Source organism: Hippocampus zosterae, chromosome 5 (assembly GCF_025434085.1).
Source record: "Hippocampus zosterae strain Florida chromosome 5, ASM2543408v3, whole genome shotgun sequence".
Taxonomy (NCBI): Eukaryota; Metazoa; Chordata; class Actinopteri; order Syngnathiformes; family Syngnathidae; genus Hippocampus; species Hippocampus zosterae.
This window is the reverse complement of record NC_067455.1, coordinates 12,889,049-13,461,775: the sequence shown is the minus strand read 5'-3', so window position 1 is coordinate 13,461,775 and position 572,727 is coordinate 12,889,049. Positions and strand designations below refer to the sequence as shown.

Here is a 572,727-nt window from a genome sequence, read left to right as displayed (position 1 = left end):
GAAGAAATATGAGGACATGACGACTGAAATCATGGAGAGTCTATGTTTCTGATTTAGAACTTCTCCTGTGTTTGTCAAAGAAAGCTGAAAACTCAAACCTAGTATATCATGATAAGAAGTAGTAACCTGTTGAAAGGATGAAGTGGATCTCTCACTCCATTCATGGTCTCCAGAGGGTTCAGTCAGGTCACTTGGTGTCTGCAACATAACATTACGGTGTCAAAATATTCAGCATTCTTCATTCTGACCAGTTAAGAAATGAATAAATATTAATTATCATTGAACATTGCTCACAGGAGAGTTTGGGAATAATGTACCACACTATAGAAAGTTAACACTGTTCTTCTCTGTGGAATAGCAATATGGGGACATTTAGACACAGCCTCTCCAGAGTTAGGTTAAGACAAAAGTCATGTCACCTGAAACACACTCAGGTTTTTCAGGTCTAAAGAAATATGAGGACATGACGACTGAAATCATGGAGAGTCCATGTTTCTGATTTATAACTTCTCCTGTGTTTGTCAAAGAAAGCTGAAAACTCAAACCTAGTATATCATGATAAGAAGTAGTAACCTGTTGTAAGGATGAAGTGGATCTCTCACTCCATTCTTGGTTTCCAGAGGGTTCAGTCAGGTACCTGTCACTTGATGTCTGCAACATAACATTACGGTGTCAAAAGTTTCAGCATTCTTCATTCTGACCAGTTAAGAAATGAATAAACATTATTTCTCATTGAACATTGCCCACAGGAGAGTTTGAGAATAATGTACCACACTATAGTAAGTTAACACTGTTCAGCTCTGAGTAACAGCAATATGGGGACATTCGAACACAGGCTCTCCAGAGTTAGGTTAAGACAAAAGTCATGACACCTGAAACACACTCAGGTTTTTCAGGTCTAAAGAAATATGAGGACATGACGACTGAAATCATGGAGAGTCCATGTTTCTGATTTATAACTTCTCCTGTGTTTGTCAAAGAAAGCTGAAAACTCAAACCTAGTATATCATGATAAGAAGTAGTAACCTGTTGTAAGAATGAAGTGGATATCTCACTCCATTCTTGGTTTCCAGAGGGTTCAGTCAGGTACCTGTCACTTGATGTCTGCAACATAACATTACGGTGTCAAAAGTTTCAGCATTCTTCATTCTGACCAGTTAAGAAATGAATAAACATTATTTCTCATTGAACATTGCCCACAGGAGACTTTGAGAATAATGTACCACACTATAGTAAGTTAACACTGTTCAGCTCTGAGTAACAGCAATATGGGGACATTCGAACACAGGCTCTCCAGAGTTAGGTTAAGACAAAAGTCATGACACCTGAAACACACTCAGGTTTTTCAGCTCTAAAGAAATATGAGGACATGACGACTGAAATCATGGAGAGTCCATGTTTCTGATTTATAACTTCTCCTGTGTTTGTCAAAGAAAGCTGAAAACTCAAACCTAGTATATCATGACAAGAAGTAGTAACCTGTTTTTAAGGATGAAGTGTATCTATCATTCCATTCATGGTCTCCAGAGGGTTCAGTCAGGTCACTTGGTGTCTGCAACATAACATTACGGTGTCAAAATATTCAGCATTCTTCATTCTGACCAGTTAAGAAATGAATAAATATTAATTATCATTGAACATTGCTCACGGGAGAGTTTGGGATGAATATACCACACTATAGAAAGTTAACACTGTTCAGTTCTGTGGAACAGCAATATGGGGACATTCGAACACAGGCTCTCCAGAGTTAGGTTAAGACAAAAGTCATGTCACCTGAAACACACTCAGGTTTTTCAGGTCTCAAGAAATATGAGGACATGACGACTGAAATCATGGAGAGTCTATGTTTCTGACTTATAACTTCTCCTGTGTTTGTCAAAGAAAGCTGAAAACTCAAACCTAGTATATCATGATAAGAAGTAGTAACCTGTTGTAAGAATGAAGTGGATATCTCACTCCATTCATGGTCTCCAGAGGGTTCAGTCAGGTCACTTGGTGTCTGCAACATAACATTACGGTGTCAAAATATTCAGCATTCTTCATTCTGACCATTTAAGAAATGAATAAACATTAATTATCATTGAACATTGCTCACGGGAGAGTTTGGGATGAATATACCACACTATAGAAAGTTAACACTGTTCAGTTCTGTGGTACAGCAATATGGGGACATTCGAACGCAGGCTCACCAGATGTTAGGTTAAGGCAAAAGTCATGTCACCTGAAACACACTCGGGTTTTTCAGGTCTAAAGAAATATGAGGACATGACGACTGAAATCATGGAGAGTCCATGTTTCTGATTTATAACTTCTCCTGTGTTTGTCAAAGAAAGCTGAAAACTCAAACCTAGTATATCATGATAAGAAGTAGTAACCTGTTGTAAGAATGAAGTGGATATCTCACTCCATTCATGGTCTCCAGAGGGTTCAGTCAGGTCACTTGGTGTCTGCAACATAACATTACGGTGTCAAAATATTCAGCATTCTTCATTCTGACCAGTTAAGAAATGAATAAACATTATTTCTCATTGAACATTGCCCACAGGAGAGTTTGAGAATAATGTACCACACTATAGTAAGTTAACACTGTTCAGCTCTGAGTAACAGCAATATGGGGACATTCGAACACAGGCTCTCCAGAGTTAGGTTAAGACAAAAGTCATGACACCTGAAACACACTCAGGTTTTTCAGCTCTAAAGAAATATGAGGACATGACGACTGAAATCATGGAGAGTCCATGTTTCTGATTTATAACTTCTCCTGTGTTTGTCAAAGAAAGCTGAAAACTCAAACCTAGTATATCATGACAAGAAGTAGTAACCTGTTGTAAGGATGAAGTGTATCTATCATTCCATTCATGGTCTCCAGAGGGTTCAGTCAGGTCACTTGGTGTCTGCAACATAACATTACGGTGTCAAAATATTCAGCATTCTTCATTCTGACCAGTTAAGAAATGAATAAATATTAATTATCATTGAACATTGCTCACGGGAGAGTTTGGGATGAATATACCACACTATAGAAAGTTAACACTGTTCAGTTCTGTGGAACAGCAATATGGGGACATTCGAACACAGGCTCTCCAGAGTTAGGTTAAGACAAAAGTCATGTCACCTGAAACACACTCAGGTTTTTCAGGTCTCAAGAAATATGAGGACATGACGACTGAAATCATGGAGAGTCTATGTTTCTGACTTATAACTTCTCCTGTGTTTGTCAAAGAAAGCTGAAAACTCAAACCTAGTATATCATGATAAGAAGTAGTAACCTGTTGTAAGAATGAAGTGGATATCTCACTCCATTCATGGTCTCCAGAGGGTTCAGTCAGGTCACTTGGTGTCTGCAACATAACATTACGGTGTCAAAATATTCAGCATTCTTCATTCTGACCATTTAAGAAATGAATAAACATTAATTATCATTGAACATTGCTCACGGGAGAGTTTGGGATGAATATACCACACTATAGAAAGTTAACACTGTTCAGTTCTGTGGTACAGCAATATGGGGACATTCGAACGCAGGCTCACCAGATGTTAGGTTAAGGCAAAAGTCATGTCACCTGAAACACACTCGGGTTTTTCAGGTCTAAAGAAATATGAGGACATGACGACTGAAATCATGGAGAGTCCATGTTTCTGATTTATAACTTCTCCTGTGTTTGTCAAAGAAAGCTGAAAACTCAAACCTAGTATATCATGATAAGAACTAGTAACCTGTTGTAAGGATGAAGTGGATCTCTCACTCCCTTCTTGGTCTCCAGAAGGTTCAGTCAAGATCCCGTCACTTGGTGTCTGCAACATAACACCATTACGGTGCCATTACGGGACATTCGAACACGGGCTCTCCAATGTTAGGTCCAGACAAAAGTCATTTCACCTGATCACACTCAGATTTTTCAGCAACATTACAGTATCAGAAATATTCTAAAAAGTATTCTACAGTAACTGGGAAGTATGAGGGCATGACTGAAATCATGAAAATCAACATTATAGCAACCATAGTGTCAGAAATATGTCGTAGTTACATGACTTTTGAATAAATTAAACTTCATACACAGCACAAGCCGGCTCTTTATGGTAGTTACCACTGTACAGCTCTTATAGCTAACAATTTCAGGACAACAGACATGACTGAGTTCAAATAATAAAGACAACACCCGAAACATACTCTTTCAGACTAAAACAATGTAATGACTGAAAAATAATTCCGGTGACCATTCGTTGTTTTCAACTAAGTAGAGACTTTTGATGGGCAGTACAAATTGCTGATAAAAATGTGGATTTGTCAAACAGCTACCACAGCCTTCTTCAATCAGGTGAAATAAGCATTATGAAGGAAGTTTAAAGGCATCTAATTTTCCTCGACTATTACGGATGGTATGTGTTTTTATGAATTTGGTGAAGCACAATATTTTAACAGAAGCCGAATAATTTCTATTTCTATTTTTTCATTCCAAGATATTCCTAGTTCTACATGGCAATACAATATTCTCAATAATTGAATGATAATGGCTGTTAAACATTTTCTTCAAAAGTACTTCAATTATTTTTGCTCCAATATGATCAATGGCATAAAAAATATGCTGTTTATTGTGACATTTTTGGGGTAAATACAATGTATGAATAAAATCTGTCACTGTGACAGGCTTTGGTTGCAGCTCTTGTCATGTGCTTGCGGTAGCCATAAGAATTAGATAGCAGGTAGATTGATAGCATACCTTTATAATCATTGATCCACTGGGCTTTCAAACAAGGCTTGTTGACTCCAGATAAAAGGAGCAGCCTCAGATTCAGGGCTCAGTCTGGTTCTTCTTTGTGACATTATCACCACCAGTAAACATCTACAATGGAAAGTGAGAAGAAGTCAGCCAGACAAGCAAGCACAATATTATGGCAGCACTTATTTTGGCTCAAAAAGTACTGAGCCAAAGGAATATTATTTTCTTCCTCAAAAATACAAAAATTCATTTCATCAAACATTTGCTGGTCAGACTAATAGATTCGGGCAAACCATTTGTCAGGCAGATAACAATGTAAAATTAAAATAGAGTAACACAATATTGTCTTGACCAAATGTACCAACAAAGCTGAATTCTGCTATAATTTCATTGCAAACGTTTGTTTGTTTTTTTCATTGAAACGGTGTACAATTGAATCAGCACAAGAATAAACAGTGTAAATACACCGGGCTTAGCGTAAATGCTAGAAGTGCCTGGCCCACTTTCATTAGGCTACCTGTACTAACTAATTTAAATTAACTGCAATCGAATAAAACAAATACTGCACTGAAATAGACATATGGTACCAAAACCAACTTCCACAGACTGTGTTGTTAAAGATTTAGAAAAGTTTTCCAGAACCTTGCCTGCAGGACATGTCCACATTACTTTTACTGGAAGCTTATTAGCATGCTAACGATCGAGCTAGCTAGCTAGCTAGCTGTCTTATTGAATGATATTACCTTTGGTGGGCACTGTTAAACACGGTTATATTGAACAACTTCTATGTTACGGTAAGATAAATGAAAAGGAATTGCTTACCCGATGGTCATCCACGCGTGGTCGTGTTTGAGAGTAGGATTGTCTGGCTGCTTCACATGTTGGATTTTGTGTGACTGCTAATTGATGTGACTTATCAGGACGAGGGCGGGGAAAATGTGTGAGTCAGTCCGAAAAAGATGACATTTGAGGTCCTGCACAATGACGTCACTGAAAGTGTGTTAAAAGTGTGTTAAGTACCGAAGTTGGCCACTAGTTTTCCAAATGAAAAGTGAGTCGAAAGTTAAACACACTTAAACACACAATTTCTGAAAATTGTGCTCTTTCAGGACATCACTTATTTTTGGTGTGGGAGTATCCTCGTGAGCTCTAGAGTAGTGTAGACTGCGTGGAAATATGAGGACGCGAAAAATGTCCTCATTTTTCCACAGGTCCTCATTGTGAAGGTGTGTTATCATAAAATTGTCCTGAGATGTCATGAATACAAACACACACACACACACACACACACACACACACACAAAGTACAAGACAAAACGGCCTCTGTGAAACAGATAAAAACAGGATTTTTTTTTGCCTGCTTAATTCACATTCTACAAAAGCAATATTAATCATAATACGAAAAAATGTTTGAGTTGACTTCCCCTTTATTCAGAGAATAAACAAAGTTACACTCACTCCTCGATGCAGGGCCGTCCTGCCCCACTTGTCTTTGGCTTCCACGCCGGCTCCCTTATTAAGCAAAGAATACACACAGTCTGTGTGTCCACTTAGAACCGACAGCATCAAAGGGGTTCTGAGAATTGAAACACACACACACAATACAAAAAGAAAAATATTGTACATTGACTCACATGATCGACCACAACAGCGAATAAAAAAAGAATTACTTACTGTCCGTTACCGTCTTGAATGTCCACTGCACTTCGAAGATCAGCATTTCCGATCAGCAAACGTAAACATTCTAAATGACCATTAGTAGCTGGGAGGGATTGATCAATGTGCATAATTGTGTTAGAGTTTATACATTTCAAAGAACAAAGGTAGAACCACTAAATGATTGACTCCTATACCTGCAGCATGAATTGGGGTTCGCTTTAAGGTGAAGTCTTTGACCAAGATGGAGGCACCCTGGTTTATTAAAACATCCACACACTCCACATGCCCCTTAAATGCAGCCAAGTCGAGAGGTGTTCGCCCTTGGACGTTTCTCACATCCAGATCCAACAGAGACTGCACCAGGACCTCCATGGCTTGGTGGTGACCATGGTATGCCTTCACACCGCAAAATATTTGTCCAAATATTAGATTAAAAAAAAAAGGGGGCAAAGAGAAAAATGTTTGCAGTGCTAAACTTTTGACTCACAGCAAGGTGCAAAGGGCTAACTGGAGCTCGTACTTCAGCGTCATTGAGGATGTCTGTCCCTGAGGTTTCCATTAACTGATATTACAAATAAGAATAACAAAAAAACTGAATAACAGTGGTTGATTGGCTTTGGAGCACAAGATCACATTAATGCACAATACATTCAAATACAGCATTTCCTCAAAGAGTGGCCAAAGGCACTTATACTTCCCGCATTTATTCAAAGGGTTTATTTGAAGGAAGTTTCTATTTTTTTTGGCTTCCCTGATTTTAAACTTCATTCTAAGCACAGTTGGACACTAAAGCCCGTATCCTGGCCAACTGAGAACTGTCCCTTTTATTTTTATAATGGGAATTGAATGTGTGACCACCTCACATTTGTGATTTATATTTGTGTGTTCTTTTACACTGGTTCCAATCAAAAACGCAATTGCAGTTGAAGCCGCAAGTTGTGTAGTTGAGTTTTTCAAATGACAAGCCAAACTTTTTTTTCAAAGTGTGGCTGGTCCTATGAGGTTAGGTGCGACTTGTATACAGTACAGATTAGATAATTAGAACTCAGGCTGACATCCAAAATCCCCATTATTTTAGGGGTTGATCCCAAATTATTTGGTGAACCGACAAAAGAAAATACAAAAAAAATTGAAGGCGCGAGTCCCATCATTCAAAACAATATATCCCCAATTGCCCATATTTGTATTTATTGTCGACCATGGCCTTTTCCTACAGCAAATCGTGCAAATCATTGTGCATTTTGCGGAGGCTCTAAAGAGGATAGTGTTGATACAATAAATTGAAAGACGGGGCTCGCTCTGTTTCATTGAACGATCCCGGCGTGGTGTGCATCGCTCGCGAAAATTCTTTGCACAAGCTCCACCATTTCATCCATTGGTACATATGAAATTGTAAAAATGGTGAAGTATTGTCTCGAAACAGGCATGTGCAGTTGAATTCCTTGCTACATTGCTAAAAGGAATTCCTTCATATGTCAGCCATATCCTATGTCAAAGCTCTCCCTAGCCCGTGTTCTAGAACCAGGTTCGAAAAGGTTCTGAGGATGGGTTCTCTAGTGACCAGATGGTCTTGAAAAAGTGTAATGGAAAAGGACAACACAGGGTGGAAACTAGGCTCCTTCGGGGTGGAACCGGTGCAAAGGGGCAAAATACTCAACCAGCCTGAACAGTACAGCCAACACAGACGAACACAAGCACTCTTGCAAAATTACACCAATTTAAGTTTGCACTTTATTGGCTGTAAGGTGCTGTAGAGTTAGTTTTTAACGCGTGTTATTAATTTGGTGACTTGTTTATTTTGGGACAAGTTCATGTCAGGCTAAGTCTGTGTTAAAAACGATGAAAAAAATGGATCTCTAGGGATTAGTTGGACAATGATCCGACAACGTATCAAGGAATGCATTCATTAGCATGGATGCCATTTTTTGAGGATATACCATACATACAGTACAGACAATTCACAAATTTTACTCACCGCATCTAGAGGAGTTTCACTCGCAATCTAGAATTATTGGAGAAATTAAGCAATACCATTCTCAGTATTCATAGTATTGGTGCAATGGATTTTACACAGCATGCAGTCAATAGCGATGCCCTCACCAGCTCCAGACAAAGGCGATGTCCATATGCAGAGGCATAATGCACAGCATTGTAGCCTTGATTGTCCCGGATCCCTGGATTTGCATCATTTCGCAGTAAATATTCCAGGCACCTGGAGCCACAACAGAGATGCTTTAGATCTGAAATTCAAGCATTTACTGTATTTTTCTGTCACACTTTTTTCATAATTTGCCTGGTCTCATGAGTTACACTCAGGTGCTCATGTGTGAGTCTTGTAAACATTAAAATTACAGCTCAGGCTTGAGGCTAAAACCCCTGTTCCCTAACCCAAGTTGTTTGTTCGCTGCAGTCAAAATGGTTCGGCACCAGGGATTTTGGGTGCAAGTCTGATCTTTTTTGTTCTTGGTTTTTGAAAAATACATTTCCACAATAAATGTGACTTCCACGTTTTTTTCTTCTTCGTGACACATTTTTTGACAGGTGCAATTTATATATTGGAGCTATTTATAGTCTGAAAAATACTGTATTTATGATACAACAAGAATAATATAACAAACTTTAAGGTTTTTCATCACAAAAAAATATTGCGTTTATAACGCTCCTTTTTTATGCACAGAAATGAAAAATGGGTATGAATTTTAATGACATGACATTTGTTGGTTCACCATTACTCCATGCTAAGCAATGGTCAGAGGATTACTGACTTTCCATCTGTGTCAGAAGCGGCAGCATAGTGGAGCGGCGTGCACCCCCTCTCATCAACGTCATTCACGCTGGCCCCTGAACCCACCAGCGCAAACAGACACTGGTAGTTACAGTTGGCAGCGGCGTAGTGCAAAGAAGTCCTAGAAAGGTAAACGTTGCTTAGCTGGCTGTTTAAAACCAACTAAATGACGACTGACGTAAGAGAACACCACTATTAAATATCATCACAAACCTGCCAAAGCTGTCCTTTTTATTGAAGTCGGCCCCTGTGTTGAGAAGTAGATTGAGACATTCCAGGTTCCTGCAGAGATTAAAATCAATGATAACATGATAAATGATTGGCTTTTATAATTAGGAGTGATTAATTGACTGGAGTATATGTTTAAATAAAACAAAAGAAACTAATGAAGCTGTAATGAACACTCACCCTCCAGCAGCTGCAGCATGCAAACAAGTCCTTCCAAATTCATCAGGAGTGTCTATATCAAAACCTGATCAGGAAAGGATGATGAGCAACAATACGCCACTATAGTGAATGATTACGTTTCATACCGGAGTTACCTGAAGATAGAAGCTTTCGGCAGCAGTCAGAGAATCCACTCAGAGCAGCCAAATGCAGTGGGTACATACCGTGGACCCCTCGCCTGCAGAGATTTATACAATAATTTGTTGCCCTCGCTTACGCAGTTTATCTTTCTGAGCCTCGCCTTTTCGTCCATTATTATTGTCAGTGTATCATGCTTTCTTTTTTTACAGTAAAATACAGGACTGTGAATGGAAAAGATACAGTGTAATAATGAATAAAATGTGATAAATGAAACAAAAAACATATTGTAAACAAAAAAAAACTAATAAAAGACAAATGAAAATAAACACTTCCAATTAAAATCAACCTCTACTTTGGAGATACTTTGATTGTGGTTATTTTTGGAACGTTCCGGAACCCTTGAGATAAAAGACGGAACACTGTAATGTGACTAGGATATTAGAATTTGTTGAGTGAACGTGTAGTTTTATAAAATGTTTTAAAAAGTACTACAAATGCAGCGAAACAGCAAGGACTGAGATGGACGCGGTGGAACATAGCAACCTGGAACACGGACAAACGCAATTAAAAAGTGTCCACTGGAATGCTATTAGCCAGAAAAGATGGCATATCCACAGAATGAAAAATCCTCGATGGTGTGAAGATAACTAATTTACAACTTGTGCTGAGACCATATATGTTCTTTGGTACTGCTGTCTTGGTTAGCCACAGACTGAGATAATCGAGGGAGATAAGATCAGCTCCTTAATGTTCTTGTGAACATTCACATCGAATGACTAAGATAATCAGCTTCTGTAGAACTTTTAATGGTGAGGTGGAAGACGGACGTGTTTTGGGTTGTAGTTTGCAGTAATGTAGACGTGTGAGGTGTTTACATTATTATTTTGTTTACGTTATTTCAGCTTCACAAGGGGGAAAATTACTGTCAAAAACTTAATTGGATGCAGTGCAGCTCGACTGACTCCCAACAACAAAAATATAGAAACTGTTAAACAACATCCCTGATTTATTTTTTAATTGATTGTGAGACCAAAATATTTAATTCCACACTGGTGAACTGGCAAATGCCAGATGCAAGGTGTCTAGAATCCTTGCACCATTTATGGATTAACAGGATTTAATCTTACATATCTTCAGAATCATTTGGACCGTTTGATTTGGAACTTTTTTGCAATGTATTTGGTGCATTTGTGGTCAGGGTATACTCACTTGGCCGTGTCAGCTCTGTGGGCAATGAGCGTGTTGATAAGTAGCTCGTGACCATATCGTGCAGCAATATGCAGTGGCGTATTTCCATTCTTATCCTCACAATCAACCTCAGCACCTTAAGTGGGGTTAGAGGTTGGAGGCGGGGGAGGTAAAACAAATCAACCTTTTGAGGCAAAGTTATGCACTTGCTGCTCGGTTCCAGTCCAGTGAGAAACAACATTCAAACAGTTTTGGACGAGCTCACCGTTTTCAATGATAGCTAGAGACCTTGAGAATCTCCCATGGATTGCGGTCATGTGAAGAGGTGTCTTTCCATCCTTACTCTAAATTAAAACAAAGCCGTGGTGGTGAAAATGTGAAGCTTTTCAAAACAGCTTTTTGGATTAGCCTGCAAATGTTGAATAGGTAAGTAATTGGACTTGTTTGTTGAGAGATTTTTACTCTAATCTATGACGCTTTTTCAATTAACTTATAGCTAGTTCTTTGGTGATGCGCTGATAAAAACGTTCACACACCTTAATGTTGACATCAGCCCCATTGCAGACAAGCAGCTCAAGACATAGCTTGCCTTGCCGGGAAGCAGCGGCAAAGTGGAGGGGAGCAAAGCCTTTCTCGTTCACCTGGTTGACATTCGCCCCACACTCTATGAGCTCATTAACCACCACATCCTGACCATTGTAGCAGGCCACATGAAGTGGCGTGTTGCCATATGTATTAGGCTCATTGATCTGAAAACCAACCAACACGCAGAAGTTTAACTTATAATCACAAACACGTTGAGATATGGAACAGTTGTGATGCTTTTGCATATCTGCTCTTTGAAAGAGAGAATTAATCATACAGCGTAGTCGTGGGTGGAACTTACATCCACCCCCAGGTCCAGGAGGTATTTGACAACAGTGATCATCCCACTGGAGGCAGCTGCGTGCAGAGGTGTGTATGATTTCTTATCTTTGCAGGCCACTTCGGCACCATGAGACGCCAGCAGCTTTATAACCTCAATGTGACCTGTAGGTATATCGCCAATATAACATTTTTGTATTCTTTATGAAAGAAGCACTTCTATGATCAAAGCATCAACTGAACTATTACTAACACAAGGCTGTTGTCTGATGAAAATCATGATGATAAAAAAGTTTTACTAATTTACATCACTAAGCATGTAACAATACAGTCTCCAAACCGAAAATGGCTAAACTTCAAGACAGGAACCTTGAAATGATACAAATTGGAATACTTCAAATAGAGCATTGTGTAAATACTACATTTTCAATAACTAGTCAATGTGTTACAGTATATACCCCATAGCATACACTCCACGTCTTGAGTCACCAAAATATGTGTTATCATCATAACCGGATGGCCATGAAGCAGGGCCATCGTGAATTTGGGGAAAATGTGTTGATTTTCAGCCTTTCTGGGCCCGTTGCCGATTAGTGCGATGTCTGCCATACGAATCCCCCTCTACCCAGTCGTATATTACACAAAGACGTGTGACGGGTGCTATTCTTCCCCGCCGTCGACAATTACATGTTGTCATGTTACCACTCCCTGCCCGGATTAAATGCGTCTGCTGGACTGAGGGTGCAAATGTACATTTGGATGCACCCTTCAACAAGCGCATTTACGGTCCACAATGGAATCTAGATGTGCAGGTTACACTGCAGCATCCAAATTACGGTTACTCTGCTGCTATATGATCGTTGTTTCATCATAAACCGAAAAATACCGTATTTTCACGACTATAAGGCGCCATTAAAAGTCTTGAATTTTCTCAAAAATGGACAGGATGCCTTATGGTGCGGAGCATCCTTTGTATGCGCTGAGTTCCAAAATCTGACTGACAGCCGACACGCTGTTTATATAGAGAAAAGGCGGAAGTGACTGTGGCCAGGCATGTGGGAAAGAAGTCGGCCAATCGGGGAAGGGTGGGCGTGTATATATACATATATGGAGAGGGGAGAGAGAGAGAGAGAGGACAGGCAAGCTGGGGAGCAGTCCGCCAATGGTGAAGGGTGGGCGTGTAAGTGGACGCTAAAGGGACGCCGCAAACACGTACCAACACCTGTATAGAGTGTGGCAATGTGCATTGTTGCAAAACAACTCCGGTTTTGGTTTCTAAGAACCCCTGAAAATAAATTCGACAAAGAGACACGCCCACGAAGCTCAGTTCAAACTTAAAGCCACCGGTTATGCTTTTGGCATGCGTGCCCATCTCACAGCAGCGGTGAAAATCCAAGTCAAGCACATGAACTCTGAGCTTGCCGTTATTCCCGGAGGCTTGACTAAAGAACTCCAACCGCTGGACATTGGCATCAACCGGGCGTTCAAAGTAAAGTTGCGAACGGCATGGGAACAATGGATGATTGATGGCAAACACAACTTTACAAAGAGTGAGAGGCAGCGCTGGGCGAGTTACGCCACAATACGCAACAACGCGCTGCCACCATGTTTCGCTCTGTTCTTTACTTTCAAATGTGGGAAAGCTTCACACGAGAGAAATGTTGACTTTGCTGTTGCTGCTCCTTCTTTCCACTCAGCAATGCGTAGCAACTCACACTAGCATGTGATGCGTTCAATGACAACTGGGATGTTCAGTCCTCTGCGTCTGATACAGAGGATGAGGACTTTGATGGATTTCTGGGTGATGATTGATCGAAAAACGTGAGAACATTGTACGATGGCTAAATAAAATACACCCAAACTCAGTTCTGCTTTCGTTGCCTTTTTAAAAACGTGTTTTTAGCTTGTATCTGTATGTCTTGGCATGCTACCGTATGCTTCAAGCTAACATGTTAGCGTGCGCGCATGCATGCCGTATGTTTAAGCTGGCGTATGTTTTACCACTGTAAAACTGCGCCCATTGGTACACTGCGGTCTGTCTATGTGTAAAATACAGAAATCACCCATTAATGAGACTGCGCCCAACCGTACGGTGCGTCGAATAGTCGTGAAAATACGGTAAGTAGATTTCTTCCCCCTTCATTTTTTTCCCACCAGACAACGTTAACAAGGAAATTATAGGAGTCCACGGAAATTTTACAGAAATAGTACTGTACAACATTATAGTGATTTAAAGGAAATATGGTTCTGGTACTACATGTAAAACATACACATCTTCATGTCATTTTCATCAATAGCAATGATACGTGTTCTTTAAATACATTTGATGCTCAAAGTTATGGTTCTATGTTACACAAATCTACAATTACATAACAGAACAAGTGGATTTATTTTTACCCATGTAGGCTGCCCAATGGATTGCACGTCGGTCTTTCTTGTCAAAAGCATTGATGTTGGCCCCTCGAGAGAGCAAGAGCCGCACCATCTGACAGCATCAGCAGGGACAGGGGGAGAAGAAAAAAAGAAAAAAAAAAAGAAAAAGCAATGAGTCATGGGGTGATCAACACAAATAGAACGCTGCTGTATTTTAACAGTGGACATACTGCGAGTAAAAATCACTACATGGTGTCATAAGTTACTCTACATAGAAAAAAATAATTTGATTTGAAAAACATTTTAAGTTACAATCATTTGTGCTAGATAACTACCATTGTTTTGACAGTACATTTTAAAGTGCGTTCAATGCTAATGGAGGAGTTAATCAATAAAACGTTAATGATGGGAATCATGTTAAATTAAAGCTGCAAATAACTTCAATGATTGCATTTCCATTTCAAAAAATGGTTGGCTCAAATTCTCTGTCTCCAAGCTTTGCATGGATCGTATTTCTACAAGAACTTATGATGCTGTAGTCCCACCTACCACCTGTGTAGAAACAAGGTGGCGTATGTGTGTGTGTGTGTTACAAATTGTATCCTCAGGAGACAATAACCTGTGGCACAGCTATGTCAAAGCAACAAAAGCTGCATGTCAGCTCAAGCACTAAAGCTCGGATGGCTGATTAAAATATAGTAAAACTGCTATCATGGGTCTAAATACATATTCTTATTCAACGTTTTGTTCATGTTTAAATGCCTATTTAAAACGCACTTCTTGAAATGAGCTCCATTTTTTTTTTGTGGTTAATGTCATAAGAATTATGCATAACAAAAGTTACAGGTAATCTTATTATTTATTTATTTCTTTTTTCTAATCATATTACTGTACTTATTAAACAACATTTAATTTTATATTCGAGTTGAAATTAGTTGTGTTATGTCTACTTTGGGAGAATTACCAACATGTTCGTGTGAGGTGGTTTTCATAGTGTGACAAAAAGATTTGGGGTAGATAAAAAATAAAACAAAGGTTGGGAAGCACTCGATTAAAGCCAGACACACTCAAAGTCACCGATACCAGAGGAACATGGGGATGGTGACCCAAAGTGGACTAATAATAACCTGCCCGTGGTTAAAAAAAATTAAATAAAAAATAAATAAATCAATTTTCACAGGATTACTTAATCAATAGAAGAATCAAAGTACTGAATTCTAAAAATATTGGTTGGTTGCAGCCTTAATGTATAATGCTCATTGCATTAGCCTAAAATAGATGCAATGTGTCAGTAAATTGATGGTGTGGGACGGAATATGGGATGACAGAATCTTACAATGATATTCACATTCGTCAAAGGTTAGATTAGCATGGCGCAGTCTTGAGGAATGGCTTCAGAGATCCCAGATTTTACCATTTAATTTCTATCTTTCGGGACATTTGATGGGCACAGCATATCAGGAAACAAAAATTCGATTATTTCAAGCAACGTATCGCCAACGCTATTACAGGCTTAATTCCTGCTGTGAAAATACATATTAAATCAGCAGTTAAGGACAGACCAAAAGGTGCTATCAAAACAATAGCAATCATGTAGAACAGGGGTGCCCATTAGGTCGATCCTGATCTACCGGTAGATCTAAGACAGGTCCGAAGTAGATCCGAGGAGTGTCGAGAAGAAAAAAAACAACCATTTTTGCGTCTTTGTACATCTCAGTAATATATTTTTTGTGTTAATATACACTGCACACTAATAATCTTATCAGTCTCATTTTCACAAAAAAATATTAAAAAAATTAAATAAAGCAGGTAAACCTTAAATTTACAGTGGCGCGTGATTACATCACCGGAAGTTGTTAGCGCTCAGCAGTTTGCAATTGCAGCTTGTGATCAGAGCTGCTGCGCTCTATCTTTTATCGTCATGATTCTCATTCAGAGTTTGCTTCGTGTTCAATTCACCGAGGGCCCAGGGAAGCACTTTAAAACGATACGTGTGGGCTACGATAGTTAACAGGCTGCAAAAGTGCGCCGCATGCCTCCATTTCAGGCTGTTTCTCATCATGGCGTGCGCGTGTGTGTGTGGGTGTGGGTGTGCGCGTGCGCATGCGCGCGGCGGTACGGGTAGATCCCGGGAGGTTAGTTGATCGAAAAGTAGATCTTCGATCCAAAAAGTTTGGCCACCCCTGATGTAGAGTATATTATACATAATAGTTTTCAGTAAAAAAACAAAATGTATTTTTCCTATGTATGTAAACAGATGAGACACCCTGCATATGAACTACACCGTTTGCAGGTTTAGTCACTGGCTCTAATCCATTGGATTTGAAAATAGACTGTGCTTTCAATGACCAACCATGAAGTGGATAGTTCTGGAATGGGCTGAACCCACATAGGTATTTCAATTTAAGACAGGGCCAGGACAATTTCTGTTGCTACATTGTAGTTTAAGAATAGAGTGCTGCAAAAAGAACAATTGAGTACCTCCGATTGAATAATTAATGTTTTACTTCAGTTAAGTAGCTTGACAAAGCCTAAGGAATTAATGCTTGATTCGACCAGGCATTTCCTCCCCTAAAATAACTACCGGTAATCCACATGAAAGTACATTCAACCGCCAAGTTACTTGGGTGCAGCATGCACTGAATGTTAGGGCAGCCACTCCTAATGCTGAGTGCATAATATAGAAAGAAGGTACTGAACCCAGTTTATAAACTATGGATTTCATCATTTCAACATTCTTTGTTCATGTGATTCTTGGAAATGAGATCTGTTGAAAGCTCCGACATTGGCACGTGATTTTCCAACTACAAAGTGATGGTGCATGAGATGCATCAGTACTGACTGACACTGAGCATTCATTTAAACATCCGTTAACAGTTATAGTGCAGTGTTGCATTGCAGCTAAATAACATCACAAAACTATTCAACTTTTAGTACGATTCTATACCACAGTAATACACAGACTGAGTTGTTGTACTGGTTCATATTAGATTGTGTATTTATGTTGTGGTTAGTGAATACAAGAGTGCCAAGCCAGGTACGAGTACAAAAAAGTAAAGTGAATTATTTTGTTAGGAATCAACAAACTGGTCCAGCACGATAAGGGTCGCTGTAGACACATTGATAAAATGGATGGACACCCCCGTTACCAATTCTTAAGCAATAATAAGAGCCCCATTGTTACTTACCGGTAGTTCAAGCTTTTTAATAGTCCCTACTCAGCAGAGCAAAAACATAAACAACCAGCAAAGAGGATAGTGCGGAGACTTTGTGTAAATTCCACTTATCGAGGCATTTCTAACCCAGGCTAAACTTAGCTCTTTCCCGAGAGAAAACAATCTAAAGCAGGGGTGTCAAACTGATTTTTGTGATTTTTGTCGTGGACCACATTCTAGTCACGGTTTCCCTTGGAGGGTGTTATGACTGTGAATTTTGTGAAACCATATCAATGTTTAACCAGCTCAACATATTACACAAACAACAAATAGATGGATAACTAGTTTTGACATCAGAAGTCAAGAATAATGGATTGTTCAAACATTGTAACTATAACATTATATCGATAACAATTCGAAATTTTGGTTCAGACTTTAGCATGCATCATGGAAGTTGACATGCTTTCACGGGCCACATGAAATGATGTGACGGGCCAGATGTGGCCCCCGTGCCTTGACTTTGACACCTGTGATCTAAAACAGTCTTCCTCAACTGGCGGACCGTGGATCCATGACCGGACCGCCGACCTCCTCTTGGCAAATTGTAAAAAATAATAAATTATAAAGTGATTTTTACGTTATACATTTGATTTTTTGGACTATAATCTGCGCATTACCGCGATCGCTTGTTAAAATTATCCGTTGTATTCTTTGCGTGCACTATCGGATGTAATGCAGAGGACCGCAGCAGCGCGAATTTGTGTGTATAATGTTTGACGAACTTGAGACCCTGGCTGAGCAAGGCATGTCGGCGATAACGATGCGCTGATTGGCTCCTCTTAACTTAAGGTGTGCCCATACATAAGCGCTAGCACGCGTCTATCCCAATACACACGCATTCAAAATGGATGATTGTGTCAGGAAACAGACGCATGCGCGACGCCACAGTGTGCTCACAGCTTCAACCCAGGAGAGCCGCACACAGACAATTAGACAAGACGAATCGCGGGAGGTTTCGATTGTGTGCAGTTTGCTCCCGTCTACCCGGGGATCTTTGCAGCTGTTTAACAGCAGAACACCGCAACATGGTAAATGGCGTCCTCAAATAATATTTGCATGCCTCAGACATTGCATTCACCTTAAGCGGAAGAACAGCACTGCACGTTGCTGTACTCCCTTGAGTCAGTATTTAAGATGGTTCTTAACTTCTCCTGATATATTTTTCAGTGATTTCAGAGGGGATGTGAAAAGGGGAATTGTACAAATGAAAAGGATATTTTTGTATTCATGTTTAGTATTTATTTTGGTAAAATTTGTATTTTGTTTTTGTTAAATTAAGGGGAAAAAGACTACTGTTTAACAAAGTTAAAGTAAAAATGTCTTATTTCCCTAAAAGGGCCATTTCTATTATTAAGCAGGCACAACTTAAAAAATAAAAGAGTTTCTGTGCCTCAACACAGTACCTCTCATTATTTGCTGTGTACTGGCAAATTGAATAATTGTTATTTTCATGCACCCCATTATTGGTTGGTTGTGAGGAGTGTTGATTTGTATAAGCTTGGCTTGACCATACTAAATGGGCATATAGCCCTGCTCCCCATGACCGCCGTGCATGGGACCGGACCTTGGTCTTATTAAAAAAAAAAACAAAGTGGACCTACAGCATTTCTAGTTGAGGACCACTGATCTAAAGGCTTTCAGTCGAGATGCATCACTTCATTAAGACTTATTGCACACCAATTACGATGTTCCTATTACCCGGGACACCAACTGGTGTTTTCTTACAGCGTTCCAGTAAGAGCACAATAACAGGTGTTTACGTGAGTTTTTCAGCAAATCGCTTGGCATAGGTTCCACAGAAAAAAAAAAAGCAAATGCGTGAAGTTGTGTAAGCCCTGAATCGCAAATAGGTGAAGCTTCATTGTATTACCTCCAGGTGACCACTGAAGGCCGCATGGTGCAGTGCAGTCCGGCCAGCTCTGTCCGATACATTCACATTGCTGAGCAGAGGGACGAGTGCTTCGGCACAGCGGACTGCTTTGTTGGCTGCGGCGATGTGTAGAGGCGTCTGCCAGTTCTTGTCTCGGGCATTCACGTCTGCAGAGTGTTTCAACAATACTTGCACGGCCTCCTACCGTAAAAATATAATCAACAAAATGTCATAAGTTGACAAGTTAATTATTCTCTGGGGCGTACAGTCGTTTGTGTGTGCGCATGAAAGAGTTGAGGGACATTCTCATACCTCGCTACAGGAGGCAACAGCTCGGTGCAGAGGAGTGAGCCACTTGCTATCTTTGGCATTTACTCTGGCACCTACAGTAAGTCAGGGGACACTGGCAGTCAGTCTATTTAAGGACACAAGAGTGTACCTTGCAGTTTGTCACAAAATTGAACCTTGGTAGAACTAGTCAAAATTCATACAGTGTAAAACCTATAATTATACAGGGTCATACAAATTGGAAAATAAACAATTTTCATTAAAACATACCTTAATTCACACAAAAACTACAAAGTTGGAAATACCATTTGTGACATACCACCCAGTTTAATGAGATTTACTAAAGTCTCGTGAGTTTTGGGGTTTTTTTCCCCCCTGTGGAGCTACCACAGAAGAGTGCCAGTGATGGTCAAACATAGAACCCAAAATGAACCTTCTTGAAAAATCGCAGTAATATGTGGGGTTTCACGATCTACCAGTACAATTCACAATTCATTCATCAAAACTGTACCATACAACATCTTTTGAGTAAAGGGTAATGGGTAAACAAAAAATAGTGTGAAATTCCACTGAGAGGCTAACAGAATGAGCACAAACTGAGCAAACTGAAAAAAACAGGAGTCTGCAATCTACATTACGTGTCACACTTCAGCATACCGCATACAGCTTCAGAAAACAGGTGAGCTCTGACTGGCTGTTACCTGAGCTCTGAGCAACTGTGATGTCATTTTCAGTTGACAGAAAGTGGCAAAATGGCTGCCCCCTGAGATGGACACAAATGGGTGGATTTTGCTGCTTATCTCCTATTCCACGTGCACATTAGTCAACAGAACGCTGTGTTTACAATAATGGAGGCGCACAGACCATATTATTGTCAAAAAAATTTGGTGGTTGACTTCTCCTTTAAATGAGTACAGTTTTGACTCAGTACAAATCACGAGGCATATTAGTATTTGAAAAAAGGGTGTGACTACAGAAGTCACGTCATACAAAACTCACACCACCTACTTTGCAATCTACCGCATAACTGTGCATATTTGCAGTTCAAAATGAAAGAGACCTGAAAGGATCAGAAGTTCTATAATTTCTGCATCTCCTAGGTAGGCAGCAGCATGGAGTGGCGTTCGCTTCTCATTGTCCTATAAAGAAAGAGAGACGGGCTACAGTAATTCAAGGCTTCTAATTTGTGGTGAAAAGAGATCAATTTTTCAGCTCCACAAAGAACACCCAAACAATTAGTGGAACAAATGCAGTGTGACACCGGAACACGAGGTAGAAAAAAAGACAAACATCCCAACTGAAGTCATGAGGAATGCAACAAAATAAATACCATGTAATGCTGTTATTTTTTACTATGAAAATCAATTAAAAGGACATGATAGAGTATGATTTTCAATCATAAAAGAAAAAAAAGAGTGGTGATTACCTGGCCATTCACGTCCTCTTTTTTGAATATAAACGAGCGCACTTCATCGGGGTCCGCGTTGAAAATTGCTTTCAGCAAAGCAGGCTGTGGAAGGAAAGAGCATCAATTTATTCTTACAATGTGTTGACATGTAATTGCAGTAGTTCCCATGAAGCGAAAGCATCCAAATGGAACAAATGACAAACTAACCCTGCAGACCTCAGCAGAAACAAAGTTTGTGGGATCCTCACTCTCAAGAATCACTATGCACACCCAGCTCATCTGTTCAATGTCAGCAATCCAACATGTCATGTTGAGACATTTTTGTTGCGACAAATTCAGAGCTGCTCCAGAATTTCACATCCGAACCTCACTTCCATTCCAATTTGTCCCAATTTCCATATTTTTTTACATTTTTATTGGGATGTTAATGTAATAGGGTAAGAAGAATCATGCATACTGTTCAATTACACAACCCAATTATTCTGTAGTCATTATTGTTTGTAAATCATGCTTTCAATATTTTTTGTTGTTAAGTATTTATCGCAACAACCTTGTAACTGTGCATGCAGTTGCAGCCTGAATAAAAATATTTGAAATTTCAGTGTGCCATTGTCAAATATGTGTGCGTGTATGAATGAATTTGCCTTTTCCGATTTAGTTTTCAATGTTGGTAAAGAAAACAAGTGTATTCAATTTCATGAATTAGATCTCAATAGTCCAAATTATCTACATCACTGCAGCGGCAGCAGAACATCTTTCATGTCAAGGCAAAGCAAACTCAAGGGAAAAATAATACAAATTACAGTAGTCACAGAATCCAGATAATGTGGGAGCAAACGTTTTCCCAAACATTTGCAACCTTGAACGAACCATGATGATTTCTAACATGAATTTTATTTTTTTCTACCTTCGCCAACAGCAATTATTCGCCCCTAAGTGAAAATTGGGGCTTTAATAATACTAGACAATCATGTTGCTCAGAAACGTTCATGAAAATGTGCAGGGCACAAAGGGTCAAATGAAGCTAACAAGTAGGCAGTTGTGCTTCTCACAGTGTCTCATGTTGACACGGTGTGTGGGATAAATCTGCGTTTTGTTTTCAGCTGTGCAGTTCAGCTCAAGAGCTGCAGGAGATTTTCTGTACTCGTCCAGCAGCACAACTGCGCAGCTCCTTGCCCCATTCAGGGCCTTTGAAACAGTCACCATAGAGACAGCTCTTAAAGCAACCACACTGAGTAACAGAAGATCACTTCAGCACCTGATGACATGAGGCATACTTAATGCGCAATACAAGAATAAGTGCTTTCAATAATTTGTACAGATGACACACTCTTTTGAACAAGTGTTGACCAAATACGCAAGTAATAAAAAAAAATTCTGAACAACTATGGACACTTGCATTTTTGAAAATAGATATTTGGGCCAGCCTTTAAATCAGGAGAGTGGTATAAACATGTTATACTGTAAACAAAAATGTCCCAGTAAAATGGTATCAATGGGAGGTTTTTACCGGTTTATTAAAAGAGAGTAACAAAGTAATTGAGTTGGCGCCATCGTGATGTCACAATATCGATCAATTTCTACCCCACATAGGCTCATTGATTGTACCTTATTTGTTTACAAATGACGCGATGACGCAGTAATGCAAAAAAGCCAACAACAGCTAAAGAGCTCACCATGAAATGTCACAAACATTTACACGTCACAATCAGTAACTCAAATTATGTTGCCATGGTAGGCGTCCCCAACAACGTTTCGAGAGTGATTTACAAATATTCAAAATTGAAAGCAAATATTCAGGCCAATTTACAACAGTTTTGGATATAGCACGTTCACAAGTCAAACCCGAGATTATGAGCTGTGAGGAGGGGACTGGCTAATTATTGGAGATAACCTGTCCTGTTAGCAGGTTGGGACTCATTCTGGTTGAGCATGGGTGATGGACATTGCCATTACGACAGAAGCTGGGCTAACTACTTGCGATATGGCCAATGGACGTACAGCATTTGATGTTAAATTCAAATTCAACTGAACGTTATACGAAAAGATTCGGAAGAGCTACTCCATTATAGTCCGCTGGGAAACTGAAATCGAAGCTAGCAGTCAAACTTAAATTTCGCTTTTGGCATAGCGCTCTTACCTGGTCTCGAATTTTGAGAACCACCATATTTCTGTGGTTGTAAGTGTTCTCATGCAGACGCGTGAAGGGCTATTCGTCTCCCTTCCCAAACAACAAAGTGATCTTGTTGCTATCACTGCCGCTAGTCTGCTGGAGGCCTAGCGTGACGTTAGCTTAGCTACCTTGCTAGCCCCCTGGCCTGATTGCATGCAAGTCAAGGAGTAGCGGAAACTCCATAACATTACCGCCGCCATATTCTACCTTCCAAAAACAAGCATTTTCATTGGTCAATTTGTTTCCCATGTTGAAAAAAGGAGGTTATTGGATGTTGATCCCTGACGCATTTTGCCTGGGTCCTTATGATTTGACCATAAAAAAAAAGATAGCACCTTCAAAACTTTGAAACTTGTGTTCGCATTTTAATGTTCACAATATTTCTTCGTTTTATTTTCGACCACTGGATTTTTTTAATTTATTTTTTTATTAATCTATTTATAATTGTAATGACTTTGTTCATTTCGATGTCTGATGGTTTTCTGTGTGATATGTGACAATTTGTAAAAAAAAAAAAAGACCCAAAGTCTTTCTTGCTGTGCAACTTCCTTTCTGCTATTCTTTGGGTAATGGGTAATTTCCTGAAGATGTTCCAATTGAATTTTGGTCAGAATCCACACGACGATTCATCCATTGTTACAATGGCTATTAAACTCTATTGTGCATTTATTTAAATTGCAGGTTCAGAAGCAATGTATTTTACATTTGACAGGAAATAAAATCGAATTCATTTGCCCAAATGCTTATATCTGTCATGCGTATATCTGTCAAATCCCATCAGATTTCCGCTTGTTTTATCTATTACTCAACAAGTGTTTTATGGATTAGTCTCACGTTAAAATTTTAGACAAAATTTGGTCGATTGTCTCCGCCTAGAGGCTGTTAACTGAACTACTGATTTTTGAATACTTTGTATAAATTTCTGGCGGCGGCCCGGTGACCCAGTAGTTTGCGTGTCGATCTCACAGTGCAGAGGTGCAGGGTTTGATTCCGGCTCCGGGCTTCCTCAGTGGAGTTTGCATGTTCTCCCCGTGCCTGCGTAGGTTTTCGCAGAGCACTCCGATTTCCTCCCTCATTCCCAAATATGCATTGCAGGTTCATGGAACACTTTAAATTCTCCTAAAGTATGAATGTGAGTGAATGGTTGTTCGTCTATGTGTGCTCTGCGATTGGCTGGCAGCCGGTTCATGGTGTCCCCCGCCTACTGCCTGAAGACAGCTGGGATAGGCTCCAGCTACCCTTGTGAGGAGAAAGCGGATCGGAAAATGGATGAAATGTCTAGTCAGCATGGTGGTTTAATCATCATGGCAGCATCACGTGAGGTTTGGGATTAGAATCTCCTCTCTGTGTTTTTGCATGTTCTCTATTTTGCACACGTGGATTTCCGATATTTACACTTTTTCCTCCCACTGTCCCTCATTCTAAAAGCATACATGTTAAGTTAAAATTTGTTTCGTTTATTGAACGTAAAACATATACAGTAATAATTTGAGATAAAGTAAGGTATGTAAAATAGTAAAAAGGAAAGAGAAATCAGTCATCATTCAACACAGTTATTATGTTCATGGGGTAAACTAAATGTTCAAAAGTGTGAAAATGATTCTCCATGTGTCTATGACTGACTGGCAACTAGTCGGCAGGTAAACAAGGTCCTTTAACTTGTTTACATCTGTGGTTAAAGCCAAACTTAAGAAGTAAACTATGAGACAGTAAACAAAAGCAAAGCAACAGCAAAGAAAAGACCATCATCTAGTAAATAAATTTCATCCAAATGTTACTTTTATTTAGACTTGTTCCTGCTTAATTATGAGTGTGATGTGCATTGTTCTGAATATGTGTGGATTTTATTTCATGATCGCCTGACTGTGGATAGTATGATAAAGAATGACACACACACAGCCACCCATGGCCACCTCTCAGTGAGGTGCAATGTCTCGTGGCCACTACTCTGAAAGATTTCTGGCTACATTCAACAAGTCAAGTCAAGTCAAGTCAACAGTATTTATAGAGCACTTTCAAACAGCCATCGCTGCATACAAAGTGCTGTACATGGAGCGATTTAACATATACAATAAACAGTAAGACGAATCAGTAATAAGTAATAAGTAATAAGGCGGTAGAAAGCACCAAGCAGTAAAACCAATAGCAAATCTAAGTCATGCTGAGTCAAACGCCAAAGAATACAAGTGAGTTTTGAGGAGGGATTTAAAGATGGGCAGCGAGGAGGCTTGCCGAATGTTCAGTGGGAGGTCATTCCAGAGAGATGGACCAGCAACAGAAAAGGCTCGATCCCCTCTGAGCCTCAGTTTAGTTCTTGGTACGTCTAGCAAAGACTGGTCCACAGACCTGAGGCGCCGGGCAGGGGTGTAGGGGCGTATGAGCTCAGAGAGGTAAGGTGGCGCGAGATTATTCAGAGATTTGAAAACAAAGAGGAGGATCTTAAAAATAATTCTAAAATGAATGGGGAGCCAGTGAAGGGATGCCAAAGTAGGAGTTATATGCTCCCTCTTACGAGTACCAGTCAAGAGGCGAGCAGCGGCATTCTGTACCAGCTGAAGGCGCTTGATGGAGGACTGGCTGACTCCAAAGTACAGGGCGTTGCAGTAATCGAGCCGGGATGTGACAAAGGCATGAATTACTGTCTCAAAGTGTTCATGTGAGAGGAAAGGTTTTATTTTGGCCAGCTGTCTAAGGTGAAAGAAGCTGGATTTAACAACGGCACCAATTTGCCGATCGAGTTTGAAATCACTGTCCAGTTTAAGTCCCAAGTTTGAGACCGTTGATTTCAGATAAGGAGATAGGGGGCCCAAGTCTACAGGATGGAATGTACAAGGTCCACTGGGGCCAAACAATATCACCTCTGTCTTCTTTTCGTTGAACTTCAAGAAATTTTGTGCCATCCAGGTTTTGATTTCTTCCAGACAGGATAGGAGTGGCCTTAATGAGAAGGTGTCTTTCTTGCTCAGTGGGACATAGATCTGGCAGTCATCTGCATAGCAGTGGAAAGGAATACCATGTTTCCTTAAGATGGAACCCAATGGGAGCAGATACAGCGAGAACAGCAGAGGCCCCAGAATTGAGCCCTGTGGAACACCACATGACAGGGGAGCAGTGCGTGATTCAGAGCAGCCAAGGCTGACACAAAAGGTCCTGTCAGCTAGATAGGACCTAAACCAATCAAGAACACTCCCGCCAATGCCCACCAAGTGCTGCAAACGAGTCAGCAGAATACTGTGATCCACTGTATCAAATGCTGCAGTTAAGTCCAATAAAACCAGACACACGTGGTCTCCAGAGTCATTTGCCAGGAGGATGTCATTAGAAACGCGTAACAGGGCTGACTCCGTGCTATGCATCGTCTTGAAACCTGACTGGAAGACCTCCAAGATGTTATGTTCATCCAAGAAAAGTTTCAACTGCATGTGCACCACTTTTTCCAGAATTTTGGAAATGAAAGGCAGTTTGGAAATGGGTCTGTAACTTGACAGCTCATCTGGATCAAGACCAGGTTTCTTGATCAAGGGTTGGACCACAGCATGTTTAAACTGTTGGGGAACTACACCAGAAGAAAGGCTGCTGTTGATGATATCCAAGACCGATGCACCAACACTCGGGAGAACCTCCTGAAAGAAGCGTGGGGGAAGAGAGTCGCAAGGGGAGCCAGATGGCTTCGTCTGGCGAACTACATCCTCCAAAAGCGCCAAGGACACAGTATCAAAAGAATTTAGGACAGCTGAACATGGAACATGGACAGAGGGGTCAGATGCGGTATTTGGGACCGGAATCCTAGCTGTAGAGACCTTATCAATAAAGAACTGAAGGAATCTGTTGCACATCTCGGCTGAAGAATCCGCGCAAGTAGGCAGAGGGGGTTTGAGTACAGAATCTATCGTTTTAAATAGTGCACGAGGGTTGTGACGGTTGGCTAGAATAAGGTCCGACAGATATTTTCTTTTGGCCTCTTTTACTGTGAGCTGGTAGATACGCCAGCTGTCTTTCCAAATTTGAGAAGAGACATGCAATTTGTCTCTTTTCCACTTGCGTTCAGCTTTCCTCGTAATTTCCTCGTAATTCGGTGGCTGGACTACAGTAATCGCTCGAAAGTTGCCCCGGATTTCGGCCAGCCGAACCGAACATTTCGATGGCGGAGAAACTCGCTATCGGGTGTGGTTAAAATGATCCCTATTGAGTCGTAACGGTGAGGCGGATGTGCAGACTGGCTTGCGTCGAGACATTTTCAGAAAGAGGCAGTGAAAAAACATTTACTTAGTTGTTTAATTTCTCACTTCTGTGTGTGCAAGGACTCCAGATACCCAACTATTTCCAAACACAAGCTTACCGGTACTTGGCCTGTGACCCAGGAGCAGCTCAAATGCATGTAAGGCCATTTGACAATTAAAAACAAGCATACTTGTTCCAGTGAATACTATGGTATTTGTAATATCCAAGAGTAAATATACTGCACTATATCAATACTGTTGTCTGTTGAAATGTGTACTTATTTGCAGTGATTACCTATTAAGTAAGGGGATTTAGTGAGCAAGTGGGGCTACTGTGAAAGAATGTGGGTTATCCTCACCATGGGGCTGGACTTTCTTTCCCAGTCTCACATTTCAAGGGTAGGGAGGTCTGAGGTGGAGCTTGTGGCTGCTATGCTTGTGATTTTAAGGGTAGACAGTAGGTCTTTGCAATGGGGTAAGGTCTCCTGATCTGCTGTTAGAAAAATTGTGAAGGCCACAGTAAAGCTCAGCAGGAATGCTGAACATGGAACACCGAGAGATATGGGGAAGAAGAAGGTTCCTACAAATTCAGTTGAACCCTTTCATGTACCAATAATGATAACCTGTAACCTGATAACATGATATGCTGTCCACTCTAGTAACCGCCGTCCCTGAAAAGGTTAAGAAGAGAAGCAGTGGCTCGATCACATATCAGTAAATGAAGAAAACACATGCCCATTCCTTAAGGCTGCATCCCTTGTGATCTGAGGAAAATCAATATTGGTGATTGAAAAAGTTAAGAAGTATTATTAAAATGTATATAAACGATAGTTAGGAAGCTAAATGAATAGATGAGTAAAAAATTCATCAGTAGATCTTAACATGCATTGCTGAAAAAGAGTGAATCGCTTGATTATGCATCAAATGTTGATGACCAGTTCCTATCCCGATCTTTGAAATTATTGCTCGAAGAAATATAAACCAAAGTCTTATGGATGTATGCATCTAAAGTATTGCAACAAATATTATTTCAAATACAAAAACTAGAAAATCAGTCACCTGTGCACTTTTTACACGTTAGAAATGATCAACAGCACCAACCAAATTTAATTTCCATGCATGCCAGTCCCAAAGAAAATGCGTCACTTTTATTGCATATGCATTTATCTCTGGTTCCAGTAGTTGATTCTTCAAATAATCATTAGTGAGCAGCTTTAAAATGTGCGTTAAAAATGTGCAGCACGGGCATCATGTTGGAGACATCTGCCCTTGACGTTTTATAATTCTGGAGAACCAGTCAGTGAGAGATGATGGACCCTGACCGATTTCGTCCCAGTGATGGAATCCTGCATGGGGTGGAGCTCACCACAGTGACACGCAAGCAGGATCATGCAACCGATGCCCTGAAATCCTGCACCGTTGTCCACGAACATCACACTCGAGGGATAACCAATAGCTGGATGGCGTAGGTCCCACGTGGAAAGAGCTGTCACTGTCATGTACCATCATGAAGCGGAGGAAAAGCAGGAATTAAAAAATAGATTTCAAGCAGGATGCATATCTCCAGAGGGCAGAATGAATGAACTTTTGTCAAAAAAATGTTGACATTTGATGAGCGAGGCTGTGGGAAATAATAAAAGAGAGAACTTTGTTGTGCTCTGAGAGGAAGATCTGTCCACTGAGCCCCACAGTAAAAGAAGAGGCCGGCAAGAATGCTTTGAAGTGACAAATATAAATGTGAGACTGTGAACAGCTGTAGATTTATGACAATGACAAATATGTGTATAATGTGAAGCAATCACTTAGGGCCCCACTCCTTTACCCAAAACTCCCACCAATGGGAAAGTGCTCCAATGGCACCTGCGTACTATCTACTCTCACTTCAATCAGTATATCTACTCAAAACATAAGACACAAAACAACAACCACACAAACATTGCCTTCAAAAGACACTAATGCACAGTTTTTCCTGACACTGTCAAATGATATTATGCCAATATTGGTGTCATTGTGTTTTGGTGAATACTTAATGCACCTCCAGTATTGGTTAGCATGTAATGAAATGTAAGGTTCCACCAGTGGCACAATCCTATAACCCTCCTGTTTTTCTGTTACATGGGTCACTGTTGCCCACTGTGGGGTGCATCATTAAAAATATCACACAATGTAAATGTAACTTTTCATTTTTTCCCTTCTTTTTTAAAATGGGTCCCTACAACATAGCTATGTGGTTAAGTGACCAAAAGGTGGCATTCTTTCCATCATTAAATTAGCTGCCACAGTGCAAAATATTAAATTATACAAGAAATCCTGGCATTTTAGGGGGTACTCCAAACGTATTTGATATTTTAAAAACTGTTTTAAAGCAATATTTTCTATTAGGTTTTTTTTGTTTTGTTTGTTTTTAGAGTTGGTCTCAGGACTTTTACATTTACTCAAATTGCAGGCTTTCGTATTTTGTCTGTGGATTATTGAAATATTATGGGGCGGCCGTAAATTGTCCTCCAATTCTGGAATAACCCGTATGTGATGTATACACAGGCTATATATACAATATGACATCCATAATTGATACGTGTGTGTGTGCGTGTATGTGTGTGTGTGTGTGTGTGTATATATTGTTTTTTACAATTAATTACAATTAATTACCAACAACAGCTAACACTTTAATTCTCCCCCCTGGGCACTATCATAACTACATTGACGGCATTCATGAACACATGCTGGACATCCTGAATTGTGAATTTTCGCTTCAGAAAATGTCACCTGATTAAAGTGCGCAAGGTTGAGACGGCAGCGAGGTAGTCCCGCAAGTGACCAGTAGAGAGCACAGTTTGTCCGTCTGTATGAGCGTACCCCACAGGTGTTCGGTTCTAAGTTTGCTCGAAAGATTCGAAATGTCAAGCAAACTGCTTCTCCTGAAGCGTCGGACAAGGACCGTAGCATTTTAAAGTAGTAATTGTCAGCCATGACTGCATACAATAATTCATATTCATATTACTGATATATTATTTCACAATGTTATTTTACACAATGTTTTTATGAAACCCTGTCTTGGGTCTTTCGGTGAATATAAGACGTTATCTGCCTGGCGTAATTAGCTTTTTTTTAAAATATTTTTTTTTACATTGAATATTCAACTATTTATAGTTCCGCCGTCACGCTGGCCCAGACACTGCTTGACTCCTACGCCTCTTCTATCTAAATTAACACGAGCCGGTCAGACCCTGCACCCAACGTAGCCAAGAAGAACATTTCCTCACTGTTGCACTTGGAAACACGAAGGAGCGTGAAGTTGATGTAGCCCCACTTTCTAAGTACTCCATCATTGAAAGACAACATAAAATGTCTGAATAGTTGCATACATAAATGCGACAAACTGTGCTCATTTTATTAACACTAGTCGTAAGTGTAAAACAATTAAGGTAAGCACTTTTTTTTTGTGCCAAAAGTTGTTATTATTAGGGAACAGTAGTGTATAGTTACACAGAGTTTATTCGGTTCGCCCAGTCAGTCGTCTCACAAATGCACAAGGCAGAACGATTTGCCTAAAGCAATATCTTCCTTCACGCCAAGTACCACGTACCTAGCCTGGAAAGTAGAGGTTATTGCTATTTGTCCTCACCATAGAGTCCCGACAAAATCTAAAAATAGACACTTGCTTACGAAGTATGACCTCATTCAACTGACTGGAATCAAAAAGCTGATTCGGTTTCATCACCTCAGGTCACAAATACACAACATGCCTTTCCTCCTTGAAATGTTTCATTAGTCAGTTAACTGCTAAATGTATTGTACATTTTTGAAATGCTAGTTTTCTGGGGTACATCTTAGTGTGACGTTAGTCAGTATAAAGACTAGGAACATTTCCATAGCAAATTCACAGTACCTTAGGACTTACCGATATGACGCAAAATAACAGATTTAGTTTTTCGCAAAAAATAGATTTTTGCTTTTAAACCAATTCTAATTGTTTAATTTGTCTCTTGAACATGAGGGTTAAAACATGGGTGTCCAAAGTCGGTCCTCAGGGGCCGCCGTCTTGCCTGTTTTCTAGCTCTCCCGGCTGCAACACACCTGATTCAGTTGATGGCTCATAAATCAGCTCTGAAGCAGCATTAGAACAACCCTGATTATTTGAATCAGGTGTGTTGCTCCCGAGAGCGCTGAAAAACAGGCAGGACGGCGGCCCCTGAGTACCGACTTTGGACACTCCTGGATTAAAACCTTTTGCTACTCCCTTGAACCGAGGTGGCGTTTCTGTGACGAAAATATAAGTAGAATTCCAAATTGTACAAGTTGAAGAAGATTCCATTTTAGAGGTTCTACATTCTACATCCGCCAATTTATTCGCCTTGTACTGAGTAGCAAGTACAGTACAGTAAGTTTTCTCATGTTTTACTGTTCTGTCTTCAATCGGTACCAATGCAACAAATGGATGAATATAGGGGACTCCAGTAACATGCTCAAGTAAGTTGGTGTTTTTCTCAACTTAATTCGCAGTGCAGCTGTAGCAAAGAGTTCTTCTTACCTCCAAGAAATTATAAATTACACTCTCGTTTATAATGTGTGCATCGCATCAAGGAATACATAAATGTAACATGCAATTTTAGTGAAATAGTTCGAGCACCCAATATACCTTTCAACTAACAATTTTCTTCCTCTTATCTTGGTTGCAGGGGTACACATCCAATTTTCCCTCTCCTCGGCCACACCCCTTTGTTTCCCCGTTGGGACAACGAGGTGTTCCCAGGACATCTTTTAGACAGTCCAGATCTTACGTGATCCCTGAAGCCTCGTGCTGTTTGATTGTGTCTGGAACACAACACTGAGGGGTGTCTGGGAGGCATCGGAATCAGATACCTGAGCCAACTGCCTTTGTTTGATGTGGTGGGGCAGTGGCTTGACTGTGACTCTTTCCCAAATTACTAATCTTCATCCAATCTCTAAAGCTCTTATCCCAGTGGGTGGCCAATATTTGCGACTTTTGGCAAAAGGAGCAAAATGTTCACATCAGAATTCGTTCAGGGTCGCAACATTTTCGACATTTGTCACATGTTTGCCTTTTCTTTTTCTTTTGTCACAAGGAACAAAATTTACTCGCAACAAACAAAACCACTAAAACTCTTGCTGAACTTCTGAGTTAGGGTTAGTGTATGTTTGGTACAACAGGGAGGAAATGTTAACGGACTCTGATGTTACCTTCACCAAAACTCACAAAATTTCGCCGCTCAGTTGGATGGAGACTTCACGGTCAGTTCAAGCATGTCGCAGAGGCAGCCACAACCTTATCACTCCCTAGAGTTGTCGACCACAGGTGAGGGTGGGAAAATTTGACTGTCTTTTGGCTCAGCTCTCACTTCACCGTGTTCGATTCAGTGAACGTATTACTGCACACCCTCCATTGACATGTGCCTCATTTCTTCTTCCCAATAATGGTAACGCTCTTGAATTCCTCCATTTGAGGCAGGACTGTATCCCCAAGCTAATCCCATTTCAACTCCCTGCAGGGGTGGATGGCGGCCTCTGACGTGCCTTTACAGGGCAGTGAGGGCACGTTTGTTGTTACATGAGGCTAATATACTGTATAAGTCTGTTGAAGTGCAGGCTTTCAAAACCCATTTATTTGGGAGACGCAGGGGATGTCACTCTATGGCAAGAAATTCTCTCTTTCGTGGCTAGCCGCAAGTGCCTGTCGTCCGTTGCCAGTGATGGTCGGAGTTGCAAGTAGAAAAAAAAAAACAACAGAAAGATGGGGGTCGCACTACAGAACTGGCTGTATTTATGGCACCCATTCCCACTACTTATTAGAGGCAACTCACTATGCTTATTTTCGCTCTACTATGTACTATATCCTTGATATTCACTCCTACACAGCTGCGTATCGCTACGCACAGAGACTTCCGCATTTCACAGACAGCCCGTTTGCACGCTCCATCCGCAAATGGCTGATGAATATTCAGTAAGGGCGGACTGCAAAAAGTTTCATTGGTTCACTGTGACATGTTCCGTAATTACATTGGTCTAATGCAGGGATGGGCAAACTACGGCCTGCGGGCCGGATCCGGCTCGTTGGACTTTTTAATCTGGCCCGCCGAAAATTTCGTTTGGACTTGTAATGACAGGTATTTCAACAGCAGGTGGTGCTGTTACTTCAAGTTGCAGAGCACAGGGAGGGAGGGGAAGACGAAGAAAGAGGGAGAGAGTAATGACCATGGAAGGGAAAGTGATATGATTAAACGAAGCGAGTAACAAAGTACGAAACATTCACGAGACACCTGGAGTCGGAAAGACTCAAATCTACGAGACTTTGAAAAACAAGGAAGCGATTCTTACTCGGTCCGATTCTGGCAATTTCCATGCTCAGAGTGAATTGCTTGTAAATGATCATTTCCTAGAATGGTTTGATTGTTATGTTAAAATCTTTCCGCAAACTGGACCGCTAATAAGAGTCGGAGAGCAGTCAAATGTGTAGAGCGTGAACAACAAGGGGCTCAGTACACATCCTTGAACCGGTGCTGAGTGTGATGGTGGAGGAGAATGTTACATTATTACTGGCATACAAGGACATTGCGCTATCTTCTTTATTTTCTATTTCTAACTTTTGGCCCGGCCCACCACAATATTTTCTGCTTTATTAATAACTGCAGAGTTCAAAGCATGTGGAAAATAAAGAGTGTCTTCTAAGTCCAGAAAATACAGTAGCTGATTCTGGCCATTCTTCGGCTTTGCAGAGTCTGCAATTTCTGTTTCAACATATACGGTTCGCTTTGTTTGTTGTTTTGCGATGTCAGTTCTTATTTGCTCACTTGAGTGACCAGCAGTCTTTCTGAGGGTGTCACAACACTCTGGAGTCTCTCTGTGCAAGGTAATTGGAAAGCAACAGAACCACAGCCCCTCCAGTGTACACATTTTCACCTGACACCTGAAAAACACCACTGATACTTTCATGAAAGCTTTCTGCAGTTGCTCCGAATGACCTCTCAGCCGTCTTTCCATTTCACAATATTTAATATTTGTACATTAGACTTGTTCTTGGCAGGTTAATGCTCACAGATGTCTGCAGTGCTCAGATGGCTTGAGGGGGCAGGTACCATCTGAGCTGTGTCGACGAGAGAGAGTCATTTTAACAGTACTTTCCACTTTGCCTGACACATAATTTCCTCGTATCACTGAATGTGCTAATGAGACAAAATGTTTTTTCGATACAACAAATCTTGGAAGGCATCTGTGAATTATTCACTGGACTTGATAAGTTAGGCATCGAATCACCAAACACAATTCACAAACACCGCATAATGCATAACATCCTCGCCGTGTGCTGCATGTTCACCATGATCATGGCCTAAAAATTGGCATCAGGCATGTTCATGTTTATTAAAATGCACTTTAGAACAGCACGACACTTTAAATATACCATAGGAAGTGTGAGTGAGCCTGTTTACACAAATTCAGGTTACACAATGTATTTAGCTTTTTTTTTTTCCCGCAGTGAAGATGATGCATGACACACTCTTGCTGCGGATTTGTTTCCCGCATATATGGGCCATCTTTGATTGATCATGACGGTGTGAAGGCAGTCTTCGCAAAGTGCAATCACAATTGAGGAAAAAAAAGAATGAATACCTCAGTGTTTTGTGGCCAAGAGTGTGACAAAGTGATTGATTCCTATCGTTTTTCACAACTTAACCGCATGAAAATTATACGTGTGTGTGTGTGTGTGTGTGTGTATGCTATTGTAAAGGATGATGTTAAATATGTGACAGTTGACAGTTGGTGTTTTCATTGAATTTCTCAATGAGCAAAATAATACGTAAATACTCATTAGTTTGTCAATTTGACAGTTCATACGAGATTGGACTATCTTTACATGATAAGTTTGTATGTCCAGTATTATTTCACATTTTTAAGTAAAGAATGCCATTGGTTACGCTGTTCGTTATTCTACTCTGAAAATAAGGTTCACCTATGCAAAGGAGCTCAAATTCGTATTTGCACAGTTCCAGACATGTTCTATTTCAGTCGAATCCAGAATGTTGCTCGACTCTTGACTCATTCAAGGATTGACCAGTGACCAGTCCAGGGTGTACCCATCCTATTGCCTTAACACCGCTGAGATGGGATAGGCCCCAGGACGCTGGCGTCTCTCGTAAGGATAAGCGGATCAGATAATGGATGGATGGATGGATGGAGGTTCTTTGTTTCAAGAAGGTTTAAATAAAACATGTTTATTGAGCTGATGTCTTGTGAAATTGACAATTGACTGCTGGTGCTTTCTACCGCCTTTATTACCATTTCGTCTTACTGTTTATTGTGTATGTTAAATCGCTCCATGTACAGCACTTTGTATGCAGCGATGGCTGTTTGAAAGTGCTCTATAAATACTGTTGACTTGACTTGACTTGTTTTGACATCATGATGAGAGAAGCATTTGACTTTGGATGTTCTCTACTATATCTTAGAATGATTCATGGATTCATGTTCAGTATTTTCTAGTTTTGGCTCAAACTGTCATTTTCTGTTTTCAACTAAGGATCATCCACATTGTTGCATTAGGTTACCAGCCACCAACCACTATCCAGTGCTTACACCAATGCTCAGTGAAGATTTATTTTGTTTAGTTTTGATTCTTTAATCATTCGTGACCACATGGCAGATAACCAAAATTCAGCAGAGCCCCGTAGAGTCTCGTGGATGTCAAGAGGCAGGCTATATTTGGCTGCTATGTTCCCTTCTCAGAGATAAGTTCTAGGTCTGAACTTGACATTTCTTTCAGACTGGAAAAAATGGGCTCGGGTCAGTGAGTTTTGAAAGGAGGCAGAAAATGTTGATGCCCAGAGGATGTTGGTCTCTGTTCTATGCAAGCTCCTTGTTCCCTGTCTGGCTTCGAGGATAGCACAAAGTAACAATTACAGTAAAGACACAGCATGGTGTTTATATGTATGGTGTTTGGGCGAATAAAAAAAGCACAGCAATAATCCAAGTCCTCAACTAGTAAAAAGCGGTGCTGTTTTTTTTCTCTCATATACTGTACATCAACATGGCATATGGTCTGCAGTTTTGACAAATCATTAGATGCCTGGATGGTTCTTTTCAAGAGTATGTATCAGTCCGTGGCTAGAAATCATGCTCTTGTCACAATTTGAGGGTGTTAGCGGAAATACAACATATTAATATGAGATGTCAAAATTTAGTTCACAGCTAGGAGGACAGAAAGTGTCAAACTCACTGAATGTTTGCATTGTTACCGATATTATTTAGTCACTATGAAAGGAAATGCAACGTTCTACTTTTCTCTCTATGGTTTCAACATGCACCACAAGCATGGAAGTCTGAAGCTATTTGTTGCCATGTTGTGATGGAATCCCCCCCCCCCCCCCAAAAAAAAAATTCCTTTCACACTTTTATTGGCTTTGTCTGCTTCTTGCCTACTGTGGCTTCATTCTTCAGTCCTTAAATCAACACCATGGTGATGCTCATAAATATTCAAATCATTTTTCATCTCACATGCTCATCCAACATCGCTTGCTGGGTGAAAAAGTCGGTGCGGTTTTCATAGCGTACAGTTTGGGCTGCGGCTGTTGATTCAGAAAGAAACAAGAAGTGATACATGTGGGAGGAACAGCTCTTCCTCTGCCAAGTCTGTAGGTAGAGGAGGAAGGAAAAGGTAATGCCCAGAGTGAGAGGTTCTAGCCCTATTATTTTCGGAGTCGGCAGTGAGCTATCTGACCTACCACACATCCATTTGTTTCCACATTTTGTTTACACAATGCGTTTTTAATCACTCCCTCCTTTGAGAGGCCTCCTGTGTGGTTTCAGTATTTCCAACAACCTTTATTGTAATGATTCGGACAAAACTATTCAGTCATTGTATCCTGCTTACGTTTGATGTCTTTTGTCAGTAGTATGAACTATTTAGTATGCACTACAATTGAATTACAATTGCAATACAGTTCATGTGATCATTAATAAATGTAGAAGTGATTAGTTCACCGTTTTTATTTCTTTCAGTTTATCTTCCTTCCCCATCAGGTCTCGCTGTCACTCAACATGCATTGTGAGTTAAGTCCTTCATGTTGTGGTCCGTCTGTGTGGTGCAATCATTGAAGATGATGAATGAGCTACTCTTTGGTATGACCAACTTGATGGGCAGATTGTCACCTGTTGTAGCGCGGGATCTTCTTTCCTGATGGCCTAAACAGACGAACGTCAGACTTCACGGGCCCATTTGTCTTCCCATCATTCTCCAGGACTCGCACCTCTCGTCACAGTGTGTTATGCCAAAAATGTCTTTGTTGTTACCTTTCATCTGCGGGAAACCACCACCTCTGCGGACATTGCGTGAGTTATGTGGCTATGGGTGATTATGGCCGCTGCACCCCCTGACTTTGCGTAAAATTTGCAGAACTGATCCAAGAATTACATGGGGATTGGACACACGGGCTGCATATCTAAGACCAGAGAGGGCTCTGTGGCCAGAAATGTGCAACGGGGTTAGTGACCCACCTGCTTCCGAAACAAACTTTCACTCCCTTTGAGGGTTAAAAAAAAAAAAAAATCATGGTCAATCACCTACATGCAGAGCCTGTAAAGTGGGATGAGGGGGAAAAAAAGTATAGAAATATGGTTCTCATTAGCACGTGAAACTTTCTTGTCCAAGATACAACAAAAATATAGGATGTTAAAAATCTTTTGAAAGAAAGTGTCAAACTCAGTCGTCATTCGAAAGAGAAATGTTCTCGTCAGAACAAGATCATTTTCTCCGGTTTCTTCTCGCATTCCAAAAACATGCATCGCAGGCTGGCAATGCATAACTAGCAGTCTTAAGCTTCCGTTACTAAAGCTTAATATGTTTTTTTTAATGATTAATAATTTTTGTTTGGTGGTAGGAATGTAAAAATAAAATCTGCAGATTTATTTGTATGTAATTGTCCCTCTGTTTCCAGTGTGTTTGCTGCAGTGACTGTTGAGTGTTAGTTGTGGGTCATATTTGCGTGCACTGTAATGTCTCAAGCAGTTAATTGCCCTCATCCTCACTGGGTCGACCTCCAGGGTGCAACATTGCAGAAAAATGTACGAGGCGTTCTTTCCACTTATCCCATTGTCATTTCCACTTTTCAAAAGTACTCCTGGAGGCAACTTTTTTCCGCACTCCCCTTTACATGTATTTATGATTATTTTGTTGCACTGGGAGATGTTTGCTGCTAAGGCTTTTGCGTTGCCTTAACGATAAGAGGAAAATATATTTTTGGGGAGGTATTGTTGCTTGTAAGGCCTTTGAGACATGCATTGCAGGAGGAGCAACTGCACCGTCAAGCAGTGGTGGCGTCGGTGGAAGTTGCCTGGACAATAAGTGTTAACCCTCCCTTCCCATAGTAAACTTGATTTCCTGCTCACAGCATTTGAAGCAGACCATGTCAACTACTGTATGAATGGAACTTTGTCTTTAAAGGTCATTGACAGGATTGCAGTTGGTGTTTCGTAGAACTTTCACATTGTTACGTTATTTGCATCAGAGCTGGTTTAAACAGTGACCAGTAGTTACAACAGCATTTCATGCGTTTTGTCAAATACTGCAGCATTACAGAAATATGTACTGTATTTTGTCATTAAGATAATACTTCCAGGCCCCTCCAAGGTATAATGCAGAAGCTGGGTCAGGATGTGCTCTGGAAGAATGCTTCAGAGAAAGAACCTTTATTTTTATGAATCCTTCAGGGAATATTTTAAGGTTAGCCAGCCAAGCTTTGCAAGAATCCAGTTCTACTTGTGTGTCTGTATGCGCATGATGCATCTCTTTTCTTCCTGTGTTTGTTTCGCTGCTGCAAGAATTCTACTTTCTCCCACTATACTGTCACGCTATCATACAGATAAAAGCTGCCGAAAGCAAAAGCAGTCATTAAAATGAATAATTATCAGATGCTTAATAGTAACAGTGTTGCTTCTTAAAAGAGTAGTAGGCTGAAAGTATGTAGGTGGAAGTTGTACAACACAGAGTCAATTTGATCCAGCGATCAATGCTTTCCAGAAGAGATGAGCGCATTGATCAGTAAAAATACCAAGCGCTGCCCTCTGTTTCCAGTGTGCCTTTGTGCTGCGTCTATTTATAGAAAGCCAATGGCAACAGATGAATGCACAGCGTCAGAGACCTTTTCAAAGTTAGAAAGTCAACTGACCTCAAGTTCAGTGCACAATACATGGATGCCCTGAAATTGCTTTGAAAATGTGTGTGTGTGTGTGTTTCATTTTGGAAGACAGTGGTTCAGTGGGTTCAGGCTGTTTCAAAACGCAGATTGAGGGAGTGAAGAGATGATTGATGGTGCAATGGTGCACATAACTTATATAATATTTGTATTTTTATGAATCCCTTCCTTGAATTGTGACATACTTTGGAATAAGCTTCATGCTCAAGAAAAATGACAACAACCAATGAAATGTGATTTACTACAGTGCGTGAGTACAGGCGTAAAGGGAGTAAAAATAAATAATAGATGTAACATGAGTAAATTAGCTTAAAGGCTTCAACAAAATCACTCACTTCTGCAAAAAGCTGCTCAGCATACACTGGCACATAAGTAAAGGCAAAACACTGTAGAGTGACCACTGTACAAACATAAACATTTTGATGTTGACTGAACTGAGCTCTTGTGAGGTACACTGGGGTCTCTCAAATGTTGCTCAAGCCTTGTTTGATGTTTCGCATGATGATGAGATGGAAATTTCCGCTGACTTTTCCCAAATTCAAATTGTGCTTGTGTTTCGCAAAGCAGTCTAATAAGATATTTGGCAATGTCACTTAGGCACGTGAGCCTCTCTGGAATTGTTGATGAGGGGAAGAAAGTTTTTGCTTTTCATGTTCACTCTTGTAAGAGTGTAACCTGTCCTCCAATTAACGGTGTTATTATTAGCTATGTTGCCAAACTTTCTGGCAGCATTTCACAATGAAGCCGCGAACATGACTGCCTTCAATTTTTTTTCCCCTTGTTATTTGATCCAGTCTGTTAAGTGCATTCTGTATCGCACTAAAAAAATCCAGCAGGAAATACCACAGGATGCCAGACAGAGTAACCTAATTAAAAGTGAGGGCACCCAAATCATTAGTGGGAAAACACTCACATTACACATCCAGATGTACACACTAATTGGATTTCACCATCACATTAACAGTTGGAGGGCCTTTGTGCTTTTATGAAGCTGACCGCGAGGTAAATGTAAAATGTTTTGACGCTACCAAACTTCAACAGGTATAAGGCGCTGCTGACAAGCGAATGCAGAGACAGAAGCAACCCTCTGTCCAAATTAATGGAAAATGTCTTCCACCGTTGGAAGATGGTGACTCATGAGGAACTGATGTAAGTAAGATCGGGGCCAATAAGGTCATTTGGGAGGAGAATTAATTTCCCTCTAGTGTCATGAGAGCCTCAGGGAAAAGGCGGGCGGCGCTCTTACATCAGGGGTTGCTGCTCCAGCATGCTGGCCCTCTCCTGGGAGATGCATCCCCTCTGACCGAAGGAATGGGCACCTGATATTGACCATATTCACTGTACCCCCCCCCCACCCCCCCAAGGGGTGATGTAAGGAAACTCTGCTGAATTTAAAGGAGCCCTTAAGTTCAGAGAACTATAAAATGCTCACTACCTCGCACAAATGGATTGTGCGCACTGAAAAGAGAACAACACATTTTTCGTCAAAATCACATTTATATAGAGCAGTGTTTGTCCTCCTAATTTATTTCTTGCAACACTTATCCCTCTCCCGCCTGCCTCCCTGCTGGGTTTCATCATGCACACGTTGTCACAAGGCAGCACTGCCATGGTGATTAAGCCACAGAAGTCGGCTGTTGACTTGGGCCTGGTACAGTAACTGAGGGATAATTTAGAAATCACACACGCACACATATACAGTATGTACAGTATATATATATATATATATATATATATATATATATATATATATATATATATATATATATATATATATATATAAATTTTCTTCCGTTGAATTGGTCTGGGAGTGAATTTCTATCAGTTGGCAGCTGCTTTGAACTGTGAGGGTTTGTGCAACTTTTGCATTGTATTTTACACGAAAAAGTGGTTACGTTCCAAAGTGTGCGATTTCAATAGGATGTTAAGCGTTAGTTTTTGCTTTCGCTTTGTCAACTCACTGCATTTTGCCAGTACGCAATTAACTTATTTGTATTAGGCATATTTTTATGAAAAGATTGTTTTCAAGATTCATATAATAAAGTTTCCACTTATAGGCCAAATGACATATTTCTATGACTTACAATGCATTTTTAGACCTACATTCTTGAATATAGCTGGTCAAATACACACACACACACACATGCACACACACACACACATGCACACTCACACACACACTCAGTGACAGTAAACACAGTGACTATCGTGTCGAGATGCTGACATTCACACTTAAATGCTTTAATAGGACTAAAGTAGACAAAGGCCACGGATGACGCAGTTGGAGCTATAACGGTCTCGCCACATTGCCGGTTTACTGGGGCCCTAGCAATTGGACGCAGCTATTTCCAGTCCACAATCCCTCATCAGCCCCAGGAAGCTATAGTCAGAAATAAACTTTTTAGGTTAATCACTACAGTACTAACATATGTTTCAAGTTAATACCAGGAACTGATGATTGACCTATTGCCTTCAATTTATAGATGGAACATACAAATTAGAACAGAAATAATTATTTAGGACAAATCATGAATAGTGTGTTAGAGGACCATTGTTGAAGCAGGTAATTCTGCAACATGTACTGCAACAGATTAATTTTAGTACAAGCCAGGACTGCTCTCTCTCTCATATAAATAGCAACTCCATTCTCATATTATTCATGTGATGGACTCACTTCCTCGTTTGAAAAACTATTCCTGGCTTTTGTGGAGGTCAGCCTCTGGGGCTGGAGTCAACAACTTTTGCTCCGACAGATGCTGCGACAGATGGAGTTCTGAGTCTTTAGCCATCATTACCTATGACTTGAAGATTCGCTATCTCTCACACAATCTTATCCATTGGGAAATGAGGAGCATGTGGAACCTAAGTGAGAAAAGCCGTCTCCTGATTTAAAACTCGATGAAAGTAGAAGAAGCCTTTTTTAAATTTTAATTTATTATAATTATTGAAAAAACAACCACACTGAGTGCTTATCTTGCTAATTGGGTCACAAGCGACATAATTAATGTCAGACATCAGTCGGGCATTCCGTTATTGACATCCTCTACTGTGTTGTGATAAAAGGATGAGGAGGTTTTATGTTTGTCCAGCTGAAATAACATAGTAAAAGTCCATCTGCGTCTGTGCGCACGACTGTGCGCGCATGTACACGTGTGCGTGCGTCTGCAGCCAGTCGTCAGAGCTCAGCACCTAAAAATAGCTGTTCTGGCTCCACGCCCCTGGCTGGGGGACAGGTCAAATTATGAAGGAAGATGAAAAATTTAAAGGCACAGGCTGCTTGGCCACAAAGCTGCCTTAGTGGTCAGATTTGATTTGACTTTTATGGGAGGGAGTCACATTATATCAACAATGGATGCTGGCTCGTTTTGGAAGACATATTAATAGAACACTCATGAAATTGTATATTTTCTCAGGGTTTAGCTTTTAAAAATGAGTCATGTGTTTGCAGTTTCTCATAGCCCCACATTATAGATCACATTACACAGGCTGTTGCATGGGGGCGACGGTGGAGTCGGGGGGTGGGGGTGGGGGGGGGGGCCATGAGAGATGCTCTTGACACAGTTGGTTTATGTAATTGCCGTCGTGCTGTTACGGCATCTTCCAGTTGGCTTCCCTGGCAAGTTGAAAGCATGCTTCCTGAGTAACATCGCTGGCCTGATTACACACTTAAACCCCACACATGCAAACGCTGAGCCGACACAGCGAGGAGGCACACACTCTTCAATGTGTCTTCAAAAAACACAGTGTTTATGCGGCCTACCACTTGAACCCATCATGTCGGGTGTTCGTCATACTTGTAGAAAGCTGGTTCGAAGGCTGGATTTACACTGTGCTCAATTCCAATTGAGTGGGGATAACATTTTTAAAAGTGGTCGGTTAAATGTACAACTCATACAAAACAATAATACTGTAAATGAGAACATTAAAGAAGGTTGTTTTTCCCTTGTATAACTCTCCTCGTTGATTTAAATGCGGGTAGCCTCTAAATTACTTCATTGGCTGCTATCAAGCAGTGTTTTCCTTATTTAATGGTATATGCATGTCTTAGGTCCTCACGTTGAGTCGTCCACGCGTTTGCTGTGATTTTTTTTTTCCGACCACACGTGCTTCGTTGTAATTATTATTGACGCATTTGTAATTCATCTGCAGACTTGGGGAGATCTCAGCCTTAATTGTTGACAGGGTTTATTGGAATCTGAGTGTTTACGCTGCATTTGCAGATAACTTTATTGTCTCTGATTTTAGGAAATCATTTGTCCATGCATAATTCCGATCAGAAGATAGTCCGTTCTTTTTCCACTGCCTTGGCCTTATTTCTGAACTGGGCCACATGGAGAAAAGAACTGAACTGTCACTTAAATCGTGTAGCTTGAATCCATTTTAAAGAGAAAGTCAACACCCAAATTTTGTTTATGAGAACATGTTCTATGCGGCCCCACTAGTGTAAACCTGACATTCAGATTCATATTGCTTAATTGATTATTAATTGAGCAGTAAAATCCACTGTTTTTTTTGGTCCACCTCAAGGCGTGGTCTTTTTTTAAATGTGTGTATGTACAAGTGTTTACAGTTCGTTGTCTCTCAATGGGAAAGTCAACCCCTAAATGTTCTCTAGCAAATGGTCTATACGCCTTCACTAGTTAAACGCGGAATTCTGATTATTATTGCATTCATGGGATATGAGTGAAGCAGCAAAATCCACCTGTTTTTTGTCATATCAGGGGGCGGCCATTTTACCACTTGCCGCTGTTGCTCAGCGCTCAGGTAACGACCAATCATGGCTCAGCTTTAGAAAACAGGTGAGCCGTATCACAACATGCTATTGTCAAGATTGGGTTCTTTTGTGTTGACTTCCCCTTTTGGAGACTATACACACGAGCACCCTTCGCAGCCATATACCACTTTCATCACATCACATCTTTACAGTACACGAAGAGGGTACATTAGCATTGATTGCACCTTGAGAAATGAAAATGGACCACGACTGCGTCCTTTCTCCAAAAAGTACAATCACAGGACCTGAATTCGCTTTATGAAGAATCAAGCTTTTTTGCAAGAAAGCAGTCCAATGTCCATCAGATTTGACTTGACACAACATGGTAAGTGGGTCACCGGCTATTTCTTGTAAAACAAACAAACAAACAAGCAACCATTCTTCCTGTTTATGCCACCAGTAGCAGAAAGAAAGACATCTCACATGGGTTATCTTGACACATTTTGGCTTGCCTGTGTTTTCTACTCTGGGAAACACGACTGGTTTGTCCCAGAGAAAGTGAAGAAGGGGTGGAGAAAGCACCTTTCAGCACGCCTTTGTGGCTATATTTAAATATAGAATCTACATGTTTTTTGTGAATCACATGAAAGAAGCACTTTTATGAATCGTTTGACAAATACATCAATGCAAGAAGAGATCTTTCTGCTCGTCCACCTGTGAGAACAAAATGAAGACGCAAATAGAGAATGAGAGATTGCTCCACAACTCGGAGAAGGGGAATGGGGGGGGGGGGGGGCTGGCAGATCAAGACTCCATCTGCAGAGAGGGGAGTCAGGAGACATGCCTTCTGGCAGGAGCTGTAGAAGACAGCTGTGTTTGGTGTGGTATTTTTAAACGCATCAATGCTGCTCCAATCCCCGCGCCTCTCCTGACCTATTTTTAGCCAGGGCTGGCTATTGTTCTATTTCTGTCACCTGTGGGCCACGCAGTTGTTGATTCACATGCAAATGAGGCTCCCTCCCTCCCCAGCTTGCATCGCTTGCCTGTGTGAGGTGCTCAGTCCGCAGTACGCACGACTTTTGGCAAGTAACTCCGCTTAACATTTGCAGGCTCTCCTCCGACACAGTTACTGAGAAGAGAAGGCAGGCATAGGCAGGGAGCTTGACACGGCGTTAGTGTTTGGGTGCCGGCTGAAGGCAAAGCGCCCAGCAGAGAGTGTGCACGCTTTGCAGTGAGAGCGCTTGCCTCAGAGGAGGAGGCGGAGGCAGGCTGTTGTGGCGCTCGCTCCCCCCGGGTGGCCGAAGGGGTGGCTCTCTTGGTGACGGCGTGCGATGAGACCTGAGTGCTAAGTGGAGTATGCTGCAGACGATTTACGAGGGCGAGTCAAGTTTCTCCACAACAGACGGCCACGTTGGAGCCCGGCCGCTCCCCAACCACAGCAGGATGCACAACGTGAATAGCTCAGGTGATCGCAAGCGCACAGCCTTTCTGGTTCATCCACCTCGGCAATGTCAGCTTTTCTTTCCGTTTTTTTCCCCCACCTCCTTTATTTTTACTGCTCGCGCATTCCAGCTTCGCATCTCACACTCTCGTCCATCATCGGTGTACTTACTTCTTTCCCACTCTCTCGCCCCCTCTTACTCGCAACTGCGCGCCCAGCTAGTTTCTCTTTTTTTCCTCGTGCGAAGAACTCAGCTGGGCTTCGTGGTAGGATCAGGCACTTCTTCCCGAATCGAGGTATTTGCTCTCATAAATGCCGTTTACTGTACCGCGCTGCGTTTCGTAATCGGTCGCACTGCAACCGAAAAGTCGCCGTGAATGTTCTCATAGGAACAATACCAATAGGAAGTGTGCTGCCCCCTTTCCCGAGGTCTTGCCGGCCGAAGCGAATCACTGAGATGACGAAGGGGATGTTGTTTTCGTGTACTTTTTAGGGAAGTGGTAAACGTGTGATGGGAATGCTGAAGGGACAATTTCAAGGTTTCTCTCCGCAGATTTTTTTTTCTGTTCTATTTTTGGCTTCACATAAAATGGAAATGTACATGGATGACTCAGATGAGAATGACTATGCGATGAATGGAATGAGGTTGATTCAGGACTCACTTTGTCATGCGCATTTCGCTATTGTGAAAGGCTTGCTTGTCGATCGTCAAAAGTGACACAGGTGCTTCCCGACAAAGTTGAGATCGTGATTTTAGAGACTGTAACCTAGAATAGATTATGCGAATTTAGGTGGGACGCAAATAAGTTTCAGCATCATTTTGATTGAATGGTCACTGTGAATTTGGGTCTTAAAAAACAAGCATGACTTTGACTGCAGGCAAAACCCCGAGAGGCAGCGGGCCACACGAATTTAGAAAGAAGACGGGAGGATGACACATTCCATCTGTCAATAAATCATGTCGCGCGTCTTGTCCTCTCTGTGCGAGGCCTGTGTGGCAAACAACGGCTGCACAGAACGCCCGAATTCAACCTCCTTGCTTATTCTGTGGGTCAGCTATTCTTAGGTGAGTTATTTTCGGCTTATGGCATTAGCCTGCCAAGATTAGGCGTCTGTGCATTATCATTCCATCTTGGCATGCTCCTGATATAACAGGGCCTTGGAACATATATTAATAGTGAAAGTCCTTTGCCTGCTGTATTTGTTCTCTCTTTTATGGTAAATCGCTTGACACATTGACAAATATGCAGTCATTCATGAGATGTTTCTGAACAAGTCTCGATCGTCTCACTACTGAATTCAGGGATCATGTGCCGTGAATTGAAGTTAACGGAAATCTGTTCTCGAAAGCAAACAGCCATGCGTATGTATATAAAAAGCTATTTCATTCAAAGTAGATCACGTAAATAAAAGGACGTGTGTCAGTGACATCAGACAAAAGCTATGGGCTCTCAAACCAGGAAACTAATTAGCTGAGTGCAAATCCAAACCCACTTCAATAGGAACCTTGCAGACAATGACAGCCTATTTTACAAGTACCCTTGTGTGGCTCGTCTACCTTCATGTCCTCTCAAGATGTGTTTGAAGCGCCCGTGACACACATACACAACAACAATCAGAGTACTCATAAGAGATGAAACGTGAACTAATAGGTTATATAATTCTATTCTGTTGTTCTCGATTTTTGTTTGTGTGAATATGAGGAGGGAGCCTTGTGGATGCTCTTCTAGCTGTTGCTCATGGCATCAGTGTAATTAAGTTCCAGCGATTTATTAGGATCCAAATAATATTTTCTGCAAAGAAAGTGACATCTTTGCAGAAAACTTTGCTGTCACTTTTAGAGAACGATAACTTCAGAATGTCCATCATTATTCTTGCTATTAATACTTAATGCATGGGGGTTTTGTGTGTTGTTATTTGTTGGCGGCCAAACAAGAGACGGCAAGATTGCTGGCTCCAGCATGGTGATTTGGGTCACTTCTCTTTGTTAACAGATAGCCTTCGAGTCTGAAATCTGGCTCAGCGGCAAGGACGAGCAGGCGTCTTAAAAATAAAACGCCGTTTCCTGCTTTAGACTTGCCAGCTGCTCAAAATAACAAGGCACTTAATGAGAGATCCATTGCCACATTGCAGTCCCAAAGATCAGCTTATTCCCCCCCCCCCCCCCCCCCACCCCGAAGATCTTCTGTGTCTCTGTTTCTATTTTGATTGCCAGACGGGGAATTTAGCTCCGCAAACATCCATTCCAAATGCAGGCAACTTGCAAGACAAATCAAGCTATTAAGTGTAACTGCTGAAGCTACTTTGTAAGTCGTAAAAAAAGAAAAAAAAGATTCAAGCCAGCCAATATCAGGGCTCCTCAATAGCAATGCAACTGGTGAAACGGGAGTTCTATGAGTGTAAAGTTTTAGAAAGTTTTACATTTAAAAAAAAACAAAAACATATACTTATAGTGTTCATTGCTATGCTTCTTGAAAATGAGATGCAGTGGTGCAATTCACCGCACAATTGGTTTATGAGCAATTTTCAAATCTGAACAGTGCTTGCTAGGTGTTTTTCCCATGAGCTTACTACACGATTACACGTGATGGTGTTTGCACAGCAAGCGTCTTTGTTCAGTTGGAATAGTGTCAACTTCATTGAATGACATGAGGGCAAACTGAGGGTGTAAGAATAACTTTGTACTTTTTGTTCAGTGAATAATATTGCTGTGATGAATGGCTTCTTTGTCCTGTAAGCCATTTTATTCCGAGCAACCGTCTCAAATTAAGGCTGTAATTGTCACTCCAACCAAGAGCAAGGCTCAAGCAAGGCAAACCGGCAGGAGAGTAAACACTTTTAGGAACACCCAATCGCCGCTCGACTGGCCCTCTACAGGAGGAATTTGGCCATTGGGCAACGGGGTTCTTGTCTCTCCCTGGTGCTAAAAACACATTTGGGAGCTACCATTCATAAATATCTTGTTTACCAGTAGGTGGAGCATCAGTGCCGCCCTCCTAACATTAGGCGCACCATTCCAATCTAGAAAAAAGGTATTTGCATCAAGAATCACCATACCTAATATGACCCAAAGGTTACGTGAATGCTACATGGCGCTTTTATTTTTGCAAGTGTTGAATTAAGCTGGCGGCTTCACAAGTGTGACAGTCTTTCGCACATTGTCTATCTTAGGAGCATTTATATTTGGCCACAGTTACTGGTGGTTCGGTATTCATGTCTGCCTGCAGATTATTTTCGTTTGACAGAAGCTAAAGATTTCCGTTTCAGGCAGCAGTGCTGTACAGTGTGTGCTTTTAGCCCAAATGTCATTTGTTGTTGAATGAAGCACATCATCTGAAGAACGTTTGGAACTGTTCTCATGGCGAGATCAGGCAGTTGTGACCGATGTACATTGTCAATGCTCCATTTGGTACACTTGAATAATCACCATACCTTAAGGATCTCATTATTTTCCCTCAACTTTGCCGCTCCGCATTGCGCTATTCTTGTGGACAGTGGGCGGACCGGAATAGCACGGGCGCATGAGGTTGTTGTGGTTTCCTCAAGGGCCATTTCGTGCGGCCTCGGTTATCAAATATGGCCTTAAGCCTTCACACTCCCGCCTACACCTTCTTTCCTCAGTCAGAGAAATAGTCATAGAGGCTCAGCTTGATGCGCCGATCAAAGTGGTGATCCTTAATGTCATTCGCAGTCAGGGTAGAGAATGAAATATGAGATTAATTAAATATCACAGTGGCGAGTTCTCCCTGCCAGCAGGTGTTTTTGTGGCTATTTTTAGGTCCATTAGGCAGAAGTAGCTCTGACGGTGTCTGACTCACGGAGTCCTTGAATGGTTCACAGGTTCACGGCTGTCCCTGGAACAGCGCCCGTTACAGGACAATCCTTTGTCAAATACTGACATGCCAAGATGCATTTTCCTTGTCAACAAAGAGGAGTCTGATCCACAGGTACCCATTCATGTGCCTGCCGAGCTGGTGCCCTCCTCTGTCATTTCACTGAAGCTGTTTTTAGAACACCTGAGCCCAGGACTCCCCGCTGACTGCCTTCACTCTTTGAACCTCTTCTAAGACTAGTTATCACTCACTATTCGCTCTGCGCAATTTGTTTTTGTTTTACCGCGTTTCTCTCTGCTGGGGACTCCATCCTTTTATAAGAGCTGATATAAGAGACCACATGTCACATTGCCACAGTAGGCAGGAGATGACATGTGGCGAGGCTCTGTATCTGCAGGATGGGGTGTTTGTTGGGGAGCGGGGGGGGGGGGCATAATTACATACGTAGCTGGTGTTGCTATGACAGCAGCAAGTTAGGGTGTGGGGGTTGTGACAGACCAGGATTGCGCCACTTGCTTTTATGTTGCTATTTATATAATAAGCACCGCCACGTTTAAACGGAACAGTGGCAGTAAAATAATAATAATCATACACCTGCTGTGATGACAACTAAGGAGAAGGTGTTTCATTGACTAGTTTAAAATCGACTGTATGAATAATGAAAAATAAATGATGGCATAAAATTGTTACAATGCACTCCAAAAATGTCAAATGTGAGGTGTCAGTTTTCTGTGTGTGTGTGTGTATGTGTGTGCACGCGTGTGCGCGCCATCTCTTGCCTGGAGAACATTAAGGCAATAAATGCACTCAATAAATCGCCTTGTGGCTACAGGAATTTCAAGTAGGTTTGGATGTATCACTGGTGTCAAAAACCCTTTGCAGAATCCTGATCACCTTCATATATCAGTTTATTTTGGACATTTTATTCAAAGCAGATCAATCGTGATGTCTCACTGGTGATGTACAGTCTAGCTTGTCTTCATTGCAATCATCATCTTACAACGGCAGGATTCTATCAATTTCTTAGTTTTACGATTAAATTAATTTCATCAATTAAACAGCTGAAACAAGCAGGGAGTATATATATATATATATATTTTTACCAGTAAATGTTCGGTTAAATGAAATTATATGGAATATGGAATAGATAGTTATTTCTCGGTTAATTTTTTATTTTTTATTTTTTCTTCATGACATTGACTTATTTATGTAGGTTACGATAGCTTGTCTTTTTATTTTTTGTAATCTATTTCCCAAAATGTAAAAGAGGTCAAAATATTCAGTGGCAATATTGTGCTTGATATTTATTTTCACTTTCACACACAAATAAAAACGTACTTCAATGATAGTTCTTGTGAGGAATACGAAGACGAAGTAGTTTTGTTGTCTACTTTTTTAACTAGATATCATTTTCCACTACATACAGAGTTCGGAGCATGAAAGAAAACCCCGGTGTCTTTGTATCTGTCAATTACACAAAATGACCAAAATACTTCCCATTAACGTCAGCACTCATTAACAAAAGATCGCAGAAATGCCCCCATAAATGCCAATTCCATCCTTCAAAAAATATTTGCCTGAAAGGATTTATAAGCTACGTGATGTCTTGGGAGGGATGAGAAGAATGCCGTTTGTTTATTGAACAGGCAGAAGACGAAAAGATTCAAATAAATACTTGAAATATCCACTGTGAGCTCCGTGCCAAATGTCCACTGGGTCCTGAGTACAGCTGCTCCCAGTAGACTCTGCCGGATGTGATCCACTGTTTGTTTTTAGAAACGATTATAATTACAGGTTTGCATGAGAGAAAGCTGTGCCTTCGTGAGTCTCACTGTTTTCCTTCTCTTCCTCGCTCTCCATTATACTTGCTTATCCTTAATATACCGGTAGTTGTCTCGCTTTATTGTGACCCCCCGCAACCCCCCGCCACACCCCACCCCCTCTATAGCAGCACTGATGTACCCCCGACTGTGTCCCATGACGGGCACGTGTTCACTGTTTGACATTTAATATTTTTCTTTTCTTTATTCTCATCCTCTTGTTTTGGAATACAGTGGAGATTAAATCAGACGTACCACTGGTTGTGGAACCCGTATCTCCGTTAGACCTGCGCACAGATCTGAGGATGCTGGGGCCAGGCTCGGACCCGGGACTATGGGAGAGGCAGCTGCAGCAGGAGCTACTGCTCATCCAAAAGCAGCAGCAGATCCAAAAGCAGCTGCTCATCAGTGAGTTCCAGAAGCAGCATGAGAAGTTGACCCGTCAGCATCAGGCTCAGCTCCAGGAGCACCTCAAGGTGGGCACGGCACTTGCACACAGCACAGCAAGCACAACGCAGTGTGGTATAGTCCAGAAAGCTTTAAAATAGTAGAACTTTGAACATGAGGGAGAAAAAGATACAGCAGCTCAGCTATTCAGGGTATCCAGCATCAAGTATTACAGCACAGTGTGAGAAATGTTTTCACATGCAAGCATCAACTCATCCATCACTGCAAAATAGAAAAGCACAGTGAGCCCACCAAAACAGCTGCTATTTCCCAAAACATCAAGCACTATTCATTAGAGTTGCTTTCCTCATGCTTACCGCTGGGTCTGCTGCGCTCTCAGCTCCAACAGGAGCTCCACGTGATGAAACAGCAGCAGGAACTTGCAGAGAAGGAACTCCGTCTGGAGCAGCTACAGCAGCAAAACCAGCAGCACCAACACAACCAGCAGGAGAAAGAGCAGGAGAGGCACCGGCGAGAGCTGCACATTTCCAGCTTGAGTCTAAGGGCAAAAGAGCGCTCCAGAGAGAGTAAGAGCTTGACGAGGGAGAAAATTCAGATGAATCGAATACTTACTAAAAATAAACACAGTTGTTACTGTAATAAGATTAATAATAAAATCAATATTATTTAATAATAACAAAAATATTATTAATGGTAAATTATTCTTTTATAATTGATGTCAACTTTTAAACGGGTTTAAATGAGTAAAGTACAACAAAGCATATGGTGTAATATCATGATAATATTCTTGTGCTCATTGTAAAGTACATCACAAGAAATGAAATAAAAATTAGCCTCACCTACAGTACATAGACATAGACTACAAAACAATTTAATTTTAAAGTGTTTAACATATTGTCGTCATTGCATATGTGTTTTTTCTGACACTGTTTCAGATTTGAGAAGATCCCTGTAATTGTAAGGTGACGATTATAATGAAGACTATAATTAAAGCGATACAAATAGCTGAGGTTTCTCGGTGCAATTTAATCTTGGAATTCTGTTGAACATGTCTTTTAATAGAACAATGAGAATAGCATAGGAGCTAAGGTTTCATTTCTGTTTTTAAACTCTGTCTAATAATAGAAGATATGACTTATGACTTTGTCAGGTCAGGTAATTTGAAACGATGCCCTGGAACTGTCGGCCTCCAAGAGGGGTGTTCTTTTTTTTTTTTTTTTTGCAATCTAATGTTATGTTGGCCACTAGGGGGAGATCTTTCTACATGGCTCGAGACAGTCCTAGAGAAAGAAATCATTTTGTTAAAATGTTCATACGCTGCTCTGTTTACTTCACAAGTCATGTATCCTTAGGGTAACCCCAATCCTTGTTATTGCACCTTTTGGTCTCACAGGTGCAGTGGCCAGTACAGAGGTGAAACAGAAACTCCAAGAGTTTCTGTTGAGCAAATCAGCAAAGGACCCTGCCAGTAATGGAGGCACTCATTCATTCATCCACCACCCCAAGCTCTGGTACAGGTGACTACTTTTAGTCCTGGCTGTCTTATATAAAGGAGAAACCCTTTTGGGTTGTGCATTTACATCCCTACGACACATTGCACTCACTTGTGTTCTTTGTTGTTTTGTGTGGTCAGGTCCTCCCATCATACCTCTCTGGACCAAAGCTCTCCACCTCTGGGCGGCATGTCCCCGACATGTCATTACACGCTGCCGTCACCCGCTGATGGCAAGGATGACTTCCCCTTGAGGAAAACAGGTCTGCTCTTTTGCATTTGTGTGACACGCAGACAACACGTTGAAAAGCACTCATAGAACTCTACAGGAAGGCTCGTGCAAACTTTGTTGCAACTAACTATTCAGTGGCTTTTGTCAATTCCTATTCACTACACTGCACTTGGAGTCAAAAGTATATCATTGGACCTTTAATAGTAGATTGGCTCGTCACAAGGATGATACCTAATAAGGTATGATACCTACTGGCTTTCCAGCTTGTAAGCTACCGTATATTAATCAGTCCGTGGTTCAAAAAGAGAGAGAAAGTTATGATGTAGTCTAGTACAGTGATTCCCAACCAGTGTGCGGTGGCACATTAGTGTGCCGCGAGAGCTCTAACGGTGTGCCGCGGGAACGAATCAAAATTCACGTAATTGGTAAGAAAACTATTTATGAACAACAAATAATGTATCTTTGTCTGGTTATCTATGCCAGCAACTTACAGTGACAGCAAGAACAAATAAATGATCTTCTGTTAGATGGTAAAAAGTAGGAATATGGACAAATATGTCCTCTTTTTGTGACAATTTTGTTTGTTGGTGTGCCGTGCCATTTTTCAAACTTAAAAAAAAATGTGCCTTGGCTCAATAAAGGTTGGGAATCACTGGTCTAGTAAGTCTACATGAGTACAATTTTGAGGAACAAAAAGGATTGTCCCACTCTTTCCGACAGTGGGGGTTACTATTATGAAGATTCTTTTGACCCCTGTCAATCAAGAGTTCTGCCGAGCCATCAAGTGTTTCCTGGTTGCTGATGACCTACTAATAACATCAGTTCGTCACATTATGACCCCTCCCTCTCTCATCTCTCCAGGGCGCGCCACAAAACCTCTATGAGGACACTTGGATTCCTTCTTTAGTTGTTTCCATTTCATTATTCACTTTGAAATAATTTCACAGAAATATTGTTGTTGTTGTCAAATTAGTACCATGACTAATCATATGCTGTATGAGTAACTGTTAAAAGTAGTAATAAATGCAGTAATGGTTGCGGTCAAATCTTTTTCTGGGCTTTGGAAGCAATTTTGAATGGACACAGGTTCCCACCGAAAGGTAAAAAACTTGGGTTTAGTGGTCTAAAGCTTGAGGACTCCTTTGGGGGAAGGCTGTATAAATAAAAGGAATTCCCGTTCCTTAGTTTTCACAAGCAGAAGATTTAGCAAGCGCCCCCCAAAAAACCACCAACAAAAGAAAAACTCTGCTATGAGGTCACCAAATTACATTATGTTCTTTCCCCCTCAGTGTCGCTTTAATTACACTCCAAGACAATGGTACTTGTTGAGTAGAGTTAACTACAAGCCTGTCATGGTCTGCATATACCCAAATTAGACATTGCTCAGAGGAATTCTATCTTTTGAGATAAATGTAAAATGCAACAAAGGTCGTAATGAAAAACCATAGATACATAAAAGCGCGAGGAACTTGTAAAACTCAAAATAAAGAAATGCCTATCTATTTGCAGCCACAGAATGTGTTTAAGACCTGCTGTTTTTGGGGAAAAAAAAAGAAGAAAGAAAACCGTTCCAAAATCTTCAGTCTGCTCGAAAGTGAGCAAGGTGCGCGCCTCTCACACTGATATAACGACGGTACTTGTTGTTTCATGGATTCCTGAATCTATATGTGGTCATTTCCTGCTCAGTCTTTCCTCCCCCACTTCCTGTCTGTCTTCATTAGAGCCTTTTAAAAAGCGTGGCACGTGAGGTTGACACACAAAGGTGGTGTTGTTCCCAGCCACCGACTGCCACTGATGGCTGATTGGCAGGTGTTGCTGCGGTCCGCCTGGCAAAAGCAGGACGGACCTTGATTGTTTGTTGAAGAAAAGATAGCTCTCCCAAACAAGCTGGAGGTGACTCAAGTACTCCGTGTGAGACACCCGACTGCTTGCTTCAGCCAAAGGGCAAAGTTCATTGTTTGTTCTGGTAGAGCTACATCATCACATTTGTCTGAAATATGTATTTTGTCACACATACTTCTTTTCATAAGTCCTTGGGTCTTTTCCAAACCCAGTAAATGTCAACCCATTCCAAGTTTAACAGGAAATAAGTCAGTCGCCTGCCAAATAATAACATGTGACTGTTTTTTAAACGGCCACAGTGATGTGCTCTGACTTAAAAAAAGAAAAAGCACAGATTGTCATAACTAATAGGATTCCTGTATTATTTACTGAAAAGTTGAGTGCAATTTCCCTATATCGCTATAGATACAAAAGTGCAATAACTACAACCCGCTCAAAAAAAAAAAATCACAGATCTTGACCAGAATTGTGTTGTTTCTTCCTTGGCCGTTGCCATAAATAAGGATGTTAATGATGAACAGCGAAAGCAAAACTTAATACCACTTTCATATGCTGTAAATGGCAGCAAGCAGGAGATGAATGATTCTCTTCTCCAATTTTCACCCGAAGACTAATGAACCTATCTGCCTAAGTTTATCTTGTTTTACTGCCCTGGACAAGTCACGCAGTAAGTCTGCTGCAAGAATAAATGCAGCGCAGCAGGAAGAACTGTGCTCTTGACCCAATTGCCAACTCTGTACACGTCCCTTACATGCGTAAACTTCTCACTTGAACTGATGTGAAATATCCTTTATGGTACATAAGGATATTTGTTACAGTACCTTTAAGTCAAACGCATTATACTTCAACCTCCAGTTAGCTTACATTTTTCCAGCAAGACAGGAAATAGCAGTAATCTGTTCCAGAGGAGGAACCGCCTCCATTATAAAAACAAAACAAAACAAAAAAAGAAACTTGATGAACTGCGCAGACAATGTTTCATGGGCATCTTTGCGAGATGAATTACCCACTGCTAAAGCAATACTGTGTACTCATTATTAATTTTGAGAACATGAGGGCCTCTGGAGAGAGGGGGATTATTGCTTGGGTGTCGAGTCTATTTTTAAGACAGGACTAAATATAGTTCAAGTTCCGGTGTACATACCGTACTTATTATTGATGTCACCTTACTTATTTTAGTTGTGGCTTTATTTTATTGAGCAAGCAGAAAAGAGACACATGTACAAAACCATCTAATTTTATTTTCAGTTGTTAATCTTGTGAGGTGGCATTCGGAATAAGTAGGTATCACAAAAAAACACCAAAGAAAGTGGACTTATTTGTCGAGATAGTCACTGAATTGGATGCCTGTGTAGTTCTCAGGATTGTAGACAAAATTCCAAGTTATTCGGCCATCCGAGCCATCTGCACTTCCAGGCTGTCATAATTGCCTCCCGTATCTCAGAGCGTCGATGTGTTTTTGTGTTTGTCCATGGGGGCCAGTGAGAAAGTGTACTTTCTCATACTGCTGTCTGGCGTTCCCGTGGCGACCAATTGGCATGTGTTTGTTGGTGGCAGCAGTGTGTAAAAATAGAAAGCAATCAAGTCGGTGGGGCGTGAAGCAGATTCACAGAACTCCCGGCAGCCTTTTCTCCCTCCAATTCCTCTTTCAAGCCTCCTTTCTCCCCTTCTTTCATTCATCCTCAAACCCACAGGATTTGAGGTCCGCGCCACGTATTAGGGATGAGGCTTTGGCTGCTTTGACAAATGCCAGAAATAGCAACATCTGGCCCACTGTACCCCATCTACCCTCCAGTACTATCCCCATATCCATCCTCCCCCTGCGGCACTCCTCCGTCATGGCCCCCGCTTCCCCATGTTCAGCTGTATAGTCTGCACAATATACACACCAAAATAACTCTTTAAATATTGATTCACAAGCTGAATAATTAAAAAAAAGGCTGAGTGTTGTATAACAGGTTTACATAACTTCAATGCAGCAAGATGCCCATTTTATCTTGGGAGAATTTTGTTTCTACCTCTAGCTGTGTGGGTTAACAAGTCCAATGTCGGCTATAAAAGTCTACTTCTTCATTGCTTTGAAATTGCCAGTTTGAAAGCATTGGTACTGACAACAAATATTCTATCTATCTCGAGTATTACTAATTTTGATATACTTTATGCTCTGAAAAGCGTTGATAATAGCGGGTGAAAAGTCAAAAATTACTGCGTCTCACAGGAGAAATATTGGCTGTTCTATCACAGCTGATTGATTGGGTCTGGATCAGGTTAAGCTTAGCCGTTTAACACTGAGGAGTATATGGGTATTTCTGTTTTGCATTAGGACGTGGGAGGTGTTGGGGAGAGCCTGAACATCTGCCATGTTTTTGTGTTAGTTTAACTGTTGCTACTGTATCAGACTGTGGTCACTAGGGCGGCAGGTAGCGGCAGAATTTCACTTGGAGCTCAGCGTTTCACCAACTAATTTAGTCCAGATGACTTGGAAATAGCCCGGATCCTGAGTCATTTAATGGGTCCAAAAATGTTGGGAATTATTCTGGAAACCGACAATTGTTCAAGTGTAATCATATAATAAGTTGATTGATAGTCTCTATTTTATGATGCTTTCACACGTTCCATTCTATTGGCTGGATAAAAAAACACTGCTTGAGTTACTCACTTGGCTTGCGTTATTTTTCACCTTGAGGGAATGAACTGAGACTACTGTAAGATAAAGGTCCCCTCCCTATTTATGTATCTTTTTTCGTTTTTCTTTTTTTTTTTTTTAGCTTCCGAGCCCAATCTGAAGGTGCGTTCCAGACTGAAACAGAAAGTAGCTGAGAGGCGGAGCAGCCCCATGCTCAAGAGAAAAGATGGCAACCTCATGACACCTTACAAGAAGAGGGCACTGGAGCTAATGGGTATGACCAAGCTAAGGGTGGTTCGTCATTTTTTTTTTACAGCATACACAAACTGGCCACAAATTCAGACACCCCCCCAAAAATAAATAAAAATAACAGATAATATATTTTTTTTGGGGGGGGGGGGTATTTAACAATGTTTATTACTGTAGTTGTAGTTTGCTGAGTAGAAAGACATTACATCACACTGAGGGATGCGCGTCTTATTAATGAAACTGTAATAGAACATATTCAATGACAAACAATTGGAGGATGCCCTATAATACATTTTAAGTGGCAGGCCTTACATTTCCATTTTTCTCTGTAACGGAAGATTATTTTTGTTTAATATACAGTAACTCTTGTATTGGGCCTCATCAGATGTATGTAACAAAATTAGTCAGTTGTATTTGTGGTCAGAGGAGGTCATTACAGTAATCCCTCGCTATTTTGTTTTTTTGATAAATTTTCGTTTATTGCGGATTTTTTCAAACATATTCATAAAAAAATATATATATACAATATATTATTAGTATTTTTTTACATATACATGCAATAAACGAGGGATAACTGTACTTGGACATATTCCAAGTGTTTGTGTGATAGTGTACATGTGCATGAATACTTGCTAAACTCTTAAATGTTCTGTAGACTCTACGCCCACAAAAAGTGCCCCTGGCTCGGGCCCCAGCTCTCCCATCGGGGCGTCCAGTGCCTTGGGAGCAGAAAATGGACCTTCCTCTTTGCCTACCACCACAAAAACGGAGGTACATTGGCCCTGATGTCAGCATTGTCATTTATTTGCCAAATGAAGGAAACTTTGCAAATGCGGGTTTAAAAAAAAAAGTTTTAGTGAAGGGAAGTGAAAGTGTAGAATGCTTGGCTGCACTTCTGCTCACAGCTATAAAAACAGCCATTTGCCCTGTGTCTGTTCCACTCCAGTGAAAATGACTACCTGCACCGACATTAAAGAGGCACAGTTTGACCCGTGTGTCCGACTGCGCAAGGTTTACTTGTGTTAAAACAACATATTTTGCAGGAAATGTGAGTGTTTAACAGCAAACAACAACAACAGTTTGAATCCTGCTTGTTTTTTTATCGCTCACATTATTCCTCCAGATGTTCTGCACAATTACAACTGGAGTTTGGCTCAGAGTTTCACCGTTGGCTTGTCATTGTATTTCTGTCATTGGCTTGCCTTTGCGGCTCCTCAGAGGCATTTTTGTGATAGATTCAAGGATGAGCTCTGGCGCATGGATCCCCTTGGACTAAGCTCACAAAGAGGACCATTATAGCGGGTGGCAGATATGACACATCGACTTGCAATCTCAACAGAACAGCTGTGTTTTCCTGAACCATAGCTGTTGACTCTCGCGAGGACCTCCGGTGACAGAGAATGCAGAGACGCCCTGACATCGGGGCTTAGGGAGACAAACGAACTGTGTCGTTTAATTGAAATCCCAGGCGCTGGTAGCCAAAAAGACACCCACATGCGAGCAACATAAACACACAAGCTTGCTATTGTTTCAGTCCAAGCTACAGATCTCATGAAAGTCATTGGCCAAGAGTGGGGCTGCCTGTAGACCTCATGCCTGTTGCAAAAGCAATGCATGTTGATGCACCGTTACATTAGGTATCCTTTTTCAGAGGGAACGGGTCCCTCGGGTCGAATACGGCCCGGATATCCACATACAGGTCACTGAGTACTGGCAGGGGTCGCAAGGATAAACAAGGCTGTTCCGAGACCACATGCTGGTCCCCTTTTCTGCTGGGCGCAGGAAGTGTGCCCTAGTGGTGGTGTCCTTCTAGAGAGTGGGGACCAATGTTCCTTCTAATTTTCCATCCGTCTGAGCACAAACTCCCTGAGCATTTCTTGTGAGCAGCATCAGACATGGAAACGACGACCAAGCTAGTATCTATCACACCCGTCCAAAAACGCAGTCGTAACAAGGCACGTAATGTAGTATGCTATAAAAAAAATTGAATTACTTACACATCAAAATAGAAAATATAATCAAATGGAAATTTATGACACAAATAAAATTGGCCCATGTTTCTTTACGCACAGTGTCACATTTTGCATGATGGTAGTTGGAGGACCCCAAAAAGCAGGGAGGAATGGACTGACCAAGATGTACTGTATTTGACAAAAATACAAAAAGGAGTTCACTGGAAAAAAATTACTGAAGTACTCATAAAAAGTCCAGAAAATCACAAGAACCCCCCCCCAAAAAAACCTAAAAAACAAAAAAACTATGACAGAAAACAAAACATGACAGTGGCGCACAGACACTCACAATGATCCAACAAAGACTGACAGAACCCAGACAACTAAGTACAAGTAAAGTGGCAAGTGGACAAGTCCAGGTGTTTGTCGTTGTCACACAAAAGGTTGCGGGAGCTGATTGGTTAAACACAAGGTACACGGATGACGAGAACAGGTGGAGACAAAAAGGGCACATGAGGGAACACATCCAAATGTAACCGAAACAAAAACATAACGAGCCTCTCGTCTGTGGTGAGTATGAGTGAATGTGTCTCAATATATGCATCAAACTATCGTAGAACAACCGAGCGCGCACCCTCTGTGTCATCATGTGCACGGAGAGGGTGTGAGAAGTGCACAATTGCTCACGCGCGTAGCTAAGAGGGCACTTTGGCGGGGACCAACTTACATTTGATCCGCTGTGGATGAAGGAAGTGGGGCTGGAACACTACTTTGACAACTTTCAGTGAACTGCTGCAATCTGTGTGTTTCTAGCAAGTGAACGAGGATCTCTCTTTGATTGTGTCCTGTCTCATATAGCGATGGCCTTCACAGCCAAGGTTATTCCGACCAGAGAGCTCCGTGTCCGTGTTGAGTTTGTACACATCTCCATCCCTCCCCAATATCTCCTTTGGCCTTCCGACTGCGTCTTCACCTATGAGCGTAAGTATTTTGAGGTATCGGTAGTCAAATTGAATGCTTTTGCATCTTGAAAATCTGCCATCACTAGCTGTCCGCAGTAGCTGGATGTGTGACCACAGAAAGGCCATTGACCCCTGTGGCCCCCAAAGATTTTATCACCCGTTAGATAAATACTGTCTGGTGTGAAGCGTGCTCTTATCTCAAACCTCAGTTATCACTGCATTTTTAAAAAGCCTAAGTCTACTCAAGTACAACTCTTGATAACCCGCCACGTGATTTATCATTGTTCAGCTCTGGCACATTCCAAGCAGTCCTGCTCAACAACAGCAGTGACTTTTAAACATCAGCTGTTTCTTTTTTAATGCAATGTCATTGAGTGGTCATACTACAGCAGCAAATTATTCTATTCAACAAAACTATTCTGAGTCTTGCATTTGATATATGAAGTGAGTCACCACCAATATGTTCTCTTTTCAGGCGGCTGTAGGCCTGAAGGACAGATCATTGGAGAGCAAGCATGGACTGCCAGGGCATCTCCTGGGTCCTGTTCCTCTTCAGAATTGTCTGGACTCCAAAGTGAGCCCCAGTCACCAGGCTCTGCTCCAACACCTCCTCCAGAAGGAACAGATGAGACAGCAGAAGATGCTTTCCACCGGTAAGAACGTCGTACCTGAGAACAAACGTTGGATCGCAGTGTGTTGATGTACTAAACAAATACATTGGAAATTTAAGCCCAAACCTAAGATGTTTTGTTTGTTTGTTCACTTTGCCAAGGTGCAGGCTCCTTGCCATCCCACCCTCCATCCCCTCTGGCCATGAAGGATCGCACGTCCACCAGTCGGCCAAAACTACCCAAACATCGGCCCTTGAACAGAACCCAGTCAGCACCACTGCCCCAGAACACGCTGGCACAACTTGTCATCCAGCAGCAACACCAGCACTTCCTGGAGAAACAGAAACAATACCAACAGCAGGTCCATATAAATAAGGTTTGTCAATATGTATGACATGTGGCCCGGTGACCTAGTGGTTAGCGCGTCGACCTCACAGTGCAGAGGTACTGGGATCAATTCCAGCTCCGGCCTCCCTGTGTGGAGTCTGCATGTTCTCCCCGTGCCTGCGTGGGTTTTCTCCGGGTACTCGGTTCCCTCCCACATTCCAAAAACATGCATGGCAGACTGATTGAACACTCGAAAATAAATTGTCAGTAGTTGTGAGTATGAGCGTGAATGGCTGGCAACCGGTTCCGGGTGTCGCCCGCCTACTGCCCGAACACGGCTGGGATAGGCTCCAGCACGACCCCGCGACCCTTGTGAGGATCGGAGAATGAATGAATGAATAGATTTGATTCTGCATATTACTTTCTGTCAGTCATTTTCTTGGCCGGGTGAAGTCAAACTTATTTAAAGGAAACAAATTTTTGTTTGTTTGTTTTGAAAGATTCTGTGGCTGATGAAGTTTCCAGTCCTGACCTATCGTCAGTCTGTTCTTCACTGCTATTCCTCTGCTGTTAATTCGGCCACGCAATGAACTTCAAACGGGGGAAGAAATGCTTCCCCTGCACTAATTCTGTTATCATAGCTCAAGGCACCAGTGTTGTTCACATGCTAACACTGTGAAATTCAATTCAGCTAAGTTCAAATGGAGGAGGGAAAAAAAAACAGCATACATTTTGTTCCTCTGTGGCAATATTTGTCTTTCTGAAAGCTGGCCAAGGTCACCGCGCCAAGACACAAGAGAGTAATTATTCTGGTGAGGGACGCGTGTGAGGTGACCGACTCTGTGAAAGGCAGCATTGTGTGAGTTGCACTGATGTGTCCTAACACTGGGCCCTGAAGGAGGAATGGGAAACCACTGAGGAGGAAATAAAAAGCAAAAACTAGCTGCAGTGGTAACTGGTGTGAAGCTAACACGTGCATCTTATCACCATCTCTCTTTGAAACTTTATGAGTAAGGCATATATTACAGATTTCTTTTCGTAGAATGTGTCATGATCCTTGTTTCTTCCAAAAGTGGCTTCCGGTCAAGTAGATGCTAGGCTTCAATCATCACAGGGGTAGACCACTCCCCTTAAATAGACTCTTACTTTTCCCCTTCACCTTAGAGAGACTATTTGAACTCGGTTGCTATCCAAGACACATGTACAGAGGCTTGGGAACAGTCTCTCGAATAAATTAAAGTGATTTGAAGATGATCTTATGTTGTGTGGAGACTGTGCTTGCTTTTGAGTTGGAGCAGTCCAATTTGCTCCACATTGTTGAAATGCAACCAGAACTATTTTTGATTTTGTTTTAAACTCAGTTTGACCTGACAAATACTATAAGATTTCACTGAAACATTATTATTTACTCATGGAATGAGATCTCAAAATATAGACATTTAAGACCATAATTATTCAGTAGCTTGGGCAAATTTGGAATTAAACACCATTTTTTTCCAGCTGCAATTGCCCCAAGAAAGTTACAGAAGAGGCTCTGTCAGAAATATGCTAAGTGTTTTTTTTTGTGCTTTTGGCTATCGCTTTACCACTTTCTAGGCACTCGAAGCACATTAACACTCTCTCTTCGTTCACCTATTCACAAGGCAGCTTCAGGAGCAACTGGGGTTACGGTATCTTGCTCAAGGATACTTGGCATGGTCACTGGGGATCAGGACCAAACCCCCACACACTGGGAGACGACCACTTTAGCACCTGAACCATGTTGCCCTATGAACAAAATTGTTGCTGTTCCCTGATCTAATGAAGAAAAAAAAATCTTGCAGTATTCTGAATTTCTAGAACATTCTAAAGTATGCCAACTCTACATTTAACCCATTTGATAATCCTGTACAGTACTAACAAAACAGGCACAATAACACTTCACCTTTATGAGGCCCCCAGCCCTCACTGCAGTTGAGTAAATAACCATCATCCACGTTACGAAGCAAAAACGCATATATATTTCCCAACCTTTATTGAGCCAAAGCACTTGTTTTACATTGAAGAAAACCACTAAATAAAAATGTCACAAAAAGTATGAATGATGAGGATGACGATGACATGATCTTATCTCGAACCTGCACATTTGCTTCGTGTGAGATCTGTGTCTGTGCAACATATAAATAATTTTGGACAAATTCAGTCAACTTTCAAAATTGGAATCACTGATGTATATGAAGCCCTATGAAGGTGATTTTCCATCAAAAGAACGTCCCGTGAGCGAGCTGGGCCGTGATCATCCGGCCCAATGAGATCGCCGGGCAAAGCCACTTAAAGCGCAGGTTATAAATGGCCACTAATCAGGGATGAGCCCTGAGTGTTTACAGCGAAGGATCAGTGAAACATTGCCCTAATTAATTTCCCAGTAGGCTTGTCAGGGGTGGTTGTTTTTTCACATCCTCCGGTGCCTGCTACAGTAGCGGACAGCAATGGAAATTTACAAGAGATTAGGCTTTTGGGAAAAGTCTGCATGTGTTTACAAAGGCTGAGCTAAACAGGCTAATTCTGGTAAATCGAGGTATTTATAAAAGGCCTCCCAACTGCAGATAATTTGGTTAGCAGGCACTTCTCGCTGTTGACTGTAGAGCCCCCTTCCGGTGGAACTATTGAACAAATTAATTTCCAAACATCCACTCATAATACATATAAGTAAAATGAACTCACCCTAAAGCCTTTATTAACTCTAGGAACATCTTAACATTCTTAACTGTCATACAAGATTAAAGAGAAGTTAACCACTGTAAAGTAAGACAAAAATTGTAGATAATTGATCACAAATTGTAGTGCTCAAATTATACTGAGTAGCCAGACACTTTCTCATGTTATAATCAGTTCGATTTTTGGCTCTATGGCTATTGTAGCAATTTTCCTCTCGTCACCACAAAACTGTAAAGAAGCCAAAGAAAAGCAAAACCCACTTGAGAAGTTTTCGATGTTTACTGAGCTCAAGTCTCGCCAGCTTGTCTGACACCGATTGATCAGTTGAATTAAGAGAAATATTTGTTTGACTTCTGAGAAATATTTTTCCAGAAAATTGGCATTGAAATTCAAATTTGACAAAATGTTGGTCATTTGACTGGGGTTTCCACTGTATGGGAGTTAGCGCAATCATATGTGCAGAATACAATTTGCACATTCTTGTCCAAATGTACATTTATTCTCATTTTATTTCTTAAACCTCTGCTGTTTGGGATGTAACCCCCCAACCCCACACACACAGACACAAAATTTAACTTGTCAGAATTTGTTTTTCTATCCCTATAAAAAGGGACATGATAAGTCGTAAATGGGACAGTTTGAGGTTAGCCAAGCAGGCTAGTGTGGTGGTTGGTGGCTATGCATTGCCAAACACCCCTGTAAATTTGAATGCAAGTGCGAGTGGGTTATGTGCAATTAGTGAGTGACCCCATACCAAGTGACTAAATCCCATAAGTCCATCTATGGAGAGATGGTTGTGAATCGATATTGTGTATATTTTCATTACTTGATATCATTACTTGAAGAATCGTGACGGTTTATTTATTTATTTAACTTCTCCTAATTGCATGCCTACAATGGCTGCTGCATGGAAAATGAAGTCCTTCTTAATGTCACTGTGTTCTGCAGCTGCTGTCCAAGTCCATTGAGCAGTTACGTCAGCCTAGCACGCACCTGCAGGAGTCCGAGGAGGAGCAGGACGAGCTTCCGCACCAAGAGCTGCCGGAGCGCATGCAGGAGGACAGGCTGCCCCCCGGAGGAGTCATCCGGAAGCACACGCTGGGCAGCTGCAGCAGCGGCAGCAGCAGCGGCGGCTCCAGCGTGGAGCTCCCTGACACACACTACGGGGTCATCAAGGTGAAGGAGGAACCCCCGGATAGCGAGGACGAGGGCTTGGAGGTGGCGAGGAGCACCTATCTTCACCAGGTCAAAGGGAGGCTGGTGATACGAGCCATGATCTGAGGATTACGGGGAGCACGTCGTACACTCCAACATTCGCAGAAAAACAAACAGCACATCCATGTCGTGTACACTCACATGTACACACATACATTCACATACACACATATACACGAACACACACGGCGGCACTGTAGGCCCTTCCTGGTCGCAGCAGCAAAAGAGCCCTTTTCTACTCATTTTCTGCCTGTGCATCACTCCCTTTGAGACGCTATCCGTGTTCCTCATGTCGTAAATATGTAGGCTACATTGTTGTGTACATAATACGAAGACATACGAGCTGCTTATGGTCGTTTGGAGTCTGCTTGGCTGACACAAGATGATGTACATGCCCAATGTACATGTACTGTGGATTTAGCATCATAGTCTTCAGCATCTCTAAGGGACTGGTTAAGCAGGTGCACGGTGCGGATGAGCCAACTCGCGCTCCCACCATGCACATTGTCACCACTAAATGCTCCCCTAGCACTGAATATTATCATGAATCTTTGCAGTGTGTTTAAGGGATGAGGGGGGCGGGGGGAACCTGTACCTACTCTATTATTCTGGAAAATCTACATTGATATTCCCTCTTAAAAGTTGAACATCTGTCTGAGCCAGAATGTACTTTTTTACATGCTGACACGAAACGAATCCCCCATGTTGACTGATGTCGACGGAATACGGTCCACTGCTCGGATTGCAGTTTTTAGGATAAAGCACTAAAACCCCCACCACCCCCAACTCGGGTGTACATGCATCACCCAACACTCTCTCTAGCATTCTGTCTCCGTCTAGTCCCAGTGTTAGCTGAGCTCTACTCCCTGCGGGTCCAAATCAAAAAGCTCCTGCCCAGCTTTCAGCAAAGGAGTAAGAGCGAGCGAGAGGGCCGGGCAGGAAATGCCTTTTAGAAGCCAGGAGTTGGAGTGATTCATGTGTGCAGGAATGTTTGCGAGAGAGGAGGGCCTTGGCTTGGACTAAGCAAGGAGTCGAAGGGGCCAGGCTTCACAATTGATTTACTGTCAAGGCGAATTACAAAGTGAGTGGGGATACGGTCAAGGGAGTCTTATATATGTGAGATGGCTTCCTCTCTTTTCCCCAGTGACATGCTTACCTCAACATGCAGGTTTGATGTAACGCATAAAGAAAACAAAAAAACCCAAGATGGGACCTTGATTTATTTATTTATTTTCTCTCTCTCATTTGATCCCATTTCCCATGAAAGTGCCCATTGCCACATGTATAGTCTGACTTAAAAGTGATGAGTCTGATGTATTGGATAGCTGTCAACCGTCCCGTTCCATTTGTACCGTCGACGACATGTAAAACTGCTGGTGAGAGTCTGTCTTTGGATCCACGTGAGCTGTCTGTCTTATGAACTGTACATGTCACCTTGTCCAGTTTTTATCGTGCTAGGTTAAGTAAATACCATCAGAACAACGTGAGTCCTGTTCTCTTGCCTCTTTGATTTAACTGTGATGAGGAGAGAATTGGGTGTGCAATGTCAAAAGGGGGTAGGGGTATGCTTTTTCCTTTTTGTTGTTGTTCTTTTGCATTTGGTCTTTTTCTCTTTCGCCTTGTGTGACACCTTTTTTTTAAATAAACAACTAAAAGTAACTTACCTTCGAAGTTCTTGCATCTTTGCAGATTACTTTTGGAACTTAGTCTGGAAAGACTTGGAAGCTCACATGTTTAACACTGACTAAAAAATAAATACATTCCCAAACACACTTAAGTTAGCACACGTACCTTTCTGAAGAAGTATTTTCTGTTGAATTACGACTTAAATTGAGACCTTCAGAAAAGAAATAATTCCCATTACATTTAGGGCTTCACATGGTAATTCTTAGAGTTACGAGGAGTTCCTCGGACACCCCAAATTTCAGAACCTCTGCTTCTGATATTCACAAATTATGATCATTTCATTTGTATTTGACTTTTGAGGCACATTTTTACAAACTCTACAGCTTTTGGGACCCTCAACTTTGGAAGTTCTCCTGTCCATGTCTGTTAAATTTGACACAAACCTTCTCAACTGGGGTTTTTCCCACACTTACGAAGCTATTTATTTGCCGGCATCTATGTCAAGTCTTTACAGGGGCTTAGGAAGCTCTCCGAATGCTCCGTTTGAAGTGAGTGAGCAGGGCAGACTATGGCAGCATTAGTCCAGTCAAGATAAGGTGAGGTGATGTATTACTTACACGCATGCTCTCAAACACAGCTCGGGCAATTTCACAGCACGTTTGGCGAGTGGCGCTGGCCCTAGATGCCATCTGCAACATTTAAAGACTCTGAGGCCAACATGTACAGGACACACAAGAGTTTGTTCTGGAAATGAGCCACTGTAAACTGGCACCCACTTGAACTGATTTTAATGTTTGCAATTGCCATGAAAGGTCACTGGCTACTCTCCCAGTTATACTGCATATTAGGACACATCTATAGGTGACTTTGAGAGAGAATGGTCAATTTAAAGAAGAAATAAACATCTTTTTAAACTTATATTTAATAGGGCGAGGCAGATCGCAATGTACAAATTAAATATTAGTATTGATATTGATAATTATTGATGACTTGCAATTGGCTGGCAACGGGTTCAGGCTGTCCCCCGCCTACTGCCTGAAGATGACTGGGATGGGCTCCAACACCCCCTGCGACCCTAGTGAGGATTAAGCGGTTCGGAAAATGGTTGGATGGATGGATAATTATTGGTTTAAAAAAAAAACAATTTAAAATAAGAAAAACAACTCAGCTGGTGATAATAAAACTCTAAACAATAGAATACATTCAAGATAAATATTAAATGAAACACCGCTATCAAGAGGAAAAATACCATTCAAAATATCTGGTAGTAAAACATTCTTTTGTGCTCCAAATTTCTTGACAGGGGCTTGTAATTGCACCATAAATCTAACATCTGCCTATAGAATGCAGAATGTTGGGGTCCGTCGGGTTTGCTTCCAGATTTTAATTAACAAAAGTTTAAATCTACATAATATGGAGTCAATTCTGTATTGATATTGATCATGTGTCTTTCACGATATTGAAATTGAATTATTGCTCCGCCCTATTTGTAGGTGATTCGTTGTGCACCTCCTAATAATCAACCCCACCCAGACCAAGTTCCTCCGCCCGTGACATGCTATGCTTGACTGGCTGAGCAACACATTCAAGCTGCGGTGGCGAGACGACATTCTCTGAACCACAATCTTCTAGGGTCTCTATCATGTACAAACATCCACATCCACGACTGCTGTGATGCCCGTGTTATCATGTTGAAGGCAAAAGGTAGGCAGAGCTGCAGTGAATTTTGCAAAATGTTTCTATTAGCGTTTGCTAACGGCATTAGCTTCTGATTTGCAGCATTGCTTTGTCTAGTTGTCCACACTGCGATGAGGGGGGTTTATGCATTTCCATGAGCCACAAACATAGTGTAGTATATGAAGCGCTGCGTGAACAATTAAAAAAAAATTCTATTGTCTTTATGCGTGCTTGCTTTTCTCCTACACTGTGCTCAGCCCCTGGAAGGGTCAGACTTCACAGCCAGCCATCATAGTAACAAAAGTTGTACTCTGCTGCTCACTTGCATGGTACAGGGTTGCCCCTACAAAAGGACTATTTTCTGAAGGACAAGAAATAGGGGATAAGGTATAAAAAAAAAACCCTGAGGTATTTTGCAAAATAACAACAAAACCAAAAAGCCCCCAAAACCAAATACTATACACAAAAAACTGACATTTCATTAAAACACATGGGAATTGTTTTAAAGTCCCCGTACAGTGAAAATGTCTTCAAAAATCGGGGGTCAAATTTTATGATTTAAACAAATCACCTAGTAGAATGAGGCTTAACATTTGTGAAAAATCATGCCGCTATGTCCGCTCTCAAAGTCTATGGGTGTGTCCGCTGACTGCGCTAAAACCACGGCCTTGTCAATGAAAAAAATCACAACTTACTACAAGCTGGTAAAATAGATGCTACTTCATCCATGATGTTTCTTCTGCCTGCACAAAGTGTTTTCAAGCTTTATCCGCTTAAAGCAGTGGTGCCCATTAGGTAGATCCTGATCTACCGGTAGATCTAAGACAGGTCCCAAGTACATCCGAGGAGTGTCGAGGAGAAAAAAATCAAATAACCATTTGTGTGTCTTTGTACACGTTAATAATATATTTTTTGTGTTAATGTACACTGCACCCTAATCATCTTATCAGTGTCATTTTCACCCAAAAAATATTTAAAAATAAAATAAAGCAGGTAAATCTTGAATTTACGGTGGCGCGTGATTACGTCACTGGAAGTTGTTAGCTCTCAGCAGTCTGCAATTGCAGCTTGTGATCAGAACTCTTGCGCTCTATCTTTTATCGTCATTATTCTCATTCAGAGTTTGCTTCTAGTACAATTCACCGAGGGCACGAGCAAAGATAGATAGGAATCTAGGAGGGCCCAGGGAAGCAAAACGGTAGGTGTGAGCTAACACAAGATAGTTAACAGGCTGCAAAAGTGAGTCGCATGCCTCAGTTTCAGGCTTTTCTCATCAGGGCGTGCGTGTGTGCGTGTGCCTGTGCATGCGTGTGTGTGCGTGTGTGTGTGTGTGCGTGTGTGTGTGTGCGTGCGTGCGTGCGTGCGTGCGCGCGTGCCGGTAAGGGTAGATCCCGGGAGGTTAGTTGATCGAAAAGTAGATCTTCGATCCAAAAAGTTTGAGCACCCCTGGCTTAAAGCCTCTGGTGGCTGGGATGGGGCAAGTCCATGTCCACCAAGGCACTCTAAAATCACTACACCAGCATGAAGTCCCTATCTAGACCCACCCCACCATCACTTTTCTGAATTCTGTCTGTAATATGTGCACATATACAGTTGACAACGAGGCACTCTAAAGCTGCCACGATAGTCCAAAGCTCTGGCCTACACGATAGCTCCAGTCATCTGTATTTATCTATTTATTTCTTTATTTTTCTGCTGTGGTCACTGTTCCACCTGACTCTGGGAGGCCAACTACATTTACCGTATTTGCTTGTCGCTTCGGTGAAAGTGACACTCGGAGAGAATATAAACCCCATTCCTTGTAGGGACTCCAAGTTTTGATTTTATGATACTGACAGGAATCAAAGGTAATCACATCGACCGCACACGTCAGTCTTGCTCCCTAACGTTCTATCCATGACGTACGCTCGCCTTTGAAGCCCTCCATAGGGGACGGTGTTGGTAGTGTTGAATTTGAGAAGGTTTCAGCGTTTTGGCCGCTTCACACTTCCATCACGACTAATTGGACTGATGACCCGCAGCCACAACGTGGTCGTTTTGTGGTCGTCATCGGAGACTACTGATTGATTGACTCCCAAAATGAATCCAGTGCACTCAAAAGAGAGACGTGGAATGTTTTTCTGGGCCCTGAGGACCACAAGGTTGGAGATCAGCTTCACTGCAGCCTACATTTCAAGCTCTGCGCCGCAGGATGACAGTTCTCTCGTTTTCAAATGACATATTAACTTGAATTTTACGTTTCAGTTTTGCAGCATTGACTTCATCACCGAGACGTACTTTTTTCTCTCTCTCTGATGCAAGCTCCAAGCACACCTAAACATTGCACATTTGGATGTAATGAGGCAGGACACATGCCAAAGTAAAGACCACTGAAGCACACGTCGGCTTCAAGTCCAAGCTAGAAACACAAACTGAAGAAACACCCCGATCCCCGTCACACTTATTTTGCATCTTATTTGAACAATGGGGAGGCACAACGGGGCCATGGGTTGCACACCTGCCGCACAATAAAGAGTCTTCGGGGTTCAAATCAAGGCTCAGATTCAGTTTGCTTTCTCCCCCATTCAAACAAACATGCATGTTGTGTTCATTGAAGACTAAATAATGTAATGAGCTTCGCCGTGGCACCAAATGTTTCATTTTGTATCAGGTAAAGGTTTTACTTGCTCTTTTAATGACTCTTTTACTCTTGATTTAAAAAAAATGAAATGGATGAAAATGTGATAAAATAAAGAGTTACACACAAATTCAATTTGGACCAAGCAACACAAATAACTTAAAAGGCTCACAGGTTTCGGATGATTGACATTGTTTAACCAATCAGAAGTCGCTATCCTAAATTTGGTTTGAAGACCCAGTAACCAATGCTTTCATCAATGAGGGCTCAATTCTCCCATGTACATTGGAGGGGACCATTGGGCAATTTTCTGGCTGTGCATTCTCACATTACGTCATTTATGCACCTTCGTGCCAGATTGGCACTCTGGGTGCAGCAAATCTTAAATATGGGCGTTTCCTGTCAAATCTGGCTTAATGTGCTTTTCCTTTAGACTGAATCACATTTGCTTTTATGCACATTAGAAATTGTTTTGAATTAAGCGGCCCAGAAAAGTTAAACGAGTTGGGAGAAGGTTACGCTACACAATAAAAGGCATGACTGTATGTAAAAATCTGACAGCATGATTAACAATTGGTTTTCTTTTTTTTTAAATCAAAATCAACAATTTTGATTTCTTATTTTGATAGTGTGTATAGCAGCAAAGCTTATCTTCTTGGCTTCAGGCAAAGCGATAATGATTTTAAAAAAGATCAACTGTCATGTAATTTTGAGACCATTTATTGAACTCCACAAGCCCACATTGTTGGCAACTGTGGCTAAGAACAGCGTGGAGCGCCACATCTCCACAGTAGGCCCCCCAACCCAGTCTATGCTCATGCATCGCTCGCTGCTCAAACAGCCTATGGGCCTCTCCCCTGCACATGGTGATCAAGACTGATGATGGTCGGTGCCCCTGTGGCGATTTCTGTCGCCTGAACAATGCCACGACTCAGACCGGTGTGCTGTCCTGCACATTCAAGACTTCTCTAGCCACCAGGAGGGGCCCCTGTATGAGGCCCTGCAAGGAAGATGACTGGTTCCCAGGGTTGGACTAAGCGTTCATATCTGTCAAGGATGCATTGAGACTAATGCAGCTCTGCAGGCACACCTGTATCCCACTGGCCCAATCGCCCTCAGAACAGACGCGTTAAACCTTGCGGTGGGAGCAGTGTGTGAGCAGTGGGTGGGTGAGGCATGGCAACCCCTGTCCTGCTTTAGCAGGCAGCTCCATGACAACAAGAGGAAGTACAGCTCCTTTGACAGAGAACTCCTTTGCTTTTTCCTCACCACCTGTTCTTCCGATTCCTCTTAGAGGGCCGACAGTACACTGCCTGCGTGGTGACATTTGCCATGGCCAAGACCTCGGAGCTGTGGTCTGGTCGGCAGCCAGATCTGGCTGGTAAGACCAATTACGCTTCTGACTGCCTTCCCCGCAGAGTTGTGAGGGTCATTTACCTGGGCCTTGATTAAACTGCCATGGTTGCTGCTGCCAACTCTGACATTCAAGCCTACCGTACAGCCGCCACCAGATTGTGTCTGGAGGACATCACATTTGATGATGCCAATGCCACACTGTGCTGTCTACACTGGCAAACCGCGCTCCATGGTGCCTGTTGGCTAGCGGTGCCGCAATTTTTATCCGTACACACCCAGGTGTGAAGGCTTCCACTAAGCCGGATGTGAGGAGACCGGCTGGCTCTTGCATGGCATGCCAACGCGCCAAGGTACAACGACATACCAGAGACCGATTGACAATGTTTCTAGTGCCAGAGGGACATTTTGACCACGTCAACGTGGACCAGGTGGAAACCCTACCTCCCTCCTCGGACAGGACCCCAAATAACCAGAAGCGGTTCCCCTGCCATTTGCTACCTCAGTTGGGGTGGCCTGGGAATTCATCACATCCTGACCTCACGTATGACTGGTGCCCACAGATCACGTCAGAACTCCGGACAGCAGTCACTGAGGGTCTGAGGGTGCAGATTCACCACACTGTGGTATACCACCTGCAAGGGAATGAGCTCTGTGAGCGATTTCATAATCCCATGAAAGATGCTCTGTGGGACAACCTCGTGGAAAGCAACTGCGTTGACCCTCTCCAATGGGTCATACCGCGTCTCGGATCTGCTGCCAAGGAGGACCTCCGGACCTCACTTACTGAGCTGGTCGGCAGCCATCCATTACATATTCCAAGGGAAATCCTCCCAGATACAGAAGGCCCCTGGTCTTCTGCCACTCATCATGCTGTGTCCTAGGGGGTTGCTGACAATTTTGTTCTCATTCCAAACTCTCACCATGGCCTTTCCCAGTCCAGTAGACCGCCCATCAGCCAAGTAGTTATTCGCCCGCTATGACAGCTACGAGGGGCCAGTCCATGTGGTGGAGGAATGGCCTAAGAGCTTTATAAAATACATACATATTTTATAAAGCACGATGCCACCGCGGTGGGGGCATCCGCCCTCTGAGCTCTCTGGCCAAAACCCAGCACCGTTGAAGGTTTTTCTTGACATTGTTCATGATTACCTGTTCAGTTATGGACTTTTTTTTGGGCAGAAGTACGTGTGGGGGCTGTGTGGACAGACATTCACCAGGGACCTGTATCTTTAAGGGAGTGGTGGGAGGATGACACTTGTTGGATCAAAGGGATGATAGTGATCAAAGGATCGAAGGGTGGTCGCTTGTTGCTGCGTGAAGAGCCTAGTTTTGTGTGAAGAGTAAAACAGACATTACTTGCCCTCTTCGTCTCCTCTTCTCATCAATTAATATATTATAATTAAATTAATTGTAAATAACAGTTATAACATGAAAATGAATTATTGCATCATCAAAAGAAACCATTTTATTTATTTTATACACTCATTTTATTATGTTGTATTTTTGTTATGAGGTGTTAAATGCTCTGTAAAGGGCGGTGCGGTGGACGACTGGTTAGCACCTCTGCCTCGCAGTGCAAAGGTGCAGGATTCTGCCCGAAGAAGCTGGGATAGGCTACACCAGGTCCACGGCCCTTGTGAGGATAAGCGGGAAAGTCATTGGTCAACAATTTGTAAAACCATAACACACACACAAAAGAACAGAGCAATTGTTTCAGTTTATGAAAAAAATTGAAATTTACCAAACTGTGCCATTGGACATTTCGTCCCGCTACCAGCGATAATTTACTGACCTAATTTCTGACTGAACTCGCCCATCCATCAATTTTAAAAATGAAATGTAGTCATTGAGAAGCCAAAGTTTGCCCACGCCTTATGGAGTACTTCGTTCATTCACGGTATGATGGCTGTCAATCATACGCAGAATGTAGGAGATTGATGTTATGTTATGACTGCAGCATCTACAGAAGGTAAAACAGCAGTCACCACATATCCCGGTCTTCCGTGGTAACACTCAGCTATCCACAAATCTCAATGTATGCTGAGAGTTTAACATCACATAAGAGTGTGCCCTCATAATTCCGAGATAAATGAGTAAAGACATTTATTCAGTGAAACTCTACTCTGCCAACTCCTGCCCACCAATGTTGACGATGACAGACAGCTTAGAGCAGCAGAGGAAATTTTCCAGCTTTCTAGCGTGCGCCTTGAGATTTGCAAGAATCTGGCATCGAGTGGTCCAACGTGGTGTTTTTCTTTCCATGTGCTGTTAAACTGCGCTTGAGATGTGGGACAGTGCAGCACTGGCAGCCAGCGGAGGAGAGTGTTTTGTGTCCTGGCGTGAAAAAAAAGAGAGAAAGAAGGGAAGGAGGGAGGTGGGCTGATGTCAGATGGGTGTGCTGCCGAAAGCTGACTGAATGTTTGTGGCCCGCAATGCATTGGCCTGTCAAAAGGCGAGAGTTTTGTTCTTTATTGGCTGCCATTTGCCATTAAGTCATAAACCTCACAGGATAAAATTGTTGGAAGTTGCATACAGCAGAATGGGGAAATGGACTTCAGCAAACGCTTTGAAGCGTTTTACTTTCATAAAAGGAATGTGAATAAAAAAAAACAAGTATGCAGAGGACACAGAATGCAGAACAAGAAGCAGAGCGCAAATGACAACTTGATCTTTGACGATAGAAGAATGTTTTCAGCTTCTGCTACAGCAATTGTAAAACAGAGAAGTCCGACTGCTGCTCATGTGCCATCGTTGAAGCCTGCATTGTATCTCAAATTCACTACAGTCACGTTTGTCTTCAGGTCACCAACTCACTGTAACTTCATCAAGAGTGCCTCTGCTAGTTCCTATCAAGTACGTTCCTCTATTTTTCACAAGTTGCATCAACAAACAATCAGCTTTACAAAATCAGCAGAATTATTGGCATTTATCAATAAATTGGTGAAGGGATACTATGGAAGTTACAGATGGCAGAATGGCTGTAGTCCGCCTTTTGATCAAAATCAGTTTGAATATGCTCCAGCTCTGCATAACCCAGAACTGGAATGGAAATAGAATACAATATTATCCTGTTCCAAAATTATGCATGGCAGGCTGATTGAACACTCTAAAATAATTTGTCCCTAGGTGTGAGTATGAGTGCAGATGGTTGTTCGTCTATGTGTGCCCTGCGATTGGCTGCCAACCGGTTCAGGGTGTCCTTCGCCTACTGCCCGAAGACAGCTGGGTTAGACTCCAGCACCCGCTGCGACCCTTGTGAGGATAAAGCGGATCGGAAAATAGATGGATTATCCTGTTCTCATTTCTGAATGGGAGGTGACCACTAATACTCTAACACCACACAAATGAATGTGAATAAATCTTATTTTTAGCTTATTGGGCTCGTCTGTATTTATTATTTAACAGATTAACACATAACTTTTGAATAATCAAATAAGAACTTTACAGAACAAAAGCAAGCTTCTGGGGAACCCCCCCCCCCCCCCCCGCCCCCCGAAACATTTCAGTGTTCTTCTCCCGTGTTCATTTGCAGTCCAAAAAAAGTGAGAGTCCCCCATGTAGTATGAGCACTGCGTGGCCTGTGGCATATCATGTCATCTCTATCTCGGATGATGACTTCCACTGAAAGGATTTCAGTGAATGGGAACTGAACCCCCTATCAACCGTTAGTCGGAAAACGTCAAGGAGAAATTGCCATGTTAAATTTAAATACAGGATTGTAGATGTCGAATCTGAATGAAACTTGGTTCGGAACTAAAACGACTCTCATTTTAATTGGACATTTGATAAAAACAACAACCAAAAAAAGGATTTTATGAGTGATACATCTTTTTTGTTTTTAAATGCAGTGTTTTTCATGATGCCACCTGTATGTGAATTGTCACCAGGATCTTAAAAAAAAAATCTTGGTGTAAATACCACAGTAGGAAAGAAAAGCTGCCTTGGTGGATTTAGAAAAAAAACCCCATCCTTTTAAGAGCAGAGAAAGAATCCATAACTTTTCCTCCTGTCTTCTTTGATAAAACACCAATGACCCCTAGGAGATAATGTTTACAATACCGTCAGTCTCCTTGACTGGTGTCAACCTTGCTGTTATCTTAGCCTTTCAAGGATTAATATACCTTTTCAAGTTTAATGAGATAAGAGACCCGGGTTCTTCCTGCTGTGTTCAAAGACTGTCCAGCTTTAGGAACTGCTTTAACTCAGCCACTGATTGACCCGACCGATGCTGAGGAATCTTGCGATGTAACCACACCATTGAGGATACACGCTGGAGAAACTTGGCCTCTCGTGTTTGTGAGAATCACCATCACTGCAGCTCTGGCGTTGCAGGCTTGCTGTCTCTTTGCTTTGATTGCAGTGACCAGGCACTTTTATATGTCTTTACCTCGCTCACACCATCCAGTACAAAGACCATAAAACTAGTCTGCCGCTCTCCAAATGGTTGGACAAGCTGTGCTTGTAAGTGTTGCCTGACTGCACTGCTGGCTGAGATGACATCCTTAGGGCTTGCAAGAAACAAGATTTCTTCTGCCACTGCACGCCAGCAAACCATTAGGAGGTCCAGCTCTGAACTACAGTACTCATTTCGCCACTTGCGGGTTGTGACCGTGGGCCATATGTTCTGTGTGATGTACATTGTGCGGCAAATGATATGCAAAAAAAATAACCAAAACCTGAGCTAGCTATTCTTTTTTTTTCCAAAATACATTTTGAATTATCTTGATATTTTCCTCAGGCAGTACAACCACAGTAACCTACTATGCCGAGTTCTCTTTTCATTGCTTCCAATGCAACAAACCACAAAAAAGTCGATAATAGTTTGTGATTCATGAGCAAACCTCAGGACTGAAATAAAAGTTAAAACTAGCTAGCAGGTACATCAAATTTAAAAAAGCTGAATTGTTTCGTTTTTTGTTCAGGACATTGTTGCTCGGTAGAATCCATAGGAAACAATCATTTGTCTAATTCTCCATATCAGGGTGGCCAACTCATTTTTGTCATGGGCCACTTCGGAGTTACACCTTCCCTCAAAAGTGTCAGATCCCCGGAATGCTGCGGAGACAATTGGATTCCATGAACGTAGGCATAGACAAAAGATTTGACAAAAATATATATCAAAAGAATGCAAGTCAGACAAAGTACAACAAAGGACACTGGTAACAAAGAACCAGGAACAAGTGAAAACAAACCAAAAATAGTTGCAAAAGGCAAGGAACGAGAACAATGTAAATTGCTTGTCAAACTCTAAGGGGAAGAAATTCCAATATGCGGGAATGTAACCAAAACTACTTACATGAAAATAAAAAAATGTGTTTTTAAGTTTGACCTATAAAAGCGTGCACAATACAGATTATACCATGTGCAATAATTGAATGTGCATGAAGTGTCACAACCCCCAAACCCCCCCCCAAAAAAAACTAGAACAGTTTACATGCATCCGTGATTAAAAAAATGGGAAAATGTGTTGGCCAATGTTATTATTTAGATGGTCATGATAGACACTCAATTCGACATGTGATGGTCAGTTAACTCGAAATGGCGAGACCGTTTTTTTTTCTTTTAGCACTTGGAGCTGGATGTCATGCTTATCTAAACTTAACCACACTGAAATATGAAGGAAATATCCAATTAGGCATTACTGTTGTTTGAAAGGCTCAATAATGAACGTGCATCCTTTTGAGATACGGTTACACTCGAGTCACTGTACGCACACAGTTCAGGCTTCGCTTTTTACTTTTCTATGTGCAGTCACAGTGAAAGCATAGGGACTTTAATAAGTTAAATTTATGGCAATGCAGGAGGCAATATATGCTTACATTTGCTTTTGAGAGTTACTATATAATCCACATAGCCCGTAATTAGGAGTAAACTATACAATTTCCTGGTTGGGGAAAACAACAGGGTGACAGCTAGATCCGTAATGCTACGTAACTGTGCGAATGGGGCAACACCACAGTGAAGGCATGCTGTTGGCCTTCCACCGCATGACAACTGTAATGCACAGTACGGCTGTGTGTTACCCCACCAGACCGACACACTTGCCCACATTGGTCTGACTAAGTGTTTCATTGCTTGACCTGATAAATCATCTGCTGTAGATGTAGATATATAAACGCGACACATTGTGGTGAACTGAGATCAACGGCAGATCAATTGTTGTTGAAGTTCGTCTGGAACTGTATGTCACCTCATTTAGCTTGGTGTTGATGTGCCAGGAGTGGAAGCGGCAACTTGTCACACAATTATAGCCAGCCTGCTTTAATTTGTGTGATTTTTTTTTTCTCAATGCTCTTTGTTGTAAGCCTCCAGCGTTTGACTGCATTTTCATTATTTACGTGTGCAATATATTTATGTATGTATGTACATTTTATATAATTATATACACACACACATATTTTTTTCCCTTTGGGCCAGTAAGCAATATTGCTCCAGGACTTCCCCCCAGTTGTCAAGTGGGATAGATTTTCAAACCACACTTTTAATTTAAATAAGTTATGTTCTTTTGGTTTTCTTTGAAAACACAACATGTTTTCCGGACTGAGTGTGCACAATCAAAATAGATCTCGACCATTGGAGTCAACAACATAGCAATCATCACTGCATGCCAAGGAAGCATCATCATGAATTGGACTTATTTTTTCTTCCATATTATGGTTTTAGTTGCAGGCCTATTTTGGACCATGAGCTTGTTTGCCTCTCGACTGCCTGAATACAATGAGTGTCAAATACAGTTTAGCTGCCAAGGCCACATTATAGTGCATTTCAGGTTCATCCTGAAATTTCACCCAAAAGGCAGACTGCACCCTGAACTTGTCGCCCGTCAGTTGCAGGGCACATAAAATGACAAACAACTAGTCCCACCCACATCCATACATCACTGAATGGTAACCAATACCACGCTGCCCGCCCACAAGTCAGGCGAATGAATCACTACACCATCAGCGACTTGAAATCGTAGTCATATTATGCAAATTTAAGTGGTGCTGTTTCTCAAAAGAAATGATCATTTTCATTCCTTACTGGGTACTCCGGCCTCCTCCCACATTCCAAAATCATGCATGTTAGGTTACAAGACTCGAAATGGACCATACGTTAGAATGCAAGAGTGAATGGTTATTTTTATGTCCTGCGATTGGTTAGCGACAAGTTTCGAGTATATGCCACCTCTCATCCAAAGTCAGCCTGGATAAGCTTCGGCTTACTGTGTCTTCGAACAGGACAAGTGGTATAGAAAATGGATGGATAAACAACACCAGTCTCTTTAGAAAGATTGTCAATAGCCGCGTGCCTTCACAAGATCTCCTTGTGAGTCAGTGGAGCTGAAGAAATTGCTAGCAGGACAGCGACTGGTTAGAAAATTCGAAAACATATTTTCTTTTGTCATTGCAAAAGAGTCTTTTGCTATATGAGATTTCGGGAGGGTTTTAATAGCAAAGTCATTGAAATCAGGTCATGACTTGGTATAACTTGTTTCTGCCATACAAATCAAGCAGACTTAAGTGATTATTGCTGTCCTCTTCCCTCTTTAGAGTTCAGAATACTGTGTGCGCAGGTAACACTCTGCTGTACCTTCTGTTCTTTAACATGCTCTAGTGTCAGTCAACAAAATCCAGAAAGGCCGATGAGTGACGGCTGCTCCGGTTCTCTGGTGCCAAATTTGGACCGACTTGAAAGAGAACAGAGCAGGTCTGCTTTTCATAAAGATGTGGTATCCTGAAAGGCGGCTCCACTTCATAATCATAAATTGTCCGCTTGGAAGTCAGAAAGGCGCATCCTTGCCAGTATATCAAAGACAGTTTTGATATCGAGGCAGTTTTGTGTCAGAATAAATAAATGAAAAAGTGAGGTCATCGCTCATTCAAAAAAATAAATGTTTCTTCCGATTATCGACAGTTCAAGTCTTACTCATAGCAAGTCTGATTATGAGGATGACTGCTGGAGCGCCTTCATCTTTCTGCTGCAGGCTTTAGACAACTATAGGGTCCACAGTCTCTCCCTGGCGGGTGCTCTGAGCGGCTCCAATCCGTGCGTGTAATGCCGTTTGTGATGAGAATTCTAAACAGGGAACAGCAGTGAGGCATAACAGGAATGTGTTGCTATTGGAGGCAATACCATGCAAGAAAAAGACCGGGAGAAAAAAAAACAAGAGCGTTGTGTTCTGAAGGAGGAAGACTAATGTTATTATACATAGACTGTCACTCGGTTGGACCTATACCTCACCGGTTCCTTTCCTGCTGGTCTGCCCCCAGAAAACCTCCTTGTAGTGTTTGCTCAGGTGGACACCGTAGTGACACAACTCATGTAGGCTGTAGCTTGTGGTTCAACTCACCTCCTATTGCCGCGGGAAGCTGCGGAAACCAATGAGAGACACTTACAAATTACTATAGTGGAGGAAAACAAAGTTCCTTTGTATTTCTTTCTCATCGTGTTTCTGTTTGAAATGAGACATTTTATTTCACAGGAGACCGAGAGCAGAAAAATAACAGCCTTAGAAATTGAGAAAAAGTTGAGTGTGTAGTATTGCAGCTTCAGAGTTTTTGTTAGTGGATTAGCATTTGGCTGTTTAATTAAGGAATCAATTTGCTGCTGACTGCAAAGTGTATTACGGTAAATAATCCAGTGGTGACTGATGTTAAATGCATTGGTGTCTTCATTAATATCCGATGAGAAGCATGCGTCACATAAGCGGATGTGATTGCCCGTTGAGAGAGTCATGATGGCGAGGAAAGAGATCCTGTACATGCACACTTATCTGAATGAGGAAATCCAGACACAACTCAGAAATGGTTTCAACTAAAGAACTACTACAATTTTTGTATGCTTTTTGTCATTTTGTCCACGTGCATGCATAATGTTCATATATCTAACAAGAGAACAATAATACTGTTAGATGTCATTTGTTCTTATTGAATGGATCAAGCAATAAGAGTAGCAAATTTAATTCAATTAATGATTGGGCAGTCGTTGCCAAATTTGGACTTTTATTGTATTCCTCACAAAATGTGTGTCAAGCAGTGATGATATATCTGTAAAACCAAGAAGTCACCAGCAGCTGCACTCGCTTTGGCCAATGGAAAAGTCCCGAGAGCGAATAGAGCCATTTTCAAGTCAGGTACGGTAGGCACCATGCAATGGAGAAATGGTATTAGTGGGGCAGAGTGTAGGGGGCCCGCAGTGAACTGGAAATCAAAACTCAGATCCATGTTCAAAGCTTGAGGGTCAAACGGGAGGAGGGCGAAAAATTGAGGGAAAATGTAAACTTGTATAGCTGAGTTGAATGCGAAGTATAAGCAGGAGAACAAACAAGTAGAAGGAAGAGGTTTGGGTGGAAGAGCTTGACGAGAAAAAGTCAGACCACCCATTTGGAAAACGAGAGGCGGTACTTTGTAGAAGGCGTCTTAGTTTATGAGCATTGAAGGATCCTTCAGACAGGGGCTGTTTATAGTTTATTCTATCATGCCACACAGTCTCAAGCTCTCTGTCAGCAGGCTCATTCTGAAAAGACTAATTACAGCGTAAACACAACATTAAAGTCCGAAGGCCATTCCGTTCGACTTCACTATTTACCTTTTCCTCCAAACAATCCTGACATCCATTTCCAGATTAATTCTATCCACGGAAACCCATTCCCCTTAGTGCAGAATTTGATGGATACCCCTTTCAGCACAGAGAACGAAAAACTAAATTCAGTTTGAAAGACCGTTGCAGTGGTCCCACCTGCAGATATGTAGGTCAATGTCACTCATTCTAAATCTAAGCGTGACGAGGTTTGTCATTGGACAAAATGACTGTGAAAAGCTCCAAAGCTTCCATGACGTACAATAGGTACAGTTCATTAGATAACTGTGTCAATGGAGCAGTTTAAAAAACAAAACAAAACTTCCACTTTTTTGTCAAATAATGTAAAATTAACCAGGAAACTGTGCTTCATTATCGCACGTATGGCTCGTGAGGAGTGGTCACTCAGTGTCAGTCACCTGCATGGAGGGCTTAATGACTTCCACATGGAGCCCAAGGGCCCCGGAAGAGAATGCTTTTAAGGCAGCCTCAGAGTTATGGCCTTCCACATCTTTTAGCATGTAAAATAAACAACGCAACTGCTACTGGGTGCAAGTGTATGTGTGCGTGATGTTAGAAACTCTTTAGGTTACATTTGATCACAGTTATGTAGTAATTACATTAACCCTCACCTTGACTGGGGACCACATTGCTTTATGTAAGAATGCTGTTTGCAAGTAAACTACAGCAAATTGTGTTTCCATATGTAACTGATTCATTTTAATATGAGCATATAAGCAAAAAAATGAAGCTGATAAAAGGAGTGTAACGATCCAGGAAAATCCATTCCAGGTTCTTGGGTGTCTTGTCAATGAACTCCTCTTTACCCATTGAAATGAATGGATATGCCGTTGCAGTGCCCCAAAAAACACCAACAAAAATATTTGTAATGTGCTTTTAATAAGAAAAATAGCACTGTTCAATATTTTGCTAGCTAAAACAACAACAAAATGTGCAGAATTACATATAAGAGAAAAATGGAAAGAATTCAACATTTTGTGCTTTTTTTTCCCCCCTAATGACCGCTTTTATGAATACCACAACATTGTTGCTAGTTCTGTTAGCCCATCAATGGCGCTTTGCATTTTCGTTACACCAGTGATAGTTTGGAAACTAAAATTAATGTGGTTTTGTTAAATATACAGCATTTAATTCTCTTTGTGTTAAGTGCAGTAAACTGAAACTGAGGGTGGCAATACAAACCTTCAAGTAAGCACTTGTGGGACAAATAAAGGATATCTTAATCTTAATCTTATGTGCAGGCCCATTAGATGTGCGCCAAATTTGCACAACCTTGCGTTCAAAACTTTGGGCATCACCCAGACACAAACAAATGCAGAGTTAAAAATAATGCCATGGAAGATAGGACATGACTCCTTCTTGTGACTGCCGCAAAGTCACCCCTTAGCTTCAGCTCTAAAATCACAATGCTGAATGGAAGATATGTGGAGATAACTTTTGCTCATGGCGAGCTGGTATTCATCTGCACTTTTCAGACGTCTCAACATGCGCTGCCTTCATCTATTCACATACTCTCACAATTTCCAAAAAGAACTAAGCGGGAATGTAGTCAGTTAGTCAGATGCAATCCTGCGATCATCAGCTTCCACATCTGTTTCAGTCAATTTTGCGCCTGTGGTAACATGCGCAAACCTTTAGTAAGTCAGTACCGAAGAATTTTTACTCTCCTGCAAGTGTAAAAGCTACTACAGTTTAGCAGTGTATGAATAATTATATATTAAGTTAAAATTATAAAACACTCTCAAACTTCAAAGATGGGTGAGGCGCTTCTATCTATTACCTTGTTTACATGCCACACTAATACTGTATAAAGAGAATGTAAGCAATTTTGTAAACTGTCAAAGGATAACAGTTTAGCTTTGATAACATGTGTTAGCCACTAATGTTAGCTGTCTGGACTTTAGTATCTCCACCGTCATTGAAGTCACTCATCCGACTGTTGGTGGCAGGCATTGTGGTGAAAGGCCACGGTAAACTCCGTATTCACAATGAAGTGATTTGTATGTTTGCAATGTTGCATAAAATGCTGTACAGTATAGGTTAATAATTGTTGGGTGAATAGCTGCAGAATAGAGATTGAAGTTGTGTGTGTTGAGTGCTTCCGACGCTGACACCTGAGGAGTGTTGATGTCCAGGCTGGGCCCATGTTGCCGGCAGCTGCCTGGGAGGTGTAATAGGTTGTCTTACAAAGCACAGACAGGAAATGAACCTTGCTATCTTGCATGAACCACCTACATCTGGACTCAATTATTCATCATGGTTGTTTTTGGCTGGTGATAAATGGTTTAGTGGCACCGCCAACACCATTCCACCAACCCTAATAAAACATCTAGGCTAAGAGAAGAGCAGAACAACCAAAGACAGTCTGGGATGAGACGAGTGTTGCTTATTAACCTGAAAGCAGGTTCTTCCAATATTAAGTTGCATTGTTGTATTGTCATACTGTTGAACGCTGTGTTCAATGTGATAATCATGTGTGATTTCAAACTCAAATGAGCACATTATCCTTATCTTTTCATAAGGTTCTAATGTCAAAGCTGATTACAGCTTTTGTTTTGTATGTTGCACTTGTGGGCAGGGTGGAGCGCGAAAACACTCAAATAACTTACCAGTCCAAATCAAACACGAACTTCCCTGGTGCGACCACAGGAGAACGTTAAATAGCTCCTCTGAGGTTATGAACTGTTGACAGTTAATAAGTCAGAAAATTTCCCCTTCAAGAGGATCTGAGATTCCATCTGCAGGGTACCCAGTACAAAGAACCGGAAAATAAATATCTCACTGTGGAAGTGGACTGGAATCTCTCAAATGCTGCTCGTGGAGACTCTCCCAAGCATGTCCCTCAAGGCTTCCTGCTTTCTGGAAGTGTGGACGAAATCCGCCACCACACTGACTCATTTTTCCTGAAGGCACTTTTTTTGGGAGCGGCGCGGGTGGAGTTTGGAGCCTTGAGAGTCAAAACTGCAAACCGTGCAGTCAAGTGATCTTTGTGATTTCACCTCATATTATTGCACTTGTCATCTATTTTCTTTGGCCTCTGGGTTGGTTGCCATGGTAACAGGCGCACAGCAGGCGATGTGCTGACCTCCGCTGTCCTCTGCATTTCCCAGCTTGGTGTTGATGAAGGGAAGTCTAGGCCAGTGATCCCTAACCCTTGATGAGGAGGCTTCTCAATTTCAGGCTCCGGGTCCTGGGCCTCATGCCCCTCTCTGCTTATTTACCTCCACTCCCCACCCCCGACTCCAATCTGACCAGGCAGGGCATCGTCCCCTGAGCAAGCCACTCTAGTCTAAGCTGTAACTGTGGCAGTGTAGCTTACCTGATTACCAAAATTGTATCTTCTGTGCTAATGTCTCCATAAGACAGCAAATCTATTCGACAATTTAAACACTTCCAGATGAGAGAGTGATTCATCTACCTCGGCTGAGCAACAGCAAGCAGTCAGATATCATTTGAAACAAAACAATTAAACCTTTCTTGGAACAACAATTTCATTGCCAGGTAATATGAACCACTGCTATATCAAAATTCATTGTTCACGTCAACACTATACTGTATTGCAGAGCTTTAAGTTATTGCATTTATGGGTTTTTTTGTGAAAGAAGAAGAGGCAGAGAAGGTCCCAAACAAGTACTATGGTCTCCAACAGCAATGGTTGCTTTTCCCAAAGAGCACAGTGTATATACTGTATTAGGGTTATATGATTATGGAAAAAAATATAGTACAAATTATTTTGAATGAGATTGAATTCATGATTAATTAAACAATTATTTATTGACTTCTAAACTTAATATTTATTCAACTGCTAATACTCAAAATTGTCATTGTAGCCTCATGCCTATTCATCCCTTCACATTGAATAATTTATCCGTGAACTCTCCAAGCTTTTTGTCAAGTACAAAATTACCTTGTAAAAATAACGTTAAAATCAAGCGTCTTGCATTTTCATTCTATTACATTTCCACCTTTGAGGCCTTGCATCTTTGCACACATTCAAATTGTGAATACACATCTCCCCTATCTCGTTACTATATTCATTTGCCTTATGTTATTGTTTTTTCTTGATTTTCACAAGTCTTGGGATATCTTATGCTAACCTGGGACCTCAGGTCTCGTAGTTATTGCAATGTCTGCAATGTCATCCTTATACTTTGAGGAAATAAAATTCCTTATCTTAAGAATCCAACATTGAATAAACGGATAAATAAAAGGACAAAGCGAAAATAAATATGTCAAAAATCTCAAGTAAAAGAAGAATATCTAAAATAATATTCATTCATTCATTCATCTTCCTAACCGCTTGATCCTCACTTGGGTCACGGGGGGTGCTGGAGCCTATCCCAGCTGTCTCCGGGCAGTATGCGGGGGACACCCTGAATCGGTTGCCAGCCAATCGCAGGGCACACAGAGACGAACAACCATTCGCACTCACACTCACACCTAGGGACAATTTAGAGTGTTCAATCAGCCTGCCAGGAATGTGGGAGAAAACCGGAGCAACCGGAGAAAACCCACGCAGGCCCGGGGAGAACATGCAAACTCCACACAGGGAGGCCGGAACTGGAATCGAACCCGGAACCTCTGCACTGTGAAGCCGACGTGCTAACCACTGGACTACCGGGCCGCCCTCTAAAATAATAGCATTTACAAAAATAAATAAATCAAAACAAATACATGTGCGTTGGTCTCTTAGGTGCAGTGTGGCGCCATTCTTGGATGAAGTTCACACAATAAGATAAGAAGTTGCAATTGAGCGTGACTAAAATAACTCACTTTTCAAAGACTATGAAGAATTTGTGCCTTGGAATACATTGTTACGTGTGTGGATTTGTTTCTACAGCATTTGTACATGATTTTTGTAAGGAATGTCTGTCATAAAGTCGATGCTAATTTCCCTGTTAGCCTATCAATGGGATTTTGCACTGACTTTAGCATGAGGGTTAGCAATGTTTTTTTTTTTAAACGTCTTGTATTTAAATATACAATATGTGTAGTACGTCTTGCTGAATATTTAATTTTATTTAAAATCATTAATTAGCTGAAAACACACTCAGGGATGGCAGAATCACATACTCTACACACTTGCTACAAAAGCCACATGGTGCATTTTAGGCTACTTTCACAACATCAAGAACTTTGTAAATCACGTTTTAATGCTGCGACAAGCACTTTAAAAGTCAACAAAAGAGAATACGTACCCATGCAAAGACAATTTTGCTTGGGACCCCTATTTGGTCAGGGTGGCATTTGTAATGTCTGTGATTATTTCTGCTGGCCGGTCTATGGCATTTCACTATATTAAATGTTACCATGATGCTGTCAGACTTTATTGAAATCGAATTACATGTTTTGGTTGAAGATTTGCGTGTTTATATTTTTTGTTTTTTTTATCAGTTTTACATGAAGCGTCGATTGTGTGTGACAACTTAACAGCTTAAAGCAAGCATGGTTTGGATATTATTTGGAAAACTTTTTGACGCTCTTGACTCTTCTTTTTTTTTGCAAAGTGAGGTTATTCTATAGTCTGCCATTTTTTGACATTAGAAGAGTGAGAAAAGGCACTATGTAATAATTTGAATAAGTCTGTGACTATGAGTTTCAAAGCATTGAAAAGAAAAGAAAAAACAGTTTACACAGGTAAAACAATCTGAATAAATTTTAAAAATAAATGTTCGATATTATAAATTTACAGATACAAAAATACCGGACTCAACTACGGTATTGACAGGTACCAGTGGCGTGCGTACACAGCGTCCAGAAACCCGACACAAGTGCGGACGTGCGCAAGCAGCTTCGACTGTGAGCAAAACTAACAACGATGGCCTGAATTCTCTTCAAATGCTCAACATCCCAGAATATCCACAGCAGCCATGTTGTGTTTTTAGTGTCCTGTGGGGTTGAAAGAAGGAAATCTATTCACAAAAGCACGAAAATATTTGATCACTAGCAGCAGGGACACGAGTGTTTAAAAGACCCCGTCCACAGGCCTCCGGCTGGCTGTGGGCCCTCTCAAACTGCAAAAAGCCCGCTGGTCCGCCTGCCAACCTTTGGGGCAGCAGTGAGATGAAACAGATAAGATAATTGTCTCTAATGAAATCCAGAACCCTGGGTCTGTCTGGACCAGAACTCCAGCACGGGCCCTTTTCTCCCTCGTCAGTCTTCTTTTTGGAAGGGGGTCCTCCATATTGATCTTGAATTTAAAGAGCGGCCGTGGAAGTCTGCCGCTAATTCAAACCAGAACTGTTGTACTGGCCCGGCAGGAGCTTTGATAGCGTTTGAAGTTCTCTGAGCGATCATGGCACCATCAGTTTGCTGGACCCTGTCGCCATGACAACCCTAATTATCGTCCTTTACGGCCTAGTTTTTACACAGGAAGGGAGCCATTATGTTCTTTGGGGATTTGCATCTCTCTGGGCCAAGTGTCAAAGGTCAGAGAACTGCACTGAAACAACATATAGTATGAATACCGCTCTGCAGATGAATGATGAATACTTTGGTACAAATTAGTTTTGTTTCTGGATCTGCTTGCTTAAGTTAACAGTCAACAACTTTTGCTGGTGTTTTACTCTTTGTGTCAAGGTTAAAGCAAACAGTCTCGGTGATGTATGATCCCGTTTCATGCTAAGTTACAGGCCAAAATGAGACTAATTCCAGATACCCCCCACGGAAACACTCCACTAACGTCACAGTGATACTTAAATTTTGTCCACATAAAAGCAATCCAATTACAATACATTCATCATTCTCTTAATGTGATAATATGCTTGTAACACAAAATAAACACATTTTCTATTTTCCCTGAAGGGCTTCCAATAGAGTTGAGACGTAGACGCTGGAAAATGAATGCACCACGTGCACTTCTTTTCTTAGATTTTGGATGATGTAGGCTATTTCAAAAACAGCAGAACAGTATGCAGACTCAACTGCTTTTGCGCTGACATTTGGTCTGATTTTTTTTTATTTTTTTGTGGGGGGTGGTGAAAAAAAGTAGACTCCTTCCTCTCCTATTACTTGACTCGTTCATAAAAAATAAACACGGGTTTGATTAGTTAAATAATCAACAAGCTTTTTAAATTCGGGATTTTAACTTTGTTTTAAATCAAAACAAGTCTGCACCAATCATTCATGTATATTTCATGCTTGAGTTTTTGGTAAATTCCCAACTTGACAAATTGATTGGATGTTTGGACAAAATGAAACCAAACCTCCTGTTTCTTTACCTGTGATCTCTTGTGTATCAATCATCTCATCAAATCTCTGAAGAGAGACCTATCTCGTTACGCATTTTAAAAGGACTTAATGCGTGCTACAAACCACTACATTTTGTACTGCATTGTTGAAGCTTGCTTAAAACTTTGGATTGGGTCAGTCACAAGTGAAAATTATCTTTGTGACCAGATTTTATTGGTACCTTTGTTGTTTTTGTGCTCATTAGATTGTGCAGCTGTAGCAACAATTCTCTCTGTGCAAAGATATTCATGCATGATAGAGGGACTACAAGGCCCCATTGCATCCATCCATCCATCCATCCATCCATTTGCTGAACCTCTTTACCCTCACAAAGGTCACGGAGGGCACTGGAGCCTATCCCAGCCGTTTTCGGGCAGGAGGCGGGGGACACCCTGAACTGGTTCAGCCAACCAATCATTGGGCACACAGAGATGAACAACCATCCGCGCTCACACTCACACTTAGGGACAATTTAGAGTGTTCAATGAGCTTGCCATGCATGTTTTTGGAATGTGGGAGGAAACCGGAGTAACCGGAGAAAACCCACGCAGGCACAGGAAGAACATGGCCGGAGCCGGGATCGAACCCACGTCCTCTGCACTGTGAGATCGGCGCGCTAACCACTCGATCATTGGGCCAACAGGCCCCATGGCAACAAGCGAAAATATGGTTATGTGACCAAACTCAGACAACACATGAGTTGTAACGTTCTCAGTGACAGTCCGAGGGCAGTTCGATGTCAATATCAGTTGATGGCAGAGGTCGGTATTGGCCAAAAATAGCTAGCCCCTGAGATGGATGAAAATGATGAATGAATGTTGCATGAGAAATCAGTGTGTTTAGTTCTCATTTAAGTCACAAATTTCAGGATTCGAGACTTGCTTTTGAGAGACTCGAGTTTGATATGTGTTGACTTGCCAGTCATGATACTTGACTCTGACTACACAAACGGACTAACGACATGACAAGTCTTGCCTGCTTGGATTTGACATTGTGAACAAGAAATTGTCCCATTTCTTGGTTTGTGAGAATAGTTCTATTTTGTGTAGTGTGTGACAAGCTTCCATTTCTATGAATGATGAAGCAAGTATGATGGAGGGAGAACCAAGGATGATCAAGTCAGGACAATTTAGCTCACCAATTGCTGGTAAAATAATCTGTCTGTTCATTTGGGAAGACAATGAGGGAATTGGCAACATGGAGACTGTCTGGGACCATTAAAAATGTTATGAATTTGAATGTGTTAGTACAGCTAGCAGATGCTGACTACAAAGTGGCCAATGTATGAACATACAGTATGCTTGAGCAAGATTGGACGACCTTTGAATTGCTTAACCCAAGTAACGTCTGCTTGGTTTTTGTCACAGTAATTTCCTTGAAACTTGAAGGTTAAGACTTGCGACGTGCTTATGACTTCCACATATGTGACCTCCCCCCACCTCCGCTGTGGTTTGAAGGTTGCCTAAATGAATGTTCAAACCAGAAGAGTAGAGGCAACAGCTAGCATTATCAGCAGGCTATTTTCAAGGTGACCCATGAATGGTGAGCAAGGGCCGAAGAAAGCAAGTGTGGTGCCATGTGACAAATTAGGAGGCAGACAGCACTGAAGCTCAGAAATGATTAGTTTAACTTCTGCGCTTTTACAACCTCACTGGTAGTAGGGTCAGTGTTTGAAGCTAAATCTTCCCTGTTCGATGGTCAATTTGGGTGGTAGATGAGGTCAATAAACGAGGGTGTTTGAGTGCAGTTGACTTACGTTATGTTCCATTTTTCAAAACTGGGTTTTAACAACTTTAACACTAGCCAAGTGTTTTTGTGGGCAAACTTAACCAGAATGACGCATTGAGCGTTCATTTTCAATTAATCTCACCATCAGTTTTCTCGAGGCACTCGTGCCTGTGAATTGAATCAAAGGAACAATGAAAATAATAACACCACATTCATCATCTCATGGTGACTGCTGGTGGGCATCGTGGCCTCACCATTATTACACAATATATCCAAGGCATTTTGTTCTAATTATAGTTTACAGGTTGCAGTATCAGTTCCATGATATGAGCTTTACCGTAAATTGTGAATGAAGGTGAACCCTACACCGCACTAACAGGTGCCCCTGCACCTTTCTCTTTGCATTCTGCACCAAATTTTCAAAGCTCACAGTATGCTTTTTCACGCAAGTAGGCGCATTATAGATGTGCCATACACTGTAATGAATGCGTCCCGCCCTTTTTGGAGTCCCTGTGCATACATATGTCAATTTGAAATCGATTAATACGTAAGATAAAGAAGGAAAAAAAGATCTGAAGGACAAGCAGTTGCTGCAAATGCATGCATGTTTTCGATGTGACATGACGTTTCTAACTTGTATGACTATTCAAAACGGTGCTACTTTTAAGGGTTGTTGTGATGAAGTTACACTGCAAATAACTTCCTTTTACTTTGGTGTTGCTGCCCTCAATGAATGAAGATTTTAAAGTCATTTAGTGGCAAGTGTGTCTGAGTTGGTTGCTGTTGCTTATTCAGGGGTCAGACAATGCTTCGAATCAAAGAGGGAGGAGGCAGAGGTTGACCAAACAGGCTTCTCTCCCACTGCCCTCATGTAAAACTATCTGCCAAACACCAGTCGTACTCTTTGAACTTGATTTAGCGCTAAGGTCGTCTTCAATGTTGAGGCTGAGAGGAGTCTCCAGATGACAAGGAGATAAGCAAGGCTTTATCTCATCCTACCGCCATTATCAGTTGGCTGTCGCGGTACGTTGGGCAAAAAGTGCAGTCAGACTCGAAGAAGAACATTTTCTTGTATTTATCGGGAATTTACAGAATATTGAATTTACACAGCAGTTTGATGGATTTTTTTGTGCGGTTTTCAAATTTTTTCAGCTCGAGCCTCCAAATGATTTGAATGCATCTTGATATGTCATACCACAAACATACACAGTACATGTAAATTAGTCCCAGAGAAGACAGCAGACATCACTGTACTGCAAAAAAACAATTTTCCCAAAATGTCGACCAACTCGGTAGCATAGCTTGTTGCCTTTGTCTCAGCGCCTATTATTGTGACCTGATTCTTTTTATTATTATTACTAGTGTTACTTCTTTGTCGGAAATCCAACTCAATTCTCATGCATATGGGCCCTGGTTCTTGAGATCCAAGTGGTTCCTTTTCCGTGGGATGGTGTGTCGCCATAACGCCCCAGCTGGAATGTCAGAAAGGACAGTTTTCTGTAAGTCACAGTTTCAGTGATGCATTACAACCAAGTAACACCACACAACAAACACGAGCCTTGTGATTACATTTCGCCACGTTAAACAATGAAAACATGATTGATGAAGTTGGTTTTCATAGTGGAATGCTGTATTCCGTTCTGAATCTGTGTGGGCTTGCCCTGGCATATGTCGAATTTGACACCATATAAATCTCATTGATTTTGATAAACACAACAACATACATAATTCATTGCATGTTTACACTTTACATACATCAGGTTTACTTTGTCTTCTCAAAGTATAAAGTTGCAATCAAACTATCGGAGGACTGCTGTTGCAGATTTTTGCCCAGTTTGAGTGATTAGAGCACATTACGCCAATATGTGAGCACAGAGTGCTGAGTTTAGACTTTTCATATTTATCTGTTCCCGTGAAGAATGGGCCTCAAAATGAGGATCAGCCCATCCAATTGACAATATATCTGCAGTTTGTGCAATGCAACTTTGAATTTGAATGCCTCCGAAAGGACAAAATACATACAAAGATGAACATGCACACACCAACATTTTAAAAAGTACAGTCATAAAATATAGGAATCTATTTATATTTCAGACACAGGATGTATTCCTAAATGTAATATAAATAAATAAAGACATCCATTTTTTTCTGAACATATTTTGTTGCACACGTTTGATCCACAAAAACAGCCTTATAATGTGGTGTGCTACACTACCAATAGAGAATAACACACACACACACACACCTGAATCTAGTCCGATGCACCTATCTGATGCCATCAGGGTGTACTGGAATTTCTTGTTTTATTTTTTACTATTACTGTATTTTCTACACGATAAGGCCCACCTTCAACAAATGGCCCATTTAAAAACGGTTATCATACATAAGCGCACCGCATTATAAGGTGCATACATCCAGGAAATCAGAATATTGATCCCGATACAAGACTCATCGGATTATATAGTGCACTGTCGGCTTTTGAGAAAATTGAATGATTTTAGGTGTGAAAAATGGTACATGGAGGCTAACCTGATTTACACTCCTATTAAAAAGTGCAATGAAATTTTCAGCCACCTTCCCTTGCTCCACTGCCCTAAGCGAAACATTTCTGCAAAGTGTGTATAATTTTAGATGGGGTTTATATCAATTTTAATGTGTCGCACTTAAGTTATTTTACATGAACAATACTTTGACTGTGCAGTTAATAGAAGTTCCACTTGAGCAAAAACTACTGCAACAGAATGAATGATTCCATCTCCATTATTTCCTATGGGGGAAAATATAGTTCCTCAATCCAAACAGGAGGTCGACCAGCGTCCCGTAACTGATTGCATTCAACCTCGGAAGTTCCACTGACGATTAAAAAAAAACTTTTTTTTTCTTTCTTTCAAAACTCAAGGAAATTCACATGTAGTGAATTTTCCTCTCTAATTTATTGACCTAAGCACCAAAGGTCTGCGCTAGAACAGGGTATTGATGGTCAATTTGACTTGTCTCGCTTCCACAAAAGGATCCTGCCTTCCTGGAATCCACTTACTGGGATAAGAGTGTTTGAAACAGTGTAGGGGCAACAGGGGGATCTTTGTAAGTGGAGGTAATGACACATTAATTATCAGTGTGAGCCCCACTATTGGTGGGCCACCAGGTTAATGAAGGCAACGGGATTAAAACCCAGGGAGTTAAGCGCCTTCAGGGACAGGATCAGGAACTGGCTGTATCTGTAATCCCCCCTGGCAATGCGGCTTTCCCTCTCAGCTGCAATAAAAGGACAAATTGTCTTCTGCCCGCATTCACTCTCAAGGGGATGTGCATGGCTTTTCCATGATGGATCATGCCCCTCTTCTGTGCTCACCGCACACTTTATTCGGTACACAGTCCAGAGCCAGACCCAAAACTCTTATCAGTGCAAGTTAAATCAAGGTCTCTGCAATCAGTCAGAACCACATACTTATTTGTTGTCGTGGGCAGATTTCACCGCCTGCTGAAAGAGCCTTTTGCTGCCGATTTTGATGCAGATGACAAATGAAAATCTTGAGCAAAACAATTTGCGGAATGTTGAACGGTAGTACACCATTGCAAACTACAACAATGAATATTGTTAAATATCGATGATTAAATTTAAGACTCACAGGTGTGACATGTGAGAACAACTGAAGCTTAAGAGTTTAGATTGGATGGTGAGTTACCTCAAAAACTTCTACTTTATATTACCGTACTCTTAAAGCATTGTGTGTGTGTGTGTGTTTGTGTGTGTTTGTGTGTGTTTGTGTGTGTGTGTGTGTGTGTGTGTGTCTCTGTGTGTGTGTTTTGTGTTGTATTAAAATTTTGAGCCGGTTTCACTCTGAGAATGTTTTGCTTTATTTTTGGTCTCATATTTCTTTTTGCAACACTAATTGTGTCAGGTCAGTTCGGTGAGCGTCAAAGGATCAATGCATTTTGCTTGTTTGTTTGCTCTTATTTGCTATTTTATAGTACCAATGTCAAAATGACGAAGGGTGGTGGGTAGGGTGGGATTATCACACATCAGAGCATTACATGTCAGACTGATTGGCAAAAAAGCAACCACAAGTCTTAACATGCAGCCAAGACACATCCAAGTGTATATTTTCGTTTAATCCAGACACCTGTAAAAATATATTTCATTCCATTATTTAGAAAACATACACCTCAGTCAGTGTTAATGTTTTCTTTCTCCAAGACCTTGATTTGATGTTCAAACTTGAGTCGCAATCAGCTAATTAAGTCAACAGGTTACTAGAATCTTTCAATATAATTATTTATATAATCATATATAAATGTGATTTTTTTTAAACCAGTATATGCGTAAACACTCTGAAGGTCTCCCTGACAAATAGCATTCTGTTACGTGGAGGCCGCATCACCTGCATGTATATTATTATCATATCATTATTATTATAACATGTGGGATCTCAGCATTTGAGGCATTAACTCTGAGTGCCTGTTTTTTTTAATGGGGTGGTACTTGTATAACAGCAAAAAAAACAAACAAATCAATGTTGTGTTTAAAAATATAATGATAATCATTCTCAGTTGATAATGTATAAGTGTTATGATTGCAGGGGAATTACCCCAGAATAGGTCATTTCATATGGGAAAATGTGTCCTGAAATCAGCGTCAGTCAACTTGTCTGCAACAACGGATTATTTCACCGTTGCAATTCCACTCTCTACAAATAAATTCCGTTAGTTTGAATTTGATACTATATGTGTATATAGATATATAAACATATATTTTATATCAATAACAACTTGATTAAACATAAACAGGACCCTTTGAAATGGTTTGATCTCATGTTTATAGTTCCGAGCAAGGCCCTCTATTTATGGGCAAACGAAGACCACAAATAATCATCGCCTTTGAGCCCCCAAAATCTGATTTTATCATCTGCAAAGTTTTGCACGGCCTTTGTGTACGCTCGCGCCGCCTTCTGATTGCCTGTTTATTATTCCAGCTTTTCCACTGAGCCAATGGGGATGTAGCCAATTCCAGGAGGTGCCAAGCCTTTTCCCAGCCATTTCCTGTCTGTGATATCATTGTGTACTCCTCCTAAACACCCTGATTTGTGTCTTGTCCGCAGCCTGGGTGGCACATATCCGACACGTCCGAGGTAGAGCAGGTTTCCCCCCAACCCTTCAGAGAGGCATCAAAGGATGCAATCAGGTGGCGTGCCTGAGTCATGGCGTCATTCATCCCCACTAGACAGCATGAGGATATGATGAATAGCTGACCTGCCGCACCGCCAAATTATGAGCTAAAATATGACATTTTCCAAATGAAACACGCTTTTTGTCCACAAACCTTAAAATTGATTTTAAAAAAGCAAACATTCTTTTTAACATGTGGCCAAAAGCGTATCATAAAGTATATTCTCATTCTGCTCCTGCACTTTAACATACTGTAGATTGTTACAAACAATATATTTTTTACCTCCTTGATTTTTTTTTTAAAGCACCGCCGATAAAATTAATGTTTTGGTCTCTTTTCGCTCCAATATGTAATCAATCTGCCATCTTGAGCAACAATCGGCAAACTGAAGTCAATATTTTTACGAGAAGAGAGATTCTCAAAGTCTGTTAGTAGTACCACTAGCTGTAGGCAAGTTTCTTCTTGATGTAGGCAACCAAAAAATGACTACATGAGTACCGTTTAGTTTTGAACATTTCCGTGAAATAGATTTGCATTTAATCATTAAGAACTGTTTGTTTGTAAATTGTATTTAGATGTCATTTTTATGTCAATCAATTTTAATTGAGTCTTGATTTAAAGAGGAAGTCAACATGCAAACGACACATGACCAAACCCAGAAAACAGGTGAGCCGTGATTGGTTGTTACCTGACCCCTCAGGCACTATGATGTAATTTTCAGTCGACAGCAAGTGACAAAATGGTCGCCACCTGGAATGGATACAAATTTGTGGATTTTGCTGCTTCATTAATGTTCCACAACCGTAATATTAATCAGAATGCTGTGCTTGGAGGTGGGTGGGTAGTGGAAAGAAAACTTAGCACTTGACGTCCCTTTAAGTTTTGCTTTTTTGGGGATGGGCCAGGGAGGATTTTCCTGTATTGAAGTGCAGGTATAATGATTTTTACCCTAATATTAAATATTCTTCTTGGGCGGCAAATTTCTTCCATTTTTGAGGAACACTTGGTCTTACTATGCGATTGTATTTTAATGTCAGTCATGATTACAGTTCTTAGAGACCTAAGTAGTTTTTGAGGTGGTACTTGGTGTTAAACATTTGGGAACCTTTAGAGTTGAATCCTAAACCTGTCATCCGTGGCTGTTTTTTTGTTTGTTTGTTTGTTTTAATGTATTACTGTATGTCTATGTGTTAATACACCAGCTGTCTAAATGGCAAATTTCCACATTCCACATTACACCGACTTGAGAATGCCAATTGTGTTGATCCTCCTTTAATACCAACAGACTAAACTTTTTTTTAACTGGCTCCTGTCTAGTTAGTGACATTATAAGAAACATAAAATTGCATCTTATGTAGTTTCAAAAAATATTTATTCTCAAAGCTAATTCATGTCACGAACAGGATTTTTAGATTAACTTTATAAACATGCTTTATCAAGGGTGGTAAACCTCCAAACTTGGAAGATATATGGTCCGTGAAAGTGTTTCAACTGGCCCTCTGTGCAATTCTAAAAAACTAATTAATGAAACTTCTATGGAATTGTTATTTTTAAAAAATTGTAAATAGGGCCAGTCCCATTTAACCCACATATGCTCTCAATATATAATAATACAAATGAAACTGAAAATGTTGGTCCAGTATTAAACACAATATGATATATAATCATGTAATGTAATATAAAAATATGAAAACCACTACTTCACACATTCTGACTGCGTATTTTCCTTCTTTCCCCCATAAAGTGAAAATTTCCCTCTGTTTTGTACTTATACAAGAACCCGTACATGCCTTATATGATTGTCACCCTTAGTTAGTTATGAATTTGATTCTGATAAGAGTGTGTGTGTGAGTGTGTATGGTGGTTTTGTTTTATATTTAGGTTCTCTGGAAAATTTTACTCTCAAGCCATAGACATGTTTGAAGCTGCACCTGCCCTTTTCTGAAAGACCCAGCAATGAACTTTGTATTTATGCACATGTGTTTCCAATTTTCCCTTTTTTAAGGCACAAATTAACATTGACACTATGATTTTTTTTTATCCAGCGTGACTTACTAAGTAAATGTGTTATTATATTTTAATTACAGAAGGACAGGAAAGAGGACAATAATTAGCTAATTCAAATTGATTGGCCACGAATTAGAAGTGACCAAAAAAAAACACAATTGAAGTAATTTAAAACGACATAATGCATTGCAAGGTACCTGGAGAGACTCTTAAATTAAATTTTAATACATACAATTGAGGGACTATAATTAAAAATAAAATATTTTTAACGAAAAGAAAATGATTATACATATAATCATTTAAAATAGAATTAATTTTGTATATGATGTTGATGCATACCTATAATAACAATCACAATTAGTTTTTACCAGTACTGCTCTTGTTTTTTTTACTATGAGCACAGGTGTCAACATTACATCATAATGTGTGTACTTTATACTAATATTTCCACAAAATGTACAAAGTTAATTACTTGGTCTTTTCATTTTGGAATCTTACATGGTAATAGAATAAAGTGAAATACAGTGCATAGCTGTTAATTAGATACTGTCACTACTAAGCTTGGTTTTAGTTTCCCTCCCCAAACAGCTGCATGAAAATGTTCGTGCTCCGTCTTTGAGCTGACATACATACACACACACACACACACACACACACGCACGCACACACAGGCAACTCCCCCATACTCTCACTCTCTCTCATACACAAACACACACACACACACACACACACACACACACGCACGCACACACAGGCGACCTCCACCCCCCCCCCCACACACACACGCATTTACACGCGCCGTTTCACAGGCATACGCACACACACACACACACACGCACAGACGCACACACGCGCGCGCGCCCATAAACATGCACAATAGCACGCGGTTTCGCTAGCGTTGACATTTTAACAGAAACCCTACGATGTAGCATATTTCATATTTCCATCAGCGCTTTTATAATATATAACGCAGGCATGGAGTCCCCTTGCAACGCATTTACGTAAGAAACACTTAATACTAGTTCTTTTTTTGTACTTATTTCAGGCCCCTTTCATTTTTCTTTTAAAAAATAAAATAAATGAATAAGTGAAATATAATGAAATGAACGAACACATTTAGAATACCCGACCTTTTCTTTTCACGTCCATTTTCCAAAGCGCACAGGATCATTCGGATAAAATCCATTGAATGGAAAAGTTTTAACTGATGAACGCGATTTCTGACTCGGTCCGGCTGCAGTTCGGCGTGTCGTGCGGGTTCTCTCTGTCCGTGGACTGCGATGCTATGCACTGTGAGCCTCTGCACCACACTCTGAACATCTGCTCATTTCACGTGACTTTTTTTTCCTTCCCGAAAAAAAAATGCTAACATCTGTTCTAAATAGGTTTCATTCAGTGTGCCTCAATTGGCAAGTGCACTATGAAAAGGGGAAACATATTGAAGGTTGTTTCATCCGGAGATGAACGTGTTTTTAATTTTGCGTTTTTTCAACTCCAAGAATAGTGTGATGCGTTCTTTGTAATGGGATTATGAGATGATTAATGTGACAGGTAAACGTAATATTCACCAAGTCATTCAAGGGCCTGGTGATGTTTGTGGGGTTGTGGAAGCACCTCCACCCCCTCCCGCCCACGCAAACAGTGAGAGTGGCCCCTTCGTCCACGCTACCTTCAGGGCCTCCTTAAATTTCATAGACATCTGGGAATTCCATACATGCCTCAAAGGCCAATTACACACCTTCAAACGGTCATGGCTTTCTTTTTGGAAAGCGAGAAAAACTTTCCCACGTCACCTAAACGTTTCACAAAGCAATGACAGCACGGATCACGACGCCGGAAGTTGCATTTGATCATATTGGTTTATTCAAGTCAATTATTACTGTGTTGTAGTTTAAAAAAAATATGAGTTTATGTGCAGCCACGTACTGTTCAGGCAGTAGAGATTATTTAGAAGAATGGAACGTCAATAAAATGTATTCGGTATGCAGGACATAGTTTCCCCAGACACACTTACGTAACACCGGTTGTTTCCAACATGATGAAAATAATAATAATACTAATACATACATACCTAAAATATAAATACACTTGCAGGTTGACACGACCCCTCCAGCATTATTTATAGAGAGTGTGTGGAGGACATTAGTTGAATTTACACGTAAACGTATAGAAGCAATAAACACAGGTGTCGTATGAATTACGACTTGGCCTATGTATTTTAAAACAGGGTATTGTGCCATTACTTCACACGTTTTCTGTTTAACTTGCACTTACATGTATTTATTTAAAAAAAAAATTTAAAGGCATGTTAACCAATTTGCATTTGTCATAGTGCTGAGTGGTTTCTCGCGTGTGTCATCTTAATACCCTGAAAAACAATCTTTAATTAAAATGAAAGAAGGCAAAACTGTTCTCGTTTTCTTTATTGCAAAAAAATATATACATTTACAAAAGTGATAATAAAAATAGGAATGTATTTATATTTCAGACACAGGATGAATTCCTAAATGTAATACCAATAAATAAATAAATGCTTTCTGGAAAATATTTTTTGCACAGGTTTGATCCACAAAAACAGCCTTATAATGTGGGCTACACCACCAGTAGAGAACTACACACGCACACACGCACACACGCACATAAACACAAACACGCACACGCAATCGCCACCTACACACACAAGTTACATTGCCTTGCTGCACCGTGGCAGAAATCAGTCCCAATACGTTTAGTAAAATCAACTCTTCTTAACAGGCATCAGCCGTGATATATTCAACATTCGTCGTCAACAACATGTAAATACACCGTCATCAGAGTAGAGGGTGTGAGGGGGCTGCAAAAACAAACAAACAAAAAAAAAATCTCCTGCAGCACCTCCGTGGTCTATGCTTTAAATAGTGATCCCATGTATCCAGCATTGGACTCCAGATATGTCCCATCAGAATGTGAGAAGTTTAGAATCAGCAGTCACCTGTGCAGGGTCAAACGCACATACAATGATTAGCTTTTAAGGTGTTTGTATTGTCTGTCACTGCAATCAGTTTATAGCGCTGTTTAGTTTGCATGTGACACATTGAGTCATGGATTTTAAGGACAAAAAAATCCAGTTAACAATTTGCATCATGCATTTTAACTAGAAAACAAATTGGAGCATTGGCATGTGCATTGTAATCCGAAAATAAGAATTTACATTTTACTTCATGCAACTCCATGTTGGAGGACTTTGTAATACATTGCATTAAAAAACATATTTGACATTTTAGTTTAAGAAATACTTGACAAGATGCACCATGTAGTTTAGCACTTAAAGTATTTGGGTGTGTGTGTGGGGGGGGCGCACGAACACAATTTGCGTCATGCATTTCGTCAGATTTCCTATATCATATTGGGAATAAGTTGTCAATTTGCATCATGCATATTAGACGTGAAAAAAACTATTTGACAATCTGAACGATGCATCACAGCAAATAAAAAACAAACATACTTTTAGCGATTTCAATGTGAAGATTGTAATTTAAAAGAATAACAAGACCGTATGCATTATAGTCAAGAAAAATCATGCATGTATTTTAGCTGGACATAACTGTGTATAAGAAGACGAATAACGTAATTTAGCACAGAAAAATAGTCTTTTCTCCGGAACGAAAACTAACATTTGACAATCTCCATCATGCACTTTCCCCAAGAAAATAACATGCGTGCATTTTAGCTGGGAAACAACATCGCTGACCATTTAGTTCGAAACCTACCATGTTGGGCTCGAGCCGTCCGGGTGCTAGTGAGATGTGGACATGGACCAGGCGCCTTCCATCCTCCATACGGAGAAGGCGTAGCTGAGCCTTTCGTGGGCCACGTAGCTGCAGCTGGACATCTTGGCGTCCAGCTCGTCACTCTGCAGCACCTGGCACAGGAAGTCGATGTACCTGGCGGCCAGTTTGAGCGTCTGTATTTTGCTCAGCTTGTCCGAGGGCAGCGTGGGGATGATCTTGCGCAGGGCCGCGAACGCCTCGTTGAGCGACTGAGTCCTCTGTCGCTCCCGCACGTTGGCCATGACTCGCTGGCTTTGGAGCTCCTCGAGCGACTGCGGACTGCCGCTGCTGCTCGACTTCTTGCCCCGTTTGCCCCCCGTCGGAATCGGGCTGTCCGAGTCGTCGGCTGCGTGTTTCCTGCTCGGCCTCCGCTTCCTCGCGCTTCTTTTGGGCTGCGTGTCCGCCTCCCCCTCGCTGTTGGTCAGGCTGTCCACAGGGGAGACCGGGGAGCTGCTCGACTCTTCCCCCAAATTTTCCTCGGACATCTCCACTCGCCGCACGGAAATAGCGCGCCCCCTCTAAAAGAGTCCAAATATTACCTCCCTGTCATCAAGTCCTCGGTTTAGTCCACCTGGGGGTCTGTGCAGTTTTTAGACGCCGAAGTTGCCATCGATGGGCCTGCGGGAGAACAAGTCTTTTCTGACAATTGAGAAAGTTGGCTTCATCTTATAGGCTGAAAACTTTTTGGGGAGGCACGCGATTGGACGAAAGGGAGAGTGACGTCACGAGAGAGGTGGCCCCTCTCGTGACAAAAGAAACACAGATAACGGTGCTGTCATTACATCATCGCAGAAAAAACGATCGCCACTACCACCGCTATGAAGTAATATTACAAACAAACATTACGACTCAGTGCAGAATCAAATGAGCTCTACAAAAGTTACCATTAAAAAGATAAAAGTAGCCCACAGAAATTGTTGTATTTTGCAATGTGTAAATCAATCACTTATGACAATTTGACGATAACAGTACTCAGTTTGACCTGCCATGATCCAAAGTGGTCATTATTTATGACGATCGATCTCTATCTATCTATCTATCTATCTATCTATCTATCTATCTATCTATCTATCTATCTATCTATCTATCTATCTATCTATCTATCTATCTATCTATCTATCTATCTATCTATCTATCTATCTATCTATCTATCTATCTATCTATCTATCTATCTATCTATCTATCTATCTATCTATCTATCTATCTATCTATCTATCTATCTATCTATCTATCTATCTATCTATCAAAGATTGGAATGATTTAGGGTTATATGGTATGGTTTGGATCAGAAGTTTTTCTTGAGACAATATGGACAAAATAAGAGGGGTGGGGGGGGGGTTGTGCGAAAGAAGAAAACTTAAAGTGTACACAAACAGACTGAGTGCAATTTAGAATTCCACCTGGAAAGACAAATTGATTCCCTTGTCACATACATCAGTCCAATTGATTTCTTGGACAATCTTCATTCATTTCACTGCACGGACCAAAAGAAACACCTCCTCAAAGAATTACATATTCTCTTCTACAGCCATGCGTGCAACCTACATGACGTTTGCTAATAATGTTTCCATAGTCTGACCTAATCCCAGGGAGATCAAAGGCGTCCCCTTATGCAACGCATGAGCCCAATCTGACACATTGCACATGCAGCCGGGCTTTCACATCGGCCAACTTTTTCCTCATGCTTTAATTATATTCCCCACGAGAGGGCATGTTTTGGTTATAAGCCACAAATGTACATTTAAAAAGGAGCATTAAAAAATGCATAAATCACAGGCTACAGTATGTCTTTGTGCACGTGTATATGAAACAATGCGTGCATCACAGCCCCCTGTTGAGTTGATGTAGCCGAAGGAGAGGAGAAGGCAGCTTTGTGTGCGAGGCCCTCTGGTATTTACTGGTGTGGTGAGACAATATCCATCTTGTTTAGTGGAGGATTACTTTGTTTAGGTTGAGAAGGCCCTGGTCCACGGGAGCAGCATCTGGTTCAGGAAACAGGGGGCAGTCGGGGTGAGAGGTCACAACACCAGCCGAACCGTCCATTTATATCTTCACGGAGGCCCTAAGAGTGAAGTATTGTTCCAAGAGGAGCACCTCCAGGTACCAACAACACACACAGGCTTGTTGAAGTGGGACCTGGGGTGCAATGCCACAAAGTAGATTTGAATCTATCACTTTCATGAATGCAAATGAGGACCGGAACATCCTTAGAAAGGCTGGAGCAGAGGACAACGTAGGGTGAGAACGTGCCTTGTCAAGGTGAACGTACCTGTCTGGTGTCCCTCTCCATGGTACTGACCCTTCGCAAGCACGCCTTACCTGTGTGTGAAGAGTAGTCCGCATTCATTTGCCAACCTGGAACAAATTCTTTGGAGGTTCCACCATAGTGATATGGAAGTAGACCGCTCCTTTGCAGCATGGTGAATTAGTAGTTCATCGTCAAGAGATTCTGGGTTTGAATTTGGTCTCAGGCTCTCCTGCCTGGAGTTTGCATGTTCACCACATGCTTGCCTGGGTTTTCTCCACATACACAGACACCAATGTTAGGTTAAGAAACCTTTATTAGTCTCGCAATGGACAAATTCCAGATTCACAGCAGCAAAGTTATGAAAGGAAGAAGTAGAACAACAAAAAAAAAAGGAGCTGCTGGAAAGGCAGCCACTCTCGCGGCGCCATTTTGAAGTCAAAATAACAAAAATAACACAAGACAACACATAGGACAGAGACAGTCGTGCAATCTTCACCACTTTTCTGCATACACTTTGTTGTCTGAAGCAGTTATAGATGAAAGAGGAGAGGATCAAAGTGTCCTTTCACCAGTGGATCAGAGACATCATGCTGAAAAATGTGCACACGTCTGCTACAAGCAAAGTTTTGAAAGCAAACACGAAGCTGTAGCGTCCATTGACGAAAAGAGATTAGTTCACTTCTCCTGTCCCACATAATCCGCTTCAAACTCCAAGCCGCGACTCCCAGCTCCAAATCCGCATCGGCACTCCGCGCCAACGCTCCTTTCTTCTCATCGTCGGCTCCTCAAGACCTCCATCCATCCAGCCGCAGACCGTTCAACAGCACCGATCTCTCCGCTGAACAAAGCGGGGCTGTGAAAAATGCTGCCCATTACAGGCGCAAGACACAAGCGCCCCGGGACTGTCCAGCAACGACAGTCAAATGGCGCCGACATTCCTCCAGTCAAAAACAGTAAAAAATTCATTGAAGACACTAAATCCTGTGGGCCAGATATAGCCCGCTGCATCATTTTATGTGGTGGGACTTTCATAAAATATCTGTGGCAGTTCCCGGTCAAAGCAAACAAAGTATAAAGAATTACATAAAACAGACCGGCATCGGGGCAAATAAAAACAAATGACAGTTTCATATTGTGTTCCATAGCGTAGCGTCTTGTAAGAAATGTGTGGCTATATTTCACTTGTCTTTTTATTGTATTTGAAGATAGACTTGCATGTTTCGCAAGTGATCGCGCTATGGGTCTCATCGTAAGTCAAATAATTCCACACACTTGTAGCATAATACGCCCTTGAGAAGTAAAGCAGCCCAAGTTTTGCGTTTTTCCTGTTCTGTATAAGGAATAGAGTTGTCGTTATCACGCATTACTGGACACACCATTTTGACGATGAAGATGAAGCTTCAGTTCATGCCGCTGCCCTTGTTTCTTGCCTCCAGTCGGGTGATCCTGCTTGCTGGTATAAAATTTGAAGAGAAGTGACAATCGCTGTTTTTATGTTCAACCATCTTATTGTCATACTATCAGTTCCCCACAGATGTATGACGACTTTGTGGCTGGACATTTTACTGCTCCACAAAGTCTTATAGTGCAGCAACAGCAGGAGACAGGTAACTATAAAGTGTTCTGCAAATAGTCCGAATGGAAGACAATATGGCAAAAACATGAGATTAATCATTGAGTAATCAACTTTAAACGTTCATATGCAATAGCATAGTCAATCAGTTTACCCCCTAGTTGGTTCAAATGTTCAGATCCAGGTTGAAAACATAACAAAGTCCTGTTTTACTAAATTGGCCAAACATAGAATCCAGAATTGTTCAAACAGCTCATGCCGTCACCATAACAGGAGGGAATCTAACAGTGATGTAACGATCATACACAGTATCATGTCTGCAATGTACTTTGACTTTGTATAGTGAAGAACTCTCGTGCATGAACTATTTTGGGAGAAAAAAGTGCACTATTGTATTCGTGTTTGTTTGTTAGCCTGCAGAATACTTCCAGGTTCATGGAGGATGATAAGCAAACAGGTTTTATCGTGATGACTTTGGGCATGTGAACCAGTGACAATATAAAATGGTGAGAGTAAATTTCTGGAGCAGTACATTTCATCCAGATTTCATGTTCTTCCTTGGCCCAGTGCCACCACCCCTCTCCATAATTTGGTTTTGTATTTTATGTTGTAATCCCACTGACAGCATGCGCCCTGTTAGGTAGTATGTCACATTAACTGGAAAAAAAGGCCATTAAAACAACAAAGCTTGTGGCAGGCTGTGGCCTTTTGCACGGTATATACATAAAAAAGTAGAAGCTTGTATTTAGGCCAACTCTATATTTATAATCCTTGGCAGATTGCACTGTCGAGTTCAGTTCTTTGCTGCCGAAGTGACTCTGAGAAAACACAGCTGCTTCTTAACTACATGATGTCATCACAGGACAACTCCACCGGTGTTGATCTTTAATAAAGACCTAACCTTCACCCCGCTGTCAGGAAAGGACACACACAAATACAGAAAGAGCAAGTCGACGCCATGACGTGCTCCCACTCATCAACTTATCAATGGGTGCCGGTTTGGTTGTTGTGATCCCGCAAGTGTTCATTGCGGTCTTGAATGAGCGTCATGGAGCACCTTCCCAGGAGTCACATCAAGGCAGACGCAACTCAGGATCTCACTCACTATACGATCTGAACCCGAGCCAGATCCACAGAGACCTGTCTGTTTTCTCTGCTCGGGCCTTGGAAGGCAGCGTTTCTCTAATGGCCCACTCATATCTGCTGGAATAACAAACCACGGTCCCACACGTGTACGACGCTCCCACAATTGCCTGTGATAGCCATGTACACTCCATTAAAGCAGCCAACAGCACAGAGTCTGATGCCAGTTCGCCAGGATGGATCGCCTGCATGTCATGAGAAAAGGCAGGGCTCTTTGAAAGGAAAGCAGTGCTCAATTAAACCGAGGGTGCGAACAAGGTCAAGCAACAGCATTGGATGACAACATTGTCATGAGCAACATAATGTGCCATTCAGGAGACAAATCCAAACATTGGATTTTTTTTGAAATTCTGATAACAGCAGTCCTGTAAGACTGAGAGATGATTTGGGCTGTTGAAAAGAGAGGTGAGGATAGAAACAAGCCTTTATAAACCGTCTGGACACGGAGGAGCCAGGACTCCTGCATGTAGCAGTAAAAAAAAAAGTCTTTAAAGCACACAGCTTTGATGTAGCGTGTTCTAATCAGGCTTCATGTTTCTGTTTCTGCTTGTAGCACAATTGCACTTGATTTGCGAGTTCTGAGCCAGCTGTCAGTAGTTACGTAGTTGCCCACCTGCAAATACCGTACATACATTTTTACAATTTGAAAATGTGTTGATAGTGGCGGTGTCTCTGGACACTCTATATTCTCCTTTGGTGTCATTGTGAGTGTCAATGGATGTGCGGGCCCCGTGATTGGCTGGCTTCTAGTTCAGGGGGACCCTGCCCACACACACCTGCGTCACTCAGGATATATATATATATATATATATATATATATATATATATATATATATATATATATATATATATATATATATACACACATACACACTTTTTTCACAGCTTGGAAGTTCAGACACACACACACACACGCTTATGAGGGTGTTTAGATTTGCTCGTGACATGGTCTGCATTTGGTGCAGCTCAAACACCCCAGTTCAAATCAAAATCCCATTCTGGTGCTTCAGTGCATCATGCAGCATGTCCTAATTTTTCCCTCAGAAGTGGAAAGTTAGCGTGTGCGTTTTTGGCTCCGAGGCTGCAGTTAAATCTTAAAACCTGGAGACCAGCGAGCCGTGCCTTCTGCTGTCTATAAAAGCTTCTTGGCTTTAAGCAGACCACACACACACACACACACACACACACACACATCCATTCGCCCACGCTGCTGCAGCACACTGACCAGTGCAGTGACCTACGCAATGAATACGTCTGTGCAGAGAGTTACAGTAGCTTTATCACAGCTTTGCTATAGACAGGTGTGAGTTTAGAAAATGTTGCGTTTGTGTGAAGCTCTTGAAGGAAAGAGGCTGACTGACTCATCCAGTGAGAACTGGGTAGCATATTTGTGCAACAGTAGTGATTTTCTATGCAATTACCGGTAATTCATTCCAAAGTATCTTCCAAAGGAAATGTTATAAATAAAAAATAATCCCTGACTCATTTGATAAACTTCACAAATGGAATCAAATTTTGACTATGGCCCATACCATCGACACATAAATCAACAGAATCCTCCTTAATGTTTTTCCAGATCACATGACACATTTGGATGGCCCCTTGCTCAGCAAAATTTATCGGGGTCACCAATGTGGTGCCTGCAGGCCATAGGTAGCCACCAAGGCCCATATGAATAGCCTGCGGGCCTGTTCTAATAATAGCTCACCAGTGACGGGACATTATGATTGACTCGGAATGTTGTCGAAGTGATCATTTGAAAATATAAACATATACAATAAAGTTGTATCCAATCCAATGCCGAGATTTGTAGAAATAAACTGTTGGTATTGATATTCCGCGATTTCTGGCCTTGTTAAATCATTGCTGAAGATAATTTTGAGAAATAATTTTTAGTATCTTCAGTGATATTAATTTCATTCAATGTTAATAATAAATAATTAAAGGAATTTGAGCCGATTTCAGGAGAACTACAACGACAACAACAGAAAAAATACACCCAAAACCGTTTGTTTTTTTTCCCCGATTTTCACTATGATATGAGACACAGCGCATTCACAACAAAAAATTTGGGGACCTAACAATATCCAACAATTCTGTTAAATAAGGCCATGGTTGAAGAATATGTTGCTTCTCTGATTCGATTGCATATCATTGTTGTTAACACTTGTTAATGTTCTTCCATACAACCATTTTTATTCAGATCCTAATAATTCCTAAAATGTGCAATCAATCACTCACTCAATCAATTGTTGAATCAAGAACTTAATCATGGATGACATTATATCTCTGCTTCTGTCTTTTTGAAAGTATTTCATTACTGACATGCCTTTGTTGAAGAAGTCAGGTGTCGGACGCAGCTATTTTTAAATGGAGGGATCACAAGTAAGTAAAATAAATAGCTACTCAAGAACTGTAAAGTACAGATATCTGAAAATTCTTCAGAAGTAAAGCAACTAAGTATTGTATTTCAGCACTTCCACCACTGCTAACAAAATGCTAATACAAGCGGAAACATGGAGGGCTCAGTCAGTATTTCCCAAACTTGACCGGTGGAGGTTGTGGGAAGAGCTGGGACATCCACTTTCCCCACCTGAGCCCTGCCACCCTTCCACAATGAAAAATAACCTTGAAACTCAGTAACGAGCAGTTGAAACGTTTCACCTTCAGAGAATCGACTGCTGAATGTAACAACAGTGAGCATTTTTAACTTCACACTTGGCATGCCACAAGTAGAGTGCATGTAGGGTCAACAGCATGTGATGTCATGCTGCATCAAGAGTGCACTGCATCAAAGTCATGAGAATCATGTCAGCAGACGTTTTTTGTCTTATTTTCAACTAATGACGTGTACATTGAAACGTCTCACCTCAGTTGTTGCTCATAAGGGCCGTGAGCTGGGAATGGGTCAAGCAAAGTGCTCCAGCCCTATTAAAAGAATGACTATCGTCCAAGGGGGTTGATGGGTAGAGGTGTGGGGGTGGGGTGTCAGGGCTTGGGGAGTGAACTGGGCGGAGGAGGGTGTCCCATCGCTCGCCAAGCACAACACTGCCTAGGATCCTGCTGACTTCTCTATTAAATAGCCAGGAATCTTCTCTTTCTTCATACTGTCATTCCACAGTTATACGGTTGAAGTTTCAATCAACATATCCCACAATGCAGTGAGAGACATGATTGTAAACGATGCAATGGTTGTATGACACCGAGGGTCTCTGTAGTGCAGCTGCACACTCATCTCTGCTCACCTCTGCTCCCCCCCACTCTGTCAGTCAGAGGCGACCTCTTCTTCCTCTTTTCCCCTCTCCTCCTCCTCACCGAGGACACAATGGGCTACCTCTACAGCAATGTTGTTTTTGGAACAGGAACCCTTCAGCCTCCCTTGGTTGACAGAAATTAGCCAAGGACACATCCTCCGAGAGATTTACCCCCAAGCTCTCAGCTGATTGTAGATTTTTGTGTATTTGCTCTTGGCAGTTGTGTTTATTTTCACTCATCATTGAGGAAGCTGTGTGGTCACCCAGCTGGGCATGTCATCAAGGCGTGATGTCATTCAAGCTTGATTATCAGCTTGAAGAATTCCAAGCAATATCTTAAAGTACAATGGAACCTGCAAAGACTGAGCAAGCTGGCTTTTTTTAGTTAGGGTCATACCTTGGAATGTTTGGTAGTCAATTTCAGGCACATAAAAGCTAGTAAAATAATAACTAGTGAGCCCGAACCCATAACCAATCTCCAACCATGAAAATGACGATTGCGATTCAACGTGTGATTATTTGTTCAAGGTGATCTTGTTCAAGTGTTATAATCAAGATTCTGACACTTACATTTACATTACAAAAATATTTTGCCCTCATTAGATTCGGCTTATGCTATAACATAAAGGCAAATAAACCACAAATGAACACTTTATTTATCTACTTCAATTCGAGTTGTTTCAGAGTTCTGGCTAAATTCTTTGAGTTGCAGTCTTGTAAGCGTTCACTACAATAACTTCATAAACTTGGTTGTGGTGGAAACAAAAGTCAGGAAGTCATAAATCATATGACAGTACAACAACAATGCAAACAAATCTGTGGCTTTATTACTTTTCATGTGTCATCCAACAATGGACATGTGGAACTCCACTTCTTTGGCGCTGAATTTATCAAGACATACTGTAAATAAATAAATAAATAGAATATACATAAGCATTTTTTTAAGCCTTCTGGTCGAGCTTTTGCTTGAAGTCATCTGGGAATGCCTGTTCATCAATCTGAGACTTCAGGATGGAAGTCATGTGCCTTATGAAAACTCACATTGCTGATTATCAACATACCTCAACGCCAACCCTGTTGACTCCATCTGGTTTTTAGATCACTGGTGGACTGGGAGTGTCACGCTTGGTACATCAGGCCTGTCAGCAGCCACGCTCTCTGCACATCCCCCCACACCGTCGCTGTACACCTGACAAAACTTTTGACCACAACATAGAATGTGATCACATCAGCTCCATATTAATAAGGGATTCTGTTTGCCATCATTTAAACCGAGTGATTCTCCGCATAGCAGCTGATGTTTAGCTAAGCTCAAAGGACTCGTTTGGGTGCATTCATGAAATTCAACTGCTGTAAGGCTGCTAGGTGGAAAAAGTGAGAGAAAAGTGAAGCAGCCAGAATGTGAATGCGGATTACTCACAAAGATGCTCCAAAATGCTGCCAAACACTTTAGGATATATATTTTTTTCTTTCTTTCTCTCTCTCTCTTTCTTTCTTTCTTTCTTTCCTTGTGAGTCATGTGGTAAGAGAGCTTCCTCCTTCCCAGCGGTGGTCATGGGAAGAGGCTCCAAGCAGGCTGTTAGTCAGAAGAAAGGCATCAAACACATTGTAACGCCGCAAATATGCCGCTTCTAAATCTCTCAATAATATGTAACTTGAATATGCTGAATGGAACAAAAGAATTATTTTGTTCTCATTTGAACTGATGTAAATACACGATTTAATCCCATGATGTTTCTCATCATAGTTTACTATGGGTTTGTAGTTTAATACCCTCTTTAAACACCAATGCATCAATTTTCTATCCCAGTTGTCCTGATTAGTAATTTGAATAAGTAATTTTAGAAACAAACAGCCATAGAACACTCATGTTTTGAGGAACGAGAGTGGAAACTGGAGAACCCGCAAAAAACCCACACAGGAACAGGGAAAAGGTGCACACTCCACAGTCCACACAGGCCAGAGCTGATATTCAGACCTCAAACACCAGAACCGCAAATCAGACGTTCTAATCACTATTCCACCACGCTGCCACCCGCCTTTAATCTGATCAGCTCAATCCTCAGTGATAAATGAAGTGCAGGTTTATAAACTGTTAAAATGTTTTTTTTACTCCCCCCACTGACTTTTCTAATTACCCAACTTGCTCAGCTTTCACGTCATCCATTACTAGATTGTTAGGGTGTTAAGTAAAAAGGGTGGGTGTTGTGGTAGGAGTCACCATCACAGTCTCAGCAGTGAGCATAAATCAGCAAGCTAATAAATTGAAAGCCAAATGACTTCTTGGCCCCAGCATATATCATGGAATCATGGCGGCAACCCAAATGAAGTCTCGTGCACCCATGGGGGACAGAGGAATGCTTCTGTTCATGCAAAGTGATTTGTGGATGGCTCCCAAGTTTGTTGGCTGCAGAAATCACCCTTCCACAAACTTCCAAGACCCCTTATCTTAATGTGTAGTGGATCGTTACTCCATTATTGCTTTAAATTATCAGCAAATCTTCAAAATGGGAGTTTAAATGTGTGGATGCAGATATTAAGAAAGTAAATTAATATTATTCTTTATTATTGCCCCGGTAAAGTATATACTGCAATGAACATCTCATTCTCATTCTGCATTGTTGGGACAATGGCGCTACCCATTGGATGGAAAATGTCACGACAGATTTTAAGCCTTTTGTTTTCATGTTGAAAAAAAGCAACCAAAACACGTTAAATGAAAACAAATGTATGTATTAAACTATTAATATACTATAAATGCATTTGCTTAAGTCTTAAATCACATTTAATACTTTTAAACAACAGTAGAGCTTCCCTGCAATCGTGATGAAGACGGAACATATGTTTGCAAAGGTGCTCAATTTGGAATCTTTTAACTCTTGAAAGAGTTTGACCTGCATTTGCCATGTAAGTTTGCTTTACCTTCTACTAAAATCCCAGTGCTTGCCACGAACAAGTTTTTTTATTTTGTGAATGGGAGTAATTTTAGTTATATGTATCTAAAATTACATTAAAAATATTTTAAAACGGGGGGCCCGGTAGTCCAGTGGTTAGCACGTCGGCTTCACAGTGCAGAGGTACCGGGTTCGATTCCAGCTCAGGCCTCCCTGTGTGGAGTTTGCATGTTCTGCCCGGGCCTGCGTGGGTTTTCTCCGGGTGCTCCGGTTTCCTCCCACATTCCAAAAACGTGCGTGGCAGGCTGATTGGACGCTCTAAATTGTCCCTAGGTGTGAGTGTGAGTGCGAATGGTTGTTTGTTTCTGTGTGCCCTGCTATTGGCTGGCAACCGATTCAGGGTGTCCCCCGCCTACTGCCCTTTAGACGGCTGGGATAGGCTCCAGCACCCCCCCCCCCCCACCCCCCACCCCCCACCCCCCCGCGACCCTAGTGAGGATCAAGCGGCTCGGAAGATGAATGAATGAATATTTTAAAACATATTAAAAACAATAATTTACCCCAATCCTCAGCCCGCCAGTGGTCTTAAGTGCTCTTTAATATTTATGATCAATTCTTAGCGATTTAGTATCTGAAATACTAAACTCAAGTTCATTTCTTTCCTGATGAATATCACAAAAAATATGCAACAACAAAGTGTTTAAGAATGAACCAGCTAAAGTATATGTAATTAGTGCTGGATATTGTAATACAGTATAACAAAAGATTACATTTGTTTGTCCCACGGTGGGAATTTTTCAATAATATGACGTTGTACACATTATTTATTATTTATCTGTGGTTTTATTGTTCTTGTTTTGGTTGTAAAGTGTCCTTGAGTGTCTTGAATGGCGCTTATAAATGAAATGTATTATTATTATTATTATTATTATTATTATTCATTCATTCATTCATTCATCTTCCGAGCCGCTTGATCCTCACTAGGGTCGCGGGGGTGCTGGAGCCTATCCCAGCTGTCTTCGGGCAGTAGGCGGGGGACACCCTGAATCGGTTGCCAGCCAATCGCAGGGCACACAGAAACAAACAACCATCCGCACTCACACTCACACCTAGGGACAATTTAGAGCGTCCAATCAGCCTGCCATGCATGTTTTTGGAATGTGGGAGGAAACCGGAGCACCCGGAGAAAACCCACGCAGGCCCGGGGAGAACATGCAAACTCCACACAGGGAGGCCGGAGCTGGAATCGAACCCGGTACCTCTGCACTGTGAAGCCCACGTGCTAACCACTGGACTACCGGGCCGCCCTATTATTATTATTAACATGCCAAATCATTAGGTTCACCTATAGCACTGGTGTCAAATTCAAGGCCCAGGGGCCAGATCTGGCCCGCCACATCATTTTATGTGGCCCGCGAAAGCAAATCAAACATGTCGACTTCCGTGATGCTTGCTAAAGTATCTACCGACATTTAAAATTCTCATATATATAATAAATTTGAGACATATTGTAAGCATTTTCTTTTAATCAAACCCTTCATTACAGTAACTTAAACAATAGTTGAATCAACTGTTATTATTTACTTTTTTTTATTTGGATTCAGTCATAATGGCCCTCCAAGGCAAATTGTAATTAAAATGTGACCCTAGACAAAAATGAGTTTGACACCACTGACCTACAGTATGCCATTAGAAACGATGCTTTTACATCTGAAAAAATCAACATGCCTGAGGGCATTACTTGGGTTATGATGTGTATTTTCCTTTCTAGTAAAGAGAAAATGTCAGCAGAAACAGTCACTGTTTCTTTTATTTTACTCACAGTTTTCATTCAATTTTTTTTTTTTACCAGGGAGCTGGGATAGGCTGCAGCACCCCCCGCGACCCTAGCGAGGATCAAGCGGTTCGGAAGATGAATGAATGAATGAATTTAGACACAATTCAAATCGTTTGACTGACTTTACAAACTTCGAAAAATACAGAACAGTTAACAGTTTGTTCATGACAAGCAATACTGTGTGTGTTGTTGTTTGTAGAGGCCGCTATACTACTGTATTTCCTGGGGCCAAACATTAATGGAAATTAAACACTGCACTTAAGGATAGTACAATGAAAGATTGTTTTCCCATCATATTTATTTTCTCAAAAGGTTTGGAAGAAAGAGAAAGGACCACACCTCATAGTGTGATTTTTCTGCCCTTTGGCAGAACTCAATTTTAGGACCGGGGCTGGAGCAGAAGGTACAAGGCTTTGCCATTTCATTGTGTTATTCCCAATAATAAACATTGAGCCCCATATGTTGGTTGATACTTGAATACTGTACAGTAAATACAAGCCCCGACTCAAATTATAGACATCTCTTTTGTCTTTCCATCAGGAAAAAATAACTTCACAGAATCACATTTGTAAAGCTTAAATTTATGGTGGAGTTTAAAGGACACATACTGATGTATACAGTCATACACAAGAAACATAATTAATAAGCTTACGGATGCCTTTTTAAAAAATGTCTTATGCAAATATGCCCTCTTAGTGCTTTGACACTGGAGCTTTCTGGTAGTTTTATAATCTTAGCATTGAACTTGATACAACAGATGTAATTCTTTCTTACCACCGACTATTGTATGAAATAAAGTGACTTTTAAATGTTTTTCATGTCATTAATATTACTTTACCATTACTTTTTACACATTTGTTATGTTTGTGTATAAATCCTTAATGCATATTTTTGTATCTAGAGGGTTGAGTAACTAATACAAAATCCTTTATTTTTAGCGAGGAAAGATGATTCCGAATTTTCCGAACATTTTTACCACATTGATGTTAAGTGTTTTTAAATTCTGGTCCATTCAAATTCGTGTCTAGGGTGCTACTGTAGACTTCAAAATCAATTTCTATAATCACCTGAATCAGCTTCCTCTTTTGCTATTGTAATTTGGAAATTTATTATGCCTAGGACGCGTTCCGTAAGCCAAAGCCAATTCAGTTTAGCAATGTGTGCGCTCATACAGACCGGGAACGCACAACTGAAACTAAAGCTTAAACAAACAGTGCTAGAATAAGTAAACAAGAAAAAAAAAGTTGAAACCACTGGAGAAATGCCAATTAAAAATGTGTATTGGAAGGAATGGTGCAATGGTACAATTAAAAAATATCAAGTACATGGTCATTTTCACTTTGGGAGAGCATTCAGGAAATGCATATACATTATACAGATGAATGCACGTCTCTCAACTCTGCAGCAAATATCGAAAACAGAGACATAACCTATTCAAAATGAAGCCTAGAAGCGCAAAGTCGTAAAAAAAAAAAGTACCGTTAAATACAACATTTTGTAACCATAATTATTTGATGAACGTTGACATCTTACTGTATGTAAAAAAAAAAAGAAAATACAGTAAATCACAGTTTCAGTGCTAAAAAAAAATTCCAAAGTGAATTTTACTGTAATGTATCATCTTATTTGTTGAAAAACAATGTGCTAATGAAGAAACTGGCCTTTATTATGTTTTTTTTCTCATCTGTTTTTCAAAACAGGCTGATCACAGTTGCAGTTTAAAGTCCAAGATATACGATAAATAAACATTAGCACGCATCGATTACAAAGTGCTTAGGTCTTCGGGTATGCAGAGGCCCGATAGAGCTCGAGGCAGTTGACTGTAATGAGGGCACCGGTCAGCTGTCTCCACTGTCTGGTGGCAGGGTTCCTCATCTTATCTAGGACCAGGTGGAGGTCTTGAATCATATCTCTGTAATTGTTTCCATAACGTTGACTCCAGGAGAACAGGAAGTCGTAAGCAGGTTTCCACATCAACTGTAAGACAGTGAGGAACAATAATATATCTTTCCAAATCTTATGAACCTACTGTTGGGATGACGTTTTTGAAGCAAATCACCTATAACCAATGACAGACAACGCTCTTTTGATTACAAACCAGAGTATCCTCTGAATAACTGCAGTTCAGGAATACTGGTGAACTGACCTGAGGCCCAACTTCCCCATTTTTTCCTCTGTGCGGTGCCTCGTAGGCTGCAATCTGAGCACTGGTCAGCTTTCCCATTTTGTCGGCGAGCTCTCTCCATCGAATCCCTAGCTCCACAGCGGTGGACAGGATAACAGTATTCTGAATCAGCCGGGCCACAAGATTGATGCTGTGCATCCTTAAAAGACCCTGAAAGGACAGACGGCGGTATGTTGCTCATAGAAGGGTGAGATTACTGAGAGGCGGATGAGTGTTTATGGAGTATTGTGTGAGAAGAAAAACATGCTGCCGAGTGTTGATGTGAATTTCCAAAATGAAAATGTTCTACTTACATCCATGAGTTCGTGAAGGAATTTCTTCTCACTATTCTCAGCGTGGCAGTCTTCCTTCAGCTTTTCCAGCACACAGGCCACCTTATCAGCCTCTGTTTCAGCAACTCTGCGCATGATGTTGTCCACTGACAGATTGTAATACCCCAACGCATCTGCAAAACTTCTCCAGTTTGTTATGTGCTCTGTGACTAGTGTCTGGATGTCCGAGTACATGTATGTAAGCTTCTTGAAGGGCAGCGTCATGTTGTCCAGGAGCACCTCGGTGGTCAGTCGAATGCCGGTAAAGTCAATCACCTGATCTGCCGTAATGAGCTTGATATTTTTGCAGTGTACCAAACCAATTCTGCCCCTGAGGAATCCAATGTACCACTCTTTTCCCTTTAAATTCCCCACTGACCTAACCGTTGCTTTGGATAGTAGAGCCACTGTGTCTCCCTTGAAGTACTCCAGTAGATACTCCACACGTGACTGACGGAGAACTGACTTTAGGGCTACGCCATACCATTTTAAGGTCACAGGTCCATCTTTGAATATGGGCGATTCCGGCAACCGATCCTCAGGAATAGAGGATCTCTGCATCTCGACAGCTTTTTCACTTGTCTGATTTGGCATGCGTTTTTCACATCGAATTGGTGCTGCAGGTGGTGAAGGGACCTGGAAACATGCAGCGGTTGTAGAGTTTGCTTCGGTTACTTGCAGGTCTAACTGAAAAGGACTTATGTCTTTGCTGCTAGCATAAGATAAGGCCACCGGTAAATACAGCACTGTCCCTATTTTCAGCCGGCTCTGCCTCACTTCTTTCACCTTGTCCTCAACTCTTATTTTAAACACGGAGTCCTTGATACTCGTGGTGACAAACAGGTCATGCAAGTTGTCAGTCCTAAGGCGATGTGCACCCCAGAGTTGCAGCACGAGCGGAGGCAGTTGTTTGTTTCCTCGGCAAATATCTGAGAAAGGAAGCTTTGGTGGTACTTCCTCGTGACAGCACACAACTATTACAACCTTAAAAGATGGATGGATGTACCTGGGGCCATAAACAGCAACTGTAATTTGGCGGTGAAGGTAATCCCAGACTGACGCTGCCGGGGACTGAATGGCTGAAGCCTCTGCAATTGCTATCACGTAAAAATGTGTCTTCAGCTGCTGCAGCTTCATCTGCATGGTGTTCTTGAAAACGTCATAGTCGTCCACTCTAATATAGGGTCCTTCTCGTTTGTAAGACAAGAGTCCGACCAGCGTGGTGAGGACCTGACTCAACGGGTCGTTCCGCACTTCTCCGGACAGCTTCATTTTCAGGGAGATCGAACCCTTTGTGTTGATGTTGCTGAGTACTACTTCCAGAAGTGGACTCATCGTGGTCATGTAGTTGTTGTTGAGTCCAGGAGGAGGGTCAAGCATTGCCTTCAGTGTCACTTCCTGCACTTCACCAGGAGGCACGTGGCCCTCTGGGACATAGATACTTATTTCAGAGTCTGGCAGTTGCACTGTGCCTCCGTCATGGCCGATCTTGCAGATGACCTGAAAGTTTGATGCCTGAGTCTGAGCCCATCCAGGACTCTGACTTATCAGATTTAGGTCCAGGCATGAGCGAGTTAACTGCCGGTGGCTAAGCCAAGCCATTTTATAGGCTTCTCGATCATTTTTTAGCCACTCAAAATCAGGACTTAGAACAGGCTGTGGCGGTTTGAAAATGTCCCCCCTCTTTGCTGCCTTGCTCTCAAAATGTCCATCCAGAATGTCTGTGGCACTCTTCCATCTCCCAGATCTGTTGTTAGCTTTGTTTGACTTTTCCAGAAAGTTTCCCACGTTGCCCTCATCGGAGGATGTGCTAATAATGTCCCCATTTTCTGTGTGCAGGGGGTTTATAGTCCCTGGGAATGTGCCGCATGTGTTGGAAATAAGCTTATCTGAGTTGTTGTGTACAATGTCATCTAAGAAAGGATTTGACCCAGACAGTTTGTTCCAAAAGGGATTTTGTCTTGACTTGTCAGAGCTCTTTCTTGTTTGAGGCAGATTTCCATCTATAAAAAAGGAATTCTTTTACCAGTAATTCTGCTTTGAGCACTTGTCCGAAATGATATTGCTTACAATTTTTAGACATTACCATTGCGATCTTCACCATTCAAAGCATTTTCATCCAGATCAATCAGTGTCCCCTCAGATTTGCTTCTTACAAGACTCCCTGCACATGGCAAGGAGTTTGCCATATTTTCATCTGTAAATGTTAAAAAATAGATATGTGCTGTTGTTAGAAGATGCAGCGTCTGAAAATACTTCCTAGGAGAAGTCAATAATCGTGCAGTGTGCCAAATTGTCCCGGTATTCACGGTGCAAGTTGAAAACAAACACCAAAGTTCAGGCAATGTTGTCCGTGAAATCACTTTGTCTGTCGAAAAATTTAATGAGGTTACCTCGTCCAGATACAGTCACCTATTTATAATTCTAAAAGAAAAATGGGCAAACTTCTTGTGTAATCAGACAGATGTGATAAGTACTTCCTCCTCACTTGACTGAATGGAGAAGGCGACCGCGACACCGCACCTGTGGGAACTGTAAACAACTACAGTGTTTAGACAAGATGTCACAGATGGATTTATTAAGTCTTATTATATGTGTGTGTGTGTGTGTGTGTGTGTATATATATATATATATATATATATATATATTACACTTAAAATACAGCAAAGAATATTTCAATGTTACTTAAAACATGGCCTGTGCTATTAAAAAAAATCTCACGATGGTGACAGTTTGACCCATTATATTATGTAATGGTCCATTATTTCATTTAATACAATACTACCAGATGAGAAACATTCCAAGATGGATTGTCTGTAGTTTGCCTTTGTTAACAAAATGTTATCCTCAGCTGTCCTACTCCCCATTTGATAAGATGACAGTTATACTTGTGTTATTTAAATAATGATGCAGTAAAATGTTTGATAAATAGGAAAAAATTATTTGAATATTAATTGTTTGTTTTATATGCATAAAATATCTGAGTGACAAATAAGGTGAGTGGAAAATGTAAATATCAGCATTTGCTTACATTCTACAAGCGCCATCGGTCGACGGGTTTTGAAGAAAGAATGAGAATACATTTCAGCTATGGTGCAAGTGTAAACATTTCACAATACTATGAAAATAATAAATACACCCAAATCATCGACTGTTGAAGGTATTTTTCGCAGTACAGACAGCCTGTCTAATTCTCTTGTAGAGAAATGAAGCCTCAGATATCAATGTGCCAGAGGATTCAACCATTCATGACATGTCACAGTGAGTCAGTCATCAATAATGTGCTCTCTTCAACCAGTGCACAAAAACAGGTTGGTCTTGTCAGGCATTATGACGTTAACAGTCAGTTATCTCTGTAGTTGAGATGAAACGGACCATGTCCAAAATGTCAATTTTCAACACTGTATATAACTAATGGTTTCAGCAAATATCATACAACACACATTTTCATAGTATTTGAATTGAATTCAAATGAATGCAGCCCAGCCATAAAATAGCCAAAGTGTGTGGACAAGTGTGTTCGTGTGTTTAGTTGTTACACATTTCTAACATTGTAGCTATACCTGTCTCTTCAGTATGGAGCCAAGCTGTATAAAACGATGAAACTTTCAAAGAAAATAATCTCTCACCGTCGGCATGAGATGTGTGTAGTTTTTCCTCAGGTACGCTGTCAGAAAATAAAGAGTCCACTCCAAAAACATTAAGTCTTTGTTTTTAGACTTGTGAAGCGTGTCTTCGTCACGGTTCCGTTCCGCCTTCACACACCGAGCATGTTGGGACGGCGAGTCTGAAGTGACTTTCATTAGCTCGGCAGAGGAGGAGCCTTCACTCTGTCCTTACTACAACTCCCACAATGCACCTTTATGTTTACGCACCAGACGTTACCACACCTGAAACTGAGCGGCGGTTTCGACAGCTCCCAGATAAGCGTGTCCGCTGACGAATGATGTCGGACAGGAAGGCAAGAAGTAAACACGTGTGATTGAAAGAAATTATATTTAAGTTGAACAACAACAAAAACAAAAAAAACAGTTGTCTTTCCGTGCAGCAAATTGCGCTATTCAATATGCTTCCAAAAATGCTAAGTAAAATTAGTTCTAAACTAGAAGGTTCACGTTTTTTATATATTGATTTTTCTCTGTTTGGGTACTGCTCCTTCGAGTGATAAAACCCAAAAAAAGGTTAACTGGAGTTAATCCCGTCAAGGACAGTACCCATGAAAATTAACCATTTACTGAACGCTGGTGGGTTTATAAACAGGCACGGCCCCAGGTATTTTTCTCTCATATGGATGAAGGGGTGGGGGGGGGGGGGGGGGGGCTTGGCGATGTGTGCGTGCTGCTGTAAAAAAATAATACGATTTTCATCATGTAACCTTTTTCATTAATATGTTATTGGGTTTTTTCCCTGAAAGAATGACTAACAGAATATAAGTGCGTTGAGCTGCATTTGGCCAAAGAGCATTCAATACAATTGGTAGATCCTAATACAACAGACCACCAAGCAATGGCAAGTAAATGACGGACTCCCCCTGATGTCACGTCGCGTGTCCGCCAGCAGGTGGCGGGTTTTCTCCCCCGCCATCTGCACACCTGTCCGTAATTTCGGGCTGATTACCCTCTTTTATTAAGAGACTCCGACAGTCATCTCGCTGCCGGAGAATTCCACGCCGTGCCATTGTTCTCTCGTGCTAATTCCACTATTGTAGATTACTCGTTGCCTTCTTGCCTTGCGGCCTTTACTCTTGCCATTCGCGTTAGTCACTAAATTGTATACTTCTATATTGCCTAATCAGTAGTTCCTCGCACTTTGTTTTTTCAGCGAGCGTTTTCGGTTGTTTCCTTATTTCTTCCCTGGTCCTTATTTGACCAGCGTTTTGTGTTACCGTTTTTTCCCTGTCGGGCTCTTTCTGTTTTTGTCATTAAAGACACTCTTTGCTTTGACAAGATTCTTTCGTTGTCTGTTTTCCGGGGATCCAATTCTTTATTTTCTTGTTCTGCACGGAGCGATCGTTATCGCTTCGGGCAGAACGTGACAGAATTCTCCGGCCACCATGGATCCCGCAGACATCGAAAAAATTTTGTCCGCTCTTTCCCGACAAGAGCAACAGATGAGTCAGCAGGGCCAAGCCATTAGGGAACTCCGTGGCACGGTCTCCATGCTGGCTCATCGGTACGATGATTTAGAACCTCGGTTGGTCCGGGTGGAAGAGCGGAGACCATCTCCCCCCGGGGTTCGTTCTATCATTCCCGAAGCGCCCTCCTCATATCCCATTATGACGAGGGAGCCATCGCTTCCACACCCCCCTCGCTACGGGGGCGAGCACGGGCAGTGTGGACACTTCCTCCACCAGTGCTCTCTCATATTTGACCAACAGCCGTCTGCCTATGCTAATGACGCCGCCAAGGTGGCTTATGTCATGAGTCTGTTAACAGGTCCGGCGGCATCGTGGGCGATTGCGACCAGTGACGCTAAGCCGAATCTCCGTACTTCGTTCCCTGACTTCGTGGCTGCGTTCCGCCGGGTGTTCCATCATCCCGTGCGGGGCAGAGAGGCAGAGGGCCGGTTACTCGCCCTCCACCAGGGAGAGCGATCGGTAGCGGACTACTCCATCGAGTTCCGGATCCTGGCCGCCCAGAGTGGATACGGTGATCGGGCGCTGTGTGGTCTGTTTCGCCGCGGACTAAACCCTCAACTCAAGGACGAGCTGGCGACCCGCGACCACAGCACCAACCTGGAGGAATTAATCGACCTCTCCCTCCTCATGGACAATCGCCTGAGGGAGCGAAGCCGGGAGCGTGGAGGTGATCGGCCCCAGTTCCGACGAACACCCACGGAGGAACAGGTGCAGCTGGGAGGCAAGGACGTTGGTGCGGAGGAAAGAAGGCGTCGTTTCAGCGATCGAGCGACGACTGACGGCGTTCAACCATCTCCTCATGCCGTAACCAGCCATCCGGGGTCGTCACCCCCAGTCCACCATGAGTACTGTGAGTCACGACCTCGCGCGCCACCCTTCGAGCCTAGGCGAGTCGACTCGCGGCCGGGACACCCCAACAGACTTGAGCTCGAGGGGGAGATATTTGGGGGGTCCCGGTCGTGGCGGGTTCGGGCTCTGGTAGACTCGGGGGCAGATGACTGTATAATGGACACCGATCTCGCATCCGAGCTGGGTTGTTCCGTGGAAAAATTGATAGATAGGAAACGGGTTTGTGATCTTGATGGGCGTCTCCTGGCGGTAGTTACGCATAGAACGGAGCCATTGAAACTTCAACTGTCCGGCAACCATGTCGAGCATCGCCGTTTTTACTTGATGCGGTCTCGCAACGCCCCGATCGTTCTCGGATTACCCTGGCTTAAGACACACAACCCCGTGATTTCCTGGGCGCGCCCAGCAATAGATAGCTGGAGCCAGTATTGTTACCGGCACTGTCTACAATCGGCCGTCGGGAAGCACGAACGTGTCACACCCCCCGAGGAGATCTGCCTTGACGGAGTGCCGGATTGCTATCGGGATCTTAAGGAGGTGTTCAGCGAGGATCGTGCCCGCTCTTTGCCTCCACACCGCCCCTACGATTGCGCTATAGACCTGCAGGCGGGCGCTCCGTTGCCGACCTCGCGGCTGTATCAGGTGTCCCAACCCGAGCGCGAGGCGTTGACGGAGTACATCAACAGCTCGCTCGCTGCAGGTCTCATTAGACCATCGCGTTCACCGTTAGGGGCGGGTTTTTTCTTCGTAGGTAAGAAGGACAAGACCCTGCGACCCTGCGTAGACTATCGTGGATTAAACGAGATTACTATTAAGAATAGATACCCGCTACCCTTGTTGGACTCCGCCTTTGCCCCATTACAGTCAGCCACCATTTTCTCGAAACTAGACTTACGCAGCGCTTACCACTTGGTTCGCATCCGGGAGGGTGACGAGTGGAAAACGGCTTTTAAGACCCCTCTGGGTCATTTTGAATACTTGGTCATGCCTTTTGGGCTGACCAACGCTCCTGCCGTTTTCCAGAACCTAATCAACGACGTTTTAAGGGACATGATTAACATTTTTTGTTTCGTTTATCTTGACGATATTTTAATTTTTTCCCGGTCATTACACGAGCACCAGCAACACGTTAGGCTGGTGCTACAACGTCTATTGGAGAACCGGCTCTTCGTCAAGGCAGAAAAGTGTGAATTCCATGTCCCCGTCATCTCCTTCCTGGGGTTCATTATCGAACAGGGCAGGTTAAGGGCGGACCCCATTAAGACGCGTGCTGTCACTAACTGGCCGGTTCCTACCAATCGCAAGGAACTGCAGCGCTTTCTGGGGTTCGCCAACTTCTACCGACGCTTCATCCGCGGTTACAGTCAGAAGGCGCTCCCCTTAACCCGCCTTACGTCCATTAAAATCCCATTTAAGTGGGATCCGACCGCGGATGCGGCGTTCGCAAACCTGAAGGCGGCGTTTACCAGTCCCCCCGTACTACAGCATCCTGATCCTGATCTCCCCTTTATCGTGGAGGTGGACGCCTCGGATTCGGGGGTGGGGGCTGTGCTGTCCCAGCGCTCTCCGGTCGACCAGAAGCTGCACCCCTGCGCCTTCTTCTCCCGTCGACTCAGTGCCGCCGAGTCCAATTACGACGTGGGCAACCGTGAACTGTTGGCAGTTGTGACCGCCTTGCAGGAGTGGCGGCACTGGCTCAAGGGGGCAAAGGAACCTTTTACGGTCTACACAGATCATAAGAACCTCGCTTACCTCCGCTCCGCCAAAAGACTAAACGCCCGTCAGGCCCGGTGGGCCCTCTTCCTCACCAGGTTCGACTTCATCCTCACCTACTCTCCCGGGTCTAAGAACACTAAGCCCGACGCCCTTTCCCGTCTCCACGAGCCTGCGGGGAGGGATCGATCCCCGGAGACCATCCTCCCGACCAAGTGCATCGTGGGGGCCGTCCAGTGGGAGATTGAGCAGCGGATCCAGGCAGCCCTGGAGGGGGTTCAGGTGCCGGCGGAGTGCCCAGCAGGGAAGCTGTTCGTACCTCCATCCCTACGATCTGAAGTTCTGCAGTGGGGACATGGGTCCAAGGTGGCGTGTCATCCCGGGGTGAACCGGACTGCGCAACTCGTCGCCCAGCGTTTCTGGTGGCCGGAGCTCCGCAGCGACGTGACGGAGTTCATCAAGGCCTGCACCTCCTGCGCCTGCGGCAAGTCGTCCCATCAACCTCCGGCGGGACTGCTCCAGCCGCTGCCCATTCCTCCTTGCCCGTGGTCCCACATCGCCCTGGACTTCGTCACGGGGCTCCCGCCTTCCCGGGGTCGAACTGTCGTGCTCACCATCGTGGACCGCTTCTCCAAGGCGGCTCATTTTGTGCCTTTGTCCAGGTTGCCGTCGGCGCTGGAGAATCAAACCCCGGACGTGCAAACAAGTCGATGGCGCATATACTTTTTCAATTTACTTTGAGGTGGACAAAGGGAGGTAGGAAGGATAGAAGGTCGTAGCGGAGGAAGGGTAGGGGTCACACATAGACCCACCTTTGGACTTGAAACCCAAGCATTTGCCTCAACCCTTAATTGTAAACCTTAACTGTTGTTTAAAACCTTGTTCCTGTATTGAAACCATTATTTGATCCTAATCCTCTGACCTACGGGTACTATAAGCCAACGTATTTAAAACCTCCTTTGAAGCCTAAACCCTGATTTGAAACGCTCCTTTGAAACCCTAACTCTGTCTTGAAACCTTTACTTTGAAACCCCGGACCGTCCATGAAACACAAACACTTGCCTTGAAACCCATTTTGAACTTCTAACCCTTGCTTGATACTACTGTTCATGTGGGAAGCTTTCATTAAAAGTGAAAGTGATGCCGATGGGAATTTGTGTGGAGTGATCTGGAAAGGTTTGAGGAATGTTGCAGATGAACTGATAAATCAAGAAATACACATTGAGATGTAAAACAATGACACACATTTCAAGTGTAGCTGCCTCTGGCACACCCTAATGCATTCAAAATATCCCACTGCAAAAGCACGTTATATTATCCATACAGCCCATCTCATCTGATTTAATAATAATGTACATATGATTGTTCTGTACATAAAATGAGGCATCATATTCACGTTAACATTTTATTACACATTTAAATTGGAAACAAATTCTAAATTAGCGCCTGTCTTTGTGTCTTCAGCTGCAGGCGATGGCTTGCCAATGCTGTTTTGTGTCAAAAGAATGCAGTATAACTTTTGACTAGATAACGTTAGCGGCAGTAAATACGATCTTTGACACACTCAATTATCTTTGCACACTCTGTACTTTCTGCGCCATGTAATTTAAATTGTTAAAATGCTCCTCTCTTGGGGCAAAATTCTCATTCTCACAGAATGCCCTTGTACAGTTCATTGTCATGTCAACGGATCATGTGCAGATTGTGTTTAAATATAGCATCCCTTATCTCTGGCAACTTGGTCTCCTGGCTCAAAGTTCATGTGTTTCACGTCTGAGTCACACGGTGGTGCCATTTCTCTAACGTTCGTTTCATTCTCAATGGCCATGCTTTTTTTCCCCTCTCGGTTTTCACCAAGCCAACACTTCGGGCCAGTCGCTCAGAGCTAGTCTGACTGATTTAGCGGATTGGATCACATTTTGAAAATGGGTTGTTCAATAGGCAACGATGGAGTCTGAAATCAGATTAGATGAAGTAATCCAATCCTAGTTTTAATCTGGACCAAACCTTGACTTTGTGTTGTTCAAAACATTTCAGATGGATATGGATGGATGGATAGATTGATGGCTAGATACATTTTCCTAAACCCAACTGCATGTGCAATGCAGTGATTCCTAACCAGGGTGTTGTGACACACTGTGAGAACTCATCAGGATAGCTGAGGGAAATTATCCAATTTCACTTCATTTGTCCAAAAGTTATTATTCATTCAGTACATGGAAATATTTGTTCATCTATCTATGCCAGCAATGTATAGTGACAGTCAGAACAATGAAGTGCTCTTCCGTGCGATTGCAAGAAGGGACCGTCAGCCTTTGTATCCACCTGTTGCCATTTATATAACAGAAAAAGTCATACTTAGCCTTCTGTAAGTATAACATGTTCAATTATACAGCCCTATATTTCACATTGAGTGAGTGAATTGAGGATTTATTATTTTTGTTTCTTTATTGGTGCTGTGCAGTGAGATTGGGGAAAAAGTGCTTTTGTTCAATTAATGTTTGGTAAGGAAAGGTTAAATAAATGAAATAAAATGGAGCCCAGTCATGCTCAAGCAAAACGAAAAGACACTTATTTGATACATATCTACAGAAATACTTTTCCATTGCAACTCAGTCGCTCAATTCAACAGGTCAAGGAACCACCTGCTTATAAAAATGAGTCTATTATTGCTGAAACCTTTGAAAACGATATCTTGACAGAGTAAGGAGGATTACTCAGACTTTTTTTTTTTTTACCAAGCATGGAGTGTATTCCAATTGTCTGTACCTCGAAATCGGTCAGTTTGACAGCATTACCACAAACTACCACTTACCAAGTCTGTGATTTTGTCTGAAAAGAGTTGAAACAGTTGATCTCGAGACTGTTTCGGTGGAAACACTGTTCTCAACTACTCCTGTCTTCTTCATCCACGATTGGCAGCTCAGCCCTCTGATCATGGTTCTCTTTTTGTGCCCGTGTGGAGAGTAGGTGACGGTGTAGGTGACAGATGGCCTCAAGTGACCATCGTGTGTGTGTGTGTGTGTGTGTGTGTGTGTGTATTATGTGTGTGTATGTATATACAGGTATATATTTAATTACTTTTTAATTAATTTATTTTTATTTCATTGAGTAGTTACACAAAATAATTTCAACAAAATCAAATTGAGCAAATTCAGCACAACTTTTTTCCCAGTGTGTATTGTGCAAGTGTACCCAATGAAGTTGTATGCGCACTGAAAAAAAATCCTTTGAATTGACTTGTTTCGAACTTGTACATCCTTTGCACATGATTAAAATGTGGTAAACTGAAGCAGTTATCCCATCAGGAATGTTCTTTTTGTGTGTGTGTGAGTGTGTGCAGTTGTATAGGATTATGTTAACCCTATATGAACATTTCAATAAAATATTACAATATTCAGGTCTGATATTTCAAAAGCTTGTAGTTTGAAGTGGTTAGAGATACTATCTAGGCTGCTTAATTGTTGCAATTTTGCTATTTTGGTGGTTAAAGGGTTAATCAGTTCCTTTGCTGAGCGATAGTTTAGTATACCCGTCGAGTCCTATGTTACAGATGTAATGCATTCATTGTAGTCTACATGTATTACAGTATATTTATATGGTATAATATGAAATAAAGCGACCAGACTGCCTTATGTCTCATTTTATAGAAAAAAATATATAGACCATTGCATAATTTAGGCTTGTACTCAAAAACAAAACTTGATTTCATTGAGTTTGGTCAGCATTTAAACGTACTCATCAGAACTCGTGTGGTCTGCCAAAACATTGTGACCGATAGAGGGCGCTAAAAGGTTACATGCTGAAATTTCAACTCGACATTTCCCTCCTTCCTCTTAAAGAGCTTCAAATAGAGGTAACTGTGAAATATGTTCTCCATATATTACATTGTGTAGCAACTTGGATATGCCACGTTTGGCACGTAGATATTTTTGGGGTGTTTCGTACACTGCCATTTTAAGATCTTATATTAACTCATATCCTCGCTTTCATGTCTGCATTCCGTTCTCTGTCCAGTGCAACACAAATGCAGAGCAAGCTGAATTCGTCCCGATGTTTACAATCTACAATCAACAAAATGTCGACATTACATAAAAAACACAGAGCAGTTCAATAATATAAACATGATAACGCATCTACTATACGAATTGTTTTCAAGTTACTCATAAATTAAGATCGAACTTCGAGCTCACGAACATTTTGCTCTTGATTTCGAATGTCTTTTAAAAATGTAACATTAAATTTACATGGGAAATATAGTTGGAGTTTGTTGCAGCGTTTGTATCAATTGAGTTAAAAGAAGGCTTTCTGGATCTCCCCCTCCTGCAGCCGCCACACGCTTAAAACGCGCCATATAAATCTGATTCATTATTATTATTAGGTTCAGAGTGGTGTCGTCACTTATTTATGTTCAAACTCATTTGACTATGAATTTGGAATAAACACAAAGTTTTGATCTCTAACTTATTTTAAATATGGTTCAATATCAGTAGCCTATACTTATATGGCACAAGAATCAGAAGGCAACATTCACAACAAAAATCGAAATCTTTTAAATTACGTCAAACTTGGAATAAAATTATTGAACACTCATTCACAGAGTTGCTCTGACATATTTTCCAAATTCAGAATAAATAGCGATATACAGTACATTTTAATTCTTCATTCGAATTTTTAAAAAGGCAATGATTGAAAGTTAATTAATGAACAAAATAGAAGGCCTTGTTGATGAATAAATATGAACCAGGTTGTGAGGGCGGGAAAGCAAAACTGATTTAAAGTAGCATATAAAATGATTTCCATTCATAGAAAAATATCAGTTTCATTGCCACATTTAGTCGACCCAACAAAGTGATTCTGAGTCAATAATGACTTTATTGAGTGGCTCACATAAAAAGCCATTCTCAGAAGGAGGAAAAAAGGGATATCATTGTAAAATTAAAATCACTTTACATGGAACATGCTTACTTAAATAAAAAAAAATAACAACAAGAAGAGTGGGTAAACAGTAACTCATTTCCAAACCTTACAAATAAATTCAAAAGTGCGCCTAATGATATCACCCCTAAATACAAGAAAAGTCGTGGTTAAATAGAACTCCCCACAATACATTTCATATCATGACAAAACAAATCTCCGTATATTTTCAAATATTTACTAGAGTCCATATACAACTAGAAATATCTATACAAAATCGTCTCCTGGACAAATACATTACTCACCTTTGACATGGGCGTATATTCTAACCTACATGGTTCAATATTTACAGCACATTTTGCAGTCGTATAAGTCAAAGGACCTCCTCAACTCCAAACTTCCCTTGATGCACATGTGGGCTGGACACAAAGTGTTTGCGTGTGTGTGTTGTGTGTGTGACGGTCAGATTGAAGAAAAACACCCCACAATTCTACCACAACCGAGCTATTTGTTAATCTCTCCTTCTCAGTAGTATAAAGTGCCAGAGTTTGCCCTTGAACAAAATGTATGACAGCACGACTTTTTTTTTTTTTTGCAGCCCGTCCAAAATACACGATAAGGTGTGAATCAAACGTATTTTCCTTCACTTTTACTAGGGGATGTTTCTATTGGAACGGCAATATTTCAATGGAAAAAAAGTAATATATTGTCTATTCCACCCCCCCCCCCCCCCCCCCCAAAAAAAATGATACGTAGGATGAAGCATTGCACTGTATGTTCACTGTCAGGTCTTGACTTAATAATGTATAGGCCTATATTTTCCCCAACAAACGAGATGGAGCTCCGTACACTAAATTATATTAATTATCACGTACTTATTAATTAGTGTGTAGGCCTAATTTCTCAATACGATACACTTATAACGGAGCATTGTGCATATATACACTGTTGAGACATTAGCCCCGGAAAATGTAGGGGCCTGTTCGGCATAAATGCAATGATAAGGGATCGTTGTGAATACATTAATTAATTTCCCAAAATGCAGATCTAATTTCTCAATGACATTGGTCCTTCAGCTTATACTTTGCATTAAATTATATAGTTAAACATTTATGTCTCAAAAGAAAAAAAGATGTGCAAGCCTATTTTTTATTAAATGAAAGAAATCGTTTATGATTTTTTACATTCAGTTAATGTTCGCATACAGAAAAATGTTATTTTATTCATAAATGACCATTATGCATATATGGTATATATGCATTTGAATGAATGCCCTTTCATAAAAAATGTATAGGGGAATTTTGATGGGTTTTGTGCATACACTAAATGACGTCCACTGTCTTGCCGTTCTAAAAAAACCGAATGACCCTCGAAAATGACAGAAAATATCGTGCATTTGCGTGCCCTTGTGGAGAAACGAATGGTCATATTTTCTTAATCGATGACATATATTGTGCACACATACATCGAAGTGTAATCCCTGGAATGATATTGGGAAATGTATAGGCCTATTTTATTATTGACAGTTCCAATGTTACGCGTGGTGTATCAAAGCATATAATTCAAGAAATGTGTTGGCCTTTTAATGAGACGTCCACGAAAGTACTGTTTAATCTCCATGTCACCCCAAACAAAAAAAATTCTAAAGGCGTGACGATGGAACTTTGTGCACACACCGGTGTGGTCTTATTGACAAACGAATAGGTCGATTTTCTCATTCTGAACGACAATCGTGATGAGCATTACGCACATAGTAATGTCCACTATACTGTCATGTCCCTCCAGAATATTCCCGACACTTCCTCGTGGTTCACACACTTTTAACGCCAACGAAACGGAGTTAGAGGCCGTTCATGCCCACCACGCCCTGCCTCGCCTCGGCCGGGTGCAACAGGTCCGGCGAGTGGCAAGGGGGGCTCCCCGGTGCGCTGTGCTCGCTTTCGGTATCGCTCCCCCTCTTGCCCCCGGAGCCCGAACCGGCAGACCCACCGGCGCTGTGAGTCTTGACGTGCTTACTCAGGTGGTCGCTTCGCATAAACCTCTTGTTGCACACAGGGCAGGCGAACCTTTTCTCGCCGGTGTGCGTGCGTAAGTGTCGCTGGAGCTCGTCGGAGCGCGTGAACCGCTTGCCGCAAAAGAGCCAGTTGCACACGAACGGTCGCTCGCCGGTGTGCCAGCGCAAGTGCGCCTTGAGGTGGGACGTCTTCCCGTAAACCTTCCCGCAACCGGGGATGTGACAACTGTGGAGGCCCTTCCTCCGGAGGCTGGCGCCAGCCGGTCCCAGTCTCTCTGCCTCCTGGCAATTGGGACAGTCGCAAGTGGCTCTGCCCGAGTAGCGCCGCGCAGATGACCTCGGGGACGCCGATAAGGAGGCGGGCGGAGCGCCGGAGAGCATGGTACCCCCGGCACCGGTTAACGGAGACGGGGTCGCGTCCGGGTAAGACGAGAGTACCGGTTTGAAGCCGTCCATCAGGTGCTGGCCGGTGGTCAACAGGTGCGGAGAGGGGTTGGTACTGAAGGCAGAGTGACTTAAAGTGGAATATTCAGAATTATATCCGCCCAGGGGAGAGTGCAAGGACGTCTGCAGTCCACCGGAATGTAGCGACGTCTGTAGTGCTGCTCCGTTAGGGTTCTGAACGTCAATCCAGCCGGCCCCTACGTCCCACCAAGCGGATGCCCCTGTGGTCCCTACCTCTCCCGCGGGGATGCCGGGATGAGACGACTTGAACCACGACTCGTACGGGTGCGCCACGCTCATCCTCGGGTAGATGCCCTGCAGGCTGTCCACGGACGTGTGCACCTTGGAGATGAACACCGGCTGGTGGCTCGACTCCTGGGAGCCGTTCGACACGGAGGCTTGGAAAACGGAGTAGTCGTTTCCAAAGTGGGAGCCGGGCGAGGCGCCAGATGTGAGGGAGAAGGCACTGGAACCCGCGGAGCCATTGGAGCTGAACGAGTCCGAGATGCCCGAGCCGTTGCGGGACACCCCGAAGCCGGACAGGCCGGAGCCAAGGCTGCAGCTACTGGCGGCGGCTCTCTTCCACGGGTGGAAGCCTTTCCCGAAAGACGAGGAGTTATCCGAAATGGTGGAAGGCGAAGGGCTCGGACTCCCTATTTTGTTACATGTCGCAGCTAACATGGCTAAAGGAGTCGATCCCAACCTCGGCTCCTCCTGGAGGGACACAGAAGCGGCAAGTTAGCCCGCGGCGCACACTTAATTCAACACACAACAAAAAAGACACTCTCAATCTCGACCTGCGTACCTGGACAAACTTTTACACACAAGAGAAGCGCACCAGACACAACTTTGATCCCATCTACCGAAAATAGAAGCTCAGCACTGTCCTCGCTTTAATTTTGCCCCCAGATTTTAAAGTATAATCCCCCAAGCAGGAGAGGAGCAGCCAATGACAAGAACTAATTGAAGCAGCAAGAAAGTCCTTTTCGGAGACTCACCCCTAGAAGTGAAGTTGCCATCACACACACACACACAAAAAAAAAACACAGCCCTCCTCTGAGGATCTTTTTATATTTATGAATCCGAGCGGTGTTTTTTCTTTCTTTTTCTTTTCTTTTCCCTTTTTTTAGAGGTGTGCAATACAATGACGCGTTCCGCCCATTCTTCCACGGTCCCGCGGCTCCTCTGCAGCTTTGAAGTGGCGCTGTGACACGGGCGTCCAATCAGCGGCTCCAGCGTGCCGCGCGGCCGCCGCACGGCCCCCGTGAGGTCATCAATAGACAGGGCTCTCCACCCCCCAGGCCGCCCCCTCCATAATAAAAGACAGCGGAAGGAAGGTAAAGTTAAATGAGAGTGAATAAGGAGGGAGGAATTAGGGGGCCACTTATTGAGATTTTTTTTTTTTTTTTACAGAACATCTCTTTCCATAAATTAGAAGAAAACTGCTCCACAAGGGAGGATGAGCAGGGTATCCATAAAAGTTTTCGCCCCCCCCAAATAACGCACTCTTTTTTTTTGCCAAATTGCAAAGTGTGACTGCACTTTTTTGTTTCATCAACTGAATCATCTTCCTGAAGTAGATTTTTTTAAAAATCAGGTGGCAGGTTTTACACTTCAATTTTCCATGCTTTAAACTTTAAATATAAACAAACTCAAGCATGCAGCATATAAAGGCAGCTTTGTTTCCCACCTGCGTGATCCTATATATTAAAATAACTCCCATAATTGACGGCCATTATGGCGGCGCTTTTGATGAGTAAATGGCACACATTTTTCAAAATTAAATAAAAAACATAACTCTACTCGCAAAATATGCCCAATGTTGGCGTCTGGATTATTTATGGCGATAAATGATTGCTCTCTATGGCTCAAGTGGATATCGAATATATATGTTGTTTCTGTTCAATGGAGGCGGGTCATCACTTTGCGCACTGACTTCTTTTCTTTCTTTGGTTGAAAGTGCAGTTACGTAAGAAGAAGTTTGTGGCAAAAGCGTGCATGCGGCGTTCAAATCGGTTCTATTTGGCATGCAGCGCGCACTGGAAGCGAACATTTCATTTGAATTTCAAATTTAATAACGCGGGAGGTTTTTAATCATCCGCACTTTTATTTGTTTGATATTAACATGCTTATTGACCGGCTCTGTTGACCAGCTTGGTCATTACAGGACAGGGAAAAGTTAATTAAAACGACCAGGGATTATTCATCACATCATCTGCCTTGGCCATGTCGCTTCCTTTATTACACGGCGTGATAGATGGACTGCCTGATTAATTCTTGTGTTTCTACCATTGGACGCAAGCTTTTTTTTCTCCCCACCAGGATTAATTCACATTACTTTGCTAGCAGCTGTATAAAAAATGGCAACGTTATTTTTTAAATTATGTCGTACAGGTGCAAATCCTGATTAAGAGCAGATTTAAATGAGGTTGCATCACGTTTTAAACGTGTTGCTAATACCTGGTATTCGTTATTCTAATTTAGTGCTTGGCATGATTTGCATTATTATTATGTTCTTTTTTTTAACTTTCTTTCTTTAAAACAAAATAAATTACTACATTTTAAAACAGAAATCGGAAACGTTCATTTTATTTGCAGGTTGGCAGGATTTACAATCTTAAAAATATACAAATAATGCATTGGGAAATCATATTATAATATTTTGTTCGGTGCTTCCTGTGTTTTAAAAGGCACCCGACGGCGATTGAGACGCAGCAAAGCAAACAAGGAACGATTCTAAGTGGGAATGCAACGGTGAAAATAATGACAAATATAAATAATTACGAGATACATACCGTTCTCCTCAGCTCCGTTGCGTTTAAGCACGCACAACCCGATGCGGGCTGTATGGGGCAGTGTGACTGTGCACCGTGCGCATAAATGATACACTTGTAATTCCCTCAGCTTGAAGTTGGGAGACAGTCCTCCAACCCCTTCTATTAGAATATGCAAAATTGATTCCCCGTGGGAAAAATAGGTGGTATGTAATAAGAAATAAATATGTGTATAATTATGTATAATTGGGGGTGATTCCGTTGTTTAAAAAAAAATCCATTATACATATGTGCAAGAGTGAGTTGAGCAGAGGAGGCTGTGGTGCATGGGGGTGTGTCGAGAGGGAGTGTGGGGGTGCATGCTGAGCCCTTGGTGACAAATTAGCAAGTGATCATTGCAGCAAGGCTCAGGTCAAAGATCAGCGTGACATTCTGTGCTCCGCTCCGGAGGGCGAGTCATGCACCGAAATAAAATATAAGATTGTGGAATCCGCATCTTCAGTGGCCTTTCGTGTTTGTGATCAGATGGTGCACAGGTTGCTGCAGTGGCTGCAACTGTAAGCCGCCCTGAACAGATGTCCCCATTGAAGGCTTTCTTTGGGGCTATATTACCGTCATGACATCAAACTCCAAACCTGTCCCCTTGGCCGCCATAATGAGCGACTTATTCTGGGCCGCTGAGCACGAACAAAGTAGGCGCAATATTGCGTGCGGCACAATCGCTCTACGCACAGAACAACTGGGGCCGTGGCTGCAGACACTATACTTTGATGAGAAGCTTTGCCTTCAAAGTGGCTTGTGGACGAAAGCAAAAACAAACCTGGGGTCATCACGTGTGGCGCCGGACTATCAAATGCTAACTAATCTACTTTTTGCTTGTTACCGGCTTTTTTTTTTTTAATACAAGCAAAACGGTGATTCGTTTTTTTTTTTTTTTTTTTTTAGAGTTAAGAGTATCATAGGGTAGACTTACATGGACTTGCATGGTGACTAGTAAAATGTTGGTGCAAATCTGGATTCCAATGCTAGCAAGCAATGCAGCTCCTCAATTTATGACGATCTCAACTGTTTTAAAGGTTGTGAATGACCCAGCCATGCTTAATGTTTCTTATTTGATAACTGTGTATTTCATGGCCTATGTTAAAGTGTTTTGCTTCTAATCACAGCAATTATGACTTTTGTGCTGTGTTCGTGTAGGTAAGTGATGGACTTGCGTGCATTCCACCTTGTGTACAAATTATGGTTAAGTTGTTGCCAAAGGAATACAACTCGGTCAGAAACAAATTGATGTGTTTTTTTTTTTCAGAATGTAACCGACTCCCACGTCCATGGAGTACAAAGTTGTGTTGAATCTTCTCGGTCTGTTCTACAGTCTTGTCTCATTCTCCATGAACCAGAACAGATCCAGCCAAGTAATGATGTCACAACAAATACATTTTTCCACTTTCGCCAGTGGAAGATAGAAAGACTGCATCGAGAAACAGTGGCCATCCCTCCAAAACAATGATTCCTATCTTGGGTGCTGTGACACCGTGCTGCTTTTTGAGATCATCAGGGCGGCTGCGGGGAAGGTTATTGACAGACCACCATTTGATGGCAAAAGGTACAACAAACCTGTTGCCATTCATACCACAGAATAAGTCATGGCTTCCTGCAAGTATATCAGTTTCCTTAAACAGGCGCATTTTTCACACTGACAACCTTAATCTGAGTGAATTGAGATGAGATTTATCATTTCAGTAATCCTACATTTTGTGAGAGTTTTGTTTGGTGGTGTGCTGCGAGAAGTTTTTGTAAAGTGGGTGAATGGCTCAATAAAGATTGCATGAAAGGCTGCTCTTAGATGCCCCAATTAGTCTTCAGCCTTCAGCCACTGGAGGAAAATGCATTTCATTTCCTGCCCCTTCAAAATATCTATCAAAAAAGGTATTAAGTGTAATTAGCTCAGTTTATTGAAATTATTTTTCACACACCGTTAACTGCTAAGCCTATATCTGAACTCTGTTGCTAAACCAAATACAGCAGCACGAAAGTCTATCAACCAACTTCGATGAATTTAAATGTGGTAACGCGTCCCTGTATTGAATTAAAGATTTTTTGGATGATGTGGTGATTGTGAGGATTAGCATTCTAGTAGACATTCCACGATGTTATGTGGCCACTCAATTTATTTGTTCAGCCTCGCCTACCTTGGTAGTTGTTGCTTTTGACCACTTGACATAATAATATTTTTGTAATACAGTATGCTGAAACATTAAAACATGTTACAGATCTTTCTACGCGGCGTTTTGTGTTATTGCGTTAAGCCTGTTGTTTATGTTAAATTCTGTTGTTTTATTTCCATTACTTCATTTCTGTTGCTCCAGGGGAGAGCTCATTGGCTTCAGTGTTTGTGTGTGCAATTAATCAATTCAAAATTTATCCATTTAAACCACTCGACTTGAACAAGTTAGCTCATAGCAACAACGTCTCATATCTGTGGGCAGCCAACAGTTGAAAAATCCTCAGCTAAACAAGCTGAAAGGCGCATTGTTACCACTGAGCCCTTGCAGGCAGACACAATTTGGCCCAAAATCTGATTTCAACCAATTTGTGTAAATTAGGACGTCACAGGGAAGTGTTGCAAAAGTGAAACCGAATTGAATCAGGAAACATAATAATTTGCACATACGAATGTAGTCTGTCATCGCAAAGCGCACACTGCCGATATCACAAAACTACCCCCGTCTTCACAATGTGATGGGACAAATATATTTTCTTATGGCTTTTCCGAATGTTTTAAAACGATAAATAATCGGAAGTTACCCTGAGAAAATATTTTTGCAGGGTGTGCAAGAACAGATTCAACAATTTATAATGCAATATCAATGTTTGGAACCCCTGGCAAACATAAACGCCTGAATGAACACATCGATAAAATATGTTCTCTTCACCACCAGGAGGTTTGGTGTGAAGAGCAGATGTCCGTGTGCACACGGAGCTGCCAAGGAGGTCCAGAAAAAAGGCATGCTCAGACACAAGGGCCCCAAATGGTGTGACAAAGGATGTGCAGGAAGGGCCTCTCCGCCTGGGTGAGCCCCAGAGAGGGTCTCCTCCTCTGCCAGCCTGTGCGAGCCAAAGCCATGTGCTCCACACCGCGTCCATGAGGTGAGAACAACAACATGCAAACAAACACACATGCATGAGCAAACGCTATGTGTGAATGCAAATGAAGTGAAATTTCATCTTGCACAGACTGCTCTGTCAAAGTTTGTACATGACAATAACATCTATCAATCAAGTTGTAATGGTCCGGTCACTGTAATTGTCTCTGTTTATACTAGTGCACTATGATAGTCACAATGATAAATCTCTTCCTAAAAATGATGCAAAATATTAAAATCAATGTATTTGCATAACAAATTGTTTCAAAAGGGATCAGCGACTGAAAGAGTTCCATATTTCTTTTTTTTTTTTAAGCATACAGGCAGTTTACAAGTATATCGCTTCCATTAGTTACCGGATCTAAATTGTTCTCCATCCATTCTTTGCCCCAAACGAGGTTACCGTGTCATGAGGCCTTGACCGTATTCCAAGCACAGGTGTGCCGCCTGGCCCAAAGTGAAAGAGTGTGCAGTCTACCATAAACAATGATATAAATGTCTGACAAATAAAATGGCTAGTTAACAGTCTTTTGACTGCTCTGACCCCTCGGCCTTTTGTCCAGTATCGATCAGCCAGCTGTTCCCGGCTTTGTGCGGCAAGACGGGAGCCGCTGGTTTCTCCTGCACGGATGAATGAATTTTCTACTCATCTGTAGTATGATCTGCCCCGACAAACAAAGATTGAATTAGATAGCAGACCCTCTGCGCTGCTTCTATGCCATTTTATACATTGAATACGCTTCAATATCAGGCAGCGTTTTAGGTTCGTGGTAATTTTCTTTCTTAGTTATCAGGAGTTATATATTTGGTTGGTATGCAGATATGTACCTGGTCGAATGGACAGGCGTAATCCGTCTCTCATAATTGTATGTTAATAGTGAACATGTTTAGAATTGAGGCGTGACGGGATCTTGTCACACAACTGTGTCGAGATTGGCCGCTAATGATCCGTCCCCGGTTGCCGTCATTCAAAGGCGGCAGCCAAGATGTTGTCCAATAGCCCGTGTGAGGCCTCTGGGCTGCCTGAGTGTTACAAATGATTCTTCCTCTATTAACAAAATTAAATGTGTGGATTAATTTATGTGTGCCTGTTGGATGTTATGAGCTGCGTTCCCTGTGATGGATTGCAGTGTTTGTTTATCATAAACTGCGATAACTGTGCCGCCTGGCGTGACTACTGCATCCCTTCTTATTGACTTTGAATGAGGCCAACGTCGCACTTTGTCAACAGCCGTCTGAACGAGACAGGCTGCCGAGGCGGCTGTACAAAGTGAGGTATTTAGGATTAGCATCGGCTCTTCAAGTTTCACTAATTGTCCTGCTGCAGGCATTCTTTCACGCTGTGCGGGTTAAGGATGGAAGCGCGGGTGCACGCCTGTCACCTCTCGAGAGCGGCGGGATGGGTCGTTGGGTGGGGCGGGGGGTCGCCCACGAGAGGCGCAAGACAGAGAAATGTTTGCTTTTCTGTCGTGTCATCCGAGCAGGCACAAGAGGAAGACAAACTGGTTGTGTTTGCTGAGACCAGCTGAAGCTTGCACACAAACACACGTCTCCTTGGAATCCTTTCAACTGTGGCCGTGATAACCAAACAAACAGAAAAGGGGGAATTACCAAGTGTCATGCATGGGTGTTGATTGACAAACAAATATGGCAACTTGATGGCGCTACGTGTGAATGTGATCTGCTCTTCAAGCTGCGAAAACGTACTTAAACATTTATACAGAATTTTGACTGACACCGTCTGAGAGGTTCATTATTGTGGTAGTGTTGCAGGAGTGCACTGAAAACTGAGAGCTCTTTCTTCATACAGATTTCCGCTGCCTCAGAATGATGCAATGCGGCTCGACACAAACACGTCACCTTGGAATCTTTTGAACAGCGGTTGTGATAACAAAATATACACATTTGAAAAGGGGCAGGGATGGGTGTTTCACGTGCAAGTGTTATGCACGGCTCTATGGTGATAAGCAAATACTGTATGCCGAAGTTTTGACAGGACCTGATGTTGATAGATAAACGGCCACTTCATGATACACACGGCCACTAAAAATAATAACGCTCAGTTTTGAGAGACAGTGGTAGAGAGGAATTCATTCAGCAATAATTATTACAGTGTGGTTGGAGTGTGTAGTGGTTCAACTGCACTGCATCACCACGAGAGATGTCTGTAATACAAAGTCCATGACAAACAATACAATCACAACAATAGACAAATTTTGAAAGTACACCCATTGATTAAACTTGATTATGATTTCCTTTGCGAAGGATTTGATTCAACTCTCGTATTGGTTATCATTCGAATGGGATTTTTCACCGACGGTAATGTGGCCACTGAGTGGATTTCAGCGAAGAACGGCAATCAGATATCTCTCTGTTCAGTAATATTTCAACATATTTTCTGATCAATAAGTACCCATGTTTGAGACCCAGTGTGTCATTTTATGGGGGGTGGGGGTAGGGTGGGGGGGTTCATCACTTTTTTGCATCTTCATTTGTGTCGGATCTTATTTAATTGTGTAGACATTGGAAATGTTGCGGTCCTTGGTTTTCTGTGGTCCTTGACTGTTGTTATAAACCTACACAAGAGGAACTAATGAATATGACTTGAAGCGCTATTCAGGTGCAATGTTCGATGGGTATGGATCTCCTTCTACTCAGCAGAGAAAACAATGCTTTAATTAAGAGTCAGTCCGATTTCCCTGAGGAGAGATTGTCCGCTTCCATTAACTTAGTTTATCATAAAATAAAGAGGTTGCCTTGTCCTTCGTCACCCAGACAATTGGTTTTAATCAGCCAGCAGGCCTTTCATGGATGATAATTTATGCTAAATTGACAAGGGTGGAGGATGTCGCACAGAATCATTATGACAGGGCTCATGTCGCTGCCTGTCACCATCTACTTATAGCCCGTCTCCGCCGCTTATGGCAGACAGGTTGTCAGAAATGTAAATAACGAAACATTTAAGGATGCGCTGTTGTTTTAGCAAAAGATGTGGATGTAAATCAAGAAAAGCAACATGATTTAAACAAAAAAATGAAATCAAGTTAATAAGCACTGACAGTTTATTATGAAATGGGCAAAATAGACTTTTGAGGTCATGACTAGTGAAGCTGCAGGCTGTCTTCTAAATATTGTAAAAGTAATCAACAGGTTCCATGACAATACATGATCGACCATAAAACACAATATTAATTAACAACCCAAAAACAATTCGGGATTTTGAGCAATACATTCAGAAAAAAGAAATTGTACCATCTTTCCAAGTGTGACAGTACAAACTGAGATTTAAAGTCATGGGGAGTTAGTGGGTGGGGGTGGGTGGGGCTGTATTGGACGGCGCACGATCCGGGATGATCACGGCGAGGCGAAGCCGTGACATACTCCTCGCCGTGCAATTTAATCACTGTATACCCAGGCAAGTATTGACAGTTGTCCTGTGGAAGCTATTAAAGTTGCTGTCCAAGGTTAAATGAAATTGCAGTTTATCAAGGCAGCACTGAGAAAATAAGGGAATCTGTTCATGGCTGTTGATTAATGCAGAGCGTGATCAACACAAGGGCTTCATTAAGCTATACATCACGGGGGTAATTTAACATGTCACCCGGCCTGCTGTTGCTCCCCTTCACACGTTCTGTGCACTGTCTACACTCTGAGTGTTTGTTTGTTGTGTGCTTATGAGATGAAGCGCTATGACCTCACACTCTCTTGTTGACACAATTTGACCCCCCACCCCTGCCAAAATGGCGTCATGTTATTTTTATGTACCGGTAGATGTATATGTTCAAATCAAAATAAGGCTAGATCCTCAAACAGTGTATGCACACCTGTAGTTATGAATTCACTTTTTCAGGAGTCCATCCTCCGTTATTTGCAGAAAAAATGAACTATTTGTAATTTTATAACAGCTTAGCAGAGCATCACTAAAAGTGTCTACAAAATGTTGGCCAGTTTTATGTTGTCGCTCTGTGAATCCAGTGTTTTCGGGTCAGTAAACTTGGGAGCGCTAACTGCTAGCTTTGGTCGGAGTCAGCGGCCTGTCAAGCAGCAGACTTTTTCACCTGTGCACCTGGCACTATCGATGTAACGCCTGTGCTTTTCTGTACAGGCAAAGCTGATGCTATGCTATAGTTATTCATCATCATTATTATTATCAGAATTGTTGACATTTACCGACTGTACATTCTGTATGTTTGTGCTTAGCTGTAGCTGTATTTTTTTTGGTTGTATCCTATTTTTAAGAGTACTGCAAAATTTGCCTCACAGTGCATTAGCGCAGGGTTCAATTCCGGCCCTGGCCTTCCTGTGTGGAGTTTGCATGTTCTCCCTGTGCCTGCGTGGGTTTTCTCTGGGTAGTCCAGTTTCCTCCCACATTCCAAAAACATGTATGGCAGGTTAATGGCACACTTGAAATTGTCCCAAAGTGTGAGTGTGAGCGTGGATGGTTGCTCGTGGGTGTGTGCCCTGCGATTGGCGAAGATGGCTGGAATAGGCTCCAGCACCCAGCACCCCCGCGACCCTAGTGAGGATCAAGCGGTACGGAAGATTCATTCATTCATTCATCTTCCGTACCGCTTGATCCTCACTAGGGTCGCGGGGGGTGCGGGAGCCTATCCCAGCTGTCTTCGGGCAGTAGGCGGGGGACACCCTGAATTGGTTGCCAGCCAATCGCAGGGCACACGGAAACGAACAACCATCCACGCTCACACTCACACCTAGGGACAATTTAGAGTGTTCAATCAGCCTGCCATGCATATTTTTGGAATGTGGGAGGAAACCGGAGCACCCGGAGAAAACCCACGCAGGCCCGGGGAGAACATGCACACTCCACACAGGGAGGCCGGAGCTGGAATCGAACCCGGTATCTCCGCACTGTGAAGCCAACGTGCTAACCACTGGGCTACCGGGCCGGCCATATATATATATATATATATATATATATATATATACTGTATATTTTTATATATGTATATGTGTGTGTGTGTATATATAATATAATATATATCTTTTTAAGAAGTTATGGTATTTGCAGTCAGTTTTTCTACCTTTTGTGGGCCGTCCACTGTACATGTGATTGGAAACATGCTACCGTGCATTTCATTAGTGTTTCAATGCATGATCATTTGGAGTTGACAATCATACATATAGGCCTATGCTAATCAGGCATCAGGCACAGGACCTGCAGCTGTCATTTTTTTTTTTTTTGTGCTAGGCAAATTTGTTGACTCAGAGTGGATAATTGATGGTGCTTGTGGGACAGACATGAGCCCAACATGAATCACAGGCGACATGGCTCATGATAAGGAGCTGAAAGTCGCCTGTAATTAAGCTGGGCACTAGAGACCAATTGTTTGTGGAATGATTTGGTCGGGGCTAATTGACACTAATTGTTTAATCAGATTTTCTTCCCCTCCTTACTGCTAGTCTGTTCTACCAGCACTTGACACCACAATGCACAGACAGAAGCCATCGCCCGCCCACCCTTGATATGCGTTGCATGTGAATATAGACCTCTGTTCATGATAAGCAGTGCGCATCTCACATCCTAATCCAAATGGGGCACATTTATTTTACCCTCAACTCCAGGTCTTATAACTAACCTTTGAACTAACGTTAAGAAAAAAACCAAGACGATGCATTAAGATTTAGAAATTAAAGCAGCCTTCGAGCTATCAAGTGAACAACAATAGCAAAAAAAAGACAATTTATAAATAATTTTTGTACTTTTTACATTTCTCTTTGTCGCCTATTGAGTCATTATGAAACGTTCCACCTTGTATGGAAATGATAGAGGAAGCAGCTGTCATATTTGGGGGCAAATATAGCTATGAATGCAGACATGGTGAATGTCAAATACAAACGCAAAGTTAGCCTGATAAGTAAAAAGCAAACACAATTTGAGGGGGGGGGGGGGTTTCGCATTTGAACAATTTCAAATGTCTTCCACTATCGATGTAACTCCTGTGCTTTTCTGTTCAGGCAAATCTCTTATGCTACATTTATTCATCATTATCAGAATGCATGCATTGAAACACTAATGAAATGTATGGCAGCATGTTTCTAATAACGCTGCCAATTGGAAAAAAGAAAAAGGTTAACCACCAAATAAAAACAAATAGTGTGCAACTTGGTTTTCTCGTAATCACTCTTACTGAATGATGACATCACCAGAAATATCGTATCCACTAGTCTCTTTTCTTAACAGCAGTAGGCGTGTAGAGGAGTTGTTAGAACGCAGCAAATTTACGACATTTGGAGAGGGCACATAAATTAGTGCAGTAATATTTGTGGTCCGCCCACACAGGAAGTGTCCCATTTAGTGTACTTTTGCAGAACAGCTGCTTTGGAGCTCTTTTGTAGCACAAAGCCAATTATAATGCTGGGGAAGCTGTTTTGGAAGACGTTGAGGCTTTTTATTTGTATACTTTATTTATGAATATGGCTCAAAGCTAGTACACGAGTATGGCTTGACTCTGACTTTTCAATTCAACATTAACAGTTGTATATCACAACAATTACAGCTGCTTTCACTGTCCCTTCTCGTCAAGTATGTGAACAGAATCTTCTAGCAAGGTAGAAACCCAACAAAAGCTACACTATGCAAATAAATAATTGTATTGGCAGAACACAATATGATGGCTTTTCATCATGAGACGGCCGCAGCGCACGCGAGGCGCTGTTCCTGAAGGATTAACTGATGAAGCGGAGCAGATAATTAGAGACGAGAATTCCTTTGCCATCTGATTAAATCCAGCAAGTCAGAATAACGAGCCGGCGGTGGGCGGAGTCGCAGCACATGAACATGAGCCCTAGCGTCATTACATTTAATGGCAATTACGCTTTTTAATTAACACAAACTATGATTGGATATTAATGGTTATTACATGGGGGCAGGTGGAGAGGACGCATGGGGTATTCCCCACACTTCACGTATAAGCTTCCTGAATTGAAAAAAAAAGAAAGGCAAACGTCTACAGAGCGCAACAAATTATTTTAATACAATACAGAATCATGTCAGTATTTAATTCAGGCTTGCATTATTTCCTAAATATTTATTAATTAGGAGGCCAAATTCCAAAACTGGCGGCCCGCTAGTCCAGTGGGTAGCACGTCGGCTTCACAGTGCAGAGGTACCGGGTTCGATTCCAGCTCCGGCCTCCCTGTGTGGAGTTTGCATGTTCTCCCCGGGCTTGCGTGGGTTTTCTCCGGGTGCTCCGGTTTCCTCCCACATTCCAAAAACATGCGTGGCAGGCTGATTGAACACTCTAAATTGTCCCTAGGTGTGAGTGTGAGTGCGAATGGTTGTTCGTTTCTGTGTGCCCTGCGATTGGCTGGCAACCGATTCAGGGTGTCCCCCGCCTACTGCCCGAAGACAGCTGGGATAGGCTCCAGCACCCCCCGCGACCCTAGTGAGGATCAAGCGGCTCGGAAGATGAATGAATGAATTCCAAAACTACCCAAATAAATCATACTTTTGTTCTACTTTTAGTGACAGTTTCCAAAGTTTTAAAAGTATATTGTTTTATCTTTCACTTTTTGTTGTCTTGTACAATGAACGAAAGCGCATATAAATAATACGATGCAACAATAACATTCTGATATGTTTGACAGCACATCGCTAATAACACATCAATGTAAATATGTTAGAACAATGGTGTGAAATTTGGATGTACATTAGCTATAGGGAATACAAAGTCCATTGCAAGTTGATTTGGGCACAGGTGTCAAACTCAAGGCCCGGGGGGTGCTAATTTAATGTAACACTCAAATTCAATCCCAAAACTTACATATCCTTCAATTGGTGGAAGTGATCAATGAGATATTCTTTTCTGAAAGACCGCTTGTTGAACTACAAAATCATATTTTAAAACTGCACTATTCATACATATGAGAAAAATGCACGTATGCTTCTGAACTATAAAAATATGCCACACATTACATTAATAACTTATTTGGAGATGTCAGGAAGCTTGTTTTTGTAACTTTCTAGCTTCTCTCAGCATGGCACCTGAGTCACATTCCAATTAGTATTTATCTGGTGCGTGTTGCTTTTCAATAAAGTTTTCCAATCTCTTGTGGACGGCTACCTTTACTTTGTGCTAATAATTGGATGCTATTGAAAGGATGAGTTTCATTGATTTTGTGGATGACTGGGAGCATTAGCAGCACACACCATAGATTGTCGGCAAGGTCTGCAGTGAGTTGGGATCGATGCCGCTGAACCCCCCCAGCCCCCATCCCCTTCTGTTTTTTATTTTTTTATTTACTTGTGTCTCTATTGATTGAAACATGCAATAGTTCAAGGCCTATTATCACACTGAGACTAAGTTTCTCTGTCTCGCCACTTGAAATAGCTCCCTATGTTCCTGGCCAATATCTCACTCCAGCAAGTGCTCCCATCTTTCCCTTTCTAACTAATGAGTTAAGAGTATTGCTACGAGCCGTAAACATCAATCATGGCCAGAGAGGCAGACAGTGACGAACAACTCCGGCAGCCCAGGAACAAAATTAAAGTATACACTAAAAGAAGCAATTCTGAAATCAACAAAACGAGACCAAAATAATGAACTTCGAGTAGTGGCTGAATTGCATATTGATGCTCAAATTTTCCTCAACGGAGCGCAGCGTCTTAGCAGTTTAATAGAGGGTAGCTAATAACACAATTAGACTTTTGCTGAGAAGACCGGCAACATGAAACTTTTCTTGTTCTCTCATCGTGTATTCAGTGGCGTGCTCTTGATTCAATTCAGTGCACTCAGACTCTTTGGAAAGAAAAAACAAAAACGAAGCTGCAAATTCCCCCATTCAATTGTTCAAATTAAACTTTTCTCGTTTCCACCAAATGGATACCTCGCACGATGCACCCTGCAGTGGCTGCCGTGCTCGATTGTTTCCACAATACAACATCGGAACGCTGCGGCGTGGGTGCGTTTACATATCTTATTTCCCCGACAAGACATCAGAAAGGTCAGCGTCCCATCCAACTGGGACAGACGTGATTGAATGTAATCAGTATGTACTTGTTATTCCGAGTGCTCGGCCTTTCTTTTTATTTGCTGGCCCAGAAGTTAATTTCCCTGGTGACCTTTTGTGTAATAAAACAGTATCTATCTATTATCTGTTGCCGAAGCTTTCGGCGAGGAAGCAAATTAGCTTCCTTGCCAGCAGCGTTTTGTGACCCGGTCGATCGCTTATGAGTTTATTTGCTTTAATTAGATTAAGGGTGCTGTAAAGGCATGTTCCTAGGTGGGAATTGTCCCTTGTCTCCTTACGTTATCGAATTGTTTTGGGACACTTGGACAGTTTATGCACTACATCGTGCTTTTAGGAGACATATTTTGGCTACTAAGCCAAATTGGATTAAATATGTCTCACTTGAAGACAGTAAAACAAGGCAAATGGTAAAGAAGCAATTAAATAAACTACAGGTAGGTCATGTTATCCAGGTCTTTGATAATTGTTCAGAATTTAGGGGGAAAAAACTGTAAAATTAAAAACAAAATCTTGTAATGTACGGCATACGTGATTAGGGTTTCAAATTTCTGTAATAAATAAACAATTTAGTTTTTCTTAAAGTGTGGTCTGTGGACCACTGTTTGTTTTCACAGGAACACCAAGTGGTCTGAAATCTTAGCATCGTTCATTGCATTGAATGTGCAAGAAAACAGTCCACTTTAACAATGAAACATCATGCAAATGTCTTTTCCTTTTTTTAAAAAAATCATCACTATATTAACCCCTTCAGGGACAGCGGTTACGACAGGAAACAGCTCATCATGTTATCAGGTTACAGGATGTATGAAAGGGTGAATATGTTGTGAAAATCATACAATGTGAGCATGATAAACACTCCCCGACTTTTTTGCCCCATTTTTTGTTTGGGTTCTTGACTCTTATCCGACCATATTTTCCTTGGAATTTTAGGTCAACTGCCAAACTGTTCAAGTTCTGAGAGTTCGTTGTTGGGGTTGGAAGTAGGCCTGTTGTTTTGGGATATTTAGAGAGTAGATCATCTGCATTTTGTGTCTGTACTTGTTCTTGGTGATTAAGTTTGAAGGACATCTCTCATTCTTTTGTATGTTTAGTAGAAGTAAACCAAACGCAGCGGCCGCAAACATAACGTTGATTTCTCACAGTTTTGCACAAACACAGGTCACTTGATACTGTGGAATTTGTCTAATCCTTCTTCTACTTTAAGTGGGAGTGGCGCTTTTATTTTTGAACCGGATCTTTTTTTCCTCTAACAAGCTCAGAACAGGACGCCGATTTACCGTCAACCCAATGACAATATTCATTGTCCTTATTTTTTTCTGTTTTCAGTATTTGCTGGACTTAAAACTCGTTTCCCGTTCATGATCGTGTGCAGCAGCGGCACACACATACTCCGTGTCGAATGTATCGTTTGGCAAGCGGCCGTAGTTAAGACTAAAGGTGAATGTGTGAGCTGCGGAGGCCAAAGTGAATGCAATGCTTTAGTGACCCGAGGAATCTCTTTTATTGTAGCCTCTTTGTGCCTCTCCCTGCGCTGCTCCTTCAGCCCATTCAGACTCAGTGGCAGCCACCTACATTATATCCTGGATAGGCAGGACATTCATGCCTTTTTAACCCATTGTCCTTCCCCTGGGGTGAGGGCCCAGAGCGGGATGTGAGAACCCCGGGCCCGGCATTGTGTCCCTCCTTGCGCTCTTCACACACCCGGCGGGGAACTTCCTTTCTAGTGTCACCGAAACCTGTGTGGTGTAATCCGCAGCTCCCCGCTGAGCAGGATGGGAAGGTTATTAAAAGTGCGTCTAATGTCTCGTTAATAAATCGCTTCCATTTTCCGCTTCATTTCGGCGTAATCGCGTTGGGAGTGTGCATAGGCAGGAATGCGTGTAGACTCTGTTGCCGTGTCTTCCTGCTATCAAAGCAGCACTCACGTTAGCATTTCTTTTTATTGGCCTGGACACACGAGTACAGATCCATTAGCGATGTGACCCCAGCATCGGAGATCAAGCAATGTGTGCGGCGGTGCGGCGGGGTCAAGCGGCAAGACGTTGATGCTGCTCTGATTGCCGCAGGAGAGATATTTAAACATGGCGGGTCCAGCCGGAAAGGTTCGGGTTAATGGCGTCTCTCCAGTGCGACCTGCCTGATGGTGAGTTTAGCTCCATAAAAGCAGCAGAGGTCAGTGCGGTTAGAGCTGTGGTTGTGTTGGGAGGTTAGAGAGCAGAGGTCCCCCTCTGCGTGCTACCACAAGCACTCTTCATGATGCGTTAAGGATGCTCGGGCCTCTGATTGCCACAGTGGGACCTGGAGGTGAGTTTAGGGACCGCTTGGGTAATCCCATTAAGTGTGACTCCTCAAGCCCTCTCCCCCTCTGTGTGTGTGTGTGTGTGTGTGTGTGTGTAAGATCCAGCATTTGAGACATTAGATAGCCCTACAAGGTCAAAGGACGGAGGATATGCTAATACATAGGAAGCATTAATCAAATATGAGCATCTGTCTTTTGAGTTATGACTTGTAACAGCTCAGTCGGGTCAATAATGATCATGTTCACTTAACGGTCTTCTTTTTGATGATGTTTCACTATTTCTCTTCTGCAATATTCGGTTTAAAAAACATTCACCGTGGCTAAAAAGTGGCTTATCTGGAAGTAATTGGGTTTTGAAATTGCAATGTCACGGCTGAGGTTGGGAAAAAAAAAGGTTACAAATTTTTTTGAGACATGCTCATCTGCTTCCTGAGTAGTGTTGAGGTGCCCTTGAGATAGGCACCAACCCCACAACTTCTTCTCTGTTTGTGCATCCACGTCGACTCATATTTCTCTTTCACATGCCCGTGTGTGTGTGCAGGGTCTCTCTACTGAGGAGTGTAAATTTCACCCTTGAGGGAAAGAGAATCAGTAAACAATAAGATTATTTAAAAATAAATATGATTAAAGTATTGTTAATAAAAATGGGAACAGCCCTCACTACAGTATATCATCCTGTACTGTAAATATTGTTTAACGAGAAGAGGCCTGTGGTCGGGTGGTCGACTGGTCACTTTTTGAAATACTGAACAGTGAAAAACTGATGTTTCTTAACATCAGACAAATGATTCTTTTGGCTTCTCAAGAACGCACACTTTTATTTGCCCAACAAGCAACTTTGTACACACGCCATTTATATCGCTTTCTGCAATATCGTCTCATCAAATCCCGCCGTAACTCCCATCATGACTAGTGAGAGCTAGAGTGTGTACTTTAAGGACCATCAGAATTTCTATACATTTACACTGTCCCATTTAACTGGGAGTGACACTAAAGACCTTAAAGCCTATAGTTGTTTGCATTGGTCAATATATGCCAAACTGCTGCTCAATGAAAAAAAAAAAATCAACTATTTGTGTTTATTGCAGTTTTCTCAAAATATTGCCACAAAAGACACTCTTCATCAGGAATTGATTTTACAATATGTTTATGAGTGTGTTTATAAGTTGCAGTGCACTGCATCATACATCATTTTCCTAATGCATGTTATTTGACAATATGCTGTGTTTGTTGTATGTTGAAAATCCACTCAACACATTCTAGTTACACTTGCACACTCATTTTGACGCGCTCAGTAAAAAGCTCGAGTTCTGCTCGACGTTCCTCAAAAATATATATATTTATTGACACCCCTGACAGCTGCTTAGATGTCGCCATTGAGCGATTTAAAATGTATTGTTAAATGGTCGGTGATGGTGGTTATTATGTGCAATATGCCTCTAAGGCTATCTGCATTACTCCCAGGCAGGTGGTCAATGCGTGAGACTAAGTCTGCGGAAATATAAATGGGGCATTTATGGCAGACTAAAAGCTATCAGTGATTCTGAATACAGGACAAATACTAAGAAGGGGTCGGATGTCAATGGCAGGGAGTGAGAGATTGTTTGCTCTTGTCAATAATGGATTCTGTCTTTGAGGCTCACATACTCGCTGAGAATATATTTGGTGGTCAAAATAGATCATACACGATGACTCACAATTTATATATGTGGACAAGCATCCACATAGTTCGCACTGGTGACATGAAGGGATGTAGATGCATAAAGCGAGCATTTAATGTGATACTTTTTTAATTTAATTTTTTAAATGGATGTATAATAGTTACGATGGGTGCACCATAAAGCTGCATGCCTGACTCAATTTCAAGCCGGCAAAACATGCCACTGGTCACATACGAGCTTTAATTGTAATCATGCCCATTGTGAGTTGACCTACTCTTTTGACGCGATTATATATAAAGTCAATACAGTTTGCGTACGTTGGGTCGAATCTGTACAGCTTCACCGGAACCAAGTGGCTTTGTGAATGTGCTTACTACTACCTCACTTACACGGCACATACATGCAAGGTAAAAAGTGGACAATATTCTTTGCGGGATAAAATAATAATTACAGTCTTTGGGCACTGGGACAAACAGCTTCAAATACGAGCCAAAAAAAAGCGCTTCTAGGCGACTTGGGATAGCTGGTATATACACGTAGTCAACGATTTTAAACTCGCTAAAAGTGGGTCTAACTCACACAATGTATTGTGTAACACAATTTTGTTGTTGAGGCGCAGGCAGAGAAATTCGGTGCTCCGTGGATGTGTGTGGTGGACGTCATGTGATTTTATTCATAAGTAAGACCCTATCATTAAACAATAATTGTAGAAATGAATTAATTGAATGAATTTAAATGTTATTATCATTACAAAAATCTTGTAATAGCACGCCCGCCACTAGTGCAGGTGTGTGGGGAGGGAGGGGGGGTGACAAATATAGATGCATGGTTGGAGGTGTGTGTCACATGCAGGTTTGACTACATCATCCGCAAGGGGAGAGCATGCAGTTTCCCTGCCAATATCATGGACGGACCCTAGTGACTCCAGTTCTGTTTCCGCAATGGCAAGCACTTGAAGCACCTTAGATATGTCGCTCTAATCGAATCTGTGATTGAGTCTCATTTTATTTCAAACCATCTAATCGCTGATCAACCCCACAAAGGTTACAAATACATGTACTGATAAATTGATGTTTTATCATTTTTATTTGTGATGGGCAAGAGGTGAGCACTCAAACTAGTATTGGTTGGAAAAAAAAGTGCCAATGTTAGGATGTTGCAGGATTTATCAACATCGTGGACACATTTTCTTTAACGTACTTATCATTTATTTCTTTTGGTGGTTTTCTTCAGCAATTACCGACAATGAGCACACTTGAAATAGAGTCACATTAGGATTGATTTTAAATATCTCCTTTTACAGTAAAATGTGACACTGAAAATGCATGTATTTCTCAGTCCGTTGGCACACAGAGCCATCCATATTTAAAAGAGTACATTTAATTATTTGACTGTAACTAATGCAGACGGATACTCACAGTTATTGGGATTTGGTACAATATAGTGAGTGAGTGTATTGATCAGACTCGAGTCTTGTCGCATCTGTCAATAACAGTAGATGAATCTAATTATAGTTCCTCTCTGTCAACTCAGTTAACTGCCAGCATGGGAGCCCTTAACCTGTATGTTCACTATTAGTTCACAAACACACACATAGACACGCAGATGCATGCACTGCTTTAAACAGATTAGCGCAGTTGACTTAGACTCCCACCCACTTCATTGCTTAATGTTCTACCAGTTTAGAGCTGTATATATCATGTACCAAAACATCTATCTATGTGACTTGAAGTCTCGTTAAAATGCAGTAGAGAGAATAATATGATACCGTCATACTGTGATAATTCCCCAGGTTATCCCAACATGTACGAGAATAAAAGAACAAAATAAGATAAAATAAATATGATAAAGAAAGATCAGGGAAATGCTTGTTTGAGTTTTGAGCGTGGTCAAAGATGGAATGCGTAAAAGATGCAGATGCAGCAGAATGAAAATCCATGAGTCTAGAATGCCACGTACTAATATTGACAAGGTCATTTTGCGCTTGTTAAAAATAATCGTGTTCAAGAATACGATGTTGAACTTGCAGAGGTGAATAGTAGTGAGGGGCCACAGAGTCCATTTAACAATCGTGGTCCTTTTTCTGCATCTGGTTGCTGTTGCTGTTGCTGTTGCTGTTGAGCAACCTCCAACTAGGCCCCAAAGCGGCTCCTAAAGCCGCAGCGACCCGGGCACCTGCAGACCCAGTTGTTGGCTGTTGACTGGGAACTGTTCGTAGCCCGAAGGCATGCCCAGCACCACTTTGAGGTCATTCCCGAGTTGGGCTGCATATGCTGGTGAAGATGTCTGTGGTTTTGGGGAGGGTGTTCCCCACATTCTTCTGAGCTGTTTTGCCGTCCTTTGTCACAACCCGACGCTGGCGCTCAGGGTGCTCTCCACCACACATCTGTAGAAGCTCATCGAGACACAACATGGCAGCTTTTGGACAAAGCAGAGGCGTTGGTGAGGGTGCTTAAGATTTGAGTAGCAGTTCCATTTTCCATCCATCCATCCGTCCATTCTCTATTGCGCTTTTGTCCTCATGAAGGCTGCTCATATACTGGAGCATTTGAGAAAGAGGCTGGGTACACTCTCGCCTGCTTGCCAACTAATAACATGGCACATATAATGTAGATAAGAAAGCATTAACACACCTATGGAGATTTTAAGAACGTTCAATTAACCTAACAGACTTGTTTTTTTAATGTAAGAAAAAAAACGGAAGTACCTGGAAAATCCTGCAAACTCAGGGAGGTCAGGGCCGAGATTTGGATGCCAAGCTTCAAAACCGTAAGGCGGCTGCTTGTGCGCTGTATTGGTCAACCATTTTATGAATAGTGAATGATTCATACAATTTCCAACTGTACTTTGATTCATTTAACCATAAAAACACACACACACACACACACACAAAAGAACACCAGAGAGATTACTGTCGCGTTTCTTGTTTGCAGTCTAGTCCAAGTGGCCAGCATCACAGAAAAATCACTGCATAAAATAATGATGTTTTCATGCAGTAAATGCGGTACACCTCACTTTGCAGAAAAGAGCCACTGGCTGAATCACACACAGCCATCTTTGTTTGCTTAGTGTGTCACCCCAGAGGAGCACTCTGGGACTTTACCCCCATCGCCTCAGCTTTTCAAGGCAAAGTCGCTTGAGTCAGAAATCTTCTGTGGCAAGTGCAGCACTTCATCAAGGGTGAAGACTCCGGGACTATCAGAGATGTATCAGTTGGTGTGATAAAGCCCTCGCCGTGGTCCCTGCACAGCTACATCCCATCATAAATAAAAGCAGCAGAAAGGAGGCCTTTGTCACTGTTTATCTGCACTGCTTTTCTTCCTTGCCCTTGATTTCCTCTTCAGAAAATTGATGCACCCTTAAATTGAAGCGGAGGGCTTGACAGGTAATGGTTAGTGTGATAACCGCTTAGATTTCATCAGCCCAGGCTTTTTTTCCCTCCCTTTGTGTGCAATTGTTGGAACTTTCAGTTAGATTGCCTGTCATCCAGTGCATCAGATAAAAATGCGGACTTGATGAGATACAGCCAACACGGCGGCAGATAGCAAGAAAAACATCTGGATGCTCGATGTTGGACGGCAGAGGAAGAGCGAGCACACAAATCCACATTTATCTGATAGCATGCCAAATAAAAGACATTACGATCACAATCACTGGTGGTTTCCAGAGAGATTTGTGGTTGAATATTATGGGCTTTTAAATGGCCTATAAGCACATGATTTGCACATCCTTGCCTGCCTAGAAATATTTGTTGCCTTTTAATGTACATTTTCACTAACGGTGAAACATGACAATTATTTATTACAAGTTTTAAAACACCTCTTGTAGGCATGCGGTAATAATGTTTATTGTGCAAATAATATCCATGTGTACACAGAAACAGCGAACAAAATGGAAATAGAGATCATCTGCTCCCGTGCAGAAGTGTTGTAAAAATGCATGCCTGAAAAATTGCTTGGCATACACCAGAATTTCCCTTCGAATGTTGATGAGGTAGGAAATTGGTTTGTCAGATTTTGTTTGAGTGTTTAGAAATGGATCTTCCACTTGCTGTTGGAACTAGTATGCACATGTTTCAGGCCTGGTTTAAGTCATACTTTCTTTTAATAATTCAGTCACATCTTGAATTGATAGTTTAAGGAAGGTAATACAAGCAGTTGAAGCTGAAGGCCATGGCCTAAATGCAAGCTTTTGCTTAGGAGTAGAATTCAGTGCATTTTTGCATCATATTTTATGTTAAAATTGTTTCAATGGCTATTTTCAACATTTTTCAACATTACCACTGTTATGAATGAAAGATTAAATTCACTTCAAGCATTTCACGTTTGGAATTTTTTAATTATCAAATGAGTGTAAAAAGAAGTTAAACCATAGTGAAATATTTATCCATTTGTTTTCTGTACCTCTTGTCTCAATTATGGTCATAAGTGGGTGGGAGCCTATCCCAGGGGCACATGTAAACAACCGCATGCCAATGGGCAATAACGTGGAAGCAATCCAGTGTACCTGGAGAAAACCCACAAATTGCCCCAATGAAAATATTTCTCGACAAGAAAATATGCTTAGCTACTATTCATAATGTCAATTTTAGAAATAAAAATTTCCACTTATCATATTTGTTTCATAAAACCCTTAACTTCAGCCCTTGAGGATTAACCTGCAATAAAATGCCCCTAAAATTAGAAAGTTAGGAACAATTTTCAAAGTATTTTTAAATATACTGAACATATATAATTACTTATTTTAATTCTCATTCACATTTTCACATTCTTCCTGTGCTCCTGTTGTTTTTCTACATCTACTCGGGCTTGGTCCCTCACTCCAAAAACGCATCTCAGGTTAAGTATAGGCTTGTAGTTCTAGTGGAGTATGAGTGCCACTGGTTGTTTGTGCAAGACAACAGAATGGCGAACAGGGAAGGGTGTATGTTTCTCCCCAAAGTACCCTGAACCATCTTTGCTGTGTAGAAAGCAAAAGAATAAATGACTGTGCATTTTCCAATTTCCATATAGTAGATTTGAAATGGTCCCATTGATCCACAAAGTGATTGTCACTATTTAATTTTCCATTGACTATTCCTCAGAGAGATCTTTGGCCAGGCGCAAAGCTGAAATCTTCTGACAGATGTGTGGCAGCTAATTTGTCTCAGCTATTTCTGCATTATTGACACTTGGTTGGAGTTACATAAAACATGCATATTTTTTTTTAGACAGGGAAATGCTCTGACAAGAGAAACAGCTGTGCTGGCCTTACAATGCATTAAGTATTTCATCCCTTTTTAGATGGTTAAATTGTGCATGAAATGCTGCTGGCGTAGGGTTCTCCCGAGCTGGACTGATTAGGCAACATCTGTTACACTGGGAGAAATCTGTGTCGCTTCTAATTAGCTGTCAGGCTACAGCTACGTTGTGCCTGATGGTGCTGAGAATCTGCCACAGGTTCCTCTCCTCGTCTTGTCACCTGCTTGTGTGCGCCCCCTTCCCCCCTTTCTCCCGCAGTGCCCCCCCTCCCCTCCTCGCCTCACTCTCCTGAACATCATGCGTAATTAGAGAGCATGCTCCATACAAAGGAGCGAGCTGGGAGTCTGACTCAAGCCCATCTGTGCGCAAAGGCCATCATCAGCACGCCTCCGACACTGGGGGACGCTCCTGAGCCAGGGCCCCTATAAACTGATGCTGGTCATTTGAACAACAAACTTTCCTCATTTACTGACGTAATCTTGGCCTTTCCCTTTATGCGCCAATACTTTCCCACACACATGACTGAAAATTAAACCTGTCATGCACCCTGTCACCTGATAACATGATAAGCTCTCCACTCTAGTAACCACCGCTCTTCTGGAGCCATTTTTAAAGAGCAATGAAAACAAATCTATTTCAGCATGAATTCTAGCATATATATAGCTATATATACAGGTATATATATAGCTATATATATATATATATATATATATATATATATATATATATATATATTTTTTTTTTTATTATATATATATATATATATATATATATATATTAGAGCTGTCAAACGATTAAAATATATAATCTAATTAAAAATGCAACTGTCATAATTAACTCAAATGAACTACAAAATTAACCGTGATTACTCACGCATTTTTATCGTTTATGAATTTCCTTTTACATTTTTTGTCCTATTTTTCCCCCATTTTAATGCTCTCATCAACATGGAATCATGAATCAGTTTTCTATGTGCCAAATGCAAATATTTACTGAAATAACAATTTCGATTTTCAACTTTACGTGAACAATTTTTCACTTGGTGCAGTTATTCACACATAATCTCTCACACAATTTTACTGTCCATCAATAACGGTGAAAAAAATATTTTGTCACACAACAGCTGCTCTAACAGCTTTTTTTATGAAATCAAAACAGAGCAATATAACATTATAAAGCGCACATCTAAGGTACACTAGTACTCAGCCAATAGTGGATTTAAACCATGGTTGCATACTTCGTTTTTCTCAAGTTTGCTTTCAACACAGCAGTATGTTTCTGTATGTTTGTTGAAGGATAACGAGACACCGGACACCAGCGTTCATTATGTGCTGTATTCGAAACTGCCGGCCGTACAAACAAGCACACGCACTTCCCCCGTGCTGCTGGGGCAAACCATTCTGGAAGGGGGTGGGGGGGGTTCACTCCCCCTAACACAGTCAGGCTATGTTGATTGTGTTGGTCCTTCTTGTGCGGAAGTCTCTCTACGGTTTTGTGTAGACCTCATTTCGAATGACTACACTTGGTTCAATGACAACTCTGGAGACGTTTTACTTTCGCTAGGTCGCTACCACCGTAGCGCACCGTCGCTGTCAGACGAACACAGAGAAGCTCCACCCGCTCTATTTATATGGACACAGACCACTGTAACCTTCCACACAAAATAGTTCCAAACAAGTAACAATCGCGGCAGTGGCATACATCGTATACCTGTATGACACAGAGAGAGAGAAGAACAGGTAACTTTGGTCTTGTCAGTGGAGCAATATGGCAACTATTTAAAAGTAAACTTTCCATTCATAAACTCTAAGAATCCCTTTTCGGTGTCTCGCGCCGCCGTGGCTGGCAAAACAGACCTGGGCGTGGACTTCTGCAGCGCGCTTGTTGTTTTGTTTCTGGTGTATTTATAGAGCAACGTAACATCCGCTTGTGACGTGTGCCGCGTTAATCTCGCGAGAAAAAATTTAATCCCGTTAAAATTCATTTAAATTAATGCCAATAAAAACGCGCTAAACTGACAGCTCTAATATATATATATATATATAGATAGATAGATAGATAGATAGATAGATAGATAGATAGATAGATAGATAGATAGATAGATAGATAGATAGATAGATAGATAGATAGATAGATAGATAGATAGATAGATAGATAGATAGATAGATAGATAGATAGATAGATAGATAGATAGATAGATAGATAGATAGATAGATAGATAGATAGATAGATAGATAGATAGATAGATAGATAGATAGATAGATAGATAGATAATGACTGTGTTTAATTTTGTATTTCAAACACGGAGAGCATTTTGTAAGTCGTTTCTGCGATATAAATAACACATACGGGACTCACAAAAAGTTTGTGATATTTGGCCTTCAGGTGAAAGTTCAGGACAAGCCTAATATGCACTCAAACTTTCCCAAATGAATTTAATGTTGCCTTCTGAGCTATTGAATGCACCTATCCAACTGTTAAGTATTTTAGTACTCTTTGCACAAGTTGCTATTCTCTAACGAGTATGATGTTTGGTGTATTCAGGGGTGGGCAATTATTTTCCTCGGGGGGCCAAATGAGAAGAAGAAAATATTGTGGAGGGCCCGGCCAAAAGTTAGAAATAGAAATACAAAATAAAGACAATAGCACAATGTCTTTGTATGCCAGTTATAATGTAACATTCTCCTCAACCATCACACTCAGCACCGGTTCTCCTCAAGGATGTGTACTGAGCCCCCTGTTGTTCAAGCTCTACACATTTGACTGCTCTCCGACTCTTATTAGCGGTCCGGTTTGCGGAAAGTTTTTAACATGATAACAATCAAACCATTCTAGCAAATGTTCATTGACTCGAGCCACAAGCAATTCACTCTGAGCATGGAAATTGCCAGAATCGGACTGAGTAAGAATCGCTTCCTCGTTTTTCAAAGTCTCATAGATTTGAGTCTTTCCAACTCCAGGCGTCTCCTGAATGTTTCGTACTTTGTTACCCGCATCGTTTAAACAGATAAATATCACTTTCCCTTCCGTGGTCATTACTCTCTCCCTCTTTCTTTATCTTCCCCTCCCTCCCTGTGCTATGTAACTTGAAGTATGTGCGCCACCTGGTGTTGAAATACATGTCATTACAAGTCCAAACAAAATGAATGCAATAAAACCTTAATTCTGCACCAATCTTTGGCGGGCCGGATCCGGCCCGCGGGCCGTAGTTTGCCCACCACTTGTGTATGTTGATAAGCAATCGCTCTGCCAGGTGTGAAGTGCTTTGCCAACTACTGGTCTCGAGTGTACATTATAGAGCGCAACTTGTTTTTACAGATCAGCATGAATGGGGATTATTTTGACACTGTTGTCATTTGTCAAACTTTTCAAATACAGGAAAACAATTTTTAACTCCCTGACTTTTGTTTGCGCTGCCATTGATGCAGATCCAGACACCTTCAGACGAATTCATCTTGCAATATTGTTGCTCAGACACTGATATATATGGAACAAGATATTTGTCATATCGTTTATTTCGTAATCAATAACCCTTGCCTGCATATTCCAATGAATCACAAATGTCTTTAGATACTGATTGTGGAACAAAGTCTACTCGTATGAAATAAGTTGAGTGCTGAAAGGCTAAATTGAAATTTTTATGCAGACAGGAAGTTTAAGATATACTGTATAGGCTCAGGTTACCGGTATGCTAGCATGGTTTTCAGAGGATATTTGCCATGTGAGAAAAGTAATAAATTGTGACTAAGAACCTGAAGTGCTGGATTTATAAGTACAAGGACACTTTGATTCACTCCTCTTTCATCTATAACTGCTTCAGACAACACAGTGTATGCAGAAAAGTGGTGAAGATTGCACGACTGTCTGTGTCCCATGTGTTGTGTTGTGTTATTTTTGTTATTTTGACTTCAAAATGGTGCCGCGTGAGTGGCTGCCTTTCCAGCAGGTCCTATATTTTGTTGTTCTACTTCTTCCTTTCATAACTTTGCTGCTGTGAATCGGGAATTTCTCCATTGCGAGACTGATAAAGGTTTTCTTATGTTATTTAAAACTATAAAACAACCACACATTTTTGACAAGTCTTTATTTCAATGTGTGTTTTCGTCACAGGGGCCCTGCTTTACATTTAAGGAGATAAGTGACTCGTTCGTTGTGTTTTTTTTTTTTCCAGAAAACCCATGAATCCAAATGAAAGACAGTACTACATAAGCAAAGACCTGACCCTGCGGTACATTTTCCTCATTGTCAGCTGTGTAACGGTAAAGTTAAGTGCTGTCGTTGTGGTGGGGGTGCTGTCTCAGTCTCCCAGGCATATGGCTTTTGCAATTCTGAGCAAATCAAGTCAGAGTGGAAAAAGCGCGTGCGACCGAGAGTGACAGGCCGGAGAGAATGTCACAGCCAGCAATTGCGGGGCCATCACTGAGGAGAGATGATGACTGATTGCTCAGTGTTTGCGCGTAGAGTCCATCCTGGAGGACACTGCTCTCCCTTGCGCATCTGTGGACCCACAACCTTTGCCGCTGACATTTAAAGTGTTGATTTTGGAGCACTTATGCTAATTGTTATCATTTTCCTGATGATGCGCCATTCTGATACCTAGATGTGGCCAAGATAGTTTTACATTTGCTTGTGCGCTGCTCTCTGTGCCATTTGCACCGTGTCGTGGCAGCTGCGAGAGCTTCTGAAAGCAGACAAAATTGCAAGCAAATTGCATCAGATTGCCAACATTGTGAAAAGGTAAATTGCTTGCAAATCTATTTAAACCACTGCCCTATTTTCATCAACTATAGTGCTTGGTATTCATGATTACTTAATTGTTGACCTTTTCTATTGTGTGGAGCTTTATAGTGTGATGGAAAACGATCTTTACCAAACCAATTACCATCATGTTTTTTGGGGGGTTTTTTTCACTCCACACTATTGCATTAAAGCTGTGATTGAAGCAGCTAGTCCTTTGAAAAGGAACTGTCAGAATAAAAAAGTGGCATTTGTTTTGATATGTTGTTTTTGTAGCCATTGCGTTGTTGTGGTTTTTTTCCCCTAAGCATTGTCACATAGACAGGCAGCATTGTTATACCATGGCAATCAATATGTGACAGTAATATACTCACACTATCCATCGTGCACGCTGGCCACCATGGTTTGACTGCATCGAGTTGACCATTTCAATACATTTAACCCCCCATGCTGACAACTGAGTGCATCTAAATTCATTTTTAATATGAATGAATTTCGAGAATTGCTGCATCTCTGCCAACCATGCCATCTGAATTCATGCTGGATTAACCCACGGGCGTGAGTGTGAGGTAAAGGCCCTTGTGGATGTATACTGCATGTGTGCGTGTGAAACAACACAACCCTTGAGTGTCCAGCTGTTATGTGTGTGTGCTGCTGCCAGGCAGTAGAAATGTACTTGCCATGACATTCCTGCTCTCTAGTTGTTTGGGACTACTTGAATGGCTCTTAAGAATGACACAAATCTTTATTGGGTCCAGCATTAAGTTGTGGGCTGATCTTTAGAAAGGTGGTTTCCACTTGTTTTCCTTGTCTTTTGAAGAGGATTCAAATATGTGAAACATCAGTTGTTGTGATAGGTAAGTTTTGGAAAGATGTGAACCCTTACACATGTGTCACATTATGGGACAGTTGGCATACAGTTGAAGGCACATTCGAAGACATGAGCAACCTGACGTCCCATCATTTTAAATTAATCATTCTCGGGGGTCATGATGTGTCCATTTGTTTATGGTCACTGGCGATTGTAGTTGTTCACACAGCTGACCAAATGAATCATGTAGAGCGAAAGTACTGGGTTCAATTCCAGCTGTACCCTCTCTGTGTGGAGTTTGCATGCTCTCCCCGGGTGCGTGGGTTTTCTCCGGGTACTCCGGTTTCCTCCCACATTCCAAAAACATGCATGGCAGGCTGAATGGGTGTGAGCGCGAGCGCAATTGGTTGTTTGCCTGTATGTGCCCTGCGATTGGCTGTCAACCGGTTCAGGGTGTCCCCGGCCTATGCTCGAAGACAGCTGGGATAGATTCCAGCACCCCCCTTGTGAGGATAAAGCAGATCGGAAAATGGATGGATGGATGGATGGATGGATGATTCATGTAGAAATTTGGTAGGAATTGACCTTCAAAAGTACAGTATTTTGTTACCAATTGAATATATCCAACGTTCACTTTATGAAGTGAACAGCTGAAATAAATGAACTTTTCTATGACATTAAAATTTATTGAGATGCATATCTTTTCAACGGTTAAGCGCGGCATCACACTGAAAGAGTCAGATTGAGCGTGAGGAATAGGCATACCGAGAGTCAAAATGACACCGCTCGGTCATAGTGGTGACTGAGGCACTAATAAAACAAAGACGTGAAGGAGTTCATGAAGCATGATATTCACTGACTGATCGAGTCAATACAAATATGAGCATTATTATCTTTCTGAAGGCAGGATTTTTGTGTATTGCTTTGGATCGCTTTTCATTGTTCAGGTGTGCCTCATACCATGAGCAGTATCCATCCTATCATTTCACCAAAGCATGCAACTGAGTGACTTTGTGAAGGGGGAAAGCACGGGCAAAGCTGACTGATGTGGGATTGTAAAATCAATAAAGAGACACTGTCATCTTGGTCAAGGAAGAGTTGGAGGGATAAAATAAATGAAGACTCTCAGATTGGTCCGAATGTGCACACACTAATACTTGGGTCACATGAATGCACTTGGCACTGTATTTTTGTACTGTGGCATGCGCGGCTTCAATCTCACTGTTGCTGAGCCATGGCGTGCTCTACTGGCAGCGAGCAGGCCCTTTTATTAAAGTATGTATATTTCATCTTGGCCGTGGAGAGAAATCACACACTTGCCCTTGCACCCCCTCCATGTCATCATCCCTGATAAATCTATTTAGTTATTTTCTCAAGTGCATCATCCTGAGTGTTGATTAAATCAAGAAGTGAGAGCCATTGTCTGTCTTGCATGTCCCTTATCAGAAGCAATGTGCAGGCTGTGCTCATTTGTCTTGAGTTGTTATAAGAAATAAAGAGCGGGGCACTTTTCTCTGGCGCGGGATATTGCAGGAAGATTAATTTACCACTTCTCATCTCTTACCTTCTCAGTTTACTGTCGACGATGTCTCCTCTAATATTTGTCACGCTTATATATATATGCTGCTTTTGCCTCTTCATTCCTACTTCCTCTATGTCTTCTCATCTGTTATGTCACACTTTCCTGAGCTCCGCGAGAATTCAGTCCTGAGTGGATGGACGCTTAGAAGAAGCTTTTGCCGAACCATTTGTCACGTTGTGCCCCACTTTTGTTTCATGTGTGCTCATGATTTGCCTGTATCTCCAATGACTTAGTCTTGTGCCGTGTAAGACGTGACTGTCTCATGCGGCCAGTGTGCTGAACATGAGTGGGTGCATACACCCAGTGGCTTTTAAACACTGGTTTATAATGTGTCAGTTCTTGCTCGGGATCCACTTGTCATGTTGCTTGCTCGGAGCGGCCATTATGGACACATCAGACTATCTGGAGGCAGCTTGTGGGGAACACGCAGAAAAAAACCCCACTCTGCCCCAGTGTGAGTAATCATCAGGTCTGGGAGGCTTCACATGTGGCTTCGGTGGCCTTAGGGAAAAAGCACTGTAGTTTTGGGACCAGACAGATTGATGACTTCAGTGGTCACCCATCATATGTAAACTTCTGCTTTTGCACTTTACAGACGTGTTGTCGTTGGTAACGCTTTTTGTTTTGTGTGTGTGTGCGCAAAGACCTGCACCAAGGTTGAACAGATTATCAAAAGACAGACAAAAACAATGTAGCGGTGTATTTGTGTATGTTAGTGTGACCTCATTCCAAAGAGCGGCTGTTTCTCCCCATCAGCAGTGTACACTCAAGTCGCACAGAACTCACAACAGACAATTTGAGTGTTTTAAGTGTCGGCTGCCTTGGTCTAACCTCACCCAACTTTCACTCTTCTCACTGAGCTAACTCTGCGCTCCACTCATTTACCTGTTTAAGAGCCTTTCACAATTTGCAGTGCACTTTGCGGTCTCCAGGGCTCGAAAACAATAATTGTCTGACTGTCTCACCAGTGTGCTGGAAACTCACTGTATGCCCCCTTACCTAAGGACATACAGTTCACAAGACTATCTGGCTCTCGGGTGTACAACATTGAGCTCTTTTGGGAGAAAGACCTGGGACTGGACCAGTTGACTTCTTAGTGCAAAAGCCACTGGAATCTTCACCAATCATTTAAAAAGCTGTTGTGGTTAGGAGGTGGGGGGCGAAATGGTAAGATTTTTATCGTGCAAACATATCCTCATTTTTTGCCTGTTTGGAATGTGAATGTTCCACTGCCTACAGAACTGGAGTGCAACAATATAAACTCAGAAAGCTAAGAACTTCAATAAACTTGCTAAACAGCTCAGACCTCCTCTGAAAAGATGTCTTTTTATGGCAAATTGTAATTATTTGTCCTTGAGGAAGAACCCACAAAGTTTTGGGATATACATATGTTGATGCCAATCAAGGCCGTATTATGTAGCGTGGTGGGTGATAATCTGTTGTTCAGTGGGGCCATTAAGGACACATCAGACGACCAGGAGGCAGCTTTTGCAGGACTGACGGGAAGAATAAAAAAAGCCCTCTTTGACCTGAGTGTGAATAATGTTTAGGTCAGGGAGGCGTCACATACAGCTGAGCGTCTTAGAAAAGATGCACTGTGGGATTTGGATCTGACAGATCAAGGACTTAAATTGTAATTGTGTGTGTGTGTGTTTGTGTGTGTGTTTGTATGTGTGTGTGTGTGTGTGTGCTTGTTTTAAAGCCATGATTTTGGTACTATATGAGACACATTTCTATTGGGCAGAAACAAAAGCAATGAATTTGATTTCTGTGAATATTTTAATTCAAAGCAAGGTTCTGGGACATCTGTTGTGCTAGAGGTAAAGACTAATTCTTTCAAGCATGGCATGAAAGGGGATAATTTGTATGTGAAATACTCGTTTAATTCACATTCACCAAGCAGGTTATCAAATTAAATCAGGGCTCTGTTAGGCCTGCCACTTGGGCTTTTGGGCTCGGCCTCATGTGTAAAATTGGCCAACAAGAGATTTGGGGGAGCATTTTGCACGCCCCTGTCACGTCATCCCTTGGCTCCAGTCAGTAGGGCGATCCCGGGGTCAGCACTTGTGGAGAGGTGCCTCTATGGACTGCCACAGGGTGACAGGGCCACAACACCACCTCCAGCTGGGCAACTTATTACAGCCCCGGTCTTTCTCACCCCTCCTGGGCTGTTCCAGCCATTCACAGCATCATCAAGTCATCACTTATTCATGAAGCGGTGTGCTGGTGGAGTGTGTGTTTGGGAGAGATGGGTCGGGTGGGGGCCAGGGGGGGTTCCGCCAGTGAGGTGACACCGTGTGGTGGTGGGGTTGGGAGAGAACATGTTGCAGACAGTAGGGGGGTGAGTCTGCAGGTGGCTGTCACATCCGTAATTGCCTCATACTTCCCGCCGCAGCGTAAAATTGTTTTCATTATGTGTCATGCACACAGTGCCAAGCAAAGGCCCCTAGAGAGCGGGCCCAAGAGCCGGAGGGAGGAGGCACTCATTTAACCAGCCGCTTAGCTTCAAATGCGAGAGGAGAAAAGGAGCCGTGAGAGGAGGTGGAGGAGGAGGAGGACAGGAGAGAGGGAAGGGGTGTGGAAAAAACAGAGGAAGCTCATCATTAACTGTGTTCGAACAACAGCAGACAAGTGGGAGCTCATGCACAAAAAACAGCCAGAGCTTATCCTAAACATCTCAGTTACCGAGGGAGTGGGTGGGTGCTTGTGTGGCACACTGTGAGCTCCTGGAGGGCTTCCGTGGTTGCGGGGAGGGGGAGAAAACAAGGAGCGGGGAAAAGAAAAGGGGAAGGGGAAGGGGAAGAAAAAAAAAGTTTCCACCTGACTGGAGTTCCCATGGTTTGCCTTGCAGGAGTCTAAGCAGGTTTGAGCAATAAACTTAAGCATTGTCAGGCAATAATGCTCAGTCAGGTCCTTCCATTGGGATTCAAGGGTGTCTTTTTCTTTGCTCCCCGCGCTGCACTAATCACAGGCCTACTTTGTTTAATTGCGGCAAAAAGGGAGAAAATGTGTTCAAGAAGTCATCCTAATCCCTCCCCCTTTGCTCCCTCATAACCACCCCAGCTCCTCCACACTGTCCCTGTATACACCGTACCTCCCCGCCCACTTTTCCTGCTTCAATGCATTGTGGAACTTAGCGGACAACAAACAGCCGAACAGTGATAAATAAAGGCTTGAGCGGGGACTGGGTGTGTGATAGGTGACTGCCTGAGGTGTTGGCTGCTGATCTATGAAAAAACACTTCCGCTGCCTTTAATCACCACCATTATATAGTCGTGTTTCGGCTTTAATTGGAAATTAATTTAGCGGTTGGTCGTCCAGCCTCAGTGTCGTCACGACTGTAAAAAAAAAAATAAATAAATAAAAAGCCAAAGTGCCACATTCACGCCCTCCGTTTTCCAGTGGCAGATGTAGAATGTGACGGCGGCGTGCATTGTAGGCAATGACTCTGAGGTCACAGGCATCAGGGGGGTAAGAGAGGGGATTTATCAATCAGGACTCCTCGTATTTCTAAAGCTGAATAAAAAGGCGGCCATAAAGAGACAAACCAGTCCCCTTTAAAGCAAAGCCTTTTCTTATTCATTAGATCCACACTCTGCCTTCTCCTTTTAGCTCCTTTTCTGGCTCCGAGTCAAGAAACAAATCATTGAAAATGACTGAAATAATACAAAGGGATAAGTAGTTTTGATAGAATTTTGGTTCCAACCATCCTAGACATGCTAAGGTACATAGCATTGGTACGTTTGACAATCATGGATGCAAGTCTACATGAGCTGTTTTGAATTGTTCACCTCTTTTCTACTAAGGTCAGATATAACTATTAATGAACACATTTACACTAAAAATGAAAGAATTGAAGATGAACAATTACTTAGTGTGTATTTCGCCCAACACATTTTGGATTATTTAAAATCATTTAATTGTACATCTATTTACTCAACAAAAACTCCTGATAACTTTAATAAAATGTTATTATGCACAATCTCATATGAAACGCGGTATATACTATACATATTGTGCATATAATTATTTATAACACCGGGAGATTCCATTTTTCAACCTCAACCTGGAAATCTTTTTACATTTTGGTGACTAATTATAACAATAATAATCATTATCATGTTGAAACTCAATTTAGCATGATTGAAATAATTTCTTCCTTACTCTTATTGTGGGGCACCCAGGGTCTATATTAAACTCACCAAATTGTTGTCCAAAAATTGTTTGCTATTAATAACATAAACTGTCTTTCAAATCGCCCGTAATTTATACTCAAGAAATTTGTATCAATCCATCATTCCGCTACTCTTACATAAAATATAATGCTCATGTTTTCCATCATCAGCACTGAGTCCTTCATCAACAACATTTTAAATGGGATTTTTTGAATGACAAACCCCCAAGAGGGCCTGAGTGGTTGAGGATTTAGATGGCAAAATCCACCCTAAATAAAGGACTTCCCATGTGACCTGTGGCGAGTCACTTAACCCCTGTCTTCATGGCCGGCTCCCAAAGTTTAAACAAGAGGATTGCTCAGTTGCATCCCCATACGCCCCACACGTCCCCCTTTGGAACAAACCGTTTAGCTCAGGTTGAAAAGTCTTATGCACGGGAGCCCTATGCATGGTTTGCATACTTATCATCTGCATTAAAAAAATAAAATAAATCTGCATTTAGGAATACATCGGTGACATTTTTGTACGACGATAACTGTAACTGGCTTTTTTTTTTTTAAGTGAACGTGTTTGTTCTCCACTAGGACGGCAGCAATGCCGAGGTCATCTTCTAATATTGTCTTGTGATCACCCAGTTTTTCGTCTTTCTTATGTGAGTGCACAAGCGACAGTTGCAAGCCAATGAGGGCCACTGGTGCCTGTGAATGTTGTATTATGGCCCAATCTCTTTCTCCCTCCCTGAAAGGCTGTTTAAATGGTTCTGGTTTATTATTGCCCAAGGAAGGCTAAAGGCTTCTGTCAGCATTTGGGCGAGGGGAATCACTGGCTCTTTACTGGACAGCTGTTCCGGCCTTAGCCCACTTTTCATATGGATATGTATGTTAATGACAGGCAATGGACTGGAGATGAAGAGGCCTGAGCGCTAGGCCCTCTCTTCAGCGCACTTCTAAAGCCTCCACAAAAGGAGCAGTAAAAGAGGCCGCAATGGTGAAGCTCCCACTTTTGTGCGCTGAATTAGTTCTGCAAGCAATGAAAGTGATCTTTGCTGGACGACAGGGGAAGTCTGCCGATGGCGGGACCGCCTCATTAGCACAAATGTCTGTTGGGACTTATAATTGACTGAGGCAGATCCCCCTTCTGTCACAACACACGGGCAGATTATATCCTGAAATATACTTTTTCCTCTTTAAAACGCATCAAACACTTTACATGAGCTCTGCCATCCCACAATTGTCCCGTTTACTTCTTTCATAGAAATGTTGTACCCTCACTACCACCCAACACCCACCGACCTGTTGACAGTTCTGGAGCACCACTTCCCATTGATGGCAGCACTTTTAGGATTTTCATATTACATTATTTCATGTCTTGACTTCTTGGCATCAACAACTTACATCCTTGGGAGTAACTTTAGCACGATGAACCACAGGACCAAGTCGTTAATTCAAGCTCTTATTTTGCATTTTGGATATACTTTAATACATAAAGTTAAAAATTGCTTACATGCAAAGTCTCTCTTTCTGTCTTTTGTAGAGATTGCAGTAATATGCCCAGCGCACCAGAAACCCACAATGGCTGCATCATTGTTAAATTGACCGGAAAATGCCATTTTAATTTCCATGTTAATTGAAATGGACTAATTGATAATATATTTCAAGTCCAAAGTACTCCAAAATGGAATCATTTTCCTTGAATGTAATCAATTCAGAGCAAGCTTTGGAATGAAAAGATTTCCAGCCATGCATTAAAAATAAATCTGACTCACATAATTCCCTTTTTGTAATGTTGCTTTTTGCCCTGCAGAATTTAATGGATTTTTTTTCCTTCAAGAGACTTTGGACAGTGTGAAGTAGTCCACTTGAAAACAATTGCTATTATTTTTCCATTTTTAAGGCAGAGAATTTTGTCAAGCAGCTAAATAGGGTATTCTTCATGGTCTCCCTCCTTCACAGGCAACTATAGAAATTAGCCCTACGTTTCTCGGCTCTCACACATGGATACACACGCTTGCATGGACACAAGAAAAATTTCTTTTCTTCTGTCAGCATTCCTGGCCAACAATGGCTAGATTAGTGGACGTGAGGGCCCCCTCGGGGGCACGCATTGTAGCACAGAATACCCCCGGCAGGAACAGCTGGTAGGGGTTAATGGCTACTGAACCTCTCAGCCGGAGCCCTTTCTCTATTGTGTGTTCCGCTCATGGGAAGGAAGGAGGCTACTGACAGCTTCTGGGGTGCGAGGAACTCTTAGAACAGCAACCAGGTCACCCCAAATGGGGAGGGGACCAGAGGGTGGGAGTTTATAAGGTGTGGGGGGGGGGGGGATTGAAAGCTGAGGGTGGTAGGATGGTGGCAACAGGGAAGTCTCTGGGGTCCAAAAGAGACAGCAGCATTGGCAACAGTGTATATTCACCTGATAACAATGAGGACTCATCAGTGGGAGGGGCCCACTGTACCCAAGCGAGAATGGGGTAGGCGGGGAACGAGGTCTGCCCAGGCAAACTCATCATGCGATGTGATTGCATTGCAGAGACAAGTAGAAGGGCCCTCAGTGTAGCGCAGACCTCCATCAAGGTGGAACAATCCGAAATTTGAATCACCTTTATCGATGCACACCTCCTGCAAATTCCAACATTGTGGGATTAAAATCCATGCAATAAGAAGAAGAAAAAATCTGCTTCTTTGTCCAAACTTGTGTTTTAATTGATGTCTCACTCCTCCACAAAATTTCACGGAAATGAACTAACCAACCAACTAACTAACTAATGGTGTTTGAGCTTTATACCAAAAAGCAAGGCAACATTAGAAGAAAGTGGAGGTGGGATTTTTTTTCGGAAACGTCATTGCTATAATTTACAGCACATGGTAGAATCCTTATTGCAAGCTCTTAGAACTCAAATTTAAAAGAGGAAAACAAAATCAAATAAAAGCATCTCAGATTCAAATTTCTGTCTCTCTCCCCTTCCTGTCTGTACGTTTCAGCCATGAGAGTGCCTCTCCCCTCCTGTCGTCTTGATTTGTATCAATGTGTGTGTGCGTGTGTGCGCGTGTGGTCTTTGTGGCCTTGTCTGGTCAGCGTGGACAGGGCTCCATGCTTGCCACCCAGAGGAGCCCCTGTATTGGGGCCCATTGGAGACGACCTCAAATTTAATCCTTCAGATGCTTACCCCCCCGCTGGCAGCATGGAGAAGCCCCTCTAGCTGATCCATCCAAGCCTCTCACGCCAGCGGCCACACTCATTAGGCGGCTGATTATGATCGCGCGCCGCCAGTGTAATGTTTAATCGAGGTTGACACCTGATTCGCCATGTTGCAAATCTTGTCATGCAGATTGAGCCATTTGTGCCGTTTGATATGGCGAGATGGGCTATGAAATGTAAGATTAAGCCGGGAGTGAGACACGGGGGGCTTGCGTGCCCTCTGCTCTTCCGGCTGTGATTACAAAGATAAGAACAAGCATCTTTTTACAACATGTTTGGCATGACATGTTAAATTAACATGCTTGTTGTGTAGCTGTCGGAATCAGAGATGCGGCGTAGGAAAAAAAGAGGTTTCATCTTCCCTTACACACAAGGGCAAGATAATGGACCTCTGGGAGAGTGTTGTGTGAAATCAAGCCAGGCTGCGTCAAGCGAAATTATTCAAATGGCCTAAGACATTTGGATGTGGACCCTTTGCATGACAGATCAATTTTGTGCTGTGGAATAACACCTTTAATGTGTTGCAAAGACAAACCAAATTGTACTAAATTGATATGTGGCTGATCTTTATGTGCAGAGTTTAATGAGATGCAATCAAATCAAACATATTAATGCGAAAATAGTGAGTGAAGTATCTCTTTTGCAACATGTTAATTAGTGTGACGGTATTTATGCACCAGTTGGAAAATACAGCCTTTTCTTATGTTGGGCGACCTCATTTAGTTACACGATTGGGCCAAAATATTCAAACTAGCGCTCAGTATAAATAAATTACCATAATAATTATATGTTGTAAGTTTCTGTGATTGATTAACTTTCCAATTGTAACCAACGTTTGAAAATAAAACTGATTAAACTGAAAGTTTGAAATTCGGATTGACCAAACACCTAAAATCGTGACCCGTATTCACTTAATGTGAAGAAGTTAACGTTTTTAAAGATTGACAGCTTTCTTAATATTTATCACATCTTGTGTAATAATGCTGGCCCATTGTGAATCAATTAACCTTGGGTGATAATGCTGGTCTGTTGCAAATAAATTAACGTTTATAAATTTTGCACACATACAATACCTACTTTAAATTCATCCAGTGATGTCGGTGGGTCAGGAGAAAAATTAAAAAGCAACGGCCTCTTGTGATGCTTTGACAACCAGCCTAAAACCGTTATGTGCACCCCTGAAAATACTTTGTTTTTGATTACTAATTCATTTGAGATGTAATTTGGTCATACATTATCTGAAGCCACAAAAAATTTGAGGGACAAATACGCATCATTAATTTTATGGTTTGCCGTCAGTGATCTATGAAAGATTCTTTGCCGATGTTGGTTGCACTCAAGTCGGTCAACAAGATGTTCAGGATAATGCCAACAAAAAGATATCGATGGGAGTTGTTTTTTTATTTAAATCAAATGGAATTGAGTTTTCTCTCCCTTTGAACGGTTAGGATTAAATTTAGGGTCACTTTAAGGGATTGCTGCTGTGGTATACACACCAGTTCTTAATTTTTATTCATAAAACATAATATCATCTGCATATAGTTTTGAACTTTTTTTTTTCCCTAGAGTCGTCCGGTTTTGCAATGAAAAGAACATCAAAGTCCTCTCTCGATTGGCCTTTGTAATCAAATATTTTTTCCCCCAAATTAACCTCTTAGTTGCTTGCTACTGCGATTGACTGGCAACCAGTTCAGGGTGTACCCAATTTACAGCCCGAAGACAGCCCGTACGCCCGTGACCCTTGTGTGGGAAGATGGATTGATGGATTTCTCACTAGATCATAAATTACAATGCCCTCAATAAAAGTGATCAACCCATTAACCTGGAATCAGGTACAGTAACTCATTTTACTAAATTAACCCAAAATATGTATGCTTGATTTTGCGTTTGATCTCTTCCTTTGTTGTCCAATGTCTTATCAAGGTTCTTCCTGTCAACATTTCATTTCCTGTTCCTCTCTTGTGCCGTTGTCATAACACATTGCTGTGGTTTTGATCTGAAAGATAGAGCATACTATTTTTCTCTTAGTCATCTCCAGTGAAAGGTCGTGTTACACTATGCTGTATAGTGTGGGTGCCAAAGTAATTTAAAATCTCCCCTTAAGTGGTTCCTGTTTATTTGTCTGTCAAGCATTGATCGCAATCTCCAAATAGGTCACCAAACATTGTAGCTTCTGAAACAATGTTGAATGGCTTCAGTTCCAGAGGAACTACTTGACATTCATCCGTAGAATCATATTTGTTCCAATCAACGGCCGTTGCTGTTATTTCAGCCTTTCTGGGCAGGTGACCAGGACTTGAGTTATTGCCGAGCGCAAAAAGCTTTTATGTGAGACGCTTCTCGTCTCACTGCTGCATAACTACCTGTTTTTACAAGTCATCCCTTCGGAGAACACCTGTACTAGCAACGGGCTCATTGTTTTCCTTTTAGCTATGTCGTAAACTGTGGTTGGAGCAGTGAGACAACATCAGGCTGGCTTGCTGAATCACTCATCCTTCCTGGCGCCACTGGGGTGACAGAAGAGATCCTGTCAGAAACACTTCCTCATGACTGATGCCTTAGTAGAACTCCAACAACTCATTGGTTCCAGTGGGTTTTGGCTTCAGGGGATATTGTGGGCTCTGCGCACAAGTCATCCTCCGAGTTTCAGGCATTTGTCACTTGCCACCATAGTAGTGTGCGAAACCCAAGCCATAAATGTAGTTTAAAATGAGTTTAGCATTTTTTTGTTGAAGTTCGTCATCTAATTTTACTCCTTGAGACTCTTGGACTTTATGTTTCAGGGATGTAGAGTAATGATTGACAGAATTGACTCATTCATGATGCCTTGAAGGAGCATTGCTATTAATCTGTCTACTAGCTATACTTCATTGATTTGTCGTCAAACTCAAACGCAATCATTCTAAACTAAATTCATTTGAAAGACTGAAATAGACATGGATTAGTCTAAAAAGAAAACATGCGTTGCAACTAAAAAATAGATGAGAAACCTTTTTTTTCCCCCAAAAAATCAAAAAGTATTTGTAGAAATATACAAATGAAGAAGATTTGGAAACAGAAATGAGCTCTCTGGGTTCCATGTATGAAATTGGCAGGTAAACTGCAAGCTCTCCCCTTGTGGATGATGCAGTCGGCCATGCATGTGGCATGGGAAATTGGAGAACCCTTTGGAACCCTATTCATGTGTGTGTGTGTGTGTGTGTGTATTGTGTGTGTGTGTACATGAGCACCCACCAACTCCCACAATAGTGACAGGGGTGCTATGAAACATTTTTTTAGATAACGACAATCTTTTCAACTAAGTGATTCTTACAGATTCAGAGGGATCAGCTCGTGTTGGTGTCATATTTATGAATGAAATGCAATTACTTCCACCACGCACATCCACGGATAGCCGAATGTGACAGCAGTTGTGAATCTTCCCTTGATTTTTTTTCCTCCAGAGCACAAAATGTTTTTTTTTTATCATAACACCAATATAATATGTAATACAGTAGTATATTTTGTAAGATTTATGAATTAAGGGTTAGGTTCAGCAACAACTGGATTGTTTTCTAAATCGTCATTGCTGTAAATTGCAATGCATTTTAAAATCTATATTGTGAAAGCTATTATCAATCAAATTTACAAAAAAGAAAAAATACCACAAAACCTGATGTGCTAGAAAAAAAACGAAGGGCATTTTTTTTTAAATCAGCAAAATAAATACATTTGGGAACACGGAAAGGCAGCACTAATTAAAATTTGCTTTTGACCAGTGTAATGCTTCTGTAAATTGCAATCATGCAAACATTACGCTCACAGGGAAACATGCTCTTTGTCAAATATAAATGTGAATGTTTTCCCAAAGTGCCCAGCATATTGTAAAGTTATTGATTAGTTGCCATGTTTGGAGCGTTCTTATTGATGGCGGCAGAATGTGAAAGTACCCAGCAAACGTGGATGTAAAGATCAGGATTTATTGCCTGGAAGCTCTCGAACAATTTTATCAAAAGCCCATTCCACTGTGACACTTTTTTTTCCGCGATAAATCAGTGAGGGGAAATCTATCAGTGGACAGTAGTGAGAGATAGATGAGTGCAGGGATGAGAGGGTCAGCAGAGATTTTTCACTGGCCCTCCCCATCTCCAGCACAAGCTCACTTTTTCACTTTTATCAATTGCTCTTTTACTGACTGGTTGCCCTTTTCATTTGTTTTGCACAATCACAAAGGGAAAAAAAACGTTTGGACTATGCGCATAAGATAATGTATTGATTGTTAAAGCACTGCTGCATCTGGCTCATATTTAGATGAAGCAAACTGTTGATGAATGGTACTCGCTAGATGGATTAACCCTGATGTAGTATACTTAATTTATGGATATATTCCACAAGGGCAGCAGACATATGACACACTGGTTCTTTTTTTTAATGCATATTGTTTTTTAAATCACCTTCTAAGCTCAAAGGGGACACACAAATGAAAGAGAAAAGAGAATTTGTGTCCCCTTTATTTTTTAGCTAATCAATTAGTCATGAAGTTACATTTGAATCACAATGTGTAGCTAAAGTCCTGTAATAGTCGTGAGTTGTCCTTCCCGCCTACTTGTTGTTTTCCTCAACAATATGCAGCAAAATGGCCATCTATTTTTTTTTGTTGCAACAATTGAGTGTGACAGCAACCTCCCTGCATATATTCTTTGTACTTACTTACTTTTGCACGGTATTGTAATCTGTAGTCTGAAACTGTATTTTGGTCTAATGTGACGCAATGGTACTTATGTAGATTGTGTCTAAACATTTGTGTTATGACTGTCGCCTCATTTTATTTGCTTCTTCTTCACAACTGATGGATTTATTCCTTTTGTTATTACTTGCAGTGCTGAGTGTTGATCTTGCTCAATCGCACTTTATTGAAGGCCTTCATTTGCTATGCAGCCATGTAAAGTGGAACCCTTGAAATATCATGTTGCCCTTGGTCTTCTTTTTTTTTCATCTGACACTCTTCTTTTTTCAACCCCATGGGAATTCTCATACAAATATGACCCAAGCAGATAGACTGTAAGTCTTCCGGCAATATTAACATTGAAACCGCACACAGATGCTGCAGCCTATTTCTACCATCTGACATGACATTAAAAAAAAAACAACAACAACTAAATACATAAAAGCTGAGATTAATTGTCCATGAAATGCACATATTTCTTATAATAGAGACAAATAGGTGTAGTTAATCCAGAAATGAATGTGTTTTGATTTAATGTCCTATTATATCTCTTTTTGGACATGATTTTTACTTGCAAAGTTTGTTCAAAAGGTCATTTTGATGATTTATGTCTTCAAATGAATGAAATCACCAACACATCATTTTGGGCACAGTTAAGGTCAATATTTTTTTTTTTATGAGTGATTTAAACTTTTGCACAGAGCAGTGATCATGCTACTGCAGTAAACAATGTTTCGAGCTATTATACCGTGAATGACATCTCAGTGCTGCTGTTTAATGTCAATATGTATGAAAATTCTGACGCGACCAATGTTTCATTTAAGAAATGAGAAATGTCTGACTGTTTGCAAAGAAAATGTCTTCAGTGCACTTAATTTAATTTATCAATCCATCCACCCATCCATTATTCAAATCGGCCATCCTCACGAGGGTCGTAGGCGTGCTAGAGGCTTTCCCAGCCGTCTTCGGGCAGTACGCCCTTAATTAGTTGCCAGCCAATCGCAGGGCACACATTGACAAACAACCATCCACGCTCATCCTCACACTCACACCTAGGGACAATTTAGAGTGTTAACCTGACGTGTGTTTTTGGACTCTGGGAGAAAACCAGAGAACCCAAAGCAAACCCAAGCAGGCACGGGCAGAACTGTCAAGCTCTGTTCTGTTTGTGTTGCAGTTTCTGGGGAGATCGAGGGGCATTTCCCGCTGAGCCGCAACTGTCACACGTTACAATCAGCTATCTTTATAAGCTCGGCTGTGCCAACAACCTGGGATCGGATAATTCCCTCGCATTGCTCACAATTCATGTCTTAAGTGTTTGATTATCGAAAAGTTCTTGACTTTGTTACGCTGTACTATTTTTTACGATTTATACTCTCAGCGTACAAATTGTTCTTGGTGATTTTTTTTTCCATTTCTCGTGATTGGATCTCCTTTTGTTTTTATGATAAGCGATTTTTGTTATTTTGTCCTCCTTGCCTTTTGAAAGTGATTTGTGTTTCTCTCGAGTTATCCTGGCAATTTTTGTACCATTATTGCATTTTTTGGAATAAAAATAATGTTAATATTTACTCTTCTGTATGTTTGTGGGATCCACTTAATTCCGGAGCAATCCGGAACCTGACAAATACATGCAAATGTCACACAGGAAGGCCGGGTTCCGGAATCGAACCCTGCACCTCATCACCGGGAGGCAGATGTGCTAACCAGTCATCCGCCATGCCGCCTAATTTAATCTCAATCATGATTCCGATATTATGTCAATTAGAGGACTTGAAGATTCTCTGTTTCATTTATCGACAGATTAATAACCTAACTGCCCAACACATTTTTTTTTACTAAAGTCAGATTCTTGCAGGAAAAGACTCTCCATAGTCCAATGCAGACATTAACAAAAGCCTCTCTCAAAGACAAATGAATTTTATGGTTTCAGCGTGATCACTGATGATATCTGCTTTGCTACTACTCACTCGCCTTGTTGAGCAGTTTTGCGGCAAAGTGTCTCTGCGGTGTATAGTCAGGTGACATTACTGGCATAGTTGTTTCCTTTTCGCCCCAGGGCAGCGGAGGGAGTGAGCATGAGGGTTGAGTGAGCTGCCTCACGTTGTCTACCAGTCTGATTTACTGTCCTGTCGTGTTTGAAGTCGGACAGGCGGAATTCACTTGGCTCCGCTTCTTTGTGATCACTCCTCCCAGATTATAGCCCAGGTGAGGCTCCTCACCATCAAGCACAGGATATAGGAAGTTACTCGCTCTCATACCCTCTGGATATTGCCCCTGAACTGACAGCATATTTATCACTGTGCTGGTGTGTCAGTGTGTCAAACCAAAGCCTCAGTGACTTGCTGGACACAACCACCGACTAACTTGAATTTATGTCATTAGCAGCTAACAAAGAAATAAAATATACCCGGGTTGTGAAAACAGCCTGGAGCAATGATCCAGGCTGTTTTCCACAGCCAGACAGCACAGCGCGAGCCTGGCGTCAACACTTTTTTTCCCTCCCCCATCAATCCCACTCAGCACACAAGCCAATACTTGAGCTGCATAGTGTTGCATAAAAAATGCTTTTTGACAGCCAGGAACAGTCAACAAAATTTGTCGATCTTTTCTATTAACTGTTTGTCACCCAGTTTCACTTTGCCTTTGCGGTTCGCATGTCTGGCTCACAGTTCTGAAGTTTGGGTTTGCGATCTCTGCATCCACCCTTCTCTGTGGAATTTGCATGTTCGCACCTGGCTTTGTGTTTGCTTTCTTTCTTTGTATGCTTTGTGTGGTGAGTTAGTGTGAGTTTTACAGAAACCTTTATGGATTTTGCCATGGGCTTCTTCCCATATTCCAAAAAACATTCATCTTTACACAAAAAAATGTGGGATCGTTTATCCAACCCATTCGCTGTGGATTTTGAGCAGATTAGATGGTTTTTACCCGAGGTTGGGTTAATTATTCTGGCCCAGTAGATTGGTTTGAAGATTAGATTTTGGGCAGACTGAAGAGCTGAAGCTAATCGGCATTTTTGAGGTTTGTGCCCTGAAGTTAAAGTAAATGTAATGTCTGGATTAAAACATTAGTGGCAGTTGCATGGTTCCGTGCGTAACACCACTAACTTTCGACAGAGGGAATGGGGTTTAAAACCCACAGAAATCGGGTGGGTTGCCCCAGGAAGCTCATCTGGTGTACAAACTGCCAAATATATCATATGAGTGATTTACTCTGGCCACCCATGACAGGGCAAATTGAATTTGATAACATTTGATATATATATTAGGGGTGTGGAAAATAATCGATATTAATCGATACATCGATGCGCACGTCCGCGATCCGAGTGCATTGGCTCATTCAGTGGGTACGATGCGATTGACGGGTGAAATCGCGATTCATCACGATGCATTGATGGGTATTAGGGGTGTGGAAAATAATCGGTAAAATCCGATTCTAGCAACCGTTTTGACGGGTGAAATCGCGATTCATCACGATGCATTTGGTGGGTATCGGTAAAATCCGATTCTAGCAACCGTTTTATTCATGTTAAACGTCACCTATTTGCCCTTTCCTAGGTGCAATGAATGCACCATCATTGTTTTGCGTTTTGTGTAGAATACGGACGGTACACAACTAGCGAAACATGGAAGTTAGCGCAAGCAGCAGCGAGGAATCTATTATATTTAATGCACCCGCAACATTCAAATCCTATGTTTGGAAATACTTCGGCTTCGAAAGGAAAGACGGAAAGCTTGATAAAACCTCTGTAATTTGCAAGGAATGTCGCACTAAGAAGCCATACAACGGCAGCACCACAAATATGCAGACCCACTTAAACCGATGGCACCAGATCACCGACAAGTTTCCCTCCCGCTCCCCCGCTTCCACGCCCAGTTCCTCGTCGGACACCGGAGAAACTCTTGGTAAACCAGGTCAGGATCAGAAAAAAATCGCCTCTTAATTTGGGAGTCCCCTTGCAACTCACTGTGACCGCGCAATGGCTATAACTAAGGCCACTGCTTATTTCATATGCAAAGACCTCCAGCCTTAGCGTGGTGGACAACGAGGGTTTCAGACAGCTCGTGCACGTTTTGGAACCCAGGTATAAAATACCAGACAGGTCTTTGTTCACTTACAAACATATTCCCGATGTGTACAACAAAGTGAGAAGTGAGATTACTGTGTCGCTGAACAGTGCGCAAAGAGTTGCACTTACAGTGGATGGGTGGACATCTTGCGCTAGAGATTCATATACATATATATATTATTATTATATTTCATATAAGACACTCAGTGAGAATAGTCTGTTTGTGTTTACACTATAGCAACAGCTGTGAGTCTCAGGTGCCAAATTGTTTACATTTTCTTTGCACAAAACCCAATTGTGAAAGGGCTTAAATAAGTTGTTTTACAAGTTCTACTCTTTATAAGGAATAAAGTGGTATCCTTTTTGTAATACCATACTGAATTCCATCTTTTTAAAAGCTTTTTTTCTTTGCTTATTTGCATCATGTTTAATTGCACAATATCGCAACAAATTGCATTGTATCGTAACGGATCGCATTGATTTGAACTTAATGTGTATCGAATCGTATCGCATCGTGACGACGGTGAATCGTATCGCATCGTATCGCCAGAAAATTCCATGTATCGTTCAAGTATCGCATCGCTGGCAGTGGATCGTGATGTGTATCGAATCGTCTTCAGTGCTGAGATTCACATCCCTAATATATATATATATATATATATATATATATATATATATATATATATATATCGGATTCTAATGACCAGCTCATTATTTTTATGAAAAAAAGTTGAAGCTCTTAACATTCTGATTTGTTCCCGTCATTGATATGAAACTTAAAAGGATTTGGAAGGTGACTCAATTTTTTCAAAACACACTGTGATTATTCTGCCCACAACTGTATGCCGTCCCACGTAATCAGGCGCAAGCACACACCATGCTCAGGCCAAAGTGATGTTGGCACGATATAGCTGATTAGAGTCAATCAGCACCAAGTGAAAGCAACACTTTCCCCTCCAAAATGTTGACACAGGTCTGGAATTTCTTCCCCTGGCGCATCAGTTAATGGTGTGAGCACGTTGTCGGGAGCCAAATAGCAGCTTGATTGTGAGTAGAATGAGATAGAGTTGATCTACAGAGTCACAAGGCAGACTATAATCAGCACCTCTAAAAGTTCAATAGGATGCAGACATCGCAAGAGGTGATTGGGGCAGACGCTGAAAGGTAGCTGATGCATCCCGAGAACAAAGCACCCTTTAAATGTGACATTTGGATTCAAAACAATGACAAGACCTGATATTTGGCTTTGATTGCACTGCAAAGTACATCTGCAAGCGTGAATAGTCAACTGTGTTTTGTGTTGGAGTGTGAGAACAAGTTTCTCAAAATGTTCCGGTGTACTGCTGGGATGAATAACACATCACTTTGGAGTATCGTTTATCTACTCGGTCAAATAGTGAATTGTTTTTTTTCTCCTAAATACAATGCTTTGCGCAACGGGAAACATAATAAAGTAACAGTGAGTAGGTCAGGGGTCAGACTCAACAAGGAGAATTCCAATTTAATATGCAAAAAAGGGCTTACATTCTACAATAAGTGGATACCTGCTGTGAAATAAACTTTAGGTTATTAACATGTGTCAGATAAGAGACTTTCAAGTGTCTTTGGAGGACTAAATCATCACTATTGTCATTTTTGCATTTCAATGGCCTTCTTAAGTCCTGAAGTTGTCATTGTTTTTATTTAAGACTCTTACTATTTGTATTCGTTGGGTTTACCATTGTGGGGGAAATCAGAAGAAACCAATATTTCAATGTGGGATGCTGTCTGGGAGCGTTGTGAGCTGAAAAGGTCTGTTACGTCTTCCCCATTCAAAGACTGACTTCAAGGGGAAGCAAAATGACAGCACGCGCTTGATGTCACTATGGAGCCTCAGATGTGGAACCGCATAAACATGTGTACAATTGCATTAAACTTCTCATAGGGGCTTTGATGTGACCAATTATTGACTGCACACGCTACTAAACTTTGCCAGTGAAATGCTCAATAGTGGTCAATGCATGTATATATTTATGCTCGTAATATCACTTGATAAGTTGCTATCCAAATACATTTTTGCTTGCTTTGTTTTCATAACATTTTACATTTTTTTTAATTGTCATAAATTTCCAACTTTAGAATTTTTTTTACCATGATTTGCCTCATTTCTATTGTAGAAATATGACTCTTTTCTGAAAAAAAACACTCTCATAATATGTGTCTCGAATCCTTTGGATGACAGAAATGTTGTCTTGCAAAAATTGAGTTCAAACAGCACCTCCAAAGCGGATCCATCAATCCATTCATCCTGTTGCAATACAAACATGGTAAATATGAAACAGACATAATGTGCTGACTTAGGCTATTGTACAATACAGTACAAAGCATTGGAAAAAATGACTGCAAATATTGGACAATTATATGTAAAAGCTCTGTCGTGATTCCCTACATCATTGTTTGACATGTAACGCATTCTTGGCCAAGTGGTGTGTGGTCATCCTCATCAGCATCCACCCTGCGGATGAACTTACTGTGGCTTGACAAATCTTTAAGGCAAGTTCTTGAGGCGGAAGCGAGTCCCAAATTGAATTACATGCACAATTGTCAGCCACTGAGGGGGGCCATCACTAATTAAAACCATGTGATTGATGACAGCGATGCTTGATGCCAAAGGAGGATAAATCACTCTCCCGGTCACTTTGCTGCATTGGATTCTAACCCCACACTTCAATTTCAACACTTAGTCAGCCGAGGGGAACAAACGGTTGAAGCATGGCTTGTTTGGAGTAGAATGTGCTCACTGTTTACTCTTTTTCCACATGACCCAACAAATGCATCTTTCCAGAAGTATAATATACTTTGACCGATTAAAAGGAAAGCTGTCCATCAAAGGTCAGCACTTAGTGAGCAATCATTGACTAATAGCTTTTTATTACGTGCCACAGAAAATTGCATTGCCTGACGGGTTAGAGTTCGGCATGGCAATAGACAGTCTGTACTCTGTAAGAAATAGAGTTTTGGAGCTCGAGAGGTGCTAGTGCATGTGGCTTTTGGCTACTGTCAAGGCTGAAGTCGTGCAGCGGCCTTATCGCTCATTACCATTCACCATTAATTGTGCCTTAAAGCAGCGGTCTCCAACCTTTTTTGCATATTAAGACATATTCCGAAAAAAAAGTCTAATGACTAAAATACCATTCACCATCCTGATGAATGTAATTGTTATAAATTAGATGGAACCCTGCGCTTCTTTCTCTGCAATGAGCTGGGCACTGTCATCTTGTTTGTGTTTAATAGCATAATGTGAAGCATTTCTTTCTTTCTCTGCGTGTTTGCCACCCACATTCCAAAAACACCCACGGTAGGTTGATTGGACACTCTAAATTGTCCATAATTGTTAAAGTGAGTTAGAATGGATGTTTGTCATTATGTGCCCTGCGATTGGCTGGCTATCGGTTCAGCGTGTACTTTCCCTCTCCCAGCACAACTGTCACCCTTATGAGGATAATTGGTAAAGAGAATGAATGGATGGATGCATTTTTCAATAATAATCAATAAATGATATTTGATTTGAACAGAATCACTTTTGGGGAACAATCCAGCCTTCCTGTTGGCCCCCAAGTCAAATACAGGAAGTGAACTGTAATCCATTCTAATGTTAGCATGCATTACAAGTGGACTATCAATATGGTTTACTAATGTGGCCGGGAAGGGTTTCGTACTCTCCAACTGCATGCAAGTCAGATCCTGCCGATGGGTTAGTTGTGTTCAAAGGACCAATTAGTGGGTCCTACCTTAGCCTCAAGCTAAAGAAGCCTGGGTGGGGGTGGCGGTGATGGGGGCCCATCCACCTGAGAGGTGCACTGCTCTCCCCACTGGGCTTTAATTGGGAAGATAAGGGCGGGTGGTTGTTTCAGAGGCTTTTACCATTACATAGGACCTCATTGTGGCTGCTGACCGTTTGATCTTAAAATAATTTACTTAATGATCTCACTGCGGGAGCAATTGGTCCTGCTCGATTAGTCTGCAGGGTCTAATGGGACTGCGAGAGAAGGAGGAGGCGTGGGGAGGGAATAAGGAGTGGCACAGTAAGGACTAAATGAATCTGCTGTGTAACCTTGGGGAGGTGCACTTTTTGCATAAATTCACATGGGAAATTGTGACAGCGTTGCAGCCAAGATTTATAAATGTGCAAGTTATTGCAGCTTTTTAACCATCCAAAGCAGCAGGAAGACGAATGTACTTGTGGGGTCTAATTTATGGTAAATATTTTGATAAATGAAACATGTGCCTTATATCACTGAACTGTGAACCTATGGCAATGTTTGTATGTTTAATATCCCATTGGGTGTGCAGTGCCTTTTTAGCTACGGCCTATAGACAAATTTGCACTTTCTTAATGAGGTCTCTATCTATCTATCTATCTATCTATCTATCTATCTATCTATCTATCTATCTATCTATCTATCTATCTATCTATCTATCTATCTATCTATCTATCTATCTATCTATCTATCTATCTATCTATCTATCTATCTATCTATCTATCTATCTATCTATCTATCTATCTATCTATCTATCTATCTATCTATCTATCTATCTATCTATCTATCTATCTATCTATCTATCTATCTGTGTGTGTGTATACGTACATGTATAATATACCCACTATAAACTAACTAAATGTAAACTCTACGACTTTACTCTTAGCGAAGGGAACATTTCATGTTTTGAATTTTGCAAAGGACACTAAAGCTTTTGAATTCTGACATTTCAGCCATCAAAGTCGCAATTTAAATATATATACCCACAACCGGAGTGAGAATAAGCAGTACAGAGAATGGATATATAGGTGGATAGTATAGTTCGTTTTACATTTTGCCATATCCTGTGATTTCAGTTAGCCTAGAACACAGGGGTCACCACCATGGTACCATGCTCATAGAAATAACGGCGATACATGGCCAATGGCATACATACGGGATATGTATTCATATCACGAATACATGTATTGTGATATGAAAATTCCCAAGATATTGTCGTCGTCATGTTAATGATATTAAAAGCAGCACATCTCTGTAAAAACGTTACTTTTCACCCACTTCAGCCGAACTCAGCTTTGTGAATTACATGGACCATGATAATTTGCGCTACTGCGTTATTGGCCGAGCCTTTTTCTTTGTCAATGCTGTTATGTACAAAAACACAATATTATGCTTTTTTTATATTATGTTTTATTTGCTTGTTATTGTGAGTTTTTATACAGTATGGTGAGCTTTTTTACATCGCTAAACCCACCACAATATCATGATAATGATCATATTTTAAGGTTCATGTTGTGTTAACATCGTTTTGTGGCCATTTGGAACTTTTTCGTCCCTTAACGCTTACAACATTAAGGATATGAATTACAAGGAGACCATTTGACTGTTTTACACTACTTTCTCCTTAACTTTTTTCAACATTACAAGAGAGGAATAACTGGAAAAATTCTCAATTTTTTAATTTCATTATCTTTGCCTCGTGTAGTCATGTGTTAACATGTTTAGAAAAAGCTAATATCAGCCCGTTAAATCAATTGGGTTCTAATAATAACACCATTAAAGGTAACATGAGCAAATTAGTTTTTTTAGAAGTGTGTATCAAACGAGTTGCGTAAAGGGCATTAACCAGTCCACAAGAAGTAGCTCTCTGCTGCAAAAAGGTTGGTGACCCCTGAATGTTATGTGACTTTGCATGCATTTTCAGCATCACTTTAATCTAGAATTACAGCAGTTATTTTGAGACTAAAAATGGTACGTAACGTACTTAAAGCCGAGTTGAAAAGGTCACTGCAAAGCTTTCCTGACCTCTGGCCAGGAATTACCAGTGAGAAAAGTGAAGGGGGTTGGTTGTAAATGCCACCATTTGGACATAAGAGAGTTCCAGTCAGGTACATTTCAGCAATTTACTGTAAGGTAAAAGTATTAAGGGGGTGGGGGGAAGAGTGAGAGAGAGAGAGAGTTGACAACTGTTACAAAATCAATGGGAAAGCCTGTGAGAGCACATGAAATTGCTGTTAACATGCCTCAACAGAAACGGTGCCCACTGGCAGAGCGATACAAAATGTTTGAATGTGGTTTTATTGATGGGACAATGTGGTATCATGTTTAACGATGATCTACATCTGTTCCAAGTTGAAAATGTTTGCCTCAGGTTGTGAATAAAGTCTGTTTTGACAACAAACCTACATGACAGACACATGTATGAATTGTAACATATTATCAGACAATGAGACGAATATTGGCTTTCGGAGCGAGTCCAGTGATCCAGTTCGCTCTCATGATTTGATGCTGAGGCTTTGACTGTGACATGGCCAAAGGTCGACCTATTCCCCTTCCAGAGGTCCTTAACTGCGCACTTGACAGTAATGAATAGTCACGACGCATTTGGTTCATTTTATGCGCTGTGCTCAAGCAAACTATTTTGTCTATCTTTTTGTTCTTCGTAAAAGGACATGCTGTGTCAAAGCGGGCAAAGTTTTTATTTATAAGTCTATAACTCTTTAAATGCACATCTTTGCACATTCTGCAAGGTCTCTGTTGAATTCAAAAGAATTATTGAACTACCTTCTTCCCCAGTGAATGGCTGTAATCCCTGCGCCAAGCGCTGCATATTAAAACTTTTTACATAAGCTCCAAACCACGTGTGATCCTCTTGCCTGTGGGGCTGGCACCACAGGAGCATAAATCATACATTGCGAGCAGAATGTGTCACTGGCATTCCATGTAGCTCATGCACAGTAAAGGAAAGCAAAAGGACACACGCACAAGCCTGAGTACCAAGAAAAGGCCTATGGGGCTCCCTTGACAGTTGTTTCAAACGGTACCGGACTGACACAAGCCCTCGGGATATTCCTCCCAACAAACTGTATGTTCCATGCGAACAGGTACAAATTATCTTCTCAATAAAATGGAAATCGCCGAAAGCGTCCTCGGGTGTCTTCATTATCTGGTTGCGTTGTAGATGAATGTGCTTTCAACTGCATGAAGCTACGATGATCAATTTAGGGAGATTATCTTACCCTGTAGGAGAATTGTGCTTAACATACATTATGTAAAACAGCATCTTCGAATTTTAACCTCTCTACAGATTAACATTGCAGAGAGGACATGAGGACATACTGGACATGATTTGTCCATTTACACAACCCACCTAGACTGTGAGAAATGTCATTTTTTTGATATGCACATAAAGACGGTCCAAATGTATCCTTGCCTCGCACTAGTCAAAACATTAATGAGATGAATTTACATTTATGGAGTGAATTATCACGGAAGTACACTATATGAGGAATAAAGGGCCCAGCACAGGTTAAGACTGATTGACAGCAGCATTGTCTGGCTAGGTTGCACTTCATTTGGAAGAGCCCATGGTGACCCCTCGGCATTATGGCCAAGGGAGGGGGGCAGTGCCAGTCTCTCAGGATGTTGATTAAGTGGGATCAACCAACCCCTCACACACAAGTGGCCTGGACGTCCTCAGGGGAGACGTGCCTAACGGCCTCGACCTGGACTTCCTCCACAACAACACCCACACCTTCCCACTTTAAAGGCGTTAGACAAACACAAAAACCCATTACAGACGTGTAGGACAAGTTTCAGACGACTTCGTGTGTCATATCATGGCGGATATATATATATATACTGTATATATATATTTTTTTCACAGTTTTCGTAGGCAGCCATTACAGCATATCAATAAATAGCTAGCTAGAGGTATAATGCATGGCGAATGCTTTTTAATATGTACGGTATGTTTGAGAGATAATTTAACAATGGGGATTGAAGAACAATTGTTAGGTAATGGGGGCTCTTAAAGCTTTTGTTTGACTACAGAGGAGGCACTAAAAACAAGCCTTTCAAGATAAGCGGCCCGGCTGTTGTATTGAGTCTTTGCTACTCCCCCAGGACAGCATATCCATCACCAGATGCCCTCGGGTGTGGGCGAACAAATTTGTACCTTCTGGGGCTTACATCACACCTCAGGAGCATTAGCACTCACCAGTGGGATTTCTGTGTGATCTGACACAGAGATCCAACTGTCAGATCAGAGCAATCCTGTTTTTTCTTTTTTTTTAAATACTTGTTGAATGTTAATTCACAACAGGTTGCAGTGCCATCCCCCATCTAACTACACTTTTGGGCTATTATTTGCCACCAGCGGATAATAACTATTGTGCAAAAACTATTGTGTGCGTGTGTGTGTGTGTGTGTGTGAGTGCGTGCGTGCGCGTGTGCGTGTGTGTGTGTGTGTGTGTGTGTGTGTGTGTGTGTTTCCAGAGACAGCTCATGAAGAAATGACTGACAAGATATTATTATTTTGTCAGCGTGAACAATTACTACAGAGGGGAGGTCACAAAACAATAGGAGTATGCTCCCCTCATTAGGGCAGCCACAATTTTGAATTTTGAAATCTTGAATAATAATAATAATAATAATAATAATAATAATAATAATAATAATAATAATAATAATAATAATAATAATAATAAAAACAACAAGAATAATAAGAAGAATCTTTTACTTTTATTTTTCTCTGTTTAATCTGTATGTTCCAAATTCTCATGCAATTTCTCCCCAACCTCCTGTGGTCCAATTGAGCCAAAAGAGAAAAGCTAGTGTCCTCTACAGGAAAATATGGGAACTGCAGTAAATCGCTGATCAAGGAAAACAGTCATATAGACGTGTATAGCTGTATATAAGATCCAAACATGAGAATAGAGGATGAAAGAAGTCGAAAAAAAGTGCTTCTCTTTTAATTTAAGAAAGCATCTGTAGGCTGCTGAATAAAAATAATAACAATAATAATAATTACATGATGTGAAAAACAATTGTAAATAGCACTGTGATTTATCCATTTTGTATTTATATTGCACTTAATTGAACGGTGTTTGTTTGTTTTTTCCTCTTTCTTCTTTCTACCCACATTCTTGCTGCTGGAGGCTGTAAATTTCCCCAGTGCGGGACAAATAAAGGATATCTTAAAAGTATGCATCTTAGGCCACAACGTCAAGTTGCAATTTCGCTATTATTGATGCATCTGTTTTCTGGAGCCCTGTTCATTAAACTGAGCTGGAGCAAACTGGCTTTGGATGAGAAAAGGGATAGCCCTTGGACCGGTCGCCGAATTGACAACCATTCACATGCCCACCTAAATGGATAATTGATAGTGTTGAAATAGTCTAACATGAATGTTTTTGGGATGTATGACGAAGCTGGAGTAAACCCATGCGTGCATCTGAAGAGCATGGAAACTGCATATAAGGCTAAATTTGAACCTCAGACCGCAGTAATATGAGTCATACGTGCAAACCGATCCAACACCGTGCCAGACCTCCAATTTTGACCTTAAAAGGCAATTTCCACTCGCCTCGTATTTTTGTGTCACAGATTCGAGTCACACACATGCATGTAATGAGACCTCAGATAACATATACACTGCTGTACTTCAGATAGCCTACAACTGGTAACAAATGTATTTTTTGTGCAAAATATTTGGCATTTAAGACTGATGGGAACATTCGCACTATCAAGTTAAACCTAATGTGGCAAGCCGTTAATTATTGTTATTGGTATTATAAAATACTGGATAAATTTTTCTCCCAATGACCCAAATTGATGCTTCATGAATGATGAGTGATAAACCTGGATTTTATGATTTTTTTCTTTTCACAAAGTCCACAGGAAATATATTGTATTTTAATGAAATGTAAATGACATGGGCAAATTAAATGACTCACATTTTCAACCATTAACACCTGTCCTGATTTTACAGCAAAAACTGAATGTGTGGCATAAATTGGGAGCCATCTTCATCTTTACTGCTTCATTGCATTGCTTCCAACTTATTAGCCCCATAGCAACAGGCTGTCAATCTGCCCCACAGGTGGTCCTAAATTGTTGGTGAAATGAGCCAAAATGGCAATACCACCTGCAAACCTGAGCTAACTATCTGAGGTACTTCTCACTTTATATGAGCTTCTTCACTTGAATACCAGTGCAGTAAACGTAAAAGTGAATGCAACTTTGGTTTGATCCTCAAATGACCCGCATAGAGCTACAACTATACATTATTGAGACACTTCATTCTGCACTTGTGCAGCTAATGCGATCGATCGAATACAAAATGTTTATTTGTTAAATTTATAATAATGCAACTTCTTCGTTGGCACTGAAAAAAGGTATATTGAAATTTGAAATTTAACAATATATACAGTTAGTGAAATGCACTACAGTATTCTGTTTCGTTTGCCTACATTGGGACAGCAATTATCATTGAGAATTTTGGCCCCTTTTCGAGTGCTTGCTTTTTAGGCTCGGCTACCGCACAAGAGCTATGTTATGTTATACTTTCGAACACGTTTGCCAGTCAAACACGTTTATTCCACGTTGGCAGTTCCACACCTCAGTATAAAACAAATGACTTATTTAATAAACACATATAGAATCTGCGGGCGACCCTTTGGTCCACTGGTTAGCGTTTTGACCTCACAGTGCAGGCGTGCAGGGTCGATTCGGGCTGTGGCCTTGTTGTGTGGAGTTTGCATTTTGTCCCTGTGCCTCCGACGCAGGCCGTGCGTTGGTTTTCTCAGGGTACTCTGGTTTCCTCCTATATTCCAAAAAACATGCATGGCAAGTTAATGGAACACTATAAATGTTTCCTTAGGTATGAGTGTGAGCACGGATGGTTGTTTATCTGCTGCTGCAAAAAATTTAACTGTAAATTGCAAAGGATAATCAAAAAGATAAGATTTTTTGTGATGATGAACTGTTGTACGAACAGCAGCAGTTGCAATCGACCTGCGGGTCCTTGCTGGTCTTTTCTTCTCTAACTTAAAGGGCAAACAGTATGCACATATTCCTAATGCAGGTTCTTTGTGGAGTCTGCTCGATATGAAATGTTAACTTTGCAAAGTCTGCACTCTGCCAACGAAATATCTCTTCACTTTAAAATGTATCAACATTTTACTGTGCTTTTGTGATGGGCTCCTCATTTTTTTCCATAGCTGTCTATAGTCTCACTTAACATCTCTATCACTTTCTCTCGCGCTCCTTCGCTGCGTTGAGTGTCCGTCTGCCTGTCTGGAACCTCGCCCTGTCCTTTATGCTTTTCTTGTGGATACAGTACCGGCACCGCCACACAACTTGACCAATCAAATGCTGCTTTAACAGAAAAAAAGACAATGGCGATGGGTGGGGAACCCACACAACAAATCGGCTTTTAGATCGCTCACGATTGGCACATCACAAGCAGCAATAGCTGTCCAACTCAGGAACGACCTCCAATCGGTGTTGGGCGTGCCTTCGGGCTACGAACAGTTCTCAGTCAACAACCCGACAAGTGGGTCTGCACGTACCCGGGTCGCTGCGGCTTCAGGAGCCGCCTCGGGACCCAGTTGGAGGTTGCTATAAACAGCAACTGCAACAGCAGCAATAGCTGATAAACTTGAGCTTTGCAGCCGGGCGGTCAGTCAAGTCCCGCAGCAGACACATGTAAAATGTCAACTCCGAAGTTGTTGGAGTGGAGAGATGGTAGTCTCCTTCCTGACTATACTGTGTGTGATCACACACCTTCACTCTCCTTGCGTGCCTGCATGTGTGATTTGTTTTTGTGTGTGATGCGCAACGCAACACAAACCACCACGACAGACCGAGCTGGAATACAATCTTGCAAAAGTGACCGTTTGGTTTAATAGGCACAGTATAAAATCATTCAATGAATGCAAAAGAACCACCCGTCCAAATGACGTGTTGAAATCATGCAATATCATAAAACGTACCTATCGATTTTAATCAATGGTCTCTTCAACGAAGGTATGCGTGATCTGTTTGATTTACAATATTTAGCATCCCCCCGATAGCGATGGGAGCAAATGATCACATTGTTTTTGTTTGTTCCGTGCAAACGTGATGACCCACACAACTCCCCATGGTGACAGACGGAGCCCCGAAACGTCATCGGCAGTGATTGAGGAGACTGTCCGCTGCTTGGCAACGACACGCTAAACCTCCCCGCTCGTGGACTTCAAGTCAGGATCGTCTTCTTCGCCGACAAACGCGGGGAGTAAAACAAATCATTTAGGGGATATTTTTAAGGGTGTAACGTGAGGGTTTTTTTTTCTTTTCAAGTTTAGAGTCGTAAAGTGAGGTACTATGTCGGACGACGACGAAGGTGCGCCTTCCTTTCTTGACGACGTAAGAGTAAAGTTTGTCGAAGAGAAAGTTTGTAAATTCCTACAAATGCAGCCCCAAACGTGGGGTGAAGGTGCTGCCGGTCAAGACTTCCAAACGCTATTGGTAGACCTTTTTGAAAAACACACTGCTGTTTATTTCTCTAAGACAAAGACAGGTGGCCTGGACGCTATCAATGAGGTATGCTTAAAACCAATACAGCAATGACTAGCATAGCATTCGTGCTTGCAAAGATGAATTGCATTGAAATGGGTCATGTTTTTACTGCATCATTTTTCAAACGTAGACCCCGAGTTTTGTCAGAAACAAGATCATTTATCTCACAAAGAAGCGACGTGCCATCGTCCATTCAGAAAACTACAAGAAGATTCTACTTTTTGGTGTCCTGGCTCCATGTCCAGTTCTGCAATTGTCAATCATAGTTGAACAGGTGATATCATAACATTCCCATCATTTTCTTAAGAATAAAAACAAAAACAAAACATGCTTAGTTATTGATGTCGTTGATTTTTACTTGGCTTGTGTTCTTCCAAGATATGTACCCCACTGCTGTCCAATAGTCTTAACCAGCACACATGGCCACAACTGTTGTCTGAGGACATTACTCGAAATGCTCAAAGGATATGCAATAAAACATCAGTTGTGCGAAGACGTGCTTTGGGGGAATCTGTCCTCGCTGTTCCACCTGATACTGACTGGATGGAAAATGTATCTAGTACTTTTAAAATGTAAGAGCACACACTTGTTATCAAGATAAGTTAATGGTGCAGGAGTATATTTAATGTATGCATGTATTTTACCCAAAGGTATGGTAGCTATGACAGGACACTGGCTCACAACATAGAGACCCAGGTGAGCAACTGGACCAATCTGATTCAAAGAATGTTGAGGGAGGATTCATCAGACGTACTTCTGACTGGCAATAATCCCGGGCCTGCTGCAGAGCTGGGGTTCTGGGCTTCCAGGAAGCGCAATATTCAGAGCATATATCAACAGGCATGCACCGATTAAATTGTCATCTTTATTTTCATCACCTGGAATTTCTTGCTATAGACTGTGTGTTTCCCTGTGTAGCTTCAAAGCCCTATTATTCAGAAGATGGCAGAGATTTTGGAGATGATGGAAAGCAGCTACCATCCTGTCATAAAGACACTGATTGGAAATGTATTTGATGGTAAGATTTTTTTCCCCCCAAAAAAACAAGACACTAAATAATTATGTAAAGTTCAGACTGAAAGTCCATTTTAAAAACTTGTATTAAAACCCAAGAACCTTTAGCATTCTGCAAAAGATTGTGCACCCTTGACATTTTCCAAGTAGATGAATCATTTAAACTAATATTGTGATTTTCTTTTCTCAAAAGCACTCCAAGAAGCAGAGGACATTGACCTTCATCTACAGCCACTGTGTGTTCATCTTTCTCAAATGGAAAATCAAGGTTTCCCAGATGTTGAAGCCTCCATACCTACACTGTTTCACCTGTTATTCCTGATCTGGACTAGCTGCCAACCATATCAAAGCCCAACACGAATTGTCGTCTTACTTCAGCAGCTCTGCAATCTGTTCATTGAACAGGTATGGCCCGTGATTTTACCATTGTAATTGTTGTGCTAGTATTATATCGGCTCAGGGATGTTCCGATCAAGGTTTTAAGATGCCTATACCGATACTGATTTTACATGAGCGTGATTGGCCGAAACCTATTCAGAACACATGGATTCAGTGTAAAATTTTTAATTTTAGAGCAACAACTATGGATTTACTTCAATGGTTGATTAAACAAAACATAAAATGAAGTTATGAGTGGAATAATCACATCCATGACAATTCATCAATGTCATTGGCCATACATTGTGTACTGTCGGTAAAAATTCATAAAATGTAAGGACGGTAATATGTCTGTACTGTATAGATACAATTTTAGATACAATAGAAAAACACTTGGGGATAAATATGTCACTCCCTCACTACACCATTGAGATTAACATTGGCTTGTCGAGCCTTTGATCGGATTCACCAATCATGGAATTTTTCACGATCGTATCAACCATATCGATCATATCGACCGATATTATCGCCCATCAATTGATTGGAGCATCTCTAGTGTATGCAAAAACTGCATTGCTGATGTCGACATGAGTTTGATTTCCACATTTACATGTGTACTATTTTATCTTACAGGCGTGTGCATATTTGTCAACTGAGTTATTACGGCGGGAAGACCCAGAGGAAGGTCTACACATGTTGAAGAGCGTGATAAAACTCTTCCGATGTTTCGAAAAGAGTTATCAGAGCCAGAGGGAGAGGTTGGCAAGCCATGCAAAACATGCACCCTGGGATTTCCCATCTGTCATCATTTTTACGCGTTTCAACAATTTCCTTAACCGCATGCTACAGCTAGAGGTGAGGATAAAACTTTGTACAGTATGTTTCATGTTGGGTATGAGTATACTTTTTTCCCCCCCATTACAGGACATTTTTGAAATAATGCTGGAATACAAAAGATTAGAAAAACTGGAATTTGGTGGGCCTAAAGGCAAACTCTACAATGAGCATGCTGCTCAGATGTACACAGAGTTCAGTGAGCACTGCCTGTTCTTAATGCACAGTGATCACAGCCCTCTTGACTGCAACTCCCAGGTGAACTTTTCTTGAAGAGCATGACTTATATTCAATAAGGTTTTCTTCAAACTAGTAAATTAACCACATTCTAACTGAAGATATTGTTTTCACACACTAACAATGCATGATATGGCCACAGGGTTTCGAGAAGGAATACAAGGATTTCAAAATGAAGATTGTGGACTTTGAATGCCAATTTGCCAGCCTCCTCTGCTCAGTCTTTCACGATTGCGCAGGACTTGAAGCAGTATTTAAAGTAAGAGAATGTCCATCTACCAACTGTGATGTATCAAACTGGTATAGGTGGCTCAGCCACTGCATGTGATAGCAAACAATCATGGCATCACCTTCTCCTGTTCTTGTCTTTAGCTGTTAACAATTGTTGGACCTTTCCTTGAGAGAGAGCACATTAGGCAAATATTTAGTCCTAACATTCCTCTCCTGCTGCAACAGTTTCAAGATGAGCTGGACACATGTAAATTGCTCTTTCAGTCACAACTAAATGAGGTAAGTAGTAATATTACAAAAAAAAGGAAACAGAAAAAAAAAATCCCTGTTGGGTTAGTGCAGCACTCGCTTTCTATTCTCTCTTTATTTACAGCTTGGAAGTTGTTTTGGAAAGAACATGGCCTGTGTATCCGGAATGTTGAAATGGGCAAAAATGATCAGAGAACGCATTGAAACCCCATGGGAAAAACTACAAATTGTGTTTGAAAGGTTGAGTGAAACGACTTAATTCTACAGTTTATAAAGTGTATGTGGAAGCAATAGTGTCCTAAAACTCATGACTTATTATTCAGCGTTTTCAGATCTGTGGGAGGGATGGATACAACAAAAGTGCACCATATGTATAAGGAGATGATGAGTTGTCTACACCAATGTGAGGAACAAGTTTACTCAAAGTGGTGTAATGGTTTGACTCAGGCTTGCCACATTAATTTGCAACAACCGCTCTTATGTAGAAACTCCTCAAATGACCTCATCTCAGTCAATTTCAACCCCAAGGTGAGTTCAGATTTTACGCTTCAGTAATACACCCAGGGCACTGTTTTTGTTCCAGCAAGTAACGGTAAATAAATTAAATAATTACATTAAATCAGATTGATTCCTATAATAATGGAGATTTGAATGTATAAAACAGCCAGAGTGACATGCATTTATTTATTTATTTATTTTGGTTACAAAATTGCTCGATTCCAATGTTTTTAATTATTATGCACAACAGTTAAAACAGTGTCACGGTGAGCTGGAGCCTATTTTTGCTGCGGTGGGCAAGGAGCATCATACACACAGGACATGTACAGCACTTTGTATGCAGCGATGGCTTTTTGAATGTGCTCTATAAATACTGTTGACTTGACTTGACTATTGGTTGCATTTGATAGAGATCATTATTGTTAAAAATATCAAATATCTGTACTGATAATGTGACATTAATATAGGAACTCCTTTATTCATTTATTTATTTTTTAATTACCCTAACAATGCTTTCATCCATGTCATCACTTGTATGCCCGTGGGCACAACCGACCCGACTGAAGGTTGTGCCACAGGCAAGAATTTATTCAGCTTCTTTTGCAATTTACATATGTGTCTAAAAAACAAAAATCATAAATCATTGATTTTAACATTGTCTTTCATGCATAAAATAATGTTACTAAATAAAATGCAATAAAATCCGTAATATTGAACTACCCTCTTTAAATGCACGAAAGGCAGGATTTTCCAGTATTGCATCTACCACCTCTCGCGGGTGCACCCTGCACTTTTCAGAACCTCTGTTTTGTGAGATTCTGCTAAAAACCCTAATCCTGTCCACAGTCAGTGTCTCATTAATCGGCACTGGTATCTGTTTTGGGTCCCCAGCTGGCTGAAGTCTTGAAAGATGTTAAGTATATTCAAACGCTCAACATTGACATTCCTGTGGCAGCCATGACTGTTTTTGAGAAACGTGACCTCTTCACAAAGGTTAGAAGCGCACATGCGGCCAGCAGAACCTCTTACTGTTTTGTCAGTGTTTAAAAGATCTTCATCATTTATTATGTTTTTAGTATGTGAGGAGTTTGCAGCTCGTAGTGCAGTGGTACAACAAACTTAAACAGACTGTCCTCGAAATTGAACTCCCGCTCATCAGAGATGAACTGGCCTCAGTAGACCAACTACTGAAAAGAGCAGAGACCGACGTGACCTGGCAACACCAAGACTGCTGGAGCTTCATATGCATCACGAAAAAACAGGTCCAAGACCTTGCTGAGCGAGCCAGTAGAGCAAAGGAGAACCGTGATGCCATGCAATCAACGATGAGGAGTTGGAGCAAGCACACTATGTTTTGCAGAAAGGACAACAAGAAAAACTCACTACTACAGCTTGAGGACAGAGGAGACCATGTTAGCAAGATATCTAGCTCCATAAAACAAGATGGAGACTTCATCCACAAGTTGGTACAGGTACATCACAATTAGTACCATTTATCCTCTCTTATCGAGGTTTCCGCATGCATACTCATTGATAATGTAGCAAGAAATTTACTGTACCTCTAAGATGTAAAGATCCAAAACAGGATGGAATCTGCTTCTGATCACGCTGCTTTTTGTAATGTATATTCTCTCCTGCCCACAATCCTCTGAACCATAATTAGGAGAACATGATGCTCTTCAATGCAGACCCAACTTCAGACGCTTGGCAATCCTACATGGAATATGTGGACGAGATGGTGGTGGAGGGGCTCTTTGGCTACATTGGTCAGTCACTCCAATTCATTGTGGACAACATGGACTCATGTCACAAGCAGGCCCCTCTCTTCGAGGCTCATTTGATGCTCACGGACTTGGGCATGAGCTTTCATCCGTCCCTGCAGAGAGATGCAAAAGATGGCTTCTATGAGCTTGTAGAAGGACTTGTTGGAGATATTTTTAAGGTGTCAGTAAATATCAACAAGTTGTCTGCTGATGTGAGCTTGGACAGCTATCAGGTACTGACTTTCATTGGCTTTTGAATTACAATTAGGAATGGGCATTTGACAACATTTCCTTCATTGACTATTAATAATCAGTTAATTGATTGATTCATCGTGACGGTATTTTTAATGCAATGGAAGAATAAGCCTGAGTATTTTTTGTTCAAGACAGGTACTGTACACACGAGCAAAAGGGTTTCTCATAATCAACCCTTGATGAATTAATATACCTTCCTGAAATGCAATAGATTCTGTACTACACAACGTATGGTGTGATTTTAAAATGAGAAGAATGCATACAAGCAAGTCATTGCGGCGTAGGGAAGAAGGTCCTTCCAAAATAAAGAGGTTTTGAAAAGGGAAAGAGTTAAAAATGTAAAATGTCCTATATTATATATATATATATATATATAGTATATATATATATATATATATATATATACTGTATATATATATATATATATATATATATATATATACGTCTAATATTTATACACGACTGTCACGTGATTGATTCCTTACAGGATGTAATGGAAGACATGCTTGATTTGTTGGATTTGCGGAAGGAAGTGATGGAAAGAGTTGAAAACGTCCTCAACAAAGCCATATCGTACCAGCAACAGTTTGATTGCTACGCACATTTGTGGCAAGATGACCGGGCAGAGTTCCTCAGCCAGTTTCTCTTGTATGCACGTGCGCTGACACCTGAAGAGGCTGAGGCTCACAGAGCTGATATTCTCCCAGAGAGCCCTCCTACCGTTGATCACTTCAAAGAACAGGTGAAAGGCGTCTTCGCCATCTCCATTCTAAAATCGCATGAGATTTTCATAAATAACAGTGGTCTTGACTTAACAGATCGATTACTACGAGGGCCTGTACTCTGAAACATGCAAACTTGAAGACTCCAGGGTATTTGATGGATGGTTTCGAGTGGACATTAAGAACTTCAAAGTCACTCTGTTGAACACTATTAAGAAGTGGAGCTGGCTTTTTAAGGAGCACCTCTTGACATATGTCACAAACAGGTCACCATTGACGTTGCTAAAACACAAAGAAAACTGTCTCTATGCCATTTTTACATTTCACATTATTCCCTTTAGCCTTGATGACCTTCAAGGATTTGTCCATACTACCGTTGATGGGCTTGCTAAGTGTTTGCCGAAAGGAGACTACAGCAGTCTCGTGGAAGTCATGAGTCACCTCCTGGCTATTAGGGACAGACAAGCTGTCACCGACAAGATGTTTGAGCCCCTAAGAGACACAGTAATCCTCCTAGAACGGCATGCAGTGACCATTCCGGACAAGGTCTATTTACAGCTGGAGGTAAAGGGATTTGTCATTTTTATTTAATTTTTTTATATTTTACTTCTCTCTCGCAAATGAGGAAATCTTTTCAATTCAACCACACTTGTTAGGAACTTCCTGAAAAATGGAATGGGGCTAAAAAACTGTCCTTAAAAGTGAGGCATGAGGTGTCCCCTATGCAAAATGAAGAAGTGATGGTTTTACGAAGACGCTGCTTGGAATTTGAGGTCACAACTCATCTCTGTTTCCTGCTTCCGCATACATAAAATGGAGCATACGTGGATGTAATTGTGTCATGAAGCTTAATGAAATTTCTTTTTCAGGTGAAACAAAGCCAATTCAGGGACATCTTCAGAGCAACTGCACCTTTCAGTTACAAAACGTCTCATCCCTACATTAGTCTGGATAAAGTAGGAGTTAAACTGTTACCTAATTATGGTAATAGATTTAGATTTGACACTATGTAACATATTTCTTCTCTTGTCTTCTGTTGCATAGTCTGAGAAAGCAATCCGAGACCTGGACAAAGAACTGTCAGCGTTGCAGGAGTCAACAAACTTATTTGATGTCACGATCCCTGACTATAAAGACATTAAGCTCTGCAAACGAGAGATCACTGTTCTCAAAGAACTGTGGGACATGGTCATATTTGTTCATGTGAGTAACGTCATAGGTAGAAAGTATAAAAAAAAAAAAGACGAAAATGGAAATATACCTGTGGCTACAAAGCCACAAAAGCCAATAATTCAACAATCTGACCAGCCTGCTTGTCTGTGTGGTCATTGATTCTCTTGCCGCTAAATGCCCCAATTAAGGTCCCTCAGCCCATTGACCCTTATGCACATGTCTTTATCTATACAGACCAATGTGGACCACTGGACAAAGAGCAAATGGAGGCAGATAAACGTCGAACAGATAGATGTGGAATTGAGGGGGTTTGCTAAGGTCAGATCACCAACAGTGAGCTTCTCACCTGCCATGCACCACTTCTTTGGTTGTTACGTTGGTCTAATACAGTTAAGTAATGATGGTAACAACCCTGCTCTTTGTGTAGGACATGCGAAAGCTTGATAAAGAGGCTCGTGTATGGAACGTGTATTCTGGCTTAGACCTTTTTGTGAAGAATTTGTTGACGTCACTGCGAGCTGTGAGTCAGCTACAGAACCTTGCAATTCGAGAGCGCCACTGGGTACAACTACTAAGGACAATGCAGGTGCATACTCCTTAAGAGCAGCATTTTGCTACATAGAAATGACATGTTTTTGCATTCTGTTTATTTATTTATTTATCTATGTAACAGATGAACTTCACTGTGACTGATCATACTACATTGGCAGACCTCTTGGCTCTGCAACTTCATCTTTACGAAGACGTTGTTCGTTGCACAGTGGATAAGGCAGTTAAAGAAATGGCCATTGAGAAGGTTATTTTGTTGTTGTTGATGGATTACAACAGGCAATCATATCAATGTCATCAAAATATTTTATGCCTCACATTCTTTTCGTTTGTGCTTTTAGAAAGGCTAAGAATTCCTTTGCATCAGTGTGTCTCGATCTATTGGTAGATGAAGCACTAGTAACTGCAGTTTGTGCATATAGAAAGGTTGCTTTTTAATTTCAGGTTGTGACAGAAATTAGTCAAATATGGGCATCAATGGAGCTTTCATATGAAGATCATTACCAAACCTCTGTCCCTCTACTTAAATGTGATGAGGAGCTCATTGTGACGCTTGAGGATCATCAGGTAAGTTACAGAGCGAGTCTGCTTTGATTGACCCTAATGTCGCAAAAAGTCTGTCGCTGTAAGACACAAGGACTCGTTCTCAAGACGAGTTGTCTGTTAGAAGCACTGGTAGTTAAATGCTGCATGGTCGAGAATGCAGAATGGGGCCTCTCCGTCTAACTGTCTAACAGCACAGCTGAGACTGCAGAGATCCCTATTGAGTCCTCAGATTTATAGCTGCTATTGCACATGGGGCATTGTAGCATCACGGCGGCCTTTGTACATGTACACCAGATGCATGGTGGGTGGTTGGGGGGGGGGGGGGGTAATTGTAGCCAGCAATTAGAAGTCTTACTTCTTTGGTGCCTCTGTCTTTGTGTAAATAGACCATATCCCTCCCCCATTTTTTTGTCGTGTGCCAAGATGATGAGATTGCTTGAAAATTAAACTGGTGCATGTGATGATATGAGCTGATCAAAATACGACTCCATGCAGGTCAGTGTTTATGGTTGTGCCAAATATTAGATAACTTATGTTGTTCCTTCCAACTCTTTGTACCCATCCTCAAGGTTCAGCTCCAGGGCATCTTTCAAAGCAAGCACATAGATCACTTTCTTGTCCAAGTTGTGGAACTTCAGAGACAGCTAACAGTGACTGACTCTGTGTTGATGGTCTGGATGGAGGTGCAAAGAACATGGGCCTATTTAGAAAGCATCTTTAAAGGCTGCGATGATATCTGCCAGCAACTACCAACAGATGCACAAAGATTCCGAATGATAGATGCTGAATTTCAGGTCTGCACTTGAATTCATTGTTGCACTTCTGGACCAAAAGGACTCCAAATTGAATCCAATTGACTTTTTCAGGAATTAATGTTGGACAGTGCAAAAACCAAACATGTGATTGAAGCCACCAATAAACCCAACCTCTTTGAAAAGTTAGAAGATCTTCAGAAAAGGTCATTGTGCATTTCTATGTTGTTTTTTTAAAACATGAAAATGATTGGCATAATTCCTAATTCCTCTCTCTTGCCAGGCTGGCTTTGTGTGAAAAAGCTCTTGCTGAATACCTGGAGACCAAAAGACTTGCCTTTCCGAGATTCTACTTCATATCATCTGCAGACTTGCTGGATATTCTCTCGAAGGGAGGCCGTCCCAAAGATGTACATAATTGATTTGATTTTATCTTGCTTTTTTATTATGTATTAATAGCCACATTTCAATACTCACCGTACACCAATCTGATGTATTGCATTTCAGGTGACATGCCACCTCTTAAAATTATTTGATAATGTGTCTGATCTGGAATTCTCCAACAATCAATCTAAACTTGCTATGGGCATGTACAGCAAAGAACGGGAGTATGTACCATTCCAGAAGGAATGTTACTGTAATGGAGCGGTAAGCTATGACGATAAAATATTCCATCCAGAATAGAATAGAATTCATGTTTTATTAATCTTGAGGGAAATTCTATAACATTTGACTGTATTCTAATAATTCATTGTTATATGTTGTACATGAATATTGTGTAAGGTGGAGGTGTGGCTTGCCTTTCTGGAGGAGTCCATGAGGGAAAGTGTTCGGGGTCACCTGTCTGAGGCTGTGTCAGTGTATGAGGAAAGGCCCAGAGAGCAGTGGATTTTTGATTTCCCGGCCCAAGTTGCTCTGACTGCGTCACAGATTTGGTGGAGTAACGATGTGGAGCTTGCGTTTAAAAGACTGGAAGAAGGATTTGAGTCTGCTCTTAAAGACTACAACAAGAAACAGGTGAGAAGAGAATGTGTGACTTCCATGCCATCTTGATTGCATCAGATTCAATGACTTGTGCTTGTCAGTTTTTCCAGTGCTACTGTATGTCATGACCTTGATTGCTGCTTAAATAATCTCCCCCTCCTTCAGATAACAGTTTCGAGTTGTCCTGCAAGACCAGTGATAAACTAATTCCAGTGATATTTTAGTCAAGCTGTTAGTGTAAAATTATCTTGTTCCAATGTTCACTTTCATACACTTGTGCTGTCGGGGAACCTGATGAGTGTTACTGGTAATACTGGTCGCATATTTTTTTTGGTACCCTTAGATTTATTTGAAGTTGCTCTGTCCAATCTCCCCCAGATTGCTCAACTGAACATGTTGATTAACATGCTGTTGAGCGAGCTGAGTCAAGGAGACAGACAGAAGATCATGACTATTTGCACCATCGATGTTCATGCGAGAGATGTTGTCACCAGCTTGATTGCTCAAAAGGTGAGCAATCTTACATGATTGCACCAACTGTAGAGCAAGCACATTTGACATTTTAAAACCCAATCTCACAAATCAGAAATCTGCGTTGCACATCATGTTTGCTCTCTGAAGACTCTTCTATTGTCATTATCATTATATTTGACTAAAACAAAAACTGTAATCAGTTTCAACTGTCAAATTTCTTTGTCACTTTGCCGTAGTAATGGCATTTCTACAGCATAGTTTGTCAGTTATCAACTGTGCGTCTAGGTTACCACCTCACAGGCCTTCCATTGGCTTTCCCATCTTCGACACTACTGGAATGAGCCGCAACGCCACTGTTTCATTAACATTTGCGATGCCCAGCTCCCTTACCTTTACGAGTATCTTGGAAATACACCACGTCTTGTCATCACTCCTCTCACAGACCGGTAAGAATGTTGGCCATTGTCATTCAGAAAATGCATCAAAGGTTTCAACACACTGTCTATTCCTTTATTAACTTAGCTGCTACATCACACTGACTCAGTCACTGCATCTGACCATGAGTGGGGCGCCATCGGGTCCTGCTGGGACTGGTAAAACTGAGACCACAAAGGACCTTGGCCGGGCAGCGGGTGTCATGGTCTACATCTTTAACTGTTCTGAGCAGATGGACTACAGGGTTGGAGATTTGATCATCGACCCCCTTTGTTCATTTCATATTCGCCCATTGTTGACATGTATTCATTTATTTTTAATGCCTATTGTTTGTCTCTTTTTTTTCACATTATTTGTATGCCTAGTCAACAGGCAATATCTACAAGGGTTTGGCCCAGACTGGAGCATGGGGCTGCTTTGATGAATTCAATCGGATCCCTGTCGAGGTTTTGTCTGTTGTTGCGGTGCAGGTGAAAACGATCCAGGATGCCATCAGATCTAAAAAGAAAAGGTAAAGAGATGAATCTTAACTTATCAAGCCTCTTGGACAAGGTGAGTATTACCTGTACTAATAACAGGTCCACATGTCCTCAGGTTCCTGTTCCTGAATACAGAAATTCTGTTAAAGCCCTCCGTGGGGATCTTCATTACTATGAATCCAGGCTATGCAGGAAGGACGGAATTACCCGAGAACCTCAAGGCTTTGTTTAGGTGGACATTGTAAACAATCACAATGTGTCATTCAGTACAATGTAGATTTAGGTTAAATATATGCTTTATCTTCTTGCTGCTGTAGACCGTGCGCAATGGTGGTACCAGACATTGAGCTCATCTGTGAAATCATGTTAGTGGCAGAGGGCTTCTGTGGTGCCAAGCTTCTAGCCAGGAAGTTCACTTCTCTTTACACTCTGTGCAAAGAGCTTCTTTCCAAGCAGGTAGACTATAACAGTTTATTACACTCCTCTGTTTTTTATTTATTTATTTTTTTTGTGATGTAAATACCCACCTCCTGTATATCTGTTAGGATCACTATGATTGGGGTTTACGAGCTGTCAAGTCTGTTTTGGTCGTTGCTGGCGCACTCAGAAGAAGAGACAAGACAAGACCCGAGGAGCAGGTGATGCCATAACATGGGAAAAGGACAGTGCTGTGGGCTCAACACATTATCAATTTGAGCAGAGATAAGATCCAAGTTATTGTGTGCAAGCAAGATCTCTTTTCGTTATACTCAGTATACCAACTCAAACCAACAACTGAAAACCGTTGATGCAAGACTAAATGTGTTTTTTAGGTGTTAATGCGTGCACTGAGGGATTTCAACATGCCAAAAATTGTGACTGATGATGTCACGATCTTCCTTGGATTGTTGCGAGATCTATTTCCTGGCCTTGAAGTAGAGAGAGAAAGAGATTGGGACTTTGAAAAGGAAGTCAGACATACCACTGTTTCTCTCCGACTCCAGCATGAGGAAGCATTCATCCTCAAGGTTTATCATCCTATAGCTTGAAAATAATTATCTTTTACACGAACTGAATAAAACTCAATATCCAAAATGTCATCACATCTTTTTTTAAGGTGATGCAGTTGGTGGAACTCATGGCTGTGCGTCATTCTGTCTTTGTTGTTGGAAATGCTGGAACTGGAAAAAGCTCGGTTCGTTAGTAATGGTTTTAATTCTCATTAAAAAAAAAAAAAAAGATCCATGTGTATTGGTGTTTAACATGTCACATACTATGTTTATGTTTCACTAGATATTACGAGTTCTCTATAAAACCTACATAAACCTAAAGCGGAAGCCTGTCTGGAATGACCTCAATCCAAAAGCAGTTGACAGAGATGAATTGTTTGGCTTCATCCATCCTGCAACTCGAGAGTGGAAAGATGGCAAGCATATTTAATTTGTAAATACTGGCAGTTCGGCACCCGCTGATTCACCTAATCACCAGGATTTCTTTGTTCCCTGTATACAAATATGTATATACAGGATAACATTTGTTACTGTTTTTCTTTGTTTTTTGGGGGGAGGGGGGTTGTCTTTCATGGAAAATCCTTATTGGTAGTTTACCCTGGTTTTAAGAAAATCAATTAATCCCCACTGCGGGCATCATTACGTGTATTTTCGCCATTCGTGGGCTATCCTGTCCCTGTCTCTTGCAAACAGCTTGGGAGTCCACTGTACATTTAAATCCTCAAATGAACATAAATTAAATATCTTGCAATGTCCTTCCCTGTTTGCGTTCCCAATGTAAGGTTTGCTTTCATCACTAATGCGAGAGCAAGCGAACATGTCCAACCCAGGACCTAAGTGGATTGTGTTGGATGGAGATATCGATCCGATGTGGATTGAATCACTCAACACAGTGATGGATGACAACAAGGTACCTCCCTCCTGTTCACCCATACACTTTTTTTTAAACAACACATAGCAACAAAGGGGGTACAGACAGAAAAAGAGGTTTCTTTCACCTACCTTCAGCAATCGCTTTCTGTAGTGGCATACTTGGAACTCTTCTCTCCCCCCAGAGCAATGAATTATGTCACTGATATGTTCTCATTGTTTATGTCTCGCTGATCATTAAGTGGGTATAATAAAGCCATATATAATCTTCCAGGTCCTGACTCTAGCTAGCAATGAGCGGGTGCCACTCACTTCATCGATGAGGCTTGTGTTTGAAATTAGCCACCTGAGAGCAGCCACTCCTGCCACTGTATCCAGAGCAGGAATTCTTTACATCAATCCACAAGACCTGGGCTGGAATCTGTGAGTCCCAAACAACAATTCTTTTCCATTTTGATAACTGTGTGTGAGACATCAGGTGACGTGTGAATGTTTGTGTTTTTGTAACTAGAATAGGTTGGTATCTTAATTATATCGTCTCGATAATAAATAATTGATTTTTGCTCAGGTATGTTGCCAGTTGGATTGACCAGCGAGAACGGCAAACGGAAAGGGCTCACTTAACCATACTGTTTGAAAAATATGTCCCACGTTGTGTTGAGAAGATGCGAAAGACATTCAAGACAATCACTCCAATTCCTGAGAACTCTCTGGTACAGGTATGTCACGCATACAGCAAATAATCAATTTCTCTTTGCCCTCTATGAAATCCTGATGTCAGAACTTATCTATATTTCTCTGTTCTCATTCAGACACTCTGCACTTTGCTCGACTGCCTTCTAACCCCAGAAAACATTCCATCTGACTCTCCCAGGGAGCTTTATGAGACTTACTTTATTTTTGCCTGCATTTGGGCTTTTGGAGGGGCCTTGTGCCATGACCAGGTTCATTCATTTTCTAACTGATTAAATTATTACAGTACTTGTCTTTTTTGGCACCTCAACGTGTAGGTGTGTACATACATAAAAGTGCATGTATCTCGGTTGAATAAAATCATCTACCGACTTAATAAGTGGACCGAGGTGATTTTGGTATCAGAGTGAGTATTTTTTTATTTTTGTAATACAAATTTTTCCTCTTTCATATAAGTTTTTGTTTGTCTTGGTACTAAAACAAATGCACTAGTTTATGTAAATAATGGTTGGCCTACATTATTATACTTTGTTCAGACAAACGTTCACAGTTAAAATAATCTAAAATAAAGCTTGAACGTTTTTTTTTTTAATTTAGACCGGGCCTGTGCATTGAGAGTATGCATAACATTCTGAAACCTTTTGTGATTATCTAGCTCTATGATTACCGAGTGGAGTTCAGTAAGTGGTGGGCCAAAGAAATGAAGACGGTGAAGTTTCCAACGCAGGGGACTGTGTTTGACTTCTACATTGATCCTCAAACGAAGCGCTTTCTTCCTTGGACTGACATTGTCACTCCCTTTGAAATGGAAACTGGCACACCATTACAAGTGAGAATACCTCAGACTCTTTTCATATAGACCAATATTATTATTATTATTATTATATTTTTTTAGGTAATTCAAAAACGCCAAACTTTTTCACAGGTTTGACAGAATGCCATACACATGCTCATTAAAAATTTGAAGAGAAATAACCAAGAATCAACAATGACGACATTAAAATTGTACACCCGCCTCATTGAACATAATAAGAAAGGCTCATGTCACTTTGAGAGGTTATGGCAGGGGTGTTCCAGTGGTTGATAGGCTTGCCACTGAGTGTGATTACCATCTACTACACCCCATACCAGTCTGCGTGGGGATGAAGGCTTGAGCAACAAGGCTCAAGCTTTCACCCACGCTCTTTTGTCTTTCTTTATGCTCCTGTATACAGCTGTGAATGCTCCAAAAGGTCTTGCTGAGCCATAATTAGAGGGGTTTTGTTCTCAGCAAATGAAGCTATTATGACAGAATAGTTGTGGTATACTGGCGGAATGCAAGAAATTATAAATCACATACAATTCACTGAACACATGTCTGTCAATAAATCACTCCAAAGAAAGCCTTAATAACCATGTATGTTTCTGTTCCCTGTCCTCCCGCGGTTTGTATGATTGTAGGCTGTTCTGGTACACACAGCAGAGACCTTGCGTCTGCGCTACTTCATGGACTTGTTGCTGGAGCGGAGACAGCCCCTGATGCTTGTAGGGAACGCTGGAGTTGGGAAAACTGCACTTGTCAGGCATAAGTTAGATGGCCTGCCAGAGAGTTACACAACTACAAAAATACCCTTCAACTACTACACAACGTCCCTGGCACTGCAGGGTGAGTTGGAAGTGGGGGTGGGGGGTTGTTGGTAATGTTTTCTGTTTGTGGTTGCACGTTTTAATAAGCTGTAGCGCCATCTGCTGGTGCTTTCCAACTGCTTTTAGAGTGGAAGGATTTCAGTTGTTCATTTGTCAAAAAATAAATAAAATCCTAATTTGGTTTTGTTGCTTTTGTAGAGTTCCTAGAACGCAAGTTAGAAAAACGAGCGGGCAGGAGCTACTCACCTGCAGGCAGCAGAAAACTGGTGTACTTCATTGATGATATGAACTTGCCAACTGTCGACACCTATGGAACAGTGCAACCGCACACACTCATAAGGCAGCATCTGGATTATGGGCACTGGTATGACGGCATTTTTTTTCCCCTGTTGCATTAAATTCTACATTGTAACGCATTTTTGGCATACACCACAGGTACGATAGACAGAAGTTGTCCTTAAAAGAAATAAGCAACACGCAATATGTTGCATGTATGAACCCAACTGCTGGGAGCTTCAGAATCAACCCAAGACTTCAGGTATGTTTAAAAGGTTAAAATGTCAAGATACAGTACATAGGATTATTCTTGAAGAGGTATACTTCCAGCATGCTTACTGTTGTGTACGGGACAATTAAAAACACTGGTGTGTGATTAAATACAATAGTACCGTCGTCAAATGGCGATCACATTGATTTTGGACTAATAGTCTGAAATTAAACAGACGTATTGAAATGTTTTAATGCAGGGATACCAATACAGCTCAGGACTATCATTATTATTTTCAAAATCAAGATAATGTCATCTTTCTTTCAACAGAGACATTTCTCCGTGTTTGCGGTGAATTTTCCTTCATCCGAGGCTCTGATGTCCATCTTTGGGCAGATCTTGAGCTCTCACCTGACACAGCATCACTTCAGTTTGCCAGTTCAGAAGAGCATTGCAGCTGTCGTCCAGGCTGCAGTAACGCTCCATCACAAGATGGATCTCAGCTTTCTGCCAACAGCTGTCAAATTTCATTATACATTCAATATGCGAGATATGTCTAACATCTTTCAGGTAATGCGAATTGCAATACTATATTGGAACTATTTGCAAGATGGCCTGTGAATGAAGCAAAATATTCATCTGCCTGCATGTGGTTCAGGGTATCCTCTTCGCCGAGCCAGAGAATGTGGAAAACAGTGTTGATCTTGCTCTGCTTTGGCTCCATGAGTCCTGCAGAGTCTACTCTGACAGGCTGTTAAATGTCAAAGACATACAGCTCTTCCAGAAGCTCCAGATGGACACTGTGCATGAGTGCTTTGAGGTTTAATACAGATTCAGATTCCTAAATAAGCTTACCTGCTGCTAATACTGTATTACTGAGCAGTTGTCCCAAATAAATTGATATATGGTATGTTTCTTTATCTAGGGCATTGAAGATGAAAAGGTGACAAAGCAACCCCTAATTTTTTGCCACTTTGCCCAAGCGGGCAAGGAATCCTTTTACACAAATGTCACAGACTGGTGTATGCTCAGGACCATCCTCACCGATGCCCTCGAGAGCTACAATGAACTCAATACAGCCATGAATCTTGTACTGTTTGAAGACGCAATGCAACATGTGTAAGTATTGATGTATAGCATGTGACCAGAGTGAGTGTAAATGTAGCTGTTTTTGTTTTTCCTTTAAGATTGATTTAGCTTAAAAAAAGAAAGAAAAACAAAACACAAGTAATGTTTTTCCAAAAAATTAAGTACCGGTAATACAAATTGATGACAAAAATGTCTTGTTGTTGCCAGCTGTCGCATCAGTCGCATCCTGGAGTCTCCGGGCAGTCATGCCTTACTGATCGGGGTTGGGGGCAGTGGGAAGCAGAGCCTGACTCGTCTGGCTGCCTACATTTCCTCTGTGGAAGTCTTCCAAATCACTTTACACAAAGGTTACAGCATCCAGGACCTCAAGGTAAACGCAGATGCAAGATCATAATAATTACCATATAATGTCATAAAGTATGCTTTCCACATGTTCTATTAACACTCAAGGCCTGCAATTTGTTTTTTGTTTTTTTTTGTTTTTTTTACACAAAATAAAACGAACGTGGAAAAACGTAATCAATATTCCCTGTGGCTGCATGCGTGATATTGATTTAATTCCATTTTGTTAAGATGCTCTGTTGATGCAGGAAATAATTGTCAGATACCATTAAAGACCGCTGGGAAATATTTCAATATCTTGTTGATGAAACATGTTTTGTGGTTGTAATAATTCAAAAACACCTTAAAGGTTCATGGCAGCATATTGTGGTTTATTATATTGATTAGTGTAAGACGTGTCATCGTTCCCATTCATTTGTTGTTCATTTGTGTTCATATCGTTTGTGGTTTTGCTCAGATGGATCTAGCTGGTTTGTTGCTGAAAGCCGGTGTGAAGAATCAGCGTGTAGCTCTCCTTATGACCGATGCACAAATACCCGATGAGCGCTTTTTGGTCATTGTGAATGATTTACTGTCATCAGGTCTGATTCTTAATTTCACGTTAATTCTTGTTCAGTGCTCCTGTAGTTTTTTTGTTTATTTAGGACAGAATCCATTTTTAAATTATTAGTTCTGTTAAATGATTGTGAAATCTTCCAGTGCATGACCAGCTAATATTGATCATTGTAGTTCTAGTGTTTGTAATGGCTGCAACTCTCTGCAGGAGATATCCCTGATGTCTTCAGTGAGGAGGAGATTGAAAGAATTGTGGCCGCTGTGAGAGTTGACGTCCGTGCTCTTGGGCTGCTTGACACCAAGGAGAACTGCTGGAGGTTCTTTACTGACAGAGTCCGCCTTCAACTGACGGTGCATTTTTTTCCAAACCTAACATCTCATCATTAATTCCTCCTCCTCACGAGTCTCTGACCAAAGTCACGACACACACTAATAATGGCCACAATCGCAATTTTCAAACATGGCCATTCATAATGGCACGCAATTAGGAAAGTCTGTAGTTGTGATAAATAGTCAAAGAGAATGCATTTCCAGCTTTATCAAAATACCGGTAACAGCAATAGCAATATTAAGCAAGCATTACTGATGTAAACAGCTACTTTGGCAGCTTCATTTATTCATAACGCGATGTTGCTGTTACACAAAATTTTTGTTTGACGTTTTATGTTTTGGAATGCACAATCATTTGAAATTTAATACGAGTTGATAAGCTTACCTGTTGATGTTGTTGCCAATTCTACATCCTTTCAGTTGCTTAAGTTCCCTTCGCTGTGCTTCTGCTTGTCCGTCCGTCTCGTCTCCAGTTGTGGGGAAACAAGGCATGGGCATTTTTATTATTATTGTTTTTTTGTTCGTTTGTTTTTTTTGTTTGTTTTTTGCAATTCTGTCATAGTTACAGCAAAGGTCCTGAAGCCCTGGGTAACAGGTCAGCACAAGGGAGTGAGGGTGTTCCTGCTCGGAGTTTGCCTGCAAGTGCATAGCAAATGGTTGACACCTCATCACTCACACCTTTTGTTTGTGATAGTTTGTTTATCCTCAGGCGCTGAGGTTTCTTACGAATAACAGTAGAGGTATAAGATTGGACCAGAGAGGCATGTTTTTTAAATTATTCTTTTTTTGTGTGTGTGCGTGTGTGTGTGTGTGTTTAAACAGATAAATTAACCGATACTACTGTCAGATCGTACTGACAGTTGTAACATCTATGTAAAAAAATACATGACAACAAATTGTGACATGATGTCTGGATTGATGAATTTTATATGATGAATTTTCCGAAAATAACATCTCTTTTTTCCTGAGGTTCTGAATATTAGAGGACACAATTTAGCTTTGGGCATTGTTTTAAATAAATACACTGTATCAATATCCAATTTTGGTTTCATTACCTGAACTGCTAACTATGTACACACAGATTTATTTTTCTATTAGTGATTAAACCAGCATGTACCATGACCGAGTAGAATATGTAACATATACATATTCTTGTGTTTGAGCGATTCACACCTGCTGTTTAAGGGCATTACGCCTGATGAGATAAATTAACAGACCCAGTCAAACTGGGAGGTGAAAAGGAAGGAAATTCTTGTCAGAGTCCACACATTTGCAGTCCAGCTAATCATTGTGCCAGGTTCTCGGGTCGTGGCACCGTCTGCTCCATCCAACTGGTGAAGTGTCTGCATGACCGCTTGCCAAAGTGAGAGAAGAAGGGACTGGAGAGGAAATGGGAGGTCGCCAGTAATCTTTTTACCTTTAGGATGTTTCTGCGCTATTGTTGCGATATGATATCGTATGTGTTGATTTCTCTCAAAGCACTGAAACTGACATTGTTAAAGCAAAGTAAACAGGCAGGCTGTAATTATGCATTCTGTCATTTGTTTGATGTCTCTCTCCGGTTCTTTTTGTTCTAGGTGGTGTTGTGTTTATCACCAGTGGGAAGTGAGCTCCGACTAAGGGCCTGTCGATTCCCTGCCCTTATCCAGTGCACAACCATTGACTGGTTTCATCCTTGGAGCGCCGAAGCGTTGCAGTCAGTCAGCTATAGATTTATCCAAGAGATTGATGACATTGAGGTAACATCTTAGATGTCGCAATAAATGATCAGTTAGCGATATTTTTTGATAGCCCGATTTTGATCACTCTTGTCCATAACCAAGAAGACATTACTAGAAAGGTAGACGTTATCAAAGATGCTAATGTATTTTCTCTATGACACAGAAAGGAGTAGACGATGATGAACCCCTTTTAATGACTATAGTGCAGCTGCATTAACATTTTTGTAGATCCCTCATCATTAGTTCTGTGTTGAAATTCTGACAAATTGCCGAACACATGCCCGAAGACGCACAGTGAGTGCACGCATTACATTGTTTTCCATCATATCAGTGAAGCGCTCACAGTCCAGGATCATTTATGCTAATGAGCAAAAAGTGATTAAGCACATAACGACCTCCTAAATAGGCGCAGCTGTCACAACCAAGTGTCCTCACATATAAGCATGTGCCAGATTGCTACTTTCCACTGAAGCGAGCGTGCACATCTGTCCCTGCATGTGTGGAGTTTGATCAGCGACTAAAAATAAACGCACCCACAAAAGTGGTAATGATGACTTGCATGATACTGTACAGGGGTCATCTATTACCCTCTATTTGTCGTTGCTTTTTAAAAGACGAGACATGAAATCATTTTTACTGTGGTTTTGAGTGACTCTTTACGAGCTACACACGACACTCACTGGCCACTCAGTTCACTCCTCAAATAGACACAGAGTTTCTCTGTCAAAAAGCATTAGGTCTGAAATTAATGAATGATATGAATACCATATTTCCCACTTGCTCTATAATCATTAAGGATGTTTTCGTGAGTTATGGTTTCGGGCGATCTTTGAATTTGCTGCATTTGTTTTTTTTTTAATTGATTGCTAACTGTGTGATTAATGAAGCCCGCCTGTCATTGAGCATCTTACCCATGATGAATTGAATACCTCGTCACAATTGAGTGCGGCAAACATTGTGGATAATGTTTAAAAACCTTCCACCGCATTTATCAAAGTGTGCATTGAACAGGTTCTAATTTCTTTCATACAAGTGAAATTTGGAATATGCCCAAGTACGAAGAAAATCTGTATTTATCAAATATACGGACACCTCTTCTAGATGTGCGTTGATAAAGCCCACCTGTTCTAAACTACAACATGTCTAGCCTCATTTGCCTTGAGAAATGCCTCTAACTGGCCAAAATATGGTAGCAGCAATCCCTTTAAGAAATGCCAGCCCACAGACAAGTATTTTTTTTTTAATTAACTGGAAGAAGACTAGCAAGTTAATATGGATGTCCGTATTGCAAGTTGAAGACACGTGATTTCAGCCAGCCCTCCTCAGCTTCACATTTAAGTTGCACACCCACAGAGCTATTCTGTAGATTGAATGAATCATGCGTTAATTCCTCCAGCCTGCGTGTCGGAAATTATTTGTGCATTGAATAAAATAAATTGCCCATTCAAGTAGCTGAATTTGTTCTGTGATGATGTTTTCATTAAAATGTGGGTGCAATTAATTCATGGCTCCAACTATGTTTGGGAAACCCTTGTTTAATTTTGGCTTGTTAATAATGTTTGTACACCTGTTCTATCTGTAGCTTCACTGTTGTACCACAAGGTTTTGAGCGTACGCATGGTCAGCGCTGTGTGTAAATTTACGCACGTCCTCACACACACAAGTCCAGATTGATAAATTCTATACTTTTCGTGGGAATATTCGGTCACACATTTTACACATACCTTCTATGCGTATGCAGGCTTGATAAATGAGTTCCCTGGCTTACATTAGATACTTCTCCTTGTTTTACAAATTACTGTCTATCTCTGATGTCTCAGAAATTATTTTCACAGAGGTTTCAAAGCCTAATCATTTGTGCTAGCTACACCTCCATTTCAGATTGAGTAAGTCAGGGCCACCCTAGTGAGATGGAAAAACTTGGAGATGAATTCAAAATTTATGAAGATAATATTTCAGTCTGGGCGGCCCGGTAGTCCAGTGGTTAGCACGTCGGCTTCACAGTGCAGAGGTACCGGGTTCGATTCCAGCTCCGGCTTCCCTGTGTGGAGTTTGCATGTTCTCCCCGGGCCTGCGTGGGTTTTCTCCGGGTGCTCCGGTTTCCTCCCACATTCCAAAAATATGCATGGCAGGCTGATTGAACACTCTAAATTGTCCCTAGGTGTGAGTGTGAGTGCAATAACGGACCACTTCCTTATCTCATTCAACATTACACTCCAGCTCTCAACTGCCAAATCACCCCGGACCATTGTTTACCGTAATATTAAAGACATTAACATTGACTCTCTCACTGCATGGCTGACCACCCTGACTCCGGACATTGACTCCACTCCTGATGATTTGGTTTTCCAATACAACTCTGGTCTCACCAGCATCCTCAACACGCTCGCCCCTGTCAAGTCCCGCTCTGTCCTTTTTACTCGGTCTGCCCCTTGGTTCACCCCTCATCTACGTTCCTTGAAATCCCAAACCCGGCAGCTTGAGAGACTTTATAGGAAAACCGGCCTCACTGCTCACAAGGACATCTATGCAGCTCAGCTATCCCTCTACAAGGATTCCATCTCTCAAGCAAAATCACATTACTACTCCGGACTCATCTGCTCCAATGCTGGAAATACTAAGACTCTCTTTTCCCTTTGGAACAGAATCACTCAACCTCCTGACTCCCTACCACCTCACTTTTACTCTCGTGACACCTGCAATGCACTTCTCCTCTTTTTCAATGAAAAAATCAACAGAATCCACCAGCATCTGGGCTCCTCTGTACCTTTCCCCTCATCTGAACCTCTCACCCCTTGCAAACTGTTCTCTTCTTTTGAACTCCCCCATCTCTCATTAATTTCAGACCTCATCATTAAATCCAAGACTTCCTCCTGTCAGCTTGATCCCCTCCCCACAGTTCTGGTCAAATCCTGCCTACCCTCTCTGCTTCCCTTCATCTCAGCCATTATCCATTCCTCTCTGTCGACTGGAATTGTTCCTGTGCTCTTCAAAACTGCAGCTGTCACACCAATCCTGAAAAAAACTGGTTCAGATCCCAATGACTTCAATAACCTACGCCCCATTTCCCATCTTCCCTTCATCTCAAAAATTCTGGAGAAAACTGTCGCCTCTCAGATCCACTCCCACCTCACCGACAATAGTCTTTATGAACAATTCCAGTCCGGCTTCCGTCCCCGTCACAGTACTGAAACAGCCCTCATAAAAATCACAAACGATCTTCTCATGGCAGCAGACTCTGGCCTTATCTCCATCCTCATCCTCCTTGACCTGAGTGCAGCCTTCGACACAATCTCTCACCCCATCCTCCTCAATCGACTCTCTACCATAGGCATCACCAACACCCCTCTACATTGGTTCCACTCATATCTCACTGGCCGCTCTCAGTTCATTCAAGTTGATTCTTTTACTTCACAATCCCTCCCCGTTTCTTCTGGTGTTCCCCAGGGTTCTGTCCTCGGTCCGCTCCTCTTCATTGTCTACCTCCTTCCACTCGGAAACATTTTCCGCAAATTTGGCTTGCACTTTCACTGCTTTGCGGATGACACCCAGCTCTATCTCTCCAGCAAACCCGACGCTTCTCTCCCACCCTCGTCCCTCTCTCACTGTCTCTCAGAAATCAAATCTTGGTTCACCCACAATTTCCTCAAGCTAAACAGCAATAAAACTGAACTCCTACTCGTCGGTACCAAATCCACTCTAAACAAAGCCGACAGTTTCTCCCTCACAATTGATAATGCCACTATATCTCCTTCCCCCCAGGTGAAGAGTCTGGGTGTCATCCTTGACAGTTCACTATCCTTTCACTCCCACATCAATAACATTACCCGGTCCGCTCATTTCCACCTTCGCAATATAAACCGCCTCCGTCCCTCACTCACTCCGCACACCACCGCTATCCTTGTTCACAGTCTCGTCACTTCCCGTATTGACTACTGCAACTCACTCCTCTTCGGTGTCCATCAAAAATTCCTCCATAAACTTCAACTTGTTCAGAATTCAGCAGCCCGGATCATCACGAGAACCCCCTCCTTCCATCATATCACCCCCATCCTCCGACAGCTCCACTGGCTTCCTGTCAAACTTAGAATCAACTTCAAAATACTTCTCTATACATTCAAAGCCATCCATAACCTTGCGCCCCCCTATCTGTCAGATCTTCTTCAAATCTCCATTCCCTCTCGCTCACTCAGGTCCTCATCCTCCCTCCACCTTTTTCTACCCTCTGCCCGTCTCAGTACAATGGGGTGCAGAGCCTTCAGTCGCTCTGCCCCCAAACTCTGGAACTCACTTCCTCCCAACATTCGTAATATTGACTCTCTTTCCTTATTCAAAACCCAGCTCAAAACCCACCTATTCAGACTTGCCTACCCGCCTTAAATCTTTCTTTATTTATTTATTATTTTATCTGTGTTTTACTATTGGTCTTGGCTGTACAGTGTCCTTGAGTGTTGTGAAAGGCGCTTACAAATGTGATGTATTATTATTATTATTATTAATGGTTGTTCGTTTCTCTGTGCTCTGCGATTGGCTGGCAACCGATTCAGGGTGTACCCCGCCTACTGCCCGATGACAGCTGGGATAGGCTCCAGCACCCCCGCGACCCTAGTGAGGATCAAGCGGCTCAGAAGATGAATGAATGAATGAATGAATATTTCAGTCGCCATCATCTTGCGGATGTTGAACTCTACTCAATCCACCTCACCCTCTTTCCCTCCTTCGTGTCTGCTTATTTTTACAGCATGCTGTCCAGGAATCCATCAGTCTTTTCATGGCCTACGTTCATACCAGTGTCAACCAAGCAAGTGAAAAATACCTGCGCGATGAGAAGAGGCACAATTACACCACCCCCAAGAGCTTTCTCCAGCAAATCACCCTGTACAGGAACCTTCTGCAAAAGTCTCGGGCCCAGGTCCAGGATAAGATGAACCGGCTTGACAGAGGCCTTCAAAAGCTCCAAAGCACTGCTGCTCAGGTAAGTGAAACTAATTCCTGTAAACTCGAGGATGATCTGATGACGGTACAATGCTGTAGCATGGACATTAGAATTATTTATTATTATTATCTGAGTCATGTTGCTTCTTACAGCATTTACATTTTGAAGAATGTGTCATCACTTTGTTTCTCTCTTAGGTTGAGGACCTGAAAGCCAAATTGGCAGATCAAGAATTTGATTTAACCATTAAGAATCAGAATATCGAGGCTCTCATTACCAAGATTGGACTTCAAACTGAGAGGGTTAGCACCAAAAAAGAGGCTGCAGATGTTGAGGCACAAAAGGTGAAATAGCGGACCGCATTTTTGAGTTTTCCAGCCTGATCGTTGATCTCCTTCTAGAATCAACCCTCCCTATTTTAATTCATCCTTTCTTTGTTTAGGTTTCCCTCATCCAGGCAGAAGTGTCCATCAAGCAACAGGATTGTGAGAAAGACCTTGCCAAAGCAGAGCCCATATTGACAGCTGCCACTGCGGCACTGAACACGCTCAACAAGGTACTTGGTGCTGTTAAAGAGTCAGTCAAATCTGCATGTCCTTCTGCAAGCCGTAAAACATTTATAACTCTTTTTAGGTAAATCTTACTGAACTGAAGGCCTTCCCCAACCCTCCCCCGGCAGTCATCAACGTAGCGTCAGCCGTGATGGTTCTACTGGCTCCACGCGGTCGGGTTCCTAAGGATCGGAGCTGGAAAGCAGCACGGGCCTTCATGGGCAAGGTTAAGCTGTCATCGCCTCAGTTACATCTGCCTGATGAATGCCAATCTAATTTTTGTGCTGGCCTTGACCCTGGCCCTGCCAGCCATTGCTCCCGTACTTACATTACAGCAGGATGGCTCCATGAATATGCTCACACACTAGGGGAGGAGGCACTCACTCAACACCCACCATAGATATATTTTAAAGCTCTTAAAATTGAATGGGTCTTGCCTCTTTTCTAGATTTGTTGTAACTGTAGGACTTAACATTTCCTTGAATAACAGGGATCACCAACTTTTTTACCTGACTTTGTCTCGTGTTTCGGCTAAAATAAAAAAATAAAAATACCCAAACAAAAGGTGAACAAATAGGCTGGCAACTATTGTTTACATTTTCATGCCTATATTTTGATACACTGAATGCATTAAACTAACAACATAATTTGTAACTCGTGTAAATTAATCTGAATAAATATTGCAATTTTATGAGCAGCGAGCTCAAGGTAAAAACCTTATTTGTAATACTTTTAGTCATTAATGTGTACACATTTTAACTTGTCTCGTTTACTGTGTTGGATCAGGTGGATGATTTTCTGCAGGCCCTGATGTCATATGACAAGGAGCACATCCATGACTCCTCTTTGAATGCGGTCAAACAGTATTACCTTAAAAAGCCAGACTTCCACCCAGATCAAGTTAGGACCAAATCTACAGCTGCAGCAGGACTCTGTGCCTGGACAATTAACATTGTTCGATACTATGAGGTTGGATACACACTTTATGTTCTCTGTATAATTTGCTTTTGTTGTGAAAGTGCTCTATAAATACAGTTGAGTAGAGTTGAGAGTTGAGTTGAAGCATTTCCTGACAGCATGTACTTTTTGTGATTCCAGATTTATTGTGAGGTCATTCCAAAGAGGCATGCTTTATCCCAGGCTAATACAGAACTAGAAATCGCAACAACTAAACTGCTGGCTGTACAAAAGAAATTGGTAGTAAGTAAAAATATGTTTTTATAGTCATAGTTAACTTAGCTGCTTAGTTGGTTGCTCAGATTTTATTAATGATATATTCTCTGCCTTTGCCCTTCTTATTGCTCTCTAGGATTTGGATGCCATCCTCCAGAATCTTACAGCTCAGTTTGAAAGTGCTACAGCTGAGAAAATCAGCTGTCAACAGGATGTAACCCGCACCAACCAGACCATAGAGCTGGCCAACAGACTTGTCAGGGGCTTGGAGGTAATCGGTGTGAAAATCTGAGAGCCAGATGGGCTGGGTGCTGTAATTGTTGCTTAATTTACACAAGTCTCGCTGCTGTTTTTTGGCGGGTGGGGGGGTTTAGGTTTGCAAGGGGATAGCGCTAGGGATGAAATAGCATCGAGGAAATGGACTTGGAAGGAGGAAAGAAGCTTTTATATTTTGGCAGGGTGTTCTGACTGTTGTTTTTAGCAAAGTGTGTGGTTCCAACCACGGAAAAGGCTTTGGCACTGGTTTGGACATAGAGCTTGCTGGGCAGCTTCAATGGAGGAAGGACATGAGATTAACTTCAACGCCTCAAACACTGTTTCGGGTTTAAGCAAGTTGTTTATTTTTACTGTATGGCATTCATACATAAAGTGTCTGTAATATGTAAAGAATATTTTAATTTGAGCACGTATGACTTGTCCAGGATTTCAATTAACCTATTTAAACCCCCTCCTGTGCTACAGTATAGCTATAGTTGCTAATATCAAATAAAAATGCCCATTCAACTGGTGATTTCATAACTGTGACTTCCTTATCCCAGAAAATAATGTGGTTTGGATGGAATAGCTTGGCTTTTAAGCATATCAAGATAAATGTTTTGCCTTTATGGCATTGACCTGGAAGCAATAGTCTTGCGACTAATAAATCAGGCCGTCTATCTTTAATCATTAACTTACCTCAAAGCCTCAACATCTGTTGGAAATTAACAATGTCTCACCCCCGAACCGAGTGATATTACAGGCAATCCATAATACATTAGAGTAAAATTATAGTGATTTTTAACTGTCTGAGAATTTATTACGTGACGTATTTCAGATCCACGGCCCCTTGTAAGAAAATGTCATGCATGATTTATCGCTTTTGAGCTGTCACAGTCATCGTATTGAACCTTGAGATAAATGTTGGAGTGACGCAGAGTGAATCAGAGATCAAAACTTTAAGATCTGGGGTGTTCATTGATGTTCTTTACCACGCCTGCAATTAATTTGGGCTCTCAATGTGAAATGAATATCATGTTGTTATTATGTGTGCATTCTAAATATCCATTTCTTCTCTTTCATCTACTGAGTTCTTTGGTGGTTTCCTGTGTGTAGGAGTCAGTGTTCTTTTTGTCTGTTTCTTGTGTCTTTTAGTCAGAGAAGCAGCGCTGGTCACAGTCGCTTGTTCGATATAAGAAACAGCAGAAAACCCTGTGTGGGGATGTCGCCCTCACTTCAGCATTTGTCTCCTACATGGGTTACTTTACCATGCAGTATCGTGCTGGACTCCTCAATGAAAAATGGATCCCGTTCCTCAAATCTCAGAAGGTTAAGTTTCATCTATGTCACACTATGGTGGTAAAAGCTGTCTTAAAAAGCCTCATTGCTGATCCAGCGCTCAATGACTTCAATCTCTGGCTTCCATTACAGGTCTCTGTACCCCTGACAGATGGCCTGGATCCCATACTCATGCTTACAGATGATGCCACTGTGGCTGCTTGGCATAACCAGGGTCTGCCGAATGATAGGATGTCAACTGAGAACGCTGCCATCCTGACCACCAGTGAGCGCTGGCCACTCATGGTGGACCCACAGCAGCAGGGCATCAAGTGGATACGGAGCCAGCAAGGTGCCAAGATGAGGGTGGTGCAACAGGGACAGAAAGGGTGAGAAGGGGCTGTGATGTGCTGTGTACTGTATGATGTTTTTGTTCATGTTTTGTTTATTGGACTCAAAACGTTATCTTTGATAAGATGACCTGCTTATCAAACACTAGGGTGCTGCAATCCTCATTTTGTTGTATCATTCCACAGGTACATTGATGTAATTGAAGAGGCACTGGCCTGTGGTGAAACCGTTCTAATTGAGAACATGCCAGAAAAAATTGACCCTGTCTTGGAGCCTCTCCTGGGCAAAAACACCATCAAAAGGGGACGGTTAGTTTTATTTTTATTTTTTTAACTAGAACACTAAAGCTCAACCAAAAATAATAAAACACCCAATCATTACTCACCAACAGAATTTTGTTTTTTGGGTTGTGCCTATGGGAACACAAATAGTAGCAGTGTTTGTTGCTGAAGACACTGGGATCAGATTACCAGATGGTTGCGTCTCACCGAGCACTGGAGCATCAGCAAGATATGACGGAAGACATTATCATTGCCCGTTCTTCAGATTATTAATCAATGTGCAGCGCATGTTCTGAATCCATGAATGCGGCATATTGATCCATCCCTCAAGACAGGTGATAGATGTATATTTGTGCGTTCATATTCTTTAGGCCTGATGAATATTGAACAGATGAGCCTCAGTGTAAAAGCAGAATGGAGAACATTCATGGTTATGTATTAGTACTCATAAGAGAGGTAGCAGGAAACACTCAATGCAGTGGCTCTCCATCATGATGGCAAACTCAATTTCGCTTCAAAAATGTCCTAATGATTTGCTCGATGTTAAAACATTTGTCTACATTGAATGAAGTAATGCCTTTACCTGGCTTTAAAATGAGTTTTACAATAACATTGATTTTTATGTTATCCCATTGAGTTCTAATAAGTCTGGAAGTCTCTACTTTATGATTGTAAATAGCATTTGTTCTGGAATTCAAATCCACGTTTCATTCCAGACCTCAATGTCTGCTGGTACTGCCTAATGTTATCCAGCTAAACTAAATGTGTAAATCTCTGCACCATTACAAACGGGTTTTAATATTCACAAAATCCCCCCCAAAACTGAGTGATATTTTTGGGGGGGTTTTCGGGGTTCATTTTTAAAAGTCTTTACTACGGTATTGCCGTGTGTCCATACAAGCAGTTGTTTGAGAATATCTACTTTACCTAGTGACCTTTTTTATCTTGCACTTGACAAATACTCCATTTAGAAAAAAAAAACATATAATAACTAATACTCCATTTAGAAAAAAACCAAACTTGTAATAATAATATTATTAATAAAACCAATACTTAAAACAATAACAACTAAAATGAAGCATTTAGAAAAAAAATACCAATTCATAAAAACTAACAAACCCGCTCTCAAACTCATTAAAACGAACTGTATTAAAAACAAAAGTCAAAAGTATTAGATCACCGATTCACGGTGACACCTACCAAACGTATGTCCAGTACATCCTGGACATGCTATTTGCCATTTGATCTGTGTGTAACTCTGAGTATGAAGCTTCTGTTTTCCGTGTCCGTTGCACTACCCCCTGACGTCCTGTCTGTCCTGAGAACACAATTCATCATATTAGAGCCGATTATCAGTTTATCCCTTGTAGATGACCCCCATACTTGTTTCTGTCGATGATTAATACAACCAGCAGGGCCAGGCATGATGGATCTGGCGGGGCTTCACAGCTGAAGTTCATTAATAATTGGAATGTTTTAGAGTGTGAAGTAATGAATACTAATTATTCTTTTCATGGCTGACGGAAGACTACAAGACAATCCATCAGCAAACTTTAATTTGGCGGAGTAATGGTTCTATCAATAGTACATTAATTCTGGCTAGTGAAGATAGAGAGTTGAACCCGATCAGGACACGAGGAACTTTGTGTTGGAGAACCACGGCCCTTGCCTGCCATCCAAGTGGCAATTAGAGAAAAATGAAAAGCCACCATGTTTGTCAAGCCTGTGCTAATTTAATTGAAATGCGAGGACAGACAAATATTGGCGATGGGGGAAGCAATCTTTTATATTTATTGTATTTTTTTTGGACTATAATTTTCTCTGGAGTATAGTCGAACTAGCCAAAACATACATCATGAAGAAAAAAAAAAACATACATTTTAACCTGTCCACAGCCATGACAACACATTACCCTCTTGCCCTTTCAAAAATATTCCGCATCAAGCTTCAGATAGTCTTCAAACTTTTTCCTATGATGCCTTACGCACGTGTCTGGGGTTCGGTGCATAAAAGGGAAGGATATTACTCTCGGTCTCCAAGGATGTGATTAAAAAAACATGGTCCAAGCAAAAGCCTATGTGCAATGGATGAAACAAAAAGGTTTTAAAAAAGGCAGCAAAAGCTGGCATGCAAACAAAGGATCTACCCTTACAACTAACTATTTAGTAAGTTTGAATAAGACACTTGTTTGAGGCAGAGAGCAAGCATGCTACTGCTGTCAGATTCATCGCCTATTCCTTCAACTTGGTCCCGATAGTTTTTGGTCAATCAGGAAGGGCCGTTACTAGTGTCCGCTGTGATCTTAATAAAGACAGAAGCACTCACTCCCTTATCCAACACAATAGATCACACACACGCACACACACACAAATGAATTACAGCTGACATGGTTCATAATATGACTAGGGATGCAACCGATACATAAATCCTTCGATGCCTTGGCCCCACCATACCTCACTTACCTCCTCCATCATTACATCCTGCACAGAATCTGCGCTGATATGAAGATGGGTTCCCCATCCCAAACACCGAATTCTGGACATTTGATCCAGTGTCGAATAGTTAGTCAGTTATTTAAACAATCAATGACAAATGGAGTGCTCGACTTGGCTGTAACCAACTGAGCCGCTATTGATTTAGTCTGGGCTGGTTTGTGGCTGAAAGAAAAGCGGATGAATAGAAAGTTGAGCCACATTTGCAAATGTTTATTTCTGTGATTATTTGCATTGGACTATATTCAAACAATATTTTTTCAAACCATTATTAGTGTCTTTTCTTAACAAATGGTTGTCTGATGTTCTTCTGATCCAAACTCAAGTCTTTTATTTTAATCAGATGACAAATCCGTAATGCGTTACTCTATGACATGAACAATTTGGACTTTTGGCTAACAGTTTTTTTCGTCATCAGGTACATTCAGATTGGCGGCAAGGAGTGTGAATATAATAGTAAATTTCAACTCATTCTGCACACCAAACTGGCCAATCCCCATTTTCCTCCTGAGCTCCAGGCTCAAACAACCCTCATCAACTTCACTGTGACCCCGGTTGGTCTGGAGGAACAGCTGCTGGGACAAGTAGTATCTCGGGAAAGGCCTGAACTTGAAGACCTGAAGGTAAAACCCCATTTTCAAGTTATGTATGAGGCTTCAGTCCAGGATATCAGAAATGGATAACTGGTTTGTGCACTCTGTCCAAGATGGAGTTGAACAGGCAGCAGAACCATTTCAAGATTGAGCTTCAAAGGTTGGAAGACGACCTGCTGAGTCGTCTCTCTACTGCCTGTGGTAATTTCCTGGGTGATATTTCGCTGGTGGAGCAACTTGAAATCACCAAGACCACAGCTGCCCACATTCAAGACAAAGTACGACCCCTATGAGATTTCAGTCTTGCACGTCTTTTATCAGTCAACTTTTTTTGAATGTCTTTACGCAACCTGTGATTCATCTGTTATTGAACCTGCAGTCAACGGTGTGTAGTTTGGAATATGTGTAATGAACAGCTTTTGGAGCATGACTGAGAGCCTCATAGCTCATTCTGTGCGTTTGGAACACACAGGTGGTGGAGGCCCAAGAGAATGAGACAAAGATCAACGAGGCTCGGGAAATATACCGCCCTGCTGCTGAGAGAGCATCACTCCTCTTCTTCATCATCAATGACCTCAACAAGATTAACCCAATGTATCAGTTTTCCCTCAAGGTATTCTAGCCTTTTGCCCCTGAAATCCTCTTGGTGCATGCTCACTTATGTCAAACAATTTTTTTAATCAGGAGTCCGATTTTTAATTCGTACTTTTAGGGTATTTGTTGACTTTTACATATTACCCCAGCTGAAGTTCACTTTAAATGCATGTGCACACATTTTTTTGTCCATCCACTGCTTAACCTTCCATTTAAAGGTCATTTTACATATGAGGTCCTTTTCTCTGTCTTGCAGAGCTTTATTTCAGTGTTTAGCAAAGCAATGGAGCGTGTGGAATGTGGGGAGGATGTGAGCAGCAGAGTGGCTGCCCTGACAGAGGCCATCACCTATTCTGTATTCCTGTACACCAGCCAGGGCTTGTTTGAGACAGACAAGTTAACCTTCTTGTCACACGCCGCCTTCCAGGTGAGGGACTTTGGGCTGCCTTGGAGGTGGAGCGTCTTGTCACCCTGATCAATCAAAATATATTTCTGCCCCCACATTAACTTCAATTAAAAGCAGTCAGCAGGACTATACGCTTCTATTGATTACATCTCAACCCTGGCTCACCAGCTGCTGTTCAGACAGTTGGTTCTGACAAGGAGGTTGGTTCTGGTGACATAATGGAATTGTCTGTCATTGTGGCTACATTTTTTTCCCCCATCAAAGACATTGCGTAGTTGACTCTAAAGTACTCAACCGGATTTAGCAGTGGTGTCCTTTTGCCAAGGAGTTTTTTTTTTTAACTTTGAGTTGCTCTGAAATTGACGAGACAGAAATACATCATTACAAAATACTCTTTCTTCCAGATTCAGCTCAAGCAGAACCTGATTGATGCACAGGAGTTTGACTTTCTTTTGCGTTTCCCAGTGGAAGCTAGTAAAGTTAGCCCTGTGTCCTTCCTGTCACCGCATGCCTGGGGAGCCATTAAGGTATCTTATAATTGAGGATGTAATCCTACGTGAAGTCCATGACATGTCAGTTATCAGTGTTCAAGATGTATCCAAGTGTTTGTGTCGAGAGTTGATGATGCATTATGTGGCTATAGAGCATTTCTTCAATGCAAGAATTTCATGGACTGGACCGGGACATCGAAAGTTCACACAAGCGCTGGAGGAAGATTGTTGAATCCAGCTGTCCTGAAAAGGAGAGACTTCCACAGGACTGGAAAAATAAGAGTTGCATTCAGAAGCTTATCATCCTGAGAGCTCTGCGCCCTGATAGGGTGATGTACACGCTAAGGTACATACAAGACCGTGCCTATTCATGCATGCAATAAATGTACATTATGACAAGAAGTTTGATTTCTTGGCAGGGATTTTGTGGGGGATTGCATGGGAGCAAAATATGTTGAGACTGCAAGATTGGAATTTGAAAAGTTGTATGAAAGTAGCAGCCCCTCAACGCCTGTATTTTTCATCCTCTCGCCTGGTGTCAATCCACTCAAAGAAGTCGAGAAACTGGGTACAACACTTACACCAGGTTCAATATCTGCAATTTCTTGCTCTGCGGCAAATCATATGAATCATTTTATTTTTATAGGATTAATGCTGGGATTGTCAATCGAATTGGGCAATTTGCACAATGTTTCACTGGGACAGGGACAGGAAGATGTAGCTGAAAGGGTGCTCAGGAAATCTTCGAAACTTGGACATTGGGTCATCCTGCAGGTAAAATATCCTGTTCACTTACTAGCTGTTCTTTCAGCCCACATAACTAATGATATTATCTCCCACCCAAGTGGGAAATAGACTCAATTTGGTTCAATAAAAACCATAATTGGCTAGATGAGCCCTGTAAATTCCTCCTTTGATAGTTGGACCTGGCAGACAAGTCAGTCTCTGAGGGTTGTCTTGGTAATTACCAACAAACAAATATATTTTTCAAATTAGTTTTTCACAATTTGACGACTTGACCTAAAAATAAAATAATTCTTTATTATTTAATATCAACTTTGGCTCCTTAGAATGTTCACCTGGTAGCAAGCTGGTTGCCTCATCTTGAAGCTCTATTGGAGAAAGAGGCTGTGGACAGTCACCCCAGCTACAGAGTGTTCATCACTGGGGAACCAGCACCTAGCCCCGAGCAGCACGTAATCCCCAGAGGCATTCTGGAGAATGCAATCAAAATCACCAACGAGCCGCCAACTGGTATGAATCCCAGTCTACATGCCGCTATCAACAACTTCAGTCAAGTACGTAAGTATGTATTGAAGAAATGCATGACATTTTGTTTTAAAAATCAATTTGGGTGCAACAGTGCAAGCATTTCATTTTTTTTCTTTGTTTTTTAGGACACTCTGGAGATGTGCTCACGAGAACAGGAATTCAACTCCATGTTTTTCTCCCTCTGCTTCTTTCATGCTTGTGTCACGGAGCGCCGGAGGTTTGGCCCTCAGGGGTGGAACCATAAATATCCCTTTAGCAGCGGAGATCTCACCATCTCAACTAATGTTCTGTTCAACTACTTAGAGTCCAACAACAAGGTCATTAATCTTTCACCGTTGTTTGAATATTTTTCACAATTGCTTGTATATTTATATTTTTAAATAATTAGCCAATCCACTGTCATTCATACTCAAAAAGTCTGATTAGTTAGTGAAATATTTTCACTCTTATGATGGATATTTTGTTAGTTCACATTTATGCTTGCTATAAACATGCAACCTATAATTTAGCTTTCTTTCAAGACAACAAAAAAATCCATCCTCTTCGCTACTCGAAGCTGCTAATGTGTTTCTCTTAGAGCTTCCATTACCCCGGTCAGAACCAATCACGTCTTCAAGGTGTTCTGCCCTCCAAAAAAACGAATGCCCTTCATTATGTTAACCAAACAGTAACCTGTATGTGCGTATACAGAGAATTCATTAGGAGAGCAATGAAGCGTCGTTCTAAATGTAATTACATGCAGCCAATGTGACAGTTCACAACACTACATAAGTGATCACTGCAATTAGAGCTGACGATGGAAGCAATTTGCAAAACAATACAGGTACAAATGATTGTGAACCTCCAGCTTTTGGAATTTGTTATGAATCGCAGGTTATCTTTTCCCTCTTTAACCTCTCGCAGGTCCTCGTCATCTCCTGCTGAAGGGAAAACATGTCACACATCAGATCTGTGTGTTTCATCAAGCTTGAGTAGTTATTGCAGACAGATCATATTGTTCCTGCTTATAGATTGAAAGAAGACAAAAGTATCAGAATGTTGTTTTCTTAACTGTGTGGTTTACATTTATGCAGGTGCCGTGGGAGGATCTGTGCTATCTCTTTGGGGAGATCATGTATGGAGGGCACATTACTAATATATGGGACAGAAGGCTCTGTAAGGCCTATCTGCAAGAGTTTATGCATCCCAAAATGGTGAGTCCATTTGCATCCATGTGTGACAAGTTGCTTTTTGGGCATTTATGTATTACAGTATGTGAGAATGTTTTTTCCTTTGCTCTGTCACATGCCACTGAAGAAATATTTGACCAATATTGTGTTTACTCATAATATTCCCCAAATGAGTTTGTTTTGCTGACTTCACTGAACATGTGATAGGATTTATTTAACCTTGTTTTCATTGGCCAGTTTGACGGGGAGTTCTGTCTGTGTCCTGGCTTCATGGCCCCTCCTTTCATGGACCACAGCGGGTACCACACTTATATTGATGAGCATCTTCCACCTGAGAGCCCCACTTTGTATGGCCTGCATCCAAATGCAGAGCTCGAGTGCCTCACTCTCAGCTCGGACAACCTCTTCAAGACTCTGCTTGAACTGCAGCCACAGGACTCCTCCAGAGGGGAGGGGGCGGTATTGAGCACGGAGGAGAAGGTGTGGCCACCTCAACTCACTTTCTAACAACTACTACCCTTGCATTAATCACCCAAAAAGTCTCACCTTAGGCCCATCTTTTTGTCAGGTTAAATCCATCATTGAAGAACTTCTCGACAAGCTTCCTGAGCAGTATAACATGGCAGAGATGTTGGTGAAGGCAACAGAGCGGAGCCCTTACGTTTCAGTCTGTTTGCAGGAATGTGAACGCATGAATCTCCTACTTGGCGAAATAATGACATCCCTCAATGAACTAGATCTTGGCCTCAAGGTCGTGTGTTGAAGGCTTCTCTTTACTCTTCCGTATGGCTATATGTGCTGCATTATTCATTTGAATCGTATGCGCTTACAGGGAGAGCTCACCATTTCTTCCACTATGGAGACTCTACAGTCGGCGTTGTTCAATGATGCTGTGCCAGATTCCTGGGCCAGATTGTCTTACCCCTCCACCAAAACGCTTACACGATGGTAAACAAAGCAACTTGCTCTTTCCTTAGATCCGTATTTTGTCATGCGTATTACTCGTTACTGGCTTCTAAAGAGTGCACATTTATCACTTCTGGTTAAACAATTAAAAGAAAAATGTGATAGATACCAAAAGACACTTACTTGACCCTTTGATGCCAAATTTCATAACGACAGTGCTGTTTTGAAAATGCACTGAAAAGATAAAGAACATGTTTCATTCTCAATTAGGTTATTCAACGGCATGCGTGTCGCAGCACCTGTGTGAACACGCACACATCCATGTATATTCGATGTCGCTAACCCCGAGGTGAGCTGGAGCCCATCCCTGCTGACTTTGGCTCAGCAGCTGCTAATGGCAGGACACAAATAGACAAACATTCACAACTTGGGACAATTTGCGTTGCATTTTTTTATAAACCTAACATACATTTTTGGGGGGGAAATGTGTGAGTAAGTCTAAATACCTGGACTTAATCTACGCAAGCATTGGGAGCACATGCAAACTCCACACAGGTAGGCCAGAGTCTCGACTTGAATCCCGAAACTTCTGAACCGCGGTAACCAGTCGTCTGTCTGTGTGCAAAAGCCGCAAGTCTTTAATCCCAAAATAATGGTGAGGCTGGGAAAATAAATTCCATCAAAAGTACAACAGGGACATGCTGTGCAGGTAATGCTATATTTTGATCATTTTGAAGCCTTGAAATGCAGTAAATACATTTAGCATTTTGAGATGACCACAAACCTTTATAATAACCAACTAATCGCTGTGAATTACAGTTTTACTTGATGTTGAACCCAGTAGTAATAGAATGCAATATCAGACCATTGACAAATGAAGTCACACTGAGACTTGATTTGTGTTTTAGGTTCAGTGATATCAACTGTAGTTGTCGTGACCTGGACAGCTGGACACAAGACTTAGTTCAACCTGCTGTTGTTTGGCTCTCGGGCCTCTTCAACCCGCAGTCTTTCCTCACTGGTGAGCTCTCAAAAAACAGTGAGACACACGATGAGAAGATAAAGTGCACTTCAGAGAATTAATTAATTAAAATCTTCTGATTTTGGGAAGCTATTCTCCAGACCATTGCTCGTAAGAATCAGTGGCCCCTGGATAAGATGACGTTGACTGCTGATGTGACAAAGAAGACGAAAGATGATTTTGGGCATCCACCACGGGAGGGGGCCTACATTCATGGCCTCTTCATAGAAGGTAGAATTAATATTATCTTTATTGAATTACAACATTCAAAACTGTTAGAATTAGTCATGAGACTCAAGAAATAACACCCCTTATGTTCGCTTCAGGAGCACGTTGGGACACTCAGTCGGGAGTCATCGCAGAGGCAGTTTTGAGAGATCTCACTCCTCCCATGCCGGTACTGTATGTGCGAGCCGTCCCGGCAAAAGAGCAGGAGCTCAAAAACACTTATGAGTGTCCTGTGTACCGAACAAAACATCGCGGATCCACATATGTTTGGACATTTTACCTCCGCAACAGACAGCCTCCTGCTAAGTGGATTTTAGCTGGTGTGGCCCTGCTGCTTTCAGAGTGACGTCCAATAGAATGCAAATGACTGTCGTATTATTCTGAAAGGTTTTTCATAACATGTATTGATGTATTAATGATGTATTGATTTATTTTTTTATCCATTTTAATTAGAATCAAGCTTCTAGTACATGTTTCTATTTTTATTTTAGCTTGATATTTGTTGTGTGTCAGCATTTCAGCATGTTTTTTTGTTTTGTTTTTTTTCCCCCAGAATTTAAAAAATAAGAACTAAGATCATAACCTACATGTTTAAAGCAGTGCATGCCATCTCTAGACACTGTTGAACATCTTCCCTGAGATGGGTCAATCCATTCGTGATGTGCTGAGAGCTTATGTCTCCATTTTAGACCATGTAATTTTGGATAGGCAGCATATTTTATTGGAAGGTCAAGATTAAAAAAAGCTCACTGGTTGCCCTCTACTAACTGAATGATACACAGTGCCGTCTGGAGAGTTCCCGGCCTGAATTCCCAGGAGATGATGTGCACGGTTGCTATTGACTTTTAAATGAGGTGCATTTGACATTGACCTTTTGTACGGCTTCGGCAGAATACTAACAGACTCGTGTAATTCATTCAGCCGGGCCTGCAGAAGAAACCTATTCAAAGGCATTGATAGCTTTCAATGAGACAGCAACGCATCAGATGACACATCTTTTATCTGTTCACTGTCCAGATGAACCAAAATAACCCAAAAGGTCTAACCAGACTCCTTTTAAGCTACCGGTAATCAAAACACACATGTGCAAAATAAAGGGTGTGATTGTGAACGTATCTTAGAATATCTGGTAAATAATAAATAAATGTGTTATATGTGCTCTTCAACAATGAGTTTTCAGTTTGAATTGTTGCAACCGTGTTACATACAAGTAACAGCACATCTGATGTGAAAATTATCGCTCATGCTTTTTAAGCACTAATGGCTTTGCCTTTGCTAGTTCCGTCCAGCATCCCTTATATCAGCAGAGAGAATTGTGGAGGGTGAAAGATTGACTCTGTGGTTTGTATAACACACAGGAAATGAAGAACTCGTCTTCCTAGTAGTGTCTCTTCATTTTCCCTCTCTTCCTCTCATTAGCTGCTAGCCAGTCATTTGATGACAGGGAAATGATAACGTGCCCAATGTATTTGGGCAGAAATGGCAGGCTACGCCGGGCCAGACGCAGCAGGGGTTTTGCCACTGTTAGTCATGTTAAAAGGCCAACAAGGACACCTGGTTAATGTCAGATAGATTGTGCGCTGACGGAAATACACACTTCACCTCGTCCGACTCTTTTTGGAGCAGCAGTACTTGTTGTTTTGGTGTGCGATGCAATTTCTATTCTATTCTAATAACTAAGAAAACATATCACACATACTCACTAAAAGCCTTAGTTGACATTTCTATGCCACTGCAAACTCCATTCCCCTCCAAAATTAGAGCATAATTACATTTTTAAAGGTAGACGTTGGTTACAGTTTCATATTGGATCATATTATATCGTGTACCTAATGGATTGTATCATGTATCCATTCTTTTAAATACTGGTCATACCAGATGAAGTGCGGTTTTGTAATTTTTTTTCTTCATTGTTTTTTTTTAATGACTGTGTGGTTCAGCACTGTTTTACAGCCAGAAATGATGAAGTGGCATCAACGGTTTTACAACAGCAGTTGAGTTTTGTCTTTCTTTTTTGTATTTTTCTTCTTTTCTTTCTTTCTTACTTGTTTTTTATTTCATTTTAATTGTTGTAATAGATACCCTTCATGTGGTTTATTTCTTTTTTCATTATAGCACCAGCATGCATGACTTCTCACAAAGGCCGTAGACAATGAACTCACCCAAGTAATGCTTTATAAGTGACAACATGTACTATAACGCAATGTAAAAGTCACATTTTATAGTCATCAGGTTGATTTAATGAAAAATATTTTATTAGGTGCACACTGGGTCAATCTATGGTTTGCCATGTCACACAGACCAGTCAAAACCGCACAAGAGAATCTTACGGAGTAATTTCACAGAAGAGAAATAACTTATTCTGAAACAAATAAATACAATATGCACGAACATTCTATGACTACAGTATAAATACAAAAAAATATGCCTTGTTTAATATGCCTGTTTATAATGTACATTCTACTGAGTCTGAACTCAAGATAGATAGATCAAGCAGCAGCAACGAGTTGTTTTAAGTTACGATATGTAGATTTTTCTTTAATGACTTCTCACTAACTATATGCAGAACCTCCTGAAAGTGCTTCAATATTTCTACCTCACATTTTCCTTTGTATGCGGCTTGGGGGCCAGTTCACATCTTCTTCCAACAACTCCTCCCTACACCATTTATGTCAATGAAATTAGATCCTTGAAATTCGCTCGGCTTTGTGGCACTCTAAGGACAATTATAACAGTGCATTTATTATTCCCTTCTGAAAGAAAGAATTCTGAATACAATATAGATTGATGTTAATGAGGGTGTTTGCTGCTTAATTATACTGATTGTCCAACAGCATATTTTTGAATGGGGATTTTTTAAAATGGTACAGTGTACTTGCCTTTGCACTCACATGTTTTCACAACGTTCTGCACTGCCAGTTATAATGTAAATTGGTAATCCTGACCTAATCACACATTGCACAATAAAAACAGAAGTAACTTTCAGATCGATTTATAAATGTGCAGCAAGACTTGGATGCTATTCATTTAGTTATGACTCCCTCCACAATCAAAAATAACAAAATACATCTTTACCAAAATACTCTTTGCTTGAATTAAATCAGTATTTGTCAATAGTCATTCTGTCATCTTAATAATTATTAGTAGCTGGTCGTCTGCGAGATAAATGGTTTTAGGGAGACAATCAAAAGTGTTGCATTTCTACCTGGTTGTATTTTGTCGGCTAAACCAATTATCCAATTTTATTTCAGTGGTTCCTTTATTTTTATTTTATGTATTTATTTATTTTTGCCAAATTATCCCACATCATTGTTCATATGTGTCAGCAACATATAGTGCCAGGCAGGGCAGTTAAATGTTTTTCCAATAGATGGAAAAAGTTGCAATTATCCTGTGTATCTATTTTTTCCAGGTCCATAACAGGATGTTAATAACTTTCTGTTAAGATTTTACAAGGAGTCAGTAAATGTGGTTACAATTGAGACATAATTACTTCAGTATGTATGACATTTGTGACATTTTTTTGTTTTGTGCCGTGACAGCTATGATGCTAAACAGTTGGCGAAACATAAACTATCAGTTCCATTCTCCGAATGCTGCCACCTGATGGACATATTAGTAATAGCAACAGTTTAGCCTGTCCCTCTATGTACCACTACGGCAGCAACTTGGATATAAAGCTAATATATAAAATAAAATATGCTATATGTTATGTCTGTATGGATGGACTGTGGTGAACCTTTACAAAAAGACGCGGTAAAAAAAACCCAACGCTTCCATTTGTCTTTTTTCCTGTGTCGGATAACAATTTTTTCTGATTGACCAGCGCTCTCTGGTGGCCGTTGAGTTGCCTGCCCTCGGATTGCTGACATGGTCCTGAGTTGATTAGAAGGCTACAGTAACTAACATGTCTTCCCTTTCAAGTCCGAGGCTCCAGCCTGTGTGACAGTTCAAAGAGGGTCTGCTGATTGTCGATGATATGAAGGTTGTCCATGTAAGCGCGCACATCTGCACTGGTCTTTGGGCTCATGTCATTTGCTGTAAAGGTTAAAGAGAGAGCATTTGTCTTCATCATCAGATCTCTTTTCCACCAGTTAGCACAAAATACAAGCACTGACCCAAATGATCCTTCTGACATTGTCTGATGAGGCGGACCGTGTCTGCTATCATGTGCTAGAAAAGAGGGATGACAAGCGCGTGATTAATCAATGTGATTTGAAAACCAGCATCTTGTCTCTTCGATGACTTACCAGCTTTTCAAAATTCACGAGATTATCATGAAATGTCCTGTTGCCCTCGTGGATGAATGTGATATCTACGAGAAAGAGAGCTACATTTTTAGTTTTGAGATATTCGAGGTGGTGTGTCGACATCCTGATCCTCTTCCATGCTGATGATGATGATGCTACCTTTAAGGAGCAGAGGAAGAAAGGGGATCTTTGGCGCCTTCATCTTCTTGAAGGTGTCCCTGTAGGCTTTGTGGTTCAGCGAGGGATCCTGCAAAGACATTTTCAAAACAAATGTGTGGGATGCTCAGCTTGTACAATGTGCATGCACATGGACACTGCTGAAATGCCCATTTTTTTCCTCTTGTCAGTGAAACACTAAAGAAATTTTCTGTACTGTATGTTGTATCCCAGTAAACTAGAATATGTGGATGAAGTAAAACGTAGACACAGTACTGTATACTGTATTCACTACACACAGAGGGAAATATGAATACAGTTATTATTTAAAAAATGATGGCTTAGAGCTGCTGAAGAAACTGGACTATTACATGTTTTTCTTTTCTTTATATCGAGGAAAGGGATTGGCCATCTCCGAAGTGGTTTCTTTTGGTCTCAATTAATCTAGGTAATATATAATAGTACTGTATCACTTTTGAAATTTGCTCCAACGACTGAAATTAACTTAGCTGCAATATTTTATTGTGGTGAGTTCCACTTTTATGCCTTGTTTTCAAGGTCTGCATTGTTATGCATGAGCACCGTCAAATGCACTTACTGTGATACTCTCCAGCTCGGAAAACAGCCTTTTGAATTTCCCAGGAATTTTCTGCAGAAATGAAAATGACATATTTCATGTACTGCGTTGTAGAATTGTCAGGAAGAGAGAAAAATGGTACAGATAATATTAATAAAATTATTTGTGTTTGCTACCTCCCACGTCTGACTGAGACGGCTGACAGCAGCTGTATTCAGGCCCATTACAATGGCAAAGAAACAGTGGAGGTTTCTTTGTGCTTTGCAGCTGCCAAATGACATGCAGTCAAATTAAATTACCGGTCATCACAGCAGGCAACGTCATGCAGTTCATTGTTATACCACTAGAGAGCAGCATTCCCACAAATACGAAATACCAGTTATACAGTATTTCAATAATCTATGTATATTTCCTTACATTTGGCCTACATTAGTCAACTGCTGGGAGAGCAGCTGGGGCAGTATGGACTTAATATGTATACATAAATAACTAAAATATTAAATAAAATAACAATGTTTTGCTCGCCATTCCAAGCGAGTCACGTTCTCTAATTGTTTGTAAATGTCAGATCTATTCTTTGTTTTGATTCTTTTCAGGTCAGTGCCGAATAGTTCATCATACTATATGCCTGAATGCACTGTGCTTTCTTGTTAAACTAGATGCCAGGTATGCAGGCGGCATGTTGAGGTCAACATGTCACACCGCAATACATGGTAGGATCAGTAAAGGGTAATTAAAGCCAAGTAGGGGCATTTTTTCCCTGGGGGAAAGGATGTGTCTATTTGAGGAAGAGTGCTCATTTAAGTGGATCACGCCTGCCACTTAGTGATTAATTGGGGCATTTATTAGCGTGGAGGCCGTTATTTGAGGAAAGACAATGATTAGATGGATGCTTACTGGGAAGCTATCTTGATGAACTTCTTGATAAGCTGGACTCTTTGGCAGAGCGCCGTGCACACTAACACTTCAGTCATCACCCACAATTGGATCTCATTGAAGCGCTGAAGTAGCAACTCCAATGCCACCGTTTGGTTTCCATTAGAATGACGCCTGAAGGTGAAGTAAATCAGCTCTTGCTGCAAATACAGTAACATGGATGAGGCAGAATGAGCATCATCAGCCCGCTAATTAATTCAACCCTGGAAAATTAAAGTCAGGTTATGGTACAAACCTCGTGAATGGAATCAAAGATGCTCCAGTCAATGTTGCTGAAAGCTACAGCGACATTCCATGTGTTTAAGCTAAGCATGTGGGCGGTCCTCTGTTGCAGTTTAGAGTTTTCTGTAAACGGGTTCTGAGGAGGGATGCAAGTTGTCATGTGAACAGTTAAAATATTGTCAGTCAAAATGCTCAATAAAGTTAACTGTAATTGACGATTTTAAAAAAGCTGTTTGATCTTAATTCCTGTTTCATTTGCCTTGAGCATTAACCTAACCTGTAAAAATACAGATTAATCTATTGCTTGGAATTGTTAAAAATACATGGGAAGACGACCTTGAAAACAGAATCACATTTAAAATATTACAATCGCAATATTTAGGGCAAATAACTACAATTCAATTATACTGTATGTCAAAATCATTCAGCCCTATTTGTGACCATACTATGTATTGTAAATTGACTGATGTGACAGTGTTCTTTCTCCCTTACCAGAACTTCACCCAGGTCCTTTCGGCAAACATGTAGTCTTCCCACCGGCTGCAGGGAGGGGGAGAAAAGTGTGTCGTGAGGCTGCAGTAGGAGCCTGCCTACGGGAGAGGAAATGCATCACATATCACAAGTGGCAGACATCAGGCAAGATCTGTCAAGCAGAGTACAAGAGATAAGACCCCCCAGCCCCTGGAGTAAAATAGACAGTGACTTACCGGTAACTGTTTATTGGTCGACTATAAAACGCTTCTCACTTTTTAAATGTGGCACCTCATGCTTAGCCCCAATATACATCAATTTAGAAAAACTTGAAAGGTTGAGCATGTATGGAATCAGCAGCAGCTTGCGAAGATGATTCTGATTCTGATTCTGATTCTGATTGATAGGAGAAAACTGTGTTATCTTTTTAATTGGCTACTGGGCAATTAATTGTTTCTATTGTTTGATAGTGAGGTGTTTATAGTCTGCTGTGTTAGGATCAGTAACCAGTCGTTTATCTTTTAAATTTGAAATCCTGAATACTCATTGATGGACACTTACTTATACATATACACACATTACTGAGATCAAATACTGTACAAGAATTGAATGAACATCCTGCTTTGAAAAAAGAAAAAAGATCAGAATGATGCAGGCAGTGGAGATCCTCATCCCCCATCCACCCTCCCGCTGTCCAGGTGTAGTGATTTATTTATTTATTTATTTTTGCTGCATTGCATGATAGTGAGAGCTGACTAAGTACTAGAAATGCAGTATGACTACATTCTGTACCCCAAAATCTAAATAACATGTTTTGATTAAAATGACAGTTACAAAGTCAAAATTGTTGATACTGTTACTGGACTGGAATACATGAAGCATACTGTACTTTTTGTTGATCACCTCGTAAACATGACCTTGTATAGTGTTGTGTTTACCTCCAGGATAAGTGACGGCCACCAGCACCAGTTCACACTGGGAGACACCCATCCTCTCAGCCACGGCTTGTAGCAAATCCTGTGCCACAGCTCCAGGATGGGTCCTCATGCTCAGGTAGGAATCCATCGTGATGTACACGTGGCATGGTACTGCAAACACCGAGTATTCTATGTGAGGCAAAAAAACCTGACTGTTATCATCGAAAACATTTTGAACTATCTGAACAAGCGTTCATCTCAACATGTAGTACACTTGTGGTGCACAAAAAAAATACCTGAATTAAATATTCAAAACTATATGTAATATTACAGAGTCTTAGACTTTTGTTTTAAAATCAATAACACTACATTTGTTAAGTGCAGATCACTTGTATTTAACTTATACAATATAGTTAAATTTAATTTCTTAGTAGTGTTTTTTAAAAACATTTATACAGGTAAAATGTTTACAATATGATTTAATTGAATTAGTGCTCAAAGGTGGAAGTTGCTTACCCCCCCCCCCCCCCCCCCGCGCCCCTCTTAGGAAACCACTGCACCTGCAGAAGACCAACCTATCAGAGACAGAAGTCATGACCAAGGTGGCAGTAATTTGTTGTGCACACTTTAGTCATGAGCACAGATCTGAAACTTCTTTCTTTGGACATCAGGAGATTTGCTAACTATTTAGTGAAATCCATATTTGGAAATTAAAAAAAAAATCATCCTCACCATCCCCAATACTCCCCCACTCCTCGTTTGAGACTAGCAAACATAAGAGGAGGGAATACTAAGATTTCAGGCCCCTTATATGATTCAGATTCAGCAACATTTTTGCTCATCAGGTATTCTGACGATGTATTTTCGACTTTGAATTGATCGTATATTTCAAATAATAATACATAAAACTGTTGAATTTAGTGTTTTAAGTTTTATTCAGGGGGGCACGGTGTTCGAGTGGTTAGCACGTTGGCCTCACAGTGCAGAGGTCTAGGTTGTTTGTCTATGTGTGCCCTGCGATTGGTTGGCATCCGGTTCAGGGTGTACCCCGCCTACTACCCAAATACAGTGGGATAGGCTCCAGCAAGCTTGCGACCCTTGTGAGGATAAACGGATTAGAAAATGGATGGATGGATGAACTGTTCTGGTTGACATGTCATATTGATTCTGTATACTGCCTTTTTTTCTTGTCAGTGCTCAACCAGTTGCGATCCTTCTCACTCACTTCCGGGGGCTGCGTCCTGTTTTGTGTTTCCTACTTTTCAAACGGAGCAGTTGTCAGGATGACTAAATTAGCGCTTCCCTTGAGAGTCTTTCCGACAGCACAACATGCTGTTGCGACCTGTGTTTGCATTGTTTTTCACAACCGGATCAGAACTCAGGAATGTGCATGCCAAACTGTCATATTCAGACCTTGGCAGAATTCCCATTGTGCTGTTGATGCTGCTGCTGCTGAAGATAATGCCCCATCAGAACTGGTTTAAGAGACTTTTATGATTTGAGAAATACATGTGTCTTATTACCTTCCTTGGTCTGTCTGTGCGTGGCCCTGGACAGGACCCCGTTCTCTTTCAGGCTTAATTGGTGGGAAAGTGCTTTGCTCTGGAAGAAGGAAAGTGAACACTGAGAACCAGGTGACAAAGTCCAACGTGGCAGGAGGTGTGAGGATACATGAATGAGAAAGGACAGCACATTAGACACAAATTAGCTCGCATCGTAACATTATAGCCTCTTCTCTCACCTTTCTTTGTGGGGAATATTCCTCCACCGTGCTGAAAAAGAATAAATTAAACAATAAAGCACCAACCAACACAGACCCAAACATGTTTCATTATTTATCCTTCTGAAGTGGATCGTGTGGTTTTTTTCCTTGTTGATTTGCATAAATACATCTCCCTCACTGTCTAATCAAAGCGTTTTTTGATTTATGAGGTCACTTCATTATTTGAAGTCAATGTCAAGAAGGTGCGCGCAGATTGCTTGTTGCATTTTTTTTCCAGGCCTTTTTATTTATTCACCCTCTTCTCCACATTAAAGTCTGATGGGGGCCTATGATGGCTGGGCCTGTGTATAATAAGGGTCCTTTGCATCACAATAGACATGTTGGCACAAACCTAACCTGGGGGCCCTTCTGGTCAGGCAGCAGCCATCCTAGCCTCACGAAAATAAATTTCGGCGTGCAGTACTATGAATTATAAAAGGCTTTGAGAGAAGTACCGTAATTGAATTAAGTTACTTAGCTCCTCAGAGCACACGACAGGCTTTCTTTTGCAGAAAAACTACCTAGGCTCAGTCTGCATTCTATAGCCCAAGGCAGCCAGTCTCCCAATGGGCTTCATTGTATAACGCCCATAAATAGTAGAGTATGTCACTTCGTAGCACCCACGCAAAGTGTAATGGTTTTGGTGGGCCTCCGTCGCTAGATGTGAGCAGGAAGGAGGCAGTGCCAGAAAACAACAGCAGCAGCATCAGGCAGGATCATTTGCACTCGATTCTAATGGGCAGCAGGGCAGACTCCCCAGGGAGACTCTGATTGGAGGCTGTGGTCCAGGGAAGAGAGTAGGAGGGGCAGTCACACTTGCCAAAGTGTTTCTCAGCTGCGGTATTGTTATCTTCCACAAGGAGGTCATTTTTTATTTGGTAGTGAGAAGGATTCTGCAACTACTAAACTGATTTCCACAAAATCTTGTAGAGGGTGATGCAAGAACCAACCGACTTCCTCACCCACCAATTTCTTTCTATCCATCAAGATGTATAGAGTGACAGCTAATGAAAAAAATGTGTGTGTGTGTGTGTATGCATTGGCTCGTCTCTAGATTGGGAATGTATAACACACACACACACACATGGTGTTTTTAGTCATTAGTGTTTGTATGTGTGTGTGCAGCACGCATGTAAATCTGTTTTTTCTTTGAACAGCCTTGAATAATATGATGAATGAGAAGCTTGTTCCTCGCACATTTTCATGCAGAGAAATGAGCCGTTGCAATCAGCCATTGCTTCCATTGAAGATGAGGTTGCCCGCTATCATGCAAGGACAGAAAGTGTGCCAAACTGTGGCTATTAAAATTGCGGTCCCGCTTCGGTGACTTCCTGTGTTGCATTCCCCGGGCGTCCCTTGCCTAATGTTGTAACATCACAAAGCTTCATCAACACCAAATATCAACTAAGATGAACAAAATGTCTCAAATTATTATGTTTGCAGATTGCTGTATTATTAAATAATTGATTAACTCTATGTATAGGAATGTTTGGTAATGAGATTAGGGTTCATTGTGGGCAGGTTCTTCCCCCTTGTCAAGGTACATAAACCTGTCATTTAACCGAGAGCTCATCTTTCTTCTATTCCCTCGATTTATGAAGGTTCAGCATAAAGAGCTCCCTGACATTCATATTGGCATGCACAAAACCCAGAACACTGCCTTTCCTCCTCAGCCTCTGAAAGAATGCATTGATGATAGAAGAAGAAGCGTTCCCTTTGTGCGGTGTACTCTCGCGTCTCAGTGCTGCAATAGTTCTGCAGACGTTTCGTAATAATGTTGTATATAAATCATTAAGTAAGTTGTCATTGATGACCTCTGATCATGTTACTCACTGCCTCCGATGCAGCTGGTAGAGCTTCTGCAACTCCTTCAAATCCCTCTGCAAGGCGGGGTGCTCGTAAAGGTCGTCCAGCATATAGTGGTACAAAGTCTGCACGGAAAAGTCAATTTTCATTTCTTCCTGTGACACCTACAGGTGCTGTTCCCCCCACCCCCTTATTTTGTCAACCATTCGTCCTCTACCTTCATGAACACTTTCACATGCTCGTCCTCTCTCAGAAGGTCTTTGCAGAGAAGCATCCACTGTGACACCAGGTATGCCACTTTCTGCTTCCTCTCCAGAGCCTCCTTTGCGTCCTCTTTCTCTCGGCAACGCTTGCAGCAGTAAGTAAGGATTGGTTCAGGTTTCAAGTGTAAGCCGTGTGAATCTGACTTATAGGGTTTATTAGCTAGAGGGCCTGTTAACATTATTTTGATGTTATAGAAGGATATTGTCCCAGAAGAGCTTGGCATAAATCGCTGGTTGACATGAACACTGGGTAGGTCAACAGAAAGTCATCCAAAAGTGTGTCTGTAAAGAGAGACAGACACATTATTAGAATGTAATAGGGCCATTTCAAATGCTCTACGTCTGCCATTTCTAAAATGGAGTCATTTCAAAGGAGAGCAACACGAGAGCGATTTCAGTGAGGATAACGTCCTCCGAGCTTCCGATGATGACTACCACCAGCCCGGTGAGGATTCTCCACTTCTGCTGTATTTAGCTTAGCAAGTTTAAACAAGCCCCGTGCATTGCTTTATCTTCAATGAAACACACAATAACCATCTGGGCCTCTAAATTTGCTGATGAGCCGGTCACGTTAATTTGTGGGTTGATTTACTGCAAACTTTGATGGAGTCTGACTGATTGTGCTCGGACGTGTTGTTTGTCCTCCTCAAGGCTGTACATCCTTACATGTTGACTCCGGGCTGTAGACGGCGTCCACCCTGAACTGGTTACCAGCCAATCGCAGGATACACACCGACAAACAACCACACACGCTCGCATCATCCTCGCAACAATCTTTTCCAAAGCCAAAACTTCACAAATGTCCTTTCAGAGAAAAAAAATCATCCCAGATTGATTTCCTGATCTGCTGTTTCAATCATCCACAGGGATCAATCAGACTGACAATCCTTTTTCAAATTCAAGTACGCACAAAATTGATTATCACAGTCTTAGAATTTAGCATGTTAACATGTCACTTATTAACTTCAGCTGTCATCATGGAATCATTTCCCCATGTAGCTTCTTTGTAGCTGCTCTTGTGTTGATGAACACAAAATATTCTTCTGCATGAGTTTTCAAACTTGCAGCACATATATGAAGTACAATTTTAAAAAATGCTGTGGTGGTGTATTGGTAACAGTCTTTGTTAGAAGTACCAAGAACTAAACGGAGGCTCAGAGGGGATCGAGCCTTTTCTGTTGCTGGTCCCTCTCTCTGGAATGACCTCCCACTGAACATTCGGCAAGCCTCCTCGCTGCCCATCTTCAAAGCCCTCCTCAAAACTCACTTGTATTCTTTGGCGTTCGACTCAGCATGACTTAGATTTGTTCTCGATTTTACTGTTTGGTGCTTTGTCTTACTGTATATTGTGCATGCTAAATCGCTCCATGTACAGCACTTTGTATGCAGCGATGGCTGTTTGAAAGTGCTCTATAAATACTGTTGACTTGACTTGACTTGACTTGTCTTGGTAGTATTTATTCAACTAGTGGACTTTTGTGCCACTGGCAGGTAATCGGTTCCTGGTCAGTGTGTCTCTCTGTGATTAGCCTCACATATAGCAAAACGCTTCTTTGTCTTTTATATAGAATTCAAAGGAGGCCAAATATTGCTGTGTGTTTTGACATCTCGCAATCAGATAATTAGTCATGGGAGAACTTGATGGGCAGCCTAAGTTCACCTCCAACACTAGAGCGCACGGGAAGTTATTGATAGTGGCAAGTGTCAAACTTGGCACCATGCACACATTGCGGCATTCCCCTCCACAAATTCAGCCCTGTCTGTTACAATCTCATGACTTCAACAGGCTGTGGAAAAAGGGGCGAGTGGCTGCCTGGTGACCAGTGCAGACGTCACCCACCTTTATCCCCCCCCCCCCCCCCCATGTCTGCAATCGGCCCCAGCCTCCCTGCAATATTTTTCCTCAGACAGCCATCTTTGAGAGAAACAATAAACAGCATGCAGGATGCAAATGAGCCAATCGAATAAGTCAGACCTTTAGGTTCAATGGGTGGAAACCAACTGCTGACTCATTGTTTCTTCTCTTTTTAGGTGGGTGGCTCTTTGACCTTGGGACATAACCCCCCCCCCCCCCCCATGCTCCCTGCAGTGAGCTTCAACGCTGTCATATCATAGTGAACTGAATGATTACACTACAAGACCAGTGAACTTAAAGGTCTTAAAGTGTCTTTATTGTCAATAAGTGTGCATATTTTTAAGATGCGGTGGTCACTATAACACAACAAATCCCATGTGACAACATTGAGATCAATTTCATTGACTTCCTCATCAGAAGGAGTAATTGCCGTTGAGGTGCTCCGTCTGCTTCCGTCCAAGTGACAGGTCAAACGTGACCATTTGCATTTACCAGGAATCAAATTAGTAAATCTTGCTCTCCCTCTCTCCATCTTTCTCCCCCTTGCTAGTCTCTGCCGGCTGCATTCACAATTTCTCTTCCAAGCTTCAGCGGCAGAGACTTTCCTCTGCCTTGGCAACAGTGTCACCTTATTATGAGAGTAATGGAAGTGCATTTGTTGTCAGAGTATGTTTATATTCGAATGCTATGCCTGCCTGCCGTGCTGCCCTCAATAACAAGAGCCGAACTACACATTTGGGGAATAATTGCCTGCAATTAGAGAAAATAAAAAGAAAAACAACTGGTGACATTTGCAAAGGATCAGGAACGTATCCCAGCTGACTTCATGTCAGCAGGGGTGCATCTAGACTTGTAATCAGTTAAGCTCGCCGCAAATATAGACCATATCAACCATTGAAAATCACAATCACACCCGAGGCTATTTTAAGGTATTTGCATTATTCAATGGTTTGCTACAATCTTACCTACTTGCTGTTTTTGTGCTCAGACCAAAAGTGTCTCTCATATCAAAATATTGTTTTGATGGCATCTTGTTGCCAAGGAACTATTTTGAAGTGAATTGCGGAGCTTCACGTAGATCTTTGCCATTTTGTCGTATCCAAAAGCAATTTCAGCATCCATGTTTTAGGGCAACATCAATGACTCACTGATTTCTGCTTTTTGTGGCAGAAAGACGATTCCGCACCCTAAAACGCATGTTTTTGGGATGTGGACAAGAAACCCCCAAAAAGTCAGAGCAGAGATTCAAACCCAGAACCCTTGACTGCGAAGTACTCTTGCAGACTCCCGCTCACAATGATGACATCACAGAACCATGTTTATAATAAACCATTCCGATGGAAAACCTCATGTTTTTCTTAAAGAAGAACCCAAAGAGCAACAGAGGGGCTGTGGGGGTTTGGCACTGACCTGTGTCTTTGCCCTCTGTGGCCACCTGGTCCTCCTCCAGCTTCAGGTCATTCAGCAGGTGATCCAGGATTTTCTCTGGGGTCCCTGACACCACCGTGAACCTGTCAGACACCACAGAGTCAGTAGACGAGTCCTCGTCCATGGAGGACAGCGAGCGACCGCTGCTCCACTCCTCCTCGTCCTCCGTGCCCTCGTCGTCGATGTAGCGGAAGTAGGGCACGTCAAATGTGGGCAGAGTGGACTGAACTACCCGGTCGGCACCGTCACTGCTGCCGCCGGTCCTTTCCTCTGACCCTTCCTCGTCTTCGTCTTCATCCTCCTCCTGCTCCACCAAGGCGACGTGTAGCAGCAGCATCTCATCCCGCAGCAGGCTCATCCTTGCCCTCACGCCGGCAATGTTACCGTGGTTACTGTTGCATGCCTCTTTTACACTGACATCCAGAGTCCTGTAACCCCCCCCACCCCCAAACCCTCTGTAATCCAAACAAGCCCCAGCCCCCAAATGACTTGATCTTAAAGGCTAGAGCTCACAGTTCCATGATGGGGAGGTCCATCTAACACAGTCCTAGTTCAGCAGTAGTTGTGACGGACGCATGTGTGCGAGTAATACAGAGAGAATGATGAGAGGTGGAGAAAGCCTTAGTGAGAGAGGCAGGCAGAGATTTGTGGAGTGGCTTTACCTCCTGTTCCTCACCGCCTCCTCCTCCTCCTCCCGCTTCCCTCCTCCCCTTGCTGGCTGTGACGCCATCCTCCGGAGGACCAAAACGGAGCGGCCCCGCTCCTGCACGCGCACTGCTTCGTCACTCTGTACAGGCTGGACACGAGGGATGGAGAGAAGGGAAGGGTTTTATTATCACCAAGGAGATACCCTCCACTCCCACTCCCACTCCCCCCACTCCTGCCCTGCTTGTTCTCCAAGTAACACAAATCACCACTGATTACCATCACAATGCTGTGTCAAAGCCTGCGCTGTAAATGAAGCCCAATTTCCACTGATCATTATTCAAGCTATATCAGTAGGAGCCCCTTCATGGATTAACAGAAGTGGCTCATACATATTTTAATTACTGATTCCTGATGTCGGCTCTATTAAATTATGACTGGTGCCTTTGGGGTCTCGGTGGTGTGGAGTTAACAATGTCTGCTGTCTCCCACCTGTCTTGATGATTTCATATCCAGATTTGTCATGCTAAGTCACCCAATCTGATCACTCTGAACCAGGAAAGGTCACCCCTGTTCCATCTTTAAAATTTATTCAGGGTGACATGCAGGCAAGTCCTTGTTTTTGTTTTTTTTGTTTTTGCAAACTAACTAGATTGTGGGTGGCAAACTACTCTAACTCCTCATAACATTACAATTATTTGCACATACATAATATGCACAACAATTACCAGTGTTTTCTTGCCAGGAAATATATCTATATCTGGAAAAATAATTAAATATATATACGGTATATATTTTTTTTTCTAAAGTAATTTGAAGGGTCCCCAGTGACCAGAGCAAATGGAGGAGACTCGTCGCCCAATGTTCCAAACAGGAATGGGTGGAACTAACTAACTAATTTGAAAACTTTGGTGTGGAGAGTTTTTGTTGTCTTCTAAATCACATAAATTAAATAGAAACAAATGCAATTCATCAAAAGTGTCAAACTCCGGTTCCTGATGGCCCCTATCCTGCATGTTCTAGATATTTCCCTTCTCCAGCACACCTGATTGAAAGGATCAGCTCATTAGGAAGCTCTGCAGGAGCCTGGTAATGGTCCTGTTAATTTAAATCAGGTATGTTGGAGGAAATTCAGTAGAGTCGTTAACAACTCGGGTGTCGTGTGTCAAATTTACAAGACTGACAAATTTTATTTTCATCCTAAATTCCTTGAATATACCACCTTTCTTCAAAGCATTACGTTTGAGCAAAATCCTACGGCATTGTCATGGTAACGAACTCCATGCACCGTAAATGTACACAGTCGACTGATGTACTGCATACAAACTCCAAAGAGCATTTGTTGTTCCAGCTTGCAAGAAGGGAAAGGATTATAAACCACTTGACAATGGCACGTTTGGAAGGATCACAGATATTGACCATAATGAGCACCTCACTGTATGGTGCACACGCATGCATCCTGCACCAGTTCACCCTTTCAAATGCCTCTCCCCTCACCTGTCAGTCAGTGCAGTACTCATCTCTGTGTATACAATTAGCTGTGCAGACACCCGGGAAGTTATTTTTTTTTTTTTTGGAGGGTGCTGGGGGTGCTCCCTTAATTACCTTTTGAACAGAATCATTAAGTGTTATTTCTAGACACGTTATCATTGTGACAATATGGTGGACATGCAATCATAACGTGCAAGTCTTGTACTACAAGTACACAAAGCATTGGCATTGCATGCATTTAAACATCATGACGCACACAGGTATGCATTTTCTATAGCGCTTGCCTTCATTACGGTTACCGGTGAGATGGAGTGGCTCCCAATTGATTTTATGCGAGTGGTCAAAATGCACCTGGGACGGATCACCCGCCAATCACAATGAACATAGAGAAGAACAAGCATTCACGCTCACAATCACATCTTTGGACAAGTTAGATATGGAATACTCAGAGTGACCCGGAAGATGTCAGCCTTGACACAGCTCACATTTGGTCTTAATTCTGCTCAGCGTTGTTCAAACACTCGCTGGGTTTTCAAAGAAGCAATTGATGTTGACTTGGTTATCCCCAAAAGTTCCTTGCAAGAAGTCTCTGTTCTCAGGCTTTAAGCTCTGATGATATCACCGGTGTGCACGGGATGCAAGATAAATGTTAAATATGAATTCTCTGAAGGATTGAATTCATTGGGAAATCAAACCAAACAAGATTGAAAGTGAGTGCATAACGATCAGAGTGCACGGTACTGAGATAGTCATTCACCATCTGGGAACTCTAAGCTCTATGAGGCCCATGTTTGGTTATGTATTTGAGTCACATGGCCGGTATGCAGATCGCATCATTGGATTACTGCAAACTATGGCATTATCTGGAAACAAAACTAGATAAGCTCTATATTTTCCAATGTCAGGTATTAACTAAGATTTGTTCGTATTAACACATGATGGACATGTACATATAGTTACAGTACATTGGTCACATGATTTCTACTATTGGCAGTATCTAACAGCCGTACGACGATATCTTTTTTTATGCCATGTTATCAGGCGCAGATTAGCAAAGACATTGTGCAGGCAAAAAAAAAAGGCTTCTGTTGAAAAACAAGAGCGATAAAGAGAAAAGGTCGAGGACTTGACGTACTCGACTCCACCCTGAAGCCACATAATTTCCCCCCGCATGGTGGTCTGGCCCGCTTGCGTCACTGCATCCTGCCATTGTGGTGCAGTCTCGCTTGCGCAAGCATCCAGTCGGCAGGAAGCTGAGCCCGCCATGATCTCGACCAATCAGAGGCCATCATTTTAAAAGTTCGGTGGACTGGTTTGACATGATGCCATCCTCCCCGCTGTGCTTTATTCCTGCAATTTAACAATTGTTGACTCACTCTGGTGTTTCCTCACATTTATTTCAAACTCATTTAACTGACTTCTGGACAGAATTGAAGCCAATACAAACATTGTGGAATGTCAGAGCCGACAGTTGGCTCCAGAAGCATTTAACCATGAATTTTAAAAAATGATTTTCATGTTTATAAACTACCAGAATGGATTTGAAATCAAACAGCATGCATGGCTGCTAATGGAACCTATCCACAGGTGTTTATTGATGATGCGACTAACCGAGTGAAAGAACAAGAATTGACTTGGAAGATGCGGCGAACAAATTTGTAGCTTTGTGTTGTGAGCCACAATTTGAGTATGAACAAGCTGCAGATACGCCGCTGCTTGAGGAAAATGAGAGTAAATGGAGCAATTAAGGGATTGCAATTAGGGCCCGACCGATATGGTTTTCTGAGGCGCTCACTCACTCACTCGGCCACACCCACTGAGGGCTACAAACGAATACTGCAGTATGTACAGTAATTACACTTTATAAAATATGTTTATTTCTTGCCATTCCCATGTATTATGATTTCTTGTTTTTTTTTTTTTTTTTTTTTTACATATTACACAAAACTTTTCATTTTTTAAACCGCGGTGGTATTTTGGTGACTCGATAGATTAATGGTATTTTAATACATTTCAATGAGGAAAAATGATTGTTTAAACCGTATTACAAATTTGATAAGAAAGCCATTCACAGCATGGATAATAACCCTGAACATACTGATTGAAGACAAAGAAATCATAAAGTAAATGTTATTTGTCAGTGACTGGATCATAACCCAACAGAACATGCTTTTTATTAAAAGACAAATGTGGAGTCAGCTGAAAGGTCGACTCAGTGAAGACGTGGTCAAGTGAAAAAACGAATATTCTCCCCTTTGTCTTCTCAACTTGTTTGATTCTAAGTCTAAATATTTCTGGATCTACCTGTAACTCTAGCGTGTGTTCTGTTTCCTCAGTGGCTTACCTTGCAAATTTATTGTTTTGAGGGAACGCATTGTCTGCAATATTATTATACAGTATCATCTTAGTCTCTTTGTACCTTTTCATTTGTACTCAAGCCAACTGACTAAATACGTAATAAAAAATGTTATTGTTGACATCACTCAAAAGATTGAGCACAGCCTTTTGGCAACATTGAAGTTCTACATCACCCCATTTGCATAATCGTGTTGCCAAAGTTTTTATAGTTCCGTGTGCCTCACCTCACTTGTCCTTTGCAGGCCCTTGCTGTGATTCTGCAGGAAGCGGCAACCATCCTTGGCCAGTCTCTGGACCATCTCTAATCTGGACACTTCCTCCTTATCATGCACGATGCACATGCTGCCCGGCTGCAGAGAAGGGGGCGCGGAGAACATGTGCCTCAGACCGCAGTCCCACGACATCACCGCCTCGCCGACCGGGATAACGACAACAACCGGCGTCTGGGAGCTGACTTGTAAAGAGGCGTGCGGCGGGAAAATCACTCAGATGTAAACTCGATTGTCACCGAAAACAAAATCCCTGGGAGTACAGGTGCGTGCGCACAAAGTGAATGGCACACTCCCTTCTCGTCCTTCCTTTGCCTTTCACTACAGGGGCGGGGAGGGAGATGGGAACAGGGCAGGTTCAGGAAACATCTGGCCAGCCAAACACACCCAAAAAGGAAGTGGGAGAATCTCTTGAATGCAGGAGAGTCTGGATTCAGGACTGGGCGGGGTTCTTTGTATTGGAAGGTCAAACATTTTGTTCGGTCAATCCCACAATACAATAAGCAAATGTCAAATTGCATTTGTTAGGCGTTTCTCGGCCTTACATTACACTTCCTATGAAGGATGGACATGATAATGATGAAACAGGCCAACTTTTATTCAGCATTGAGGTTGAGACGAGACCGCAAAATTATCTTTAGAATTTGTTGGTTGGCACCTTTCATTGGCTAATTTGCATCCGAAGATAAGAAATATTCATTTTACAATTTACCAGTTGAATTTTTATGACTTGACGTGTGCGGCAAGGTTAGTTAAAAAAGGTGAAGCTGGGCAGAGTGAGAAGGGAGGGTTCGCTGTCTCTCTATTTGAAGATATAAATGAACCATTTATGAAGAATAACACGATTTACCTTCAAAAAACTGTAGTAAATAAAGATAATTCGATTTCAGAGGTAAACATCATTTCTTCCGCTTTGTGCTCTCGGGTTGATTTTTGAAGACATCACATTAATGATCCTAAAGTCATGAAAAATGCTCACCGGACTACAGTTTGTCCTGTTAGTTTTTCTTCTGAATGAGGATATGGGATCTGGCCGCTGCCATGTACAGAGCTGGATCTATTCTGTGAGAAGGAGGGCTTTTGCCCACCCCTAAAACACCTTTAACAGAAAGCTGATGAAATGAACTTGACCATATGAACATGATGTAACTGCTTTCCTGACTGACTTTATCGTATTTCAAAAAGTTGAACATTTTTGGAGCATGGTTGAAAATTTTTGGAGCATGAAAGTGGCCCTCTCACGCTTCCAGTTTTCTGTATGTGGCCCTCAAACGAAAACGTTTGGACATCCCTGGTTTCGACACACCAAGGACATTCATTTTTTTTTCTCCTCATGTGACCATTTTATATATTAGGGTTCTATCGATTTGTCCAGAGTCAGCAGCAAATGCTTGACCGCATCCTTAGAAGGCCATTCACTTGTGCTGGCGTCCCAAATGTGCTGACACATCAAAGTGCCGCCTGAAAAAAAGGGTTCGCAATTTCAGTTGCTCTTTCTTCTCTTGCACCTTTTACCCTTCCACTTGTTTATGAAAACACAATCGGAGTATTTTACTTCTGTTTTCCTTCAGCAAGCAAATTCTGAATTTCTCCCATTATCGAGGCCGACTGAAGATTCAGAACTACTTTCAAGCGATGACCAAAGTATGGCCACCAGACTGCACTTTCTGAAAGGCTATCATATAAGGGCACAGGTGGAAATTAATGCTCTCACTCCCACATGTATGTGTCTGAGGCTCCTGCCACCAGGTTAAATCCAAAAGGTAAGCAGAGCTGCAGTGATTGTTATAGGATACACACATTAGTGTTAGCGAACAGTGTTTGCTTCTGGTAAGCGTCACAAACTTGATTGCTCTGTGAAGTTGTTGGACGGGTGAGAGTGGGTATTTGTGTTTGGTGATGAGTTTATCTCTGCGCTGGGCTCCCGCAAGTTGAAGTTACGCTTGCCTTTTCAGTCGTAACTCTTAGTGCAGTCGTCATAGTAACCAATTGTGTATTTGCCACTGGACCAGCAGTACTGCTCATGGGGAAGAGTGCGCAGTTGCAAATTTGCACTAGACAGGGCCTCCTTATAAAATAAATCTCAGCCAGACAAGAATTAGGGTGTGTTGAGTTGAATACAATCCTTCAAAAATGGGGAATTTAGACAAAAGCGAGTCTCAGGCATGTTATTGAGCCACTCAGGAACTGTTTTCAAACATTGCACAAAATATGTCTTATGTCTAATAAAATACATTGGAAAAAGAAACACTTGACATTTCTCAACTGTACCAAAGCAACTGATCAGAACTGTAAAATGCAATTGAGTAGCCTGTATGAGAGTGATAAGTCGTGATGCGTAGGGGTGTATGTTGTGTGTTTTCATATACGCATTAGAGTTCTGATGACTGAGGAGAGAACGCTCTTCCTGAGCTTCTGGGTTGTGGCCCTGCAGGAGCAGAGGCGCATGTCAGAGGGGAGCTGAGTGAAACAGTCTGTTTATTGTCGGGGTGGCCGATGTCTTTGATGATTTTCTTGGCTCTGGACGGGCACCTTGTGGTGTCGATGTCCTGGTGCAAACGGGCATATTTCCATTCCCATTGTCCAGGTGGTAGGATCGAGGATTTAAGCAATGGCCTCATCAGTTCTTCTGTTAGGGCACTAGGAGAAGTGAAGGAGGTGGGACGCGATGAGCACAATAAGTCATTAATGAGTCTTTCATTAGGAGATGACCTCATGCAAAGACAAAATGCAGCTCGTCTTCCACTGTACATTTCAGCATGCTGCATTCATTTTTATTAATTTTTTTGCTGTTGTTTATTGTCGTTGGCACTGCTCTTCTAATCTAGATTACAGTCATTTGGCCCTCCTTCTCCTTTTATGTGGTCCATGCCAAAAATGTCCACATAGTTCCCTTGTTTTCTCTTAGTAACTAGACCGAGATAGTTAATAACCAGATGCAGGTGCAATTATGTACCCTGATTTGCTGATTATTAGGTTTCCCTCACTCAACAACGCATAAGGGAAAGGAAGTGTAACTATCCCGTGCTCTGACCTCTTGCCCGTGAACAAACTCACTGCAGCTCAGCCTCCGCCGTGCCCATTGAGACCCTTTTGGTAGAACGTCGGTCCTGTCAACTTACTTGAAATGGCAGCACAGCACTGCAGTGAGGGGGGAAAAAAATTGGTGAAATGCAGAAAGGAAAAATTTGAGCGGTTGGTGTTTCATTTTAAATGGAATGTTATCTGTAAACTATTTACAGAAAACATAAACTCTCTGTGAACCGAACTATGACCTTAGAAGAAAGGTACGTGACAGAACAGTGATATTTATTTATTTTGCATACCGTTAGACCTCTAGTGATTATACATTTGTGTGATTTCAATCTTTATGGGTTGCAGCCCTTCCTGTTGTTGATATTTTCTGCTTTTCTCATACCTTGCATGATGTCATGCACAACAGTGGTTCACTCTTTAGATTTTTGTATGACTTTAGAGCAGTGGTTCTTAACCTTCTCAGAGGTACCAAACCCAACCAGTTCTTATGCACATTCACCGAACCCTTCATTTGTTAAAAACAAAAATATGACTTTACAAATTCAAGACAGAAAAAACACATTTATGAAAAGCAGAAAAAAGTAAATTAAGAACAGACCTAAGGATACGTTTGATCCCGACATTCACACGTTGACTACTGAGCGGACTAAATTTCCCGCAGCACTGATTGAACAAGCGGGCTGCAAATAAGTAATTATTTGCAGCCAGTGATGGCCAAGCGGGCGTGTCACAACTAATTGACATGTTGAGTCGTGTGTGTGTTAACCTCCATGGCCTCCCTGAAACCGATTCACCGAAGCTCTAGGGTTCGATCAATGCCCGGTTAAGAACCACTGCTTTAGGGGCATATTGACTTCCAAGAAAATGTTGATCAAATTCCCAAATTGTATGATCTCATGGGCATTTGGACTAAGAGGTGTATAACTGTATCATACACAGGGAGACAAAGGACATCGCCAGCCTTGAATATCTACGAACAGCTTAGTACTTTCTTTGCAGAGTCCTTTTCTAGTTTCTCAATGAGGCAACCGCAGCTTCAGTGTGCTACCACTGACCCAGTTTCTAAAGTAAACGAATTTGAAAGTGAGAATGCCTCAAGTCAGGCTTGTTAGTGTGGGCACGTTAATCAGGGAATAGCACGAAAAGCATTGGGGATGCTGTAAGGCCTGAAGCAGCAGGAGGAGGATGTGATGAAAGCTCATTTTGCTTGTTGCGCTTTTTCATTGAGACCCAAATCTTTCAACCTCTGCTTATCTTTTGGTTTACTGTGTCACACATTTGGCATGCCTTCTTATGTCCTATCTTTCACGCATAAGCCCCACTGCTTGAAAACAACTGCAAAACAGAGTCGATACATAAATCAATATTGCCATTAAAAAAAAGACTGTTCATCAATTATACACATTTTAAAAAACACTTTTTAAAATATAAATTAAAAAATATTAGACCAAAATACTGACAGATTAGGTGATTTTTTTTTTCACAATTTTGCTGTTTTTTTTTTTTTTTTGTGATGTTCCCACAGAAGGGAGGAAAAGAGATTTTAACCGAAGATCATAAATAGGAACTCACTGCTACAAAGGAACTGGCTGGTTCTGGCTGCTCAGTGCTATACAAGCAGAAAAAAAGGCTCCTAGGAGTTCTTTTCCAATGGCGCCGGTGAAACAACCCCCATTTTTTTTTTTTTTTTTGGGTAACACGTGCTAACACAGGAGTAAAGTGTATAATCAATGTAAATGAATAAAATATTTGAATGGGGAAAACATGTAAGAACAGCGGAAACAGAGCGTGCCTCCTTGAGCTGCATGTTTATGATCTCATGCTGCTGTGTCAATTAAATGCTGTTTGTGCTTCCACATTCAACACTTGAGACTCAAAACGAGGGCAAACTCCACAAGAAAATGAAAATCAAAAAAAGCTTCATTAATTGCATCACTACCAATCCAAAGCCATCAGGGCAGACGTTATCAGCGTGCATGGCTTCCTGTTTCCTCTCCACGTCTGTCAGGCTGTCAACGGGCGACTGGTTTTACGTCATCTTAGTTTTAGTATGTAGTTTCATTGTACAATGGTTAACATATCTATCTGAAATTTTAAAGGCAATCTAAAAGTTATTTCGAAAGGCTTTTTAAATTGTTGTGAAGTTGACGAAGGTTGAATGACACCAGCAATTTGAGTCAGGATCAAATGAATTCACCTTGCATTATTTTCCACGAGAAAGGAAAGGAGGACAACCAATGTGAATGAATTTAGTTCTACCTGAAATGTTCTACTGTACTTCTCTAAATTGATGTTGTAACCGGTAGTTGTGGTGCGTGTTCATTTCGAATTGGGTATGCCAATTAGCATCGCATTATTTCGCTTTTGACCATACTTTTAGCAAGTTCACCATCATAAATTTCACATTACAGCAGTTTTCTTTGCCGCTCTACATCCATCATGTCTAGACAAAAATGTCATTTTACTAGTTCTTTATTATTTATCATGAGGAGGATATCAGTCAAACATAAACAGTGACAACACACGATATGTCGAGGTGACAGGAAAATGATACAAATATGTTGCAGAGGTGATGCTGGTTGTGGGCTGTGTAAGGTGGCAATATGAAAACATAGAGTAGCTGTCTTCATGCTCTTTGTCGAGGTGAGGTCATGATGGGTCCATTTAAAGTATGGAAGTGTGGTTGAACACTCCCTGTAGGAGTGACAGTGTTGATTTCAAACATTTTGAAAAATATTGACTAACCCGATTATATGTTTGTTTTTTTAATACACGTGACATTGGAGATCAGTTTCTAGTGTTCTATAGCACTCAGGACCATACGTTTATCTGGCATTGTGCGTTTGCATGATTGCTGCACAGGAAAAAAAACAGTTGAAGAAACTCTTTTTTTTGTCCGTTAAAAAGGGCGCTGCTTCTCTTACTTTTATTTCGGGTTTATTTCATACGATCTCATGTGCAATTCCCTTTATTTTCCTTAATTGGAAATCCTGGAATATTTCCAAGTGGGTGGATCAGTACCGTCTTGTATAATGCCCGTCTTTCTTAGCAATGCATCAGCGTTTGCCTCACAACAGCGGTTCTTTTGTACATACAGTTTAAAAAAATGTCATCATCCATCCACTTTCATAGCGAAAGCTTTCAAAGGTTCATTGAAAGCATTGCGGTAATCCTTTGGGGTTTACTCCTGTTGTAAATTCCACTAGGACATCACCCCCGGAGGTTTCATTGCTGCATTTACCGCGACCATTCATATTCATGATACACTGTTGCTCCCATTCTATTGCACCTGAGTTCTGGTTTGCTGCTTTATCGCATGCAGGCCCTTCAGGGAGGAAGCAGCTGAGGTGAGACAGAGACTCTGGCTGTGGTGTGCGGAAATGAATGGCTAAGTCACGGAACGGGAGGGACACATTCATTTCACATGGTCAGAGCGGACTCGGTGCATGTAAAGCATCCCGTGCTTGTATTTGGGGGCCTTGTCTCCCCTTTTAGGTGTCCAGGCGACGTTTTCTCTTGGCTTTGTGCGCATACAGGAAGTACATTGTGTGTCCAGTGGTGATGAAAAGCACAGAAATGAGAACTAGGATACCAAAATGCTGTGGCTGTGGAGCAGAGATGACCATTATGAAGTGGAGCAGGTCCATCAGGTAATTCATAGAGCTCTGCACCCCATTTACAACACCTCGCTCGGACTCACAGATGTTCTCCTGCAACAGCTGGGTGACTGTCAGGTCAAAGGACCACAATCCTGCAACACAAGTGACAGTGGGCTTGAAAGAAATAACCAGGGTTGCAGTTGATTTGTAATTGTGACAGTGTATATCATAATGACCACCTGCGCATGATATCCCAAATCAAATATTTTGCCTTTACAAAGAAGGTGCAGTTTTGATTGACAGTGCCAGAATAGGTAGTTTGCGATGGTACTGCCTACTGCATCATAATGAAAGCTATTACGGTTACCCCAATTGGTTACACAAAAGAGTGAAAAATATGAGCAACAGCTCTGATTATGATGCAGTGCAGTTTTACATTACAGTAAATGACCACAACAAATAGCATATTGTGAGATAATGCCTCTCTGACAGTATGAATCAAAGCTGAGCACTTTTACCTATGCATAGGCAGAAAATTTGTGTTTGATACAGTATCATTATATTGTCCAATTAGTGATTGTGGCTGGTCGCTGTGCACAGTAATATTAAATTAACACACGGTGAGAAATTGCTTCAGATTCCCTTTTTTTTTTGCCTTATTTGTACGAAAACTGAAAGCCAAATCTTCACAACAGTGTGTTATGCATGTGACCCTAAATGCATTTTTTTATGTGGATTTAAAAAGTCTTGACTCTTTTCTTGCACATCGGGATTTTGAGATATTCTCCTTTATGTTTTCCAATCAAAGCTTGTGCAACATGCAATTCACCGTGCGTCATAATTTGTAAGGGATCACTTTTAAGAAAAACAAAATCCATCTGCTGGTGGACAGCAACTCTGCTGATTACAGGCAAATAGTGCACTATCATTTGCCTTCACATTCCTGTAGGCAAGTTGTGTCCTGCGGTCAATTCTAATCAACTTGATGTAATAGCTAATCGCCACATCTACAAAGCTGCTTTCATCTTTTATATCATAAGGTCATCAATTTACAAAACTTTTCCCTCACAATCCAGCTGCCTTATAAGGTTGCCTACTGGTAATTGAGAGACTTTTTGGATTTAAACAGGTGGCAGACATTAAGAATTGATTGTGGCATCGGTGGCATTGTGGTTCTGTGGTGGATGCACTTTGTAAAAGTAAATGAGCTCTACTGAATGCCTAGTGTTGTTTTAACCGCATCCGCTCACCGATGCGTGCCGTGATGACCCCCATGAACAAGAGGATAATGGAGATGTAAGATTCTGGCGCGCTACCGGAGGGCACGTTGTCAAAAAGCACAGTGTTGTTGGTCCAGTGGATGGAGGAACGGTCGGGTAGAAGTGGTTGATTGCTGCCCCCCCTCGAGGCAGACGTGTGTTTTTGTCTTTGGTTCGCCATGCCTCCAACCTCCGTGGAGGAGTTTGAGGTAAAGTAGGGCATGAGCAAGCTAAGATCCATGGGGCTCCCGGGGGCAAAGACGGAGCACACACAAAGGAGCAAGCAGCCCAGGTGGAGGCAGCTGGAGATGATGCCCGTGTTGATCAGACCGTATGTCTTCCTCAGTCTCGTAAACATGACGGTGCCCATCAGACCAGTGATGGCCGACACACCCATCAGCACACTGAGGAAGGAGCCGCTTATGCCCTGAGTGTAGGCGTAGCCGGTGGTGATGCAATCAAAGCCCAGTACGGTAGTGTAGAGGAACGCCAGGCCCATTCCCGCAAGGAAGACCGGCTGTTGATAGTAGGACCTCCATCCGTCCTTGCAGGTGCTCACCAGCCAGCGAAACCTCCGCGAGCACAGTGGGAGATAGGTCATTTCTTTTAGGCGGAGCCTCGCATCACTGTCTCCTTCTGCCACAGGCTGAACGACTTGACCTTCACCTGATGACAAATAATGCGTCAGTTAGACAAGATGTGTAGGACAGGCTTGCGCGATAAAAATGTACTGACAAGAAGCAGTCTTTTTTGAATTTCACATACAATTCCTGTTCACAACGATCAGAAAAAAAACACATGTAACTTTTTAATATGCAAAATAATTTCATGGCCTGTCGCTATTGCACTATGACTGGGGAAGAATTTGGACACAAAAATATCTTTTGAGTTATATTTTTATACTGATTCAACTAAAATTGATATGGCCATTCCAAAATTGCAGTCATTATTTTTTCTCACAGTCAAGTTTTTTTTTCTCCACGGCTTACCAGATAAACAAAATTCCCTGATTAGCTGTTGTAAGACTTATTAAGAGTGGATTAATCGACAGTGTATTTGAAGTGAAATCACAGAATCGTACCTTGCGATCCGCTTCTGTTCATCCCTTCCAGATTGGCGAGGTCGACCTCCGCCGTTGGTGGTTTGACAGAAAGAGCGGGGACGATGCGGTACACCCGGGACAAGAAGAAAAACTCCACAATGAGAGACAAGAGGTTCCATCCCAAGATGAAGCCACACCCAACTACATTGGAGGCCAGGGTCATGACCTGTCCCACGGCGAGCGGGGCCAGGATGTTCGTCACCTGATCTATCCGCCTCATGGTGGCATTCATTCCTTTTTTCAGGATCAGTGAGGTTGAGGTTAATGCACTTGCGTCTCCGCCGTGACCTCGTGCAAGAGTCGTCTTACCAGCGAGGTGGCCGCGATTGTAGCCGGTGATGACTATGATCCAGTCCCGCTGGATGGCAATGGTCAGCGCAGTGCTTGCAAGGTTTGCCACATCTGCCAGGACGATCACCACCGTATAACAAACCACCTTGTGTAAGTTTTGCGATGTGACATGTTATTATGGAAGCACAGACGGATTGCAGCCACAAGCTCACAGCACAGAGGGAAACGACAGCAGCGATAATCACCGCCATTATTCTGTTCTTGAATGTGAGTGAATGGACATGCTGTCATTATGTCGGTCGGGTGTACTCACAGTAAGCCAGCCATCCCAGATCTGCTCAATCCTTTGCTTATATGAGAACACCAACATGAGCACAATGCTACAGATGGTCACTGAGATGTTCTGGATGAATAGAGATGCATGTGCAACTGAAGTAAAAAAAATTAAACAAAAAGAAAGAGAAAAAGAGTCTTAGGGCCTGGTCGATAGCTTCATATACGCAAGCTAACTTAAACCAGATGTTGGTAACTGTGAACGGTGTGCCTTGCCGGTTTTGAGTGTCGAAATCAAATCAGGAAATGATTTACACTTAAGACGCCAAAGGGCGAATGCAATTTACCACATGGCGGGATAGCAAACCAGCACACGGCCCAGCCTCAAGATTGAGATGCACTGATTTATCACCCGCTCGTCTCATGCATGCAAAAAAATTCAGGTGGGTGTGAAATTGCTGCCGCATACCTTTATTCCTGGGATTGCGATCAACCCAATCTCCGATCAAAGCTCCAAGCAGGAGCACCGAGCCAGCTACCACTAAGCCGAAGACTGCAGTCAACAGCAAGTTACGTCCGTACAGCTCAATCAGGAACACAGAGATGGCAAAGTGCCACATTCGGTCGCCCTGATTAAAACAACATGAACATCGTTATGTGTTTGTTAGCAGTCATAGCTGAAGTCAGCTCAAATGAGAATATGTATGAATCGTAACTCAAAAATAATATCCTGTGCATCACTGCGTTATGATTTGCTTCACCAGCTCTTTCATCCACACCTTCCATAGTAGTTGCTAATCTTGGTGGACTAGCCAGGATGCCAAGGGCCGTATTTTAAAGTACGGGTGTATGTGCGCTCGCCCTAAAAACGGGTGTATCTTCATTTTCTTGCTGGGGCGAGTCTTATTGAGTGGTTTAGGTCCTATCTAGCTGACAGAACCTTTTGTGTCAGCCTTGGCTGCTCTGAGTCACGCACTGCTCCCTTGTCATGTGGTGTTCCACAGGGCTCAATTCTGGGGCCTCTGCTGTTCTCGCTGTATCTGCTCCCATTGGGTTCCATCTTAAGGAAACATGGTATTCCATTCCACTGCTATGCAGATGACTGCCAGATCTATGTCCCACTGAGCAAGAAAGACGCTTTCTCATTAAGGCCACTCCTATCCTGTCTGGAAGAAATCAAAACCTGGATGGCACAAAATTTCTTGAAATTCAACGAAAAGAAGACAGAGGTGATATTGTTTGGTCCCAGTGGCCCTTGTACATTCCATCCTGTAGACTTGGGCCCCCTGTCTCCTTATCTTAAGTCAACAGTCTCAAACTTGGGCCTTAAACTGGACAGTGATTTCAAACTCGATCGGCAAATTGGTGCGGTTGTTAAATCCACTTCTTTCACCTTAGACAGCTGGCCAAAATAAAACCTCTCCTCTCACATAAACACTTTGAGACAGTAATTCATGCCTTTGTTACATCCCGGCTAGATTACTGCAATGCCCTTTACTTTGGAGTCAGCCAGCCCTCCATTAAGCACCTTCAGCTGGTCCACAATGTCGCTGCTCGCCTCTTGACTAGTACTCGTAAGAGGGAGCACATAACTCCTACTCTGGCATCCTTTCACTGGCTCCCCATTCATTTTAGAGCAGGCAGACAGATTCTGCGTTCCTTTGATATGCGTGGTGGATGCCATTGTATATTTTTTTTGACCCCACCAAATGAGTTTCTACTTCTGCCATGTAAAGGAATGTGCCGCTTGTGCTACAATTATTAAGGGAATGAATGGAGTCTCCTCAATGAGCTGTGGAGCAAGTCGGCTCTATTCACACCCACAACGATGCAAACCAAGCCACGTGCCAGACTTGCACCGGACACGAATATACAGCGCATGGTGTGGAATTGATAAGAAAAAATTTCAACATAGGGATTTGCTCTCAGCAGTCAAGTCAATCATCTATTTGGGCAATATATGAGGAAATACAGTGCACCTCAAGACTTTACTGTACTTTGGCACATAAAAGAAATGAAAAGAAATGTTTGTTTCTGCTTTGTGTGATACTGCCTTATGCTTTGCTCCCCACGTGTATTTGCATGAGTGTGTGTGTGTGTGTGTGTGTGTGTGTGTGTGTGTGTGTGTGTGTGTGTGTGTGTGTGTGTGTGTGTGTGTGTGTGTGTGTGTGCGCATGCAGGAGATGATTCTTACCCACATTGACAATGCTCCACTGACATAGATGAGGAACTTGGGACCCTTGAGGTAGATAAGCGCTGAACCTCATTTAAAAAAAAAAGTATACAAATTGAATGGATGTACTTAGGATATTATTTGAGCCTTGCCAATGTATTCCGTTTGTCTTCAAAGATGAACTCACCTGGTATGCTCCTGGCTTTTTTGGCTCTGGCATTCCTGATGTCGTCAGGGTCGAACTCCACCACAACGCCGCCACATTGGGAGGACTCAGCTTGCTGGGACATTGCCTGTGGAAGATGGTAAACATGTTCACTCTTTTGTTAAAGTCGATGAAGTTCACATCAGCCCAAAGAAGTATGAAGTCGTTCAGTGTATCCTACTATCGCTCACGTGTTTCACGACCTCAACAAAAAGTCATAATAATATCTCCTGTGCATCGCATTGGAAAGCAGGAAACAAACAAGTTGTTTTTGCTGTTGAACAAATATTGCCTTTAGCTCAGAAAAACTCAAAGGTAGGTGAGTCACCTTGCTTCTGGTCTTACAATCGATCCTTGCTGCTGATTCTTGATGTATGTTTTGCCATATATCCTACATTGAGATGCTCGTGTTTCCTGAGAGCTGGAATTCAAGCCGTAGTAGTCTGAAAAGCTTAATAGCATCCCAGTGCTCAAGTGCACCATTGTATGAAAGTGCCAGAAAAGCAGAACAGGCAGTGGGACAACAAAGGCAGCCAGCATATTCCACAGCACGTGACGGCCGCAAGGACAATGTCACCGTCCGCCCACTCCACAAAAAGGACAACTGCCTGACTGGTCCTGCTCAAAAAGGACACATGCATGCTCCTCGTGCACACATACGTGTAGATGCGCACACACATACTGTAGGCGCAAACACGTTTCTCTCTTATATAGTGTCTATGCGGAGATGAGAGGCAGTTGTGGCATTCACAACAGTTGTATTGACATTGCCAGCTCTAGAAAATTGGCTTTGGATTTGATTGACATGTTTGATTGACATTTTTACAAGCATGCTGACATCGTTACCATTTATTTGTTAAATACATGAACTGAATGTGGATTGGTAATTACACAGACAAACTCGGGCCGGTGGACTGGGCGAGGGAGAGCTCCACCGCTGTGGGAGTGGTCACAGCTGAGTTTAATTATAGCCAGTCATTTCCTTTTAAATGCAGTGAACTCGACATGCATTAGTTTCTCGACATGTCAGAAGCACAGTGCACACTTGGAGACTGACCCCTACTCTGATTGTTCACATGCCCACCCATAACTGTGCTTCCCTGTGGAATGATTTAAAACATAATACAATGATTCAGAGGGTTTGATGCCTGCTGTTGACATTTTTTTGAATGAAATATGTCGTGGTAAACCAGCTGTGGAACCTGCGCCCATGATGATGCAGCCTGAGCAGGTGCAAGGTTTAAATCGACTTTGTGCTCCCAAATTGCCACTTCGGCAGATGCTGCTTCATCTGCTCCGTTCTTCCCAGCTTGACAGTGAATGGTCTGTCAAACTGGCAAACACGCACAAGTCTTGCACAGATACAAAAATCAGGACAGCTCAGGTGCTCTCTCAGCCCTAAATGTGAATCTGTGTGAGAGAGAGTGAATGATAAAGCTACCCGCCACACGTGTATCATTTATTGGAAGCTCAGCAAAACTGCAAACACCAAAACGGAGAAAAAAAACCTGTCAAAAATCCCATGGCACTCCATTTCGGGTATGTGGTGCTGCTGTGGCTGGCGGGAACATAGAGTTGCATTATAATTCATCTCAGTTATATATTTAAAAAAAACTAAGAGATGCATGTTTTGAATGACGTTGGTAAATCAGCATATGAAAGTGATGTGGGCAGGATTCTTTGACTCTCTGGAACTTTAGTAGTTCACTGGTGGGCTCTTCACATTTTCTTTTCTTTGCATCAGAGGTGTTCTATGATACATTCATGCCTTCATTAATTAATAAGAGGCTGTCCTTTGCCTTCATTTATTATTCGGCTAAATTGTTAATTTATATCACGAGGAGAGATACAATAGAATTAAGTGAGCAATCTCTGCAGGGTCCAGGGCGTTAGATGAACAGTACTTTTCTTGCAATAATGAATAAAGTCCCATAACCTGTAAATCAAAAATGATAGCATGCATAAATTTCTAATGATGCAAACCATTATTTGTGCAATATAGCATAACATTGCATGTGTATTTTAAAGGTCATTTTATCTTTTACCTTTACACTCATTAAATTACAATCGTGGTGAAATCCCCTCAAAACTCGACACAATGTTTCAAAAAATGTCATTATAAAACTGCAACCAAAGGTGCACAAAAGTTTATTACATACTTTTAACACAGTAGATATTTAAAACGCAAAAGCCGATAAGAAGGACTTTACGTTTTTAATAGAAAGTACATAAACAAGACAAGATCAACGAATGACGAAAAAAAGATTACCGAAAATAAACAACAGCAAAGCTGAACTGCAGCAGATTTTAATTTTTTTACTCTATTCACACGCCTCAAAAATATTTTACACTTAACACATCACTACACTGACCCCTGTTGGACACATGGCTACAACATCTTAGTTGACAGATTAATTCATAACACTGGAAAAATAAGTATCTATACTGTTATAAAAATGGATTCGAACAAAGGATATTATGCCAGCTATAATTTGGGCTTGTCATTGATTTGAATGGCGAGCTGTGACTTCTTTGTTGCCTTTGCCCTTAAACATTTGAAGAGTGCAATGATAGGTACAGCAACACTCGGGATGCCTGCCAGGATGAAGATGATCACATAGATCCACGGTGGATATGACTTCTCCTCCAGAGTTGGAAATTTCTCCTGCAAACAGTGTTTGTTATTAATGAGTTACAGACGGTGCAGAAGATCCTTATTCAGAATACTGCAAGACAGATGTTAATAAACGTACGTATTCGAGATCCCAGGCTTTGTAAAAGACCTTTTCTGAGACTTTAGTGATGAAGTAAAAGATTACGATAAAGATCATGATGAGCGGACTGATGAATCTCCACGTAGCCTGCCAGAAAAGGTTTGGTTTGTGTCCAATCATGAACTCGATGTCTTCATTGAACCTGAGCAGACAAACACAAAAAAAAAGTGCATGATGATTTAGGCGCGTTGACGTCATACTTATCAGTGTACTTGCTATTAGTGCCTGGACTCGAAGCCCAGATCTGCATTTGCATATTTCCTGATCATTTAATCCTGGATCCATTCGAATGGGTTACTATTGATACTTTTGCCGAAAAACATGTCAAAGTCCAAAACAAAAAAAAAGAAAAACCCAATGTGATTAGAACGGTAAATGGAGTGCCCTTACATCATGCCTCATGACCTTTTGCATGCCTCAGATTAACTTTTTAGAGTCTACCAAGACTGTATGCGACTGATGCGCTAATGAAACAGCAACCATCTCTGGAAAAAATTTCATTTTCAGATTTAAATAACTTAAAACCCTGTGCAGAGCCCAGTAGAAGACCCGAGATTAAAGGAAATACCGCACAGGAGGGCAAAGAAAAGATTTATCAACATATATTTTTTTAACAATTTATACATACACATAAACCGAAACAGGGCGGCCCGGTAGTCCAGTGGTTAGCACGTCGGCTTCACAGTGCAGAGGTACCGGGTTCGATTCCAGCTCCGGCCTCCCTGTGTGGAGTTTGCATGTTCTCCCCGGGCCTGCGTGGGTTTTCTCCGGGTGCTCCGGTTTCCTCCCACATTCCAAAAACATGCGTGGCAGGCTGGTTGAACACTCTAAATTGTCCCTAGGTGTGAGTGTGAGTGCGAATGGTTGTTCGTTTCTGTGTGCCCTGCGATTGGCTGGCAACCGATTCAGGGTGTCCCCCGCCTACTGCCCGAAGACAGCTGGGATAGGCTCCAGCACCCCCCCGCGACCCCAATGAGGACCAAGCGGCTCGGAAGATGAATAAACCGAAACATGCATCAACACAATATTTTGGAAGGTGGAAATGCAATTCAAAATGAGACTGTTTGAATTACCTGTCTATCCCGTATATGTAAACCACAGAGATCATCTCACAAAATCCAATGACGAGCAGTGGGATTGATCCTCCATACGTGTCGAATAAAGACAGCCAATAGTTCCCTGAGCCTTGGACAAAGATCAGGCCCACCAGACAGCAGACCACACATGTCACCCCTGAGGAGATGGAAAAAAATGTTTCCCAAGATTTCCACAAAAAAAAAAAAAAACCTAACCAAAAAAACCCATCACATCGGAAAAAGGTGTAAAGAGTGTGTGAGCTACCTGTGACGGCTTCTTTAGGCCACTTCTTCGGAAAAACCTTGAGGTCTTGCAAAGGTACCACAACGCCTTCGATGTTCCCAAACATAGATGATAGGCCGAGGCTGAAGAGCATGACGAAGAAGAGGACGGCCCACAGTGGGGAGAAAGGCATCTTGGTGATGGACTCTGTGAAGACGATAAACGCCAAACCGGTTCCTTCAACTCCCTAAGATAAAGAACAGACAATTTAGCAGCAAGTATGCTCCCAAAGCTGCCATCTTCAAACACAGTCAAGTTTCACTTCCAGGATATTGCCTGCCTATTTTGGAGAAGAAAAAAAAACACACACACAATATCCCATAACAAGGAAGGCAACCTTTATAATCTAATCCAAGGTCAAACCCTTGCCGACGTTGTCTTATGAACTGTACAGGGAATGTTTAAAAAAAAAAAGTTAACCACGATAAAATGTAACCGCAAAATCCGAATTTTACCCGAACATTTCCATGGACCAGTTATGTTTGACTCTAGATGATCCATTATTGTTTCATTCAAAAACAAAAACAACTGTGGAATCGTTACCTCACTCAGAAAGGTATTTAAATCACAAGAGCCCAGATCCAGTCCTTCAATAATGTCCTGATGCGTTGCATTGAGATGCCGTAAAGCCTCAGTGTAGTTGCTGTCAACGATGTGTCCCTCGGGAAGGTCAAATGTATTTAGGAGCATCAGGATGTTCCTGAAATGTAAAATACGGTATTTCAGCAGGTAGAAAGGATGCAGTGATACATTGATGTCAGAATGTGATGAATAACAATCACCCATTAATGCAGGTGTCATATTGTTGCGTTGCCCTGAAGCCGATGACTGTATAGATGACCGTCGCGGCGAAAATAGACGTGATGCCGTTTATCATAGAGATGATCACTGCGTCCTGTTCGCAGTTGTTACTGAAAGCATACACAGGTACAAGGTGAGGCTTGCGTGGTTTTAAAAGCTGTCAAAGGTCGGACTTACTGTACTGAGTTGTAGCTGGAGAAGGATATAAGACCCCCGAAAGCCAGAGAGAAGGAGTAGAAGACCTGAGCACCTGCGTTCATCCACGTTGAAGGGTTAGCCAGCTCTGCGAGCTGCAGATTGGAAGCAATTCATCATGAACCTGATCTTAGGTTTGCACATGGAATTAAAACCCAATGATCGGCCCCCATGAAAATATGAACCAAGTCGTTAGATTCTTGCAATGTGGCCGGAGGAACTCTGATCAGGATGACGCCATTTGCGGTCAATGACACAACGGCAAAGGCATGCTCACCATTCAGTGGCATACCGCCTTACATGAAAGTGCTCCTAAAAAACTTACGTTAGGTGTGAATAGAAACTTGAGTCCACTCAAAGATCCCTTCAGCGTCAACCCCCTGACCAGAAAGATGGTCAGCACCACATACGGAAGAGTCGAAGTCACATATACGGCCTGTCAAGAGGAATCGTACGTGATCTCTTTGTCTCAAACCAGACGCAATGAATTGAAAGTCGAGGTTCCATCATTCGTCCCCCTATGCAGTACCTTGCCAGTGGTCTCGATACCTCGCACGATGCAAACGTAGAGCACAGCCCAGGCACATATGTGACATATCAACGCGCGCCATTGTATGCCGCCGTCATCCGAAATATTTGCAGTTGTGTTCAGAGTCTCCCTGTACCAGAAGTAGTCAACTGGGGAGCTCCTTGCACACTCGGAGACCAGGCCTGCAATTACGATGGTGTTGTTGTTGTTGTACTTTTTTTTAAAAAGTCCTCCGTGCAACTACGTATTCCCGAATATTCAGTGGAGATATACCTGTTAAATTTTCATTCATCGGACAGTGGCTCCAAGGCAGGGGGTCTTGGAATGAATTGAAGAAGTACCAAAGAATCCAAGCAATGATGGTGTTGTAATACAGGCTGATAGTCAAAGAGACACACATGGAGGCGATCCCTGTGAATACACGTTTTCATTTTGTTTAGGGTCCACTAAGGACAACTTCAACAATACAATGAATGATGCTCACCAATCCCGGTCAAATAAGGATGAATGGAGGACCACACCCCCAAACTGCCTGCCCTCAAACGCTGACCGATGGCGAACTCGAGATGAAGCAAAGGGATTCCCTCGAGAACCAGCAGGATTAGAAAGGGGATCATAAACGCCCCTGCACGGGAAACAGTTCAATGCTGTTATCTTTATTTACATCCTATCATATAAATGAGGATGGAATGACGCAAGCAAACATAAAAGCAGGCAGCTGATGCAGACTGTTTTGCGAGCCAGAAAGCACGTGCACTTTTACAAGAATGCCAGGCTTTAAACGGAATATAAAAAAAGCCTTATCTTCCAGTGAGGAAATACGTATTGCTGGATCAGCAGCTTAAAAAAGCTTGTATATGTAGCGGTAAGATACAGACGACAATAACATGACCATGGTTCTTTGCGATTGCACTTGAGTTGAAAAAAGGTTACCGGATTTGTTTCTGAGCACACCGTTGAAACAATTCGATTGGGGTGCCTTCATTGTCCCCGTGGGGCGATTTGGTTGAAAGACCACAGTCATTACAAAATACAATGATGAAAAATGCACAACTGGATTACTGCTCTATGTACTGTTGACTAAAAAGGACATTACATAACCAATGCATTATACATTGTACTCTAGGTACATAAATTATATGGTATCAATTAAATAAATTACAAGAGCCTGCGGGAAAATGTGCATTTTAGCAGCTCAATTCAGTAAGTAGTCCTACTGAATAGTACTACACCATACACAGAGGGAAAATGTTTGTTTCTCATTTTGATTAATTGGATTTCATTCTTGATCTCTGCAAACAGACAAAAATTGCCATCTCAAGGAAATTAAATGTGATGCAAGAAACATTCGTTATTTTATTAATGCAAAATGTAATTGAGCTTCTGGCCATATACTTCATCAATCTATTCAACATTTCAATTTCAATTCAACAATTTCAATTTTCAAACTGAATTACTGAAATGAATGAACCCTTCTGTGATTTAAAATAAAATCCTGCCCACATTAAATTATGACCTGTCACAATCATTCATTCATTCATTCATTCATTCATTCATTCATTCATCTTCCGAACTGCTTGATCCTCACTAGGGTCGCGGGGGTTGCTGGAGCCTATCCCAGCTGTCTCCGGGCAGTAGGCGGGGGACACCCTGAATCGGTTGCCAGCCAATCGCAGGGCACACAGAAACGAACAACCATTCGCACTCACACTCACACCTAGGGACAATTCAGAGTGTTCAATCAGCCTGCCACGCATGTTTTTTGGAATGTGGGAGGAAACCGGAGCACCCGGAGAAAACCCACGCAGGCCCGGGGAGAACATGCAAACTCCACACAGGGAAGCCGGAGCTGGAATCAAACCCGGTACCTCCGCACTGTGAAGCCGACGTGCTAACCACTGGACTACCGGGCGCTGTCACAATCACAATTCAAATAATAAAGCCAAAATAAATGGACATGCTTAATAATAAAAAATTAATAAATAAATCTAACTCAAACTCATTCAGATCATTATGCCCGCTCCTGCTTGCAAAAGTATTTCAAATATGTCTGACATCTCTCAGTTATCTCTTGTGCAAATACCTCTTCGAGGAACTCTTTGCAAGTATGTGCCAAAAGTATCTGCTCTCTGGAACTGTTCATTTTTCTTTTCACCTTGACTAAGGTCCCACTTTTGCTGTCCGATTTTGTTTTGCATACCGTATGGCATTATGGCAAAAGTGTTCAAGGATGGCTCCTCTATACAGTCGTGAGTCGATGAGGTGGTGGCGGGGGGCGGGGGGCAACCACATAAAAATATGCATGTAAGATTATTGTCACATGTTGGGCACAGCCCCTACTTGCCAGAAATTGCTGTAGCCTCTTGAATGTTATTTTTCCAAGTAAATTGAACTGGTTATAGTTGACATTACAGGTCAAAAACCTTCTCACTGGATTCATCTCGGTTTTACTCATTTCAAAACGAAACAAGCAAAAAAAAATGGTCATTTTAATAGCATAGAGTTAAATATCATTTAGCAAGACCACACAATATTACAAAGAATACACCGTGTATGGTTGTAAACTCACCTCCTCCATGACTCTGACACAAATAGGGGAAGCGCCACACATTTCCCAGTCCCACACAGAACCCGACGCAGGTCAGCATATACTGTGCTTTGTTCTCCCATTTGGGCCTGTCACCCGCCTCGTCCTGTTCCAGCTTGTCCAACTGCGGGTGCGACAGTATCCTGTCATCCAGGCCCGCGTTGGGGACTGTGAGCTTCATGATCTGTCAATAAACACGATGCTAGGGTTACGCACTGTACTGTTCCTGGGATGTAAATGATGGACTATATAGTGGATCTCTGTTAAATATTGACAGGGAGCTTGAAGTCAGAGGTGTGACATCTTTTGAAGCCCACCCATGAAACTTAAGTACCGGTGGTGTCTTATCTGACAGCGACAGGTCATTGCTCTTGTAAACATTTATGGGGAAACGTATCATTTTAGTAGTATTTACTGTACAGGGTGGCCTTCAAGGCTTGGGTAATCACTGTCTCAGCACAACTCACTGTGTACAAACCAGTATTACCTGGCAACTGTAAAAGTGAGAGAAGGCAAGTGAAATCCGCCTCTCGGTCCATCCTATCTGTCTGTCATTCTCGCATTCCATCTGTGTCTGTGTTCGTTCATCTAGCTATCTGACACGTGACCGGTTTAGACCCCAAAAGCATGGACTCAGCACAATAAGAGAAGTTATTAACTCACACATGGTAATAATTAATGGTCGTGTGGATGGTCGGTTGTGTGGACACGACCCCACAACCGAGCGATGAGGTCATGAATGTCCAAAGAGGTTATCGTCCCCCATGTGAATTGACTTTTTCTAACAAAGGGAAATGTGTGAAGCATTACATGAACACGTTTTCTGAAACAGTCCATAATAAGAAAATATATTCTTTATAATGTGGATGAAAATTTGTGGCCAAAAAGCCACAAACGTCAAGTGCAGGAAGACTGCATGGTAATTGATTCGTCACTTGATGCACCATTTTCCCTAAGTAGACCACACTATGTTCTCTATTCTACCTTGTTTTTGGTATTTGTTTTTTGCGACACAGTGATGTATTGCTTTCTGTGTTGCAACGGGATCTGGCAACACAGGAAACACAGTTAAAGTGTCAATTCAAAGGTCTGGTAGAGGTGAACAGGTGGCCTGGACACCCCATTGCTTCGATAAAGTTACAAATGAGGCGCGTAAGGCTGACGAACAGGAAACGGGTCTTCAAAATAAAAGGATGGGCATGAAATGAGATGAAAATGCTATATCTATCTATCTATCTATCTATCTATCTATCTATCTATCTATCTATCTATCTATCTATCTATCTATCTATCTATCTATCTATCTATCTATCTATCTATCTATCTATCTATCTATCTATCTATCTATCTATCTATCTATCTATCTATCTGTCTATCTGTCTGTCTGTCTGTCTGTCTAAATGTTGCCTTTCTAAAGAAAAACATTTTCAGTTTCGATGGACACTGTCAGATATATTTGTGACTAAAAAAATTAATTCGAATCACCTCCTATTCCTCATGATGCAGTGGAGTCTTTAAGTGTACCTTTTAATTCTAAAATTACATTTCCAATATCATATTTATTTTTAATCGTGTGCGTGTTTTTACAGCGCGGCTCTCTGGATGCATTTAATTAAGTGGGATGTGTTCATCAACGTGTACTTCTCATTATGGCCCCTTGAGGGCGCCACCATTCTTGTAACATGAGCCGAAGTCTGCTTCCAGGCAGTATGTGTTTGGTGCATCGCTCTGGAAGAGGAAAAAGATCGCGAAGTGAGGTCCTCATCCGCTCTGCGCTTCAGCACCACAATGCTGCCGAATGCCGCATAAGAAAGAGACAGAGAGCGTAAGACAAAGACGAAGCTCCGGATTTTGACTTTCTTGCACCGGCTGTGTCTACTGTCCTGTCCCGGCTTGGTGCATGGTGTTGCATGGTGGAGGTGGTGGTGGGTGTCCCGCATGGAGACGCTCCGAGTAGGTTAACAAGAGACAACTGCGGAGGAACCTGCGCCGGAGCCTCTGTCGGGAGGCATCCGCTGTTTTGTCCCCAGAGCCGGCCTTGCATGGAGGACACGCCATGGCTACGTTTGTGTGCAGGGTGCAGTTCTTAGATGATACTGATCCATTCAACAGCACCAACTTCCCGGAGCCCAGCAGACCTCCAGTGTACACATTCAGGGAAGATATTCCGCTCATCAATCAAATTGCTGGAGTGCACAGGCTGCTAAGAGCCCCGCATAAGGTATGCACTGTTGACATGCCTTTTAATGCTTCACCTGCTCCTTCACACATACACATTAATAATTAGCCCCAAGGGCTGCTGCCAAGAAATACAACATGGATGGGCCATTCAGCAAGTGCGCTTTGCTGATGTGGGATGCTGACGTTGATACACGTTAACGCTAAACGCATGAAAGCGTGCCATATACTATCAAACGACTTTATGGTTATTTGGGAACTGTGTGTGATTTTTAATGTGGGGTGGGAATATTTTGTTGAGAAAAGGAAGCAGGAGTTTGACCGGATTTTAAAAAACGACATATATTCATTGTTTTATAGTGGTGTAGATTATTTTCATTGAAGGGATTGTTTTAGGGCGGCAAGGTGGTCCACCTCACAATGTACTGGTGCAGAGTTCGAATCCAGCTCCGGCCTTCTTGTGTGAAGTTTGCATGCGTGCCTGCGTGGGTTTTCTCCGGGTACTTCGGTTTCTTCCCACATTCCAAAATCCATGCACGTAAATTGTCCCTGATTGTGGGCGTGAATGCTTGTTCGTCCAAGTGTCCTCTGCGATTGGCTGGCAACCAGTTCAGGGTGTACCGAAGACAGCTGGAATAGGCTCCAGCATGCCCGCCACTCTCGTGAGGGTAAGGGGATTAAATGGATGAATGGGATTGTTGTAAGTACAGGCAACACAGTGAGCTACGGGTTAGCTTGGCAGCCTCACAGTGTAGTGGTACAGGATTTGAGTCGCTCCTCTGTGGGGTTTACATGTTCTCATTGCACTTGCATGGGCTTCCTGTTCAAAATAGTCCAAAGATGTGGATGTTGATTTGACTGGTTCTTTGTCAGTATGTGCTCTGCGAACGACTGGTGACCAGTCCGGGGTGTACCCCGCCTCTTGGCCTAAGTCAGCTGGGATAGGCTGCAGATCACTGTACTCAAATGAGGGTTGGGTGGTTATAAAGTCGCTAATGTTGATTTGGTTTTTTTTTTGGGTGGCACTTAACAGTTTTTCTCAGTTGCTTTAGGGCATTTCTCAGATCATTTCACATCCTTGTTTCACTTGTGCATATAAAAATAAGAATTTTTACATTTCTCTGAACAAATTGCAGCTGGTTTGGCACATCCATGCAACTGATTATATAGAATTCTAGGCTCTTTCCGACATTATTAAATTCTCTCACACCCAACAACATTTTGGTATGAGTTCAGTGGATAAGTCAAACAGTTGAACACGTCATTATATATCTGACATATTTGTATAAATTTTCCATTAAGGCGAATCTTGACTTTTTGTAATGAAAGGAACGTGTGTGAAGCATTAGATAAACAAATGATCAATCCGTTTTCTAAAATAGCTCATAGGAGGTGAAGATAGTTGCTGTGAGGTGAATGAGAATTTGTGGCCCACTACTTTTTCTACTTTCTTGCTTTTTTAAATTATTTTTTTTCATGCATTGCTGTTTTCTGTATCACAATAAAAAAAAAATTATACTGCAAACAGTAAATTATAGTGTACAGAGTAAAAGTGAAACGTGAATCCTGCCCAGTCTCTTACAATCAATCTTCCACGTACACAAATGTGGAACTTTCAATTCAGAGTACTGAATTCATCATCAAAACTTAAGTGGCAGTTCACACCCGAACATCCTTCCCGAGTCCAGTTTTATATTCACAACGTAACTAAGCAATTGGTGTCATCTGTACGCAATGACACCAAGAGTTGTCGTTCTGATGGCACTGATATGTTCGGGGACACAAATATTGACTTTTGAGCGATTTACTCAGGATTTTGAGAACTGCATTTGTCTGAACTGTTTTGATAAATGCTCTCACTGTGTAGCACATTTCAATTGTGAGCTGAGAAATTGAGAAAAAATGAAAAAATGTCTGAGAAAAAATGTAAAATAAAAGTACAGCAGTGTTCTAAAGAGGCTGTAAGAGTCCGCACTTGCAGCAAATCAGTTCATCAACTTAATCCTGCAGCATCATTGTGCAGCATTTCGCTCCTTATGGCATGCCCAGTCCGTCCATCTGTTCCATCCATTTTCATTACCACTTATCCTGAACAGAGTCGCTGGGAGTTGCTGCAGCCTGTACCAGCTGACTCCAGGCGGAAATGTTGCACACTCACTAGTTAGACACACTTGCAGGGAGATTTTTATTTGTTTTTAAATGCTGGCTCTGCAATAAAAAGTATGGATGTTTCTGAAAAGCAGAATTGTTGTGATGGCCGTTGGTCTCATTCAACTGTGCAAAGTGTACCTAATGTCGAGGCCAGTCTGCGTTTCAGCAACGGACATCCTCAAGATTTGGAGGAGTCTTACAGACCTGGATATTCGCAGTGACAAAAACGCTGTTGTCTTTGAACTGTTTCCTGTTTATAAATGGTACGCCCCAAACACACGGATGCCCAGGGAGTTGAAATGGCTCACATGTGCAATCCCTACCCCGTTTCCGTCGCTGTCATTCTGCTGTCTTGGCATAAACCACTTGTGTGCATGTTGGGTGTTTCAGGGCTGATCAAATTCTAAAGGGAGTGACTACATTCGCTGCATTGTCAAAAATCAATTAGGAGTCATTGTTACCAGTTTTATAAAAATGGTGCTCATTGTGTCGCAACCAGTCGCTTTTTCTTATACAGTTCATAAAGTTATAAGGACAACATTTTAATGTTAGGAAATGAATGGAATAATAATATAACATAACATAATAATTTGACGGCTTCATTCAGTGAACATATTTATTTTTTATTTTTAACTTTAAATAATGCATTCTTATGACTGGCTCAGTGCATACTCTGGAATCTGACTCCAGTCAGTCACAGGGCACATATAGAGACTGACAACCGTCACTGAGTGGTAATCGATCTCACGTACAGCTATACATCATCAGCGACTCAATTCTATCATTATCTACATAAATCAATTGATATACGCACTTTCAAACACTTTCCTCTCTTTTCCTTCGTTCTCGTGATGTGACTTGGTGGCCTTGAGTCTGGTTTGCAGAGTGTGTCCAAGTCAAGGGAAAATATTGCTCAGTTTTAGAGGATGCACTCTCACTTACCAATTTCAATCTGGACACTTTGTTTTCCTCCATTTTTCTTCCACTAGAAATTATAGAGTGCCATAATGAGAAGTTATGTGAAATGTTGTAAAATACAGGTTCCTCCTCAGTGCCTGTCAAAAGGCCTTCGAATACTTTTACACATTGTTATGCACATTTGTGGTTTTGCCGGTCTCTGCAGTTTGGACTGTTATTTCTTAGCGTAGGAATCCCACTATAATACTTTTGCTGTCTTCATTACTGTTGTAATCTGTCATAAACATGTCCTTTTCAAGCAAAAACGAAGTATGAAAAGGTTGCGTTTGTACAAATGGAAGCGTTTTGAAAGTGTATATTGTGCAGATGCACATGTATTGGAAGGAGATAGCACAGTTCAATTGTAAATTGCATGTTGTTTATTTTTAGTCTTTCTGCCTTAACTGCCTGCCTGGTCAGTGGACCACATTATGGTGGTTGAAGGGAGAGGCTAAGGCTCAGTGTGAGAGCACACAACTTGTGGTTCCCTCTCTGGACTTGGTCACAGCACAGGGCCACCATGGGTTCAAATCCTGGGTGGGGGAACAGCTAAGAAAAAAAAAAACCCTACCGCCCTTGATGTGATAAAACTGCTCTTGGATTTATTGACATATTTCTACTCAAGGAAATGCAGGAATCTGACACAAGGGCTGATTTACCGACGGAAATGTTAAAGCAACAACACTATGGAGCTTGTTAGTACGAGCATTTACGACAGTGGCTCTTAGTCATCCGTTTACGGCCCTGCGTTGCCAATGCCATGGGACCACAGCTCCACTTTGAAGTAGCGACATAAAACTTTAATTTTGACAGTATTGTGGACAAAAACAACTGCAAACCCCTGGGCATAATCCATGGATGGATACTTCTGTTTGTGCAAGAATGCAGCATGTATCCGGAAGTCTGCAGCAACAAATGTCCATGCGGAAACATGTAACATTGGTTTCGGGGACCACACTTATGGTCTTAAAATTAGTTATCATAGTTTTGAAGTACAGTGTACATTTTCAACCACATAAATTGGTCGACACTATCAAGTTGGTCGACTTCTTTTAACCAGCATTTCAGTATAAGATGTCTTTGCGTCAGATAATAGCTCCATCCATCAATTTTCTACTGAATAACCGGGGTTGGCAGCTTGTGACAGTAGGTGAGGGTAGGAACAAAGATTTACTGATAAATTGAGAGCTTCACCTTTTAGTTTGGCTCCTACTTCACCACAACAGACCGAAGCAGAGTTCGCACCAGAGCAGGCACTGCACCAATCTGTCTGTTGATCTTCCCCTCTGTTCATTGCCCTCACGCGTGAATAAAACTCCAAGATAATTGAACTCCTCCCATATCCGGGGGAGGGCACTACACCCTTTTCCAACTGAGGGCCATGGTCTCAGATTTGTATGTGCGATTACACACATAAACACGATCAGTGGTGCAAGACGTTCTCCAATGACCCACGTCACATATCCAGCAGACTACATCATCCGCAAGGGGAGATCTTGCAGTTTACCAAAGTATTTTCCCCTTTTTGGTGTTTGTCTCTCATACAGTGTCTTCACGTCATGTTTCATGTGACTGTCATTCACATTCACGTTAGAGGCAAATTAGTCTTTCGGCATAAACAAATGGTCATCCTAATTTGGTGTATATGTCTGGATGTGCGAGTCTGTAATTTGCAGTCAGGATAAGTGCTCTAGGCTTCGTCTGTCTTGGCTTCCCATGCCTTTTTTCTGTCTGCCTCTACCGATTGACCAGTTAATTTTGGGGTAGTAACTGTAATCCACACAAGAGTGTCAGCCCCGCAGAAATAATAGTATTGAAGTACTGTGCATTGTGTTTACTATGTCTTCATAGGGTCCTTTAAAATCTCCTTAAATAAGTGTATTTATCAGTCCCTAAATGGAATCCTTAGAATATCAGCAACACAAAAATGACCATCACTAAAATGTCTTTCCCTTACATTTCCTCCCCAGTCAGCTCAATTAATCATATTCTTGAGGAAACTGCTAACTGGTACATCCCTGCAAATACCTGGTCGAGATTAAAAAAACAAAAGTTAACTTCTGAGTAACTCAAGCAACTACAGTTCGAACATGCAAAAAACACATAGGAGGGCCTGACAAATTGATTCGATTCATCGATATTTAAAACCCAGACTTAGTCTTGCACACTACAATCAACTTATGAAAAGCCCTCAAAACAAATCACACCTCCTCTCCAAACCCCTTTTGTGTGACAGTTGATCAAAGAGAGCAACACGAGAGATAAGAGACACCACACTGACAAGCTGTTCCCAAATTTGTCATTGTTACGTGCTGACAGGAGCTGATAAGTGTTCTCTCGACATCCGTTGGAGCCTAGGCACATCAAATACTTTACCTAGTGCACACATGATCGGTGCACCAAGAGGGCAGGCGCTACGTTTGGTGACAGGGAGAGGTCAATGACATAATTCAGTGGAGAGAGAGCAAGACAGAAGGGGGAGAGATCTCTTGGTGGATGAAGAGCTAGATACAAAACATTTGAAAATGTCATCAGCATACTCAATAGAAACAGCAGACATTCCACTTGGATGTGCTTTGCCGTTGAAGCAACAGGTTGCGGTCATTAAAAAAAATATATATAATAATACCTGTCATTTCTTCAAATTCAATGAAAAATTCTAGTTTGCCCCTTTGTGAAATGATCTACAAGAGATGTTTAAAATAGATGCCACATCAAGAATTGCACATTTACACGCAGTCCTCAATTGTTGATGGTCCCAATATGGTTTTGAGGTTTCATACTGTTGTAATAATCAGGAGTGAAAATATGCTCTCATGGGGCACAAAAAGGCACGCTTACTTTCAGACGTCCTGTTTTTCATCGTTAGTTTACATTCATGCTCTAGATGGGTTTTTTTTATACAAATGTTTACGCCAATGATAGTTACTGCATTACCTCCAAATTTGTGAACTCAATTGTAAACCGAGGGACCCCCCAGTAATAAGAGCATATGCAGCCAAGTCTATGCAGGCGTTCAAGAAAAAAAAAGACACATTTTAAATCTCAGAAAATTTAAAAAAAAAATAAAAAGATCAACTAATTTGAACGATCTCTATGCATCTGTCTCTACTGCAGCCTGATGACTGTGCACTTCAGTTGTCTCATAATGGGAGCTATCTGGACTTGGAGTCGACGCTGGCAGAGCAAAAAGACGAACTGGAGGGATTTCAAGAGGAAGGAGGGTAAGATCATTTCCTTTGTCTGTGTGTGTTTTCACTCTCCTTTCGGGGTTTTCATGTGGTTTTCGTGCATCAGTAACTTCACAGCATTACACAATTTGTTCAAATTAGTAATATTATCCTTCCCATGAAGGTAGGCTGATTGATCTCACCTACCCAGACTTGACTTTTGGGAACAAACCTCGTGTGTCAAAGAGTTGAAGGGTTTGCCTTTGCCCTTCCAAAAGTCTTTCAGCATTTTTCTTGTGGAAAAAAACTCTTTCAAGTTGCATCTGTGCTTTTTTTCCCCCTCAAGATCTGTTTTTCAGGAAAAATCAACCATCCAGCCATTTTTTATACCGAGTATCCCGTTTAGTGTCGTAGAGAGTTGGATCAGTGAATCGTTACTGTATGTGCCATTGAACACAATCGGTTTACACTCTGCTCATCAACTTGAAACACTTCGAAATTTAGAAACAATTTTTCCATTGGAAATTTGGTCCAACTCTGATCGAAATGTTTTGAGAGGACACGGTTAAAATATTTTCATAACTTCCAAATGGGAGCATACAATTCCTGAAAAAGAATTCCCTCCCTCTGATTTCTTACATTTTTATTTGGGGGGTTTCCCCCCCTTATTTATCTCACTTACTGTACATTTATAAAGCCAATTTCAATATTTATTCTTACTTCAATAGTCATTTAAGGTCCACATTGAATTGTCATTTGACCTGCAGGGTTGACAGTGTGGCTTCTGCTCTTGCGACGACATCATAACCCGAATTCGTTTTTCTCTAAAGTGGAATATGCCGTAGTCAGTCTAACTTGTGTTCAAGTTGCCACATGCTGTAAAAACACATTTTGAGTAAATACTGTACTTGGCAGCAACACACTTGTAGGACATTAAAAAACAACAACAGTTGAATGAAACTAGTTTATTGTGTGCTGCCCCTTAGTTTGAAATTTCATCATTACAGGAACTGTATGAAAAGCCATGCTTGGCCATACAGTCAATATAAAACAAAAATCAAACTATCAAAATCAAAACAGTTAGTACCGGTAACTGAGCATACGTTCTTGTGTTCGGGCCATCATAAACTGAGTACTTGATATGAAACGCAGTCCATGGGGTGTTTGTGTGCTACTTCTTTATCAGGGTAAAGAAACAAGACAGTTAAAAGTTTCCAAGACCCCCACAGGTCCACGTACAATCAAATGCTTGGCCGCAGGTCAACAGTGATGTCATTGCGAGCACTTAAGAGGTGTTGACACGTTTCATGAGTAATTGCCCCATCACAACTCAGTTACCTCAGTGTTCTCATTAGAATTGACTCTCCACCGCACAACTCCCAGCATCTAATATGTTTTGTCTTGACATATTTTCTAGACCCGGGTGAAGAAAATAAAGGTTGGAAATTGTGTTTGTGTGTTTTTTTTTTTAATTCACTTTTTGGCCAGGTTCTTTATTGGCTCCATATGTTTTATTCACTGTGGATTGTGTTGATGTATCCACTCATACAGTAGAGGATCACAATCCAAAGGACTGGCATGCGCTTTCCGGGTCTGCTGGACCACAAACATGTGTGGGATTTATTTATCTAACGTGGAATTCACAGGCTGCTCTCCAGACGACTGTCTTTCCCCAATTCCACGTCAAGTGAAAAGGTTTGGAGCTCATGGGAAGCTAGTGAGAGCCGTGAGGTTAAAGTGGTGCGCGCCGTCCCTCCTCACTGATTCAGGGTGCCAAGCCGGACGGCTTGCCAGCTGGCACAAGCGGACATGGATGTGTGTCATTAAACCCACACTGTGTTGTCTGAGGAGACTGGGGCTGGTGAGGAGGGGAGTGAGGTGAAAGTGGCCAGCCAATTATTTTGTAAAAATAGGGCAGTAGACCTCCTGGCTTTTTATGGCAATGATATGTGCAAGAGTAAACCCCCCGCCCTCCGTAGTTCTGTTGTTCATTTGATGACCATTACTTGTGATGAGGCCTTTTGCTTTTACAAGTCTCGTTTACGAGAACCAACTAGAGGACTCCAAAGTAGTTAAGATGTTGATCACATTTTATGTCTGCGCTAAGTCATACACGCTGACCTTAGTATAACACCACTCCACTATTAAGCAGAGGTAACCAGCAGACTAAAACAAAAAAAAAAAAAGCCGAGCCTTTATCCCGTTGGCCATAAAATGCAACTGTAATTGATATTAATGACAGGTTACATTCCAGAGGTGCCTGTGTCATACCTTGGGTGTTCAAAATCAGATTAAACTCAGGTTCTCCTGACAGAACCGGGAGATATCCATATCACAAGAACTTACAAGCCATAATCACTTCCACACCACTGCATGAAGCTCGGCTCTAGATGATTGGGTCTCCTAAATCTTTCGTCCCATCACAGGTCCAGTGCCTCTTAGAGTTATAAATGGAGCGGATAGCCCAGGCTTGCGCCCTGACACATGTGACCAGCTTTAGGTTGCCAGAGTGACATTTGGGGATCCTGCTCTGATGGTATAATTAAGTCCCGTTCATAGCCGCCTTCATTCTTGGACTGAGTAATGACACTGTGCGACAGTTGTTTTAGGCTCACATGACCTATGCTAAGACTTTCCTTATGAAGTCATTCATAGAAGTCTGTTCTGAAGATTAACGGTTGGCAGTTGTAAGTGATAATAGATGTTTCTTAAAGGTATTGTAGCTGTTTCTTTGTGAGCACTGGCACTCACCTTCCTACATCGTCCGCTAGATGATCATAATTTCCTGGTCACAGCAAAGAAGGTACATGTTCAAGTATATTAAAATCCATTTCTTCTTGTCTCAATGGTCAATCCCCGGATTTTCTTCTGAATAATATGTTCCATTCAGTGTACAAACACTGAATGGAACATACAAATGTATGTACACTCTTTATTTTTATTCCAATAGTGCATAGGTATGAGCATACACTTATTTGACACTTCATATACTGTAGTCAGTGTAGGAATAAAAAGGGAAAGATTGCGAAATTTACGATCAGCATCCACTTTCACTTCACACATCAATTTCTTGGATAATGTCTTTGATTTTGCATCCTCCGTCTTTTATTTTGATCCCTTTTACCCTCTTTTCCAGCAACAGAGCTCTTCTTGTCTGAGTTGCTTGACATCCAAAGGTCCGACCGTTTTGTAGCCCTTTTAGCAATGCAACATTCTTGCTGCGTCTGAAACTAACAATTACAAATACTTCCTGGACTTCTGTGCATGTGTAAACCAGTGTGGTGGTTGATGTTGGCGTTTCCGAATGAAGCAGTAGAGGTCGCTGTTGGATTAGACTTTATTGTAGTGAATCTCGTCATGAGGCAAGAGCAGAGAAAAATATTTCGTATAAGGCATCAGTTCTTTTTTTTTCGTTGTATGGGGAGCAGAAAAGTGGGAATGGTGTTAATGAATGCATGAAGATTTTTTCACACTCGGGGGTATATCGCCCATGTAGGTTTCATTGTAGAGGAGTTTCACTGTAGTGTGTTTGTGGAATATGAGTTTAGCAGCAAAACCCACATGGTTTTACCCATCTCAGGGGGCGGCCATTCTGCCAGGTTCTGTCAAATGAAAATGGCATCACAGTTGCTCAGGGCTCAGTTGACAACCGCTCACGGTTCACCTGTTTTCTGAAACTGAGCCATGATTCATTCTTACTTGAGCCCTGAGCGATTCTAACGCCATTTTCATTCGACAACAAGTGGCAAAATGGCCGCCCCTCGAGATGGCCAAAAATGGATGGATTTTACGACTTAACTCATATTCCACAAACACAATATCTGTCAGTGTGCCACGTGTCGGGGCTCCATAGAACATATTGTAAGGAACTTTTTGGTGTTAATTTTCCCCCCTTTATAGACTGCTCTGCATTCATTGTTTTTCATTTTCTCTTGACCCACTTGGACATCACAGATGGACTCGAGCGCATTACATTTCATTTGAAGGAGGAGAATGAATGTACTCTCGTGAAACTCAAACATCAAGGGGGGAAATAAAATACCACTTGGCTGCTTTGTGTGCAGGGCTGTTTTAGGGGACCATTAACGGTGCAGTGTAGCGTAGTCATTGTTTTGTGTGTGCGTATTCACAAATACGCAGGCCTGGTCAGTGGTTTAAGAGGCATCTTGCCTACTGTGTTAACTGTCCCCTAACCTGATTCTTCATACTCAGGATTCCTGAGTTATTCTTCAGGATGTCATGCTACTACAATTGTGATTCACGCCCGTGCCATTTCATTCTTTTCAATGCAAACTTTAATGAACCCCTCACGTGCCCGCCGTTTGCTGCATATTTCATGTTTATGTCAAATGAGTCATGTCATAAAGCTAAAGGTAAATCCTTTAGTTCTTTTCTCACAGTATTAAAAATCTGAGATGTTTGGAGTCAATCACGATTTTTCAGACGGGTGACCTCTCAGAAACGACTATTATGTTTAATTGGAATTTGGCTTGGCTTGATCAGCCATCACCTGGGCATGCATAGAAGAATGTTGGATCAAGGCGCAAACAAAGTTTATGAGGTACCACATGAAGTCCATCGCAAGGAGTACTTCTGCGGTTATACTTCTATACGCATGCCCTGTTCTTTGTTGGAGTTCCCAGTTTTCATATTTAATTGGGGAAGGGGCGGTCCTCTCTTCTCTTCCATGCATGTTTGTTTAATTTGATAATGAGCACACTGGCCAGTATAGCCTCAGGTGCAGTAAAATGATACTGTTGCAGTGAAGCCGACAGAAAGCAGACGTTCGTTCCGAAGGGGTTCTGGTTACCCTTTTGGATTAAGTTCCTGTTTGCCGTCTCATCTCAAGAGCAATGTTGACAGATGTTGCTTCTGTCTCACATCTGCCTGTTACTTGCTATTATATTTTCTAAATGGACGACCCCCGCTGCGTAATCTGCTCGCGTGCACCGGGTCCGGTCTCGCACTGACAGGAGGAGGAACGATGTCAACTTGGAAGCACTGAGCAGTATTAATGCTTGTTTAGAGTGAGGCAGTAGTGTGATCTGCCCTCTGAGCTGAGTCTTTTTCTGCTGTCAGGCCCACTGCTGTTTGAGTGTCACTAACAGACTTCACCTTGGTGCGGTGCCAGTCAGAGGTTTCTCACAGCCTTTGAGCCGGAAGCACAAAAGCCGATTTGTCAGAGCTGAATTGGTGGTGTTGGTAACTGTATCTGCTGTGCTCTTTACCATAATCGTGTTTACTGGGCTTGTTTGCATGATTTATTTGGAGACACTGGAAATGATCGAGCCTCAATTTGTCATTCAAATAGATGCAGGACTTTATATTGAAGATGACGCGTTATGAATGTGATAGTGGGTAAAGCAGCATCCATTTTAAAATAAGACATATTTCACACCTTTAAATAGTGGTGCTTTCATCTTTTCAACTTTTTATTGCGAAAAGGCACGTTTTTTTTAATGAAAAAATGTGTCATGGCAGACCACCAAATAAAAATGTCACAAAATGTATGTAGTATATGCTCACAAAAAGAAAAAACTTTTTCCGTTTAATGAAATGCAACAATTGGGATGCACAGGTTAAATGTGCCTCTTTCTATGTCGTGGGAGAGGATTTCATTCTTGTGCCTGTCACTATATATCGCTGGCATACGTACATCAGTAAAGCCATATTATTTGCAGTAAATAAAACATTTCTGACCAATTAGGCAACATTGGATTATTTCACATTGGTTAAAACTGCGGCGGCACAATGGGCGACTGGTTGGCGTGTCCGCCTCACAGTGCAGAGGTGCAGGTTTGCCGGCTCTGACGTTCTTGTGTGGATTTTGCATGTCCTCCTCATGCCTGCGTGGGTTTTCTCCGGGTACTCCGGTTTCCTCCCACATTCCAAAAACATGCGTGGCAGGTTGATGGAACACTCTAAATTGTTCCTATGTGTGCATGTGAGCGCGAATGGTTGTTCGTCTGTGTGTGCCCTGCGATTGGCTGGCAACCGGTTCAGAGTGTCCTCGTGAAGATTATCTGATTAGAACATTTTTGTATGTATGGATGGATGGATAAAACAAATCACTGTTGTGCTACTGTCTCAATGAGTCACTAAGTGGATATTTCCCTCCAACAGAAGCCTCCCTTTTTAAATCATGAAAAAAAGTGTTATTAACTGCAGTTATCTAAAGTCGATTTGTGGTTAAGTGGTCAGCCATTAGAACTTTGTGGCTAACGCTGTTGTCACTAACCAAAACAGCAGCTATCACTGAAACGAGTTAACAGTCTCTCAGATGATAGTGTGTCGTCTTACTGCATTTAGTGCTCGAGTAGACTCCACATTGTCGTGTCTATGTTCTTGGTCGTTTCTTTTTTTCTTTCAGTCCACAATTTTTAAATTGTACAGGCACGTCGACTCTCTGCGGGTAAGGGAGGCATGAAATAAACCATTAATATTACTAATAGATGGAAGTAGCGAAGTCAGTAACATACTGAATGATCTTTTTCTGTATGATGTGATTATTTGTTTATTTTTGGTGCGTGTAGCCCCCCCCAGGCCTGATCCATCTAAAACACCAACTTACATGAACCTCTGAGTGGAGAGCCTTTGGAGCGGCATTGTGGTGAACCTCTGGCATTTTTCTCTTTGTTTGTCACTCAGACATTGTATGCCGTTGACAGGATGGTGATCGAGTCTTTGCGCGTCTCCATTAACACTGTGGGCGGAGTTGACCTGTGGGCTGCTCCCATCCTTCAATTTCACCCATGGAGACCTTTTCCTTGTGCTGCTTGCCCTGCTTCTTTTTGTTTTCTAACAGCTGAAAAAATAAGAGGTTTAAATGCAATCTTTGTTTTTGGTTTTCCCATTCCCATTGAAGCTATTTTCTTAGCAGTACTTCTAAATACAACTTCCAAGAACATATACTATGATTTATTCATTCTGTTTCTGCCTTAATGAACACACAGATTTGTATTTTTTTTTCTTTTCAGGAGAGGCAGAAAACACAACCTCATACTTCGAACACAGCTGTCAGTCAGGGTCCACGCTTGCATCGGTGAGTACTGTAAACCTACGTGGCAAACTTAAGCCTCACATTTATCACTTTATAATGGTGAAATTTGTACTGCATCACTTGTGTGGTATGAGCTTGCATTACCGCCTCCATTACCAGCGGGGTTGTTTTATTGCTGGCGTATACAATGCACAGTGGCGGCTTTTGGGAAACAGCTTGAATCTTAATTTGAGTGCAAATTACCGGCATTTCAGCGACACTCTGCAAAGCTGGGAGCGGGCGCAGGGCACAGATTGAAAACATTTTGTTTTTAAAGTTACTATGTTCTGTCACTTTGTTTTATTGGGTCTCCTGGTGTCTGAATCATGGGAGGGACCTTGCTCAAAGAGCTGAGTGAAAACACATGCAGACTGGCCTGCTTGTGACATGCATACACATACGCACACACGTAATGAACATATCAGCAGCTGTTGAAACTTTTAATGATATAAAGTCATGTTTTGGCACATGCTTCCATTTCACAGATCCTTTTCACTTATTTGCTTATTTTCCACAGAACATGTGGAAGGTCACACAAACACGCACCCTCACGCCCACACACACTGAATTTAGATTTTTAATCTTATTTTTTTGTTGTTGTTGTTGTTGTACCTACCTAGGGAATTTTCTGTTTTTCCATCTTCCAGAAACATGCACGCTCGATTCAGCTCTTCATCGAATCAACTCTTGATTGTCCATAGATGTATTTATGAGTGTGAATGGTTGCACGTGCCTCGCGACTAAATGGTGGCCAGTCAGTCAGATGGCCCCCAGCTCACCCGTGATCCTAATGAGGACATGTAGTACAGAAACTGGATGGCCGCATGGATTCAAGTAAACAGAGTCACTTTGGTCTGGGACACAAGTAAACACAATTTTGGACCCAGCACTGGGTTAACTGTTTGATCCCATTTGAATTACTTTTAAAGCAACCATTTTTTGAGTGTTCTTTGCAGATCAGGATTCAAGTGGAAAAGTTCAGAAAAACAATAGTACAAAAGTACAATTTTTACATGAATTTTAGTAGAACACAATCCATTTGAGAAGGTAGTTTGATGTTCAGATTGTGTGCCCCCCCCCTCCAAAAAACTAATTGAAAAGTAAAAATGTAAATCAAGAAACAATCCACCTAAATGTTGGTAATGGTAAACCTTAAAAAAGAACTTCTCTTAGTTCTTTTGCTGTGTTTACCATTTCTATCCTTGGCTCGTCATCAGTGATACGCAAAAACATGCAAATGAGCCTATAGAAAGGCATAAAACCATGAAAAATTCAACTGGAAGGCAAGGGAGATGAATTAATAGGGCTGCTTTTCTCTCCCATAATTCCTTTTATCTTAACCTTTAAATGTAAAATCTGCGCTCTATTCTCTTGCGTGTTCATGGCATGGTGTACATGTTATTTCATATAAAACCTCCATTTTAATCAATAAATGTTCAGAAACGAATATCACTTTTATCTGTTTTCAGCATTTTCAAGCAGACAAACCTTTGTATGTAAGCCATGTTTGGAAAGTGTACCTCCTCTGCTGTACACTTTGTAGTAGTGCCAAGAGTGTCCTGTCTAAATCGGATTTAGTGCTTACCCTTTCGTATAGCCACAAAACTGTCACGATAACATGTTGTCTTGGATACCGTCTGCGTTTTCAACTGTGAAGTTGCTCCACAGAGCCTTATAATGTCTTCCTGCTATTGGTTGGTTGAGCTTAGCGCAGCCTGCAGAGAGGCAGACAGACTTGCTGCTCTTCCCTAAGTGGATGATGACCGTCTTTCTCTTTAAGTTGACAACCACCTGTTGCCCTACCCCATTCCTGCCCTGAGACTACCCGCGAGGCTTGTTGATTTATTTCTTCCAGCCAAGGTGGTCACTGTTACTGTAACCTGTCCAGACATTTGAGCCTGATTTTATCTGACTGCAGGGTTTACCCCGAAGACCTATGAGTGTAGCATTACGAGGTGATTTTCCGCCTCAACACAGGAGATCAGACTTCTTGTAGTTTTCGTAAGACAAACGCTTTTGCTTTGCTGGAGGCAATGAATCGGCTCACACAACTGAAAATGTATTCATATTCACCGTCACTACTTAAACTCTCTTTCACACTACTGAAATGCTGTCAAACACACACGCGTGCACACACACACACACATACACACACACACACACACACACACACACACACACACACACACACACAACTGAAAAAAACAATACAGACTGAAGATTCCCCACACAAACCAATATCCTCCTCTATGAAACCGCACAGGATGGACTCCATCGTTCTTCAAATGCATCCCAAATGAAGAATGAAAAATGTTCCAACAAGAGATTATAAGGACATTAGAATGAACTGTGGTCATACGAAGCAGTATGTTCATTATATGGATATTAATCACTGTGCTTGGTAAGGTGTTAGCCAAAGTACTTTCCAGGAAACATACGGCACGCTCTGTTCCTTAAGCTAGCCCACTGAGCAAAAGTGTCATCTTTGTTGCATTTGTTGCCATCTGCACGATTGGGGGTGGAAGGTGGTCTCCAGGTGCCATCTTCGTTGCAGCCAACTTCATATCATCCGTGGAGGTCTGATTGCACTTCCTTATAAACATACTTTGCGCGCATAATCTCCTGTACGGACTCTAGTTTAGTCTGTTATGCTTCCGACATGTTGACGGCGTGCCTCCGCTGCACGGATTCTAGAAGGAATGAGGGGCTGCTTGATTTGGCCAGGAATCAAGCTAGTGGGCTGTTTTGACTCCCACAATGGCGCAAACGCCCAGTATGAACTGCGCCCATCTATAAAAATATGCACGCAGTTAGACTGCACTTTGCGCAAGGCATGATAATCAGGCCCATAGAGAGCGACATTTTACACCAAAACTGGACTCTGGTTGCTTGCACCAAAGTCGGGTGCGTTCACCACTATCGTCACGTCCTTATTTCACAGTTAGGACAAACCATTTCACATGCACATTTCAGCTTCTTTGTATATGTGAATGAGCCTATCCATCTAAACATCTATCTGTTTCAAATATCAAACGTGGCCGTGCAGCGCAAATGTTTGCCCATTCTCAGTCTCAATCATGGTTTTACTGACATATAAAAAAAAACCCCAATGCATTTCAAAGCTGAATGTGTTGGCAGTCTCTCTTTACGTGCAGCTTTATTTGACAACGTACTGATCCCGACCGTAGAGCTACATCCGTAATCAGAGGCGGGACATTCGTAGCGGATTATCTGCCTTGTCTTTTACAACCTCTTATAATCGCAGCTCCAGACATGATTCATTGTGACCGCTCTTCAGACTATAATTTTGTCAAATTGAGAGTTTTGATCTTCATGTTGACAACTGGAAACCCCAGCTAACAATAACAATGACACTAAAAAGGGAATTCAATGAGTCGTGGATTTTCTTTTTTTATTATTCTCCTGTGATCCATGTGGGCAGTTCCGTGTAACTGACAGAAACTTTGCATACTGGGAAATGTGGCCTATTTCATGCTTTTTAATCGTTTGTTAATGTGAATGATTATATGTAACCACTTTGGTGAGTAAATTTCAAGCCATTTTAAATGACGTCAACAGCGCCGCTTCAAAGGACTTGAGGGTAAAGATTTGTTTTTAAGGTTACCATTTGTTTTAAAGTCCCGTTTAGGATAATGTCTGGCAATTGACTCAAAAAGGCGAAGATCCAGTATTTTCCACACGCTGTGCCAGACCGGTGGGTGCTAGGTTTGTTTATCTTGTTGGCGCCGAAAAAGACAGCACCGCTCTGTGAAGATGCCCATAAAAAACAACATCAGTTTGAAAAGTTGTTTTGATTGGGACCAAGACTGAAGAGTTCAATTGACTGAAATGATTTAATAAGTGCAAGAATTTATGACATCACGATGTTGATTTATTTATTTATTTCTTCTTGCTGTCTTTATCAGGTAGTCTCATCAAATTTCTCTCCTTGTTTCTGCGACAAGAGCACGCAAGCGAGCAGGCACGCTGTCGTTCAATACATGCATATCATATGGCACCTCGGGGACTCAGTGGAAGATGAAATGGTCTATCTCTTCGACTTCACTCCAAGAGACCCAAAATGGGATTACAGTCACCCCGGGAAGCCAACCCAAACAGTTTAGTGCCAGAGAGGGGAAATGTGAGGCAGCCAACATCTCAGAGCGGCGGGAGAGTGAACCAAGTCTTGATCCTCAAATCAGTGGAAGGATCGCTCGTATCGCTCACTTCACACTTTTTCCCTCAACTGTTTTTGTAATCTGTCCATTTGGCCATTGGCCCAATTGCCCCGTGCTGTGCGATAACAGCACAGCCTTGACGTGTGCTTCTTTTTTAAGATGTGGTGCAGAAGACTGTTTTCCCTGTTGTCCCAGTGCCCTTGGAACAAAAACAGTTCATCTTTGGGGATAAATAGATCTAATTTGTTGTCTTTTTTTGATGCAGTTTCGCTTACAGTACAAGGCCAGGACAACTACAACAGTGATTCGTCTCAGGACAATCGCATGCTCATGTTCTCACACACTCATACAAGGCATGCGCGTTTTTAAGAAGCCATCTGGTTCCAGTTGAAAGGCCCCTCAGCACTGTTCCTCACCCATCCAAAGGGAAGAGAGCTGTCGACATTTCCCTCCAAAGAGGGGTTTTAGTTCTTTCACTGTGGACGGGGGGAGGGGGGGGGCACGGGGGTGAACAAACAGATTTACCCAGTGACAAGGTTGTCAACATTTTGGACAACTTAAGCCACGTTTCCACCGAGCAGTTTGGTTCAGTTCACCACAATATACTTTGAATCGGGATGGGCTGAATCTTGATCTGCTTTGTGTTTCTATGCTTGGGCGTACAGACAGAATGGTGATAGTTTTGTTTGCCATGTCAACTGTCAACAACAGAGCTGCAACTTCGTAATGAATTAAACAAAGATATACATGCTGACAAAATTAGGAAATAAGCGACTCATCTTCTATGCGTAATCCTCATTCTTTTAGATGGACACTTTGTTTGGAGGACTTCAGGATTGCGTGCTGAACTTGGATGGATGATACAGATGTTGTGTCATTTATGGCACAAACTCATGGAGTAGAATCACGATCAGTAGAGCTCAGACTCAAAATTTGTGTTCACTCTTCGTGTTAACATTAACGAATGAGTTCCGAATGAATATGAATCAGTTACTGATTGTACTTTTGCCGGAAAAGTAATGTAAGTAATATGATAGTCTAACAAATTAAAAAATACAATTTGATCAAAATGGTCAATGATAAATGGAGTGCTCTTAAGTAGCGCTTTATCCATACCATGTGGTTTTCCTATTTAGTTTAAAATAGCTTACTTCAACTTCCAAGTTCCCTTGTTGGACCTTGACGAATGGTGAAATCCGGTGTTTTGTTTTGTTTTTTTGGGGGGGTGGAATTTTTATTTATTTATTTTTTGCTTTGGTCAGGCAACTACATCTGCATTATAGAATCCCAACTAGCCCACGGTAAGCCAAGTGTCGAAACTCTCTTCATATGCTGGTGTGAAAAAGTGAGAGGTCTACACCAAAGTTAGAATAGTTCAATTTAATGCTCATTAGCAGGCCAAATAAAAATGCCAACCAAAAATTCTGATTTGTTGTTTGTTTGTAGCGGCCTATTCGTCACCACCGAAATTTGCACCGCCGTAAATATTAGCAGTATCATTCATTCACCAATCAACCACAGAGAGTACATCACTATGCCACCGCTAACTTTATTTATTGCCTGTAGCCCCTCCCACTCTCCAGCAACAAAGCAGCTCCAGTCAACTTTGTTCCAACATTGTGCAAAAGTGTTTTTAATTGCCTTAGGATAATCTACTCTGAACCAAGGCTGCCAATCACACATGTAACTGACCACAAACCTGACTACAGCTGGTTAAAGTAGCGCACGATCATGACACATGGTGGGGGATGGCGCAAAGTGGAGGCCATGTGAAGCAGAGCATGCTGGGAAAGGGCGCAGCTGTGAGTCTCATTCCACGCTGTAGTGGACAGGTGTGTAACCTCTGCGGCCACAGGCTTTAAACAACTATCCGCTCACTGGAAAGAACATCAGAGTGGTTTGTTTTGCTTCAACCAACGTGTATTTGAGTTCTGCAGAATATAGTTTGGAGTATTTTAATGTCGGGGTTTGTGGTGTCTTAGTGTGAAGGCTTGAGTGCTTCTGCAAGCAACCAATGTCCGCCCACTCGCTACATCCTTCATGCGAGGATGAAAAGTAGTAGCACTGGCAAAATAACGATTTTTAAACATTCAATTGACTATGCAAACAAGCTTTCAATGTGGTCGTAAATCATGCCGAGTTTCCACAAAACTGTCACAACAGCATATGGCCATAACTTTATGCATGTCACAGCCCATTTGAGCTGCGTTGCAGATGCATGAAAGCATTGCTTCTCGAGAAATACTCTTCTCTAATTGTGTCAGTAATTATTCTTCAGATGGCCAGTTCTGGTGCAATACTGTATTTATGATATCCATGATGGCAAGACACAGCAAAAATGTTGCTTGAATTTTGAATCGGGATTTATGGTTGCCTCTACTAGAGTGCCAGTACAGTAAAAACCCTGGAGGCTCCTTCGGTACGCACCTGGCCTTCAGCCAAATCCCAGTGTGACACGGAATTCCATTCCACGTCCTACCTCACTTTTCTTTCCTTCCGCTTTGATGCTGGCCACGTTGGAAGGAAACGTCAGTTTCCCGTTCTGCATCGATCAAGACTATAAGCCTAATAAAACCAAAAACATATTTTCTGTTTGTCGTAACACTACTGTCATTCATGCGGTCTTATGTGAAGCATGACTGTTATTTCTTCTCTCGCTTCGGATCAAGTGGTGTTGCCTCAGCTGACTGGCTTTGAATCATTTACATTGCTTTTTGGCATCCAAAGAGGATTTATAGGATTTTTGTCACATTTACGCGCTGAGATTGATCCAATATTGAGTCTGACATCAGCTGGAAAAACTGCCTCAGGTTTAAGTTTAGAAGGATGTGACAATCTTATTCACATGGCCTGTCACAAGTCCAACGTGGACGCCTTAAAACCCAGGAATGCCCCCGACGACCCATGAGCTGGAAATTACCTTTGGTTCTTGAAGACCATTCACACGTATGAACTATCCAGTGAGGTGAAATACTTTGTTTTATGTTTCATCTACACATGATGTGTGCTGCCTTTGTAATTGTGTTTCATTTCCTGTTAATGCGACCTTTGTTGTTTTATAACATCGACAACAGAGTGGATGTCCAAAGTCCGTTGTGGGACACTAGTAAATTTGCTCAACCTCCGATTTGTTTTTTGTTTAACATTCGCAGCTAACTTGAACTGCCTTCCTTAAAACTATTCGGTCGCACAGTCTGTGCTGACTCATCCCTGGTGCTTTTGGTGGTCAACTCCTGACGAAAGTGTAGCATTTTATGAAGATGGCATAACGGCAAAATACCGTCTGATGTGCTATTCCATGAAAGCAGACTCCCGAGTTTTCTTCTTCTGTCGTTATAAGCACAGTTGGCAGGTAACTTTTGGTGTGTGTGACTGCCACCCACGCTCTATTCTGCCTTCGGTTATTGCCTTACAGGTTTTCGGTTTGGAGGCGCAGCAGTAGTTTTATTGCCCCTTGCTAGAAGTTCTATGACTAGTCTAGCCTCTTCTATGAAACGTTGTGAGCCACTGGAAACAATAGTCAGTATAGCAAGTATTCGTTTCAATTTATCAACTGCAAACATGTCCAAGGCCAAGACAGAACGATGGCTGTTATTTTTAGAGGTGATGTAAGTTTCAAGTGCAAGCCAGGAGTGGGATAAATAATATTTATTTTGCAGAGCCTATAATGAAACATAATATCATTTTCAGTGTTATTTGCTCAGCTCCTTGCCAGTGCTGTCATTCTTTTCCCATCATAAAGAACAGGAGGTGAATGAGGTTTCTGTCGGATCAAATGTAAAAACCCCGAAAGCCCATGCAGCACTCAGTCGTCTGAAACTAGAATGTGATGATCTCTATCAAGAGCACTAAGTTGTAAATAATACATGAATTATTATTATATTTTTCAGCACTTTATTTAGTATAATTAATAAATGGAAAAAAAATATGCATACATCCCCAACACACGCGCATCCACGGACGTCCACACAAAACAGTTACCCTTTCAGTCACTCTAACATGAACACGACATCATGATCCTCATCATTATAGTCATCATCCCTGTCATAATCATCATCCTATCAATTACAATGACAAAGAAACAACAGTGAATTAAAAAGAACAAAAAGAAAAATAATGCAAGAAACACTCTGCAATGGGAATCGTTTTCTACTTGCGTTTATCCAGACTTTTTTGTTGCAATTATTTTACAAGACATTTTAAGTGGATGTGTACTAGGATATGAATCAACTGTGCCATTATAAATGGTTTCAAAGTAAGATTCCCATAAGATTGGAACTCTGAATTCTTCCTCCCGAAATAAACTGCGTCCTTGAAGCATTTTTTAAATCTTTGACCGTGACAGCCATTGTGGCACTTATTAGTGGGTGATAAGCCAGCTGTATTTATTTATTTTTTTAAAAGATTCTCAAGATTTTCCGTGGAAAAAAAATCCCAATGTCAAAAACGACAAAAGAATTCAGATCTTGGCCTGAATGGACATGCTGAATCCCTCTCCAAGGTTTCATGGTAGTTTGTAAATAATCCTGCCGACATGATCAAATGACTACCCAAAGGGTTGCTCCCTTCTTGTAGCTAATCTACATGGTTGTCGCTAGAACATGACGACTGGGTCTTTCATGTCGGGGAACAAGCAACATTGTCTTCAATCCAGTCACCACGGGCCAATGGGAGGGTGAAGCTCCAATAAGGAACTCAAGCCCCAGTCCTCTTAAGAGGACCATTCAAAGTGGTCTTCTTAGCAGGACACGTTTGGAGAAGTTTTGTTTCTTGCCTTAAAACAGCACTAGATAGCTGCTTCAGCCAGAGACTGTTACACCCGCGCTGCAAGAAGGAGACGCTCGTTCCTACCGACTGCTGTCAGGCTGCTGAATAAAAATAATAACAATAATAATAATAATGATTAAATGATGTGAAAAACAATTGTAAATAGCACTGCGATTTATCCATATTGTATTTATATTGCACTTAATTGAACAGTGTTTGTTTGTTTTTTCTTCTTTCTTCTTTCTTCTTTCTAACCACATTCTTGCTGCTGTAGCCTGTAAATTTCCCCAATGAGGGACAAATAAAGGATATTTTAATTAATCTTATAAGCAAATGAAAAGTGCCGTTGATAGAAGGAAAGAGAGGACGGTGCCGGGCTTTGAGGAAGGCAACGGCCAAGAGCACACTTAATCCGGTCCGCATTGCTGGGCAAGCAGGGATGGTTCTGTCTCAAAAAAATGCAGGCTATGCATGCTGCTGAAGGAGACATGTGCAAGAGCAGTTTGAAAGCAAGAGTTGAACTTGACAGGTATGTGTGTGATCAAGGGGAAAACAACCTCCCCCCCCCCATCCCCACTGCATCTGCATATGGAGGAATTTTCAAATGTTTTGTTTCGACTTTTGGGATACAAGCCTGAATATAAGCCTTTAATCTGTTTGTGTGGAAATTTGAAGTTGACGTTCAATAGCCTCTCTGCTCTTTCTGCTCTGTGATGATTCCCTTTTCTTCAGCCGACAGGGGTGAGATTTCACTTTGGTCGTGTTGTTGTCACACAGAAATGTCATTCATTTTCACAAAAGTGTTAATTTTAAGGTCCGAGCCATGGTGCAACCTTCCCCCATCATCAACTTATTTTTGTTCTTTGTAAAAAAATGATGGCATTTATTTAAAACTATGACAAAATGCTTTTGTCAAATAAACTACATTTTCCTCTCAATAAAAACACGTTTTTCTCCAACCTTTTCTTCATTATTCAATGTTTTTCCCCCCGGAATTGTATGACCTTGACTAAAATGACAAAAAAGATACAGTATGTATACATCCATGATAACACTCCTTATATATTTAGTAAGACCAAACCGATTGGCACCTGCTTGGAAGAAAGATAATGAGATCTAAACATTTCTTGCTAACAAAATGAACTGATCTCTTTTTTTATCTAAATTCAAATAAATCGAACTGACACAATAGGCGGCACGGTGATCAGTGGTTAGCATTTCCGCCTCGCAATGCAGTGGTGCAGGGTTCGATTCCAGCTCTAGATATCCTGTATGGAGTTTGTATGTTGTCCCCATGCCTGCTTTGGAGCAAACCGACTAAGCATAAGCATATTTTGAATTTGAAGGCATCATCTTGGTTTACTTTTTGAATCTGATTGTGTTTGCCAGTTGCACATTTTGGTGTTTTTGCTTTCAGGGTTCATTGACAAAGGTAACCACGTTTGTATGCCAGCTTGTCTGTTTTGTTATGCACATCATATTAAGTTTGGATGTGACTTATTTTGCAAAAATAAATAAATAAATAAATAAAAATGCGGCAAGTGCATATTTGGTGCTTTTTGTAGTGTTCTCATGAACCCTGAATCAGTAGCACGCTTGAGCCAACTTTCCATTTATGCGACTGAGGCAGGCAGGCACAGCTGTGCTACAAAAGTGTTTTTCGTGGAAAAAAGTATTTCTGTTGTCTGGTCTTAATTATGCCTTTAGCTCGGGGATGGGCAACCGGCGGGCCACGGGCCGAGTGCAACCACACTCCGAGTGTCCCTTTGATTGAAAGGGTCACTTGATTGGGCTGAACATTGGCACATATAGAATAGTTCTGCACGCAACAATGATCCCAGCACTAAAATTCATCCACTAGAAAAAAGAAATCAGTCGTGATTTAATGCATTTTTATTACATTTCGTGTATCGTAATGATGCCCATTATTTGCGGGCGGTGGTTACAAATAATCGATGAGATTTTACACCTGAGAAAAGCAGGTCTAACTCGTGGTGCGGGTGGTATAATACGATGTTGGTGGATTTATTTGAGGCACAGGCAGACAAATTTGGCGCGCCACAGACGTGTGTGGTGCATGCCATCTGTTTCATTTATAACAGACAACAGAATAGAAAGAATTGTATAGTATTCGTTATCTTAAATATTTGAATCGCACCCCCGTCACTGTGGGGGGAAGAGGGGGGGGGTTGTCACATACGATGCACGATTGGGGGTGAAAGGTGGTCTCCCATTGTCCCTGTCACATGCATGGCTGACTAAAAGTTCCACAAGTGGAGATCTTGTAGTGTACCTGCCAATGTCATGCATGGACCCCAGCAAGTCAATTTCAGTTTCTGCAATGTCATGCACGGCATACCGCTCCTCCGACCACCGTAGGATTGGCCGGGAAAAGACTATTGCGACACCACAAAGGCGCAATGTTTTGATGTTATCATGATGGTGGTATTTGGAAAGCGATGTGATTTGGAAGGCGATTCCTGCCTGGTGCAACCACTATCAGAAAACTAAATCCTTTCAGCAATGGCATTTTCGACATCTGACAGTTTGTGTTGTGTGTTGCAGCAGTCATCTGCGTTTTGATTTGTTCCTACAAAGTAAATCAACAGTCGAACATTTTTGCTTGTCGTCACCTGTAAATCTTACAAGGGTTTTAATAATGCCAAGACTTTTTCCTGATTCAACCTTCATGATTAAAAATAGTCTGTAGTTTGCAGCAGTCAGCATCTTTATATGATAAACGCTTGAATATGACACCGGCTGCCTCCTCCCCCAATGCCTCCGAGCCAATGTGACACACTCGTTTTTCATTGAGTGGAGCAGACAGCTGTTGTTTACACTGAAACTTCATTTTTTGTGCTTGATTTGCTTATTATAATTATCAGAAAGACCAAGGTCATTTGAAAAAGTTTGCACAAGCACACATTCCTGTCAGCCCCTTAATAAGTTCACTTGAACATAATTTGAGAGGCTCAAACCATAGTGACCAAAGAGCTGATCAAAGTTACACAGAAAAAACCCTTGCGTCAAGTGAGCCATTAAACCAAGAATTAGACCGATTCCAGTGTAACCATCTTGTTTTGCCTCTACTTGTCCTCACAAACGGAGACTTTTTACCTTTCTGGTCTTCATCCGAAGCCATTGTTATGAATGGAAACTGTTGGCATGAAATCTGCCTCAGCATTTTAAAACATTACAACGCTTGACTTTGAAACTATACATTGACTTTTCCGGTACTTTCCTGGTTTGTCGGATGGCAGATTATCACTTGGTAGTGCGTTTTTTTATGAAATGTCTTTCTTGATGCCACTGGCAACTAGTACACGGTGTATTCTGCCTGTTGACTTGTGTCAGCTCAGATAGGCCTCCCCCATTTTGCGACGCCGGACAGGATAAGAAGTATAGAAAATGGATTGATTTGAATCCTGTTGTTTTTTTCAAGAGTCGACGATATTTAAACATTGGGTGCCATCAGTTCCTTGAAAGGCTTTGTATCTTAGATAGCCGGGAGAGAAGGTCAACCGGGGTTAACCCCACCTAAACCTGTTAGCCATCTGGAGGGCCCCCTGCTCAGCTCACCGGGATGATATGGCCCCCTCCTACACATGTGTTGCCCACATAGGGGTCACAGGGGTTTTGTCTAACAATTTCTCACATTTGCACGCACTCTGGATTTGACTTTGACGGATGCATACTCAGCCGCTTCTCCTCTGAATAAGGCAGCACCAACCTTTTTGAAACCGAAAGCTACTGGAAACGCTCTGTAAAGTCATTGCATATATAAATGATCAGCATCCCCAGAAAATCACAATGTGACATCACTGGAGAAGCTATTTTTAGAACCGGCCTGCAGGCTCCTCCTCTGGTCGTACCCGACTGTCAGTCACCATGTTGGTGAGCCCTGTTCGGAATGGAACGGGCCACTAGGTGATTGTTAAGGAGCCTGCTTAAATCCCTTCTTAGTCAGAGCTAACAATGGAGGGAAGCTGTCAACTCCGAATGTTAGAGGGCAAGAGCGGACTAAGTGACAAGAGGACCACCTCCTGTCATCCTAGAGTGATTTATGGACAAGTGACACAATTACAACTCCTGTAAGCTGCAACTGAATACTGAAGCCATCACAACCTGTCTGCCCCCTGCCACTTGATGTTGAGTTTAAGAGCATTGCAGGAGAGGAAATATTTTAGTAACCCTGCGGTGTGTGTTTTAAAACAAAGTACCGCCCCTCTTTAAACAGCTCAAAGAGTAACCCGGAGTGGAATTCAATCGTACCTTCCTGTGGAAAGTTCTTAAACGAGAGATTCTCCTTTCATTGTGTGTCTGGGAAATCTCTCATATGTGGTATTTTATGGTTTCATTTGGAATGAATTTGATGAATTCATATTTTTATGCCAAGCCACGTTGTGTGCCCCCTCTTACAACATAAAATTGGGAAAGGTGGTTTTTGGAAGCGTCGCTGATGGACTGGTGTGCGAGCAGCGTGGGATCGGTTCCCGCTCAGAATGGTCATTTGTGCCCTGCGACTGAAAGTGTAGTCTGCCTTCCTCTTGAAGTCAGCTGGGATAGGCTCCAGCAACTCCCCGCGACCCTGTTCAGGATAAGCGGTGTTGAAAATGGATGGATGGATGGATGGATGGATAGTTTTTGGAAGCGGTTTGAAACACATGGAGGAATGTTCCCCCTCGAAGATGTCATGCGGTGCGTGACTCTGCACACGGCCAGGCCACGCTGGCTTGCTCCCGCTGCAGACACCAGCCGGAATTCTCATTTGACTTCTTGCTTAATAGAAAATATCATGCACATATGTCTACATGCGACAGGTATTATGGGAGGACCTCCAAGATGATGATCACATGTATTTGCTTTGGACCTTGCCTCTGTATTGGACGCCATCCTTTTCATTGATGCTAGTATGTCGTTGAGACATAAACGTCATTTTTACTCTGCGGGCGCTTCCGAGAAGGAAAAGGAGGACGAGGGCCTCCTTTATTTACTTGAGGACATGTGGTTGTCGGCCACCGCTCCATCAAAGATGAGACTGTGACGTATAATACTTCATTCAGCAACCAGAGCGAAGACACCGCAAAGCGGGACCACAAATGTGAGCTTGTGTGTTGTTATCATCAGATGATACAATGACAATGACAAATAGGCGCAGTTGCTTCTGTCAACCCTATGGCGCATGTTTGGAGCCAAATAGTACAGAGCGGTACCTGGTCGTCCCCAGTTTTGACAGGCATAATTTAAAAATGTCAGTGCTATGGAATGGGGTCTTGCAGGACATGTCTTGAGCTGTTTTTGGTCTTTTTCCCCATTAGGAAGGCTGCCTCAGCCTGCTTGTGAGTGGAAATTTTTGGCTAGTGTTATCTTTGGAAAGTGTTGAGTCCACAGAAAGTGGGAGCAAGGAGTCCAGTGTCAGCTCACACATCCTGGGCTCACTATTGCACCGAATGACAAAGAGAGTGGAGTGCAGCGGAATGAGGCGAGCTGAAGAAAGCATTAGCGGTTGTTCTGAGTGAATAGACTCGCTGAAGGGACGCGAGGAGCGCTTTGATTGGTCCGGTGAGATAGTCCAAAATCAGGCCTTGCTTGAGGCGCACCCGTGCTCGAGGGTTTCTGAAGGATGTGGGAAGAAAGAAAGCTTCGTATGTGAAGTGTATCCCATAGTGAGGAGGGCCTCATCCTCTCAATGTAGGAATCCATTTCATTCTGTCCATTGACATTGCTCTCCGTGATTAGCCCGCAGAGCAAGCAGGCGATTGAATAGTCTCATATCCATTGAGCATGTTGCGCAGAGCGTGACAAATTAGCACCCCGCCGAAGTTTTGAATCTCCGCGGATGTTTGTCTCAACATAAGAACAAGGTCACTTCCTGACTTGGCAAACAGACGGTTCTGCTATTATGTACCATTAACAGAAGTAGAAAGCTTTTAGGCAGTCCTATTGGAATAGAAGGTCCTCCCTCTTCAGCATGCAACCCATTTGGTACCAGATAAAAGCCCTCCTTAAATTGAATGAGTTATTAGAACATATTCACATAGTTTGGCTAATTACCACTCCAATTCTCCAGGACATGAATTATAATTAAGTTCTTTCAACTAAACATGGTGCGTCATCATAATGCCATTTACAATTTAAAGCCCTATATACAATTTGCTTCCCATGTATAAACAATTGTTGTTTCGGGAGAGAAAAATACCGAGCTAATATCCGACTGCGTTGCGTTTAAGAATATTGATTGCACAGCAGGATTTCTTAAGTTGGTTGCTTTTCATAGTTTGAATCACAAAGCCTGACGAAAACAGCGGCAAACAATGTCCTCCTCGTCAATTGCATTGATACAGCCCACTCCTATGCTAATTATACGGCACATTAATGTATTCATATACTTAAAACTTGAAAACGAAAACACCTTTTGAACATGGAGGATATGGTCCAAGAACACATCAGGTACTTGTCATCCCACAGATCATTAGAATGCAGTATAGTAAATATTTGCAATTTTTTTAGTGGTCCTGTTGCATATAAACGATTGTTATCATGGCGGGCAAAAATGCCAACCTACCGTTTCCCAACTTGAGCAATACTGTATGTTCAGAACAGCGTTAAAGTCTAAATTGATGTCAGATTTCTCTTCCGTTTCTGCGAGTCTAACAGATTATTCTTGCTGTCATCAGGACTACTCAAGTTTGTCACTTGATCTCCCTCCATTTTGACAATAATCACTCTCGTTTATAGATAAGCTGAGCTATAAAAAGAGCAAAGTGACTGACCTGAATATGAATAAGCAAACATCGTTATGTACAGTACTGTATTTCTATTCAGAGAAGAGCAGGGGTATTAGCAAGCTGACTTGCTGTTTCGAGACTTTGGCCACTGGCCTCACATTTCAAGTGTTAGAGACTGTATTTTCATCTCATGGTTTGACATGTGCTCAAATGTATATTTAGACTAACTAACCCCTATCTCTAAAATGGTCAGCCGGTGGCCGGGTTGCATTGGTGTTCATTTATTTTCTGATCTAACCCACATGTATTCTGGGGATGGACAGGTTTCACTTTCCGAACATGTGCGGAGAGCAAAACGCCAGCTGTCCGTTTTGGAATGTGCTCCATGTTAACGTGAATCACAGACATGTGCGATTCCCTACTCTGATTCAGATCAAATTCACTCAAATAATGAAGATGTTTTTAAACTGTACCACTTCTGTTTGGAGGCATTACATTTTCATGTTTGATCGTCCATTATGTCACCAATCAAAGTCTGGAGGTAAGCAGCCTTTTTCCGTAGAACAATTTAGCATTTTAGTTGTGGAATTTGCATGTTTTTGACCTTTCCTGGTGTTTTGTTGTTTTTAAATTTAATTCTAACTCCATTTCATTATGGTTGCTCAGTTTGGGTTGGTGACCACTCCAGCAATGTACAATTGCCCAAATTCATCTCAGATAAACACCACATCACTCACAACTCTGATGAAAACCAGCACCATATAAAATCGATATGGAACTTCCGTTGTCAGTCACGAGTCAGTCTCTTAACCACTGCATGTGGTTTGGTCTTTCATGTTACCCAGGCTCTGCATAATGTACATGACCATTCATCTTAAACATACAGTACACAGACATGAGGTCAACACGACTAAGTCAGCTGTTAGATTGTCATGGTGACGTTGAATTCCCCCATGTGACCTAGTTCAGATATGTCATGGCAATCAGAACAGATAGTCAGACCCTGTCACATTGTGTGTGGGGAAAAAAATCCAATATTAATCACATTACTGTCCAAGTTACTGAAGTGTTTTTATTTTTGCTTGTGTTTTTTTCTGACTTGGAAATCAAGCTGTTGCCTTTAAAGATTGTATCGCAAAATTTCAGTTATGCTCAGTAAATTGTAGAAAAGACAGGACTTACATGGCCGCAGTCAGTGGGGTCTTTAAGTATAGTATTCCTTTACAGTACACTGGGAAGCTAATTGTTACACTGATTTGATTTGTTTCTCTATCTGTGGTCATGCATAATCATCCATGCATCTATTTTCTAATCTGCTCATCCTCATAAGGGTCACGGGCATGCTAAGGCCTATCCCAGCTGTCTTCGGCCAGTAGCGGGGGTACAACCTAAACTGGTTGCCAGCCAATCGCAGGGCACGCATAGACAAACAACCATCCACACTCAAGCTCACACCTTGGGACAATTTAGAGTGTTCCATTAACCTGCCATGCATGTTTTTGAAATGTGGAAGGAATCCGGAGTCTCCGAAGAAAACCCCACGCAGGCACGGGGAGAATATGCAAACTCCAAACCCGGAATCAAACCCTGCACCTCTGTACTGTGAGGTGGACACTCTCACCATTTGGCCGATGTGCCACCCTCTTTAGCGTTATGACATAAAATGAGTCAGAGAGAGAAAGGAGTGTGAAAAGATTTGACTGACGGTGTGTAAATTCACTCAGATGGTCATGAAAGCATCCTTGAATTTGTGTAGCTGTGAATCTGGGGATTTTGCCATCTCATAATGCTCCAAGGGAATAATCCATCAAAAGATGCACCTGGCCCTGTAAAAACACTTTGTATGGCTTGGCAGTTACACTACAATGCAGCACTCACCACAGCCAAAAAAGCTGGCACAGCTACAGTATGTGTAGGAAGGTGTGCTAATAATTTATCACACCATATTTTCTAAAGGTTTCTCAAACTCGCCATTTGCAGCATGGCAGTAAACCATATTGGGCTGTTTCGATGATAGGGTAACATATAACCTTTTCACAGTGGCAATTCTTTTTTTTATGGCTACTCTGTAATTGCTGCAGTGCCAAATGTGCTCTGCGTCAGTATATTTTTGCATTTTTAGAATCAGGTTATTAATTAAAACAAGATGGCATGATAAGGTGCTGGAGCTGGTTAACGCACTAAAGCCTCTTGGAATTTTATCATTTTGGAGTGTAAGTCAAGAATGTTTTTAAAAAATTGATTGCATTAATCACTTGGGTGTCAAAATGTCACGTGACATCAACGTGTTGCATGTTATGTGCTTAAGAGACCCTTTTCATTTAGGTATTTATTTTTTGCATGGCAACACTTACGGTACTTTTCAAATTAAAACTGCACACACATATCAGATATACTCTATAGCTATGTGCTGGTTTAATGTCACATGACAGCACGTCGACGTCACAGTGCACAGGTACCGGATTCAATTCCAGCTCCGGCCTCCCTGTGTGGAGTTTGCATGTTCTCCCCGGGCCTGTGTGGGTTTTCTCCGGGTATTCGGGTTTCCTCCCGCGTTCCAAAAAAACATGCATGGCAAGCTGATTGGACACTCTAAAATTGTCCCTAGGTGTGAGTGTGAGCGCGGATGGTTGTTAGTCTGTGTGTGCCCTGCGATTGGCTGGCAACCGGTTCAGGTTTGTACCCCTGCTACTACCTGAAGACAGCTGGTATAGGCCCCAGCATGCCTGTGACCCTTGTGAGGATAAGCGGATCGGAAAATGGATGGATGGATGTCACGTGACAAGTCATGTTGCTTTGTGAGTAGATTGCGCTGGTTTGTGGTCTGAATGTGTTTGTTAGCTGTAATTGGATATGATGCCATATATTTTGTACTCTGTTTGCTGTTTGTTTATTCTGCCTTTGCCGTCTCAAATTGCTAGGATGCACATACAGTATTTTGGTTTCTGTCCACAACAAGGATTCAAAAGGCTTTCATTTTGTCCTAGTCCAAGTTGAGTAGTCTTGTGAAACTTCTAATCTGTATAATCTTAACAAACACACACTGTGTTGCTTCGGTGATGACTGTTGTCGTGCATTGTCTGATTTCAGTGTTTAGCCACAGTGGTCATTTAGATCGACTTGATTAGCCAGACAAATCATCTGGGTTTATTTTAACTCGTTTCCATTCCCTCGAGGGAGAGCGGCAGGATATCTTATTCTCCATGGCCTAACATGACGCGACAGTGGGACTTCATTGAGTGGGTGTGAAAGAAAAAGTGGGAATAACCCAGTTTGGATCACGTATGGTGTGAACTTGGAGGGCATGAGTGAGAACTGAACGATGACAAAGTAGAGTAGAGATCAGATCCCTCAGAAAGATTAGAACCCCATCCTTGGCTCCCACACCACCTTCTCTAAAACTCAATTGAAATGGGTCTTGAATTTATATACAGTATACATATTTTTGTGTAATCATACTATGTCTTTTAATTGCAATTTCAAAATCACTGTTGACGAAAATATTATCAAAGCAATTGCAGTTCTGACTTTTGCACATTACTATATAACCACAAACAAATATTCCATGTCAGTAAAGTGGAGATTTTGAGATGCAAGGAGCAGACTTTTACCTGCGGCGACTCTCTGGTTGGCGGTTTGGATAAACACAGAAGGACTCAGTGACCTCACTGTCAAACACGATGATATGGATGACCTTGAGCTTTGGAGAGCACTCCTTGCCATGTCGCACTGCCATCCCCCCATTTTGCATCCGCCCGTCCATTTTCCGATCCGCTTTATCCTCACAAGGGTCGCGGGGGGTGCTGGAGCCTATCCCAGCTGTCTTCGGCCAGTAGGCAGGGGACACCCTGAACCGGTTGTCAACCAATCGCAGGGCACACATAGACAAACAACCATCCGCGCTGACACTCACACCTAGGGACAATTTTAGAGTGTCCAATCAGCCTGCCATGCATGATTTTGGAATGTGGGGGGAAACCGGAGTACCCGGTGAAAACCCACGCAGGGCACAGGGAAACACAGGACGGCCAGAGCCGGGATTGAACCCACGACCTCTGCACTGTGAGGTCGACGCGCTAGCCACTCGATCACCGCGCCGCCCTCCCCCAAATTTTTGGGATGTTGGCTCTACACACATATCAGACACATGCAGACGTTGCCTCTCTCCCCCCTTCCTATTGAACACCAAAAAAAAACATGCCAGAAGTACAAATTTGCTCTCCCACAAAGCTTGCACAAAGTGTTCATTTTGCCACAAACATTTGTCCCGGAACGGCATGAAAGAGAATTTTCTTGATATTTGTGTAAATGCTTGTTTCCAGGAAGCTCATTTATAACGTGATGCCTTGTGGCTGTGTTATCATTAGTCAAGGCGATTTAAAAAAAAAAGAACACTTGATCGAGGTCAGTGGTGAAGGAGAAATTCCTCAAGCTGGTTGTTTTGACACTTCACGAAAAATACATGCAAAACCCCAAATTTGTATTTCAAATTTAAAACCAGCAGTGTGAGGAATATTCCCCCATTTCTAAATCCAGTCCAGATAATAAACCTCTGAATTTTCAAAAAATAGCAATCAATAAATCAGAGAACAGAGTCATCTGCCAGGAATTTTTGCGCGAGGTGTCTGCCCAGCATCCTAGACCTACATAATATTATCACCCAAGTGTGAAGCACCAAGTCAAGATATGAATCTGCAAAAGTACAGTCCCGACATTCTCTGGATTCAACATATGGTGTGACTTCTCTGGGGAAATTATTTGGCCGTCTCAAATAGAAGATAAATTGCATTGTTAAAATATAATGTTTGGAGTGTTAAGAATGAGGGCAGCCCGGTAGGCCAGTGGTTAGCACGTCGTCTTCACAGTGCAGAGGTACCGGGTTCGATTCCAGCTCCGGCCTCCCTGTGTGGAGTTTGCATGTTCTCCCCGGGTCTGCGTGGGTTTTCTCCGGGTGCTCCGGTTTCCTCCCACATTCCAAAAACATGCGTAGCAGGCTGATTGAACACTCTAAATTGTCCCTAGGTGTGAGTGTGAGTGCGAATTGTTGTTCGTTTCTGTGTGCCCTGCGATTGGCTGGCAACCGATTCAGGGTGTCCCCCGCCTACTGCCCGAAGACAGCAGGGATAGGCTCCAGCACCCCCGCGACCCTAGTGAGGATCAAGCGGCTCGGAAGATGAATAAATGAATGAATTTTAAGAATGAGATGCTGCTAAATAAAGTAACCAAAGGCGAAGACTGACCTTTCAACCACAACAAGATTGGTTGTTAAATGAACACCATCTGATATGTGTACCGAACGCAGAGAAGTTAGTACAGTATTTTGCAAAAGACTATGGCCGCCATTAAATACTGTTGTTTTAGCAATGCTCTTTCATTTCCTTCACTGGCTGTGTCTGAGAGTCGGTCGATGGCTTTGTCCACAACGTCGTGCACAAGACAGTTGAACTCATCAGTCATAGATGACAAGCAGTCCAACTGGCTTTATGTGCAGAGAGTTGCCCCCTACAGAGCCCAAACCAGAGGCTGTTTTTTTTCGAAAGGAACAATTAGCACTTGAGGAAGCAGTCAGGCTCGAGGAGATGTTGATATCTGGGAGTCAAAGGGCACTTTCTGAAGTGGAAAATATCCAGTGGCAGAAACCCTCTTCAATTGGGAAAAGTACACCAGTGTTTTCTCAGTCTCTTGATTGCTAAATTAATAATTGGCAATAGACTTGTAGTCCATTTGCCTTAGCCAACCCACTCCACTTCTTTACCAATTATGTTTAACCCTGGAGAACCCAAGGGGTCAAATTTGGCCCTAATCCTAAATTAGGATTAAAGCATTAAATATTTGGAAAAACATATATGTTGGTGTTCAGTGAACATATAGTTGTCATTTCAAATTCATAATTTTCCAAAGACGAAAAGGGTTCTTGGGTTCTCAAGGGTTAAAGGGCTAGTTTATCTATCAGGGTGTTATTTGTTCTTAAAGAACCAGCACGGGTTTTAATGAAACAAGGTGGGGGGAGTGGATCCGGTCAAGCATGGAGGAAACCATTAAATTCTGGAGCAGAGCTGTGCAGAGTCATTATTTCCCAGGCATTGTGGCGCAGACGTCCACATTCAGTGCCCCTTTCATTTTGATGTTTGAAAAGGCTGTTTTTATTACACCTATAAAAACTGATTAAAAAAGTATATGCAGTATATGACTAAGCATCATGACACGTTTCACTTTCAGTGGAAGTCCAAAATAAAAGCCCCCATAGGAAATAATGGAAATATTAACATTCCTAACTGTGATATCAGTGGACCAAAACAGTTAACCACTGTTTATATTAAAACATGAAAACAATAAAACACTCTAATGACTTAACTGAATTGATGAATGTTTAATGTAGCACAGCTCTCAATATTAAAAAAAAAGATTTTAAAAGTATTTTTTTTTACATACCGTTTAAAAGCATTAAACGGTATGTGCAAAAAATAAAATAAAATAAAACAAAAAGTACAACAGTGATATCCAGCTCCGCCCTTCCTGTGTGGAGTTTGCATGTTCTCCCCGTGCCCGCGTGGGTTTGCTCCGGGCACTCCGGTTTCCTCCCACATTTCAAAAACATACATGGCAAGCTGATTTGACACTGTAATTTGTCCGTAGGTGTGATTGTGAGCGCGGATGGTTGTTCTGTTCTCTGTGTGCCCTGCGATTGGCTGGCAACCGGTTCAGGGTGTCCCCCACCTACCCTCTGAGGACAGCTGAGATAGGCTCCAGCACGCCCCGCGATCCTTGTGAGGATAAAGTGGATCAGAAAATGGATGGATGGATGGATGGATGGATGGATGGATGGACAACTGTGATAAGTGACAATATGCCACAAACTAACATGGAAACAGCTAAAACAAACCACGTCAAACAGTTTCTGCCAAACATGGAATTTGATTTTCTTTTCAAAAATCTTTTAAAACCATCCTGTCATCTGAAAATTGAGCTGAGCCTTTTGTCCAAAGAGTCTTCTTCTTTCATTGTAAACCTGCTGCCTGCAACTTTTTGGCTAGTCAATCGTGGAACACGGACAAAAGCTGTGATAGATTTAACTCAAAATCTTCCAGCCCTGTGATCAAACATAACAAAAACGTTTGAATGAGACCAAATAAAATAGCAGGTCCATTACCCTGACATGTAAACAAACATGGCGGTAACCACCTCTGGATCCCATTAACAACTTTCAATGTTTGTTTAAGTCATTGAGCAAAATGTCGTCTTTGTTTGCCCGCCATGCACGAGTATTATGCAAATCTCACTGTTCATTAGAAGGTCGCCATTGTTCTCAGTCCAAACATAGCATGGTTTGTAAGTCTGTCATGGTTTTGGTTGTTGTCTGCGCTGCTTATCTAACATTCTTGTTGCAATCATGTCATATTTAGAATACACAGACATTGTGTTGTCTGTTAGCTAAATCCTGCGGCTTCTACAAAGAGCGCAACGGCGGCTTTGAGGCCTTTATAGAAGCCAGCTGCCTCGGTCAAGCGTTTCCAGAGTTTCGTTTATCTGGGCCCGGTCAGAATGAAATGATTCTGACACAGTTTTCAACAATTTAAAGACATTGAAATATGAGGGTTTCAGTCATTTCAAACTTACTCGCAAATCATTTCAAAACTACTCATTCACAAGGGGAAATAAGTTCCCCCCCAAAAAATTATTTAAAGAATGTACTGTATGTTTTGTAGAACAAAGTGCAATAGAGTACAAAAAGACTCATTGTGCACACTGATGAAAATCTTGACATCTAGGTGGTTTCATGTTGTCTTTTATCGCCGATTTTTTGGAGATGACGTAATTTGAAAAATGAGGTTAGCTACAGCAGGGGAGATGTTTTGTACAGTTGGCAAGCTAATACAATTGATATTTCCTTACTAGGCGGCCCGTTGGTCAAGGGGCAAGCGCCTCGACCTCACAGTGTTCCATTCCAGCTACGACCTTTCTGTGTTGAGTTTGCATCTTGTCCCCGTACCTGCGTGGGTTTTCTCCGGGTACAACGGTTTCCTCCCACATTCCAAAAACATGCATGCCAGGCTGATTGAACACTCTAAATTGTTGCTAGGTATGAGTGTGAGCGTGGATGGTTGTTCGTCTAAGCGTGCCCTGCGATTGGCTGGCAACCGGTTCAGGGTGTCCGCCGCCTACTGCCTGAAGACAGCTGGGATAGGCTCCAGCATGCCCCGTGACCCTTTTGAGGACAAGCGGATCAGAAAATGGATGGATGGACAGATGGATTTCCTTCGTATCCTGGTGTGTGTCCGGTGAAGACATAGAAGTCGACAAGTAAGCTAAGCAATCAGTGCACGAGCACTGCTGATGGCCAGGAATAATTTTTGTGGTTTACTTAGTTATCTTGTATGCCGTTTGCAGAGTCGGAGCAGTGTACCAAAGCAGATTTCTTTTTTTGCAGAAACACTCGGCGGGATTGCACTGGTAATACAACCACTACCAGGTGTGCCTGAGTCATTTAGGTAAAATTGGCAAAATGCTCAAGACGGAATCGAAGAAGGAGGGGTGGAAAGGAAGCACCAAAATGGAAAAACATGGAACAGGCAGAATCTGGTACCAGTGTGCTGGGCCCGAGTTGTCTGAACTGCTTATGCTGTCATTATGCAGGGCAGCTGCGTGTGTTCACATAAACATTATTTTCACATTTTCCTTAAATTACTGGTGAATAATGCATGAATCTGAGGGCTTTCACACTTGCCCACTATAGTCCTTTTGAATGGAAAAATGTCTTTTCCCCCCCACCCCCCCAACCCCCCCTGTTGGCGTGGTTGATTTGGTTCGGTGTCAACACACTAACTCGGGCATCAGTTGCCAAATCTACTCTTCTCTGTTCTCTTCGTATGGTTCCAAACAAACTCGCAGCCTGTTCCGGACATATTTATTCCACTTAGCCATCAGGATTCAAACCCATTCAGTCAGTTTTCGGTCAGTTTTGGAGAGAGTATGAGTAAAATTGCACATTGTGAAAGCAACTTTTGGCGAGAAAATAAATGCTTTTTACTGTCTTCATTATTAATTTATTTTGTTGTTGTTGTTGTATGACTTATTTTTGCTCCTTGCGCAGAACTTTGCATCCAGCGGTGATTGTTTTCAAGTGCTCCATAAGTACAGTTGAGTTAAGTTGAGGGACAACGATATGTATCGCCCATACCGATACGAGACTGCAAGATTGCCATTTATTCTTCGGTATGTGTGCCCGTTGTTGCAGCCATGCGTAAAACTTCCCCCCCATGCTGAGTAGTGATCAAAGTCCAGACGCTGAATGTCTTCTTCCTTTCCCTTGGTGGAAACGCTAAGCCTGTTAACTCAACTCTTCCTCAGTCATAAAAACACCAGAGACTGTCTTGGCGAGGCGGATTGTGCAAAAGAAACATGGAATGAAAAGCACACTTCAAATTGTGCAATATTAATGTTAATGAATTATCGCTCCTATAATGCCTTGTGCATGGTGGTAAGGCCAATATGTCTCTACTTTTGCTTTTAAAGGCTGCCAAAAACTTCTTATCTTTGTCAGAGACACAAAAACAAGACACTAAAAACGGGGTTGCGAGCACCATTTGTCATCCTCCTGCCATGAATGTCTTAAGTCACAGTAAATTTTGTTGACATACTTTTTCACAGCTTTAGACCATAATCTTGGCAAAATCTCAGATGTTGACACCGTGACTGATTTTGGCCAAACGCATCCAGTAAATGGAGAAATCAACATATTCTGTCTTGCCCGAAGACGGCAGAGTCTGTCGTGCTGTGAATCAAAACACCTTTTTTTTTCACGCTTTTGGGATGCATGACTGGCTCCTATCGCGGGTTGTCCAAAATCTTGACATTTTGCTCTTTAATGCTTGGACATGTTTGTTGGGATGCAGGTATGTCTCCACGCTTCAAGCAAGTACATGATCTCTAATTTCACTTTGTAATGCTGCAGATATTTCAGAATGCCTGTTGTCATTGTCATGTTTTTTTTTTTTTTTCTCAGCGGCACCCACTTTCTACTTTTAGACTTTGCTTGTGGGTCTTTTTTGTCCACTTTAATCCATCCACAGGATTCCGTCCATCCCAATCTATATACTTGGATTGAATCAAGGGTTTTAATGGCAAAAATCAGTCAGCAGTCTACATCTGAAGACAGCAGGCAAACGTGTTCAAACCAAAGTAGTTAAGAGACAGCGTGGGTGGGATTATTGTCATTGGCTTGCCAAGCAAATATTTAATCCTAATCTAGCAGCACCAGTTGGAGTGGGGAAATGTCTAATATGATCTACATGGGGTAAAGCATATCAGTCATGAGAAGTTAGTGCTCTCGAGAAGCTTCCAGTTTGACACCAGTTCCCCGATTCATCCGATGGACGCAACGCTTATCTAAACAAAATAACGGGCAAAAATTGTCCGTTGGAAATGTTAATATTGTTCCATTTGTTCGCTGTTCATTGAGATGTCAGCCATTTCAAATGCAAGCAAGACTTTCCTGGTTCTTTAAATTGCTCTAAGCTATTGTTGCAAGCCTCACATGGCTTTTCTCTTCAGGTGTCTCTGATAGCTGCTAAACTGACCCACTCCCAGACTTTGCCACCTGTCAGCAGTCACATAGCACATCACACCATCTTAGCATAGCGAAGCTGGTGCCGAGACCAAGGAATGTAACATGACAGGGCATCCACGCAAGGCCGAGATTGCAATGATAGCTCAAGATCGCATATTATGCGCTCGGAATAACATGAATGCCTCATTTTACGTCTGCGGTTAACCGTCAGGTTTTTTTTTTTTTAATGAAGCTCATTTATCACTGAATGTCTTCTGTGGATTATTTGCTAAACCTTTCACCGTTTCAGAGGCACATCCAGAAGGGGGACGTTTCCACACTATGAAAACAAAGTCATGATCTGGCTTGTTGGGTGACTGTTGTCAGTGGTCACTGGATCAAAGTGAATGGCTTTAACTACACACAGCCAGGAAAAGAGATATTACATTGCACCTGAGAACATATCAATCTGAACCTTTGCTACATATCTTGTGCATAATTGTGCACTGGCCTGCAGCGTGTAATCCCTGGGTGTTCTTCGCTCTGGCACATACCGTATTGACATTTCCCTTGGCTTTTAGGTACAGAAGATACTCCGATTCACCCGCAAGTGCAATCAAGCTTCATCGTGTCAAATAGTTTCAACTTGTTTTCCAGTAATTCAGGATCGCAACTCTCTAGTACCAAATGATTTCCTGTCTTTCACTGACCAAACGGGAGACAACACAATGTCTTGCAAAAAAAACCAACAAAACAAATGCATGATAACTGGATCATTGGATAGTGGGAGGTTGGATACACTTTGTTGTTTTGACAGTTTTGTCAATGTGAAACGGACTTTGTAGGAACAGCTAGAAGTCAGAAGAACGCTGTATGAAATCAGGATGCAATGTCACAAAAATGTGTGTGTGTTTTTGTGTGTTTGGTGGTTGACATTTGCAAAGACAGTTAGAGAGAAAGCCAAGAGGAGTAAATCAATAGGTTTGGTCTTCTCATTCCCCCCTCCCCCCAACATTGGGGAAACAAAGGCTTGAAATGTAATTGCACATTGTGAAATGAAACATTTTTAATTGCTCTGACCTTAAAATGAAACTCCAGTAAATCATTTGTTTTTGTCAGCCTCCTTAATTTGTTACAAAGGAAACGAGTGGTGCAGACTGAACGCATCTGATATTTCTGCGCATTGCAAAAACCCGTCGGCTTCAATGAACTGAGTAGTTTAACTGACACGGTTACAGAAATAAAGTTCACGACCATCATCTGGACGTGGTTAGGTTACCACAACTTTTTAATGCATTAGATGATTTGATTTAGCTGTGGTACAGCTGGACCTGACAGACGGCCACCCGGAGCCCCTCCCCCAATCGGACCGGCCTCAAACGCTGATCCGCTAGTTTGTATGTGTGTCAGGCTTTTGTCTGGTGCGCTGAATAGTTGCGTGCTTTAGGTCGGTATCTGTGTCAGCGGTGCTTAGCACGGGGAAACCCTGCTGAGGAGGTGAATCGAGGGCAGTGGGCTACATCAAATAAAAACAGAAGAGAGAAAAGGGCCCGGGTACTCAAGGGTGAGGGCTAGTGTGGCTCACCTGGTAAGAAAGGACTCCTTTGGCGGGCAGGTAATGAACGTTTTGCCTGCCCTCGCATTAGCCTTGCAGTCATGCATCCCTGTGCAGACCCAAGCAAGAGTGTCCTCTTTTGAGTCACTCTGACAGCATCAGATAGCATCTTGATGCATCGTCAAAATACATATTACACAGGCAAAGCAACAGAGCTTTAGTCCGCCATGCCTGTCAAGCTCCAACGACCTCCTAGTAAAGTCTCTTTGAAGAAAAGGAGCAGAAGTCGGCGATATTCAAAGACTAATGTCACTGCTGCCTTCAAGCAGAATTATGGTAATTGACAAAAAAAAACTAAACTTTCACCACGGGTCGTGTGTAAACACGTCAATAAACGCCGCAATCCAATTCCCGCTGGGGCACAATGGGTGCTGTTGTGCTCTGCGGGGCAGGTTTGATGTTTATATGAACTTGGCTGGGGTATGTCGTTGCATTGAATGGGCCACGCGGGATCGGGTGTCACAGCCCAGGAACATAACCTCCCGTGCCCGGCTTTCATGAGGAAATCCAGCGATACCTGTGAGAGAAGTAGAATTGGAAGAAATTATGCTGGTTTATTTGCACGGTTGTATCGTGGCAAGAGTATTTTCTGAACAGCAGTCCTTGCACCGTCTGCTTGTGATGTGTTTATGATCAGATTATGCGCCAGTTTATGACTTGTTTGGGGGTTTTCATGTCTCCCCCATGTCTCTTGCTTTTTGTGGGCTTTGACTTTCACGCCCCTGCACGTCCTGTGAGGCCTTCCGAAGGCTCCCAGTGGCGGAGGCTTCTTCAATCTGTGTGGCCGGGCTCAGTTTTCTGAAATCTAAACCATCGTCGCCACATGGCTTTCATCATAACATCCAAAGCATTTCCAGGCAACAGGAACAAATTAATGAATGCCTTTATTCCTTTGTGCACATTTTGAGCCATCTGTTTACATGTGAGAGTGAAAGTTCATCTTGGTGCAGGCATTTTCTAAATCCGTGTATGACTTGCCGTCAAAAGCCAAACACAGAATGTGAGCTCAGTCTTACCTGCATTGCTGCCAAATAATTTCCACCTGAGTACTATAATCTGCTTTTATTGACCCTTTATCCACCTTCACTCAGGCAGAAGGGGGCTAATTCCTGGCCAGTATCATGCCAAACGTCAACCTCGGAAAGTCATTTTATTCCCCTCATATATTATTGTATCTTTTTTTTTCCTTCATGAGTTCTGGAAAACGGACTTTTCACCAGCGTTTCAAACTGGCAGGAATGTGGCAATCGAAATGTGGTTTATTTGGTCACTAGGTATAGTCACCTTTATTGTTGCCTACATTACTATTTTCCACTACAAAAAAGTACTTGCGGCAAACTATCCGGACAGTATTAAGACATCAGAATGAAAAAAAATGCTAAACAACAGCAATGGACAAGTTTCATCTATTCCTCTGTATTTGTCACATATTTTATTAAAAGGCACTGAGGCCAGTAAGAAAACAGACCAATGCAGTGGAAGCTGTGTAGGATAGAGTTGCACAGCAACATTTTTAGCTGCCAAAAATGACTCTGTAGCATTATTCTTGAGTAGGTCCTGGCGTTAAATGAAGTAAAAAAAAAAAAAGAAAGTACAACAAAGCGGCTCATTTCTGTGTCAACGTGGCACAGCGCTCAGTGCCTGAACCCGGAGGACTTTGAATCATTTTCAAATCCAAAATGTTTGATGATGCTGAAGGGGTCCAATTTGTTGGTTTTCACTGCCATTTTCTATTTTGAATTACTTTTCTCACTTTTAATCAATGGTCAACCCTGCCCTCCTCAAAAAGAATCCAGTTTTTTTCTTGACAGGGCAAATTATCATGTCAACCATTGTCATTTGTTGCGATTCGTCTTTGCTTTAAATTAACATAGAGGACAGACAAATGTTTATTGATGTTGCCATGACTGTAATAAAACTACTTGGAAAAAAATCATACAGGTTGAGGATTTAATTTCTCCTGACTACTCCAAAAACAACCAAACTCTAAATGTTGGCAGGTTATGTCAGCAACTTACTTAGAGCAACAGCCTTTAAGGAATAAACGGCTAAATGGGGGATGGCAAGAATGATGCATAATGAACCCCAACTCTAATCTAAGTTGAATTACTTAACGATTCTTTTCATCGTGCATCTACTAAGACCATCTTTCTTCACTGTATTGTTAAAGCTGCACTTTAAACAACAACTTGCTATACTGCACTGTACTGCATGCAGCATTGTCCAGGCCAAAGGACATTCTCGGCCACATCAGACCTGAATGGCCATCATCACTTATTTCATTTTTTTTAAAACTGCGATCCTGTATTGGCGTAAAAAATGACAAACTGAATTGGAAGCGTCACTGCCCACGGCTATTCTTAGCAAAGGTGACTTTTCACTACTTGCATGGCCGTCTCCCGATGCCTTGTCTGCAGACTGTTTTCTGCCTTTAAGCGTGAATAGCAAAGCACATTCCATATGATTAAAAACTGCCCTGCCAAAGCACCATACTTTTGATGCATTATATTGCAGTTTACTGTATAATGATGTTGCCTTTTCTTATCTGTAGTGTTGTATCTCAGAAGATGGGGCTTTGTGTTGCAATTTAAGAGTTAAAAAAAATAAATAAAAAATCAGGAGTAAGTCTTCATTTATGGCACGAGGATTTACTCATAGCATATAATTAGACTTAACCGACTATTAAATGAAAAATATGTATTGAATAAATCAGCAAGCTGTAAATGATTCAGGCTTATTATGCAGCTCAATTATGGTTTATGCACGGCCGTTCAAAAGATGAAGCCAAAATGATATTGCCTGCCCCCAACATATGCTATCACTTTCGCTTTGTTTGGACTCTTTTTCCGAGATTTGCATTGAGACAATAAAAAAGCCCCGACAAATGCAGTAAGCCAATAAGTTGGAAGTTTCAGCTGGTTTCAGGTAAACATAACTGTTAGAGTTGGGGTCCTGAAACATTAAGCTGCGGTTTCGTCGCTGGCAAGAAAAAAGCCTGCTCTTTGGTGTGTATCCGTGCCAAACGGTATGGAGCTATTCTCCACTGAGCTATTTCTCATTAGAGATGGGCCTCTGAGCCCTTCATCAGAGGGTGCACCGTTGACAGGGACAGGGAAAAGATCTGTCTGTTCCTGCAGATGTGCCTTATTTAGTGTGGCGAGAAATAACTTTCTGACATTTTTATTGCAGTCCAGAATAAAGGGCCTCAGAGAGAGAGAGTGACTCTTGAGTGTATGGCTACAGGAAGATGGAATCATGCACAAGTGCTTCTGGATTTGCAGAAGGCCACTCGGTGTCAAGTCAGGTGCTGATGCATCGCTGTCATTGGGGCTTGCTGCCGTCTGGTCACAGTCACTTCTTAAGCAGGGCTGGGTGTCAGTTCGTTGTTGGCTGATTTACATTTAATAGTCACGAGGAAGAGCAGTCCAATTTCAGACTTAAACACGAGAGTGAAAGGGAAAATGACAGTGATCTCTTTTCACCTTGGTAATCACACCTCATTCCGTTTCTGACATTGGAATCTATACATTAAAACATTCATTCATTCATTCATTCATCTTCCGAACCGCTTGATCCTCACTAGGGTCACGGGGGGTGCTGGAGCCTATCCCAGCTGTCTCCGGGCAGTAGGCGGGGGACACCCTGAATCGGTTGCCAGCCAATCAATCGCAGGGCACACAGAGACGATAAGATAAGATAAGATATCCTTTATTCGTCCCACACTGGGGAAATTTACAGCCTCCAGCAGCAAGAATGTATGTAGAAACCATCCACGCTCACACTCACACCTAGGGACAATTTAGAGTGTTCAATCAGCCTGCCATGCATATTTTTGGAATGTGGGGGGAAACCGGAGCACCCGGAGAAAACCCACGCAGGCCCGGGGAGAACATGCAAACTCCACACAGGGAGGCCGGAGCTGGAATCGAACCCGGTACCTCTGCACTGTGAAGCTGACGTGCTAACCACTGGACTACCGGGCCACCCTACATTAAAACACATGATGAAAAATTAAACGATGGAACGACATTGTCGTGCCTGTTTTGTTTTGTCTCCAGCAGGTGGCAGTGGAGAGTTCAGGCACGTGCTGTTTTTAAAAGCTCAGTTCCCCCCACCAATGTGCAGTTTCCCGCTTCCAGATTTATTGTTTGTGGATGCTGTTACCATAAAAGACCAGCGCTGCTCATTAGCTGTTTCAACCATGTATGGCACTGAACGTGAAAAACATTTTAAGCTCCGATTCACTTCTATGTAATACCATCTCATCATAAATCAGAATCAGGGAATGATTGTTATGCGGACAAGAACAGTTTGCATTTCAGCAACCAGGTTCATTCATTTGAAGACTCTCAACCAAATATGGTTTAATTTCAGTTATTTATTAGACAAATTATTTGTATCGCATATTTTTTATTGTGAGCAGTCAAACCCTTTGATTTAACACATTTGTGGTAAAGTTCCGGACTCTGGAAGTGCAAAGAGCAGAAATGGGGTAACAAGCAGATTGAGATGGCCGCGGATGGGCAAGTTGTTGGTCAGCAATTATGACCTGAGAGCTATGTTTGGGGTTGACAGGTTGCTGGAAGAGTGTGGGGAGGAGCGTGAGCAAAGTGACGGGCTGCGGCCAGGGAAAAAGGAACTCATTAAGATATTCTGAAAAGGTTTCAAGCAAAAATATACTGAGTGGTTAGATATAGACTCCTTGTAGAGCTTTGACAATTAATTCGCGTAGTGGCATCTGAGCTTGGCTTGAGAAGGGCACCAGATTGAGATTGGGCAACAGCTGCTGAGCGATTCTGGCGCAGCACACCTGAAAGGACTCAGTCACATGCACCCGAGTCCACAATATGAAGCTGAGACAGCAGATCTGACAGTTTGCAGTTAATCCTTTAGATTCTCACTTAGCTAAAGTCTGACAAGATTTGTTGTGTCTTACGCGACACCTCAAAGTTTAAACTCCAACTTTGGTTTGACCTTCGAGTCTTATTTCTCCACAAAGTTTTGGTCGCAAAAAAGGATTCATTTTGGTGAATTACAATCTGGAATTTGCATTTGTAGTTCCAAGTAAAAGTGTACAATACTTTTCTCAAATGTTGTGTCAGGACTCAAGCTGTGCAATTGAACAGATCAATGCTGGAATCCAATTTGACCCAAAATAAATAAATAAATAACATACACATACACATGTGGGTAAAAGTCCCGTGGAGAGAAACGCTGCGAATTGAAGAAAATCCACACATGGGAATAAATTAATACACGTTCATGGAACAACTATTAAAATATAAGTTGTGCTGTACTGTAAGTGAAGGTCAGTGCTTCTGTAATGGTTAGGCCAGCAGAGAAGGTTTTGTTGGCCCAGATGGCCCCCGCCACCATTATTACAATGACTCTTAGTAGAGCATTCAACTACCACAACCATTAGCCTGGCAAATGTTGACCAAAGTGGGGGAAGAGATCCTGTAAAGATCACTGCCATGATCACACTTTTGTCCTTTGTACAACGTGTTGAATCACACCTGGAGCTTCTGCGTCATCCAGCCGATAAACCAAGATAAAACGGTTGCCCTCTGGGTTGGGGGGTAATGAGGATGTACACGTTCATGATCTTGTTTATCTTGCATCATCTTTTTACAAAGTATGTCGTGGTATGATGTTGCATGATTGTTGCATCAGTGAGCCTACGCATATGGTGGGAAAAAAGTGTCATTGGAAAGGCACCCTCAAAGCCTGCTTATTCTGTCTGGTCCGGTGTCTGGAAGTAGGCTATGTGTGCCCACAGAACTGGCAGCCGACATACATCCTCTCTCTTTCTCCCTCTGTTCATCCGCTAAAGGGATTTACTCGCTTGCTGCGATGGCCAGCAACAATCATGAATGGGAACCTTTTGCTAGGAAGCCCAATCGTATGCTGTTTGTAAAGAACAGTCGCTCGAATGCCATACCGTGTGTGTGTTTCTGCAGTGCAACAGAAGCATGTCTCAGAGAGAGAGAGACAGAGAGAAAGAGAAAGAGATACTGTCCAGTCCAACAAGAAGCGAGAGAGTAGACACTGCATGAGGCAGTTAGTTGCTGTATCTGCAGCAGCGCTTCTGCTGAGTCAGAGAGCTTTCAAGAGCACTGATGGGACGTCTCAGAATGCGCTCAACACTGCCACTCTCTGGCAGCTCTGCAGGCTGCTTGCAGGGTGACAGACGACCAAAAGTTGTTGCAGGAAATGTTCACGACCATTAGAGGGACCCACGCGGCTTTCGGCATATTTCCATAACTGATTAATGAGAAGATTGTTCCTTAGCCATTGTGGTGTTTCTGCCATGAATTTGCATAATCACAAGCTGCGCATTCAGCACCGTCAGCAGGAAACTACTCGCTAACTCTACCCAGATGTGGCGTCTGCTCTTCTTTTTGTCTCACGGCGTATTTTTCACATTTGGCTACTCGGGAATAATTGCAGTGATTGAAAGTCGGCGGACACAATGGAGTTATTTGTTATTCATGGCACACTGCGTCCACTTTAACCACTGTTCATAAGCGGCTCTTTTAGGTTAGGACAAAACAAATTTGTCTTCTTTATTCATCATTTGCTTTGTGACAACATGATGGGAGGTTTCCACATGTGTGACTGATTCATCTCCTTTGCTCTCCATACAGAAAAACTCTACAACTCCAGCGGAAGGGAGCTGAGGAGAGCCCTCTTTTCCCTCAAGCAAATCTTTCAGGTAATTCACTCTTTTTCAGCAGCCGGTTTCTTCCACTTCCACACTGGTAGTAACAATCACGTACCTATGGTAAAGCTGTTATGGAAGCAGTTTAACCCCCTCCAGGGAAGGGAAGGGGCCTTGATGGCCCCGCGGTGTTGGGCCGCTCTCTTCCATGCCCCGCATCTGAATGCTGGGCTTCATCACAACATGCCCCAGCTGGGCTTTAAATAACAATGTTACTGACAGGTGAGAGTTGCAGGTGGTTTTGTCATTGGGGATAAAATTGTCTTGGCAATGGAGTAATTGCTGGCGACGGGTAGAATCTTTGTACATCCAAATTCAGCCATTTTCGGGGATCCCAAAAACGGTTTGTTCAACCCGACATATTGAGAGCGCCACCCATTTTCAACACTTGATTGGTCAATAATTTGGAAAAAAATAAACCTCACACGTGACCAACAGTATTTGTTAAAAAAAAATGTAAATTTACCGAATTGTGACATCAGTGTCAGCAGACAAAATTAGATAAAATAGCTGATACTGTAGCCAGAGAGCCTCATCCTCACAAATGTCTACTAAGAGTGTATGTCATAACCAATTTAAACAAACCTTTGAGTATGTCCGAGAAGCGCACAAGCCTTTAAATCAAGAAGCCTAAAAAGCGACCCCCCACCCCTCCACCCCCTTTTTTTTACATTACATTGCTGTTGGACGGAAACCCAATGTATCCAAATATGTTCAAATTCATGTTTTTTTTTTTCACAAATCGACAGCAATGGTCCGTGGACGTGTCATGTTATTTTTACGCATCATTCAGAAGAATGAAAGTGTGAGTGTTTGTTAGACAACAGACAGACAATAATTTGTTAAAATCATAGATACATTTGAGTACGTCCGTATTGTTACAAATGGATAGCTGTAAAGATTCAGTGTAGAAGGAAGTGTATAAACCTCGACGGTAAGTGCGTACAGATTCTTTTCTAATGTTTTGTAATTGTTGCATTGCTTAGTCAGCTCACTGTTTATTTATAGCATCACCCAGGCCACTAAAACCTTTAAAACAGAGCTTGGGGAAATGATGTAATCACTGTCATTTGCTTTGTGAAGTAATAAAGCCTTTTCATCCTGTTGGGGTTGATGTGAGTATAGTTTGTCCTACCACTTTAAATAAAACGGTGGAGTCAATTAGCCACTTTTTACAGTGTCGAATCAGTGATTGCACATCATTTTGTGGTGGTGTTTTGTTCACGTTGCTGCGCAATATAGCAATGTAAAGTATGATACAAATTCATGTTATTTGGTAACTCAAGCAAGATGACTCTTTAAAAATGATTTCCTGATGACAAGTTGTGATTTTTGAAGATGTGAGGATTTCACCCGAGAGTGACGGTATGCTTTACATGTCGAATAACTTGATTGTCACGTTTCACTATGCATTGTTTTTATCATTGTGTATGTGCTTGGTTTTGATTGCTGAAACAAAAAGATTCTAAACATTTTCACCAATTTTAAAGATGTTAGAGACCCCACACCTGATGGGGAAAAAAAGAGCCTCATACTTAGGGTGACCAACAAAGCACATGATCCATATAATCACGTCTCAGCAGTCACGAGTCTTCGCCCCCAAACTCGGACGTTTAACCATCTTATTTACATTTCAATGTCAAGTATCTGACCTGCAAGACGAACACGAGGCCATCAGGCCTTCCACACTGCGAGAAAGTACAAAGATAGAGTAGTTGTAGAAATTGAAGAATCTTGCAAGTGCATTGCAGTTGTGAAACTCTGCTCCCATGATGATGGATGAGTTGGTAGACATGTTAGACATAGACATCCCCCACCGCAACCAGTTGCTCCTTTATTTGTGTCCGGCAACAGCGAGCATTAGCATTTATGATTGCCTGACTATTCGAATTCCGTCAGAAAAATCACTCTGAACACACGCCTCGCTTCGGTAAACCTTTTAGAGACATCATCGCGTCAGTGAGGTTTGCTGACTCTGATCACGAGGAGACAAAAAGTTCAAAATTCGGCCTGATGTTTGATCCATGTGCACTCCTTGCTTTGCATTTGAAATCGTCATTCTACCAAACACGTTTTGCACCTCAGCCACACAGTTAAAAGCATATTTTGATAAGTTAGTGTGGGCTGAATGAGCCTGACCTCAACCCCATTAAACAACTTTGTGATGAATTAAAACCACAATGGGCTGTGAGCGGACCGTTGTCCTTGTTTAATGAATCTGTAATCAAAAGGGTTGGCGCGAGCAGCCCTCATGCCTTGGCTTTTTGACCACAACAGGTGTAGTCGATGTTAAATAGCATAAACCGATAGTTTTAAGTCGAGATTTTCCCCACTCACATTCCAACACTCACCTATAGTCACACAATCTGTGTTAGCGACTGAAAGACGAGATGGTTCCTACAAGCTGCCGAAATAAGTTTCCTCCATATGCTCACTCGCTCTGATGCAGTGACTCACCAATACTGCTGCAGCTGGCTGAAAGGCTCGGCTGAGAAATATATTTTCTTAAGTAAATTATGCTATTTGCCCCTCGGTGACTCATGGATGAAATTCCTACTAAATCGGTTCCATTAAGGTTTCTTAGGAAAGCTCTTCTCTTGCCAATATATCCCAAAGCCAGAACTCCCATCTGTTTAGTGCTGTTCAGAAGAACACGGCAAACAAATCTGGTGCTCACCAAACGCACTGATCTCAGACCTCCTGCAAGAAATGATTTCAAAGATGGTTCGTATGTCAGAAATCGGAGCTTGGTCCGCTACAGCCTGCATTTGCATCAGTTAAAATTGCACCATCAAAGTCTCTAGCCATCCTTCTTTGTTTCCAATGATGTACTGTGTACAGAGTAGGGCAACAACATTCATGATATCAACGGCAGCTAACATGACAGAACGATATATGAACAGAATGCTCTCACCAGGTTCAAATGCAATATGATGAGGTGAGGGAGGAACGTAGTCTTACTCAGTTAGCACTTCAACAGTAGTCAGAAAGCAAACTTGCGTCTCTCCGATAACTAGATGCATGCCTATATTTTGGGGGGTTGCACAGCACAAGGTCGTTTGAATGAGCTACCACCACCCTAAGTTCAGAAATATCTTAATTTAGGGTTATTGTAAAATTTGCCGACATTATTGACTTGTCTTTCATCTCTCCTGTTTAGGATGACAAAGATCTGGTGCATGAGTTTGTGGTGTCCGAGGGACTGACTTGTCTGATCAAAGTGGGTGCTGAAGCTGACCAGAACTACCAGAATTACATCCTCAGAGGTACACGAGTGTCAGAACCGCACGGTATTCGATTACATTGTCACACTTACGCTTTGGGTCAGGAGGAGGACTTACCCAATCAATCCCCAAACACTTGTCTTTCCATAAACCCGCCAGGAGCCATGTGTTTACGATGTCAATTGATAGCTCTGCTGTATGACCTTCTCATATGAAAAAGCCATATGAAGTCATGTTGAGGCCAAGTTTAAGGGCTGGTTCATTTATCAGTCCCCTGGTAGTGAAGATGAGAGACCGCATGCTTTCAGTCCGCATGGTGGAGGACTCACCCACCGACTGCAGGGTCACGGACATTTTAACTGCCTGACATCATGGTCACACATGCTTAAGTCGCTAATAAAAATCTGTTAGAATCATAAAATGTACCCCCTTATAAACACAACAGATTGTGTTTATCTTTTCATGAGTTCTTTTAAAACTATTTGTTTTGTTTTAAAACTTTCTATAGAGATATATGACAATTACTGTATATTCAGGAGGTGGCCCGGTAGTCCAGTGGTTAGCACGTCGGCTTCAAAGTGCAGAGGTACCGGGTTCGATTCCAGCTCTGGCATCCCTGTGTGGAGTTTGCATGTTCTCCCTGGGCCTGCGTGGGTTTTCTCCGGGTGCTGCGGTTTCCTCCCACATTCCAAAAACATGCGTGGCAGGCTGATTGAACACTCTAAATTGTCCCTAGGTGTGAGTGTGAGCGTGGATGGTTGTTCGTCTCTGTGTGCCCTGCGATTGATTGCCTGGCAACCGATTCAGGGTGTCCCCCGCCTACTGCCCGGTCATGCTGAGTTGAATGCCGCACGAATTCACCTGGCAGGCTAGTTCAACGGTAACAGAATTGCGACTTCAGCAACCCAAACCTAGTGAGGATCAAGCGGTTCGGAAGATGAATGAATGTATATTCAGGTGTATATAACCGGAGCTCTGTAAAGTTCATAATAAAATCAGGCAATCAATCAACCAATAACTGACTCGAATTTGTCATTTGTAGTGCTTACAGTTTTGGGGGAAATAATTTCATTAAAAAAGATACCATTGCTTTTTATTACAATTTATTACTATTGAACGAAATGAAAAAAACAAAAACACCTCCTTAGAGGCCCTTGTCTGGACACCAATGACAAGTTAACTCTGTTCCTTCCCAACTTGCGGCTTATAAACATAACATGACCTTTGCTTTGATTCTGTTAGCCCCGATCTTGAATGTTTTTCTCATCCCCGGCACAGACTGAATTGCGCAAGAGTGGAAGGAGGTTTTATGTGGACCCCCAAGCGTTTGGGGAGATGTTGGTGTTGAATCATGCGAACACTTCTCAAGTTATTTCACTCCCTTGTCTGATCAAAATATCCTGATCACTTATTTGTTCGTCCTGGTATTTCAAAACCACAAGGAGAAAAATTATTTAACAATCACCCCCCTCCCCTCCTCCCACAAGGGCCTTTAACCCAATTGAATTGCTCATCTTGTCTCTCTTGACTCGCCATCAAATATTTTGAGACTATAGTAGGTACATCCCTCCCTCTCGTGACAAGTCGGACATGAGCACACATGCATATGATGTACTGTAGACGTGGCTGGTATTCATTTGATGACTGAATGAAATGTGGAACTAAGTCATAGGGATTCACAGAAGAGGTGCGGAGGTGGTCGCAGACCTTTGGTTTACATTCATGCACACAGGCACAAAAAAGGTACAGGAAACTATCAACGTGTGTCTCTGACTAAATTAAAAAATGACACGATGACACGAAAAGATGACACGATCCCTGTTCATTGGGACATGCACAATGTTGTGATTTGCACGCCAGTGTAATAGTTGGCAAAGCCATTTTGTACAAATATATACTTTTATATACATATATAACTTATTTATTTTTAATGTGATGTCTTCGTAGTTGAAGCCAGTTTCAAAAGGTAAGGAAGAGAGCCTTGAAGTTTTCTGTCTGGAGTGCCTCTGACAGCTCCTACATGAATCAATAAAACTATCTTAGAAGATGGAAAAAGTATTCACACGTGCACCAAGTGAGCATATATTTTACAAGAGCAGGTTCCCAGACTTTCCTTGGAATAATGCCATCTCTAGCCACCCCCCACCCCTCCTCTCAGATTTTGTTGCCCCGAAGGTGTCTGTGACCACTTATTGCTGTGATGTGGATTATTTAAGGGTCCAGTCCCTTCTTGGGGCCCCCCTCACACCTGGCCCAGAGGGCTTCCAGACTGGGATTTAACTTGCCGGAGGCCTGCAGTTCTGGCCCAGAGGGAGACTTGTTTGCCTTCATCACCCCATCAGTGCAAATGGGAATGAGGTCACTCTTTCTGAGCTGCCTTTTTGTCATCTGGTTGAGCTACTTTATGTTCAGACACGCTGCAAGGTCACTAATATACCAGAGTAATTCAAGCTTCATTAGATTTAACCATTCTTCCATCCATGATTATAATAAATTAATAAATAAATAAAAGTATTGTGTACAGTTACATGAGTCACTTCTCAGATTTACTTTCCTGATGCGGATTGAGTATTTAAAACAATTGTTGGCATTGAAAATGATAAGTAATATGTATAATGTTGAATCTGTTACAGGGTCACACTGTTGTTACTATCATGAAATCTTAATGTCCTATTCTGGGTACACATTTTTGGGGGGGTCGTTGTTCATTTTCTGCACCGCTGAATAAGTGTAAAAATGACTACAATATAAAAGTCTTGATGGTTACTGACGGGTCACAGTCACATGTATAAAGAATAAAGCCTGTCCGAAGTTAAATGCCAAAACAATAAAGCACCCTTTGATAACATTGCTTATGGTTACATTTCGGTTACATAACCTAACAAGACTCAGATTGCTAATTTGAATCATCTTCCGTACCGCTTGATCCTCACTAGGGTCGCGGGGGGTGCTGGAGCCCATCCCAGCCGTCTCCGGGCAGTAGGCGGGGGACACCCTGAATCGGTTGCCAGCCAATCGCAGGGCACACATAGACGAACAACCATTCACGCTCACATTCACACCTAGGGACAATTTAGAGCGGCCAATCAGCCTGCCATGCATGTTTTTGGAATGTGGGAGGAAACCGGAGCACCCGGAGAAAACCCACGCAGGCCCGGGGAGAACATGCAAACTCTACACAAGGAGGCCGGAGCTGGAATCGAACCCGGTACCTCTGCACTGTGAAGCCGATAATTTGAATCACTCAAACTAATTCTTGACCTGCTCGGAAAAAAAGCACAATACTCCGAACTAATTGGACGATTTATCAACGTGTGCACACCTACTTTTGTTTGTACTGAAAATGTCGTGACTGGCATGTGCCTTGCTTTGCCCAGCTAAAACCTGTTATCTCGATGACTGGCACAGATGGCATCATGGAGTTAAGTGATAGTTGATGTTTTTGCAATGTAAATATCCGGATAAATGGTGTCTTATAAATGACACGATGTTGACTTCTGAATCAACCGAGAAAAGCGTCTTGGCGCTTCTTGTTTACGTCACAGCTTGGTCCGCACAACTAGTGGTGTGGCTCAGAACAACTCAGCTGGCTCCGGACGAGTTGGCTTTGGTTTTGTGAACTCACAAATGCAGCACGAATTCACCTGGCAGGCAAGTTCAACGGTAACAGAATTGCGACTTCAAACATATGTATGTTATGTACAATGTTACGTACTAGCAAGATTACTAGTAAGATTCAGAGTTAATTGTTTGTTTCTCTCCGACTCATACAGGCATGTTGGTCCTGAACTTTTTCTGTATTGTTTAATGTCATAGGCGTACAGCATCTGTAGCTGTTTGCTCAGTTATTTTTCTCTTCACCTTACATCTGCAGGCAGTATAGTTTTGTCATCATTGTTGTCACATCCTTTTGTGTTTTATCATTATTGATGTCATAACCTTCTGTGTCATATTCAGTCAGTTGGAAACCCAATTCATAAATTTTCTTTCATGAAATTCTTTCCAAAAGTTTTGAAATGCTTCATTCATGAAGCTTCATACATACAACTGGAGGACTAGTTACAGTCAACAAGTCAAGTCAAGTCAACAGTATTTATAGAGCACTTTCAAACAGCCATCGCTGTATAAAAAGTGTTGTACATGGAGCAATTTAACATGTACCTGTATGTGAGCCTTGTGAGGATAAGCGGATTGGAAAATGGATGGATGGATCTTCAAGAGTCAAACCGTCACCATCATAAAACGTTTGAGGCATCTCTACTAGTACCATGTTGGCATCATGGACATTTGCAACTTTCCTTAACTCATTCAGTACCAGCAAATTATGGACCAAGTCTGAAAAGATGTTTAAAAACGTCTTTGGGAGTGAATGAGTGAATTACATTAAATTCCATTTCCAGTTGTAGGGGCATCATCATACTTTTCACTTTGTGATTGTACTTTACATCCAAGCTAGAGATTCATGTCGCGGATGACTGTGGATGATTTCGTCACTATCCAATAAAAACGGTTTAACTGTTTGTTTTTTTCTACTGTTCCTGTTGTTTTCATTAATAAAATAATACATAATTTAGAAATACATGTTATTGTCAGGAACATTACAGGACTGGCGTCAAGCCAAACTTTTCCACTTGAGTGTGGCCCAGACAACAAACTAGAATGACTACAAAGAGATCCGATCTCAAGAGGGCCATCTAGGGAACTCTCTCTGTCGAGTTAGCAATGACGGAGGATCCCAAATAAATCCTAGAGGAGCATGAAGGCATGGCAAAGAAGACTGGGAAAGCACCTTTGTTTAGTTTTGATTACGATACCTGATTTGCAGGATTCTTCCACAGAAAGCACTTTCTCATCCATTTCACAAAGGGACATTGTTGTCAGGCAAGGTGCGCAGCCCCAAACTTTTGACAGTGTGCAACAGAATCCTGTTTTTGTTGCTATGACTATTTGGTGAGAATGAATTGAAAGCCCGGGCATCAGTGTCATAATGTGCTGCTGGAAGTTGTCGTTGGAAACTGTATTGTGTCATTTAGCCGTGTTACGTCTTGGCTCCTCTAGAGGTGTCTGACCTTTACTATTGCCCATTTGCATGAACACGTGTACATGTGGGTTATAGTGGGAGCAGTGATTTCCCTTTCTCAGAATGCTACAATGATAAACAGGAGTAGATAAAAGTGGACAGAGATGCAATCTTAAGGGTCTGATCAAGGAAATGTGTTGGAGAAAAAAAACTTGATGACTGACACATGTACAGTGAGCGAGCTTCCTATAAGAGCTGCAGCTTGCAGGAATGTCCTTGCTTTGCGATACATATTTCTTTACAGATGTTTTTTTTTTCCTCAGGGGTTGTTTAATTTCCATTTCTATTGCTATTTCTACTCATTTATAATATTTATAACCTGCTACTGCAGAAACCACTACATATTTTCTTAAATGAGTACCACACGTGTACATCCTCAATTCCGCTGGTGACATTTAGCCTCTTGTATGGTTTCTCTCCAAATGACTCCATGTGCCGTGCTCTGGCAACTCCATTAACTTGTTCCAAGTCTCAAAAGCTTTTGACTCAGCGACCTTTATATGAAAGGAAACCCTGACCCGGTGACATGGTTTTTGGTTAGATCATCGCAGTTACGCCCATCGTACCTCAGGTGAAACCAAGCAGAGCCCTTTCATGTCCTCCTCACATGGGTAAGCAATCTGTGCGGCACCATCGACGATGGCTTTTGATGGTCTTCTCCAAGATTTTGGGGTATTTTTTTTTTTTACAATGGAGATACTTGAAAGATTTGCTGTGTTTAATCTCCATTTCGGCCCATTGGAGTTTTCAGTCTCCACAATGTTTGTCCAGCAGGCATTTGGTGCTTGCGTTTGTATTTGTGAGTTTCGTCATGTCATCCTGTTTGGAGGAAGATGAAGCCTCCAACCACCCATCTTGCCTTTTGAGCTTCATTGTGATGGCAAAAGCGTGTGGTGGAATGGTGGTGTGATTATGCCATATTATGCTGCCAGGCTATGGCACTGGCCAGTGTGGTTAGGGGTCATGAAATTAGCCTTTGACCAGCCTTGTGAAGTCGTCTGGGACTCTTGACAACGTTGAAACAATCCCCAGAATCATGTAAGGCACCCAAAGACATTGTCAAGATCTAAGAAAATGTAATTTAGTTTCTTGGCCATTTGTCCTGGTGCTAGATGAGACTTGTGTACTTCACACACACCGAAGGCACTGAATCTAGCCTTCTCTACTAAGGTGTGAGCAAAGTCAATTTCCTTCAGGAATACTAAGAGTCTATGGGCAAGAACACTGAAGAAAAAAAAATCCTCAGCATTCAGAAGGCTGATCCGTCTTAACGGATTGATGTCTGAGGATTTCTTCTTATTGGGGATGAGGATCCCTCGTGCTCCACACCATCCCGTTGATATTATTCTTTTTTTCCTATACTATTTTCATTAAGTGCTCGATGTACATGAGAAGCACTAGCGTGTTCTTATGAAGCATGTGTGAAAGGCCAGTGCACTCAGGGTCTGCTGCTGTTATTGGCCATTTTACTATCTTGGCATCTGTTCTCCATGTAGGGAGCCTTGCTTCAATCTTTTGTTCAGGTGGTTGGATTGGTGGCATGTCATCTGAAATGGTGGCAGGCGCTTGGCTCTAATTAGTTTTGCCCACCACTGGTATATAGATTACCTATGTCATTGGTTCCCCACAATTATTACTTTTTTTTTTTGGTCATTAAAAAAAGCACACGGCTAACCAGCACCAGTGAGAATCATGCTGCTCTCCTGTGCTCTATTAACAGTTCAGTTCATTTGGGACGATGTCATTTGGTGGCTTTCCTCCAAAGTGTTTCCCTGTAAGAGATGATGGAGAAAAACTCATCAGTCATGCACTCAACATCTTTTCACTCATAACGTCTGACTATAGAGCGAGTTTTTCCATTTATCGTGTATAACATACTGGCATTATTATAACGGTTGTGTTATTTTTGTTATTTTGACTTCAAAATGGCGCCGCGACAGTGGCTGCCTTTCCAGCAGCTCCTATATTTTGTTGTTCTACTTGTTCCTTTCATAACTTTGCTGCTGTGAATAGGGAATTTCTCCATTGCGAGACGAATAAAGGTTTTCTTGTCATTTCTTATCTTAACTCAGGACATGAAATTTCTTCACAAGGCCTCCAGAGCTCACACATTCCGTGCTGTCTGATTTGTTTGTATGTCATTAGGGAATTTATTTTGGGCTTCTGCCCACAGTGAGTTGTCAAATGCCTGCAGATGTGTGCTTCATTTCAAAATGGAAGCATCTTCCTTATATAGTACTGCCGCTTTTGCGGCCTCAGTCTACGTCTGGCAGTCGGGTTGTTGACTGGAGATGTTTTGGCAGGGGCAAGTTGCTTTGCTCTAACGTCTGAACACAAGAGTATGCTCTCCATGAACATGTCTTAGCCAATATCTAGATCTGAAGGAATGAGCAATAAAGTTGTATTTTCATGCCAAAACAGACTTTTAATCAGACTTGGGTTTGAAGTAATGGAGCAGAAGAGGCTTAAGCGAAGTATGACAAAAAAAAAAAGCCAAGGAAAAATAACCAAGGCTTGTAGAGTTCATCCTTCAGAAGGTCATTGTACTGACAATTTGCATACGGATGCTTGATTTGGCTCGGGGGTCCCCGTACGACTTCAGAAGTGAGTTTGTTACTTGTTTTGTAATTGGAGGTTTGCACAATATCTGATGAATCCACTGACATGTTACAGAGGCTTTTAGGGTGCTTGAGCTTGTTGATTTGGGTTGAGGACTTCTATTTCTTCAATTTGTGGCTCTCATCTGTTGTTTCCAGTGAACTTCCCCCTTTTTTTTGTTATGTCTTTAAATGGATGTTAATGTTATTGCATAGGATGTTGAAATGTTGATGTTGGCAGCAGTTTTGTAGACAAAGGATCGACATGAAACACTTTCTATACTGCAAAGAGCTTTGAGTGAAGCATGTCCAGTTCACGTGCACGCACGTCCGACCCGTGAGTGCAGCTGCTTGCTAATGCACAGCATAGCAAGATAACGGCCCGAACGCGATGGAGATTTGGCTCCTTTCCCAAAGCGCTGATAAAATAAATTCTCCTCGATGACGGACTGTCCAACTGACCCAGTTTTGTATACATTTCAAAATTAAAAAGCGAAGGCGCAAAGTGATGAATGAGTTTGGGAAAGGAGACTCTTTTGTTGACTTTGCGCGTCTTTCCAGATAAGGTCGCTGTTGGAGCCAGCTGACTCATGTTGGCGCTGCCACCCAAACCTCAGAGATTTTCTCACCTTGGCAGCGGTCAAGGAGCAGCCCTTCCTGCACATTCCTGCGGATTTGCAGCATAATTGCTGTGGTTTACGGGAGAGAGCTCTTTAAGAAACACTTTGAGAACCACCGCTGGCGCTCAGATGCTGGCTTCGGGTCTTTCGTACAGAAGGTCTTTGCTTGTTGTCCTTACGGCCATGTGTTTTGTTCCCAGGCTGGCCTTTCCCATCGTGGATACATTTAAATTCCAATCATTGAGCTTTGAAGGCAGCTCACCGTCTGCCAGCATCTCATTACGTGACATCCATGCAAAAGGGGGCAGAGCGATGTTATTGTTGTACTTTGTGTGAGGTATTTTAGAGCTGCTCATGATTAACCCAAATGGAGGCCCACATTTTTGGCCCTAGATCAGTGCCTGAAGTGGACGCTGTCCTGCACAGCCTCAGCACTCACATGCTCTTCTTATTAATTCTCCCAACAATGTATTGATGATGTCTGTTACAGTAGAATGTTTTGAGGGGGTGGGGAGTGGGTCTCAGGCTATTTGCTATCATCCATTATATTATAAGAAAATCTAATAGATCTATTTTTTTCCTTTGCATTATTTTTGCCGGAAATATATACAAATCCAAATTGAAAGTAGGGATTCATTTTTGACAGAAGAAGCAACATTTTTCCCACCGTCTCCCACTGTAGTGCTATTTTAGGTGAAACGTAAATGCCTTTTCACACTGCACTTAGAACAGCGCAGTGTACCGTTGACCAATCCATTTGTTGGACATGTGGTGCCACAACACCATGCCATGACAGCATACGGGGTGGCCGTCTGGAACCGAGGCTGATGTGCCCGAATTGACAAATGCTCTAGGATATCATGAGTCTGACTTCTTTCTGCTAGTTCCATCTTTTTCTTATCTAGGGACCATTCAAGCGAGATAAATGATTGTCTGTCACACAGGACAAGCCGTAATACCCACAGAAAAGCTGTGCAAGCGCATGAGGAACATGCAAATTTCTCGCCAGTACACCAAAGCAGAAAATTGAGCCCAAAGCGTTATGAGGAAAGGATGCAAACCACTTGCCCACCATGTTGCGCTACAAATTTGGCTGAATGAATGAATGAATATAATTCTTTCATAATTAGTTTTAGTTGCGAATTTAAGCTTACGCTGGACGCTGCGGCATTATACACCACAGTCTCTAATTTGCTGCTGCACTGTTTATTTTGTTTTTTCTCTGCTAACCTCAAGCTACTTAGAATCATTTATTACTCATTGGCAAGACTCCCACCCTATCTTCACTCTCTGCTCACCAGGCATACCACCAAACGCACTACCCTTTCCAGCGGGTTTATTAACCTCTTCAATTCCAAAGTCAGCACTGCTTTTAGTGGGGTTTCTTTTCAACTTCCTACTCCAAACAAGTGGAACCACGGCTGCAAAATATAAATATAATAAAACTCAACTCATTCATCCCAATATCTTTCTTTAAAAGGTTAGTGCGGGATACTCTACATGATCCATGATCACTGCACTTGGTTTCAAGCCTGTTTAGAACCTTTTATTCACCATATGCAATGTGGAATGTAATGTTGTATGTATATGGGTGGGTGTGTGTGTGTGTAGTTGTATTTCCATTTACTCTCTTGTCTAATGCCAGGTCAGCATTGCAAATAAAACCCTCTGATTGCCTTGCCTGGATGGATACATGTTTAATGAAAAATAAAAATAACTAAATAAAATGTGTCTCCTACATGCCACATGCTGACACATTAACTCATTCAGTGCCAGCCAATTCTGGACCGAGTCTGAAAAGACGTTTAAAAACGCCTTTGGGAGTAAATGAGTTAAAAACAGGAACCCATCTTTCACAATAGTTGTTGGCAGGCCTTAATCACAAATAGGGGAAGTAAGTATGCCTCTCACGAAGGTGGCTGTTATGTGAATAATTAGCTGTTTTCCAGGGTTGCATTTTCCATAATGAATAGTAATTTTAGTTTTAGGTTGTTTTTTTTAAATAAGTTACAGTATCGTTTTTGCCTTAACAGGATAACTGCCCTCCATGTGGTTTGTGTATTTACATTTAAATGTTCTTCAAACCACCGCTGGCAGGAACTAATTCCATGACGAAGCATTTTTAACAACTCTGAGGGAAAGCTCACCGTTGCTGTGTTTTTAATAACATGTATAAATGTTTACGCATTTAATTTCTGTATCTGGCTACACAAAAGTGTGTTCAGATAATCGAAGCATTGGCTCATTTAGTGGTCAAGTTTGCGAGCGTTAATGCATTATCCGTCAGCAACTGAGCAATCATGTTGTTGAAAAGCCTCATCAAGGCCACAAATGTTCTAGTTAACCTATTATCTGCTCAAAATCTTTGTCGACCACACAGGGCATTTCCAAACCAGTACTCAGTCGGTGAGAGAAAAAGAATGTGGTTCATCATGGAAGTCTGAAAAGTTTGTTGCTTTGAGTTCTGAGCTGTTTGGATGCTGTATTTTGGAGGCAGTAGAGCAGCTGTTCATCATGTCATTCCCGCTGTCACCCATCCATCAGCAGTGCTCCCAAGCATAACGGGGGGGGGGGGGGGGGCATTAGAAGAGAGGGTGAGACTCACGCTGACTGAGGATGTTAATCACGTTTTTTATAAACATACTCTGATACTCTGATGTGGTCTACCCTGACTCTCCACATTGTCTACGGCGCCGCTCAGGGCTGACCGCACGAGAGGACTGTCAGGAATGCTCGGACTTGACATGTTGTGAGTAATTAACTCTGATTGATAAAAGATGAACTGTAGCGTTCACAGACACACACGTGCGCGGCGCACACACACACACACACGCACGGTCATGTGCATACAACGGCTGCACCTGGGAATTATGGCTTATCTGTCTCACACTGATGATTACCCCACACCTTCAAAGATGAGAAGCATATGACTGAAGGTGCAGCCTGTCATCTGATCATAACATGAGAAGCAGTTTAACATGACCAAGTGAAGATTAGTGTGTACTACTGAGGAGCTCTCAGTTAAGCCAATTTAAGTCTAGGACCGAGCTGTTGGTCAGATAAGTCCTGTTTCATTGGGTCATTGTGTCCACTTGAAATGTTAGATCTACTCAAAACTCATCCCTTGTGATTTTGAAGCAAGTGTCATGAGTCCATGTTTGTTTTGTCTTCGTTCTTAGTTGTAGACACTTGGAACGGCAATGTTTTTGCAGGTGAAGAACTTAACATTTCTTGTAAAATATGGAGCAAAAGTTGAACAATCGGGATTCTGGCATGAAAATAGGACAAGACACCAGATAGCTGACGATTTCACTCAGCCTTTTTTTTTGTCTTTTCATGAGGGTATTAGCGATGGCAAGCCCAAGAAAAAGCTTGAAGATTTACTGCACTTTTTATTACTAGTCTCCAATTGAATTCCTTTTCTAGTTACAATCACGACCAGTTACAACAAAATGTGGCTCGCTTATATCACGCAAATATCTCAATATGGAAAGCTGTCTCATTGGACCTGGAGTAACTGAATTTTACATTTTTAACAAATATTTCTGATAGTTGATTGGGCGTAAACATTTTTTTCAATGTTACCACGTTTTCTTTGTTGTCCAGTCCCCCCCTCACCCTTCCCATTAGCTGATTAATGGAGATAGTAGCTTCCAGCTGGACTCTCATCCTGTTAGTGTGAACGCATTAACCCCTTGTGTGTGCAGCAGTGACCAATGAGGCTCTATTTCGCACCTAATGTTTGAGGGAAAAAAAAAAGTTTTGTCAGTTCAGCTGTACTTCTCCTTCCCCTCGCGGGTTCCCTCCTTAACAGAAGCCCCACGATTGTCTGACCCGAGCTCTTCCCCACTGAGATCCCTTGGCTCTTATTTTCCTCTTATTTATGTATCCGCTTACACATGGAAGTCATGTCGGTGTCCATCGAGGCGGTCTACTCAAATATTTTCCTTACAGTCGTGTCGGCTGACTTGAGGGATGAGTGTGCGGAGTTGTTTTTTCAAGTTTCCCCCGGACAGTAGCTCAAATTTCTTTGCGGGGCACAGTAACATAATTAACACCTTTCACCACAACACACATTTGTTTGTGGTGTGTGTGTGTGTTCCATGTTAGATGTGGTCAAGCTCCTTTCCATTCATAAACAGGCTACATTATTTGATTTTGAAGTGACAGATCATTCACGAATGAGTATTAAAAAAAAAATTACAATATGTGTATGTAATTTATTCCAACATGAATTGCTCTTCATTTGAAAATATTAACGAACCCGTTTTTTAAATGCAAACTGTAAAGAAAGGTCATCCATCCATTGAATTAAGTTAGACAAATATGCCATGAGCTAAATTACGACAAACTAAAACGATATATTTTAAATGCTTTACCATATCAGAGTAAAACAGTTCCAGTGAATTCAACAGCTATTGTCCTGAAGTGACTGTTAGTAGGCCAGATTAAAGAAAAATCAAATTGCACTGTGCTTTTCCGACCGCTGGGCTACATTGTGTGCTTTAGTGTGACCCAAAACAAAAACAAAAAAAACTACTTTCCAAAGTGGCCAAGACAACCTGCTGTGCATTGGCACTGAAATTATTTGTAAAAACATTGGAAATTTCAAAGTGCTTAGTGCTTCCACTTATTTTGAGAAGAACACTCAGTACTTACAAGAAGAAAATACTGTAATAAAACATCACTCACTGAATGATTATCTAAACCATATCCTCCATGTCATTTTTTCCCTCCTCAGCTCTTGGACAAATCATGTTGTTTGTGGATGGCATGAATGGCCTCATTGCGCATAAAGAAATAGTCCAATGGCTTTACTCCCTTGCCGGAACCAAGGTAAGATTTTTTTTTTAAAGGTATGGTTTCTGAGTGCTATCTTCATTTTTAAAAATAAATAAAAGTATGATTTCTGAGTGCTATCTTCATTCTACCAGTGCTTGGTGTCCACTGCCTGACTACATTGTACAATTCCAAACTGCCTTCTTTTAACCTTCACGTTGTAGTCAACTCAGCCCCCTAGTGGCCAGATAGCTGCTGCATGTGCAACTATGAGTGGAACTTCCCTTGTTAAATTTTGGAGTATGTTTTAATTACTTGTTTTTGTTATCTTTTTCATCGAGTAATTGCTTTTGTATTTGTGTTTATAGAGAAGTATAGCATTCAGTTTAATTTCGGCTTTAGAGCATCGTACACTAACACCATTTCCTGACAGGCTCTTATCTAGTCAGCCAAGAGAGGACATTTTGATAAGACTTGTGGACTGTTTTTATTTAGTATCAGTTGTGCTTCTCTTTTAATGTGCAGTTCCGTCTGGTGGTGAAGACTGCGCTAAAGCTCCTGCTGGTGTTTGTGGAATACACAGAGTCAAATGCCGCCCTGTTCATTCACGCCGTGAACGATGTGGATGCCAAAAGAGGTACGTGATGCTCAGGAAAACCAGAGGACTCAAAACAGAGTGGATCAGTAACAAATTAGTCTTATTTCACTCGTTTTTGTACAGTGAAGTCACTAATTGCAGAGGCATGCATCTTAATTAGATCAGTGCATTGGTAGAGTTAAAGCATAATCTCATTCAAATCCACATGTTGAATGTATTAATAAACCTTGAAATGAGTTTACTGATGGCACATCTCCAAAAAATCTTGTAATTGATCAGCAGCAAATTATACAGTACCTCTCTATAGAGGGTCTTCTCCTGCCTGTACCAGATGTTTTTTTAATTAACATGAAGGTACTCTTCTGTTGAGTAAAAGTGAAATCTTGCTCTTGTGCAAAAAAAAAAAAAAAAAAAAAAGAATTAAAGCAACCTTTTGTGGATCTGCTCCGGAGCTGAATGAATGTATTGCAACACTCTCTCAAAAGGTTTTGTGTAAATTGGTTTGCAAAATCCTGCTTGCTACTAAAAGATGAAAGTGTAACCTCCTTGGTTCAGGTAATTTAAAGAAATAGATGTTTTCTTGTTATTCAGCAACACCAAGCCATTTTCAGTAGGATCCCAAACAGTTGAGTCAAACTACAAGTTGCGCAAACAACGCGGCCAACACAGGAAGTGATGTCATATTTCTATTGTGGCGTGCAGCGTCCAACTTACATTTTTTTTCTTATTGAAGATGTTGGGCAGCACGGTGACATACCGGTTCGCGGGTTTTCCTCACAGTCAAGAGTTTCTGGGTTGAAATCTCATCACTCCCTTTTTATGTGACATTTACGCATGTTTCCCCCCATGCTTGGTTGTCTTTCCATACTCCTACATTCTCAAAGCATGCATTTAATTGAAGGCTTGACATGCTTTTGAAATTGTCCAGAGGTGTGAATAATTGTTTTTCCATACCTGCCCTGTGATTGACTGGCAACCAGTCCAGGGTGTAACCCACGTCTTGTCAAAAGTCAGCTGAGATGGGCTGCAGCTCACCAGCGACCCAAATGAGGACAAGTGATGTTAAAGGAGCATCTTGTGTCTCTGTTTGACTATTTCAGGCACAAAAGCATGGGGGAACATCATGGAGATCCTGAATGAGAAGGACGGAGTGGATACAGAATTGCTGGTATATGCAGTGACACTCATCAACAAGGTCAGTAGATTATTCGCAAACAGTTTTTGTGCGCCAGATTAACAAAAAAAAAGTAGTATTGCCAGACACTTTCTGTTTGGTAATGCTTTTAGGTGTTGTGCATTTGGTTGTGTAAAGTACATTGAGTTGCCTTGTGTATGAAATGTGCTATATGAATAAATTGTCATTTAGGGTTTGGATGAGGCATATTAGTTTCCCATGAATCTGATTTCTCATCAAATGAGTTTGAACAGCTGCTTCCAGCTTATGTGTATGTGTGTGTTTTATTTTGGTTTGCAAGTCCGATTCGTATCTGTTATTTTTACATTTTGCGGGACCTCTGCTCTTTGCATTATGTTTGCTATTAACGGTCAGGCCCTATCCTTATTTGGTGAATAGAAGATAAATATAGATAGAGCTGCATAGCGTGCCTTTCATACCCAAGAGCCGTGACCTAAACCCCATCAAAAGTGATTGCGTTTGATTAGAACAGACACACTAGAAATAGCCTTGAGTGATCTCTTGAGTGTTTGCAAGGCTGAGGAACTGAGCCCTGCGACGAATAGCGAAACATTTAATCACGGACAATTTTTTTAAATTGCCTATATTTATAACTTAATCTGTAGATGTACCACAATGATCCTCAAAGACTTTATTACCCTTTTAAACTCATTTTACAATATTCTCCCTCCAAATAAATGTTGCAAAAACTGTATGTCCTCAAAATAGGAGACGTATTCCATGTGCTGTTTGATCTTTGGTTCACCAGAGATGTAATGGTCAGGTCTTCCAATACAATTTCCAATGTGTCATTTTCTACTCCTCACGGATTTTTTTTTTCTTCACAGATCCCAATATGTGCTCCTTTCATTCACTTGCATTTTGCATTTCTCATGGGGCTCTTACGTGTGTTTGCGTGTGTTTGTTTCAGACACTGGCCAGTCTGCCTGATCAAGACTCTTACTATGACATGGTGGACTGTCTGGAGGATCAGGGTATTGAGGCCTTGGCACAGAGGCACCTGAGCAGGAAGGGCTCTGACCTTGACCTTGTAGAGCAGTTAAACATCTATGAGGTGAGGAAGAATGGTGAAACATTTTCTATTATGATCTGATGGAAACCCTGTTATTGTGAGTGTTACTTGTCGTGTTCCGTGTCTTGCCCCAGACGTGTCTCCGCCGTGAGGACGGTGACGATGAAACACAGTTGCCTCCGAGCGGCAAGAAGGAGCGCCGGCGGGCGAGCATGGGTGGTACCAACGAGCGGCGCGGCCTGGAGAGACGACGCAGCCGGAGGCATTCTCTCCAAAACAACAGAAGTCACGGCCCGGCGCCGGCATCGCCATGCGGCGCCTACACTCATGGAAGCAGCCACCGGCCATTTGGTGGCCAGCATGTTGAAGACATCCGCGAAAGGTGAGGAGCACAGTGGAGGAAGGGAGGAGATGCAAAAGCTTCAATTTTGACTTCGATTTTCAGGGATTATTAAGAAGTGACTCCGCTATCGTAGTTCAGAACATAATGCAGTGTCTCTGTAAATTACAATAGCATTGAAAGTTTCAGTAGGTATATGAAAAAAATTAAGCCCAGATTTACGGCAATATTACAGTCTACTTTTGTTTTGATGAATAATTTATTTTGGCTAACGAGAACTCAAAATGTCGCTAATTGTATAGTGGTACACTCGTCTGAATTGTGTGCGGTCAGCGTGGGTTCGGTTCCCGCTCAGTGACGGTATGGATGTGGGTGTGAAGGGTTGTTTGTCTCTATATGTGCCCTGCAACTGACTGGCGACCAGTTCAGGGTGTCGCCCGCCTTCCGCCCAAAGTCAGCTGTAATAGGCTCCAGCAACCCTGTTCAGGATAAACACTGTTTGGATAAACACTGATGGAGAACCCAAAATTCATCATCTCAAGAAAATGTAATGTTGATTCCGGCCAATGATAATATGTCTCTGGATCGATAGCAAGGAATAGGACGCATGGTCACAAGGTTTCGCATGATAGAATCCAGACGTAGACAGACAATTCCTTTGATCCATAGGGTAGAGCAGAACCCAGTGGTAATGCGAACAGCACACCAAAAGAAAAGAGGTACTGACCCTCTGGTGACACTGGCTCTTATACCCGCCCCGGGTGAACAAGGGGTCACTGCTGATGTTGGTATGCATACTTGAACTGCGCATGCTCGAAGGAGCATTCTGTGCTGTTAGGCACAGCTTTGGCGGTCAGCGGGGATGATGTAGAATTAAAGCCGGGGCTCCAAAACAGCACTACAGTGTAGCATTCGGAGACGGTCACTTTAAACTTGCTATTGATGGCCGCTCCCCAATCGTGAACGGGATGAGCAGCCAAAAGACCAGATAGATGGAGTCGCCCCTTTGCATTAAATATAAAATTCATATTGGAAAAGAAGAAAGAAACAAGCAACATCTGCTGAATATAGCACAAATATTTGGCACTGTCAGCAGCATGTTATTATTACAAATTATTCGTGACATTCACTGTCTATCTCCACCGAAGCTTCCTCCAGTATGTAAAATGTGTGTTTTATCCATTGTAAATATATCATGGTATGATTGCAGGAAGGATGGAAACTAAAGTCAATTGCACTCTTGTTGTATATTGTTGCCCACTCCTCCCTATCAAAGCAATAGGGGAAAAAAAATGTGTGTTCTTCCATTTTTATCAATGCCAGTCCGCAGACAAAAATAGTGTCACATTTCAATCTCTGCATTCATATTGTGGGTCTTGCCTCTTCTATTTAAACTATCACCTGATCACCGCCAGTCTTGATGCATCACATCCCCGCCAGGTTTTGAAATCGCATACCAATTAAACCCTCTGGTAGCTCCTAGGTCTGGCCCGTCATGTGATACCTGCCCACTACAGGAAATTCTAGCGGCCTTTGAAGATCAACCTTTTTTCCATTTTGTTAATGAAAGCCAGAAGGCCCATGTGAGCAATGGATCTAAATAGAAAGCGGTCAACAAAACTCATCTGTGAGGAGACGGAATAGGAAATAACCCTTCTACAGCCTTTCACGCTACCATCAGTGGCTTGAATCACCACCTCGGTCACAATCATTAACAGATTGTAGGCATTATAATATTTGACATACCTGCAAATACCTCCTGTGTCTTGATCCATTTTTACCTCGGCTAGGGATGTTGTATTCCCATCTCTGTAAATTGATTAACTTGTTTTCATTTGGTTCGTTTGATTGTTACTCAAATCCACTTAAGTCATCGAACAATACTGCCACCTAGAGGACGCATTTAAGATAAGATATCCTTTATTTGTCCCACACTGGGGAAATTTACAGCCTCCAGCAGCAAGAATGTGGGTAGAAAGAAAAAAAAAAATCAAACACCGTTCAATTAAGTGCAATATAAATACAAAATTGATAAATCACAGTGCTATTAACAATTGCTTTTCACCTCATTTAACTATTATTATTATTATTGTTATTTTTATTCAGCAGCCTGACAGCAGTCGGTAGGAACGAGCGTCGGTATCTCTCCTTCTTGCAGCGGCGATGTAACAGTCTCTGGCTGAAGGAGCTACCAAGTGCTGTCAGGGTGGGCTGGGGTGGGGGGGAGGGGGTGGGAGGCATCCCTCTGTTGCCCACCTCCTCCAAAGTGTCAAGGGAGCAGCCCAGAACTCTTTGCCATTCTCTTTCTTCATTCGTGGTCTCGTCTTTTTCTGGTCTTTTGTTATGTCAACCAGAATGTATGATGATTGGGAATTGCATTTTTGTCACGTATCATTAAAAAAAAATCATACAAATTGCGATAATCCATGTGGATGCAGGCTCAAATATTCGCTCTAAATGTATCATGGAAATTTTTTACAGTGTTCAGACATTCACAGCACTGTGTAATAGGTCATATGTTACCACAAGCTTTCTTTCTCTAGTGACTATTTTTCATAGCAGTAAATATAAATTGCAAAATATTGCCGTATTTTTCAGAGTACAAATCGGAAAAGTATACCATTATTAATACAAGGAGAAGTCAAAAAGTGTCACGAAGAAGAAAAAAAATTACACAGAGGAGCACTGGACTGTGATTCGCATTTTCAGGGGAAATGTATTGAACAAGAACCGAGACCCAAGAACAGGAGAGCTTGGATTCGCATCCAACATCCACGTTCCCTAATCATGTTGAAGACAACGAACGAGTTCCAATTGAATTCGAAAATTCGCTTCTAACAATGGAAACCTTTTTTTTTTAATTTGTTTAAAACGACTTACTTACTTTGAATCACGTGTAGCATTGTGACCAAATATAAAATCCTGTGGATGTGTACTTGATATTCATTCAGCCACAGGGTCCAAAAAATAACCAGCCAACTTAACATTCTTGCACCCTATCCTTAATCTTCTACACTTGTAACTAACTACCTGCTTGTTGCACGGGTGTATGTTCAGTGTTTCCCACAAAATTCCATAAAATTGGAATAAAGCCTCCACCACAGCACTTTGATATCTAGTTTGCTTTTTTTAACCCCTGTTGAACAGAATGAACACAAACACGAGGCACACAATGTCACATGACAAACTGTACTTTTATGTGTTTACATATACTGTACTGTACTCATTTTGGATTCAATGCCTTCCAGATGTGGAAAAAGTGAGTGGTGAAATACCCCCACCGAGAAAAACTTGACAAGGGAAACACTGAAAGTTGCCCCGATGTTTGTGTTGTCTTTTCAACGTCGTTTTTGAAAGTCATCTCTTCACTTTGCCTGTCGACCTTCTTGTTCCTACGTCCTCCCTTTCCTTCCTTTCAACCCTCAAACCTCCCCTACAACAGTGATGAGGAGGAAGAAGGACAGGAGGCGGAGGATGAAGGAGAGGAGGATGAGGAGGACGAGGATGAGGCAGATGGTGAAAATCATCCAGTCATTGAGTCCTCTAGGCAGGATGATCACAGGTATTGTCGGCAAACAACTCTGTCCTCGGTGGGATGCAACCCATCATTCGCTTTGCCTTTGCCATGCCGTTTGGTACACTAGCCAACACCTCTAACTGGTTAGCAGTCTAAGACGGCTTTCACAAATAGATCATTTTCCACAGACGAGCAACCATTTTCCCATAAAGCATAACAATAAAGAGCGCAAAGAATAGGACTGAGCTTAAACCAGACAACAGTGGGAGCCCGAATTCGGTCTCTCAAAATATGATTTGTGACTTCATTGTTGCCATAATATTTCAGCCAGGCTTGGTGAATGTGAATCACCCACTGTGATAAACGTCTAATTGTAATTCTTGGTATTTTTCATTTTGAAGGCTACTGTTTCTTGGCTGTCCAATGGGTTCGCATCCTTTTCCTCAAGGTTTACTCCATTTAGCTAGCGTTAGCATTGAGCAGCCACTTAGCTAGCATTAGCATTGAGCCGCCATAATCGGTTCAACGGTAAAGTGTTAATTCAGTATTTGATCCTTTTGATTTGGCTCAAGAAAATGGTGCTCTGCTCGGTTCAGTCTTGTTTTGTGCCAAAAGACAGAAAGTTGATCGGCAAGAGCACGACATCCTTTTTTGTGTCTACTGCAAAACAATAGTCTAAAGTGGACCCCAAATAAGCACATAACCATCACCATCACTGATGTCAATAGTGTTTTAATTGTAGATTGAATCCATGGTAAATGTGCTCCTTTTTCATTCCTTCCTGTCTCCTTCATGCTTTGGTGCCGTTTTTCCACCACTGTTTCTGAAACGCCTCCTTTCCCACCACAATTTGTCTGACATCCTTAAGGACGTGGTTGGAGGGGAATGAAGAAAAACGTTGTTACCTTTTTTTTCCGCAATTGCGGGAAAGTTATTTTGAGATTTTTATCACTCGTCTGTCTTTCATTTTTTTTTATCCAAGCCACTGTTAACACAAGACAAGTCAACAACTATATTTTAAGACCTAAGGGATTTGAGTGTGAGTCACAGTCTCAGCAGGGAATGGGTTAAGGTTTGCTGTTGACAAAGAGGTATTACAAGAATATTGCGATGGGAATTACAAGAAACGAGTTGCGACCGCAGGGTTAAAGTTCAAATACTGTGAGGATGGAGCACTTGAATGAAGAAGACGGAGTCATTTCAAAAGAATAAAGTGGCAACTGTCGGGCAAAACGTTTCTTTACAAGAAAAAAATTGTGGTTTTATGAGGAATAAAATACAAACATTAAAAAAGTGAATGATAATAAAGTAGCAATATTTTGAGGAAAATTGACCCGAAAGCAATTAAGATTGGAAGAAAATACAGTACTTATACAATCCCAAATATCATTTAAAAAAATGCGTGGAATCCCCTCTGAGAAAAAAAAACGCTTATAATGGACTTTATCTACTATGACTCTTGTCTTTTTTCTTTTTTTTTTGTGGTGTTACAAACAACTGTCTCATTTCAACTTTTGGCACTTTGTTTCACACTTTCTTCCATCTTCAGTCTGACAGAAGCATCTCACACTCTTAGAAAGACCTGCTGGGCTGAAAGGTAAAAGCAGTCAAACATGATTGATGCTTTTTTAGAGATTATGAACCTTGTCACTACGTTCGACAGAAACTGGCTTTCTGCTTTCTATTTTTGTTCTTGGCTTTGCAGTCATTTCTGCTTGCTTGCTGTCAAATTGCTCAGTGGACTACGTTTGCTACTTGCAAATACTCCTCCTTACTCCTATCTAAGGCTATGTTGTATTAATAGTTGCTGCTGCCTTGAACTTAACATGGTGTTCGGACGGCGCAGTAAGTCTTGTTATAACGTCTGAATGAAGAAGAACTCTAGTCCACTCAGAATGGCTGATAAACCGTTTTGAGTGGATTTTAAGTTCTGGATATATTACATGAATTGCCTTAACATGACTCTAGTATTAAATTAATAAAATACATAAAGAACACGAAGTAGGACTAGATATGTATTTTACTTGCTTTGAACATGTAAACTGTGCTAAATGATGACTGTTTTGTCTGTAAAGGTTTTTTTTCTTTACTTTTTACTTCCTGCCAAATTGCTGTCATCTGTTCAATAAACAAACCAAAGATTTCAGAGTAGGTATATCATATTTTAGTAATTCTATCAACCCCCACACTGGTCTTCACTCACAAATGCACCCATTTGTGGATTTATAATGCTAGCTTCTGTTATTCGCCAAAACACAACTATTGTTTTTGTGTTTAGGCCAAAACAATTAAAAAGTATTACTAGAAGCAACATCTTGTGGCATGTCTGTGTCGAGAAACTATGTTGAATTGAGTTTCACTGTTTCATTTGGACAAACAATTCTTTGCTGCCATTGTGCGGCACCTTGCTTTCAATTACCTCACTTGAAGTGAGTTGTGGGATTTCATGTAGACAGAAATAGTGCTCTTGCAGTCACCTTTTGGCCTCAATAATTCAGAGCCTTTTTTTCGTTGTGTTCATTGTATCTTCTGTTTACAGGGTTAGTTCCGATGGAGCACCACAGCCAGGCATGAACCAGACTCCAACATCACCCATCCATCGCTTTACTAGTACGGCAACCTGCACCCCAGAATCTAAAACTGAAAGGTAGCCCTGGATGAGAAAGTAAACTATGTAAACGTATCAACAACTCCCAACATATGACTACTGTATCTTTACACTTAATGCGTGCAGACCTGCTTTAGGAGGCTTGCTGAGCTCCTCGTACAGGCAGCATCAGGACTCCTTGGCTGCAGAGAGGGAGAGGAGGCGCATGGAACGAGAGGAACGACTACAGAGGATCGAAAGGGAGGAGAGGGACCGCTTTAAGTCAGTCTCACTCTTGCAAAACACAGCAGCGTTTTTGTATTGGGAACCGGGAATAATTTTTGCTTTAACCATCTCAGTCGAGACTATGTTGACAAAAGGGAAGCGGCAAGACAAGCCAGAGAGGAAAGGTGGGTTGTATTTGATACACTTTGGTTGACATTAACTCACAATATTTTTACAGTTGCATTGATTAATTAAACTAAAATAAAAAATCGTTCAATTCTTTTATTTCAAGAGAGCAGATGCAAAGAGAGTTTCACAGAGCCCCACAAACTGAGTTCTACCTGCCCTAGGTCTCTTCACCATTAAGATGTGACCAAATTAACAGGGCAAGTGTGTAATTGTGTTTTGGCATGGATGGCTCATTGTTCCGCCATCTACCATTGCATCCCTCTCAATTGGAACGTCTGTTCTTTGCACATGTGGCAAAAGTACTCAGACTCTTTATTTTAATCAATGTTTGGATTTCACTCCTTTATGTTTGTAAAAGTAAAAGGTATTGGCTCTTAAATCTTTCATTTTACTTTGGGTAACATGGGACAGCAAAGAGAAATACTGCACACAAACTGCCTATCGCTTTGCTGACATTGTCGGCTGATGTACAAAAATCCTAAGCTAATGATAAGAACTGAAAAAATGCACATTACTAGTAAGTGGGATGAGCCTATTTTGTGAAGATAAGGAATAGAAAGTACAGAAATATGTTCCAACGTGTTCAAGTGTGGAGAGAAAAGGTAAAAAGTGGTCAGAAACTTATTCAAGTAAAATTAACTTACGAAGGCGCAACTGATTAGCAGCTGCAATAATAGAAATCAGAAAATGACTCAGCATTGTGATATCATCCGAATTTTGCGTTATCCTTTGCCGTGGCAGATACAAGGCCGTGGAGAGGCTAGCGGCCGAGGAGTGTGAGCGAGAGCGGACCAGGGTGCCCCTAAGAGGACGTACGGAGATCACACTGTGTTTAAGTTCCAACCCCGCCGTCCGCTCGGCCTCCCGTTGTGTCACCACTTCATCTATTGCCTCACAACAAGACAAGACGTCAGGTAAAGGCTTTATCTTTTGTGCTTCAATGACCGGTCCCACTACGAGGAAATACATGCAATGATGTTAGGGGGTAGGAAGGGATGCAGCCAGATATACCATATCGTGAAACTGAAAATATTTTTTTCCTCGTCCTGCAGTTATGAATTTGCCTATGGATTGAAGGTGTTGATGTTAAGCATTTTTAATTCAATGTGAATATTCAGCATTAAGTCCATCAATATGCATGTATTTTCATTTTACATAATTTAGTCTATTATCTTGTTTGGAAGTCCATAACCGTAGATGTGTGAACGAGACAAATTTTATAACAGATAATAATCTCATCCGTTTTTTGGGGGTTTTTTTTTTTTTTTTGGTGGTCACAAGGTGGGACGGTTAATGACCCCATTTCTTCCAGGTAAGAGTACAATGGAATTCTTGGACTGCCCTCCTTTTTCCAATCAATACAAATAATTAACACAGCAAATTATGTAAACCGCAGTCGTCTTCTTGAGCAGCAGGGAAAATGTGTCTTCGTCCGGGTGCAATTGTCAAGATCATTGTGGGGTGCATGATAATGATTTCATACGGCGTGAAAAGCTAAACTTGGCCATTTTCTTTTTGTTTTTGTTTTTCTTTCATCAAAATTCATGCAGGCAAGAGAACACATTGCGAAACACTGGCATCATTCACTTGCTTTTTGGAACACTTGAGAAAAATATGAAGATATATGGCAGTCATCTACTGACAGCTGATGGCTTTTTTTTTCTTAACATTTCTTGCAGGACACGAATCTAGCCCGCAGTCAAAACCTGACTCCCCAACAAGAACAAATTGTCCAGCATCAGAGTTAACTGAATCAGAACTTTGTCCCTCACCTCCCTCGCAACCAAATATGGCTGCAAAAGAGCTGCCAGCAGACGCGGAGGATGTTTCTTACACTCAACCAGTCGAGAAAGTAGCTAAAGAACCAGAGGGATGTGAAGAGGGAGGAGTGGAAAATGAAGAGAGGCAGGAAGAAGGAAAGCTTGAGGAGCAAGAGCAATATGAGACTGGGAGAGAAGTACAAGAGCAGGTGGAGGTGGCGGAAGTGGTTGATGAAGTGAAGGTAGCTGAGGTAGCACAGGTAGCTAGCACAGCCGCCGAAGTGGGTGTTGATTTCGAAGAGAATTGCGAGAGGGTTCCGACGATCGACACGGAGGTCGAGGAAAGTATTGTGCTGAGCGAGAAGGAGAGACAAAACGAGGAAGTGAACGAGAAGGACAACTGCTCAGCATCCAGCATCTCCTCCACCAGCAGCACTCTGGAGAGAGAGGAGCGGGAGGAAAAAGTCCAACATGACTTTGAAGCAGGTATTACTTGCAGCTTTACTCGTTAAAGAATACAGTATATGCAGAGATAGAAACGTTTGATTTTTAAAACAGACCCATGTACCAGGTCATTTTTAGATGAGATGAAAAAAATGTTTTTGAACTGTTGAAGTAAAATATGTCATACAATAGGTTTTCTTATTAATGTGTATGTTTATAATTTGATTATTTACAATAAATTAATTAAAAAAATATTGAATAGAAATGTTATTCTTTACAATTGCATTTATCCTGATTAACGAAGAAAATATCTTCATTATATACAGGGATTTGAAAAAAATGGCGCCTCATTGATTATCGATGACACCACATTGAATCATATGAAATGAATAGATTATTTTGATCATCAATGAATCATTTAGAGACCTTGTTTCATTTTGAATTGGCCAAATCTTTGGAATTTCAGCCTCTCTGTAAATCTCGGATTTCTGTCGTCTTCCACAAAAGCCGACTGATTGTATGAAACTTCTACTTTGGAAAACAATGATCAACATTTTTGCCTTTTTTTTTTTTTACCTGTTATGGACCAAAAAAAGGAACTGGATCTTAATTCTTTTTTTTTTTTTTTGAATTTTCTATTAGAAATGATTTCCTGTTTTTAAATAAGATAAGAAAACCTTTACCATGTGATGGAAATAATTTGAGTCTTTGAGAGCATGTGTTCATTGTATCTTTTCCTGCCAACAGGCCAGTGGAGCCAGTGCTTCAAAGTCTCAGATGACAACGACATCCTCAACAACAAGCGCTTCATGCTGGACATGCTCTATGCACACACGTCCAACAAGGAGGAAAACAATGGAGGAGAGACAGAAAAAGAAACTGAATGCAAATGTGAAAAAGACCCCGAGGTGGCTGACCCCGAGGTGGTGAGCTTGGCCAGCAGGATCTCCACACTGGAGGCTGACAGGCAAACCAGAGAAGAAAATGTGAATAAAATGGAGGTGGGCATTGGCGACAAACAAGGCACTGTGCGCGCCGTGGCAGAGAAATTTGGTGATTTAGTCAAAGGTCTGACATGGCCGACTGAAGTGGAGGCATCAAAGGAGCCGCAGCACGCTCTGAGCGACAAATCCTCCAGCAGCATCCCATCGACCCAGAAGAAGGAATCGGACCAAATCTGGGACCAGCTCATGGCTACGCCCAGGGAGCTGCGCATCAAGGAAATGGATTTCACCGACCTGCAGGATGAGGATGACCTGAACGTTTTAGATATGGACGGTGTGGTGGGGTTTGGTGACCAAGTCCCGCCGCCGCCTCCCCCACTGTGCAATGCTGTTCTCCCGCCACCACCACCCCTATTTGGGTGCCCTCCGCCTCCTCCCATCCTTGGCGAAATGGTGCTCCCACCTCCACCCTCCATGCCGCCTCCTTCTCCTGAGCTGAATCGGGACGGTCCTCATTTCCTCAAGAAGAAGAAGACAATTCGGCTCTTCTGGAAAGAGGTGCGCCCGGTGCAATGGCAGTGCAAGAGCCATAAGTTCTGTAAGGAGTCCCTGTGGTCCAAACTAGAGCCACTTAAACTGGACACATCCAAGCTGGAACAGCTGTTTGAGTCCAAATCCAAGGAGCTGCCTGTTACCAAGGTACACAACCTATAAAATATAACACACTAATGCATATACAAATGTACGCATATGTAAAATACACCATAATAATGAACCAGATTCACCAGTCACTATAAATGGTGGGCTACAGGTTCTCAAATGGAATTGTGGAAAATACTGAAAATCTCAGGGTTTGAGTCCCACGAGGGATCGAATTATCATAATGGTTTCTGGAGATGAGACAGTTCACTTGCTGCGTGCAGCGAATATCCATATCATTCAGGTTGCAGGTAACTGTACCCTATTGTATGCATTGTGAAGGTGGGATAGGCTTCTGCTCCCCACAACCCCAAACAGGTTAAGCCAGGGGTTGGCAACCCAAAATGTTGAAAGAGCCATATAGGGCAAAAAAAAATAAAAAAATAATAAATAAAATATGTCTGGAGCCGTAAAAAAATAAAAGCCTTCTATAAAACTTACAATTAAGGAAACACATGCTCTATGTATGTAGGAGACTGGACCGTGTCAGAATTGTTTATTTATTCCTTTGTTGTGTGTTCACAAGCGCCCCCATAGAATTTCTTTTGTAATTTCCTTGCTTGTTTTTTTTTTTGTTTTGGTGCATTATCGCTTTTCTTAGTGTCAGTGAAGTGATTATGAATTTCCGTTTTTCTGAGGCTGTCTTTGAACGCTTCTTGAGTGGAACGAGAAGAGAGAAGGCACGGAGTCGGACGCTGACGTGTCTGTGTTTGTCGAGACTTAAAAACAAAGTGTACGTTTTAAGAAACCGACACCGAAGCTCTCCTTTTTCGGACCTGCAACATGTATCTATATCGATTTGAGCTACATTAGCCTACTATCAAAATCTTTTTCCATTTTCAAACATTTTTTTATAAAGCTCCAGGGAGCCAGTAGATGTCGAGCCGCATGTGGCTGTGGAGCCGCGTGTTGCCGACCCCTGGGTTAAGCTATGTAAAAAAGTGATGGAATAAAAAACAAAAAAGTTAATTAAATCAGCCTCGAAACTGGTTGAAACATCTTTTTAAATATTTGCAATGCATATTACTGAATATTATTAATATGCATTATGATAATATTTTTTATGTTTGTATTTTTTCCCGAACAAAAAGACCACAGCAAAATTTTCACGTCCAAATAACTGAATGTGCACAAAACTCAAAAATGTGTGCTTTTTACCAGACAGCATAATTTTTTGTGTACATCTATACAAATGAAATACCGGAAAGGGATTAATTTGAATTTATAGGAACCCACTGGCTCAACGTGTTGGGTGAGATGGCTGACATGTGCTGTATCTCCTAGAAAGCAGCAGTTGATGGCAAACGACAAGAAATCAGCGTACTGGACTCCAAACGCAGCAACGCCATAAACATCGGCCTGACTGTTTTACCGCCCCCTCGTACTATCAAGACGGCCATTCTCAACTTTGACGAATATGCACTGAACAAAGAAGGCATTGAGGTAAGGATAATGAGCGCACGTTGAAATATGAACCGTCTGGAGGAATCTCATCATGTTAAACTGGCTCCCAAATAGGTACGTTTTTGTGCACTGCTCCAATGCAGCAAAAATGCACAATTGGATCCTAGATGTGACAGTTTACAGTGTTGACATATCTTCTGTCTGTCTGATGCCGTGTCATTCCTCACTATGATGATAAAAATGTCGACCAGCACTTGAAAATGATGTGAAAGGCATCAGCGGGTAACGATGAATGTTGCGTGCCTTCTCTATTATGTAAGGATCACACTCTACAAGAAGTTCCTGTTCACCTTTTTTTCCCCAAGCTAGATAAAAAGGTTGAAAGTTCATACGTCACGCATATTTCCTGGAAATCTGGAAACATCTGAGGTAAACAGCGGTGGAAAATGTCAGGATCATTTTGCATCCTCTGCCGCTCTACAATTTACCTCCAGATGTGTTATGTGAAAACAAGGCAATGAGGACTTGATAAACGATCCCCACTGGAGTTCTCCGTGCACCCTCTCTGTCATCTCATCTCCTCTTAGAAAATCCTGACCATGATCCCCACGGAGGAAGAAAAGCAGAGGATCCAAGAGGCTCAGCTGCTCAATCCAGAAATTCCCCTGGGCAGCGCTGAGCAGTTTCTTCTCATCCTCTCCTCCATCACCGAGCTGTCGGCGCGCCTGCAGCTGTGGGCCTTCAAGATGGACTATGAGCTTATTGAGAAGGTCGGTGTCTGCACTTGATTTAATCAAACGCACGTGCAGCCGTTGTAAGGCAGAAGCAGCAAATCCATCAATTGAGATTCTCATCTCATCTTTATTTTTGACCACTTTAACTCCAACAATGGGCTGTATGTACGTTTTATTAGTAGATGAGAGAGAGGAGCAAACAATTTCAATTCAAAAGACTACACTGGAACTCCAGCTGGTCGCTACCATTATGTCAAAAAACAACAACAAAAAAACATGCTCAATAGACTACCGGTACGCTTGCCTGACATCGATGTTTGGCCCTCTAATGAAACTCAATTGACAAAATAACTGGACGAGCACTGCAAACTACCAGCACAATAATAAACTTGCACAAATCAGCATTTCTCAGCCAAGGCACATAGTTTGTAAATCTTGTGGAACAACACCAAACGCAAAGGTCACAAAAAGTATACTGAAATAATGTTGGATCCACACGTTAATTTTACCTTCTGTCATTTAGCTGAAGAGCATTTCTACTTTTCACTGTATGTCGTCATAGACACAGTGGTACGGAATCACTGGTCAACTGACACCCTCTGTGGAAGTGTCAATCAAAACTGAGCATTATTATGTTTAGAAAGGCAGAATTGTTGATCTAGCTCTTCTTTCTAATTGGATTTGACAGGCCTTCCTAATGGGGGGGGCAGCGTGGTGGGGGGAAATGATTAGCACAGTAGAGAGGTTTTGGGTTCAGATCCCAGCCTTCCTGTCTGGAGTTTACATGTTCTCCTCGGCGCTCGTGTGATGATTTTTTTTTTGCTTACAAGTGTATTCCAAAAACAAGCATTTTGGATTCACCGAAGAAATGAAGTCAAAGGAGGATCCCTTTCAGAGGGTGCGGAAAGTGCTGTAGAAAATGGAGGTTTCCTCAAACCTCTCTGCCTAATTAAAACCGTTTACTATATTTGTAAAAGTGACAATAAATTGGGAATTAGCAGCCTGAAGTACTGTGCTTGTGTTTGTAGGAAGTTGCGGAGCCCCTGCAGGATCTTAAGGAAGGGATGGACCAACTGGAGAAAAACACAACCCTCCGCTACATTTTGACCACACTGTTAGCCATTGGCAACTTCCTCAATGGCACTAATGTGAGTGAACTTCAAGCTATTATGTGCTCATTGCTATTTGGAGGCCTAATTTTGGAAAGAAGCCGCACTTCAAGCAAAATGGAGTTTCTCGTGTAATGTCTTTAAATTTCACACAGCAAGGGGTGGTGGATCAACTAAGTAACTGTCTGTAGATTAACTGATGAAAAGAGTATAGTGGTTTGCACAGTCAAGAAGTTCTGGGTTACCTGCTCCAAAAACAGGCATTTTATGTTCAATGAAGACACTAAAGTGCCTGACCTTGTATTAGATTTTGAGGTTCCACATAAAATATACTATAGTGTATAGTATATTGTATGTATATATAATATATAGTATTATTTTTTTCATTGAACCACAAAAAATGTAGTTATTGTCAACAAGGGCGAAGCAGATGGCAATAAAGAAGAGAAAACGGGCAAGAATAAAAGTGTGGGCGTTTTGAGACACTCTTGGCAATAAACAAGCCCCATTACCATTTATTTCGGTCACAAAGACTTCAATAATACTTACTGTAGTTTTCTATATGACAAATTTGTATTTTTTGCATTTTTGATTGGCTGTTAAAACACCTTCAAAGCTGCGACGCCGTGCACCGGGACTTCAAATTCTGAATCGCAGCAACACCAGCCACTCAGGAACACTAGTTGCCAAACACTGCACAACAGGTCAGTCTGTTCCACCCACGTAGCTGCAGCAGGCTTAATCCACAGGCTTAACCATCTGCATGAAGACCGGCTAATGGAACCAACCAATCAGTGGTGGTATTTATAATTGAGAAGTAGACAGCCAATGACCGAAATGTCAGGCAAATTCCATACGCACCTTTTTCAGACCATACAAGAAGAAAAATGCACACGCACTGGGGGAATGCAGTTATCATCACTACTGTATTTAAAAATATCTTATTGAGTCCCTAAAAAGGATGTTCACATGAAACTGCTTTTTCAAGTACCGGTATTTGCACTTTACATGTTGTGATTGACCTTTTGATTGGACAGTGTATGTGTAAGCTTTGCTTTCATTCAATGTTAACCTGTCATTTTTCAAATCCAACCCACAACGCATTATACATTTCCGTAAAATCAAGGACATTAACCCGGACAATTTAGAATCACTTATCAACAACCTCCCCAGTACTGATTGTCTTTCTACAACAGATGAGTTTTTGACACACTACAATACAAATCTCCATAACATTCTCAATATCCTGGCCCCACTCAAAACCCGAACTGTCTCCTTCAACCAAACAGCACCCTGGTTTACCCCTACCCTCAGACAACTTAAATCAAAAGGCCGTCAACTTGAAAGATTATATAGAAAAACTGGACTCGCCATTCATAAAGAAATGTACACTACCCACTTTCTCCATTACAAGGACTCAATATCCAAAGCCAAATCAATCTTCTACTCTGGATTAATCAGTTCCAATGAAGGCAACCCCAGATCACTCTTTTCACTCATTTCTAAACTCACTAAACCTGCTGACACTCTTCCCTCACATCTCTATTCCACTGATTTTTGTAATACTCTGGCCTCATTTTTTACATCCAAAATCCAACTTATCCACCAGCAACTCACCCCTTCAGCTGCTCCTAACCCTCCTTCTCCATTCTCCCCGGTTCCTACCCACCTATTCTCTGCATTCACATCCCCATCTGTCCACCAAATCTCCATCTTAATCCAGAAGTCCAAATCCTCTACTTGTCAGCTTGACCCTCTCCCTACTGTTTTAGTCAAAGCTTCTATCCCGGCCCTCTCCCCTCTCATCACTAACATTATTCAAACTTCCCTCTCTACTGGCATTGTACCATCTCATCTCAAAACTGCTGCTGTCACTCCCATACTGAAGAAACCTGGCTCTGATCCCTGCGACTTGAACAACTTTCGTCCCATATCAAACCTTCCGTTCATCTCCAAACTTCTAGAGAAAACAGTAGCTGCTCAACTTCACACCCATCTTTCCTCCAATAAGCTATACGAACAATTTCAATCTGGCTTCCGTCCCCTCCATAGTACTGAAACTGCCCTCCTCAAAATATGCAATGACCTTCTTCTCTCTGCTGACTCCGGTTCACTCGCCATCCTCCTCCTGCTTGACCTCAGTGCAGCCTTTGACACCATCTCTCACTCCATCCTCCTCGACAGACTCTCCTCCATTGGCATCACCAGCATCCCCCTCTCCTGGTTCCGCTCCTATCTTTCTAACCGCACCCAGTTTATCCAGCTCAAACGTTTTAGATCTCACCCCTTTCCCCTCACTTCAGGTGTTCCTCAGGGTTCTGTCCTTGGCCCATTGCTATTTCTAATCTATCTTCTTCCCGTGGGTAATATCTTCAGGAAACATCACATTCATTTTCATTGCTACGCGGATGACACCCAGCTCTACATCTCTACCAAACCTAATACCGTACTTCCACCATCCTCCCTAACCAACTGCCTGCAGGAATTAAAATCTTGGTTCACCTCAAATTTCCTCAAACTGAATAGCAATAAAACTGAATTCCTCCTTATAGGCACTAAATCCAATCTAAACAAAATAAACAACTTCTCCATTCCCTTCGAAAGCTCTTCCATCTCCCCCTCCCCTCAGGTCAAGAGTCTGGGTGTCATCCTTGATAGCACCCTCTCCTTCACCTCACATATCAACCACATCACTCGTTCTGCATATTATCATCTTCGAAACATCCACCGGCTCCGCTCTTCTCTCACTCCTCAGTCCACTGCTATACTTGTACACACCCTCGTCACCTCGCGACTCGATTACTGTAATTCCCTTCTGTTTGGTCTCCCTCAAAAAACCCTCCATAAGCTTCAGCTGGTCCAAAATTCAGCCGCCCGCATTATCACACTCACGCCATACATAAACCATATTACACCTGTCCTCCAACATCTCCACTGGCTTCCCATTTTACACCGCATTCAATATAAAATCCTGCTACTCACATTCAAATCCATTCATGACCTAGCCCCTCCATACCTATCTGACCTCATCCATATTCCTACGCCTGTCCGCTCTCTTCGTTCCTCCTCCTCTGTCCTCCTCTCTGTCCCCCCTGCTCGCCTCGTCACCATGGGAAATAGAGCCTTCAGTCGCTCTGCTCCCCAGCTATGGAACTCACTCCCCGCTGACCTTCGTAATACAGCCTCATTAACACATTTCAAATCCCGCCTCAAAACACATCTGTTTCGACAAGCCTATTCACTCAGACCATAAAGCCATTGTTTTATTTATTTATTTTGTTGTATTTTTTCTTATCTTATTTGATGTAGTTTTTTAACATTGTACTCGTGATTTTAACTGCTTGTTGTAAGGTGTCCTTGAGTTTCTAGAAAGGCGCCCACAAATAAAATGTATTATTATTATTATTATAAGCTTGTCCAGACTTCTTTCTGATAAGAAAAAAATATTTGAGGTGTTGTGCATTTTCTGGAAGCCAGCGTGTGTGAGGAGCATGCATATGAATCTCTGCTCTGTGCTTCTGTGTATGAGTGAATGAGGGACAAACACGCAAGGGCAAAGTACAAGTCATGGACATCAAAAAAGGCAGTTCCCATAAATAAAGTCTGGTGGAATTTTTGTTTTCAGTTTGACATTTAAAGCTGGAAGACGAACAAAGGAGAGTTGTGTTTGCGTCTCCCATGCTATGTGCCGACTTTAGCTCCGCTGTGGCCAGCACAGCAATCTGCCGGCCTGGAAGTAGATTGTGGTTCCTGATAATCACAACCTAATGAAGCTACATATCTTCTTGGCACGCTTTGAGAGCCTCTTTGTGTCTTTGCCAGAGAGGAAATGCACCGCAATTTGGTGGGCTTGTTGGGTCGTTTGATTGCTCCTGTCAGAATAAGCCACGCCCCTCCCTTTTCTCCTCTCTCCAGTGTGCCTGTGTTTGCTTGCTTCTCCAGGCCAAAGGGTTTGAGCTGAGTTACCTCGAGAAAGTCCCTGAGGTGAAGGATACGGTTCATAAGCAGTCACTGCTGCACCACACCTGTGCCATCGTCGTGGAGAAGTTTCCAGACAGCTCCGATCTCTACTCTGAGATTGGAGCCATCACCCGCCTAAACAAGGTGAATTGACATTCAGCTCACACTAGAACCCCAGAAATCAAACGCTATCTTATTCCAGGTGACTGTTTACTGTGCACGAGATAGATAAATGGATGGATGGATGGATGCATGGATACTATCTACTGTACTTTACTATAGATGGATACTATAGATCAGAGGGGGCAAGTCTAGTCCTCAGGAGCCCCGAGCCAAACTGATTCAAATGCAAAGCTTATCAGCAAGCTTAGCAAAAGCCTGATCACGATCCTGACCATTTGACTTGAGGGAGACATGTCTGGACAAGGGCTCTCGAGGGGACCGGACTTGGGCAACCCTTTTATAGACCAACGGATAGACGGATGGGGAGACGTACAGATGGATGGATATGTTATATAGTCTAGATCAGTGGTGTCAAACTCAAGGCCCGGTGCCAGATCTGGCCCGCCACATCATTTTATGTGGCCCGTGAAAGCAAATTAAACATGTCAACTTCAGTGCTTTTTGCTCAAATCCGGAACAAAATTTCAACTCCTCATTTGTAATCAATAAGAGGTATTGTAAAATGTTTCTTGTCACCAAACCACTTAATATGTTACTTTATACAATATGCGGATAAACCATTCTTCCTAACTTCTTTATATAGTTTCAGTCATACTAGCCCTTCAAGGGCAATGGTAACTTAAATGTGGCCCACGACAAAAATGAGTTTGATACCCCTGGTCTAGATACGGTCAATAGATACTATAGATGGAAGGATAGACCGACGAATGGACTGACAGACATACAGATGAGTATATACAGTGTATGGTAGTATAAATCCATGGGTAGATTCTGAGAGAGGAAACCAAGTGGCACAAAACGAAGTAAGTAAACTTATCTGGATTTTGCTTCATGTTCAATTTTGGACATCTTTTCCTGGAAATTTCAGATGAAATTCTGAGTTGTTTGACCACCAACCTGTTCCAGTTCCGAGGGTCAGCTATGTGTGTCTTTTCAAAGGCCCATGTCACTGATTCAGCATTACCTGTGCTTTATTTTGTTGTTGCTTTGCCAGGTGGACTTTGACCAACTTCAAGACAATCTGGCTCAGATGGAGCGAAGGTGCAAAGCATCCTGGGATCACCTCAAGGTCATCGCCAAACACGAGATGAAACCGGCATTGAAACAAAAAATGTCCGACTTCCTCAAAGACTGCGCGGAGAGGATTATCATTCTGAAAATCGTACACAGGAGGATAATCAACAGGTATGCGCTGGACGTATTCCCGTTAACCTGTTACCACTTTTGTTGTTGTTGATGTTTATCCTTTATCTGTTTCTGATCTTTTCCTGCAGGTTTCACGCCTTCCTATTGTTCCTGGGCCATCCGATATACGGTGTCCGCGACGTCAGCATCCATCGCTTCAGCAAGATCCTGAGTGAGTTTGCACTGGAGTACCGCACAACCAGAGAGCGCGTTCTACAGCAGAAACAGAAGCGGGCCACCCATCGCGAGAGGAATAAGACCAGAGGAAAAATGATAACAGATGTAAGTGGACAACGGACACTCCTACTCAACAGTGCCTCCATTTCTTTCTCGCTCTCATTGTGGAGTGCAACTGTCGACACCCTCTTCAAGCCGTTGATTTTGTACTCAATAGAGTTCAAGTGCCAAATGCGACCGTGCAATTGTACCACATCTGGTCATCTGCGTGCAGTTCGCTCCTGATTCTCAAAGCCCTGGCGTTAGATTAACATGGCCGCACATTGAGGCTGAAACCTGATTGGACAAAATAAATGCCATGAAATGAAAAGAATAGACTACCAGAAATGAATGAATGACAATTTAATGGAACAAATGTTGAAATTAAGGTTGAATATTTAAGTCAGTGTTTAAGCCAGGAGACCAGGGTCTCGCTGGCCCTGACCGTTTAACACTGCTGCATACATTTGGAATCACATCAGCAAGGTCCTCACATGTACAGTATACTTTACTGTTACAGCACTCAAGAGAGTCTGCTGTCAGTCTAATGAGTTGCCGTTTGTCTACTCTGATGTTTGCGTCAGTAGGTTTTGAAAGTCCAGAGCAAACACCATGATTAGAATCCCTTCTAAGTCAAACCTGAACATGATAAAACGTAGAAATGTTTAAATGAAATTTGAACAGTCATACTTTGCAGACAAGAGCCACTACTGAGCCAAGTAAAAATAAAGTAAAATTATTCACACCATAATATTGTCTCTGAGTGACGTTTAGTAGGTCTTGCTGGAATCATTCAATGTCTTCTATGCTGTAAAAAGCCAAAGAATGTCAAAACAGAATTGTAGTCTAGATGAGGGGTGTCAAAACTCATTGACGTGTGGCACTTCGGAGTTACGGCTTCCCTCAGAGGGCCGGTGCAAAATCTCAACGTGATTTGTTTCCCATGACAATTTGACATTTCGGTAAAGATTTCAGCAAGAATCATGATAGTTAACACCCGTGATTTGCTCCCGCGGGCCACATAAAATTATGCGTGGGGCCGGATCTCATTGTGCCCTAGATCTCAATTTAGTGGTGAAATGTTCCAAGACTGCACCCTTTCGGGGTGTTCCGCTGTATTACAAATATATACAAAGACCTAAGACGTGACACATGTTATCATTTGAAGTTCCCGCATGACCGCCCAAGGCCTTGGCTTTACCTCTCCTTCCCTCTCTCATGTTTGTAGGGTGACGACGAAGATGAAAGTGAGGTAGGGGTGCTGCTGCTGTCTGCAATTGGCCGCATGAGAAACCCTTTGCAGTGACTTAACATTCAAGACTTAAATTTGAGGACTGACAGCGGGTGCATGGCTGTGGGTTGTAATGATGATGCTATCACAAGATATGACTAAGCCAAATCTACAATACATGTGGAAACGGTAGACAATGAGCGGGGGGGATAAAAACTTAAATGTAACACACATGATCACAGTTTGTAACTCCCTTTGATGGATGAATGACTCGTTGAACCGCATGCTCATTTTGCAGTGTGCAAAGTTTAGTCAATACCTGCATTACTGCAGTGTAAGGTTAAAGTCAATCCCCGCCATTTCACGTATAATTGATGCCCACTGAAATCCTTTGGGAAAATTGTCTTTTTTTTTTAACCTCCAATATTCAATATACAGTACATTTTCCCACATTGAACCGTAGGGGGAATATCTTTTTTTTTAATCTGCAAAACTATTGATAGTTTGTTTGTAACTATTACTGGACCTTGTAGGAAGACAATTCAAAATATAAAATGATTGGGCTGCATGTCGTCTCAACTTGCAGAACATTGATGAATAGTAGCATGACTTTTGATAAGCTACTGTGAATCAATTTTCCTGAAATAGGTCATTCAAGATCAAAGACACAAATACATTATTTGTACTAAAATGCATTTCTGGACCAATTAAGTGAAACAGACCATTTTCTGCACTATCCCTGATGTTTCCTCACACACCAGTGTTCTGTTCTGTTCACACAGTGGTTGAGAATCACTGCTGTCCAGTGCTGACTGTAAATATAATGGACCCAATGAGACTGAAAATTGCTGCGTCACAACCGTTGAAAATGGTTGACCAGAGCCACGGCAGTGATCGGTTGATCCTCAGCTTGGCTTCTACGTTCACCTCCCCTGCAGAGCGGTAAATTTGGCGGCACCCGTTCCGACATGCCCGAGAGCCAACCTCAGGGCATCCAGTACGCAGAGGACACTGCCGAGCACGAGAACATGAAGGCCGTGCTGAAGGGGAGCGCGCAGAGTGGAGACAGCGAGACGTCCACGGTGCCGGGCCTCCGAACTCGCACGCGAGCCAGCAGCACCAGAGGTGACTCAGTACATTTATATTGTGTTCAGCATTAAGTGTCGCCAGTCAGTCCCAGAACAACCCATAAATAAAATCAGTGACGTAATCGTCACCTGCTCTCAACTTTTGTGTTTTCAGCACACGTCCCGCCGTGGTGCATCGCAAACGATGACGCCATCAACTGCACGGACGACACGGCCGACGAGATCATGGAGCGAATCGTGCGGTCGGCCACTCAGGGGCCGGGTCCGAGGACGCAACCTCGCGAGAGGCGGCGCTCCAGAGTCAATCGCAAATCACGTAAGTTATTTTTTAAGCATTTTGCCAGGAGGCGGGAAGTGCGCACCAATATCGCAATTTTGTTGCTGCATTTTGACAACAAATTTTCAGATCAAGCAACCAACCTTTTTATTCCCAAAATGCATCTTACAACAAATTGAGCTACTTTTAAAATTCAAGTTTTATGTTTGTAGACGAAAAAAAACGACCATGTATAGTAAAGCGTTTTTAGCCAAAAAAAATGACCATGTATAAAAGGCGTTTTTGGCCGGAAAAAAACGACCATGTATCGTAAGGCGTTTTTAGACGAAAAAAACGACCATGTATAGTAAGCCGTTTTTAGACGAAAAAAAAACGACCATGTATATATAGCAAGGCGTTTTTGGTTTGGTTTGGTTTGGTTTGTTTATTGAACATAAAACATATACAGTAATAATTTGACAGCAAATAAGGTAGATAAAAAAGTAAAAGAAAGAAATCAGTCTTCATTCAACACAGTTATTATGTTCAAGGGAGTAGGATGAAGTAAAAAAACTTATCTAGTCCTACCCCGTTATGTGTTTATATCTACTAAATCATTTTTATATCAATCAGAAAAGAAAAAGTAATAAGAAGTCTCCATTAAGGCTCATACTTTACCCTTAACCGTGATATTTTCACAACTTTTGGTTTGTATCGAGATTATATACATCCTCACCCTGGCACTCTTGTGTCAATTTTCTCTTGTATTCATAATGGATATTGCAATACCTTTCTCTATTTATCAACTTAGTTCTGATTTATCATTATATTTAATGTTTAGTATTTATCATTTTAACTCTGATTGGTGTAGGTTGTTTGTACTATTTTTTTGAATTTGTTTTTGAACTCAGCAAGTGATTTACTCATTTTTAGGTTCGTTTCGAGATTGTTCCACAGATTAACACCTTTGCTAGATACACTTCTTTGCTTGATGTTTGTTCTTGTTTTGAGTTTTTTGAATAAGTTGGTACCTCTTAATTCATAGTTGCTTTCTCGAATTTCAAAAAACTTCTGAATGTTTTGGCAGAGCAGGTTATTGTGTGCTTTGTACATTAATTGGGCGATTTTAAAGTCAACCAGGTCATAAAATTTCATCGTATTTAATTTAATAAATAGTGGATTTGTGGGTTCCGTATATTTTGATCTATTAATAATTCGAATTGCTTTTTTTTGTAGTTTGAGAATAGGGAGTGTGTTTGTTTTGCAGGCATTTCCCCATATTTCCACACAGTAGGTCATGTATGGTAATAATAATGAAGTGTATAATGTGTACAAGGATCTCTTATTTAGCACTTCCTTGGTTTTGCAGAGGATCCCTACGGTCTTGGCTATTTTTCTTTTTACGTTATCGATATGTGGTTTCCAACATAGTTTTGAGTCTATTACTAATCCGAGAAACTTGGTTTCATACGCTCTTTCTATTTCAATTGAGTTTACCATAATTTTAGCTTGGTGTTTGATTGGTCTTGTGCCAAAAACAATTGACTTCGATTTTTTCAGGTTAAGTGACAATTTATTTCTGTCGAACCAGTTTTTTAATTTGTTTAATTCGTTTTCTACGGTTGTCAGGAGCTGTTTCAGATTTATTCCAGAACAGTAGAAAGTTGTATCATCAGCAAATAGGACACATTTAAATAGTTTTGAGACCTTGCAGATATCATTTATATATAAGATGAATAGTTTTGGACCAAGCACTGACCCCTGAGGTACTCCGTGAGTGATTTTCAGTTGATTCGTTTTTTTATTGTTGAGTTGCACGTACTGATATCTGTTTTCTAAATAACTTTTTATCCATTTATAAGCTACACCTCTAATGCCATATCTTTCTAGTTTTTTCAATAATATACTGTGATCTATTGTGTCAAAAGCTTTTTTTAGATCTAGGAAAACGAAAAAAAAAACGACCATGTGTATAGTAAGCCGTTTTTAGACGGAAAAAAAACGACCATGTATATATAGTAAGGCGTTTTTAGACGAAAAAAACGACCATGTATAGTAAGGCGTTTTTTGCCGGAAAAAAAAAACGACCATTTATGTTAAGGCGTTTTTAGATGAAAAAAACGACCATGTATAGTAAGGCGTTTTTAGACGAAAAAAACGACCATGTATAGCAAGGCGTTTTTAGATGAAAAAAACAACAACCATGTATTGTATAGTAAGGCGATTTTAGCCGAAAAAAATGACCATGTATAGTAAGGCGTTTTTAGACGAAAAATACGAGCATGTATAGCAAGGCGTTTTTAGATGAAAAAAACAACAACCATGTATTGTATAGTAAGGCGATTTTAGCCGAAAAAAATGACCATGTATAGTAAGGCATTTTTTCATCTAAAAACGCCTTACTATACGTGGTTGTTTTTTTCGGCTAAAAACGTCTTACTATACAATACATGGTCGGTTTTTTTTGGCTAAAAACGCCTTCCTGTTCATGGTCGTTTATTTCGGCTAAAAACGCCTTCCATTATCTTTTTTTTATTCGGCTAAAAACGCCTTCCATGATCTTTTTTTTATTCGGCTAAAATGCCTTACTTCACATGGCCGTTTTTATCGGTTAAAAACATCTTACTCTACATGGCCTTTTTTTTTGTTTTTGTCGAGAAACGCCTTACGACATGGTCTTTTTTTCGGCTAAATACTCCTTACTATACGTGGTGGGGTTTTTTCGGCTAAAAACACCTTAGTATACGTGGTCGTTTTTTCGTCTAAAAACGCCTTACTATATACATGGTCGGGGGGTTTTTTTCGACTAAAAACGTCTTACTATAACATGGTCGGGGGTTTATTTCCGGCTAAAAACGCCTTCCTATACATGGTCGGGGGGTTTTTTCCGGCTAAAATCGCCTTACTATACATGGTCGTTTTTTTCGGCTAAAAACGCCTTACTATACAATACATGGTCGTTTTTTTTGTCTAAAAACACCTTACTATACATGGTCGTTTTTCGTCTACAAACGCCTCACTATCATGGTCGTTTTTTCGGCTAAAAACGCCTTACTATACATGCTGGGGTTTTTTCGGCTAAAAAAGCCTTACTATACAGTACATGGTCGTTTTTTTCGTCTAAAAACGCCTTACTATACATGGTCGTTTTTTTCATCTAAAAACGCCTTACTATACAATAAATGAACGGGTTTTTTTCGTCTAAAAACACCTTACTATAAATGGTCGTTTTTTTCGTCTAAAAACGCCTTACTATACATGGTCGTTTTTCTACGGGTAAAAACGCCTTACTATATACATGGTCGGGGGTTTTTTTCGACTAAAAACGTCTTACTATAACATGGTCGGGGGTTTTTTTCCGGCTAAAAACGCCTTCCTATACATGGTCGGGGGGTTTTTTCCGGCTAAAATCGCCTTACTATACATGGTCGTTTTTTTCGGCTAAAAACGCCTTACTATACAATACATGGTCGTTTTTTTTTGTCTAAAAACACCTTACTATACATGGTCGTTTTTCGTCTACAAACGCCTTACTATCATGGTCGTTTTTTCGGCTAAAAACGCCTTACTATACATGCTGGGGTTTTTTTCGGCTAAAAAAGCCTTACTATACAGTACATGGTCGTTTTTTTCGTCTAAAAACGCCTTACTATACATGGTCGTTTTTTTCATCTAAAAACGCCTTACTATACAATAAATGAACGGGTTTTTTTCGTCTAAAAACACCTTACTATAAATGGTCGTTTTTTTCGTCTAAAAACGCCTTACTATACATGGTCGTTTTTCTACGGGTAAAAACGCCTTACTAAACGTGGTCGGGGTTTTTGGCTAAAAACGACTTACTATAGAGTACATGGTCGTTTTTTTTTCGGCTAAAAACGCCTTACTACATGGTCGTTTTTTTTCGGCTAAAAACGCCTTACTACATGGTCGTTTTTTTCGGGTAAAAACGCCTTACTATACATGGTCGTTTTTTTCTTCTAAAAACGCCTTACTATACATGGTCGCTTTATATATATATATATATATACATGGTAGGTTTTTTTCCGCTAAAATCGCCTTCCTATACATGGTCATTTTTTATTTTTTTACTAAAAACGGCAACCTGTACACGGTAGTTTTTTTGGCTCAAAACGCCTTCCTATATATGGTCGTTTTTTTCGTCTAAAAACGCCTTACTATACATGGTCGTTTTTTTCCGTCTAAAAACGCCTTACTGGTCGGGTTTTTTTTCGTCAAAAAACGCCTTACTATACATGGTCGGGTTTTTTTCGTCTAAAAACGCCTTACTGGTCAGGGTTTTTTTTCTGCTAACAACGGCTTACTAGACATTGTCGACCATTTTATAGTAAGACATGCCGAATCCGGGCCAGATGCCTTTGCTGACTGGAATGATACAGTGAGAGCATTAACACTGTGCCTAAAAATAGAGGAAAATGTACTTACTGATTCAATTAAATGCACACAAATGTTACGAGACAATTGTACTGACGTAAAAGTATAGAAATAAGCAGTTCTTAACGTTGGACACAACTGAATTTCATTTAGGTAGTCATTCTATTTTTCAACCATTAAAGGGAGACCGAACCACACAGTGGTACACAGACCATACTGTACTGACACAGAATCTTCAGTAAAGGAAAAAAAACACAATACATAAATATGAATAAAACACCCTGTGATTGGCTGGCAACCGATTCAGGGTGTCCCCCGCCTACTGCCCGGAGACAGCTGGGATAGGCTCCAGCACCCCCCGCGACCCTAATGAGGATCAAGCGGTTCGGGAGATGAATGAATAAAACAATCCTATAGTATCCTCTGTTTCTACCCTATTATATATTTCAAATAAAAAATATGTGATAATAAAGTCATGCATTGAAAAGAATGTCAATAACTGTTGAAATTGCAAGTTGATGCACCATTATCTGATAATGTCCACTTTGCGTTCTGCTTTGTGAAGTGAGGAGGACGCTGAAAAGTGGTTTGACATCCGAGGAGGCCAACGTCCTGGGTTTTTCCGGTGGTCCTGACATGCAGGTGTGAACAGGACTAGAGGATACACATTGACACATCCTCGCCTCGTTCCCGTCCCAACTTGTTTGCGCTTCCTTGAGAAGATGAGCGCCGCGTTGAGACCACTGAGCTTGGCTTCTGGCACATCGCTCCTGCAGCTCTTGAACAGCGGAAGCATTTTATTGTTCTCCAGTGGTCAATGTGAGAGAAACAAGTCCAAAGATGTCACCTGCGTGTGTACAATTACTACTGTGCTGCTAGCATCTCTTGTGTATTTACCTTGCGCTCCAGAAGGTTATCGATCGGCTGGCCGTCAATTGAACGTGAAACACTTCACAAAAAAGATGAACAGCGGCACATTAGGACCCAATTAAGTCAACCAGGTTGAGTAAAATAGGTAAGTTGCTCGGCAGCATGTGGCGCACAGCATTTGCATCTGTTGTCGCAGCTGCACATAACAGTGCCTTTTTGAGACGCTTATTTATTGAAGGGAGATTTTCAGGGACATCCAAATACACAAGGACCGAGCACGAGCTGCGATGATTTCTAAACAGTGTTCGGATCGATTCTGAATGAAGCTATTATCTATTTATTATGACAAGTCTTTCCCCAGCGCCTTACATGTCAGTTCACGTGAACTGTAAGCGAAAAGTATGAAAAACAAAGACATCTCCTTTAACTGGCAGCACTGGAGATTCTGTGGCAAGCACTCTCCTCTTTACATTGAATGTGAAAAATCACCATTTTACTTATATTTTTAAACATCTATGTTAAAGTGATGTGAACGTGGTAATTTTAATTAACAAAAGTAGGACAGTTTATCTCATAAATACTTTTTTTTCTTCCATTTACAAGTTCAAATTTGCCATTTACAGGGTTCCCACGGGTCCGTAAAGTTCATAAAAATCCATCAAAACAGTTATGTTCTTAATTGTCCTGTGATCACTTCAGGCCAATTCGTATGTCAAAGGGTTAGCTGATTGCTCCCAATGATTGGGGACAGATTGGAACACCAGGTCATGGATATGTGGCTTTCTGTAAAGCCCGCATATTGCTGAGTGGGCATTAAATCCACCGTGAATCCCCTGGATGGAGAAAAAGTCCTTAAAAATGGCTACATTAGCCCTCAAAAAGTTCCATAAATAAAAAGCGAATGGAAGAGTGGGAACCCTGAAATGGGAGCATAGCCATTGAGAATTAATCTAAATGAAGAAAACACCAGCATTAGAACTCAGTTCAGCACCTTAGATTACAAGGGTAGCATTCAATGTACTACTTAGGGCAACTTTTTTTTTAACCAAACTGACAGTTGTGTATTCAGGTCGAGTGATGTAAAATGTTTTGTTCCAATTGTAGAATAGTGTATAATAGAGTAAAAGCAGTATTATAAATGTAATTTAAAGCTTTGAAATGAGTCCGTTTTGCAAGTTTGAAATGAACGCTGTTTTTGTGCTCCAAACACTTGACTGCTTTGAAATCATTGCACTAAACTCTGCTACATTCACACAAGCATGGCATAACATGCGGCCAGGAACAATGTCACTATTTCAATTAAAATGCTTGTGAAAATTCTCCGTCTGTCCCATGTCTTGATTTTAGAAAAGTACACAAAACACGGGCAACAAGGAGTCACAAATCGAAGTCATGTTTATTTTTAATCCACAACCCACGCGCCGAGGAGCACATGGGCGTCAACTTGATCAATGACTTGGTGCTCTGGACCTAATGTGATTTTGCTTTGAATAAACTGCAGAGACAGTACAATGGACAGGACAGCTACCTGGCAGGGAAAGGATGGAAGGAAATACAATGGAGCGTAAAAGGATTTAAAAAAGAAAAGGAAAAAAAGCTGAAACTCAGCAAATCCAGTGCAACCCAACACATGTTCTGCTATCTGAAGAGAAAATAAAAAGGGTAACGGGTTAAAAGATATCATTTGCATCTCCTGATCATAATTCAAATTAAAATACATTTTCCCTGAACATTTACTTTTGCACAGTACCACAGAATTGTATAAATTACAAAATGGAATATTCCCTTTCCACCAGACGTGATTTACTTGGTAAAACCCCTGAATGAGTGAAAGGCAGAAAGCACTTAAACATTTTATATTGCTACATTTTATTTAAAATAATACAACCCAAAAAAAGTTTGCATATCCTCTTAGGTGTGGGGGGGTTCTCAAACCAATCAAGTCGCATTTTTTTGTAAATAGCACCAAATATGAAAAGGCTCCAACAGTCAGCTGGCAGCTTTTCGAAAGTCAAGTGATTGGCCTCAGAAAAGGGCAAAGTCTTAAGTCTAAATGGAGAGCAGACATTTTGTGTCTCTGCTAAGATTTCATCTTGTGGAATAGATAGATCCATGTTGACTAGAAAGGATTAAAAAGAAGACTAGGTCTTCTGACGCGGTGCTCTCGTTTAAAAATAGATCCACTTAAGCAGTGTGTACAAAGCTCATATAAAATGTGATATAGCCTGTGAAGGGGGGAAAAAATACTTTCAACACATAGCACCAGCCAGCCTGTTTGGTCTAAAAAGAGCAAAATGTGTGCAGCACTAAAACAAACAAAAGGAAAAGGAAGTGGAACCCAGATAGCAGTGAGACAAGCGGACAAATGTTTCCAAGTTAAAGTGCCACTCCAGTCTGCACGCTCCCTCTAGGCCAGCTGATGAGGAGCTTCAAGCATCTCCATAAGGAAAGTGTCAATGGGCGTGTCGCCGATCAGCTTGAAGAAGAACAGGTGCTCCAAGCACTTCAGGCCGATGGATCGCAGTGCGGGCAGGCGAAGGAGCAGCTTGGCAAACCTGACACGACACGCGTCAGTCAAGCGCTTTCTGCCGCGTTGTCTTGTAACGACTCTGAAGAAAAGGAAAAAAAAAGAAACGCACCTGCCCTGCTGCTCGGGATACTTGTGTTTGCAGTAGGCCTCCAGCGATGCATAGACCTTCTCTCGGAGCAGCTCCACCTCCCCCGTGTTGGACAGGCCTTTAGCATCTGCAGTGCAATGGAATAATCTTCAATTCGTGCAAGCGATTCTTTAAATGGGACGAATGGAAATTTGACTTTGTACTTGTTGGGTCTTTGGAGTGCCGAGCCGCCCTGAGGCGTGAGATTCAGGAACAATGCAAATTTGATATAAATGTACTATAATGTAGTAGTGTTCATGCACCACATTCAAATTCTAAGGTGTTGTCCTTAAATTCTATTAATTGTCATTTACCTTTTCGGACCACTGCTTGTTTTGCCACAATCAGGGCTCAGCTTCCACAAGTACAACTCAACTCAATTTAAGATAAGATAACCTTTATTTACTTAATTTATTTACTTAAGAGCTAAAAGTGTGAGTGAAATCTAGGATGCTAGGCGGATTAACAGCATTTCTTAGGTACTCCAATAAGATAATAGCATCAAGTAGTTTGAGGCAGTTAGAGGTTAGTCCAAGTGGTGTCGCCAAATGGTCTATCTGCAGATTTGCTAACGCATTACCAGGATGTCACCGGTAGGCCCACCTGGGTTGAAGAGGACGATGGCGCGAAGGCAACCCAACTCTGTCTTGTCCATTTGCATATCTCGCATCTTGTTGACAAGCTCGGTGAGAACCCTGAAGGACAACATTCGAAAAGTGTAATGCAGTCAAGTTTCGCCCCCACACAGCAAAAATTCCACAAAGAAAAATCACAAAAGTGTGGTGTTACCTGTCAAATATGGCACCGACCTCTGCACTCTGCACACTCTCCCTGATTTAAAACAAGCGTGATTACTCGGAAGACCTTTGAGCTAATTGTCATGAGAGGAACCGGCCACTGAATGAACCTGTCAAAGATCGCGCCGACTCCTGCACTGTGAGCACCGTCGCGCTGCAGCTCCGAGGTGAGTAGAATGCCGTCCTTCAGGGCAATGGAGCGGTGGGAGAAGGAGGCTATGAGGAGCTCATTCCAACCTGGCAACACCAGCATTAGGGTTACATCAAGACCACTGCCACATGCAATAAGAGTACAGTGAACCCCCTTATTTTCGCCACTCGCCAGTCTAAGCGGGAAATTTTCTGTAGAACTGAACAAATATTTGTCGAAAAACATAGCCACGTATTTTAGTGCGTTCTCTAAGCCCGTTCCTTCTAAGAGACCATGTTAGCAGAAGAGAAGCTAACGGAGAAGCAAAATTGGACAGGCAGGCAAGGCTCATTGAAAATGCAATTAGAATTCGCAACAGGGTTGCGCCCCAAGCCGCACTAATAGTGAAGGCCCCACTGCATGCGTGTACGAGACGAGGCACCTGCACGCAGGAGGATGACCTGGTCATCAAGGGGCAGCTCACAGAAGTGAGGGATTCTCTTGGCCCATTCCACCAGGGCGAAAAGCTGCTTGTCTGCGGTGTGGCAGATGTTGGTGACCGCGTCATGGGGCTGAAACACAAACTGCTGCGTCACTATGGGCACTTTGGAAGTTTCACATATGAACCACAGCGTCGTCAAAACCTGTTAGCTGGCAGGGAAACAACACCCATGTGCGCTACACTTGAACCTCGATTATTGAACTTCTTGAAGAAGGAGCAACAGCGTTGCTTCTATTAAACCATCTTTAAGCCCCGTTATTCAGGTTCATTTGTTTGTTTGTTTTTTAAGGGAATCGTTTCTAATTTCAATTTTTGTTCCATTGCTATTGGCTTGAAAGGAGCCTCAATCGAGACAAGTACTACTTTTTTTTGGTAGATAAAATTCCCCTCTCAAAATGTTTTCACCTTGTCATTATGGGCTGTTGTGTGTAGAATTGTGACGAAAAAAGTCATGTATTCCATTTTGGAATGAGGCTGTAACATAACATGACGTGGAACAAGTGAAGCGCCTGTGAACACTTTCCGGATGCACTGTTGGCTGTTCATCAGTCAAAGAACCTCAACACTTGGAGGAAAATGTTGATATGTTACTTTAAATATCACCTGCAATGTAAATAAAGGTTAATGACAGAACAAATGATTCCAAATCCAATCAATCTTGATAACGTTGGACTAAAATCCCAGAAGGGATTGTGGGGTTACTATTCGCTAACAACAGAATGAGTTAGGAACTGGTGTTTATGCGCCATTCAGCCATTTAACTTGTGCACCACTGCACACCAGTTTGGTGTCAGGCTGGCAATGAGCCACGTCAGAGCCTAATGATACACTCCGTTCATACCAGACCGCCACTGAATGACGAAACACGAGACTCGTCTCTGGACAGACAAAGGGTTGCTCCTCGTCAAGCACAAAATTAATGGAATGCTCCTAGTGGTTGCAGCAAAAGAAATATCAATCAAGTGGTGGTCATTTTTGGTTTCAGCTCCAAAATTGCAGCGCACCAGCCGAATGTGAAAGGCGTATGAATCTACTTTTAGTCAAGAAACAAAAGCATCTTGGGAGCGTGGCCACCGTTGTCGTTTGGTTTATGAACAACCCAACGTCATCAAATGCTGTTGTTTGTTCGCTTTGTTCCTAATTGATATGGTTCTTTTTAGGCAACCAAAACATTTTTTCCCTGTGCTGTGGGACAAGAAGCGGTGGCGTGCACTCACAGAGTTGCCAGTGGAGCCTCCGTCGGAGTGGAGCTCAGTCTTCAACTCCACCGCAGTCTCCGCCTCCAAGATCTTCTCCACCGGCATCTCCTCGTTTATGCCCATGCTGAATTCCAGCTCGCCTTCCCGCTCGCGGTTCCTCTGGCGCTCTTCCTGAACCGCTGCATCACACAAGGTGGGAAAAAGTAATTTCGAGAAGATGGTTACCATTCGTGTTTAAACGCAGGTCGGAGAAAGCCATATGGGAGAGGTGCAACAGTGAGAGGGTTTATCATGTTGACTGCCATCTTATGAATTCACGTGTGCAGGAATAGAAGGTTCTCATACATTTAAGTACTTAAGATATGCTAGAATAATTCCTGAGCGAGACAAACTCCACCACTTCAAAAATGTGCGCATAAAAAACGAGAAGAAACTAAATGGCAAAAGTTTTTTTTTTTACCACGATAATTTGGATTGACATTACTAGCTACTCATATTTCCTTTTTTTGAATTGGTATAGCAGGCCTTTGAATAACTATTTTCTAGGAACCGTTTTGCTAATCAATGACTTAATTTGAGGAGCAACATTCTGAGTTTGAGAAGCAATTATTTGCAGGTTCATCACAGGGGCCAGAACTAAGATTTTATTAAACAATAAAAATCTGACGAGATGATTAACAACTATTTTCCTTTTTTATCAAGTCAACAATTTTCAATTCTTACATTAACATCGTGACTAGGAGCAAACAACATTTTTTTTGTTGAGGATCATTTGTCGTGGGGCAATTTCAAACACAAATACATCCATCCATTTTTTAATCCGTTTATCCTCACGAGGGTCGCGGGCGTGCTGGAGCCTATCCCAGTTGTCTTAGGGTAGTAGGCGGGGTACACCCTGAACTGGTTGCCAGCCAATCGCAGGGCACACATCGACGGACAACCACATCATGCTCACAATCACATCTAAGGACAATTTAGAGGCCCAATCAACCTGCCATGCATGTTTTTGGAATGTGGGAGGAAACCGGAGTATCCGGGGAAAAAAACACACACACAGGCACGGAGAGAACATACAAACTCCACACAGGAAGGACGGAGCCAGAATTCAACCTTGCACGTCTGCACTGTGAGGCAGACGTGCTAACCAGTCTTCCACTGTGTCACCAGCAGTAATACAAATTTCTGTTAAAAGTTAATAGAGATATCCCAATCCGATCATTTGTTTGGAAATCAGGGACGGTGGCGTGACTTTCAGCTGACCCGGTATCAAGTGAAAAAACGGTTTTATTCATTTTCTAAACATTTAAACATCAACTACTACTAAATACTCAAAATCTGCAAATATCTTCCCAAATGCAACATAATAGCTTAATTTTATATCACATAATGATTACTTTCATTTTTCTATTTGTTTTTTGGTAGCAGTGTAATTAGTGACACTAAGGAGAGCTGCAGGCGAACACACTAGCTTGTGTGCACAAACAACTCCTCCCTTGCAAACATTTGATCATTATATATAGCAGCACTACTGGATGCATATATATATATATATATATATATATATATATATATATATATATATATATACACATACATACATACACATACATACATACACTTTATGACTGAAAATATAATGACAATGTTATTGTGATATTAAATGGCCTACCCCGTGATGGAATCTTTTTTTGTCCATATCACCTAACACTACTTCATATTGTTATTTTGCAGTTGATAGAAATTATGTCACAAGTTATTATCTGGTCAACTTTAGAACAAAACTGTGACAAATCACATTCATTTGTTAGTTCTGTTCCGTTCTGATGTTCTAAGTGTGAATAGTAACTCGAACGCAAGCAACAAAATTTGGGAAATATTTTCTTTACTGTTGGATTTATTACAGGAACCGTTCCTGTAATTTTGATAGAGTCGCAAAGCTGTGATGAAGATAGATTAATCAGTTGTACATGCACATACTCTGAACTAATGAGTGAATGTTTAGCTATCCAAAACATGATCCTTGGTGTCTCTGTCATTTACGCACTACGTGTTTAATAAGACCACACCAAATCTAAGACACATTACAGTACAAAGAGTAGCTTTAAAATGTCAATGCCATACTCATCCAACCCTCATCTTTTCCATCTTCTTTTATCCACCTTACCACTATTGAAAGATGGAGAAAGAGAAGAATTGGGAAAATGAAAGGAAGACAGGGGTTAGATATATAAGCCCAACCCTCTGCATCCTCTACCACATTTCTAGACCGTTTTAAGTGCTACGACTATAAGAACGCCGTTCAATTCCACAGAGCGATGAACTAACCTAAGACACTTTGCTACCTGGTGCTTTTCACCTGTTCCATTGCTTGCCTAGTTAGCCTTTTTTTGGTTTTGTTTTGTTGTTGATGTTACTTTACGTGTTTTTGTTACTTTGCGAGACATGCTTTGCAATACAAAACCTGCATACCTTCCCTCTTCATGCCCATGGCCAGGCACTTCTGGTAGCGGCAGTACTGGCAGCGGTTGCGCTGGCGTTTGTCCACCAGGCACTCCTTGTTGTCCCTGCACGTGTAGCTCAAGTCTTTGCGGACCGTCCTCTTGAAAAAACCTTTGCAGCCCTCGCAGCTGTAGACGCCATAGTGCTTGCCTAGTGCACAAAAAGCACAGGCGTGATGAGAAATCAGGAGATAAGCCCAAACAAATATTTAAAGTAAAAGCAGAACAGGAGGCTAGTCTTTCAAATGGAAAGAATGGGGCGGTTCATTCACTCACCAGATGAACGATCTCCACAAATGACGCACAGGCGCTTCTGAGACAACATGATTCCTGGACTGTGCGCAGACATGGGCCTCAGACCGAACGGAGGTTTGATGTCTTCTGAGCTACTGATTGAATGCATCCCTGACATGGCACCTGAAGCTGAGCGCTGGACCGATATGAATCACAGAGAGAATTAACATGTGAAGGGAAAAAATAATTCTATGCAATTATATGGGCAGCAATTACTCATGTATTTGTGGGCCGGCCGGGTGCCTATTAATAGCAGAGATCCACAGTACAACTATGCTTATTTAAACATATTTTTTTCAACACAAATATAGCAGAGCACACAAAAAAGCAAGCATAAAATGTTTTAAATCTACTCTACGTATTGTAGTGTCTGTGTTGCATACACGGAGGTGCCTTTAAGAGAAAGGGCCAACGTTTAATGTCACATCAGCGAGTCTGCATGAGTGTTTGGGTGTGAGCTGTGGCCGACAGGAGCTTCTGTGTGCTCATTGTATTGATGCATTTTCTTGTTCTCCCTGCATTCAATACACATCGAACAGTGCATTGGAGACCGTGGCTCTCCTATCCCAAAAGCAGAGGCATTACAAGAAGTATACTGTAAGAACCCATAAAATAATCATTACTTTACAAATATCGTGACATAATGGGAGCACAATACAGCAGGGAAAATTATACATACACGAATCTGATTAAAAATATTTTCTTTAAATACACAAATAGATCTTGACTAATGATGAAATTCAAACATGAAAAGCACATAAAGGCCAGAGTGCCAGAGCATAACCCTGTTTTGCTTGTAATGTCCATTTACCTGGCTGTGGCTGATGGGTCCAAATCCTAGAGAGGGTGACACCATTGGAGAGTTGACAGAGAACGGAGAACCAATGACATTGGTAGGGCTGTTGGGTGCAGAGCTGTTAAGCTGCTGGGAAGACATTGCTTGAATACACAGGATGAGGTCCCACCAGATGGATTATCAATCTGAGGGTGACAATCAGATATGAGCAGTAATTATTACTTGAACATAATTACGATCACTTGCATAACAAAGTGAGATCCAATACAGGGGCTGTATCATACGGTCTGCATTCGTAAAGCTATTGCTGCCCCGCGTTATCTTGGATTTCCCCTCTATGGAACAAAGAAAGAAAATATTCTATATAATTCTATATATTCTATATAAAGAGCTGTGAGTAATAAATTAGTTACCTCAGTTGCATGAGAGTCAAACAGATTAGGAACAGCTCTAGATTTAGATCCAATACACCTCTACCCCAGTGCACAAAATTAGTGTAGAACATTTGATGCATTGGCGTATATCGTGTAACGATCTTAAACGTGGTCGTTGTTCAGAATAATTAATATACATATTAAATCGACGTAAAAACATTCGTGAAGTGGTTTATACGGTTAACCGTATGCTGTTAGTGTCTGGCAGGAAGCGATGTTACACTTTTAGATCGTTAACACGTTTGCTGGTTAAATGCTGCTCACCATTTGCAACAACAAATACATCAACATTACCCGGCGTACGCCATTTTAAATGCTAACCGTGAGCCTAAACTACAACCAAATTAACAACTCTTAGTTCCCGTAATGCCGATTCGTCCATCTATCATTGAGCCAAATGAAGCGAGCAGTACGTACAGTACATCGAGTGGCTAGCGCAACATTAGCCCGCTAACATTAGAAGCATACCTGGCTCGGATTTTACGTGGCTCAAATTACTCACAAGCTACTCGTTGAACACAATCATTCCCACGACGCAGGTTGATGGTCATTAAGAACCACTTCAAATCCGCGTGTGCGCCGCAATGTAATCCACTTAGCGAAGCTTCGCAACGATTCAGGCTAACTTAACTAGCGTGGCTACCATTAGCCTAACGCTAATTACATGGTGGTAGTCGAGCGAGCGAGATAATGGCAACGAATGTATTCGCTTGCAAGTCATGAGGCGGCGGGGTACTCACCAAACACACAATCGACGCATTGTTGGAAAGCACGCCGATGTGTCTGAATCGTGCTTCCCGAGAAGCAACAGCAGACAGCAAGGCCGCTGCTCAAAGCCAGTTGCCTTCAACACGTCGCTGTTGTTGTTTACTGGCCATGTTGGCTCTGAGCCAGCTCCACGCGAGCCAAAATGTCTCCTGGGACCACCCAGTAGCGTGGTCACGTGACAGCGCCGCACAGGATGGGTGGGTGGAAGGCGAGGGAACTCGGACTAAAAGTATGACCAATGTTGGTGTTCAGTTGTTGAACAGAAGATTAAAGATGGTTTTCAACGGTCAATAAATAGAAAAGGACGAGGTAATGATGCAAAATAATCATTCATTTGGGGGTTCTATTGAGAACATTTGGAGATTAGGAAAGTGGGATAAATAGTTACCAAAATGTCCTGAAGGAAATGAACATTTTGGAGTTGAATGTTTGAGTTCGTGAAGAAATGTGAAACCAACGTCGTGCAGAAGGCCAACAGGGTGGTGGCCTCGGGCATCCACCTATGTGTGGGGGGGATGGGGAATTGTACCATCCAACAAACAGACACACACACAGACACACAGACACACGCGTGCGCACACACACGCGTACACACGCACACACACACGCACACACACATATCACTGAAAATGTTTGCAGCTTTTCTCCTTGAAAGCATTCGTCTCGACGAAAAGGAGTACTACCCTTTAAATACTGCTATTTTCAGGTTTGTAACTTTTCTTCTGTATATCCCATTTGAAAATGCATTACAATATAAATGTGGACTTGTGAACACTAGCACCATATTTTGAATTGGACAGTACTTAAAGTTATGAGTCCTCTGCCAAACAATATGTTTCTTTCTTTTTGTTACCAAACAAGTTAGCTGTCATTCTAAAAAAATCTGCTCCTTTAAACTGGCATTTTCCACGGACCTTGCCACGATCAACAACCGGACAGATAGCAACAATCTGATTGCCTCTGTTTCAAATAACATCGTCAGATCGTGGATAGGACTGGGGCTGGGCGATGTATCAAGGTGGCATTGGGTGTGGCCGAATTAAAAAAAAAACCTAAATTTCTTTAACTGGAAGGTGAGAAATCCGCAGGGATTGGGTCAACATTCATGTGGAGCTATGGATTCACAGGGAGAATGATTTGAAAGGGAGTGTGAAAACGAAAGGAGCTTTGTTAGGCACGGCAAGTACGAATTTAGAATTATATAATCCTGAAATTGCAGTCATTGTTCAACCAATGTCACAAATCATGCTTTAAAAAAATCTGGCAGAGAACAGTGATACTCAAAGTGGCTACATTTTTGTTGTCATCACTAAATCATTGAGGGAAGGACGCCTAAAAGCACACACAGCAGGGATTTATCTTTGGATCTGGTCAGTGAAGGATCAGCAGAAGAGAACAAGGAAGTCCTGAATGTGTCCACATCTTAAAATATGTGCGTCAGCCTCTTTCGAGGTACGTGGCGGTGGTCTGATGGGAGCGAGTCGTCATTCCGCTTCTCAAAACCGCAGGAACCAAGCTACCATGATCAAGACTGTGTGTCCGCTATATACCAAGATGATAGTCAGTGGCATGATCTGAAATGTAGCAGCCAGTGAACACACCTTTTCGTGTCAAGGCCATAAATTGACTCATGTCTATTTGCTACAGCTGTCGTGACCTGTATACAGGACAAGTATTGGTGTACATGTTTACAAACCTACAAAAGGTTTGCAATGAAACAAGAAAAAGTGAACAATTCAAACAGCTCCATAAAAGCAAACCCGTCACGGTCGTTGAACGTTTGCAAACAATGTAATTTGAGCTCAACTGTGTGCAAAACGTCAAATTTCACATCAAAGAGAAGACAGCATTCGCGTCAACAACCCCCCAGTGATATTAATTACATTGATTTGGAAAAAAAAAGCGATTCCAGAAAGCGCATATGAATAAACTGATGACTGATTACAATTTTTTATAGTAATACCTTGCTACTGTGGCTTTCAGGAAAATATGTCCCTGAATAGGTGAAAGACTATTGCAACTGAAAACAGATACAGTACAACTGTATCATAGGGGCTCGTGGTTTACATAACAACGCTCATTTATTTTTCGAGCCTGCAATTTAAAATGACAATCTTATTGTCTAAACAATGATTATCAACCACTGTCACATCATAAGTGTAAGTAATTTGAGATAAGATCAATATATTAGCATAGATTATACGGTTAACCCTCTTTTAGCAAAGGAAAAGGGACCTAGCCTTGCCATGGACAGTGAAATTCAGTGAGGAATGGAAAATTGAAAATTTCAAATGTCTCTTGATGTCACAAGATGTTGGCAAAGCACCTTTTTATTTTACATTAGACAAAGGTAGGGCCAGACGAAATGAATCTCCTCCCTTTAGTTCAGCATAGTATTTTGGTGCCAAGATGCCACCAGCTGGAACCACAGCATTATTTTTTTATCTTAGACGTGGATTTGGCCTGGATCTAGTACACAAAGATAGGTTCCCCAAAATATCAGCAATTTGGCAAATTCAAAATGCTACCCCATGAATATTCATGCACTATATGATTTTTATTTGGTGGGGTCCTGCAACTTTGTTCTATTAATGTCAACATGTGCCTTGGCCCACGAAGGGTTGGCAAAGCCAAGTGAAAACCCTTGAAAATAGAAACCAGGCTCACTGGTGTGAAGTGTTTAGTCAGTCAAAACATTTATGGTGCCACACAGCACCTTTGTTTGTACACCTCCGCCAACGGGTACATTCACTCCATATCTACTGTTGAAGATCTCTCTGCTTGAATTATTGCATCAATAAGTTGTGGCATGGAGCCGGGCGACATTGTTGAGGTGTTCTGAATGTCCAGATTGCTTCGATAGCGGCCTTTCAGCTTGTTTGCTTTATTTGGTCTGGTGTACCTTACACTGCTTTTGGCAATAGAGTAGTCCATAAATTATGTACAGGGTTCATGTCGGGTGAATTTTCTGACCAATCAAGCACAGTAGAATCGAGGTTATACAACCAGCTTTTGATAATTTTAGCAGTTTTTTCTTTTTTAAATCAGCTATCAGCTCTGAACATTAAAATGAAAAGACCCCAAGACTTATAATTCCCTAAGTGTATGTGTAGAAGCTTAGGTTCACACTTTTGGATTAAACGACATGAAATAAATCATGCTTCCATTGATATCCACATTTTTGGGGAGAGCTGCATCTATATATACTGTACACATCTGTACTGCATCACTGTTGTGTTATATTTTGGTGCAACCACTCAGACAAGCACACGGGAGACACTGCCATTGACCGTCACAAAAACCTTCAAACAACCCATCATAATGGCAGAAACGTCACATTTCTATGCGTCTGCAGGTGGTGTTTCTCAATCTATGATGCAGGCTGGGACACTGAAAACAATTCAGCCATCCACTGTATATGTAAGTCTTTTTAAAAACTTGTTTTTCAGAAATCTTGTTCTTGCACTGCCTGCACTTTTCGTAATTTAATTTCTTTACTTTGCTTTTAAATGTTGTACTGTGAGTAACAGTGTGTGAAGTATATCAAGTTACATTGTTTATAAAATGCACTATAAATCAGAGATTAAAAAAATAAAAAGATCGCTAAGGTGAACATCTGAACAATTCTGAAAGTTGTTTTCATCTTCAAAATTATTTCCGATTAGCCACTTTATAATACACCTCCTCTTTTGGGGTCTTTATTTTGCAAAAAGGAAAAATAAAAAAAGGAAAAAATGTTATTCAACAGATTTTATGTTAAGTGCCACTTCTGTGTTAAAACAATATAAAGTGTGTGTGTGTGGGGGGGGGGGGGGTATTCAAAACACGTTCGCTTAGGTGGGCATTTCATGAAAACTGTATTGATTTGATTCATTAGTCTCTTTGTGAAAAATGCACATATTGAAACTGTCTAATAATCAGTCACAAGTTCCATTTTATTTTAATTTTACTCAGCCGCACAGATTTTCTTTTTGTACGTGGTCAAATCAATGATTGTGTATTTGAAGCACTTTACAACCATTCATTAAAAATTCAAGCAATTCTGAACCCTTGGAAATATCAGACAGCGAGTGTGAAACATACACTTTGGTCGAATTTTTGGGAGAGAAGGAAGACGAAAGAGTGGCACAGAACTTCGTATATTAACTGTTCCATACAAAGTTACAAGACGAGAAAACATGAGTCAATTTAGGTCACAGGAAACCTGATATTAATTTGTGAAAACATGACTTGGATGGAAGCCTTAAGTTACTGCCAAGAGAACTACATGGACCTTGTCTTCATCACTGAGCAAAGCACTCAGGATCTGGTGGCACAGATGGCACAGAATTCCACATCATCCCACATTTGGCTTGGTCTGCGCTACACTTGCACCTATGACCTTTGGTTTTGGAGCGGTTCGTCAGCTGACTGTTACCAGAACTGGGCCCCTGGACAAGGACCACCGGAGCGTGCATATCAATGTGGAGTAACTGGTGCCATGTTGACCACAGAGGGGCAGCAGTGGGTGGGCCTGCCTGAGAGGCGGCAACTGAACATTATCTGCCAGGACTGTGCTGGATAAGGAATTATTTAATTTAATTTTATTTATTTATTTATTTTTAAACGTGCAAACATGAGCTGGTACCACTCGGTTTATCGTGTTGTATTCACAAGTTGCATTTCGCTATCGTTCTCTTGTCTCACTAAATCAGTGCACGAGTGTGAGAGGACAACTCAAGAGCTGCCTCCCCCATTGTTAAGTGTGAATGTGATTAAATATGAAAACACTGCGGTGTGCCGGCTGACACTTTCATGAGTGGAGAGAGTGACATGAGAACATTGATCCACTGCTTTCATTCAGGGGTTAACATTTGCATGTTGACCCCGACTGCTTGAGCTCAAGATGCTCCTTTTTTAGGACCACCATGGACCTGATGCAGACGGCCTGCTGGCCCCGCTGACCTTGTCCACAGTGCTGAGGTCTGCGACGATCGGCTCTAACCGTGGGAATTGTTCACAAATATTCTTCACCGCGCAACTGATCATTCAACTGTGAAAAATTAAATGATCAACAAAAGATGATCAACAAAAGAAATGCAAAACATATAACTTAACTGCAGTGACCAGTAGCTTCTTATCTACAGCTGCACAATTTCTTCATGGATTAAGATGATGATGATGACCATCTATCGCATTATGATTATATGCACATTATTATTGTAAACAACTAGCTAGAATTAGCTACAATTGTTTCCGCACTGAGAGAGACATCAACCTTAACAACAGGTAAGAAAAAGAACACTAGTGAGACGTTATCAAAGAATTACGTAATGTAACCGTGTGATTTCTGTTTCTTTAGGGATACCACATTGCTATACAGGACTAAGATATCATGGCAATTGATACCTCTGGCAATCGTTTTCTGACTTCACTTGCTTTGTTCAAAATGGACGTGACATGCTTCCTTATCAGCAGAACAATGACAAATAGCACAGAAAACCACTTATGATAACACAAAACAGGGATGGGAAACAATTTAAATGTTGGCGGGGGACACCATTTTTCATCAGTGCAATATATCTGTAGATATATATACTCACAATTAAGCACACACGCATTTTCATTTTTACAATGCGTTTCTATTTTTAAAAAAATATGGGTAGTTTCCAGGTTACCCCCCCCCCCCAACCCCTGCCGTTATTTGTGGAAAATAGAGTGAATTTTTCTAAACATTTTTTCATGATTTTCTTGGGTTTGTGAAAGAAAATATCTTAATCAATTAATCAGTTGCTCATCCCGCAAATAGAAAAAAATATATATTGGTATCTATTTTCCTCCTCCATTGGCTTGACTCATATCTTGGAAAAAAAACTCCTATCTCTCCCAAAACAGTTTACCCACGTGTGAAAACTGAACTGCTTTCTCATTTCTCATTAATGTATCGGGCCATTGGCATTCTGTAAGCACTGCAAGTCAAAATGCCGAAATGTTCCCCTGACTGTCAATTATTGTCATAAATGTATCAAATGTAACAAATAACTCATATAAGGTGTTGAGAGTATTATTTTCTTGATTAACTTTGACAAGTGAACAAACTATTGTGCATATGATGACTTACAAAATGAGATCATGCTGGCATGTTTGGAGAAAACAAGCATCAGACGGAGAATCTACTACATAACAAAGTTTATTGAGAAAATGTGATAAATGTGGGTTCATTGTGCTAACTGTAGGCTACTTGTACATAACCATTTGCTAAGATGGACAGAGACACTTGTGATATGTACTTTTGCAATATGATGACATCAATGAGAAATGCCATGTTGTTGTGAACGATTGCAAGGTGGTTTGGGCATTTGTCCACATTAATTTTGAGAATGTCATTTCGATTTCAAAAAATAAGCCAAACCAATGGAGAAAAACTCCAATACAGCCTTCACTTTGGAGTTGAGCGTTTTATGAATTTTACATCTCTATTCCAAATTATAGTAAATGGGAGTTAGGCGTCATTTCAGATAATCCCAACAACCTTGTAATCGCACACTGCTTTTAGAAGGCTGCTTTTTGCATCCCCAATGAGCTTCTTGTCATCTGTCGATTACCACGGCCCATTACGCATGAGTGTGTCACAGCTTTGCTTCTCTGTTAATAGGCGCTGGCCGTCGAGTCTCCCATCAGTTCAATGTTAATGTCCCATTGGGTCCACTTCGTCCGTTTGTGGACCATCCCAACCCCTCACCGTCTTTTCTCACCCTCCTTTCCTCTTGTGTGCTGTCCAGCTGTCTCCGACCTCTGACCTCTTCAGCCTCACTCCTGACCTCTAGGGGACATTCCCACGCCACACCCTTTTGTGTTCCGCTCCCCATGGTTACTCAGTTGGTACTCCCTCTGCATCTTTTAAGATGACGACGATGGGTATCTTTCACTTTAGTACGCAATAGGGTAATGCCGCCGAGTTTGGCCTCATGCCACTTACTGGCCACAGTATTGGGTGCACCCGAAAATGAGATCCTTTACAGAAAAGACCTGCCGGTACCTAAAAAAATATCATCAGGTTTGACTGACACTGTCAGAGAGGTTTATGTTTCTTGTTCTGCTGGAACTGAGCTGTTGTTACACATTGGGCCTTGCATGTAGTGAAACAGGATACGCAAAATATTCAAAACAGCTCTCCCTAATGCTACACACACTGGTGAAGGAATACTGTATCTCTGTCGCACATGCCAAAATTGAGCATTATCATTTGAAGTCAGCGATCGTAATACATTGTGCCGATTGGAGAGGCTAGCCGGTGCATATTTTCATTCATGTTTTTAGGGGGAAAAAATAGGACTAATGAATGAAATATTACTTTTGAGTTCAACTCTATCTTGAAATGTATCATTTTGAAAAGTAAAAAAGATAGTTGGATGGGTTGATTTTGACCATCTTGATGGTGTCCACAGATTCCCCACCCAAAAAACAGCAAAAAATTGGAAAAACATCAGATGAGTACTTTTTAACTTTACATCTTGGTACCTGTCATGTGCACTGCTGTCATTCTTTCCTTCTCTGCGTTCAAGCCCCCCCCCCCCCCCCCCCATTGTCACGGACCCCTCCCTTCTTTCCCTTCTGTCACTTTCACAGCTAATTGTAGAAAAGGAGATTTTCTCCTTTGAGGCCCAGTCGCTTAGGTAACCCCAGTCCTGCATGAAATGAGATGGAAAGATGGGAAGCGGCAGAGAGAGGCACAAGAGGAGGCAAACGGAACAGGCAGCGCTTGAGCTCGGATGCACAGGAGTGTGGACTTAACCGAGATTCACTAGAAGGCACATTTTAGAGTTTATGTAGTGATGGACAAATTTGTCAAAACTGGGACTTTCAAGAAAATGCACGACTGTAGGTGTGTCTTGTATTTTGAATTTCAGTTCAAACTTTCATAAGTTGAGACTTGTTGCAGACAAACTTTGATTGTAACCTTTTTTAAAGTTAAGTTGGAGCATCAACAAATCCTTAAAGACACAATTTGTGCATTTTTGTTTTATTTGCCACATTATTATTCTTATATTTATTATTGTTGTTGTTGTTTTTTTTTTAAGCTACTGCACTGTGTGGACACAAGGATGGTTTTGCTTTGACCGGGAGTCTGGAGCTGATTGTCCAAACGCAATTCTTGTGCTGCACATCCAGGAGTTGTGGATGGACATCAGGCCCCTTCCTCTCACTAATACACTTTGTTTCCGCAGTGACTGACTTCCCAGGTAGAACTCAACTTCATAACGATGATGATGATTTCTAACAAACGTTTTGTCCAGATTGGCGCAAAGACGTGTTTTCTGACACATTTTATGTTGACTATTTTGTCTTGAATTGTTTGTCAAATTTCAAAGTAGGCGATGCCTATTAAGTTGACTTTGTTTGTCCTACAAATTGTAAGAAAGGAATTAGATGCCCAGAGACGTCCAACAAGCCTCACTCCGAATTGACCACATGACCGCACATTCGTATATATAAAACACTTTTTCATTTGGATCATTGTGAGAAATTTGACTAATTATATATACCTGGACCTAAAAATGTTAGAAAATTAAATATAATGATAAATCAGAACTAAGTTGATAAATAGAGAAAGGTATGGAAATATCCATTATGAATACAAGAGAAAATTGACACGACAGTGCCAGGGTGTGTATGTATAAGATCCCAATAGAAACCATAAGTGCCTTAATGGAGACCTCTTTCTTCCTACTTTCTTTACTTTCTGATTGATATAAAAATGATGTATTAGATATAAACACATAACACGGGGTAAGTATACGTTTACTTCTTCCTACTCCCTTGAACATAATAACTGTGTTGAATGATGACTGATTTCTCTTTCCTTTTTACTATTTTACTTACCTTACTTTCTGTCAAATTATTACTGTATATGTTTTATGTTCAATAAACAAACGAAACGAAAAAAAACATCTGAACACGAAATGTGGCCTTTACCTTGTTTTGGGAAAGAGCTCTTTATGGTATATGTCCATTCAACTCAAAATCGATAGATGAGTGGATTTCGCACCTTTTTTTTTTAATCGCATAAAACAGTGGTCCCCAAACTTTTTTTGTGCCAAGGACCAGTTGAGACAAATACATGCTCTATTTTTTTCAACGCTTGTAAATTGCCAGTTTTAAAGCACTGGTACGGACAATCGGGATGTTTATAGAATCATTCAACATTTGGTTAACATTCAGTCATTTCAAACAGTGTTATTGTACTGCATAACGAATGTAGACTAAAACAAAATCGCACAGTGAACTACCAAGAAATGGACCAAACATAATAATAACTACGCATTAACATGTAAACACAATTATTTTTTAAGTTACGACCCTACATACAGGGTTAGCCTCATTGCTACTTTCATCTGGTGGCATCAGGCTTGTTATTAGCGACTAAACTGCTAATGTTTATGTGGGCAGGCTGTGCTAACTTTTTTTTCATGCTTTCCACTTGATTACTTGGGTGCTACTTGTTCAAATTATTCAACAGGTGTCTTGTATCGTCCTGTTTTTGACAAGAGAGCACCTGCACAAGAACTTCCTCTTCCACGTCACTCTGGAGATTCCACGAGGGGAGGAACTTCTCTTGTCAAAATAGCTTCATCTTCGGAAGTCATGGCTGCCCATCAGCTGCGCGTTTAGCTAGCTGTACCTTTGGTGAATTTGTTCCGATTACTTTCTTTGTAAGGATTCTTCTTTCACTTATTGGCCAACTGTTGATTTCAACTTTCCAACCAAGGTTAAAAGGAGGACTCCGATTGGCTAGAGTCACACATATTTTCCAAATCACATCTGATGGAGTAAATTTGCTCACAGATCGCGGTCTGTCACTGTGTGCCGCAGTCCCGAACAGGCAGAGGCCCATTACCGGTCCGCGGATCTGTGGTTGGGAACCATGACATAGAACACAATATACAGCACTTGTAATACAGACTGCCCTGCGATTGGCTGGCAACCGATTCAGGGTGTCCCCCGCCTACTGCCCGGAGACGGCTGGGATGGGCTCCAGCACCCCCCGCGACCCTAGTGAGGATCAAGTGGTACGGAAGATGAATGAATGTAATACAGACTAATAGTAAAGTAATTGGTTCTGCCCTAAACTGTAATAGGTTCCTTTCATGACTTAATAAAAGCTGCAACTAGATTCTTCTATGTTTTGTTTTCTTTGTTTGTTACAATTGAGCGACTTAAAAAATGCAATGGCTGTTTGGGATTTGGAAACCCTTGTAACATTTGTCAACAAAGGTCTAAAAAAAAAAAAGTGTTTTTTTTCCGGCTTATTATTTGAGGAGACAAACATGTGTAGTGACACAGTTGTTATGCTCAAATGGACCTAACAGAACAAAACTGTCTATTTACTGGTCATTTTGGTTAGAGATGTGTAACAGTTAAGGTAATGGAGGTGGATGAGTGAATGAATATGACTGCATTTAAACAACAACAAATCTTGTAAAGATAAACGGCTAAGAGTGTATTAGTGCCTTACATCCAAAGAAAAGCATTAGTTTCAACATGCAATCTAAAATAATCAAACAGGTTGATCAGTTTTTTTCTGCATCTCTTCTTTGGGCTGAACCCTCCCCCCCAGCTCAATAATGTCCTTATTTTTTTTATGCTGCATTTGCATCATTTTGGCAAAGATTGGCTTCTATAATAACTTAAAGAGGTGTGAACAGGAAGGGGAATTGGAAAAAAAACATTTGCATGTATTTGTCACCAAAACACAAAGTGAAGGACACTTTTTAAGAGCCATATTAAGCATATTTGTGTTTAATGTTGAATTTGGTCATGTTAGCACCATCCATTAAGGTCAATTTTGACCTTATATTTTCACCATGGACTTCAAGACAAATTATCAGGACAAACTGCAACTTTTGTGAATATTTGATGCAACAACAATTTATTCTGTGTGCAGAAGGTGAAAGAGGCAGACAGAAGTATCCATTTTAGTCACCTTGCACTGATATACAGCAGCGTACTATAGAACTATAGCAGATCTTTTCAGACTTGGTCATTTTTCCCTCCTGGTTACCAATTCGATGTGGTGGTAAGCTTGTTGTCCACAGTTACCCGAGGAGAAGCTGCATGAAGAAAAAAAATCAAATAGTGACCAACTACTTGTAGTTGTTTGGCTCATTATCAGGGTGGCTGTACTCCTCGAGGTAATGAGCGGCAATTATGCTTTGAGGCCGAGAGTACGTAAATATATAAATATCTACATATATATGTTGATATACACTGCATCTTTCATCTAATATAGTCCTCAGCTTCAAGTTACAGACGCCATGCGCCAATTAATCACATCACAGGTTCCTATACCATCACTACATCCTATAACTACCGGTATTCGTAATTTGTAATATTACAGACTAAATAGAGTCTGTAATATGATTTTAACACTTTCAAAATAAATGTCAAGATAATGTTGAAAGCAGAATGTTTTAAAGGGAAAATACCCTAACCTAACCTCAACCTGTCAAGAATGAGCTGACCTGTACATAAAACCCATCACCACTCGGTGGCGCTGTTTTAAATAGTAGTTCTTGAAGGCTTTCTTCCTACTAATTAAAACTGAAAGGCACAGCGTCGCACAGACCTGTAATTCAGGTTTTGCGATGGTGAGTTCGACACAGGATCAGTTTATGTTACCTGAAGGAAAGAATGATGTTGAAACTTAGGGGTTCTAATGGCTATAAAAGTCAAGTGTAGCATGTTTGTTTGTTTGTTTGTTTATTGAACATAAAACATATACAATAATAATTTTACAGAAAATAAGGTAGATAAAAAAGTAAAAAGAAAGAAATCAGTCTTCATTCAACACAGTTATTATGTTCAAGGGAGTAGGATGAAGTAAAAAACTTATCTAGTCGTACCCCGTTATGTGTTTATATCTACTAAATCATTTTTATATCAATCAGAAAAGAAAAAGTAAGAAGTCTCCATTAAGGCTCATACTTTACCCTTAACCGTGATATTTTTACAACTTTTGGTTTGTATCGGGATTATATATATCCTCACCCTGGCACTCTTGTGTCATTTTTCTCTTGTATTCATAATGGATATTTCAATACCTTTCTCTGTTTATCAACTTAGTTCTGATTTATCATTATATTTAATGTTTAGAATTTATCATTTTAACTCTGATTGATGTAGGTTGTTTGTACTATTTTTTTGAATTTGTTTTTGAACTCAGCAAGCGATTTACTCATTTTTAGGACCGTTTGGAGATTATTCCACAGATTAACACCTTTGCTAGATACACTTCTTTGCTTGATGTTTGTTCTTGTTTTGAGTGTTTTGAATAAGTTGGTACCGCTTAATTCATAGTTGCTTTCTCGAATTTCGAAAAACTTCTGAATGTTTTGGCAGAGCAGGTTATTGTGTGCTTTGTACATTAATTGGGCGATTTTAAAGTCAACCAGGTCCTAAAATTTCATCGTATTTAATTTAATAAATAGTGGATTTGTGGGTTCCGTATAATTTGATCTATTAATAATTCGAATTGCTTTTTTTTGTAGTTTGAGAATAGGGAGTGTGTTTGTTTTGCAGGCATTTCCCCATATTTCCACACAGTAGGTCATATATGGTAATAATAATGAAGTGTATAATGTGTACAAATATCTCTTATTTAGCACTTCCTTGGTTTTGTAGAGGATCCCTACGGTCTTGGCTATTTTTCTTTTTACGTTATCGATATGTGGTTTCCAACATAGTTTTGAGTCTACTACTAATCCGAGAAACTTGGTTTCATACGCTTTCAATTTCAATTTCAATTGAGTTTACCATAATTTTAGCTTGGTGTTTGATTGGTCTTGTGCCAAAAACAATTAACTTTGATTTTTTCAGGTTAAGTGAACCTGTCTGTCGAACCAGTTTTTTAATTTGTTTAATTCGTTTTCTACGGTTGTCAGGAGCTGTTTCAGATTTATTCCAGAACAGTAGAAAGTTGTATCATCAGAAAATAGGACACATTTAAATAGTTTTGAGACCTTGCAGATATCATTTATATATAAGATGAATAGTTTTGGACCAAGCACTGACCCCTGAGGAACTCCGTGAGTAATTTTCAGTTGATTCGTTTTTTTATTGTTGAGTTGCACGTACTGATATCTGTTTTCTAAATAACTTTTTATCCATTTATAAGCTACACCTCTAATGCCATATCTTTCTAGTTTTTTTCAATAATATACTGTGATCTATTGTGTCAAAAGCTTTTTTTAGATCTAGGAAAACCCCAACAGTAAATTCTTTGTTGTCTATATTAGTGGCTATTGCTTCCACAAACTCATAACTGCCATTGAGGTGGTCCGTTTTTTCCTGAAGCCATATTGATTCTCACTTAACAGCGCATGCTTTTGTATAAAGCTATCAAGTCTGAGAGAAAATAGTTTTTCTAATATTTTTGAAAATTGTGGTAGTAGTGATATTGGTCTATAATTTGTAAACGGATGTCTTTCTCCACTTTTATAGATTGGAATAACTTTAGCAATTTTCATTTTTGATGGAAAGATACCAGCTTTGAATGACAGGTTGCATATGTGCGTGAAAGGTCGCACTACATATTCTATAATCTGCTTGATTATTGTCATATCAATATTAAAGCAATCAGTTGACTTTTTATTTTTAAAAGTTTTTATAATATTTGATACTTTTTCTTGTTTTACAGCAGTAAGGAACATCGTGGAGGAGTTTTTTTCTACGTATCTATCTATTTCAAACAGGTTTGTTGGATATGGAATTTGTTTTGCTAGGTTACTGCCGATGTTGACAAAATACTCATTAAATTCATTTGCTATGAGTATGTGGATGGGGAGATCACACTCGCCTGTTTGGTTGTTTGCTTTGAGTTTTCTGATTGTTTCCCAATGAAGAGGCTGAGTCACAGTTGCACGAAAATAACAAGTCTGATGGTTGCCCAAGGCTTTTTGCAGAGACATGTTGATTTCTGAATCACAGTGCAGACTGTCGAAACTTTCTACCCGCTGGAACCCATGAAAGCCTGAGAGCACCTATCTATCTGTGTCAACGTGGAGGGGAAAGTTAAATGTTTGATACCCGAAGCCAGATCAAATATAGAAGCGAGAAAGAAACTTCTTCTGAGTGCTGTGCCAGTTACCCAGATAATATGCGGCAAACACTGTTTTTCCTCTGCGTATCCAAGAGTCTGATACCAATGGCCATCGCTGAGATCCCACTTCTCGCTGAGTTTGTGGCTGAAATGAGGGACGTGAAGAGTATGCGTAGCTCTCCACTCTCAAGTAGGAGGAGGCGCTTCAAGTGGAGTAAGTAAAAGCCCTATTCATCTGCAATGTAAACAATGTAAGGAGACGTACATGGAGCTGGAGTGATTCCTAGGTTGCACCGGGCTACTGAAAACAGGAGCATTTGGCCAAACGTAGCAGGGAGGGGGCAAGTTGAATACAGTAATCACTTTGAAAATGATACAAATATGTCACTTTAACTCTATCGTGAGCCCCATGTCATTGAATTACATTGAGGTGGAGGTTTCAATGTCACGTAACTTTTATGGAGTAAATGAAGTAACACACACCCACGTTAAGACTAAAATTTATTGCAGGCCAGGATAACAGGCACAGTAAACTAGCTTTGACATACAGTGTATTTGTTCATCTTTTGATGAAGATTACTGGTGCATCAGTTCTGGTACGTCATTTCCCATACATCACTTTTGGTGCTCTACCAAATGCGGAGAAGGAGAATGTCTGCAGTTGACATGAGAATATAACAGTCATAGATCAATTACAGTTTTTCCCTTTTTTTATGGTGAATCCCCCCCCCCATCTTTTTTGTACTAAACTTTTGGTAAAAGTTATTGCTCAGTGTCATGTAGCAAATCTCAGATGCATTCATGCCGTCATGTTCCTCCAAATAGGGTGACTGAGTTTGGTGTGCTAGTTTGATTTAGCTTTCCAGCTGAACATATTTATTTTCATTTTTTTTCCTCCTTCATTCACTGGCCTTGCCATAAAGAAGCTGAGAGGGGTCTCTGTGCTCTACACAGTCATCCTTAAAGTTGCAGACGGCTTGCCTCCTAACATCTGCGATGTGATGGAGGAGGGAGAGGAGGAAGGGCAGGGAGAGGAGGTGATTTTCAGGTTGGCACAAAATGTTCACAGCAAATGTCAGCGGACTCACTTGCCAACGGTGGTGTGAACAGGTAACAGATTTAGGGTTAAATATTTCTTCTTTAACCCAGTATGGTCCAAAATGTCGTCTCCATCTTTTAAAAGTTGTAATGTTGAGCGTGTTTAAGTTAACCAGAGAAAACAACTGACAGAAAAAAGCGAGCGAGTGAGCGAGCGATGGAGAAGTGAGGAACAAGCAAAGGCTTATGTGTTGTATTATTCTAATCTCAGAGGCCCTGTCCAATGTAAGCAACATGGGAGGACTTGAGCATCACTTCAATGCGGAGCCATCAATGGCTGCTCTGTTCCAGCCTCCGACCATTAGACTTTTCATTACGTTTGAATCTGGAGAGGATATATGCCAGAATTACTAGCCAAGGCTGAAACACTAGTCACCTGCAAACCCAAGGAGTCAATGGCTACCATCTTGGCAAGTAAAGGGCTAAAGCTTCGTCAAGATTGCGACGTTTCGACGGATGTCAATTCAAAACTATTATTGCAACTACGTGTACTACATGTCCCCACTTGTTTAAATGGCATTCTGATTTACTATTGTATACATACATACATACATATACATATATATATACATATATATATATATATATATATATATATATATATATATATATACATACATACATATATATATATATATATATATATATATATATATATATATATATATATATATATATATATATATACATATATATACATATATATATATATATATATACATATATATATATATATATATATATATATATATATATATATACTAGCGGGCGGCCCGGTAGCCCAGTGGTTAGCACGTCGGCTTCAGAGTGCAGAGGTACCGGGTTCGATTCCAGCTCCGGCCTCCCTGTGTGGAGTTTGCATGTTCTCCCCGGGCCTGCGTGGGTTTTCTCCGGGTGCTCCGGTTTCCTCCCACATTCCAAAAATATGCATGGCAGGCTGATTGAACACTCTAAATTGTCCCTAGGTGTGAGTGTGAGTGCGAATGGTTGTTCGTCTCTGTGTGCCCTGTGATTGGCTGGCAACCGATTCAGGGTGTCCCCCGCCTACTGCCCGGAGACAGCTGGGATAGGCTCCAGCACCCCCCCGCGACCCTAGTGAGGATCAAGCGGTTAGGAAGATGAATGAATGAATGAATATATACTAGCTGGTTCGCCGCCCTCCGGGCGGCTCATCAGCTAGTTCCTGCGGAAGGCTGGTAAGGTGGGCCTTCGGCCCACAAAAGTGTTGTTGCTTGGTTCAACTTTTTGTTCATCTTCATTGCTTATCGCGAAAATAAAGAGATGTTTAGCTCTACTAAATAACTAACAATTTTATTGCAATGCTTGTGGGTAGACAACATTTTTTCGCTAAGATGCCCGCGCGATCGTAGTGAGCCACTGCCTGAGCGGCGCAGTGGCGGCGCGCAGTGGCGGCGCGCAGCGGCGCGGTGAAGTAGGTACGTGCGGGACGACGCGCAATATATATTATATATATATATATATATATATATATATATATATACATATATATATATATATATATATATATATAAAAGAAGTCTAACCCAGCGATACTTTTACATTTCGACTCAGTTTCCATGGAAAACACACACATACACACACACATATGTGACAGGTTCCCTTGGTTAGACTTCTTTTGGGACCATAGAACACATTACTGTATCTCTATCAAAAAAGATTTGACTTGACTTTTAAAATTGAATCAGCTGACAAATGTACAGTTTGGATCACATTATTAACGTAGTACAATTATAATAGGTAGGGCAGATACAAACATTTGCCCTCAACTTACTTTGTTCAGTATTTGGATAACGGTGAGGATATAAGATTTTTAGAATTTCACAGTTTGCGTGAATTCAATCATCCACACACCAGAATCAGAATCACAAACAAGTAATCTAGTGATATTTTGCCAAGACAGTACGACCAAAAAAATGAAAAACAATATAATAAAATACAAAAAAAACACGTTCTTACGACGCTTCCGTGGGGTGTACGTTGGTCTCCTTTCAAAATCCAGCATCATTGAAGACCGTTGTCCATTTGTGTAAATGTTAATGTGAGTACTTGTTTATACAGTATGTGCCCTGTGATTGACTGGCAACCGATCTAAGGCGTACCTCACCTCTCGCCCACAAACAAAGGTGGTCCACCAGTGACCTGACTGAAGCAGTAAAGAAAATGGCTGGATCATGGAACTTTGGACCACACATGGGAACCCATCACTTTTTGGTGAGGATCTGGAGAGGGATACAGAACATTTGGGATTAATTTTGACTTGTTGGATTTAGCAGGTTCCACTGCACATTCAATATGATGCCAATTCAAAATGTGAGGTTCTGTCAATTCAAATTTCAAAAATATATATAATGAAACATATGTACAGCATTTTTTTTCTCGTTTCTTTTTAATGTGCCTGCTGGTGCGTTGATTTTCACTGAAATGTGATCGGAAAAACCTCCACAAAATATCTACCATTAAACATTGTATTCCAGTGCCAAAACCAAATTCTGGGTTTTATCCAGTAAGAATTCATGTACATTGGTTTGTATAAGACTCAATAATAACATACAAAATAGAGTGTATTTACGACACTTCAGACTTACATAGGAAAGAGCATATTTAAATAACATAAAACATCTACCGCTCTCAATAAATGTTGAAAGTGTGGGCTTAAAACTCATACTCTGCCTCATGGTCGGTTTGCCACAAGACCTTTAGTGTCAATAACAGTCATGAACTTGTACATTGAGCAACATATGACATAGCAAATGTGCTTCAGAAGCCGATGTGAAATGTTTTCTCAGAGCTGTTTAGATTTTGTCAGGTGTGGAATATCGCTGATTAAGGTCGGGCCTTTCCCAAAGGCCAGGGCAGGGTCAGCAATGAGACGGGGTGCAGCGGGGGTGTGGGGAGTGGAGTGCTGCACTTTTCACCAACAAGATGTGAGCATGAGGTGGAGACCCTGATGAAGACAGCCCTGTGTATGCGGCATTTCTGACAATTGTGTTTCTGGATGGATGTTCGGATAGACGGACGGATTAATTAATTGTAAATTTCCCCAGTGTGGGACGAATAAAGGATATATTATCTTATTAACCCACCCTGCTGTCTATATTATTATTGTTTCTTTTTTTTTCAAACTTTCAACTGAATATTATGTCATATTGTAAAAAATGAGGCATGACTGCCTCCTGGTAAAAGACGTTTGCCTCACAGCTCTGAGGTTTGGTGTTCAAAACTCAGCCCCGCTCTATTTGTGTGAATGTGAGTGTAAATGGTTGATTGTCTCTACGTGCTGGAGACAAGTCCAGGGTGTACCCCACCTTTCTGCTAAAGTCAGCTGGGATAGGCCCCAGCTCAGCCTCAACCCCGATGATGTATGGATTGTGAAGAAAACATGAAATTTTCTTTTGATGCTGACATCCACCATTTTATTTTGTGCATTTCTTTAATTGTTATTATTATTTTACAATTAGAAGAATATGGGAAACTATTTTTTTCATTTTATTTTGCTTTTGGATGATATATTGTATGCTTTGTAGCATATTAAGAATACAATCCACATTTCATTTCGCTTTTTTGATTGGAAAAAAAATCATCAATCAATCAATTCATTGAATGTGCTCTGTGATCAAAAGTGTCTGTTTTATTAATAGGCATGCGTGCTGCAGTGGTTGGAAGTGTTGCACCTCTGCAAAATAGCACTCATGCCCACTTGCTTGCAAAGCTTGAGTTAACTCGTCTTCATGTGGTTTACAAAAGGACGGATGGTGGGTGGCCATTTTGGTCCAAGATGCAGAGCGTCCACAGAGCATTCCTTAAGATGTGCTGGATAGTTGGTCTCTTACATAACTGTGGTGTAGTTACCTCTCATTAATGCCAACAGACGGCCGATTCATATAGCAGGAGGTTCCTGTGCCCCCAGAGTGGCCACTGAATACCTGCAGTGTTATGTTATGCATTGCAGCTGAATCATGATTCTAACACCGAGCATTCATTCAATCACTGTTGATGTGTCCGCAGATGTATGTTTGTTTGTGCATGCTTGAGTTGTACCGTACATTGTTATGCATACAGTGTTGGGTAACATTATATTGGAGGAAAAAAAAATCACAATGAACCAACTTTAAAATGAATTGAAGATAAATGATAACGTATTGAACTACATTAAACAGAGTGTTCTTAATTGAGATAGTGGTCAACAATAGAAGATCCATGGGAAAAGACCTGAAGTCAATGGAAATGTACCCATTTTTTCGTCGAGCTCCAATATTTTCAGAGGTGGTTGAGCGAGTGCGATAGCTTGGAGGGAGGAGTTGGGGCGGGGGGCGGAAAAGATGTGGGGGTCCCTTAAGTAGAAGCGAACTTTATCCCTTGCCACCTTTCTTTTGCTCAACTCCCACCCTTCAAGTCTGTAGACCATTTTCCACTCAAATGGAGGGAGGCAAACAGAGATAAGATACAAAAAACATTAATCAGGTAAGTGCGTCTTCATCCAATGATAAGTTGGGGTGGGGAAATAATTGTATTGGTATTGATCTCTTTTAACTGTCAAAATATCATGCATTTTGGCGGAGAACTGATGTGTATATTGTTTAAATTTTGCATGAAATCGTCACATTTGAAATTAAATACATCAACTGCAAACCCAGTTTTGTGATATGACCGTGCAAAAGCTGTTTCAAATATTTGCCAGTAAAAAGATTTTTGGCTTGCATATTATGTTCATACAGGTCTTGTGAAGGCAGCCCTTTCATTTACTGCAAGTGTCCGGTAATTGGTTAAGGTGCATGTATCTTTGATTGCAAAAGTTAATGTAAATTAACTTGTGATAACTTAAGCCTTCCCTGTTTCAAAGTTAAAGGGGTGCACTTCAGTGCAGTACATAAGTACGTACATACACTCTTAATTGCCAAACACAAAATGTAGGTCATCTGGTGTTGCAATATGTTGACCTGCTGAACAGTTTACTTGATATTCTATCAATTACATTCAGCAGTTTGACATATTTCTTTAGGTGGGTTTTATTGGCCGCGGCTGCTGAGGCTTATGTAAGCTTCTGTGGAGTGAAAGACAAACAATGTCCCACAGTCCCATACAGTCCCCCACTGTTCGTTCTCCACTAAGGTTCACCATCAGACTTCTTCCTTCCTGTTCAAAACCATCTAAGATGGACTGGGCAAGCAGATGAATGGACTATTATGGGTGTGGGTCGGAACACTATCACATTATGTCAGCTCCTATTTCGTATAGGTTTATTTTGAAATTGCACAGTAAATGCAGTTTTGATCAAATGTGAATCAAGGATAAGCTTTCTTTAGTACAATATGTTAATAAAATTATATGTTTGTATGTCTGTTCTGAGTAAATGGAAGCAACTAGGATTTACATTTTTACATGAATTTATGTGTTTATTTACTGATACAGAAAATCAGCTAAAACTGATGGAATGGGTTTTGAGGGCTACGTTTGTGGATGACTGCTTAATTAACCTTTTACCTTCTCGGAACTTCACAGGGTTTAAAAAGCTTGAAAGACCACACTTTTTTTAAAAAATGAAAATGTATTGTCTTTCAACACTGCCATTTAAAGACTGAGCATGAACCTTACTTATCATCAAGTTAAGTATCATCAAGTCGTCAAGACTCCAAGATGAAAAGACATCAAGATCAGAAATTGACTGACTGAAAAAAGCAATACATAAGAACCTCAGATTTTTTGAAATTGGTGATCAACCAAAAAGACGCAATTAATCGTGTTCTTCTCATTTGTAGGTAAAAGCTGTCTCAACCCAACGGAAGAAAAACGTCATAATTTTAAAAATAATATTCAACTGATATTCCCAAGTCAATCTCTGGTTACTGCCTCAAAATGTTGTTTTCACTTGGACTTCTCCTCCTTCTCACTCCATTTGCTTCACTTCAAACCAGCACCAATCAGAAGAGAAGATCCACAGAAAATGCCTTGACTAAAACCAATATTGCTTTCAATGCTCCGAAACCAAAAACCAGCACCACTCCTGCCAAACTGAACGGCCACCCCACCCAAAATTTAAACATCAACCAGACAGTTTTACCGACTCTTCTCCCCAACCAAAAACCTTCAGTACTCAACCTTACAGCAACCGCAAGAAGCAAGCTCAAACCGACAGTGAACTCCACCACTGTGTCCCCACCACTGAAGACATCCACAGCTAGTGGAACTGTAACCAAGAAGGATAAGCTTACAGTGTCAGTTAATCAGACAGGTTTAGCTAAACCCACAAGAGCCAGTGAAGGGAAGGTTACAAAGGGCAGCCATGGACCCACTGGAGCCCTGAACGATCAGTCAGCAGCCATAAAATCAGCAATAGTCAACAACACTAAAACCACTAAAGAAAAACTTCAACTTTCAGTCAATCAAACAGCTTTTGATAAATCTCTTTCGGGCAGCAATGGGAAGATTGCCAAAGTCAAGCCAGGCCCCACGGGAGTTCAAAATGCTCAGTCAACATCCACAAAGTCAGCCAGTAGCACAAAAACCACCAAAAACAAGCTAATAGCCTCTGTCAATCAGACTGTTGTTATGAAATCTCCTTACACCGGAGAAGTGAAGAACTCGAAGGAAAGTCCTGCCCCCACAGTCCAGACTCCTCTCTTAATTTCTGCAAAGGCCTCTACATCCAGCAGTCCTGCCGCTGTCAAAGCGAAGACCATGGGATCTGATAATCACACTGTCGGAGTCAAAGATTTGAAGAACTCCAAAGTTAAACCGACTTCCACAGTCCAAACTGCCACACCTGCAAAGGCTGCTGCATCCAGCACCCCAGTAAAAGTTAAACCCCAGACAACAGCCTCTGCTGATCCTACAGTTGTGGCCAAATCTCCCTCTAGTGGTGATATCAAGAATTTAAAAGAAAAACCTGTGCTCATCAACCAAAATATAACGAGAGGTTCTGCTGTTGTCAAAGATAGGGCCCAAACCTCTGCAGATCAGGGAACTGTAAACAAGGCTCCCAGCGACACTAAAGTAAAGATTGCCTCTTCACAGCCAATCAAGGTGGTTATTGCTAATGACTGTCAATCAAGCAACACCAAAGAGCATGAAGTAAGCCTAAAACCCGGTGCTCCGCTGGTCATGACACATAAGATCAGTTTGATGCCCGGTGGCTGCACTGGCGGATGTGAGGCCGAGATGGCCGAGCTGAAAGGACGCTTGGCCAGACTGGAGAGAGAGATATCCTCACTAAAGGACAAATGTATGGTTATTGGTTTCCTCCTATATGGCTGCTGGTCTCTGCGTTTTAATATAACAGAACTATTTTTTCCCAATCAGGTCCGTGTTCTGCAAACTGTCCAAATGATTGTAGTGACAATGGACAATGTCAGAAAGGAAAATGCATCTGCCAGGAAGGATTCATGGGTCCAGACTGTAGTCACTGTGCCCAAGGAGCCGAGTGCAGTAAAAGTAAGTGATTCCCTCATGGATTGAATGACTAAATGTGAGTAACTGTAATGATCCTAATTTCAAACTCTAACAATAATCCCTCTTCTCTGTAATGCCAGAAGAAGCCAAAGGAGTGATAAAGGTAAAAGTGGAGACAGAATCCCAGAAAGAAAATAAAGAAAGAACCACTCTTAAGGAAAACATAGAGGACAGAACCAAAACATCAGCGCAGGTGCAACTGGAGAAGAAGGACCAGAGGAAAGGCACTGATGCCAAAGAAACCGACACGAGTTCAAAGTTCGCCACTACTGCTAAATTAGGTCTTGCAAAAGCACAGATCAGCTCGGATGCTTCTGAAAAGAAAATTATCATCAAAGGATCCACAAAGATCACTGTCCCTACTGTTGGCCAGATTCTGTTGAAGCATGAAGGCAGAAAGCAAGAGGAGGCCCGCAAAGGCAAAACTATGGCTAAAAAAACTCCTCTTAAAGTAGTAAAGGAAGGAACCATGGCTAAATCATATTCAAAATCTCATCAACTCAAAGATGAACCTCAGTTTAACATAAACCAGAGTGATGCAAGAAATTTAAATAGAACAGCAAAATTTTCAACAGTTCTTACCAGGATTGTGGCAACCAACAAAACATTTGCTGGAAAGGACGCCAAAGACCAGTCCACACTCATTGAAAAGAATTCAACTCAAGCATTAGAATCAACGCAGATTAAAAAGGTAAAAGTGGATACTGCTGTACATTCTGTTGATGGAAACACTGATAAACAGACAAATGTGCCTGCTGTTGAAGACATAAACATTGATCCTACCAAAACCAAACAAGGGAGGTATTCCGTAACGGATGCTAAAACTGGACATACATCTACATCTGTGGTCTCTGGTAATGACAGAAAATCTGATCCTGGCAAGAGCACAAAGGGGAGGGATGGTGCAACAGTGCACTCTGTGGATGGCAAGTCCGGAAAGTTGGGAGGTGCAAAAACTTTGCATTCTGTTGATGGCAAGACTGGACAAGGCAGACAAACTACAACTATGCACTCTCCTGACAGCAGAAGTACAGATGCTAGCAAAACCGGAAGAGGGAGGGATACCAAAAAATTGCATTCAGTTGGTGCAAAGCCTGGACAAGGCAAACATACTGCTACTGTCCAGGTGGTTGATGACAGAAATGTCGATGCTAGCCAGAATGGGAAATGGAAGCCTACGAAATCTTTGCACTCGATTGATGACAAGATTGAACATGACAGACATACGACAACTGTGAACTATGTTGTTCGTAAGGCTGAACAAAGCAGACAAACTGTGCATTATGTTGACGACAGAAACACAGATGCAAGCAAGACAGAAAATGGAAGAGATACTGTAGCAAAGCATTCTGTTGATGGCAAGACTGGGCAAAACAGAGACACTATGACGAGGCACTCTGTTGCTGGCAAGATCGGACAAGGCAGTGGCACTGTGCACTCGGCTAACAGCAAGACTGCACAAAGCAGACATACGACAACTGCACACTCTGTTGACAATACAAACACAGATGCCAGCAAAACAGGGCAAGGGAAGAGTACCATAACAGTGCACTCTGGTGATGGCAAAACTGGAAAAGGAAAAGATACTTCAACTGTACATAGTTCTATCACGGATACCACGGATGCAAGCAAGACAGGAAAAGGGAGTGTCACTCTGAAAATTCAAAACGTAGTGAATGCCACTTCAGACAATGCTCAAGTTTCCCAGAGCCAAACAACGACCCATGGCAGCTCCATGACAAGTGCCACAAGGACAGGAGGATTAGGTTCTGTGAAAGTTGTAAACATCTCCTCCCACAGCTTCATCCTCTCATGGTCAGCACCACAGGGAATGTTCAAAAACTTCACAGTGATCAGAAGGGAACCGCAAACAGAAGGCGATGAGGAAGAGTATGAGGAGTTTGAAGAGGAGGCTTTTGAGGGAGACAATGTTTATTCAGCAAAGAACAAAATTCAGGTCCAGGTACATAAAGAGAGCTCCTCTTCAAGTAAAGTTGTTGCATCAAAAAGTAAAACAGAAACCAAGAGGATCATGCTGGTGGTACCTGGCAGTGTGCGATCAGTTGAATTCAGTAACCTCCGCACTAATACGCGCTATGTCCTGCACATATATGGTACGGCAGTGGACCGAAAATCCAAGATTCACAGAGTTATTGCAACTACAGGTAGAATCCAAATGCACTACATTGTTCCTTGAGTCAGTGAATGTGTCCAAACTCCAAGTCTTTCTTCTTTAGGTCCAGAGCCAGCCACAGATATGCTTTTCAGTAACATAACAGAGACATCACTCATGGTCTCCTGGGCTAAACCCAAGACAACAATCACAGGCTACACAATTACATACACCCACATTGTCACAGGTATGTTTAAAAATGCAGAATATTGAAATGCATAATCATTAGTTGTACATAAATGTTGTATTAGTTATACTTTTTCCTTCAAGGTGAGACCCGTTCCGTGAACTTGGACTCCCAACAGACTTATGTGGTTCTTTCCAAGTTGTCTGCTGGATCATCCTATATTATCACTGTCACCACAACACAAGGGAGAGTCCACAGTGATGCGCTTGTGTCCATTATCACCACAGGTACAACAACTCTGTTCTCAAATTGTGAAAGTCCTGCATATTTACTACAGTGCGATTATTTGCCGTTTCTCATCTGCAGTGCCTGCCCCACCAACCCACCTACGAGCCAACAATGTGACTGATACCAGAGCAGTGCTACAATGGACACCCAGCTTGGGCAAGGTAGACCGCTTCATCATCAGCTACGAATCATCCAAGAGTGAGTGATCGAACCATAAATCTAGTGTCTTGATGATATGATCTTAGTGATTGCAAAACCAACTAATTGATTCTCCATTCCTCAGCTCCTAATGTGACTGTGACAGTGATGGTATCTGGAAACTCAGTGGAGCACCAGCTGAGAGGCCTTCAGAGAGGGACGATGTACACCATCAAAGTCCTGAGCCAGAAGGACAGTCTTCAGAGCACAGCCATTACAACAACTTTCACCACTGCCAACGGTCAGTAGATAGATGCAAGTTAAGGACTGGATCAATGTTTGATCAGGTTCTGAAGACACCAGAACTTACGATTTGGGCATGTATGTATCTTTCATAAGCGGTCAAAGCCAGCGAAGTGGGTGCTCGCTCTGCTCTGATTGTTTGGAGAAGTTCCACGGTGGTTTATCACAGCTACAGACTGATCTACCAAGTGGTAGGAGAAGAGGCAACGGTGAGTCCAAGACCTTGATTATTGTTCCCAAACAATTAAATAAATCCATGGGGTATTACTGTAATTATTTCTGTTTATGCTAGGAGCTTATCCTAGAGCCCACCATCACAGAGTATAAACTGACAGGACTGTTACCCATGTCACGCTACAACGTTCTGGTGGAAGGCGAAAGAGATGGACGTCACACATCAATTGTAACCAGCGAATTTATCACAGGTAAACCTCAAACCCAAACTCATCCGTCCACTCCAGTGTTAACGCTCATTATTTAACGCTCCAAATCCATTTCATAGGTAAGCTGCGTTTCCCCTACCCGACCGAGTGCTCTCAGGAGCTGCTGAATGGAGCTCTTCAGTCAGGAGAGGTAGACATCTACCCCGAGGGAAAGGAGGGCCAGGTCTTCAGAGTCTACTGCGACATGGAGACTGATGGAGGCGGTTGGACGGTGAAATGAATAAAGTTATTGAATTAACTTGTGACATGACAGAATATTTTCCTCTAGATGCCTCAATTTGTTTTTTTTAGGTGTTCCAACGACGAATGAATGGAAAAACAGATTTCTACAGGACCTGGAGTGAATACAGAGACGGCTTTGGAAACCTTAGTGAAGATTTCTGGCTCGGTATAGTCAAAGTTTGCTTGAATAATCACTAAACAAACAACCGAATGCCACTTAATAGTATGATTCGTGTGGACATCACGTTTTTCTTCCAACCACCACCAACAGGAAATACAATTCTGCACAACCTCACCAGCATCGGTCCCGTGAGCTTGAGGGTAGACCTGCGATCCGGAAACGAAACAGCTTATGCTCACTATGCTAACTTTTCCATCGATTCTGAGGAGAATCATTTTGCCCTCACAGTGTCTGGATACACAGGAACAGCAGGTGACATGTTTTGTTCAATCTTGCAAGCTATCAGCAGAACTTCATTGCAATTAACACACTGTCATTCTTGGCCAGGTGACTCAATGAAGTACCACAATGAACGTCCTTTCTCAACCCGGGATAAGGACCCTGACTCTTTGGGCATCCACTGTTCGCGGGCCTACATGGGCGGTTGGTGGTATAAAAACTGCTACAAAACCAACCTCAATGGACTTTATGGCATCAACACTAATAATCAGGTACCATACAATCGTGAGTTACTTGGCTTCTCTTATCCATGTTTCTACCGACTGACTAAAGAGAATCAATGTTGTGGTTAATCAAACGCAGGGAGTGGTGTGGATAGACTGGAAAGGTAAAGACTCCTCCATTCCCTTCACTGAGATGAAGTTCAGACCGTCCAGGTTCTCTCCTGCGACACATGGCTAAAGATGATCAAGCTCGCAAGAACTCCATATGAAGAAAGGGTCTCATTGTTATTGTGTGTCATCATTCAGCTGTTTGATTTTTAAGTGTTCCACTTCAACAGAGCCTTATCTCTGTTGAGATTTCTATTTTGCTATGCGGCCCATCCAATTCAACAGGATGGCGTTCACTACTACTGTAAATATGCACTGTCTCACTCAGTTGAAATAAATGTAGGTCTGATGTGGCCTGGTTTTACATTAAACACATCCTGTTAAGGGACTACTAATGTGTCGTCCTTCTTTGCATGAAACAAAAACATTGACAATCAATCTGTCACGTTGCCAAGGGAGTGTTGTCATGTCCTTCGCGGGTTTAGCTTTTGACTCAAAAGAAAACATTTAGATGCCCTTGATATGAACGGAAAAAGTACCCACACATGCAATGCAGATGAGAGATGCTTTGGATCACTATAAATGGGGCGAGAAATTTGATGAAACGCGTTTCGAAGAGGAGCAGCATCACAGGAGACACAAGATGCCATCTGAGGTGGTGGTGTTCACCGTGGCAGCTGCCTTACTCATGTTGGTATTCGCGCTCCTGCAAACTTTCTTCAAATCTGCAACAAGTAACGACTCTCAGTGTCCCAAAGGAAAGACTCCACCAGGTAATTCTTTTCAAGATAATGTACAACAAAAATGATGCATGTAATGATTTCTTTTTCTTTAATCAGAAAAAATACCTGCCAAAATTTTGAGGGATTTTGTTTTCTGAAAAATTAAAAGGAGTAATGTGTCATGAGAAACATGCTTTTCATTGGACAGCAACGGTATCTACATGGCCCATATATCACTGTCAGAGATTTTTTTTGTCATCTTATTTTTCCTTTTTTTCTTATTTTATTTGTTGTTTTTCCTTCTCAGGCCCTGCAAGCAGTTTCCTTATAGGCAACATGATGGAGTTAACTCACGACCATCTGCCAATTCACTTAACCCAACTCGCACAGCGCTACGGACGCATCTACCAACTTAAATGTGGAAACACTTGTAATCACCATAATTTTAATTGCTTCTTGTGAACATTTTTTGTTCATCTTAACATGTACGGTAGACACACACCAAATACATCTTTCATTTTTTTCCTCAGGCATGGTGGTTCTGAACAGCACTGAGGTCATAAGAGAGGCTTTGGTGAAGAAATGGTCAGATTTTGCAGGGAGGCCCCTTTCATTCACAGGTGAACGCTATAGTGGTTGGCATATCTGCCTCACAGTCAAGAGATCCGAGCTCAAATCTTGCTTAGAGCATCTCCGTCCTTATTTTTAGGATACTCTGGTTATCAGCTATATTTCCAAAATGTGCATTTTATTTTAACTGAAGACTCTAACTTGTCCAAAGGTGAAAATGGTTGTTTGTCGCAATGCGCCCTGTGAGAGAGTGGCAACCAGTTCAGGATGTCCCCCTTCCTCTTGTCCTACGTCAGCTGGGATAAGCACCAGTTCATCAGAGACGCTCATGAGGACATGTGCTTTACAAAATGAACAGATTGATGGTTCAATTTGAATTTGTGACCGTGAACTTACCCTCTTTCACAGGAGATGTCGTGTCTGGGGGAGGGCGCTCAATTTCTCTGGGAGACTACAACAATGAGTGGCGAGCCCATCGCCGCCTGGTCCATGGCGCTTTGCTGCGATGCTGCCATGATTCGTTGCATGGGTTGATTGAAAAGCAAGGGTTGCATCTCTGCAAGGTAGGTAGACACAACATGACAGGGAAAAAAAGAGTTCAGAGAGAGTCCCCGCTGTTCCTGAACTATAAATGTGACCATTATTGGGCTATTTGATAATGGTAATGAATGGTATAATACAACGTTGGTTGTATCTTTCTTTTGTAGGTTCTGAAGGCTTATCAAGGCAGTGCCGTTGATCTCTCTAATGATTTCACAGTGGCAGCCAGTAACGTGATCACCACGTTGACTTTTGGAAAGGAAGTGAGTTTGTGTCCCTTTAAAGGAGGCGGATGACCTCGAGGGACACACATTCGATTTTTGAAATGGACAGTTAAGTGAAGTCATTGATAGTTAGTGCATGCATTATCAGTTAGCATAAATGCATCAATAGTGAGAGGAAATCCACATTCCAGTCTTCGGTTTTTAAGCATTATTGTTGATGTTATTGATCAATTGTTTCAGTATGACAAGAGTTCTTCAGAGCTGCAGGAATTACACAATTGTCTGAATGAGATTGTCGCTCTATGGGGCTCCTGTTGGATTTCCGCCCTGGACTCCTTCCCTTTGCTGAGAGTCAGTTCAAGAAATAATAATTCAAATGTCTGTAAAAATCATGAAGATGAAACATTTAATGTAGAATGTAATCTGTTCTCTCCAAGAGATTACCCAATCCTGTTTTCTCCCATCTCATGCAAGAGGTGACTAAGAGAGACAACATCATACGCAAACACCTCAAGGACTTCAAGGTCAGTGTTCACTCATGTCATTGCAATGTGGTTTGTTTTGAAAGGATACAACCTTTTGGGGGGGGGGGGGAAGGGTGACTCATTTGTCATGAGAATTCAAAACAAACATTCTCCTACACACTTTCTATTTTAGCTCTTATTTTGGAAGGTTCTTTCTTTGGTTCTGGTGAAAGGCAGGAACAGCTTCTGTTTGGATAATTATGCAAAATGAAACAGGGTAAAAAAATATAGATCTCAAAATTCATTTCAAATCATTTTTACTTCGGTGCTCACTGGGAGCAGCGACTGCCTGGGCACTGCCCTTTGTAGCCCGGGTGGTACAATTAGTATACCGTAATCTTATCATCTTTTGTTTTGTCTCTTGTACAGTCACAAGACAACAAACCTGAAAGCATCATCTCACGCTACTTCCTCCAGGGACTTGATACGAAGAATGGAGTGGTAATCAGGATCATTTACAAACATTCTTATGGTTAAATCCAGATATTGGTGGAGAGTATCAGTGACACAGGTTCTTGTGTGTGGCAAATACCACTATAAATGCCTTTTGTGTCCTCATTAGAATAACTCAAATATCATGAAAATGCAGATTTTTCTGGTTGGCATGTATGTAGAGTATTGTCCAGAAAGATATGAAGTTCAATGGAAATTCTTAACTTTTGGGGCTTTCAAAGGCACCCTATAGTGACAATGACTGTTTCATATGATTGTTTTATATCAAATCTACTGTGGTGATGGATTAAATATACCGTACATGGACAAAAGTGTATGTGGTTGCTGTGTTGGCCAACAGCTGCTGACGGACATTCATGTTCACATGGCCACTGTAGACCTGCTCATTGGAGGAACGGAGACCACAGCGGCCTTGCTCAACTGGACTATAGCATTCCTCTTGCACCGACCAGAGGCAGGTCACGTCAGCATTTTCATTCATTTACTGTATGTACAAACCCCAATTCCATTGAAGTTGGGATGCTGTGCAAAACGTAAATACAAACAGAATACATTGATGTCTGAATCCCTTTCAAGCTATATACAAGTGAATACACTTCAAAGATGAGATATTTAGTCATGTTTAAACTGACGGCATGTTTAACACTGCATTTTGTTACCTTTCCTTTGAACAATACTCAATGAGCATTTGGGAACTGAAGACACTAATTGCTTTAGTATCTGAGGACACTCATTGCTGGAGCTTCACAGGCAGAATTCCTTCTCGTTCTTGGTTGTGTACAACTTCTGTAACTTAACAGTCCAGGGGTTTTCGTAGTTGTAATTTGCACTTCATAATGTGCTCCATATTTTCAATGGTTGACAGGTCTGGACTATTGGCAGGCCGGCCTACTACTCACACTCTTTTACTAAGCCATACTGATGTCATACACGTAGAATGTGGCTTGCTGAAATAACCACAGGTGTCCTTGAAAAAGATGTTGCTTGATGGCAGCTTATATTGCTCTAAAACCTTTCAGCATTAATGGTGCCTTCACAGATGTGCAAGTTACCTAGGCCATGGCCACTAACATCCCACCATAGCATCACTGATATTGGCTTTTCAACTTTGCTCAGACAACAATCCAGATGATCTTTTTGTCCTGAGCGCCATGATTTTGACAAACAGTTGGAAATGTGGACTCGTCAGACCACAGCATTCTTTTCGACTTTGCGTCAGTCCGTTTCAGATGAGCTCAGGCCCAGAGAAGCAAGTGGCATTTCTGGGTGTTCTTAAAATAGGGATTAAGCTTTGCATGGTCGAGTTTTAACTTGCATTGGTAGATATAGCGACAAACTGTGCTAAGGAGCAACGTTTTTTGGAAATGTGAAATGAAAGTACTGTATATCTACAAACAGAACAACAATGTTCATAAGTCTGAACATTAAATATCTTGTCTTCATAGTGTATTTAATTGAATACAGCTTGAAAAGGATTTGTAAATCATTGTATTCTTTATTGAGTTAGTGTATGTTTTACACCACATCCCAAATTCACTGTAATTGGGATATGTAGATACATTACCTTTGACATGCATGTGCTTACTCGCTCCTCTGCTGTACTCATCAGGTCCAGAATCAGGTGTATGAGGAGCTGTGCACTGTACCAGAGGGTCACTATCCCAAATATAGCGAGAGGCACAAACTTCCTGTCCTAACTGCGCTCATCAACGAAGTGCTCCGACTCAGGCCTGTTGCTCCCCTGGCCGTACCGCACAGAGCCATCCGAGACAGCAGGTCAAAAAATTGGAAACATGCAAAGACACAGAAGTGGTTAATCATTAAGTCATTTCGTCATGTCTTTTGTTTTTCCAAATGTAGTTACAGTGCACTCCGCTTAATAGAACACCGGTTAATAGAGTAATCAGCTTAATAGAGCAAAAGGCTCTGGAACGGATTTGCCTAATGCAATTTCCTATAAAGATACTCCGCTTAATAGAACAGGCCGTAAGCAATGAACATTGTAAACTAGTGGTTTTCGAAGTGTAGCTATCGCGATACTGTAGCACTATCGTGAGAAAACGCGGTAGTTCTAGCCGTATACAGTAACAGGTAGCACGCGTCACTCCACACATAGACACACGCACGTCACAATGGCTTCAACTTCACTCAAGAGACGAGGGCTATCATCTGCGGATAAGAAGGACATACTCAGACGATACGATGCATTGCCGGATTCTCAGAAGGTACGCCCGCGGTTTCCAGGACTTCCCTCTTATCCAGTGCATTGAGAGGGAAGTCAGCCGCAAAATTACGGACTCCTGTTTCCAGACAAAAGTAACGAAATTTTTCTCGTGATTTGAGATGTTTGACTGAAGTTGATTAAAGTTGTTGTTTTGTTGTTTGATTAAAGATATGGACGTCCACAGTCGAAATATCTCTTCTAACTCGTCAGCAGGGGTTTTTCTGCGTGCATAACTTGGTCGTCGACGTGTCTGAAGGTGTACCTAATAAAGTGTCTGCGGTTAATAGAAACTCCGCTTAGTAGAACAGAAGCGCTTCGGCCCAATGGTGTTCTAGTAAGCGGAGTGCACTGTACTTTTAATTAGGCTTGAGTGTTAGAGTGGGTTTTATTTTTTTAATACTTTATTTTAGGTTATTTTTAGTCTGAGTATTCTTTATGTGGGGTATTTCTTATAATTACATTTTATTGCTAATTATTGTAAGTTTTAGTGTTGTAAATGTAATTATAGTATTTTTTTAAAGAATTGTATTTCATTTACAAAACTTTTTTTTTCAAGTTTAGTTATATATTTTTATCAACTATAATAAACCTGCTATAACACACCTGTCTTTTTAGTTCAGGGATTGGCAAATTGAGTGAAATAATTTTTTTAATTAGATAAAATAACAAAATAACATTAGTCACTAAACACGTTATCCTTATAATATTGATAGTGAATACAACTGGGGAGGTTTGCCATGGATAGGCTACAGCACCCCCATGGCCCTTGTGAAGATAAATGGTTTAGAATATAAATGGATGGATATATTATTGTACAGTAAATGTACAATGAAACAAACATATTCCAGTTGCATGATCTTTTGAATTACATCAACTCCAAATCTCTGTAAATCATACAAATAAAGGGATAGCTATTGAATTACCGGTAACTTTAATACTGATGAACTGGCTTTGATGAAGTTCCTCAACTCATTAAAGTGAACGATGCTTTTGTAGTATTGCAGGTTATTACATCCCCAAGAACACAGTGATCATCCCAAATCTTTTTGGAGCTCATCATGATCCTTCAGTCTGGACTGAGCCGGACAGCTTCAAACCAGGTAGAATATATTTTTTGGAAAATGAACGGAATAAATTATATTTCCTTCTACAGCAAACCTCACAATTTTGTCTTTCAGAGCGTTTCCTGGAGGGAGGAGGGGCCTCCCCGAGAGCTCTGATTCCCTTTGGAGGGGGGGCTCGTCTGTGTCTGGGGGAGTCAGTTGCCAAAATTGAGCTTTTTCTCTTTACAGCCTATTTGCTGAGAGATTTTCACTTCTTTCCCACTGATGCCTGTCTGCCCGACCTGAGGGGCGTTGCTAGTGTTGTACTCAAGGTCAAGGCATACAAAGTTATTGCATGCCCACGACCTGTTCACGACAACTAAAGTCTTGAACTATGTGGCTTTAAATTGTGAAATGTCCAACAATTGAGGATTGCTGCACACTTGCCGACGATAACAGATTGAACAAATCAGCATCCTTCACTTTTGAGGATATTTCTGTTTGTTTCTACTATAACTATTATTGCAGTACAATTAAATGTGATCAATGCAAATATTTATTTCATTCGAAACGTGGTTCTATTTTAGGGTGTAGGTTTTTTATATTTAATCACAAATCATCAGTTAAACGATGCAACAGTAATTCATCATTTCATCCAACGTTTCTCATGAAAATACGACACCATGATCGGGTTCATGATGATCCTGGAGATCATTTGGTACAAAACGTTATCAGAGCATTTCTACGTTGACCGATAAACACGTTTTTCAGGGCATCTTTAAAATGAACAACAGTGCCACTTTGTGGAGAAAACATGGCACTACAACACGGTGATCTAAGGAACAAGCCGATTTGCGTTTGAACCTTATCATTCCTTTTCACTGGCCATGACATGACGGTGGGCAGGCATGACTGTACTCTCTTCGACGAAAAGTGGATTTCTAATGAAGTCCCGCCTTCGTACAGAACTTTTGTGGCTAGCTTTTCAGCACAATCAACACGAGTGATTTGTTGTTATGTCAGTCAGTCTCTTTGGAGTACATATGAAACACATACATAACATTTTGTTAGTTTTAGTTTTTTTTATTTAAAATGGTAAGAAAAGCAAAAGGTCAAAGATTTTATTTGATTTCTTAAAGAATAGTTGGCACCTAACATAAGGCAAAACCCTTCCACCGAAGAACGCCTGCAGTTGCGAAAGATATACAAATGTTACTTTCACTACACACCAAATAGTTTAAATTCTGTCTATTCAACATTCGTCCCTGCATGAACTAAAAAATGACAAAATAAACAAGCAAGAACACTGATCTGGCAGGAAGTGCGTGATCCACATGTGTACGCCACGATCACGAGACCCAAGACACAGCATGAGGAGTAGGCCTAATGGTGAAAGGAAATGGGGATGATTTTGACATTTCAGTGGGAATGACTTTATATGTTGAAAAAAATAATAATGAAAATGAACTACGAACGGACTATTTACTACTAGACCTTAATAGTGTTTTTTTCTGCAGCACATACACCACTCTTTTTTCAAGTTAGTGGCAAAAAAAGTCACTTTCACTTGTTCTTTGGTGTCTGTGTGCTGCCTTTTTCAATTCAATCTATAAAGTCCTAAAATAAACCGTGGTTTATTTTTATTCTGAAAAAGTGCAAATATTCTGTGGCGAGTGTACGCCTATGAAGATGATAAAAAAAGTAACTCAGGGCCAAACTTGTGAAACACATCCCAATTTAGGGATTGTAATATTGTGATCACTTTTAAATAATGCTAACGAGAATATACTGTATATATCTCAGATCCTTCATTTACAACATGCTGACATATTCAATTTCAACATTACAGTCAGCCACGAAAAATACATCACCGTGTTTCTCATTTGTTTTATATTTATTGTGAGATACACGAAGAATGTAATCAATTGACGGCTTCCCTTTATTACATTTGAAAGTATGTTGATCAACACTGTACATTACAGATGTTCAAAGATGTCTTCCCCACGAATAATATCATTTGAAAAAGTTATTTTGAGAAACATCCTATGTGCTGTCACAAAAAGTGTGAATGACACTGCCTCTTCCCAAACATGATGGCTTTGTGCAACACAAGTCTTGTGAAAAAATGTGAAAGTCTGATGGCAGCTTTAATACTAAGAGAAGTTCACTTCCTCATTGGACTCATTTTAGAGAAGCACAGGCTGTGTTTAACTTTCACTTTTGCAGTGTACAAATGGACAGCAAGGTTCAAGGTTGGTTATTTTGCGATCCATCTTTCTATATTCCGCTCGTCATCTTTCACTTGTCGAACCAACCATTAAAGATGTATTTGTTGGTGGCAGGTGGTAAAGCGTACGGCCTCCTTAAGTCTCACCAAGAGGACAAACTAAACGCCATCAATGAGGTGAGACATCAGGACGTCTTATATTCAAGAACACAATGTTGAAAAAGAAACAATAAGTGTTATTTTCTTACCTGATAGGCTTTTCTGTCTGATGAGCAGTATGCAGACGTGGAAGACCTTGCCTGCAAGCTTGACGTGTTCAAACGTAACAACTTTAAGACACGGCGACTAATTGCAAATGTTAGCCTCTGTTCGATTTTAACTTTTTTTTTTAAACTCTCCAGAGAAATACATGGAGTTTGATCTTAACGACAAAGGGGATATAGGTAAACCTTTGGATTCATGAATTACAATTCCGGAGGCCTTGAGCAATGACTATCTTTAGATTTTTACTTTATTTTTGGTGGTGGATTTTAGACATGATGGGCTTAAAGCGGATGCTGGAGAAACTGGGACTTGCCAAGACTCACTTGGAGTTGAAGAAGATGATGTCGGAAGTGGTTGGAGGAGCAACCAAAGAGACAATCAGTTATGCAGACTTCCTAGATATGATGCTGGGAAAAAGGCATGCCATTTTGAAGCTGTGAGTGGAACTGTCGGCCAATTTGTCTGAAGTTTCCCTACAGACGGTTGCCACATGCACTTACATGTGATTTCTTTGATTTCAGAATTCTTATGTTTGAAGGCATGAACAAGGACGAGAAGAGACGTGAGGGACCAGCTTCTCCCAAAAACTTCTCAGAATTACCCTGAGGGAATTTTCTCTAACACATCACATGTTCCACTTAATATTGGGGATTGACAAATGCCCACCTCTACCTCTTATGTAACCATTGTAAATTATTTGTCATGCAATATTTAGCTTACTTCCTCGAATGATTTTTTAAATATTGAAACATGTTGTATATATATATGAAACATGCCATCGTTGCATTTAAAATAAGATGTTCAAGAATCATAAAGATTCAATATGATGGAAGCCAGATGAAACGTATTAAGGTTTGCTTTCAAAAGAAATCTATCAACTGTTTCTTTGTGTTGGAGAATCCCACAAAACATTCGAGCCATACCTACAAAATGTCTTGCATGGGTCAAGAAATAGTATGTTTCTTGCAAGTTTCGTGGAAATCAATTATGAAGTTTTGTGCTTCTATACAAATGGTGATTAAAGATCTTTGCTGGAAAAACCAAATTGCCTCTGAAGTAGTAATGAAACCTCGACAGGCAAAGTTGTAAAAATTCCTCATCAAATTAAATAAAAATGAGTTTGGATGTGCATCACAGTTCTTTCATAAATTCGATGAAAAGTTGTGAAACAGAATAAAGGAAGTACTTGAAATAATAAATAAAATCTGCTCTTCCCTTACACTCGGATCGTCCAGCATTTTACCACACAAAGAATTCAAATAATCTTTTCCGCGGCGGCCTCACATTCTGGACTAGAGGGGTGCCCGAGTCCAGTCCTGTTGTCCATGTTTCCCTCAGCCAACACAACTGAATCACAGGCTGGATACGGGCTCTCCAAGGCCGCAGTTGGACATCCCTACTTTTGTATGTTTTGTTCCCACATCATAACATTCCTCCGCATTTGTTTCTGGACCCCGATTACAAAATGAGACCGGATGAATGCAAATTGTGTCAAAGCGGACTAGTTTCAGCTTGATGACGAACAAAGACGTAATGACGACATAATTACCAAACCCTTTTGAAATCTTGCCCTTCAAGAGATATTTTAAAATGTATTGTTCTCCACAGCAGTAATTGTAATGCCTGCCACTGTACGTCAATGTCATAGACAGATGAACAAAGATACTTGATGTGCATTAATTAAATAATAGTGAGCCACGGCGCAGTGCTGAATAGTATCCACTGAGGCTTTTGGGAAACAAAGTCATACTTTGCATAGTGTGCAGAGTCCATTAAGAGGCAGAATAATGTTTATTTCATTTTTTTAATAAACGACAAAGAAGAATCACAAAGCAACAATGTTTTCCACCATCTAAAATCTATTTTTCCCATGTGAAATTCTAAATTTCTTCTGGGGAGGTTGCCGTTGTCGTAGCTACCAGGTTTGCGACCGAGACTATGAAACACGTGGTCTAAAAAGGGACGGGTGTTTTTTACAGCGTCTATCTTCTACAGAAAAGCACAAAAGACAGCGAGTGGGCGCAAATCTACTTGGACTATGTGGTAAAAGGCTTTACAAACTTTCTTGATATAAACTCGGTGACGCCTCTAAACGGAAGCCGCTTTTTCCTTGAAATGTCACAGTACATCAAATCACATGAAACAGTTGCTACTTTACAAATAAATTACTGTATAGTAGAACGTAAAAAAAAACAACAACAAAAAAAACAACAACCAAAAACGTGTGCTCCTATGACATCAAAAGCCACATTTACCAGGACAGCTGCCTTCGCCTCCCACTTGCGCTTTTACCGAGACGAGCCACAAGCGCAACGTGTTCTCGCAAGAGTTTCCTTGGAAATTGTACAAAAAGTTCCTCATGATATTTGGTCACATTTGACTGTTTTCCAGAGACTGTGACCCAAGGACAAATGTTATTTTCCCATAAATGCAAATGAGTAGATGAGGGCTTTGTGTCAGGGGGGAAACGTGACTATAAAATGTATTGTTAAAATGAAGCCTTTTAAAGTCACCTCCATTCTTGCACGCATTCCTCCGAAATTCTCGTGAGAACAGGTTCTTTCCATGTTTTCACGTCACTCGGCTGACCATGAATGTACGTTAAAAGTAGGGACAGCTAGAAATAGATGGACATTGCTCATACATTCTAATTGAGGTCTGTGGTCTTGCGAAGTGTATTAAAACCTGAGAGAAACAGACCAAAGCGTTCAACGTTTATCAACGCGTCACAGCTGAGGGAAGCACAATGTTACGACATAGCTAATGAATGGTGGGGCTGACTGACGAGGTGTTCCGCAAGAGGAACTGAGTAAGGGCAAATTACGGAAGAAAGGGACCTCCACTTTTGTCAACGGCAAACTTAAATCGGGGGGAGGATATGAATAACTTAAATTTTTCAATTTGTACAAACACTATAAAAGCATTACACCTATAAAATAGATGAATATGTCAAAATAGTTTTAATTCAAACTTTACAAGAACTTTTAGGCTACATGTTGTCGGCTGGTCGTAAAAGAACAAAATTTTGGTTATTCGTTTTTCCTGAGCAAAACCAAACAACTGCCCAAATCGGGGCACAGAATTATCTTTGTGAATCAATGTGAGCTACATAATTGTATCCATTGTTTCTCCTGAAGGTAACGCTTGAACAACAAGAAGAGTTCCCTTGTGACTACTCCAAAGGAATGAACACTGACAATCGAAATGAACTCAGAAACAGTGCATTTGTGAAATAAATGTCTTTTTTTTTCCCAAATGGGAAGCAAACGAGTTTCAGAGCAAACACGTCTGCTACAATTGAAAAGAGAAAAGCAAACATGCCTGTTACAAATGAAGAGAAAGAGAAATCTGTTTTCAAACAATGGAAGTGGAAGTGAGAAGCTTTCCAGACCCTCTGTAAGTGAGGTTTGATCAACAAACACGGAGCAGCCCTCTAACTTTCTATGAATAACTCAAAACCATAAAGAGAAGAAAAACAAACACGATCTACGCAGATTCGGCTACTGGGTGCACATTCAGAGATATGTGTGCGTGCGTGCGTGCGTTAAGTGTCGGTCGGTCAGCGTGTGCTCAGTGCTGCACTCTGACAAAGGGATCTGGGAGATGGACAGTCAAAGTAGGAGCTGCGCGTGGTGCCCAGTTACAATGCTGATGCGCCGCCATCTGTCTCCTGGAAGAGATATAGACCATATAAAACTCGCTTCAATTCTAATCATGTTGGGAATAGTTGAAAAGGACCGTATTTTCCGCACTGTAAGGCACACCTAAAATCATTCAATCTTCTCAAAAGCAGACAGCGTGCCCTTTAATCTGATGTGCCTTATGTATGCCGTTACGCAGTCTCGTTATATTCCCCAGTGATTTGTTTCCCTTTTAATGCTCCTGTGCCATCTTGTGGTGATTATTAGAATTGACATGTGCTATCGCCAACACACTCTCAAGCAGACAACTACTTTGTAAGCTCTGCGCAGCCATTATGAAACAGAAATTATGAAAAAGATAATACCAAAAGCAAAAGCATAGTTAACTACTGATTAAACGAAGGGAGAAGGAGACTAGCTAGACCTCTAAGGATATTTAGCCCCTTGTGGATGTGAGCCCACGAGGTCTGTGTGCCTTTTTCCTGAATCAATTAATTGTCTTCCTAACTTTTGACTTTTATTTATTGTTTTGTGATGCCATTTGTATTTATATGTTTCATGTCCGTGTTTGTGTTCTGCATCATTTTGCTCTACAATAAATAAAGCTGTATTGCATTGAATACTCTTTAACATAGCTCCATCTAGTGCGGGGGTCGGCAACACGCGGCTCTTTAGCGACATCTAGTGGCTCCCTGGAGCTTTATAAAAGATGTTTGAAAAGGGAAAAAGATTTTGATAGGAGGCTAATATAGCTCAAATCGATATAGATACATGTTGCAGCTCCGAAAAAGGAGAGCTGTGGTGTTGGTTTTTTAAAACGTACACTTTATTTATGCTTTTAACATTCTCAACAAACACAGGCACGTCTGTGTCCGACTGCGTGCCTTCTCTCTTCTCGTTCGACTCAGAGGCGTTCAAAGACAGCCTCCGAAAAACGAAAATTAATGATCATTTCACCGACACAAAGAAAAGCGAAAATAATGCACCAAAAGAAAAAAAATCAAGCGAGGAAATCACAATTCTATTGGGGCGTTTGTGAACACACAACAAAGGAATGAATAACATTCATAATTCGGAGACAGTCCAGTCTCCTACATACATACAGCATGTGTTTCCTTCATTTAAGTTTTATAGAACGCTTTTATTTTTGTGCGGCTCCAGACATATTTGTTTTTTTTGTCCTTTATGACTCTTTCAACGTTTTGGGTTGCCAACCCCTGATCTAGTGGATGCATAGCGCAACCATTATTGTCGCCTTTGTAATGCATTGCGCCCTACATATGAAAACAGTGTTGAAATAGGCCATTCATTGAAGGTGTGCCTTATAATCCCAAGGACCTTATGGTGCAGAAAATACAGTACTTTCCCTTTAGATTCACATAGCTAACTGGTCGTACTGTACAGAATCTCTCGCACAAACGCATTGGCGCTTTTACAATCTGGCTGCCTTGAGATCGAGTTTCAGAGATGTAACAGAGGCGGGACGCTGCCGGTCTACAAAAAATAAGATTGTAAAGGGGTGGACAATTTCCAGTAAATTTCCCTTAGGTTTCCAGTAGATTTCCATGGGAGTTGAGTTAACTCCAGACGCTGAGTTCTCCGCCTTGTTGTATGTCATTGAGTCTAAAAAGGGTTTTGTTATGTGAAAATGGGCTCATCAGTGTATAGCATCAATGGAGCTTTGTACCTTATCCTGGTCAATGTCGCTGTCAGCAGTTATGACAATTCTTTTCTCCACGCGAGTTTCTGAGGAGCCACTTTTCACAATCTGCTTTCGAGAAAACAGCAAAAATATGTGAATAACATCCATAGGCCGTAATGCGAATTATAATATGATATGAGAATAATAATATGAGAACAGAAGAGCAGATTGAAAAACCAGCAGCTGACCTTTGAGATGTGTGTAGTGGTGGTAGTGACGGTGGTGCCACTGATGGTTTCTGAGGTCTGAGAGATGGACACGGTGCTTTCTTTGTCCTCTTCTGTCCCATCAACTGCACCCTGAGAAAGACAAAAAAAAAAAAATCACCATGAATGGTTGTAGACGACCACTACGTACGTCATCTGAACTTTGTTGTGTATTGCAACGGGCAAGTTGCTAAAAATAAGTTTCTTCGCTCAAGCTATTCCCAATGGATGTGCTGCAGGAAATGTTCCAATTCCACCTCATTGGTACAAAAACGATTACTGTTTTATTTTTTACCGTTTTATTAATGAATGACTAAATATACATTATCTTTGATCATCTAGCTATGTCAGTCTCAACTCAACTGTATTTATAGAGCACTTTCAAACTGCATACAAAGTGATGTACATAGAGCAACTATCATATATACAACAATAAAGCAATACATCAGTAACAAGGACGGTAGAAAGCACGAAACTGTAAAACTAAGATCAAGTCTGAGTCATGTTGAGTCAAAGCCAAAGAATACAAGTGAGTTTTGAGGTGGGTTTTAAAGATGGGCAGCGAGGGGTTTACCCATTAGTGATTAGGCAAAAAATAAAATAAAAAATGCTCTGGCACTACATGGCAAATAACCTCAATGGGGATAATAAATACAACTTTTGTCAACCATTTGATATAAAAATGAATGGTACAGGTACCATTTTTGGTACCGGCGATCGACACAGTAGGCAATATTAGATTCTGACAACTTGATAACCATGAGCAAAAATACTGTGGTATGACGGTATTATTAAAATCACATTTCAGAACTGTGTTTTATTTACCCAATATTTTTTGAAATATTTGGGTAAATAAAAACAGCATTTTATTTTATTTTTAAACAAAATCTACAATATTTAGTACAGAGGAAATGTGTACCATGTTAAGTTTACATAAATAAATGTTGACACTCTTCTCCAGCTTTAATTATTCTTAGTAAGTCACAGTGTCCCAACACTGGTGAGCCATTTTTGGGCAGGCCTGTGGGCTACTCATGTTGTCCACTCGTACCCGCTGGCACAATTTTTTTAAGGACAATGCACATTAATCAGAGCAAAACAGCATCCATTTTTCAGTGTATGTTAGCATCTTGACCATGCGAAACTGCTCACCCCCACCCCCTCTTTGCTCACCAAGAGAAAAAAAAGTTCATAGGAGGCAAATAACTTCCAAGGGGCCGCTTGTTTACTCAACTCTGCAAGCAGCCAATCAATCATATTGTCCCTGCTTAGACACCCCCTCAAAAAATACAAAAAGAAAAGAAGAGGTCATTACCACTGACAGCCGTTACTGAAACAGTGACTTTTTAAAACCACGGTCAATTGTCAAACTTGTCATCGGCCCATGATTAAGGGACCCCCAAAAATATTTTCCAAATACAGCCGGGAGACTTGGGACCTGTCTTCCTTCACACTATCACAGACGTGGCATACAAGCAATGACAAATTCATTGCATTCCAGTGGGAATCATGATTTTATGATTAGCAACCAGGTAAGACATGGGGCTCTGTGGTTTGGCTTTATTCCTAACAGAACTACTCACACTTTGCTGATGCTTCTTCCTTCAGGTGACTACTTGATATAGATGGAACAGTAATGGCTGAGGCTAGTTCTGGAGCCCCTACCTTTGCAGACTCGTAGGTGACGGTCTTGGTTGGGACGATAGGGACTTCTGTGGTGGAGATGCCACTGGGTGAGGAGTTAGGGACAGCTGTGATGGTGACTGTATGGGTCTGCACCAGAGGCGGCTGTGGATGGGAGCATAGCCCCATGAGTGGCTGTTTAACCAGACAGACACCTTGCAACCCACAGCAAACCTTTCACACCATGCATGCCTTCTGAGGCAATTCCCAGAACGGGTTTATTCACAATGAAATAAGCCCGTTCTTCGAATCATTCCCTTTCCATCACCAGTGATTACAAAAGGAAAGCAGAAAATATGAAGCAGGGGTCCCAGAAACGAACAAAAGATCAAAACCAAGATGGTAAAAGAAAGTTTTGATCATTTGTGGCATCGTAGAGAGCACCATCACCATATCTGAGAGCCCAACGCGCCACTGTGCAATGCTGCAGTGAGAAGCAAGTGTGGCAAACACTGAAAATAGTACGATGTTTGAAAAGAGACGGATAGATGAGCCTTAAAGCGACGGGAGGCTACCTGGAAACTTCGTATGACCTGTGGACCACCGCTCATGAAATACGAAGCAGGAGAAGATCCAACTATACTCCCAGAGTGCTCTGAAAATCTGGGACATGAAACTTCTTCTTTCTGGGTCTCATCTAAAAATATACTGCTGGGGTGGAGGGAGGGAGGCAACTGCACCATCTCCACCTCGACCATTGGCACCATGGATGATCCAATCACCACAAGTGCTTCCTGATCAAATGACTTGTCAAAATGAACTCTGGGAGCCACAGCGCTATGGCAGTGGCTCACATTGGGACTGGACTTGCTGGAATAGCCCAAACTCACAGCGGTGTCCTCGAGTGCAGCTCTGGTCTCTGTACCTCTGCACAGCGGACTAATGTGCAAGCTCTACAAGAAAAAAAGAAAAATGCCAATCCGTGTAAATTATAACGATGTAGTGCAGTCGTACACTCCTTTGACAAAAGGCCCTTGAGCTTAAATGACACGCTACGGCAAGGGTGCCCAAGTCCACTCATCGAGATCCCCTGTCCAGCCTGTTTTGGATCTCTCACTCCGCCAACACAGCTGATTTAAATGCACAGTTCATCAGTAAGCTTTGTAGAAGCCCAAGAACAATCCTGATCATTTGAATCAGGTGTGCTGGAGGAGGGAGACATTTCAAACAGGCTGGATATGGGGCTCACGATGAACAGAGTTGGACACCCCCTTTTGCGCGAAGGGGTACATCATTGAAATGCTAGATCTTAACAAAACATGGATGCATAGCGGCTATACAGGATTCCGGTGACAAAATTCAATTAATCCAAGAGACTCAACCTGACATGACACCAAACAAAGCTGATATGACACCAAACAATACAGACAGAGATTTAAATGTTTTATTATTATTAATATTGGTACAAAGAAGTCATAGTCATTGTTATTATCAATCATATATCTGTGTACCATATTTCCTCAAATAGTGGTTTATTATTTACCCAAAAGTACAGGATCAGGCGCTGCGAATGGGTCGGGCATGACAAAGCGATGCCTGTTGATTGGTGCAATCCAACGAGGGAATAACTCTTCCCTACTCATTGACATCCATTTTGTTGATTGTATTTTCCCATACAATACAATACAGCTTTATTTATATAGCATTTTTCACAACAGCTGCAGCTGTGAATTATTTCTTTGTAACACAAGTATCTTTGGTAGTTTTGAAAATAAAGCTATGTTTTTTAACCATCTTAATGTTTAATTTTCACAGAGGATGTCCATAGTCAAGAGTCAGAGTGTTTGTCTTTCTTGAATTCAGTGGCGAGTTACACACTGAACTGCTGCAAAAATGTCACAACTATTGGTATTGCGCCTTTATATATGCGGTGGAGCCGTAGTACATAAAACAAACTGTTCCACTTGTTAGAAATGTGGCTACACTAAGGTGCCGTATTTTCCACACTATAGGGCGCACCTAAAGACATTCAATTTTCTCAAAAGCCGACAGTGCACCTTAAAAGCCAATGAGTCTTATGTATGGATCAATATTCTGATTTCTTGGATGTAGTATTTTAAATGATCTGTGAAGCGCTTTGTTACAGCTGCAGCGGTTGTGAAAGCACTACATAAATAAAGCTGAATTTATTGTATTGTATTATATTCTCTTTAGCGTAGCTCCATCTAGTGGCTGCATAACGCAACCTCAGCCACTATTGTAGCTTCTATTCTATGCACCTTATAATGTGGTGATCCCTAGATATATAAAAAAGTCTTAAAATAAAATAGGCCATTCATTGAAGGTGCTTCTGATACTCCGAAGCGCCTTACAGTGCGGAAAATACGGTTCTTATGGCATCACCTCGTATTTTTTTCCAGAAAAGGAAAAAAAAGACACATGAAGCACAGTGTTTGTGTTCAAGAAGATTATGCTTATGTCTGGTGTATTGAAACATGGCCTTCTATTAGAGCAGTGGTCACTATTTGAGGATATACGGTAAACTACACAAGACCACGGGTAGTTTAAAAAACAAACAAACAAAAAACTTAAAGGGTACCTGTGATTGTCAGATGGCAAAATGAAAATTGCACCCAAAGGCGTTTTGGTAACACTGGTTGTATTAAAGCAAGCTTATCATAGCTTGGGGGACCTATTTGTCGGAGAGGCCATGGCAGTTAACAAATGCAGACATACTTGCTCCTTCTTGGTCTGCAGGAAGCGGAGCTGTGATGTAGCATCGTTGAAAGGCGAATCTGGATCGATATTGGCTGCCTTTGGCAGTATCTGCTCGCACAGGATTCTGGTCTAAAAGCTATCATGGCGGAATTCAAAGCACATGGATGTCTCAATAATAGGCGAAAAAAACAATGCGGTAGCGATACACACAAATTGGTGGTGACACGAACTGAGTAGCGTTTTGGCTGCTACAAATGAACCGCCGAATTAGTTAACCAGATTTGAATCACATCTCACACAAACACACACACACACACACAGTTCTCATGCGTATGTGCGGCGCATTAATGTGGGAAAAACGCATGCGCCCCTGAAGCCCTGCTAAATTGGAGAACAAAATACAGAACTGCTTGTGTGTAGGAATACAGCATATGGGTGGCTATCAAGCATTAAAGTCAACTGTTAAGTTGTCAATGAAGCTCAGCTAGACAGTGACCCCTGCTTATTAACGCCTTTGTCTTTGTTACTTCATTGCTTGCCTTGCGCCGTCACAGCGGCAGACAAAGGGAGTTTTGCAACTTGCATGCCGGAGAGGACACAAAAATAGACTGGCTGACACATCTTAACACTAGCTAGCACCCCGTATGACAAGCTGATGGATTTAAAATTAGTCCAAAAGGGTACGCGCTTCAGCGAATAGATTGTTGGATGGTTGGAAGAACACCCTAGGTTCTGCCATTCGATGGTGTACGGCACACGGTATTGGTGGTTAAATTACTGTAACTATTTTAAACTACGGTTGATGCTGGGTTGCCGTTAACACGCATGTGTACTCTAAATGTGTTCCAAAAAATGAATTTGAGGCTTTGGCAAGCGTTTTATACAATATATGGTGTATATAAAGCATTATAAAAATTCTTACTTTACTTTGTTTTGGATTATAATGTGTTTTTCAGGGAAATTAACATTAGTAACGCATTCGTATGGATCTAGGATTCGGTGGTTAAATTAACGAACAGCGATCACGGATTTGAAGTACGAGTCCAGCCTCAAAGTACTACAAAGTATATGACAAAAACAACAGCAACAATCTAGTGTATCACTCAATAGCTACTGGCAAGCAGAGGCCCAATCGACGACGTGACGTCACATCCATTCCTACTATGGCGCCTTGCATTAAAATTAACCAGAGCGATTGCGGTCTTGCCGTTTTGACAAATATAAGACTAGACAAAAAGATGGGAACAGCAGATATTTATTAAACTTTACAATGGTGTGTTGCTTCCCCATTAATTCCTCAAAATGAGCGGTCGGAGGTACCCTTTAAGTTACTACTTGGTTGCTTACATCAGACATCAATCTACCTTGACGATGAAAGAGATGCGTTACTCCATGTTTGGCAGTATGATTTACATGTTCTGTAATTATACAGAATGTAGCAAAGGTTTCTTTTTTTTAAACTTTCACTAACATGGGAATTATTTTTTATACACCAATTAAATTTCAATAAATATTTTGACACATGATAAAATGCACCCATAAAAAATTCAGAATGCATGAATACACAATAGGTGACGTGTAAATGGAATGTTTTTATTCTTTGGTCATGCACGAAGACTCATGCAGTTGCTATTTTACTGCCTTGACCAACACGCGGAAAACAAAAAGGTTGAGTATTACAATATAGCTGCCTTGTGGATTCTCATCACAGAAACAATGACAAAGATTTTGATGAATGTCTCAATACACCAGAACTATTGGCTGATTTCAATAAATATGTCTTTCTTTTGCAATGTGAATAATAGTCGGTTGGAGAGGCAATAAGATGTCAAACAAAAATCCGTTTGAGTCCAACAGAAAGTCAGAGAAGATGTAAAACAATGTTGGATTCAATTCTAGTTCTAATCAGTCTGTTTGGAAATAGCGTGTTAAGAAACAGAAAAGGTAATAATCTTGTTCCACGAAGGAGAGGGGGAAAAAAGATGTCTTCTCGAGTGGGAGGATGAGAAATGAGGAATGCTACAAGTGATGTGAGAGAGTAGGTGGAGGGACGGAGAAGAGAAAGAGAGATGGCAAGGTGATTGGGTTCTCTCTCCGCAGGTCACACTCACGCCTGTGTGGGATTTCCACAGAGTCCAGACGGCCCCTCAGCTGCGTTTGGAGTAGAAGTCGAGCAGGGGGCCGCGCGGGAGGCGGGTGACAAACTGAAGGGGGTAGGGGAAGCAGGGGAGAGAGATGAGAGGGAGGAGTTTTGATGGCCATTGAACTTGCAAAAATGCTCAATCGGCAGTGTTTTAAATTTAGATAAAAACATGGCAAGTGTTTGTTTGAATTTTAAACTGCAGGTCCTCTTATTCCAAGTGTGGAATTGTTAGCACATGCATTTTAACATGCATTTTTGTTTTGTTTGTTTTTTTTTCGAAAATTAATAAAAAGACGTTCTCACTTTAACTTTCTTTCAGGTACAGTACTCTTTTACGTGCCTTACATAATTACATTACACACTACATTGCATAATTTCATGTAATTCTCCTGCTCATTACGGATATTTAGTTGTAACGGTTTCTTCAAGTGCAGACATTATGAGAGCAGTGAAACGGGAACTACAGCAGAAAGTATACTCCATCCATCCAAAATGCAATATTGGTGTGATGTTTCTAATCAGATTATGTAAGACACAATTGACGATTACCTTTGATTCTATTTAGGATCTAGTTCACGATTTTGATGGTGGCTAAAGGGTAAAAATAAATAAATAAATAAATAAATCGATCGCAGCTGTCAATGCTTCTCTCTTCAGGAACAAGCAAGGCTCGAAGAAAGCAGCAGTGAAGTGTAAAAGCAGCGTGGAAAGAGAAGAGTGCAAAAGCAGAAAAGGCATGATGAAGAGAGGAGGGAAGAAAACTGTGGTGTGTGAGAACGTGCAAATCCTCCGGGGGAGAGGTTCATTTCCCATTGTCATGCGTCACGTCTGTCAGCATGCGATGTGGACATGTCAGGAAAATCTGATGCATGTCCGATGAAGCATGTCGGCAGAAACCCAAAGATGCCTCATCCACATCAGACTTGACTGAGTGACAACAGACAAATGCAGCCCCTATTCAACCAGTCCAAACACCATTCTTCATCAGATCATGCGTGTGCTGCATCTTGCATGCCATCGCCATGAATAGGTCTTAACATGCGCACGCAGACCGTTACTATCAAACCATCAACCAAGAAAGCAACCCGAGGGAACCTCATCAAATACTTTGGCATTTAAACCAATTTGGTCACAGGGAACAGTGATGAAAAATAAATAAATAAAAACAGCGTACAATTTGCACATGGATAATAGCACACACTCTTGTGATGCTTTCCAAACACACACAACATTCTTGATAGCTGTCAAACTATGAGCAGAAGTCGGATTTCTGATGATGCGATGCATGCATGTGTATCACGTTTTCTGTATTTGAAACAGTGTGTATGCGTTTCTCCTTTTGAATTTGTGTCATACAATGATGTGTCGTTTGGTGCGTGACACTTACCCCATCTGCACCGGGCTGACCATTGACACCCAGAGTACGTAATGGTGAGTGGGTGGACAGACGCTTGTCCCATTCACTGGGCCTGGAGTCTGGCACAGCTTCCATGAAGTTCCTCTTCAGCTCGCTGATACTGGCGTGATGCCTGAGCAGGTCCTCATGAGGCTTATCAAACTCCTAAAAAGGGAAGGAAGTAAAGGGAAAGATTGATAAATATGGAATATGACAGCAGGCCAGAAAAAAGGACGGGTGTGGAGAACATTAATCAGGGATTATCATCACACCTTTGGTAAATGTTTGATTAAATTTGACTAAGCAGAAGCAAAGTTAGTGATTCAATTTCGACAAACCGTAAATGAGACGCATTTTAAATATTCTGGATTGTGCGTTTCACATGACTGATCAATGGATTGAGACTCATTGTGTAATGCAAAGTTACGCGACTTGATCAAATGATGTTCCAACCTGTGCCATGATTTGTCAAACAGAGTTGACTGTAAAGCTTGAAATCAGACTGATTTAGTGCTTTGCACGATGCATGCAAAAATCTGGCAAACATGCTGCCAATCAGTGAAAGTGAAAACTGCAGCCAGGTCGATGAAGGTCAGCCTTCACAAAAAACAACAACTTTGAACAAAGCAGCAATACACTGCTGAACACTTAGCATCAAGTTGATCGCTATGGATGTGCAATCACACATAATGTAGCCAGAGCTTACGGAACGAAATGCCATTAATCATTAACTGTGGTGCATAGAGCAACTTAATGTTAAGTGTCCCTAGATGTAAATCCTTAGAATACGCACAGGGAATAATTACAGCCTACTTTGTTTTCATCTCTAATCGCTAATAACGAATGCTAAATTAGAATTCCATTAGTAGATGAATTTTAGTTGCAGAACTGCACAGACGGTCAATGCATGCGTTTTAAGCAAATGAGATGGCAAAAGCATGGCGAGAGGAAGGGCATAAGCATAACAGGAGGATCCTGATGCTCTATAGAAATATCACTTATGTGAAAATCTCAGCCCAGGTGAGCAAAGTCACAAGCATACAACACACCTGCACGTTCCATTTGTAGGTTCCTCCTTGATTAAGAAGACAAGCGAGTGTGTGTAATGACGCTAGACTGTATCACCGGTTGACAGATTCTCCGCCAACCAAAAGTACCGGTAGCAATAATCTGACCGTACACTGTACTACGAGAAACATCACTTCAACCATTACATTTGTCGGTACCAAAAAAAAAAAAAAAAAACGCATGAAACAGGCACAATAACAAGAAAGTGATCATTGTGACGACAGCAAAGCATGCTGGATAACATCTCCTATTCCCTAACACGGCACACTATCTTTTTTCTTCAATAACGCGATCATGACACACAAACACAACCTACAAATCCCATAACGCAGTGCAACAGCTGCGATGTTGAACATTAGGCACCCGCAATCATTCCCTAGCTCTGTCCACATGCGGCGCGACCTCTGCGTGCCTATGTATCACATCTCTGCCGTTCTCTGCACTGAAAATTAACAAAATATTATATGGAAGTTATCTTAATGATGGAGGCCTTTTTTATGTACATCACTTTCTTTCAGATCTGTGTTCCCCCCCGCCCCCAAGATTCTGTTCAAAACATTTTGTTCTAGTCAGTTCAATAAATATTTACCCTGTTCAGACCTCAACCGAAAGTGTGCTTTAGGTTTTGAACCGCCGTACATTTGAGATAAAAAAAAATAAAATAAATGTGATTTTGCTTGCTGCCCCTCACTTGAAGGATCGTTTTATGGACTGTTAAGTATAATCGGTGCAAGAATCAAGAAGAGCAGCCTTCTTGGCAGAGGCCTTCAGCGTTCAGTAGCAAACTCCTGCAACAAGTGGATTAGAATTGGCATAAATACGCATTTCTTTAATCTGTAATCTAAATAGCCTATCAGACATGATGAATGCTGATGTGAGTCCAAAATCAAGCCTTCATGCAAGCGTGATATGAAACAGCAGCCAGGGCACCAAAGAGCAAGAAAATAAAGCGAGAGACGTGGCATTTCCAGTGGGGATACAAACCTCCAACATTAAAAGGCTATGCCTCATATAAATTGAGTCACCCTCAATTTTCTTAGCCCTTTTCTGTGAAAAATGAACAGAACAAAAAGGGAGGAGTCAGGGTGTCAGTTTCCTATGAAGGTAGCTACACGTCAGACAAGCACGCTATGACGTTCACTCGAGTGTTAAATGAAAACAAAGGAGCTGCAAAGAGTCGACATGCAAAACGGGTTGAGGCTATTCATCAAGTGCCTACAGGATTACGTCCTCTAGTCTGATGTTAACGAAACAAACAAGCATTTGTGGTGACACGAGTGGAAATACAAAATGGATTATCATGCCCAATCCTCAATGCACAGAAGGTCCATGCAAATGCATTCCAGGGATTGCAACGTCATGCGATGAGGATAATAATGTCGTCAAAGGCAAACGTGTGTACAATCTTGAGGCACTCATACAAATACGTGTAAACAGTCCATATGGCTTGCAAATCATGTTTTATTCATTCTCGCATGTTCTGTCCAATAAACTGCAGATGCCCTGAACATCGTATGGCCGAGCTACATGTTTGCATACTGTATGAGAAGAAGATGGAATTGTTTTGGACGCAGCAAATTGTCCGCAGAAATGGAGAAGCGACACACACGGCTAAGAATCTGACCTTTCTCAACTGCACCACCTCTCTGCTCGTCACCTCAGACTGCGAGGAGAGAGGGAGACATGTTAGCATACCTACCACTTGTTGTCTCGAATGGAAACATGTCTCTGAGGCTGGAGTCTGACACTAACCTGAATGTCCCCATTGATGGAAAGTGTCAGTGAGGTGTCAGTTCTCTGGTCAGTCCATACTGCTGACTACAGCAGCAAGAGACATAGTTCAGAGAACAATCCCCGATTGGTCATTTAGCATTTTATTTTTCATTCTTGGAAATATTTGAATGGTAATCACTATGTTTGAGCAATCTCATGACAAATTTCATGAGACAGCAGTTTTTTCTAAGAGGGACTTAAAATATACTTGTGAAGCAGTAAACACTTGAAAGCGCAAAGGTAAAAATTGAAGGACTACCTTGTCCTCAGTTCTTGATGGCTCAACAACTTCTAAAGTGACCTCAAGTTTCCCTTCCTCTTTGATTCCTGTCCTGATGGGAGTGGAGGTCTGTGGTTGCTCCAACGGTGCCATTGGAATTCCAGCTTCTGCCAAAGCGGCTTGGGAGAAGACTGGAGCGCTGACAGGACGGGTGCTTCTCTGTGTGGTCACCACTGGACACAAGAGAAAGCGGAACAGAGGTCAATGGAAATTAATTTTGGGAAAAACAGATTACCGGTATCTTTAAAAAAATAAATAAAAAACACACACACACAAACTCCACACTTACATTGCTCTTGCCTCAATATCTTTCTGCGAGTTTCTAGGGAAAAGAGCACATACTGTGGGATACTTTACCTTGAATTCTCCTTCATTGATAACTTCAGCAAAGCACACACAAAATACCACCAAGTGGAAAGAATGAGAAGCTGCAGTAGAGTTCTTGTGAGGAAGCAAGGAGCTACGAGGCTCAATGTGACTGAGAAAGTGTAATTAGGAGGTGATATGACATCCTTAAGCGATGGTCAGCCATCATCCATCTTGATTTGATGTTAATAAGCAGGGGTCAAGAAGCCAAACCACGTGCGAGTCGCACATCAAAAAAAGGCAGAATACCTGGCTTTCTGGGGGCAAAGTCGAGTAGAACAAACCAATCGTCATGGACATGAGTATGTTTGAGGAGCCGTCTTTCTTCCTGGATCTGTTTTTCAAACTGGGGTCTCTCAGAAAGAGAAATCTTTGTTTTGGTCTCAGAGCTTATCACTCTTGGAACTTCTGCCGGGAATCTGAGGCGCTCAGGGACGGCGGCTAATGTCACAGAAGATCATTAAAATACATTAAGGCACAAACATTTACGATGAACTAGAGCAACCACAAGCTCTGGTTGAAAAGCCAAATAGCTCCGTAAACTGACCCAGTAATGTGACAAATGTTTGCATGAAGGAACGAGTCCTTTCCAATATACCTTTTTTCCTAGGAACCACATCTAGAAGAGTAAACCAATCATCCACCATCTTTGTCCGCGTTTGAAATGGTTGCTGATGCAACATCTCTTGCGTCCACATTTGCTCTCCTGCAGTAATTCTCTGCAGTGGCTTCTGCTCTATGACTAACCAAGCTTTGGGTGCAGCTACATCAGGATACCTTTGGACAGGTTCAGCCACTATTGTAGAATTAAAAAACAACAACAACCAAAAAAAAACGTCAAATCAAGCTTAGTCATAAAAGGTGATTTGTTTTAACTTCTACGTATAGAAAAAAAACCCCGTGCTGAAATATAAATCAAACTCTGCTTTGTGCGATGTTAAACTAGACATACCTGGTACTTTTACTGCATCTAATATCACAAACCAGTCATCATCCAACTGTCGTGGTTGTGGTTTAATTTCAACTAACTTCACTGGCAGCCTCACTTCTCTGCTGGATTTTTGTGTTGATGCTCTAACTGCGGTGTCATCCACGAGATGCTCAACCACAGCAGCTGAAAATGTGTACATAACGCAGATATGAAATGAAACTCGCAGTCGTTGCACTGTGTAACTGATTCTTTCTCGTTAACGTGTAGGGTTTAAAAAGTGTTCGTGAGGATACATTTACATGTGATGGATACCTGATGGTACAGGAGCTGTCTTTTCTAGGATGGTTTGTTTTTCGAACACTTCAAACCAATCGTCCTCTCCTTCTCTCCCTGATGTTGGTACAAGTGGCCTCATTTCTGTAATCCGTGTCTCAACAAGCCTGGTGTTGTCACCAGTTACCATCACCTCCCATGTTCGAGTCCCAGTGGTGAACGCCTCAGCCTCAAAGGGCTTCCTCACAACTGGAGTTATTTCAACAGGGGCGTCTGGCACAAGCAGACAAAGCCAAAAGGAAAGGAGTGTTTCTATCGGCCAATCAAAGGCAAATGCGCTTTGTTGTCGGTGAGCGCAGACAAAAACGGGATACCTGCTAGTCGTATAAACACCTCATCACGAACGGCATCAAATGCCACAAACCAGTCATCATCTTTCTCTGGCTGTGGTCGCGATGGGCACGCTCTCATTTGGTCCAAACCAACCGGTAGCGGTGTCGGCTCTATGCCTTTCGCTTCAATCATGGGCCCAGTATCTGGATAGATCTTAGTTGCTATTAGTAGGGAAAGTATTTAAGAAAATGTCATTCCTTTGTTGCGCTGGCATGTGAGAAAAGCACAAAAGATAAAATGTAAGATGGATGCGGGTACCTGGGGGCACAAAGGCCCTTTCTCGGGGAACAACATCCAGCAGCAGAAACCAGTCATCATCTCTGTTTAAGACTGTCGGGAATATTTTCAGCTCTGGATCAGTGTTTTGAGAAGCCTCTTGTTTTCGCGTCATCTCTTCTACTACAACCTCCACTCTTTCTTCAACCAGAGTAGAAATGCCTTTTTCAGCATAAGTCTGAGCATACCCGGCATGGGTCACTTGACCAAAGTGTGAAGAAAGATATTCAATCAGCGAAGGTTGGATGAAGTAAGCAAGCGAATGTGGGATGTCAGCAATACCTGGAGGTACAAACTGGAGCTCTCTGGTGGGAACGTCCAGCAGTAAAAACCAATCGTCGTCTATTTCTCTGAAACTTTGTGACAGCATTGTGACTTCATTTTGGCTCAGGTCCTCTTTGATTTCCGTCTCTTTAACTAATACATCCTCGGGCTCGTCCCTCATTTCAACTATCACGTCAGTTAAAGAGGCATCTTCTTCAGCGGACACAACAGCAGCTACAAGATACAAACCTGTAGAGCCTACATGTTGGAGAAGGGCTTTTAGATTAAAAATGGCAGCAAGGCGCAAAGCAACAGTTTGTTGTTGTGAAGTTGTGAAGCAATGCAGGGGACCGTAGCAATACCTGGAGCTACATACGCCGTTTCTTTGGAAAAAACATCCAGCAACACAAACCAGTCATCGTCTCGTTCTTTCACCGGCTGTTGTTGGCTTTCTTGAAGATATGTTGGTGCCTCTTTCCTCATCTCTGTCTCTTCAAGTTTCACCTCCCTAAACTCCTCATGCTTTTCAACCAGACAGACCAAACTTTCTGCCTCCATCTGGCCTGCTTCCTTCAAGGTCACTGATATGAGCAAAATATGCGAGCGTGAGAACAAGGCACAAGAAAGCTCAAGTGTTTTGCAAGGCGGCACAAGGGAAAGTAGTAGTACCTGGTTTGAAAAATCTGGGAACATAATCCAGCAACACAAACCAGTCATCTTCTCTTTCTAGAAAGGTCTGTGGCGGTGGAATGTCTTCCACTGGTCGTTCTTCTAGTCGGACCCTTTTATCCTCAACTGCTGTAACCCCCGATTTTGAGGTGAAAAACTCCCCCTCATCCAACGCACCATGCTTCACTGATGTAACTGAACAAGGTGAAGAAATGACATACTTGGACTCAAGTGATAAACAACTTGCACCAAAGCCCATAAAGAGGCAAAGCTTGTTGACATTTGCAGGAAGCCGTTGCAAATTTTGTTTACAAATGCAAACCAGTTGAAAATCCGTCAAAAATAAATTTAGAAAGCATCAGCAATGTGTTTTATGTTTAGCACTGCAATCTACAAGTAGAACAAATCAGTACTCAATTATGTACCTGAAGGTTTGATAACAGGTGCGTATGGCAGACGGTCAAAAAGCAGGGACCACGTATCCTTGTCGTTGTCTGGTGAAGATCCACTTTCAACCTCAGTAACTTCCCTCTCAGCTCTCTCCTCCAATATTTCTGTCTTCAGCCATATCTCACCATTTTGGAAAGTCTTTTCTGAGATTATCTTTAGAAGCCTATCTTCCATAGCATCAAGCCTCTGTGGGCTCTGATCCATAAAAGTAACTCTCTTCTTAGTGCTCACCACCGTCTGATAAGCTACCTGAGAAGAGGTATTGACAGGTGGAAAAATTAACTTCTCTTCCACCTCATCTTTCCATTCTTCTTCTATCTGACGTAGCTTCTCTCTGAGACTATAATCAAACACATGTTCATCTTTTCCTTTTTGAGCATCGTCTTCCTCGGGCAAAAGGCCCTTTAGAAACACCTCTTTTATTTGCTCCTCTAACTCATCGTGCTCATCACCCTCATTCGTGTTCCTCACAATCCTCACAGAATTTTTCAAGACCATCCGAGTTATGGCTTTACTTTCCTTCTGTAGTTCCTCCTCCTCTAGTTTGGCAACTTCTTGTTCCCCTAATTCCTCTTCAATCACTTCTTGGATCCTACCTGACATTTCTTCTACTTCTTGTAGCCTCTCTTCTAAAACTCTAACTTTCTTCAGCTTCCTCTCCAACTCCTCCATCTCTTCTAGCTTCTCCACTATCATCACCATCTCCTCTAGCCTCTCATTGACCTCCTCATCTGTCAATTCTTGCCCTTTGACACACTCTGTCTCCTCATCCTTCACCTGGAGCTGGGCTGCATGGAAGAGAAGCAGGAACGGAACACGAAACGGGATGCAAAAATAGGTGTTATGTCTCATTGGCCATAGACAATATCTGCTTGCAAATCATACCATCACACAGTGACTCACGCTGAGGTTTATCGACATGCTTATACAAGGACAAGCTGGAGCTTCGATCAAAGTAGAGGAACCAATCATGGTGTCGTTCCTGTGCTGGTTGCAATAGCCTGTCAATAAAGCTCATGTTTGCCAAGCTGATGTTAGCTGACAATTTGAGAAGAAAAGTAAGACAGACCAAATAAGGAAAAATACAGAATGACAAACGTGTTCAATAAATGTACACTGAGCACACCTGTGAAGGCAAATATGTTCTTGAAGCTAGCAGGCATTACAAATGCTCATACCTGGCCCTTTTACAAACTCAAAAGATGGGGAAAAGGGAAAAGGAGGATCTCGTTCAACCAGGGTAGCCCAGTCGTCTTCTTTTCTTGTCTGTAGCTCTGCATCATACGAAAGCTCCCACCACGGCCGACTGCCTGCCTGAGTATTCCAGGACTGAATAATTGTCTGTTCAGACTCACCTCTGGCTGTGAAGACATGATGGAATGATGCCATTATGTGATGACGCTTTCTGGTGTTTCAAGTTACATGAAAGACATTTGAGCAAGGTTTCGGTGAGCCCAGTAAGCAGCGGTTAGTGAGAAAGCTCAACGTACAGTAAGTGTTTTGAACGTGGCCATTAAGCAGAAATGCTGTACCCAAAAAGGGTGACGCCGTTTCAAGAAGTCATTGAAGCGGGGATGGTTGTACAAAGGTGATCCAAGTTAAGACAATGTGCACAAAGCTGCTGACCACATTGCATGAGATCAAGCTGCGACTTCTGAGCAAGACGAAAAACCAATGTCAAGCCTGAATCAGTCGGCGTATTTTGAAGCGTCCAAAGATATGCTGGGATCATGCCAGGGGGAGGACAAAGTGGGTGGCTGAACAGTTCACAGAACTGACACTGACACCCATATTTGAATGGTCTTATTTGGTCAGAGGATTAGTAAGCGAAATGAACCTTGCCAGGTGCAATGCTCCACACAATTCTGGGTACCTGGAAATTCAAGGAAAGGGTGGGGCTTTTCAGAAACAAGCAATGATGACCAGTCATCAACCTCACACCTGGTTGATGCTGTGAGGCTCTGGAGAGTCTTCTCTCCAGCTGTTGGGCCGAAAGAACAGTATCTTTCTGCATTCATGGTTTAATGAAGAAATCTTTGTGCAGCACAAAGGTTGGGCTCTCAAACCTACCTCCATCTAAATTACGGGAGAGGCGTTTGCTTGCAGAGCGTGTGAAGCGAGGGGCAGGGCGGTCGATCATGGAGCTGGCTTGACGGGTCTGTGCCTGGGTGCGCCCGCTGTACCTGAACTTGGAGCCCAGGACGAGGAAGCGACGTGACGAGGGAGGCTCAGTTGTTGATACCCTGAGGAACAGAAACATTTCTTCAATTTGCGTTGACCATCGAAGCAGCAAGCCAACAGTTGCACGACTGTCAATGGTTTCGAATTCCAAAATTGGCAGTGTTGCGTAACTTGGTAAGCAAGAACCTTGACACTTAGATGGTTCATTCTAAGGTCAGGACGAGTCCATTGTCGCTGGTCAAAAGGACAGAGAGCCAATTTCGCAGATTAGGCTGCAGTGAGCCAATTATGCAGAGGACGGGCATGTGTTGGCAAGAAGGGACATGACATTCAAACTGGTCAAGATCAACCTGTTCATACCTGAAGAAGGTGTGATGTTCAACGCAAACTTTCCACAACTTCTTCGAGGCTTTGTAGTTTGGTAGTCTGAAGCCGATTGTGCTTTCATACTGCTCTTGCTGTGTGAGAACAAAACAAAACAATTAAGGCACAGTCAAAAGGGGTCACAATGGGTTGATCACATTAGTCTGCCACGCAGCATGAAGCGTGACATTTACCCCTGAGCAAGGTCGCATCAGTACAGTCTAACTCCTGTGCGGGCAGACAGGCTATTATATTCAGTTTCTGTAATTTAAAATATGAAGAGTATACTTAATTTGGGCTCAATTAAAACATTTAGAAGGCGAAAAAGTAATTAGGATCACTAAATATAATGCAGGGTCCCCCCAAAAAAGAGCAGGGTTTTTTTTTTGTTTTTTTTTATTGATTTGGTTTATGAAGAAGACACATGATACACAATTCAACACAAGAACGGATGGAAAATGTGTACTGTCATTGACCTCAGATGGACGGATCTTAATGAAGAAGCTGCTGCGCTTGTAAGAGATCTTGAGAACTTTTGGCCAAGGGAACCGGTTGATTCTCAACTTGTCCTTATAAACCATCAGGCCACCAGAGCAAACTCCAAGTGTAATGTCAACACCATCAAGATCCTGCAAAAACACAAACAAACGGGTCACAATGAGCTGGCCATTGCAAAGTTCTGCGTTTTAAATTTAGTCCACTAGGGGGCAGACTTTCAAAAACTATGAGGTTCAAAGGCATGTTTACTGAGAGACACCTGACATTAATTTCATCCATCCATCCATTTTCCGATCCGCTTATCCTCACACGGGTCACGGAGGGTGTTGAGCCTATCCCAACTGTCTTTGGGCAGTAGGTGGGGGACACCCTGAACCAGTTGCCAGCCAATCACAGGGCACACAGAGAGGGACAGCCATCCACACACACACTCACACCTAGGAACAATTTAGTGTTCAATCAGCCTGCTATGCATGGTTTTTGGAATGTGGGAGGAAACCGGAGTACCCTGAGAAAACCCACGCATGCAAACTCCACACAGGGAGACCGGAGCTGGAATTGAACCCGGTACCTCTGCACTGTGAGGTCGACACGCGAACCACTGGATCACCGGGCCGCCAACGTCAATTTGATTTTGTAAATAAAATCTGTATGTTACTGATGTGAATCACAAGCTGTCGCAACATAATGGAAGATATCTTTCGAATCCAAAGGGGCTCGAGGCATTAAAATGTGAGAACCTTTATAGACTTGTAGGCAACTCAAAGGCAAACCACACCTGAGGCCGAACTTGAAATAATATATCTCTTGACAAAAGTATACAAATTTAAAATAGAATTATGCTGCCCAAAAAAGTGTGAAAACAAAGAAAATTTGTGCTTTTCGCCATGTTGGAATGACAGCATCTTGGCGTCTTTTTGGGGAAACAAGTTTGCTTGTGTTTGGAAGTAAGGTTCTGTGTGGTAGTGACATTCTCAGCATGGGCTTCAGATGTTCATCAGTGCTGTGAGTGCAAGGTGATGTTTTGGTAATTGTCATGACAGAGAAGAGCTACTCACAAAGATATGTGCGTACAAAGATAGTGTTCATGCGGCAGAATGATTGCAAGTAGCATGTCGTTTGTAAGGACAGCTTTTGTGCTGCACTATAGGAGTTGTAGTTTGAGTGTGTTATCAGCGTTTCCTACAGTATCACACCATTAAAAGATACTGAGTTGCATTGCGGAAGCGGAGCAGTGGGGGGGGGGGGGGGGGTTCTGTTAGAATGATCATGTTTGGTTGTGTTATCATAGACATGGTGTAACAGTGGCGGCGTGTTGTTTTCAGACATTTACACCACGGTTAAATTACTGGTGCTTTTGGTGGCCACGAATATGACACACTAGATTACAATGTTTGTGTAATTAATGATACTCTGGTCTCCTTCAACCTACAAGCATACTTCTGTCTCATAATAAGAAGTTCTCATCAGAAGAGACAGCCTTTTTAAGATCAAGCTTGTTGCGAGAGCGTGGACCAAATTCCACGCTATTTATCAAATGTTTCCACAGACTGGATTTAATTATGGAATGCGATAGATGTGACCCATATACTGGGAAATAGGATAGTAGGTAATTGTTGGAACCAGATATCACCTTGGCTTGGTGAATGTCCACACCATACATTGCAAGTTTCTTGGCATTTTCCAAGAACAGCATGTCAGCTTGGGCTGGAGTCATTGACCTTCCACATAAAACAAAAAACAAAAAAAAGAGAGAAGATGGGTTCTGAATCAAACATTAAAAACAGGGTTCACATTCTTCAAGTGGTAATACATTGTGGAGGCTTACCTATATGTCCGATGTAACTCCATCACCTTTGCCTCCAGCTCTTTACTTTGTCCAGGAGCAAGACTGAGATCTTTCACATAGTCAGCTCCATGGACTTCTGGGTCATAATCACCAAGCTCTGACTGTGCTGTGTAAGAGCCCAGCAGGGAGAGGGTGACAAAGGAACATGGAAGAACCCCAGTCATGATATCCTTTCTCAGCTGGAGACACAGATAGTACCTGGAAAAGAGAAGAGCTTAGAATGTATAATAGAGGTGATGTTTTGGTCATTGTCATGACAGATGGGTGGGATAGGGGGGGGGGGATACACAGTTATTCATTGGGCGTAGAAAAAAAAAGTAGTGTGTTTCTGGTAGCATGAAATTTCAGCATAGGGTCGGTAGGTCGGACAAAGTTTTTTTTAATCTTTTTTTTCCATCAAAAATGTAAACAAAATAACCATAAAACATAAAACAAGAAGACATTGAACCCGCCGCCCCTCGCCCAGCGCCGCCGTCAGCAATTTAGTTTTTTCCACGCTTCGGACTCAGGGGGGCCGGGGCGTGCCGCCGCCTCCGCCGACGTCCTCCTCCGCCCTCCTCCGCCCTCGGTGTTTACTCGGCCCGTGGTGTTCATCAAATAGTTTGCTGATTTTTTTCGATACATCAATGGATGCTATTTGCTTAACATTACGGTGCGAGCATGCAACTGTAACAGAGAAAGTGCGGTTTAAACTGTAGTCGCAGATCGCGGCCGCCACCATGTTTCAATGGTGTTGACAGATGACAGGGCAAATGACGCACACGCTCAACTTGAATATCGCGAGAGTTTGCAGCGATGTAAACCCTCTACACAAAAATGTAGAGGGTTGTTTAAAAAAAATGCCGACCGTAAAGTTTTTTTTCCTATGTAAAAATTCTCGGTCGGTCGGGTTACCGGAAACAGAGTACTTTTTTTTTTCTACGCCTTACCAGAATTTATATACACTCTCCTAAGTATGATGCTCGAGTCTAGAGGCCATCACACAAAAGCATAAACACCAAAGTGAAATTCACCTTGTGAGGTCTTCAGTAAGCTGTGCCGGGTCAGGAGGATAGAACTTAATGTTGAAAGTAAACTCATAGACAGCACCTGGCACCTGTTTTCGGATTTCCTTGGCGGGTTCCAGCCATGTCTGATGGAGAAAAATGTAACAGTCAAGAACATTTTATGATCCAAATAAACTACTGTCAGATAAAACTCCGCTAAGTAATCTTGAAGTGGCTTTACCGGGGTGTCTACGTCACATGTACAGGTTGCCCTCATGGTGGCAACTGTAATATTTGACGCCTTGCACCTTCTACGTCAGGGGTGGGCAATTATTTTTTGCACAGGGCCACATGACAACCAGAAAATATTATGGAGGGCCGGATCAAAAGGGTGAACTAAATTCAAAATAATATTAATTGGATTTCTTTATTTAAAAAGCAGTATTTTGCTTTTTTTGGCACATTTTTCAGACTTTGAGAGTACATTATTCCGTCGTATCGAACGGGATTTGCTTGACTTGGCGCTACTGCGGGCTTCCGTATCGTCTCCCCCTTCCTCCCTATGCTCTGCAACTTCAAGTAACTGTCCAAATGAAATGAATGCAGTTGTTGACATCGAACCTTAATTCTGTCCCAACCTTCGGCGGGACGGATTAAAAAGACCAATGGGCCGGATTTGGCTCGCGGGCCGTAGTTTGCCCACCTCTTACAATCTAAGTGTACGCGGTACATGTCAGTGGCGACGTGCTTTGCATTAGTAAAAGAGAAAAGGTTTGGGAAAAAATCTATCGTATTGACAAGGACAGTAAATGAACTGATAAAATCAATGAGCTGCCCAGCTGTAAGGGAGTGGCACACGAACAAAATCTAATCCATGCAAATGAATATTGAGTTTAAAGCTGACCTTGCTGGTTGGTGTTTCCCAGTGAGCAAGGCCGAAGTAATCTTTCTCCAGTAGGTTGAGGTTCTCACAAACTTTTGTGATGAGCTCCTGTCCTTTCGCATGTTTCTAAATGACAAGACGCAATCAGAATGACAACTCCAAACATTTGTGAACGTCCCGTCATTTGTTGCGATGACTTACGTCCAATTGACACTCATACTGAGTGTCATCCAGCAGAGTGACTTTGCACTGGATTGTTTTCAGTCGTTTGGAGCCTTTGGCATCGTCACCCTTCTTCTCGGTTTTCTTTTCTTTCGCAGGTTTTTCTTCGTTGGGCTCCTCATCTCCCTTTGCTTCCATCTGCTCTGCTTCGGTTTCTGCCTCTTTTTTCTGCACACTCGCCTCCTCTTCCGCTACTTGGGGCTCCTCCTTGATTGCAGCTTCTTCCTTGGGCTCCTCTGAAGCTGGCTGGAAGATGTCAGAAAGGGAGAAGAGATAAATTGAAGATGTGAGCTCAGTAACATGAATGACCACAATCATGCTTGAGACAACCACTCATCTCGGCGGTTTTTCCTCTGACCTGCATCTCGGCGCTGCTGAGTGAGTGCTGATCAGGAGCTTGTTCGGTTTCTGGCTCCGTTTTAAGTTCGGGTTCTGGGGCAGCAATTGGTGCTTTCACCCGCGCCTCACTTGACCCCTTTTGCTCTTCCTGCTTTCCTTTTTTCACCTTTTCTTTTTTCTTCCCTTTGTCTTCTTCCTGTTTATCCTCTGCCTTCTTCTTCCCTTTCTCCTCTTCCTTCTTTTTGGGCTCTTTTGATTTGTCCTCGTCTTTCTTTTTTACCTGTTTTGATTTCTCCTCTTTCCTTTTGGCCTCTTTCAATGTTTCCTCCTCTTTCTTTTTGGCCTCCTTCAATGTTTCCGCCGCTTTCCTTTTGGTCTCCTTCGATGCGTCCTCCTCTTTCCTTTTGGCCTCCTTCAATGTTTCCTCTTCTTTCTTTTTGTCCTCCTTTAATTTTTCCTCCTCTTTCTTTTTGGCCTCCTTCAATTTTTCCTCCTCTTTCTTTTTTAATTTCTCCTTCTTTTCCTTCTCCTCCTCCTCCTTCTTTTTAGCCTTCTCCTCTTCCTTCTTCTTTGCTTTTTCTGCCTCTTTTGCCTTCTCCTCCTCTCTCTTCTTCTCTTTCTCCTCCTCCTTCTTCTTTGCCTTTTCTTCTTCCACTGCTTTTTTCTTTGCTTTTTCTTCTTCCTTTTTCTTCACCCTTTCCTCTTTTTCTTTTTTCTTTGCTAACCTTTTGTCAACTTTCTCCTCCTCTATAATCTCCTTTTCGGGATCAGTTTCCGTGCATTTATCTTCTGTCCTTTTCTCCTCTTTTGTGTCGACTTTTTCTTCTTTTTTTTCTACAGTTTCCTCAACCTTGGCCTCTTCTTTTTGCTCCTCTTTCTTCTCCTCCGCTTTCGTCTTGTCCTGCTCCTCTTCCTTTTTCTCCTCTGCGGTTTTCACCGTCTCTGCATCCTTCTCCTCTATTTTCTTCTTGGCGTCTTTCTTTTTCTTCTTACTACCCTTCTTCTGTATTTTATCTGGCTCAGTCTTTTTTTCCTCTTTTTGTTGTGTCTCTTCACTTGGTTTTACCTCCTTCGAATCTGCTGTCTCGTCTGGGAGCGCATCCTTCTCTTCAGTTTTCACTTTCTCTTCTTTTTCTTCTTCCACTTTACCAGCCTGTTCTTCTTTGTCCTCCTTGTCCTCCCTTGCTTTCTCTGCCTCAAAGCCCTCTCCTTCTGAGCACTGCGAGCGGCGTTTAAGGAAAGAGGAAAAGAGGCGAGAGAGGCCCTTGCCAGCAGAGGTTCTGGTGCGAGGCTTCAGCTGCTCCTCTTCAGGGGAGGACGCTGCATCAGCAGAGGCAGGCTCAGCGGCCTGTCCCTGTGCCTTCTTGCTCGACTGTTCCCCCTCTGGCTCTGATGCTGTTGCCTCTGGACTCTGCTTGGTCTCAGGTTCAGGTTCAGGTTCAGCGGCGCTAGCCTTCTGCTTGCCTTCAGTGTCCGCCTCGCTTACGGCACTTGCCTCTGTTGTCATGGTAGCCACTGGAATGGAGAAAAAGAAGCCAGTCAGAAATGTAGACACGTCACGGTGCTTTTCAGAATGTGACAGAGCACAACACTGCTGCACTTGATACACAACAAACAAGATTAGGATCAATGAGTCGTGTGTCGTAAACATGCGTAATTCTATTTGGCAAACATATGCAATAAATGGCAACAGGCTTGTATATCCATCCAACATTGGTAGTAGTAAAGAAACCAAAACATTTTGCTTCAGTTAGTCTCAAAAATAATTAGAACACGCTTCTAAGGTTTCATAGCTAATATTTTGCCTCTTCAGAACATTCATTCACCGAGTTACTATCAACAATTAAGCAATCTGTTGTTTTACGTTGTTTCTTACCCCTTTCAGTGGCAGTTACCCAACTGTCAGCCACAGACTACATTTGCAATACACACTTGTGCATGGACATCCTGCCATGCACGCACACAAGCATAATTCGACAATAGCTGTTCCTGTTGGATAGTGTGTCCACTATCACAACCTCGCCTGTTACAGATTTTATGGGCACAAAGGAGGCATTCTACGCTGTGTAGGTGCCTATTAGCATCGCTTGTATCATCCGTGTCAACTAAGCGCACCAACCTACAGTATGTAGTTCGACCCTCTCACATACGAGAACAGCAAAACACGCACTGCGAGCATTCACATCCCCAATGGCAGTCAGCCTTGCTTTGCAAAAATATTTTATGGCCTACTGAATAAATACGTTATCTAATTTTTTGGGTACAAAATACACAAAATTTGAAACTGTCACATCAAAGCCGCAGTAACTTTCTCAAGACGTTGACTGTAGACAAGAGCAACTGTTTGGTTCATGACCTGTCCAGTTACGGTATTTAACATATAGAGAGCACTGCAATATTTAACAACAAAACCTCAAAATAGGCACATTGTAATTGTATACGTGACGGTTGCAGGAAAGCAGCCTTGTAGTTTAATGAACATGACTTTGTTGGGGTTGCGGAGAGGACAGATCTCACATATTTAGCAAGGTCTTACTTGCCGATTAAAGCCGTTGACTGGCTGAAATAAACTGCCAGCATTATGCAATCACACAACCTCTACTGGCGGAGAAAAGTCCCTTACAGTAGCGATTCAACTCGTCTGAATTACGTCTTACCTAATTGGTCACTAATGTTGCAGTGTTAATGTCCGCCATATGAGTTGAAGCCCCCCGCCATGAATGAACTAGGGGGAGGGGAGATGCTCGGCAGGCAGACAGAGGGGCAGGCCACTCGTCCCTAGGCACAGGGTCACCCCAAAGGATACAAGCTTTGGCCCACTATACCATGGATGCACCTCCCATTGGAAATGTAGGAGAGAAGGGGGGAACCGAACACAGGCACACACAACACACACATACACACACTAAAATCCTCTTTAGCCCTCCCATTGTTTGTGTTCAGTGACCAATAACTACACTGCACTCTATAACTAATCCCGACCACCCTTCCCCCCCCAAGAGACCCCCCATAGGCCTTTAGCCTAGGTCACCAAACATACACCATGTCACAAGCGCACACACACACACACACACACACGTAGCTATGCATCAGTGCTCACAGCTTCCACCGGGTCTTTTAATGCTCTGTCATCTCAATTCTGATTGTCAGGAAGCAGACATGCTCCTAATGGACCAGCTGAGCTTGTGCCTGCTGCCTCCTCCATTTTGAGGTGCCTATCTAACATCTTAGCTTTAGGCCAGCTGAGCAGGGGGGAGCCTCCACTTGACTGATGGAGATAACGGGAGTGACCTTGCTCGATGAAGTGCAGGACTGTATCTTTTTTTTTTTTCATCATGGAGTCAATAAAATAAATGCCACTGCACTATAAAAAAGGATGCCCTCAATAATACATAATGAGTCTTTCTAATTAGGTAAATTATAGATGAAGTAGGCCACCCTCTAGCAAGAGCGAATTGAATGAAATCCCCCTCCAACATAGGTGTCAAACTCAAGGCCTGGGGGCCCAGATCCAGCCCACAACATAATTTTTGGGGGCCCATAAAAGGAAATCATGTACGTCAACTTCTTGTTATTTGCAAGCATTTTTGGTTGTCAATCCAAAAATCTATGGAAAAATAGTTGAACAATTACTGACTGGATTCGGATTTCAAACCTAGTTATCCATCAATTTGTTCGGTATATATGAAAATATAAGGCAGCTCTCAGAGGGGCATCATAACTACGATGTGGCCCGTGACAAAAATGAGTTTGACATGCCTGCCCTAAAGAAATAGTGTGAAGGAAATGTGCTGTGTTGAATGAAACATCATGCATAAATTAGTTTGTCTTTTTATTTCTTTGACCTCACTTGTAAAGCAGATTGGATGATTGCCATTTCATGCCAATTTATCCCCCCACCCCCCCCCCAAAAAAAATCATTTTAAAATTCAGACTTCTACTGTATATGAGTGATGCTTAACAGCTGTTCTGACATGGTGTGCAAATATGAGGTGAAGTGAGACAGAAGGGCTGAATAAGGAAGAGGAGGTATGGTATATAAATAGCTGTTTGTGCTGAGGATGCTTACACTCATTAGTTAGCCTTTACTGACGAGCTCACATCTATTTATGTTCACAGCATTCTGCAACACATGGCACGCATATGCACATGGACACAAATGCATCCAACGCTTGCCCCAACATACATACAATTTGTGCAATTAGTATTCATGTTGCAAAACTATATACTTGAATGGGAATGCTGATACAGGTTTGGAACACATACATCACATTATTTTGTCAATTTAAAATAAGGAAAGCGTTTTACCTTGTCACTAGGCTTAAGTAATTAGCAGGAGTTTAGAGTTAAGCAGGCCCAAGTTATCGAGTGAGATTATCTCTACCTACCTGCCTTCAATGGCCATCTCACTGGCTCCATTAGCAATAGGAATCTTTTTATTTTTTCCGAGCGGTGGGCGGGTGGAGGGGGGCAATACCAATTATTTAGAAGTGAAGGATGCCGAAGACCGATATTTGGAGCCGAAATTCATTTTCAGTAAAACGAAAAATATGAACATAAAAAGGTTTATGAAATACATACTATCTCCAACTTGTTGAACAGCCTTTAAGTATATGTTGAACAACTTTTTAGATTTTGTTTTGTTTTTTAAATCTCAGATAAGTGGCATCTTTGTTTTAAAATTCTAATCACATGAAAAGATCATGGAGCTCACAGCATCCTCAGTGTGTCTTAAAAAGCTAAATCAAAACTGAACCAATAGATGCCCATTAATTTCTACTTAAAGTTTTTTTCTCAAGGAAATGAAATGTTTCACGTCTTTGTTCAAAAAAATAAATAATAAAATGTAGAGACGACCCATCAAGCAGCAGCATCTCTTGAACAGTTAACTGAAAATTTAAATAAATAGTTCCCTGAAGTCAAAGCAGTTTGAATTGCAAAAGCAATTGATCTTGTATCGGCCTTCATTAAAAGATGAAAATATATATACATTTTTAAAAGGCAATGCAGAATTTGCCGAATATCTGCGCTGATATTCTGTCTATCCCTCGTCTCTGTGAACTTGGATTCACTGCCAGTATGGGTTGTAGGCGTTCAATGGAGACGAGCTGGTGAAGAGACGGAGACAATTAGCTATGCTGTACTCATTCATGGTACTGTATTACAAGGGACTCCGCCCGTCCAACTAAAAAACAAGATCAGGAGAGTTCAGCTAAAAGCCAGGATATTTGCCCTCACAGCACATAGTCGCTCCTAATATTATACTTCTTGGTAAACAAGAAGTAGTACCGTACATACATACATACATACAGTACATGCCAACCCGTGCCTTTTCGCGCTGGACCAAACTTATGAAAACAGACCTGTCTAACAACACTAGCAATATTTCCTAGTTGAGGTTTGACTGACTATAGCGGCCATTAGTCGTTGTTTTTATCAATCCGTAAGTAAAAAGAGACAAAGAAACTAAACACGGTCAGCAGAATAATTAATGTGTACAGACACAATTAAATGGAGAATAAAACTGTTAAAGGGTACACTATTCCAAGGTCATTCTAAGACATTGATGTCTTTTTATGTTGTTTAGACAGTTACAGAGGTTTATTCCATTGTTAACTTATTCAAAACCCAGTTCCCAATGAATCAATACACACAGATGGCAAGTGCTGCTGATAGTGTAACATGAACCAACGAATGAAGCAGCCTGATTGATTTTGTATGGTCACCCTGTAAGTGTGTTTCTAACATCAGCTCAGCCAAAGTCGAGCTGCGAGAATGGTGTGCACCAGAAAACACAGAGAAAGAAGGCTTCCAAACATCCAACATTTTGTCAAGATGTTTGCATTTATCGGGCCATCTAAATGGTATCACAAGAAACATACAATCCACCCTGTGCAACACATGATGCAGAGTACATCAATTTAGAATACAAAAAAATGTATGAATGTATAATGTTGAAAAATGGGTGGATTCCTCCGTCATCGACAAGCAAAGAACTGTGGCATGCGGAGTTTATTTATTTAGCACTACAATGGTAGTCTAACTGCCCAAACGCATCATAACTCCCAAAAGAGGATTAACAGCAGCAAGCTCCGATGGGACCTCAATAACCTCACTCTCTCACTCAGTCGCAAACATCCTTCTGCATCACTTACATGCTCTCATCACTTTCAGCACGACACTGATGACCCCGAGTAATAATAGTGCCATCATTGTCATTTTTTTTAACCTCGGTGTTTCCTCTAGCAACTGGGTGCACCGCATGAACTCTGACTGCCTCTGCGTCATCCTCCCCACGTGATATTTGCAGCTTCATGAAAGATTATCGGACTATATTTACCCAACAGTATCATCAATGGAGAGGAAGCTTATTGCACGATGGTCGCTTAAGTGTAAGGCATCCATTTTTATATTCTGCGCCAAGTGAGTGCGGGTATTTTAACGCATCTGCCCTCTTGGGGTGAAATCAAGTCAAGCAGAAAATTCAATTCAATAGCAGAAGCATCTCTAAGACAGCGTGACGAACGACTGCACGTTAACTAAATGTGCTGTGGAATAACCGCGATGTAAGACAGGGATCTAGAAGGACGAACCCGACATCAAAGCAAGCCAGAATCTCAATTGTATTTTGGATGTTGTCCTGTTAACAACTGAAAAAAAAAACATGAAATATGCATTCTAATGTACTAATTCTTTAAGGATGGCGTTCGGTGTATTAACTGATGCAAAATAAAATGCACCTGCCACATTCAAACGCTATTGCGTGCGTGTTTTAGCCGAGTGAAAACATGCGCCCCCAGCCATGTTCACCCATATAACTCACAAGCAGAGATAGTGAGTACTTTTGATTTGTGAGCTTCACGAAAATGCCAGTTTCAAATACACCATTCATTTCTGCATTGTTCACAAAAATAAGGCGTAGAAGCAATTTCATAAACAACATAGATCGGATTTGATTTGGAACTTTTACCGCAATTGAAAAGCGCAGACCTGAGCTGTCTGTGTCGCACCACCGCGCGGCGGCTATTTAAACTATCCGAATACGAAAATGGCGCCGAATGTGCGGCAAACCAAAATAAACAACAAACCCGGCCCATCATCGTCATCGGTGCATTCGAACTCACCAACTGCGGGTTGCACATCAATGGGCAAGAGTAAAGAAGAAGTCAAAAAAGGACAGAATCCAGTCGTCGGCACGTTCAGATGAGGAACAATGTTGCGGTGCCACACATGCTTTGTTGTGCTGGAGTTGTCCGACGCTCGTAAAGGGGCGGAGCCTCCTCCAAGGCTTGGACCCGACTCCGCACCCAGCAAGCACGATTCGACCGCATATTAAATGTGCACACCAACTTATTAGATTCCATTTCATAGCGATGCTGGATATCATAACGGAATCAACATTTAAAATTGAATTTAATTCCCCACGAATCTTTAAACAGTTGCCCATCTCTCCTACTATGTATTTTTCCATGTATCGACAACAGCTACTGGGAAAGGTCAGGTGAGGGTGCTCAGCGAAATACAAAATGTTTTTTTAATTTAAGCTTTACTACATTACAATAATTTTTTTTCAACTTTGATATATTTCACAAAATGTGTAAACACCCATCTATCAATTTTCTACATTTATCCTCAGTCGGATGTGGGTCTGCTGGAGCCGATTCTAAATCGCTTCGGGCACACATGGGACTGGTCGCCAGCCAGTCGGAGGGCACATATGGAGTCACCCCCAAAAGATATCACACGCACACCTTCGCACAAGCTAGAGCAGGGTCTCAAATTCAATTTATGTGAGGGGCCACTGGAGATGTGTCTGGGCTGCACTAATTGTTCCACAAAAAAGCAGTTCAAGTAGTCAAAAAAAGCACAACTAATCCAATCCTCTCAATCTTTATTAGTAACAGCGCAGATCATTGACGGTTCTTGAGAACGTGAACAAGATTGATGACCGGGCCGTCTATTTCATCTCCCCGGTTCAGTAATGGTGTCTGATTTCTTGAGCACTGCAAATTTATTTGTGCATTCAAAACATGTTGGGTGTCCCGTGATCAACAATAAAATTTTGCATCTTTTGATTTTCTTTAATTTAGCTGTTCTTCACGCCAACCTCTCTCTTCATGGCAGTTAAAAAAATAAATACATAGCTGCAACTGTGTGACAAGATATATTTTCCTTCTCTTGGTGTTACTTCAGAATTCCATTTTGAAGAAAGCCGTCATGAGCCTGAAGTATGGTCGACCATAACTGTTTTTAAAAAACAAAAACAACTTCCCTCTGTCCCCACACACACACAAACCATCCAGGGCAACGACACACCAAAAACGTGGGGGCCAGATGCTGATGTCCAGTAGTGGGCCACATATTATTATTCAGAGAGCCACGAATGTTGATCAGACCATGATTTTGAGACCCCTGACTTTGAGTCTTCAGTCGAAATATCATACATGTTTTTGTAAGGTGCGAGCGAGGACGCCACGGTACTCTTCGTGAGATTTCTGTTTCTTTTTTTCTGTACATAAGGTTGTCCCTTATCATTGTGTCTTTGCTCACTGTCTATGAATCACAGGCGTCTGAGTGCCATCTTTTTATATTTAGTTTTAACTTACAAAATAGGACTTATTACACTAGAGAGGGCTTTACAAACAATCACAAAGGCCATACCAGACAAATCATTTGAATGCTCTCATTCCTAAGGCACTAAAAGCCAGTTACACATAGTACTGACATAAAGTGTCGGGTTCGACCCATCAATCTGAATTTCAAAAACAAACAAACACATTCATACTTGTGTGCACACATTCAAGCCGTCTTAATGGAGCTCACCCATCTGCCTGACCCCATTAGGGCCATACGCTTGACAGGCAGCGGGCGGGTGGGAAGGGGGTCAGTGAAGGGGTTCATTATTCTCTCTCAGACACCATCACCTTTGTCTCACAGAGACAAGTTCATGTAGTATGCCGGGCAGTTAGCGATTCAAAGATCTTACCAGTGAATAGGTGATTCTGTTAATCCAATGAGCCCAAATTCGCCGGTCTGCAGGGGATACTCAAAAAAAATTATACTTCCAGCATAGCAAAAGTCACTTTTTTTTCTTGTAGACTTTAGTCACAGAGCAAAGTGACGCCACATCGGGGTGTTCAAAGTGCTGTTAATCATTTACTAACTCATTCCCGGAAGAGACCCGACGAATCATGCCTGATACAGAGAGAAAGGTAGCACTTAGTTTTTTTTGCTCATCTCGCGTGCCCAGGTCTGAGAGAGAAAAACAATGGGGCACATGAAGGAGTGGTGCTGCAGCTCAGTTGCTTAGGAGACTGTTGTGTGCCAGTGCAAGAAGCAGGTGTTGTGCTGGACCCAGGAGAGCAACGGGAGACAGAACCAGGAGGGGAGGAGCGCCACTCACAGACCTCACAGATCCCCTAAGGAAAAAGCCAGACTAAAACCACAGACTAACTGACGAGCTCACACTCACACTCTGGACACACCCTAAAAAGTGACATGTCCTTTAAAAAAAAAAAAGGAAAGAACAGCCATATGCACTGTTCATGTATGATGATGCAGAGCACCATTCAGTCATTCAGCTCCAGCAGAGTCACAGTGGTGGGGGTGGGGAGAGGACTATGTTTGTTTGGAACATCTTTATCCCTCTCTGGCTCAGTCACTCGATGATTACATAATAAAGTCCTGCATCCACCCGAATCATCTCCCTTTGACTTTCAGTGCTGCATCTGGGCGCATGTTATACATCATACAGCAGTCATCTTATGTAAAGCTACGCGCCGCCAGGAAAATACTGCAAAATATGAATTTTGAGTGCACGCACGAAAGCACAGTCGCCGTGGTTTTTGTTTGTGCTCCCGCCCTGAGCTCTCAGGAGCACTAATGGGATGGCAACGGCACATCAATATTCATGAGGCACTGTTATATCATGAAGAATTCATAAAGCAGGAAAGAATGTTGTTGCCCCAGTCTACAAGCAGACTTCTTTGGTCTGGCTTATGTTTATGAACTTGCATCAAGGCACAGTTTTTCAAGAAATAATCTGTACATTTAGTTACAGTCGAGCACAAAGGAACCAATTTTAACTAAGCTGTTCATGTATATTGTAAAATAAATAAATATGTATAAAAAGCTTTAAAAACGGTTGTAAATATATGTAAAACCTTACAGTACTGATTTTAAACGTATCATAAAATCTAACATCTAAAGTAAACGCTTATTATTTTGTAATAACACAATCTCTCATAGAAAGACACTGCACTGGCCAAACAGTGATGGCTTTTTTTGCCCATCTGAGCGCATCGCCGTGTTTTAATTAATGGTACTTGCTTGTGCTAGTGTGTGCTGCCACCTAGTGCAGAAACAAATTAGCACACTTATCAAATGTTAGGTCAACCGCTGCAATTCTTTTAGTATTTACACACAAAATTATGGTAAATTACAACTGATATTTTTAATTAGCAAAAAAATATATTAAAAAAACATTCCTGAGCACAGCGGACCGGTGTTTAGCACATCTGCCTTGCAGTTCGGGAAGTACAGGGTCCAAACTCTCCAGGTACTCCTCACACATTTAGAAAGCATGCATGTTGAATTCATTGACAACTCAAAATTGTCCATAGGTGTAAATGTCAGAGTGAATGGTTGTTTGTGTCCAAGATGCAGAGTAGTGATTGCTGTGAGTGACTGGTGACCCATCCAGGGTGCACCTGCCTCTCACCAAAAGTCAGCCAGTCGTTGCCGAGGACAAATGCTACAAAATGCATAGCTAACTTACTTTATTTACTACTACGTGTGAGAAATCTCAAGTACAACTGTCTATCGTCAGACGTGCGCCTACCATTTCGAATCAGAACCTGTTCTCTTTCACGATAGAAAGATTGTTAATACCCTCTAACAATCATCTTTCTCTCTCAACACCATCTATGAACAATCCACTATAAGAAAAAAATCTGCACGACCAAACTTACATTCTTTACAAAGAGTATCAAATTCTTCCTTATGGCAGGAGATTTAGAGTTCCCCGGAGCAGGCTGAACCGTTACAAACGTTCTTTTATTCCTAAATCTATTAAGATAATGAATGCAAATACTGTATGTTGGTTGGTGTACACTGCTTTGATTTGATTAGTTTCACGGGATTGTGGTGTGTTTCGCCATGGTGTGTGTATGATGCTGCAGACTATAAACTGCAGAACCAGTTGAGTGTCCATGACAAATTTCCCTTTGGGGACAATAAAGTATATGAAATAAAACGATAAATGAAAAGACATACAATATATGGCTCGCAGCAAGAGTGAAGGAATCCCTCGCCATTTCCTGGGTACCTTAACACAGATCTGGCATTTCGAGAGCATATGTTCTCATAAGATAAAGATGTGTTTGCGCGCAAATGCTTCAGGGTGACTCTGTGACCCCACCCCACCCTCCACAAAAAAAAAGTGAAGTAATTCCACAATGCAGCCGTTGCACAGAATTACAATGATCATACTTGCAACCCAGTTTTACATGTGCGACACACAAGCAGCATTTGAATTGGATATCAAACCATATTATACTTTATAAGGGTAAAAGTGAATGGTTACTCACATGTTCATGTCAACGTCCAAGATAGTGTGTCCACATGAAAAAGCAAGAAATAAGACTGTCAAGTGAGCAATGGTCAAACAGTCTAGGCCTTTGCAACAATATATAGTGAATAGACTATTCAATGACAGACGGGAAACGACATTAAAAATGAAGTCTAAACATCTATAATAATACATTGCATTAACGAAGAACAAAACAATAATATTACCTGAAGCTGTAAATATTTAATTAATTGCAATGATGACTCTTTAAAACACCCACGATAGTGTTTTACAGTATTCGTATCATATTATTAATGTGAGTCTTATCTAGGGAGTGCAAACCTACGTAGGTGGTGCTTAGTGTTTATACACAGAGCCTTCTCCAACAACTGGGAAGAGAAATGTGAGTTGAAAACATTGTAAACAGCAGACTTTGCAAAATAAAAATGTTTCTTACCTGAGCGACGACATTTTTGGAGGATGTTGGCGCCATCTTTAGTGAGAAACCATTAGTTCCGGTGTTTCCCTCCGCAAGAGTCAAACGGGTTTCCACGGAGGCTGTGACGTAGGACAGTGACCAAGCAAAACCGTCGACCTGAAGGGTGGAGTTCCGAGTTATGTAGTGTCATTTGCGCATAAACACTAACTCTTTTTTATCCATTTGAGCTCCTTTTGGGGGTTGCAAAAGCGTCACAACTCACCTCGCACGTACTATGTTGCCATTAGGTCCATAACATTACAATACAGGCCTGGGCGTTATTGCACAAGGTGCCGCGCGTGCGCAGTTGGAGGGAGTCCCTAAAAAATAAAAACAACTACAAGTCACCAAGCAGTACACATCAGGTTACAGTGGTTTAATTAGAATGACATAATTCATTTCACATTTATAGGTATTTCCAGATCTATCAGATAGATGACACACTAAAGGTATTCCATAATTAGAATATCATATGAGAACAGATAGTTGCACGACCACTGTGGCCTTTCTTGGGTGAGCATCAACTCAAGTACAGTACAGTACAGTACAGTACAGTACAATACAGTACAGTATTATCATTCATTGCAGTGTGGCTCCACCCCACTTCGATTCCGTTTTACACAAACACATGCATGCTGTTTCTACTTCTGGGTCCTTGCAAATGAAGATAAGGGTAACTGTCACCACTTGCATGGTTGACACCGTTTACTACTTGTAAATGGTTGCATTTGTCTAAAGCTCACCTTGTACAATGAGATAGATAGATAGACACCTTGAACTGGTCACCAGAGCACCAAGAGGGAAATCAATCACATGTATGGACAATTTACAGGCTTCGGTTAATTCACCGTACATGTTTTTGGAATGGGGGAGAAAATTGGAGCACCCAGAAGAAACCCACACAAAACAGGGAGAACATTCAGGAATGTCAGGACCAGGGTTTCAACTCATGACCTCTGAATTGTGAGGCCGGTATGCCAACCAGTCACCCAGCATTCCTAATCATGAACTGGTCAATACATTTCAATGATATCCTCTTCTTTGCTTTTCTTTGACTACGTACCAGCTGCTGATGACCCTTTCTGAAGCTATCAACGAGGATCAATAAATGCTATGTGATGCCTGGCTCTCCTAAAAAAATTAACAAACGACTGCTTAAATAAAAATTCTACTTGAAATATGAAATGCACTGGTCGATTTATGACTTAAACACCTCATATAAAAATTGCTATTGAACTCAATGTTATAATACAGCAAGTACTGTATAAAGTACAGGAATATAGTGCACGTTAAGAGAAGGTCAAATTAAGTTCACTTTACAGGTTGTAGTGCATTTTAAATTCATCTTTACGTATCAGGTTTATCATTTCACTTTTTGTAATACGTGTGTGTGGAGTTGATGTGTTTCTTGGATGAGATGAATATTTACTCCAATTTAGATAACAATTTTCCGCAAACAATTAAACCAGACACTTTTTGTACCAACCCCCCCCCCCCCCCCCCTCCCCCGTCTCTACCCAGCGTCTTCCTTTCTGAATTCAGATTGTAATTTCCCCATTGCGGGACAAATAAAGAATATCTTAATCTTATTGTTTTTGTCAACCTGCAAAGCGTTTTCCCCTGCAGCACCAGCCAGGTACCCGGTAATTACGTTATTCAGGCGACTGAACATTGGAGAGGCGTGCGGGTATGCGTGCGCACGCGCGCTTGTGTGTGAATCGAACAGGTCTTTTTTTTTTTTTTTTAGTTCAGGAAGAAGAACGTTGAAACGGGAATGAGAGATGCGGCCGGATGGGGCATAAAGTTATTTCTTGAATATGGCTGACCAGGGCCCCCTTTTAACATCGTGCGTTATTTTTTACTTGTCGATTGGGGCCGCGATATTTCAAATTCTTGAGGAGCCAAATTGGGAATTGGCAAGGAGCAAATATGTTCTTCAAAAAGAAAAGATTTTGGAGAAGTACCCCTGCCTTCGGAAAGAGGATCTGGAAGAAATTCTTGGGGTATGAATTTATTCACCATACAAGTCGATATTCGCGCAATAGTTGCTCGGTTCCGATTTGTAATTAAACAGGAAATCTGTTTCGACGAGGAAAAAGCGTGACGGTATTCAAAACTCTCCACACGGGCAGTAAGCATGAATCTACACGTCTTCTTCAAATGTTGGAATGTTGGCACAAGGTGTGTCTCGTCTTCAACGGCTCAACAAGTGTTTTATTAAGTTACAAAACGTCACAGTATCGATGTTTTTATTCGCGCATTTGATTCAACTAAACTTGCACGTCTCATGGATTCCAATGAAACATCTGTCAGAAATTCCGCCTTTTTACAAAAACGTTGAAACTTCGAGAGTAATTCAACTAAGAATGATTATTGTTGTGGTTTGCAATGACGTAGAACGTATTATATGAACGCATTATACTGTCTCCATCTAGTAGCCCAAATATTGCCAGTGTCTGTATGTACAGCCAGGTACATCGACAACAACATCTGTCTCACAGTTCTTAAATTAATGGTGACAATCTGTACTTACTTCATATGTGTCATACTTGTGACGCTTCAGCTTTCGGCTTGCTCCAAATTGTCCATTGTGATTGTAAAAGTTTCATTTGTCTATGCGTGCCCTGCAATCGGTTGGCAAACAGTCCAGGGTGCAACGAGGTCAAGCATTATACCTGTAGAAAATGGATGAATTGGTGAGGTCCTTATTAATGAGTGTATTCTTTATGACACCTTCCAGGTAGCGTCAGAAGCTGCAGGTCAAGGTGTGATCATCACTGGGGACAAACATTACAACATGTGGGACTGGGGTAATTCTGTCATCTTTGCAGCGACTGTTGTCACAACAATAGGTGTGTGTGTGTGTTCTTTCAACTAACAATGCCCGTGCACTTGAAATACGAATTGAAATATTAAAACGATGATTTTGTATGTACGGCAGATGGAACAGTTCTTTTTAGTCACCGTTGTTCAGATACAGGTATATTAAAGTATAGCACTAAAAGTAAGAAGGAAGGAAGACTCTGGGCTAACTCGCTTGTCAAACTAGATAGTTTTCATATGGAAGTGGGATTTTTTACACCAAGGTGGAAAGTAGTTGTTTCATTGGACGTGGGTGCAAAACTGTTTGGGATATGTTTACCATCCAATACTGTAGATTCTGACATGCTATGTGAGCATCCCAAATTACAATGCAATGAGCCTTAGATACGTTAATTACCCATAAGTAGCCAACACAAAAAAAAAAATCAAGCGGTCAAAGGTCTCCTGACTGGCTTCCACATTGTATTGAATATGTTCCTTATAAGTTTAATCAAAATAAAGAAGTGAAAATCAAGTTAGCTGACTTTGGGCAAGAGGTAGTGTATACACCGGAGCTTTCACAGTCAATGACAGGCACATTCAGACAAGCTGCCCTGCAATAGGCTGGCAACCGGTCCAGGGTGTCCCCCGCCTTCTGCCCGAAGATGGCTGGGATAGGGTCCACCACCCCCTTGTGAGGATAACGCGGATCGGAAAATGGATGGATGTACTCAGACAAGGAACAATTTACACCAGTGGGCTCTTGTGAATCTTCAATTAGCACATCATGGATTTCTTTTTAACTCATTCACTCCCAAAGACGTTTATAAACGTCTTTTCAGACTTGGTCCAGAATTGGCTGGTACTGAATGAGTTAATGTAGCATGCAATGGTGAACAAGGGAGCACACACAAGAGTGGCGACATTAAGAAAACTAAGAACCTCGGCTCTGTGAGGCAGATGTGCTAACCACTCGAGTGCTGTACTGCCCTGCCATATTTCACTGATTCTTATTGTAAGTAATAAAAACAGGTTTTGGAAAGACTTGGGTCACTTGTAACATTCACGTAATTAAATACATGTTTTGAAAAAAATTTAAAAAATATTTTAATTTAAAAAAAAATCCGGGCTACTTTTAAGTGGGCCACCCTGTAGTATGTGATTATTAAAATAACCTATGTATGATGAGGAAATTATTTCTTTTCCCTGGAAGAAATACAAACAATTAGGATAGGTGAATTTGCTACACATCCTCCACAATAACGCATTTGTGTTCTCGTTGTATTCTATAGGTTACGGTAACGTCGCCCCAAAGACGAGTGGAGGTCGAATCTTCTGCATCCTGTATGGTCTGTGCGGCATCCCGCTGTGTCTGGTATGGTTAAGTAAGCTGGGTTCATTCTTTGGGGACCGGGCAAAACGTCTCTCCCAGATCCTCATCCGCAAAAACGTGCCAGTGGTAAGCCTTAACACATAAAGTATGGAAACCATGTAAAATTACTTTTTTTAAAAAACATTTTTTAAAACTTTTTTTTGGGGGGGGGGGGGGTGGAACAGAAACGTGTCCAGCTTATCTGCACAACTATATTCCTGTTATGGGGGCTCTTTGTGCACTTGGTTTTCCCTCCACTTGTCTTCATGTCCCTGGAAGGATGGAGCTACTTGGAAGGCCTCTACTTTTCTTTCATCACCCTCACAACTGTCGGCTTTGGAGATTACGTGGCAGGTTGAACGTCAGATCTTCGTCGATTCCTCTCTGTGGTACATGACATTCTTATATTTACCACATGCACAATCATTTCAGGTGTGAATCCAAATATCGACTACCCCAGGCTGTACAAAGTAGTTGCGGAGATATGGATCTACATGGGCCTGGCGTGGCTGTCTCTGTTCTTCAGCTGGAATGTAAACATGGTCGTGGAGGCTCACAAGGTGTTGAAGAAAAGACGACAAAAACGCCGACACTTCCATGATGAAGAACCGAACCCCGAAGAGGTCACGCCCAAGTCGGACCCGGCCAAGCTGTCTGTCATTGATATTTTTAGCTTCTTATCGGCCAAAGAGGAAGACTATAGCACTGTCATCAAGGAAATTGGAATGACTGCAAAACCAAGTTCCATAGACGTTTTCAATCGCTCCAAGAGCTGCAGCGACATCGTTACCACCAACATCGAGATGCTGGATCACTCGCCACGACACAGATGTCTGATGAGCATCAGTGAAGTGTTTATGAACCCCAAGGATGACAAATGGCAAGGCAAAGAGAGTCAGTCGCGTCTCCAAGAAAATTCTACGACAACAGAACCAGCGGAGGGCGTGAGAACCGATGAGGCACTCGACAAAGTCAGCGGTAAAAACGATTCAACAAACGATGGCATTATATTTTCTGTGCCACCCTCGGGAAGCACTCAGGAAGAAATTGCACAGCCGAGTGATGCCGTGACTCGATTTACAATTTCTAAAGTAGTGGAGGAAGATGTTTCACTCGATAAGGATGAAAAGGGGTAAAGTTTATTATCATAAGGCACTACATGGACAAAAATATTGTCATTATAACAGAGACAATGTGCAGTTGGCCATCGTCTCTGATCTGGTTGATCCCAACAGTGCTTGATGGAGTTGAGGTCGGGGCTCACATTTTTCTACACCACATTAATGATAAACCTGCCACGTCATCTTCTGTTACATTTCATTGCCAAGTGATACCCAGGACTTTGTTTGCAATGTATTTTGCTATTTCTGTAATTTATTTGTTTTGTCTTCATTCGCTCCAAACTGTGTGGTTGAATCTCAGACTAATCTACATGCAGTACCATCAATATGTCTCTTTACAGGCACCCTTAAATTCAAATTAAATCGTTCAAATTCACATTTCTTCATTCATTCATTTTTCCGTCTCCTTTTTTCCCTGAGATCAAATTTCCTTTCCTAATCTAAATCACAACATAAGGCCTTATGAAACACGGATCCAATGAGCAGTTTGCCTCCGTAGATCGTCGCTACAGATGAGCCCATAATCACATGACCGTCATCGGCATACACTTGTGTCACCACTGGCTCCTCCGAGAGAATGTTTTGAATGCGGATGACCTGGAGGACACGGCATCATGGGAAGTACGATGAAATAAGGAAAAAAGGCGAATTGGGTTTGCGTGACTACGCATCACAATCAGGTTGACAAATAAAACAAGGGTGTTGAGACAAACCTCTGATCCAGGTGGATCTTTTAGGTCATTGTTGAAAACTTTCCATCCGTTGGGGTGGCAGCCTAACCACAGGTTACCTGTTTTTGGGTCGACTTCGATGTTGTCACAGAGTGAGCCCACAGCCACGGACTGGTGAAAATGTAGGAGATAAAAATAGAATGAAATGTTTTTGTTGTTTTTTAATCACAGCGCATTACCTAATTTCCTTTCATGTAACAAGGGTCGCTCAGGATACAGGCGTACTAGTACTTTTTGTTTTACTTTACCTTGACGAAGGCCAATGCATTGTCTTCTTTCCGCTCCAACACATGCACATTATGGGCAAGGACATCAGCCACATATATGTGTCTATTCATGTCATTTAAAAAAACGTAAGATGTAGATATTCATCTCTCAATGATGCAACTTCTAAAGAACTCACCAACCTTTTGTCGGGTGAAACGTTGATGCCATTTGCAAAGTAATACCCATTAGAGACCACTTTGACCATCTCTGTACTGTAATACACAACGTTACTCAAAGGTTGAGCCAGAAGAGGCTCCACAATACTTTTCAGCAGTACATCTGAAAAATAATGATCATTGGTGGCATAGAATCGATCCACTCCTAAAGCCACAATATCATTCACACTAGTGGGGGGGGGGAAAAAGAGAAAAATGTTACTGACTACAAGTGACATAAAGAACATGATTGAGTTTTGTCGAGAGTTAAGTTGTAAACATGAAATGTAGCGTTAGAATACCTGTGAAGAAGTTTATGTTTGAAGGTCTTCAGATGCGACAGGGACAATTCCCTCTCAACAAATTCAAACAACTCAACTTGGTTTCCGTAATGAGGATGATTCACAACAAACAAGTAGACTGTGCCATCTGAAAATGATGAAGGGGAAAAAGAATGAGGAGCAATTATTTTGTGTACACTGTACATTTGTATATATTTATCAGGGACAGCGGTTACGACAGTGGACAACTTAACGCGTTATCAGGTTACAGGGTGCATGAAAGGGTTAAAAAAAAGGACAGTCGTGCAGTGATTTCAATATCAAACAATAGCTAAAGATCATAAGAATATACTAAACGGTAAAAGAAACTCATTCAATCCATCGCGTAGTGGTAAATCTAATACTTCAATGTTCTTCATTTGTTCTGTAGGGTTTGTCAGAATATTGACAGTTACATTAGCAGACTGTCTCCGAACAGGTTTGTCCATATACTTAACAAAGCTGCATGTCAAGTAGTAAAAAAAAAGAGAAAAAAATCTATTGTTGTATTGTCAAATAAATTGTCTTCACGCTTTTGCAAAAAGACAATGAATGCAATTCAAAGCAGAACTGCTCATACTGGTTGGCTCTGTGTAGACACTGATGCCATGAGGGTTGAACGTTTCCAGGTCAAAGTTCCCTGATATGGGCATCTCTACGGGTTCCATGTCAGGCTCCTTCAGATTGAGCAGGAAGATCTTACCAGGATCATCAGAGGATGGCAACCGAGGATACTTTAAACCCTGTGAATATTGAAAATATACAGGGAGACATCATAAATTTACATCATCTCAACTCCCAGCTGCAGAGAATTGAAACCTGCATCGTGTTGACTCCGGAGGACAAATTCATTTGTTTTTGCGAAGACCTTTAAAAATGAATGAGCGCATAGATAAAGGTGTGGCCAATATTGTGTTTTCTGGTTACGTTAAGCCAGTTCCTTGCAAAAGTTACCACTTCTAAGGGTTGGAGTGTAATTAGTCGGCACTCCCTATACAAGTGTTTTGCTAAGAGACTTGCTGGGTCAATGTAGAAGCTGCGTCCATTCATGCAAGGCAGGTGGTGAGAAACTGATGTGGCGCCAAAATGCATGTGGTTATCATTATGTGTGTGATGTGCTCTGTTGGTCAATTGGAGTACCCCACACACTAGAAGAGCAGTAATCACACAGATGCCCTTTTTTCCGTGAGTGAGTAGATTTAAAAAAAAAAAAGTCAGTCAAGCTTTACTGACTCGATAGACGAGTTTGGTGAACAACTGCGGCTGTACCCTCCATGAGCAAAATTGTCACTATCTCACCATGTCCCCCGAACTTTAAAGATCCAGGCGGTAAATTGCACATTGAGTTGATATCAGCAAGCAATTGTGCTGACATGGCCTGGAACCTGGAATGGTTCAAATAAGGACACTGACTTGCAGTACAATCAAGACTAGGATCACTCTGATGTTGTGCATTCGGTGGGAGTGGGTCAAGGCCCTCTCAACAGCTTATGTGACTGCAAAGTCAGATTGTAGTTGTAGGTTCTCTTTCTAGTCTAATACTGTGGTTCTAATGTATTTATTTATTGTTTTACGTCGACTTGGCTTTTCTTGTACCACCACAAGAAAAAAAAAAGTCACATACTCGGTTCAAGTATTCATAAAATCAAGGCAGATGTTGCAGTGTATTTCTAAAAGCTGTTTAATGTTATTGGAAGCCATTTTAACATTGTGCACAATTTTAAAAGAAATTACTGCACTGGAAGGAGGGAACTGTACTTACATAGTTGAATTATGTTTTGTACAGAGAAGTTTAACTAAAAATTGTACGTGCATAAATGCTTGACAGCAAACAGCTCTAATTAAATAAGATAAGATAACATTTATTTGTCCCACACTGGAGAAATTTACAGTGTGGGACAATCTACAGCAGCAAGATTGTGGGTAGAAAGAAGAAATAAGAAAACCAAGTGTTTGCATTCAAAATGCATACAAAAATGCCAATGTATTGTCCTTGAAAGGCAAACACAACTAAACTGGACTGAACAAATGTACGGTCAATACGATTGTAATGTTTAAGCCATTGTCACCTGATGCAATTTGAATATTTAACGTGATTATTTTGCATACCACTAAAGGGAGCCCGTGTACCACGAGTGATACTCGTACCACACTTTGAAAAACCACAGCACTGAAGAAAAAAATTGCTTCACTTAAGTTGAACATGTACATCGGTCACATATGATTGAAATGTATTAAATTAACATTTTTAACATGTTTTTAAAAATCCCCCAGTATGGTCGACAGACTAGAATCTTTCTGAGAATGGGTCCAAACATATTTCTTGGCCCTCAACCGTCATCAGCTTGCTCTCCAAAGGTAGAAGACCAGCCCCAGGTCATGTGCAACATTTGTTTTTCATTTATTTGTAAATGTTGATGCTGTTCAATCATTAAAAAAAAAAAACAGTTGATGCAAAACGTGAATGACACGTACATGCTATTCGGGACAAGACTCAAGAGAGGTCAACATTAGACCAGTGCAACTTACAGTGCTGATAAAAGCGAGTCCATCCCCAAAGACAGTTATATCCTCTGAACCATTATCTGAAAAAAAAACAAAAAAACATTTAAATACATGCTTACGGAATACGCAAATGTTTCGTGTTCACGTGATCTTACTCAGATTCTTCAGCAGTGCACAATTAGGGAGTTGATTCTTGACAGGTTGTCGAGACGCAAGATACATTTCCCTACAATGTTTGCGAAGGAGATGTTAGTGACGGTGAAGACCTGGAGAAAAATACAAAGGTAAAGTAGACTAGAGCTGATAACCAAAGTGAACGCTGCTTACCTCACCTGTACCATCCTCGCGCCAAACAGCATATAAAAAAGTGTTACAGCCACTGAGACTAAGCCGAGTGTTTCCATGTTTAGATCGCACAGCACACTGTGCGGCAAAAAACGCTGAACTATTTATCCTCAGTCGGATAAAAAGCACTGAGCTCACCCGGGCAAATCTGAACGAGAGAGAGAGAGAGAGTAAACATCACAGAGAGAGTAAAGATCACATCCCAAAAACATGGACTTCCAACTCTTTGAAGATGATGACTATAAGCCATTCGATCCCGAGAACAATTTGGACCCAGACAATAATTTCTTCAAGAACAAACAAAGGGTAACAAACTCCGACTATTACCTGGATGAACAATTCAACACTAATATAAAATTGGAAAATGCACTTTCAGTAATACACTTAAACAGTAGAAGTCTCTACAAAAACTTCACAAAAATCAAAGAATACCTGACTAAATTCAATAAATGTAAAATAATTGCCATATCAGAAACTTGGCTTGATGAAGATAAAACAACTGAAATGGAAATAGAAGGTTATGAAATGTTTGCAACTAATAGGGAAAACAAAAAAGGAGGGGGGGGGGTGCAATATATGTAGACAAAGCAGTTAAATGCAGTAAAATCGAGAGATTGACAAACAATAGAAAACCTAATGGAACGTCTAACCATTGAAATACATAATAAAAAGGCATCAAATATCATCATAAGTTGCATCTATAGGACACCAGGATCATGTATTGACACATTCAGTAAAAAACTAATAGATATGCTCAGTTACTACAACGATAAGAAAACACGAATAATATGTGGTGACTTTAACATTGACTTATTAAACCCAAATGGACACAAAAAAACAACTGACTTCATAAATACTATGTACAGCAACAGCTTTTTCCCAGTAATCCTGAAATCTAGCAGAATAACAATTGACACGGCCACATTAATAGATTTATAATCCACATTCATTTATATAATAAATGTGGATTAAGTAATATATAAATAAATATAAATAAAATAATATAATAATAAATAATTATAATATTATATATATTTATCATAATATATAATTTATCATAATATGTATTATAATATATATATTATAATAATAACAAATAAATATGTATAATATTATTTATTTATAAATAAATATAAATCTTATTTATCTGATTTATAAATAAGATTGATCATAAAATGGAAAGTGGACTTCTCATTAATGACATAAGTGACCACCTACCTGTCTTTGCAGTTTTTCATAATTATTTTGATAGAAAAGCTAAGTCAACAACTCACATAACAGAAATAAGACTAAGAACCCAACGCTCCATTGATGCCTTTAAGCAAGACCTAGAAAAACAAAACTGGACCGAGGTCTAGTCAAACGAAGACCCAAATACAGCGTTTGAAGTATTTCAGTCTACCATAATCTCCTTATATGATAAACATTTTCCATTAACTAAAGTCTCCAAAAAGTATAAAGACCCAAGTAAGCCATGGATAACGAAAGGCATAGAAAACGCATGTAAAAAGAAAAACAATTTATATAAATTGTTTTTAAAATTGAGAACTGAAGAAGCAGAAAAATATATATAAGACCTATAAAAATAAACGAGTAAATATTATAAGAACCAGTTAAAAGAGATCATTATCATGCACTATTAGAGCAAAATAAAAGTAACACACAAGAAATATGGAAAATACTGACATAGACCTGGTTGACTTTAAAATCGCCCAATTAATGTACAAAGCACACAATAACCTGCTCTGCCAAAACATTCAGAAGTTTTTCGAAATTCGAGAAAGCAGCTATGATTTAAGAGCTACCAACTTATTCAAAAAACTCAAAACAAGGACAAACATCAAGCAAAGAAGTGTATCTAGCAAAGGTGTTAATCTGTGGAATAATCTGGAAACTGCCCTGAAAATGAGTAAATCGCTTGCTGAGTTCACAATCAAATTCAAAAAAATAATACAAACAACCTACATCAATCAGAGTTAAAATGATAAATTCCAAACATTAAATATAATGATAAATCAGAACTAAGTTGATAAATAGAGAAAGGTATTGAAGTATCCATTATGAATACAAGAGAAAATTGACACAAGATTGCCAGGGTGTGGATGTATATACCTGGTAATCCCGATACACATCAAAAGTTGTAAAAACATCACGGTTAAGGGTAAAGTATGAGCCTTAATGGAGACTTCTTTCTTCTTACTTTTTTCTTTTCTGATTGATATAAAAATGATTTATTAGATATAAACACAACGGGGTAGGACTAGATAAGTTTTTTACTTCTTCCTACTCCCTTGAACATAATAACTGTGTTGAATGAAGACTGATTTCTTTCTTTTTACTATTTTATGTACCTTATTTTCTGTCAAATTATTACTGTATATGTTTTATGTTCAATAAACAAACAAACAACAAAGAATAAATAAACCGGGGAATGAATGACCCCTGGTTTATCTGACGCACGGAATCTAAATCTGTTGTCTTTCCAATGGCTGTCTTAAAAAGAATAACCACTTTACGCAGGTCCAACACAATGGAAATTGAGAGTTAATCGTCAGAGGACATCAACATGGGATTGAAGTTATGCTCTGTCAATGCAATGCTACACACAGGAAATCGGCAAATAAAAATAATCAAGAATGATACCCAGTAGCCGATACAAAGGTCCCTTTCATTTTGTGATGCAGCTTTAAAAGGGGTCGCTTGTTTAGCTTCCTTCAGTCATGACAGGCAAATATTTTTGGTTTTATTTTAACACGCCAGTTTTGTGTACCGGAGAACAATTAAGTGTGACACGGTGGCCGAGAGGGGCAAACACGCTGCAAAAGGCCAAACGCTGCTAACACAGGAATGTTGCATCAAATAACAACAAAGCTGCAAATAAATAAATAAATAACGACGAACACCCATGCAAACTAAAAACACAAACCAACTGTAAAACGAGAAACACTGTTAAAAAAATGCTGCAATATGGGCAAATGAGGAATGATGCAAACAAAAAAATAATAAACACATGAATGCTGATTAAAAACACAAATGCAACAAAGAAATGCTGCGGTCACACCAACAACGTGGAAGCAAATATTACAAACCACAAAACAATTTTTTAAAAACGCAGCGGAAAAAGCACTTTTTTCTCAAAAATGATGCCAGTTTACTCCACAAAACGCAAGTCTGCCTGGCCACGAGTGGGCATTGCAAGAGCACTCTTAGGAGACCAACCAGATCCTCTGGAAAGACAAGAGCGGGATTGTCTGATTAGTAGGTAGGTATTGTAATTGGGCATTTTAGAGAGGAACGGTACGGAGGTGTAGGGTTCAATTCCAGCTGCGGCCTCCACTTACAAACCTCCCGAAATAGTGTCTTCATGACAAATGTTACATTTTAGTAAAGCATAAAAAGAAAGGACTATGTCCATGTGTTCAAAGTATACAGTATTAAAAGCGTGGGTGTGCTCGAAGTCTGACCATTTCCTTCAGTTGCCGACCCCCCTTCCCCCACAGTCTTCCTTCAGGAAACACATGCAATTTCTGCCTTGCTTACTTCAACAAATGCCGTCTGGAATTTATGGGAAGAGCATAAGCAACAGTGCTGCACCAAATTTTGTTTCAAAACTTTTATTTCTGCACGTTCTGATTTTACGACACAAAATATGAACAAATACACGTTTAGTGTTTGAATGCACAATATCGTGCAGGCTTATTAATCTATCGGAAAAATAGACCCAAGTTTCTATAGCATTTGCGGGTGCATAAAATGAAATCCATCCAAGTAGAAGTTGGGCGAGATGGACTCGTCGCCAAACGCACAGCAAAAAGTTTATTCACGTGTAATTGTTACCAACACTAAAAATGAATGTACAGTAATGTTGCCTTACTGGGCTCCAATGCAGATTTACAAAGAGAGACATAAGTGCAGTATTGGGGGAAGAACAGTGCCAAAGACTTGCTTTACTTTCCATTAGTGTTTCCAGCGGTTTTGTGAAATGTACACATCAAGGCCTAGTCCAAATCACACCATAAAGCCTTATGAAATATTGATCCAATGAGCAGTTTCCCTCCATACGTCGTAGCGACAGAGGAGCCGATAATCTTGTGACCATCATCGGCAAACACCTGCGTCACCAGTGGCTCTTCCGAATTAATGTTCTTAATGTAGATGACCTAGATGACACGAAATCATAGCAGATATGATGAGTGACAAAGCTACATCATTGTTGATGAATGGAAAATTTGCATTGTGATATTTGGATGTTGCAGTGGTTCGTATGGTGGGTGAGTGTTCCCCAACCTCTGATCCAGGTGGATCTTTCAGGTCATTGTTGAAAACTTTCCATCCGTTGGGGTGGCAGCCTAACCACAGGTCACCTGTTTTGGGGTCGACTTCGATGTTGTCACAGAGTGAACCCACATCCACGGCCTGGTGGCATCGTAAGACATTATCATTCGGTTTGTCTCCAATCTAAATGGTCTTCCTCAAGTATTTGACTTCTATGAAAATATTTCTCCAAAGTTAAAATGAGTCATCACTATTAATTACAAATTACAAATTTTCTTCTCTATTTTGAAATGATTTACCTTGACAAAGTCCAATGCGTGGTCTTCCTTCATTTCTAACACATGTACTTTATGGTCAAGTAAATCCATCACATATACATACCTATTCATGACAACGAAATAATGATTAATCCATGAAATTGTTTTTTTCCAAGACATTGGGGGGGAGGGCTGGAAGCAAATCTTATGACAAAAATCACCTACCTTTTGTCCGGAGAGATGTTGATGCCATTTGCAAAGTAATACCCCTCAGAGACAACTTTGACTGTCTCCGGACTGTAATACACAACATTAGTCCAAGGTTGACACATGACAGGCTCCACAATCATTTTGAGGAGTTCATTTGAAAAATAGTGATCGTTGGTGGCATAGAAACGATCCACTCCCAAAGCCAGTATATCATTGACACTAGAAAAACGGAAGAAAAACAGTTCATAATCAACTGAGCAATACAGGAAATAGGCGATATATATTTATACAGTGTTACAAAATATTTGACATAATTTGTGAGATGTGAATATCTGAGTCGTAGGCAAACACAATCAATATGCTTCAGGTAGAAAAAGAAATGATTCATGAAAATTCCAACAACATACTGTAAGTGATTTCACTAAATCGTAAAAAAAAAAAAAAGTTCAATAAGTGCTCCGCATTTGCAAACACCTCATCTTCACCTCATCACTGACCAAAAATGTCAAAGCAAATTGACCCGTTAGTTTTGTGCCCCCTGCCATCTAGTGGGGGACAGGATTGGTTCTGCCTGTCACTATTTGTCACTGGCATAGATCGATGAAAAAAAGAGTTTGTTGTTGTAGTCAAATCATTTTCAGACCAATTTAGTGCAAGTGGATAATTTCAGCATGTTGGTTTGGGAATCACCAAGTCATAAGGTGCCATCTTCTGATCTGCTTTATCCTCACAAGGGTCGCGAGGGGTGCTGGAGCCTATCCCAGCTGTCTTCTGACAGTAGGCGGGAGGGGGGGGGGGGGGGGGGAGACACCCTGAACGGTTGGCAGCCAATCGCAGGGCACACAGAGACAAACAACCATCCGCGCTCTCACTCACACCGTGGGACAATTTAGAGTGTTCAATCAGACTGCCGTGCGGGTTTTTGGAATGTGCGAGTAAACCGGAGTACCCGGAGAAAACCTACGCAGGCGTGGGGAGAACATGCAAACTCCGCACAGGAAGGCCGGAGCCGGGATCGAACTCACAACCTGCACTGCGAGGTCGACGCTCGAACCACTTGAGCACTGGGCCACCCGCACTATGTATTACTACATCAAAAATACTATATAATCGTAATGAGGGGAACCACTCAAATCAAATGACTGTGTGGTTGTAGGTCCAAGAAAGAAAACACCTCCCAAGTCATGCCAATTAATTCAGAGTTCACCCTCATGTCTCATATCATGCAAGACATTACCAAGAGTCGGTTTTCATTCGTGAGAAGTGTAATCATACTTTTACACTTGTTTGACAGCTAATATTGTTGAAGTTACTTAAAACGTTGCCTGTGCAGTTATTAAAGATTTCTCGGTGGCGTCAGTTTGACCTATACGTACAGATTATAACATAAGTAGCAAAACTACCCATGAGGAAAATAATTCGGGTATCAACCGACATCAGAGAGTTTGGCTTGACCTTAGATGTTTCACGGTCATTCAAGTTCAAAATGAATAAATAATTTCAAAGCAAATTACGTTGCCTTACAATACAATACAATACAATACAATACAATACATGCTGATTTATATAGCGCTTTCACAACAGCCTTGAGAGGCGCACCTGTTAAGAAGTTCATGTTTGAAGGTCTTCAGATGCATCAGCGACAATTCCTCCTCGACAAATTTAAACAACTCCACTTGGCTTTTGTGGTGAGGATGACTAACAACAAAAAGGTACACCGTGTCATCTGAAAAACAACAACAAGACCAACAAAGCACTGTGTTAAAAAGAACTTGTAGCAGCATTTTTGTTTGTAAAAGATGGCCTCTTTCACAAACAAAAATGACATTCATCAGGCATTATGTGGTGTTACTTTGGGGGGCAATTCTTGAAACGAATTGCATTTCGACATTGTACCAGGGTGTACAGTATATTTAAACACGGATTAGTTAATAGAACAGACACACCCAGGGTAAGGTTTTGCAAATGCTTGCATAGGTAACTGGTTACATGCTTAGCGTATCGACTCTCATACCAACGTTTTGAAAAAAGAAAAAAATACAACAACAAAAATCCTCAATTGTTATTGCACTCAAGGTGAATATTTTTAACTTCATGAACTCAATGTTGGACAGCTCATACCATTTGGGTCTGTGTAGACGCTGATGCCGTGAGGGTTGAACGTCTCCAGGTCAAAGTTTCTCGCCACGCGCAGCTCAATTGGCCTCACCCGAGACTCTTTCAGATCGAGGAGGAAGATCTTCCCTGGAGCATCGGAAGAGCAAATTCCGGGGTACTTTAGACCCTGTGAACAGAAACATTGCAGACAACAATGATGTTCTTGTTGTTGTTGTTGTTGCAAATATGATCAAGGACCTAAGTTTGCTCATTCCAATACACTTTGTACTTTTCACAAACATGCGTAGGCATCGTAATTGATTAAATTTGTATTTGTGAGCACATATTTTTTAGTGTGTGGAATTGAAAGTTGATTCATCCAATCCTGAAGCAACTGAGGCAACTGAAGCAACTGAGGCATCATTACCATACTGTGCCTATATAAACGCGTGACTGTACTTTGTCGGGGCTTCCGGATGAAATCTGGGACTCACAGGAGCCCGAATCGATTCGTGTTGCGTTGTGATAAACTGAAGAAAAGACGACGTGGTGTTTGGGTCTTCTTCCACCTTATAGAGAGATAAAAGAACCTGTGTCCAAGGAGGGCCAAAAGCAAATTGACAGCTCCCCCTCCTCTACAACATGCACAACATCATGTGGCCTTTTTATGAAATGACCGAACCATATCGCTCACCTTTGACTACACAAAAGGGCTGCCAATCCTTATTAGCAAATGCAGTTTATTTTCTTGCTTTAAATGGCACGGTAGGTGTGCTCACAAACATACTCAAGACGCTTGTTTTGCTGTTGGTACTTTTGAGTGTGTCCAGCAGGCATCATATCAAGGTAGAATTCAGGTAAAGCCAGGTCATATTGCTTGTTTCCTTTAACGGGGCTTTTTTCAAGCAATGCTTGCAGACAGTAGAATTTCTGTCAATAGCTTTCACTCCCCCATTCCCCCATTTCACTCTTGCCCTCTGTAGTCACGCTTCACAACATTTATGCAATGCAGTGCTTCGATAAGTAGGCACCACGATTGTGCAAACTTTCAAAAACATTTAGCTAATTAAAATAATCCTAAATTCATCGTGGTTCAAACACTTACATTGCTAACAAAAGCGAGTCCATCCCCAAAGACAGTGATGTCCTCTGAACCGTCATCTGCGAATGCATATTTAACATTCACAATGTATTTTTGTATTTCTTGTGGAATAATATAATGAGCCCCCTTACTCAGATTCTTCAGTGGAACACAATTGGGGAGGTGATTGTTGACCAGCTCTCGTGAAGCAAAGGTCCTCTTCCTTTTATTTCCAAATGAAAAGTTCAGATTGTCACTGATTGCAATTACGTGGGAAATAAATATATTTTACCTTAAATTGACTATCCTCTCCCCAAGTAGCACAGATACCGCCGCTACAACAAGTGCGACGAGGCCACACTTGCCCATGTTCAAGAGCCCGCAGGAATCAGCAGAGTGCTGCAAAATTTAGTAAACTTTTCGACGCTAGACGACAAGCAGACGGGGCGTGCCCGCCTGCCTCAGCGGAGCGGACGAGAGATCGCCTCTAGCGTCTGCTTGAGGACAGACGTGGGCGCAGCGAAAGACCTAATTGGAATGCTCAATTCTATTTCATATTTATGAACAGATGTGCACATTTAGAGTGGATTGTTGTACTTGGCCACGCGGTGTCATCACAAATCAAGTCTCTTTTCTTCGTGAAAATGCTAATATAATTTCCTACATGTTATGAGCACTTGAATGCAGCATTATCTCTAACAGGAACCCGGAAACTCAAAATTTACGTGCATTAATTATTTTTGATCATTTGAAAAAACTTCTTCCTTTTAGCGTTACTGCGACTGAGAAAGAATGCATTTTCCCAGTAAATTAATTGAAATGAAGGCATGGATATTGATCTAACGTTTGAAATCAAGACAGAATACAGAGAAAAAACAGCGGTGGCGAAATACTGTACTGGTGAAAGAAACAGCCGTATATACTTAATTTCTATTTATTTAGAAATATTGCTTCATATAAATACATGCAATGGTTACAAAAGAACTGTACAGCGTGTGCGTAGACGATTGATAGACTATTACGTACTACCTGTTTGCGTTACGTCGACGTGAAACGAGGCTTAAGTCCTGTACAAGACTGCAAAGCCGTCGTAAATCGAGGACCAGCTGGCTGATAGTTTTGATTGTTGTACAGTATTTTGAAGAAAAGCTATATTGTCACGTTCGATTGCGATTTGGCAGTCTCCAAAACAGTTTGGAATGCCTTTGACAAAGAGAAACGTAAGATTCTGCAGGATAAAGTTAGGACACACCTGCCGCAGCTATTGAGTGAAGGTCTATTTGACCGGCACTTCTCTAAAAAAGTTGACTTACTGTTTTGCTTTTAAACTCCAAATGCAATGGTGCCGAAATAAATGGCAATAATCACCAGATCTGTGAAATACTGAAGCACGATTAGGGGAGCGTTAAATTCAAAAGACGCTGCCTGCAAATCCCTGTTTAAACTGTTTATTTTTTGAAGGTGATGACTCTTCCCAGCATAAAACCAAAAGTTACAAAATTGTCTATGTCATCAAAATCATTTGTAAGAGACTTCATAAAAAAACAAACATGAACACATACATACACGTACAGAAGTGAACGCAACATGAAATTGGCAAACTATCGACCCTGTGATATTCAGCATTGGGTGCATGCAACCTGACAGTTACTGTAGAATATCTACAAAAGTCCAATTCTTGAATAATAGCAACTAACAACTTCAAAAGACCGACAACTCCTGCACATGGCGATGTGTGTGTTGTGTGTGTGCACAGCACTGAGTACACCAGAGTCCTGACTGTCGTGTGAAGTCGTGGGGAGGTTCACAGTGTCGTACAGCAGGTTTCCGCATCAAAACAGTTTCAAGCAAGACTGTATATTTGGAACATACAAAATAAATTTTATTATCCATTCTCTTCATGTCTACATCTTATTAGAATTGTCAACACACCCAAATTAATTCTAATAATCCTGACAGGTGTAACAATACATGTTCTGCTATGTCCAGGTGTCAAAATATAAATGAATGTGAAAAGCAATTTAAATCATCTTTGTTATTGTCGACATAAAAAGGGGAACCGTGGCGCGGGGGCCACAGTGAAAACTAGGCAGGATGTGGCCATGAGCACACACAAACACGGGACGAGGGGCAACAAGGATGGGCGAGGGGTCCCTCAGGGCTGGGCCCCAGTGGCTGTAGGGACTTGTGTGGCCAGAGTGTTGGGGGCGGAGATGACTGGTGATCCAGCGATGTTTGCCAGCGGCTGTGAGGAGGTCATTGAGCTGATGCCTGGGACACACAAAGAAGCTTGCTTACTCGTAGGGGCTCGGACCACGGGGTCTATTCCGCATTGGGGATACTACAACCTACCAGCCATCATACTTGAGGAGCTGACTGGTGCTGAGCTGGCCGCCATCCCTCCAGGAGTGGCTCCCCTTCCCTGATCTCTGACGATGGGATCTAGAACGAAGATGGAGTTCATGTCACAAGATGCAGCTAGTACACGCAGATCCTGTTTAGGCCAGCTGATGCAAGTGATGCAGAACAGTCCAACAAAAAAAGGGGCACACTAACAGAAGTATGGATGATCCATGGCCTCTTTGGCTGTCAGCCTGGCTTGATGGTCATAGCGCAGCAGTTTGTCCAGGAAGTCCAGAGCCTCTGTGCTTACCAGGTGCTGGTTCTCACTGTGTACAAACCTCTCCCACCTTTTACGAGAGTGTCTAAAGAAGGGAAACGCATAGGAAGGAAATACAAAAAAAAGGTCACGTTATACCAGAGGCCCCCCACCGGTAGACCCCCAACTGTTATGACTCTGCACCACTACACTCAGCATAGTGGCAACCGTGTTTTAGTTGGTTCAGCTTGGATATACCAGGACTTGTCGCCATGCCAATGACACACAAACAACTTGTTCCTGAGTTGATCAGAGTTCAATGCCTTGTTCAAAATTTTTTATTTTCGTTTTTGAATCAGACTCAAAATTTACATCCATTCTCCCTCCAATGGCACACAACCAACCACATTCCCGTGACGAAGATTTACAATTTGAAATGGCATGAGACAAAGCATAGGAATTTACAGTACAAACAGGTAAATTGCATGAACAACCATGCCAGCTGCATGCAGTGGAAAAGGGGCCAATACTGTTATCGGCTGAGAGGAACGTGCTTGCATAATTATTCATTCATTATAGCCAGACGTCGCACTTTGATACAAACACGGTGGTCAAGTCTACCTCGAACTTTTTAAAACTAGTTGTGAAAAGATTTTTTTCTTAAAATTAACATCAGTGTATGGTTGTTAATTTGCATAAAAATAGGGTATCTTCAAGTTTAAAATAGATAAAAATTCATTCCTATTTCAAATACAGTATGTTAGAAGAGCACCCGCCGCATTGGTCTCGATGAAGGGTTCTCAAACGGGGGCACGTACCGCGGTGTGAGGAGGGGGGCTATGTGCAGGCATTTCAGGGAGTAGATGAGATTTTAAAAAAAGTAGCATCCATGTAAGAAAAGGTAAGAGCTTGATCACATTGCCACGCTGCCATCACTGAGCATCATAAGATCCTCAGTGAAGCACAAGCTCAAGTGTCTCACAAAATGCAAAAACACTTAGTTCAGTGAAACAATGCAATTCACAGGATTGACAATTAGTAATGTTGTCTTCTTTTTAATTATGAAATAGATGTTTTAAGATGCTATTTTTATTTTTTAATTTCTGCTTTCAATATAATGTAATTGTAATTTCCCCATTGCGGGACAAATAAAGGATATCTTAATGTTAGCGGGATTGGCGCTTAAGTGTATTCGAGACATTTTAAGGATCTGCGGGAACACTGGAAATACTTATTAACAGTACTTAACGTTCAGCCCCCCCCCCCCAAAAAAAATACCCTAGAAAAAACCTGACATAAAGTGACAATAGGAATGAGATGGTAAAAAAAAAAAAAGACACTTACCTTCCCAAAATGTCATTGAACCGCGGATCCAATTCAATGTTGTACTTGTCAATGTAGTCATACAGGTCCTCCGTTCCTAGGACTTTTGCAATTCGCACAAGCTACCAACAAATAGATAGGTCATTAACTGACAACTACACTTGTAAAAAGTGCATTGTATGGCAAGGCCCGCTGTCACCTTACCTGATCGTAGTTGTCGTGACCGTGAAAGAAAGGTTCCTTTCGGAAGATCATGCTGGCCAACATGCAGCCCAAACTCCACATGTCAAGACTGTAATCATACATCTGCAGAGAACAAGAGAAGGGTCATGGTTTTCAATGATTTGGCCCCCACAAAAAAACAAACACTAAAGACCATTGTGGTACTCCTCACCTGGTAATCTACCAGTAGTTCAGGTCCTTTGAAGTACCTGGAGGCCACACGCACGTTGTATTCCTGGTTCGGGTGGTAGAACTCAGCCAATCCCCAGTCGATTAAGCGGAGCTGAACAGTTGCAACAAAACATATCAGAAATTAGTTGAACAAATACCATTGAATTGGGTGCATTTTTTCGTCAAAGTGAGCCAGTACCTTTCTGTGTTCGTGGTCGATCATTACATTGTGTGGCTTCACATCTCTGTGCATAATGCCCATACTATGGCAGTAATCCAGAGCCTAAATAACAGCAATGTAACCTGTCAATATTACATCGACACAGTGCTAATTTTTTTTTAAATCAATAACGCCACCATCTTGCAAATGTTACTTACCTTTAAGATTTCATACATGTAAAACCGTATGTCAAAGTCAGATAGGGTTTGATACAATTGCTGTAAAAAAACAAAAAGAAAGAAAAACCCATAAAGGTTTGGTATCAGGTGATTGTTGTGCTCTTGAATGAGATGAAAAGCCAGTGGAGCCATACCTTGAAGTCTGTGTTGTTCACATGTTCAAAAACCAGAGCAGGGGTACGGGACTGCGAGAAAAAAAAAGAAGCACAAAGTGAATACATGCGCGGCATGGTACATGTAATTTTCGCGTGCCTGAAAGAACCTTCATCATGATATTTTAAGCGTTACACGGTTAACTATAGGCATATATAATTATTAAATAAATAAAAACTTTCGGCACAATGGCGATTGTTATGTAATGAAATAGGAGTTATTTTGGTGGCTATTTTTCCAACCAGAAAGCAAGACGCATGTCACACACGAAAGCACCTCTTTCCCAAATATGCTTGTCAGGCATCCCGCTGGCTGCTCGAGGAAGGGCCACGTGTTTAGTCTGCAGGGGAGCTACTGGAGTGGCACACTCGATCTTCTTTGTAAAAGATTGAGGACCCAATCGTTTTTTAGGAATGAGCTGGTGCTTTGTGAGCAGGAATGCTCATAGATGGGTGAATAGAGGAAAACACCTCTTGAGGGATGCTTCTGGTGAGCAATTAGCATATTAACATAACTCAAAGCTCAAAAAAAGTTGACTTTGCATCATCGAAGTACCTAATTTGAGCCACCAACAAAGTATGCACTCACTGTGTGCTTTCATTTTCCCCTCGGTGACACTTTCTAATGGAAAGATTGTTCAACAGAACATTACCCAGTGTAGTTATGGGGAAGTATGCAAAGTTGTCTAAATCAGGATATGCACAGAGTAAAAATTGAGCCTATTCCCTGCCTTGCATTCAAAGACCACAACGGTCAGATTTGCAGAGTTTAGAAAGATGATCGTGAGGGATGATTCTGTGGTGTTTGGTGTGTCAAGACTGATAGTTCCTCCTTGGCCTGCTCAGAAAACTGTTGAGGTCAACAATAGTAAATGTGAAATGTTCAATTATTACAGGTATTTATGTGTGCTGGATATAGTCAGTTGAGCCACCGACTCAAGAAATTGTGAAATGAAATGACGCCTAATTAGCAAGCAGCATGAAAGCTCCGCACTGTTGTCGTACACAAATCGCTGAGCAACTGTTTGTGTTGATTGTTTTGTACAACATGTTATGCGACAGTAAAAATGACGAGTAGTAAACGAACCTGAGAAATCATCATGGGTCAAGTGAGAAATGATTAAGAGTATTAATGACATCTATCTTTGTTTCTCTATTCCGGTGATGTATAGCTACCATCAGATGTTGGTGGGCAAAGCTGTTTGGGTGTTCAACACATGTCTGTGCTGATGGACTGCAACAGCTGTCTGATGTGTGCCGCCCACGTCAAGTACAGGGGCTGACTTCCATTTACGTGTCTCTGATGTTTGAGCACACACAAACACGACAGCGTGCGTGATACGTGAGCCGTGACTAATCAAAGTGCATCCCCCTGATTTGAAAATGGCGGCGCCCTGTAAAGTTGTCAGCGGTCACATTGAGGTTAAATTTCTCTAAATCTAGCCAGGTGTTGCATCATCCAATTTCATGAATGATAACAGAGGACAAAATGATGTGACTACTCATTTAATTGACGATGGTACTTCCGGTTTGTTGAAATTGGACAGTATTTCATTCAAGCCGCTATAAGCTTAACCTCTACCATACCATGTGTGAAGTTAATGACTGGAGAGTAGTCAGCTTAATTTTTGTTTGTGTACATTTTATTTATCTATCAGCGTCAAAAGTGTTTAAGAAGTCCGGTTCATGTTTCCATATTCAATTTCATGAAACATTAAGTTGGATATGTTGAAGTGGTAAAGCTACATTGCATTATTGTGAGGGGGGGGGGGGGGTAATTAATAAATATTTATGAATAGGTGACTCCAAGGGTGTCAAACCTTGTGTATGAAGGAGTCCACGGTACATAATTCTGTTTACGACACACTTGTGTGGCAGAATTATGCCGTCTTGGAGAATATAAATTACGGTACAGCGTGATTTGATTCGGCGTGGAAAAACGGACCTTTCTGCACTAGCGTCAATCACAGGCAAGTGTCGAAGCCGGAATACCCGCACGGATGGCTGAGAGGGAGGTTTCCCGTGGCTGGCAGTGTGCTCGCTGTCACCCCTGCACCGACGGTGGGGACCTAGGCACGTTGCCAGCCACCGCCCGATGCCAGCACCAGAAAGTCCACCCACCACACTCAACCAAAGAATGTTAGGAAGTGCAGGCATGGCTACTATATACTTCAGTCTCGCTCGTTTCCAAAACCGGAAACATATTTTTAGCAGGAGTGAAAGCCTGCGTGAGCGGGCGACGTCATTACGTTGGTGTGCGTGCAATGCTGTGCTCATGTGTGCCATGGAAAACCGCAGTGCGAATGCAACTCTTCGACTCCCGCACAAATACAACTTTTACAAAGACGCGCTTCGCAAACCAGACATGGTACCATTTAAATTCATGTGAATAGGTGTATACCAACAAAAGTTACATATTTGGTACATTTGTGTGTCCTATAATGTATAATAGATCTGACTTCGTTTTTTTTTAAGCCTAAAGATTATCCACCGTTGAAAGCCTAAAGATTATCCACTTTGAAAAAAAAATTGCATATTAAATTGATACTTAGGAAACAAACCACAATTAGAATATTTTCTAAATCGTTCTGCCCCAAGGGCAAAGGGGGTCCTTGGTTTACGATGGTCCTGACATTCAAGGTTTTGAGGTTCTGAACAATGTGCAATGTAAAAGATTACTCACCAGTCATGTGAGCACACAACACAGGAAGGCATGGTCGGTTTCCACCATGCTTCAAGGTTTTTATATGAATGTTTTACATTTGTGGTCTAGCAGTGTTTTTCATTAACACATTCACTCTAATAATGGCTACACTACTGTGCAAGCATTGGTTAGAAACAGACTACAGCACATTCCGACTTCAGCACAAATTCTGATTACCGTACGTTGCCGCCACAGGAACGCAACTCCACCGTATATCCACATACACCTCGTACAGAGAAAAAGTGAGTATACCCCTCCGAGGTTATACTATTGTTAGCGTCTTGTTAGCGTCTTGCACTGGTCGCCATATGCTTATCACTTGTGTTCATGTACATGTGATTAGGACGTTACGTGTGAGTAGAATTTGAACCGTTGCATTAGTGGGTGACGATGTGAAAATAGATGCACAGAGCACATTGGGAATGCATTGTTTTATCCCCTCTTCCTTTGTCATTGACGTAAAGTATATTTGCCATAATTTCATACTATAATGGTTCACTTTTATACTAAGGTGAGTTAATAATGGTAAGATATTCATTAAATTATCTTCAGTCCAGCAAATAAAGGTGTGATGATAGCAAAAGTTTGGACTGCCAAACCAATTAGTCGAAATTTCAGTGCCAAGTTTTGTTTTGGAAGTTGACCAAATTGAAAGTGTCACAACACATAGAGGTGGACAATATTGAGATGAGTGCTAATACATACCACGGGATCCTTGACAATATCTAACAGTGAGATGATATTTGGGCCGCCCCGGAGGTTCTCCAGGATCTTAATTTCTCTCTTGATTTTCTTTTTTTTCACCGGCTTTGAAAAGAGGAGAGGAACAATGATGGACTTCTAAAACACTCACAACATATATTTGCGACAGTACTTGTCCAGAACCTGATGTCTGCCATACCTTTAGTATTTTGACAACCACTTTTTCATTGTTTGTGATGTTTATAGCTTCAAAAACCTCGCTATATTTGCCTCGACCGAGTTTTCTGACTAGCTGATAGTCGTCCTGGTTTCTGTAAGATGACAATGTGGAAATTATTGCCACAACCAACAAGCAAATACTTCACGGCGCACATATGCCTTACCCCCATTCAACAACATGGGACTCATAATCCCAGTATTCCCGAGGTCTCTGTGTGTTTACATCGGGGTAAACTCGAGAGCGGCTTGGAAGAGGGCCAGACATATTCTACAGAGAAGCTTCTCGAAATGTCCTAAAATAAGACAAGCAGCAACAATATCGGGGAAGTGTACACTCCCTCAACAAGTACAGTAGAAGATTGCATGTACATATTTGGAATATTTTCTCACTGAGTAAAAGATGACAATACCTGGCAGGTTTCCTCCAGGAAGGTGGTGACAGATGAATCTAAACGAGATTGGTTGAGAGGCCTCTAAAGTTTGAGAGCTACGCTGGCAAGCAGATATGACAAGACATATTTTAAAATCATAGACAGACAAGTGGAACCAATACACAAAACAAGGAGTCACAAAAGAAGTTGGTCAAGAGTTTCTTCCGTGACTGTAATAATAATAAGGCTGTAACATTATCAATGGATGTGCAGTCCTGTAAAGTCAATTCACCTGGATGTTAAATGGGGGCATCCAACCAGTTTAATCAGGACGTGCGGGGTTCAATACAGTCATCACTGGGGGCAACAACCACACAATACCTCCTGTAAGGGGGGAGTGGGGGGGACAAAGTAGGTTGATTCCAATCAATGCTGTCAATAAGGCAAACTAAGCTAACGCACGCCACCCATTATGGCTAATACGATTAATATCTTTGATGTAGCCAAGCAATCAATCCACCCGAATGCTGTGATCAGATGTCAAAGAGCTTCGTGGGGATGTGGCTAATTTGCCCGCTTCAAGCTTTAACGAACGCGGCGGGTGCATGCCGGAACCCCTTTTTTCAACGGCCTGCACAAGTGCAATGCAGCGAAGAAGCTAACATTAGCTTAGCTCAGCTCAGCTTCGCGGGGCAAGCCGGCTAGCTGGCCGGGCTGCTAACAAGATAGCATTAGCTCGTCAAGTGGAGAGGCTAAAGCCGGTTGCAAGTCACACTTAACAGAACATACCAACGCCACAAGGGCGCGAGCTCGCGACAAATTCCATCTTTGGCACCGGGAGAGGCAAATCGCCGATTTATATGATTATCGTTTATGTTTAGACGAACCACAAGCTTCGAAAAATGCCATTTCCTAGAGCTAAAAAAGTGCTAAGCTAACAGGCTCATGGGGGAGTGAATAGCCTGTTTGGATGGCGAGGCTGACAACGCCTTAAAAACACACCCCGCGAAGACGAATGTAGCCGCAGAGAGGTAGCGAGACTGCGCTACGTGGTCCCGGCCGCCCCCGGAACGTGGAACGGTCAACGGCGGTTACAAACTAAGGACGATTCGTGGTTAAAAACCATTACCTCTCAGCGTTGCTGGGACATCAATATGGCGATGCTTGGGATCAGGAGCTTAGCTCGGGCGCCGTTGGCGGCAGGGGGCGCTCTCCCTTTTCTTTTTCCCCAAGACTTTTTTGGGGACACATCCGCCAACAACAGGTCACATTGAAGGTGAACATATTTCCTCTTGGCTACATAATTAGAATTGTTTTTTATTATGGATATCACACACCGTCATTTAACCAGTATTTCCCAAACCTTATTGAGGCAAGGTACCTATAAAAAGGTGACCAAATGTTTTAATGGTGAAATAATGATGAGCTCCCCTCAATTTCTTCACAAATTTCGGGTGAAATTTGGGCCTGTTCAGTTGACCACAGAGCTGATGTACTCACAAGAACCCCTGACTTATTATCTTCTATAAATTGCAACATCCACAGGTCTTTTACACATTCTGACACCTCATGGAATAGCTTTTGTCTGTCACAACACTGGCAAAGTTAAATGAACCAAGATGTATTTATAATGAACTAATAATAATTTTGGGGCAAAATAATTCCCACAACACTCTTGATCTCTACCAACACTTTGGTTGCGAATCACCACATTAAATCATTACAAATGCTCATATAATGTCACTATCTTTTTTATATTTTATCAACAATCAAACAAATCGCCCGCAGTACGTGAGGTTGCAGAGCTGTGAGTCGGACAGGCTTCTCTGCAGCAGTGCAGCGCCGCAGGGGACTGTTTTGGCTCCATTCCCGTTCATCCTCTTCACCTCGGACTTCAGACACGCCACTCCAAACTGCCACCTTCAGAAGTTCTCCGATGAGTCTGCGATTGTTGGCCTCATTACAGAGGGGGACGATCAGGAGTACAGGGGACTGACGAAGGACTTTGTGAACTGGTACCAGCAGAATCTCCTCCAGATCAACCCTAGGAAAACTAAGTCGTTGGTTGTGGATTTATGCAGGAAACAGTCCTCACGAGCACCGATGAACATCCAGGGTATGGACATGGAGAGGGTGACCTCCTACAAGTACCTAGGTGTTCTTCTGAACAACAAACTGGACTGGTCTACAAACACGGACACCCTGATTAGGAAAGGACAGAGCGGACTCTTCCTACTCAGGAAACTGAGGTCTTTTGGGGTTCAGGGGTCGCTCCTTAAGACCTTCTATAACTCGGTAGTGGCCTCGGCCATCCATTATGGCATTGTCTGCTGGTCAGGCAGCATCTCAGCCCGGGACAGAAAGAGACTGGAGCGACTGGTCAGGAAGGCCAGTTCTGTCCTGGGTTGCTCCCTTGACACTCTGGAGGAGGTGGGCAACAGAAGGATGCTAACTAAGCTAAAAGCTATGATGGCCAGTCCCTCCCACCCCCTCCAGCCCGCCCTGACAGCACTTGGTAGCTCCTTCAGCCAGAGACTGTTACACCCGCGCTGCAAGAAGGAGAGATACCGACGCTCGTTCCTACCGACTGCTGTCAGGCTGCTGAATAAAAATAACAACAATAATAATAATAATTCTAAAATTGTAAATAGCACTGTGATTTATCCATTTTGTATGTATATTGCACTTAATTGAATGGTGTTTGTTTGTTTTTTCTTCTTTCTTCTTTTTACCTACATTCTTGCTGCTGGAGGCTGTATATTTCCCCAGTGTAGGACAAATAAAGGATATCTTATCTCAGAGGTGGCAAAAGTACTCACAAGCTGTTCAGTGGTAGTGCAAATCCTTGAGTTTAAAAAAAAATTACTAGTTGGCTGAAAACTAAATCGTCAAGAAAAGACAGGGACAGGAGAAGTGAACTAATCTCTTCAGCTTCGTGTTTGCTTTCAAAACTTAGCTTGTAGCAGACGTGTTCACATTTTCAGCATGACGTCTCTGATCCACTGGTGAAAGGACACTTTGATCCTCTCCTCTTTCATCTATAACTGCTTCAGACAACAAAGTATATACAGAAAATTGGTGAAGATTGCACGACTGTCTGTGTCCTATGTGTTGTGTTGTGTTATTTTTGTTATTTTGACTTTAAAATGGCGCCGCGAGAGTGGCTGCCTTTCCAGCAGCTCCTATATTTTGTTTGTCTACTTCTTCCTTTCATAACCTTGTTGCTGTGAATTGGGAATTTCTCCATTGCGAGACTAATAAAGGTTTTATCTTATCTTAAAGTACAGACACCTGAAAGGTCTAGTTAATTAAAGTTAAGAAGTATTTGAACTTTGCAATTTCTTACCATTGGTGAATGCCCATTAAGTTACCTGTGAAGAAGACCTTTTGTTTTGGCAGTGGTCACATCTGTTTACAATCGTGACACTGGAGCTGTAACAAGGAATAATATGCGGTTAGACGATACTTTAGTGAATGAAAAAAAAACAGCCAGGGGCATTTCCCTGATAATTATCCACATATGACCACTCGAGACAAGACATTTGATTGATACTGTGAATAGCGCTTTGTCAACTTTGCAAGCTCCCTTTGCCCAGTCAAGCCATGCTCTGTCAAACAAAGACAATTGAGTCAGGTCAGAGTCTTTCATTAAAGGGCAAAGGCCTGTGGGAGTAGAACAAGACGCCGTCAATAAAAAGCCTCATTTGCAATTCTGACTCCTCACAGTGGCTGCTGGACACCGACGTCAACCATGAGGCTGTGAGTTTTCATATATTAATGTTTTATTTCCGGCAGAACACGGCATTGAAAGGCACTTACACAAACACTTTGAACTCTCACTATTTTCAGTGTCATATGTTGGCTGATGCTCCTTCCGCTTGCTACAGCAGCTCCAATCAGAGGTGAGCCAATTTGAGCATACAAGAAAGAGTTGTTCATCTGCTATCTTGCAACTACAAGAACTGTTTCTTCTGTGTGTTTATTATTGTTTTTTTTTTGTAGCTCGAAGAGAAAATGTGGTAACCTTTTTGAATGGTGAGAATATTCATGCCAGATTTTCACCGTACAACAGTTATTGTTATCGTCTTCCTTTTATTTTATTTCACAGTATTTAGTATTATTCAGTATTTTGAATCGCCAGAACACAGTTAACACTAAACATGAAATGTTCATCACTGCTGTTGTAGATGTGCTTAGCAAACCCACGAGAAAGACCGTACCTGCAATTGACACAGGTGTGTGACGCCGTGAATAATCAACAGATGATTAGAATAAGGACAAATAATAACCGATGATAAGTCAGTCAAAAGAATTACACACTTTGAGCAAAATCAAAACAGTATCATCTTTATTATTTTTTGTTATGCCTGTGACATGATGGAACGTGAGTTCTTTTTTTTTTTTAATTATGAGTATATACGTCATCTGCTTTTGCAGGGCACAGAAACCCTCCAAGTGAAACAGAGAAAGAACAAGATTCTGAACAAGATTCTGAAGGTACTGTAATACATAAAAAAGAAGGTATAGATTAAATTTGTCCTCTTGACAAATCAGTAAGAAGGTAATATTGAAAAAAAGTACACCATCATTGACTTTACTTTTTTTTGCAACATTTATTCACAGATCTTTCCGAGGATCAGTCTTTTGAGAGTGCCAACCAAGATACAATTGCAGGTGACGGTGTGTGGTAACAATTTTTTAAATATATGAGACATGTTTAAAACAGTGTTCTACTCTGGATTAAGTTGTAACAATTATTAATATTGCAGAACTCGCTGTGTCTGATTCAAGTCTTGGAGGGGAAAGCAAAGGTAGGAGTTTAAATAATAATTAAATAGTTATAAAGTATACACCTTATAAATTAACTCAAATTGGAAACTTCCCTTGAGAATGGAATGAACAACGACATTCTAATATTCAAAATTGCAAATTAATCTATAGTAATGAACATCCATCCATCCATTTTCTAATCCACTTATCCTCACAAGGGTCGCGGGCGTGCAGGAGGCTATCCCAGCAGTCTTCGGGCAATAGGCGGGTTGCACCCTGAACTGTTTCCCAATCATTGGCAGGGCACACACAGACGAACAACCATTGTCGCTCACTATCACACCTACGGACAATTTAAGGCGTTCCATTAGCCTGCCATTCATGTTTTTGGAATGTGGGAGGAAACCGGAGTACCCCTAGAAAACCCACACAGGCATGGGGAGAACATGCAAATTCCACACAGGAAGGCCAGAGCGTAGCTTCGAACCCTCAATCTTTGTATTGTGAGGTGGATGTGCAAACAATGAACATAAATGAAATAAATAAACATGGGAAAGTGAACTTAAAGATTCACCAAAAGTCTTTGTAATACAACCAAATTAATGAACATAATTGAGTTCGTAGATGTGGTCTGATATGAAACTGTTACTACAATTAAAAGAAAAAAAATCAACTGCAAATCATTGAGTGTCTAAGATCACTGGGAAGTTTCCAATAGTATAGAAGGAATTGTCTCAGTTGAGATAAGATCATTATTATTGTGGTGTCGTTTGTACCTCAAGGGCTGGAAATCAATATTTTATCAATGCTTCCAAAGATCTTGACAGTGATGAGGCTCCTCGAACAAAGGGAGAAGCTGAAGCTTCCCCTGGCAGACAAATGGGAGCAATGCCTGTGAGCAGGGCACGAGCTCAAGATCAACAAAGTGGAGAAGATGCCAATTTGAACAATGAGGAGGAAGTTACCGATTGTGTGAACGTGCAGAGCATGGTGTCTGTCCAAGGCAGCAGTTTCCAGAGGAAAAAATCTGCTGAAGGAGCCCACTCGTTAGACACAAGCAGAGAACTGGCGGAGCGGCGCAGTTTGGAGATGACACCTGCTGCGATCGTCCAAGAAATAGACAATGACGGTGAGTTTAAATGCCATGGAAGACAATAGTGTGAAGGGTCTGAGTACTTTAACTCAATATTCCCTCGGAAACAAGAGAATGCGTCAATTCTGAAACAGCCATTCAATAAGTCGGTGTGCATTCTGACTACATCCAAGTCCTTGACATATTTTTAAATGTAACCTCCTGCCGTTTCATTTGCGTAAAAGTTGCTTGTTAATTAACGTTTGTGAATGCAGTGCTGAGTCTAATTGTTCCTATATTTTGTTGACTCACTCGCACCCGCCGGTTGACTCACAGTCAGTGAATCAGCTGATTCCAAATGTTACCCACATTTAGATTTGTACTTCTTTGGAACTTTTCAAGTCACCAGGAGAGGAAAAAAAATCAAATTCAATGGAACATGTCATTTAAAATTGCGAATCACAAATAATACAGTGAATTGTACATGTACAATTATGCAGATTTTCTGAAATATCCTATTTAGGTTCAGTGATGCAGGAAGTCGGAGCCTCTCCCAGCTGAGTTGGACAAAAGGCAGACGACAACCTGGACTGGTTGCCAGCCAATCACGGGGAGACATCTGGAGACAGACAAGCATTCACGCTCACATTCACATGGTCACGCAGCGGGAACTGAACTGCAGGGGGCCGAGTGAACCAAAGTTGATGACTTTTGATGGCTTTTTTTCCTTCAAAAATTGGTTTGGGTGATTTTTCTTTATCTTAAAGACTTGTGCGACAGTAGTCTTTAAAAAGGTGTACAAATTTGGTCGTAGTACAAAGAATAGAGGAAGACAAGCAGTCTGGACAAAATGAACTTTTGATTCCTTCCTGTTTGGCCTACAAATGTCATGTATTCAAAAGTGTAAGCGAAGAGAACAGTTTTGATGATTTTTTTTTTTTACCTTGATACTTAATATGTTTTCAGTAATCTTTAATAAAATGCAACTTGCCTGAAAAATAAAAGCATAAGGGACAAAATGGTGCAAACCTTTTATTTAGTGTCTGTCTTTAGTTACGAATTATACAATGATATAATTTAGGTGGCACGCTGGCCGACTGGTTAGCACGCCCACCGCACAGCGTAGAGGTGAAGGGTTTGATTCCGGCTCCGGCCATTCTGTGTGGATTTAGCATGGTCTCCCCGTGCCTGCGTGGGTTTTCTCCGGGTACTCCGACTTCCTCGCATATTCAAAAAACATGCGTGGCAGGTTAATGTTCATTCATCTTCCGAGCCGCTTGATCCTCACTAGGGTCACGGGGGTGCTGGAGCCTATCCCAGCTGTCTTCGGGCAGTAGGCGGGGGACACCCTGAATCGGTTGCCAGCCAACCGCAGGGCACACAGAAACGAACAACCATTCGCACTCACACTCACACCTAGGGACAATTTAGAGTGTTCAATCAGCCTGCTACGCATGTTTTTGGAATGTGGGAGGAAACCGGAGCACCCGGAGAAAACCCACGCAGGCCCGGGGAGAACATGCAAACTCCACACAGGGAGGCCGGAGCTGGAATCGAACCCGGTACCTCTGCACTGTGAAGCTGACGTGCTAACCACTGGACTACCGGGCTGCCGCAGGTTAATGTAACACTCTAAATTGTTCCTAGGTGTGATTGTGAACGTGAATGCTTGTTTATGTGTGCCCCGCAATTGGCTGGCAACCGCCCAAAGACAGCTGGGATAGGCTCCAGCACGCCCGTGGACCTCATGAGGATAAGCGGATGAGAAAATGAATGGATGGATAATATGATTTGTTATCAATGAACCTTAGTTGTAGCACACATCATTTTATTCACGAGAGCAAAACAGGACATGAGAATTAGCAACACACAATGGAACAATGCATTAAGTTAATGCAATGGAACTGCTATGTTTCGATCTGGTTATGTTTGGTTTTGATTCCTCATGTGCCCTTTTTTTGCCACCTGTTCTCGTTATCAGTGTTCCTTCTGTGTAACCAATTAGCTTCCTCAACCCTTTGTGTGTTGTCCAGGTGTTTCTCGTTGTCTCGTCACTTAGCTTGTATTTAGTTCCCTGAGTTTCTACCAGTCTTTGTTGGGTCATTGTGAGCTGTGAGTATGTGAGCATACGTGTGCTCCTGTCATGTTTTGTTTCCTGTCTTAGTTGTGTTTGTTCCTCGTGATTTCCAGGCATTTTTTGGAGTTCCGCACTTCGAGTTAGTGTTTTTTCTAGTGATGGGTCCATGAGGCCTCATGAGGCGTGTCGACACACTGACACACTGTGTTGATACTGTGCTGATACTGTGTCACTGACCACTGCCACCTGCTGGACCTTCAAGATCCCTGCAGCCAACCCACTTAACAGACTGAACTGACTGATAAATTGTTTTGTATATTGAACATATAAAATATACAATTCGGTAATAAATTGGCAAAAGGTGAAGGTAAGATATAAAAAAAGGAAAAGAAAATAGTAATCATCACAAATATGTGTTCAAAGGAGTAGAAAGAAGCAAAAAACCTACCCCGAGTCCTACCCCTTCTTATATATGAATTGATCATTTTTCTAAATAGGAAAGAAAGTCTAAATATCAACAAATGCTTTTACCCTTATGTATGCTGTACTAATACATTTTTACATTAGGTTTGTATATACAGTACATACTCTTTAGAGCACATGTATATGTCGATTTGGCTTTCAAATTTGACCTTCAGAATTAAGCTGATAAATTCGATACACTCATGAAATATAGCAATACACCAGAAATACATTGATGAGATTATTTAATATATTAATGAAATGTAGCATCCATTATGAATATGAGAAAATCGACATATACATGTCCTCTAAAGAGAGTACAGCATACATAAGGGTAAAAGCATTTGTTGATATTTAGACTTTCTTTCCTATTTAGAAAAATGATCAATTCATATATAAGAAGGAGTAGGACTCGGGGTAGGTTTTTTGCTTCTTTCTACTCCTTTGAACACATATTTGTGATGATGACTATTTTCTTTTCCTTTTTTTATATCTTACCTTCACCTTTTGCCAATTTATTACCGAATTGTATATTTTATATGTTCAATATACAAAACAATTTATCAGTCAGTTCAGTCTGTTAAGTGGGTTGGCTGCAGGGATCTTGAAGGTCCAGCAGGTGGCAGTGGTCAGTGACACAGTATCAACACAGTGTGTCAGTGTGTCGACACGCCTCATGAGGCCTCATGGACCCATCACAGTACACACACTGTACAATCAGATGTGTACACTGTACACATTGAGTTGCATGGAATTGAATTCCATGCAACTCCTACAAAATAAGAGCACATTAACATGACATCCATTTATTTTCTTTTAATCTAAAAGAAAATGAAATTAGAAGTGATACCTGATGGGGAGATTCTGTTATCTCTTCTGGGTCTGGTTGTGCATGTATTTTTGCTGTTAGTCCATTAAAGATATGCACATTAATGATTTATAGCAAAAAACGACCAACCAAACAAAAAAGGCATTTATAAGTGTAATGCTCACCGGCCCGCTCTGTCCTTTTCTTGAGGAGGGTCAACAAGTAGAAAACAGAGCCCACAATGAAGACGGTCAAGAAGATATCAGAGACAATAATGCCTATGATGGAATGCATGCTGATGAGATAACAAGAGCCACATTCTACCAAAGACACAAATAACTGAAACGTCAAGCAAAACATCACCCTGACTCAAATAAAACCAATGTACCTTGTCTTCCAGAGCCTGCAAGACATTTTCATGATCAGGTTATTGTACAAGTAGAGCACAGTTTAAGGATGTAGCACAGCACTTACCAAATAGTGAACTCGCAATACAAAAAGTGTCCTTCATGTAGTGCGTGGTCTCATCCATAAAGATGTTGTCAATCAGAAGTGATTTTCCAGAGGAAGAGGATGAGGATGAGGCAGACTTAGTGAAGGGAAGCTTACGTGTGGACATGTGATTGTGTTTTTGGAGGAGGAGAAGGAGGGCGTCCATGAAGAGAAGATACCATTTACAAAATTTGTTTCCTCACATATTGCAGGATCAGCATAACATTTCACTTATTTACTTTTTTTAATTTGTCGCAATTAATGGAGACACAGATATAATAGCATCAGCAATAGATGTATAGGCCTAAAACTGTAATGACAATATAGTCACAATATTCAGTCCTTTGGGCAGTCATGTTCCACAGAAAAATTATGACTTCTCATAAATTACAACTGCATTCTTTCATCGTTACAACTTCATTATTCACATTGTTAAAAACAAAATGACTTTATTTTTCTTTTCGATGGGTCCAAAGATCGCGTAGTGAATGATGTCTAACATAACATGATTTTTCTGATTTCAGGATGATTTTTTTAAAAACCCCTGCCTGCTTATTTTTTGCTTGTTTTGTTTCTGGGTAAAAATAAAAAACAAAACTCATCCAAAAACAGTCAGGTCTTGTTCTAGGTCCTCACATTCATATACACTTTGTGATCGTCTGTGAAGAGATGTCACATGGAGGGAAGGGGTCGGGGAATAAATGAGTCAACATTACAGGAACACCTATGCGCGCGCGCACACACGCACGAACACACACACACACACACACACACACACACACACACACACACACACACACACACGCACACGCACACGCACACACACACACACACACATTGTGCTATTGCCTTACCCTTTTCTCTGTGTTTGTGATTTTTGCTACTCTGATTGCTGGCACATCGGTAGGTGATGGTGACGATGATGAGGGTCAACAGCACATCTGCACTTATAATACCTGCCAGCATGCCAGGCTCAATCGTGTAGCATGAAACAGGGCTGTCTGGTGAGTAGACAACCCATAACACATTGTGAGTGGGCGCAAAAGTGAAGGCTGGAAAAGTTGAATCAAGCCTGATCAGAGAGGTATTCATTTCACACCATGTTTACTGGGTGCAGTTTTGCTGTGTGGTTTAGAACTGCACTACATCATACTTGGAAATGTTTCTAATTTTTGGGCTTATTTCGAGAGAGGATAAATGACCATATAGTGTATTAGAAACACAAATCATTGGGATGCAATCCAACAATATTACTACGATATTGTAATTTGTTGTCACATTACTCCCCCATAAAAAAAGAAAACATTCAGTCCTGACCAATAATGTACAAAAACAAAAAACACAACTCACAACTTGAGTGGCCCTATTTTTGTGCCCAGTGTCTAAATGTGCACACGGTTGGAGTTTTCCTTTTTTTGGAAATTTTATACACATTTGGAAATGGGCGTTTACACCATTGTGAGATTGAACACAGCTCCCTTTCATGGCTAATCAAAGTGGTTCCCCTTTAAATTAATTGCAGGAGAGGGAGACGGTCGACAAGGCGGGAGCATAAGGGGATCGCTTAAGTCCATGCAAACAAATGTGTTTATAAGGAACTGCAGGGAGATCTCCACTTGCGGATGATAAGTGGGCACTTGACATTTACATTGCAACACAGTCTGGTACGTGACCCTTCACTGCAGTCAACCCCTATCTATATATCTTCTTCTATATCTTCTATATATATATTGCGCGTCGTCCCGCACGCGGTCTGTCCTTCCGTCTGTCCCTTTTCAAAACGTACCTACTTCACCGCGCCGCCACTGCGCCGCTCAGGCAGTGGCTCACTATGATCGCGCCGGCATCTTAGCGAAAAAATGTTGTCTACCCACAAGCATTGCAATGAAATTGTTAGTTATTTAGTAGAGCTAAACATCTCTTTATTTTCGAGATAAGCAATGAAGATGAACAAAAAGTTGAACCAAGCAACAACACTTTTGTGGGCCGAAGGCCCACCTTACCAGCCTTCCGCAGGAACTAGCTGATGAGCCGCCCGGAGGGCGGCGAACCAGCTAGTCTTGTTATATGCATCAATATTAGAGAGGTTTATTATTACAGTACCGTACATGTGTTGTTGTGTGTAGATCATTGCCGAGGTGATTGTTGAAGGACATTTTTTTTTTTTTGTCAAGAGCTGCATTCACACTTTTAGAGAAAGCACCCACGCTCATTTGGAGCAAGTGCGAGCTATGTATGATAAATGCATGTGACTTATACTTATGTATAGGGGTTGTGAATTCAAGTTATCACACATGTGCGTGAAGTAAAAATTACAACATGGCGATGTCATCTCTTGGGTTCAACAAGTTCTCGTAGGTGTCAATGAAATGTGTATGAATTAAAACAAAAACGTTACAGATCTTCAAATACTGTACTTATAGTATTTAAGTAAATTGTACTGTCCACCACTGACCGCACATTTGGGAAACCTTGTATTTGACGGTGCAAGTGTAGCTAATGTTTTGGGTAGTGAGTGTCTTGCTGAGTTGTGTGTGCCCTCTCGAGTTAACTTACCTTTCTGTGCCACAGCCTGGTCTTTAACAGAGAAAAAGAAACACAACACATTCATGACACCTCTATGCTTGGAGTTTACCATTTGACACTCATTATTTCCGTAGTAGATTGTGGTTTTCCTTCCTGCACAAGAACAGCTAACTCGCAGATAAGAAATGTAGGTAATACTTACTGCAAAGTACGCAGAATAACAAGATAAATAATTTGCTGCATGCCATTGTCCCTGCGCTTCGCTGTGGACTTTCTGAAAGACAAAATAATTAAGCAAATAAGATAGATAGATAGATAGATAGGTAGATAGATAGAAATCTGAATAATACACTGAGTATAAATCAAACGCATTGTTGGACGTTCTCCTTCAGGACTTTCTGGTTGACAGCAGAATTCATTGTGCCATCAATCACAGTAAGTTGTCCTGCTCCTGAGTTAGCAAAGCAACCCCAGATCATCACACTACCACGACCATGCTTCATTGTTGGCATGTTTTTTTTTATCAAATGATGTGCCATATTTATCCCAGACATAATCGGCCGCACATCTTCCAAAAAGAGAAATTTTTTACTCATCAGTCCACAGAATTTTTTTTTCCAAAGGTCTTGAGAATCATCAAGATGTCTTTTGGCAAATGTGAGACAGTCTTTGTGTTCTTTTTGGACAAGAGTGTTTTTCACCTGCGAACTCTACCATGTTTTTTGGACAGTATATTTCTTATGGTGGAGTCATGAACACTGACTTGAATTGAGGCCAGCGAGGTCTGAAATTAAATTGGCATTTAGAAAATGCATTTTGTCTTTCCTTGGGTAGCCTCTATGTGATATTAAAATCAGTTTGATGAACTGAAAACGTTGTAGTGATAAATATGCAAAGAACACAGAAAAATCAGGCAGGGAGTAAATCCTATTTCACAGCACTACCCCTCTCTCTATATATGTACTGTATATATATGCATGCCTATAGTTAACTGCGGAAAGGTTAAAATAGCATGATGAAGGTTCTTTCAGGCACGCTGACATTTCATGGACCATTACGCGCATGTATTCACTGTTTTTTTTTGTATGCAGTATATGTACATGTATTATGCACACAAACAGCCGACAAACAGTTTTCTATCGATATGGAAGGGTGAGTTTATATTCTCTTACCTGCGGTAATGTGTGTGCCATCCACGAACAAGAGATGAAGCATGTAACGAACTGCAGCTCTCGTTTTTCACTCTCCTGCGTTTTCCCACCCCTTTTTTTTGAGTTTCTTCAAGGCTGGTTCTTTCTTAACAGCGGAGGGCGCTGTCCATACAAGAATTCATATCTGTACTCGTACTGTCTTGTGTTACTGTGTTGCTTTTCGGTGTCCAACTACAAATATAAATTCTTGTGGGAGGGAGGCGGGATAAGTCTCTATTCAAAGTAGATACTGATTCAACTCCTGTACTTAAGTAAAAGTAAAACTATGCAGCCTCTACTGCACAAAAGTAAAACCTTTTTTTTTAAATGTCTCATCTAACCTTTTTTTTACAGAGAATTTTAGAGGCACCTGACAGGAATGCAGCACAGAGAGGTAAGGCGGGACGAGACCATGTTGATTTTTCAAAACAAATCAGAATCTTAAAATGAACTCTAAAATGCATAGTCAATCAGTGGACGTAGGCAAGAATGGGAGTCATGTCCTCCCTCTTCTGTATTCCACTTAAGAGCCGAACATATTGAACCAAAAGACATTTCAGGGATGACTCGCTGACTCCAAACTCCTGTGATTGGCTGGAAACCAGCTCAGGGTGTCCCCCGCCCACTGCCCGAAGACAGCTGGGATAAGTGGATCAGAAAATGGATGGATGGATGGATAAAGTATGTTTGAAGCCAGTGCACCAAAAGTGAATGAGTGTTGATCAGCACTGCCCGGCAGCAATGCTTGCCTTACACCACACGCGAGTGAGTCACAACTGACAGATTAAAAAAAAAAAACATGACTCAAAATCCAACTCCTGATGCCATTCCAATGACTATACTTGTTCATGGTCAGCGCTTTAAATTCCCCAGCATGTGGAAATGCCCCTTGCAGATGAAAAAAAATAGTCTACTTGGCGCTCAGCCAATTCATATGATATAATGTTGACATTCCGTGTGATGTAGTAGAGACATATGGGCATTGGACAGTCTGTGAGCGTATGCGCCAAGTATGTCTCCCACACACCCTGCACACCCCAACCTCCAAAACACACCCCAACCTCCAAAACCCCCTCCTCCCATAACTCCACCTAGTGTGTGATGTGTAGCAAACTCTTGAACCCATGGCATCTCTAAAGCCATTTTATAACCAAAAACGCAATTTTACAACCAAAAACATACCACTTCCAGTAAAGATAGAGCAGTAAATTAATTGTTCCCCATCAAATCTTTCAGTTATATTTCATTTTTAAGTAAAATCCATCGATTCACCAATCGATTTTCTAATCCGCTGATCCTCAGAAGTGTTGCAGGCATGCTGAATCCTATCCAAGCTGTCTTTTGGGCAGTAGGTGGGGCACACCCTCAACTAGTTGCCAACTAATTGCAGTAAGTACATAGCATTTGCATGTAATCAATTAGTACAGCCCCCCTCCCCACCAATTGAACATTTTCTATTCCCCTTTATCTGGATTACATTTGAAGTTAATTATTATTTAAGTGCTCCCCCTACTGTGGCACATTGCTAATAAGCTCAAACTGCACGTTATTGTGACTTACAATAATAAATATACATTTTAGGAATAAAACCTGCTGTTATTTTTAATGAACACTGAGGTAGCCTCCCACGACCCTCGTGAGGATTTAGAAAATGGATGGATAGATGAACTGAGGTAGCCGATTGTATTATAATGTCACAATGTGGTATTGTGAAATTAGAAGCATATACAGGGCGCTACCACTACTGCCCGCAAGGTGCTGTAAGTGAGCCACTAAAATAATGTGGCCCAAAGCATCAAACGCTGCAGCTTGGGTTGGTTGGACACGCCCATTCCTCAGCCATTTGACACAAGGTTCCTTTAAAATACTTTTAATCAATCTGACTCTGAGCTTCTAAGCGTCCTCAAAGCAGTGCGTTTTAAAACGTGAAACACGGAATTTATAACAAACCCACTTTAACAACTTGGCACATTTGCATAGGAAAAAAAATGTGTTTCGATGTTTGATGAATTTACATATTTCTCATGAACACAATTCTAAAAATAAAAATAAAAAAATAAACCAAAACAAAACATCTACTTAGACTTGTATCATCACTTTACTGTTGTCTGAAATTCGTTTTTCATTTTGTTACCGTTAGATTACTGGTCTTAATTTTATACATCTATGTATCAATTTATTAGTTTTTTAATTAAAGATGGCCTGGAGAGGTTTCTTTTTTTTCGTCTTCCTCTTTTAACAATGATCAAATTAAATCAAATGTACAGTAGAAGAATTTTCTATGTGTGTGCTAAAATGGAGTGAAAAATACAGTGATGAAAATAAAAGCAATAATAATCAATAATCAAGAACAAGAACACCATCTTCAACAACAATACTAGTCACTCTTCTTATTATTATTATTGAGATATCAAAATCGTACTCCAGAGATCAAATTTAAATTACAAAATACACAAAGTTTTTGTGCTGTTTCATTTGTTTCATTCTGTACACTTTCTAATGCCAGATTCTTTTTATTTTTATATCTCAAGTTAGTATTTGTATCATCATTATCTGGCAGCCTTGTTTATGCCATTCAATTAGAAGTTTGAAGTTATTTTACTGTGTGAAAAGGACATTTTAACAATTAGCAAGATATATGTATATTTAATTGATTATTGTTAACACCAGTATGCGTCTAGCCTACGATTAAGTCATTGTGTTTCGCTCTTTGTATTACATTACAATGTTTATTTTTATAGACGTAATTAATGCAACATGAATACGGTACTTTATCAGGGGAAAAAAACTTAATAATTATGATGATGATGATGTCATTCATATCATTCATTATAGTCGTCTTAGTTCAGAATGTATATTATATTTTGAGAGTGAGAGTGAGAAGTACATACGTGCGCACGTACAGACACAAGCGTGCGCGCACACACACACACACACACACACACACATGAATGGGCGTGGATACCACACACACGTGTGTGGGCGGTGGGGCTGGGCGGTGTATTCAGTGTGTACAAGCAGTGTTGAGTAGTCAACAACAAGGCAGACAGACTGAAGACAAGCACGCGTCAAACATCTGCAAACCGTGCAGGCTGTTGGTCATTCCCTCTCAAACCAACCAAGACCAAGACCTAAGAGACATGCACTTTGATAAAGGTGAGTCCATTTCAATCACTTTTTCACTGCCATGAATGGACATCTAACATGTCATTCCCACCCAGTGATTGTTGATGTTACTTTGAATCTTTTACTCATGACTTCACTTTCTTACTCATAGCTTTAAATACTGGTTCTGGATTTTAATTGACATTTTCCAACAATTTCTATAAAGTATGTTTAAGTAATGTAGTTAATGTGTACACTCGGCAAGGATAGACCTTCTGTGTTTGCATGTGCTACCGGTGTTTGGCTGAAATACAGAGATTCTCTGTCTTTTTTTAAATACATATTTCCATGCTCTCTGATTCTGTTTGACCACAAAATGAGGAAATTGGTAGAGTGCTGCTTGTTTCTGTCTGTCTCTTTCTTTCTTTCGTTCGTTCGTTCTGTGAGGAGGGAGCACAGAAGAGAAAGGTCGTTGGAAACCCCGTCTTTCCTCCCACGCACATGACTCAGTGTCCAGGGCTTTCCACGTACCGTATTTGAATATAGCAAAGGGCAACCCAAGACTAACCCAAGGATCACGCTCCGAGTCCCAATTATATGGACAAAACAAATTGTGACAACTGGCTCTTACATCAACTGTCAAGCCGTACGGCCATCCCATAAACAATTGTACAAAAATATTTTGCTACAACATTAAGATTCAAAGTGAGTTAAGGGGTCTATCGCAATCGCTCATTACTTAATTAATTATGTAAGTATTTGCCCTGTGATTGACTGGTGACCAGTGTAGTCTGCGTTTGTCTTTTTGCCAAAGTCAGCTGGGATAAGCTCTTGCTCCCCGTGACTCTAAAGAGGATAAGGAGCATAAAAAATATGATGGCTGGATGTCTCAGAACTTGTGCTCACATTGTGTATGACATCCCAACCGACTTCTCTGAGCTGCTGCGGACCGTAATAGGTTAACTCTTGATATTTCACTTTGCTTTGTTTTCTATTCTGTGACCTGTTGACATTTCCACGTAAAGATCAAATGTCTCACAGTGAGTAATGTGTAGTAGTACATCAACTCAAGCATGAAACTCATGAGTCATTTAATTGACCTTTAGGGGGCATATAACACAACCCCACAAGGACCTATTGTTGTAAATTTGGAGCTAGAAGCAACAACTGATTTAACAAATTATTCGCTGGTTTGATTTCTTTATAATATTTGAGGACACACTGAGAAAGAAAAGACAACAGTCACCATGAGTTGTTATGTTTATAGACACTCACACGGATCTTTTTCAAAGCTTTTAAATGGATTTTTTTAAATGGATGGATTTAATTCTTTTTTTTACGAATCCACACATGGTCAAAATTGCACGAACGGTTTCAAATATATAAATTCTGAAAAGGAGGTATTTCCAGAAATGGTGCTGAAGGCATGGACTTATATATGAATGGACGAACAATGCCGCTTACTTGCTGTCGGGGAAGAGAAGACACCAGTGCCTCTATAGTATTATGTTGCCACTCACTCAGCCCACCCAACTTAAATAGAATTATTTCTGTGCGACACAGTCTTTGCGGCAAAAATGCTACCGTGTATGGAATTCGGTTGGACCACTAAATCTGGGAGGAGCACTACATGCACATTTCATCTGTAAGAATGCAATTTATAATGCTCTCTTACAAGGCATATCTGAGTGCTACTAAAAGATTTGTCTATATCATGTCAGCACCATCAACAATGAAACGAAAGGGTTGTGGTGGACTGGCACGTTCACGATATTGTATGGCAGGAGGGAATTCCAAACAATGAGTACAAGGCAGGTGAACAGAACCTTTTTCATACAGTAAAGAAAAAAAAAACCCCGAAACCACAAAAACCCTTTGACATCTAAAATGAAGTTCGTATTTATTTTACTTTTTTCCGTTTCTGCTGCAGACACCACCTGGAGGGTGCGATATGTCAGCGTCTTCGCCATATTGGATGCGACCATGATATTAGCCACAAGATTTAAAAAAATTACCTGCAAATTGGTGTTGGAATGGCTTAAGACATTCGAAAGTATTGGTTTATTTTATACATCACATGAGTTCAGACTGTGTTTAAAACGGTTCATACACCTCCAAGTAAAAGGCATATTCACTGTTTCATCAATGTATGATCCAGCACTCAAGGCAAGGTGTCTATGGTAATAATTACTCGCGCTAGGCAGCATTCAGGCTGTTGACTGCAGGTGGCAATGCTTGTTGTCAAATAGAATACGTACAAGTGTCAGGTTTTGCGTGATGGTAGGTAGAAGGAGCAGGGTGGACTGAGTACCGGTAAATTATATGAATAAAAAATACAAACAGCAGTATACTGGGAAAAAAAACCTTACTGAACTACTCAAACAAAGTCCTGAAAAATCATAAGAAACCGAAGTAGCATAAAAAATAAATAATAATAACCTGACAGAGAACAAAATGTGACGGGGGGGGGGGGGGCACACATACACACGATGATCCAACAAAGATTGATAGAACTCACGAGACAACAAGAAACACTTGGACAAGACACAAAGGTTTGAGGGAGTCGACTGGTTAACACAAGGGATGACAAGAACAGGTGGAGACAAAACCAAATGTAATCTAAACAAAAACATAACAGCAAGTAGCTAAGGGATCATCAAAAATATGGAGCACTCTCGTGGAATAATAACCTCAGCGGACAAGTGAATGTGACAATGCTTTGACGTCTAACTGTGTGTGGTTTCGCAGTCAGGAAGATGTGGTTTGTGTTTCCGCGAGTAAAACACAGGAAGATACAATAGAAAAGATATAGGAAATCCCAAGGTGAAGGTTTTCTGTTAAACCTCACATGTCTTCCAAATGGAGCCTGTGTGTCAGATCATGCAGTGGAAACTAATGTGTGACTTTTTCCTCTTGTACTCACCTGTCAAAGGAAAAAACAACCAGAGCACAACATAGATCAATAGATAGATCAATGATATGAGTAGAGTTCTACATAGAGCTATGTAACATTCAAACCCGGAACCTCAGAACTGTGAGGCATACTGGCTATGCAAACCACTACTTTTCTGCCTGCTCTTTGACACGACAGTAGAAGTGGAAGTGGAAGTAAATTCAGCATGTTAACGGTTGTTGCCACACAGCGCCAAAGGAGAAGCCATGCTACACCCTGCCCACAGTGAAAAAACTATTGGAACAGAAGAGGAAGCGAGAGACGTCTTCGGGGCTCACCTCCTACCCTCCAAACACAACTGGTCTCGCTGGTCACAGCATGCTGACTGTAAGAAAGACAACTCACAGTATCTTAGTAGTTCGTAGTTCAGTATTGTGTACCGTCTTACATGAGATGCCTTTTTTCCTATAATTCCTCTCACAGCAACTGCAGACTCCAGAACAACTGACCTGCGCAGGTAAGACTTTGATAATTCCTGTACAAGAATATCCCAAATATCTCAGAAATAATGACCTCATTGTCTGGGATTCTATGTGAACGTATTTGTGAAACACCTATATTCAGTGTACCATTTGTGGAAATTTCCTGAACCAAGGCAGAAAAGAAAGCCAAGAAAAAGCCTCATCATCTGCTCTAAGGAAACCTTTACTATCAACTGTAAAAAGTGTTTAAAAACTTTATAATCAAGTTGGTGTCACTAGAGCAGTGACTCCCAAGTTGGTGTCACTAGAGCAGTGACTCCCAACCAGTGTGCCATTGCACATGAGTGTGCCGTGAGAGATCATTGGGTGTGCTGCAGTAAATAATCTGCTAATTGTCTCCACAAAACACAAATTTATTCCGTTTTCTATGCGTGTAGTGCGAAATGATTCAAGTACGGTTCAAAACGGGAGTGGGAGGATTCTATGTGGATCGACTCTGTGGGATTACGATTCAATTCAATATGGTACGGCTCAGTTGGAGAGGGGTATGATGCAATGACTTGTTTTTTTTGTCAATTTACATACATTTTAATGAACCTGTCAGTTCTACATATGTGGTATTTCCTTATATATATATCCAATTAAAGATGATTCAATATGCAATTGGGTATATTTTAAAGTGGAACTTGCATCAATCAAAAAATGATTTCCCGATACAAATTGTTTTTTTTTTTGTTCCACCCCTATTGTTGAAACATGTGCATTGGTGCACTAAAGGTTAGGACACACTGCACTAGAGATGACTTAGCAAACCTTTTGACAACATCAAATATAATAATGATCGCGATGATGACGATGTGCGTGGTGCCTGGAATTGCCGCATGTCAGAGGTTTGGTCTACACATGTCATATTGCACACACTGAATAACAAGCAAGTGGCCAAATGTTAAAGAGCATCAAGCCGCTGTGTCTACAATTACTGCACCGTACCTAGGCCTCTATGTCTTTTATTCAGGCGCATCAAGCAACTATACAGACATGCCAGCTATGACACGTGGGCAGTGGGCTCCAATGCAAGAGCCTGCTCTCTCTTATGACCCCAATCAACCTGGACCAAGCTTCCCTGTGGGCTATGAGGTCCCAATGGATTCAGATTTCAACTTGAAGCAGCAGCTTCAAGGATTTGTGTCACAGTCCTATGTGAGGAAAATTCCTTCTGAAGCTGGAGTCTATTGTGAAAGCATTTGCATGAATGATTTCAAGTTAACTTTGAGCCAGTGTTCTTTTGAGCAGGACTGTCTGATGGAAGCTGCAGATCAGGGCGCGGCTTCTACTTGGCCCCCTCTGGAACCAAGTCAGGCCCTTCATTCTACTTTTGGGTCTTGGATGGATGCCGGGACACTAGAGAAGGCCAGAATGCTGATGAGAGACATGGACTACAGTAGAATCATTGGCCAGGATGAGGACGGAGACACGTGAGTAGTCATATGTGTGTGTGTGCGTACATTTAACTTGGGATTTAAACTTTACCTTGAACATTTGGAGGACTGCTGTGTGTTTTGAACCACGGGAAATACTGTCTCAATTGATGCAAAGAAAAAAGTACTTGTCAAAATATGCTTGTTATTTTTTCAACCTCTGCAGATGACAACACAATGTAAAAAGATATAGTGATCTCATGCCACTTTGTACTTAAGGTTTTGTGGCTTCAGTATTTTGAGGGTGTTTTTTTTGCCTATATTCATTTAAAAATATCCATCCATCCATTTTCTGATCCGCTTATCCTGAGAAGGGTTGCGGGGTAATTAAAAAAAAAATATGATACTGACATAATGGTGCACATATAGCTGGAAAAATGTGTTGTTTCGTGTTGATGTGGCTTTTTATGTGTTGTAATTTTTTTTTAACAATAACTTTTCTTGATTAGTTAAGCTGCGCTCCATCCCCTTGCCGCACTCTGGAGCAATGTGCCCCAACTGTGTGAGAACGTGTCATCCTGCTCCTCAGAGATGGCACAATCATTAGGGACACATTGCTGTGGGGCAATGGGAGGGGGCATAGTGGTGGTTCGTAGCCTTGACATGATCAGCTCAGGCGATGACAGCCCAAACTATAAGCTCGTTTAGAGTGTTTTTCTTCACTTGAAAAAGACCAATGTCTGATTAAAAAAAACAAAACAAAAAACCTTAAACCTATTTAAACTAATCAGAAGATAAGATTAATTTCATCGTGCTACCCATCACTTTGCTTTTCTCCAATTTAAAAACCTCAGTGACACCGTCGGTCACAAGCCAAGTGAGAGTCTCCTTTCGCCACCAACACGGGTCTTTCCCTCTCTCATGTGACGTGTCAAATAAAAAGTGTATAAAAACACAACCAATAACAACTTCTTCTTCACAACCTACACATCAATGTGCACTGTTTTATGAATGACTCTTTATTACTATTTTGACACTCTGATAAACTGTCTGAGTATGTTGACATCTGGTAATCGTAGAAACAAAAACAAAAGTCGTGAGTCATACATGGAATATAGTCACCTCTTACAGGAAGCAGGGCCGAATGAATGAGTTGAAAGGCTTCCAACACATTTACCGTCAATTGCCACAAATAAAAACTCCACAGAATAATTGGAATTTCCAAGTTTTGATTATTATATCGATTTGTTGTTATATTTATGATGATAATGATGATTTCTTAACGACAGTACTGTGTACTAGTGTTTAGCCCGTCTACCTCACAGTTCTATGGTTCAGAGTTCAAATCTCAGCCACAGACTTCCTATATGACACTAGCACGTTCTCCCTGCGCTTGTGTGTGCGCTTCCTTCGCCAATCCAAAAACATATACCGGTATGTATGTCTACTTGAATACTAACCAATACTAAACTAATCAGTCAGGGCTGCAAAAGTCAGTTGGGCTAGGCTCCAGCTCACCTACGACCCTCAACTGGACAGATGTTATAGATAACTGATAGGAAGATAATTTCACGACAAAGTGTTTCTATTTTACAATTAAAAAAAAAAATCTGAGTCGTGTTCAAAAACTTAGGTTATCCAGTATGTTTTTGCCTAATTTGTTTTTTGTTGGTTTGATTTGTCAGCATCCTGCATATCTACACTGCTAAGGGTCTCAGGGAGTGGGCCTTTGCTGCAGCAGAGAAGCTGAGGGATTTAGAGAAGCTTGATGCTAAAGAGCACAAAGGCAAAGTATGGGAAAAAAATCATTTTAATACATGGACATATACAGTACTTCACTTGAGAGCATGCATGTATTATATAATTTCTTGATTTGTATTTACAGACTGCCTTACTGGTGGCGGTGACAGCAAACCAGCCAGACATTGTTGAAGATCTGTTGTCATTTGGAGCTGACATCAACGCTTGTGATGTCAAAGGACAAAGTGCTCTTCACCTGGCCGCTCACGATGGCTTACCGAGGATATTGCAGGTATGGGACTAAACCACTTTGGACTGATACTGGGTGAAAAATATGTAGTGCACCAAATTGTTGGAAGTTGTTAGTTTTTATTGTGTATGAAAAATATATTTTCTTTAAGTCTCTGATGGTGTGGTGGTACACTCGCCTGATTTGTGAGCAGGCAGAGTGGGATCAGTTCCCACTCAGTGTGGATGTGGGTGTAAATGGGTGTTTGTCTCTATATGTGCCCTGCAACTGACTGGTGTTCAGTTCAGGATGAAGTCTGCCTTCTGGCCAGAGTCAGCTGGGATAGGCTCCCGTGACCCTGGTGCAGATAAACTATGTTGAAAATGGATGGATGTTTGCTTTATTACCCCACCTACTACCCAAAGTGAGCTAGGATAGGGTATAGCACGCCCACAACCCTCGTGAGGATAAGCGTCTCATGATAATGAACAGATGTTTCTCTATTCTTATGGGGGGAAAAAGGAAAAACAAAGGATTTGTTTTTTTGGAAGACAGGGGAATAAATTGGAGATAATGTTTTTCAAGATTTCTGTGTAGATTCTTAGTTGTCCGGGCCAAGGTAATGCACAATAGTTTAATCGAGGCAACTGAACTATTCGTGTTTGTTGAAGACATTTCGACTTTAATCCAAAAAGGCTTCTTCAGTTCTACATTTTATAGGGAGCCGCCCTATTTATTCCTTATGCCAAGTGAACATGAACACAGCAAAACATAAAGCTACTAGAAGCATATTTGCAAGGGATCTCGTGCTTGCCGAGCTCCTATTTGTACACAACATCAATGAATGACATTTTATTTTCCAGATAATTCTGACCAACAGGCCCGCCGTCAACCTCGAGGCCAGAGACTTCGAAGGTAATGTCTCACCATATAAGAACACAATAGAATACATTCTCACAATTGTGTACAATACTAAATTTAATTATGCAATTGTAACACATCAAAAGAAATGAACCTCTGTACACAAAAAAATGTAATGACGTCGTCACCGGGCTGGTAAACATGCAGAACGAGTCCGTGTGAAGAAACTCACGCGAACCTGCCTAAACAGCTGACTTTGCGTTGCACATTTTGCCATCAATAAGTCAGATTTCTAGTTCAATGGTTGTTCAATTAATGTTTTACACCACACTTAAAAAGTTAAAGAATAATATTAATAATATAATATAATATAAGAATAATATAATAAAAAATACTTATGAGTGAACACAATTCTTGTTTTTCCCTTTTTACTGGATGTGATCTTTTTGTTCCACATTTTGACCTCATACTATCTATGTAGCTGTTACTATTACGGACATTGACTTGATTTTTGTCCTAGGTATGACCCCCCTCCACTGTGCAGCCATTTCTCATTGTGTCACCATGAAGGCTTTGTTTGCCTGCGAGATGGCGGATGCGAACCTGCAAGCCAAAGCTGCGGAGAAGCTCTCCTGTGTGCAGGTGCTTCTCAACGCGGGCGCCTCACCACTCAGCCAGGTGGAGTACAAATGTACCTCTGTTGCAATAGTGTTACACTATTTATTTTATTTTTTTTACATTTGCTGAATCAAATGTGATTTCATTTCATCTGAGGTTGTATTTGAAAATGATAGATTAGTTTATCAAACACTCTATTCATACAGCAATTCACGCAGTTAAATTAGAATACAGTGCAACCACAGCGTTCGAACATAATTTTTTCTTGTGAGGTGTTCAAAGTCTGATTTGTTCAACACCAGAAATAATGTAAATAAGTTTAGTTCGTTCCCAAACTCTAAATACAGGAAATTACAATGTTAATTCCTATTGATTTAAAAACTTGTAATCCCTGGATTCAAACAATAAGAAATGCAGTTGAAATTGTCGATTTAGCTAAGCTATAATGGTTAGCAATATTCATAGCACACACACACCATTTTTGTACTTACCAATTATCTCCTTCCTCAAATCCACTGCGGTTTGCATCACTTTCCCTTTTTCTTTGCTGCCGGTCGCAACTGCTGTCTTTCTTTAGGCCCATGGCTAAAATAGTTGTACTGGAAAAAACAAAACAACAATGATATTGAGAGGCACTTGCAAATGTGATGAACCTGTTCATGCTATGACTGCCTGACTAAAAATAGCCAGTGGCTCGTCTCGGCCACTGTCCATTGTGCATTTGGCATCGCTCGGTTTCACTTGGCTACGTGCATTAAGCTTTTTTTATTCTGATGTTTTTGGAAGAGTCGCGAGTCGTTCGAATTCCGGGATATCTAATTTATAACCTATCTAACGCAATGTTATTAATTTTTGAAAAGGCTTTTAATAGATGCATATGTATCTTTGTTTCTTCCAGTGACTGTTGTATTAAAAAAGGGGAAATACCAAATCCAACCACAATGATGTCATCGCTTTCATTTTCTTTCTAGTCATATTTACATGTTCCAGCACAACTTAATGTGATTTTGTTGTGCTCCCCCACCCTCCATCGCATCGCACACCCGATCTCCAAATTGCAGGAAATCAAAAGCAGCAAGACAGTGTTGCATTTGGCTGTGAAGGAAGGGAATGTTGTTTTGCTTCACTATCTGTTCAGCATCCCCATGCACAATGTAAAAGACTTTGTCAACATGAAAGTGAGTTTCCCGCGTTTGGTTTCATTGTGTAAAGTCGCTGCGTGGACAGTGTATCTCAAATCCCAATGTCTGCTTCAAGGCACATGGCCACACGGCTTTGCACATGGCGGCCTGTCTCCATGGCAACCCCCGACAGGAGGAGATCCTGCGGCTCCTACTGAGTAAAGGAGCTGATCCTAGCATTCGCAATATGGAGAACGGCCTGCCGGCGCATCTTCTCCAGGGTGGCCCGAAAGGGGAGCAGGTGAGCTACATTCTTCATTCTATTTTTTCCCCCATCTACATTTAACCATTTATTTAGGATTTATTTTTCCCTCCTTGGTGAATGACCTGGCCTATCTGTTTTAAAAATCTAATGTAGCCTCCAGTTCTACATCCAGTGGCCTTAACTTGTCCACATTGGAATTTCATGTGCTCAAGCTACAAAATGTAGCACCTAATTGTGAAGTGCAATGAAAATGACAAATCTGAAAAATACAAATGCATTTGCCCCCCCCCCCTGCCCCCCACACACATACACCCTCCTTGCTCTGACACAGATTGCAGATCGATAGTTACTAGCACATGTCAACCTTCTGTTGCGTCCTTTAAGTGTTGTATTAGAAAAAGGAACTGCCCAGATAAAATCCAACCCACTGATGTCATCTCTTTCATTTTCTTTCTTGTCTTCACTCTGTTTCCACGTTCATGTGATTTGGTTATGGTTTCACAAACACAAATGTATTTTATTGGGATTTCGTGAGAAAGAGCAACACAACTTGACACATTATTGTGAAGTGGAAAGATGATGATACATGGTTTCTGTGTGTTTGTGTGTCTGTGTGCGTGCATGTGTGTGGGTGTGTTTGCAAAAAATGTGCCATGTAAAAGTATTAAATGGCTTTTTACTCTGAAACCCCAAAATAAAATCAATTGACGCAACTTGCCTTCAGAAGTCACCCAATCAGTGGGTTGTTAGAAAACAGATGTGAAAAAACAGGAAGCCAAAGTAATACACTAGCCAGATCAGGGATACATTTGTGGTGACCCCTCAAAGCAAAAAAAAAAAAAAAGAGCTTTGCATGACAGCCAAACATGGAAATCATTCAAATAAGTATTTGTATAATTAATGTAATTTGAATTATAAACCAATTATTTTGTGATTTCCTCGTTTGTGAATACAGTACACAACAAAGGGATAAATAACAAAAACTTTTGAGACAGTCCAGTCTCATAAATTTTATTGACATCTGATTGTTCTGTTGGAGTCACGCTCAAAGAAATGCCAAAATAAATTCTGTAAGGGGGCTATAGAATTTATTTTTGATTTCCTCGCTTGATTTTCTGTTTTGATGCATTATTTTCCATTTTTGTAGTTTCATTGAAGTAATCGTTACTTTATGTTTTTTCTGAGGCGGTAAGGATCGCCTCTCGAGTCGAACGGAAGGAGTGTAGCTCTATCTAGTGGATGCATTGTATATTGCGTTTTATAATCCAGTGTGTCAAAATATATGAAAACAATTCAATATAGGCCATTCGTTGAAGGTGCGCCTCATAATCCAGTGTGCCTTTTAGTGCGGAAAATATGGGTAATTAATTAAAAAACGGTATATGTAATATTTAAATATAAATCAAACATGTACCACTAAATATCTATCCTTTCATCCATTTGTGGGTTGTTTTATTCCCAACAAAATAAATTACTAAATTTGATAAATTATTACAGATAAATAATTTTTTATTAAACAAATAGCTCAGTTAATTCAACAATAATTATAATATACAGTATATTATATTCATAAAAGGTGGCCTTGAGCCTGTACTTTGTCCACTAATGGATCTATCACATGATGATTTCAATAAAATGCATTTACTTTTGTCGTTGTAACATGACCAAATGAGGAAAAGTTCAAGATGTCGGGATACTTTTACAAGCCTCTGTGTCTTTCAGCTCAAACACTTGCTGAAGAAACGTAGCGCTTCGACTCGCCGACGTCTGGTGGCCCTACAGGACCAGGAATGATTGAAAGTCTTCTGTTAAGAAGGGAATTCTTCCCATTATATCAAGGAGTGAAAGTCTGATGGTAATTCACGTTGGATTTTAACTCAGAAAACGATTCACCATTTAGCTGCTTTTCAAGAACAGCAAAAGTTGATATTTATGATGTTTCCATACTAATTTCTGTCAAGTGTTTGTACTCTTTTTAATTTAAAAAAAATCATGCAGTTTGGAATATATTTAAAGAAAAACAGACTACACATTTTGATTGAAGTCCTTGTCATCTGCCACAACGTCAGGCACGCATGCACAATCTAATGTCATCCAACAGAAGAGCTAAAATGCCAAATGCTAATGGAGTGCACTGTTTGATTCATCATTCATTTTGATCATACGATAGTAAGTCAAGACAATTGACTCACCCCAACGCTCACATTTTGTGGAAATTCAAGATTGTGTCTCAAATAAGCAAACCAAAATGAATTATTATCTTTGTAAAAGGCAGATTTTTGGGTGACATTAGATTGTGTATAAGTGTCTCAGTTACAGGGTTAAAAATTGTGGCTTTTTTCCAGAAACTTTGATTTCCATGAAATCAACGGTCTGACCTGGAAGAGTCTTTCTCATGATGATCGCATTGACCATGGCAGCTGTTGCTGAATTCAATCAGCATATTTACTTTTGTTGGCATTGCTCATGTTGAAAATGAGCTAACTGAAAGACTCGTTCCTGTTCTGTATGCATCATACTTGTGGATGTAACATGTTTACTGTGTAAAACTACATTGACTTGTGTTTGTTTCCTGTCTTAGAACCAAAGCATGACAAATTCACACATTAACAGTACAGTAGTCTACTCTGACTCGGAGTAGACTACTACCTAACTACATGGTCTAAATGAGTCATAGGTGTTTGGGTTGTTCTCGTGAGTCTTTACATAAATTAGCGGCGTGGGGAAATTGAGCCACTCACAGAAAAGTTGTAACAATGATGACCTTTACTCTTTAGGAATCCACAACATTCACTTTCAACAACAAAAAATTCCTGACATTTTGATTGTCATGACCAGAGACCACCAAGAGGTGTCAAATTTACTTTTGACTGTAATTTCAGTGAGAGAAATAAAGGTTGAGGTCTGTGACTCATGTATGTTGTTTTGCGTGATATTTCAAATTACCCTGAGTATGTAGTTGTTGCTTTTTTGGCAGACTTGTCCACCAACTTGTTTTACGGATCAGATTTTCAAAAAATGCACTGGAAGTGCCATAAATAGTGACACCTTCACCAAGCCTACCAAAAAAATGATTACTTCTCTCCTATTGGCTATTTTATATACATTTGTGACTCGTTGATACATAAATACGCTTATTTTTGTTAATACATTTATTTCAAATGACTACTTTACTGTATGTTGAGCAACTACCTGTTACCATCTTAGCTTCGCTAATGCTAAAAGCGTATTCGGAACTTTCTGTGCTTCGTCGGCAGAAGTTTAAAAAAACAGTGTTTTTTTTTCTCCGAGGTTAATCCTATAGGAAGTAGGGATGTGAATCTCAGCACTGAGGACAATTCGATACACATCACGATCCACTGCCAGCGATGCGATACTTAAACGATACATGGAATTTTCTGGCGATACGATGCGATACGTTTCACCGTCGTCACGATGCGATACGATTCGATACACATTAAGTTCAAATCAATGCGATCCGATACGATACAATGCAATTTGTTGCGATATTGTGCAATTAAACATGATGCAAATAAGCAAAGAAAAAAAGCTTTTAAAAAGATGGAATTCAGTATGGTATTACAAAAAGGATACCACTTTATTCCTTATAAAGAGTAGAACTTGTAAAACAACTTATTTAAGCCCTTTCACAATTGGGTTTTGTGCAAAGAAAATGTAAACAATTTGGCACCTAAACACAAACAGACTCTCACTGAGTGTCTTATATGAAATATTCATATATATATTCATTCATTCAGGGTCGCGGGGGGGGGGGGGGGGGGTGGAGCCTATCCCAGCTGTCTCCGGGCAGTAGGTGGGGGACACCCTGAATCGGTTGCCAGCCAATCGCAGGGCACACAGAAACGAACAACCATTCGCACTCACACTCACACCTAGGGACAATTTAGAGTGTTCAATCAGCCTGCTACGCATGTTTTTGGAATGTGGGAGGAAACCGGAGCACCCGGAGAAAACCCACGCAGGCCCGGGGAGAACATGCAAACTCCACACAGGGAGGCCGGAGCTGGAATCGAACCCGGTACCTCTGCACTGTGAAGCTGACGTGCTAACCACTGGACTACCGGGCTGCCACAGGTTAATGTAACACTCTAAATTGTTCCTAGGTGTGATTGTGAACGTGAATGCTTGTTGGACAAAAGGCAGACGACAACCTGGACTGGTTGCCAGCCAATCACGGGGCACATCTGGAGACAGACAAGCATTCACGCTCACATTCACATGGTCATGCAGCGGGAACTGAACTGCAGGGGGCCGAGTGAACCAAAGTTGATGACTTTTGATGGCTTTTTTTTCCTTCAAAAATTGGTTTGGGTGATTTTTCTTTATCTTAATGACTTGTGCGACAGTAGTCTTTAAAAAGGTGTACAAATTTGGTCGTAGTACAAAGAATAGAGGAAGACAAGCAGTCTGGACAAAATGAACTTTTGATTCCTTCCTGTTTGGCCTACAAATGTCAAGTATTCAAAAGTGTAAGCGAAGAGAACAGTTTTGATGATTTTTTTTTTTTACCTTGATACTTAATATGTTTTCAGTAATCTTTAATAAAATGCAACTTGCCTGAAAAATAAAAGCATAAGGGACAAAATGGTGCAAACCTTTTATTTAGTGTCTGTCTTTAGTTACTTATTATACAATGATATAATTTAGGTGGCACGCTGGCCGACTGGTTATCACGCCCACCGCACAGTGTAGAGGTGAAGGGTTTGATTCTGGCTCCGGCCATTCTGTGTGGATTTAGCATGGTCTCCCCGTGCCTGCGTGGGTTTTCTCCGGGTACTCCGACTTCCTCGCATATTCAAAAAACATGCGTGGCAGGTTAATGTTCATTCATCTTCCGAGCCGCTTGATCCTCACTAAGGTCACGGGGGTGCTGGAGCCTATCCCAGCTGTCTTCGGGCAGTAGGCGGGGGACACCCTGAATCGGTTGCCAGCCAACCGCAGGGCACACAGAAACGAACAACCATTCGCACTCACACTCACACCTAGGGACAATTTAGAGTGTTCAATCAGCCTGCCACGCATGTTTTTGGAATGTGGGAGAGAAACCGGAGCACCCGGAGAAAACCCACGCAGGCCCGGGGAGAACATGCAAACTCCACACAGGGAGGCCCGGAGCTGGAATCGAACCCGGTACCTCTGCACTGTGAAGCCGACGTGCTAACCACTGGACTACCGGGCCGCCTCTCATATATATATATATATGAATCTATAGTGCAAGATGTCCACCCATCCACTGTAAGTGCAACTCTGCGCACTGTTCAGCGACACAGTAATCTCACTTCTCACTTTGTTGTACACATCGGGAATATGTTTGTAAGTGAACACAGACCTGTCTGGTATTTTATACCTGGGTTCCAAAACGTGCACGAGCTGTCTGAAACCCTCGTTGTCCACCACGCTAAGGCTGGAGGTCTTTGCATATGAAATAAGCAGTGGCCTTAGTTATAGCCATTGCGCGGTCACAGTGAGTTGCAAGGGGACTCCCAAAGTAAGAGGCGATTTTTTTCTGATCCTGACCTGGTTTACCAAGAGTTTCTCCGGTGTCCGACGAGGAACTGGGCGGGGAAGCGGGAGGGAAACTTGTCGGTGATCTGGTGCCATCGGTTTAAGTGGGTCTGCATATTTGTGGTGCTGCCGTTGTATGGCTTCTTAGTGCGACATTCCTTGCAAATTACGGAGGTTTTATCAAGCTTTCCGTCTTTCTTTTCGAAGCCGTAGTATTTCCAAACATAAGATTTGAATGTTGCGGCTGCATTAAATATAGTAGTTTCCTTGCTGCTGCGTGCGCTAACTTCCATAATGTTTCGCTAGTTGTGTACTGGACTGAATGTGACGCACGGCTACCGTCCGTATTCAACACAAAACGCAAAGCAATGATGGTGCATTCATTGCGCCTAGGAAAGGGCAGATATGTGACGTTTAACATGAATAAAACGGCGATTGAATCGGATTTTACCGATACCCATCAATGCATCGTGATGAATCGCGATTTCACCGATACCCATCAATGCATCGTGATGAATCGCGATTTCACCCGTCAATCGCGTCGTACCCAGTGAATGAGACGATGCACTCGGATCGCGGACGTGCGCATCGATGTATCGATTAATATCGATTATTTTCCACACCCTTAATAGGAAGCCTCACTTGCCTTTCTGATGGGTGTTTTCCATCGCGGTGCTGTTCTCTGTCAAGCCGACCGGCTAGTAGCTTGTGGTTGATGCTAGCAACTTCTCCCCTAACGGGGGTATGAGAAGGAACAAGTTACGATAGCAATTTAGGACATTACAAAATGCATGAATATATTTTTTAAATTTTTAGTAGATGTTTGCAAACTCAACAGTAAATCGGGGAATAGCGAATGGCAAAATCCTGATTCTGTCAGTCATGGGCCATTCGCAGTGTCATTTCAACGCAAAGAGGTTTCTCGGCAGTGTTGCCACAGTTACGCTTGACTTACCATAATTCATTTTATTTAAGAAAATGATTGAGTCATGTGGACTGCATTTATCATCTATATATTTTAAAATACAATATAAAATATAGGCAGTCTTTTTACTTGACACATTTCTAATGGCAAAACTTAACATATAAGGTCAATTTTAGAATATAGCAATAAATTTGAAGACCTCTTTTAGTCACACGACCTTTGGGGATTTTCTCTTTAAATGCAGACTGATATGATCCATGATTTTTTTTGGACAAAGTATTATTGAAACATGTTCAGAAACAAAGGCAATCAATGCATGTGCCAAAAACAGCATACATTGTTGAACAATAGACTTAATTGATTGTTGTGGTGTTATTTGTTACACTGCACACAACTGCAACTGTTAAATACTTTTGCTTTAAATGAAAGATTAGCCTCCTCTTTCTATTCCTAAAGTGGATCCAAAAGAATCTAACACAAGTGTGAGAAACATTTAACGTAAGTACATTTTTTATTGATCATCCAACTGAGCTCCAACAACCATAAACCACTTTTATGTATGTGGTACACTTCTGTTCTCTTGATGCTGGCCTCTTGTTGCTCCAACAAAATACTGCATTTGCTATACAGCTGGAGTAGGCACTGCAATGAATGAGGGAAAAAAACGAGACAATTAGAATGTTACAGAAGTTGGACTTTACCGCAAACTGAAATGAACTCACCGTCTTTCTTTGGTATTTGAGTATCAGATGATCTGCAGGCAGAGAAAGAGAAAATAAAATACATGAGTGCATTGGTCTTTGGGGTTTTCAAACATGCAGAGGCAGCACAGGATCAGGCGCATCCATTATCAGGAGTTCAGACTGTGACAAGGTCTGGAAGAAAGGGGTATTTATTTAGTCCATACTGTAGTTTGTCTAACAGAATCTTTTCTTTTGAACTCTTGTGTTTTCAAACAGGCGACATGCGATAAATTTAGGCGTCACACTATCCTCCTGAATACCAGGAAAAAAAATGTTGTCCAATCACGTTTATTTTTAAATTCCCCAATCTATGTGAAGTAATTGGACTACTCCAAAAGAATTTTTTGAAATTCCACTACATTTTTTAAACACTTGAATACTAGGCTCAAATACACTTAAAACAACTCAATCAACACTTTAATTGTTCATAAGATTGTGTTCGTAAGAGTCTTATAAATAAAATGCCAACAGCAGTTCAAGACAAAATGTTTTTGATAAAAAGTATTACTTTTCCTCTTCCCATAAAAAGTGCTTGCACTCAGGGAAGCCATTTTCTTACTTTTTCTAACCCCTACAAATTTGGTATCATTGGAAGGCACTGAATGTCCTCATAAGAGTATCAAAAGGTGTTAATGCGATTGGATGCACTGGGTGGGAGATATTTAGGTTCACAAATGTCCTCTACAGAGGACAAATTTGAACTACTGGTAGTCAGGAGGCTATACCAACACATGACGAGTGACCATTCTAAAAATTATTCCAGAACTCGATCTTCAAAAGGTTAAATTCATACAACATGCACAGGCGCAGCATCCACTAAACACGTCTTACTTGGATGAGGATTTTACACATTTAGTGCATTTGTTACCTGTTTGGGGAATGATACATTGGTTACTAATATATTAGTGTGTACACTCACCGTTCACTATGTCATGCACACACACACACACAATCTAAAGAGATCCAATCCAATGGTGGTATTGAAAATTCAGTCTTTGCAAAGTTAACCATAAATGTATGGTGGAAGTACCATAAAGGTATTTTCACAAATAATCAAGTGCCAATAAGTAGTAAGCTCTAAATGAATAATATTGTGAATCTGTGTTTTAAACCGCTGTTTCCCAACATTTGTTGAGCCAAGGCACATATTTGATCCCCCTAAAAAAATAAGTCTCACAGTATACTACCACATAAAAATGTCACAAATGTATGCTCTATGAATGGCAACGCATGAATATACCGGTTAGTTGCATATTCTGTTATCTAGTGGAAGAGTATTTCATTGTTGCCTGTCACTATTCATCATTGGTTGGCATATAGAGAAATCAACAAATATAATTTGTTGTAAATAAAAAGCAATTAAATGAAATTACAAAGTTTTGTGCAGCAGATGCTATGATCTCTGAATATGCCAGGGTACAGTGCTTGGGAATCACTGGTCTAACCTGATTTAATGTAAAATGTTTTGCTAGCTTTCCAGGGGGCCCTAGTGAGCATTTTTTAAAAACTTTATCGCACACATTTTCATCAGGGTACACATGCTAGAAAAATTGGCACGTGAGAGCACCCACAAGCTCAGGTGGTGAGGTAACAAAGGTAACAAAAACAATGCAGTTCATATAAGCTATTCATACCCAGGCCAAATTTCTTGTCGAAGTGAATTTTTATCTTGTGAATTGGCAAAACATGGTACTGACATTATGTATAAACTGAGCATTATATTTGTAAAGTCATCAATTCTATAGATCTCAATAGACTCTGGGTGTGGACCTAATAAAGAGTTCAGTGAGCGTACTACAGTGAAGGTATAAAAGAAGTAAAAACATACTTAAGGCTATCAAAATGCCAGCCACAAACATGACAATGGCAAGGACAAGCCCTGTGATCCTCAACGTCTCTTCATCTATTAGGAGACACAATCTGATGAACTTAAGGTAGATATTATGCATACACTTTTATCAGGCATATCTCTTACCATATTCAAAGTCATTATGGTCTGGAACCGTTGCTTCTGTGTGTAAAGAAACAAACAGTGTGAAGAGTGAATGCAGACCTCCTGTACAGCTGCAGTATTGCCTACACAAATCTCTGGAGTACCCCCCCCCCCCCACTCAATGCTTTTCTCAACAGAAAAGATGCACAGCAAAGAAAGGTGGAGCAGCAGAATCCACCACCAACAGTTTTTGTATTTACTTGCCTGTATTTTTCTGATTGATTGGCATCTCAAGCCAAGCAGCATGCTATCCAATTGGTATGCATGTTTCACATTTCATTTTAAATGCATTGCACTTACAATCTCTTTCAAGGCAAATACAACTATAACATTTCCTAATGACACACACACACACACACACACGCACACAGTAGTCGTGTTGGAAAGTATAGCAGTCATGATTAAAAATGCATGGCGGGTCCATTTTCTGAGTAGCTAATTCAAGCTTTAATTAATATTATGAAGAAAATGAGCAAAGCAGCAGTATGTGAGCCAACTTTTTGACCATGTTCTGATTATATCAAATGAACTGACCTGTGGAGCCCATGGTTTCAGCGCACAGATGCTGAAGATTTCCTCCAAATGAATAGACGTGCGGACTGCGGATGGGTGGAAACGCACTGAGCAGTCAGAAGCATCGCTCACCTTCAAGTAAGCCCTCTGGTGGCGGCAGTTGAAAATTGCACTTGTCTGCTGCAACGCACGGAAGCTATTTGAGCGTTTACTTGATATGCTTGATATCCATCTTAAAGTCCATGTACGCTTTTTGTCTTCTCTAATACGTCAATTCAACATACTGTTAGAACGATTGTCTTGGAAAAAAAGAACAACCCTCCCCAAAAAAGCAACAGCAAAAAACAGCCACAATTTGAAAACATCTGCAATGGAGGTTAAAAGTGAGGCAAAACTGCGTTCTACTAATGAGGTACTTAATGTTAACTAGTCTTGTTTGATGTCAAAGCAAAAAAAAAGTATGCAGTTTTCAACGTGTGCAGTGTTAGATTAATAATTATGGAGTTATCCTGTAAGTATGCCAAAGTTGTCCTCCTATTGGAAAAAAAGCTCATACAAGTATATAAGCCAACTCACTCATAGTGTTTTCCCATTGATTTTATGATACTCCTCGTGAAGCAACACAACAACGTCATTGTACAAGTGCTAATTTATTTTATTTTTCTCATGAAACTTGCTTGAGATTAGGTTTTGCCGAGTTTGCTTGGCAAGAGTGCAGTGCAGCCTCTTCCTGTAGGTAATCTGTAAGGAAATGTTTCAACCTTTTACCCCCGCAGATGCCCAAATTCGCAGGAAATCATTGTTTAGCAGCAATTGCCGCAGAGGCGGATGAGATGAGATGCAATTTAGCAGATAAGCACTCTGTAGACGGCCACTTTGCACCACACAAATCACTCACGTTCATGGCGGCGACCGAGCCAAATGCAACGTCAGCACAAGAGTGCGGCAAAGTGCTCCCCCCTGGCCCGCAATACACGGACAGATCGCCAAAAATATCGTGGCGTGCATGCAATATAAAACACGGGAACTTTTTTTGTCTTAAATTCCATGAGGCCATGTTGCTTTGCATCAATGCCATTGTCCTTCAATCTACACAATTTGACTGCTCTGTTGCACCACAATGACAACATAAAGAGCATTTAAAAAAGAACAAAACAAATGAAAATGAGGCATGTTTTCAAATTGAATTCTTTATTATTGAAATGATTGTCTTCAGCCGATAAGAAAAGAACATCTGCTGGTATCAAGTAGTAATGCTTGGTAACTGCAAAGAAATGAGGTAGAAGAGGAGTGGTAAAGGAAACTCATTTACCTTCAACAGCAAGTACAATTAGGCTGTAGTTGGTCAAGGAAGGCCCAGAGTGCCATTCTTTAATCTGCTTTACCGGGAATTTATTTGATCAGTCCTGTCATTTTTGGTGCATTCATTTGGCTGTTTTCTCCCTTAAAACTGTCAGGTTAAAATCAATGTATTCTTTTTTTCATTAATTTATCTCATTAAAAATTTCATTGATTGACTTGCTGATATAATACAATCAATACACTATACAAAAAAAAAACATTAAAATGAAATTACCAGTATTCATAAATAGCCTAAAAATTATTCCAGCTATTTTGTTAGTAAGACTAACTCTATTATGTATTTATCTCTTTAATTGGTTAGATGACAGATGATAAAAAATACAGTGAAATTTGTAAAATAAAATTAGATTTACATCTTCAACTAAACTGTTTCTATTTTTGATTTGTTAATTATAAACAACCGCTAAATTGGTGAATCCTTCTTTTAACACATTTACAATTTTGTATATTTTTAATTTACTTGTTCTGAAAATGTTATACTGATTTATTGCTCAATAATGTCCTCAATAATTGGTTGCAAGTTAAAAGGGGGGAATTGTGTTCTTCATAAAATACAATAAACAATTTTCCATATTTTGTGTACCTAATAAAGAACATGTAAAGTATTATATTGAAACATTTTTTGAGAAAAATGACCAAAATCATTGGTTAATTTTAAAACTCAAATCTGGAACTGAAGCACAAGTGTTTTCCCATCACTGGTTTTGAGGTACTGACCAGTTGATCTTTGTCTTTGGGATTATGCTGTTACCAAAAAAAAAAAAAAAAAAGAAAGAAAGTTTGATTATTTTGTTGACAACACACAAACAAAAACATATATACAACAAAAGAAACAGCATAACCATACTTACCTCTTGGAACACCAGATTCCATATCTGGATTTCGTGACCTGGCCACAATTAATAAATAGTTAAAATAGTCTACAATCGGCACAACTCACAATAAACCTGCACACTACACACACTGGATAGTTGGCATGTAGATTTATTGACTCACCTTGACTTGTCACTCTTTTTACACACACATTTTCGACCTGTTTATGAGGAAAAAAAATTGGTTACCGGTACAAAAAAAAAAAGTCAACAAATGTCGCTATGACTTCAATTTTCTATTCTTCATAACACCCCCATGGGGTAGAGCAATAACAGCAATTCTCAACCACCGTCTGGAAAGTTTGAAACCAGGCAGAATGGGGGTGAAACTAAAAATCGCAATTTGATTATAAGGAGTAGGATGTCAAATTGTACTGGGCTTATTTTGAAAAGTAACTGAGGAGGCCTTGATTTATTCACTTTAGAATAATAGACTGTATTTTATTCTTGTAGCCGCACTAGCTAGATAGGTTGATGTGGGAAATCCCAAAGCAGGCTTGTGACCTACATGTTGTCAGGGTAAAGCATCTTGAAAGACAGCGCTAATCCTTTATTCTTCTTTATTCATCCACTGAGAGGTGCCAGCGGTGTCTTTCGCTGGCAGGAAGTCTCTCAGGGCTCAGTTTTTTTTAAAGAGCCAAACAGTAAACTTGCACAGCACTGCTCTCCTTTATGTTCTGTTTTTATGCACTGTCTTTATGATTTGTCAGTGTTTCTGGCTGTTTTTAAAAAATGATGTTTCTCCAATGCCAACCTCATCGTGAATAACTGAGAAACCCTGTCGCCCTCCTCTACTCAACTTCATAAACCGTGAAAAACAAGTGTGACTAAAAAAATATTTACGACATGCTAATTGGATTTCGGCAGTAATGTGTCACCGTTTTGCTTTTTAGATGAATACATTTGACAAACCGAGAAATTTTGTTTCCAAATATGGAATGTGACTGTGATTAGGCTGGGACGACATTAGTGGGAGAGGCAGGTACTATATTTGATTTATTTGATTACCGTACATGTATATGGTATGTATGATAAAACCCCACCCACATTTACAAATTCCTTTATTTGCTGAAAAGGGCCTTTTCCAAACTTCAAAACATGTTCTTGAGATTAGCAATGACTTTTCCAGAGGGACGAGCTTTTTTTTTTTGCCTACGTCAAATGCGTGCTGCCCGTTATCCGGTAGATAAAGTATTTAACCAAGAGAAGCAACGAGAACACCATCCACAGGCTGTGTTTGTTCTTGTGTGTTGCTTGTGGGTTGTTTTGGTATATGCTGTCCGAGCGGTGCCTGGTGGGAGGAAAGTTTGAGCAAAGAGGAGTCTAGTGATAAGGTACGACCGGTATGAGAGCGGGTGTGTGAGAGCTGATATTAGACTACCCTCCCTTCATGATATGAGCGCACAGATGTGTTGTAAATACTCACTGACGATGAGGGCGATGCCTAGGAGGAACAGCACGACAGCAAAAACCAGGCCACCGATCCTCAGCGTTTCATAGTCTGTCAAAATTCCAATATTAAATTGCAGGGATACAGATTGGTAGATTATGGACACACATTAAATGAAATATGTCATTCAAGGCTGTCAGTTGGAAAAAAATATCCTAAATTCAACTCCTGCACAACCTGCTGGTGAGACCACCAAGTCGAGCTGTCCTCTAAACCATCAACACAGAAATAGCTTCACCCAAAGAAAGGCAGGTTGAATGTATATTAATGTGGTGGCCAAGGGCATTTTTTTTAAAACTCAAATGGAGCGATTGTAATATTGAATCAAGAAAAAAGAAAAGAAAAGACAAGAAACTGAGAAATGCAGAGAAAGGGCAAGAACCAAGGACTGGGCAGAACAAATCTGAAGGCGTGAAGTACGCCAAAACAAAGACATGGATGATCTTTGAATGCAACATGTTCGACTTCACAATTTAATGAATCTGTGAACATTACATTTTGTAATAGCATGACGTGATAACTGTGACTTATCAATAAAACACCACTGCTCAAAATGTATTACAGCAAAAATATGAGTTCACATGCTCAGTAGTTTGATGGTGGTGTAATCAGTGGTATGGAAATAACTCATGTCAACAGGTACAACTGGAAATCTCCATTCAGGCGGTGAATAATACTGTTGCTGTCTTACAAGAGGCGGCCCAATAAATCATTACAGCTCTCAACAGGGTTTATCCAGTTTACATTATTAATAAACTTAAAACACAGTTATGGAAAATGTTCACTTTCAGTGCTGATATTGTGTGGCCAAAAAAATATATCCAATTTCAGGAGAAAATCCACAGCTCGTGTGGAAATAAGGAAATGCAAGTGTGAGATGCCATAATCGGACTTTGCAGATGTTTCCTTTCAGAGATTTGTAAGACTTGCTCACTTACCATATTCAAAAGCGCTGTCGTAGTCTGCTTGAAGAAAACAGAGAGAGGAAAGATTTGAGTGACTGATTGACACACTTGACTTCTGCCTTGGCGTTACCAGAATTTGAACTCAGACGAAACGCACCTTTTTCGCTGTCTGCGGCTGAAATTGTGAAGACAAAAAGCGGACAAACATCGTTAAAGAGCAGAAGGTATACAAAGCATCTCAAAGTGTTGTGATTATGAATTCTTTTGCCAGTTGTCTACAATTTAATTGATTTGAATGCTCGCTTTCAGCTGCCTTTCTGATGTGCCTAACTCTAACCCCTGAACCCAACCTATAAATCCTAACACTAACCTCTAACTCGAGCCTGTATCCATAACCCGTAACCCTAACTCCCTAACCCCTACCCTAACCAAAACGGCCAACCTTAACCCTAAGCCTACTTTCCACGGAAAAGATAACAGTGGGAGCCGCAAAGACTTTTTGACATCCGAAATGGCGATGCTAGCCAAATATATATACATATATATATAAATAAAATACACTATTCACTTGTAAAATAGTGTGTTAATACAATCTTAATGAATGACTCTTTCATATGTTGTCCATCAGTGAACGGCTTCCCATATCCCATATATATATAGAATTGTCTTTATACAGTACATTTCACCTATATGCTAACACGTCCAGTGCTCGCAAACATCTCTGAAGTAGGCGAATGCGGATCACCGAAATTGCACAGGGTCTAAAGAAAGAAATTCTGGTGTTGGGAGGCAAAATAACAAGGCCAGAGTGTAGCCCAACATTATATTTTCTTAACAGCACAACACTAGCTGGTCATCATTACAAAACTTTCTTTTTCATCTCAACAGTATTTTTATAGCAACACTGCCACCTAGTGTACAGTCAAAAAAATAACAGAAGGGATACGCGTTTTTGAGACAAACAAACTTATATCGGACACTTGTAATTTCTTTTTCCAAGCCACGCAGAGCCCCAACATAAGGTTGAAACTAGCCACATACGGGTCCAGAGCCGAGAGTTGCTGACCCCTGCTGTAACCCTAATGCTAACTCTAACCCTTAACCCGAACCCCCGAAACATAACCCCAACCCTAACCCTAATCCAATCCCAACCCTAACCTATCCTCCATTTATATGTCTTCCTCAGCATTTCTTAGCGCCCCAAAATAAATACCGGTACATAAATAAACACAATAAATACAAAAAAAAAGCCTTCACTAGAGGAATGTTCAAATCCGGAGTTGAAAAGTAATATAGATATGTGTGCAATGAACAATTCTTAGCATTCGTGAGTATCGGCGTATCTGCCTAACATCAAGCAAAGCGAATGACATGCAGGAAGAGAAAACATGTACAATCAGGAGAAGGAAAAACCCAGCAGCAGCCAAAAGACTTCATCGTTCAAACAAAGGACACATGAATAGGACTTTAAACGGTACTTCCTTCACTGTGAAAAAAAAATATGAACATGAAAATTTGGGTGACAAAGTCATGCAAATTGTTTCAGAATCATTTTGCGTTTCAAACAAGCAGCGCATGACAGGCAAGTCTGGCAAGAGTATCAAAAGGGCCATGTGACCGCCAACGGGAGAGACTCTGTACATAAATGAATGTTTCAGAGACAAAGACGCAGGAGGTTTCATCGAAAATACTCCATAAATCATCCTCACCGAGAGCAGAAGTCAACCAGGAGACAAATGCCAAAATCAGCAAAAGATCCATCGTAGCTGGTGAGGAGAAAAAACAAGCATTAATGAAGGTGACTACATTTCTAGTTAGGGTTAATTTTTGAGTGAAATTTCAAGATGAACCCATGACGCGCTATAACTTTTCCAGGTGAACTTCGATTGACGGATGCTGGGGGGAAAAAAACTCCACTTCATTCACATTTTATAGTTCAGTTTGTGTCTAATCTATATTTTGTTCCCTACACCCGAGTCCAGAGTCAATCAACAACCAAGGGAAGGTTTCAAACTAATTTTGGTAGTTGTGGTGAGCACACAAGAACCCAATGTGAACCAATTGATAAATTAAACAATCATTTTAGCATGTTGTTTTGTTTTCTCTGGACAAAGAGGTTGAAGTGCACAAAAGCAACTCCTGTCATAGGCTACTATAAATTCTTCAACTGTCCAAATTATCATTGCTTGGCTTTCTTTTCAAACGATGGAACCCCCCCCAAACCTTTCAATGTGTCTACAATTAGTTGGATCTCTGCACAATCTGGGCATCTATCAAGTGTGAAATGTAACAACCAAGTAACCTTTTGTCGCTCCTTATTTCTGAAAATGTGTCAGTGAGCGAGCCGTTCTGTTATGTAAAAGTGGTGATAATTTACATTTTAACCCCCACCTCCTCCGGCTTTCCCTGCTTGACAGATGAACTAAACCTGGTGAAGATTCAGAGCCACTTTCAAGCTGTGGCCAGAGTTATCAGACTACATTGTCTAAAACAGTCAACAGTCAAATGCAGAGACACTATCATGAAGAAACTTCCACATCCCCCACGGGTGTGACTCCCCTGCTGTCGTGTGAAAGTCAAAAGGTAAGAGGAGCTGCATAGATGGATGCATAGAGTTGCATCCAGAGGAGCTATCTTCTGAGAAGCAGCACATAGTTGCTGGGTGAAGGTGTTGACGTGGTCGCGCAGGGTTTTTGTGTGTCGATGTCCCACATACACACAGTGTAGAGTGCGAGGTGCTGAATCCAGAGATAAAAAAGCTTTTTCGGGTAAGCGGTTCAGATAATGGATAGATGTCGAGATGGGTTCTCTCCCCAACCCCCCGCTTCCATAGTAGCAGTCCCTTGCCTTGCTCTTCAATGATTCACACTGTGTAAGGACATTTGTGAGTAAATTGAGATAGCAGTATTTAAGATTACATAGCTTTAGTGGTTTTGTTTCTATTACATTTTGCAAAAGTGAGATATGCTTTGGCTCTGTTAAAGTTGGAAAACACTGCCTTAGAGCAACGCACTTTTGAGTTCTGCAGTGAACACCTCCCGATTGGGACAGCACAGGGTCTATTTAAGGCAACTCACATCCTCTGTGGTCCAAGATCTCCGGTGTTGAGTTGCATTTGCTATTTGGTGAGATGGTTTGACTGTTGTGTTTGTTGACATATACCCACAGCCACCGTTTCATTGACATCATTATCTAGCAGTTTATTGTTGTTTGAAAGCTCACAAAAATATGTTTTCTTACCGGCTCCACGGCTATACACTGAGAAGTGCATCTCCAGCTGTGTGCAGATGAATGACCATTTAAAAAACTTCGGGCCTCAGAAGACCCTTGGCGGGAAGCATGCACAACCACAAGAATCCCAAAATATGTAAAGAAATCACACCGATTTGGAAACACAAACCCTGGAATTTGTGAGGATTTTCCACTGCAAAGGATAAAGTCCTATATGTAAGGAGAGTCAAGGCTTTCCTCCCTGCCACAAGCCTTAAACACTGCTGAGATTTCAAGGATGGAGTGGAGAGAAATGAACACTTCATCCGTGGAAAATGGGATTAACAAAAACCTGCCAATCAAGTTTAATCAAACAAGCGCAGGATGAGTTATACCAATAAACATCGGTCCAATAATTGAATGAAAGGGATATAATGGAAGTCTAAGAGCAACACTTTTATTATAATCCGATATAATTTATTTAAAACAGGATTAACAATGGGTGAAAGGCGGGGGTAATTGGAAAACGCACCAGTGTCAACCATAAACAAATCGTTGTCGGAGTTCAAGTTCTCGCAAAATAACGCGATACCCACCGATGTGTTCTAACTGTTGAACGCAACAGCATATAAATGAGTACCAATGAACTTCACAAAATGAAATAAAAAAGAAAAAGAAAAAAGAAAGGGGATAAATCTTAACAAGTAAATGGAAGAAAGAAACGGGCACACTTGTATTATTCATTTGCGAGAGCAAAGCGGCTTGTGGTCATTAAATAGTCACATGCTGCCGTAGGCATTTGGATGAAAGTTGGGGGTTGCAACAGCAGACGACAAAAATAGGTCTAGGTCAAATTGAACAAACGTGAGTTGACTGAAATATTTTGGAAGTGTAGATATGACAGGTCAATGCGTTTCAGGCAATACGCAAATACATCGATCTAGACAACTCAAAAACGACAGCTTACCACGTTTAAAACCGCAAATGTTACCTCCACCCAACTTAGGTGTACCTCCTTTACTTTAAAAAGTTTTCCTTCAGCAGCAAGTCCCCGACAAAAAAAGCTGGATTCCGCTATGATGTTTCAAAGAAAAAAAAATTACATCTGATTTACGAGGAATTGCAGAACTCTTTTTTACTGCGTGTCTTGTTTGGTCCACTGAGGAATGGAGGAGGAGGAGGGGGCGGGCGGTGGTGTGAAGTTACTCTCAGTCTGGCGTGCAAATGCAATCCAACCAACAGTAGGACAATTCATTAGGGACACCAAGAACCATGCCCAGCTCTGATTGAAACAGACTAGTATTTCATCAAGTATTTATTGAGCATTTTATTGCAACATTGATCGATTTTCTTATCAGAATGTTATTTAGTCGTGATGTGTTTTGTTTTTCTCATGTACGAAAGCACAAAGACACTTTCTATAGAAGGCCTACTTGTCGCCATTTGGGTTGTGGGTGAGCTGGAGCCTACACCCCCACTGCATACAAACAAACCATTCATACTTAGATTCACACCTATGGGCAATCATGCTCGTTTTGGGCGGAATGTTGGAGAAAGCAACGCAGTACCCGAAGAAAACACATACAAGCACGGTGAAAACCAACTCCACACATGAAGACCGTAGCTGAGATTTGAACCGTTGAAGACTTGCTTATCACTTAGTTGCTGTCACCTTGTTCAAGAAATAGGCCTACTGCTCTAAGTTTTGATATTTGATACATGTTGTGACTTGCGAGTACAGGAAGTATATCCTCTTATCTTCAAGATAAGACACAAAGATCACAAATTAGACTTGCACAGTGGTGGATGTGAATGTGTTAGTGTTTCACCAAAACAAAAGCAGATAACAGCAGATTGTTGTGCGCTCTATCAGTCTATTGGTGCCTAGCTACTGTATGGTTTCAAGGTCTCCTCCACACCAAACTGACACATTCTCTACTGTGGGACGAGCAAATAAAGAGCTGGCTGGACAAACTGTAGAATATGACTCAGTATATAGTCGAGTCAGGGTTATTGATTGGAGCCTAAATAATGTAGAGGTAAAAAAAAAAGGATTGCGATGATTTCCCATGGCCTTCACAGTCAACAGCACTTAAGCCAAAGAAACATCTCTTGGACATGTATGGACTGGCATGACAGATAAGCCATTCACTAATTCAATTTTTTTTATTTTGAAGAGGTGTTCAATTGATATATGTAGAGGAATTTCAAAGAAACCTTCAGGCTTTTCATCCTTCAAACCTTCAACATTTTATTTGACAGCTGTCCATTCACACAGTAGCCTCAACAAAGATAATACCCGATTCAGCTACACGAGGGAGGCAGAATCCCTTTCACATGATGCAGTGCAATTCTACACCTCTACAAATTAGTACTGTACACAAAAAAAAAAAAAAACCCAAAACATAAGTGATTAAAAACTGGACATCGTCTTCCGGTACAGATTTTGTCATGGGTCAGACGTACCAAACCAAATTGTGGCAGGTTATGTGATATTACACTTATGCTTGTAAACCTCTTGTTATGCTTTGTTATTGTCTTTTGGGGTGATGTCTTTTGTTTTACTCATACCAAGATATCACATTGATGAGAAACTGTAGTAAAAACCACACAAATTTGACTCCTACACGGGAAGCACAAATGGAGGCACAGAAAGACAGCTGACATTTTAGTATTATTGGCGAAAAAAAGTGGTGGTGGTGGGGGGAGTCAGAAAATACGCTATCACGTATTTAACAAAAAAGATGAGCGAGTGTCAGAAGCACCAGGCTTGCGCTAAAGACAATGGAACATTCTTCTCCACTAGATGGAGATGTTAGTCAAGAAAGGGAGGTTGAAATGAGGGGCAATATAAGGAACATACTGTCTCACCAGTGATTATTAACTATGACTGCACTTTTTAAAATGTAAAAATAATGCGTGATTAGGACCAACATCCAACACCCAACATCAGCAGCAAACAAAAACAACCCCCACCCCACTTTTCTATCCATTCTATCATTCAGTTTACCAATTTGACAAGATATTTATGACACATTTTCATGTGGTTAGGCGAAGAGGTTATGTAAAAGCAAAGTCTCCATATATTTTTCTGATGTTTGTTTTGTGTCCAGTTTTGGAAGAAAGGGACACATTAAAACGGTAATTCTCTGTGGTATGGACTTTGGGCGAAAAGACGCAATTTTGGGTGAGAGCTTGAATGAATATTGTCCCCAGATGAGTCTTAAATGTCCTTGGATGACAAGCAGTGATTGGATTGCAAGCTTGGTAGCTTTTGATGGCTATGCCTTGTCAGCCTCACCTGCTTTTTAATCAGTAATTACCATGGGGGATTCTCTGGTATTTCTTAATTAAATTGGACCAAATGCAATTAAAAACCACACACCCTATTCCTTTAAAAAGGCTCTGTGGAGTTTAGTTCTCGCCGTTAAGAGCTTAAGCGGCTGAATGGTCATAGCACTGTCTCATCGTTTCCTGATCTGCACTTGATTATGCCAATGGTCAAATTAAGTTACCATTTGCATAAAGAAGCCGGCCGGGTTCATAGGGTAAAAGAAGGTTAGATTTTAACTGTAGTCCAAGTGGTAATGTTACTGCAGATCAGGCTTTACCAAACCTTTTCAAACTGCGAGCATACCAGATCGATACTTCTGAAATAACACATTTGCTCAAATGAATCTTATGATAAATATTAGTACGGTAGTGATATTTGAGTTTTAGACTCTTTTTCAGGAGGGGTGGGTGGGTGAGGGTGGGAGGGTCATTGCGTTTGAGCTTTTAGCCACAAATTTGGCTGGTGGAGAAAGTAATAAAGCTTAATTGAACATTTTGATGGGGGAGAACAGGTGTGTTCTGTATTCATGACTCAGTGTGTGGTCGATTAATTTCGCTTGAGATACAGTAAGCCTAAGGCCAGTGAGAAATGGAGACTGGAATATAACAACATCAACGCCCAGAACTAAGCATACAGTCAGTCACATGCTAAGACAATGTTAGTATGGGTGTTCATTTTTGTCATTTCTTCTCAAGTGTCCTCAAAAGTTATGACCTGGTGCTGACAAAACTGCTTGACCAGTAAACAATCAGCAGCAGTCAACAACAATATAGGCGACTACCAGCAATTGTCTTGTCCCTATAAAGAGGTGTGTCAAACATTCCAGGACTAATGTCAGGAAAAATGCATTTTAAATGCAAACAACCAACCCCTTCAAAGTTATCCTTTGCCAGCCTTCCCTCACACGCCTTCACACACTTGTGGAGAGGAATTCTTGGAGGATTCTCCACATCTCTGTCATCATAGCGAACTCAGTCGTCTATATCATCAAACTTTTGATGACCCCCTTTCAATTTGGGAAAAGGGTGTGCGAGGTGGTGAGGGGGGTGTTATTAGACAGAGACAGGTCAGGTAAGTCGGGACGTTACTCGAGCATGGCGATGTTTTTCTCAGCCAAGAAACGTCAGATTCTCAAGGCATTGTGAATTGGTACGTTGTCATAAAGAAGCCATGAGTTGCCCTTCCACAACTATCTCCTCTTTTATAAACAGCAAACACAGCAGGATCTTTTGGTGGACATGCTGGTTTATTGTCTGGCCCACATTGGAAGGGTCAACTCATTTTTTATTAAATGTATGAAATATACAGGTGTTGTGAATAAAGTCGTGCGTAAATGCTCTCAATAGAGCTTTAATAGTCAGAACCCCCCATTTGTCAATGTTCCACTGTAGTGTAAAAAAGGTTGAATGCACAGACTGCAAATATGAGATAAATGTCTTATTCTTGTTCTGGTGTCCTTGGATAAAGCTAAACTAACCCAGTGACGGTCGAAGCTTCTCTTTGTGCAAATCGATGCATGAGGCGACTGTGACAATATCTTAATGGGAGAAAAGGTACTTTACATGAACCCAACCCATTAACATGGTATTAATCCTTAATGTCACCCTGCAAACCTCCTCAATGGCTGACTTGTTGAATAGACCGTCTGGTTCTGCTGCAACCAAACTCATTACGCACACAAACCACAAACATATCCTATTCAGTGTTAGGGCAGTGGAGAAAAATAAAAGGCCAATGCCATTACACACACAACCACAATGGGAATCAAATGGTCGTCAAGAAACACTTTCACATCATTCAAAGTGGCAGAGGAATCATTCAGAACCAACAAAAGAGTAAAAATGAGACTAGCACTATGCGCAGGCAACAGCTGCATGACGGGAAATATTTGTAAGGCCTGTTATGAGCAGCTGACATCGGACAAGAGGCAGGGCCCTGTGATGGACCTAATGGACACACTGGATACCAACTTAATCAAGGCTACAACAATTGTGTGACTTGAAGACAAGATGTTCAATACATTGGATGTGAAATAAATGCATTGACATTTTCATTGCTACTTGCAGTCCAAATGGCAAACACAATTTTCTGCGGCAGACATTGAAAAGGCTACTCGGCCACCAGGGTGACATTGGGGTCTGATTTGCCACCTTTTGTGTCTGCAATGTAAAGGAGAAAAACACAACCAGGCTAACACTGTAAACAGCGGAGGAATGTCAAAAGATGGAACATTATAGTTGTGCATCGCCTTGGCCTTGATATTGCTCTCTTGTCTGCATGCACCTTGGTTGGGTCATTTTGTGGTATGCAGTGGTACCTCAACTTAGGAGCGAACCAACCGCTTTACCATGCGCAAATTGTCTTTCGTTATAAGCAAAATTTAATTTCCGATTGCCTGATGTGTCACTAGCAAGATTAGCAACAAAAGCAGCCAAAATTTGAAAACCCAACTTTTGGTCATTGGGTAAGCCGCTCCTCCCAACTGAGCCACAATCACCCACCCGGACCATACGGTCATTGGCCTTCGGATAGCTGGTGAAACCAGCAAGACCAACTGATCATCAATCATCACGAGCTACTGGGAGATCCCCCGCAACAAGCTGGCCCTGCTGGGTGGCTGTGGCTCAGGTTGCAGAGCAGGTTGCCCAGTGACCAAAGATTCAATTGTTCAAACCTTGGCCTTTTTGTTTTTTCTTTGCTGCTGGTCTTGGTGGTTAAACCTTGCAAGAGTAGCACGAAAACAAAACCATGCTGGCCTATTGTTTTTATTGTTAATGGGGTTATGTTGTACAAAATTAACTTTTGTAGATATGAACTTTCATTCGTTCGAGTATGCGCGTTGGCAAACCGAACAAGAGAACACGATTTAAAGCTCCAGGTTAAAGTGGACCACAGGAAATATTTTGTTCGTAACAGTGTAGTGGATTTATGGAACAATGTTAAGAGCGATGACTAACCCACACTGACAATTTTTCCAAAACACACTGCTCAATTGTCATTTGATAAATCGTGGGGTTAAGAGACTGGACAATGGCCCACCTGAGTCACTGCTGATCAATTTACTTAGTTTGACTTTGTCCGTTTGTGTGCACTATACTTAAATGCACTATTGTGATTTTGCTTTATGTGGTTGGTGGTCTCTTTGTTGAGTGTCTGAAAATACAAGAGTGAACACTGGGTATATTTCTTTTCATCCACATCACCTTGCAGGAGCAACAGTGTCTGCAATAATATAGCCGCATCAACTCTATCCCTGACTTTATCGTAGGTGGTCTAATAATACCCAGGTAAGTCCTGGAAGTTACTGCTGTATACCATGCATCACCATACAAAGGTCAATGTGACATCAGCACCGTGTGCATGACATTACACAGAATTGCTGAGACACATCGCTCTAGTCTTTATTCTAAATGCATAGACAAAGATGTCATAGCATTGAACTATACAAGGCGATTGCAGGGTTAGGATATTTTTACATTATGGATGCATTCCTGAAGTTCTTGCAAATCCTAACATACAGCTAAACCTTAAGTGTCACTGCATGGAAAATTAAGTCTGCAATTAAATTTAAATGAAAGTGGAGTGATGCAAGAGCTCAAGGCATTATCATCCACTCATTTTCTTTTGGCTCAAAGCATGTTATTTTTAATGCGGTTAAATGCCATGGTGCCCCATTTACCCGTACTTGGAAGAACAAACAAGTGTCAGTTTTCATGCGGAGTCTGTCAAATGACTCTTTTGATTCATTTGATATTTATACTTGAGCTTTGTAAGGGGATTCTAGGTTGATGCCATAATATGAAGAGCAGTGATGTGTAGGCCACTGCTTTACCTCTCAGGTGGTTCTATTCACTTTGAGTTTCAAGGAGCAAAGTGCAACAAAGGGAAAAACGCATTCCCATACCTGCGACCATCTTCAGTCACACCGTGTGTCTCACCCGAGGCAATGTTGCGCTTTTCCATAAAAACAGTTTCAATGCCTGTCAGAGAGGTCCCAAAAATTTTAGTAGTTCTTTGGAGTTGACCAACTTCAGTAAGTAGACGCAGGACAAGAATAGAACCAAATTCTTGCATCATGGACACAGACACTGAATTTAATAATTCTAATAAATTGCTAGGTCGTTTTACTTTAACACACGCACACTGGCAGAATTTTGAAAATATGGAAATTCAGATAAATTGTTCTTAAAATGAATATAGGCTGGCAACTCGTAAATGTGCACATTTACGAGGCAAGTTTGGTCAATTAACTTTTGTTTGGTTATAGATTTGAGAACGGGTAAATCCTTTACATTTTTAATGACAAAAATAGTTACTGGTACTTAAAGCCCCTTCACAGAATGACAGTACAAGATGCATTTTACTTGTTTTATTGGAGGAGTCAACAAATGGAAACGCTGCCATTTCAAAGAGTCAAGCTGTTGAGGAAAACAAACGTTTGTAAATAGTAATGAAAAACACTGCCTGTACAAAACGTAGAGTTCTACCTACCAGCCTTGAAAATCTGAAAGCGCCCATGACTTGACCGATGTATGCCAGTGCGGGTCACTCAGATTTCCGCAGATGCCACATAGCTTTCCAGCATACCAAGGAGCTGCCTTGAGGGTGGCCATAGTGATGCCGATCTCCATTTCCAACTCTGATTCCAGTCCAGCCTCTCTCGTCAGGACCACGACCACTTCAGACTTGTCCTGGGCCATGGCAGATGACAGGGACACCCCTAAAGGCAAAGTGTAAGGCAAAGGCACAAGGTGTCCATTCACCTGTGTGTGTGGACAGGGGACTGATTAAGACCAACAGAAAAGGGAAGAGAGAAACTTTTTGGTTATGCAATAATACCTTCACAATGCCATCTTGGATAACAATTGAGGATCCCACAAGGAGGATATGAAACACTGTAACAAGTTTGATGCCACGTCTATCACAGTGTCCAGAGTAAGAAATGAGGTTAAACCAATTTTTAGAGGTCTCGTCGCAAAGGCCCATCAGTTGGTAAGGCGTCTGTGGTGCCAAGCTCAGCTGCTGCCCATTGAAAGTGGAGAGCTGTAGGCTGTTCTTGAGTTGACAGACTTCCTGGCCAACACAGCACCAGGAGCCATTCGTCAGAGAGCACAACTGCCCAGGGCTGCAAGCAGCCTTCTCACACAAAGCGCCACCTTGAGGATGGCACCAGCATCTCTCTGTGCAGTTCTCGCTGTACAGCTGCTCATTAATCTTGAACAGGGAGGGAGTCGTGTAAGATGGCATTTAAACTTGCCTAATGACTAGAAATACTCCTAATGGAGCTTATACATACATACATACATACATACATACCTTAATATATTTGCCATGAAGCACACACCCACATTGGCTGACCGGTACACATTTGCCCTCGTCAAACACTTTTCCATTCTGGCACCGGCATCCTTCTGAACACCCATCTGCCGGGGACTCGGGATGCAGCAGGGCAGGACATGAGTTGGAGTTGTAGTCAACACACTGACTTGGGCTGCTGCGGTCAGGACACTTGAAAGCTGGCGTTACAAATGAACAAATCTAGAGCAGGTTGGAAGCTTTTCATTTCAATTAGATCAAAGAGGTTTACTCACAGCAAGGGCTGTTTTCTCTCCAGGAACCGACATTTACTCCCTTGGCCTGGCAAGCTGCCATGTAGGCTTCCAATACTAGACAAACTGCTTCCGTATATGCAGCTCCACCACAAATGGCTCTGAGGCACACATCTCTGTATACTTTGGGTTTAACACCCTTGTTCCAGCAGTGATTGAATTCAGTATGTGTGGTCAAGAGGATGTCACAAATTGTTTCGGCCTTTGCAGACAATGTGCACTGACCACAGTCCTTTCCACAAGACCCACTGCAATTCCGTCCAGGAGCAACAATAGACCAGTCATAGAAAAATGCTGAAATATTTTTGGCTAGATAACCACTCCGTAGTTGCAGGTCGTCAGATTCGTCCCCATTGAAATTCCCACAAAGGCCTGATGTTGTGCCATTATAATCCTGAGGTATGCTCAGCCTGAGATACTTTGTGGAGGACACCTCAAGACTCACCCCAGCCACAGATGTGATGATCAACCGACCACCATCTTCATAAGCTTTAAGTACATCAATACTGTAGGGTACCTTGAAGTCCTCGCCATTTACCTGAAGTGAAACATCCGTTAGTTTGCCCACACCTTCATTTTACATTAGCAGCTCAAGCTGCAGAACTTACTTGTATTTTCCAAGGCGCTTCTGGATTGATGGTTATTTCCACTGCAGCCAGAATAAATTCTACCTTGCTGACAGTAAAAATTGAGTCATCTACACCCTCCTCAAAGCTAAGCAGCAGACTGTGGCCATGTATCTCTTTGGGAGAGCGTTCAGACACTAAAATGCTGCAAGCACCATGGTGACGTATAACCAAACCGTCAAAAGTGACGTAGCCAAACCCAGCAAAAACTTCACATGCTCCATGATGCCGAGGTGTTGACTCAAAAAGGCCATCACTTGACAAGAAAGGCTCTTTGGGTCTACAGAGTGATGGTCTGCAAGTCACTTTCCCATCACGACAGTAACAAATGCGACAGTTTTTTGGTTCTGAAAAGTAACCAGCGGGATGGTATCGTCCTGCGTAAAAGCAACCGCAGTCTGCCATCGATACACAACGATCATGACGGAGGACATATCCAGGGTCACACTGGCAACCCTCCTCACAACCGCCACTGCATTTGGTTGCAGAGGAAAGTCCTTCACATACAGCAGGACATCGAGGTCCACACAGTTCATAGTGACTATTTTTGGGACATGTCATACCTATGGAGAAGAGGGTTTGAGGAAAACAGTGGGTTAAGAAGAATTAAATGCATGGAACATGTTTGCGAGACTAAAAAATATAAGTATCTTTCAGTTAGTTTGCATTCACAGTATTAGGATTTTTTTTAAAGTCAATTCACTCACCACAGAAGGTATCACTCCTCCAGTGCCTGATAGGCAACTGAGCTGCTTGGCAGGCAGCTGCAAAGGCTGTGATGGAATTGCAAAGTGCCAAATAATGTCCTCCATAAAAACAGGCGTCTGCTAAACAGTTGTGGAAGTACAGCTTTGGACTCAGAACTAAAAGGCACTCTGCAAAAGGACCAAACTCATCCCTGAGGATCCCACAAAAATTAGTTCCTTCAAAACGTTTCCGTGCATTCGCAGGGCAGTTGTTCGGTCTGGAAGTGCAGCGGGACCGACAGGCCATCGCCCCTCCCAATCTCCAGCTGTGAACAAACTCCAGCGTATTTTGAGCTTCCTCTTCATCTGGCATGATTTGGTCATCATAAGGGTCAGAGTTGGCATTCCCACAGAGACCGCGAACAAATGATTCATAACTACTAGGGAGGCCCACCATCACAGTGCCAGTTTTATAGACAGTCACCTGCAATCCCATATCAACATGAATAACTAGAGATGAAGGCGTTTGGTAGGTAGTGAAATGTCCTGTATGGTGCGAGTATGGCAAAGGCTTCTGCAGTCCATTGACCTGAGGATAGAAGAATTCAAAATTGTAATTTTCTGGGTAGTATTTAAAAGTATACGGGGAATGGGTACTCACCAGCACTTTGTCAATGTCACCTTTGCCAACTACTACTTTCAAATTGTATATTGAGAGCGTTAAAGTGAAGCTATGAAAGAATCTTTTGTGGCAACTTGCATCCGAGATGGTGATGTTGAATGGTTCGGATCCATTTATATTGGTGTTTGCTTGGACTAAAACATAGGCACAGCTGTCCCTAAAGTCATAACTATGTCCATCAAAAGTGGTGAAGTGCATCCCAGTGACAATGCTACAGTTCTGAGGTTTGTCAGCTTGACACATCCTTTTGCCAGGAAGTTGCTTGCAGGACATTCCTTTCGGGCACCGAGATAAAGTGCACTTAGTTTTTCCTGATTTACAGAGGCAGAGTTGTCCACAGTCATCTGGGATCCAGAAAGTGGAGTTCAGGCGGTGGTATTTGCCTCTGGGGTCGATGCAACCACATTGCTTAGGTGGCACGCAACCCTCCGGACTGTTGATGAAACCCGGGTTACAGAAGCAGCCTTGGACACAAGCACTATGGCAGACTCTTTTAGATTCACAGGTTGGGGGACAGGCTGACCCACAAGTCTTGTAGTGGCTGTTTGGTGGACATCTTGCAACTGAAAAATAACTGGTTCAGTATTTATAATTCATCAAAACATTTAACATATGAATCTTGATAGGAACACTTACCAATTGTCATTTCGGGGGCTACGTAATCACTTAGCTCTTCACAGATTGCAGAATAGGACGTTGTGGCCTGTTTAAGAACATCCTCTGATCTGCCTTGTATGAGGTCCGCTATGCAACTTTGATAAAAGGAGTCCGAGCTGAGATGAGTGTGACAATGTGCAAATGGACCAGCTGGATCAATGAGATCATCACAGTGACTTTTCTGAGTGACAACGATTGCATTTGACAAATCTTCCAGCAATGTAGAGTTATCCAATGTGTTCTTTTCACAACCAGTACAACAGTTATGATCACCATCAAAAACACGATAAGCTTGAGCCAACTCCACGCTCGTTTTAGAGAGACCGATTCCGTGCAAATGAATTGCAAAGTCGTCTTGAGTATCACCATTAAAATTACCACACAGCCCGTAGACAATATCCTTATAGTTGGGGTCCAGCGTTATAAGAATGGTGGTATTCCAGTCAAACAGTACACGCAGCCCGAAGTCAGTCTTCAGTAGAGTTTTTCCCTCTTTGTTAGAAACTTCAATCTTACCCCAAAGAAGAGTAACAGGAATATAATTTACTTGACCATTAACCTGAAATTAAAGGAGATATTCGTTAAAATACTGTAAATATCAGGAAACTCAGTTTAACAAAAAAAAAACATTACAAACTTACGTATACACTGTCCTTGTCGCCAAACTTTATGACAAAGCCATATGCTTGCACAGTCACCAGCTGCACAGAGGACACTTCTTCGCAGTCACTTTTCTTAGACACCAAGAAAGGTGTCGCACCACTTCCTGCACCTCTGCTGCCTGAAAGCAGGTATGTGCAGGTACCCTTGACGTCATAGCTTAATCCATCGAAGGTGTGGTAGTGTTGGCTTCCCCAGGTCCAACACAGACCCGGACGACTCTCACAAACTGCTTCACCGTTGCTCAGGTGGCAAAGCTCCGATTTGTCACACTTTACCGCACAGGAATCTTGGCCTCGTTCTGATCAAATGACAGTTTTAGACACAGAAGATAAATTTAGCAAGCAAATGACTATGGCAGTGGTCACCAACATGGTGCCCGCGGGCACCAGGTAGCCCGTGAAGACCACTTGAGTAGCCCGCCAGTGCCTGGACATTGTGATTTGCTAGTAGAAATTATGATTTAAAAATGCAAACATTGGCAGTACTGTGAGACATTTCGAAACACGATCAAAGTCTGACAATTTAAATCATCAAGTATTAAAAATAACACATCCTCATATTATTGAAGGTATTTTGGACAAATATGTTATTTCAGACGTGTATCAATTTGGTAGCCCTTCACACAATCGGTACACATGAAGTTGCTCTCACCCTCAAAAATGTTGGTGACACCTGGACTATGGTGACACACTTTCCAGTCATGGAAGTTACTCACCATCTTTGTGGCAGCCAGACAGTCCGTCTAAAACCATGCAACTGTGCAGTGGCGGACACTTGTATTCCTCACAGATAAGTGGAGGCCCACAGGTGCAGTTCACAGTACAGTTTTGTAGAAGTACACTTTCAGACGCCTGCAAATCACAAGTGGTGGCTATTTGAATATGACGACATGCTTCCTAAGCCGACTACTGAAATTAGGACTGCATGATATTGGGTGGAAAACCTGCAGCGTGATGTTGGATATTACAAGAGCTATTGTGATATTTACCATGTACCTAAAGAAAATGTCTAATTTAGTGCAAGAAATACTGCACATATTTTCAAGCGACAAAATATGCAGGCTCATTTTATTGTTAGCCAATACTCACAATTCTATGTATTTTTAAAGTTATGTTGTGAGTAATGCCTCCAAATACTGCTCACCTATTGGACGGTGATATGCATTTAAGTTTGCATCCGATTGGTCAAATTCACATAAAGGCATACAACTCCATATGAAACCAATATTGTGCAGCCCTAATGGAAATGCATTTTTTTTAAATAATGGAATTCCTGGTTAATCAACCTTAAGCCTCCTCTCTTCATGCATGCAGCCACACTGCTTGGCTGGCACACATGCTTGACCATTATAAAGGTGATGAGCATCACACTGGCATCCTTCCCCACAGTCTCTGGGACACTGTGCAGAAAAGCTGATCTCAGGACAGAGGGAGGAGCAAACGTTGGCACACTGGTTGAAATGGCTGAACTGAGGACATTTCTGAGCTATACAAAATATAAATGAAATAAGTCAGCATTTTGTTGGTCTTAAAAAGTAAAAAAAAACCTAACCTGTAGGACTTACCACAACCTGTGATGTTCCTCCAGGGGTCAACATTCACACCAGCCACTTTGCATGCCGCATCATACACTTCTAAAGCTTCACATAAGGCTTGTTTTTGGCCTTCTGTGACACAGAGGTTATTCAGGCATTGGGTGTAATAATTCTGTGGGCATATCGAATTGTGACAAGAGGAGAAGGGCCCCTTTGGATGGGTAAGAAGGCCACAGTACAGGTTAGAGGTATACTCTGGCACAGGGGATCGACAGCGTTGGCAGGTGCCGTCACATGTTTCGCTGCAGGAGGCTTCTGAGCCCGGCAACTTCCATGATTGCCCAAAGATGTCTGGATCGGAGACAGCAGTGCCATTGGGTAGCTGCATGTCATCCGAGGGATCATCATTGTAGTTTCCACAAAGACCGCATGTTGTCTGGTGATAAGCCTTTGGTAGCTTGACCGCTACATAGTTGCCAAAGTCAGAAATAATTTCTACCAGGTGTCCAACCTTGACAGTTCTCCATTCATTTTTTTGATGCACAGTTACATTGTTCCTCGAGAATGGGAGATTCTCATACATTTCATTAACCTGGGGGTGGGGAGGAAAAAAATAAAATTAAGCGAATCACTGAATTAATGAGAATTGCAGATAGTCCATTAAATACCGTAATTAGATTTTTCATGACTATCATTACTCACTTGGATGTTTTCAGGATAAGCAGTTGACATCATAATAGTCACATTATTGAATTGCAGATAAATCTGTTTGCCTTCACTCTGGTTCCCATTGATGGTAATCAAAAGTGGCTCCATAGTCAGATCCTTGCATGTTTGAACAAGAATGTAATTGCACGGGCCACGGAACTCATACAAGTGTCCATCAAACGTACTCAACTGGGATCCATTAATGTAGCAGTTGGCCATCTTAAGTTTGGGGTGGCAACCTAGAATGCCCCCGATGAGGGTACACTCTTCCTCCTGACTACATGATGCATCAACACACGTCAGGTTGCCACCAGAATGACACAAACACCTTTGCTCACATGTAGACTTCTCTTGTCCAGGTAAGATGTATTCTGAATTTCCATACCAGCAGCCACAGTTGGCTGGATTGACGCAGTTCCTTCCACTGTGGACTAAACCTGCTCCACAGAGACAGTTCTCCCCAATGTTGGGAGGGACCTGAATTGTCAAATTAAGCCAGCCAAGGCAAATGTCAACAGGGGAGTTACTCATATTGTAGCTGGTACTGGAGGGACATGCATCATCTGCAGAGAAAGAGTGGGAACAAAAGTCAAGCCAATGTCATGGTGCGAGTGACCAATGACGCATTACTACCATCTAGTGGATGGGTGGGAGGGAGGTTGCGGCTTTCTCAATCAACTCTCACCGCAGGTTAAACATTAGCTTTTGATTTATGTGGAAAACAGACTATTAGATATAACCGACTACTCTATTAAATTTGACAATCATCGCACCTTAATTTCCATGCAGTGATAATTTGGCTATTAACACCAAAATTACATTTGGTTGCAACACAAGTGCTGAGGAGTTTAATACTCACAGCAAAATTCAGAGCTCCTCCAGGCATAAACTAAAGCCTTGTGATGAAGGCAGACATCAGCATACTCTGCCAGGGAACGGCACACTGTGGGCTGCACATCTCCATAAAGACACAGGTCACTGACGCAGCTCTTGTAAAAGCTGGAGGGGTCCACTTTGCTATGACAGTGTCTGAATGGTCCATTAACTTCCAGAATCTTCCCACAGGCCACTGGGTCAGAGAAGGGGTGCAAAGCCTCAGATGAACAATATGGACAGCTTCCACCAAGGCAACCTTCCACACACCCGTCGTTCTGTCCGCGTCTCCAAGCTTTTCCAAATTGCTCTGGAGTGAGATTCTCCCATGAGCCATTTACCATGAGGTCATCAGCAAGATCAGAATTGAAGTTGCCACACAGGCCGCAAGTGGCATCAGCATATTTACTAGAGAGATTAATGACTATGATCCCTTCTTTGCTAATACTTAAAAAGAAAAATGTTGAATAGACGTAAATGTGCAGCCCCATTGAAAACAACAATGTCGTTCCATTGGCAGAAAAAGGCATATTTCTCTTGGTGCCATCAACCTGTGGGGAAATGACATTTATCAAATCATCACAATGCAGAAATTGATTTACTTAAATGCAAGGGGCAGGAAAGGCCAAGACTTACCTCAATGCTTTCTGGATTTTTGTTATCCAGTTGCACTTGTTGTCCATTTATGCTAACAAAGACCATTTGTGACTGATTATATGCATCTGCCTGTACATCAACTGTGATGACATCAAGACCTGGCAACTGTTCACAGATGCCCAGTAACTGATACCTGCAGGTGCCAAGGAAACTATACTCACGCTTGTCAAATGTTAGTACACGATGACCAGTGTAGCGGCACATTTGATAATTATGCTGCACACAGCTTCTGACTCCATTTTGAATACCACAATACTGATCCTCATTACAAGAAGCATCACGGCAATGAATCCGGTGTGTGTAGGCATTACATATACAGTGTTGAGTACACGACTCATCAGCCCAAAAGGTCGCGTTGCTGTGGTAATGGTCTCCATTGTATGTACAGCCACACTGAGATGGGGTGATACAGACGCCACCATCAAGAAGAAATCCAGGGTCACACTGGCATCCTTCCACACATGCTTCAGTGCAGAATGAATTTAAGTGTGCTTCACAGGTAGCAGGGCAGGCGGTCCCACAGGACTCATAATGGCTATTTACTGGGCAGATGAAGACTGAGAGAAGAAGGGGCAAGGAAAGCACACATTTCATAATCCCTCACATCAAGTTTGCAGTATTAACGTGTCAATTTAGACAGTCGCGTCTACGTGTATTGAACGGTGTTTTTTTTTTTCTTTTCTCCCCACATTCTTGCTGCTGGAGGCTGTAAATTTCACCGATGTGGGACAAATAAAGGATATCTTATCTTCCGCAACAACAAAAAATTAGTCGTGTTTTGTATACAGTGGACTGAGATTTATGCATATAGTATAACAGACTTCCAAAGGGGCGGGGGAATTCAGTACAAACAAGTGCCGCATGGTGGACCTGCCTGAACAGTTGCGGTGAAATGTCAAGTATCAGATGAGGGTGGGCTTACTTTTTCTCTCTGCACATTGCCAATTTGTATCAAATATGCAGTTCTGCCCCTTGGGGCAGGAAGCTGCTTTACAGCACAGGGTGGCAGGAGAGCAGCAGGTACACTGCTTGGAACAGTTGACAGTCCACAGAACTTCCCCAACCTGTAGAGCAATAAAGGGGAGAAAGAGAAAAAAACATGTTTATATACAGTCTACTAAAGACTAATGAACAAAAAAAATGATTTTAATGATTGGGATAGCAAGCCAGTTATTGATCCTGTGACACGAATATCAAACATATGACAAGTTTGAATATGTTCCTGCAGAAAGGTCAGATGTCCTGTTTCATGTTTAGCTGCAATGAAGTAATAAAAATTGCCACCTCAGCCAAAGTATAAAATCTAATTGCTTGCCTTATAGTACTGCCCGAGGTAGAAACATCCACATCGTTCCGGTTTGACACAGCGATTACCACTCTGCATGTATCCAGAATCACACTGACATCCCTCATAGCAGGTCGATGGACAGGGTACATCAGATATTACGCAGGACTCTGAGCATGCATTACCACATATATTGTAGTGAGAATGCTCAGGGCAGGAAAGTGCTGTGGGAGAGGATGAGTATATTATATTTGGGGCTGGGGTGCTACAGGTCATCTTATGCAGTTTCTTAATAGCATAAATTACTAGGCTAAATTTAGCTGTGAATGTGAACGGATCACGGTGATTTCACAACAGCAGAAGGAAACCGTGAGGAAGCTTACCACAAATGTCCCCCCTCCATGGTTTGATCTCAGCTCCTGCATCCTGGCAAGCAAACGTGTAATGACTCAAACTGTCACAAAACGTTTCAGTGTCATTTGACCTGCACAAATCTTTCACACAGTTGTGGAAGAATGGCATTGGGTCTACTGTGGAATGGCAAATCCCAAATAAGCCTCCAGGAGCAAGCAACATGCCGCAGAGGCCATCCGATTTAAATTCCGGAATGGAGTTGCATAAAACACAATCATGACAGTCAACGGCGCAGTTTGTTCCAGTGGGAGAAAAGCACAGGGATGATGATGTATGCATGGAGTAATCGGACATCCTACTTCCTTGGTCATCTGTAGCACCAATTTGACACAAGCCACAAAGTCTTTTGTGTGTGGCTGGAATAGTCAATTGTATTAAATTGGGTCCTCCAAAGGTGATCACAGTGCTCAGGTCTGCAGCAATGATACGAGTCAGTGAGCCATAAGGCAGTACTGCGACACCATTCATATAAAAAGGTAGGGCCTTCAAAAGACCGTCGATCTGTAAGCAACAGGACACTCATTATTGTGGCAGGGAAAAAAATAAGTTTTTGTACATTTGAAGCCATTTACCTCAACATTTCCAAAATGCTCTCCGGACAGTGTCAGGTTCATGTCATGGATTTTAAGGTGCAGCTGGCCTTCATGAATAGCAGCAGAAAGCTCAGGTTCATCACAGAGCTGGAACAAGAGGTGATGCAAATTCCCCATGTTCAAATCAAAGGAATGCCCCTGAAAGGTCTCAAAGTGTCTGCCACCCATGACAGTACATTTAACATGTGAGCCATGGCATGCACGACGGCCATGTTTGATAACACACTTTGTTCCGGCGGGACATGTGTGGTGTCTACATTGCACTATATTGTGGCCCACACACGCGCAGGACCGAAGGCAGTTCTCATCAGGGTAGAAGTTTTCATGGATCTTGTAGTAAACACCATTATAATTGCATCCACATTCAGAATTTGGTACACATTCCCCACCACTTTGGAAAAATCCAGGCTTGCAAAAACAGCCTTCCTTGCATCTTTCTGAAAGCCGATTTGTGTTTCGGGCACAGGCAAACATGTGAGTAGAACAGAGGTGGTATTCACTCTTAGATGGGCATGTTACAGCTGAGGAAAAGAAGGGAAATGATTCAATCAAATGCTAAACGGGAGACTAAAAAAAAGGTAAGCTTGTACTTCATTACTTACAGCAAAAGTTGGAATCTCGCCATTCATGCACTGCAGCGCCCATTTCTTGACATACTGCAACATAGTCGGACAGAATCTGGCACAGGGTTGTCTGGTTACCATTGCAGAGGTCATAAACACAGTCATCATAGAAATCTTGTGGATCTACTATTTTGTGGCAGCTCTGGAATGCACCCAAAGGATCCATTATCCTCCCACAAAACTCCTTTCCCTGATAAAGATCCTGCTTTTGTGGATTGCAGCCCGAGGTGCTCATGGGTACCTCCCAACATTCATGTTCACTACTGGTTCTCCAGTATCTGACTGCTTGAGTGATAGCAAAGTCATCCGTCACCAGGTCATCCTGTGGGTCATCATTAAAGTTTCCACACAATCCACACAGATTACCAGCGAAGACCTTGGGCATTGTGACAGTGAAGATGTCTGGGCTGTATGTCACAACAACACCAAAGTCCGTTTCTATACACTCCGACTGTCCTTTCAGGTACAGCATTACTTTGCCTTGGCTCAAAACAGAAGGAAGGTTCAGCAGCAGACCGTTGACCTAAAACAGGTTAAACAATTAAATACCAAATATTGTGAAAATGCCATGAACAACAAATGACTTACCATAACCTTGCTACGCCACTCGGGTGACATTTCAATGGAATAACCAGCCACGGACATTTCAACATGTCGAAAAGACACATTAGTTCCTGCCTTGACGTGGTTCTGAACTTTGATACTGAAGTCTTGCAGGTCTCCCCATGCGGGACAATGCGATGTGAGCAGATAGCTACAGTTACCGTGAACTTCAAATTTCCGGCCATCGAATGTGGTGTAGTAAGGATATCCTTTGGCCACACAAAGGCCAGGTCTCCCAGCGTGGCAGCCGATGACTCCATTTAAAACCATGCAGATTTCTCCAGCCTGGCAGCGAGACTGTGTGCACATAATTGTCTTGGACTGAGGCTGGCAGACGCATTTCTCTTGACACTGCCGATCCATCCAAAAGGTCTTTGTGGGGAGAAAATAGGAGCCATTTTGAACACAACCACACTCGCTGGGCAAGACACACTTGCCATTACTTAGCAGATATCCCCTGTAGCACTGGCACAATTCCGAACAAGGAAGGCCGCAGTTATGGCTGGGATCTGGGTTACCACATGTTGCCTGGCAAGCCGATCCGCACACCTCATAATGGCTATTTATAGGACAAGTCATATCTGTAAAAAATTAAATAAACGTTAGTCCTCCTCATTAAAAAAGGTAAAATGAAGCTGTTAAGAACTTACGACACTTTGCTATTGCTCTCCAATTTTGGATCCTGGCCCCAAGCCTCTGGCAGATGTTGGCATAGGCTCCAAACACTTTACACACTGAACTGGCAGCTCCACTGAGACACAGGTTGTTCTCACAACTACGAACAAAGGGTTCAGGATCAATAAACAAGTGACAGTCACTAAAAGGCCCATCCTTCCTCTTCAGTAAAGTGCAATTATTCTCGTAGGGGTTGCCCATTATGCCAGGATAAGATTGTGTAGGACTGCACAATTGACATGGGCCATCTCCACAGTCTTCCATACATGCATCTGTGTTGCTTTCCAAAGCCCAAGGGAGGGTAAAATCCATCGTTTTGGACACGGTACCATTAGAAGTGATTGTGTCATCTGAGATGCTGTCATTGGCATTTCCACAAAGACCACACACAAGTCCATGCAGCTCTGGGTGTGCTTCAACCTGGATATTATGAACCCAGTCATACTGCAGAGTCACGCCAAAGAAAGTCTCCAGAACAACACTTTGACCACTTGGATATAGTCTTAGCATCCCGTTTCCCAAGATGACGGGAAGGTTCTTGCGATGTCCATTAACCTATGAATTTTAAAAGGCAAAAGACAGTGACTACACACGTGCATGAATGTCAGTTTTTTGTTCCTCCGCCCCTCAATGTTGGCTCGTTTTCTTACCCTGATTTGATCCCTCTCTCCTTTAACCATGGAAATATTAAAACCATGGATTTTTATCTCCACACTGTAAATGCCAGAGACAGCTGCCCCGTTCAAATATGCTCTGGCGATATTAATCTGAAGTGGGGTGGAAGCATTTATACCTGGACAAGTGGTCTGCACCAAGGTATAATTACAATTTCCCAGGAGAACAAAATGTTTTCCGTCAAAGTTGCGATAATAAGAATCACCCCATGCAGAGCATATTTTAGTTTTCAAGGAACATAATGGATGTCCATTTCTGAAGGAGCACTGCTTGTTGTGACCACAGTGCAAATCATCACAGGAGGAAATTTCTGACATAGGAAGGGGGTGGGGGAGGGAAGAAAGGGAGGGGGGTTAACACATATGCACATTTAAACAATGAAAAACTAAACTGCAGTACTTACTTTTTTCACAAAGTGATGGATTCAGCTCTTCGTTTACGGTGTTCAGATAGTGTCCCACAGATTCCAAAACATTCGCATCAGACACTGGCCCATTCCGACAGATATCTTCGACAGACAGCAGTGCCGTAAGAGTTGAAGCACGCTGCTCAATGTCATGTCGGTAATAAATGAGCTGAAGCGGAACGTCGCTAACGACATGAACTTCATCCAAGGTCGAAACTGGAATAGTCTTCATCACCCCTCCATTTAAAGACATACTCTTGTGCTCCTTACTAGTGGTGACATCCAAGTTAGAGTTTATGTTTGTCATAGCCAGCAGGAAACTGGGACTTGTTTTAGAATCTACTAGGGGAGGCAGAAAATATTTATAACTCCAGAGAGAGACTGGTTTAAGTTCTGAAAATCCATATGGGCAATGCCCTAATAAGTCTTTTACACAGGTAAAACCAACTATCACACCTACGGGTTCTTGCGAATAAAGCTCTGAGCCAGAGAGACTGAAGTTACTTTCGAGGTAGAAGCTCTCAAACAACCCTAAACGCAACTTAAGGAAACTTCCCTCAGAGTATAAAGCTCCGTTAAAGACCACATCCCCTGAGAGAAAGATCTCCACTGATGTCTCTCGATTGTAGTTGGTGACCACCATTTCGCTGACAGATGTCTGAGTTGGGAAGTTTGGGGTAACTGGATAGTAATGAGTCCCCCAGGAAGACACGTCTTGAAGGAGGTTATGCTCACATCCAGTCTGGGTGCAGAATGTCGCAAGAACTGTAACTGGCTGTACAGATGCTACGCTGAGGAGGGAGGAGGAACGAGCACTGGCCATTCCCACAGATGAAGGTAGGTGAACAGTCTGTGACTGAGATGCATTGAGAGAGATGTTATGTATAAAGTCACTTTGCAGGACTTTCACAGTGACTGCAGTCCAAACACCAGTCGCCGTTATTGTTACTTGGTAGCTAGCATTTGCTGTTGGGTCATTATGAGGTGGAAACATCATCAGAAAATTCCGATCAATACTCGCCCCAGAGAGACCTGAGAAGAAAAACAAAAATAATTGACTCAAAAAACTCAAAAGGAAGTCGTTCCTGCACAAAAGCTAACATGAGTAGGTCAGGCAATTGTGACAACAGTTGAATTTACAACTGTAAACCACACACTTGCAGAAGAGTGATAACATCTTGTGTGCAGAGTTAGACAAGTTTCCCAGTGTGCAAGCAGAGATAAGAGGTGTGGTGTCAGATTTCAGCCAGCTGAGCAGCCAATGAAGTTATGTTCCTAGTTCCTGACTGGGTACACCTGTATTAAATGTGCAGACCGGCTCCTGTAGTTTCCATGATAACACGGATCTCTGTGGGAGAGCAACAACATACCAGCAGTGCATACAGAGAATCCTGAGCTACAGCAAACTTTAATGTAAGTTTGAAATTTATATGTGCATGCTCTAATGGGACAGGGAATTCCTTGCATGAAATATTACAAATAAATATTAACCAGATTGCGATACGGCAAAAAAATAAAACATTTACTTGATGTGCATGTTACAAACGCTTAAACAAACAAAAATGTACCAAAAAAAAGTTTAGTAATGCATTAGTTGGTTGAGGTGTAATCCATTATTCTTAAGGCATGGTGTTAAATCACATCTAAGGATGGAGTTTGTAAAATACCAAAGTTGTCTCGTACATAAACAGTACGTACTACAATCATTTTGGTTGCTCCAAGGGTTAGAACACAGGCGCGGCCCAAACATCACTGAAGTGGACAAAATTTGTGTGGGCAGGCAAGGAATTGTTCAGACTTGTGTGCTCCTTTAAGTGTGTGTGTGTGTGTGTGTGTAAGGGGGGGGGCGGGGGGGGGGGGGCAAATGATGCAAACGCAGCTCCTGCATGGCTCAGTCAAGTCAGGCGGTGAGCAAATTCCACATTTTAAATGAGTGGCTTTCAACTTTTGTCAAATTGGCACCTGTACAGTATTTGCCATTTGTCTTCAAGTCGCGAACGACTTTAAGGAGTTGTCAAATATTTAATATTCAGCCTTACAAAACATTTAGATCAAATATTTAAACATGCGGACGACATGCTCAAAATGCCTTTCATAGCATCTTTACATACAACGAACTGCATGTTCTGAACGCATATAGAAAAAAATATATTGATTTTTAGGACAGCCTCTGACCGTTTCGTGTGGGAACATGAAACCGTATAGAGGTGAACCGAAAACAAATTCATGTACAGTTAACACCCCACATAATGATGTTTCCGATGCATGCCTGTCAATGCACCATTACTCTCCAAGTGAAAGCAAGTTCACGCAGGGATGCATGTCAAATGCCTCACTGAACAGGAGATCCTCAGTTTAGTCCAAATGTGCTGCAGTTCTCACCAACTTGCGCAGTAGCAAAGTCATAATGACAGTGAATAATTGTATGAAAAACCATAATTGTAACTTATCGTTCCTTCTCACACCACTGCTAAAACTAGTTCATTATGCCGCCGTTCATAACCTTAAAACATCTTGTTCGTTCTGGACCTTCATAAAGCAAGAACTTCAGCTGTGAATCACTGTTATAGAGTATTCAAGCTGTTCATCTGTGTAAGAAAGCAATTACGCTGAGCTGTGTCTGGTTTTACAAGCCAGTATCTACAAACAATCCGTGTGGGGCGGCCACGACGTTACAGGTAGTTGCATTACTAGCGTACCTCCTACATCTCTCAAAAAAGTGGTCCCAACATCACCCACAAACATTTAACAGATTTTCAGTAATTAACTTTGGTGATCACAATGCCGTAGCTCCTACAGAAACTGCATTCCCCAAGACGATTAAGACATCAGTTTGTCATGTTTCTGTTACTGCATTAGACTGGGTAGAATCCCACGCAGTAATACAACAGAAAAAAATATCTGCAGACTGTGGGAGAGGATTGTGAAGAGATGTCTCCATCTCATGAATCACCATGGCCTTAGCTTGACAAATTCGTTATGAGTCCTCACAGAACATATTGTGTACGTGTTCCAGTCCTGTCAGTATCAACGGCATCCAAATCTGATCGATTGATTTAAGGACACCAATTCAGGTATTTCCCCAGCAATTGTCAGGTCAGGTAGTCATCACAACTCAGTCGGCTAAAAACAGCCAACACAGACTTCACACTAGTTGGAAACTTATTTTTAGCATGTGTACATACAGAATGGAGACAGAAATTAGTAGAATTTTTGAAAAAAGGAGGTGACGATGTAAAAATATTTGGTTCTACTGAGATTTTAAATGCTGTTTTTTTTTCTAGAAAAACGAAACTGTGGTCTATTCCAGTAAATAATTTGCAGATTAAAACGAAGGTAGATTTTAGAGATTGATACCTGCAATAATAATACACGTTCAATAGACATTGTTCAGTTACTTTAATAAACCAATGATTTTATTTGTCTAACACAATAAAGTACTGTAATATTGCAGCGATTCAAAAAAAAATCAGCAGTGTTCATTTATACTAACATTATTACAATATCTGTGATTTTATGCCTCCATTTGTGACATTTTTCTGGGTTCGTTGAGTATAGTGAAGCTTCAATCGGAAATCCCTTGTATCTTAGATCAGTACGTTTCAAAAACTACCGAATACTTACTTACCTAAGCACACTAGGCACGCTTGAAGCAGCAGTAGAAGCTGCATTGTTCCTGCGGCAAGAAACACGATAGCAATTATATTAGCTTTACTTTCAAGGGAGATGACACATTTCACGCAAGCTCCATGGGTCACAGGAGCGATGGCTGTCAACGAGCGCGCCTACAGTTGACACGGTTTTATCTCTTATCGTGAAACGCCACCAGCTGTATGTGATTATGATCAGGCCGCGTTGTCTTTCGTTTCAAATTAACGGTGACATTGTATTACAGTCCACAGTAGAACGATGTGAAAGCCAGCTGTTGTTCCTCAGCTAAGTCTATTTTTTTAATGATTGCGAAATTTAAAAAACAACAACAACAACAACAAACAATAGTGATTCACTGCTGTGAAAGTAACCGGATGTTGTGGCGACCTATTCGCCGAAAAGGCAGGAAACTCCTCGCGGTAGTTTCCACGGGACCAAATGTTGACGATGAGTGGTACCGAAATTACCCAGCGCCCAGTAAATCGGCTGTGTAAATCCCCTTGTTCCCGCCCCTCCCACCCGAGTAGGTGAGAGCAAACTTTGGCCCGAGTTTGACTGATGAAGCAGCGGATTCTTGTAAGGAAGTGGGCTGCAGCCTGCAGCTTTGGGGAGTGTGTCATTCTTAATGGCACACAGCACAGGGGCATAACAAGGATGCACTTCATCCAGTTCACTTCTCTCTCGCAATTGGTATGTATATTGCAGACATTGCTTATTTTACCCCTTAATCCTTTCAAATTAATGTGCCTTTTTTCTTGCTGTAATGAAGCAAGACAAACGTGCATTCTCTCCTTTATAAAGGTGACTTTTTCACGGTAAAATGATAGTTTGTTACTGCGAAACATTTCCTTTGTGCCTATTATTCTGGGCTATAAATTCTACAAATCATTATCAGCAGCTTCACTGTTAATGTCAGAGGTCAGACAGGACCACTTTATCTCTTTTTAAATGTTCTTTATTTATTCATTTATCTATATCTCAGTCATGTAGGTTATCTTTTGGTGCTCTTTTGTTTGACCGTCTGTAAGATGGATTACAGGATACATTATTGGGAGCTGATGTTTATTGAATCTTTTTGCAGTTGGGTATGGTCCAAGGACCATTTGTGTGTCAATCTTTCATCATTTAGCTCAAGCCATTGTGAAAGCATTGTTTTCTATTTTGTGTCAAGCCTCCCCCCTATGAAACTCAAAATGATTGTGTTATTGTTTCCTGTCAAATCTTGCATTCACAAAGTGATGGGTTCACAAAAGGTACAATGGAACCCGATAAGTCAGTCCTCTAAAGGACCTTACACAACCTCTGAAAGAGTGAACTACAGTAATGTTAAAAATGATGGGGTCGGGCCAAAACATCTTATGTCACAATTTGGGCCAGCATCAGTGAATTTACCAAGCCCCAATCACGTTTGGCACCGGGTGAATGAGTCAACATTAATGTTAGATCCTGTGCACGGATGAGCATTTCGTTGGGACAGGCTGGAGTCTTCTTATTTTGTTGTCTATTTACGTGTGGTGTCCGCTCTTGCTGCGTGTTAATGCTTTGATTTTGATTAGTGCTATCGTGAGGTACACTAATAAATGTTGTAGGCTGATGTTTTGCATGATGCCATGAAGGGTTGATTATTTGACATCAAAGTCTTCATAAACGTTTGGCTCCCTCATGTCTCTCATTCTAGATCCCAAATGTTTTGGATTAGTACTACATGGTAGGTTAACTACTTTAACATAACATTTTCATTGATGGATGATTAAAACTTGAATCCCTGTGATACAGTTTTGTTTTTGTTTTTTCAAAATAGTGCTTTGGAGCTTTTTCTCCACCTAATAGAGAAGTCAACATGACAGTCAGCATCTCGTAGTTTTGGATAGTAAGTTTAAAAATAAAATACTAGGATTTATGTGCACTTATTGTATGATGTGTTCAGGCACCTTGGTGTCCGTTCATCTTCACGCAGACAATACAGGATGTATGTGTATCCTTCTAGTGGCTCAACAAATTACATGAGTCGTGGTTCATTATTAGGCTCCTTTATGAAGTATGGTTATAATATAATTGAACGAAAACTGCAATGGCATGTACACTACGGGTCAAAGATTTGCTTGCATCATTGTTTTTAATCCATTTGCCTTAATTTTTCGAGTGACCTTACCTGTTTATTTATTTATTTATTTTTTAACCTGTGGCACTGCATCACTTACGATATTCATTGGTCTAAAACTGCTTGACTTTAAATGAAATAAAAATAAATGAATATATACAAATGGTTGACTTGTAGTGGACGTCACAACCATTAATTATATATATCATCTAATTTGGGGGTCACTGCCCCGAGTGCTGCGACCACCACAGGCACGACTGTCACCTTTACCTTCCAGGCTCTCTCCAGCTCCTCTCTGAGCCCTTGATATTTCTCGAGTTTCTCGTGTTCCTTCTTTCTGATGTTTCCATCATTTGGGACCGCTACATCCACTACAACGGCTTTCCTTTGCCCTTTATCTATGATCACGATATCTGGTTGGTTCCCCATTACCATCTTGTCAGTCTGGATCTGGAAGTCCCACAGGATCTTCGCTCTGTCATTCTCCACCACCTTCGGAGGTGTTTCCCATTTTGACCCTGGGGTTTCCAGTCCATACTCCGCACAGATGTTTCGGTAGACTATGCCAGCCACCTGGTTATGGCGTTCCATGTAGGCTTTCCCTGCCAGCATCTTACACCCTGCAGTTATGTGTTGGATCGTCTCAGGTGCCTCTTAGCACAACCTACACCTTGGGTCTTGTCTGGTGTGGTATATCTGGGCCTAGATGGCTCTGGTGCTCAGGGCCTGCTCCTGAGCAGCCAGGATGAGTGCCTCTGTGCTGTCCTTCAGGCCAGCCCTATCTAGCCACTGATAGGACTTCTTGAGATCGGCCACTTCAGTTATGGTCCGGTGGTACATCCCGTGTAAGGGCTTGTCCTCCCATGATGGTCCCTCTTCCAGCGCCTCATCTACTGTTCCCCATTGTCTGAGACATTCTCTGAGTACGTCATCCGTTGGAGCCTTCTCCTTGATGTATTCATGGAGCTTGGATGTTTCATCCTGGATAGTGGCTCTCACACTCACTAGTCCTCGGCCTCCTTCCTTTCGGCTTGCGTACAGTCTCAGGGTGGTGGATTTGGGATGGAACCCTCCATGCATGGTTAGGAGCTTTCGGGTTCTAACGTCCGTGGTCTGAATCTCTTCCTTTGGCCATCTTATTATTCCTGCAGGGTATCTGATCACTGGCAGGGCATAGCTGTTTATTGCCCGGGTCTTATTCTTGCCATTGAGCTGGCTTCTTAGGACTTGCCTCACTCGCTGGAGGTATTTGGCCGTAGCCGCTTTCCTTGTGGCCAGTTCGAGGTTGCCATTGGCTTGTGGTATTCCGAGGTACTTGTAACTGTCCTCAATGTCTGCTATTGTTCCTCCGGGAGTGAGAGCCCTTCAGTGCGGACTACCTTTCCTCTATTAGTCACTATCCGACTACATTTCTCAAGCCCGAATGACATCCCGATGTCCCTGCTGTAGATCCTGGTCGTGTGGATCAGGGAGTCTATGTCCCTTTCGCTCTTAGCATACAGCTTTATGTCATCCATGTAGAGAAGGTGACTGATTGTAGCTCCATTTCTGAGGCGGTATCCATAGCCTGTCTTGGTGATTACTTGGCTTAGGGGGTTCAGTCCTATGCAGAACAGCAGTGGGGAGAGTGCATCACCTTGGTATATGCCACATTTGATGGACACTTGGGTAAGTGGCTTGCCATTGGCTTCAAGTGTGGTTTTCCACATCCTCATCGAGTTTGCAAAGTAGGCTCTTAGGGTCCTGTTCACCTTACACAACTCCAAGCATTCAGTGATCCATGTATGTGGCATCGAGTCATAGGCTTTCTTGTAATCAATCCAGGCTGTGCACAGGTTGGTACGTCGGGACCTGCAGTCTTGTGCGACTGTTCTGTCAACCAGGATCTGATGTTTGGCTCCTCTGGTATCTCTACCAATGCCCTTCTGTGCTTCGCTCATGTATTGATCCATGTGTCCACTTATCTTAGCCGCAATGATGCCTGACATGAGCTTCCATGTTGTGGAGAGACAGGTTATTGGCCGATAGTTGGATGGGACCGCACCCTTTGAGGGATCCTTCATGATCAAGATCGTTCGCCCTTCGGTTAGCCATCCTGGGTGAGTCCCATCCCTCAGCAGCTGGTTCATTTGTGCTGCTAGGCGCTCATGGAGTGCTGTGAGATTCTTTAGCCAGTAGGTGTGGACCATGTCCGGGCCTGGTGCTGTCCAGTTCTTCATATCTGAGACTCTTTGCTGTATGTCTGCCAATGTTATGGTAACTGGGTCCTGTTCAGGGAGGTTGCTGTGTGTATATATATATATATATATATATATATATATATATATATATACACACGGCGGCCCGGTAGTCCAGTGGTTAGCACGTCGGCTTCGCAGTGCGGAGGTACCGGGTTCGATTCCAGCTCCGGCCTACCTGTGTGGAGCTTGCATGTTCTGCCCGGGCCTGCGTGGGTTTTCTCTGGGTGCTCCGGTTTCCTCCCACATTCCAAAAACATGCGTGGCAGGCTGATTGAACACTCTAAATTGTCCCTAGGTGTGAGTGTGAGTGTGAGTGGTTGTTCGTTTCTGTGTGCCCTGCGATTGGCTGGCAACCGATTCAGGGTGTCCCCCGCCTACTGCCCGGAGACAGCTGGGATAGGCTCCAGCACCCCCCGCGACCCTAGTGAGGATCAAGCGGCTCGGAAGGTGAATGAATATATATACACATACTGTATATGTAATATCTATTTTTAAATCATCCACCCATTTTACTGATCAAGGTCCTGACCCCTAGTTTGAGCAACCAAAAAGAATCAAAACTACAAATGCACTGACTGGTACAACACTTTTTTTTTCTAGCACTGCTCTCTCATTTAATGATTTGTCGATTGAGCTTCTCTGATCTTTGAATCTACATTATGTCCTGAAGGCGGCTGGTATTTCTTCTTCGCAAGCAACGCAATGGTTCATGTGTGTTGTAAATATGGCCTTGTATTAAAAAGTAAATTAATTCACAGTTCAATTGTACAAGAATAGATTACCCAATTTGAAAATGCCGCATGCATCAGGATGCATTTTGATACAGGGGCAAAGCTTTGATAAATACTCCCTAGATTGGATCCACTTATTATTTCAGGCAAAGCAACCCAGAAAAGCAATTTGGAGGCAGTTTTTATTTGTAGCTTCTTAGGTTGTTTCCTTTTGAAGAGCTCCTGCAGCTATTCCAGGGGCTGGAACAGCCCCCACTACACACCCTCTCCAATCGACATCTGTTGTGTGATTAAGTTCTTTATTTTCCAGTATGAGCATCCTAATAGTTTTTGATACTGTTCTAATTTTGCACATAATCTGGACTGCTCCGCACTTATTCGAGTGCAGGGCCACGAAGGAGATAAATGGAATTCAGCAGTTGACGGCAGCCACGGCAGAACCAAAGTAGAATTAAGAATAGAATTCAAAAACAGTACGACTATTTGTCTCTCGTTTTCTGTCCGTCTTCACTTCAATTCACCAACTCATCAGTCAAAAGTAATTCAAATTTCATTTCTGTGAAATGCGTTTTATCCGCCTGTGCTCATGAGCAAGAACCTCTAACTGCTGCCTGTATGATGGATGTTATGTGCATAACGTTGGTTCTTTCCACATGGTCATTAATAGCGGAGGAAACCAAACACAATGGGTATAGTTAACAATGACCAGTGGCCACAAAGGTCAGGGAGACGGCTCCTTCTGTATTACTTGCATGAATGAGCAGTGGTTCCTGATCCCATGTAAATCTCAATGACTTGGTCTCACCAGAGAGGCTTAGCTTGGGACTTCCACTGGATGAGAGGTCGTTCCCATGTTTTCCTCTTTTAAAAATACCAGCCAGTGTATTGTGTTGGATACAGCTGGGGCTTTGGTTGGCAGCACGCACAACAGCTGTGTTTTACATCTTTGTGGTGCAGAGTTACTGTTACTTTTGGCCTTTTTTTCATGATGAACTTGCTTCCACTGCTTGTGTGTCAGTTGATTGGTAAATATTTGCTCTTCTGATAGATAATTTATTTGTCTTCTCCAAATTGCATAAAAAACAATACACTTTCTCATTCTTTTTTGTTACGAAATCATTGAAATGTTGCTCATAAGACACGAAGGACAGGACAATGTCAAATAGCCTTTTGCTGGTAGCTGACTGTGACAGAATTCTTGATTTTTGCTGAGCAGTGTGGGAAATAAGGCTCTCCTTCTCTGCGTCTCGCACGCACCTCAAGTTGCAATGTAGCCTTGTGTGCACAACCTCAGACCAGTATAAACAACACAAGTCGGACTTTTTCATTTTCCACTGACTGCTTACGTGCTATAGACTCTCAGTTTGCCAAACAAGACCAATAATAGGCATCGGTGAAGCCTTCCATCATAGAACCAAAAACACAAGTTATTTTTTTTTTCTTTTCCACACATCAGTGGCTCAATATGATACTATATTAGTTATTATATATATGATGTTTTTAACTTGGTTGCACTTGCTCTCTCCCGGCAGCATTTGAAGATGATGCGATTGTTGCTCCTCTGTGTGCTGCTGTCATCTGCCACTGGTGAGTTCTCATCTCTATGCCGCAAGCAGCTGATAAACATCTGATCAGCCTCCGTGTGCCGGCATGCCTTCCTCAACTACCTAAATGTAGTACTGCACGTGGTGTTTACACAGGCTGAACCAATGCAGGAATAATATTAAAGCCTATTTTGCACAAAGGAATCAGTCTCAAGGAAGTCACGCTTAATGTAAACTCAAATCCATGTGCAGTGAATATAAAAAGTCCACACAACCGATTAAGATAAATCATTTCAAAACCTTTACTACAAATTATGTGGCCTCTAATCTGTGCAACTCAATTGGAGAAAGAAAAATATTTTTGATAGGGGAAGTAAAAATGAGCAACTAAAACAATTAAGGGGGAAAAAAACAGCCCCAAACACATTGTAAAATATATTATTAGGAAACCATGGTTCAAGTTTTTTTTTAACCATAATTACAAACATTATATATTGTGCTCATCACCGAAAAAACCCCCCAAAAAACACCATACCGAGGGTGAAGCATGGTTGTGGTGCAATCATGCTTAGGGGCTTTTTTTTTCTTCATCTGGAATTGGGACCTTTTATATAAGGTGGAGGTAATTATGAACAGTTCCAAAAACCAGCCAGTTTTAGCACAAAATCCTCGGACTCCTGCTGAGAAGCAGTTGAGCAACCATTTTATTTAACTTAATTTTTGCTTCTACTCCCTAAAAGATTGAAAAGGGTTTATTAATTCTACAGGTTATAGATCACATTATGGAAAAAAATGGAAATTATTTGTCTTTGATTCATGTTTTCTCCGGGTACTCCGGTTTCCTCCCACATTCCAAAAACATGGATGGCAGGTTAAACTGGGCCCTCCAAATTGTCCCTAAGTGTGAGTGTGAGCTCGATTGGTTGTTAGTTGATGTGGGATAGGCTCCAACACACTCACAACCCTTGTGAGGATAAGTGGATTTGAAAATGGATGGATGAATTGTTTCCTTTTTTCCCTCCCATATCGCAAAAACATGGCATCAGAAGAGGGACGTGTAAACCTTTTATAGCCACTAAACCGTATACCTGTTTGCATGTCACTGATTTATTATTCATGAGCCAACCCATGATTTAAAAACCTTGTGTGGTGAATTAATGCCTTCTACTCCACAGTTTTTTCTGATGAGATTGAAGGATCAACATATGATGGTATGTAATACATTGCCTTGCACAATATTTACTGGGAAAACAATGCATGGGGGTGAAAAAAAGCTGTCAGGATGCTTTCAGGGACTGCGATGCTACACTGAAAGCTCTTAAATGGTACAGTGGACCCCCACATATACTTGCCTGATCGGCATCAACGGATTTGCACGATCACAGATATTTTTTTTCATTTTTCAATATTTTTAATTAAAAAAAAAAGTTTTCCCTTTTCCCCCAGTTTTTCATTCAAATTCATATTGAATATATATATAATATATATATATATATATATATATATATATATATAATGTGTATATACTGTATGTGTGTATATGTGCAAGTGTATAGGTGTGTTTTTTTTTCTGAATTTGTGGGTTTTAAATGTAATGTGTAAAAGTAGCATTGTACGAGTGGCATTGTTGCCAGTTATCAGGTTGTATTGATAGCCGCAATGTACACGACAGTCCTGACTTACTAAATTGAGAACATTTTGATAAATGGCTAACTGTGATCCAATTTCTCCATCTATTTTCGACTGCGTATGCTATTCAGGATCAGCTGGAGTCTATCCTAGTTTTCTGGGCGAAAGGCCGACTCTACCCTGATTCTGTAGCCAGGCAATCACACGTGTGCTGCCCATATAGATTCTCACATCGCACCCCTCCTGTCACTGAACAGGAATCGATGCCACGCTGGCCGCATAAAAGTCAACCTCGTGTAAAACGGTACCATGTGACTTGCTGTTGTGATGTAAGTGTCGCATTTGAATCTATTTTCTCCTCTTATCTACAGGCCAGGATGACGAGGATTCCTTTGAGGAAAACGGTGAGTTGATTTTCAGTTCCCAAGAGTAAATAGTGGAAGTAGGACTTTGCGTCGTATGCGTCACTAATGCAAACAGTGTAATGGCAAACGTCCAAGGGAGAGTACAGGAAGGTTTGTGTCCGCATCAGTTATTGTCATCAAGCTTTGGGTACAGTTTGTTTTGGACCTATGGGATGTGTGAACAGATTCAGCCCTTGCCACTCCCACCCCCACCTCATCATCCATTAAATCCTGAATAGAATCAATTAGCTCCGTATAGGGGCCTTGACAATTGTGCCAAAAGGCCAATGAACATTTCGACATCCCAGCCATTCTGCCCTCAGGTCAGCTAATCAACAGTGGCATTCTCATCTCCTCAGCACAGCTCTCTGTGCCACTCCTCATTTTGTCTGTGATAGACGTATGATGGAATTACAAATCTGTTCAAAGCCGCCTACATGGAAATAGACACGATTTCCATGGTTACACCACCACTATCATGTTCCCACATTCTTATTTCTCCCCACTTCATTTCGGAAATGACTCCAACGTGTCTCTTTCTTGTTGGCATGTTATATACTTTGTCAAAAAGGTGAGAACATTTGTCTTAGGCTATTTTTTGGGCGGGGGGAACATGATCAAATGGACCTGCCTCACCTCTGTCGACTACTCAAAATACAAATAACATAATGACTGTCCTGTCTACAATAAAGCCTGCATTTCAGACAAAATTTCAATTTCTAAATAAATATTTTCTGCTGTTTATAGGTTGTCCGTTTTCGCATCGACACTTTTTTAGCCACTGTGAAGGCCCTCTGATCAGAAAAAATGGCATTCATGTCGCAGACTTAAAAGCCTTATTCATTTTTCAGCCTGCTATAAACTGTGATTTGGTCTGGGTTTATGGATCTCTTTGACATCTGTAAAAACATTTTCCATGTGCTCAGTTAGCGTGTTTCTCATAAACCCCCTGTTGCAGCCCATGGCGATATAAACATCTTTCTTTGATGAATTGCTTTCATCACCAATAAAAGGTCTTCACCAAAAGCTAGGCGGTTCTCTCGATGTGCTGCTGACGTAGCATGAAGTCATTTCTTTTCTTTCAGAGATGACGGAGGTCCAGGACAGAAATGATTCAGGCACATTTGTTGATAAAACCAAGGGAGAAGAGGTCACAACAGGTGAGTAAACAATCCGCACTTGAAACCGAGGGCTTATAATTGACAATATGTAAGGATTGCATTGAATCTTGGCTATCGCCATTTGCTTATCGTCAAACACAAATTGATATTTCTTCTTTTAGATCAACTCACTCTGATTGTCATCATTGGCACTGTAAGTGTGTTGGCGCTTTCAGTTGCAGTAATAGTTGGTAAGTTTGTGTTCAAATCTCAATGAGTGAAATGTGAAGTTGTGGCTGTTTCAGGTCCACTGATGACAAATGCACTGCCAGGAACCCCTTAAAACGCTTGGCTGCAATCTTGTGTGCCATTTAAAACTGTGACCAGCTCAACAAATAGGCTTCTGCAGCTCTGACATTTTCCACTTCTCTCTTGCAGCTGTAATGGTTGTAAGACGCCGCATGCACAAACAGCAGCAAGGGTAAGGTCATAAGCTTCATTTTATTGCTCTTTTTTAGCTGTGAAAGAATTCTGTTATGGAGAAGAGGTGCAACCTATATTAGTGTTGCATGGAGAACTCCATGCCCCACTTTTACTCTAAGTCCAACTGAAAGTGCCAGAACCAGTCTGGTGGCTAACAGTTTCCCTGCTGCCTTTCCCAAATTGCTCCATGTTATCTCACCCAGCAGCATCAAAACCTGAGAAAAACACTTAGGGGGCAAAATGGAACCAGCTTCCGCCCTTCCGAGCCTGTTTGGACTCGCTAAACAATTACCAGCGCAGCCTGAGGTTGTCACGCGTCACCATTTGAGCACTCCCCAACTGTTAGCTTCTCCATTTTAGCCATCAAACAATAGCCTTAAGACAATGGGCACTACTGTGCTGGTGTGACCTAATTGAACAAGCCCTAACCTGCTCTTCAGCTAACCTCATGATAGATGACCTTCAGGGTACAGCATCCATGGTCCTATGACAAATGTGCGGCTGCATCATTCTGGTCGCATAACAGCCATCAACACAGGACTATAACCGAGACCTATTGTGACGGACCTTTTAATTGCTTGCATACATGTTTATGGATCTCTCGCATAGCAGCCCAGCAAGTGTGAAAGAACAAAACCACATACATTTTTTCTGTGAGCAGACTATGTGTCTTTAAGCAAGATCTTTTTATGACTGTCCCTCTGTTATGTTGCAGTCGCATGCACGGATCCCTTCAAAAGCTGGGCTCAAAGTATCTGGGAATTAAGCCAAAGAAGTAGCCAACCACTATGCAGTGCAATACTCACAGTTAAGGGATGGGAGGATGTAACCTGAGAAAAGCAGAACAATTATGTTTGTGCCAAAAAATAGTTGTGGTAGAATCTTTATTGACCTTGAAGGAAGTTCAAGGGGTCCCAATTTCGTGACGTGCAATATCACGAGACATGCATTTTCATTGTTCTACATCCACACTTTTTGATGCCTTGCATCTATGCACACTTTGAATCCTTGAATAAGCACTACCTCTATCTATGTCTTTATCATCTTTATTTTATCTTTTGTTATCATCACAATCCTGAGACTCGAGTATTGTATTTGGTGCCACAACGAGAAAATAAATTTGTTGGAAAGTAAAACAAACATATACTTAATACTCTAACAGAAAATTTAAAAAACAATAAACAAAAATGAATAGTGGTTGCTCCTGCGCCTTTTACCTTGTTGGGGCAGTATTATGCAGTGCATACGCTAAAAAATAACATCAGAAGAAAGTTGCGATTGGAGTCTATCAATAGAGCTTCGTTTTCACAGATTTGGGAAGGATTTGGGCCTTTTGTGCAGTGTTATCTTATCTGTGTGTACGTGTTTCTCCAGCGTTTGCGTCCGGTGTTCATTCTAGAATATCTCTCACAAAGTTAATGCTCATGTCTCCGTGAGCATGTCAATGGGATATTACTTATTATTAGTGCTGGTGGTGTCTTGAAATTGATGCATGTTTTGTATTTAAATATACAATGAGTGTAATTCTTTTTGTTGTGTGTTTAGTTTCACACTAAACTCCAACAAGGTGTTTTAAACAGCTTAAAACATGCTCAGAGACTCATACGCAAGCAGCAAGGTGCATTCAGAGTACTTTCACAATATCAGGAACTTGTAAACACACTGTGGCGTTCTGTATGTTAGTCGTTTTTATTTTTAAAAATTTGATTTAATTGTCCAGCCTGAAATAACAAATCCGCTTTAAATGACCTTTAATTATATGGTTTTATTCTTGATTTGTGATCATTCATCTATGTGAAGACACTGATCATGCCTCATAATAATGACAGTATCGACAGTGATTTAACAAGGTTGGAAAAAATAAATACACCTTCAATTTTCATGCCGTGCCACCTTCCTTACTGACTTTATTGAATGTGGTGCTGTGCTTTCACTCTGCAGAGCAGGGGGTATCTTTTGTTTCGTAGGGGTATAAATACTTGCTCCACAGTTTGGGTCAATGTGTGGTTCCAAAGTTCAAACTTGATGCCAGCGATCTTGGAACATTTGTTGAGCCGACATTCAAGTCAAGCTTGAAGGGTTGAATTCCTCTGCAGGATTACTGGCTGCCCCCTGGGCCTGCAATGTGTTTTTGTGCGTGCGTGTGTTAGCCGTGTTTGCTGCCGAGTGATCTCACTGCTGAAAAGACGTTTAATCACACAGTAACCTCTGGCTTGTTGGATCAACAAACCCACCCGGGGTGATCTGTGTTTTGAGGCACTGCAGCCTCTGTGCACCTGTCAGAACTGTGCTGCTTGAGACAGCCATGCATTTCCTGAGTTCCGACACTCGGATGTTCCTCCTGCTGCTTAACGTACAAGTTGCCGAAAATATCGAGAGGATGACATGTTTGTTTTTGCTCCACCTCACCTCATCTGTCTCTTCACTCCCCCCCCACCCCCATCCCCTCTTATCTCACTAGGATTTACTCTGTACCTACCGAGCAGGACCAGAAAGGGGCAGTCTAGTTCCTGGAAAAGAACCGAATGCGGAGCACACACATGCATGCAAGAGCGACTCAGCAGGCAATATCATCTCATTACAAGGATTATGCTTCTTTTATAGCTCTGTGAATTGCTCCTACAAAGTCTATCAATCCATAAGTAATGCTGTTATATACTTTTTGTGTGTTCCTGCTGTTTGTACCCAACACATAACTAATTTAAGGACGTTTGGAACATATTCAAACCTTCTAATTAATTGGATTCTATTTTGGGAATCTAAATTAAAAGGCAATAAATAGTTTTAATGCTTTTTAAAAGGATATTTTTTTGCACTGCCCATGGTGTTTTATTAGCAGAAATAATCTGCACAGCCAAAGAATATTTAATTTGGTACACATGGAGTAAACCTATCCATGTGAAATTGACTGAGACTAATTGTGCTAATCCAAACTAAACCAGCCAAAAGTCCACACTTGCCTCTCTTGGTCGCTTGTCTGACAATTATTGTTACTGGCCCAGTAAGACTGACAGCATGCTGTGGAATAGAAGATAAAATGTACGCAGCCATCTCCTTATTCTCTTAACCCCCCCGCCCCTCAAATGGAAATTGTCAGGACAAACACCGGCTCTCAAAGCAAAAAATTAATTGACTGCTGTGAATGAGGATGATTCAGTTTCTATTTTTGTTTTGGAAAATTCTCTCTTCTTGTGCAGCCTGTAAATAGCCGTGTGACTGCCGAGGCAGGTTAATGGCTCACAGTCGTTGGAGGAATGGCCGGGTGTGAAAATCTCATGAATCAAATAAAGCCTAATGGACGATTGGGGAACAAAGCAACAATCCCTCCATTCCATCCACACAGAGCATGATGTTTCCCTGCTGTCGTTTTCGCGGAAATCAATTATTCCCTGCGAAGCAAAGCTTTCATTTCAACAACACGGAGCGTAGGTTATTTGGGTGGGGGAGGGGGTGACTTTTTGTAGGTTGAATTGGACGGGGGGGCGCGCCTCTTCAGTTTTTGTTCGCCGTGGAGTGAGAAGCTCTCTGAGAAAGGCAACACGGAATTAAACTGTGCCTTTGGAAACAAATAGGATACCGTTGTGCTTTCCCATTACACCTTGCCGCACTTTGTCGCCGTGTCAGCATTTCAAAAGGGACAATAGAGTTATTGATATTCAACACATTTCATTTGCTTCAACATACAAATACTCCTCTTCGAACGCTTTTCTGTAGAAAAGGCAAGTCTTGCCTTGTGCAGAACAGGCAAGACATCATTTGGCCAAACTCCCATCATTCCACATGAATCACTTTTATTTTAGCTGCCATTACATAAGCTCGGTCCAATATTGGAGCCTTGAATTTCTTTAATGTCCAAAATTCAGAACATAATATTTGCATTATAGCTTTAGTCCATGTAACGCCCTTCTTGTTGAAAGCATTTGGTTGGTGTGAAATATTTACTCATATTGTAAAAGGGTAATTGTCCATATTTATATATACTTGTGTATGTGTCACTTTGTATGAACATTTCCATGTTTTTTTTCCCCAACAAGTAATTTAAGTACACAATCCTACAAACAACATTTAATAAAGGAGTTAAAAACATTCTATCACTTCCTCATTTAGAACGTGCTGTCCAGCAGTAAACAGAATTGATTGTGTTGATTGTGTGATCTGTTTTTGGAATGTACTAGTGTTGTTTTTCTCTCGCACCCATTCGCATCGTATTTGTTGTCATAGCAATGTCGAGGTAAAGTGCCAGTCACTCCGGATGGATCTCTGAGCTATATTCATTAGCGTCGAACCACGAAGAGATTCAAAGGCCCTTTACAAACCAGCATGAAGATGTCATGTTGAAAATGTTCCAGGTTTACTTGCATATGAAATTGAAATGCTTTGTACAAAATTGCCAGTCAGACTCTCATATATGAAGACGAGTAAATGGAAATATATATTTTTTTTTACTGTAGGTTGACAAAGACATTTTCAACAAATTAAATTCATTGTCTGGAAAAAAAAACCTTCTACCTAATTCAACTAATAACAAGACAGGATGAAGTTCATAACGCTATATCTCCTTTTCTTTGCTCCAGACTATATGACCTGGAAAACACAAAACTGCATGATTATCTTTGCAAACCATTTACTACACATCTGAATGCATGCCATTTTTTTGGTAGTAGTAGTAAAGACTCTTATGATTTGGATCATTTAATCACTGCAAACGTCTTCGTCAGCATTCTGTTGTACCCAAGTGATTGATTGTGCGTCGGATGTTCTCCACTGGTGTAATAGGAATTGCTCAGCCCTCAGCCCGGCTATGATAAAAGCATCTAGCCTACACGCATAGTGGAGCTGCATTTTACAAAACAAAAACAAATAAAAACTCCTTTCTTAAACCACTGCGCAAATTGTTTTTCAGTGTACGCTTTTGACCGTATATCAGTAAATATGAATACATTTCTTACTTTGATGACCTTTTGCGACACCTGGGAAGCCGACAGACCTTACCACCTACACAAGTAAGTGAGGAAAAAAAGATTAAATTAATCATGACAATTTCAATTGATCACAGATTATTATATTCTTACAGCCGACAACCATGATGCCGATCAGGAAAAGAAGTCCAGCGATGGACAGTCCAGTCGCTTGCAGGGACCAATAATCTAAAAATAACATGTATATGACAAAGTCATACTCAACATATGGCAAAACACCAAGTTCGGATTTGTGTTGGAAGATTATTTCTCTAACAATGTTTCTTGCCAAGTCATATATTCCACATCCATTTTCTATCGCACTTGTCTTCATTATGCTCAAGGTATTCCATGTTCTGTCAGAGTAATATTTTGTCCAAATTATTTGCTGCCATCTGGCTCGTACCTGTGTTAATTTTTGTGCACCTTGGAGTCTCAGTGAGTTGGGTGGAGCGATTCTCGGCCTTTAGAGAGCTGATGTGTGTGAGTGTGAGAAAATCTGTAACAACAGGTGAGGTGGTGGCTATCCCAGGTGACACTGGACTGCTCGCTAGCCAAATGGAATTAACTCAGTTCACATGAATTACAATGGGAATTTTTGTTTTGAAATTGAGGTTGCACAGTATTTGCTTTTGTGTTCCACTCTCACCTGTCTAGCAAAAAGTCAAAGAAAAGCAAAATGCACATAGGGCTTTTTTTCATAGTTGTGCTACATAGTCAGGGAGCTGCTATTAAAATATTTTCTTGATAATGATCATAATTACTTAAATGAATACCGATTTCCACAACAATTCAGTGATTGTCCTATGCTCTTGTCATATTTACGAATGAGAGACGATGACATCCAGCACAGGCGGCCCGGTGGAGTTGTGCATGTTGTCCCCGGGCCTGCATGGGTTTTCTCCGGGTACTCCAGTTTCCCAAAACATGATGATTGAACACTCGAAATTGTCTCTAGGTGTGAGTCTGAGCGTGGATGGTTGTTCGTCTGTGTGTGCGGGCTGGCAGCCGGTTCAGGGTGCCCCCCGCCGACTCCCCCGAAGACAGCTGGGATAGGCTCCAGCAACTCCCCCCCCCCCCCCCCCCCCACACACACACTTAGACCACATTCACACCCGTGGTCCATTACAATCTCCACTGAACCAAATATGTATGTTTTTGGAAAGTGGGAGGAAGCCTACACAAGCACGGGGAGAACAAGTCAACTCCACAGAGTAGAATGAAAAATTCTTACCATATGTGAAAGCTTGATCCCAAGTTGGATCTACAACAAAAGTAGAGAAATAAGTTACAAGGCGGCAAACAGGAAACACATTCTGGAGAGCCAACTGGAGGCGACACATCTCGTAGCCCTGCTGACACATTTGATGACGGTGTATCACCGACATCTTATCTCCTCTCGCAAAAGATACAATCGAGCATGAATCTACCGGCAAGACAGGAAGTGAGGTGCTCTGTTCCTCCAGTCTGCCGTGAGTTTTGTTTGGAAGGCTGGGAATAGTGACATTGTCAGCCTGCCAGAGATAACAATAAAAATGTAGACGCCCGGGGCATTTAATGTGCTGTTGGAGTAGGAAAATGTTTGGTTACCCCAGGCAAGCTCTTGATAGGTCTCGTTTTTGGTGGTTTTGTTCGGGGTGGCTGGGGAGGAGGATGTTTCTGCTGCTGTCATTGGGGAGGGGGGGGGGGAGACAACAACAACAAAAAACAATACATTATTGTTCATGTTTCAGAATACATTTGATAAGTTTGGCTATGTTTGCCATTTGAAACACCCGTTTATAAAAAGTTCGTTGGGAGTCAAATCTCAATGTGGTTAAAATGTCAATTCTAAATGCATTTTAAGGTGGCCTAGGAACAATTTAGAGTGTTACATTAACCTGCGGCAGCCCGGTAGTCCAGTGGTTAGCACGTCGGCTTCACAGTGCAGAGGTACCGGGTTCGATTCCAGCTCCGGCCTCCCTGTGTGGAGTTTGCATGTCCTCCCCGGGCCTGCGTGGGTTTTCTCCGGGTGCTCCGGTTTCCTCCCACATTCCAAAAATATGCATGGCAGGCTGATTGAACACTCTAAATTGTCCCTAGGTGTGAGTGTGAGCGGTGTTCGTCTATGTGTGCCCTGCGATTGGCTGGCAAACGATTCAGGGTGTCCCCCGCCTACTGCCCGGAGACAGCTGGGATAGGCTCCAGCACCCCCCGCAACCCTAGTGAGGATTAAGCGGTACGGAAGATGAATGAATGAATGAATAAATGCATTTTATTCTTTATGAGTATACTAATACATGAGCTCATGCAATACTTGTCAGTAGAATGGTTTAATATTTCATCATACTAAATATACCCACTTTGGTGAGCCTTGCATTAGACTAACTACATTAAAAACTACCGAAACTGCAAGTTTGTTGAATGAAACACAAAATGCAATGACAATAAAGGCTTTCGAACTAATAACTTATTGGCAGACCTAAATGGCTGACACACACTCACTCACTCGAGTTCCATTATTGTTCCCTTGAACAGAATGACCACATGATTCATTTTACACCTGTGCCCTTGCCCCCGCTACTATGATCTACTATATTTATGACAAACTCAATAACTTCACCAGCTGGGTGCTCCAAACACATCAGCAACCTCCAGGGTGGAGACTATTACCTGGCGTAGATGTCAGCTCACTGAGGCGCTCTGATGTCCCCTCACTGGAAACTACAGCAACAGATAAGTCACATCCGGTTAAATAATAATCGATAGCAAGATAGATGGATGGATGGAGAGATGTTTATTGCTTTTGGACTTTAAATCGAATATGTCAATATCACATCCAAATACTGTACCTGTCGGGGTGCTGGTTTCTGTTTTGGTGGTGCTGATGTTGATGGAACTGATGATGATGATGCTCTGGTTAACGTTGATCACTAAAGGGTCAGCGATACTCGTGGGCTCCTGACCCTTTCCTGTTACACCAAGTTTATTTATTTATTTATTTACTTTACAATAAATCACAATGCCATTAACAGAGTAAATGTTAGGAGCCGGAGCTAAAAATGAACAGACCAGATGTTGGAGTGAAAGGTTCAGCTGTGATGGAGTTTGACACTGCGTAGAGAAGACATGTAATAGTAATCATGGTGTTTGATAACAAGCCGCAGTTGTCGTGGAGTTTAGTGGAAGAACAAGGCACAGAGCTGTGACCGCCTCACACAATGTCTGTTGTCCCAGCACCCACGTGACAACGAGTCTAGCCATGCCGAGCGGAGAGGCCTCACAGTATGTCAAAGTAAATGTCTTGTGAGTGCGGTATAGTTACAGTACACAGACGTAGCTCTCATGACATCTCCAGTGACCACAGAGCTGCATTGTTGTGCACAGAGAGGCCCTTATTTACCCACTCAGAAATCTCAGCACCTTTCAATTACCAATTACCTCTTTCAAATATCTCAAATTTCTTGCACTTACGCTGCATTTTCAACAACTTTGCATGATCTGCGGATATTTTAATTGTTTCAGTCAGCCGCATCCCCGAAATGCTCACTGGCCAATCACAGCTCAGCAAGGACCAGGCAAGAGCAAAAAGTGAACTGTATAATACTTGGGTCAACTCCATCTGAGTAACATTTACAATGCAGAAAATTGTGTCACTTACCATTTAACAATGCAGACAGCATAAACACCAGAGAAGCCAAGTAAATCTAAAATAAAAGAAAACATTTGAAATGGTGTGAAACAACAGCGACAAATTTCGTAGAAAACTGTTAAGCACTATATTAAGGTAACACAATGTGATGATTTAAGATTGCAAGCTACTATTTGTACAATTAGCCCACCAACACAAGAAAATAAAATCTCAACAAAACAAGGTGTCACTTTGAATAAAAAATGGCAGTCGATTATACATTGGTACATTTCGACCCGTGATCTATAACGCTTGTACTTATTAGGGCAGCGGCGTCAAACTGATTTTTGTCGCGGGCCACTTTGGTGTTACAACTTCCCTCGGAGGGCCGTTACGACAGTGAGACCGAATAAATGTTAAATCATCACATCGTATTATTATTGTACACACACACAAAAAATTACTTGGTCTACTTGGACTACTATTTGTTTGTTGTTTGTAAATTATTATTATGATCAATAATTTAAATTATTGATCAAGTGAATGTAATCAGCGTAACAAAATTATTGCAAAATGTCAACGTTTTTTTATTGCACATGACAATTTGACATGTGCAATTTCGGTCCACATTTTAGCAAGATCATGGAAGTTGACATCCATGATTTATATTATGTTTTCATTGATGGTTGCTATGGTTACACTGTACAAAAAACAAACAAACAATACAAATCATAGACGACTCACATGGTATCGTGTATATGTACAGAACGGGGTAAAATAGGGCTTGGACGGTTAAAGTGGGTGCACTTACTCCATGGAGGCTTATTTGACAACACAGACAGGAAGTCTGCATTGCGGGCGACGCCACGTTTGGCACCTCTACTTCCTCTTTGAAGCAACATCCCCCACACTTCTGTCACTAAGTAGCACGCAGCTGCTCTTTGCATTAAATATCATTGTTTTAAAAGATACGCACATCAAAGCAAACACTTTAATTTATTTCCGGAAGAAAAAATAAAGTACTGTGGAGGCTACAAATGATGTTCACAATCCTCCCACGCTATTCTGAGACAAACTTTGTATCGATCAAACTTCAGAATGCGTTTCAAGTGTAGACCTGTCACCAATTAAAATTTGGAATTGGACAACGTGTCAACATTTTTGCTTGTAAGTTAGCGGAAATCCTTTACTTGCTGACTTACACACAGTATGGATTCCTCCCTCGTAAATGAGCCAAAGCTACTAGAGCAGGTCTTGGTCTTTTATTCCAGCAGGTGTGTAGACTCAGGAGGAGGCAAAAAACAGGGCTAGCTGGAAGTTTATTCCTCAGTGTCACTTTATATCAGCATTTCTCCCCCAAGAGAAAATGAATCTTTGACCTAACCTGGTGGCAGCTCGTCCTCTAGGCTTGGAAGAGTGTGACAGGTGAGCATCGAGGCTGCCATTGGCAGTGACAGCTCACATTAGCAGGTCATGCCAATCTTCATCTCACTGCATAGCATATGTCAACGCTGAGGCCTGTTCCCCTCAGGGCCCAAAAGGCTTCTATCCCCTCATGACCCGCCTGTTTGTCACATCTCCATCTGCCTGCTCATGTCTCTCGGTCTGTCATCCGCTATCAATTGCCCTTCACCAAAACAGGCCTTTCAAATCATCCAGCGGAGGCTATTGTGCCTACCTTTGTGTCCATTGTGTGAGGCAGCCCGCGCCAAAGCTTCATCCTCTTCATCCTCATAAATCACGAGGCTTTTTCTTCCTCATTCAGAGAGGCTGATGAGGTAACGGCCAAGCAGCCACACCCACGTGTTCACTGTCACGACTTCCTCATCCAGGCATGTCAACTCTGTCTCATTTGATCACTCCGCCCAACGACACATCCTTTGTCTTCCACTCTCTCACTCTTCGTCACTCCAGCGGTCACAACAACATAGATCATTGTTATCACGTGTGCACGAATGTGCTAGAATTTCAGTATACAACTATTGTTCAATTTACCGAACAAAGGTACAAAGGTAACCATTTGGCAGGAAATATGAAGTAGTATGTTATTTGGCGGCATGATGGAACTGATCTTACGCCTTATGTTTGACATCTGTGGATTACGGTAATTAACCATTGCTATGTATTAAATACAGTAGAAACCTATAGGAAAGAAACATCTGCTGAAAGTGCTGGGGCATTCTTTTAACTGCACCTAATGGAACGTTCTCACTGACGCTGAAAACTATTTGTGATTATTATTATAAATGCTATACAGTACTGTAATCAAATGTCATTATACTTAATTTGCATAACACTGTGTGGATATTTACATATTAACAGCGCCTTTCTTTTGAATCAAACCCTTCCCCATTAATGTTCCGCAATCATGCAGTTCCTGTATGTCTGAGTGTGCACGTTAATGTGTGTGCGTGTGTGTGTGTGTGTGTTAGACAGGATTTACACAAAGCCTGCAATTCATCCACGTGTGCAGAGGAGTTTCTATCCTTCTGTTTGTAACTAAGCTCGTTCTTTCGCATAAATTAACAATTCATACTGAGCATATGTCAGGTCAATAATGTGGATTTATCACTTTATCTAATAATATCCAAACTTTGCGTCAGACTTTGTTTCTGCCGGATGCTTGACCTCCTCCTTCTGCTGAGAATAACGATATCAGTTTAATCATTGATGGTGACTGCTTCACTTTAGTCAACGCCCACATCATACAGTCACAAAGCTAAAGTAATTATTTTTACCGATGATATAAGCCATTTGCAATAACACTTTGTTTCACTCTGGAGTGTTTCTCCATATTTATTTGTGAAAATGTAAAATAAATACTTAGAGTAAACTGTATATACCACCAAACTGACTTTAAACGACGCGTTTCTTTAGGTACATTCATTCAATGCAATGAGAATGAGAACAACTAAAACAGATCAAGTCTGGATTTGGAAACACATCTCAACCTCGTGGCTTCAGGCAGAATATGGATATGAATATACTGTTATTGCATAAACTATGCAAAGCACATCTTGTTAGTTTACTGACTATCTTTTAGGGTCGTGAGGTTTCCAAAGTGGTTTGACATTAGATTTTCATATATTCATCATTATTATCCTGATCACCTTCATTGTGGGAAGTTCATGGAGAGTCATGTTGGGTCTCACTAATATGCTTTTGTCTCATTGCCCCTGAGTGCATGGAGATTCCTGGCATAGGGTGCAACGTATCTTTGCATTCCACAAATGAGGCCTCTTTTATTAGAGTTAGAGTCAGTAATGATGTATGGATAGCGCAGGTTGTTGGATTCATCTGTGAGCCATTTTTAAAAGCATTCAAATCTGCTGATTGCTGTCATGCGGGTGTGGGAGTCAACTGGTCAGTGTCCTGTGGAAAATTTGCGGGCGTTCTTTCTATGTTGGTCATCTGTTTGCCTTTCGGAAAGCCTGAGCCACCATCACTGCATCAATCCGGATCATGCACCTGGGTTCGTCCTGGCCTTACATTTGTCTTCCTGCAGTTGAGGAAAAAGCCGGAATAATAAGCTAAAAAAAGAAACATTTCACATAAATGAAGTCCAGATATAGGGAGAAAAATAATGTACAAGAAAATAGGCTTAATTTTAATTTTGAATACCACAAGCCAACACAATTTTTAATGAGAGACGGTTTTATGTGACCCTAAACGTAATTTTAGCACTGATTTAAAAAAAAGTTCTTTTTCTCCTAGCACATCAGGTTTTAGGGATGTTTGTGTTTTTGTTTTGTAGTTTGAACTATAAAAGCAACACAGAATGAACCATGTGCTGGAATTTATTGCTATGACGCTTTAGAAAAAAGAGACCATTAATTTATGATGATGATGATGATTATAAGGTAAGATAAGATAAGATCAGAAAACCTTTGTTCGTCCCACAATGGAGAAATTCCCAATTTACAGCTGCAAAGTTACCAAACGAAGAAAGTAGAAGAACAAAAAGTATAGGAGCTGCTGTAAAGGCTGATGATGATTATTGTTATTATTAAAATCTGATGGGCTAGAGAAAAAAAAAACAGGCAGATTCAGAATGAGCATAAAAGTTGACTTTCATGTCTGTTTAAAAAAATTGTTGACCAGTGTATTTTGTGCATAAATGTCTACCTAAATTAAGATAAACACTGCTGAGTATGGTGTATGTCAAGTTCGACTCAAGTATAAATTTGACAAAGAATTAAATATTCACAACTTGGTCAGATCAGCCGACTACACACATTAATATCACCTCTTTTCCTGGGTACATTCCATCATCAAATGTTTTTTTTAATATGTAGAGTATATAGTGAGGATAAGCGATTTGGAAAATGGATGGATGATATATTCCATAATTATCGACACAGAGTATGGCAGGTCTCGAAAAAGGCAGCAGCTGCTGCATACAGATTGCTGTCTTTACATTTCTGTGGAATGCTTTTCTTTAACTCAACTTTACTTCTAACGTGCATTCCTTTTCCTCGTAACCTTTGCATTTTTTTGTGTCTGTAAATAATGCCTCACTGACTTTCTGAATCTTTTCATTTCTTCCTCCATCCATCCATCCATCCATCCATCCATTTTCCGATCCGTTTATCCTCACAAGGGCGTGCTGGAGCCTCTCCCAGCCGTCTTCGGGCAGTAGGCGGGGAACACCCGGAAATGGTTGCCAGACAAAATTGCGATAATACATACTGTATGTAAAATATGTGACACACCATGACATTTTCAGTCGGTGTTTATTTTGTTGAAATAGGTTGTCCCTCAGGCAACAGTGTGAACTGCAGTGCTGAGCACATGGTTTGATGTTCGACTCGCCTCCTGTGTGGTTTGCATGTGACCCACTGTACTTGAGTCTTTTTTTTCTGTGGGTTTTCCTCCCCCTTTTCAAAAGGATGCACATTAGGTTAATTGAAGATGCTAAATCACAGGTGTCAAACTCAAGGCCTGGGGCCAAATTCGGTCCTCCACATCATTTTATGTGGTCTCCAAAGGAAAATTATGTTGTGCATGTCTACTTCATTCTAGTTATCCATCAATAATAAGAGACAATCACATGGGTTCACAGTCATAATGGCCCTTCAAGGAAAACATTATTCCAATGTATCCAATGACAAAAATTAGGTTTAGACTGCATTGTCTACAGGCATTAATGGGAATGATTATTTGTCTATATTTGCCCTGGCGACCAGTCCAGCTGTCTTTCCGTGTTATGTACCCACGCTTTGTAAATGTGTATGGAGTGTATTGATGTGCTGTGCTGTAAAATATTGATCCAGGTTTCCAACCAGCACACAGCGGCACTTTGGTGGCGCAGTGAGAGATCATCAGGTGTGCCGCAGGAAATGATATCCTCACTAGGGTTGTAGGTGAGCTGAAACCAACTGGATATGGATGAGAGGCAGGTTTTCCCCTGAACTGGAGCCAATCGCGTGGCACATAACTACAGAAGAACAACCATTCACATTCACTTCTATTGACAAGTCTTCAACCTAGCATGTTTTTTTTAAGCTAGATAACACTTTGTCGAGAGTACAGAGTGTTCAACTAATCTTCATATTTTCTGCTGTAGCTGACACAAAGTCAACAAAGACACTGTGCTTCCAGCTTGAAAACGCAAATGTTTCATCATGGTATGTGCACGTCAGATGTCATCATGCTGAAAACGTGACTTTGCGCTGGCACACGTGACATCACTACCTCACAGCGATAGGGCTTAGATGACCTCATCCCATAATGCTTCATGGCTCAAGATAACACACTAAGTATTTGAATAGTGACTTTAATCAGACTATTGTTTTAGTTGCAGTAATGTGTTTACTAGTTACTCAAGATTGCCGCCCATAAGAATTAGAATTTAAGTGAAAATTTTCTTCCTTGAGATTTGCCGGGAATTGGAGGCACAGCTTGTTAAAGCAATTGTCAATTGTCACCCTAGGCTGACATTTGTTTGTTCACAATAGCAGTCAGGAAAGCATTAGGAAGGATGTTAAAACAGGCGAGAAGCCAAGCTAAGTATTTGTTCCTCTTTTTTTTCTTAATTGTGTACTTTTGCGGCATGAATGTTCATAGCTCCCTGGAGTATTGAGCTGTCAAACCTTCAGTTTACATCATATGATGCTGATGATGCATCTCGACTCC

At 41.5% G+C, this 572,727-nt stretch overlaps 28 protein-coding genes and 3 long non-coding RNA genes across 118 annotated transcripts in view; 12 read left to right on the top strand and 19 right to left on the bottom strand.

Annotated features, from left to right (window-relative positions):
• LOC127601480 (cell surface glycoprotein 1-like) overlaps positions 1 to 6,018 on the bottom strand; it is an 11,935-nt gene extending 5,917 nt beyond the window's left edge. For 27 of the 39 annotated variants that reach the window (XM_052066778.1, XM_052066769.1, XM_052066786.1 and 24 more), the window contains exons 1-6: positions 4,722 to 6,018; positions 3,718 to 3,795; positions 3,270 to 3,341; positions 2,823 to 2,894; positions 574 to 651; positions 127 to 198 (exon numbers count right to left, since the gene is read on the bottom strand). In XM_052066778.1, the coding sequence (XP_051922738.1) occupies positions 127 to 198; positions 574 to 651; positions 2,823 to 2,894; positions 3,270 to 3,341; positions 3,718 to 3,795; positions 4,722 to 4,733 (384 nt within the window). In that variant the 5' untranslated portion in view covers positions 4,734 to 6,018. Of the gene's footprint in view, positions 1 to 126; positions 199 to 573; positions 652 to 1,927; positions 2,000 to 2,375; positions 2,448 to 2,822; positions 2,895 to 3,269; positions 3,342 to 3,717; positions 3,796 to 4,721 lie in introns of all 39 variants that reach the window. The other 12 variants (XM_052066773.1, XM_052066787.1, XM_052066803.1 and 9 more) reach the window with 8 other exon arrangements.
• Positions 1 to 23,296, bottom strand: part of ankrd28b (ankyrin repeat domain 28b) — a 35,627-nt gene extending 12,331 nt beyond the window's left edge. The window contains exons 1-20 of the mRNA XM_052066811.1: positions 23,040 to 23,296; positions 20,918 to 21,001; positions 20,552 to 20,630; positions 19,516 to 19,586; positions 19,204 to 19,404; positions 14,143 to 14,230; positions 11,768 to 11,910; positions 11,418 to 11,630; positions 11,147 to 11,225; positions 10,903 to 11,017; positions 9,708 to 9,790; positions 9,574 to 9,637; positions 9,379 to 9,447; positions 9,146 to 9,286; positions 8,481 to 8,592; positions 8,356 to 8,382; positions 6,868 to 6,942; positions 6,575 to 6,776; positions 6,396 to 6,483; positions 6,180 to 6,297 (exon numbers count right to left, since the gene is read on the bottom strand). Of these exons, the coding sequence (XP_051922771.1) occupies positions 6,180 to 6,297; positions 6,396 to 6,483; positions 6,575 to 6,776; positions 6,868 to 6,942; positions 8,356 to 8,382; positions 8,481 to 8,592; positions 9,146 to 9,286; positions 9,379 to 9,447; positions 9,574 to 9,637; positions 9,708 to 9,790; positions 10,903 to 11,017; positions 11,147 to 11,225; positions 11,418 to 11,630; positions 11,768 to 11,910; positions 14,143 to 14,230; positions 19,204 to 19,404; positions 19,516 to 19,586; positions 20,552 to 20,630; positions 20,918 to 21,001; positions 23,040 to 23,066 (2,079 nt within the window). The 5' untranslated portion in view covers positions 23,067 to 23,296. The remainder of the gene's footprint in view (positions 1 to 6,179; positions 6,298 to 6,395; positions 6,484 to 6,574; positions 6,777 to 6,867; positions 6,943 to 8,355; positions 8,383 to 8,480; positions 8,593 to 9,145; positions 9,287 to 9,378; positions 9,448 to 9,573; positions 9,638 to 9,707; positions 9,791 to 10,902; positions 11,018 to 11,146; positions 11,226 to 11,417; positions 11,631 to 11,767; positions 11,911 to 14,142; positions 14,231 to 19,203; positions 19,405 to 19,515; positions 19,587 to 20,551; positions 20,631 to 20,917; positions 21,002 to 23,039) is intronic.
• On the top strand, positions 1,536 to 3,708 carry LOC127601487 (uncharacterized). The gene is made up of 3 exons (XR_007962574.1): positions 1,536 to 1,987; positions 2,883 to 3,139; positions 3,588 to 3,708. It is a non-coding gene; the product is annotated as an uncharacterized LOC127601487 (long non-coding RNA).
• A 21,778-nt stretch (positions 23,297 to 45,074) lies between the features above and the next one.
• Positions 45,075 to 67,580, top strand: hdac9b (histone deacetylase 9b). 4 transcript variants are annotated; one of them, XM_052064474.1, is made up of 11 exons: positions 45,075 to 45,674; positions 51,538 to 51,779; positions 52,091 to 52,277; positions 53,105 to 53,228; positions 53,345 to 53,466; positions 58,046 to 58,177; positions 58,808 to 58,923; positions 60,963 to 61,085; positions 61,542 to 61,719; positions 61,845 to 62,053; positions 65,650 to 67,580. In XM_052064474.1, the coding sequence occupies exons 1-11, from the start codon at positions 45,566 to 45,568 to the stop codon at positions 65,980 to 65,982; spliced, it is 1,875 nt and encodes a 624-aa protein (XP_051920434.1). In that variant the 5' UTR covers positions 45,075 to 45,565; the 3' UTR covers positions 65,983 to 67,580. The 4 variants fall into 4 exon arrangements, with proteins under 4 accessions (XP_051920434.1, XP_051920433.1, XP_051920431.1 ...); XM_052064473.1 differs by having other exon boundaries at positions 45,078 to 45,674; positions 61,839 to 62,053; XM_052064471.1 differs by lacking the exon at positions 45,075 to 45,674 and adding an exon at positions 45,722 to 45,946 and having other exon boundaries at positions 52,091 to 52,284; positions 53,103 to 53,228; positions 61,839 to 62,053.
• Positions 67,581 to 92,783: 25,203 nt separating this feature from the next.
• Positions 92,784 to 100,208, bottom strand: LOC127600414 (uncharacterized). Its single transcript, XR_007962355.1, has 2 exons — positions 100,037 to 100,208; positions 92,784 to 93,204 (listed from the first exon to the last, which is right to left on the bottom strand). It is a non-coding gene; the product is annotated as an uncharacterized LOC127600414 (long non-coding RNA).
• Positions 100,209 to 101,314: 1,106 nt separating this feature from the next.
• twist1b (twist family bHLH transcription factor 1b) lies at positions 101,315 to 103,369 on the bottom strand. Its single transcript, XM_052065406.1, has 2 exons — positions 102,656 to 103,369; positions 101,315 to 101,877 (listed from the first exon to the last, which is right to left on the bottom strand). The coding sequence occupies exon 1, from the start codon at positions 103,198 to 103,200 to the stop codon at positions 102,682 to 102,684; it is 519 nt and encodes a 172-aa protein (XP_051921366.1). The 5' UTR covers positions 103,201 to 103,369; the 3' UTR covers positions 101,315 to 101,877; positions 102,656 to 102,681.
• A 13,559-nt stretch (positions 103,370 to 116,928) lies between these two features.
• Positions 116,929 to 121,995, bottom strand: macc1 (MET transcriptional regulator MACC1). The gene is made up of 5 exons (XM_052066323.1): positions 121,790 to 121,995; positions 120,247 to 120,357; positions 118,143 to 120,163; positions 117,811 to 117,999; positions 116,929 to 117,641 (listed from the first exon to the last, which is right to left on the bottom strand). The coding sequence occupies exons 2-5, from the start codon at positions 120,347 to 120,349 to the stop codon at positions 117,438 to 117,440; spliced, it is 2,517 nt and encodes an 838-aa protein (XP_051922283.1). The 5' UTR covers positions 120,350 to 120,357; positions 121,790 to 121,995; the 3' UTR covers positions 116,929 to 117,437.
• Positions 121,996 to 130,675: 8,680 nt separating this feature from the next.
• sp8b (sp8 transcription factor b) lies at positions 130,676 to 134,408 on the bottom strand. 2 transcript variants are annotated; one of them, XM_052066331.1, is made up of 2 exons: positions 134,233 to 134,408; positions 130,676 to 133,948 (listed from the first exon to the last, which is right to left on the bottom strand). In XM_052066331.1, exons 1-2 carry the CDS (start codon positions 134,251 to 134,253, stop codon positions 132,617 to 132,619), a joined length of 1,353 nt encoding a protein of 450 aa, XP_051922291.1. In that variant the 5' UTR covers positions 134,254 to 134,408; the 3' UTR covers positions 130,676 to 132,616. The 2 variants fall into 2 exon arrangements, with proteins under 2 accessions (XP_051922291.1, XP_051922292.1); XM_052066332.1 differs by having other exon boundaries at positions 134,040 to 134,407.
• A 4,556-nt stretch (positions 134,409 to 138,964) lies between these two features.
• On the top strand, positions 138,965 to 231,656 carry LOC127601244 (dynein axonemal heavy chain 11). The gene is made up of 84 exons (XM_052066339.1): positions 138,965 to 139,155; positions 190,523 to 190,593; positions 192,576 to 193,008; positions 193,115 to 193,258; positions 193,363 to 193,556; positions 193,635 to 193,824; positions 193,903 to 194,002; positions 194,192 to 194,403; positions 195,010 to 195,231; positions 195,301 to 195,468; positions 195,590 to 195,706; positions 195,820 to 195,957; positions 196,052 to 196,167; positions 196,251 to 196,455; positions 197,317 to 197,418; positions 197,502 to 197,897; positions 198,089 to 198,421; positions 198,931 to 199,185; positions 199,262 to 199,431; positions 199,507 to 199,729; positions 199,822 to 199,938; positions 200,035 to 200,121; positions 200,210 to 200,368; positions 200,573 to 200,656; positions 200,766 to 200,924; positions 201,012 to 201,134; positions 201,332 to 201,454; positions 202,003 to 202,227; positions 202,300 to 202,391; positions 202,469 to 202,595; positions 202,693 to 202,833; positions 202,969 to 203,202; positions 203,548 to 203,679; positions 203,929 to 204,089; positions 204,166 to 204,322; positions 204,444 to 204,589; positions 204,673 to 204,789; positions 204,875 to 205,013; positions 205,103 to 205,195; positions 205,370 to 205,564; positions 205,654 to 205,731; positions 205,830 to 205,962; positions 206,329 to 206,456; positions 206,691 to 206,839; positions 206,985 to 207,135; positions 207,229 to 207,360; positions 207,765 to 207,938; positions 208,550 to 208,754; positions 208,934 to 209,099; positions 209,171 to 209,273; positions 209,553 to 209,792; positions 209,881 to 210,042; positions 210,148 to 210,341; positions 210,519 to 210,681; positions 211,111 to 211,234; positions 211,417 to 211,559; positions 213,116 to 213,277; positions 218,001 to 218,234; positions 218,393 to 218,539; positions 218,638 to 218,751; positions 218,829 to 218,972; positions 219,533 to 219,715; positions 219,845 to 219,946; positions 220,056 to 220,190; positions 221,330 to 221,503; positions 221,606 to 221,841; positions 221,989 to 222,111; positions 224,995 to 225,199; positions 225,283 to 225,447; positions 225,642 to 225,782; positions 226,020 to 226,190; positions 226,574 to 226,696; positions 226,813 to 227,006; positions 227,080 to 227,228; positions 227,307 to 227,434; positions 227,731 to 227,958; positions 228,058 to 228,249; positions 229,006 to 229,125; positions 229,339 to 229,581; positions 229,670 to 229,852; positions 229,934 to 230,049; positions 230,916 to 231,028; positions 231,119 to 231,259; positions 231,355 to 231,656. The coding sequence occupies exons 3-84, from the start codon at positions 192,790 to 192,792 to the stop codon at positions 231,600 to 231,602; spliced, it is 13,374 nt and encodes a 4,457-aa protein (XP_051922299.1). The 5' UTR covers positions 138,965 to 139,155; positions 190,523 to 190,593; positions 192,576 to 192,789; the 3' UTR covers positions 231,603 to 231,656.
• Positions 231,657 to 233,489: 1,833 nt separating this feature from the next.
• LOC127601236 (rap guanine nucleotide exchange factor 5-like) lies at positions 233,490 to 250,986 on the bottom strand. Of its 3 annotated transcripts, none has more exons than XM_052066325.1 (18): positions 250,618 to 250,986; positions 246,562 to 246,695; positions 245,882 to 245,982; positions 242,820 to 242,898; positions 242,571 to 242,715; positions 242,381 to 242,478; positions 240,527 to 240,557; positions 240,309 to 240,387; positions 238,807 to 238,956; positions 237,890 to 237,987; positions 237,411 to 237,533; positions 237,137 to 237,315; positions 236,416 to 236,506; positions 236,261 to 236,311; positions 235,666 to 235,753; positions 235,507 to 235,571; positions 235,375 to 235,429; positions 233,490 to 235,294 (listed from the first exon to the last, which is right to left on the bottom strand). In XM_052066325.1, the coding sequence occupies exons 1-18, from the start codon at positions 250,795 to 250,797 to the stop codon at positions 235,176 to 235,178; spliced, it is 1,866 nt and encodes a 621-aa protein (XP_051922285.1). In that variant the 5' UTR covers positions 250,798 to 250,986; the 3' UTR covers positions 233,490 to 235,175. The 3 variants fall into 3 exon arrangements, with proteins under 3 accessions (XP_051922285.1, XP_051922284.1, XP_051922286.1); XM_052066324.1 differs by having other exon boundaries at positions 238,807 to 238,974; positions 250,618 to 250,985; XM_052066326.1 differs by lacking the exons at positions 246,562 to 246,695; positions 250,618 to 250,986 and adding an exon at positions 246,132 to 246,247 and having other exon boundaries at positions 238,807 to 238,974.
• A 4,807-nt stretch (positions 250,987 to 255,793) lies between these two features.
• Positions 255,794 to 263,075, bottom strand: si:ch211-254p10.2 (solute carrier family 40 member 1). The gene is made up of 9 exons (XM_052066340.1): positions 262,929 to 263,075; positions 262,583 to 262,688; positions 262,417 to 262,484; positions 260,692 to 260,851; positions 260,263 to 260,378; positions 259,968 to 260,094; positions 259,638 to 259,892; positions 258,548 to 259,222; positions 255,794 to 257,449 (listed from the first exon to the last, which is right to left on the bottom strand). Exons 2-9 carry the CDS (start codon positions 262,683 to 262,685, stop codon positions 257,190 to 257,192), a joined length of 1,764 nt encoding a protein of 587 aa, XP_051922300.1. The 5' UTR covers positions 262,686 to 262,688; positions 262,929 to 263,075; the 3' UTR covers positions 255,794 to 257,189.
• A 1,776-nt stretch (positions 263,076 to 264,851) lies between these two features.
• Positions 264,852 to 271,072, bottom strand: slc6a19b (solute carrier family 6 member 19b). The gene is made up of 12 exons (XM_052066327.1): positions 270,828 to 271,072; positions 268,743 to 268,883; positions 268,532 to 268,669; positions 268,259 to 268,440; positions 268,055 to 268,165; positions 267,712 to 267,824; positions 267,516 to 267,644; positions 267,277 to 267,433; positions 266,716 to 266,920; positions 266,448 to 266,607; positions 265,354 to 265,516; positions 264,852 to 265,265 (listed from the first exon to the last, which is right to left on the bottom strand). The coding sequence occupies exons 1-12, from the start codon at positions 271,024 to 271,026 to the stop codon at positions 265,086 to 265,088; spliced, it is 1,878 nt and encodes a 625-aa protein (XP_051922287.1). The 5' UTR covers positions 271,027 to 271,072; the 3' UTR covers positions 264,852 to 265,085.
• Positions 271,073 to 272,560: 1,488 nt separating this feature from the next.
• Positions 272,561 to 368,656, top strand: fhod3b (formin homology 2 domain containing 3b). 7 transcript variants are annotated; one of them, XM_052066316.1, is made up of 28 exons: positions 272,561 to 273,066; positions 279,249 to 279,355; positions 286,279 to 286,343; positions 320,822 to 320,889; positions 324,056 to 324,161; positions 337,158 to 337,252; positions 337,721 to 337,832; positions 338,894 to 338,988; positions 339,899 to 340,042; positions 340,135 to 340,382; positions 343,783 to 343,902; positions 345,407 to 345,454; positions 346,397 to 346,504; positions 346,592 to 346,726; positions 346,804 to 346,854; positions 347,600 to 347,772; positions 348,538 to 349,104; positions 349,810 to 350,705; positions 351,990 to 352,148; positions 352,697 to 352,879; positions 353,872 to 353,991; positions 357,895 to 358,056; positions 359,090 to 359,280; positions 359,370 to 359,562; positions 360,725 to 360,748; positions 361,666 to 361,852; positions 361,970 to 362,131; positions 367,032 to 368,656. In XM_052066316.1, exons 1-28 carry the CDS (start codon positions 272,902 to 272,904, stop codon positions 367,112 to 367,114), a joined length of 4,767 nt encoding a protein of 1,588 aa, XP_051922276.1. In that variant the 5' UTR covers positions 272,561 to 272,901; the 3' UTR covers positions 367,115 to 368,656. The 7 variants fall into 7 exon arrangements, with proteins under 7 accessions (XP_051922276.1, XP_051922279.1, XP_051922278.1 ...); XM_052066319.1 differs by lacking the exon at positions 343,783 to 343,902; XM_052066318.1 differs by lacking the exon at positions 345,407 to 345,454.
• A 57-nt stretch (positions 368,657 to 368,713) lies between these two features.
• Positions 368,714 to 377,552, bottom strand: rxrbb (retinoid x receptor, beta b). Of its 2 annotated transcripts, XM_052066334.1 has the most exons (12): positions 377,384 to 377,552; positions 376,225 to 376,394; positions 375,396 to 375,549; positions 375,091 to 375,270; positions 374,743 to 374,787; positions 372,640 to 372,800; positions 371,363 to 371,492; positions 370,901 to 371,027; positions 370,783 to 370,824; positions 370,597 to 370,688; positions 369,976 to 370,081; positions 368,714 to 369,891 (listed from the first exon to the last, which is right to left on the bottom strand). In XM_052066334.1, the coding sequence occupies exons 2-12, from the start codon at positions 376,348 to 376,350 to the stop codon at positions 369,744 to 369,746; spliced, it is 1,311 nt and encodes a 436-aa protein (XP_051922294.1). In that variant the 5' UTR covers positions 376,351 to 376,394; positions 377,384 to 377,552; the 3' UTR covers positions 368,714 to 369,743. The 2 variants fall into 2 exon arrangements, with proteins under 2 accessions (XP_051922294.1, XP_051922295.1); XM_052066335.1 differs by lacking the exon at positions 374,743 to 374,787.
• A 1,289-nt stretch (positions 377,553 to 378,841) lies between these two features.
• On the top strand, positions 378,842 to 382,271 carry LOC127601219 (lithostathine-2). The gene is made up of 3 exons (XM_052066281.1): positions 378,842 to 378,971; positions 380,767 to 380,831; positions 381,604 to 382,271. The coding sequence occupies exons 1-3, from the start codon at positions 378,842 to 378,844 to the stop codon at positions 381,973 to 381,975; spliced, it is 567 nt and encodes a 188-aa protein (XP_051922241.1). The 3' UTR covers positions 381,976 to 382,271.
• A 14,688-nt stretch (positions 382,272 to 396,959) lies between these two features.
• Positions 396,960 to 404,868, top strand: tnxba (tenascin XBa). 2 transcript variants are annotated; one of them, XM_052066315.1, is made up of 15 exons: positions 396,960 to 397,068; positions 398,364 to 399,826; positions 399,904 to 400,035; positions 400,137 to 402,218; positions 402,291 to 402,413; positions 402,497 to 402,640; positions 402,720 to 402,839; positions 402,925 to 403,080; positions 403,179 to 403,291; positions 403,375 to 403,507; positions 403,585 to 403,736; positions 403,817 to 403,913; positions 404,019 to 404,180; positions 404,256 to 404,419; positions 404,511 to 404,868. In XM_052066315.1, exons 2-15 carry the CDS (start codon positions 398,461 to 398,463, stop codon positions 404,607 to 404,609), a joined length of 5,043 nt encoding a protein of 1,680 aa, XP_051922275.1. In that variant the 5' UTR covers positions 396,960 to 397,068; positions 398,364 to 398,460; the 3' UTR covers positions 404,610 to 404,868. The 2 variants fall into 2 exon arrangements, with proteins under 2 accessions (XP_051922275.1, XP_051922273.1); XM_052066313.1 differs by having other exon boundaries at positions 400,134 to 402,218.
• An 8-nt stretch (positions 404,869 to 404,876) lies between these two features.
• LOC127601238 (steroid 21-hydroxylase) lies at positions 404,877 to 411,334 on the top strand. Of its 2 annotated transcripts, XM_052066330.1 has the most exons (12): positions 404,878 to 405,252; positions 405,509 to 405,631; positions 405,732 to 405,821; positions 406,180 to 406,334; positions 406,479 to 406,574; positions 406,776 to 406,886; positions 406,973 to 407,059; positions 407,429 to 407,500; positions 407,853 to 407,966; positions 409,122 to 409,288; positions 410,733 to 410,836; positions 410,915 to 411,334. In XM_052066330.1, exons 1-12 carry the CDS (start codon positions 405,030 to 405,032, stop codon positions 411,160 to 411,162), a joined length of 1,590 nt encoding a protein of 529 aa, XP_051922290.1. In that variant the 5' UTR covers positions 404,878 to 405,029; the 3' UTR covers positions 411,163 to 411,334. The 2 variants fall into 2 exon arrangements, with proteins under 2 accessions (XP_051922289.1, XP_051922290.1); XM_052066329.1 differs by having other exon boundaries at positions 404,877 to 405,252; positions 410,733 to 411,334.
• LOC127601246 (uncharacterized) lies at positions 405,820 to 409,245 on the bottom strand. 2 transcript variants are annotated; one of them, XR_007962511.1, is made up of 3 exons: positions 409,098 to 409,245; positions 406,168 to 406,327; positions 405,820 to 406,067 (listed from the first exon to the last, which is right to left on the bottom strand). It is a non-coding gene; the product is annotated as an uncharacterized LOC127601246 (long non-coding RNA). The 2 variants fall into 2 exon arrangements; XR_007962512.1 differs by having other exon boundaries at positions 409,077 to 409,190.
• A 1,534-nt stretch (positions 411,335 to 412,868) lies between the features above and the next one.
• Positions 412,869 to 414,401, top strand: LOC127601243 (allograft inflammatory factor 1-like). Its single transcript, XM_052066338.1, has 6 exons — positions 412,869 to 413,031; positions 413,122 to 413,183; positions 413,262 to 413,328; positions 413,408 to 413,449; positions 413,541 to 413,706; positions 413,792 to 414,401. Exons 1-6 carry the CDS (start codon positions 413,013 to 413,015, stop codon positions 413,874 to 413,876), a joined length of 441 nt encoding a protein of 146 aa, XP_051922298.1. The 5' UTR covers positions 412,869 to 413,012; the 3' UTR covers positions 413,877 to 414,401.
• Positions 414,402 to 415,877: 1,476 nt separating this feature from the next.
• LOC127601230 (uncharacterized) lies at positions 415,878 to 453,136 on the bottom strand. Of its 17 annotated transcripts, none has more exons than XM_052066305.1 (35): positions 453,034 to 453,136; positions 452,790 to 452,927; positions 440,783 to 442,278; positions 440,404 to 440,670; positions 440,224 to 440,328; positions 439,347 to 439,465; positions 438,313 to 438,531; positions 438,118 to 438,205; positions 436,463 to 436,615; positions 435,984 to 436,081; positions 435,513 to 435,685; positions 435,316 to 435,423; positions 434,621 to 434,803; positions 434,328 to 434,480; positions 433,418 to 434,230; positions 432,993 to 433,187; positions 432,686 to 432,904; positions 432,342 to 432,581; positions 432,042 to 432,260; positions 431,765 to 431,944; positions 431,430 to 431,663; positions 431,139 to 431,300; positions 430,785 to 430,982; positions 430,436 to 430,627; positions 430,110 to 430,142; positions 429,800 to 429,993; positions 429,520 to 429,585; positions 429,392 to 429,430; positions 428,752 to 428,814; positions 426,691 to 426,864; positions 421,018 to 421,395; positions 420,485 to 420,607; positions 418,802 to 418,912; positions 418,599 to 418,679; positions 415,878 to 416,940 (listed from the first exon to the last, which is right to left on the bottom strand). In XM_052066305.1, exons 3-35 carry the CDS (start codon positions 442,268 to 442,270, stop codon positions 416,911 to 416,913), a joined length of 7,098 nt encoding a protein of 2,365 aa, XP_051922265.1. In that variant the 5' UTR covers positions 442,271 to 442,278; positions 452,790 to 452,927; positions 453,034 to 453,136; the 3' UTR covers positions 415,878 to 416,910. The 17 variants fall into 17 exon arrangements, with proteins under 17 accessions (XP_051922265.1, XP_051922261.1, XP_051922264.1 ...); XM_052066301.1 differs by lacking the exons at positions 452,790 to 452,927; positions 453,034 to 453,136 and adding an exon at positions 447,734 to 447,881 and having other exon boundaries at positions 440,783 to 441,106; positions 441,173 to 442,278; XM_052066304.1 differs by lacking the exons at positions 452,790 to 452,927; positions 453,034 to 453,136 and adding an exon at positions 452,352 to 452,781.
• A 1,392-nt stretch (positions 453,137 to 454,528) lies between these two features.
• Positions 454,529 to 458,495, top strand: LOC127601240 (potassium channel subfamily K member 5-like). The gene is made up of 5 exons (XM_052066333.1): positions 454,529 to 454,813; positions 455,551 to 455,662; positions 456,905 to 457,071; positions 457,170 to 457,338; positions 457,417 to 458,495. Exons 1-5 carry the CDS (start codon positions 454,628 to 454,630, stop codon positions 458,118 to 458,120), a joined length of 1,338 nt encoding a protein of 445 aa, XP_051922293.1. The 5' UTR covers positions 454,529 to 454,627; the 3' UTR covers positions 458,121 to 458,495.
• LOC127601242 (serum paraoxonase/arylesterase 2-like) lies at positions 458,300 to 462,587 on the bottom strand. The gene is made up of 9 exons (XM_052066336.1): positions 462,411 to 462,587; positions 462,239 to 462,309; positions 462,108 to 462,163; positions 460,159 to 460,321; positions 459,561 to 459,687; positions 459,244 to 459,447; positions 459,085 to 459,166; positions 458,819 to 458,947; positions 458,300 to 458,702 (listed from the first exon to the last, which is right to left on the bottom strand). Exons 1-9 carry the CDS (start codon positions 462,485 to 462,487, stop codon positions 458,541 to 458,543), a joined length of 1,071 nt encoding a protein of 356 aa, XP_051922296.1. The 5' UTR covers positions 462,488 to 462,587; the 3' UTR covers positions 458,300 to 458,540.
• Positions 462,588 to 466,026: 3,439 nt separating this feature from the next.
• On the bottom strand, positions 466,027 to 470,828 carry LOC127601474 (serum paraoxonase/arylesterase 2-like). Its single transcript, XM_052066757.1, has 9 exons — positions 470,641 to 470,828; positions 470,501 to 470,571; positions 470,373 to 470,428; positions 469,292 to 469,454; positions 468,770 to 468,896; positions 467,186 to 467,389; positions 467,003 to 467,084; positions 466,716 to 466,844; positions 466,027 to 466,588 (listed from the first exon to the last, which is right to left on the bottom strand). Exons 1-9 carry the CDS (start codon positions 470,715 to 470,717, stop codon positions 466,427 to 466,429), a joined length of 1,071 nt encoding a protein of 356 aa, XP_051922717.1. The 5' UTR covers positions 470,718 to 470,828; the 3' UTR covers positions 466,027 to 466,426.
• A 1,378-nt stretch (positions 470,829 to 472,206) lies between these two features.
• Positions 472,207 to 480,439, bottom strand: LOC127601473 (casein kinase II subunit alpha-like). Of its 6 annotated transcripts, none has more exons than XM_052066750.1 (15): positions 480,340 to 480,439; positions 479,503 to 479,594; positions 479,250 to 479,331; positions 479,004 to 479,132; positions 478,820 to 478,931; positions 478,624 to 478,725; positions 475,197 to 475,247; positions 475,042 to 475,101; positions 474,863 to 474,946; positions 474,665 to 474,775; positions 474,475 to 474,576; positions 474,292 to 474,392; positions 472,905 to 473,053; positions 472,701 to 472,790; positions 472,207 to 472,619 (listed from the first exon to the last, which is right to left on the bottom strand). In XM_052066750.1, the coding sequence occupies exons 4-15, from the start codon at positions 479,102 to 479,104 to the stop codon at positions 472,504 to 472,506; spliced, it is 1,179 nt and encodes a 392-aa protein (XP_051922710.1). In that variant the 5' UTR covers positions 479,105 to 479,132; positions 479,250 to 479,331; positions 479,503 to 479,594; positions 480,340 to 480,439; the 3' UTR covers positions 472,207 to 472,503. The 6 variants fall into 6 exon arrangements, with proteins under 6 accessions (XP_051922710.1, XP_051922713.1, XP_051922712.1 ...); XM_052066753.1 differs by having other exon boundaries at positions 479,250 to 479,326; XM_052066752.1 differs by lacking the exon at positions 480,340 to 480,439 and adding an exon at positions 480,000 to 480,150.
• Positions 480,351 to 485,665, top strand: LOC127601475 (uncharacterized). Of its 2 annotated transcripts, XM_052066759.1 has the most exons (11): positions 480,351 to 480,486; positions 482,937 to 482,969; positions 483,060 to 483,112; positions 483,213 to 483,245; positions 483,398 to 483,445; positions 483,648 to 483,707; positions 483,834 to 483,890; positions 483,980 to 484,021; positions 484,798 to 484,874; positions 484,965 to 485,109; positions 485,576 to 485,665. In XM_052066759.1, exons 2-11 carry the CDS (start codon positions 482,962 to 482,964, stop codon positions 485,611 to 485,613), a joined length of 561 nt encoding a protein of 186 aa, XP_051922719.1. In that variant the 5' UTR covers positions 480,351 to 480,486; positions 482,937 to 482,961; the 3' UTR covers positions 485,614 to 485,665. The 2 variants fall into 2 exon arrangements, with proteins under 2 accessions (XP_051922719.1, XP_051922718.1); XM_052066758.1 differs by having other exon boundaries at positions 484,798 to 485,109.
• Positions 485,666 to 488,011: 2,346 nt separating this feature from the next.
• On the bottom strand, positions 488,012 to 492,668 carry LOC127601476 (TYRO protein tyrosine kinase-binding protein-like). 4 transcript variants are annotated; one of them, XM_052066760.1, is made up of 8 exons: positions 492,590 to 492,631; positions 491,620 to 491,691; positions 491,448 to 491,468; positions 488,874 to 489,550; positions 488,788 to 488,802; positions 488,585 to 488,677; positions 488,442 to 488,494; positions 488,220 to 488,363 (listed from the first exon to the last, which is right to left on the bottom strand). In XM_052066760.1, the coding sequence occupies exons 4-8, from the start codon at positions 489,055 to 489,057 to the stop codon at positions 488,235 to 488,237; spliced, it is 474 nt and encodes a 157-aa protein (XP_051922720.1). In that variant the 5' UTR covers positions 489,058 to 489,550; positions 491,448 to 491,468; positions 491,620 to 491,691; positions 492,590 to 492,631; the 3' UTR covers positions 488,220 to 488,234. The 4 variants fall into 4 exon arrangements, with proteins under 4 accessions (XP_051922721.1, XP_051922720.1, XP_051922723.1 ...); XM_052066761.1 differs by lacking the exons at positions 488,788 to 488,802; positions 492,590 to 492,631 and having other exon boundaries at positions 488,012 to 488,363; positions 491,448 to 491,691; XM_052066763.1 differs by lacking the exons at positions 488,220 to 488,363; positions 488,442 to 488,494; positions 488,585 to 488,677; positions 488,788 to 488,802 and adding an exon at positions 489,746 to 489,892 and having other exon boundaries at positions 489,117 to 489,550; positions 492,590 to 492,668.
• A 2,860-nt stretch (positions 492,669 to 495,528) lies between these two features.
• LOC127601472 (NF-kappa-B inhibitor delta) lies at positions 495,529 to 508,253 on the top strand. Of its 2 annotated transcripts, XM_052066749.1 has the most exons (12): positions 495,529 to 495,763; positions 498,856 to 498,992; positions 499,089 to 499,122; positions 500,103 to 500,287; positions 500,381 to 500,562; positions 502,191 to 502,296; positions 502,391 to 502,537; positions 503,338 to 503,389; positions 503,856 to 504,013; positions 505,015 to 505,131; positions 505,211 to 505,375; positions 507,062 to 508,253. In XM_052066749.1, the coding sequence occupies exons 1-12, from the start codon at positions 495,559 to 495,561 to the stop codon at positions 507,131 to 507,133; spliced, it is 1,560 nt and encodes a 519-aa protein (XP_051922709.1). In that variant the 5' UTR covers positions 495,529 to 495,558; the 3' UTR covers positions 507,134 to 508,253. The 2 variants fall into 2 exon arrangements, with proteins under 2 accessions (XP_051922709.1, XP_051922708.1); XM_052066748.1 differs by having other exon boundaries at positions 500,103 to 500,562.
• Positions 508,254 to 511,499: 3,246 nt separating this feature from the next.
• Positions 511,500 to 524,025, bottom strand: LOC127600216 (phospholemman-like). Of its 5 annotated transcripts, none has more exons than XM_052064531.1 (9): positions 523,806 to 524,025; positions 521,338 to 521,394; positions 519,786 to 519,803; positions 519,662 to 519,688; positions 518,700 to 518,774; positions 517,398 to 517,434; positions 517,253 to 517,290; positions 517,119 to 517,145; positions 516,214 to 516,303 (listed from the first exon to the last, which is right to left on the bottom strand). In XM_052064531.1, exons 2-8 carry the CDS (start codon positions 521,387 to 521,389, stop codon positions 517,141 to 517,143), a joined length of 252 nt encoding a protein of 83 aa, XP_051920491.1. In that variant the 5' UTR covers positions 521,390 to 521,394; positions 523,806 to 524,025; the 3' UTR covers positions 516,214 to 516,303; positions 517,119 to 517,140. The 5 variants fall into 5 exon arrangements, with proteins under 5 accessions (XP_051920489.1, XP_051920490.1, XP_051920492.1 ...); XM_052064533.1 differs by having other exon boundaries at positions 519,662 to 519,685; positions 523,806 to 524,024; XM_052064529.1 differs by lacking the exons at positions 516,214 to 516,303; positions 517,253 to 517,290; positions 517,398 to 517,434; ... (3 more) ...; positions 521,338 to 521,394; positions 523,806 to 524,025 and adding exons at positions 511,500 to 511,598; positions 512,297 to 512,432; positions 512,513 to 512,544; ... (1 more) ...; positions 514,509 to 514,544; positions 515,061 to 515,216 and having other exon boundaries at positions 517,119 to 517,140.
• Positions 524,026 to 530,526: 6,501 nt separating this feature from the next.
• Positions 530,527 to 547,905, bottom strand: LOC127601217 (IgGFc-binding protein). Its single transcript, XM_052066280.1, has 25 exons — positions 547,770 to 547,905; positions 544,139 to 545,173; positions 543,711 to 544,045; positions 543,036 to 543,615; positions 542,371 to 542,966; positions 541,762 to 542,305; positions 541,139 to 541,680; positions 540,536 to 541,067; positions 540,183 to 540,376; positions 539,790 to 539,946; positions 538,847 to 539,424; positions 538,197 to 538,761; positions 537,332 to 537,900; positions 536,660 to 537,221; positions 536,381 to 536,580; positions 535,811 to 535,946; positions 535,074 to 535,393; positions 534,412 to 534,991; positions 533,115 to 534,338; positions 532,390 to 532,970; positions 531,764 to 532,319; positions 531,489 to 531,688; positions 531,012 to 531,386; positions 530,664 to 530,935; positions 530,527 to 530,590 (listed from the first exon to the last, which is right to left on the bottom strand). Exons 1-25 carry the CDS (start codon positions 547,810 to 547,812, stop codon positions 530,578 to 530,580), a joined length of 11,289 nt encoding a protein of 3,762 aa, XP_051922240.1. The 5' UTR covers positions 547,813 to 547,905; the 3' UTR covers positions 530,527 to 530,577.
• si:dkey-262k9.2 (uncharacterized) lies at positions 545,449 to 562,892 on the top strand. 2 transcript variants are annotated; one of them, XM_052065566.1, is made up of 8 exons: positions 545,449 to 545,554; positions 554,397 to 554,451; positions 555,584 to 555,619; positions 556,409 to 556,441; positions 557,527 to 557,601; positions 557,724 to 557,792; positions 557,980 to 558,022; positions 560,486 to 562,892. In XM_052065566.1, exons 2-8 carry the CDS (start codon positions 554,406 to 554,408, stop codon positions 560,529 to 560,531), a joined length of 348 nt encoding a protein of 115 aa, XP_051921526.1. In that variant the 5' UTR covers positions 545,449 to 545,554; positions 554,397 to 554,405; the 3' UTR covers positions 560,532 to 562,892. The 2 variants fall into 2 exon arrangements, with proteins under 2 accessions (XP_051921526.1, XP_051921525.1); XM_052065565.1 differs by lacking the exon at positions 545,449 to 545,554 and adding an exon at positions 548,322 to 548,482.
• fxyd5 (FXYD domain containing ion transport regulator 5) lies at positions 561,480 to 568,444 on the bottom strand. 3 transcript variants are annotated; one of them, XM_052065560.1, is made up of 10 exons: positions 568,271 to 568,444; positions 566,623 to 566,668; positions 566,034 to 566,075; positions 565,814 to 565,933; positions 565,635 to 565,685; positions 564,573 to 564,647; positions 564,217 to 564,246; positions 563,097 to 563,171; positions 562,974 to 563,019; positions 561,480 to 562,608 (listed from the first exon to the last, which is right to left on the bottom strand). In XM_052065560.1, the coding sequence occupies exons 1-10, from the start codon at positions 568,325 to 568,327 to the stop codon at positions 562,566 to 562,568; spliced, it is 585 nt and encodes a 194-aa protein (XP_051921520.1). In that variant the 5' UTR covers positions 568,328 to 568,444; the 3' UTR covers positions 561,480 to 562,565. The 3 variants fall into 3 exon arrangements, with proteins under 3 accessions (XP_051921520.1, XP_051921521.1, XP_051921522.1); XM_052065561.1 differs by having other exon boundaries at positions 564,573 to 564,644; XM_052065562.1 differs by lacking the exon at positions 568,271 to 568,444 and adding an exon at positions 567,795 to 568,261.
• Between the last annotated feature and the right edge of the window lie 4,283 nt (positions 568,445 to 572,727).

What these genes read in the sequence shown, in the direction of transcription:
- LOC127601240 (XM_052066333.1), top strand. Translation starts at nt 454,628, where the DNA reads ATGGCTGACCAGGGCCCCCTTTTAACATCGTGCGTTATTTTTTACTTG. An exon ending in ATCTGGAAGAAATTCTTGGG is followed by an intron (nt 454,814 to 455,550) that starts GTATGAATTTAT and finishes GACACCTTCCAG; the next exon opens with GTAGCGTCAGAAGCTGCAGG. An exon ending in TCCGCAAAAACGTGCCAGTG is followed by an intron (nt 457,072 to 457,169) that starts GTAAGCCTTAAC and finishes GGGGTGGAACAG; the next exon opens with AAACGTGTCCAGCTTATCTG.
- LOC127601242 (XM_052066336.1), bottom strand. Translation starts at nt 462,487, where the DNA reads ATGGAAACACTCGGCTTAGTCTCAGTGGCTGTAACACTTTTTTATATG. An exon ending in AACGTTTCACCCGACAAAAG is followed by an intron (nt 459,167 to 459,243) that starts GTTGGTGAGTTC and finishes TGACATGAATAG; the next exon opens with ACACATATATGTGGCTGATG. An exon ending in ATGCATTGGCCTTCGTCAAG is followed by an intron (nt 458,948 to 459,084) that starts GTAAAGTAAAAC and finishes CATTTTCACCAG; the next exon opens with TCCGTGGCTGTGGGCTCACT.
- sp8b (XM_052066331.1), bottom strand. Translation starts at nt 134,253, where the DNA reads ATGGCAACTTCACTTCTAGGG. An exon ending in TGGCAACTTCACTTCTAGGG is followed by an intron (nt 133,949 to 134,232) that starts GTGAGTCTCCGA and finishes GTGTCCCTCCAG; the next exon opens with GAGGAGCCGAGGTTGGGATC.
- si:ch211-254p10.2 (XM_052066340.1), bottom strand. Translation starts at nt 262,685, where the DNA reads ATGTCCCAGCAAGCTGAGTCCTCCCAATGTGGCGGCGTTGTGGTGGAG. An exon ending in AAAAGCCAGGAGCATACCAG is followed by an intron (nt 262,485 to 262,582) that starts GTGAGTTCATCT and finishes TTTTTAAATGAG; the next exon opens with GTTCAGCGCTTATCTACCTC. An exon ending in GTGGAGCATTGTCAATGTGG is followed by an intron (nt 260,852 to 262,416) that starts GTAAGAATCATC and finishes TGTTTTAATCAG; the next exon opens with GGCGACCGAATGTGGCACTT.
- LOC127601244 (XM_052066339.1), top strand. Translation starts at nt 192,790, where the DNA reads ATGTCGGACGACGACGAAGGTGCGCCTTCCTTTCTTGACGACGTAAGA. An exon ending in TTCAGAGCATATATCAACAG is followed by an intron (nt 193,825 to 193,902) that starts GCATGCACCGAT and finishes TTCCCTGTGTAG; the next exon opens with CTTCAAAGCCCTATTATTCA. An exon ending in TCATGGCCTCTTCATAGAAG is followed by an intron (nt 231,260 to 231,354) that starts GTAGAATTAATA and finishes TGTTCGCTTCAG; the next exon opens with GAGCACGTTGGGACACTCAG.
- LOC127601472 (XM_052066748.1), top strand. Translation starts at nt 495,559, where the DNA reads ATGGGCGTGGATACCACACACACGTGTGTGGGCGGTGGGGCTGGGCGG. An exon ending in AGACATGCACTTTGATAAAG is followed by an intron (nt 495,764 to 498,855) that starts GTGAGTCCATTT and finishes GTTGCCACACAG; the next exon opens with CGCCAAAGGAGAAGCCATGC. An exon ending in CAGGATGAGGACGGAGACAC is followed by an intron (nt 500,563 to 502,190) that starts GTGAGTAGTCAT and finishes TTGATTTGTCAG; the next exon opens with CATCCTGCATATCTACACTG.
- LOC127601475 (XM_052066758.1), top strand. An exon ending in TTCTGAACAAGATTCTGAAG is followed by an intron (nt 483,708 to 483,833) that starts GTACTGTAATAC and finishes ATTTATTCACAG; the next exon opens with ATCTTTCCGAGGATCAGTCT. An exon ending in TCTTGGAGGGGAAAGCAAAG is followed by an intron (nt 484,022 to 484,797) that starts GTAGGAGTTTAA and finishes ATGCTTCCAAAG; the next exon opens with ATCTTGACAGTGATGAGGCT.
- LOC127601217 (XM_052066280.1), bottom strand. Translation starts at nt 547,812, where the DNA reads ATGCAGCTTCTACTGCTGCTTCAAGCGTGCCTAGTGTGCTTAG. An exon ending in AGCCCCCGAAATGACAATTG is followed by an intron (nt 534,339 to 534,411) that starts GTAAGTGTTCCT and finishes GTTATTTTTCAG; the next exon opens with TTGCAAGATGTCCACCAAAC. An exon ending in TCCAAGATGGCATTGTGAAG is followed by an intron (nt 530,936 to 531,011) that starts GTATTATTGCAT and finishes CCACACACACAG; the next exon opens with GTGAATGGACACCTTGTGCC.
- LOC127600216 (XM_052064530.1), bottom strand. An exon ending in CCATAATGACTTTGAATATG is followed by an intron (nt 514,437 to 514,508) that starts GTAAGAGATATG and finishes GTCTCCTAATAG; the next exon opens with ATGAAGAGACGTTGAGGATC. An exon ending in TGGCATTTTGATAGCCTTAA is followed by an intron (nt 512,545 to 514,361) that starts GTATGTTTTTAC and finishes CTCTGCCTGCAG; the next exon opens with ATCATCTGATACTCAAATAC.
- si:dkey-262k9.2 (XM_052065565.1), top strand. Translation starts at nt 548,351, where the DNA reads ATGAAGCAGCGGATTCTTGTAAGGAAGTGGGCTGCAGCCTGCAGCTTT. An exon ending in TCACTTCTCTCTCGCAATTG is followed by an intron (nt 548,483 to 554,396) that starts GTATGTATATTG and finishes CTCTCCCGGCAG; the next exon opens with CATTTGAAGATGATGCGATT. An exon ending in ATGCACAAACAGCAGCAAGG is followed by an intron (nt 558,023 to 560,485) that starts GTAAGGTCATAA and finishes TTATCTCACTAG; the next exon opens with GATTTACTCTGTACCTACCG.
- LOC127601230 (XM_052066294.1), bottom strand. Translation starts at nt 447,869, where the DNA reads ATGACGATGATGGGCCGGGTTTGTTGTTTATTTTGGTTTGCCGCACAT. An exon ending in TCAGCAGCGCCGAGATGCAG is followed by an intron (nt 440,671 to 440,782) that starts GTCAGAGGAAAA and finishes GACATCTTCCAG; the next exon opens with CCAGCTTCAGAGGAGCCCAA. An exon ending in CTTACTGAAGACCTCACAAG is followed by an intron (nt 438,532 to 439,346) that starts GTGAATTTCACT and finishes TCTCTTTTCCAG; the next exon opens with GTACTATCTGTGTCTCCAGC.
- hdac9b (XM_052064473.1), top strand. Translation starts at nt 45,566, where the DNA reads ATGCTGCAGACGATTTACGAGGGCGAGTCAAGTTTCTCCACAACAGAC. An exon ending in AAAAGAGCGCTCCAGAGAGA is followed by an intron (nt 52,278 to 53,104) that starts GTAAGAGCTTGA and finishes TTGGTCTCACAG; the next exon opens with GTGCAGTGGCCAGTACAGAG. An exon ending in CTGCGTCTTCACCTATGAGC is followed by an intron (nt 61,086 to 61,541) that starts GTAAGTATTTTG and finishes TTCTCTTTTCAG; the next exon opens with GCGGCTGTAGGCCTGAAGGA.
- LOC127601236 (XM_052066324.1), bottom strand. Translation starts at nt 250,797, where the DNA reads ATGTCGTGGGACTGCGGTCTGAGGCACATGTTCTCCGCGCCCCCTTCT. An exon ending in GGCCGTCACTTATCCTGGAG is followed by an intron (nt 237,988 to 238,806) that starts GTAAACACAACA and finishes CCTCTCCCGTAG; the next exon opens with GCAGGCTCCTACTGCAGCCT. An exon ending in CCGAGCTGGAGAGTATCACA is followed by an intron (nt 235,754 to 236,260) that starts GTAAGTGCATTT and finishes ATGTCTTTGCAG; the next exon opens with GATCCCTCGCTGAACCACAA.
- LOC127601219 (XM_052066281.1), top strand. Translation starts at nt 378,842, where the DNA reads ATGTGCGTCAGCCTCTTTCGAGGTACGTGGCGGTGGTCTGATGGGAGC. An exon ending in CGCTATATACCAAGATGATA is followed by an intron (nt 378,972 to 380,766) that starts GTCAGTGGCATG and finishes ATGCGTCTGCAG; the next exon opens with GTGGTGTTTCTCAATCTATG. An exon ending in TTCAGCCATCCACTGTATAT is followed by an intron (nt 380,832 to 381,603) that starts GTAAGTCTTTTT and finishes GAGTCAATTTAG; the next exon opens with GTCACAGGAAACCTGATATT.
- LOC127601473 (XM_052066750.1), bottom strand. Translation starts at nt 479,104, where the DNA reads ATGTCTGGCCCTCTTCCAAGCCGCTCTCGAGTTTACCCCGATGTAAAC. An exon ending in TGAACAACACAGACTTCAAG is followed by an intron (nt 475,102 to 475,196) that starts GTATGGCTCCAC and finishes GTTTTTTTACAG; the next exon opens with CAATTGTATCAAACCCTATC. An exon ending in TTCAATGACATTTTGGGAAG is followed by an intron (nt 473,054 to 474,291) that starts GTAAGTGTCTTT and finishes TCCCTTCTTTAG; the next exon opens with ACACTCTCGTAAAAGGTGGG.
- tnxba (XM_052066313.1), top strand. Translation starts at nt 398,461, where the DNA reads ATGTTGTTTTCACTTGGACTTCTCCTCCTTCTCACTCCATTTGCTTCA. An exon ending in AACTTTCACCACTGCCAACG is followed by an intron (nt 403,081 to 403,178) that starts GTCAGTAGATAG and finishes ATCTTTCATAAG; the next exon opens with CGGTCAAAGCCAGCGAAGTG. An exon ending in TGGATACACAGGAACAGCAG is followed by an intron (nt 404,181 to 404,255) that starts GTGACATGTTTT and finishes ATTCTTGGCCAG; the next exon opens with GTGACTCAATGAAGTACCAC.
- slc6a19b (XM_052066327.1), bottom strand. Translation starts at nt 271,026, where the DNA reads ATGAAGCTCACAGTCCCCAACGCGGGCCTGGATGACAGGATACTGTCG. An exon ending in TCCTTATTTGACCGGGATTG is followed by an intron (nt 268,670 to 268,742) that starts GTGAGCATCATT and finishes GTGTATTCACAG; the next exon opens with GGATCGCCTCCATGTGTGTC. An exon ending in TATGACACCTGCATTAATGG is followed by an intron (nt 267,434 to 267,515) that starts GTGATTGTTATT and finishes TTTACATTTCAG; the next exon opens with GAACATCCTGATGCTCCTAA.
- fhod3b (XM_052066316.1), top strand. Translation starts at nt 272,902, where the DNA reads ATGGCTACGTTTGTGTGCAGGGTGCAGTTCTTAGATGATACTGATCCA. An exon ending in CAGTGACACTCATCAACAAG is followed by an intron (nt 338,989 to 339,898) that starts GTCAGTAGATTA and finishes TGTTTGTTTCAG; the next exon opens with ACACTGGCCAGTCTGCCTGA. An exon ending in CCAACATGACTTTGAAGCAG is followed by an intron (nt 349,105 to 349,809) that starts GTATTACTTGCA and finishes TCCTGCCAACAG; the next exon opens with GCCAGTGGAGCCAGTGCTTC.
- rxrbb (XM_052066334.1), bottom strand. Translation starts at nt 376,350, where the DNA reads ATGTCTTCCCAGCAGCTTAACAGCTCTGCACCCAACAGCCCTACCAAT. An exon ending in GAGGCTCCACTGGCAACTCT is followed by an intron (nt 371,493 to 372,639) that starts GTGAGTGCACGC and finishes TTTGTGTTTCAG; the next exon opens with CCCCATGACGCGGTCACCAA. An exon ending in GTCGGCGCGATCTTTGACAG is followed by an intron (nt 370,825 to 370,900) that starts GTTCATTCAGTG and finishes GTTTTAAATCAG; the next exon opens with GGAGAGTGTGCAGAGTGCAG.
- macc1 (XM_052066323.1), bottom strand. Translation starts at nt 120,349, where the DNA reads ATGGCAAACTCCTTGCCATGTGCAGGGAGTCTTGTAAGAAGCAAATCT. An exon ending in GAATGGTGAAGATCGCAATG is followed by an intron (nt 120,164 to 120,246) that starts GTAATGTCTAAA and finishes CCTTTTTTATAG; the next exon opens with ATGGAAATCTGCCTCAAACA. An exon ending in TCCTTCACGAACTCATGGAT is followed by an intron (nt 118,000 to 118,142) that starts GTAAGTAGAACA and finishes CTGTCCTTTCAG; the next exon opens with GGTCTTTTAAGGATGCACAG.
- LOC127601243 (XM_052066338.1), top strand. An exon ending in AACTAAACGCCATCAATGAG is followed by an intron (nt 413,184 to 413,261) that starts GTGAGACATCAG and finishes CTTACCTGATAG; the next exon opens with GCTTTTCTGTCTGATGAGCA. An exon ending in TAACGACAAAGGGGATATAG is followed by an intron (nt 413,450 to 413,540) that starts GTAAACCTTTGG and finishes GGTGGATTTTAG; the next exon opens with ACATGATGGGCTTAAAGCGG.
- twist1b (XM_052065406.1), bottom strand. Translation starts at nt 103,200, where the DNA reads ATGTCCGAGGAAAATTTGGGGGAAGAGTCGAGCAGCTCCCCGGTCTCC.
- LOC127601238 (XM_052066329.1), top strand. Translation starts at nt 405,030, where the DNA reads ATGCAGATGAGAGATGCTTTGGATCACTATAAATGGGGCGAGAAATTT. An exon ending in CAAAGGAAAGACTCCACCAG is followed by an intron (nt 405,253 to 405,508) that starts GTAATTCTTTTC and finishes TTTCCTTCTCAG; the next exon opens with GCCCTGCAAGCAGTTTCCTT. An exon ending in AAGGGTTGCATCTCTGCAAG is followed by an intron (nt 406,335 to 406,478) that starts GTAGGTAGACAC and finishes TTTCTTTTGTAG; the next exon opens with GTTCTGAAGGCTTATCAAGG.
- LOC127601474 (XM_052066757.1), bottom strand. Translation starts at nt 470,717, where the DNA reads ATGGGCAAGTGTGGCCTCGTCGCACTTGTTGTAGCGGCGGTATCTGTG. An exon ending in GACTCGCTTTTGTTAGCAAT is followed by an intron (nt 469,455 to 470,372) that starts GTAAGTGTTTGA and finishes TTCTGTTCACAG; the next exon opens with GGTCTAAAGTACCCCGGAAT. An exon ending in AACATCTCTCCGGACAAAAG is followed by an intron (nt 467,085 to 467,185) that starts GTAGGTGATTTT and finishes TGTCATGAATAG; the next exon opens with GTATGTATATGTGATGGATT.
- LOC127601476 (XM_052066760.1), bottom strand. Translation starts at nt 489,057, where the DNA reads ATGGACGCCCTCCTTCTCCTCCTCCAAAAACACAATCACATGTCCACA. An exon ending in GAAAAGGACAGAGCGGGCCG is followed by an intron (nt 488,495 to 488,584) that starts GTGAGCATTACA and finishes ATGGACTAACAG; the next exon opens with CAAAAATACATGCACAACCA. An exon ending in TAACAGAATCTCCCCATCAG is followed by an intron (nt 488,364 to 488,441) that starts GTATCACTTCTA and finishes CTTATTTTGTAG; the next exon opens with GAGTTGCATGGAATTCAATT.
- fxyd5 (XM_052065560.1), bottom strand. Translation starts at nt 568,327, where the DNA reads ATGAGGATGAAGAGGATGAAGCTTTGGCGCGGGCTGCCTCACACAATG. An exon ending in CTCACACAATGGACACAAAG is followed by an intron (nt 566,669 to 568,270) that starts GTAGGCACAATA and finishes CTTTTATTTTAG; the next exon opens with ATTTACTTGGCTTCTCTGGT. An exon ending in ACCTTTCACTCCAACATCTG is followed by an intron (nt 565,934 to 566,033) that starts GTCTGTTCATTT and finishes TTGGTGTAACAG; the next exon opens with GAAAGGGTCAGGAGCCCACG.